The sequence below is a fragment of the Cheilinus undulatus genome, linkage group 12 (genome assembly GCF_018320785.1).
Source record: "Cheilinus undulatus linkage group 12, ASM1832078v1, whole genome shotgun sequence".
Classification (NCBI taxonomy): domain Eukaryota; kingdom Metazoa; phylum Chordata; class Actinopteri; order Labriformes; family Labridae; genus Cheilinus; species Cheilinus undulatus.
The window spans coordinates 30070583-30634726 of NC_054876.1; the positions used below are offsets into that span (position 1 = coordinate 30070583).

General features: G+C 38.8%; 15 protein-coding genes across 37 annotated transcripts; 9 read left to right on the forward strand and 6 right to left on the reverse strand.

Annotated features, from left to right (window-relative positions):
- The first annotated feature begins 540 nt into the window (after positions 1 to 540).
- stard13a (StAR-related lipid transfer (START) domain containing 13a) lies at positions 541 to 84480 on the forward strand. Of its 3 annotated transcripts, XM_041800843.1 has the most exons (17): positions 541 to 1233; positions 9607 to 9741; positions 14056 to 14235; positions 20973 to 21003; positions 64096 to 64167; positions 65282 to 65363; positions 68863 to 68926; positions 73023 to 74317; positions 74794 to 74964; positions 75495 to 75654; positions 75748 to 75946; positions 76247 to 76460; positions 78142 to 78256; positions 78906 to 79154; positions 79402 to 79619; positions 81657 to 81833; positions 81917 to 84480. In XM_041800843.1, exons 1-17 carry the CDS (start codon positions 556 to 558, stop codon positions 82020 to 82022), a joined length of 4146 nt encoding a protein of 1381 aa, XP_041656777.1. In that variant the 5' UTR covers positions 541 to 555; the 3' UTR covers positions 82023 to 84480. The 3 variants fall into 3 exon arrangements, with proteins under 3 accessions (XP_041656777.1, XP_041656778.1, XP_041656779.1); XM_041800844.1 differs by lacking the exons at positions 541 to 1233; positions 9607 to 9741 and adding an exon at positions 13647 to 13704; XM_041800845.1 differs by lacking the exons at positions 541 to 1233; positions 9607 to 9741; positions 14056 to 14235; positions 20973 to 21003 and adding an exon at positions 38941 to 39395.
- A 22459-nt stretch (positions 84481 to 106939) lies between these two features.
- nbeaa (neurobeachin a) lies at positions 106940 to 271372 on the forward strand. 9 transcript variants are annotated; one of them, XM_041801758.1, is made up of 61 exons: positions 106940 to 107488; positions 155832 to 156063; positions 162463 to 162563; positions 167536 to 167631; positions 169820 to 169941; positions 176429 to 176555; positions 177936 to 178055; positions 179208 to 179354; positions 188086 to 188283; positions 190832 to 190965; positions 191536 to 191644; positions 195506 to 195658; positions 199990 to 200158; positions 207581 to 207660; positions 207977 to 208039; positions 208426 to 208523; positions 211574 to 211666; positions 214205 to 214313; positions 214422 to 214503; positions 214690 to 214813; positions 214939 to 215131; positions 217404 to 218090; positions 220859 to 221308; positions 223990 to 224207; positions 224359 to 224512; positions 224991 to 225014; positions 225419 to 225502; positions 226205 to 226385; positions 228210 to 228334; positions 228459 to 228527; positions 228674 to 228842; positions 229178 to 229578; positions 230065 to 230201; positions 234460 to 234614; positions 235594 to 235720; positions 237988 to 238107; positions 239577 to 239710; positions 240330 to 240391; positions 246815 to 246879; positions 247271 to 247379; positions 247701 to 247867; positions 250011 to 250135; positions 250221 to 250370; positions 250827 to 250963; positions 251072 to 251189; positions 252673 to 252775; positions 252871 to 252986; positions 254275 to 254387; positions 254664 to 254804; positions 254895 to 255014; positions 258066 to 258218; positions 258340 to 258504; positions 258892 to 258981; positions 262143 to 262335; positions 264493 to 264564; positions 264901 to 265056; positions 267808 to 267978; positions 268101 to 268202; positions 269063 to 269259; positions 269376 to 269527; positions 269740 to 271372. In XM_041801758.1, exons 1-61 carry the CDS (start codon positions 107180 to 107182, stop codon positions 269828 to 269830), a joined length of 9162 nt encoding a protein of 3053 aa, XP_041657692.1. In that variant the 5' UTR covers positions 106940 to 107179; the 3' UTR covers positions 269831 to 271372. The 9 variants fall into 9 exon arrangements, with proteins under 9 accessions (XP_041657692.1, XP_041657693.1, XP_041657694.1 ...); XM_041801759.1 differs by having other exon boundaries at positions 239577 to 239704; XM_041801760.1 differs by having other exon boundaries at positions 239577 to 239704; positions 262158 to 262335.
- Positions 271373 to 274024: 2652 nt separating this feature from the next.
- On the reverse strand, positions 274025 to 287640 carry LOC121518395 (serine-rich and transmembrane domain-containing protein 1). 3 transcript variants are annotated; one of them, XM_041800680.1, is made up of 2 exons: positions 287538 to 287640; positions 274025 to 274749 (listed from the first exon to the last, which is right to left on the reverse strand). In XM_041800680.1, exon 2 carries the CDS (start codon positions 274746 to 274748, stop codon positions 274404 to 274406), a length of 345 nt encoding a protein of 114 aa, XP_041656614.1. In that variant the 5' UTR covers position 274749; positions 287538 to 287640; the 3' UTR covers positions 274025 to 274403. The 3 variants fall into 3 exon arrangements, with proteins under 3 accessions (XP_041656614.1, XP_041656612.1, XP_041656613.1); XM_041800678.1 differs by having other exon boundaries at positions 274025 to 274753; positions 287538 to 287617; XM_041800679.1 differs by lacking the exon at positions 287538 to 287640 and adding an exon at positions 278145 to 278192 and having other exon boundaries at positions 274025 to 274753.
- ccna1 (cyclin A1) lies at positions 277235 to 306455 on the forward strand. Of its 4 annotated transcripts, XM_041800674.1 has the most exons (14): positions 277242 to 277300; positions 279819 to 279929; positions 288227 to 288393; positions 289277 to 289322; positions 289496 to 289604; positions 294049 to 294355; positions 302262 to 302420; positions 302544 to 302763; positions 303528 to 303643; positions 304911 to 305137; positions 305235 to 305439; positions 305542 to 305655; positions 305768 to 305901; positions 306041 to 306455. In XM_041800674.1, the coding sequence occupies exons 7-14, from the start codon at positions 302262 to 302264 to the stop codon at positions 306090 to 306092; spliced, it is 1227 nt and encodes a 408-aa protein (XP_041656608.1). In that variant the 5' UTR covers positions 277242 to 277300; positions 279819 to 279929; positions 288227 to 288393; positions 289277 to 289322; positions 289496 to 289604; positions 294049 to 294355; the 3' UTR covers positions 306093 to 306455. The 4 variants fall into 4 exon arrangements, with proteins under 4 accessions (XP_041656610.1, XP_041656608.1, XP_041656609.1 ...); XM_041800675.1 differs by lacking the exons at positions 288227 to 288393; positions 289277 to 289322; positions 289496 to 289604; XM_041800677.1 differs by lacking the exons at positions 288227 to 288393; positions 289277 to 289322; positions 289496 to 289604 and having other exon boundaries at positions 294052 to 294355.
- Positions 306456 to 307955: 1500 nt separating this feature from the next.
- sparta (spartin a) lies at positions 307956 to 316363 on the forward strand. 3 transcript variants are annotated; one of them, XM_041801670.1, is made up of 8 exons: positions 307956 to 308162; positions 309032 to 309799; positions 311296 to 311490; positions 312386 to 312524; positions 312747 to 312941; positions 313574 to 313735; positions 315273 to 315363; positions 316062 to 316363. In XM_041801670.1, exons 2-8 carry the CDS (start codon positions 309053 to 309055, stop codon positions 316324 to 316326), a joined length of 1794 nt encoding a protein of 597 aa, XP_041657604.1. In that variant the 5' UTR covers positions 307956 to 308162; positions 309032 to 309052; the 3' UTR covers positions 316327 to 316363. The 3 variants fall into 3 exon arrangements, with proteins under 3 accessions (XP_041657604.1, XP_041657602.1, XP_041657603.1); XM_041801668.1 differs by lacking the exon at positions 316062 to 316363 and adding an exon at positions 315575 to 316009; XM_041801669.1 differs by lacking the exon at positions 316062 to 316363 and adding an exon at positions 315575 to 316009 and having other exon boundaries at positions 307956 to 308149.
- A 939-nt stretch (positions 316364 to 317302) lies between these two features.
- On the forward strand, positions 317303 to 327676 carry ccdc169 (coiled-coil domain containing 169). Its single transcript, XM_041800865.1, has 8 exons — positions 317303 to 317379; positions 317474 to 317556; positions 317740 to 317850; positions 320503 to 320543; positions 324304 to 324402; positions 324867 to 324920; positions 325405 to 325481; positions 327487 to 327676. Exons 1-8 carry the CDS (start codon positions 317303 to 317305, stop codon positions 327674 to 327676), a joined length of 732 nt encoding a protein of 243 aa, XP_041656799.1.
- Positions 327677 to 334544: 6868 nt separating this feature from the next.
- On the forward strand, positions 334545 to 405387 carry dclk1a (doublecortin-like kinase 1a). The gene is made up of 17 exons (XM_041801347.1): positions 334545 to 334755; positions 335282 to 335677; positions 336823 to 337163; positions 359170 to 359269; positions 367607 to 367714; positions 384274 to 384368; positions 394258 to 394339; positions 395048 to 395220; positions 397196 to 397315; positions 399615 to 399761; positions 402079 to 402212; positions 402382 to 402459; positions 402610 to 402706; positions 402811 to 402891; positions 402975 to 403088; positions 403276 to 403349; positions 405184 to 405387. Exons 2-17 carry the CDS (start codon positions 335317 to 335319, stop codon positions 405239 to 405241), a joined length of 2163 nt encoding a protein of 720 aa, XP_041657281.1. The 5' UTR covers positions 334545 to 334755; positions 335282 to 335316; the 3' UTR covers positions 405242 to 405387.
- A 3593-nt stretch (positions 405388 to 408980) lies between these two features.
- On the forward strand, positions 408981 to 413101 carry LOC121518736 (regulatory factor X-associated protein). 2 transcript variants are annotated; one of them, XM_041801281.1, is made up of 4 exons: positions 408981 to 409115; positions 409287 to 409717; positions 409896 to 410006; positions 412730 to 413101. In XM_041801281.1, the coding sequence occupies exons 2-4, from the start codon at positions 409289 to 409291 to the stop codon at positions 412832 to 412834; spliced, it is 645 nt and encodes a 214-aa protein (XP_041657215.1). In that variant the 5' UTR covers positions 408981 to 409115; positions 409287 to 409288; the 3' UTR covers positions 412835 to 413101. The 2 variants fall into 2 exon arrangements, with proteins under 2 accessions (XP_041657215.1, XP_041657214.1); XM_041801280.1 differs by having other exon boundaries at positions 408989 to 409717.
- A 456-nt stretch (positions 413102 to 413557) lies between these two features.
- Positions 413558 to 424099, reverse strand: smad9 (SMAD family member 9). 2 transcript variants are annotated; one of them, XM_041801279.1, is made up of 9 exons: positions 423979 to 424097; positions 422738 to 422919; positions 421928 to 422395; positions 420028 to 420243; positions 419545 to 419802; positions 419064 to 419174; positions 418583 to 418804; positions 416230 to 416486; positions 413558 to 414125 (listed from the first exon to the last, which is right to left on the reverse strand). In XM_041801279.1, the coding sequence occupies exons 3-9, from the start codon at positions 422121 to 422123 to the stop codon at positions 413982 to 413984; spliced, it is 1404 nt and encodes a 467-aa protein (XP_041657213.1). In that variant the 5' UTR covers positions 422124 to 422395; positions 422738 to 422919; positions 423979 to 424097; the 3' UTR covers positions 413558 to 413981. The 2 variants fall into 2 exon arrangements, with proteins under 2 accessions (XP_041657213.1, XP_041657212.1); XM_041801278.1 differs by lacking the exon at positions 422738 to 422919 and having other exon boundaries at positions 423979 to 424099.
- A 5375-nt stretch (positions 424100 to 429474) lies between these two features.
- Positions 429475 to 435493, reverse strand: alg5 (ALG5 dolichyl-phosphate beta-glucosyltransferase). Its single transcript, XM_041801460.1, has 10 exons — positions 435175 to 435493; positions 433311 to 433479; positions 432814 to 432860; positions 432514 to 432582; positions 432310 to 432402; positions 432115 to 432228; positions 431958 to 432017; positions 431724 to 431875; positions 430421 to 430506; positions 429475 to 430070 (listed from the first exon to the last, which is right to left on the reverse strand). Exons 1-10 carry the CDS (start codon positions 435235 to 435237, stop codon positions 429955 to 429957), a joined length of 969 nt encoding a protein of 322 aa, XP_041657394.1. The 5' UTR covers positions 435238 to 435493; the 3' UTR covers positions 429475 to 429954.
- A 629-nt stretch (positions 435494 to 436122) lies between these two features.
- exosc8 (exosome component 8) lies at positions 436123 to 442279 on the forward strand. Its single transcript, XM_041801479.1, has 11 exons — positions 436123 to 436185; positions 436557 to 436593; positions 436709 to 436772; positions 436867 to 436940; positions 438651 to 438696; positions 439122 to 439227; positions 439326 to 439371; positions 439449 to 439545; positions 439666 to 439786; positions 439868 to 439974; positions 442068 to 442279. Exons 1-11 carry the CDS (start codon positions 436169 to 436171, stop codon positions 442184 to 442186), a joined length of 834 nt encoding a protein of 277 aa, XP_041657413.1. The 5' UTR covers positions 436123 to 436168; the 3' UTR covers positions 442187 to 442279.
- Positions 442280 to 442429: 150 nt separating this feature from the next.
- supt20 (SPT20 homolog, SAGA complex component) lies at positions 442430 to 464380 on the reverse strand. 4 transcript variants are annotated; one of them, XM_041801476.1, is made up of 24 exons: positions 464245 to 464380; positions 463679 to 463772; positions 463468 to 463503; positions 461094 to 461219; positions 460482 to 460608; positions 460274 to 460377; positions 459987 to 460103; positions 459796 to 459849; positions 459492 to 459631; positions 459207 to 459363; positions 457295 to 457351; positions 457075 to 457152; positions 456259 to 456425; positions 456130 to 456162; positions 455908 to 456019; positions 453995 to 454100; positions 453300 to 453455; positions 450966 to 451272; positions 450770 to 450882; positions 450568 to 450623; positions 450095 to 450205; positions 448225 to 448315; positions 447513 to 447601; positions 442430 to 443216 (listed from the first exon to the last, which is right to left on the reverse strand). In XM_041801476.1, the coding sequence occupies exons 2-24, from the start codon at positions 463679 to 463681 to the stop codon at positions 443070 to 443072; spliced, it is 2487 nt and encodes an 828-aa protein (XP_041657410.1). In that variant the 5' UTR covers positions 463682 to 463772; positions 464245 to 464380; the 3' UTR covers positions 442430 to 443069. The 4 variants fall into 4 exon arrangements, with proteins under 4 accessions (XP_041657410.1, XP_041657409.1, XP_041657412.1 ...); XM_041801475.1 differs by having other exon boundaries at positions 450770 to 450885; XM_041801477.1 differs by lacking the exon at positions 442430 to 443216 and adding an exon at positions 443236 to 445905 and having other exon boundaries at positions 450770 to 450885.
- A 25857-nt stretch (positions 464381 to 490237) lies between these two features.
- LOC121518516 (UDP-glucuronosyltransferase 1-2-like) lies at positions 490238 to 492481 on the reverse strand. Its single transcript, XM_041800866.1, has 4 exons — positions 492478 to 492481; positions 492030 to 492328; positions 491231 to 491944; positions 490238 to 490822 (listed from the first exon to the last, which is right to left on the reverse strand). Exons 1-4 carry the CDS (start codon positions 492479 to 492481, stop codon positions 490238 to 490240), a joined length of 1602 nt encoding a protein of 533 aa, XP_041656800.1.
- A 3788-nt stretch (positions 492482 to 496269) lies between these two features.
- On the reverse strand, positions 496270 to 504372 carry LOC121518411 (UDP-glucuronosyltransferase 1A5-like). The gene is made up of 4 exons (XM_041800699.1): positions 504341 to 504372; positions 503848 to 504146; positions 503050 to 503763; positions 496270 to 498412 (listed from the first exon to the last, which is right to left on the reverse strand). The coding sequence occupies exons 1-4, from the start codon at positions 504342 to 504344 to the stop codon at positions 497828 to 497830; spliced, it is 1602 nt and encodes a 533-aa protein (XP_041656633.1). The 5' UTR covers positions 504345 to 504372; the 3' UTR covers positions 496270 to 497827.
- Positions 504373 to 544529: 40157 nt separating this feature from the next.
- Positions 544530 to 551571, forward strand: LOC121518988 (UDP-glucuronosyltransferase 1-2-like). Its single transcript, XM_041801726.1, has 4 exons — positions 544530 to 544566; positions 549589 to 549857; positions 549935 to 550648; positions 550987 to 551571. Exons 2-4 carry the CDS (start codon positions 549615 to 549617, stop codon positions 551569 to 551571), a joined length of 1542 nt encoding a protein of 513 aa, XP_041657660.1. The 5' UTR covers positions 544530 to 544566; positions 549589 to 549614.
- Positions 551572 to 564144: the final 12573 nt, after the last annotated feature.

Genomic DNA, 564144 nt, shown 5'->3' on the forward strand with positions numbered 1-564144 from the left:
CACTGTTTAATCAGAAGTCATAGATCAACCTTCAACATGGACTCCACAGGCAAAAAAGAGAGTCTGATTTAGATTCTGAGTGAAGAGGGATCTGATTTTGGGGAAGTTTCAGAGCTAATCACTGCTCATTGCTTGTCTTAACTTTGTTAATATTGCTACTGTCCATCTTGGCTCAATGAAAAGAGATTTTTAATCACAACCAGTTTTCTTTTGTTACAGGTTAAAGAATAGCCTAAATTAACATTCTGTGTCTCTCTTTGTTTCTTGCAGCTCAAGAATTAAAGGGATTTTCTGAGGCATTTGAACCTGCGCTGTAGACATCCTCTCACATCACCTAGTTTTTTCATTTATATGAACTACAGCAGATGTTTAAATTCTGCTGTTTTTTATCTAAAGACTTCACAATCGTGGATTGGTTTTCCAGTAATGCAGGAAGATCCAGTAGCTGCTCTGCCTGTTCAGCAGCAGTCTAGCAGGCTCATTAACCCTCTGGCTGTGGGTGTCTCTCTCGGGGCCCTGCATGGTCAAGTTCCCCTCTGACTTAAACAGCGAGCCATGTCTGAGCCTGCTCCTCTGCTGCTCTCTGCTCTGGATCCTGCGGTCAGTCATGCTCACAGATGGATCAACTCCTCCTGTGATACAGCTAAGCTGGATGTAGAGCAGAATGGACACTGTGAAAGTGGTGAAACAGACCTGGACTGTCAGACTGCTGATCAGAGTGAATCTCATAAAAAAGTCGAGGATTTAAATCCTTGTGCAGTTATACTACCTCAGCAGCAAGGAGGTGATGATTCCCCAGAAAGAAGTAGCTGCAACCATCTTCAGACATTTGTGAATGTATCTGAGGACTCCTCTTTGGATCTGCTAAGAATAGTAAAACACAAACCAAGTGCCATTGTGTTCAGAGATTATGATTGTAGCCACGACAAGCAGGTAATGCTAACTAATCACGATGATGATAGCTCTGATGGTGGGGGTTCCTCCTCATCCACTGCTGTAGAGGGAGAGGGGGACGATGATGACGACGAAGATGACTTTCCTGAAACCTCACAATATAAGGAATTCCTGGTCAGCCGTCGCCGTAGAAACCTAAGCAGGAACAGGAAGTGCTTGAGGAAGCGACAGGATGCCCAGCCTAGCAGCTCTGTGAGTAGGGCGCAGAAGAAGAAGGAAAAACCTGAGTTCACAGGTAGCCAGGAGGAAGAGGATACATGGCAGAACAATGGAGAACAGGTAAGAAGAACACAACACTGATAACAGTGTGAATAATTTAGAAGAATTAAGTTCTTGTAGTTTTTCAATTGTTGTACAACAGGCAAAGCTGTTTCCTATAGCACAGACAATGGTAAGTCAGTGTAACAGTGAAGACAGCATACACAACACAAGAACCCTGAAACTGAGGCAGCTTCAACAAACTCAGTCATCAGTCAGTTTTATTAATTTCACCTTGTTTCTCCATCTTTGACATGTCAAACTGTGAGTAAAAGAAGAAGTTAAGTACATTTAGTCACACACTGCACTCTACTAAGTCTATTGTTTGACTGCAGAAGTTACAGATTTGTAAATTTGAGTTTACAGTGAGTTGTTAAAGCTCCTGTGGAGAGTTTTTTTCACAGCTTATCAAACTGATAAAATCTTATATTGATGCTTTTGTATGATGTAAAAAGTCAAACAAGTTCATCAGCAGCAAGACTACAAATTTGTATTGTTATTTCATTCCCTAAAACCACCTGTGTCAGACAAAGTGCATGTGCATGGCATGGCTAGAAACCCCCATATGGCGGGATCGATATATGACAGTGTGTACTGAATACAATAACATTAGTTCAAAAGCAATTAATCCACAGTAGCATGAATCTGAATATGAGGGTGCAACAAGCTTTATGCTTTAAAGGAGGAGGCTAGGGTGGAAGAAGGGCAGCAGCAGTGTGCTGCATCAGCATTAATGCAAGCAGGGATTAGTGAGAAGTATGTCATATTTAAATACACCGCAGTGTTGCGAGAAAGGGGCTGTGATTGACTGTGGGGCCTGGGAGGCTAAAATTGGGATCAGCTGGCCGTCAGCTGATCACCGATGGGCGTACGACTACCATGTCCTGCATTAACTACCGCTGAGATTCGGTATACATTGTTCACTGCACACATTCATTTACTGTTAAACAACAGCAGGGTATCATTTACTTACCCTGCCTTTTAACACTGGATTCTAAATCAACATGGAGCTTTAAAGACAGGCACGCAAATTAAAATACTGATTTCATTCAGTTAACATTACAATGTTACAATGTCATTTAGCTGATGTTCAATCAAACAAAGTGCTGCCATGCAGGGCAAGAGACAATGCACATGATGTATAGAAGCTTTTTAACTTTTTAAAAATTTTAAATGATATACATCAGCAGTGAAACAACCAATCATAAAAGTGACAAGACCTCTGATCTTCACCATCAATTTAACTGTCTTCACCAACAAATAATTACCAAAGTGCTGGGTAGTTTTCAAAGAGCTGGGTAGAAGCTGGCAGTAGTCATTGTGGGATATTACAAGAGCCAGGAGCTGTGTTGCTCTGTCAGGTAGGGTCTGATCCTCTTGATGTTGTAGAGGGTAAATTGGCAAACCTGAGCAATTAGGCCACATGAACCTTGAGGGTTAGCTGGTCATCAATCATGACATCCAGATTTCGAGCAGGCTTAGTGGGCATGAGTTTATTTGATCCAAGCCAGATATTGATCTGTGGATGCATGGTGGGTGGGACTGGATGGAAATTACAATAATAAGCTCAGTCTTGGACAGGTTGAGCTAAAGGGACGTTCCCTCATCCATTTGGAAATAACAGCAAGGCAGGATGAGAGCTGAGCTGAGACAGTTGTGTCATCTGGTGGAGAGGATAGGAAAAACTGTGTATCATCTGCATGTTAGCGATAAGAAAAGCCATGTTAGTGGATGATTGCACCAAGGGAGGTGGTGTATATTGAGAAAAGGAGGGGACCAAGCACTGACCCATGAGACACCATGTGGTCTGGACACTCCTCCCTTCCATGATACTCTAAAAAGATCATCCTGTGAGGTAGGACTTGAACCACTGGAGGGTAGACCCTGAGATTCCAAGTGCAGAGAGTGTGGAGAGGAGAATTTGGTGGTTTCCTGTGTCAAAGGCAGCAGACAGATTCAGCAGCAAGAACTAAGGGTTATTCTTCCTCCATCATCTCTCCTATTATAGTCAGCTTGATCTACATGACAGTCACTTCTTTCTTATTGCCTTTTTTAATAAAACAGCACTGTGGTTAAAATTAAAAAGTCTGTCAAGATGACACTGCACAGGAAAACAATGCAACTGTATTACATCACTACCCAGAGTGCATTGCACAACAACAGCCTACATCCTTGTAATAATGATGTTGTTTATAACAGTCAGCCATCAGGATCCACCACCAACTCCTTCAGAGTAATCACAACCCATATTTACAAAAAAAAAATCCAACCACTCGAATGTAGTTAATGAAAAACATTGCAATTTTGACCCCAAAGGGAATAAAACAAAGGCACAGGACAACACAAACATGTTTAAAAAACATATAATTACAGAAAAATGTGCTTACATTTTGTTTTACTCCAATTTTCTGACACTGCAGGGAAATTTGGTACTTTCTTGGGGAATTTCCTTTTTAAATTGAAAAAAACAGCTTTGACTGGCTGGCTAGATGGATAGATAGATGGAGTTGAAAACTTGGTACACAGTGAGAAATAAAGTGTAGGAAAACTGCTTCAGGTCAGACTCAAACCTGGTCTGCTCTCAAAGAACTATATCCACTTTTTATAAAATGTCCAGTCTTAAGCACTAGGCCAGCCTATTTAATCTCATTTTAAGGATATGGTTATTGCCTTGTATCATTCATCACATACAATAAAAGGACATAATAAAAAAGCCTGTAAAATTTATCCAAGGCATGCCTTGCTCTCATTGTGCAGTCATTGTGAAATATGTGATAGGAAATTCTTCAATGTATAGTGTGGTGGGGCACCAGCACAAAATCATTTTCAAATATCTAACATGAAATAGTTACAAAACCTGGATAATATTTGGGTTTTTTTAAAATTATGATAACATCTACTAGAACTCTGTAAATAATCAGATGAGGAACTATGAACTACTATTTTCACAAAGATGCATGGATGTTGGTGAAAATTGACTTTATACCAAGGACATTATAGCACTTTATTGAATTTGTGCCATCTCAGGTTTTCTTCAACTGATAGAGCAGTGTGGAGGGCTATTTATCATGTATTGCCCATTTCAAAGGGATCCTTGCAGTCATGTTCCTGTATTTGACCCCTTAAGAGGGCACTTGGTCAAATTATATTGTCCTAAAGGGCACTAAATTGGGCACTTAGTTAAATATTTCCCACTCAGAGTGCATTCAGTAGGGCTCTTTATCAAATTTCACCCACATGGAGGGCACTTTTACTTGTTTGGGCTCTTTGTCAAATTTTGTCCACCTGAGGGGTACTTAAGAGGGCACTATATCATGTTTATCCGTCCATAGAGGCATCAGAAAGGGTGCTTTCACAGCTGTTTTTCAGACATTAGGGCACCAAGAGGGGCAATCGCTCCCCTGCCCCCCTCTAAGTCCACCAGTGGGACTTAGCTTTTTATAACAGTGGGTTTCAATGTCCAGCACCTACCCATGTATGATGTACACATGTACCACCTTTCCATTTTATGACGTAAACTTAACTTTCACCACTAGAGGGCAGCAAGTTGTTGTGAAATTGTTTTTATTTGAGCACTGCCTTATGTCAGGCAGCTTTATAAAAACTTTAAAATTAATAGAGGGTGTCAAAAATTAAAATGGTTGTTTTTGTGAATTTACCATTGCTTCAATATCACTGGGAAAAGATATATTGGTTTGCATGCTTTGCATTCTGTTGCTTTATTCTTCAAAGATAAATGGATGGAAAAATGCATGTATGTAGTCTGCAGGGTGTTTGCTTTTTATCTGCAAAACAGTGCCTCCAGAATATTCATAGTCAAAGAGTTCACGAGTTTATTTTCTTTTGAGTGCATTTTTAAAAAGAAATGATCTCATATAGATCCCCTAAAATAGTAAATGCTGGCAGGTCATTTGAGAAAAATAAATTCTTCTCTTTTTCTTCTGGTCTTGCCTGGCATCTCCAGCTCCCAGCATGCCATGCACCAGCGGGCATCCATCAGTGAGAGCGTGCCCCTGACTGCGTTCTCACACCTGTCAGTGCAGCCGTCAGGCTCTGGCACGTTCTTACAGCAGTCCGCTGGCACAACACAGTGTTCTGCCCTCTGGACTGAAATGAAAGGAGTTGTTCTCCCTGTGTTCTTTTTTTACAGTGTTTTTCTCTGAGTTTGACCAAGTAGCTTTTAAAGTCACTTATTGACAGGCTCAGGACAGGGCTCATTTGAATACCTGTTAAGTCAAAGAGATCTCCTTGTGGCTCCACATTCCTGGAATATCTCGGTCCATGCTGTTTCGTCACACTCCACAATGTGGGTTACAACGTAGCCAAATGAAATTATCAGAGGAATTTGGAGGACAAAAACAAATTGTCCAGCTGCATTTTAAATGAAATTAGTCTCACAGGCCTGGTGAAATACTTCAGACTGCTGTGAGTTAGTTAGTTTCCATGAGAAATTAAGTTAGATTTTTTTTTATGATGATACCATAAACATGTTATCTGTAACAGTGTCATTAAGTACTGAGATAAGACGAGGGATAAAATATACTGCTATTAAAGAATCTGTATAAGCTTTAGCTAGAGCAGTTTGCAGCATGTTTCTCCTTTATAAAAATCACTCTAAAAGCACCTTTCTTTACCACAAAACTGACAGCAGTGAATCTGTGTATAGCAGATGCCTCGTTTCAGCTTCGTCTGACTGGATAACAAGGCAGGCAAAATATGCACATGCTGAGCGAGAAAGCGTTCCTTGTTTCCAAAAAAAAGTTTTTTCCTAATTTATTTCCATAAATTCTGACTCTTAAACTGTGTTTATTGTGAATACACCTATTACAATAATGATAAAATTGCAATTTATTTTGCTTCCCCACCTCAAAGTTTTGTTTTAATTGCATAAATTAAACACTTCTGCTTTGCCCCAAACTACTGAATGGATAACACCTTGCTAGAAAGAGAGACTATTTTTTCTCTTCAGACCAAAAAAGAACAGCAAGAGATGCACTGTGGCATTACAAAAATAAAAATAAACATATTGATCCACTATATCTGGTTGAGGTTAAGTAAATTTTTATTATTCCCATGGGGCAATTTGTTGTACAGACAGTAGAGAATAAATAAAAGTCAGCAGTTCATACACAGGATACACAACATACAGATGTAGATGTTGAGAGGGAAGATCACATCAAGTTTTTAATGAGGTCAAGCGTAACCGGGGCAGATGAACTCTTGCATCTCTATCACATTGGTTTCATGTATCTGCGACCACATAGCAGCAGCCTGTATTCAAGAGAGAAGGCGGGACTCTGGTCATCAGGGATAGCTTTGGACTTCCTAGTGGCATGGGCTCTATAACAGGAGGGAAAGCTCCTCAGAATGTACAGTAGCCCTGCAGTTTTGGCATGCATTTTTACAGTTTTGTTCAGCCCATGCTCTCTATTCAAGGTGAGGGACTGGGAGCTGGATATGTAAACAAGCAAACACATGTGAACTGTTAGCGTAAAGGTGCAGTGTGTAAAACTGGAAATATGTGCATCATCTAACAATCAGATTAAAGATTGTGTGGCTCACCTCTGGTAGAAACAGTGGCAACCAGTGGAATAAGAAAAAGAAACCCTGTTTTTTTTTTTGTTTTTTTTTGTTTTTTTTATTGCACTTTGTGGTACTGTAGAAATGCTATTATGCAGAGTCCAAAGAGGGGACACTCCCCATGTACGAATAAAACGCTAATGTTTCATTTTTGCCAAGTTAGTTGTGCTAAATGCTACTAGGCTGAACATTACACACTGCACCTTTAAGAGCAGTACTAAATTCACAACTTTTTTATGTGACCAAAATCACATCCTGTTGTGGATAAATAACTTCACCCAGAAAAAAGTGAATAAAAAATGATCCTTGGTTCATCGTATTCACTGTCCACTCCTCTATAAATCAATTTAACTGTACAACTCATATTCAAACATCTTTATTTATCTTTAAGGGCAATTGTGTTAAATAAGCCCCTTTTACTTACTACCCCTCTGTTAATCCCAGTGATTGGCAGAGTGGCTGAGTTTTGTATTCCTGATTTTGTTTTTCCTGTTCCTCCTTTAAATTTCCACAAGAGGTCAGGATGAACCAAAAGCACATGTAGCAAAAAAGGCAACTATTTTCCAGTACAAACACAAGTGAATCTTTCAGATTTTTTGGTTTGACATGAATGAATGACCTTTAAAACACACAAACATTAACACTCATATACAAAATTTAATTTTAACAACAGATAACATTTCTATGTACAAAATACAATTGCATGCCAGCCGCAATTTTGCAGTGTCTCTTAACATCAAAAACAGTTTGTCAGCTATAACTGGTGCATTGAGGACTACAGCCTCTGCTCGTGAGTGCCTGCTCTACCCACTAAGCTACCCCGACACCTTATACTGCCTTTTTTAAGCTGCTCTAGTCTGCTCTTCTTTGCTGCTCACGTTTTGCAACCCTCCTCCACCCCAGCTTCTCCTTTACTCTGCATCTGACTTAATCAGTGCCATTCTGTTGTCATTGATGTCTGCTCTGCTCTGAGCTTTTTGCTGCTTCTCTCCCTGCCTCAGGCCTTCCTTGTATGCACAGGAAGTAGGGGAATGTGTGCTGTTCCTGCTTGATGCTTTCCACATAGGCATGTGGAAGGGTAGGGGGATCCCAGAACAGCCACTCTTCTGCTAATAAAGATTAAAAAAAATATACATAGTAGATATATAAATATATGAATAAATATTATATATATATATATACCCAAATCCTTAACAGAGTGGTCCTGACTGAATTGATTTGTTTGTGAATGTGCAAGAGTCACGTAAGCTTCCCTCACTTTGCCTTCCAAGGTTGCACACTTTCCTCTGTTGATCAGCAACAAGCACCAAGTACTGTTTACTCATATGACAACACTATGCATTGGGTGAACAAATAAACATGTCTGATACAGACATACATACTGTGCTGATCTGCTCTTTACATAAGGATAACCTGCTAACCTACCTCTGCTGCTCGGCTTTGGTGGCCACATACAGGTACCAACTGTCATCATAGTGTTGGATTCTTTTGCTTCATTCCCCATCTTCAGTATGTTGCATACATTATGCAGTGACTTCAGCAGGATCCTTTTAACATCATGGTCTGCCTCCTGAGGCCTGCTGGTGCCATCTGACTGCGCTGATCTGTGTGAAAGTGGAGCCGTGGAAAAAGTCAGGGGTCAATTTTTTGGAAATTTTCTTGAGATTCTAAGAAGTGCAGGGGTATTTGCAAGTAAATTAAAGCACTTTTACACATTGAGTTATTGATGCTTCGACATAGTTATCACTATAATGGCTACTTTGGCCTTTTAAGACAGTTCAGACCAATAGGCTAATGAAAAGGTCTTGTAGTAGAGATTAAGTGATGCATTAAGAGCTCTCTCCTCTGTAGATACTCTGACAGAGACCTTTTAATACTTTATGAACTTTGAGCGCGCTCTGTGTGGAAATGTAAGTGTGTGCCATCGTGTGTCTAAGCAGTGGTGTGCATCAGTATGCTTTCATGTTTGCAGTCACTCATGCCACTGAAAACCCTCCACTGCCTGTATCCTCCCCTCACCCTTACGCCGTCCCCCACAGTGAGGGTAAAAATAGCACCCTGCTGCACATACACAGCCCTCTGTGTCCCAGTATGAAGGAATCTGGAGATGTGGGGGCCGTAACACACAGGAAATGGCTTTAATGCTGGGGTCGTTACTGCAGATATTTTTCAAAATGGTCAGCATGATGGCTTTGGGGAATGGGAGTGGGCTGAAGGGTGTGTTGATGTGTGTGTTCATGAGTGGGAGGGTGGGTAGGTGTGGGTATGCTTGTGTCCATGTGTGTATGTATGTGAGTGAGGGGGCTGTTTTTGGACTTCAGGCTCCTCAAAGGGGCCCTATGTGCTGCTATCAGCCTCGGGGACTCTGGGATTGGCAGTGGAGCACAGAAACAAAGCAGTTTGTTCATTTCCTGGAAGCCAGCGAACAAGTGTCTCAGTCAGAGCCCGTGACCAATGGGTGGAGAGAGAAAGGGAGGGAAAGGGCTTAGGTATGTGCATGTGCTCTGTATGAATGAACTGATATTAAAAACATGATTACATAACAACAACCAGCTCCAGGGCTGTTTTACATAAATCAAGACTTTGCAACTATGCCTACATTTGGTATAGGCTTTACTCTTCTGTCAAATAATTTGTCATCCTTGCTTCATGATCATAAGGTGTCACCTCCTACTCAGTGCAGGGTACACCATGTGCTCAGGCTCACAAGCTCAATATTCATATTCAAGGAGCCTTAAGGCAGTGGTGGATGGAGTAGGTGGATGAGGGAGAAAAATGTGTTCTGCCATATTTATATGAGTGTGTGTCTTTCAGGCTGCTGCATGTGACTCCATGACTCTGCTGATGAAAAAGCTGGATCACCTCAATGACAGGGTCCAGGATGTCCAGGATGCTAAATCCTCCCTCCCAGATGTAGCCAAAGCTGATGAGGAGCAGAGAAGCACCAATGTAAGTGAAGTCAGAATTTAAATATCTGTTTTTAGTTTACACATGTTGTTGTGTTTTTATGTACAAGCTGCTCCACACCAGTCACTCCTAGAGGAATTAATAAAGTTGTTTCAATTGAATTGAGTCTGAACAGGCTTGAACCTAAAGAACTTTAGTAGGAGCAAAATAAAAGATTAGGGATGAAAACAAACAAATTATCTCACTAACAACAGAAACTGATGGCACATACAATGACTATAGGGAGGAAGTTGTTTTCCATATACAGTAAAAAGTAGGTAGTAGTAGTATTATTAGTAGTATCTACACAGTAATGTTAATTGAATAAAAATATGACAGCATAAATATTCACCGCCTTCAAGTCAGTGTTTAGTAGATACACCTTTGGCTGCAATCACAGCACTGAGTCTGTGTGGATAAATGAACTCTACCCTCTGCTTTTACAAGCCTTCGAGGGTCAGCTGCTAAGAAGCATCCCCACAGCATGACGCTACCACCACTGTGCCTCACAGCGGGAATGGTCTGTTTGGTGTGATATGCAGTGTTTGGTGGTGATGGCCAAAAGCACAATTTTGGTCTCATCAGACCAACAAACTTTCTTCCGCTTGACCATTGAGTCCTACACATGTCTTTTGGTGAACTCTAGTTGAGATTGTGTTTTCTTCAAAAGGGGTTTTCTCTTTACCACTCTCCCATAAAGCTTTGACTGGTAAAGAATCTGGGCCAACTGGCTGAAGCTTGTAACTCCGTCAGAGTAGTCATAGGTGTCTTGGTGGCCTCTCTCACTAGTCTCCTTATGTCACTGAGTTTGAGAGGACAGCCTGGTCTAGGCAGATTTACACGTGTCTTATCTCTTCCATGAGGATTTAACTGAACTCCTGGGGATGTTCAGTGCCTTTGAAATTGTTTTGTATCCATCCTTGGACTTATACTTTTCAATTACCTTTTCTCTAAGTTGCCTCTGGTGTTCTTTTGTCATCATAGTGTAATGGTAGCCAGTGACTGCACCTTCCAGACACAGGTGTCTTTATACTACCATCACTTGAGAAACATTCACTGCACTCAGGTGATCCCATTTTCGCTAATTTTGAGACAACTAGCACCAGGCCAGGCACTTTAAAGGGGGGGTATTTATACAGCCACTTATTTTAGATTACATTTTTTATTTGTTTGACATTACTATGTAGAAATCTCTTTTAAATTTGACATTAAGGAAGGTTTTTTGTATTTTTTTAAATAAAAAAGCTAAATTTTATTGACCATGACTGATTTATAAAATCAGTAAAAAGGTAAAACATCTAAAGGGGTGAATACTTTTTATAGGCATTGTAGCTTTTCACCATCTGTTTTACCATGACAATATGAGAGGGCAGCTGAGATTTTAAAATACTGAATCATTTGGAAGTTTTCATCTTTGTTCACTGAGGAAGAAACTTCCTTTTTGAAGGATACATTTAAAGTGAAAAGTGTACTGTGGTAAAGGATCACTGCTTTAAATTGAAATATTGGTTTCTAACTTACTAATTTATTGTGTTGCTGATGTTGTACTTGGACTGAACAAACCATGAAGGCATATTTTTTTAAATATTACATTATAAATGCATTTTGTTTTGATTTAACTGCAGGGTATTTTTATCAAGTACCAAAGCACAGCTTTGGTAATGTGTTTTTTTCTCACTTTACCTTTTTTGCCTGCAGGATGATCCGTTGAGTCATCATACACTTCACCACACATGTTAGACAGAGAGCGTACTCAGGGGAATGTGTTTCCAGGCTTTAAAATGGGGTAGATTAATTAAAAATAATAGTTTGGATTGCCTCCAAGCCTGCTGTTTTTCCACCATTAAAGCCTTTTATAAATCAGGGGGCTTCTGACTCGTATGGCATCCATCTGGAAACTGCATTAATCCTCCTAAAACCACAGATAGTAAGAGCTGAGATCACACCAGCCTACTGTTATTTTAAAGGATTATTTAACATAATGTGTGGAAGAGGGATGGAGTGAGTAAATAGCTGCTGTGCTGCTCTCCTCTTACAAGGCCTTCAGTCTGCCCCTTTATGCTTACAAAGTGTAAATCTGGTAACCTCAAAAAGCTCTTAAACCAGCAGCACAGATCTGGAGGAATTCTCATAAAAAAGGCTGCATTTAAGCTAATCTTAATCAAACTGTGTGCAAAACCCCTTAAACAGCAGCAAAATAGACGTTTTTAGCTCTCTGTTCACATCCCTCAAGTATTTTTTATGTAACACTAAAAAGATTTATTAAGACTGAGTCATCACTGTGAAGCACACAATCCAGCACAATATGAGGATCAATAAAAAGATCAATAAAAAAGTTCAGTTCAGCTGCTTTGTGTGTAACGCAGGAGGAGCAAAGGGGCGTTTGTCCAAAAAATGTCAAATATTTATAGGGTAATAAAGATTAAAGGAGCTCCGGCCAACACAGTAAAGCGTGAATTTTTTCCTTTTATTGGCAGTAAAAGACGCACAGGGCTGAATGCAGGGCAGATAGAAAGTCAGATATTTAAATGAAAATAAACACTATTTACTTTTAATTACACCAAACATAGTCTCCTTGTATTACTTTAAAAAATGGCATAAAGTCATGAGCTCATCTTAAAGAATAATCAGAAAAAGCCCTCTCCACTCCAAAAATACCTCTTTAACTCAATCACAGCAGGGGCCAGATTCTGAACTTAGGTCTAACCTAAGAGCCTAACAGGGTCAACAAACTGTCAACCTCATTTTCACTAGGCACAAATTATGGAAAAGAACAATTAAGTACTGATTATAAATGGTTTTGAGATTGATAAAGTTTAAAGGCTCAAAATCTTACATAAAAAAGTCATACTTATTAATTCAAAAGGTCAAAACAAAAAATCAAGGAGTTTAAAAGGAAAATATATAAGATAAAAGCTTCAGATCATGAGTTTAAATTTGAAATTATGAGTTAAAATGAAATAAGTGAAAATCGTAAGTTCAAATCATTAGTGTGAGATGCAAAATTGAAAATATGAAAATATGAAATGAAAACACAAATTGATTTCTTTCCCCACATTCCTGGATATTTTTACAATTATTTTTACTCTACTTTATAAAAGTTAATGACTTAACAAGGATGTTTTAAATCAATAAGGTTAAGTTTACATTTTTATACTGGAGGAAATCTGCAGACTTCATACTGTTAGGCCAGTTATAATAAAAATATGATATGATCTTGTGGGCCGAGGCAGAGGAGCATTTGGTTACTGCTAGTGCTAACGTCTATGTGTCTAAATCAGAACTGGAAAGAAAAGCTGACATAAACTTAATAATTCAGATAACAATTCATGGCGGACTTTGAGTTTGAGCTGTACTTTGTTTTTGGGACACGGCGTCCTTGAGCTTGTTATCTAACCATGACCACATAGTTAGAGAATTAGAAACAGTATCATGCCATCTCTATGATGGTAATACTCTGTAGGGTCAGAGAGGGAATTTTCTTCACAGACACTCATTGTGTGTTGTGATGAAGAGAAAATAAGTCTCTTTGTGTTAGCATTTCAGGATGGGATTCTTGGTTTAGAAAAAAAAAACATGCTGTTTACAGAAATTCATGCCATTCCTTCTTCTCTTTCAGTCACACACACACACACTTACACACACTCCCATGTTATCAGCTTAGCGTGTGACGGGAGGGGAGAGCGGGAGGCACAGTGGCGGCTCTTCCCACTGAAGCCAGTACAGTAGTTCGGTCATGAGGTCAAGCTACGTTGGACTTTCCAGAGTTGTCACTTAGCGGACATGCAGAGAGAACGGCCTGAAAAACAGGGGTAATTTTGGGAATGGGAGAAGGGCGGACACATCATCAGCCGTGTCTTATATCTTTGAAAACTCCCCAGCAGCAGCAGCTCCGCTTAATATGACAGAAACCAAATAGATAAGAGACGTACTGAATAGGCAGAAGACATGAAGACAGACATAAGGGTAAGACACAAAAAGAGAGACAGAGAATTACTGAAGGTGTTTAAATATATGTTGCATCTTCGCACTGGAAAGCTCTACTTTGAGAGCTAATTTGAGAAGAAAATACAGAAGATGAAAAGGCTGGACACTGACGTCGTATTTAAAAAGATTTCAGAATGTTTACATGAGAAAAAACATCATGTAGAGGAAGACAGCCACCCCTTTTTATTACTAGAAAGATAACATGTAAAACCTTGTAACGTCATTGTCTTTGTCTGCTGCTCCTCCCGAGGTCAGCTTGGTCATGTGTTTGCCCATAACAAGCGCCTTTTTCTGCATCCTCTCTAACTCATTCTTCTCTCTCCTCCTCAGGGCGTCACTGCTGCAGCAAGGATGGCAAGCAGAGCACCAAATCAGTCTCAGGGAATCTTCAGAGCCTCAGACAAACCCGAGCCACTGACTAGGCGTCCGTCTCGGCCTTTGACTCGCAGCAGACCACTGATCCGCTCGTCCCTCTCTTCCCCTGTACATCTCTATGCTCGACGGGCCAGGGTGAGCCACCTGAAATATGTTCAGTGCTGAAAGTCTGAGCTTTGTTGTGTATCTAGCCATTCAAAATGAGACAAACAAGGTTCTTTGTTTTAATTAAAGACATTTAATGTGCTTTACCCAAGTTAAAATAACATTTAAGGGGAGATTAAAACAACATGCCCAAACAAACAGAAGACTGAAGTAAATAGAGTTTAACTACTAAGTTAGTAAAATACTACCTACTAAGAAAATCTGTTTAACATTTTACAAATAAATTTAAAAGGTCAACAAAGGATAAAGCATTAAAAAATAACATCAGTGACCACAGTGTGTTACTGTAGGTACGGAATTACATTGAACTGAAATGTAATAAAAGAAAACAAATCTGGAAGTGGCATTCATGAAATTGCCACATTGAAAATATTAAAGAGCAAACATTTTATAAATAAAATAGAGAAAAAAGTCAGAGGTCTAATCCAGGATTAAATTGTAGCCTGCTTTAGCTTTGTTAGCTTTAACTAAAGCTAACAAAGCAATACTAGCTAAGTAATTAACGTTAATGCGTAAGCACATGTAGCTTTAGCAAGATGATCTTTAGCAAATGTAGCTAAGGCTAACATACCTACGTAGATAATGCATAACTTACATAGCTGCTTTGTGAGATAAGCTGTAGCTATGTAGCTACATTATCTATAGCTAAGTTAGCTTTGGCAACATTAGCTTTAGCAAACTTAGCTAAAGCTATCTTAGATACGTAGATAATGTAGATACGTAGCTGCTTTGTGACTTGGCTTCAGCAATGTTATTTACGTAGCTTACATAGCTAACAGAGCTACGTAAGCTACACTTGCTGTGGTAGAATGTTCCCATGGAGGAAGAGCTTTTTTTCCTGTAAGCAGACAAATTAATCTGCTTTCTGAAATGTTTTCTCTTTTTTGGTATCCTAACCCTTACCTCAACCCTTACCCTAACCCTTAACGGAAGTTAAATCTGATTGTATTCTGAAAATGTTAGTGCGTGTTTCTGATCTGAGATATATGGCTTCTTAGATGAAGGGTCTGTGAGAGAGATGAACAGGCTGCTGCCAGACTGTCTTGCAAATTTCTGATATTTTTCAACCATCTTATTTTTTGAAATTTAAAATACCACAGTGTTGGACCTCAAACGGTACTAATCTTCTCAGATTTTATGGCACCGTTTTTTTCCTGGGCAAACATTCTCGATCTACTGAAAAGGTCTCTTTTGGACCCAGTGGGGAACCAGTGATATAGAAAGCAATAATTTTACACAAAACAGAAAGAAAACCCCCCCCAAAAAAAACAATAAAAAGTTTGTCAATCACTTCATGATTAAGTTTACACAACTGAGAAGAAGTGGGAAGTAGTGCACACTTGTGGGATCCCACTCCTTTTCCACGAATCACTGGTTGTTAACTATCTAGCTTTCTAACTGATACAAACCTAAAAATAGTATTATCTTAAATATATCTATATACATAGTTGCAATAGCCAATTATATTTGTCTTATGTGTATGTTTACTTGACTATTCCTTACATGTGATACAAAATTAGACTGAAAACTTCCAGAGACACAGCTCTGAACCCCTCTGACTTCTGCCCTGAATCCTTTTTTTATCACAGCATGGACTGGGCTGCAATCTGCAGCCTCTCCAATAAGAAACCATCTTAGCCTAGTGTTTTGTTTTTTTAACCAGTAATCACACCAGGTTCCCTTTAACGAAAGGCTGTCATGCCCGGGACTGAACCTCAGTTTAGTCAGACTACTTAAAACTGCAGACATTCCTTCTAAATGATGCCAAATCTAACACTTTTCAGCTGACTTGGCAGACAGGAGCTCCAGAGACAAGTTTGATGAATCAGAGGAGATCAGTGAAACGTCTAAAGAAAGTTTAATGGTCAGCCAACTCAATTTGTTAATCATTTGGACCTCAGTCTCACACGTATTTTCTGATGAGTTTTTTTAGACAGAGTGTGCTGAAACTCGCAGTTTGAAGCCTCGGGAACATTACCTAACCACTCTCTCTTTAGAAACACACAGATCACTTTTACTTTTGGTAATATTTCATCAAAAGTGATTTAAAAAACCCATCTCTGTACAGCAAATCAAATCTTTCTGAGACATTCTCTCTGACTTCTTCCTTAAAAACCTTAATTTACTCTATCCCTTTCTCAAACATGGCTCCCTCTCTCTCTCTCTCTCTGGGCCTTGGTCCAGGCTGCATGTCCCCTGCTGTTGTGTAAATAAGGTGAAAGTAAAAGGATGAGGCCACGCTGCTCTGTCCAGCAGAATGCAAGGTCATCTTTTTTTCCTTGTGTCAGCATGCAGCAAGAACAAAAATAAGCACAAATACAGCTCTCTGACATAGGTAAACGTCAGACAGATAGAGCTAAGAAAAGAGTAAAAGCCTGCAGAAATGTAATCGTTTACTGGAAGTGTGATTCCTGTAACAATAATATCATTATATGACTTTTGTAATAAGCTCAGTTATCTTGGAAATTAATCTCTGTATTTTTATAACCTATAACACTTCTTGTTAGTGACTTTTTTAGGCCATCATTAAAGTTAATTCCTGACTTTTTAAATCATAGTTTGACCAAACCTAACTGAAATATCTAAAAAGACATGGTAAACAGACCTTGAGCAGATAGGTAAGTTAGCCATTATTTATCTCTATTAAAGCCTATATCTTCTCCATAACTTTTTAAGTGGTTTATAGGTAAAAAACAAAGAAACATTTAGACATCACGGCTAAGTATGTGTACGGTGTATTATATTTATCAATTCATTATTATTTAATTGTCAGGGACAATACATAGGCACTGATGCATCTATTTAGAGTGCAACCAATGCACTGTGTACAAGACTTTTAGCCATGGGGAATTGGTAGTCCTTACCCCCTTGTTAGGCTTTTAAATCATATTTTTATTATGTTACTAACTTGGCACAAATAAAAACACACAGTATATTGAAGCATGAAGCAAATGGTATGATATAAAAGATACAGTATATACGATTTTATAAAACAATCATGGTCGATATAGTTTGACTTTTTTGACCCAAAAAATACAGAAACCTCTTTGATGTCAAACTGAAAACATATTTCTACAAAGTAATGTTAATTAAATAAAAATGTGTAAGATTACATAAACAACTGCATAAATATTCACCCCCTTAAAATGAGCAATTTTTAGCTGCAACCACAGTACTGAGTCTTAGTGGATAGGCCTCAATCAGGCTTGCACATCTGGACACTTCAACAAGAGTGAACAGCCCTTTTCAAGTCCAACCACAATTTCTCTATTGGATTGAGGTCTGGGTTTTGACTCGGCCACTGCAAAACGTTCACCTCGTTGTCTTTAAACCATTTCTGTGCAGCTTTTGCTGTATGCTTTGGGTCATTGTCATGCTGGATATTAAACCTTCTGCAGACTGAATAAAATTGTCCCCCAGGATTTTCGTATGTTTTTCTGTGTTCATTCTAGTCTGCCTTTACAAGCGTTCCAGGGCCGGCTGCTGAAAAGCATCCCCACGGCATGATGCTGCCACCTCCATGCTTCACAGTGGGAATGGTGTATTTCATGAGATGTTTGGTGACCAACAAAGCATCTTGTCTGATTACCATAAGCACCATTTTGGTCTCATCAGACCAAAGACTGTTCTTCACTTGACCATGGAGTCTTCCATATGTCTTTTGGTGCACTCTGGTTGAGATTTAATGATTTTTCTCCAACAATGACTTTCTCTGTACCAGCTTTGACTGGGGAAAATCAAGACAACAGATGTTGTCTGCTGAGTCTCTCCCATCTCAGCTGCTGAATCTTGTAACTCCTTCAGAGTAGTCATATTTGTCTTGGTGGCCTCTCTCACTAGTCTTTTTCTTGGCAGTTTGTCATATTCCTTCCATTTCTTGATGATTGTTTTAACTAAACTCCTGGGGATGTTTGGTGCCTTTGATTTTTTTTTTGTATCCATCCTCTGACTTATACTTTTCAACAACCTTTACTCTGAGTTGCTTGGAGTGTTCTTTTGTCTTCATGGTGTAATGGTAGCCAGGAATACTGATTAACCAGTGACTGGATCTTCCAGACACAGGTATCTATACCACAACCACTTTAAAACAAGTTCACTGCACTCAGGTGATCCCAATTCCACTAATTGTGAGACTATTTTATTAAATTGTTTTATTTATTTCAATCTGTTTTCACTTTTACATTAAATAGTGTTTTTTTTTTGGTCAAACAGCCAAATTATTTTGACCATAGTTGATTTATGAAACCAGTAAAAGGGTAAAACATCCAAAGAGATGAATACTTTTTATAGGCACTGTATATCCTGCTTTGCCTTGCTCACCCCTTTGTTCTCAGAAAAGCTGAACATATTCAACGGTCAGTGCTGTCCAGAGATAAGGGTTTGGTAAATTTGCATCAGCTTTACAGTCATTGCTCTGTTTCCACTGATGTCCCTGCAGAATACAGTGATGAACAGTGTACAGTTTATCCAGGAGTGTCAGGATTATAAGTCATAAGTGTGTGTGTGTGGGGGTGTGTGGGTGTGTGTGTAGAGAGGGAGCAGCAGGGGCCGTGGGATCAGACTGATGCTGAGGAGTGGGTTTATTTTCTCCTAACCGTGACTGATAAAGTACAGCTGTCCAAACTTCCACACACACTTGCACACACTTGTCCAGATGCATGTTGTACTCTTCTGCTCCAAATATAGAATATATTTTGTTTATTTATAGGAAAATGTCATTAATTCAGATGCTTTTGGATGAATTTTATTTGTATCTTTTCTCAAATTTTGTTTTATTGTTTATGTTAAAATTATAGCATTCGCATGACATTTTCTGATTGTGGTATCAGAAAAATGGTTTTTTTTTCTTCTTTTTTTTAGATGTATGTTTTTTTTTTACTGCTGTTTTTTAAGCTTCTGATTATACTGAACAGCAGCCCTTACCTTTTTATTGACTACTTGAAGTGGAATTTTTTATTGTGATAGCTGTTTGTCAGCATTTTTTTACAGGCTGTGAAAGTTTAAGTAACATCTATGTCACAGGACCCTGTCTGCTGTGATGTGTCAAAAATAAGATGCACATATGTGTTTTAAAATCATGATTGGAAACATTATATACAATGACGTATTAGGGCCACCCTATAAGACAAAAAAACAATGAGGAGCTGTTAATTTTTTTGACAAAAAATAATGAAATTTGTGAGATTACAAAGTTGTATAAATACAAGAAACTAAGCTCAGAATTTCTGATGTACAGCTTTATAGTAGAAAATTTCAATTTTTTTCCTCACAAATTTAAACTTTTTAAATTTGGAAATTGTGATTTCTCTCCTCAAAAATGAACTGATCCCTTTTATTTTTTAATATTTTTAGAGTGGCCCTAATATGCCATCATAATGATAGACATATATAGATATTTTGACAATTAATTAAGTGGGCTTATTATGTTGGGATTTTGTCAATGAAAATATTTAAACTTTTTCATTTTTCCAAGTGGGTCCTGGGGTGGGGGGCCTAGCTTGTCTTTAGATATGCATGAGGGGCCCTAAGGAACAAAGGCTGGGAACCACTGGTCTAGAGTACATACAAAATAAACAGGTCTGAAAAATGTGTCCACATTTTCATCATTTTCATAAAACCAGTGAACTGCCAGCTTGTTAGCAAGGTAAGCAGGAAAAAGTCCATCGTAGCAAGCTTAAAGTGGGTATTTCACCACCTGCCAGAGTGGAGGAGGGCAGGCTGCTGCCATTTTAATAAGATATAATAACGAACCTGCTGTTGTTATTGTATTGTATTGTAACTATTTCAAATGAGTTAACTGTGGTCTGATGTCTTGTTTATTTAGTGCATTACAGTAAATTATATCAACACAGAGGAAAACCCCTGCATGTTTTTTTATATATTTTCTTTATAGCTGAAAAATTCCAGGAGTAAATCCCATCTCTGGAGGACCTTTAGTTGAATTAGGGGTTTTCCAGTCACAGTGGTCACATTCATGATCTCTGTCTATGTCAGGATACATTTTCAGTCAGTGGTTAGAAAATAAACCGTTAACTTTCTTTGGTCTTATGATGTGTCTATTCCCATAAGTTCTGGGTCACTTGGAGGAGTCAGTGTTTGTGTTGTGTTATACTTCCTGGGAGTAAGCTTTAATTTCCTGCATGATTTTTTTTTAGGTATTAAATATTTGAGTCTGGTGGAGTTCACTGCTACTGTTTTTCACAACGGCTACTGTCTTCTATTTTGATATTCCTCAGTCATGTCCTACTCCTTCCCTTTTTTTCAAAATCAGCTCACTAACTCTTGGAGTAACAGATACACAGATTCACAGACACAAAACATACAAACTCAGCAACATCCTCTCCAATTTCCTCCAAATTAATGGCATCATTTATTGTTATTTAGGCTGTTTTTATGAAAGGGCTTCAGTATCGTTTATAACGTGGACATCGTCCAATTTGTACAAGACATACCTCCTCATTTTTTGTTCAGTTTGAGTAAATCTTGGATCATTATTGAAACAAATAATCATCTTTTTATCCTTTTCCCAGCTGTTTCTGTCTAAGGAAAGTGTGTGTGAAGGAAACAGAGTCATTGCCCTTTGGCTGATATTGAGTTTACATTCCTCAAAGCTTCAGTGTTCATGTGAATCCACTAAGTGTTTGTATATTTTCTTACTCATGTTTTTGTACTCACGTTTTATTTTCTTCTCTTTTTTTCCATGTCAGGCTGCTGCAAGAATGACCAGCGGATCAGCAGGTAAGATAAGAGCGAGAATGAGCGTGTTGGTGTTGGTCTGTATGAATCCTGTATCAGCATTCACTCTGCTTATTTGCATTCCTGCTTTGGGATAAAAGTGGACTTCTGGGAATGTCTCCCACAGGATTCCAGCCAGTATGTCAAACCACAGCCACCCAGAAGTAATCATATACTGTTTCTGCTGTAGCAGTAACATACAGCCTATCCACGTACATAACACAAACATTCAGGTGCACAAACAGAGTCAAAAGCAAACATTTTATACTGGAGAGCTGGCATTCTGAGAGATGTTTCTCTACCTTTTAGCAGGAGAAAAACCGTAGAGATAGGTTCTACAGGCCTCATCCACAACAATTTTTTTGTGATCAGTTTTTTATTATTCTAACTGAAATTCACAAGTAGGATGAACATAGCGTTGTTTCACATTAGCAATCCATATACAGGAGAGAGGAATTATTTGCATACATGAGCAGCAATATCAGAGAAAGGATGGATAGATGGTCGGCCAAAAGAAATAGCAGTCAAAACCAGGATAGTAATGTCTCTTTGACCAATACTGGTCACAAATACATACATGAATAAGTAAAAAGAAATACACCATGTCCCAAGTACACCCAATACTCATCATACCCCAAGCTCCCACCCAGCCCACGGATAGACGAAAATAGACGAAAGACGAAAACAGATGAAAGTGTTTCATTTTCTTCAGTATGTTACATTATTAGGTTTAGCATGATGCATTTCTGCTGCCCAGCATTTTATGCTGGCAACATTAATAAAATCCTACAGAGTTGTCACTAAAGTCCCTGTAAAGTGATAAAAAAATCTATATTTATGTGTGTCTTAAAAAGGCCACTGTGTCATGAAACACCAGGCCTAATTTCAGTCATGAAAAAATCTCTAAGTTTATAAAATGAAGCCTCAAAATCATAAAAGAAGAGGCAGTAATATCTGCTTTAGGATGGTGTGGGCCCACTCATGAGAAAATACGATCCTCTCAAATTTAAAAAATGCTACAACCTGAAAGGACTAATCATCTGTCTCTTATTCTGCTATGTTACAACTCCTTTTTTAAGCCACCAAAGAAACAATCAAATTTATGTCATGACAGACTTGGCAGGAACAGAAAGTCATCAGAGACTTTACAGAACTTAGCATTGCAGCGCTAACAGACATGAGGGATTGAATTTTTGCTGCTTTGAGAGAGACAAAGCTACAATTTGCTTCTTTTAATCATCCAGGACTAGAAAAGTGGAATATTGATTAAAACCCACCCTCAACAGGTAAGATGTTTGTTGCGTCTCTGGCTCTAGAGATAGATAGACAAGCACTTCGGCAATTAGCCTGCCCCCTGACCTTACAGTTGATTCTAGTCAGAGTGCTGCTGACTGGCTCTGTGCCAGAGCAGAGAGACAGAAGTCCACTTTCTGGCTCAAATCTCACAGATGTTATGCTTTCAATGATAGTTAGACGAATGTGTCTGATGGATTTGACAAATTTAGACTCACAATGAACAAAACAGAGCATTTATCTGGCCGTTAACTTTCAATAAAGGCAGCGACATCAGCTAACAACGGGCTGTTCAGAGATTAACTGCTTTGTGACTTTATCATTGTAGCAATAGGGGCCGGGATAATTTCATACCATAACACTAGGTAATACAGGTTGTTCTCGGGAACTTTCATAACAAATTAAATAAAATGTTAGGATATTGGTGAATGAGGCCCATTAACTGTTTTTTTTTTTTTTTTTTGTAAAAATACTGTTTATATGTATTTATCTTGCATGGTGTTAAGTTTTGCTCTCTTTCACCTCTTGGAATCAGGTTCTCAGTGTTAAAGAGTCCGAACAGATGATTAATGAGTTTGGCTCTGACCCCTGTCCGTATCTCCTATCCTCAGAGTGTGTCCCTTTTGATTGACATGCACAGGCGTCATGGCGACTGTAGTGAAGTGAAACCCAGAGCAATGTCTCACATTAGGGATTGTTTATTTTTGTGTGTTTTGTGCTGTATGTGTGCGCAAGCTCATACATCAGACCTTGTGTGTGCAGTCGGGGCGTCTCCAGCATCAGCAGGGGTCACGTTACTGTCATGATAGTTGGTGGAAGAGAGGTGCATTGTGGGTAATGAGGCCCATGAGGCTACAGAGAGGTCAGAGGTGATGGCATCAGCGGCATATGACAAAAGTAAGAGCGTATTTGAGACAGAAAGCCTTAAAAACAAATATGGTGGCGTTGAGAGAAGAGTGTAGATTAGTTTCAATGTTTGGGGTTTCATGCCTTGGGTTTGTTTTCTCACTTGACGGCGTTTATTTTCTGCTCTGATACGAGGAAACACTCTGGCTCTGTGACAGAAATCCTGTCCAATCAATCAGTGTTTGTCGGCCTGTGTGGGCTCCGTCTCAGCTGCACGGGGACAGGATACGATATGCACATATCTCTACCCACATAGTTGACATTCAGTCTGCGCTCTGACAGATAAACAGGGAATTCCTCTCAGGAGTTTCAACAAGAACCATGTTTGTTCTCTGCCAGGGGTCTCCTTATCTGCATTTTAATAATCATCCTCACCACGTATCTTTGAACTTTTACTTTTTAATGCTGATGTTTTTGTGTCTGTATAAGAGGGATGCATGCTTGGATGTATGTGCTTCAAATTGAATCTGCCTCAAGCGCCTTACAGAAAAGTTTAAATCCCTGCAAAAGATGAAATTTAAGATTATTTGCTATGCATTTTTCCCAAGGGATTAATATGCAATAACAGAGAAGTCTTTTGTATAGATGCTTAAGCACTTTATTTGATCTCAAGTTGGTTTGCATTTCATTGATCTTTTAATCTCTAAGGTCACCTCCCTGGTGCTGTAAACCTCTCTTTTTACATCATGCAGACATAAATTTCATAGATTTTTGACCCACTTCAACACAAGGATTAAAGACATTGACATTTTTTAAACCTCTTGACTTGATTGTTTCATATCTGAGCTGTCAAATAGTTGCTGAAATAAAAAAGTTACTCATTGAGTTTCTTTATTGTCAAGCAGTAAATTTATATTGTGAAAAGTTTCAAGAGTTACCAATGTTTGTATGCAGCAGAATTATAGAGAATGCAGAAATTTCAGTGGTGACCAAAATATAGCTCAAGGGCCAAATGCGGCCTTTTTACTCTATTGCGTTATATGTTTTGGATTTTTTTAATTGAGAACTGTTCTTTAACAGGGTTTTGCATAGGAACGTTGTTTTATTCCAGCTATTTGTTTCAGCTCCACATGCTTTCCTTAAAACTATACGAGAAAGATCTTCTCAAAGATAACGTAGCGGTGTGCTGTTTTTTGGCGTAGTTGATGATAAGCTACAAATGACCTTGGCCTGAACCACTGACACACATTCTCTACTTTCACTGCCATCAGGGATTATAAAAAAAACATATAATCCTTCAGAGTTTTCACGTTATTGGAAAGCGCTCGGGGAGACGGTTGATAATCTCGACCTATGGCCTGTGGATCCTTTTAGTGAGTCCTTTGCATGTCTGTAAGTGTTTTTATTAAGTCTGACTGGAGGGATTCAGCTGATTTATGGCTCCTGCACTCCTCTGACACACATTTACCAGAGTGGGGGGTCATACTGATGTTTAACCTAAATGTTTTTGTCTCACTTTGGTTAGTAACTTGTGTGGAAGTGTCAGAGGGTTCAGTCTGTCCATGTGTGAGTATATGTGAAAGCTGCCACTAATGTGTGCATAATATACCTCACACAGAAAAGCAGTTGGCTCAGCAATTAACATGCAATAAACCTTAATAAGTCAATGATGGTGTCTGGTTGTGGTGTTGCTGCACGTGTGTGTCTGTGTGTGTTAGGAGCTGTGATGTTCAGACCTACCAGAATGAATGTAGTAAAGGTTTGTGATGCAAGGAGGTCCCTTATTAACTCAGTGCTTAGTAAGTGAGCCTGTGTTTGTGTGTGTGTGTGAGTGTTGAATATTGCAGCAGTGTGCAGGAGTGCTTTAACAAGCCTGGAAGTGGATTTGGCTGCAGCCCAGGTTTCTCTTTCAGTTTCTTCCTTTATACATCCATCTTCATTTTTCCTTTGTCTTTTTGCCCTCTGTTGTCAGTTTGAATAATTAAGGCTGTAACTCATACTACACAGTTTTATTTTCATATGTATTCCTATTGCATATTCATTTGCCAGGCAAATTTTTATTTTTATTATTCTATCTTTTTATCACCTCAAATTTATGAGTTATTATTTTCAATATTTTTCATAAACTAGACGGATTTATATTACAGTTTAGATTGAACTATATTCTGGGCTTTCGCTTAAGGAAATTTTGTTAGACTAGACCTCCAAGAATTTTAATTGATGACCCCTGATATAGACAAATTCATACATTTTACCATCATGGACAGATAGATTTACTTTTGATTAGAGAGCAATGGGCTGCATGGACTCAGTGAGCCTTTTTTTAATCAATGAACATACTTTGACGTTTTCCAGGGTTAAAGATGAGTCCATGTCCTTCTTATCTTGTCTATCCCATCAATAGCCTTCTGTGCTGCTGCTGGCCAAACGAACATAATGTCCCTGCAGTGCAAACAACATACTTTATGACTGAGATGCCCACATATGGAATGAAGAACCGTCCCCCCCGGGTTCTATCTGGCTACAACCTCCTGCAAACTTCTTTATCCTTATTGATATAAGAATAATGGAAATGATATTATTGTACAACACTAAAGCCATAAGCCCTTAACTTCACACCAAAGTTCACTGTGAGACAATACTTGATTGCTTTATATTTTTTGTAGTTGTACTCAAAATTTTTGGCAGTCATCCCTTAATCTGCAGTTTTCCTAGAATGCCTTTGGGAATTGGGCACTTTTGCGCCATGAGTGAAGTTACTAACTCAGTTAGACAAGTCCCATCCGTGGGAAGCAACCTCAGTATACTATGAATACTTAACATGATGGAGGAGAACTCCATTGTTCAGTGAGCCTTTCAGTTACTGTCACTTGTAGTCACTTAAATTGGCATGCCTTGAGTGGAATATTGAGGTTGAAAATAATTGAAAGAAATAATGGAAAACTGCAGTGGATGAGAACATGCTTACGAACAATACTTCATCATTTCGTAATAAGTTGGATTCAAACTGAATTTTTTAAGTAGGGAAGCTTCCATAGCTTAGTTAAACCTAAAAAGTTATCATGCATGCAGAAGGAAAATTGAGTCAATATAACTCACAACGGCTAAGTACCTGCTACTTTACAAACACTGTTTTTTCAGTTGCATATTACTTATGCATTTTTAGGTAACCAGTTGCATTAAATATTTTGAGTTGTGTTAACTTTTCAGGGATTACAGCGTTTTAGACATCCTTTGCTCTCAGCTCCATTTCACTGCCCAGTATATAAAGTCAAAATTTTATTTTAGTTTTTAACCTGCAGTTACTTCATTACCATTTGGAAAAATGTGAAGGGCCGTGTGTACAGATTAACATAATTGTTTGTAGTTGTTATGGTAAGTATTTTGAGAATATGTCTGGGAAATCTTCCCCAAAAATACTAAGAAAATAGAATGCCCAGTGTTTGGTTTGTTTTCAGTAAGCTGTTGTAGAAACGTGACCCCTTTGCTATTTTTTCTCATATGACTTTCTTTGCCCTAGCTTGCTGAGAATGAGATGTTCCACTTAGCTCAGTCTCTCCTAAGACCCTACTCTTCATGTCCCATGTTTAAGTCCATGTTCAATCTCCCTTAAGGTCAAAGTGTAATTTTCCAAATGTAATCTAGAAGTTACTGAGCCTGACAGAAAGTTACTTACTAATAGAGGTTGCACTCTATTTCTGCTAGTCTGCCTTCTAGTCTTACATGCAAGTCCTTAATTTAAAAACTATTAGAAAATTGAGTCTGTCTTGGACAACCAGTCTGCATGCATTAACGAAAAATGCACAGATTTTGTCTCTTCAAATGCACATTTGCTTTCTTTTTACCCTAAAATTTGTGATCATTGTTACCATGTTATTAAGTTTATGTGAGCATTGTGGTGAGGCCTGAGACTTTACAGCTTTGTGTGTATATTTGTGTTTACATGTGCTGTTTGTAGCACACATATGAGTGCATATTTGTGTACTCTCCACCCTCACTTTTGTGTTTGTGTGTGGTCCTGATACCCTATACAATCACAGAAGAAATGCTTGAGGAAGGAAGTCGGTCCTTGAGGATTTTCCTGCTAGAATGCTTATTTGAACAGCTCAAAACCTCACAATATGTGTATCGCTTCTAAGTGCCTTTAAAATGAGACGCTCAGCGACACAGCCTCCTATCAGCATGTGATCTGCACTCCCCTGACCTGTGGAGTTTCCTCTGTGTCCATTAGCTATTGTTTCCCCCCTCCCCAGTACTGCCCCAGGTGCTGCTCGCTCCATACCAAAGTCTGCACCCCGTAGACCCCTGCACTCAACTTTCAAACCCCAGAGTCTGTCTCAAAATACGACCCCACTCAGTTCCACGCTCTATACCTCAGGTTGAGTCCATATATCAGTAGCGCTATTTCCCATCTGTATCATCTCTCCTCCTCAGTCCTCAGGCTGGGACCTTTGCTTTGTGTCCCCTCACCTGAGTGATAGCCATCTTCTGCTGTAGGTGATTCTGTCTGCACTATACGAGGTAGATGATGTCGCCAGACTTTATCTTAGACTGAATGGGGGAAGTTGTTGTTGATGTTGTTGCTGGATAGTGTGAGGGAGACAGACACTCTGAATTAGCTCCTGACCCACTTTCCTCCTGGCCCAATTTTCTGAAGGAACTGACCAGAGCAGCATTCCTTGGTGGCTGGAGCAGAAATATTGACAGAGATATGATGATACTGTTGATTCAAGCACATGTGGATGGATGGGCATTATGTTAGCTCTTTTTTATGATGAGTCGATAAACTTTGGGTTGTAGAATAATAAGGAAAGCTGTTACTTCTTCTATCTTTTGCCCTGTGTTTCAGTGGTGCCTTCTGATCAAACTCTAAAATAAAGATCAGAACTGTTTTCACTCGTTTCCCCTCTCTAATGTTAGATTGGACCTTTCTGTATTTACTGCATCACATTTACTGTATTGCATTTATTAGAATTATGTCTTTCTTAGGTGCTGCCTTCACCTGCTTATTTATTCAAAATTTCCAACTGCCCCTGCCTTTAAAAAACCAAGACAATCTAATATTTGTGTCGAATTAAAAGCCTCATTTTACATGGCAAAACATGTAATATATGAAGCTCCTTTCCGGCTTGTTAATGACGTTTTCACTGGTGATAGCCAGGGACAAAGTTATAATGTTTAAAGGGTTGTCTGTCCATTTGTCCACCCATTCCCTAGACCACAATATCTCAAGAACTCTTTAAGAGATCTTCTTCAAACTTTGCACAAATGTCTACCATGACTCATGTATGATCTGTTTAGATTTTGGAGGTTATAGGTTAAGGTGAAGTCCCAAGGTCTCATACTTGTCCCTTGCTTGTGAATGTAAGATCTCAAGGACCCTTTGAGGTTAATTTTTAACTCCCACAGTGTTAAGGTTAACACTTCTTATAAGTTTTAATTGCGTGAGCTCCAAGTTAAATTTACACTTCAGAAAGTGTTCATTTTCTACTGTTCTTATGGTGTTAATTCTTAACACTCAGTGTTGTTTTGACACATTAGGTGTACTTTTGACACAGCATTGTGTTATTTCCTTTCACTTTAAGATTCAATCAAGAATATTTACAATTCTATTTACTGACATCACAATGTACTTTACATATTTAACCATATTGATGCTTTAGGTTGAACATCTCTGACAAGGTAGGGTGCCCTCTGACAAGGTGACAGGTAGAGTTAAGAAATGTCCTTGGATAAAAATCAGCATACTAACCTTAACTTAAGACCAGTGTTGGGGTAATGCACTACAAAGTAATCTGTTAGAGAACTCAGATTACTTTTTTGTTGTGACAGATAACGTAAAGCGTTTGTTTTACAATTCGCCTATCTCTCTGCCTATCTTCCATCCTCTATAGGTTTCTCCTACTCAGCTTCCTCTTCTCTACACTCTCCCAGTTCATCCACTGTCCCTGCTTAGCCTGAGCCCCAGCCTTAGTACACCTTACTACTTCCTCCTGTCTACCTGTTCCACTACCAGTCTCCTTCTATCTTTAGGACCTGCTTTGTTCCACACCGGTCTACCTGAGCCAAGCCCCAGGCCTCCTCGGCCTATCTGGACATTGCCTACAATCTCAGCATGCCTAAGAGCTGCCTCTGCCTCCTCTACTGCCTGTCTTGGGTTCCATTTCCTTCCCCTAGTTGGATTTGGAACTACACCGCTAACTATTCTATCTTTGCTCCCTGTTAACAGCAACTCTGTTCTAACCTTTGAGCACTTGAACTCTTCTGTCATGCTAGTAATAGGGAGCTGGAGTAGCCCTTTGCCATACAGTGCCACACTGCTAAGGCACCGAGGAATACCCAACCACTTCCTTACATATGAGTTAATTACTCTTTCCAGCTTCTCTATCTTTGATATTGGTATCTTACAAACTGACATGGGCCACATCAGTCTAGGAAACAGCCCAAACTGCAAACACCATAACTTCCACCTCCCTCAGAGCCCTGGTTTATCAGTCCTCCCTAATCCGTCCTCTACATCTTTTCTAAACTGCTCCACCTGTTCACTGTCAGTAAGGTCCTCATTATACCATCTCCCTAAGCTCTTTACTGGCTTCTCCCTGATGGATGGTATTTCTTCCTCATCTACTAAAAACTTCCTGTCAACAATCTTCCCTCTGGATACTGAGATGCTCCTGGACTTACTAGGCTTGATCTTCATGCTAGTCCACTTGAGATTCTTATTTAGCCTCTCCAGTAGCCTTCTTGTGCATGGCACTGTCGTTATTACCAGTGTCATGTTGTCCATATAAGCCCTGATTGGTGGGAGGTGCATCCCATCCTGCCATCTCTCCCCTCCTACCACCCACTTGGAAGCTTGAACAATAAATTCCATCACCATTGTGAAGGCTAGAAGGAAGATCATGCAACCTGCCATAATACCTACCTCTAGTTTTTGCCAGCCTGTCGTAAAGTCACAGTACTAATACACAGCCCAACATCTCTGAAACACATCCTCACTAAGTTTACCACCATCTCTGGCACTCTAAAGAAATCAAATACCCTCCAGACTATGAGGTGCTGACCCAAATGCATTTGTTAGATCAAGAAATACAACATGTTCTCTGCCTTAGCTGCCAGGATCTGATGCCAGATCATACATGTGTGCTCTATCTGATCTGCAGACTTTGAAAAAGCATGTGTAGCTTTATCTGAAATTGGTCTCTAAACACTATATGTTGTAAAAAGTTACTGCAAAACCCTGAAATGACTAAGAACTATGTCTGACTGAATTTGGTTTTAAGACGTTCAAAACGTTTAGGGTTTTTTAGGCAGGGTCAGATGGGGGGCTTGATGACACATTCATCCTTCTCATCTTAGCTAAGGTACTGAAGAGTTCATTAGCATAATCCCAACACTACAGTGTGATGAAGCTCCTTTTCTCTCTCTGGTTTCCACATGTTTCAGCATTAATTTCTGCAGTTGTGATAGCCATTGCTTTTATTAATTCTGTGAGTTTTCCCCCAGATGCCAAACTTTGACTAACGGCTCAGTCTGTTTATTTTGATTCTTTAAAGATGAGGTGGTGACAAGCAATGCATAGCTCATTTGGCAACGTGCCCGCAGCAGAGATTACTGCTTAACTTTTCATTATTTTGAAATTTAACCTATATACTTGGCCATTTTTGCTGTGCATAGACTTTAAAAACATCCTTATGAAACTAAAGTTATCCTTTTTAAACATTAGAAACATTTAACTTACTTTTTTAAATCTATGCTTATGCAAAACCGCTTGTGTTTGCCCAGATCAAGAGACTGCTGTACATGTTGTTTGCTGAAGGTAAAGACCAGTATTATGAACACATAAACAGATGTTGTGATCTGCATCCTGCAGCGCTGCTCTTTAAAATGCTGTCTGAGGAAGTGAACAACATATGGAATTACTATGAGATTCATAGGAAGATTAGGTGTGTGTGTTCATGTGTGTGTGCATGCTCTTAGAGCTCACTCAAAACAGATAGTATGGGTCAGGAATTTAGGCCAAGGTCACAGTGCCATCTGTTCAATGGTTTTTGTTTAATCTAGAGGTTTCCCACTTTGGTGGTGGCTGGTGGCCGACCATTTGTTTTAGTGGACGAGAATAGCTTTAGGATTCTTTTGTTGTATAAAGGACTTCTGCTTCTGCATTGTTTAGTCTAGTTAAAAATGCACCTCTAACCCTTACAGTGTAAGAATGGGCTGGTTGTGTTTCAGTCTGAGCAGCTCAGCCTGAATGACTGAGTGTTGCAGAAAATAGAAGATGGAGCAAAGAGAGCGAGACAGGGATGAAAAAAATGAGCTCAGAGAGGAAGAGGAGGAGGAAGGGGGAGACAGAGGAGCAGGAGCATGTAAATTTAGGGAATAGAGGCAAGGACTGGATGAGAAACTGCTCTTATAACATGAGATCTACTAAAATATTGATCAGCCTGAACTTGCTAACCCAGAATCTCTGTGTTAATGCAGCTGTTGACTTTTACAGTAATATCATCACAGGACAGGACACAAAAAAAGGCTCAAGAGAGAAGAAGGCCTGTTTTAGAGGCATGGAGATACACAGTATATTTATTCACTAAAGTTACCTTCTTCACCTCACATAACCTGAGAAAAAAAAAGAGAAAAGCATCCTCCTCCTCCTCCACCTTCACCCTTTTTTATTTCTTCCTCTGCAGCCTCCTCTAAACCAGCCCTGTCCATTCCTGTGACCACTGCAGATCTGATTGCTCTCCCTGGGGAGTCGCCCGTGGTCTGCTGTGTATTTGTTCTGAAAGTCAGATCTCGTGTCCGTCCAGAGTGTGTCTTTTTTGCTGCTTTGATTGGCTGTTAAGCCCTGGAATGTGTAAAAGTGGTGTTTTGATTGGCCGCTCAGTTGACCCAGTGTTATTCTCTCAGAATTTGACACAAGAAGCAGCTGACCATCCACATACTTCAGCCTGAAACATCACAGAGCAGAAACATCCACTGATCTGAGATCAGAGTCAGTGGAAGTTAGGACTTTTTACACAGAAGTTTCTCTTCTCACACCTTCATCCCCACAATGCACTCTGTTTCTACAGTTTCTCTCATATCTGTCACTATGGTAGCTGGGTAAGACATTTTTCAGTTCTTTAATCGCCTAAATTTCAAGTTTTTCCATGGAAATTTTGGATCATGTTTCTGTATTTTTGTTATGGATGGAATTTGCTGTGAAATTAACTTTTTTTTAGTGTTTGTTTGCTGAGGTTGATGTTATATCATTGAAAAAAATTAAATAAGCAGTTTTAGTGAGATAAAAACTAAGCAAAAATGAACCCCCGGTCTGTCACCATTAATTCAAATTCTGGGTCAACTCTGGAGAAGATTTGAGGTAGTTTTAAGAAATCAAGTCACGTTCCTCAGTTTATTTGTCATAGAGGTATTCCATATGTCAGTAATAAAGGGTTTAAGAAAGCAGAGAAAACATCAGTGTGCCTTAATCTCCTTATGTGTGTGTTCTCTGCCAGTTGTTCTTGTACTGTAGGTGTCTGCGATAATGTGCTGAAATCCTTTAATCCTGCTGCCCACACACATTTACACATGGGGCACGGGCCTCCCGTTTATGTATGTATTTGATAGAATTGATGTACATTAGTTTGTGCAAGCATTTATGAGAGCTCAGTTACATACAATTACTTTTAATGTCTGTAAATAATATAGTAGCCTTCATTTATGACAGACAGATTTAGGTTTATGTTGCACATGTGATACATTCAGCTGTAAATTAACCTAAGGTGGTGCTTGTGTATGTCAGTTACATTATTTCATTCACTCACTCATAAAGTTGTACCAATAACTTAATAGTCAAAAGAATGTGCATGCGTGCAGTCTGTCACAGAGAAGGAAGACCTATTTCCATATCCGTGTCAGGTATGGTTTCATGAGAAATTACTTGGCATTGCTTCTGCATCCTTGAGGAAATCACTTCAAATTTACTCAAAAAGATTGGATTAGTTTGTATTAGAGATCAGTTGAAATAGGAACATTGCCCCCTCTTCTCCAACTTGTTTTGCAATGACTGTACCAAATGTAATAATTTTTTCCCATCATTTGCTTTGTGTTCTTTAAAAGTTACTGTTTGAATAACTGTATGAGACAAAACAAGTCATATGACTCTGTTAAAATGTCTCATCCTCCCTTTGCAAATTCAATGCTTGTGAATCCCATAACTTGTGATATTAGAGGCAATCCAAAAAGAAAAGAACATTTTATAAGCGGCTTATTCCATGAAGTGTGTCATTAGCTTGTTTTCTTGCTTCCTCTTGCTACACACGGGATCTTACATGTAGGTGGTCTAGTCAGTCCACTGTGCTGTAGTTTCCCTTCATTTCCTTTAGCTCCTTAAATCTCATTCCTTCTTCATTCAGCTCCACTATTTTTAAACAGCAGCCATTCTCCTCTATTGTCAAACTAGGAAACTCAATTGATTTTATGATATTGCTGAAGTTTTCCAGGCTTAAATTTCTCTAAGTGTACAGTCATGTGCATAGGTTTTAGGCATGTAGAGCGCCAAGGATTCATCATGGGGCTCGATGCGCCACAACCTGAGGCTAGAGAGGACGGGGAGTTGGCCAGAGTCAAGCTCGACACATGTCACAGGCAGCCAAGGTCAAGCTTGACGGCATCTCTTTTTTTGGGGCCTTTTCACCCCTGTGTTTTTTTTTCGGGCCCTTGGGGCATCCACAGGGCAACCAGGAGCTCGTGACAACCCCACTACCTGCCCAGATGGTACCCTAGACTGTACTTATCACATCCACCCCTTACTCTTCCTTTAAGATGTGGACTTTGTTATTTTTCAAAATATTATTTTACCATGCCCCAAGTATTATGTAAGGACATCCAGAGCATGATTGGGGCTGTATGAATCCTTCTTCCCACCTGATGGTTCCCTCAGGGGGCTTACTTGCCACATCTACACCTTACTTCACCCTTAATTTTTTTAGCCAGTTGACTTTGAAAATTAGGATTGGGTATCAGGACTTGTTTCAAGTAAAAACCTGATAACTCAACCGCATTATACAACAGCAGAAAAACAAACAAACAAAAAAAAACATCTGGCCTCAGATGTTTGATAGTGTCAAACTATTTGATACCTAAATCGGTGCATAAATTGCTAGCTAGCAGTCATGAAAGCTAGCTAATGGGCACACGTTTTGGTATGAAAGGTTGAAGCCGTCGTCTGTGGGCAGGACTTCTGTACAGACTCAGTACTTGTCCAACATGACAAAGACCTTGATGTGCTGATGGTCTCAATGTATTCTCTGTCCTTGCCCTTCCTGTCCTTCCTCTTGCAGAGCATAATGGCGGCCTCAGTGTTAGCAAAGGAGAAGGTGATGGGCTCATTCATGAGGGAGATCACACTATGAAGGGGGATCCTGCTGAAACTTTTGAAATAAAATAGGATTAATCTTCCATTTAGGGTGAGGGTTAGAATACCAAATAATAAAAGTCAAATACCTGACCTGCAAAATCTGATTATAAAACGTTTAATAAAGCAGAGTAAACTGTCTGATTGTCCTCAAAACATTCTAACACAGTAAATGTAAATTACATAGCTCTGTTAGCTACATTAGCTATCTAGCTAGCGTAGCTGCATAGCTAAAGCTAAGCTCAAAAGGCAACTGTATAAGCCATGTAGCTAACATGGCTAAAGTTACGCTCCATATGCAGCTACGTGACTAACAACTAAAGCTAGGCTCAAAAAGCAGCTAGCTTACATAGCTTAAGCTAAGCTCAAAGCAACTGTATAAACCACGTAGCTAACATAGCCAAAGCTAAGCTCAATACACAGCTACATAGCTAATATATAAAGCTATGCGCAAAAAGCAGCTATGTAAGCTAGATAACTACATTAGCTTTAGCTATGTTTGCTTAAGCTCAAAATGCTAAAGCTTACTTAGCTACATTGGCTTATATAGTAACACTAACTACATAGCTAGGGTAGCTATGTTAGCATTAGTGAAAGCTAATGAAGCTGAAGCAAGCCAGCATTTATGTAACTACTTCTAAAACGGTTCTAACACAATTTTAGCCCGCATTAGGCCTCTGACCTTTATTCTGTTTTATTCATGAAATGTGGTTATTTCATGAATGTAACCCGCAATCTTTGTTTACGAATAAAGTTACATTTAAAGAAAAACATGAACGGTCTGCGAGAGGGGCCATCAGAGATGTACGGTCTGCATGCAGACCGTTTTGAGATTTTAGCCAGCTGAAATAACCAAACGATGCACCATGTCTGGAATACTTTGTATCTGTCTGCGTACAGTATAGGCCAATCAATGTTGTTATCAAGGGTGTTGCTATTTAGCCAATAGGAAAACATTACTTACCCACCATACATGAAAGCTTATTAATGATTTGTTGGTACATATGTCAAGTGGTCTTTGTGTGCTTTCTATACTAACAGGACCTGCTACATTACAACAGGTAGGCTGTCTATTATGCCTAAAAGAAAGTCTGTGTTTTCCTTAGAGCTTCAGGGGAGTTAAAGCTCTCTTCAAAAAAACATACAAAGCAATATTAAACAAAGCAAACACAATTGGTGGCTACAGATTTGAAATAGCACTGGCAAACACCAGTAACAACAAACTTCAATAAACTCTCAAGTTATGTTGGGACATGCCTACTGCATATCAAGACTCTTGAACCTGGTTTAAGATTATTTTTTTCAAGGCTAAAGAAGACATAACTTTGTGGTTTTATATTTCTGTTATAATGGCCACCATTTATTTCTGCCTTGGTTTTGCTTGAAAAAACTGCTGATAAAGAATGCGTCACCAATCTTGATCTAGTTAATATGTTGCAGTACACCATTGCAATCCTTTTGTATTGTGTTTACAAACTGTATTTTTCAGATGAAGTTTGGTTGATCTTGGGAGACATGATGGTATGATGGTTTGTGGTAAGGTTCAAGTATCACTATTTAAAGGTTTGAAAACATAGTCACCCTAGATTTTGCTCTAGTACACCCAATATTATGTTAATGGTGTGAAACATGTGATATGTAAGGTTGAATTACAAGCTAACAGCCATCTAAGCTCAACAGCTAGCTAACAGTCATGTTAGCTAGCAGCTGGTATAAAGTTAGTGGTTAATAACTGTAAAATATAGTGACACAGGAAGGGCACTGCCATGTCAGCTAGCTCACAGTCATAGCTCACAGTCATGCTAACAGTGCTAATGTCAGTGGTATCATGTTAGCTCTCAGTAGTAGTAATTTAGCTTTTCAGCTGGTAATAAATTCATATCAATGAAATATCACTTTGACAGAGTTTCTATTGAAATATGATTTTAAACCAGCAACTCCTTCATAGTACCATTTGAGCTTTTAGTCCTGAGCCCTATGTTAGAGTTAAATGTCTGCTGTTTGAATATGCAGAATTTCCCTTTTAGCCACTTTCCCTCTCATCGGTAATGATAGTGCCAACCATCAGTCTCCCCCCGGTCTCTGCAATGCAACACGGGAATATAAATCACTGGCTCTCTCTCCACTGCTTCACTGTCACCGGACACCAAGCTCATAAGCAGGGGAAAGCAGAGAAAGCAGGGCCATGAAGTCCAGCATTAATAATGCTCTTCAACACGTTTGTTTTGTCGGGGAAACCAAACCAAGTCCATTCTGAGTGAAAACTAAATCCCCAAGCAATGTTATTCATAGAACAATTTATGACAGTGCCAGTAAAGCGGGATTATATGTCCAAATAAATGCAAGATTGTGCTGACTTCTCGGGATGTCAAGCATGTTTCGACAGGTCAAAATGTCCCATCAAGTCCCTACGAGTGGATCCCTGCTGACCTGGAACTCAACACCAACAACATAGGACATCCGATGGTGTCAAGCAGACGGCAGCTGAGGAGCGTCCTGGCCTCTCTGACCGCTCTGTCTGGCATTCCTGGGATAACGCGGGGGTAACGCAGAGCTCAGGATAAAAATCCCAAAACTCTTGACCTGTCAGAGGGGTGAATGTGGCTAACATAGAGACAGACAGTTGATGTTGAAGTGCTTTTCACTTCAGATTGTCAGGGTGACTGAAGCGTGTGCTGTTTACAGGCACAAATTCACCTATACGCTGTGATTCGAAGCTACAATGGAGAGATTGTGGGTGATGGAAACATTGTTGGCAGCTTTGTGGCACTGACATATAATTATTTAGTCTTATTTCATTCAGGAACAATCTGGTCATACATGTAACCATTTTATTGCAAAATGGATATGTGGTTTTGCTCGGCGGAGAAGACTCTGCTCAAAAGATGCTGCTTGGGTTAGTCAAGCTTTGACTTTCCAGGGAGCATATTGCTAGAAACCCCCATATAGATAGATACAATTATGAAAATGCGTACTGAATACAGTAGTTCAAAGCAGTTCATCCATAGTAGCATGAATCTGAATGAGGGATGCAACAGCTTCATGCTATAAAGGAGGAGGCTGGGGTGGTGGAGGTGAAGCTTTTCCAGCGGCAGCAGCATGATGCATCACGATTGATGCCGCTGTGTTGAGAGAAAGAGCTGTGATTGGCTGTGTGAACTGGGAGGCAATTATTTGGATCAGCCAATGATCATTCTGAGTGTCAGACTTCTGTGTCAAGCAGGAAGTAACGCTGTAAGCTGTATCTACTTCAATCAGTTATGCAGGCATACTTATGCATGTAAGAAAATAATGATGATAATCTGTAGCAGTGTTGGTTTTAACACCCCCTATCCCTTTCCTGATGATTTGTTGATGCATTTTTTTAAATTTCTGAATACAAAAATTTAGATACAAAAAGTGCAATTTTTATGTTAGGCCCTGGTCCTGCTACCTCAATTCCTGCTTCTTGCTTGTGTGCAGAAAACCACAGCAAATAGAAATAAGCTTCTGCATTACTACAGTTACAGTGCAAAAAAAGGTATGCATTTTTAATTTTAATTTTAATGGTATCTCTCTTTTAAGATGCAATATGGTTGTTTTAAAGGTGCAGTATGGTCTTACTTTATTGTGCAATACAGCTGGTGCAATATGACTCAATAGCCATGTGTAATTTTTCCTGTTTTTTATGTATCCTTGTTTTATAAGCTTTATTTACTATTCTAATTTCCTCTCGTTTTTAAGAGTAGCACAGCAAATTTCATTGTACAATGTGCAATGACAATAAAGATATTCTAAAGTCTACTGCTAGGGAGAAAAGACATTGGAGTAGATGGAACGTACAGCTGCTGAATCAGTGAAAGAGACATGAACTTGAGAATACACGTCTGATATTTTCAGATGAGATTTGACCAGTTGTATTGTTTTCTGCAGCAACAATCACCAGTCACCTGTAAGGCCAGTAAGACGGCTTGTGGCCTGCATTGTTTGATGTGTAGTTTTGAAGAGGTGCCCAATGGCTGCAGGCATAGGCCACAAAGAGTTGAATATCTGATGAATATTCTTTAAGTTCGAAACATTGCTTTGGAAAGGATTGCAAAGAAATAAGTGTGTCCACAGATGCCTTGTAAGGTCAGATTGTTGACTGACTGACCAGAGATTCTATGGAAAGCTTTTCCTGGCAACATTGCCCAGTTGTAGCTTGTGTGTATGTGTGGCATGTTATTAGTGTGTACCAGGGGGATTGAAAGAGATCCTTGTTTGGGTGAGTGGGTGGGTTTGGGTCGTGGAGAGCATGTAGGTTTGGTGTGTGTGTAAGACAGAGAGAGAGAGAGAGAGAGAGAGAGAGAGAGAGCTGCACACAGAGAGGGGAGGGGGACCAGCCTCTCACATCTGGCTGTCTATGTCAGCGGTCCAGACTTACATACAGAAGTTACGTTAAACACTGCTGCACCTTCGCTCTGGGTGCTGATGAAAGCATAAATGCGGGACGAATTAAACCTGTGTGTCTTTAAAGCGTCCGAACCAAGGATATAGTTCCTCGCCCGCCTCTGCTGCTGCAGGAAGGTGACGCAGCGCGAGAGGAGCCCGCTTTAAACCAGGTGAAGCGGTGACGACCATTGCGGCAGCCGGACGCAGCGGGAGCAGTTTGGACGCCCTGTCCGGAGCCAGCCGGTGCTGTCCGCGGTGGAATAACAAGGGACTAGGGAAAAAAGAGGAGTAAAAGTCATTGAATATGCGCCGGGCTGTACCGCAATGACAACACAGCGAAGGTCTGCCAAGCTACAGCTGCGGCGGTCCATCAGCGAGCAGCTGCGGGACTCCACGTCCAAGGCTTGGGATCTGCTGTGGAGGAATGTCCGGGAGAGACGGCTGGCAGGTCAGAGAGCCAAAAACAGACGAAGTGATACTTGTTAGTATGCGGAATACAGATTAAAACAATTTTGACTGACATGAGCCTGTCAAATTGATATAACAGTCAGCAGCAGGCTAAGAGTCGTGGGTTGCTACCTCACAGCACCCCGTAGCGCTTTAAATATTCAGCGGTTTGCTCTGTAAATTGGTTTGAATTCTTGTTGACGTTGAACGACACAAAGTTCTGCATTTTATTCTTCACCCTCCGTGATATTACAACACAACTTTGCCGAGTAATAATAGGAGGAAATGGCAGCAAAAGTTGCATATACAGCTTCAACATTTTGCCTGTAGCTTCACGCGCACGCAGCGCGCGCTCCCTGATATTTTGGGAAGGTCATTGTCAAATATAGAGCTCCAAACAGAGCAGGCATGTGCTGTGGACAGGAGTCCAGCTATGGGGGTTCAGATGCCAAACAGCATTTGTTATTGTAATCTAAAAGGACCATTTGTTTTGGCAGTGTTATTTTCGAGTTAGCAAAGGGGGGATTACATGTATTGGATTTTGTGCTTATATGCATTAAGGAAAATATTCTGTGTATGTGTCAATGCAGCAAGTTTGGAGGGTCAGTCGGTTGACTCTGTACTTACAGTATCCTGGATGCGCAGAGTTGAATCTCTCTCTCTTGTTGGACTGTGCGTCAGAGGGAGAGAGAGAGAGAGGAGGAGAGAGAGGGAGATGCTGAGGGTTGCATGTGTCTCCTCTGGTTGATGTAATTACCAGGATGTCTGCCTCTTAAGCAAATTAAACGACGAACATTCCCACATTCATAACCCAGCTAACCACCACAAGCAACGAGATCAATCAAAGCTTCCGTGCCTGTCAGACTCATTCAAAAGCACAGCGGTGATAAATCGCATGTGCGAGCAGCAATAGAGCACTTGTACATTGTTGGCATGATGGATAATTACTTTCTATGATAAATAATGCTCTCTAGTGGTTTGTGCATAATAGAAAAGTCTAATGGAGCATCAAAGAGAACACCTGCTGCCCCAGTAATCCCTTTTTTCTCTAATTTCTCACTCATTCTTCCTCCAGCCAGAGCCCCAAACCCCATAACCCGCAGCCCCTCCTCACCCTCTGCAACCCCCTCCCTCCTCCCCCGCTTAACCCATCAGCCCACAAGGCACTAAGTTCACATCTGCCTGGATCAGATTTGGAGATTGGGGATCCTTTGCATGAGAACATCTGGCCTCTCTGTTATTCTGGTATTCAGCATATTTTTTCCACAGAAGTCAGAGCTAATGCATATTTTAGAAAAAAAATCCATGCTGGATCTTGGCCAGGGATTTTAAATCTAAAAGCATTAGAATAGGAAAAGAATAGAACAAAGCTGACATCATTTGAAATGCCGGTAACACTTGAATCAAATTCAGCGCTTGAAATTTAGTCAATAAATGCTCAAAACTTTTGTTAAATCAAGAAACATGATGGCAAGAAGGCCTATGCACCAAGTGCAGAGTGTTAAAGAAATATGACACAATTTCTCAGGTGAAGTCCAAAATTTAACCCTGATAAAGAGATCTAATTCATAAAAAGGTGAATGTGATTGTGTTTACTTCCATTCAATTATCCGTGCGTTTGTGTGTGAAAACTGAGAGTGCATAATAGCACCTGGATTTAGCTGTAATCCTGCAGATTTTTAGGTTAGCAGTGGGGGTTGGATCTCCCTTCGCGTGTGGGATTTGTGGGTCTTAGTTGCTTCAGTGTGAGTGGATGTGTATGAACCTTTACATTGAATCATCTCAGAAATCACCTCTCTCTGTAAGTTATTAGTTTTAAACCTACCTGGAGCTGCCACCACTCATCTTATAAAGCACTGTGAGAGCATTTCAGCAGCCTCATTTGGCTTCTTTTGACGTCGTAAAAATTAGATTTCATCTTCTGTTTAAGGCCTTTGGCAACCTTTAAAAATCTTATAGGCCATAGCTCCAGAATATTGAAGATACTGCGGCGTGTCTTTAGTAGAGTATTAAAAGCCACTTTTAGGACAGATTTATCTCCTTTGAGCTCATGTGCTCCTCAGAAATGGGCCGTCTTGTCTGCAGGTAAGAGATTAAAGGTGAGCAGCCTTTGAAGCTTTGTAATGCTCTGACTGTGGAGCTCAGACTGGTTGCATTAGTGTCATCCTCGTATCACTTAAGAACTCCTGAGAGGCCCTGCAGTTTTTATTCTCTTAAAATCTGCATAATGATTTTTTAATAGGGTTAAAAATGCACTCGTACCACACAGACATTTCACTGAAAGGCCTTACATAGTAAAGTTACAATTAAAAATGCATTTTTGCACCAAAATGTCTACGCAAATTAAAAAACAACTTTTTTCAAGGCCAGAACAATCCTTAATAGTTAAAGCTGTAACAGTCCATGCCTTCTAAGACAATACATTTGTATCATTACTGTGGAAATTCTGAATGATACATAAAAGTAGGGCTGGACTGGGATGAAAATCTGGCCCTGGCATTTTCGGCTCAAACCAGCCCCTCACAGCAGATCATATAACCATATCCTGCTAAATACATGCAGCTACCAGTCTTTTCACCAGACTTTAACGTAGCTGTGAGATAAGTGGTATAGACACATTACTCTACTATTAATCATAAGTGTAATTCATAGTGCTGAATTCAGGACTTTTACATATAATGGAGTGAGGGTGTTAACAACCATCTCTTCATTCCTCAAATCACACAAGGACTACAGCTTTAATCTCAAACAGTTTATTTATAATAAGTAAAGGGGATCAACAGTGTAATGATGCTTATTAGCATGTATTATGATCTACAGAGCTCACTCACCCACTGCTTTGCTTTTAAGTTCACATTGTACCTCTGCTTCCCTGTCACACACCTGCCTCTCCTCTGTGCCTTGTCTCTTCTTTCCACGTGAAGCTGTATGCAGTAACAGACTGTAGATTGTAGAGAATGCTGATTCTTTGCAGCTTTTGCAGCATGTTGATTGACAGGGATATCTACATATCCCATCCATAGTTTTAATGCTTAAATTTTGCTTTCTCCAGGCACTTTAGTTTCACTTTCTAAGCTGTAGCAGAGTGGGGAAGGGAGGGGTGTAAACAAGCTTTTAGGAGATGTAAACTGTCATTCTAAAGAGAAACAACCAAGGGGCTGCATCCCCAGTTCTATGGGCTGGTGCTTTGCAAAGCAAAAAAAAAAAAAAAAAAAGAAAAACCAGTTAATTCTACCAGCTCTGAAGAGCATCGGCACACCAGGAATTCCAGAATGCCAGTTCACCTCTGCATCAAGTAGGTTGTTTCCACCAAGCGGTCCGGCTCAGTTCGGTGCAGAACAGCACGCGTTTTGTTGTGTTTCCAAAGGGCAAAAGTTGGAAAGGGTCCCAAAAAAACGACCCGTACCATCCCCCCTTTTCGGCATCCTTCCATAGGGGGACCAATCTTACCTATCCGTACCAAAAAGGTGGAGCTACACACACAACAATAGGGGGTTGTACTTATGTCATGTCAGCGCACGACACAACTGCTGGGCTCCAGGCTGCAAAACACGGCAGTTTGCTCTGAGAGGAGAAGGGAAAATAGGAGAAAGACAGAATAATATCAGCATTAACAGGGATATTTGAACTCGACGGAGATCCAAACTGTTTCCTAGTCTGTGGATATTGATATCTGGCCACAAATCAAGTTTCCTGACGTTTATATGGACCTGATTTTGAGAACACAAAGCAGAGCCTGAAGGCTCACATCAGCCCGGTCTATCCACGATGGATGTGAAACTAAATTAATGCTGAAGTTTTGTGATTACGAAGCCTTAGATCAGTTGATTCTCTGTACTTTTTCATCTACTTCTTACTTTAGGTAACCTGTGAAAAGATCGCTCTTTGGTTGTTGAACATGTCTGTAAAACTTAAGGCTTCAGACTATTTTAAAACAAGATCGGCGCACCCAGGATTTCTGACTTAATGTAGTTTGATTTTAACACCAGTGGAACTTTTATTTTTCTATGTGGCGAATTTTCACAGTACAGCTCTAAACTGTCATATTTTGTCGTATGAACTTTCTAGATTAGACATATTCACATATTAACATACTGTTATGACTCAGACTGTCTCTGTACACATATTCCATCAGCTGAGAATCTTTACTGACAGTGGTTAACATCATTAAGATGTTTTTTTTTTTTTTAAAAGCACTTTCAGCTGAAATAAAGCAGTTTAATGCTTGTCCCCTACTTATTTCTGTCACTCATCCTTTCTATAACTCTGTGGCTGGACCAGCAGACTCGCACTGCATGTGACTTCACGTGCATGCTTTTACAGCCCACCCACCAAGTGAGGACACTGGTGTCTGTGGAAACGATAACTATTTTTGGGATTAGCGTACCAAAACGTACCAAACCGTACCAAACCGTACTCAATCAAACTGGACCCCCTGATGCAAACACAGCTAAAGGCTGCTTTGGCTACAAACTAAGTGGGGACTGCTACTGGAAGCTACCATTCTGTTGCTGTATCTCATTCCTGTTATCGCTACCTACTTGTGATAGGAAAGTTAAGAGTGCACTCACAAATGTCCATTCAAAACAAATGCGTCTTGATGAGCAGTATTCTTTATTGGGATGGGTCGTTCATGAATGAGCTGGTTCAAAGAGCTGGCTCTTTTACATGAACCTTAAGATCCGGATCATATTGAGATCTGTTTTATATCACTATTACTATTGCTATTATTTTTAAACATGATGTGTGTGTCTGTGTGTTTTTTGATTGATTAGTAGGGATGATCTTTTCCTCCCACTACTCTACCGCAGGGACACCTTACATTAAGGATTCATGCTTGATGGTGTAATACTCATTCTTTACATTAGGTGTGTCATTTAGCCCAGCCAGTGAGCAGATTTCATCCGAGCTGCAAGGTTTTTTGGGGGATGGTATATTTTCTAAAATTATATGATATTTTTTTCATCAATTGAAAAAAATTAAGCATGATTGGAGTAAATTACCAGCACAAACATCACTCAAATGTCATGATATTACTTAATTTGGCAGTTCAAATGAAGCCAAACTGGTTCCCAAATGAAGAGACGTTAGAGAGCCAAAAAAGTCTCTTATTGCTGAGCTTAGCCAACTGGTGTGGATCACTGAAAGAGCCTGAATTCTCATCACTACTTCTTCAGCGTTGTACGGGGAAAAGACTGCTTGTTGAAACACATTTGTTGTGCCAGTAATGATATAACCAGAAATGACGTTTTTGAGTGCTGACTCTTCTTTTTTCTTTCAAGTCTTTGTTGGTTGTGCTCCTTAAGAAGTTGGATCGTTTGAGTGTGCTTCTTTTTTCCCTGTTTCACCTACCTGTGATGGACCATGACAGCCGTTGGCTGTACGTTTTTTCACCCAAGCTTCCTCTGTAACAAGTGAATTTATTCTCCCGCATATGAGGCCCCGTCCACACAGAAACGATTACATCATACAAAGGCCGCATGCGCTGGTTTAGCCAAAACAACAATGGCGGATTTCAGGGTTGTGTTCATGCTGCAGAAGCTTCTGAGCTTATTATAGCTTTTACAGCAAAACCTGGTGCTTTCTGTGGCAGTGTTACAGCGCCAATCACAGGCTTGGCAAATATACAACAGTGTTTTCAGTCGTTCCCAGTGGTTCCATACTTACGCAGATATTTCCTGAAATTATCCTGTGTTTACGGAAAATGCTTTCAGAATGAAACGGAAATATATTTTCATCTCCATGGGGACAAGGCCTGACTCAATGCTGTAGCCCCACTAGACATTTCCAGATCTGTCCACCTCTGCTGCTTACTACTTTTATTTTGTGAAAGTCATTCTCAGAACAAAAACTGTGGTTTACTGTTAAGTACATATTATGGAGTGTTTTTTTCATAGAATAGAGTCCTCAATATAAAAGAAGAAGTAAGCATTGGAGATGTGCAGAGCTGACAACTTGAGCAACCCCAGAATGCATTTAACATCTTTTCTTCCTCAATTTTTGTATAATTAATGAAATGAAGTCAGCGGCTTTCTGAGTCCAGTTTTTAATTGAGAGTCCTAAATGTAAAATAAGGAGTAAGCAGCAGACATGGGCGGTGCTGAGCAACTTTTGGGCTCATGCAGCACAACTTGGGGAACAGAAAGCACAGCCAATGGCAGAAAACGGTCTTTGTGCATCACAAGCAAGCAACACAGAACATGATCAGAATAAAGAAACTTGTAGAAGCACATCTCACATCTTTATGTAGCAGTCTTTAATGTAACACCCAGCTTCTTCACAACAACAAAAATAGCAGATAAATACTTTTTCAGTTTTGACTTTATGTCTTTGAGGCTGTAACTGTTAGCTTTTGTGTCCCACTACTTAATTACAACTATATTGTTCAGCATTTCCACAACAACGATACATAAATATGACAGCTGCAATGAGAAGACACAGACCACTACAGCTATGGCTTTGAGAATTTTTGGAAATATCTGAGGTAATGTACTCAACTTAAAAATATGACAAAGGAGGAACATTTTTAAATTAATGTGGACATTTCAGAGCAAAATTCTACATATTGTACCTTTAAGTGATTGCTTCCTTTTTTCTTGTAGCTTTTTGGTGTCTTGGTGGGCTGTGTCTGAGAGTTATGAATATTATGTTACTGAAGCCTTACTACAGCCCTGCCTTGTGAATCCATTTACACACATCTAAGTAGCTCTATCATGTTACTGAGTCATCCGGCTGTGCCTCAATAATGCAGCAAAGCTTCTCTGTAAATGAATGTGTATTTCTTTAGTCCAGATTTGAAAAAGTCAGATATGAGTCTTGATAGTTATCTCCCAAAGTTCCTCAAGAGGGCAGTCTAATCAAACTGAGTCAAAGTTTAGTTTTAATATGTGATAATCCAGACTATTTCCTCACTCCTCTTTGACAGTGTATGACTCAGAAGACTCAGAGCTCAGCTGTAATACCTCTCCGCTGTGAGATCAGGTGTGTGTGAGAAGCAGCTGACCTGAGATTGACTTTGCTATGACCTACTTTTCACGTGCAGACCCCCCTCCCCTCCTCCACCTCTTACCCCCTGCCTATTACCAGCATAGGATGGATAAAAAAGGACCCCTCTCTATATCCTGAAGTCCTGGTGAGATCACTGTTCTGCCAAACTAGGTCAAAGTACGAACGTTCCTCCTCCTTCACTGCATTCCATACATTTACACGCCAACGCTGTTTCTGTGTGGAAACAATCAGTCACACATTACAGACATCAACATCACTCACTTACACTGATAACAGATTTATGATGGATTTACTGTGATCAAGATGTTGTAGTAGAGAGTGTGTTTGGAGTGTAAGTGCTGGATTTGTCAGTAATAAATAGCTAAGTGTATTTACTTATTTCTGCTCTTGAGTCAAATTTTAGCAACTTATTTCAATGAGTATTTTATTTGTGTCTTTTTCATGTTTCTCCTTGGATATAAATATCGCACTGTTTACTAAGCTTCTTTTTTTGGTACAAGTTAATTCTGTTTTTTGTGTGTGTGTGTGTTAAATCAGAGCCTACAACTTAGGGTCCATAAGGACCCCTTATTTTTTGGGGTATTTTTGTTATAATACTGTTGTTCCCTTGATGCATAGCACTGTGACTATGCCACCAAAATGCTTGTTAACAGTAGATTTTTTGTGCAAATGTGGTGCTATGCTTTATAGTATCTACCTTTATTGGAAACAGGCAATGCAGAGAGATAGCATATAAACTAATATTTTAGATTACTAGTTTTGGTTTTAAGTAGCCTACATTAGACTGTAGTAGTTCGCATCAACAAAAGCTATTAGTCTTTATTTGTAGAGAATCGATCACACATGTTGCGGTCCATGCAATCACAACAATAACTTCTCTGGAAGGTGCAAATCAGACTACAGAGTTGTATGACTGTGCTGTAACTAATGGTTTAATGCAGAAGAGTAAACTCTATTTTACTGTATGGATTTGGCGTACAGTGATTCTCACACATTTGCAAAAATAAGTCTTTGGTTGCTTGAGTATTTGCCACATTCACAGTTTCACATATTAATACTTCATGTTTCCATTTAGCTGACATAACATGCACATGACTAATAAATCTTAGATTGGCAGAAAATTATTTAGAAATATATATTTCAGCTGGCTCAACTAAAGTTGTCAAGCCAACTATTTCCCCTCTGGAAAATGTTGGCTTAACTTAAATCTATATATTCATGTGGTATGTATTTTCCATAATTTAAAAAAACTCAATGTTATGTGTTGGGTTTAGGTGCTTCCTTGCTGAGCGCTTATCCTTTGCGTAGAGCACAACTATCTTGTGTTTGCTTAAATTGTTGTATCAACTAGTTAAATTAGCAAAAGTAATATATAATAATTTATAAATTGTTTCCTCAAGTTGGATTTTTTTTTTAATAGTGTGTCAGGTCATTTGCTGTTAGACAAATTTCTCAGCTTCACAACTGTATTTAAGTGTCTTGTAGAGCGACATTTGTCATGTGACTTTAGAGCCCATTGTGCCATTTTAATTACATCTGCCTAACAGTCTTTTCAAGAGGCTGCAGACCTCTAGGGTGGGGCTTTTGGAGCTCATCTGTTGCAGACCTCTCCAATGGGGCAACCTCGACCATGGGGCGAGACGTGACGTATGTTACCCAAGCTGGAACCAGATTGAAAATTTCAAAGGTCTGCTGCAGACGAGCCCAAAACGCACCACCATAGAGGTCTGCAGCCAGATCTTCTTGCATTTTTCTGAACTGATTTTGAGCACATCATAATATAACCGTCTTTCTGCTTGTTAAGCCTACAGATTAACTTTAATCCTGCCAGGGTGTTGCTGTGTTGACTATCTGTTTGCAGAGTAGCTTAAGGTCTTCCACAGCTTCAACTCCCTGCCTGCTAATTGATCAAAAATCAGATGGTGGCACCATTTCCAACATGGCGACTGCTTTTGTTAGGCTTTAAAACATCGCTTCAGAATCCAGTGGGGAACTATGTTGGTGTTCAGTACAGTCTATGGGAGCTGAATGAACACTTTGATGCTATATTTTTCAGTAAATTCAATTCACTTTTATTTATATAGAACATTTTATACAAATTTAAACTCAGTTTGCTTTACAGAAGATTAAAAAAACATGCAAATTCCAGATGTAAAAATATAAAGATCTACAATTAGAGAACATCACCATTTCATGCAGTTAAACATCATGCATGCTAGCCATTATAAATACAGTTATGATTTACCAAGTGTAAGAGTTACAGGGTAACTATTAAGCAGAAAGGGTACTTTTTTCTTTTGATATTTTGAGCATGGTTGGTTGTTGATACTTCTTACTAAGCTGTAATGGCATATTTATAAAGCATTGGATTGGTATTTTTCTCGGCTTTGACTCTCCACCACTGGGTCAGTCATGTTAAAAATCATGTGGTATAAACTTGATGTCTTTAGACAACTTTTCTCAATGGCATTGCAGTCCAGCTTGACTTCAGCTACAATAGTGAGGTTCCTACACACATTCCTTGGCGCAGTCTCACACACCCACATACTCTCTATTGTTCTGCCCTTCCCCTTTTACACTGGCATACAGCCCCTAGGATAGAGTTTTTTTCCAGGCTTATCCCTGCTCTCATTGGATCTCCCAACCCACATTCACACCCAAATCCCGCTTGGCCGAGGCATGTACCAAATCGTGTCTTTGGCACTGCATCAGGAAGCCGGACAGTGTTCCCTGAGCTTCCACATTATTGGCTGCTTTTTCTCTCATGTGACCAGAGGAAAAAGCATGTGGCAGAAAACAAGAGTTTGGGAGTCTTCCTCCCATCTCAGCTGAAGAGTCAGCATGGGGTTAAGAAGCTGTCATCTGACTCAGGTAGTGTGATGAAGTCTGAGTGTTTGTTGAAAGGAGGAGGCGGGTGTGCAGGCAGGGAGCTGATTTGACTTCCAGTGAGGGCTTGTTAGAGGCAGGAATTCAGAGGGAGTGCTCACAAAACAAGTCATCAAGACAAGAGAGAGGCTTGTAGGATTTAGAGGATTTGATTTGTATGTTATGGACGCTGTTGGTGTCAGTATGGATGATGTGAATATGAAGAGTTTGACAGAAGCTGCTAACAGGATAGAAACTTCCAAGCCAGAGGATATAACCGGGGTTGTAGTTTTCAGAAAGTGCATACTCCCTGATAGCATGGACATTGTAGAGAGTGCTGACACCCACACTGCCGAGGATAGTGCAGACAACAGGAGTTTGGATATCGATGACAACAGTGAGGATCAAAGCGCCAAGGACGACAGCAATGATTGGGAGAGCGACTGTGAAAGCTCAAGTGAGGAATCCTGCCTGGAGGCCATGACACCCTTTGGCCAGCAGCACTACCTGAGGCTGGGCGACACTCCTAAACGGCGCTCTGCCCTGCGTCTCTCACGCATCATCGCCCGACAGCAGCTGCTTCGGAGGCTGGCAAGAGGTAGAGAAAAATAGAGAGTCATGGCAGAGTTATGTGTGTGCCAGTGTAATAAGAGGTAGAACTGTGGTCTGGTTTGACCTGATTGGTCAAATTTTCTTTTAGGTAAAAGGAGTAAAAGAAGTAAAATACATAAACTGATTGAATGTACTTCTTTAAGCTCCTGTTTGAAGCTCCTATGCAGTGACCTATTCCACTGCAGAGATTTCTAATGAGTGAAGCTTTTATAGTGTTTAAAAAGCTGAGCTTTTTTTGTCAGAAAAGCTGATGTACAGGACAAAACCAGCGCAAAGATAAGATGTATAGCTTTGTCCAGAGGGGGCATAAAAACACCAAAAATTAGAAGTTCCTCACAAAAGCTTTAAATTATTTTAGAAGGAGATATAGATTTACTCGACAGCTGAGTACTTCTTTTGATATTTTTTTATGCTAAAGCCTGACTTGACCTCTTCACTTATTTTACATTACATAAAAACAAGACTAGGTTAAAACCTAGTATATGGCTGACCGCAACTTCCTGTGATGCCTGTTAAAATGGCTGACTGATTTGTGTGTGCTGGCCAAGTGATTAGTTTATGGGATGTTTAATTGTGATGTCCCTAATGTCTGTTGGTTGAGAGTTGAAGAATCCTAAGGTTTAAAACATAAAGCCCTGTCGGCAGTAAATGGCTAACCTGAATCGCCAGACCGACTCATACTGTATATCCATTGCATGAATATATTTCACATTCATATGGAAAAGCTCCCATAGCTACATCATTAACATAGCTAAAGCTTATGTAAAGATATCCCATTAAGTATGTTAGATTATGCTATGTTTGCAAAGCAAAACCCTTTTAGGACTTGTAATGTGAACAGTGACTCATTTTAGCTACATTAACTCTAGCTGAAGCTAATGCTGCATCGGCATACATAATTACATCAACAACGAAGCTAGCAAAGTTATGTTAGCTTATCTAAGGCTAACAAAGCTAAAGCAAATCACTCACGTAACTTCTTCTAAAATGGGTCTTTATATAATTAAATCCCAGATTAGATATTAGCCATATCTCTGTTTTAAGTATGAAATGTTGCTTAGTCTAAAACATTTGCAGTGTGGTCATTTCATAAATGTAACTGCCAGACTTTGTTTATGAATAAAGTCATAAAAAAATGTTTTATTTTCTGAATATACAAAGGTAGTATGAATACAGCCTGTTACTGAACAGAAGGTTTATTGTGTTATTCTGGATAATGCTGGACTTTTAAAAGCATGTAAAGATATACATTCATGAATAATCAACAGATAAAATCCCCAAACTGGCCCAGACATTCTTCTGAGCATACTTGACATTTCCCATGCCAAGATTTAACCTGGAATTTGAATAGTATAAAAACAAAGGCGAAAACCACGTATAAAGCAGATCAACTTTAAAAACACAACAAATGCTCCAGCTAGTGTGCATCTCGTTGGTGCCAAAAGTTAAGTAGAAAGTATGCATACAGAATACACTGAACTTTATAGTTCTCAGTTAGACAGGTAGTGTGTTGCTTGCTGACATTTCATCGATTGTTCAGGTGACTCAACTCAGTTATAACTGTAGCTCGGCTCACCTGTGCGTGTAAACGTACTGATGTGTATTTCTCAATTCTATCCCAGAAAAAACACGTCTAATTGAGCTGGACTCAACTGATGTTCTTTGGGAATTAAAAAGAGGTCTTACCTTATCTTTTAAGTGCCCTCAATTGACACAGAATTTCATGCTACAAGTCGACATTAAACACATGTTCTCCTTCTGCATCAGTCAGACGTATTGAGCAACTTCTCCTCCAAGGTAGTCTTCAGAAATCCTTAAGGAGACATAACAAAACCCTAAAGGAGTGCAGTGTTATTGTTTTTGTCTCTGCTAGCCAGCTCTTCAGCTTTGTATTCCATTGTTACTTCCTCATCTTCCTGTCACATGGCTCATGTTTCCCAGGGAGTAAACAGAACATCCTGGTGTTCAGTATGAGGCTTTGGGCTGAACTGGGGGCTATTCTTATGTATGAGTTAAGGTCATCATGAATAAGTTGATTGCCTATACCTGAGGTTTTTCTTGGTACATTGTTAAAGTTGGTCAGATATTCTGTTTGTTTTTTGTTGTCCTGATTTCATGTGCAACAGTATGGAATGTGTCAGATCTTATAGTATGCGTAAATATTTCTGTCTGATGATGTGGTTTTAGCAGGTATAATCTTGTATGAACCTTTAAAAACAAAAAAGAGAGAGAGAGAGCGAGAGAGAGGAAAGAGAGAGAGCAGCTGTAGCAGCAGGTGAGGAATGTAGATGATGTAGATGGAGGAGCAAGTTTATGCCTGTGCTGCTTTCAGAGATGGTATGACTAATTTAACTTTCTCTCACTGCCTCCTTCTCAGACACACACCTCTTCCAGTCATACTCATTCTCCCTCAAAGACTCATTTACACACATATGCACTCACATAAACAGACACACAGTCCCCAGTTACATTCCTCTTCTCAGCAGCTGGTAGTCCATCAGACAGACTTAAAAAAAGAACTCAGTGACCTTAAAAAGCTACATCTGAAACTTGTCAATGCCAGTCCTTTGAGTTGTATCCAAAATCCTTTCTGCATGTAAGATTTATATATGCACATGGCCTATATACTTGAGTAGAATTAAAAGTACTGATTTCAAAATATACTCAAAAAGTACCCCCCCCCCCAAAAAAAACAACTTAACTACAATATTTTGAGTAAATGTAATAAGTTAAAAGGTGCACAAATGCATACACAGATTTGCAAATGTGAAGTCCAGTTTGTTTACATGTAGACATTATGAAAGGTTGAACATTTTCTTGTTTCTTCATTAGTTGAGAATATTTACTAGTCTGACAGTTTGGCTTTGTTGGTGAAGTAGGCAGAAGCTACAGTCTTTAACCCACTTGTCACAGGTTTGGATACTGTTCCTGGTGCCCTTTGGTGCATGTCTCTCCCCATTAAAATATGCACAAGCCACCAGTAAAAACTGATTGCCACTCACTTGGCCTTTGCTACACCTTTGGCACTGAAAATCCACAAATTCGTGTAGCAAGCTAAAATGTTTGTGGCGACTGTCAAAGGCAATTTTAGACCCTTTTGGAATTGCTGGAGCACGCCTAAATTTTATCTTGGCATCTCTAAATTAGTCATAACAAGAGCAGTCGCCTCAGGAGATTTTTAAATAGGACGGAAATATTGCAAATACAGTCAATTTAAGTTTTAGAAATTTAAACACTACTTTCAAACTGCAGGGGGAATATATTACTACTAGGTATGTCAAGACTAATCAAGTTAATTGCGATCAATCAAGGTCCACAATTACTGCACTATTTTTTTTTTTATTGCGATTAATTGTATGCTATATTATCCCTTATAACACACTTAGTGTCTCCCTGCAACCAAAGATAAGTCCTCCACTTCTCCCTCATGTCTCATTTCACCCTTAAAACACAACACAGCTCAGAGGACAAGTCAGAAGTCACCTGAACCTTTTTTTTACTGTTAACTTATTTCCTTTTCAGTCCATAAGTTCTTTTTCTGTGGTTTAAGTTCATGTTACAATCTTTGATTTACCTCCAAAAGCAGGTCTGTGTCCAGACAGGAAGTCAGTGACCCAAAGTTTAAGACTGTAGAAAAATTCTAAATAACACCAAACTAGTTTAAAATGCAAAATGCGATAGAAAGGGTGCAATTAATCACAATTAACTTCAGAAATTCTGCGATTAATCCTGATATTAAAAATGTATCTTTTGACACCCCTAATTACTACTTCAATGAATGACAGAAAACCCACAAGTTAATACTAAAAAAAGGAAGTTTTTTGGTAGTATATCTGTTTCCAGGCCCTTTTAATGGACATGCTTGTTGGGGAAAAGACTCATGCTATTGACTGCAGATAGAGACGTAATATTACTCAGTGTAGCGGATCAGTGTTAACAGTTGTGCATTCAAATTTTTGCTGTTATAATGGTTGATATAATAGTACTGGCATTAGAATATGTTTCATCATTGATGGGCAGACTTATGACATGGAAGTGGAAAATTACTTCTTGTTTTTTTGTGAAATAAGTGGTTAAGAAGAAAGATAGAACACTTCCAGGGAACCATACATGTCAGTTATTTCTGAAGCTGAGCACCCCTGAAGGTCTGATCCTGTTGTTTTGCCTACTTTACATATGCATTTACAAATTTTTCCACATATCCAAAGGTCTTTTCAGTCATTTGCAAACCTTTTTATGCAATTAATATGTATGCATTTGAGGTTCTATTTACTTGTTCACAAACAGTATTGTAACAATCATATTTCCAGAGAAGAAGTGCAGCTACACACTGCTGAAAATGTTTGCATCTTAATGGACAGTCTTGGTTTTATTAACAACTCACAACACAAGAATAGCAAAAAAAAAATCCTCAGAAGAGCATTTTTAAGTTTGTCAAGTTTGATTTAGAGTAACAGAAATGAGAATATATGGCTGACAGCCATGCTGTGCTTGTCATGCTGTGTAAAGTCCTGTTAGTGTAAGTCAGTGGTTCATTTGCAGAATTTACAGCCAGTCTGTAAGCTTCATGCAGACTGGACTACTTTTGTAAAGACATTATTTCATTTAGTAATTTAATGCTTTTAAATAATCTTTAAAAATATCTCATTAATTTATAATGGAATAAAAATCGGCACAATCCTGAAAGTCTGTAGTGTTTTCACTTCATTACTACTCCAAACCTGTCAGCATATCATGAATCTTTTTTATAACATGCAATATTGTTTGTACATTGTAACTTCTGCACCATGCTAAATCTTATGTCTTAGACTCAGACTTAAACTTTAATATGGTTAAAATAATGCATGTCTTTTTGAATTATAAGTTTTGTCAGAAAAAAAACATACATAGACTTTTTCTTTACAAGCAACTAACAATGTAAGATCAAAGTGTAAGCTGGATTTGGTTTGCCTTATATGTGAGATAGCCTATGGGCATGAATACCAGTAAGACAGAGATGAGATTCTTTGATACCCTCTGCTGGAGAAAAGGAGGCATAACCAAATACTTTAACACCTTCAGCCCTATCGTCTCATCCTATTAATTCAGCCTGTCAAAATAACCTTAGTTTGCTTTTATAAACTCACTCACAGCAGTCCAGTTGTTTCTGTGTGAGCTGTCTAATCTCTGCAGGCTTCAGTCATCACGCACAGGAGAGTCCTGAACCTGCTGCTAGTTTCATGCCACTGTTGATGCAGTTTTACTGCACATTCCTGAGAGCTCCACTTCATCGTAGATGAACCAACCATACAGGAGGGACGGACATGTTCTTCTTGATTGTCCCTCCCTTCCTCCCCCTTCCAGTATCTATCTCTCCCGTCTCTCCTCCTCTGGCTTCTCCACTACTTTTTTCTTTTTCTTTGTGACCTTTGAACATAAAGGACTAAGTGCTTTGGCTTATGTGGGAATATGGCTGCCTTCCAAGCATCCTGTATGCATGTATCCCTGTGTTCATTTGTGTGTGCGCGTAGCAGAGTAGAGGGATGCCACTGCTCAATTCATGCTGCAAACAGCCTTTACAAACAATAAATTACATACTTCTATCATCATTTAATTACCTTTTCTAATCTTTGCTTTATATAATAATTTACTTAAAATAACTAATTTGTAATCAAGTTTCCTAAAACGTTGTGACGAATGTAAATTTAAAAGATAAGTTTAGTTAATCACTGTCAGTCTCCTTTTTCTGTTTCAGTTTGGAGTTTTATACTATCTTAAAACAAGGGCATCTGACTCCCTGTATTAAAGCAAACCTGCTTTTATTTCACAGAAAATAAGGAACTTCAGGTAGATCAAAGATTATGACATGAAAATAACACCTAAAAATGACTTTTTGATTGACTGAAAAGGACACAAGGGAACAGTGAACAGGGAAATGTATGATTACACAGGAGGATGCAGATAACTTTTAACTTGTCCACTGAGTTTTATGAAGTGAAATGAGACTTTCAGTGCAGCTGTGATGGGCTTGTTTTACACCACTGTGGCTGCACAGTGATGACGTTGCCAGGCTTTACCAAAGTGTGCTGAGAGGAAAGATAAAACCTGCAATTTAAAAAATGAATGCTCTTATTATGGATGTATCAGGGTTAATATAATAATACTGACGTGCTAGTTGAAACTAAGATTTTTTTTTTTTGTAGAAATACAGTACTGTGCTAAGCTTTTAGGCATGTTAGGGCCAAAAATTGAGGCTGACATAAGGTGTAGGTGTGGCAAGTAAGCCGCTTGAGGGCACCGTCTGGTAGGGGAGATTCACACAATCCCAGTTGTGCTCTGGATATCTTCGTATGTTACCAGGGGCATGGGAAAAAAAACCTGTTGACAAAACAACAAAGTCCACACCTCTGTCCAGTCTGTCCTCTGCAGGATCTAAATATTTAGTAATCTGTGCCTGCAGTGGTTTAACTGGTTCTGGGCCACTCATGTCCTGATGATGTTAGTCCAGCAGTGGTTCCCTGCTCTTTCATTGGTTCACAAGTGTTGTGGTATGACACTGCTGGCTCACTAGTGTTCACTTTTGGTCAGGAAGACCAGAAAAAAAGGAGTTTTTGGCATGCTGCCACTGAGCAGCAGTCCATAAGTTTCCATGCAACAACAAAGAAACAAATAAACCACAAGGGACAACAACAACAAACAGAAAGAGAGAAACAGCATAGAAATAATAAAAGCACATTTTAACCTGCTTCAGCCCTCTAAGGGTTTTCTGATATCAATAGAGATTATTGTACTTTTCCTGGCACAAAGGACCCTAACTTTTTAGGAACTTAGGTTTAAATAAACTATTTCTGAATATTACCAGTAATGTTAATCTCAATAGGTCTCTTATCATTTGTCTGCCACTGTGTCGAACAATTATCCAGCTGAGTCTCTCCGACAAACCTCGTCCTGGGACATCCGGTTGCTGTTCTTAGCTCAACATGCCGCTCTGCATGCCTGGGAAATTCATTACAGGAAATGATGTCACACAGGGTACTTCAGGGTCCTTGTGACCCCATACTTGGCAGACACAGTGCTGAGGAAAGCTGTCAAAAAGTCAGGGCTACTGTCGCCGGATAAAAGGCAGGAAATGAGAGGTAGAGGAATAAAGGCGAAGGCACACTTGGAGAGAAAAAGAGCTGTGCAGACATCGGGGTGCTTTTATTATGTAACATAGCTGGCACTCATGTTATGTAAGACATCATCTTACAGCCCCATTGTCCCACACATAGACGCCTCACATACCCACCCACACTCACACACACCACCTGTTTGCCCTCCCTGCTGTTGTTCTGTCGTCATATTCTCCACAGCAGGAATGCTGCTGCATGGAACAGAATAGAGGGAAAGCTTGGATTAACTCTGACTGTGTTTGTCTCTGTGTGCTTTGTGGCCCGCTGTTAACATGTTTGTGCAATAATTAATCTCTTGATTAAATTCTGCACTCATGAATAGCGGTGCTTTGTTGTTGCACTGACAGGAGCTGTACCACTTGGCCCCTTTGTGAGTGTGTTTTTGTCAGCATCTCTGATGCTGTGCAACAGTGATGAAGTCGGACTGTTTGTGCTGCACTAAAATACAATATAATATACAAGATAATATTACCAATTGAGTAGCTGAAAAGAGGCTAGAAATTTGGGGAGGTAAGAGTTAGGGAAGAAGCTAGATTTGAGCCTGTGGTTTATGTGTAAAACATCATAGTCTCTGTACATGGGGCCCCGTTATAGAGTGGGCTTAACTGTATAAGTTTAGTCTCACACAGCAGAGAGAGTAGAATCTCACATGAAGCTCCAGGTGTGTAAATTTGAAGCAAACCATTTCTGACCTTGTTGGCGTGTCAGCCTGAAGTTATTTAGTTAGAAGCTTTGTGTAATGTAGTGCATTGTATTGTGGGCTAGTGACAAAACTGGTACTGTTCATTGTCAGTGGAGTCAGCCAATAAATTGAACTCCAGTCACAGCTGGTCAGGAGAAGAGTAAAACCATCTTTTCAATCAAGAAAATCTTACTGTGTGGTTCTGTGTTGTTCTTTTGATAAGGAAATGTCCAGTTCTGATAAAAAAAAATGCCCCTATATATCATATACACACTGAGGGCTTTGATAGTATTATTTTTTTGTTAGCAGCTGCTGTGGATAGTGGTTGTCTGAAGTTCCTGGCCAATCGGCATTCTCCATTGCCACAGTTTTGATGTTGGGATTATCATTTTAGAAGCCTAATCTGGTATATCTGGAATGAGATTAAACACATGCTCCATTCTACCTCATCAACGTGACGTCTCCGCTAAAAAAAAAGCTGTGGGTGTTTGGCAATATGTAAACCGATACACCTTGTGAAGTAGGATTGTGAACACTTCCTTAAGAGTCTTTTGGTTTGGCTCGATTCTGCTCCTCATACCTTCACAAATCTTTTCAGGGTGATGATGCACCAAGTGGCTCCTTATCTTACTTGCATTCCCCATCAACTGTGTCACCTCAGTCTGGCATTGTCTGCATATTGTTTATTGTTTGCCTATCACCTTTTCACCTTTGGGAAACCCAAAATGCTACCACACAATGGATATACAAGTTGGTTTTCCCTCACCTTTTGTACCATCCACCATTTTGGCACTGTTGGATCAAGCCAGTGAATGGAGCACAAAGGATGATGGGTACACAAGGGCCAATGGTAACTGTAGTTCCCACTTCCCTTCACTCTGCTCCACTAGAAAATATACACTTTTTGCCCTATTATTTAAAAATGTCACATATTCACAATAATATTGAGATGCTTCTGTCACATAATACAGTGATATTAACAATACCATCTCTTTAATGCAGTGATTATAATGTCTTTGGCTGCCTCTACCCTACTTCTTCTTGGTGTAACACTTTTTGGACAATACAGATTTCCCTTAAAGCGTTGGGTTCCAGCCTTTTCTACTCTGAGCTCAGTAAACTTAGACATCTGCATCATAAAAGTTGTTGCAGCTGTGCACAACGATGCACCGTTAAAGAGAGAAGCTGAACCAGTTTGTGGTCATTTGAGGAAAAACCGGCCCCCAAATTGTCCTCAGAGACTATGGAGAAAATGGTGCAGTAATTGTTAGGTCCTGAATAATAAGATTTCATAATCTTGTGAAGTCAAAATTACATCTGACTCTTGCATTTATTTGGATATTGTATGTTTATTTCTCTATACATGCATTCTTGGTTTTGTTTTTTTATTATACATGCGAGGGCTTGATGATCTTTAAAGTTTCACATTGAGTGAGTAAGAGTCTGTTTTGTTGCATTTCTTCCTTCCTGTGGGTTTCCCACAGGCTCTGCCCTCTCTCCAGCTGCCTGTCTGTCTCATCCTCTTTTACATTCTCTCACTCACTGGGGGCAAGATCTGGACTGCGCTGAGCATCCGCTCTGCAGAGTGTGATGTGAGTGTGTTTCACTGCGTTCTCCCACATACTGTCCTGGCGAAGAGGATTGTAGAGTAAAGCATAAAGAAAGAGGTCAGGGTCAGGGTCTCCTTGCTGTCCTGCCTAGAGGTTCAGCTGACATGTGAGGTTAGCATCCAGCAGTCGTAAGCTTGTAACCTCAGGGAGAAGAGGGGGGTGGATGATGCAAACGTCAGCTGAAATTAGCTGTTTCCTGCATGGACGTGATGAGGCAACAGCAGCTCTGGTGATGACAAAGAAGATGTGGACTTAGTGTGATTGGGCAGAGGAAGGACGAAGAAGGGGGTTACAGTGAAAGAAGAAGAAAAGGAGACGGATGATGGATGAAGGAAGTGAGCGGGGGAGCATTTATGTTGGTGAGAGATAGTGAAGGAATGAGGCAAAGAAGAGCAAGTGAGTGTCCAAAAATGTAAGGAAAGGTGGAGAGTGAAAAGAAGTAGAGAGACAAAGAAAGTGGAAACTGGAGTCAAAGTAAGTGGAGGAGTTTGATTTAGTGACATCTAAAGCAAAAGGATATTTGTATGTTGGTCCTAACAAAGCAGAAAGTGTGAGGGAAGCTGAGGAGAAAATTAGAGAGAAGAGAAAACCTGCATGGGGCAGGCTGAGGGAGAAGGAGGCAGAGTTGTAAACACACTGGTAGGAGAGGCAGCGAGGGAGAAAGTTGAGAAAGTCAGACTGAAAAGCAGGAGAGCAGTGAATGGATGTGTCATGGGACTGAAAGGAGCCTGTCATCACCTGCACCATGAGGGCTACAAGTAAGTGTTCATCTCTGCTTTTTCTCTCCCTGTCCTCAGCAGCAGAACTTTCTCCATCTCTCTGGTCTATTTTTGTTCAGATAAACTATTTTTCTCAGTCTCCCCCCCTGGTGTTGCCTCACATGTGATTTAGAGAGAGGAGTTATGCTGAGAATGCTGCAAGAAGGGATGTAATTGCTGGATTGTGGTGAATGGCTCATTTCCTCTGACCGTTCTCATCTCTGATGGTGAAGATGGAGGCTTTTTACTACCATGCTGAACTTTGTACCCGGTGTTTCAGCTGCTGTGCCTTTACTTCTCACTACCAGCTCTTTTTAAACCTCCATGAAGCTTTGAGAGTGGATGAATGAGCTTTTTAGACAAGTGCAGGAATGTGTCAGAAATAAGCCATATTTGGTGTTACTTTGGACATAAGTAGAATTAACTGGACTCAAACTTTTGTCATTTTGCCATTACCCTTTTATCATATCCACACTTTCAGTTGTGTTATGCTACTGGTTATTTTTCAAAGCTTAATTAGTTTTAGTATCTCAGTTTTTTAAAAGTTGTTGTCAGTTAATGACCAATGGTATCCAAAAGTACCTTAGCTTTAACTCTTTATAGGGCACTTATTGAAATACAACCGCTTATCCCGTTGGGGTCTTGGGGGGCTGGAGCGACAGGGTACACCCTATGGTTGTTAGTTGATCACAGGGCAAATACAATATTGAAGCCCTACAGTATCATTGGTGGACATCCCAAGACTTGTTTTACTTTTATCTCATATAAGTATATAAATCATATTTCATTGTTATGGTGAAAACCAATGTCCATGAAGTGACCATATATGACCTTATCTGTTCATGGGGAAAACAATCCATATAGTGTGTGCATATTAAGATGCTAATAATTGAAAATAAAGACATACAGAGTATATATGCTAACAGGACATCTTTAGTAATCATAAATATTAAATAACTTAATGAATTTTAGCAGTGATGGGGCACACATTAAAAATAAAACTGATTATTCCATTGAAGTTAAATAAAATTGTTCTACTGTTGCAAAACTGAATGAAATCACACATATTTTTACTATTTAAAACAAATATTTTCATTTAGAATTCCTCCTGAAATTGTAAAAAAAAATCACAAATATTAAAAGTATAAATTAATTTAAGCAGAAATAAGGCACACATTAAACATAAGAGCTGATTTAAACCACAGAAGAATAACAAAATTGTTATAAAATTATAAAAATGACCAAAATCACTCCTATATTACTACTTTTACCTTGAAACATTTCTCTAAATTAGTCAAATTTACCACTGGATCACTTTATTTTTTAAAATCTGTGGCAACATCCACACTATATAGTACTATATAGTACTATTATCCTACATTAAAATGAGGTAATTGTCAACCAAGTACTATTAGTATGGCTTGCACCCCTAAACAGGGATATGTCCAAATATGGTTCCTCCATTTTTTCCCCCTAAAATTTCAGTAACTGCAAAAAATCCAATACAAACAAAACCTATCATAACATTCAGTACTACTATTCACCTTTATAATGTGTGAGTTACATGAACTTATCATGGTATGCTAGGATTTTAGAGCCATTTATTTGGAATCAAAAGAGAAGTTAAACAGCATTTCTTGAGTTCTGGAGGAAACAGGAAGTTTGAGATGCTCTAGGCCACTTCTAATTGGTCAGATGGTGTGATGTCACTTCCCATGACATTGACTGATCTCCAACAATTGGCTGAGAGAAATCATCCGGGTTTACTGTATCAAAGAGAGATAGGAGGAAGCGACAGAGGGAGTCAACCAAAGTGACCATATATGGTTCTTTGCCACGTAAAGGGTTAATAAAATACAGATTTTTTTGTCATATTTTTGAACAAAACCTGGCTCAAATAAGAGAGAGCATTTTTAAAATTGGGGCCATTTTGGATCCAAGCTGTTGCCGCTGCATTATGTAGTTTAAATGGTTTTCTCTGGTGTGTTTGCAATCTTTGGTGATTTTAACTGAAAATGATCTAATATTGTGCATGTTATCGTAACTGTTATCAATACTGTTTCAGTTTTACTGCAATCATATCAAACTTTAAAAATCTGGTAATGTGACAACCCCATTCAGCAGTGTATGTGTGTGTAAAGGTATGAATGTGTCTGTAAATGTTTTTCATCAATTTTCATGTGGAAGCCAAATACCAACATCATACAAAAGTCTTTGTCAGCACAAAGCTCTCTGGAGTGGTTTCATCAGTGTCTGCTCATAAAGAAAGCCTTTTTACACTTACACATGCATATGTACACACGTACACATGCACATTACAGCACTGTGAGCAATACATATGCTTGCGGAAAAAAACTAGTAAAACAAAATGCCTGTAAAATGTCTCGAGGTGCTGGCGGCAGCAGCTCATAATGGGGTGTGGTGCCATGTGTATGGCCTGTTAAATACATGCTTTAATGGCTGGAATCTGACTGCTGCTTGAGAGAGTGTTAACGATGCAAAGCTGTGCAAACTTTGTCCTTGACGAATTATGTTGGCCACTCTCTAGATAATGTCTAGCTTTCCTAGTCTCATCATTCCAGGGAATTCTCTGTGGAAAAAATAGTTCCCAGAGATATCCCTCCAATGTCTGACCAAAATGTTGGATAGGGACCTGGAAGCAGAACAATTCAGAGCTGTGCTCTTTTTTCTAGTCTAGTAGTTACATTCATGAAATAACCACATTTCAAACATTTCGGACTTAGAAACATTTCATGAATAAAATAGTGAATAAAATCAAAGTCTAATGTGGGTTTGAATTATGTATAGACCCAGTTTAGAAGTAGTTACATGAACAGTGGCTAGCTTTAGCTTCATTAGCTTTAGCTAAAGCTAACATAACTACACTGGCTGCATAATTAATGTTACTACACAAACCAAAGTAGCTAAGTTAGCTTTAGCAATATGAGCTTGAGAAAACATAGCTAAAGCTATCTAAGAAATATAGATAGCTTTGTATGACATAGCTGCTTTGTGAGCTTAGCTTTTGCTCTGTTGCTACATAGCTCTGTTAGCTAAGTAGCTATGCGAGCTACATAGAACAATTAGTTATGTAGCTCTGTTATCTATACCAAAGTTATTTTTCACAACTTGAGCTTTAGCAAACATAGCTAAACCTAATTATTATTATTTTTTAAAGATTTGTTTTTGGCTTTTCATGCCCTTATTTGATAGAGGAGGACAGTGGATAGAGTTTGAAACAGGAGAGAGAGTGGGGAGAGATGTGGTAAAGGGCCACAGGCTGGACCTGAATCCGTGCTGCCCACGTACATGGATAGTGCTCTAGACCACAAGGCCATCTGTGTGCCCAGCTAAACCTAATTATTCTAAGTAATTCAAGTATCTAAGTAGCTTAGATAGCTGCTTTGTGATCTTAACTTTAGTTCTGTTAGAAACGTAGCGCCTATTAGCTTCACAGCTCTGTTAGCTATGTAGCTCCATTAGCTACAGTTGGCTACGTAACTGTAGCTAAAGCTGATGTTACTATGTAGATAATGTATCTACATATCTTATATAGCTGCTTTGTGAGTTTAGCTTCAGCTGCGTTTGATACGTAGCTTTTTGTGTTCCGTTATCTACGTAGCTCAGGCAGCAAATGGAGCAATGTAAACTATGCTGGGTTAGAATGTTTTTATTGAGGACATGGTTTTTCTCAAACTGTTGTTCGCTCAGCTTTATTAAACATTTTGTGATTAAGTTTTGCAGGCCAGGTTTTAAACTTTTAGCTGAGGGTTTTTAACTAGGCTAACCTTTGGCCTGACTCTAAAGAGAAGTTTCACCTGATTTTATTTAGAAAGTTTTAGCATGTATTTCCGTTCTGAAATAGATGCTGTATCAGATGAACAGTCTCTGAGTGGCCGTCAGATATGAATAGCCTACAGCTTGTCAACACAATGTTTTTCCTTTTAGCTTCAAAATGTAGAATCAAAACTGACCTTAAATGTGTGTGCTAAAACTACCTGTTTTTTATTTGCAGAAATTGAAGCTAAGGAGGCATGTGATTGGCTACGGGCAGCGGGATTTCCACAGTACGCACAGCTCTATGAAGGTATCAGACTTGCATGCACACAAAAAGACATGCAATGCAATAGCATGACTGTTTGAATTACAACACTTGACTGTGACTTTGAATGTCAATGTCTTACTATATTTTATTTCATTTTTGAAAATTTCCTGATCTTTATTAATCTTGTTTCTATGATTTTATTTGCTGTTTTAAAAATATGTCAAATGTTTAATTAAAATGTGTTTCATTTTCTTTTGTTTTTATGTTCTGATGTTTTATGTAAAGCTCTATGAATCGCCTTGTAGCTGAAATGTGCTTCACAAATAAACTTCACTTGCCTTGCCGTAGCTAAGCTAAAAAGCATTTACCAGCTGCCTTTGACTTCCTTTTAAAATTATGCCTTTTGTTTGCTCCTTCTCTCTTAATTTCCCATCCCTCCATCCTTATATACTCATCTTTTGGGCTGCTGTGGTCTATTTCCAGGCCTCAGTTCCTGTCTGGAGGGAGGGTCATGGGAAAGGCCTTGTTATCACTGCTGGGACTCTCACAAGCGTCTCTTTCTCTCTTCTTCTTTTTCCCTTAATTTCTCCCATATTTTCCTCTTCTGTCCTGTCCTCAACTCCACAAAAACAATTTTCTTCCACTTTCTTTACTACCTCTTAATCTGTCTTGCCTTTTTTTCATCCTTTCTTCCACCTTTGAGAAAACATACAACTGATTCTTGGTGTCATGATCATTGGGTCTCAGAGACAAACAGAAGGCAGCCCAAGAAATCAAAAAAGTAGTTTAAAAACTCCGTCATTACACACAAAAACACACACGAGCGCTTCTGTGAGCTCCCATAATGTGGGGTTACGGCTGCCGGCCTGTGGGACTGTGTGGCTGCTTCTGTATGCACACCATGGCTGCAGTCTGCAACCACACACAGAGAATCACCAAAATAAAAGTCTCAAGTCATTTTGGCATCGGCGGTGTGGAATGCAAGTTATTTTAGTGTTTGAGGACGTGTCCACAAACTTCACAGAAGCGGTGACAGTTGTTCTAAACCCCACAGGCCTTTCTAATTAGCAAAGAAAACTGCTGTCTCCTGTCAATCACTGGTTAACAAACCCAATCTAGGTTTTCTTTTTCAGTCAACTCTCACTCTCTCTTACAGATTCCCAGTTTCCGATTGATATTTCCTCAGTGAAAAGGGACCACGACTTTTTGGACCGGGATCTGGTGGAGCCTTTATGTCGGTAAGAACACTTGTACCAACACGTATGTTCACAATGGACATTTTTTATCCCCTTGCCCTACCAATAAAAGAAAATTGCAATGGCACCCCCTGAGCTAAACTATAAATATCCTTAATTTAAGGCCTAAAAACAACCTCCTTCTCCAACAGAATTGTTTTAAAATCGTTTTTTGCATAGTGTTACCAAGTTTAATACATACTGGAAGTAGAAAACATCAACAAAGGTGTTTTTCACTTCCCTTAAACAACCTTCTCCCTTCTGGACACCCCTCTTGTGATAAAAGAGTCCAAACGTACAGAAAAAGTCGACCCACAAAAGTAAGTTTGACCAAAAAATAAAGAACTATACTCAAAGTTCCACAAAAATATTATTGTTTAGAAGCATAGTCTTCTCAGCTGTGTTGTAACTTTGATAAGAAGCTTCCTCTGTGTGCAGCCCACATGCTGTAAAAATGGGTTCACATGCAAAATGCATAACTTTTGAGTCTAATAAAATGCTGATGAAGAGGTGGAGACAAACACTGAAAGAGAGTTTAGGCATACAGCTTGATAAGATTTAAGTCAATTGCAAATTAAGTCTTAATGACTAAAAGAACGGTACGATTAAAAAATTGAAATTATAACCAGCTTGACACAATATTATGCAGTAAGGCTACTTGTTATGCAGTCCTTTCGATGGTAACAGGATGTGTGTTTAGTTGTGATTATTTAATTATAAAGTCTTTTATAAGTACCATTATTTTTCTAAAATTGTGAACAGCTGACTGAAATCTTCTGGAGTGCATATGTGAAAAGGCTCTAGATTCCCCCCCCCCCCTTATCTTTCTTCTGCCTGCTTTTCACCCAGTCTGGTGCTGACCACTGATCATTAGCTGTCTGACCCCGACCCTTAATGAAGTCCCCATCCCTGTCTCCTGCTCAGACACTGGGCTTTGATCTGGTCACCTCCTCTCCCCTCTGCCACGCGCTGATCTCCCATTCAAAGAGCAGAGACCCTCAGGGGGCAGAACGGGAGAGGGGGGCTGAGGATAACAGGGAAAGAGTGAGGGGATGCCAGTATATTCTACCAGATGCCTTTGAGTGTGTGCTTTAAGTCCCTCTGCGCACTTCTATGATCTTTCTGTTTTACATCATATTGAAGTTTGAAGACTTTTAACATCATACTTTCTCTCCTCTTATCTTTCCCTCTTCTCTGCTCTTCCCTGCATGTTTAATGTCTATGGCAGAGAAGGGTGTGGTAATTATAGCATTAGTGATTGCCAACAGTTTTACTGTGAGAGACGACACATCATGAGAACTGTCTCTAGAGCTGTAAAACAGCTCAGTCTTGTTCATGCATCACTGTTTTTCTTAGCACTGTTTGAATTTTGAATTATATATGCCGGGCTGGAAAGAAAAGAGAGACCAGGGTTGCTTGCTCAGTTTTAACCTCACTAACACATTACACATCAGTAATTCCTTCAAGCGTAATTAAAATAAGAATCTTTTTCATATCTGGTACTCGTTTTAACCCAAAGTTATAAAACCAAATACAAATGGATACATTGCAACCGTCTGTCCCACGACCACTATAGTTGTCCCTACGGTAATCAGTGTGGTTGTAGAAAATATGTCAAATATTTGAGTATATTTTTATATTTTAAATAAGCCCCTAAATTCATAACTAGAATTAGAATTTACATTGATGACAAACCAGTTCTTATCAAACAATAAATTCAAAACTAACTGCTATGAATATAATGACTGTATTCTTTTTTCTCTCCTCAGAATGTGATATTTATTTAATATTTTTAACCCAGAGAGCCTCTGAGAAGTGACGACCTATCCGAGCTTCCCTTTTGTTAGCTCCAACGTGCCTTTAGCAGAAACTAAGTATTAGGTTAAGTAACATTTAAGATTCAAGCCGCATTTTGAAGCTGCACAGAGAAACAATGGTCGGCTCCGCCCACCTCTGCTGCTTAATTATGGATTTTAATTAAGGAGTCTTAACAACACAAAACTGCACTCTATAAGGACTACTGACTCAACAGCAAGGCATTGTTTTCATTTCATGGATGAATGTCACATAATGAGGGAAAAAATCTAATCAAATGCTTTGCAAGAAGTGTACAGGGAGAATTATGGCCACTTTTAACAGTTTTTCCACACTGGTTCATGAAAATCATTCATGAAACAAAGCTAACAGGAGGTGATGCAAGGTTTAAAGCTTACTGAATACACCACATCATCTTTTGTCATTGTTTCTATGAGAACCCTCTGGTGGCAGAGTTTAAGTACACGTGTTTTAAAAATTACTTAATATAATTTTGTTGTTGACATATGATGATGTTCCAACAAACATTTTCATGGCAAAATGTCAGGACAGCTTGGCTGCAGACTGTTCATCTCTGACAACCATTCTCATGAGACACCTTATATCGCAGAACGGAAATACATGCTTAAACTTAAGAAATAAAATCTGATCAACTTAAATATCTGAAAAAATCTTTAATTTCATATGCATTTTTGTTACTGAAAACCCATTTGGAATTACAAATAATAAACATGAATCCATGTGTTTATTGCACCTTATACAAAAAAGATTTATACAAATGAAGAATTGCTCATAAAATAACACCAGGTATTTGATATACCATGGGCATGCCTTCTGGTTTTGTTGTAATTAGCACTGTGACAACCAAACCCAGTCCCCCCTTACATGAATTCAAATGTTCTCAGTTTGTATGAATATATTTAAATATAACCATCAAATAATTCTTTGCACTATCCGTCAGCAGAAATATAAGGAGTAAAGGTTTTCCTTACGTGTTTTCAGGGTTGTTTTGTAACAACCAGAAGTACCCTGCTTGCTTGTTTTTGAGAGGATAAAGAAAGTAGACAGGGAAAAATGGAAAATTCTCCATTTTTATTCGAGCACCACATCTTTCATATGACAAAGTCAGAAAGTCTCAAAATAGGATTTTTAATAGTATCATCTTGAAGGGAGCAAACACAGACAACACCCATCTGGATCTTGGGTTGAGGTAAGGTGGGGGGAAATGGATGGGAGGGTGCACATAGGCTTTTCTGGCAGGAGGGCTGCCCCGAGTGCTGAGTTTGGAAATGAAGGGGGTGGGTGAGAGGTGAAGGGAGGAGATAGAGAAGTGGAGGGGAGGTGCTGAATGAGATTCAGTCTTTGACAGTGAGGATTAGTCCCAGGGGAGAGATGCCAGAGGAGGAGAGGGAGGGATCAGAAAGGAGGGAGAAGGGGAAAAGACCAGATGTAATGAGAAAGATGGAGTCAGGAGAGAAGATCAAAGAGGATGAAATGAAATGAAGAGACACGTCTGAAAGTGACTGAACAGAAAGGAAGACAGTGGAGGCGTGTGAAACGAGACAGTGAGAGTATACACTACAACAGGAGAGTGACAGTGAAGAAGGAAACAAACACACCAACCATCCACCACCAGCCTTAACATAATCATCTGAATTACTGTGTCTAATCTGTGTTTATTTTGCAGGCGTCTAAATACACTGAACAAGTGCTGCTCCATGAAACTGGACGTCAGCCACCCGAAGAAAAAGGTAAGGCATATTTTTTACAACCTTAAGACAAATAAATACCCAGTCATGTGCAGAAGTTTTAGGCATGTAGGGAGCTAAGGATTCACTGCGGGGCCCCATGTGCCATGACCTGGGGCTGGAGAGGTGTGTTAGAACAGCCAGAGTCAAGCTTAAAAGATGTAAACACATGTGTCTTGCTCAGAAGCCAAGGTGAAGCTTGACAGCATTTCTTGTGTCTGGGCCTTTCAACCCTGGTGTTATGACCAGAGATTGTTGGCAGTATTCAGGCCCTTTGGACATTCACAGGACAATCAGACAACCCCCATATGGTACCCTGGGCTGTACTTACTAGCCACATCCACCCATTACTTTGCCTTAAAGGTGTAGACATTGTTATTTTTTCAACAGATCATTTTTCCATGCCCATGGTGTAGTGCAAGGACATCCAGAGCATGACTGGGGTTGTGTCAATCCCCCTTCCCGCCTGATGGTGCCCTTAGGCAAGCTTACTCGTCACATCTTTACCTTACTTCAGCCTCAATTTTGGGCCTTACCATGCCTTAAAGTTCTGCACAGGACTGTATATATATTCAAATGTCGAGTTTTTTTACTATCAGTGATAAATCTCATATTCAAATAAAATAAAACATTGATAAATTAGACATAAACAACCTGGCATTGCAATTATCATCAGCAATCCCAGAATGCTTTGCAGGGAGCTTGCAGCTTTTACCAATAAGGCCACCTTTGGGAGCTTTTCTCTCTCATTATGTGAAATTCATCCTTGAAACAAAAAGTGGTAGTTTAGGGTTAAAACCAGAAGTAAATAAAGGATCTGGGTAGAGCTGGACACTGGATGTCTACATGACCTGGAAATGTCTAAGGGAGTCCATGTTTCAGGGGACGGTTGGGGAACAGAACATGCAGCCAATGGCAGAGAACAATAGGGGTACATCACAAGCAAGCATCACAAAACATGAAGGGGGTACAGCAACAGAACAGCAGCTTCAAGTAGCACACATAACATCCAGTGTTTCCACAGCAAGGATAAACATATCGTGTCCTATTTTAATTAAAATAGACATTTCAGTACAAAAAAATATATATATTGAGTCGAATGTTGGGACCCTACAGATTGGATCAACATACTGTCTCTAATGTAGCTAGTCTAAAACTTATTCAAAATACATCTGCAACAATTGCCACTGAGCTGATTGAAATATGTACTGTATTACTTGTTTATATCTTCTCTGGACTTGGCTTTAAAAGCATGCCTAATATATTGAAGCAATATAACCCTGCAAGACCTTATCTGTCATTAGAGAGTGGACTGGTAAAAACAGATCCAGGGCAAAATTTTAACAAGGAGAATTGTCTCACAGTCATTATGCAGAACAGAGCAGGAACAAGCTACATGATGGTGAAAACAGCCGAAGTCATTATTATTCACATGCCCAAGGCCTTGGTATTATCATGTTTTGTCATTGTTATTGTTCAATACTTAAACTCTTTTGACCCCCATTTATTAAAAATACATAGATGTGTCATTATATTATATTTTTTACATATCTCTATGGAACCATTAATCTACTTTCATACACAAAACGTGTTTTGTAAAGATAACCTTTCCTTTACTACATGCATTTATGTTATCATCAGAACTAAAGCCAGCCTCCACTCAGAAGCTTTAACCACAACCTATCTTCAATGATCATATCCATACACTTTGAACACAGCATGAATGACAATTTGTTTACATACAGTAGCTGACACGTAAAAACAAAAGCAAATAAACCAGATTTGTCTATTGATCATAAATCTTTTTAACACATGCTGTCCAGAGAATTATGTTTTTGGAAATTCAGGGCAAGCTGCTTCTAACATCCTCCTGGCACGCCTGCTTACATATGCGCCTCACAGCAGGAGACTTCTCTATTTGACAGGGGGGGCAGGGGATAGGAGAAAAAACACAACATAAAAGGGAGGACACTGGCACTGGTAGCTTAGCAGTTACAGTGCTTACAAAACGTATTCACCCCCTTGGATGTTTTACTGTTTTATTTGTCTTGTAAACCAATCATGGTCAAAATAATAAGACTTTTTTGACACACAAAAAAAACATCTTTAATGTCAAAGTGAAACAGAGGTCCAGCCAATTGGTGCTAGTAGTCTCACAAATGGGGATCACTTGAGTGCAGTGAATGTGTCTTAAGTGATTGCAGTATAAAGACAACTGTGTCTGGAAGGTCCAGTCACTGGTTAATCAGAATTCCTAGCTACCATTACAACATGAAGTCAAAAGAACAGTTCAAGCAACTCAAAGACAAAAGTTATTCAAAAGGTTAAGTCAGTGGATGGACACAAAACATGTCCAAGGAACTGAACATTCCCCAGGGCTAAGTTAAATTCATCATCAAAAAATTGAAAGAATATGACATGTGTAAATCTACCTAGATCAGACTATCCTCACAAATTGAGTGCAAATACGGAAACCAGTCAAAGCTTTATGGGAGAGTGACAACATTAACTCCGCTGTTGTAGACGTATTTTTTAATTTAGTTACCTCCGCCAAGGAGGTTATGTGATCAGGTGGGTTTGTTCGTTTGTTTGTTAGCAACATAACTCAAAAAGTCATGGATGGATTTTAATGAAATTTTCAGGAAATGTCAGAAATGGCATAAGGAAGAACTGATTAGATTTTGGGACTGATCCGGATCACCCTCTGGATCCAGGAATTTTTTTAAGGATTCCATACTACTGGGAGATAGGGCTAATGGCGGAGGTCTGCGCTTTTACCACTTTACACCAGGAGATGGTGGATATGAGTAACTTATTCAAAGTTTTGGAGTTTATAGAGTTTGAAAGACACACGCCCGGTTGAGGAGACGAGTTGGGGTGTAACAGAGAGAAAGACAGCGAATTGTAGGGAGAATACTCACAATGCTGGGAGGAATAGAGGAATATTCACCCTCTGCCATGACTTTCAGTCGTCCAGTGAGAACATGGGTGCTTCCGCCATGACAGTCCACACGTAGCGAAGCCAATGCTTTGCCTCACTGTGTCTCCACCCCACTGGGGAGGGAGTAATTGGCCAATTAGATTTTGGGAGTCATCCGGATCACCATCTGGATCCAGGAATGTTTTTAAAGGATTCTTCACTATAGGGAGATAGGGCTGATGGCGGAGGTCTGCGCTCTCTGAGTGCTTTTCTAGTTGATATTGCTTTGTAGAGATGTGTTTTCACTCTGACATGAAATAGTTTTTTGTAATTTGTATTTTTGTTTAAAAAATAAATAAATTTTAAAAAAGTGTCAAATTATATTAACCATGGTGATTGACAAAATCAGTAACATGGTAGAACATCCAAGGGGGGAAAGCTTTTTATAGGTACTGTATGTCCACTTGCTCCATATGCCCTGGTTCAAATTTTGCCTGTGGCTCCAAGTCATTTACCACTTTCCCTCTCCTCAGTTTCTGAATTTATCCACTGACACATTTGCAGTAAAAGTGGAAGAGCAAAGAAGAATATACTTTTGAGTGAAAAAAAAGAAGAATAAAAGCATTTTCATTCCTTGCATGGATATAGTGCCAGTTGCCCACAGGGAGTATGATGTAAGTGTCACCCCCTCCCCACCTGCTTGCTTGTAGAGAATTTTCATGTATTTTTCCTGCGGCAGTCTCATGTCGGCTTACCACCTTCTACTTTACTAGGAGGCTGGTATTTGGTTGGAGTCAGAGTGAAAAATTCAGATGTTTGCATCAAACAGTGTTTCAGAGCTCCAGTATGAATAAAAATCAGAAGCTGCTGCCAGTGTTTAATTGAAATTAATTATATGTTAGATTATTTAATGTGCTCCAGTTTCATCCAATGGAGTGTTTTTAATTAAGGATAGAGATAAATCAGCCCTATACAGAATATCCAATTTAACTTTTACTTTTTATTGACAAATCTTTGAATTTTTGGGTTAAAATCAAACATTTCAGAGATGTTTTCTGGCCATTAACATCTAAGAACATCCAACACACCCTGAAGGGAATAAGCTGACTTTTATTTAGGGCTTTCACCTGTCATTTTTTAAAACAAATACTTAAAGCCTTCTTTTTCTTTCTTCCTCAGGGTGATGACTCAGATGAAGATGATCCTCTTGCCATCAGCAAAAGGTGGACGTTTGAGTGGAGCAGTCGGCGTTGGTCTCGGCTACAGGACTTCCTGTTGGATGGCACCAATGAGAGCAGCCCGACAGGCCATGTGGATGGCCTGCACAGCACGGTGAGCAGCGAAAGCGTCCTGACAGACCTGAGTGAGCAGGAGATCACAGAAATCTCCTCCCTGCACAGTGAGGACTCTGCCTCAGCGATGCCTGACTCTTTATCCATGGCGTCTCTGTCTGCCTCCTACCAACCACCTCGAGAACTTCCACACTATAACTCCCTGCCAATCAAGAGCAGCCGCCATGGACATGGAGGGCGGAGTAAAGCCAAGGAGTTTCTGCGGCGCATGGAGTTAATGAAAACATGGGGGCCGTCATCAAGGCGGAAAAGCTCAAATCGGAGGCCACCACTGGTCATCAGTGGGCCGGTGTTACAGGGAGAGGAGCCTCATGCTCTGCAAGTGCTCACATGTACTCCCATCAGCCAATTAGAACAAGACCCCCAAACTGATGGAGACACTTCTGCCTCTGTTATAAATGACTATGAAGATCAATCTATGGTGAGTGTCAGTCCAAGCAGAGAGACAGAGAAGCCTGTTGTGAAAAAGCCTGTTAGTACAAAACCAAGAACTAATAAGAGGAGCAGCATGTATCTGGAGGACATGGAGCTGCTGTCTCAGGGTAAGAGGACTGAAGGACAGAGTCAATTTGGCAAAAATCAGTTCCATTCTTATGAAAACCTCCTCATTCACATCCCAAAAGACCATAAACCAGGCACCTTTCCCAAAGCTTTATCCATAGAGAGCCTGGCACCTTCGCCTGGTGATGATTACTCCCAGAAACCATCAAAAACTTCCGCACCAAACAATGGCGTGCATGGACCCTGGTCTGGTAAACCCCTGTCCAAGCCCCCCTGTCCAGGAGCTCCTCGAGGCAGCAGGGTGAGCGTTTATGACAACGTGCCAGGCTCGCACCTTTACGCCAGCACAGGAGACCTGCTGGACTTAGAAAAAGAGGACAATCTGTTCCCTCACCTAGATGACATCATCCAACACGTGAGCGGTTTGCAGCAGATAGTGGACCACTGGAGCCGCAGTGTGCTTCCCGAGGGGGAGGCAGGGGAGGAGGAGGAGGAAGGGGAGGGCAGGACCACCCCTAGTGAAGGAGAGAGAGACGGGGTCTCCTTGAATGACACTGATTCCACAGGGACTAGTAGGGAGAGGCGAGACTCTGGGGTTGGGGCCTCACTGACAAGACCACGGTGAGTAGCTGTTTGGGCATTTAAAACATGAAGTTTTTGCTTCATGTAAGTTTTTGGTTATATTTGAGTCATTACCTAAATAAACATTTTTCTTATTGCTTTAAGGTTTTAGTTTCGAGTCTTCTCCATAAGAGCATGATTTTTCTTTTAAAAATAATACTCCCTTGTAGAGGAAAAGAGATTGAAGATATGCTATTGTAACTAGTCAATCAACAAAGGGACATAGCAATACCTTTGCCTCTTGTTAAAAAATGATCAGTCCTCACCAGAAACAAAGATGGCACCTGCCTCACTGAAAAACCTGAGGCTTCAAGTAGCCAACATAGTCATAACCACTGTCAACTTTTGCCTCTTTTTGAACAAGCACAATAGTTTAGTTTCTCACACTGTTGACTTGTTTTCAGAGATAATAGCAGTGAGGTCTTTGCATTGACTGAATTACCCTGTTTTTGTCTGAATTGTTGTCCCACTATCAGCATACGATGGCCCAGCTTCAGAACCTCTGATCATCTCAACCAACCAGCTTCTTCACTTCAGATCAGCAGCCAATCAGCTGGCCAGCTCAGCCTGCTACAGAAATTCTCCTTGCTCCGCCTCACCGCCATCATGGAGAAATACTCTATGTCGAATAAGCATGGCTGGACATGGTGAGTTTACAGACATAAATGCATGAATGTAGACTGAATGGTGTCTTTGTCCATGTACTTTGCTTTCTCTTTCTACAGTTTAGTTCATCATTTAGGGATTTTGCATGATGGAGAGTTTGGCTGTTACACTTGGAAGTGATTGATGCAATCTTCTGTAAACATGATCATATTTAAATATGAATGTACCATTTTTAATTATCAATTTAACACCATCACAGAAGTTTAAAACCATAACAGCTACTTCACATGCTCCACTGAAGCTGCAACCTAGATTTCTGTGTAAATGGGTCATCAATGGGGCTACTCCTGGTCAAATTTAGGTCTACATTCATACCATCAAAAGATGACAGTCACAGTGACATGCAAACAGAATTACATCCTTGTGCTGTTAACGTTTTTTCCCCTCATTTTTATCATTCCCTAGAGGGAAATCCTGTTGACCAGCAACCCCATGAACAGAAGGATAATGAAGGTTTAGGCTTCTCTTTTCCTCCACACTTCTGTAATTGTTTTCTGTCTGTTGCTTCCAGGTCTGTGCCCAAGTTTATGAAGCGCATGAAAGTGCCAGACTACAAAGAGAAGAGTGTGTTTGGTGTTCCCCTCATCATCCATGTCCAGCGCTGTGGCTTTCCGCTCCCTCTGTGTTTACAACAGGCCCTGAGCCACCTCCGAACACACTGTCTGGACCAGGTTAGAGAAGAAAACAGCTTTTACAAGACTCAATTTCCTCTTGGCCAATGTTTCAAATATGAGGGACTGACTGTTCTTCCTTTCCTGTCTCAGGTGGGATTGTTCCGGAAGTCTGGCGTGAAGTCTCGCATTCAGGCTTTGAGGCAGCAGTGCGAGCTGTCCCCTGACTCTGTAAGCTACGAGGACCAGTCAGCTTACGACGTGGCCGACATGGTCAAACAGTTCTTTAGAGACCTGCCAGAGCCGCTACTAACAAGCAAGCTAGGAGAAACCTTTCTGCATATTTACCAGTGTAAGTCTTCACAGCTATGAAGGATGTCACATGATAGCAACAGTTTTCTGACACAGAAAAAGGGTACATTAAATGGTTTGAGATTATTTAAATGTGGATTGATAGAGTAAACCATGATGTTTTATATTATTCTGCTCATGATTTAAACTTGTACAAGAAAATATAGCATAAAGGTAGTTTTTAAAATAAGCAGCACGTCACAAACTAAATTTAAAGTCTTACGAGTGAAATACTGGATTCACTTTCAATCAGAACACTGTGGATTAAACAATGATCTCTTCTTTCACACATTGCCTGCAGATGTCCCAAAGGAGCAGAGGCTTCAAGCTGTCAGAGCGGCCATTCTTTTGATGCCGGATGAAAACAGAGAAGTGCTGCAGACGTTGCTCTACTTCCTGCGTGATGTCACTTCCTTGGTGGAGGAGAACCAGATGACACCAATGAACCTGGCTGTCTGTCTGGGTCCCTCACTCTTCCACCTCAGCATACTGAAGAATGAGACCCTGTCACCAAGGTGCTTGAACAGTAATTAATTAAGCTTGATTTGATTTGACTGGGATAATAAAAATGCGATATAATTTCAAATCAAAGAATGAAACTGATGCACTGCATAGAGAGATGGAAAACCTATGTATATGGGGATTTAGTAGTACTAATTATCAGTTAAGGTACATATCTTGATATATTTAGCACAAAGTGTTTATATTGTAAATGCGGTATTTTAATCAGGAGAGACTTATTCAAGTTTGACAATAATACATTATTTTACAAATTTTGATGAAAGAGAAATGTGCAACATCTTTGGTAGTTAGACTCCATTGTTATGACTTCATGTATTTGTAGGGGTAGTAAGGCTCATGGCAGGAATAAGATAGCTCCAATGGAGTTTAGAAACTTGTGGTGGTGTTAATAAGATATCCAGGATCAGACGAGGAGTAGACTTCTAAGAAGCTGGACCAGGGCACTAATCAGGTGGCTTGGATAAAGGACAAGATGCTAATGAACTAAATGGAGGTGGCTGGGGTGGAGGAGGGTTGCAGTGACACACTGAAGTGACAGGCTGACTTTGAAAGCAAGATCAACAGATTTAAAACATGACAAGTGAATGATGATTGGACAAACGAGATTGTAGAAGAATCTGATTAGTGTAATACTTAAAAAAATTATTGCCCATAATCAGCCGATCACCACAACAGAAAGGGAGGATGAAAAGAAGAAGGGGAAAGAAATTAATGCGTAAGAAAGTCTATCTGCTTGAAATTCTTCTATGTTCCATTAAAATGTGCATATCTCTCTCTCTCTCTCTCTCTATATATATATATATACATCTATCTATCTATCTATCTATCTATCTATCTATCTATCTATCTATCTATTTTTTGGATGTTCTGCTAGCTGATCTGGTGGCAAGAGACGCAAGTGCAGCCAACTTCTGTCACCACTGAGCTCAGCAATTACTGCCCACTTTTTTTTTAAAGACCATTAACTTCACTCACAGCAGCCTCCAGCCAAAATTAATGGCTCTGCCAAACAGAGATGTCTCTGTGTCACTCTAGGATTCTTTGTACTTAAGTGCTGTTGCCTAAGATTGCAAATAAACCACACTTTACTTTAAATGAGGTAGACAGCATACAAACTCATGTTTTCTATCATTGTTTTACGCCCAGGTAGCTCATTGTAGATCTACATACAACATCCGTCACCAGATCAGCCAATGAAAAAATTAAATTGCAGCAGCCAGGTTACAGCCTGTAGAGGGCAGTAGCTATTCATATTTTTACCACAAAATGTTGGATTCAAATGCTTTGTTCCCAAGTAATTGCAAAAAATGTCCTGTTTGAAAATGAACATGGCTCTAAAATTTTTGTGTCCCAATCAAACAGATAAACAGATCTGCAGGCCTCTAAGAAGCATTTAGTGTTTTTGCTGTAGCTGGGATGTGTTGTGGCAACTGTAGTTACTCAAAGTTTAATCTCTCATTCTAGTTTTAATCATGATTTTTTTTCCCCAGTTTGTTCAACTTGTGATAAGAATAACATAAGTAATGTTTTCACTCTGCTGTCTCTTTGTTGTCCTTATAATTAGCCAGTCATTGACAAAAACATGTAATTTGGTGAATGGTATTTTGCATCATTCTTTTCCCCTTTATAAACAATTCCTATATTGAAAAATATCCTTAACTTCTCCTCTTCTAGATCAATCCAGAGAAAGTATACCACAGGCAGACCTGATCAGAAAGACCTCAATGAGAATCTGGCAGCCACCCAGGGCCTAGCACACATGATCACTGAGTGCCAGCACCTCTTTCAGGTCAGGATTTATGGGGCATTGAGTCGTTTCTGTGGGAGTAAACATGATTAATGACAGAAGCTTTACTATTTACAGTGTTTATGAAGAAGTAATGCATGAGCACATTTTAGTGTGTGAAATTAATAGACAAAAATAACTGAATACGTTAAGTGGAGCAGGGTTTTCCCTGCAGAGCTGGTATCATTCAAGGCCACAGTATAACTGTGCAATGTGCTCTAAAGACTGTATATCATCATTATCTTCAGGCTGTGTAAGTGTATAGTATTTACTACTGCTGTCATGAAAAACATTTTCAAGGGCAGAGATGAAAACTGCAGTTTTGAGTTTAATGTGTTTTTAGAGTTTTAGCAATAGAAAACTGAAGGAAAGTGACATTTTTTTTCTCTAACAAATTAAAAGTGAAACCTTTTTGTGTTTTATAAATGGCTGTATTAGAGAGGCAGCAAATACTGCAAAATAAATCTGTTGATACACTGTTCTGGCATTCCTTTTGCAACACCTTTTGCTGTTAAAACAGCCGATGGAAGCTTCACCACATCGCACTGTGAATTATTTATTAAGATCTATTTTCTGCTTTCCACATAGTTTCAATTTGGCCCAAACGATGTGGTGGCTTGTGATGTAATTTTTTCCTCCTGAACATCCCCAGATCCCGGAGGAGATGGTGACCCAGTCTCGCAACTCCTACATGGAGGCTGAGCTGATGGTGCCTCCTCTGGACGAGCTGTGCAAGGTTCACGAGGAAGAGGTGATGGACGAGGAAGAGGAAGATGAGGAAGGATCATATCACGCTCATCTAGAAAGGCTGGTTCAGAGCCTGCTGGAGGAGGCCAAAGATAGGAGCAAAGGCTGGGTGTCTCGTTCAACTACTGACCACACAGAATTAGCATTTAAAAAGGTAGGTAGTCGTCATTAATTATCTGGAATACTAGTGCAGCTTCAGACAGGCAGAAATGGAAAATGAAAAGAGGCTAAAACAGGAACTGTCAGCAACTTATTAAATGTATTTTACAGGAAAACTTGTTAACTCAGACGTTTTAATGAGCCTGATATTAAAGGAAAATTCTGCAAAAATATTGTGCATAAACTCTTGTAACTGCATCACAATAATTAGAGACATCATTAAACTGTTTTTAACTCATTAGGTGGGAGATGGTAATCCTCTAAGGCGCTGGCGAGTTTGTGTTGAAGTGTCAGCAACACCTAGTGAAGTACTGCAGCGGCTTCTCAGAGAGCGCCCCCTGTGGCAGATTGAACTACAGCAGGAGAAGATCCTGGAGACCCTGGATAAACAGACGGATGTGTACCAGTTCTCCTGCTGCAACATGCCACCTCACCCCAGCTGTGACTTTGTGGTACTGAGGTCAGAAACCATGCATTTTTTTAAAAATTGGATGTTTTGTGGGATATGCTATTTATTTTAAAGGGAAAACAATCATTATTTAACAGTAAATCTCTTGTTAGGTACTACAAGCAATAACATCTTAATGCTGAAAAGCTGCTTACAGAGAGTGGACAACATGGATATGATTATTATTGCTGTTCAGAAAATCTACTTAAAACTCTAAAACAAAAATGTATATAAATTAGGGAAGAGTTTTTTAATCACAGTTTTGCACAGTGATGCAGCGGTTCAATTTGAATATCGCTCAGATGGGGCTTTTCTGAGCAGAATATGCATGTTCTCCTCGTCAGTGTGTGGGTTCTCTCCGGGCACTCTGATCTTGAACCTCACTGGCAGTGATTTTTGGCTTCTCCACAATGACTTTTGGCAGTGCTTAACCAAGCTTTGCAGATTTACTTTTGTTGAGCCATGCCCAGAACAGTCCTACTCTGGAGCAGGGCCCAAGCGTACCCGCCCCGCCTCAAAGCGTGCCACAGTGACATTACAGTGGTTCATCATGATTCAGGGATGCCTAGCAGAACTGAACTTTAAATTACCTACTGGATTACCAATAGAAGAAGAAGAAGAAACTTTGATGTCAAAATCATAAAGTGCTTCTTCTTCTTCTGCTGGATCAAAACAGTGCTTACTGAAGCGCAGCTATTTAACATCATTGACTCAAAATGGCGCTTCATCAGCTCTAGACGCACTCGGCTGTGGTGGAAAACTAAATCTCCTGCTGGGCTGCCCTGTCGTGCCAAGTCAAACCAAGTAGAGCCAAGACACTCAGAGTAATAAAGAAGCCTCATTCATCTATCATCATCTGACAAATGTTTTAGTATGTCTCTGTAAACAAAGGTGAATTTTTCTGACAAAGCTAGGGGTTAGTGTTAAATGATTTTCAGGCAAGTTTTACTTTCCTTCTCTCTTTTTTTGTTTTTTAAAGCTATCTTTTTAGGGTAATTTTATGCCTTTATCTATAGAGGAGGACAGTGGATAGAATTGGAAACAAGGATGAGAGAGTTGGGGAGGACATGCAGGAAAGGCTTGAACCCGCACTATCCAGGCACGCCTTAACCACTAGCCCATCTGCACCCAAAGATTTTCTTTTCTATGTGGTGTTTATCTTTGCCATGTTAACATAGCTTTGTTCTTCTCACCATTATCCTTAGAGTAGTGGCGTCCTTCTCATGACTCAAGAGTAAAATGTACATAAGATACCAGGGCTTTACTCATTGTTACTTCAGGAGTATTAGCCTGATATAATGACATTATGATGCAGATTTGTATAAAGTAAAAAGTCAAGCCTTGTCAGGTCTCTCCTTGAAATTTTAATGAATTGTTAGCTACTCTGGCGCAGTTATCTGTTTACAGAGGCAAATGAATCATGATTATATTGTTGATGGGAGCTGGTTTGTCATCAGCATGGACAAAGTTCTGCCTATTTAATAATGTTAACATGAAGCGTGATTGGGCAGTACAGCTCAGACAAACAGATGAAGAACAGAACTATACATAGATACATCCCCATGTAGAATCTGTAAGTAGCTATTACCCACAGTCTGAAGACCACACTCTTCATGTGAGTATGGCTGCTTGCTTTTCTATTTGTCAGCCTTGTGATTGACAAGGGACCAGTCCAGGCAGGGTATACCCCGGTTCTTGCCCAGTGACAGCTGGGACTGGCTCCAGACCCCATATGGGATGAGCAGTATAGATAAAAGATGGATAGTTGATCATTTATAAGAAAATAAACATTGCACTATAAGAAATGGGGGAATTTTCTAAAAATAAACATGATAGAATGGATGTTTCTCCGTTTCTAAACAGGAAAATTTTATTTTTTTCTGAAAGAGTACAAAATGGTTTTTTTTTTGCTCTTTTTTAGGACATAAGACTTTGATGCCAGCTTTGTACGGTATTGGACATTGATGGTTATCTGATGATGTGTCATGTGTCATTTAAAAATATTCTTCTTAATGAAAATAACATTTCCATGCTTTGCCTTGGCTTCAGATCCTGGCGCACAGACCTATGTAAAGGCTCTTGTGCGCTGGTGTGCGTGTCCGTGGAACATGAAGATAGCCCACGCATGGGATCAGTGAGGGGGGTGGTGCTGGAGTCACAGTACCTCCTGGAGCCCTGTGGGAGTGGAAGGACCAGGCTCACACACATCTCCAGAGTAGACCTCAGGTGTGGGCAGATTTCAAGTGTTCTTAATGTAAGGACTTTAATCAGCACTGCAGTATTTAACATGCACGCTTTGCTTGTTACAGGGGAAGATCTCCAGAATGGTACAACAAAGCGTTCGGTCATCTGTGTGTAAATGAAGCTCAGAGTGTCCGTTCCTCTTTTCAACCTGTCGGATCAGACGAGCACTGATGGGAAAGACCTGAACCCAGGAAAGCAGGCTTTATCTGGATCACAGTGCTGGAGCAGCTGGGCCAGAAACATCTGATCCAGGATGGGATTCATTCAGGAAGAGGACTTGGAGTGTCTTTTCATGCTGCTGCTGTGTACTGTACTGAGTCACAGTCATTCACACACTTGTGATAGAGATCATTTCTGTGATTAACTCCAATAATTCTTCAGATGACTCTTTTAACATCACATAACTACTTATTTGCCTCATAAACTAAACTGTTCTAAGTCAATATGACATTATTGACAGGTGGACTTTGGTTCCTTTATTAGATATGAAACAGATAAACAGATTTCTGTGATATATTGACTGAAAATATCTTCATGATTTATTTATTTATTTTCACACATCCTCATCTACTACTCCAATGTCTTGCCAATATTCAACCTAATCCAAAGTCTGGTTCCTGCTTATGATCCTTGGGTCCTAGTTATTTTGTCTCACAGTAGTAGGAGTTGTTATTGTGGCAGTACAAAATACATGTGATAATAACAGATTCCCAATCTGATCATATGCCAGTATTAGACAGCATTACATAAAGTTACTAACAATACAATTTTCTTAATGTCAGATGCCTTTAAAAGATAATGTTTTCAACTAGCCCTTCAACCAGCACTGACTGGGCTCTTACACCATCCCACAAGTCAGGGTTTAGCGCTGGTTGGGTTTGTGGCACAGCCACAAAATGGGCTACTGCCATGATGCCTATCAGAGACATGAAGGTTAAGATGGGATATCCCATTTTAGTCCTACAAGGGGAAATTCCACAAATTAAGAGCAGCAAAAGTTAAACAGCAATGAAACTGATCCAGTGATAGGCCACCTTTAAAAAAAAATCTCATCCTGCCTCCTTTAAACAGTGACAGATTGAAAAAAAAACTAGTGCTGCCAAAAAATTTTCACAGGTATGAAAAATGTGATTAAAAAATGTATTCTTATTAATCGCATACTGATGCTATCACACAACTGGCTGAAGTAGCTTTACAACTTTAACTGGAACACATGACACATTTTTGTGCTCTTAATTTTGATAATTTTATGTATAAAATCCATATTCTACAGATAAAAAAAAAATCCTAGATTGTCTAGGATGTCAAGTGGTCAATCTGCCCTCGGTCTTGACTTCTCTTTTTCAAAAATGTTGATGCCATTCAGAAGCCTATCCTTTCTGATTGTTTTGTTAATGCTGTGTTTAAATCTACAAGTCATACAATCTTTTATAAATTATCAACATGTGATTATTTGTGATGAATTAAATACAAAGCCTTTAATCAATTAGATTGATTTTTAATTGACTGACGACAAAACATTTTTTAACATGGCAGCTGTGTCAGGGATAAAAATTTACTGACTAGAAATAGTCATTCTTTCAGCTTAATATTTATTTAGCTTTTTAGCTTTTAATTAGATACCAGAATGAATATCAATCTGTTTTATTACCATGTTAAAACATGCCAAAGTAGCTTTAACTTATATTTGAAGAAGTTAAATTGTGCCTTCTGCTAGTAAAGATGCAGAAATCCCGTGTTTCCAGTGTATAGAAATGACTTGGAACAGTACAGTATGACTACATGTCAGCATCACATTGTGTATTACATTATGAAAAACACACTCGACCAGGAACATGTACATGAGGAATCTTGATCGCAGAAAGGAAACACTCATCGGGTCCATCAATGTGCTTTATCCCTGTTATCGATAAATTGTGTTGAATATCACTGTTCAGTTCTCTGTCACTATTTTCAGTGTTAAACTTATCTATTTTAAAGTTTTTAATGCCATTATTATGATGTATATGATATCACTGTTACATTTTTATTTTAATTTGTTGCTGTCATGTTATACTATGTCTAAGACATGTGACCATTTCACTGCTTCTGGGAAGCATGTTTGAAAATGTGTGCGTGCGTTTGTGTGCATGGAAGTGCCCGTGTATCTGCAGTTTAGATACGTACCACCTGTATTGTAAATATATACAGTATGACGCTTTCTGTGCCAGCAGATAAAACATCAGAGCTTTTCAGGGTCCTCCTATCATATTGATAAGCTGAAATGTGAATTTTTTTCCACAAAGAATCCTACTAAAGCAATAGCAGAAAAAGCTTCCTTTGCCATGGTGCTGCCTTGGCTTTTATTTATGTTTCAGCTGTAGGCAGTGTTGCTTTGGTGTTGCTATGATACAATATCTCAACAGTGCCACCAATTTCCTGAGTGGAGGCTGTTTGCTGGGGAACAGTGTGGCTGCGTGTGTGTATGAGAGTTGAAAAGAACGACAAAGACTGAATGAGCGACTGTGACATGAGCCCTCGGCGACAATGTGAGGAGAGGCTCCAAACTTAGCAATAGAGCAGGGTGAATTGTGTTTGATTATTTCTGACAAAGGGACAGGAAACAGACCTTTGTTACTAAAGAAGAAAATAAAAATGATCTAAAATTAAAAAAAGCCTTCTGTTTTTTGTTTATCAATGACCAAAATTAAGTACATGTCAATACTTTGTTAGAAAATTAGAAGAACAGATAATGTTTTTACAAAATTAGTGTCCAGTGTAACACTGAGTGTGGATATATGCATGACACATGAAACATCCATCACTTTCTGTCCAGTAAAATATCATTTGATTAGAGAGTCTGACGTTCATGCAGGCCTGTCCACAGTATTGGCTGGGCCCCTGAATCACCCAGAGAATGCACCCTAAGGAGTTATGGTTTATTGATGATATCAATGTTCTGTATTTGTGTTAGGTTAGTAGCATTGGTGCTAGCATCCTGGCAAACAGTTTTAACCCATTTTAAAGCTGAAAAGTGTCAAACTGTTGTTGGGTTCTGATGTCAAAATTATCTTTGCATACTACTTTAAAAGCTTTTTAACACTTTCACTTTTTGCTGCACTTCCTGCCCTTTTTTGCTAATTCTTGTTGCCACTTTTGACCTCAGTTTTGACAGTTATTGCCACCTTTTACCACCTCTGGCCTATTTCTGCTGCTTTTTGTCAATTTTTGCCAGTTTTCCACAGCTTTAACAATTTTTTCACCACTTTCTATGATTTTTGCTGCTAAATTTTTGTACACTTTTAACCCATTTTTGCCTCTTCTAGACCATGCTTGTCTCTTTGCCACATTTTTTCCCCCTTTTAACCCAGTTTTACCACTTATTGCCATTTTTGTTGCTTTTTCTCAATTTTTGCTATTTTTCTTACACTTTTAACCCATTTTTGACACCTTCTATCCATTTTTGACACTTCTAACCCGCTTTTGGTGCTTTCTGCTTATCTTTGCCACTTCTTTATGCCCCTTCTAACCCATTTTTATTGCTTTTACCCCCATTATTGCCTTTTTGGCACTTTCCACTCATTTGTGACACCTTTCACCATTTCCTACCACCCTTAACCCATTTTTGCAACTCTGTCCATTTTTTTCATTTTTTTTTGTTTTTGCATCCTTTTTTCCCCATGTTTTGCCTTTTTTAACCCATTAATTGCCACCTCTTGTCCATTTTGCTACTTTTCATCCACTTTTGCCAATATTTTGACACTTTTATGCTATTTTTGCTACTTTCCACTAGTTTTTGCTGCTTTTCTCCCATTTTATTTTATTTTCACAATTTTGACACTTCATTATGCCCCATAAAGACCATGTTGATGCCCTTTCCCCATAATTGCTGCTTTTTGCCACTTTCATTCCATTTTGCAATTCTTAGTCAATTTTTTGCCTTTTTTCTATCATTTTTGCCACATTTTGCCCCCTTTGACACATTTTTGACACTTTTTGCCCTTTTTTTCCCTCTTCACATTATTTGATTTTTTACATAAATATTGTCTCAGTTTCTTCTACTTTAACATTACTACTTAAAAGGTAATTTGTTAAATAAAATAGGTTTACATTGTTAAAAAGGCTATACTGTACTACAGCATAATTAGATACACATATTTTTAGTTGTTGCTTTGATAAGAATGATTGTTATTCAGGTTAAAAATAAAATATGGTAATCACAGCTTGACTTTGCTGTGGACCATGATTTTGCAGACCTCCAGGAACCCCCAATTTGGCTTGGCCCCAGAAAGCTCTCCCCTTTATCCCCCTTCTGGGCGGTCTTGCATTCATGGCAGACACAATTTTCCATTTTTAACATCTGTTTGTGTAGCAGATGTTAATATGCTCCTTGTTGTGTGCTCTTGTGTCCTCTGAGTGGTGCTGTTGCCTTGCTGGAGTCTGAAGGTCATGAATGAATCCTGGAAAGTATGCCATGCAAAAATACTTCTTAGATAACTGAGTGAATGAAGAGTCATCAAAGCCTGAGGGGTTTCTTCTCCCTAAGGACATTTCCACTGTTCTCTCTTCTGTGTCCTCTGAGAGGATAAATGAAGAACCCAAACCTTCACAACACAAATCAATACTCAATCACATTTACCTACTTAGCCGTGTTGGAAGGGGACTCTCAGAGGACGATGAAGGGGTTTGAACACAGAGACGCTGCCTCCCATGGAATCCCAGGGCGGGGTTGTGTGTTAGTTTTGTAACTGCAAGGAAATGAGAGAAACATTGCTTCATTAACTTGTACCTCATTTTACATGTCAGTGATTTTATCTGGAAAGTAGGGCACACTGTTAGATATCCTGAATGACAATGATACTCCATGGGCTCTGAAGAAATGAGGAACATCATGCTGTAAATTATTCTGTGAAAAAAGAAAGCTTTCTGACAAGGTGACTCAAGTATTGGTTTTCACCATTAGAGTCCTCTTATTATATATGGGGGGGGGGGGTAGTGTAGGCCTATCTTTAGGGCTGAAGGGGTGTTAAAATTATCACAACATGGGCCTTACAGTGACAATGCTTACTGTAGGTTATGTGTTCATAAAGAGAATGTAAAATATCAGTTTGTCAATTAGTCCTTTCCATTGATATAAGGCTATGTAAACTGACTCAGCCAGCGGGTCTTAATAGGATTTAGGGTGGCCTCTACTGGTGAAAGTAGAAATAAATGTCCAGAGACTTCTGTCTAACATGCTTCTTTAATATGAAATAAACTGACTTTGTAAGCCTTTAATTTGGGGCAAAATCGTCCCCAACGTATCGGAATTGCACTTACGTTAATTTGAAGCTTCTGTGAATAGTTTTTAAGCTATCATTTACTGTAGCCTCCAATTCAACACTCTTAAGCCTTTATTTTTAACATATTCTGACCAACTGGCGCGTTTTGGCGTGTGCCGAATAAACTATGGGCAGTTCCTGGTAGCGATATATCCATGAATTGGCATTCGTGTACTTTGAAACCGAAGGAAACTTGAAAATATTGCGAAAGTAAAGCAGGTTGTAATAGCTGAAGTTGCACATTCACCTGCATTTTTTTGATAAGCAAGTGGAACAAAGGATGTTTGGTAGAAATTCACACCGGAGAATCACCCTCAAGCAACGTAAGCAACACTAAATTGAAAAAAACGTACGTACACGCAATCTCTGTTTGGTTATTAATTTCGTGGGTTTAATTTTATCAGAGGAAAAACCTTGTGTACAAAAAGATTCAATGAAGGATTTTATATTTAATGCGTTTCAGTTCAGTCTTATCTATTAGACTCATTGCTACTTCTCAAAGTAAACCTATATTAGTACGAAACACGAATTTTATGCTTAAGGTCTAGTAAAGTTAACAAGCAATTAGCATAATTAAGTTAGCTATCAAAGTTAGCTGTTAAGCACATAAAGTTTGCTTAGCCATATTTTTAGTGTACTTTTAATTTACTGCTTAAAATTTGATTTTTTTATATTATAAATTTTATTGTTTTATTGTGCTGGAATGTTTCTGTGGGTCTGACATTGACATTGTTTGGTCGTGCCACTACCTATTTTCACCACTTTCTTTGCCAGTTTTAACCCATTTGTACCGGTTTTAACATATTTTCACCACTTTTTTGGCTACTTGTTGCCACTAACACATTTCCGTCAGATTTTTCCACTTTTTACCCATTTTTGACACATTTTTTTGCCTCCTTGGCCCATTTTTTCCTAATTTTTGCCATATAACCTCTCCTCCTAACACTTTTTGACTCTGTTTACACATTTTCACATCTTTTTTCCACTTTGAACCAGGTTTTTGCCACTTTTAACTAGGAATTCATAATGTTATCTTTATGATTTCGGTCTTGTCAGGTATTATCTGAAGAGTTATTGGTATCGGCAGATGTTAAAATCTCTGCCGATATTTACAACCAGTATTTTGGCTACAAAAAAAATCTGCTGTAAACATTGGCTATAGGCAGAGGTAGGTAGTAACGCGTTACTACAACTACTCCGTTACATGTACTTGAGTAGTTATTTGAAAAATCCTACTTCTGAGAGTAGTTTTTGAGCTGAGTAATTGTTACTCCTACTACGTTACATTTGTGATTAAAAACTATACTTCTACTCCGTTACACTGGGCATGCGCACTGGTCGCTATTTTTACTTGTCAATAATTTATTTTCATAAGTAGTTTTTACACTCAGCTGAGCTCTCACAGCAGCGTGAGGTAAAATCCCCAGCACCACAGAGTAAACGGAGGCGTGACCCCTCCCTCTTAACTATCAACAGTTGGAGATAATAGCTGAAGATGTAGTACCTGCGTCTCCGTCAGAGGAGCATGTTCATCTCTGGCCCAACATCAAGACTCTTTGCCTTTCAAACGACGAGGAACAACAGCCACATAATGCGCTGCCTACTGTGTCTAACTAAAACGGTGGAGATCTCAAGCTCCAAAAATAGCACGTCATATCTAAGATAGCACGTAAGTAAGCTAAACAAGCTAACGACTGCACTGCTAGTTAGCTAAACGTTGTAAGTTCAAATCTCTGTTTTAACTAGCAGACTGCAAAGACACAGTTGTCTCAGTGATACATTATGTCATGTGTCCAACCACCTCTGCAACTCTGCCACAAATGTGATTTTACACAGCATTATTTAACGTTAAGTCGTAGGTGAAACTATTATCATGTGCATGTGGCATATCTCTGATATCTGTGATTATACTCGACATGGTTTTAACGTGTGGCTAGAGGGCCAAAGTTGTGTTTGGCCTGCCAAATTTGTTGAGTGATAATCAGGATAAAAACTCATAAAATTTGAGCTAAAAAGTAAAAATTAAATAAAATAGGGCAACCCCCCCCCCCCCCCAAAAAAAAAAACCAAACAGAAATATGGCAAGTTCATAAGATTAATTTCATAAATATGAGCCAAAAATCATTAATACATGATAAAATATATATAATGTGATTAAAAAGTAAGAACTGCAAGGTACAAATTCACGTATGTGAGATTAAAATCATTGGTAGAAATAACATAACTATTATGAGAGGAAGAGTCTGTTTTTCTCATTGAATTTTTCATCTCATAATTGTGATTAACAAACATAACTTGACTGCTGCTTTATGTATTAAGTTTTTTTTTATGTCTCTTACTGTTGGCAAGTTTTGCTAATTTATTTATGACAATGTGCAGTTTACATTACTACCCCTGAATAATATGTTGTAATACAATACATTTTAATAAATTGCACAAAATAAAGTTACTCATGAAGTTACTCAGTACTTGAGTAGTCTTGTAATAAGGATCTTATTTACTCTTACTCAAGTACTTATTTTATGAGTACTTTTACTTCTACTTGAGTAATTATTATTGTTACGTAACAGTACTTTTAGTGGAGTACTGTAACTGTGTACTCTACCCCCCACTGACTGTAGGAACAAGTAAGTTCATGGAGTTTTATGCTGGACCAACGGGCATATGACAGCTAAAGTCTTTTCTTTATTCATCATCATTCTTTACACTTGAGAGTGTGTTTTAAGGAATCAAATTTGTTTACCTGAAGCTTTTAATCATGTATTTTAGGGACTGGAGTTTTAGGTCTAAATAACATTTAAATATTGGTTTCAGTTTAAAAAGTTTTATAAATATCAGCATATTGGATATTGGCCAAAGTCCAATACCATGCACCCCTGCTTTTGATCAGTTTTCGCCAACTGTTGCCCATTTTTGTATTATTTTTGCAAATATTTAATTTTCACTGAAATTCTCACAGTTTCTTTTACTTTATTTTCTGGCATCCCGACATTTGACATTACTTAAAATATGGTTCAGTTTGATTTGCCCATCCACATTCTTACATTAATTTAAAAACTTTACTGTTTTAGGAAAGGGTTTTACATTTTGAAAATGGCATTTTTTGCTGCAGCAATAGTAAATAAAATATCTATATTTTTTGTCAATCTGGTGTGAGTGATTATTGTTCAGTTTAAACTCAAATGTAGTTATCACAGCTTAACTTTACAATGGATCATGATTTTGCTGAGCTCCATGGGCTCCCCATTTGACTGGGCACCAGAAAAACCCCTCCCCTTTATCCTCCCTTATGGGCAACCTCTGGACAGTTTTTCAAAAATTTGGCTGAATCCCATTATGTCCCATTATGAATCACAAACTCTGCAATTTTTTTTTCTGAATGTGTGTTAAAATACCAGTTTAATACCATTTTTTTGCTGCAGAGTTCTTATGTTCCACACATTATATAAATATTTGAAGTGTCTTTTTTTTAATGGTTTGCAAAAACATTTTACTTCTCTTGTTTTTGTATGATTAAAAATTATTGCAATTACATATTTTGCCAAAGTCTTTCATCTGTAGTTTAATCTATCTAATATTGTGCTGGTTTTGATATAGAACAATTTATTGGTTGTTTTGTTGAAAAATACACAAAAGGAGGAATGTAAAAATAATCACATATTAAATCACAAATGCAGTATTGGGGGAAATAAATTACAATTCGATTATTTGCCCAAATTGTTCAGCCCTTTAGTTTTCAAGATCCTTGAGCTTCAGGTTTGACTTAGATGTTGATCAAATCCAGAAAACAAATAACCTTTAATTTTTGAAGGGTTTGATGGTAAAGGCCATACCAAATAGCGAATAATAGCCCAGATTTCTCTGAATTGAATATAATTATGGGATACAGTGTATTTAAACAGCATGACATTAAAAAACCTAACAGAAGGAAGTTTAAAAGAAATTAGAGGAAAAAAACGTATCTTATGTCCATCCATTACTGAAACATACTTAACTATAAGTGTACTCAAGTTATAATGAATTCCTCCTCATTTACAGATGTAGTTGAAGTGTACATCTTCTGAATCAGACTCCCACAGGAAGGACCATATTGGTGTACAGTAGTGATCATGAACTGGCAATCTGGGGGCCACATCAGGCCCTCAACACCTTCCCATTTGGCCCCCAAAAGATTATCAAACTTAGAAAATGTGCAGAGAAAAAAATTGTTGCGGTGAACCTTTTTTCTTTAAATCCCTACAGCTATTGAAACACCCCCAAAACTTATGAGATTTAAAATATATATATATATTGTGATTGATTTAAAATTTGATCCACCTAACTGAAATTGCTGCTGGCCAATAAAAAGCAAATATGATGCATTATAACATCATGGACAACATCACCGCCCCAGAAATATAGAGCCAAAATATCTACATAACCACCTTCTGTCTCATTGTAGTATAGTAAGTCTGGCTAGGAGATTTAATTAATCTGCATTTAGAAGAAACTTAAAACAAACAAAAAAAAATGTTAATATTTGTATGTTCAAATTTTAGCCACTTTTGGAGGAGTCTGGTAAAGGCCAGAAAAATGAGAGCAAGACTAGAATTGGGTATCAAGGCTTGGAATATGAATGGTGCCTTTTATTTCAGTTAGAGGACCTAAATTTCCTGGTTGATAATTATTTCTGATCTCCAAATTTAAAGAGGGAAAAATAATTTTCACAGTGATGATTCAAGCTTAAGTTTGTTGTTAAGGAGTTTGGTTGTTGTTGTTCCTCTTCATCTGCGTCACATGTGCATTATGAAAGCCGAGCAGGGAGACAGAAAGACCGAGGAAAACAGATGTATCTCCTCTGAGACGAGCTAATCCACTGTCTTCTCCCAGACTTTCATGATAAGGTCATTAATGAATAAATTATCCTGTGAATGAATTATTGATGCGACTGTGTTGGCAGCGATGTGTACAGTAGCTTCCTTGAGTGTGTGCCCTGGTGTTGGAATACAAAACTTTACGCTGTTAATGAGAAAAATGACTGAAGCATTTGTTCATCACTACAAAAGACGTCATTAAAAAAAATCTTTCACTTCAACTTAACGTGAGCTTGTTCCAGCACTTAAGTCTGTTTTCAAGCAATTTGAGTGTTTGAGTTCAACTAGAGGTGACCCCAAATAGTTGAATATTGGATGATTCGTCTGAAAGAGCCTCGCTTGACTGTCAATATTATCGTCAAAAGCCTGCTTTTGAAGCAAGGATCATTCTCTTTCAGCTTTATGAGGATTCTCAGGGTCTAATTTTACACAGATATGCCTGTTTTCTTCAAATAAATCATAACTCCTAGCCCATCTTTGTATAAATATCAACCTTTTAATACTTTTATGGCAATTATGAGAATATCTCATGTAATTGTAACCAATCTCCTTTGTGTGAATTAATTTAAGGTGAACTACCCCGTTCTGTGAAAGGAAAAAAAACCCTCAAAATTATGGGAGCATTTTAAACAAGTTCAAGATGATTTAATGATTGAATTAAAAATTAAAGTAAAATGCAAGCTGTGTCAACAGCTTCTGTCACACCACTTCAATATAGTAACATGGCCTAACACTTAAAACACATAAGGAGCCGATAGGCTCATGCAGATCTAAAAAAAAATGAGCCATATGTATTGAAAATGGACATGTCATGATTTAAAGTTATCCTTTTATGATGAGGGCATAAAAGATTTGTAGAGTTGAATTCCACAGAATAAACAAACGATGAAGAGCAGGCAAAAACGACAGTAGACAGACAATCATATATACAGATGAAGATGAAATTATTAGCCTCCCTATAAAATGGCATTTTAAAAAGTATCTCCCAAGCGCTGTCAAATAGAGCAGGGACTTTTTACCAAAGCTTTTCAAAACATCCTAGTTTTATTCTGAATGCTTACATTATTCTATTAAAATTCACACGTTTGATTGACTGTGACCAAGGTTGGGTCGGGTCTGTTCCCCTCACACACCAACAGATTTTTGTGCCTACGAGCCATGCCGACTGTCCCCAACTCGTGCAGACAGGTTGAATTTACTCTTCTCTGTTTCACTGGTTGTTGCAGGTTTCACCAGCAGCAGCAGGTGGATGGAATAAGGCCTGGAAGATGCGCTCAACCACATTCACAGACGTTCAAAAAGAGAGGTCAATCACACACAGTGGAGAGGAGGTTTGTGGCCCTACTGACATTTGAATAAGTAATGTTGATATTCATCACTTCAGCGTGATGAATAAAATTAAAAAAGCATGGCTTGGTATGTGGTTTGTTGTAATGCCGTTGAACTTTATACAAGATCCATGTAAAATCAATTTTTGACTGATCAAAGTAATATTCAGTGTTACTGTTAAATAAAAACCCTTACTGAAGCTCATTTCTCATTTTGCCTAGCAAGCAATTCAGCTCATTAGTAAGAGCAGCCTAAAACAGAGGTATTCTTTTATACTAAAACTAAACCATTTCAATGAAAGAGGATTTTCCTTTAAAAAAGCCAAAAAAACTTCTCTAAGCCTGGATGAAAAATAATCGGCCCACAATTAAGCTAAAATCAGTTACCTGATAGTCAAGTGTTGATTGCATTTTTTCTTTGTACCTTCAAAAGCAGACTTTTTTCTTATGAACCCTTAACTGTGCCCCTAGGCACATGTACACTTTGGCTCTTCCGTGCTAACTCAATACTTTAAGGACCTTTTATTTGTTGTACTTGCACTGAAAGCTGAGTTTTGGGCAGCTGAATAGTGTCTAGTCTAGCAATACACTTTACAATAATAACAAGATAAGTAACACTGGTCAGAGCTGTGAATTTCTTAGCCTTTATGTGAAAATTGGATTTACAATGCCAAATTGTCAAGGTCCTGTATTTCATGCTCTAAGATGGCTCTTAGATTTTTCTGTTGTTAGTGCTGCATTAGCTCGTATTTTATAACAAGCAAATGACATAAAACATACTCAAATTGAAAACTTAATTGTTCTCCCTAAGTACTTGAAGCCAGAGTTAAAATTTGGCAATATAAATGGAAAAATTGTAATAGAGTTGGAGATATGTTGTTACCCTTACTTACTGGCTAAAGTAATTATTCATTTTGTTTCAGTCCAGGCCCAACATTGCCAGTCAAATGTTGTGGTCAAAGGTAGTAAATAGGATTTTAAAAGTAGCAAAATGGGTTGAAAGTGGCAAAAATGGCAGGAAAAAAACTGATGAAAGGGTTTAAAATGTGGTAGAATGGGTAAAAAGAGGCAAAAAGTCCAATTGTCCAATTGATGGAAAGTGACAAACAATATTGGAAAAATGAATGGCAAAGTGGTTAAAATGGATTAAAAGTGGCACCAAGAAATAATTTCAACATCTGTAACCAATAATAGCTTGACACACTTTCTGCCACAAAATGAAATCTGTCAGCCAGAATGCTAGCCCCAGTGCTACTGATCCAACACACATCTATTGATATCATCAATAAATCACAACTGGGGAGTGACCATTACCTGGGTTTGCCAGGGGCCCAGCCAACTCTGTGGGTAGGCTTGGGTTCACAGAGCCCCTTTGCTACCTCAGAGAAAGTTTTAGACCCAGCTCTTTGTGAAAAAACCTCACTTGGTAGTTTGGTGCTTAAGATGATGATGATGATGATGTTGATGATAAAGGCATTGATTATGATGCTGCTGAGGTCTTATGTTGAGGCCTTGTGTTGTTTTGATGAGGATTATATAAAATTTTTTTAAAAAGCTTCTGTGCCCTTTTAATTGATCTTGAAAGTAGTTGCACAGGAACATCCCTAACAGAACTAGGAATACATTCTTCTCTAAAGCACCTTTAGTAAATGTACCCAGTGTCCTGACAGGAGGTGTAATAGCGCCTTGTGAAAAAAACCTGTGTGAGTGTGTCATGCTTTGTGAGGTCTTCACTGTAATTCACAACCTTGTCAAGTTGCTCTTCAGATAGGGAATACATTTTCTTCAAAAAAGTAATCCAGGAAATCAGACTTTATACTCTTACCTTGTAACCTTGCAACGTAGATGGATAAGCCCATTTCCTTCCTTTTCACTGGCGAATCCATCTTACAAAGCTCCCATCTGAACCGTTTGGGCCCGGTTAGAAAGTGACAGGACCAATCAGTGACAAGGGGCAGTACTTTCAGGCACGGCAGAGTCATGACATAAACAAGCAGCAGAAGGAGGGGGTACAATTATGGCGGAAGAGCTTAGCGTGGACGCTGCTAAAGCGTGGGTTTTATCAGAACTTGACAACAATTCTTCGTTAAAAGAACAAAGAACAGCAGTGAGTTGTTTTCTTTTCAAAAACGGCAAAAGTCGAGTACTTACATGTCTATTGTCGCCATGTTTCATGTTATTCCCTGTAGCTGCGCACGCGCACCTCGATAGCTGAACGTCACATGTTTTGTTGCTCTGATTGGCCCGTAGAGATGTGACAGACAGAACGTTCATCTAATCACACTCTGAGTTGTTTTTTAAACCTATGCCTTTTCTCAAACGTGTCAGGTTACCTACCTTGTAAGTGCTTTCACACTTTTGTATTGAATAGACATTATAATTTCTATTGAATGATGGGGCTTCATACTAAACTCTCATTGTGTTGGGTGTCTGCTTATGCACAGTCGTTCTTCTTGACACATTTGATATCTTTAGAAATCTCAAGATCTCAAGTAGAATTTTTAATAAAGTTCTGAGGGATTGAACGATGCTTGTCCGCATAATAATTGACTCACTGGGGGTTTAAAGGTCCTGAGGGCTGAAGAGATTAAGCTGTACTGGATCATTGTCATGTATGCTGAAAAACTGAAATTCATAGCTGCTTATAAGCCGATGTGTTGGGGCATTGTTCCTCCTCTGGTGTACAGGGACTAAGAGAATGCCCGGCTAACTTGATAGCCTTTAGGGGCCAAAGCCTGTGCGTAAGCTATTCCATCAAACCGAGAAGGCTGTTTCATCTCCGCTTGGTTATTCATGGCCACTACCACAGTTCAGGAGCCCCGTGTTTCAGTCCAGCCAAAGAGCCGAGTCCTTGATCCCAGGTCGTAACCCCTGTCAGAGAACTGGATACTTCATCCCTGATGACAGCTTTCCACACCAGTGGGAGTGTTAACACAAACCATTACCTGGAAAATGAAAATGAAGAGCTGACTATTGTTTTTTTTTAATATATATTTTCTTTGTCAGATTCGGTCCAGTCTGTCCCTAAACAAAATTCTACCTATGAAAAGCCAGCTTCTTTAAACCATCATCAATGCACACCTTCCAGTTCATCCATGATGGCCTAATCTTCTTAACCCACTGAGTGTGTAATCCTTAAGACATAATGTCCATTTTCAGGTTATGAGATTTAGAAGGATGGTGATATTTTCTTGAAGTAATCTTTCCTTTAGACTGATACATAAACACTCTTTTCTCTTAAAAAACTCTAATGAGCTACTTTGAGGTGTCCTCTGATGATTGTCCTTTATAGAGCAGTGTAAGAGTAACAAATACAATAGGGAATGGGGCCTGCCTGCTGAAAGTGTTTAGTCCCAATACTATAGAGAGTTTAAGCAACGGAAAAAAAATAAGAAAATCTCATCTTATGTCCTTGGGGTGTGCTCCTGGAGAAGTCTTTTAGTCTAATAATAGGTCCTGTTTTCTACAAATAAGAGCAAAATACCTGTCTTTAGGGGGAGATTTTTACAACTATTTTAATTAAAAATAGAAAGGCACTAAGAGAGTGTGCATACTTCTACTAAAGCTCATATTCCAGCCTTTGTATGATATGCAGATCTGGATATAAGCATAAACGTGCACATTGCAAAATATGAATATATCACAATAATTAGGAACTATTAATTTATTTCAATGAGTAATGCTTATTGCATTCAGTTTACATATCTGTCAACCATTCTAAGGAGGTCTGCTTGTGTTTCCTAAACTTTCCACCAGTGGACCTCAGCTGTCTAGCCTCTGGACCAATCACAACCTCCTCCATGAGAAATCAGGAACCATATTTTTAAAAATTTTCAACTGCTCCAGTTTATCAAATGAAATTGTTTTCATTGGACTTTAGTGAAAGAAAACATGATTAAGTGACCGGGTTAGAATATAAACATGTTTAAAAAAACATGAAGTATTATTTCCTGTTGATTGCTATTGATAATATTTTCATACTTTTGTCATGTACATGGATTTGTTTAAAGCTTGAAGATTTTAGTTGTCAATGAACTATGCTTTGGCTTAACATTGTTATCAGCCAGTATCAGCCCTTCTGGGGGCGTACTTGGGGGCATGAACAGAAGACAGTAGCAGATGTTTACCTGTTGTCTCTTAACTATTCAATACTGGCATGAAAAAATCTAACAGCTGATTCAGAGAAGAGGGTTATTATTGTGCTGAAAATGTGGACTGTTGGACAAAGTCTGATCTGTTTTTTTGTGATCAAACAGAGAGAAAATGTAGGTGTTGTTAGAGTGTTACACCAAAGCAGACATAAAATCCCTGTCAGTATCGGTCATCTGCTACTTTTATTTTAAACATCAGTATCAGCATTGGCCCTTATTTTAAAATTAGTGCATTTCTAGTTGTTAGTAGAATAACTTTTATTTTTATATTTTTTCTCTGATAATATGTACATTTTTCGTTTTCTAGTGATTTTTAGAAATTAACACATTATCATAGGAAAAAATAGCTTTTTCATCTTACGGTAAGGTGATGAGTGGGTCAAGATCTTGAGAAAACAAACAACTTTATCTATGGCAGCTGATAAATATTATGGACCTACTGTATGTCTGCTTAGGGCTTCTGTAATTTAGTCTTTTCTCATTATTTTTCAGACTCACATTCTGAAACAACTGTTAATGTCTTTACAACACACTTTTGCCTCTGACCCACCAGGTGAGCCAAAAGTATAACACCCTCTGATAACCTGACACGCCAGGTGAACAGTGTCATATATGAGTTGCATTGTTAATTTTACATTCATCTGGAAGCTTCCATAGAAAGTGTTTGGGAAGGACAGGACTTTTCCAAAAAATCTTGGAAGGTGACTGGAAGAATCTTCTATCACATTCATTCATGATTCATGCCAATCAGAGCGACAAGACAGTAGGAAGTTGTACGTATGCGGCTCTCTTAAGCTGACAGGTTACCACTGCCATAGATTGTTAATGTTAAAAGTTCTCGGTAGGGATGGGGATCGTTATTTAGTGGGGATGCTGAGTATTCATACTATTGATATTCGCATCGGCCATTTTGTTTATTACTCTTCTTCTGCGCCGGCTATCTCCTCCTTCATACTTTGTCATTTTGACACCATCTAAACTTCAAAAAAAATTCAGGGGCGCACTGGACGGCCTGGGTTCGCACCCGGCCTGAGGCCCTTTACCATACGTCTCCCTGCTCTTGTCCCTCTTTCCGACTCTATCCATTGTCCTCCTCTATCAAACAAAGGCATGAAAATGCCCTAAAAATAAATCTTAAAAACAAAATCAGTTTCTTTGTTATTCAACTGCTTTGACTTTTCTCATTTCTAACCTTTATAATTATTAACTCTGCCAAGGAGGTTATGTGATCAGGTGGGTTTGTTCATTTGTTAGTTAGTTTGTTAGCAACATAACTCAAAAAGTCATGGGCGGATTTTCATGAAATTTTCAGGAAATGTCACAAATGGCATAAGGAAGAACTGATTAGATTTTGGGACTGATCCGGATCACCGTCTGGATCTAGGAATTTTTTAACAGATACTTTACTATTGGGCGATTGGGCTAATGTCCGAGGTCTGCGCTGTTACCACTTCACACCTTACCAATTTTCACCCATTTAAGCTGCCTATTGCCATTAAACACCACTTTCTTTTTTGCCTGTTTTTGCCACTGTATCCCATTTTTGCCCTCTTTCACCACTTTTCACACATTTCAGCTACTTTTTGCAACTAAATACCACTTGATTCCTATTTTTCTTAACCAATTTTTGCCACTCTTGACTGCTTTTTGCCCATCTGAGCCACTTTTCACTCATTTTTTTTGCCACATTTGGACCATTTAAGTCACCTATAACTTATTTTTTGGTCACTTCTCACCCATTTTGCTACATTCTGACCCCTTTTCCACTTTTTTGTCCCTATTCTCACCCCCTTTTCACCCCCTTTTTTTTTTTTTTTTTTTTTTTTTGCTTTTTGACCATTTTTGCCACTTTTAACTTATTGTTATTGTACTTCAAGCTGTTTTTGCTTCACTTCTTAGATTGTGGCTCTTGCAAAGGTATTTTCAACTATTTTGAACAATATCTCCACCACCTTAAGTGCAATCCCACACACCTTAGCCTCAGACTCAAGAGGCTACTCTGTCAATAGGGCAGTGTTCAATTTTTTTTTGTTAACAAAATTTTGTATTTTGAGCAATGATTTCACATTCTTCACAAATCAGGTATTTCACTCTTCAGCTTTTATACTATTTACATCTATTTCTATGCTTTTTCAGCCATTGAATACCATTATCAGCTACTTGAAGGTTATCATCAAAAAAACTATTTTTCCCCTTGATAATATGACATTTGAACACACGATGACATATAGGATGCCTAAAGTATTATTCCTACTAAAAGATTTTGGTTCATACTCAGGCTACAAATTAAACCTACAGAAAGCACAGGCTTTGATTTTCAACTACCAGCCTGGGGAGAGTACATCCAGACTTTGTCAATTTGAGTGGAATAACAGCTGTATTAAATATTTGGAAGTCCGGATACCTAAAGATCTGACAAGCATTTATGAACATAATTATGCTCCCATTACAGCAGAAATTAAAGCAGACCTAAACAGGTGGTCTCTTCTACCAATGTCCATGTATAACAGAATAGAAACTGTGAAAATAAATGTATTGGCCAAACTGCTCTTTCTTTTTCAATCACTGCCGGTAGCAATTCCCGCTAAGCAATTTACCGAATGGAACAGAGTTATTTCATCCTTCATTTGGGGAGGAAAAAAAACAAGGATAACATTTCAGACATTACAACTTCCAAGAGACAAAGGGGGGTTTGGCACTAACCTGCCTAGAACATTATTACAAAGCAGCACAATTATGTAATTTAATTTGTTGGTGTGATGACACATATGATGCTAAATGGAAGACAATAGAGCAAAGCCAAATACACATACCTCACCCTTCCCTATTAGGAGACACAAACCTTCTAAATAAACACGTGAATAATTTTTCCACTTGGATAACTGTTCCACTTAACATTTGGAATACAATATTGCAGGACAAAGAATTTGCGTTGGATAATACATGACACAGAATTCATACCTGCTCAACTATACAATAGATTCAAAGAATGGAGGAAATCGGGAATCACCTCATTTTCAGTAATTACTAGTAGTAATGGGTTGTGGTCCTTTCAGAAACTTAAAAAAACCTATAACCTACAGAAATGAGATTTTTTCAGATACCTCCAAATGAGAAACTATTCTGACAAAAATATTAAGTCCACAACAGAGAGAGGATTAAACCTGATTAAGATATTTGTGGAAGCTTTCAAAGGTAATGTAACCAGAAAACTGCTATCAAAAGTCTACAAATCCTTACAAGAAGAAAGAGGTCACTCTATATTTTATGTAAAAACAAGATGGGAAAGAGAAGCTAATGTAAAGATAACTGAGGACGACTGGCTAAACATTTGCAAATCATCTTCTTCCACCACCAGCTCCGGTCTGTGGAGGAAATTTGCTTGGAAGAATATCCTAAGATATTTCATAACCCCAAAGATTAAAGAGTCCCAGACTAACAGACCTGAGCTCGATTGCTGCTGGAGGATGTGTGGGCATAAATCTTTTGGACATGTCCATATTTTTTGGGACTGTCCTGTGCTTTCACCATTTTGGAAAAATGTTACAGAAGAGATAAAATCAATATTTGGCTCAGATATAGTTCTATCTTTCAGTTTTATTTATTTAGGTGTCTTACCCGTAAGCTTAAAGAGAGGAGACAAATACTTAGTATGAATTTTATTAACCAGTTGCAAAAAAGAAACAAGGAAATGGCTCAACAAGCAGCCTCCATCTATTGCAGAATGGAAAGAGATCATTGGGGAGATTTATTGTATGGAATGCTTGACCTTCTCTATAAGATATGCCAGGGATAAATTTGAAAGGTACTGGGATCTCTGGAAATCATATGTAAACCTTAAGTGATGGAGATACTTGTTTTGTCATATATGAAAATGTCATTCGGTAATTTGTATAACTGATTTTTAATTCTGTTTTTTTTTTTGTTACAACTGCAAAGGAGGTGACTTAACATGATATTCAGTAACACAGCAGTTTGTCTCTACTCTTCTCTTGACTGTGCATTAGAAGCTGATTTAAATCCATGAAATATTATTTGTTGAACCTATGATGATCATGTCTGCTACTTTTATTATTTTAATCCTGTTTGTTGTTCTATAAAAAATAAAAACAAAGTTTAAAAAGAAAAGAAAAGCTGTCAGTGTGGCTCTCTGCCCTTGTTTGAATAAAGAAATGTTTTTCTATTCTGACAAATCCACCGCTGTGGCTGAGTCTGAGCTAAACACTCCACTAACAGGCATTGTATACAACTTACACAACAACTAATCCTTTGCCCCGTAACTCTCGCAAACTCATCCTAAAGCAGGTCAGCAGTTGAGCGAAAACATCTTTCACATCATGAAAGTGTTTTTTTTTATTCTTTATGCCATACAGAAAGTGATCCAGTTCTGGTAAAACTGACAGTATGCTAAAGCTACATCCGAGGCATCAGTGCAGAGTTGGCAGTCATTACAATTGGCTTTGAGTAAATGTATACCCCGCTCATCCAACTTGGTTCTTTATGGCTCTGAAAGTAGTCATTCACTCATTTACACAGTCAGTCATTCACTCAGTCAGTCACATACAGACCCATGTGTAGAGCAGTCAGCCAAAAAATGTGAAATATGACATATAGGATGTTAATAATTTTGTTTATCTACAACATTTTTAAAACTCATATCATTAACATAACACTGAACAAATGCATCACACACTGCATATTTGAATCATGCAGGCCTAATTGTAAGCAGGCAAAACGTGTATGCAGAGCATAATAACTGAATACAACTTTGTGTTGTTTTGTCTACATTTGAGGCTATTCAGAAGCAAAAAAAATGACCTTTGAAAATAAAATCGATTCAACCTAATTAAGCCCTATTTGTGTTTTAATCTGAAGTTTTTTCTCAGTAAATGTTGTTGGAAATTATCTTTTGTTTTGTAACATAATTTGAAATGGATTTATTGTTGAGTTGGGTGAAAAGAGACAGGAAGTAGCCTTGTTGCACCACCTCTGTTATCTGCCCATCTCCCGTCTTTGTCACTCTCTCATGCACACACAGGAACATGGATAGACACAGGAGTGTATGAGGACAAACTCCCACACACGTCTCAATTATGACTCACATCCGTCTTTGATAACGGGAAGTTATTACCTGTTTCTGTCACTGTCTGCCCTTGTACATAAACAAGCTGTTTTCTGTTGTTTGTAAGAGAATATAGACCAGTCCCATCTTTGATTTAAATCTTTATTGATATATTTTAACATCTTCACCCTTAACCTTTTGTGACCTGGCCTTGATTTGGTTATCACTCATTTAGATAATAACAGCTGCTTCTTGTCGAAACAAATCTAACCACAACCAGAAATAAATTTACCAGGAAATAAACAGCGTTTTCTCTGGTACACAGTGATCAAACTCTTTCTGACAGACGTCACCTCTGCTGCTCTCTGGCTGCCTGATCCTCTCTGAGCCTCATTCCCCCTCTGAAGCTTCAGCGCTCTGATCATCGGCCCACACGAGACACTAGCACTACCTCCACATGTCACTACAAAGGTGCACCGGAACCAAGAGCTAAATGACTGCCTGCCTGCAAGTAATGCTCCTCTACTGGAGGTGAGGGAGGAAAGAGAGAGATGGTGAGGTGGAGGAGAGATGAGAGGGAGAACAATGTGAGTGCTTTTTACCCAATCACCAACAAGATCCCAGTTAAGGCCTCTCCTTTTGCTCCACAAGTCTTTTGTAGAATCATGACAAAGCTGCAGAAGCATGTCTTTGTCTGAAAACAAAGGGGAGTGTGTCTTTGTGTGTGAGCCTGCCATTGTGTGTGCATGAGTTTTAGTTTGAGAATGTGCTTTTCAGTGTGAGAGAATTGTGTATTAGAGAGTGAATATGTGCGTTTGTTTCCTTCATCTCTCTTGTGCTGAAGATTTAGTAAAAAAAAAAAAAAAAGGATGGCCTCTGCTCATCTGTAAAATTCCCTAATGATATCACGTGTGTTCATGCACGTGCATCACACCCCATGCACGCACAGAGGTACAAAATGTCACTCCCATGTCACCCACACCTTGTCACCTGTCAGCGGTCAGCAGCCAGAGAAAAATGAGGAGCATAACATTGAAGAGACTGCTGTCACTGTCTATATGAAAATATACTTAGACACACACACATCAACAGGGTGACGAATCAGCCTCTATAGCCGTTTTTGCTAATGGAAATCCTCACAAGCAGATGTGTCCTCTTGGAAGAGCACATGGAGTGTGAAACAAGCTTATGTATGCACACAGGTAGAGAACCAGTGGTCGTGGTCTAGGTAGCCACCAGGGGATACAGTAGTTGTGTAAGAGCATATGAAAACACCAGCTGGACTCAGTTAAGGGCATAAAAGAAAAAAAAAAAGAAAACTCTTGATGTAGTTTAGAATGAACAGCATTTGTCTCTAATTGTAGATTATAGCTCTAATTTTCACTCTTGGGGTTGTAAGCTCAAATATTGTGTTGTATTTTTGTCTCAACAATTAGCGCATCATAAGCCCTGTTCACACTTGCACAAAACTCGTAAAAATTTCCTGAATTTACAGGGGTGAGCTCCATGTCAGTATTAAGATGGCTATGATTTTTACTTTTACATGAAATATCCCTGCTAGCCCCCTGGTATTTCACCCTTCCCCACTCCTCCATTAACTGCGGTAGATTGCTAGGAAACTTCCTGCAGAGAGGGACAAATGTGAACAGGAAGGTAAAAAAATGTTTTAGTAGGTTATAGGGAAACACAGTCAGCTGGCTAAACAGTTAAATTCAGATGAGAAATTAGCTGATGTAAGATTTACAAGTTGGTTCATGTTTTATATATGCCTGATATCCCTGTCAAATGCTGTTTTAAAACTGTAATAAAGCCTCCCACCACTAGTAGCCACTGTAGCTTGCGTTAATGGCTGCTGCCTTCTTGACAGAGCTTCTCAGAAGGACGTAAACATGAGACGCTTAGGGATAACATCTGTGCTGTAGAAACAGCATGTTGGCAGTATTTTAAACTAGAAAATAAAAACAAAGCTGTCACATGTACTTGTGTGTAACACATCAACTAAGAGATGAGTAAGCACATTAAGCATGATATTCATGTTGCAATGTCCTTTAGCAGACATTTTTATCCAAAGCAACTTATGGGACAGGTGTTCCTGGCATTAAGGACCTTGCCCAAGGATCCACACTTGACACTCATGCTCTGACTGGGAATTGAACCCCTAATCTACCATACCCCAGCCAGCAATGTAAACCACTGAGCTATCCAGCCACATATTAATCTGCAAAGAGGAATGAAGGCCTCCAAAGCTAGCTGCTAACTTTAGCCATACTCTACTCAGTATTCCAGCCTCTCATCCTAAACCCATTGACACAACGACCATGTGATGAATTTGACTGTTTTCTGAGCAATTACTCCACGTAAGACTAGTCGCTTAAACACAAATAAAATGCGTGTTCAGGAAAATAGTCGCCTGGGAACATTACAAATAGGCCACCCTTAAACATCTGAGTATATTTCAGGTCAGAATAGCATAATAACCTTATTGTTTTCTGTCTACTGTAAAAATAACTTATGTTAGCATTTAGCAGACTTTTGTAGTTGCCATGTTTAAATTTATCTCTTTCAGTAGCTCGCAAAAACAGTAAACAAATTGCTCACTTGTGTGTTAATTCTTTGTTTAAAACTAAGTTTAGTTAGTAACAAAACTCCTTAGTTTTAGTCTTTGACAGCAGCATACTGATTGACATGTCCACCCAAGACTGGGGTTTGTAAAAAAGCCTGGTTTCAGAAGATTTCCCATAATGGTTATTTTAGGTCTCCACTTGGATTCAAGCAACAAATATAGATAAATGAAACGGACACATCAAGAGTATCCTGTTTGAATATACTTTGCTTGTTGCATTTTTGAAAACATAAACTAAAACTAAACTAACACAAACTAATAGAAACTAAAGTGAAATTGAAAACAAAAAGTAAACATGAAGTAAAAATAAAATCTAATGAAAAATCCCAAACTATTATAACCTTGGTGGCAGCCACTGATGTTGAAAGTGAGTAAAATACAGAAGTGCAATAAAATGCCTCAGATGTCAACTTGAGGCTCAGTCCGAAAACCAAGTAAGTCCCATTGAAACCTATATAAAAGATTTACATATGCAGATTTTCTTAAAGAAGAAATGAACATGTTCACTGCCTTTTAAAATAAAAAAATTGACATCAGCCACATATATCTTTATTGGTGCACACTTACAATGGTGATATTATTTGTAACTCAACCATTTTAATTATATCAAGGGTGTGAATTATATATAAGCCTGTATAATCAGGGGATGGGGGTTAAGTTTAGTTAGTTTTTGATTTTTTTTTTGTAAAGCTAGGGTTTTATTTAGTTTCAGTTAATTGAAATGATTTTTACATTTTAGTTATTTAGTTTGTTTTGGTTGACTGTAATAACCTGGGTTGCCACTTGGATAAGTCATGTTGTTCTACCCATATTTTATTCATAGTTGTCTTTTCAGTGACAAAGTGATTAAATCATTGCAATTTTATATGATCTACATGTATGTTTTTATACATAGCAACAAATTATTACATATTTTTATTGCCCTTCAGCTTTTCACAATGTGATCTCAGGGGAAAATGTCTGCCAGGTGAATATGATCAGTTGTAGCATAATTCAGGCTCACATTTATGACAGCCACATGTAAGACTTATACCTCTAAACTATCCACTTTTTTAGTGACATGTACTCATATATAAGAAATAGGAATAGTGCTTTATAAAACAGAGGACATTAGGATGAAAATGGAATACTGGTGAGGTAAGAGGGTGAGGTAAAAGGGTTTATGGAGAAGTGAAAATGACAGCAGGAAAAGAGAATAGAGGAGAGGACTTGAGGGGGAGAAATAGAAAGCCTAATCATGGCTGACAAGAAAAGATGGGTGAGGAGACAGGTGTCATGAGAGCGCTTGTGTGATGCTTAATGAGGAAACAACAGTACCTGAGTTAAACAAGGTACAGTGATAAGTGGGACAGATAGATGGATTCTGAATATATAAACAGGCTCCGTCTGGAAGTCAGACTGCTTAAACTACTCTAACTTTACTCATCTGCACGCACAGTAGCCCCAGTAATACTGCAGTCTACTTTTTCTAAATTAGTTATAATGTCAGCTTCTCTTCAGTGAACACATTTTTATTTCTACAGCCATGAAATAGTAAAAAAAAAACACCCCAAAACAAAGACAAACACCCAGTTATTCAGGTGCTGCTGTGCTCTGTGTAAAGCCATGCATGGATGGCTCCATGTTTTTCCACTTCAGCACCCTACCAGAAAGTCCCTTAAGCGCGCATGCGTGGCTAGAGCGCGCTGCCGCAGACAGGGGGCGTCAACATGGCGTTCTACCCTCCACGACCGCACTGACTGCAACCTGCCAATGAGAGAGAGAGGCAGAAAGAGAGGAGAGAGAGAGAAGCGTAGGCTACCATTCTGTCAAGGCTCCATCCCTTTTTGCCAACCTTATGAATCCCTACACATTTTCAGGAGGATAGGGCGAATTTTCAGGATTTTATCAACGCTGTTTTCGCTCGTTTTTCCTACGCAGTGGATGGTTTTGTGCGGCAGAAGACGCAGCTTGTAGAGCAGGTGTGAGAGACAGCGGCGACCGCTCCTCTCCTCCCTGTTTCCGAGGGGAAATGTCGAGCGAGAAGCCGGTTTCAGCACCACCGGGCTCTGCTTCTTCGCTCACGGACACAGACTCCCATCCCCCGCAGGGCTCCTCCGTGCAGCAGGCGCCGACGCCGCAGCAGGTTACCGCGGGCGCTGGCTCCGGCGCCACCGGGGAAAGGATGGTGTCTGCAGCCGGCTCAATGGTCCTCCCGGCCGGGGTGATCAACCCCGCCGTCCCGATACGGAATATCCAGATGAAATTCGCTGTGTTGGTGGGCCTGATCCAGGTCGGGGAGGTTAGCAACAGGGACATCGTGGAGACTGTACTGAACCTGGTGAGTTTCTTTAGGATGAAGAAAACACAGAAAGGCAGCCATAAAATCACAGAGCCCTTAAAGCCGCTATGTTTTATTTACGATGCTTCACTCCCATGGTTGTGTGGCTTTCAGTGGATGATGTCATTTGTTTGTTCGTTGGATGGATGGATGTGGGCTTTTATTTTCTGTGGATAAAATGAGCACACACGAGGCTGCATGTTGGGTAATAAATAGGCTGAGGCTGAATTATTGTAAACCTTAGAGGAGCTGAATGAAGCATGTGACCCCACCAAGGCATAGAGGCTTTAATCACCAGCCATTGTTGACTAAATGACCCGTTTGCGGTTTAACAAGGAGAGAACGATTGCAGTTTAACTGTATGCTAGTAGATATGGGGAAATTGTATGCACGCTATTCTCCTGACCCCGATATGTACCCTGAAGTGATGCATAGGCAGCTCGGTACTAACGCCGATAAACCACAATGTTGCGCACAACAAACACCGAGACACAGCCTGGATTCCTTCATTTTACCAAAAGAGAAATCCTGCAGGAATGCACGCATTTATAGAATGAGTCGACCACGGACAGAGGCCGATTAGCATTGTGCTGCTCATCGACATATTTGTCTGTATGAGAATGGCTCAAAATTATGCATAGGCCTATTGTTGGAGGCAGGGCCCTGCATCCTGTGCGCTAAGGGGGGATGTATAGAAAGCCGGTGAAACAGTTAGCCTAGTGACTTATATTACTGTGGTTATTTTAATTATGGATCACATAAATGACCTCCCTCCCATCCGACCATCTTTAACCCTCATACCGAAGGTTGTGTCGGTGATGCTGGGCCTACCCAACACATCCGAGGATTTAATCCAGCTGGGGAGGGGAGGGGGGGTGACATGACTGGTGTTTACCGTTACGAAACAGATGAGCAAAATGTACAGCAGACGTGGGTCTGGAGGACTCATGCATTTGGAGAAATATGGGACGTGTGAGTGTGTGTGTGAGGGATGCTGCCAGCCTGTTTTCCCTCCTCTATGCATCAGGCGATGGCGTGTGCTGCATGAGATGTGCCATGAAAGGGGGGGAATCTGATCATCAGTATAAGAAAGATCTGGACTAATGAAGATAGATAACCTGATTTTAGAGCAAAGCTCTCTAAATGTAGATTTATTCTAGGGCTTCATGCAGCCAGTGGCCTATTTACTCCCTGGATGCTTGGAGCAGGACAGCCTACAGTCGGACTAAACCATTTTCTTCTCAGTCAGACCATAGTGAGCCGTCCCGATTCAGGTCGCCTCTCATCTCCTAATCGATTATTGGTTCTACAGGGAAGAACAGGGGTTGCATTTGCTGGCTCACTCCGACCTTGTCTCCTTCGCCTTTCCAACATCCCCCCTCCTCTTTGGCTGCACAGGCTGATAACCATCCATCCTGCTCCACAGCCTCCTCCTCCTTCACTCTGGAGGGGCTGAGGGGAGCGATGCTGCCTGCATAGACCGGCCTGGCAGGGCAACGCCATGCATTTAAAAGCAGGTGGAGAAGAGGAGGAGGAGGAGAGGGAGGGAGGGTGGGGGAGGAGAAGAGAGAGCGTGGAGGAGGAGGAGGAGGATGAGGTGGTAGGATGCTGCAGTGGCTATGTGCTCAGAAATCACCAGCTGATGCAGCGGAAGAGGAAAGGACTCAGTGGAAGCTTATCAGAGTGTCCAGCTGAAATGTACTCTGTTTTTACATAAATACCTGCATTCAGACCCCCACTCTCTGTTTGTGGATGCTGCTCTGACACATTAACACACAAAGGCCAAACACCCTGACAAATTAAAGCAGTATGTGTTAGCCATACAAAGCTTTTACTTGCTAAATCCTGAATTGAACAATCAGTTCTGGTTGCAAGGCTGCCAATAGCTAAGCCTGTTAGGGAATTCTGTTGCCCAGCTCCTTAATTAAAAGAGTTGAAACAAAGAGGTGTGGAGGCAGGAACCTCAGCGGTCATGCTGCTGGTACAATGAGTCCACTGTGACCTAAAAGCTGATCCATTATTCCAGTCAATGTGGGAGACCACAGCGGCCACATTTGTCTGTCCACCATGGCCGTATTGATCACATACCCACTGCAGCTCGGGTGAACAGATGGCTTGTCAGCTTGATCAGATATGCTCTCGATGGTATATGGTATGGGGCTTGCATTTGGTGAATGATGAACTGTGGTGTCTCTAGAAAGAAGGAGAAAAAAAGAAGAGAGCGAAAACAATACGAATCAACAAGGACCAGATAGCTAGCTGAACTAATGCTGATAGTGTGACAAACAAAAACAAAGTAGCATCACTTTTGCAGCATTGTTGAAGCATCTAACGTGTTTTAAACATACAGACAGCATATCTGAGCGCATGCATATACACCTATATTGTGTATCTGTGCTGCTGGCAGCGAGGTGTGCCGCTATTATCATCAACAAGGCATCACAGTTGTCAAGGCAACACTGCTCTTTGACTGCCTGCCTCCAGACGCTCGACCACCTGCTGTTGCTTTCCACTTCCGGACTTCTGCCACAGCAGTGCTCTCTATCTCTCTCACACTCTGCTTTTGTCGGTGCTTCTCTCCATCCACTACCACTAGCTATTATTTTGATAGCTTGGTTTTACTTACAACAAGCAAAGTGGCACCGAAGTAACTGAGAAATGCAGACATATATGGTGAATATGCAGAGATATATGCATGAGTCACCAGGCCTGTGACAGTGATCCTCCTTGCTTAAAGTCTCAGGATCTCAGCTGATAGAACATGTGCTACCAGTTTTTCAAAGAATATTCCTTCATTTCATGTTTGATTGTGGTAGAGAGCCCTGAATAGTTGAATATTCACCTGTTAATTCAAAAGAGACACAGGTAACATAGCCTAACACTTAAAACAAGTATTAGCCTGTAGACTCACATTAGCATTCTGTATTGTTAATTGGCATATATCTTATAAGGTCCCCATAATGCAGACTTCGTGAGTAAGAGAAGATATCAATCAAGTTCTGTCATAGAACAAATTACTTCAAGACATTTTTTTAGTTATGTGTTTTAGCTGGTGTATTGCAAATGAGAACCACAGAAGAAAGAACAGTTGACTCAAGGCAAAATCTGACCAATCAGATGTGACTTTGTAAATCCTTCGGAGCATGCGCTCAGCTAGGAGCACCCCTAGCTGAGAGCATGTTTGAAACACTGCTCCTTAATTTCTTATTTGGCTGAGATTTGGTGAAGGTGGGGCTGTTGCATGTTAACCACATCACATATTCAGATTCCATAATGGAGGCAGCTATAATTGTTAAGCTTCTTTTGTGATTAATTCTGTTGTGCCCTTTTTTCTTTTTGTTAACATGAAGCTTGTGGTGTAGACCAGACTTTGATCAATCTGAGGGGTTTATGAGATGATAAATGGAACAAGAAATTAGAAAGAAATATTTTAGAGTTTGGAGATCAGAGTTGTTGCTCTAATTGTTGCCGTTTTTAGTTGTAAATTACTCAAGATATCTCCGTTTTCAGCTTAATTATTAGTACAAACATCAGGACAACTAAATTTGTGAGGGTAATTATTGGGATGCCCAAAAATAACAATTTTATTGGAAACTCAGAATGACCTTTCCCATTAAACACAGTGCAAAAAGTCTGAATATACTGCAGTAAATTAAAAAAATGCAATGAAGCAATAGTTTCTCACCCATTATGTGAATATTTCATTGTATGGAGGCTGATCACAGTGACCAGTTTGATCATACAGTTAAATCTGTATTTCTCACAGTGTGGTACGATCCATGGGTGGGAGGGTGGCAAAGAGGGTCATCCCACCCTCCCTTCTTTTGTACGTTTACTTTTTGTGTGTCTCTCCTCTTCATTAGCAGGGCTTCATTTAAGAAGCTCTTGGGTGCAGGAATGTTGGATATTAATGCAAGCAGCTACAAGAAGGTGTTAAAACTATGGCACAAGAAGCTTTAGGAGACATTGCTCCTTAAACAGTGCATTTACTGGAGGGACATAATCTAAAACAAATGAAATCTGCAAATACTTCTGTGGGTGTAAATATACCTGGGTGGCTGGCTCAAGTATTGTTTATGTGAGGAAAAAGCTGTAATGTAGCTTTAGTTGGCTATAGATTATTAGATTATTCTGTTTTTTCTTTTTTTTTTTTAAGATTTATTTTTTGGGCATTTTTGCGCCTCTGTTTGATAGAGGAGGACAGTGGATAGAGTCGGAAACAGGGACGAGAGCGGGGGAGAGACATGGAGTAATTCAAACCTGGGCCGCCTGTGCACGTGGGGGTCAAAGGTCAAAAACTATGAGTTAAAGTTCATATACTCAGGAATGACATATGTACTTGTAGTTTAACATAATTAACAACGCATCCAAGACGCCCCAAAAACACGATTCAACAAGACTAGAATGTCAGAAATTTTCTTACATCGTCGTGTAGTTTGACAGCAGGACCTGAGGTAAATGACACAAATCTAGGCCTGTAGTCAACCAGAAGAAAACCTGGTCGACCAAAATTGCACCCAGGCATCGACCAGTCGATTGGTCATTCAGGTAAAAATAAATAAATAAATGAATAAAATAAAAAAATAAAAAAATAAAAATCACCTTGTTGAGGACCAGTTTAATCCATACATTTTCCTTACTACACCTGTTTGGTAGTGAGAATGATCCTAAAATGAACATAACAAGCCTTTTGAAGCATTAATACATTTTTTAAGCTTATCACATCATACTAAAAAAAGAATTAATTGAAAGACGATCAGTGCGCACCTGCCTTTGATCATATGATCTCCGTGATCCCAGCGCGGTAACTCTTCAAACTAATGTAGCCTACAAAATAACCTCATATCATTGTTTTTTATTCATTTCTAATGGTAAATAATAACAGGATCACTTGATCCAGCCTGCTCCATGTCATTTACGAGCATAAAGCAGACAGCATGCAACGTTTATTTACGAAGGTGAGAGGGAAAAAGTTTGCTGGTCAGGACTTTATGGCCAGCAGACATTGTATGTTATCTCCTCTGCTTTCTGTCTGTCTGTAAGAGAAGTTAACGCTAACATAAACACTTTAAGGAGATTATAAAAGATGATACCACGCAGCCTATTTGCTGACAGGTGAAAAAACTGACCATAGGAGTTGATGCTGTGAGTGAGGGCATAGCAGAGACACTCAGCAGCGTCACTTCAATACAAACAGCCTGCAACTTTGTGACGAGTTGAAGATGCGTTGTTCCTGAGTGTTACTGCTGTAAAAATATCAGAAAATATCCCACTCTGCATCACTTTGTGTGCATTGCTCCTCTGTCCTCAGCAGCACATCTCTCTATAGCAGTAAACTGTGCACCACCGCTTCTGCCACCTGGTCAGCACATGGAGGGGGGGGCTCGCTGACCAGGGTGATCTTAGTCGGACAAAAGCGACCAAACACTCGACCAATCGAATGGAAGCTGTCAGCCCTACGCAAATCCTGTCCAACAGTCTGTCCAATAGGACAGCATTTGCCCCTTCGAACTAATGGGTACATATTGTTTTATGTTATTTACGTTATCACATGCATACCTTAAGTGCTATCTGAAGGAGAGTCGCTCCACATTGTCCTCCTCTTGATACATCCATAATTGTTATCCATAATCAATCCATAATTGTTTTTGTTTGTTGTTTTCTTCCTTTGCAAACATAAGACTGCTATAAGATATCAGCCGTCCACTGAGAGCATTGTGACTTTTACACAGTAACCATCAGCCATACTTTAAACCCCTGCTAGTGGTGGGAGGCTGCATTACAGCTTAGACACAACGTTTGACCACCATTGCAAGCCTGGATTAGCAAAAACATTGATAATCAGTCTGGGAATTCTAGTTCTTGCTAGTGAGGGTAAAAGCATTAAATTGTTTGAAGTCTTCAAATTGCTAAGGCCTTGTCTGGCCTGCTATCTTGCAGCTGAAATCATACTTTATGGTGTAGTGATGGGTCCCGGTTTACCATCTCTGTGAAGGATCTGATATGAACAATCATGCTTTTTTCCTCTCAGTCAAAAACTTCTCTCTAAAATGATACCTCAGATTGTATCCAGTGGATGCGTTCTCTACCCCAGGCAGTGGTTTTTTGATTTGACATGCTGTGATGTTGGATATTGGGGGAACAAGAGGGTGAGGAGGAATATTTGTTGACAGAAGGAGGTTTGACATGTGATTTATCCATCTGAACTGTACTGTCGTATCAATTCTTCATTTGAAGTATGGAGAGGTATATTTCGAATTCAGACAGTGCTGTCACTCTTGCCTCAGTTCAGCACCAGCTTTGCTTATTTTTAGACCGCTTTATCCTGTTGTAATGCTGCTTTTTTGGGATCAAAACAGTACGGTTGTGAAGCATAGAAGAAGCTTGGTGACACACTGGTTCTTCGCTTTTCATTTTCACCTTTGCTTGCCTCTTTGTTGGGATTTGGCATCTTCTGTTGGTGTCATTTCACACTGGAGTCACTTAAGTCATCACACTTCATATCTATGTTAAAAGTCCTCATTATTCATGTCCACAATCTCCACAATTAGTATACCAAGTTTTAGGCTATTAGAGCCAAAGAGAATGCAATAAACTGGGCTGGAATGTACAAAAGATGATAATATGTAGCTAAATGAACACTCCCAAATGTTGAAAGGTTGGCATCAGCTGTGACATGATAGCAACTCATCGATGTTCCTCTTTTTTCCCAGGTAAAAATGACCACAAAGGTGGGGAATAAAGAGAAAAAATGAGGATTGCTTGAAAATCAAGTATTTCTATGTTTTGATATTTGCTCAGTGCAGCGTGACCCTCTGTCTCTTCCTGAAGTGTATTGATTTTGCTGAGCAGATTTATACCTCACTGATTTTTAAAGGACCAGGCCACCCATTTTCAAACATATTGTGCAGCATGCTGTTTTGCCCTGTGGTGGTTTTTAAAATGCCAGTAGAAAAGAGTCAGTTTAATTGAACTGTTCTTGGGGTTTGCCCTGTGGCACACTCAGGGCAGAGGCTAAGTGTTGGCCTGCAGCACTGTAATCTGCTTGCTTGGCCATGCAGAGGAATAACAATGCGTCATTGTGGCCCCACACAGCCTGGCCAATGACTCTTATAGCAAACATCACTCTCATAGACTTGTGTAAGATACATTTTGGCCTTACTGTTAAGAAAATGATCAACTTAATGACACCACAAGAGCAGTCTTTTGTGTATTCTTTTTGTTTGAAGGATATTAATAACACCTTTAGCTCTGGTCATGGTGTAGCAGAACACATGGTTAAAGGTTTTACTCTGTTATCGCCTTTATGTCATTTACTATTTAAACCATGGTCAAGGGAAAGGCTGATACTAGCTCTAGTAACTAAAAGTAGTGGGAACTCTCAAATAGCTGTTATGCAAATAGGAAGGTGGCTCTTTGTAGTATTTTTGCTTCTGTGTTCTTTGATTTTTGTGCTACTATGAGATTTTTTCTTACTTTGTCTCTCTTTGTGTTGAAGCAGAAGTGGCCTTCATCTTGTTTTTTTTTGTCTGGTCAGCATTGTCTTTTTTGCTGATTTCACTGGAAATCTCATCCAGTAGTAGATGATGAAATAGTAAAGAGATACCTTGTGGCTGCCGTGTGTTTATTATGTATAAATGTAACTTTTATTACTAAATTAAGTCTCACAATATTGTCACAGAACAGTGTAATTGCTGCTCCAACTTATAGTTTTCTTTATATTAATCTTTCATCAGTCTTACTTATGTTTTTTTTTATTAATGTACATTGTCTTGGTCTGTCCAATCAATAAAGTTAATCTGTCAATCATTCTTTGTTTATATAGCATCAATTCATGACCAAATGTATCTCAAGAAACTTTGAGTGGAAATAAACTCATGTTGACAGCCATCTCTTTAAGCTGTGAAGAAAGACAGAAGAGGCAGATGCCAGAGGAGAGGAACGGATGCAGAGAAAGAAAACATGCAGATGCATGAAGTGAGAAAACAAGCAGAGCAACAACAACGATTGAGATAAATGTGCCTGTCCTAGCTGTAGATACTGACACCATTGACTGTGAGTTAATATGGACAGTATGCCTCAGTTGCTTGACATTACACAAAGGTGAAGCCAAAATAACCCTCACGATAGGCACTAGTGTATTACAATGATGGGATAATTTGGAGCAGATTTAAAAGAGTGCCAGCCTGTGGAGAACTGCAGAATTGATGTCATCCCTCTACTAACCAAAGCCTAAATCTTACTCAATGTATTTGTTTTATTCTGTCTTGCCTTCTCTCTTTTACTTTTCTATCAGGTTAAGAGCACTGTAAGTGGCTACAATTGTCAACAGTACTGTCAGTCATAATGACATGGCATCCCATCTTTTTTGCATCAAGTAAAAACGTTAAACCACTCAAAAAGGGCAAATTTCAACAAAATCATTGTGACTTGGTATGTGTGCAATAAGCCAGCTAAACTGTTTTAGTCAAATCCATTTGTCGTCAGCACCAATATTATTTGTTGAACTAATTAACATTCTTTATAATTTCAGGCCCACAATCACAGTCAGACACTCCAAGTTGGTTTACAGAATGCATTTACTTGACTTTAGACTAGTTGGCTCAAAGCAATAATATTTTGTATGTTGAATGGGAAGTTATACACATAGGAACATAACAAATTATGACAATGACTAAAACTAATGACTGTGGGCTTGACAAAAATTTAGTTGGACATGTTTTTTTTGGTAATATTTTGACCAAGGCCCATCTGTTGTCTTTGAGGAGGCGGGGTTTATAACCAATACAGCAGATAGTCAGCAGTGTTTTGGCTTCACTCCCAGGTGGATGTTGCTCTGTCCATCTAAACATTCAGTATTTGACTGAAACCTAAAGATTTGAATTTTTTTGTCACATTTGAAGGCAAAACAGTTAATTGATTATCAGTTACCCAGAGAGTTTTGTCCTCCTTTTCTGTTAATCTCACTAGCTCTACATGTAATATAAGTTGTATTTTTACTGAACTTTATATTAATTTCAGAGCAGAAACTGTGCTGTCTTTATGAAGAGGACATTAGCATGAACATTAGCCTTAGGCTAACGCTGCAACAAAGAGAAGTAAAGTGTTTGTGAAAGCCCCTCAAACTGAGCACAGTATAGTCTGAGATAAGAGGATGCACATTCGCTTTGTCCTTAGCAAGTGTTTTTCTGGCCTCTGCGAGATGATGCTGGGGGTTATTTTGGGGAAGATTAGCCGCCATAATGCTGCAGTGAGTCAGTTTGTGCCTGAAGGCTACAGCAAGTTAGCTAACAATGACAACTGTGCCGGTCCAAAGAAGAAAACAACAGTGGAAATGTTTTTCTATGTGGTAACTTGCTGATGAACTCTATGGACACACACAGACAATGCTTGTTTAGCTCACACACACACATCGAACTGTTGAAGAAGTGGAGGATGGAGGGTGTGGCTTCCACCTGCAAGGTCATGAATGACTTTGCGATCTATCACACAGCTGGGTGGAGGAACAGGAGAGCGGTGGAGGAGGATAATGAGGGGAGGCTGCTCATCTTTATGGTGAAGCAAAGGGAGAGAAATGATGAGGGAGAATTAACGAGTCTGTGATCGTACTTCAGGTGCTCTTCTGGACTGTAACATAGGTCTCACTGTACAGTGTCCTGTGGGGGTCTGATGAGTTTGGGGCCCTACTGTGGAGCCTCATCACATCCTGTGTATTACTGCTCTGCTCCCACTCTCCTTTACCCCCGGTGATGGAGATCCATGTGCCTGAGTGACTGGGGAGCCTGCACACTTTTGCTTATTAGAGCTATCGTGACATTTTGAGTTTTAATTGGCCATTTTTCATTATCACTCACTTGTCACATTGTGGGAATCACCTCTGCCAGCTTGTTATCGAGGTTAGTGTCCCTATGTGTGAAAGTGAAGGCTGTGGTTCGAGTGTCTGGCATGCTGGATGAATCTAGAATCACTACAAGGAAAGAAATAAAAAAAAAAAAAACGAATTCAAAATCTACTCTCTAAGTTTTTTATTTAATGATAAACTAAATCCTCTTATACCAGCAAGCATCTCCATAATTATCCTCTTCAAGGCTAAATGAATCTTTTCAAGGTGCAAAGCAGAGTCTTGTGGGTTTTTCAGTCTTTTTTTGGCTTAAATTAGAACACGATTTTGTCTTGTGGGAGGTGTTAAGCTTCCAGTTTAAAACCGCTCACCTCTCCATGTTTCACAGGGCTCATTTCATGACTACTTTTCCAAATTCCTCCTTATCCCTTCTCGACCATGTTTCCAAATATTGAGAGGATAAGCCATGTCAGATTTTGGGTGAGAGCACCTTCTCAGATTGGGATGAACACAGAACAAAAATGTCCCATCTGTTGCTTAATGACACTTTCTTTGTCACTCTTAGTGGCTTTCTTTATCTCTCCTTTCCTGATCTTCTCTAAGAACATCCATCTCACTAACCCCTGCGGTGTAATCTTGTCCCTCGCTCCCTGACTCCTGGGTTGGGGGAAGTGGCTGGTGGATGAATGTGGATGATCCCTATTGTGAGGAGGTAATGGAGCTGTCTGTACTATCATTCCTCGCCCTTTTTTCCCCTAAACTCATCTTTGCCACTATTCTGGTTGAGCAGACCAGAAAGGGGAATACTTTCTCTCATTCACATGTATTCTTACTTTCTGCTCTGTTTTTAAGTATGTGTGATGTGAAGAGAAGGGTGGAGGGAGATAGCAAAGGGATTGAAGATTTAACTATTTTGAGTGTCTTATTTTGGTTTTTCTTTCTTTTTTTTTTTCTGCGGAAAGTGACAAAAATGAACCATAGCACTGAGCACAACAGGCACTGAAATCTCTTTGAGGTTAAAAATTCTCTTATAAATATTCCTAATTTTTTTTCAACCACTTTGACTTGCACTTCAGACTCTTTTCCACCAAAGATGTTACAATCTAGTTTGTATTGATGCAGAAATAGTCATTGGATGTATGCCATTTTTCATAAATAAATTGCATTGATTTTTTTACTAGAGTAGATGTTATGAATTAAATATGAATTTCACATTTAGAACTAGTGCTTGTTGCCAACCACTATGCTGTGAATTAAGTCACTGCTAATCCAAACAGTCACACACTTGCTATGTTCTGTAGGGCTTTTATTCTAATTTTAATGCATTTAAACTAAAGCTGCTGTCATTGGATGGAAGTTGTTAGGGCAGAGCTGATATTTTGATTCTAAAAGTCTGTGTAAATTTATTATGTATTACATCATACTATTTTCTCTTACGGTCATGGACGAAGCATTGGCACCCCTGAAATTTTTCCAGAAAATACACCATTTCTCCCAGAAATGGTTGCAAAATTACAAATGTTTTTGGTATACACGTTTATTTCCTTTATGTGCATTGGAAAAACACACAAAAAACAGAAGAAAAAAGACAAAATTGACATTATTTTACACAAAACTCAAAAATGGGCCAAACAAAATTATTGGTACCCTTTTAAAACTGTGGGTGAATCCTTTTCTCATAAGCATGTGATGCTCATTTAAACTCACCTGTGGTAGTAACAGGTGCTGGCAATATAGAAATCACACCTGAAGCCAGGTAGAATGTATAAAAGTTGACTCAACCTTTGTGTTGTGTGCCTGTGTGTGTTGCACCAAGTATGGAGAAGAGAAAGAGGAGCCGAGAATTGTCTGAGAACTTAAGAAGCAAAATTGTGGAAAAATATGGACAATCTCAAGGTTACAAGACCATCTCCAGAGATCTTGAAATTCCTTTGTCCACTGTGCATAATATAATCAAGAACTTTATAACCAATGGAACTGTGGCTAATCTCCCTGGACGTGGACGGAAGAGAAAAATTGACGAAAGAATGCAATGCAGGATAGTTGGAATAGTGGATAAACATCCTCAGTCAAATTCCACACAAATTTAGGCTGTCCTGCAGACTCAGGGTGCAAAAGTGTCTGCTCGGACCATACGTCGTCATCTGAATGAGATGAAATGCTATGGCAGGAGACCGAGGAGAACCTCACTGCTGACAAAGAGACATAAAAAGACAGCCTGGAGTTTGCAAAAATGTACCTGAGTAAGTCTCAATCCTTCTGGGAGAACATTTTGTGGACAGATGAGACTAAGGTAAAGCATTATGGAAAAGCACGTCATTCTACTGTCTACAGTAAACGGAATGAGGCCTACAAAGAAAAGAACACAGTACCTACAGTCAAACATGGTGGAGGTTCAAAGATGTTTTGGGGTTATTTTGCTGCCTCTGGCACTGGGTGCCTTGACTGTGTGCAAGGAATCATGAAATCTGGAGACTATCAAAAGATTTTGGGCTACAATGTAAGGCCTAGTGTCAGAAAGCTGGGTCTGCGTCAGAGGTCATGGGTGTTCCAGCAGGACAATGACCCCAAACATACCTCAAAAAGCACCAAGAAATGGTTGGAGACAAAGCGCTGGAGAGTTCTGAAGTGGCCAGCCAAGATTTGGACCTTTACAGCATAACTGCCTTCAGTCATATTTCAAGTTTTTAAGGTAACAAAAAAAACAAAAAACATATTTTGGCAAACACATAGGATTTTTTTATTTATACTTTAATAGTAAGCTCTACCAGATGTGTGAACAAGTTTCTTAAAAAAGAAAAGCCACAACAAGGACTACATGACAAATAAAAGTTAGATGATGACTTGGGCATATAGTGATTATGGACCATATTATTACAAGCATTCTGATTGGTTGAGGATATCGCCAATATGGCTTAATAAATCAGCAACAAGTGAAGCAGATATCACAATTTGGCCAAAAAATTACTTATGCAGCTATGCCATGGGGCTAACCATATAGGTTTAGAAAAGGTTGTTAAAATTCTCTATTATTCTTTTCTGTGGCCTCATTTTTTTATGAGTAATGCCACTTTCTACTATATCTATTGACTCTTACAGTGGATGGGAAGGCTCAGAAATTTGCATTTTATTTCAACAAATTTCTAAAAGTACTTGAACTATAGAACAGTTTCAATATTTGAATTTGTTTGAATTTATTGGCCTTGGTGGTTAATGATTTTTGTTTCCTGTTAAGTCCACAGTATTGTTGTGTTTGGAATAATTGTTGTGTTCCTTTTCCTCCATGTTTCATCGCCTTTGTGTCTGTTCTTGCTTTTGTGTCTGGCTCTTTTGTGTTTTTCTTTGTAAAATATCAGCAATGTCTGTAGGGTGTGGTGAGGTTGGGGGTGTTGTCGCATCCCTGGAATCGTCATATAGCATGTTGGGATCAAAAGAAGCTGTAGACACACGCTGGTGCATGTGTTTGCGTGCCGCCCTGGCACCCCTACATTGCGCTAATCTTCATTATAACAAGCTGCTTTGTTAGAATTACCTGGTGTTTGTGTGCTGCCTACTGTGTGTGTTTGCCCTCTCCATCCCAGAGAGATGATGAACGAGTGTTCCTGCAAACCTTTGCTGTAGTCTCCCACACCTTCATCTGCACATTTTCTCTACACACAAATGAGGAAAAAAAAATACACACTCTGCTCCCTTCCTTCATGTAGCCCACATCAGTGCCTGGCAGGGGTGATTTTATATTCATGCTGGCCTACTTCGCTTTTTCTCCCTTGGCTCCTCTCTCTCTCTCTCTCACACACATATGCACACAAACACATCTGCTTTACTGTGAAGTATAGCTATCTGTGTAGCAATTCATCATGCTGAAAACTGCAGTGGCTGAAGGTTGATTGTAAAAACTTTGTTGTGTGTTTGTGTTAGATTATCGGGTATTAAAGACAGAACTACTTCTTGAGTTATTTTGTGTCTTGGACATCCAGCATCTGCTTTTAGACTCCCTTCAGTATGAAAAACTGTCCAGGTAATAACCTATTTAGCAAGCCTATTTGATAAAGATCAGACTGGTCAGTGCAAAACCATATCATAATAAGAATAATAAATTCCATTCTCCTTTCTTTTCACTTCCATTTATATTCTGCTCTGATTTAAGGGTGTAACAGGACTGCATGTTCTCCCCATGAGATAGATTTGAATTCGTGAATACAAATGAGAGCAACAATCCAACTAATGTCTTCTAATAAATCCAATTCACCAATGACAGCGAGCAGTAGATGAAGGAGAGGCTTAAAGAGAGTTCAGTCAGAGACTTCATAAGACAGCACAGCTTGATAAGAGGTAATATTTTCTACACTCCAAAGAGAACTAGTTAAATAGACGAGACAGTGGCACAATATGTTCCTTTTATTGTGCTCTTTTCTCTTTTTTTTATATGGATGCTTGTGATACTGCCTGGCTTTGGCACACAATAAAGTCAGGTGTGTGTGCTCTGTACTGTCAGCGAGGGAAATAAGAAGAACCAAATCATAATCTGCAGCTCTGTGGCTTTATTCAGTAATAACACTGTGTGTGCAAGCGCTGACAGTCGTCCACACAATCAAATGTGTTGCTTCATTTTTAGGTTTTCCAATCTTAAGGGAAAATCTCACTTCGGCAGCTTAAGAGAGAAGCATGTCAACCAAGCAAAAGTGATATTGACATCATGCAGAGCGATGCTAGTGGCAAAATGTTGGCATATAAATTGATCATTGAAGGGGAGAAAGATGCCCTGTTTAAATATCAACAAGATCTCACATCCATACTCGTGTCATCTTGAGACATTTTACTTAGCTTAGAGCTAACTGTGCTTTAAGCGAAATGCTAACGTCAACATCAATCTGGATAACATTTCATGGCTGCACACCAGCTACATGAGATAGTTTAGTAAGGCTCAAAGCTGTGGTCTGCTCAACAGACCAACACAAAACCCACAGCTGGACCAGGAATGGGAAAAGAATGGTGTTTGGGAATTCTTGGGTCAAGAGGCCACTTTTTAAAGTGTTTTTTTGTCCTTTGTATGATTCAATAGGATATTACTGATCAAATGATATCAATACCTATTTTGATACCATGGAAACTCCATATTTTAATGTTTAAGTACCAAATCTTTCACCATGGTATTGCTTTAATTAGGGTCATTAAGACGGTGCTGTGCAATGAGCAAATACTTGGAGCACATACTGCATACTCACGTGCCACGGCATGGCGCTGGCGCAGTGCTCTGGTCCTCTCTAAAGTCAACCTGTTAAACATGCCATGCTGGCTGTAATGTGATCCATGGCGATGTGAGTTTAAAAAACACTTCTTTTGTTTAAACTTTACATAACCCCTTTTGATGCGAAATGTGGATGAAGTTAATTAATGCTTTTTGGTTATTTTAGGTGCTAAAGTAGTCTAACTTTCTGAGCTCTCCTTTAGTTGAACTGGCAGCTGGACAGACACAAGGACCATTACTTCACATTTTCAGATCCTCTGATAATAGTTTTGGATTATTATTTTGGAGGAAAGAAGGAGAGCTTGTATGTGCCATAGAAGGAGAGTAAATATAGAGAGACATCTTTTGATCGTCTGTTGTAATTCAGCTTGCCTGTGAAGTGTGCAAACTGTAAATGACCTTCCTTCCTGCTGTAAACGTCGCTTTAAAAAGTCAGCTTTTTTTTTTTTTTTTAAAGCCAAAGCACTTTGTTAAAGGAATGAATAATGAGGCTGTGGAGGCATACGCTCTGCTTGCTGTGCCTGTGTCTGCATGCTAGCAAGCAGATATATGATGTGGTTTTCAAACACCTGGTGGTAATACCATACACCCTGGTAAGGTTTTCAATTAACACCAATCCTATGATTCTAGATTGTACCTTTAAAAATACATGGTATCAACTAGTATTAAAGTATCCAAAATAGGGCTAGGCAAATAATCGAAAGTTAGATTAAAATCGCAATATGGCCTGCTACAATTTTCAAATCCCAAAAGGTGCAATATTTCTTGTTTTAAGCTTTTTTTTGCAGTAGAGATGTTATGCATGACATATCATGCAATCATTCAGGTTCCCCTTTTTTAGAATAGTCTATAAAAAAATCCTACCTTCTTTTTTGTACTTTTTCCTTATTAAATATAAGAATGACAAAAACCCTTCAATGCAATAATTCATGTCCAATTTGCGATATGAGTCAACATCATCAGAATTAGTCACTTTTAAAGAATTTTTCAGCCCTTGTTTAGGAATGAAAGAAAGTTAAGGAATAATCAGCTATCAAATTGCAATTGCAATGTTGGGGAAAAAAATTGCAATTTGATAATTTTCCGAAATCGTTCAGCCCTAATCCAGAATTATGACAGTCTTAACAAGGCAGTGGAAACAAAGGAAACACATTTACAGAATGGTTGAAAATTGGAGGAAGTATGGCGTTTGCCTCTGTTTATGAGGTTCCTGCTCTATTAGCTGAGCTTAAAGAGCATCCAGGGAGGCCACTTTTATACTCATTAAAAGCAATGGAATAAAAGTACTTTTTCAAAGTAGGAAAATATCTTAGTTACATGATTGTAAGGGCTTTTTGAAATGCATTAATATACAATATGCTGTAAGAAAATATGGATTGCTGCACTTTGTGGTCCTTTAGAGGAGATTTTCAGGACTCCTGTGTAAGTCTCATGTGTGCTACATGTGTTAAACTGCTTCATCAATAATTTCTATAGATAAAAATGGAGGAAAAAAAACAGAAAAGCACATGCTAACAGAAAATAATACGATATGAAAAATAAAATATTGTTAAAAGTTATTTGAGTTGTTTCAATTTGTGCTGTATTTTAAAGATGTTTTAAGCTGTTGGGCTCTCTTTTAAGTTACAGCAAGAGCTAGAACTAGATAATCATATTAAAAGTCAAACAAAAAAAAAAATCAAAGTCAAAAAGTCAAGTCATTATAGGTGCAATATTCCACCTTGATTACAATGTTGCAATATATTGCATGAACTCCTGAATCACCAGATCCATGCCAATATACAGCCATGCTGTTTCATGTACCTTTTTAATACTACAAAACAAAATTATTTTAATCTGGTATTGGAATTGAATAAAAAATGCAGTGTGTGTTTAATGGTTTTACGTGAGAATGATTAGTAGGAGGATAAATAAATAATAGCACCCTCAGCAAATTCACAAATAGAGAATTTGGATCTGCTCCTGGAAGTACTGTACTGGTACCAGTGGAGTTAGACTTTAGTATCACACCGGGATTATCTTCACCCCTACTGTTAGCACTTTCACACTCAGAGATGCTGTTAGATTGAGGGGGAGGATGAGGATTTGCAGCCAATACCTGGCAGTGATGACTCACTGTATGACACTCCTGCATCCCCTCCACTCCCCCCTCCCTTCCCCTGACCCTCACTCTACTCATGCTACGTTTTAGGATCTGTTTGCAGGAAATCTGTTTGCAGGAAATCTGTTTGCGTTCAGTTTCAATTTCAAAGCAGAGAAGCAGCCAGCTAATGTATGACCCAGACAGGTAGTAATTATTAACCTCAGAGATCACATACAGAAATTTTAATTCCTAGTTGCAAAACTGATTTAATGAGTGTTATGCTGTCTGTTAATCACTGTTTTCAATCATGCACATTTAGTCTTTGTAATAAAGTTATTTCTGGGCTGGTATGCATTTATTGAAGACAGAGCAGTGGATAGGGTTGGAAATCAAAGAGAGACTGTTGACTAGTTTTAAAGGAGCCAAAGGCTGGATTTGAATTCTGGCACAACTTTCTGGAACAACAACCTCTGCACACAGACAGAACCACCAGAGTACTGGCACCCCAACCCCAGCAATTTGTTACGTTCTTGGAAAACTGTCAAACTTTGCCATTCCACTTCACTTTTAGAAAATATCTTCATCATGCAACCTGTTGAAACCAAATGTTTATTTTTCTTTCCAATACTGCAGCTCTTTTGAGGAAGAACACCAGCTTTCAAGGCCACATGAGGGCATGCTGACTATGAGCTGTGATATTTGAGAATAGATTCAGTGTTGATCCGACCTTTTGATAAGAAATTGGATTTTTTTTTTCTTAGAATTAGTTTGACATTTGACATGTTCATCTGGGCAACCTAAGGAAGAAACTTAAAAACATTCAACATCTAGACTGTGTCGACGGAAACATTGTATAACACAGTAACACTGTCTGACATTGCCCTGCTGTTTTATCCCACTCCTTTATCTCGGTTATTACCTCTTCTTTTGGACATTTCATCTCCATTTAAGTAGTTTCTGGTAGTTGATTTAAAAAATACTCAAGGTAATCACATAAAGATCATGATTACTAATACATCTGAAATACCACCATTAATGTGAATTTGGGTTTGAGATAAAAGAAGTACAAGTATGGCAACGGTAGCTTTTAAACTTTATTTAACACCTTAGCTTCGTTGTAATGGTTTGTATTACAGTATCTTAGCAATTAGCAATAATATTCAAAAACTGCAAACTTATTCACATAAACACATCAAGTACAAAATAACCTCTGCTGCAAAGTAAATGTAAAGTTCTTGTCTTGAACCCCTCATCTACACCGTTGTTGATGGTCTGCTGGCGTCTGTTGGCGTCCCATTTAGTGATTGCATTAGTAAGTGTTTAGGGCTTACAGTAGGGGTTCCAGCACCTGCAGTGTACATATCAGAGTGCTCACCTGTGTTTACTCTAGCTGGATTACAAAAGTTGATTTCTGGTTTCCATTTGTATCTGTATCATTGTTTTTCAATAGCTCTGTGTGCTTAATATCTCTCTTTATTCAAGGACAGATCACCAAGAAAAATGAAAACAGTGTGGAGGAGTCCTGCCCTTGCATTAGCAGCAGCTGCAGACCAGGAAACTTTGAAAACTACCCTTGAAAAGATGAGTCAGATCAGCTTCTCTTCCACCATGGCTTGTTGACAGAGCTGGAATATTAAGCCCCACCCCTTCTATCTTTTGATTGGTCAATGAGGAAGAAGAGGCATTGAAGAGTGCGATGCTGATCCAAAATTTAAACTGTTATCAGCTGAGAGCGCTATGAGGGGGCTGACTCTAAGGGAAAAAAGCTGTACTACATTGAAAATGAGCACTGTCGCGATAACAGTGCTGGTTGTGGACACAGGCCCCTCTCTGCAGTTAGAGCTAAACCTTTAAGCTTACACATACAGTTACAAGAAAAGTATGTGAACCCTTTGGGATTTCTTGGATTTCTGCATAAATTGATCATAAAATGTGTTCTGATCTTCATCTAAGTCACAAATATAGACAAACACTGTCTGCTTAAACTAACACCGCACAAAAAATGATATGTTTTTATGTTTTTATTGAACAAACCATGCAAACATTCACAGTGCAGGGTGGAAAAAGTATTTGAAGCCCTAGGCTAATGACTTCTCCAAGAGCTAATTGGAGCCAGGAGTCAGCCAACCTGGAGTCCAATCAATGTGATGAGATTGGATGTGTTGGTTAAAGCTGCCCTGCCCTATAAAAAACACACACCAGTTTTGAATTTGCTGTTCTCAAGAAGCATTGCCTGATGTGAACCATGCCTGGCACAAAAGAGCTTTCAGAAGACCTACGATCAAGAGTTGTAGACTTGCATGAAGCTGGAAAGGGTTACAAAAGTATCTCTTAAAGCCTTGATGTTCATGTGTCCACGGTAAGGCAGACTGTCCACAAATGGAGAAAGTTCAGCACTGTTGCTACTCTCCCTAGGCGTGGTTTTCCTGTAAAGATGACTGCGAGAGCACAGCGCAGAATGCTCAGTAAGGTGAAGAAGAATCCTAGAGTTTCAGCTAAAGACTTACAGAAATCTCTGGCACATGCTAACATTTGTGTTGACAAATCTACAATAAGTAAAACATCAAACAAGAAAGGAGTTCACGGGAGAACACCATGGAGGAAGCCACTGCTGTCCCAAAAAAACATTGCTGCATGTTTGAAGTTTGCAAAAGAGCACCTGGATGTTCCACAGCACTACTGGCAAAATATTCTGTGGGCAGATGAAACCAAGAGTTGTTTGGAAGGAACACACAACTCTATGTGTGGAGAAGAAAAGGAACAGCACACCAACATCAAAACCTTATCCCAACTGTGAAATATGGTGGAGGGGGCGTCATGGTTTGGGGCTGCTTTGCTGCCTCAGGGCCTGGACAGATTACTGTCATTGATGGAAAAATGAATTCCCAAGTTTATGAAGACATTTTGCAGGAAAACTTAAGACCATCTGTCCAGCAGCTGAAGCTCAACAGAGGATGGGTGATGCAACAGGACAACGACCCAAAGCATAGAAGTAATTTAACAACAGAATGGCATCAACAGAAGAAAATACGCCTTTTGGAGTGGCCCAGTCAGAGTCCTGACCTCAGCCAGATTGAGATGCTGTGGCATGATCTCAAGAGAGCGATTTACACCAGACTTCCCAATAATACTGCTGAACTAAAACAGTTTTACGAAGAGGATTGGTCCAAAATTCCTCCTGACCATTGTGCAGGTCTGATCTGCAACTACAGGAAACGTTTGGTTGAGGTAATTGCTGACAAAGGAGGGTCAACCAGTTATTAGCCTAGGGGGTTCACACATTTTTTCCACCCTGCACTGTGAATGTTAACATGGTTTGTTCAATAAAAACATAAAAACATCATTTTTTGTGCGGTATTAGTTTAAGCAGACTGTGTTTGTCTATTGTTGTGTCTTAGATGAAGATCAGAACACATTTTATGACCAATTTATGCAGAAATCCAAGAAATCCCAAAGGGTTCACATACTTTTTCTTGCAACTGTATCTAGTAGTTATCCCTGGAAATATGTATCAAGACAATGACACAGTGTGTAGATTCTTCCTTCCTAATGGAAGCAGTGAGATAAAGTATTAATGCAGCTCGTCCCCTGGGGCCATGCAAATAAGGGAAACTTCTCAGTGTGGAAGCAGGAGAAGCTGATGTGGAAAAATACGGTGTAACATTGGTCAAAACATGCAAATGATTTTAATCTTGGTTGATCATGAAAAAAATGCAGACTCAAAATGGTTGCCTTTCAAGTGTTTTCTTCCAAGGCACAAGCTTCTAACGAGCGCTGATCCTCTTGTACTGCTGTGTCTGCCATGCTTCAAACAACGCAAGCTTCAAACAGCACATCTGCACTGACTGTCCACTGTGGAGGACAAGTCTGAAGTAGAGCTGATGTACTGACAGGCCTGTAGCACAGAAATCACCTCCACAGAGAAACAGATGAAGTTGATGCAGATTATTTAACAGTCTTTAAAACAGTTACATAAGAGCAGAATATGGCTGCATTCAAAAACAATCGACTGTAAAACAGGGTGGGACTGTCTGGCACGGCACTAGATGGTTTGCATGCTACTTAACAAACAAGGAATATTTTGTGTCAATAGGTAACTTTGAATCTGAGCAGACAAGACTTACACGCGGAGTCCTCCAAGGATCTATCCTGGGGCCTTTTCTGTTTAACATCTACATACTTCTGCTTGCTTAGGTCATAGAAAACAACAAAATAAATCACCATAACTATGATGACACACAGCTCTGCATTTCAATGTCCCCAGGTGGCCATGGCACTGAGTAAACACATAGGACAAATTATCAAAGGTCACATTCTGCAAAAACCACTTTTTCAGGCTTTTCTAACAAAAATATGTGCCCCTGGCCTGTCCACATGTTCCCAAGAATCAGAAAAATCAATTTCCTTTCCCTCTCTCTTTCTCCACCTTTCAGAAAATGTGTGCTGAAACAAGCTGTGCTCAGGTTTTCCTCATGATGTCATGTGGGGAGTTAGCATCACCCCCAGGTTTGGTTGGCCCTCTCCCGCTTGGAAGAAAGTTCTGCCCTCCTCTCCTGATCCTCAGCTGAGAGCAGGATCAAGAGAGCCACATCCATTAAGCCACATCCATTTCCGAGGAGGGGCGGAGACAGATAGCTCAGTAACATTTAAAGAAACAGCTCGTTTTGAGCAGGGCTGAAAAAGAGAAGTTTTTAGAAATGCAAAAATCCAATATTGGAGTGTTTTTTCCAAAACAGACTTCACAGGCATGTTTTGAGGACCTCTGAGACCAATATAAACTTGTCTTAAAGGGGTAAAATTTGTGACCTTAAAGTGGATGCCCTAAAATTTTCTTCAGTTAAACAGACAAAAAGCTGAGGTAGTTGTTTTTGGACACAAGGAGGAGTCAGCATACAGCTTCAGTCAACACGATTAAAAACCACTAACCAGGCTGGAAACCTGTGTGTTGTCATGGATTCAGACCTAAATTTAATAAAAACACATAAAACAATAACAAAGACAGCTTATTTTCACCTCAAGAATATTTCTCGTACTAAAAGACTGACATCCCAGCAAGACCTTGAAAAACTTGTCCTTGCATTTATCTTTAGTCGATTTGACTGCTGTAACACTATCTTTACTGGTCTGCCTAAAAAGTCAGTCAGACAGCTGCAGCTGGTTCAGAATGCTGCAGCAGGAGTCTCAACTAAGACTAGAGAATGGACTGTGTGACTTCAGTCCTGAGGTCCTTACATTGGCTCCCTGTGTCTCAGAGAACAGACTCCTGTTAGCTTATAAAGCATTGAATGGTATAGGCCCAAGATACACCGAACCTTCATACCAATATGATCCATCCAAATCTCTCAGGAAAACACCAGGCCTGCTGAAAGTCTGAGCTCCTTTAAATCAGGTGTTCCAAGGCAATGACAAACATACTATGTCTGTCATGGTGGTTCTGTAATGGCAGCTTCTGGTACAAGACATAAACTGTTACAACTATAAGAATGAACAATCTCTCTGGCTTTGAGAATTGATGGAAATATCTGCGATTAAGTAAGCACTCAAAGCAAATATAAATGCAGCATAGGAGTAGTCTTTTTTAATTAATGTTTTTATTTCGGTACAAAAAAAAATCTACATATTGTACCTTTAAATGTGAATATTCCTACTTGTGTACTTCTCCATCACAGCAAACTGAATATCTTTGTATATAACAAGACATTTCAGGGCACTATATTTAAGTTTTTGTCTTGTTTTGTTTAATTCAAAGTTGTTTGAACATTTTCAGAAATTTTAGTGACCGAACAACTTTTTGATTGGTCAACAAGAAAGGTCAAATCGATCCAAAAAGATTTTAGTTGCTGCTACAGCCCAAATATTTTATTTGACTGTTGATTATCTGTTTGTTTGCACTGTGTGGTCTTTTTTTCACACAATAAAATACAGTACATCATGCTCCACTAACCCCTCCAACCCTACTTTGTGTGTGTCATTCCCGAGCCTGTCTTATGATGATGGATTATTGAGACTCATTGGAGCTGCTTGCAGCCTCTCTTATCCTCCATCAGCTGTGGCTCAAAGAAACACTGCTCTCTATTGTTTCACTGGATGTCTAACGCATGCACAATCCTTTGTGTGTGTGTTTCTGCATGTGTGTTCAGGGGCAAGTGCTCATACACATGAATGCATGCACACATTCTCTGTGCAACAGCGCAGACTCATAACCAGGCCAAACAAACAGATTAGTGATCCTGAATTGCCACCAGGCTGGCCTGAGTCAGGTCTGCAGGGCTTATCTGCTGACCTTTGCACTTAGCATCAGCTAGTCTACACCTGCCTCGTCTCACAGGCACATACTCACATGCTTTCAGTGAATAAGCAGCTCTAAGTTAACCGCTCCTGTGTCTGTTTTGCTCTCTCTAAGTCACTGGGGTGAGTGCAACAGGAAGGATGCCCTGTTGGACTTCGCCTCCTGCTTGTGGCACTGAGATCAGAAACATTCAAGGGGAGTCAGGAGTAAGAGGGTCAAGTGTGCTATATTTCATTCAGGAACACACATTTAACCACTTTACTGCAGAATGGATTACAGTTTTACTTGGCAGAGAAGATATATGCATTAATACATAAAGATAGATACATTTATGATAATCTATAGTGAATACAATAAAAGTATTTCAGAAGTAAATTAATCTTTAGTGGGAGGAATCTGAATCTGAGGGTGCAACAAGCTTTTAGGTATAAACGAGGATGCTGGGGTGGAGGAGGTAAAGCTTTGCTAACAGCAGCAGCATGGTGCATCAGCATTAATGCAAGCTGTGATTGGCAGTAACATTGTTACTTTTGAGAATTTGAACAACATACCATGGCAACAAAATTAGCAATACTGGATAAAATTTTTTTGTAGTTACCAAAAAAATCCAGTTTTACTGTAATCAACCAATCAATCAATCTGACTATGTATTGTGCCGATTCACAACCACTTTACAAAGAGGACAGATCTAGACTCTACTCTCTATTGTGGCCTATTATAAAAAAAGACTAGCGTTAATCACCATGAGCACAGCACTAGCAGAATTTAGCCCTATTACAGTGGCTCCTTAAGGGGCATGAATGTCAAACAGAACCAGACTCGTGTTGGCAGCCCTCTGCTGAAATCATGCTGAGTTGAAAAGGGTTCGAAGGAGGGGCAGGAGTGGAGAAAAGCAGGGAGAGGGACAAGAGAAACAACAAAACAACAAATGGAAGAAGAATTAATGGCAGTCATGACCATATATGTATCTCTTATTTTACAGGATATGGCTATAACATCTGTCATGATGGTAGCAATATGTGAAGAACTAGCAATAACAGCTATGATTGATAGAAAACAGAACAATGCAATATTAGCAGTAGCAACTAGGAGTAGGATGATAATGAATAGAGAGAACTGTAATTAATTCCTATAGTAGTAAAGTAGAATTGCTCTTAGATTCAGAGTAACTGTTCAAGTAATGACAATAGAAACAAGGTTGATGTTGGTAGATGCAGCAGTTGTAGATCCACAGCAGCAAGCCTTCAATGTCCATGATAGCAGGAGAAGAACAGCCATGTAATCTGATCACTGTAATACTAGCCAGGGTTGTCCTGATCCCGATGTATGTATCGGATCAGAGCCGATATAAGTATTTTTAATCGATTTGAGATAGGACAAGAATTTACCTGATTTCTAGGAGTAGCAATGGAACTTTGTTTGCCATGGCATCAAGACAGGTATCAAGGTTGCTTGATTTTTTTTCTAGTATCATATCAACGTTTTGTAACAACACTACTCAGTAAACAGAGGCCATAAAGGCCTTGTCCATGTGCTTAATCTCTTTCTTCTTCTTAAGCCCTTTCTTTTCAAACTCTTGTAACGTAAGCAGGCCATAGATTCTTTCTGTGTTTAGGAAAACTAAAATTAGCGGGAAATTTAGTTGCCTCTTTCCTTGACAGCATCTTCTTTCTTTATTTAAGAATGCCCCCTCCTCCACCTCACCTCATGCCTTCTTTTTGCTCGCTCTAAAGCTCAACAGCACGTCTCATTTGTTGCATGCTGTCCTTTCAATGCTGCCCTCTCAATCACAGACGCTCCCTGATGCTATTTTTTGTCCCTGCCTTATATTTTCTTTCCACTTTCTTCTCTTACTCTCTGTGCTTTGGCACTTAAGATGTTTTTTTTTTTCCTCACTCACTCTCCTCTAGACCTCCTCATCCCATGGCGAAGAAAGTTGCCTTTAGTTCTTTTCTATTAAATCATAAGTCTATAGGTCTTAACACAAACCTCAAACTGTAGTTTTGGGGCTGGTAAGGCCGTGGCAGAGGGTCAGTGCTTTCTGTGAGGTTTACATTTTTCTAAAATTGTGCTTTTGTTCTACAAAAAGGTTAGGGCCTATGTTCACCAAGCCAAATGTGAGATGAAAATGAAGTGTTGAATGAAAAAAGATTAGAAAGGCAAGGCAAAGAAAGCTGTTGGTATTTTTAGTGAAGATTTGTACAATAATCCTACAATAAACTCAATCCTGTACTGTCTTATCCTATTGAACCATACGCTGCCATATAGTGTCATTTTATGTCATTATGTATCTGTAAGATTACATTGTCCAAAGTAAGCGGTAATTTCATAGTGCTTGAATAAAACATGGCTTTGAGTTTCAGTACATGAAGTACAATAGTCTTCTGAGGCCAGTGTTCTCTGTGTTACTGACCCCAGGACCTCTATCTTTGAATTTGTTGTCTGTTCCTCACTGTTGCCTTATTTTCCTGCAAAGGATTCAAGTTACACCGTATGACACCAAATGAACAGCAAAAAAAGCTCCTTTTGAAAAGGTTACAGCTTGAATCATTATTGTGTTGTTGAAAGAAGGTTGCAAATTTATTCATGAGAAAGAGAAGTGGATTATTATTTTAGCTGGGAGGCATGATCCCAAGCTGTTCTGTAGCACTCTTAGTCTCAAGAACATACTCTCTGTCATTTAACTGAAAAGCTTTTTTTTGCATGGGAGTATACAGACTTTGAATTCCAGTCTTCAGCCCCTCAAGGTTAAATAAATGGCAGGATAAGATGGCTTTAACGGCAGAATTTTCAAATCTAGTATAGCAACTAACAGAATTTTCCCTGACTAATTGAAATATCCTGCTGATGAACAGGCACAAAAACACTGTCTGTCTGGTGAAGAGCTATGTTGCCAAACAGTGAATGTAAAATATAAGGTAACATTAGTTTGTGTTCTATCTTTATGTAAATGTTTTACATGTGCAGTGGACTGGTTAATTTGCTTTAGACACCCTTTTTAAATGTTTTATTATTTTTTTCGTCCACCCTCAGTAAGTTTGGTATTCAGTCAAGCCATAAAATATGAAGCAAAAGAATGGAATTAGAAATATGATATTGTATAATATTGTATATTTGTACCGCTATACTAATCTGACACACCAGATGACTGTCTCATATACCCATTGAATGGGATACATTTTACAGACGTATAGGTAACTTCTTAGTTTGGGAATGGCAGGACTTTTCCAAAAACTCCGAGGGTGATTGGACAAAAGTTCTGTCCGTCACATTCAGAACTGGCCAATCAGAGCGAGAAGACAAAATGAGCCAGGAAAGACTTTTGGTGTGGTTCTTTGCTCCTCTTTCAATAAAGAAATACTGTCCAGAGCTGATAAACACTGCTGCTGTAGCATTAGCCAAGCTCATCACTACACCAGCGGCTATTGTGCACAGCAGCATATATATACAGAATAACTAAACCCTGCTCATAACTATGCTGTGACCCCACCGAAGGAGTAAACTCAATAGAGAACTGCATAACACCGCAAACCATGGCGACTGTAGACATGTTAGTACACAACTTTTTTTTTTTTTGTACAAGAAAACAACTCAATGCTGATCTTTGTTCTTCTTTAAACGAAGAAATGTTGTCAAGTTCTGATAAAACTGGTGTTTTAGCAGCATCCATGCTAATGTCTTCTGCCATTATTGCACCGGCCTCTTGTTGCTGCTTGCTTATGTCACGACTCAGCTGCGCCTGAAAGTACTGCCCCTCGTTGCTGATTGGTCCTGTCACTTTCTAACCGGGCCCAAACAGTTCAGACAGGAGCTTTGCGAGATGGGTTCACCAGTGAATCTTCTGCTCTGCAAGGTTAATGTGACGAGGCTTACTGCTGGATCTGAGAGTCTTTTACCAGTCAGATCATGGAGATTATTAACTGCACTTGGATGCTGAGTTACGACACCCTGTCCCTGAATGTGACTATTGTTGTTCATCCACTTGTGTGTTCCTGACCTGGATTTTTCTCTGTGAAAATTAGCCTTGAACAAAATGATTCCATTTTTGTTGTGGCTCCTTTAAAACCATGAGGCTTTGGTTTCCACATCAGAGTCATGTTGTGCCTTCAAAGAATTTGAGTCTTTGAAAATGTGGGTGCTATTAATACAGCCTTTAGAACGTGTGCGGTTTCAGCTGTGTCAATGAATTTATGAGCTTTGTGAAGGATTTCTACTGTAGCCTCTCTCATAGTCTATCTGTCAGCAGAGGGACCAGGAGCTGTCCATTGTGCTGAACAGAGTCTGCTGTATTTGTCTGTCTACCCTGTTAATCTGCCTTTTCTCTCTGCTTTCTGAAGCAAACATTCACAACATTTTTTTCTGCGCATTTCCTCTGCCCTGTTTTAGAGGTCTGACCTCACTTTCTTGCTCTCGTCTCTCTCTTCCCTTAATCTTCCTCTGTTCTCTTCTCCTCTGCTCTCTTTAAAGCTCCTCTGTCTCCCACTCCAGTAAACAGACTTCTGAAAAATTAGATTTTTTTTCCTCACAAGCTGCTCTTATGTTAATGAAATGGCACTTCATTATTATTGGATTATTTTGGGAGGATTCTCTGAATTCCTCCACTTCTCTGCTCTTCCTTTATCTGCTGTCTTGTTGTGTACTTCTTTGCTGTCCTTCTTGTGAATCGCCGCTGCAGCTGTTGTCAGTGTTTATGAAAGCGTTTGTGACGAACTGACTGAAAGTGTTTGTGCCAATGACTAAGCCCTACAAGACTTCTGCAATGAATTGTTTAAAAGGCTGTTGCCCTTTGAACGCTAAGTATGTGTGTGATTTGGCTGAGTTGGTTGAGTGTGTGTGCGCAGTATGTTTTTAGCTTGCACTTGACAAGCTTTGAGTCAGATGTTGGAGGCGGGAAAAGGCACACTGAACTGGTCTGCAGTGAGCTGGAGACTTTTTAGAGGCTTTTATGGAGACAGATCTCAGCAGGTACTGCTGTGTTATCTTGCCCTCACTCGCTCCTCTCTTTCATGCCGCTCTCCCTCTTTTGTTTTTCTGGCAGCTTTAATAGAAACTGACAAGCCAATACACAGGAACGCTCAATAGCTTTTGCTTTTCTTTGATGTATGTACAGAAGCAGAATCATGGTTATTTTTGTGGAGAACGTGCCCAGAGTACAGCTCTTGGCACTGAGAACATAAATGTCTCTGGTTTTAATCTAATGTTACTATAAAGTGAAAGCACTAATTTGCTAAATTGAAGGGAGCAGTTGCCTGATTGGAGTTAGTAACCTTCCCCGTACACAGCCTTTGAGAGGATCACACTAATTGATTGGAAACAAGTATTCTTAGCCTCCTTTTTACGCATACATGACTTTCTCAGTATGTCAAATTAAGCCAAGATGAGGTTCTGGCTTGAAAAACTAATTTGTTATTCACAGCATAAATACTCCTACATAATATGGGTTTCAGCTAATCATAAGCTTTTTTTTTCCATGGACCAAATGTTAAATTTGGAATATTTACTATTGCCTTTAAGTCTGCATCTTTTAAATTAAACCTACAGTGTGTCCAATTTTTGCATTAATATGTAAAAAATCTTAACTTTTATTATTGTAGCTAGACGTGTCTTGTGATAATGGCTGTCATTACAGAGCAGCCATGACAGGCACAACTTGTTTTCTTTTTCTGTTACCATGGAAACGCTAGATGTTGTGTAATGCTGGGCATACTCTGTGCGATTTCAAGCCGACCATACGACAGTCGTGGCAGAATGTCAGCGCATACTGTGCATCTGAATCGCTTACAACGCATGACCATCGCGCATAATTTATGTGCTCACACTGTACAATCCGATGGTCATGCCCGACCTGAGTGCCCACACTGTAAGAGTGAAGTCGGGACGGACTGTGACAGAAATCCAAGGAGTTTCCTTTTTAAGAAGTCTCACACACTGAGGGTGAAGGGGATGAAGTGCTCTCCCTCTCTCTGTCACTTTCCCACTGTCTCTCTCTATCCCACACACATAAACAGCATCCCATCCATGTCCTTATATTTCCTGCTTGTGTTTTTTGGGGGCATCAGAAAGTCATTCCAGATGTTGTCATGGTAGTTTAGGATGTTGTCTGACAGTTTACAAAGCGAAACAATACCCCAAAAGTTGTTTCTGCTCGTGTTTCTGCTCTGACTGTTGGAGTGTCTGGATTTGTACGTCTAGAATATCAAACATGTCAGGAATTCTTCCGACCAGTCAAGAGAAGGTCGTAGTTGGGGCCATAGTTGGGCCATAGTTGGCCAATGTATTCCCCTGTACACAGCACGACTGAAAGTCGGCCCCACTTCAAAATGAGTAGTGGGACTCAAAATTCGTGGCTAAATCGGACAAAAATCACACAGTGTGTGTTGGCTTAAATGACAACTACATAATGCAGTAGGGACTGCTACTGGAAGCTGCTGTTCTGTCGCTGTATCTCAATCCTGTTTTGTCCTGCTCATTTGTGATGGACCATGATTACTTTCTGCCATCAGCTGTGAGTTTAATCATCCAAGCTCAACCCCACAACATAGAACACCATGGCTTTTCCAGGTCAAGTATAGACCAGACCCAATGCTCAGTCTGCCTACCTCCACTGCTTACATCTTGTCTCGAATGAAGGACTCTGTTCCCTAAAAACAGAGTCCTTTAGTATTTTGAGGGTCAACCACTATTGTTTTTCCAGTGCTGATATACAGATATACAGATTATTAATAGTGCATTAATGCATGCCTCAGTTTACTAAATAACAAACCATTGAATACTAACATTTATTATATCATTCCTTTCAGATGAAGGTTTTTTCTTGCAGCCTCTGTTTTACGTTTGAATGCAAGACTAACAAAATCCATCCATTCTGCAGCTTTAAAGGTAAAATATGTAACTTTCAGAGTACATGTCCAGTAAATTTTGCATTTAAACACCAGTCCTCCATACCAAAAGAAAGCTTTATTTGGCCAAACCTCCTCACATCCTCTGTGCACAACTTCGCTCCTCATCTATCCCTTCCTAGTAAGATTATTGTCTTAGTCCTACTTAAATGGTCTTTTAAAATTCATGTAAAGAACAGATAGGAATTTCCAGTAGTTTCAGTACTTGGTTACTCACCAACAAGGCTGCTCATAAGGGGGGATAAAGGGAAAAACTTTTTGGGGCCCCACCTATGGAGGTTGACCAAACCATGATAAACTTTAAAAGAAATGGCACAATTTTTTAACCTAAAAACTCACTCTTTATTGAAGCAGCGAAAATGAATATTTTATCTAGTTATTGTTTCTGCAATAAAATGGTACAAGTCTTTTTTTTTGTTAAGGTAACAGATGACTGGCTACTGAACTTAACAATTAGGTCTGTAATTTGGACTGTGTATTGCCATGCCAGGACCTTCAGAAAGTTAAAATGACTGAAGAGGTTAAGTAAAGGTGGGAGCTGGTTAACACATCTGACCACAACAATAACTAGGTAACAGTCAGTGCCTAATATAATTAGAGCCTGGTAAAAAAAAGGCACATTTTAGCCGAAAGGCTAGAACCAACACTGCAGAATCAGATTCACTTGCATTGGTATTTAGTCACGTCGTGCTTGGGAACCATTCACTGGGCCTTTATGGGGCCCTGCCATGCCTTTTGGTGGCCCTGCTCATCAATAATATTTTACTACACACCAAGGTAACACACTTTCATCATATGACACACAGTACAGTTAACCACTTGATATGTTGTTAGCGAGGTCAACAGGAATAAGATCCTCAGTAACTGAAAGGGGAATCCACCATCTACTGTAGCAGAGGTGGGCATGCTCCTGTCAATAAATCGGTTCTTCTGCTGGGCTGATAAAGTGGGACAGTCCAGTTAAATGGAGCCATAACTTAACTGTGCATGTGACCTACTGAGAGCTCCAACCAAGGGCAGCTGATTGTAGGACTGATCCCCACTCAGATAATTAGCACAGAGTTGATTAGGTTCTTATTTCTTTAAAGTACTTTAGACTTCACAAAGTCTTTTTCTCTGGTTTGGAAATGTTGTCCTTGACTCCTTGAGTTTGACTTCACTCTTACTTACTTCACTCATTACTCAGAAACATATTTAGTTGGGATGAATTTTACCTTTGCTGCATTCATTTTTAAATTGTTTTGTATTAAGTTAGGTTTACACAGTAGTCATATTCGATCCAATGTGGGTCTTTATTTATGAAAGGAACAAACAAACAAAATGATATGTAGGGAAAAATCTAAATCCTGATTAAAATAGTGTAGCCGATAATCACTCTAAACCAAACCTTTAGCCCAGCTTATTTCCTCAGTATTGGCTCTGTGATTGCATGGCTTATGTTTTAGAGAGAGAAGTGAGGACAGTGTGGATGAAAAAAAAACACAAACGTGTGTTTGCTGCAAAGAGCTGCTGTTTGTGGTTAATGCTTGAAATGAAAAAAACACCATGTCCATGTTCTTGCTGGGGAACATGCAGTGCTGCTCTAAAAAGGCTGCTTGAATGTTGTTATAAAAAGTTTTCCCTCTGGATGTGGTTTGTGGAATACCAACAAACACAACACATTACGTATAGAGAAGAAAAAGTGGTTGGATAAAGATCTGACTTATCCTAATTGTCCATTAGCTGTTTTTTTAATGACTTAATGGTGCATAAGACATGTTGTAAATGGAGCTGTTGTAATCGTTTAAAGTCTAACATACTGAAAAACAGAAAAAGATTCACTGTATGTAGAAAATATGATGAAAAGGCAAAGAAGGGTAGCAGAATAAGCAGCTATACGAGAGGAAAGCATTGCTATTATCTACGTCTATGCTAATTTCACCATACTAAAATGCTAACAATGAGGATGCTAACACACTCCTTTTTATAGTCCTTTTATGCCATGTCCATAACTATATTTGTTTAGCTAATTAGCATGCTAAAATATGCTAATAGATGTGTGGTATGGTTTTATTTACTATTTACATTGCATTCAGAAAGTATTCAGACCCCCTTCACTTTTTTAGAAGCTACAAAAGAAATCATAACCAACTAGTGAAAATCTGACTATTTTCATTTAGGTACCTTTAATGCCTGAAACTGCTGCCACAGGGTTAGTGTCAGAGGAAAACAGCCTGTTTTTACATCCAAATATATTTACTTAAACTAACTATAGGTGGCACATTTGGCTGCTCAAATGAAGCAGGATATAATGTGATGCCATGAACCCCTAAAAATACATAGCACAAATTAGCAAAGATTTAAGAGACACTGCTCTTTCCACAGGAGTGTACGACATTGGTGCAAACCAAAAGTTCATCTCAAGAGCTTTAAATCTGGTCAATTTTGATTTGACCTGATGATGTAGCTTTATGACTCGTCAGTGCTTACCTTATAGTTATTACATTTCACCCAGAGTGGAAGAGGCATTTTGACATTTCAGGTCAATTTATCCAGTGTCTTTGTGGCATTAATGTTTAAATATCAACCAGCTGGTGGGGGCTGTGGAAAAAAATCAGGGGGTCACGAAAGTCACCAGGATTTATCCTCTTGGGACTGCAAATGGATGTGGAAAATTACAGGGGAATTCTGAAGGAAGATAGTTGAAGAACATTACCATTTGATGCTTTCTTTATTTCAGTAGTTAATAAGCAATATGATTTTTGATGTGTTAAAGGTACAGTGAGTAATATTGAGCAGCATTTAGCAGAACAAGCTTGGTAAAATTGAACATTATATATATATATGTTTAATAAGTTGTAATCGCATGAAAACAAGCATCATTTTATCCTAGAATAAGCTCTTTATTCACACAGAAGGAGGGTCCTCCACAGACTTTGCCATCTTGCGTCACCATGTTTCTACGGTACCCCAGAAGGACCAAATGACAGGTATACATTAAGGTGTTGTTTGGGTTTTAGGTAAACACATGAGATGCCAGCTACTGCAGGAATGGCAGACTTACCACAAAGCCTTTTGCTTGTTGTCAGATTTGGCCTCGTTAAAGAGCTTTCACATCACTGAGGAGACTTGACTGCCTGAAGGATGATACAGATCGTATCATAACTGAGGTTATGTGTTTCTTCAAGAGCTTATACATGCATTCTGCTCAAAAACAATTAAGAGCTGAGGATCTTTCCATATTGTCATGAGAGCTTAAGGTGATATTCTCTGTATTTTGGTTATTTTTATGGCAGTGAGAAAACTATAGAAATATAATACTCTCTAATGCTTTTACTTATCTGACCTCATGTCCACCACACCAGCCATCCTTGTCTGTGTAAAAACCTTGCCTATATCCCCAGTGTATTTACGTAATCATTGGGTATTTCTGCAGTGTGTTGAAATCTTGTTTTTCTCGGTGCACTCCTTAAAGCTGCTCTGCTGTGAATTCAGCGCTGCACTTGACTTCTCCCTCTCTTTCCCCCTGTGAAGCCTGGCGTACACCCTCTTCACTTTAAGCATAACAGCCTTCACTCTCTTGTGATAATGTTTATTTTGCTGACTCCTGTGCGCATATGTGTGTGTAAACACTATAATAATGTCTCTTTCCATCTGCCATCTGGGCAGGCACTGTTACCAAGGCCCATGGGAAATGCAGTCCAGGGGGCGCCCCCCTCCCATCCTCTGTGTCTGGAGGCTGCAGTCAGTCAACATGTCAGTGCTGATCAAAATCACAGAGCGAGGTGCAGACAAAAAAACCCTGCACTTTATATTGAAACTCAGCCCTCTGCTGCTTTTCTTCTTTCTCTCACAATCACAACAGTTTTCCACATTTAATAACCGTGGGCTTTAACTAATCCTTTTTATCAAACATTTATCGAATAATTATTTTTTGAATGGATGATTAAATTAAACATTTAGTTTTTACTAAAACACTAAAGACACTCTTATTGAAAATGCAGCCTGAGAGGATGACTTTATCTTGCTTTTGTGTGCCGCTATTACCCAGTCATATTCAGATATCAATGATTTTTTTTTAGCAAAATATTCTCATTTAAACCTGCAGAGCCTTAGATGACATCCTAAAAATGCTTGTTTGTCTGACCCAAAATGCTCAAAACCCAAATATATTCAGATTAATATCATGTGATGCAGTACAATGCAGAAAATCCTCAAGAAGCTGGGCCTGGCGAATGTTTGGGAGTTCTCCACGTCAGATGACCTAAAACCATTATTTCAGTATTAATACTATTTAGGTGTAATCCTCTGTGGGACCACTGATCAATTAATAGCCTCATCAATACTGGGCCTGTATGACTGTTACACTGCAGATATATTTATAGAAATTATTTGATCTAAGAAATATTTGTCTCCCTGTTTTTTTAAACCTTCACAGACAATGAAATCTCAGAAAACCAAGATTATGAGAAGTTTATCCTGTACGTGAATCTGAGCCAGTGATAAAATTAACTGCTGCTCTTATCAATGCTGCTTATGAAAAAAATGAGGTCATGCAGAAAACAGAATGTGGATTATTGAGTGTTTAGTGGCTAGTTTAGCCCCAGTGTAATCCATATCTTTTTAGAGATTTGCTATGGTCATCATCGAAGCGCTAAACCCTTCACTGCACATTGTGAGGCTGTGGGCAATAAAGCCGCTCTGCTGTCCTGATAAGAGAGCACAAAAGCATTTAGCCGCTGTCTCGCCCTCATTTTCTTTTTTTTTTTTTTTTTCCCATGTCTCCTGTTGGCTCTGTCAGACACACATTCTCTTCACTGTTTTCTCTTCCTCCCTTTTTCAGCTCACAGGTTCATTCTCTTGTTTGTTTTTCAGCTCCCTCCCTTTTTCCCTCACTCTCCTCCAGTTTTGCTCTTCCTGCGCTCCGTTGAGCCCTCTTGGCGAAGCGTTAAGTGTATAATCTGTGATCTCATGTCTAGATGGGCCTCTCGTCTCCCTCTCTCGCCCGGTGCACAAAGGGACTGAATGGCCGCTGCTCTCTCAGGGGACACAAATGAGTAATGAGCCACACACACACAGTGAACAAACACATACACATGCTCACACCTCTCCTGCGCACTCCCAGGGGGCTTTGAAGTTGCATATTGATGATGCCAGCGCCAAAAGGCTCAATTGAATGTGCAGAGGCAGAGCAGGCAGCTATTGACCGTCCACTCGCCCGGCTGACCTGTCATCTCTGACGGCCGTAATGAGCAACAGGTGCCTCTTTTTTTTGCCTGCTCGGGCCCTGAGAGTCATTCAATATTCAACAGTCGGTCATAGCAATCAGCCAGCATAATGACTCGTTTGATGTGCCATCACAGCACCATATAATAGACTGTGGTGGGACTGTAGGAGATCATTTTCAGTTAAATAATAGTCATTATAGTTCATGCAGCACATTTTAGAATGCAGTTGAAGTGGTGTTTAAAGGCCACACTTAATGAGGTCACAACCAGCAGTATAAACACAAGGCATAGTGGAGTCATATTGAATCATTGGAGATCATGCATGTGTGATACCCCTGTTATGACCTATGAAAGTAAAGAGACCATTAATCCCCATTCACACTTGCACAAAATCCTGAAAATTTCCTCAGCTTACCTATGGACCTGGACTTGAGCTTGTATTGCGTTTTACTGGTCACTTTTACACCCCAGGTCACACCTACCCATACCTACGTTTCACTCCATTCACCCCATATTTACACTCCGATGGCAGAAGTTGCTATGGAGAACTGGCCATCAGTATTAGCTAATTCCATTCAAACACATCCATACCCATTTACATGCCAGCAACAAAACAGTGGGAGCAATTTGGGGGTAAGTGTCTTCCCCAAGGACACATTGACATGTGGCTGCAGTAGCTAGGCTCGAACCCACAACCTCCCAGTTGCAGGACAAACGACCACTGACTGAGCCACAGTGGCATCACCTAGAGATGTAAGGCTGGGAAATTAATCCCAAAGTAGATTAAATTGCAAATTAGATTAAATCACAGTATGGCCTGTTGCATTTTACAAATCGCAGAAGTTGCAAAATATTTTTAACTTGAAAAATACCAGTTACATAAATAAATGTTTTGCAGAGATTTTATGCACATTATGCAAACATTCAAGTGTCATTTTTTAATAATGGTTTACAAAAATCCTCCATTTAGTGTTTTATGTTTGTTTCTCTTCATCAAAGTGAGTGACATAAAAATGACAATGCTCTTAAACAAAGGAAATGACATCGCATTTGCAATATGAGCAAAAATAGTAAGCTCATTCTATCTAAAACTGATGAAGCCTAGCATTACTTCACAAAAGTCATACCCCAGCTATGATCAGCTGGTAGCCAGCCTCACCTCCCCCATCCCAGCCGCCTCCTCTAAAGCGTAAAGCTTGTTGTATCCCCACATCCAGAGTCATGCTACTATGGATTAATTGCTTCTGAAATAATTTCATTGTTTTCAATACACATGGTCTTGTTTATGGAATTATTTATTGCTTGAATTTGTCGAAAAATACATAAGATTAACCCAAGAATAATCGCATATTTAATCACAATTGCATTATTTCTGCAAATCGTTTAACCCTAGTTTTGGTTAGAAAAACAAATTGATATGAGGTAATAGGGGTGTAACAGTATTTGTGTTCATCCAAAACTGTCACAGTTCAGGGGTCACAAGTCTAAACAGCAAATATAGATGACAGCATTACCTGCCAATCTAAGTGGCAGTAACTGTTTGCTAACTGCTTTTAAACAACCAACAGAGAAGAAGAAGAAGAAGCAGGCATAACAAAACACGTGAAAAAGAAAAGTTAGATACTGGTGTAGTAGCAGAGGAGCAGCAAGACCGCTGGCTTCTTTGTCACCAGTATTTAAAAAGCCTCTGCATGTGAAAGCAGAGAGGGTCGAGGACATTGGTATAGCCATGCACGGATATACAGAAGTAAAGAACAGCAGCTGCAAGTGTGTATTTGGGCAATCTGCTTAGACTCCAGTACTACGTCAAATCCTGTGTTTACATGAACTATTATGGGTCACAAGTACTGATTAAAACAGTCTTTAGCCAGTATTCTCTACCTCTATATATATCCACGTATAGCCTTTAAAGAGTAAACAAACATCCTTTTTTCAGCTGTAAAGTATCTGACTTTACTTTGCTGAAACAAATTAAATGCTGGTGTTATTTCTGGCATTTGCACCAAACTGATAGAAATCTGCATTCTATGGCTTGAAATGAGCTCAAACGACTGGAATGAAACTATAGCCAATCAGGGCACAAGCTGACACAAAGCATGAAGTTACATGGAAACCAGAAGCGGAGGCCCTCCTTGTGCATTTGTGGCAATAACATGAGCATTTGTACATGTCGATCTGACAGAGAGAGAGATGGAACAACGGCATTGGCTGTACCATATGGCTAACAGCTAGCCACATTAGCCTGTCGTCTCTTAATCCATGCTTTACCAAGTGAGAGTTGAGTTTTTCTGGTTGTTGGCAGATGAATCTGTTAGTTTTTTGGTGTGCTATGTTGCCATGTTTTGTCTGTGGTTACTTTTCATCATATTTGGAGTCTCACATTTCCAAAATTGGTGTGTGACAAGCTGTACATGTGTACTGGACAAGATCAAAAAGATATAAAAAAGTAACACTTTGTCTACAGGGGTCACTAAAATCACCACAAAGCTGAAGTTCCTCTCAAACATAGCACTGAATTATCTCTCATTCACTACAGAATCAATGGCTCATTGTCAGAAATCGACCTTTTGAATGAGAAGAATCACTTGGTCACCTGGATAGAAACAAGTTTGTGTCATGGTTTCACTTGTGTTTTCCTTTCTTTTTAAGGTTTTAAGCTTATAGCATTTGAAAAAATATCTGGAAATCTCTTTGCTCGAAAATAAAATATTACTATTATTTGTAAAGGGAAAATTCGGTGCATAGCTGTATATTTATAGCAAGACAAAACCTGAGGGAACCAAATGTTCATTTATAACAGTCCAAGTGAATTGCCCTACTTTCCTGGTGAACTGAACAACAGAGATGCTAACAGTTACTAAAAATTGTCAGTAATGGTTGTTAAAGGGAACAGGTGAATACATCTTCTTTGACAAGCAATCTCTTGAGTTTTTACAAATAACCACTGGCCTACTGCGAATCCAAACCAAGTATTATGATGTAGCTGTAGCACAGTTAAGCAACTGAGCCTGTCAGGACAAGTGTCTGCTAATAAGCACAATGGTTTGGTCTTCAGTTAGCACTGACAGCTTTTATCCTTGACCCAAATCTATTTCAAGAACTTTTTACAGTTTTCGACCCAGACAAAACTGATTCAAGAGTGTAGAAGTGGATAGCTGTGGGACAAATAAATACTTGAATCCATCACTATGCTTTTTTGGTACATTTCATATTGTTGAGTTGATCTATCATTATATGATTGTCTCACAGTAACTAAGTGTTGTTCTTGTTATCATGGCCATGTGTTGCTTGATAATTGTATAAATGTTATCCCACAGCTCCCAGCCCCAACAATAAAAAGCTTCAGAAGGATCAGTATCTGAATCTGCAGCATTACGGCTAAAGAGAGTTCACTTCATTGTTTTGCTGTCCAGTCTGTAATTTTCTGTTTTGGGGTTTTCTTCCCACCTCTAAATGCTACATCAGATAGCTGATCTCTGGGACAAGTCTCTGGAAGCCTTCTTCATGTTAAAACCCAAAACACACAGTGCATTGTATCATTTGACACACTTCAGTAGCTGTCCTCAATGCACACAGACAGCACATAATCGGTTAAACTCCCCACCAGCCGTTGCATGGTCAGGTGCTTGATACCAAAGCTGAACAGCCGCTAGGGGATCACCCCCCCACCTCACAGAGTCAGTGAAAAAACAGTAGGAGCAGTGGTATATCACCAGCAGCTGAGGCTTCCTGCTTATTTTACACTTAAAATAAAAGGTTGCGCTAAATTTCTTTTACTGTATCTCGAACCGCCTTAACAGAGCAAGGAAGCCAGGATGGACAAAACAGCTGTTCTCTAGGGGAAACACTGGCAGTGCCAGGAATCAAGCACTGACCTAAGGTGCTGTGGTGCATTGGCTGCTGTCGGTGTGCGTTTGCCCATAGAAAATAATGGGGGTGGTTGGCGATGGAGTGTGTTAGGCTTAACTGCTGAGCAGGAAAAAGTCAGGTCTTCAGCATAGAGGAGCATTTTGCAGTAAGATACATTTTTACATTCAGGAGTTGGTGGAGACCAAAGACAGAGCTAAATGAGAGTTAGTTTCACTGACACACATTCAGATGATTTGAATTGCAGTGCTAAGTTCTGTTTTTTAAACAATAAAGACGAGGAAATTGTTCTTCAGATAACTTGCATCTAAGGATGTTTGATATTATTGGTATGATATCAGTTATCAGCAGATATTAGCTTAAAAGTGAAGTGTCGTATTGCAGATTTGAACATTTTTGCTGATATTTATTTTAGCTATAACATTCTGTCTATATCAGCTGTATCTAGTGGACATACTGACAAATAAGTTTGAGGAGTTTCAGGTTAGACCAACAGAGCTACTTCAGCTGAAGTCTTTCTCTTTATTCATCATCATTTCTTACACTTTCAAGTGTGATTTAAGAACTGAAATTTGTTAATATGTTCATTTTCAAACTTTAAATTCTGTGTTTTAAGGACTGAAGTTTTAGAAATGAACTACATTTGAGTATTTGTATTGATATCTGTGTCACCTAAAATTATTTTGTAAATATATCGGATATTGACAAAAATCCAGTATCCTGCATCCCCACTTACAATAGTTTGTTTTTAATTGAAGTGAAACTAAGACCAACAATTGTATGAAATTGTTTTCAGAAAACATGCAATATTTGTAAATGGAACGATTTCTTTTTTGTTTACATCCCAAGCAATTCATGGTCCCCTTCCTTTCACTTTTGTGTCAGAAGCAAATGCCATTGCATGACCCCTTGATTTGCCAACTGGCCACAGACTTCTTTAATCATGTTGTTTGATAAAACAAATTGTTTCTTGAATTTGGATTGCCATTACCCTGAAACTTATTGGGAGAGTAGGGAGATGACATACACGAAAGAAGCTACAAGTTGGTCTTGATCCTGAGTTGCCTGCTTGGAGTACTGCAACCTCCATAAATGGGGTGTAACCGAATAATTTAGGCGAGGGAATTTCAACGTGTGGGAGAGTGAGCCTCCCCTCAAAGAATATAATTTGTTTGTGGACTCCCATCCATGTGAAACAAAAGATTACAACAATTTAAACTTTGTTTTCAGACATTTATGTCTCATCTTTAAACATTTTTGTTTTAACATTTATCATTTATTCTATATGTCAGCCCTGTGATTGACTGGCGACCAGTCCAGGTTATACCACGCCTCTCGCCCAGTGACCCAACCGGCATCCCCCAAAGGGATAAGCGGTATAGAAAATGGATGTATGGATGGATTTATCATTTATATTTTGATATTTGGGTCTGTATACTACCTGACTACTATGCTCTACTCTCTAATTTTGTAGGAACTATGAGTTTGCAGCTATGCAGCTGATGCAGGATTGTATAACTGCAGATTTTCCTCTACCTTCAGCCTTGCCTTGTACTCACTTTTGATTATTGTCGGTGCTGAAAAACTTGCACTTGCAGAGGCTGTCATAGTGTTTACTTCAGTGACCAGAATCCCACTGCCTTGTATTGTCTTTAGCTTGTACATCTTTGCAAATTGAAAGCTGTGGCTGTAGAGCATCACAAGGACCAATAGAGGAAAATCCTAACTTAAATAGTCTAGTGTATAGTATAGTCTTTAGTAACTTTAAATCCATCCAGTTTGCCTCATGCACATCAGATGTTAGCAAAGCAAATCACCTTTTTTCTGGTTTCTGGTTCTGCGCTTCCCCTGAAGTCTTGAGGCCCGCCTCACACTTTGAACACTGCTGATTTAGGCCATTGGCACCTTAAAATTGATTATTCGTTGCTGAGTTGACAGCTGTTCTGTTTAATGCACAGTTCCTGCTTAAAAAGTCTTAGATAGTCTTAAATTGCACATTTGAAATTTAAGGCCATGAAACATCTTAAAAGTCATTTTTTACCGGTGAAAGGTCTCAAATTTTAGCAGGCACTCTAACATCTGGGTTACCAGATTTCCCACTTTAAAATTCTTGCAGCCCACCCTTATTTTAACAGGTCTTCCCTGACAAAAGAATTCTACTGCTTTTTAAAAGTAAAGCTGTTAAGAATCAGCTCAGCACCCAAAAATGTGCTATGATAAATATCAATACAATGTCCTTTTGAGAATAAGTAAAGGTTTGAATACACTGTATATTGATAGAATAGAGGCATTAAATGTGCCAGGAATCATCAGATTTAGGCATTTATGACCCATGAAATTTCTTTTGCCCGAGATCAGTTGACATTTTGTAAACAGTGTATGAAATCCTAAATTCTGTCCGGGTTTGATGACTGAGAAATGTCATACCTCTCATTTTTGACAGTTTACTGTACAAAAAATGGTGTTGATTTAAGTTCAGGTCTTAGAAAGTCTTTGATTTGATTTGATTTTAGAAGTGTGTAGGAACTCTGTTAATGTATGAATGCATAAAATTAACCACACGTGATGGACTGGATATAAACAGTGGTGGAAAAAGTACACAACTATTCGATCAAGAAAAACTACAATTACTACAGTTACATTTTACGCCATTAATAGTGCTGATCTATAAATCTACTTAATTAAAAGTCAAAAGTATTTAATTCAAAGTTTACTTTAAGTATTGTGTATTGAGTACTAGTACTGAGGAGTTGTACACTAGAATATGATAATTCCTTATTGGCAATAACGAGAATAGATCACCCAACTGGTTGTTCAGGTAAAGTCACACCTGTGTAATAAAGTCAGATTGACAGACTTAACTTGTATAGAGTTAAATTCAAACATCTCTATATTGGTCCGCACTACATATAGTTAAACTACACTTTTGAAAGTGTTAAATATTTTACAATAGGACAGAGCCGCAGTAACTCTTTAAAATCTGTGGTAATGGGAATCTTCCCTGGCAGGAACAAAGCAGAGAGTCAACCTCATAGCAAGACACTGAAAACAGACAAAGAATATGATTTATGTATCTGTTAGAATCACGAAAATACTCAAGTGGGAACTCTAATTCGGTGGATAACTTCACTCATGCAAATGTGTCTTGCATCAAAAAACAACAACAAAAAACCACCAGAAACATGAGCAGAAGAACACCAGCAAGGGGTTTCTGTACATCAAGAAGCATCCCAATGCGACTAAGAGGCATGATGGAGAACAACAGCTGTTTGGGATGTGATGTGGAATCATTTTCTCACTGTGTGCTGCTGTGTAGTCAACAGAGGTGAAAAAGCACTCAAGTTAAAGTTGTGATGTCCATGACATCATGAGTGTCTCCAGCCTGTGGCTATGAGTGCAGCTCTTTCATTAGAGTAATGTCACACATCTGGGCCCAGTGTGTCGTGGTTATTTAAGCTCCTGCAGTCATACATTCCCTCTTTGACCTGGCCTCCACACAGGTGTACCACACTGGTTTAGTTATGTTAGATTAGCTTTGAGATTAGACACATTGTCTTCACTCATGCTCAATACACATCACACACTACCGACTTATATACTTCATAGTGTAAATATTTAATTTGTTGTAATTTATAGTAACTTTATGTAATTTGGTCTAATCTTGTGTAATTTGGCTTTTCAGACTCGTCACTCTGGTTTCATTTGATTTAATTCGGCTTCATGACTAATTGTCTGATATGATAATTTAATTTGGTCTAATTTGGTCTAACTCAGTCTAATGTGGTTTAATTGGAGAATTTTTTTGGATTGAAATGTTTGATTTGAAAAATAAAGACTTGTTTAAAACTTTGCCATTTTAGAAGGCAATTACAAGTGACCTGTTTATATTTGTAGAGGTTCAGGATTGTTTCTGAGCAGGGTGGCTGGTGAGAAAGACTCAGCATGGATAGAGGCACTGTTTGTTTTACCAGCCTCTTATAAGAGCTGGTTCTGGCTGGTTGAGGTGCCTGGTCATATAAGCTCTTTGTGGTGTAAAAAATGGTCCTGGCACTGACCCTAACACTCTCCTCAAGCTCCCACCGACCCTGACACGGCCAGAATGATGCCAAGCCAAGAGTGCCAGCTTCCAGGGTCTGAATGAGCCGTACTGCAAAAATTGGTAAGGGAAAGATTGGGAATGTGGGATTAAATCTTTCACTGAAGTGAGGAAGAGTTGTGTGTGGCCTACAGACCGACTCTCAGACTGATAAATACTCCACAGTTCGAAGAGATTAGTCATCAATGATAAGCCTATTGGGAGATATTCTTACATTTCAGGCTGTTGCTGAGAGTGTTTCAAGGTTAAACATGGTGCTTTGAAGCAAGAAAAGAATAGAAATGTTATTTCTAGTCATAACACAAACCATTATATTTCAATAATGTGCAGTCTTGATTCTGTTCTATTTATTCCCACTCTGAACTGTATAGTTTTTACAGTAGACTCGTAATACCCAGACACTTAGCTTGAGCACAGATACAATACAGCCTGAAGTGTTACTTGTCAAATGTTCATAAATCCCTGGGAACACTGTAAGAAAGAAGTTGTCACTTCTTAGAAAAAACATGACAACAGGTTGCCACTGGCTTTCTTTCTGGCATTTTGTGAATGGAGCTCAAGTGGCACACTTTGAGAGCAATCATTTTCATAATGCTGCCAAAACAAACAATTCCAACCAGTTGCCAAGAGGACAATGAGGTCAGGCCTCAAATTGCCTCAGACAGCAGAGAGGGGAGGGCACTGCCAAACCCCTTTTACCCCGAGGCGTGTGCCATGAAGTGGCTCCCTGTTTATGAGTAGACTTTGGGTGGTAAAGGCCTCTTGTGTACACTCAATTGTCCTTTGTGTGCGAACTTTCCCTGTGGATTTCAGGCGCTAAAGGCAAGGGGGGATGGGGATCTGACATTGTGGACATGCAGGGAAAATTGAAGGTTACGAGTGTTTATGCAAAGGAAGCATGTTTCCTCGTAAAACTAATTAGTCATCTTTTGCCTGTGTGCATGGTGGTGGCGATGATGCTGCTCAAGTGCACTCAAGTGTGCTCGAGCTGCTCGTTTATATTCCCATCTAGACGGCATGTTTATTTATACATCAATTAAAAGCCCTACTCAGGCAAATAATGGCAGGGAAATGCTTGAGCATCTATCACTTTTATGGAAGCCCCATTAAATAGAAAACATAGATTTTATTTGTCATTCTAGCTTATTTTTCCACACCTTTCCTTTTCTTCCCCTCTTAATGTCACCTGGTTTTCTCTCTCCAGGCCACTCTTGGCAGTGTTGCCCAGATTTTAAATCATCTTTCCAGTTTTTTCCATCTGGTTCTGGGGAGATATTAATTATCTGGCCATTTCCTGGTCTGCATCTGCAGCACTTGCCCTCCTTTTCCTCTCTAATGTTTGTCACGAGACCCAATTTGTTGCCATCGTTTGCATCACCCTCTCATCTTGCTGTGATGTTCTGTACACGAGTAGGATGTACGAGCACAGAGAGATTAAGCTCCTGCTGTACATGTGTCGGTGAATGCCCTGGGGATGTGTGTTTTTTTTTTTCTCCCGATTCTCAAGCCGTATCTGTGAGTGAGTTTCTACAAAGACTTTCTGCGCCATCTCCCCTTGAGCTTCAGATGTGTAGAGCATCTTCACACTGGCAGGTAATATAGATGTTGTAGGACGTGCAGTCCCCAGCGAGCTCTATAATTGGGAACCTCAGAGGAACAGAGAAAATTCGATGTGGGATGAATTAATTCTTCCTCCTTTTATTCCATGCCTTGTTCAGGGGTTCACTCTAATCTGGTCCTGTGCGTTTGCTGAGTGCACTGGATCAATTCACTTCACTGGGAGGGAAAAAGACCCAATGAAAGTGAAAAATGAGACGCAGTTAGTCTGTCCAAACAAAGGGATAGGGATGAGTGAAAGCAGAACAACAAGGATGTTGTACACTTGTTAAAGACTTGTTTTGATGACTGAAGGCTAAATCAACTAGATCAATCTCAACATGACTCTATAGAAACTTAGAGCTAGAAAGGAGCCACAGCTTACACGGCTGAACCTTTAATCTACAGAATCTTACTGCAGGTCTGTCAATAATAATAAATGGATATGTTGCTAATGATTGCAGTGGCTAATGTTCTGTGTTATATTGATATTCTATGTGTGCCCCATCTTGCAGACCGTATATGTTGTCCTCAGTGTTTCTTGTTAGTGGCTATAGTGGTATTAGAGTTTGGGTCAGGCAATGATGTATGACAGGGGTGTCCAAACTATGGCCTGGGGGCCAAATGTGGCCTGTGGCCCATTTTTGATCAACTATTGTTCTTAGATTGGAAACAAGGTAGTGGCACCATGCTAATACTGTAACATTTTGACATGGAGTTATAGCTGTTTTTTCAGGACTAAATTGAATCAACAATATAAATAGTAAAAATATTCGCAACCAAATAATACGATATCAGCACCAATGATGTTCCAGGTGCGGGGCAAGTGGTAGCCAGAGCTGACTTGGGCCTCCTGAAATCTGATTAGCCTCCCCAAAATCCTTATAATGATTGGCCATTTGCCTTGTCAGCCATCAACTAGCCCTTTAAGCATACCCAATCACTGAGCATATCTTAACCAACATTAGCTAGGTTTTACTAACTTTAATATCAAGGTGAGATATATATAAGTGGCCCCACCATCCTTAAAAATTTCTGTATGTGGTCCTCAATGGAAAAAAGTTTGGACACCCCTGATGTATGATGTTTCCATCTGTGTCACTACAATGGGACCTTAATTGACAGGAAAATAAAATGCTTACACTAGGGGTTGTAAAGACCCACAGTGAATGCGTCTGAATCTGGAAAAAAAGTCAATCAAGATGACAGTATTCCCCACTAGTATAGGTGGCAGTACTGAGAAGAGCTGGCATATGCTCCCATACCTGACCTGACCTGACAGAAGTAGAAATTTAGCGCCATCTTCAATTCTAGGTGTAGAATAAGTGGGAAGTCTCGGCTGCTGGTAAAATCCCACTGTTCTTATGTTCTTCACTTACATGGTTAGGTGGGGAGGCAAGCCCAGGAAAATAAGAGAAAAATGTCATTTGCTTAATAATGTGGAAAGCGGTGTAAATCAAATTGGGAAATTATGAGAATAACTATTCCCCACTAAAGGCACTAATGACAATGATAACTATTTCTTATCCAATCTATAAAGAACAAACAGTACTAAATTTTACCAAGCAAATCACAGAACTTAGCTAACAGCGAAGAACCTAAACTGGCAAGACGAAGATGAAAAAAAAATTGAAAGGAGTAAAAGCGAAAAGGAAAGGCAAAGGCTATAGGATAAAAAAAGATAAGAGCTACTTATTTTAAATAGGCAAATAAAGGATAGCATGATATTAAGCAATTCTCTCTAATCTATTTTTAGAAAAATTATTGAAGATATCACTGATTCTGCTTGCCTTTCCTCCTCAGGCAAATCATTCTGAGAGGTCCTGGTGGCAAAAGCACCATCTCCCCTCGATCAATGCTGTGACTGAAACAATACCTACAGAGCTTAGTCTGTCATCTGGCTCAGAAGTTGTCAGCATTTCTACTACGTATCTTTGAGTCAGACCAGTCTTCCTTATCCCCAGAGCTTTCAGCTACATCTCAATTTGCTGTGTTGTCATGGTGTTTGTTCAGTTGATGTTTGAGCCAGGGCTGTTTCTACTATTATGCAATAAATTAGAATTAAAACTTGCACCATGATCTCATTAAGATAAGAGCGTGCACAGACAATTATAGAGAATTAATTCCCAGCCTTACTCTGAATAGTTCTCTTTTACTGAGAATTAACCCTTTATTGATTACAGTGCAGATTCAGTTTTCATTTTTGACTAAATTGTCCCTGGCTGTGTTATTCAATGACACTGACACATTTTATTCTTCTCTGCCTCTTCAGATAGCAGCACACCACTCTTTCCTCTTCATCTCACTGTGAAACATGCTGCCTGTACTTGACTTTTCTGTTTTTCTTTTCCTAAAACATCATAGTGACAGTCATGTTTACCCTTTTTACTGTCTGTTTTTTTTCATCTGCAACCTTCTCATTACTTATTGCTTGTTTCTGTACCATCTGATCAAATGACCTCAACAGTGCTCTCTTCGCTTGCTCGTTGCTATGGCTACCATTTCCTGGATAGTGTAGTATTGGGAGGATGAACTGCGTGGGTATGCTTTGGTTCATGCAGTACATGAGTGAGCAGCTAGTCTATGTGTGTGTTAGTGTGTGTGTGAGTCACAGTGATTTGCAGGCTATACTATCACAAGCAATTATAGTGCAGCAGCCATTAAGAGACAGAACATTTGCACTCGTTTTCCAAAGTATAGTGTCCTCTGACTAATGCTATCTGAGAGGACATGGACCGAAATGTGCATTAATCAGTGTCTGTGTGTGTGCCTTTGTGTGCTTTCAGGGTTGTGTGTGTATCTGAGGCAGCAGAGGGGGGCATTTTTGTGTCTGCTCTATTCTGAAAGTGATTGTAGTTCAAAGAGGAGAATGCGGTGCTTCTCACTTAAGAGAGGGAGCTGAAGAGGAAATGGCATTGTATGTTTGTGTATGTGTGCACAGATGATGGACATTTATTTCTTGAAGCATGTGCAGCCCCCAGCAGAAGAAATGCTTCCCCAACCACAATCAGCATCCATCAGAAGCCAGGCTTACCTCTCCTAAAGACACAAAGTTAAACGCTTCACTAAATCATTTTCTCTTTCTCTCTCCTCCCACTTGCTTCATCATCCTTCCCCCTTCTTCCTCCTGTATCCAAACCCTAATAATTCCCTTCCATTTCCTGCCTCCCTAAACATTTCCCCCATTCCCGTCTTTCTCCTCCTCCTCCTCCTCCAGCTGGTGGGCGGCGAGTTTGACCTGGAGATGAACTTTATCATCCAGGAAGCGGAGAGCATCGGCTGCATGGTGGAACTGCTGTCCCACTGTGAAGTGACTTGCCAGGCAGAGATCTGGAGCATGTTCACCGCCATCCTCCGCAAGAGCGTCCGCAACCTGCAGACCAGCACCGAGGTGGGCCTCATCCAGCAGGTGCTGCTCAAGATGAGCACTGTGGATGACATGATTGCAGGTAGGAGCAGGAAGTCATGAACACAAAGACACTTGAAGTCTGTATTATATTGTTTAACATCTGTATTGTAGTGCTGGGGGCAGGATTATGCTTAAGGAACCCTAGTGTGTCAATGAGCCCTCCCATTGGTTCTGCCCTCAAAAACCTATACTTGAAAGTGGCTGACCACTTCTTAATGGTCAAAGTCTACAATTCAGTTTTCCCTAGCATATGCAGTATAGTTTGTTTAAAAACACATTTCTGAATTTGTTTAACAGGGACTTAAAGGTATGCTGTGCAGTGCCATGTATAAATATTTGCTTGACTCAGATATTTCCTCATGTTATGGTGCAACAACCTTGAAATCCAAAAAGAATAATTTGAGCATGGAAATGTTTGTTTAGCAAACAAGTGCAGTCCAAAAAGCAGAAATCTGGCAGATGTACCTGCTAAAAGTAAAGGGAATAAGTTGAATCTAATCTAAGTTACTGATTTCACAGCCAAGCACACAGATATTTACATATTTTTTATTTATTATTAATGCTGAATACCAAGTAGTACTATTTTATCCAACTTTAAAATGATGCAGTGTTTGTTTTTATCTGTGTCATGAAATAAAATCCCTGGAGGAATACTTGCTCAAGCATTTTATATCAGTAACAAAAATATGCACACAATCATGCATAGCTGCATAATAAATGTTATATCTTCACATATTTAAAGCAATTTCTGACATTACACACATAACAAGATGTGTTTTTTTTCAGTAGTTGCAGAGCTACTCATTCTTATTTCATGCTTTTATTGAATGTATTTTTTTAACTGTTGGAACAAAAATAGAGTATTGATTTTGCTGTGAAGTGGTGAAATAATGAATTGGAAACTCAGAAATACTTTTTCAAAATCACATGAGCACTTTGACTCCTCCGCTCCTGTGTCATCAATTTATGATGATAACTGAGTAAAAGGACCCTTGTTGTGAAGGCTTTAGTTATTTAATTGTTGCTTTTCACACGTACCCTCAACATGCAGCATGCTGTGTTTTCAAGCAGGTAGTGTTTCTCCATCAATTGTTCTTCACAACTGCAAAAACAGCTCCTGCATTCAGCAGTGGGTTGTGTGTGTAGGTGGGAAAACAATTGCAATCCCATAGAAAGGGCTGTGTGTTAAGAGCCACACGCCATGCAGAAAAGACAACAGATCCTGAGGTTGTATTAAAGCTTCAGGTAAAAAGAATAATCTCTGTTTCCTTAATGATGTATACGTGTTGCGCTATGACATGCAATTGTGGAGAAAGCATTGATTAAGTTTACACAGCCTTTCCCTTCTTTAACTGACAGCATTTACCCAGTGCCCATTTTTCTTAGACATCACTTGGAGCAGGGTGCTCAAATTCTGCTTCAGTGTCATACTGTGGTGTTTTATGTTGCAGTTATAATCTGAGGGACATAAAACTTGTCTCAAGTTAATACCACGAATACCACAAATGTTTGCCAGGGCAAAAAAGTGAACAGGGTTAGCTAAGCTTAACATGGTAGTTTAATGAAGTTATAAATGATAGAAAGGGCTTCAATTCCCTGCTCAGCTTAGATAGGCTGGGCCTAAATGTTGATGCAACTCTTTGATAACATAAAATAGTATGTTGGTAAAGGCTTACCTATCTTATCTTATTTTACCATTTGATAACACTGAAAGATGGAAAAGTTAACACTTATCCTATAAATCTGGGAGTGGAAGCAGAATAATGTCCAGATTATATAAAAGATTTCAGTGCTCTTTAAATTCAAACATCTTGCATGTTAAAAAGAAATGGGAAAGAGAAGGAAGAATGGTATATCTGAAGATGAATGGTAAATGTAAATTCCATTGGAAAACTACATCTTCTCACAGTTGTAGGGGATTTGGATGGAAAAGTGTCATGAGGTTCTTTATTACTCCTGCTCAGAAGAAATATCAAGGTGTGGGAACAGACTGTTGGAGGTTGTGTAGTTCAAATGTAGCCGACCATTATACCCCTTACTGTGGGGCTGCCCAAAACTTAAATCCTATTGGTTACAACCTGATGGTCCAACTCTTGAAGACTGGTTAAAAACGGTTCATAAAAGTTACAGTATGGAGAGTCTAACTGTTTCTAAAAAGCTACAGTCAGAGAAATTGAAGGAATTATGGTCAAAATGGGTCCGATACATTTCCTCAGACTTACTCTGACCAGGTTTTAACAGATTGCTCTCTATCTATACTAGACTACCAAAAGTTATTAATGTGATAAGTGAGTAAGTGTGACATCTTCTGCACAGATGTTTATGGTTTGTTTCAAGTAAAATGAAAAAGAGAAAATAACAGGGAAAAATCTTTTTTCTGTTTTTTTTAACATGACTATTTCTCAAGTATATTGTATCCTTTATATATTTGTTGTTATTTGTTTTTGTGTGTACTTTCTCTTTGGATACTGGATTATGTTTGAGCTTTCTGACAAACTAAATTGGGAAAAAAGGAACACCTGAACCTTTACTCTAATGTCAAAACATACCTAGTATAACAGAACTAGTGAGTTTCAGTAGAATTCTACTGAAACTCCTACCTCTTTGGTTTGTTTTTCAGAAATGGCAGTGTTTTTCTTGGTGTATTCTTCACATCATGCTAGAAAAGCAAGACTTTCCTTTGGACATTTTCCAACTTCATCATCCTTTGTAACATTTTCAATCCACGGATGCATTCGGCTGAAAGTTTGGCTGAAAGTCACCAGTTAGCACAGTAACCTTTTAAACTCTAACACAAAGTAGACTCAAGCTCTGTTACAACTTTTACTTCAATTTCCTCTTGAAAAGCCTCTGAAATAGTTTTACACATAATACGAGAGTACGATGCTCCAGATATTCAGAGCTGTCTTAAGGCCGGTTATTTTTTTCCTTGTGGTTAATTAGAGTTTTGGTGTTACATAGGTAGCATCAGCGTAGTTTCTCACACTCTCTTTCTCTAGCTCTCTAGCTCTCTTAATTTCTCTTGCTCTCATGGTCACTGTGATATACAGTACTGTGCATATTTTTTAGGCATGTTTAGGCCAAATAGGGGCTGAAGTAAGACCTGTAATGGAGACTAAGGCTGGCCACACACTACAGGATTTTAAGAGGCAAGATTTCCCTTCCTGATAATTGTGGCCCTTGTTGCAAACAATTATTTGTCTGAATAATCCTCATGCGTGTGGTGTCAATACAGTTGTTTTACTGCTCCAAACTGGTTGTAGCCTCCCAGACCCTGAATCGTAAATACTAAACATGTTTGATATTTGCATAAACACAACTGTTCCTTTATTCCAGCCAGGATTTCATCCTGATTCTTTTCCTTGTTTTATGATTGTTGCTGCAGCTGTAACACATGCCATGACAGCCCCTGGTCATGCTATGAATGTCCCAAGGGTCCAAAAACTGCAGATGGTCCTCTTGGTGTATCACCAGAGGTGAAAAATCCTGGACAAAAGATATGCCATCAGGCTTGACCTTGGCTCGTGTGCCAACATGTGTTGAGATTGTCTCTTGGCGTCTTACCCCACTGCTCCAGTCCTGGGTTGTGGCACATCAGGCCCTGTGATGAATCCTTAGCGTCCTACATACCTAAAAATTATGCACATGACTGTAAGTGCACCTAGCAACCTGGAAGATAAAGCTATATACACTTAGGCCTAGTCCACACATAGGCAGGTGTTTTTAAAAGCAAAGGTTTTTAAAGCAAATGAATTGCCTCTTAAAACTGAATTAGAGCTCATAGTTTTACATGGACGGTTAATGCTTATGAATAAACAAATTATGTTTATGTGTTACCGATGGATTCCCCTGAACTCTGACTTTTCATCATGAGAGGATCCTTTTATAAATGTTTTTCTTGCAGCTAGCCACCGTAACTCCTTTCTGGTGCTACAGAAACAGCGTAGGGACTCAGGGTGTTTTTTTTGTGTTAGCTGTGATTTGTGTGGAGGGCTTCATTACAAAACAACACATACAGCCATCTCTTTACATCATCTGATTGACCTTGACTTCCCCTTAATGATGCCTCAGAGTTTGTGTCCTCCATCCCCCATGCCCCAAAACTGTGTCCTCTCTGTTTGCCTGCCGCCGCAGGATAATGTACTTTATAACTTCAGTGACTTTTTATAGCTCACCACAGCAGAGAATATGCCTTTCACATCAATTCAATGCCAATTTTCATAGATTCTTATTCTGAACCACGACTCAAATGCCTTTTAAAAACTGTTTGAAATGTCCTACATGCATTGATCTAGCTAAAAAACAGGGCCTAGGGCTTTTGAATCTAGGACATTGTGTATTGTGGTTTTCCTCTCATACCAGGCACCTCAGTGAACCAGTCAGCTGCTGTATTTCCTGTCGCTAGGCTCTGGCTAATGAAATATTGTTGGAAGCTCTATTCACATCTAGCAGGCCCTAATGGAAAAGAAGAGCCTTTGTAAGCAGATTGCCGCACTCTTGAGAAGCTTGCACACTACCCCACCATATCCACACTGATCTGTTGTGGCTGTGTGAAGACAAAGTCAATGAGGCAGGAAGGTCATGTTCAGCGAACAAATGCCTTTTAACACAATGTGCTTTTTAATTATCTGCTTAGATATGCAAGGAAAATATTTTTGAAGCCCTGTTTTGTCAGTTCAGTTACCTGAGGTCATTAAAAAGCTCCTTTACTGGGATAATGAGTCTGTTGTGGTGTTATAACAACCTGACCATAGCTTGTTACAAACCCAAAGTTAGGACAGGGTGTGAAATAAAAACAGTGTGGTGATTTTTTTGAGACATTGTTGCTAGGCATGTATTTAAAAATAGCAAAAGTCTCTCTCTCTCAAACAAACCTTTTACAAGAAATACATAAGCATGTAACTTAAGGGTTTTGTCATACCTTGCAGAGTAATTAAACATAAATACAAACATTGTCAATTTAATTTAGATTCCAAAGTAGCAAGCCTCAAATTTACTTATATTTAAAGTGTAAGTGAAACCCCAGCTCAAAGCTAACTCCGCCCACTTCAGGATTTCAAAAAATGCACGGAAAGAGGGCAGTTTGGGACTGAGAGGAGGGAGGGGAAAATGCCGGGGGGGGGGTGTTTGTTTGTTTGTTTTTTTAAAGGGCGGGGTTTTCTAGATGAAGCGGAAGTGACAATGACTCCCCTTGCCAGAAAGTGACACAGAGTCCTGCAGCCCTGCCGCCTCAGAGCGATTTTTTGAGGTGTCCCCTCCAGAGTCCTCAGAAGCAGGCTGTAGTTTGGTGGTAGGCCGTTGTGGTCCTGAGCACTACCTGTTTGGGCGGTCGCCTCCAGCACCGGCGTTATTAAAGCCGGAGCTGAAGCAGTGCAGGTGCAGGAGAGGATGGGAGTGGTTTCTGAATGGGAAAGTCAGTTAGAGGCCGTAACGTTCTACCTTTTATATAGAGTTTGTGATGTAGAAACCTACCAGTGGTAAAAGCCCTCCATTTCAGAAAGATTTTCAAGACAGATGTCCGTTTTAGCTAATTAAAGACATAAAATGCAGATTTTTATCAGTTTGGTGCGAATGTCAGAAATAACACCAGCGTTGGTGTGTTTTATCATAGTCCAGTCAGATACTTAAGTGTACAGCTGGAAAAAAATGTTGAAGTGTTCACTACCTCTTTAAGAAGGCAGTGAATTGAAATAAGATGTTTATTCATAAATTCTGATCACAATCTCATTTAAAATGAAAAGAAAATCTTAAAGATCATGAAAAAAATGTAATATAGACCCAGTATTTTGATACTCTATTGTAGAGTTGAGTGTTGTTACTGTACATCTACAGTGTTAACCAAGTTTTTCAGACCTTGACATAAACTGAAATTAAATTCTTGGGTCGAGGTTAGTCTTTGACCATCACAACCACTGCATAGGTCTTGGCATTAATTCGAAAAAGATACAGTATGTGGGATATGGTATCTAGTTTATTGGCTTTTCATTGTATCATTATTGATCTCATACATAATATCAGAGTGTGTCACTGTTGTTGATTTTAGATTACAAGATTTTGTGTATTTAGTAAGTAGCTGACAGTGGTTTACACTTTCTCTGTGTGTTTGGTCTCCTATTACATGATGCACCAAGATCAATAAAATCTAACGAGACAAGAAATTTAATTGCAGTGTATGTGCTTAAGGTACTGAATAATGCCACGCACAGCAACTCTGCTCCAGATTCAACGCTGTGTGTAATTTGTGTACTTGGTTGGATTTTGCGTGCACTGAATCATGGATTACACAACAAGTGCGGCATTACCTCATCATATCTTATCAGAGAAGTGTTGTTGGAAGACCTTCCAATGCTGAATCACAAACACACTCATGAAAGCACACACAAACACACACTGCTCTCCTGTGCTCACCCTCTTTGTCTCTGTGTATTTGTTCCCCCAGACCTCCTGGTGGACATGCTGGGCGTCATGGCCAGTTACAGCATCACAGTGAAGGAGCTGAAGCTGCTCTTCAGTATGCTGAGGGGAGACAACGGCATCTGGGTAAGTGAATGGAGACAGAAGCTGTGACAAATATGATTTGATTTTCATATTGTCTGTGTGTATCAGTGGGTGCAGTTAGTTTTTAGACAACACAAATATCATACCTTAAAACAGTGGTTCTCAACATGGGGGTCAGGACCCTCTTGGGGGTCGCAAGAGTTTGAGAAGGGGTCACCAGATGCCTTCTATTTTAAAATGATTTCTAATAGTACATTTTACAACTTTTTATATAAATGCATATATGCAAAAAAATATATGCATGAACTATCCATTATGTGTCTAATCATGATTTACAAAATGAATTTGCAAATCTAATTTTAACAACATAAAGCAGACAGAGCCCCACACCCCCCTGAGATGTCTGTGTTGTGTCAGGTTCTTAAAAATGCAAATACACATTGAAGCTATGCAGACCAAAAGCCCTGTGATTGGTCTGCTGGGTATGGCTGTATTTCCTGCATTTACAATAATTTACACACACATCCCCATCCTCTGCCTCATCTAGTTCAGAGTCCTTTTCATCTTCCATTTCTCATCTTCTTCTTTGCAATAATTTCAGAATAATCAGCTGCTTCTCAAAACGGATCAACTCCAACTTCAACATAACAGTTTCCATGGTTTCCTGTAAGCAAACAAGGATTTACTGTAAACACGCAATTTACAGCAACTAGTAGAGAAATTCACACCTCTGCAAACACACCTGCGCACAAATGCAGAGTGCTCATAACTGAGTAGACCACTATACCATATCTATGGTGTAGATTCACTGGAGATGTATAAATCAGTGATAAAATCTGTGCATACTTATGCATAATAATTGGGGTGTGGCTGATCTCACTGATGAACATGTTGTGGCTGTTTTTTCTTTAGCTCGATGCTGTGACTGACTTTAAAATGCTTTAATGATGTTTTTATTGTATGGAGCATACTAGCTAGAAGATAACAAGACAGGCTAAATTTAACACCCAGATACTCATTTAACCTGCATCAACTCCACCTGTTTGCACCAAATCATAGAAAATCCTAGTTTAAGTCAGCATTTCTAATATGAGGAACCGCCATCATTGAGCTTCATAACACCTCTTCAGAAATCAGCGAAGGCTTCACTGAGACGAAATCCTTCTTTGAAATGTCGATCAATCCACATTTCATTCAAGCATTCCCAATTTTAAGCTTCCTCCTTTACACTCAACTCTGTATTTCCTTAATCTTATTTGTCTTTTGAAGCTCATTTATTCATCTTCTATTAAAAACAATGCAGTGCAGTACAGTTAAATTATATGCAAGATCAATGACTAATCAGTGATTTTGGTTCAGTTAATCTTTTTTATATTTAACTCATAATTTTCTTTTTTTTTAAAAGAGACAAATGTTTAACATAATTGTTTTTAATATATTATTACTGTGATATCAATAACTGTGGAAGCTAAAATTGAATTGCATCAGATTAATTATGCAGCATTTGTTTGTGTGTCATTAGTGTGGATGTGACTTAATGGGATAGCGCCGCTAATAACTGAGGATAAGAGGATGGATGTGTATTTATTTGTGTCTGTGCATGTGTGCGTGTATGTTTAGATTGATTTGTGAGCATATGTCAAGATATGGACAATTTAGCTTATGTTTAATCTTTCCCCCTCTTGTAATCAGCCTTATTAATGCAACAGAGCTTCAACCGAGATATTTCTGTCAAAATTAAAGAGCCATGGTAGTATTGCTTTTCCAGGTAAAATCCCCTACAATGACTCTTCACCATACATACTACAGAGAACATCCTTGCCTTTTTATGACTACCAAAAGTGGGATAAAAGTCTTTTTCAGGTGCTTATTTGTTTCTCTTTGTCTTAAATTCTAGACTTTTTAACAGGACACTCAAAAGTTACACTCACCAACCATGTCTAGTCATCTTTGACAGCAGAGACAGCAAAGATGGCTCACTTATACATCTTTGTATGATTAATACGCTCCATTTGGAAATCCCTCACAGTTTCGGGATGCAAAGAATGCCATAAAGTTCTCTGTATACTTAAGTAAATTATTATAAACTTGGGCATTGTTTAGTTCAGTGGTTCTCAAGTGGTTCCCCTACCAGTTCCTTAATTTGCAATCGCAACCCAAATTTCAGATGATTTTTTTTTTCCAACTAGATTTATTCAGTAAAACATGGTGCTGTTTGGACCTCAGACAGTACACAACATAATGCGACAAAAAAAAGACTAAATAGAATACCCCAAAGTTTCCAGAATGGTATCATAGAAGATTGCCAAAAGTTTCTGGGACACATTCCTGGTAAAATTCCAGAAAGTTTCCTGGAAGTTTCCCAACAAAAACCTGAAATAGTCTGGAAACTTCCTGATAAAACTGCTGAAAGGTTCTGTGAAAAGTCCTACTAATTACTGCTGGAAATTCCAAAGAGTTCCTAGTTCCTTGTGAGTTTATTTTTTTAATTTATAGAAAAAATCCTGGAGATTATATAATCAAAAGTGTCCACAGTAAAAATTCTCAAAAATTGAGGGGAAATAGCTTAAAGTTTCTCTGTTAAAATGTTACTGCTAAGAACAGAAAAAAAATATTAAAGAGCTTCACAGACTCTTTTACCATTTTTTCCCAACACACACACATTTGTCACGCACTGGAAATAGCTCTGCAACCCACTTTTGGGTCCCAACCCACCAGTTGAGAACCACTGGTTTAGTGGACAAAAAAACCTCCTAGAGATGCATATATATTCTGTGTAAAGAATAATCATTTTTAATTTGATATATTTGATTTTACCACTTCTATGTGTAAGCGTACAACTGTTGAAGTGACAACTTCCTCCTTTATGAGGTGAAGTTAAAATGTTAAAGTTGAAAAATAGTTCAGATTTCATAAAGTTAAGGTTGCGCTTAAAAAATGAAATGATGCCAAACATAAGCATGATGAATTTTTTTTCTGAGTTGTTTATGTTGTCAAAAGAAAAGTGTTTAAAAAATGGAAAAATTAGCCTGCAGACTTCTAAGGGTTAACGTGACTTTTGTTTGTGGAAAGGGGCATGAAACACTAGCAGCCAATTATTCACACAGTAGTGGAATGACAAAAAAATGTAACAATAAGAATGGGATGTTAAATGTAGAATATAGAGCAGTGTTACTCAACCCTGCTTAACCAGAGAGCCAAACTGTTGAAAAATGCTTTTGGAAGAGCCACAGTGTAAGTCCTAAAGAGTGGAAAAATGGGTTAAAGTAACGATAAAAATAAGTTAAAGGTGGCAAAAATGGATGAAAAGTGCCAAAAACATGGCAAAATGAGTAAAAAGTGACAAAAATGGTCCGAAAGCATCAGAAAGGTGGGAAAATTTAACAAAAACAGGGGAAAGTGGCAAAAAATGGCAGAACAGGAGAAAAATTGCAAATCGCAAAAGGCGGGATACAAGAGGCCAAAACTGGTGAAAAACTGCACAAACAGGATAAAAGTGGCAATAATGGGCAAAAAGTGGCATTAAGTATATTAAGTATATTAAGTATGGGAAAGAAACTGATTAATGTTACTTGCAATGGATAATTTCTGAGGTCAAAGTGTCTTTTTTTTAAGGTTTTTTGGGAGAATATTTCAAATGAAGACATAAAAGAGCCACAAATCATCACAAAAGATCTCCATGTGAGTATTGCTGATCTAGAGGAACAAGATGTATAGATAAACAGCACAGTTTGGTGTTGTGGTTTGAATATTAATCTCGCTCATGAATGTTTATGGAATAAAAGAAAAAGCATGTGTGAGTCAAAAGTTCAGATGCAGTAGTTTAATATAATAATTTGTGATTCATATTGATCCATGCTTCATCTCATTCCATTCTAACAAATAGGCCTGGCCTACAGGAAAGTACAGCTCATGTTCAAAAGATGATTTATTGGTTGTGTTTGCTGAAAAATATTTTTTAGACTTTGCATTCATGTTTTCAGACCTTGTTGTTTGTACAGTTGCTTCTTTTCCTTTTGAATGTTAGTGCATGTTATGAGCTGTGTACAGTGCACTACCACCCAAGGCAGATTGCCCTTCAGAGACAATAGAGAATGTCTTATCTTATGAGAAACTTGAAAAATAATTGCATATTTAATCACAGTATTTGTAAAAAGATCGCAATTAGATTATTTTCCCAGATTGTTCAGCCCCAATACTAACCTACTTACAATGAAAATGTTGCTAAAAAAAATCAATGAAATTGGTTTCAAAGAAAAATGAGGGAGAAATAAATCATGCACTAGCTGATTGATGCGTACTTCTATTGCCCAAAACAGTTTATTTGAAGAACCTGTAAATGAGATTAATTCAGGATTTGAGTTTAGGGAATGCTTAGTATAAATTCTTTTAAACTAGTCCCTGTAGTTTACTAAGTGGCTCGGCTTTTTCTTACTTGCTCCATATACTGATTGGTGGACATTTGGGATGATTTTGTGAAGCTAGCTTGTCACCACCCCTGCTGGATGTAGTGTTAGTGAGTGTACAGGCTGTATAATGCCTCAGCAGCTACTGTTCTCTAACTCAGTCAATATGCCCTCGTCCCCTCTCGTCAATCTCACCTCTACTCGGGCTCCAGGATGACTGCTATCAACAACCCCTGGCCAGTGGTCCGCAGCGTTTCCATCATCCATCCCTACAGCTCGTCTCTCTCAGTGACTCTTCCATCCAATAACTATCCCCGCCTCATCCACCCCGTCCCTATTTCCCTGTCTTCTCTAATTCCTCCTCACCCTCGGCAACCCCCTCCAGCGACAGATCGATTAAGGGTTGCCATAGTATTGATGAGGTGATGTCGGAGGGGGGCGGAGGTGATTGAAGAGTTATCGATCCAGGAGGGTTGTGGTAGAGATGTGATGTCACACCGCGGTTTTTTTAATAGCCCTCTCCATGCGACTGATAGCTGATATCCGCCACACAATAATGACAAACACTTTCTTCTCCTTTTTCCTTCCTTCTCTCTTCTCTTCTCCAGCCAAGACATGCTATCAAGCTCCTGTCCGTGTTGAACCAGATGCCACAGAGACACGGCCCTGACACCTTCTTCAACTTTCCAGGACGCAGTGCAGCGGTAAGAATAATACACAAACACATCTGTTGGCATAAAACAAAAAATTTGACCAGTAGTAGTATGCACTTACTGGCTTTAGCTGCTCTTCATCTGCTCAGATCACCATGGAAAGTTTTTGCTGCAAGTTTCATTCGATAAAACTACAAATCCAATATTGAAATCCATGTTGCATTGTCAAATAGAAGTTGATATACTCACTAAACTTTCTAATATTTTACCAGCTCAGTAAAACGACTTCCACTGCTGCTTGAGTCATTTTACTGAGCTGATAATAGAGAAAAGCTACCAAAAAGGACATTTTTTTTAACAGTTTATGAAACTACCAGGTGTTCAGAGTGCAATATAAAAACATTCTTGAGCCAATTTTGTGTCCTGAAAGTTGTGAAATATTCTGGCACAGTTATAAAAAGTTTAAAAGTCTCAAGGAATAGCTGATTAAAAAAAAAGCTTTTATCCAAAGCCTGAAGGGGTGGTGTCACACAACAACACACGTAAATGATTTGTTTTCACACAGTGGTCCGGTTTGGTTCAGTACAATTTGTCATTGTTTAGCACATTTAACCCTGATCCTGCCTGTGTTTCCTCAGCTGATGTCTGTCCACTCTTATCTGTTGTGGTGGGAAATCTGTCTCCTTTAAGAGATCCAGATCTTTTAGCTTAACTCAGTGGAGCTGGTCATTTGGCTCCCAAAGGCTCTTCATTTGGTACCAGTTTTGCTTTTTAAATGTGGATTAAGTAACGACAAAAGGATGGAGGAAAGGAAACTGGCATTCAAACGGGAGCTAGCTACAATGGCTCAGTTTGAAGAGACATTTCTTAGAGCAGGCTCACTTCTGGACAGCACATCTTTACTCAGTCATTCACCCACAAGGTTTATTCGGTTGATAGCATATCACTGTTTCAATTAAAAGCATGTTTGTGACAAAAATGAGGATTTTTTTTTTTTAATAAGTCAGGTTGGGTTCTAGACTCATGTTTCTCTTTTCTGGAAAATAATACCTTTTGTAATGTTTAGGGATCATATTCAATGTACTATGCAGAAATTTTCTGATGAAAATTTGCTGTAAAGTACTAACTTTCCTCTGTTCCCATTCATTCCTAATGGCTGGTCCCTACTTCCTGACTCCCAATGGACATTCTAAACATGATTGCAAACAACCTATAATGTCATGATGCATTTCATTGTCACATCAGGAAAAAGAAAATTCTGTTTTTGACAAGAAACTTGGATAAATACAGTTGTGAAGATTGGAAATGTGTTTATTTTTACAGCAATATAAAATAGATACAACAGTCATTAATTGTTTTAAGTCTTAATTCAAGCTCTACTCAGCTTATACCCTTTCTGTTAAAGGTTTTTATTTTTTTGACTTCCAGCCAAACAAAAGAAAGGTGAAAAGATAGCAGATAATGTACAATTTGAAGGCCACAGTATCAAAAAAGTCGCAAATTGAATGTTTTGACAGCCTTTTAAACAAAGTGCTTTTGCCAATGCACATTTGATTAGTGTTTATTTTTAGTTAATAGTAAGTCATATTTTAATGTTTAGCAAAACAGAGTGCACACTGCTCTGTGCAGCTGAATTTACTTGTGCGTGTTTTGTTTAATACAAAATCTAGTGATTTCAAATGATGGATCAGTAGTTTGTGAATATTTCAGTAAATTATGTCAACACTATGATAATACTGATAACGGTTACATTTTAGGTCACTAATAACTAAAATGAAGTTGCCTACATGAAGATAATTTTTATGTTGTATGTCATGACTGAAAGTAAACATGTTCAGTATCAAAGGTAACAATACCTGTAATTTTCCTTGGGATATCAGCTGTTTATGTGCAAAAGAGTGCTCTTAACTGATTATGTTCTTTTCTTAGCTAGGAACCACCCTCTAAGGAAAACAGATGTAAAAGTCTAATTATCCTTCAGTACTTCTAAGTAGGTTTTTAAAAGAAATATCTCCACAAGAATGGTCGGTGAATGAGCCCTAACTGGGATTTGTTGACATTTTAAATAAGGAAGGGTATGATTTTGTTAGAAAAGCATGTTTACACGTGTACAGGACATCAGCAAGAGATAAATTCATGTCAGTATGTTCATAGGCAGCACAAAAACAGACATATCCCATATGACTGATCACTCTAAACATTGACAAGAGCTGATCTGATGTGTGTTTTCTTCCCTCAGGCCATAGCTTTGCCACCAATCGCCAAATGGCCTTACCAAAATGGATTCACTATTAACACCTGGTTCAGACAGGATCCACTAAACAACATCAACGTGGATAAAGACAAACCGTACCTCTACTGGTAAGTAGCACACCATTTGTTTGGCTTATAGCATAATGAAAAAAATTCCTTGACAGGAACTACTGGGACTGCAAACAGCTAGAAGTACTTTTTTTTTTTTTTTTTTTTTTTTACTCAAGCATTGTCAGAATATTTTCTATGAAGATAAATCTTTCTCTTTTTCCCGCTTTGTTAACATCTGGTCAGTATTTCTACCAGCTCACTTGCAGAGAAGATTCATAGAAAAAAACAAACAAACTCCCAAACATCAGTGTTAACATCAGTTAATTCTTTAATATCAAATAGAGGAACTTTTTGCTAATGTCCTCTTTTTTGCAGTCAAACGGAAGGAAAAAGGTTGTAAAAGATGCAGAAATGCCTGTTTGTTGAATGCAGTCATTTACAGAACACAGCTTTAAGAAGTTTTACTCTGAGGTGAGCTTTACCTCTTGTTTATGGTACAAACTGTGTCTCTTACTTCTGCTGTTGCTATTGATCTTAGAGAACGGAGAGCACACGGCTGAATAACAGGGTTCAGGTCTGCTGCTTCTGCATGTCAAAAGGCATTCTAGTTAAAGTGAGAAGAAACTAAGTGAAGTGAACAGAAATGACGCAGGTTGTAGGAAAGTGCACCACACTTAATCAGAGTGTGAGAGAGCACTCAGTGGACTGCAGACTTTTGCTCTGGTCTAATAATCCTCCACATTAGCTGTCAACAGGGTACAGAGTTGCTGATTGAATACCCATATGCCAGTAGTTTTGCCTGCTGGTGGATTTTTGGGATGTTTCAAAGGCTTTTCAATTGCAAAATAGGTGATAATTGTTGTGTTGGGCATGAATGTGCAGAATTAATTTTTGCTTTATGTTTTAATGATTGCTCAGAAATAGAAAGTGCAGCTCAAGGATTGAGCCAAAAACAACAATCATGAGCCGAGCAGAATCTTGAAATGAAATGTGATTAGTCAACCATTAGTGCTTCATATGAAAATAATTGATAGTTGTGCATAATAAATGTCAGGAAAAGATTAGATAAAACTTTAAAGTTGAGACAGCCAGACAGTTGATCAGCTCTCCAAAAGCCAAACATACTTAAATATAAATGATATGAAAGAGCTAAATGTGTGCATCTAAGACAGCTTACCTCTGTAACCTTCTCCATTTCAACTCTTCTGAGCAGTAGTCCCCATCCTCTAATTTGTTGCTCTTCACTGTAGGGATGTACCGAGGTTATAATGTCAAATGTGGCTCCTGCTTGCGTACTTTAATCATGTTCCAGCCAAAGAAACTGAAAAAACACAATACATGCACTAAATCAATTATTTTCATTTAGCTCTTGTGTATTTGAATGCCATTTATGAATAGTGTAATTTCACCCTGTTGTGTTGTAGAAGTAGTGTTTGAGCGTTTTTTAATGGCTTCTGCAGCAGACAAATCTCTTTTCTGAAAGAGATTTTCTAATCTCATTGAGTCATTGTGGTCAAATAATGGTCAAATAAAATAGTTAAATTAGTTTACAAATCAATTCAGTTATTTTAACACCACCAGTTTGTTTCTTTAGTTATGCATGTATTGTTTTTTTTAGTAGTCAGTAGATAGAAGCAATAACTCTCCCTCTCTGAAACGGAAGAAAATAAGGTTAACATATATCACTTTTTTTTTTTTCCAAACAACAGTACATGCTTCCTTGTTTTTATTCAAAGCTTCTTGGAGAGCTCCAGTTTTAAAACATTAAGCTCATCAGACTGAAAGACACAGGCAGGATGTTAATAGATAAACAGATAATGAATTAGAACATAATTCTAAATGTCAGGCAGTCCATTAGGAGTGTGCTACAGGGTGGATGCCTCTGCTTGTCGTGCAGCTCCAGATCTCCCTGGCCTGCATGTTAGCGCTATAAGAGCAAGCCGTTAGCCACTATGAAGCTTCATTAGCTTTGACCTTTTATTTAATTGAACTCCTTTACTCCTTTGCCCGGCTTCTTCCCACCACCTCCTCAGTCGATGATACTAACCCGCAGCGTCCTCCCCTCTCAGAATCACACTCAGCCTTATTATGTACAGAAAGGTTTTGCTAAAGCATGACATATATCTCTGCCTCTGTGGATACCATCGCAGAGATGAGCCCTGATCATGAAAAGTGTCAGGATGTTATCTTGTTTCCGTAGTAACGGTTTGTCAGGTTGTCATGGTGCAGAAGGATCTGGAGAGGGAGGATGCACTCATCTTCTCTGGCCCAGGTCTTATCATCCTCCCCCAGATGCAGCTGCTACTCTAGCTGCCTGTCTGATACAGGCCTTCACAGCTGAATGAAGGCCCCGATAACACACTATATGCACTCTTAACATGTAGCAGGGATTCACTTGAGAGAGATTTATCTCTGCTTTGTGGCTCTGCTGTGTGTGTGATCAATCCGGGGCCTATTTTAGATGTGAAATGTGTCCTTTTTTTGTGAAGAAGCTTAGCAGTGAGACTTGGTTTTATGTTCGGGGTTATGAGTGCAGCAAGAGAAATGTTACAGGGAGAATTTAAGGAAAGGGATTAGGAATGTTTCCCTCAAATCTGTGAACTGGGACCTCTGGTTATGTTCTAAAGAGAATTAGCACTTGTGCTCTTAAGAATCCTGCTTCTCTTGATCATAATTTTTAGGGTTGTTCCGTTACCGATACCAGGAAATACGTCTGATACTGCTTAAAATGCAGGTATTGTTATTGGCAAGTACACAAGTTTATGCACCAATCCAATACCGTTTGGTTTAGCTTTATATTTTGTTTTGTTTAGCCATGCTAACTGTTAGTGCTAGAAAATGGAAATCAAATCTTCTTTGCTGTCAGAAAGCACGTCATGCACGTGTTACCGTTTAAGAGCAGCAGAGGACCCAGTGCTGCAGCAAAGAATAGTGTCTGTGTGACAGTTTTTCTCTGAATGTGATTGTTAAAATGCCTTCCAGACCAGTGCTGTCGTACGCGACAAGATGTGACAGAGTTTATCAAAAGTTAAATAACTTTTGAACCATAAATCGTTGCCTCTTACTTGGTTTTACTCTTGAAGCTAGTGGTTGTGTTTTCCCATTGACGCTATTGATGCCTTTGAATCCCTTGCGGCAGCATTTTCAGTGAGCCTGGAACTTGTGTGACATTTGGGGGCTTGAATGATTAAATCCACACCAGTAAATGCAACATTGTATGTCTTTTTATCTGTTTTAATAGAATGACAATCATTTATTACCGCTAGCTCAAATGCTAACACGAATGCTAACTGCCATATTTATTCTTTGAAAGGGTCTGTCAGCCAGTTGCAGGCTGTTCAATAATCACGTCATGCTGCATATAGAGCATAACCTATAGAGAAAGCCTGTAATGCAGTGCCCTGTATTACTGTTATTTTAATAATCAGGTGTAAAGCTCAATAATCAGCAGCAAAACAACTTTAGGGTCATAGAGATGCTGTACATCATGATTCTATTTGTTGAGTCAAATATAGATCTAAGATAATTTGCTACTCTGCGCAGTCAGTCCAGAAAGTTCACACTGGTATTGGATCAGTACTCGGTATTGGCCGATACCCAACACCTTGGCATCGTAATCATATTGGGAAGGAAAAAATGGTATCGGAACATTCCTAATAATTTTAATCAGCTGTTCCCAACCATTTTTCCTTGGAGCCCCCCCACATATGCCAAACTTTATGTCAGGAGGTTGTGCAATATCCCAGAATTGTTCTGATTGTTATTCATGATGACACGCTACTTGAGATTTTTGAGGTCGACGGGTTTTGAAAACCAGTGACTATCAGATTTTTTTTACTAGAAAATTGTGATGCTTGATTAGTTAATTTGGTAGAGCAGGCATCACCTGCACAGAGGCCACATTCCTTATCACACTGGTTGCTGTCTGGCTCATACCATCCTCCCATTTTCTCTCCAGATTTTCTGTCCCTCTTTAGCTGTCCTATCTGTCTAAGACCATAAAGCCTAAAATAATCTTAGATAAATATTCCCGCACATTGATTTTCTTTCTTCTTCACAAACTTTAAACCTGCATCGCCTCTTTGTTATCAGAAAGACAGTTTCCTTTTGAGCCAGAGTGCAGAAGCAGGATTCACCCAGCTGAAGATGTTTAAATAAAGTTATAGTTATAGTCAGATGTTGGCTGAATGGTGGATTGTAAGGCGGGCCTTTTGGTCAGTGGCTGAGTGGATGATCAAAGCTGATTGTTGAAGAGGGCAGACTGGTGGCAGAGGTTTATCTAGGAGCAAAAGAGAAACAGATTCACAACAGGCAACACACAAGAAAACTATAATGATAATCTAAGAATAAATTGGCTGGCCTTAACTCTGTGTAGGAGATGCAGTAAACACAGAACCACAGGGAAAAGAGGCAAGCTGATAGTTAGGTCTTGGGCCATGACACTCTTGTATACTTTATTAAAAAGAAAAACTGAGAATCTGAAACAAAATTAGATTGAGTTTTACAGACCTTTTTTTTTTTTTAACATACACTAAATACATTTTAGCATGTTTCTATACTTTAATAGAACCCTTTTATTCCACAGACAGGCCCACCAAAAGAAATGCCCAGGTCCCTGAAAGGCCTAGAATTTGGTCCTCTAGCAGGAGGACCAAAGGTTAACCCCGATCTATGAAGTTACCCATTACTCCCTTGGCCAGAGAGTTTGGATGTGTTTGAAATGCGTTTAGTTGTGTCTAGATGTTGCCTTTTGTACAGTCATCCTTGCTGGGGTTCTTTTGTTCATGCTTCCAGCGGACTGTTGTTGTGTTAGATGTAAGATGTATTTGCGTCATAAAGAAAGTTGTCCACTGAGTTAGAGTCACCGCCTGCACCACGAGGGAAGTTATCTACGGAGTTAGAGTCACCACTTGTGACTTAAGATTTTCCTAAAAGACAAGACAAAGCATATTCTTTCCATAACTTGCCACAGATCTCCAAGAGTGAAGCTCTGTCATATTGTGAAATATTCAACACTTTCTAAAGTGTAGTTTAACTATACATGGTCAGAAGTAGACTCTTTCAAAGTGTTAAATTGAACTATGTATGAGTTTAATTAATGCTGTCAGTTTTGCTCTGTATATTATTTTATCATAGTGGTGTGATTTTATCTAAAAAACCTGGTTGGAGTAACTATACTTTTCCTTGTATAGAATTGCTGTGTACATTTTTCTCCTCTGCTTCTCTACAAAAATAGGTGGTACCATTTTAAGAGGAAGGCATGTACATTTTGAAACAGGCTTCTACTCAAGTGACATGCAAAAATGCATTTTGTTACTGTAATTAATGGTGACTGTTGAAGTTAAAAAATGAAACTAGGTTTGTGTGATTTCAAAGTAGAATGTGACATGGTTTTGCTGACCTCCGTGGGCCCCTCCACAGGACTGGGCCCTAGTAAGCTTTTTCCCCCCTTATGGGCTTGAGCACAATGACTGATTATTTAGGTCTAAGTATTTATTAGGCCATATTTCTGTATTTTGGCTGCTGTGTGAAACTTTCTCTTTTTGACGGTTGACTTTTTATTTGAAAAGTAAAAAAATTCAATTCTGCTTCACTAAAATCTGACCATTTTCAACTTCTACCTCTGAGTGAATGGTGCAGTTTCATTGTGTTTTGGATGATCTTAATTTTTTTTCAGATGTGTGACTGATAAACTGCAATGTCGCCAAAAGGCATGTTAGAAGGCAGATAGGATCAAAACTTTGTCTAAGCCTCTTTAGCCTCTAATAGTTGATGGATGACAGTGATGTAGGTTTAACTGTGACATAGACGATGGCTACAGTGGAATTTTACATAACAAGAACAACAATGGCAACACATTTTTTGGGATTTATTGTATTTATGATATGCTCTCATGTTTACTGCTAGTCTGTAACTGACACATTACTGTGATTGTAAATGCTGCTGTGACTGTTTCCCCAATTTTGTTGCCCCAATTGTGTTTGTTTTTCTAATAAGGCTTGGCAGACTGTAAAACTGAATTGCTCTTTTGGGATAAATAAATTTGAATCTGAATGGCAAAACCGAGATTATGATGTGAATGAGGACTCGCTAGCCAAGGCTAGAGGAGGATGGTGATGATTTTGAGTAATTGATTGATTATTTTAAAAATGTTAACAAACTTTAGGGCTAAGGAAACTATTAGACCAAGGGTCTAATCTCAAAATGTTTATATTTCAGGTGCAGCCGAGGAGGAGAAATAAAGACTCTTGTAAAAAGTGATATCCTGTGTAGTTCTTCAAAAAACCCTAAGGTTTATATGGATTGTTATTAAAACAGTACTTGGGTTTTAGACAATGATTTTTTTATGCCTAAATGGGCTGAGGAAGCTCTGTGTTTTACATGTAACTTTATCACTAGTAAAAATCCAATTGTACTGCATTTATTTAAGTGTACCATGATTAGATCCAAGCCATAGTTATCATATTTAAACTAAAAGAGTTATTTTCAAACACAGACTCAGCATCAGAAATGAAATGAGTGCATCTCTTTTTGATTCTTCCAGTTTTCGCACCAGCAAAGGAATTGGTTACTCTGCTCACTTTGTGGGAAACTGTCTCATCGTGACGTCCTTGAAGTCAAAAGGAAAAGGCTTTCAGCACTGTGTGAAATACGATTTCCAACCCCGCAAGGTAAGAACAACTGACACACACAGACACACACACTTCCACCTAAAAATTCAATTTTGTCAGTGTAAGACTGGCTTTTCTAATCCTGTGCCACTTGTTACACAAGGCAGCATGCTGCTCTCTTGTATCCATCCTTACACTCACTATGAGTGTTGATAAGGTCTGTCAATTAAACCCAGCACATTGCAGTTTTTCAGCACTGTCAGCATTCTGCGTCCATCCTGCACACACACATAAACACACACATACAGTCAATTGATGAGATGGCCTTCTGCAGTATTTGCTGATCCAGTAGAATCTGTGCACTGCTTAACAAAGTTCCCAGTGGTTCCATTTGATCAATTTATAAGTCACCATGTCTCACAGCATTTTGTACACCATGTGCATGTGTTAACGCGTGTGTGTGCACATGTGTGTGTATTTGGTGAGGGCTTGCATGCATGTGCTGTATTGTCCACTCACCAGCTTTGCATACACCAGCAAAAATACAAGCATCTCCTCCTCCCATCACAGCCCTCTCTTATGTCTCTCCTGCTGGGAAACTACATGTTTTGTCTCCAGGGAAGAATCTTTCTAATAAACGCACCGGTGAACACACAGACGTATATTCAGACAAATAAAGGTACAGCAAGGTGAAAGAAAGCTATGGAAGAGAAAGAGAGGCCTTTTTTATGATCCATGTTAGAGTAGTGTAACCTTTTAGACTCAGATCTTTTCTTGTCATAATGAATCATAAATTGCCTTAAAAGAGCTATTGAACTGAAATAAATGACCACTTTTTTATGATTAATACCTTATTGTCTTTAGGTTTTTTTACCATCATACATATAAAACAATAACAACACTGAACTCCCTTAAAAAAAGCATCTGATGATTTCAAAAGGATTGTGTTAAAGTCATTCTAAAATAACCAACCTTATGAACAACTGTTGTTGTGAAACCATCAATGTACAAAAAGCTTTACTTTACCATGACACTTGTTTTATTTTCTTCCCTTTTATACATGTGTTGAAGGTTATAAATTGAGTGTTTTTGCACCACATTAGCATCAGTTACTTTATTTATGGAGCACTTTTCAGCATCTTAGTCACAGAGACAGCAAAATAAAACAGGCAGGTCATTATATTTGCGAGGGCAGACTTTAAAAAATAACATATATACAAAACACATAAAATACATTGAAAAGAACTCTAAAGATGAATATCTCTTAGAGTCGTCATTTAACCTAACAAGCATGTCTTTTGGAGGAAACCAAAGTAAAACCAGTAAAAATACTGTTATCTACTTAGTCTTTGTAGTGCAGTATGAATTAAAATTCTCATTCATGTCATTTATATCCTTGCCCCTTCTGTTTATTTTATTTTATTTTTTTGTCTTTTTCAGTGGTACATGATCAGCATCGTCCACATCTACAATCGCTGGAGGAACTCAGAGATCCGCTGCTATGTCAATGGTCAGCTGGTGTCGTACGGGGATATGGCCTGGCACGTCAATACGAATGATGTAAGAAGGAGAAATAGAGACACTGTGTTGATAAATGTACTAACCTTTAATAAAAATGTTCAGAACAACAGTGATATTAAGAGCTGTAGACACCGGAGATGACAAAGCAGAGTATTTTCTTCATTTTATTTCCTTTTTTCAAAGAGATTCAGCTTTTTATGAAGGTTTTCTCCTAAATACGGCCACCTGTGCCAGCCTCAGAAATCCAGTATAGCTCTGGCTCCACTTCTGCTTCCCCCCTACTGTGATATTGGCAAACATACGAGGTTTGCCCTCTGCATCCGTCAGCTGGAGCAGAGTTGCCCTTGGGCTGCATTCCAGCTCAGCTCGCCCAAACTCCAGCTTCAAACTTTTCCATTTAGCAGGGGACAGGTAGCCTGACCTCTCAGTGGCAGCAGAGCCTTCATTGCACTTCCTTCCGGGTTGGCTCTTGGCATCGCAGCAATTACCAAGGGCTGGTGTTATTCTCTGTAAGAAGATACCTTGGCCTTGGGCTAAAATGTCTGACAGTTTATACGGCTCAGCAAAAGATGTGTAAAAAAAGCAAAGGCACCATACGTGAGCGAAAAAGCAGGTCTCGAAATGTGGTGATGCTATCAGGGGATTTTTTTGTCCTAAAGGCTAAAGATAAAACCTCTTCCATCATTTTGAAGGAGCAGAAGAGCAAAGATCTAATCATGATAAAAGGTGTCAGAGGGATGGAGTAGATGAAAGGCAGTGGACAGAAAGAAACTAATAGCAGATGATGGTGAAAACTGTAAGGAGTGATAAGGAATGAGAGCTATCAAAAGTGTGTTTTTCACCATCTTTTGTGTTAATCACTGAAGAAACCCATGAACTTCTGACCAGAGATTAAAAATGAATAATTAAATAAGGTGTTTAAAAATGTTAGGATCAAAACATGGAGGCGTACCAGAAGTTCAGCATAGCCAGAATTAGTTCAGCGTTGAACTCAAAATAGACACGCTAAATTAATCATGTCCCTCTGCCAAAATAAACAGAAAAGGACACTTCACCATTCTTACTGGCATAAAATCAAGTTAAAACATGTTTGCTCCTGCAGTTATCAAACCTCATATGGAAAAAAGCTCTGAAAACTTCAAAAATATTTTAAGAAAACTGATCTATTTCTTGTGTTTTCCTGTTTTTTAGAGCTATGACAAGTGTTTCCTGGGTTCATCAGAGACAGCGGATGCTAACAGGGTCTTTTGCGGTCAGCTTGGAGCCATTTATGTATTCAGTGAAGCTCTCAACCCAGCTCAGATCTTTGCCATTCACCAGCTTGGCCCTGGATACAAGGTGAGACAGCATTCACAGATCTTATTAGCCTCTGAGCTGTACTGTATACCTGTATACACTTTACAGAGCATTAGTGTCATGCAATGGCTTCCTGGCTGAGTAAACTCACAACTTGCAAATTAAATTATCCATGTATTTCTGCCTCTGTCCGATCGCTTTGTGATTTTTAAAAAAAGTTATAGCAATCCATTTTTCTTGTGTGATTGTGAGATTTTGTCTAAACTTTCTTTACACAGTGTCCTTGATACTGTATGTCATGGTATCTGTTGTTCTACATTGTACTTTTAGTACCATCTGTTTTTGCAGAAATGAGTTTGCACATCCACTAGCTACATTACGGTAGTTGAGCTGTCAGCCTGCTGTGATTGTAGTGAGACAGACTCAAAGCCTGTAAGTCACTTTGCCCTCTGCCTGTCACTAGCAGTTAGAGGAAACATTAGTGGTACACTTCCCATTTTCTTTAAATGCGCAGTAATATCTCAATGAGGAAGAAAAGCTGTTAAAAAGTGCTGCCAGACCCAGGTGGTCTGGTTTGTGTTGTTTTGTAGTCCAGCACAAACTGAGCAGAGAAACGCCCACTTCTGATAGGGTGAATTTTCAATAATGTTGAGTCTCGTGCAGCGTGATGTGGCAGCTGCATGAACTAGATGAAAAAATAGGTGCAGCTTTACACCATATTTTACTGTAATTGCTCTATCATCAGCCATCTGTTTCAAAAACAAAGATTAGACTCTTAGACAGTTTCACCAGTGCTTTACAAATGTGTTTGGAGTTGTCCAAGGTGAGCTGTTTTTTTGTCAGCCTATAATTTTCGCGACCGTGAACGATATGAGCAGTGTAGAAAATAAATGGATGGATGGGTTTATATCATGTTTATTTTCTAATAATACTAGGAAGCCACCACTTGAATGTAAAGGTAGACCTTCCAGTTACCTGTAACCTTAAGCTGGGTATTTTAAAATGGTTGGCAGCAACTTTTCGCTGATAAATTGAACTTTATTTCATTTTTATTAATGAATCAAATTTCTGACAAATTCACTTACTGTTCAAAGTGCTTTACAATGGAGCAGAAAAATGATTGGAAAAGGAATAATAAAAGAAACCATAGAGACTAATGAACACCATTATGTGGCTAATTATTCCAGCACTGTCAGCCAGTGCTTTTAGTTAATTATTTCTTAATTGTATTCAAAAATGTTAGAAGCATTGTGAATTGCTGATTGTGTTTTAAAGGTTTATGCATTACTTCTAGCTTTTTAAGCTTCTCAGGGCTCGACAGTGCGAGTGTTTCACTCGCATTTGCGCCTAAAAATAGGTGTGTGCGAACTGTAAAAAATATTGAGCAGCCGAAGGAGAGATCCATGGAGGAGAGGAAGAAAAGGGAGTGAGAGGAAGGAGTTTACTGTGCTGAACCAATGTGGTCCATAGAAAAGCATCACTTGATCCGCTCGTCAGCGGAGGCCCGCAAACTTTCCTCAAAGAAGGCAAGCGAGGACAGAAAGAAGTCAAGTGAAGACAGATAGAAGGCAAGTTAGTTTACAAAACACACAAAAATGAAACCTATTAGTCACTTCTTCAGAAGACCGACTCTGATTGAAGTTTCCAAATTTAAAGTAAATTTAAAGACTAAAATTAATAACAATAAAGACAAAATTAAATTGCAATACTTTTTCAAAACTTGATGATTTTACCTTTCTGTACATTTTGTATACAAATTCACTAAGTAATTTTGCTTGTAAATGTCTATTTGCATCATGTTTATTATAGAAAACACATTATTTGATCAATACTTTGATCAATTTTCATTGTGCCCCTAAATTTCTTTATGTGCTCCTAACTTTTTCAACTTAGGTGCACATGTGCTCCTTGGGAAAAAAGTTAGCGTCAAGCCCTGCTTTTAAATTAAGAACTTCTTAAATTCCACATACTCTGACCTTCTGAACCATTTTTGTGGTCAGTTTTGTTGTTGGGCTACTTTAAGCAAATTGTTTTCTACCTTTTTTACTTTGTTAAGCTGCCATTTTTGACCAGTTATCTGTTTTTGTTTACTGTTGCAAAATTAAATTTCTGAACAGTTTTCCTTTTCCTTTTCTTTACTGTTTCCATTTATTTATTACTACCAGGTTACTGCATTTACATTTAGCATTTACTAGATTTAGTTCACATTTTTATTTTCATTATTTTTTACTCATTGGGATATATAGAATTATGTCCATTTGTTTAAAGAAATGAAAATTTCTGTGATATATGTTTTGATTTGATTTACTTCACTGCAAAACTTTTCAGATGTTTTCAAAGGCAGAGATTTTTTTTTAATTGTACTGTATGCTCTGGCCCAACTTTATATTAGTAGATTGTGGAGAGATGTGCCACTCAGCTCTTACCACTTATAATGTGTGTTTCTTATTTTGAACTGAGGAATCAGCTGTGTATTTGATAAACAGTTAACTCTTGTTTAAGTTTCATTGAGGAATTTAAATAATAATGGAGAAAAGCTGTTGAAAGTGTCCCTCCATGTTAAAGCTGCAAGTAATCCCAGAGTGATTTATGAGTAGCTTGCAAAGGAAACCAGGAAGGCCACTTAGAACAGCTTTTCTCACTCATTTCGTGAAATTCAGCCATGAAACTAAAACAATTGTTTAATGAAATACACGTTATGGAAGTTATTTTTGTTGAGCAAAGGTTTCAATTGAAAACAGGAGGTAAGCAGAGGAGATGGGCAGAGCTGAGCAGCACTTTTCTGCCTATCATCTTATTTATTTAATTTTTTAAATTAAGAGTTCCCTGTGGGGGAATTTACATACTGAGCGTTTAAAGAGTTGATCAACTTCTCTAATGTTACATATTTTTTATATTATTGAAATCTGTGCTAGTGTGCTTACAAAGTTGTCAGGCCTACCTAATTTCTTAGCATTTGGTTTTAAAGTTTCATAGTTGACTCGGTTTGTAGAAAAGAATTTTAAGATCTAACCATAGCAGCTTTTTCAGATGAGTCCCTCCATAATATGTCTTTGTACTCCATGGGAGTAGCAGTTGAACCTCCTCAGCTGAAAGTACACATTGATGGGAATCACTGGAGGGAAATTAGATTGATCTGACAGAGTCTGTCATATATGAAGCAAAACATGCTTTTCAGCACTTTGAAATTCCTACAAAGCATGGGGTTTTCCAATATGGAGCTTTTTTCCACAAAATCAGAGACCACATAGAAGGCAGGGGTATTCCAAAAGGAAAACACAGCTCACACTTATATAATCCATGCATAAACAACCTGATGTTCAAATCAAGTTTATGATTTGAGTTAGTCCCTTTCTTTGTAATCTAATAGGAGCATGAAGAGTTTTTTATTTTCATAAGTTTTGTTTGAGAGAATGAATCCGATATCTAAAATTCTCAATCATAATAAGCTGCTGAAAGATATGTTTTGATTTGCATGGCTGCATCAAAACTGCATTGTCTGGGAGGTTAATGACTCTGCAGATTTAGCTGTGAACATTTAGAGTTCTTATAGTCAAAGTTCACAAACTAATTGTCTGAAGATTAAAGAAAAACCATCTCTCAAATAAACATGGATTTCTTCATACGGCTAAAAAATACAGCACAGGTTGAGATTCAGGGGGTACAACTACAGAGGAATTATAACACCATGGTAAATCATCACCAGGGAAATTTCAAGTTGATGTTTAGAGTTTCAGCTTGTGCATTCGTGATGGTGGGTTTGCCTCGAAACCCCAAGTCTAGACGCAGAACTCCTTTTATAATAATAATAAATATTCAAATAATGCTTGAAAATGTTGTGTGTTGAGCTCTGATAGCTTTAGCAATCACTGTTTCTGCCTTTTGGCCTGGCTATCGGTGACAGCTGAGATGTCGCAACACCTTGCCAGCTGTCTGCTGCTTCTTGTTTTGGCAGCCTCGCACGCCTCAGGCCACTTACAGCTTGTTTATGAAGGTGTCCAAAGCTGTCAAGATTTCAGCACCGTGAGACTGCATGCTTATCTGAGGCTGCTGATGTGTGGGAACAGATGTTGGTATTTCAACAGCTCCTTATAGAGAGTGAACTTACCAAATCAGATTTTTCTTTTACCTTTGCTGCACTGCAAGGAGAAACATCGTGAAAACATGCAAGGTGTATTGAGATTATAAAGGTTATGAATCACATATATGAGTTGCATGCCTTTCTGTTTGCTCCTCTCCTGTGTATCTCCTTATGATCACATGCTTGTGGTTTGCTCTTTCACGGCCTCTATTACTGATTCCTCTCTCAGTCACAGCCCACAGTTTCCCAGGGCTGATAAGTCAGATGATTGCCTCTCTGCATGGCGCAGAACAGGCTTCTTAGATGCCCAGAAGAGACCATTAAATGGCTCGGTTGTTTCAAAGCCGCAGGCCTCGATGCGGGTATTGTAATGATGAGTGCGCTGGTTTTTCGCTCGGCTAAAGGAGAGCACCAGAGGACTCGGTTTGTGTCACACAGCTTCGTGTCTTGGAGCGAGGATAGACTGGCTCTTGTTCTTATAACTTCACACAGAGAGAAATGTGTATATATGAAAAGAAGGCCGGGGAATGTAGCCCCAATCAGTGCTGGGAGAACTGTATCTATGTACATCTTAGAGCGTAATAATGTGTATGCATGTAGCTGAATGATCTCAGCCCCGTTAGTGTGACTGTTCAGTAACAAGTAGCACAAAGCAGACATGCAGTCTCCTTGCTCTGCTAATCGAGCCCTGGACGCAGCAAGTGTTCAAGGTCTTCTTGCTCCATGCACTTCATGATGGCTATCATGCTGCGTGGACTGAATGTCTGTACGTGTGTGCTTTGCAGCACTTTATGCTCTCCTAATGATTGAAGAAAATGGAGCATTAAATCTTTTTTTTCAGTGTAGTGAAAGAAATCTCTTGTGTTTTTGTCATTTTTTGACAAAAACAGCCATGACCACTGGTGTGCCGTTGAGTGTCGCTGGTTCATCAGGAGTCCAGATGTCCTCCTTGCAGGACACTGCCAACAATCTGGCCACAGCATAATAATTAATGGACCATGTGAGCCTATGTGGACACCTGTAATGTAGGTGTATGTGTGGGCTTTTGTGTACATGTGTGTCTTTTGTGTATTTATCAAGCTCTGTAATAGTATTATTCAAAGCCTTTCTGTTTTGTTCCAGAGATGCAATGATTAGAGATTTTGATATTGCAATTATGCTTTGAGGATTAATCATGGTTCTATGATTATCCCAGTTATTATACGTTAATGAATTTGGCAAGTATTAATGAAGAAAATCACACAAATATTTAAAATTTGGGTGTGTTATTTATTTCTTGTTTATGAAACAGAAAATGAAATAAAAATCAAAGCCTAGATGAACTTTGATTGGACTTTATTTTTAGTATTTAAAGTGTGAAATTAAGTATTGTTTCTTTATCCTAATTTCCATGTACACTGTTGATGAAACACTGTGTATGCGAAGCGCTCTCTGAATCAGATTGCTCCTTTTTTAGTCAATCTTTGCAGTTCCAATGCACGTTCTCTGTTTGGTCCCCAGAAGTGCCACTCCACTCTGCTCCACTACACGGCAGGTCCTTTTTCAGTGGAGGCTGCTGGCAAAATGTATCAATCCATGTTGAGCAGGTTGACCAAGACAGGGGGAAGAACATGCAAAGCATCCGATCACTTCTAAATACAAGGCAATGCACCGACTCTTGAAATCTTATCATTTAATCAACATTACGTGTGAAATCAGTCAGACGAGTCAACAGTTCAGAGGGTCATTGAGGTAATTTGACAACTCTGAGGAAGAAAGTCACATTTTGATGTGGAAAACCACAGAATTTTAAATGAAACCACGCATCCTTTCTAGTAAACATAAACCTTTCAACTTCTTAATGTACTTACCCACAAGGCTGCCCATAAGGAGACGTAAAGGGGAGAGCTTTCTGAAAGCCCAACCAAAATGGGGGCTCATGGAGGTCAGCACATGGTTTATTGTAAAGTTAAGCTGCAGTAACCATATTTGATTTTTAACCTAAATAATAACCGCACAAAAAATGAATTTAATTCATGCTACCGTATAATAAAGCCTTCTTCAAAATGTAAACCCCTTTTCTTAAAACAGGATTACCTTTTATTGGTAATGTGAACGATGTAGATGGGCACACTGAACAAAACCTTTAGGAAAGTAAGACTTGATAGCCAAGTCATGATGTGCACAGACATCAGGATGCCAGAAAGCAAAGTAGAAGAAATGTAGACTACTGTAATGTGAGAATTATTAAATAATGGTCAAATGTTGCAAAAATTGGCAAAGGTGGCATAAATTGCAAAAAAATGACAAATAGAAGTGACACAAATGGATGGAAAAAGTGTTAGGAAGGGGTCAAACAAATAAATATTTTTAACATCAGAACCTGATAATAGCCAAACACACTTTTGAGCTCAAAAATGAAGACACTGTTAAGGTCCTTGCACATTAGACGTGACTTTTCGTGCAAATAATTTGCTCAAATTCTTTTTCTTTTTTTTTTTCTTTTTTTTTTTTTGTTTTGTTTTTTGTTTTGTATTTTTTGAACACATATCAAGTCAATGCAAGCTTTGACACCAGCAACGCTTTTTCGCCAAGCAAAATTGTTTCTGATATTTTTTGGAACCGTGGTCGATTTTTTTCAAAGTTTTGCTCCCAACAAGCACAGATCTGACCAGTCGAAACACTCGTTGTTACCAGGTTTTAAGGCAGACAAAGGAGCAAAAGCGCCCTCCTCTACGACTCCTCTTGCATGATGTCTGTCCTGTTTTCATATCTGTAGCCAGTGCTCATCATTTTTGCCCTACATCTTCTGGTAATAGAGGGAGAAAAGCAGCAGGCAGCCACATTTTTAACCTGTATTGTGTTTTTATTGAAAAAAAAAAAAAAGCTAAAAATAAAATGCATTTGTAACAAAACACCTATTTTTAAGGTGTTAATGTACCTGATAACTAAAATGACCTACGCAAATGAGTCTGCAACATTTTTTTCCGCTGTAGAAAGCATTTTGGAGGACTGGTTGTTAGGTTGCAGGAAGCTAGGCGCAGCTGAATAGATATTTGCATGTACATATACTGTTATCACTGCAGGCCAGCATCCTATTTTCAGCAGTCAGGTGTCACACAGGCAGGAGTTGTTGCTTTCATTCCTCTCTCGCTCTGTCTATGTGACCAGGTTAGGGGCAGAAATGTGTTAAAATGTTACATTAATAAAAAATAATATTCACTTTCCTGCATTTTTGCTTGTTTTCTCTCACTCACATACCTCCTTAAACAGTTAAAGAGTCAGCAAAGCTCTTTTACACTTGGAGCTACCTCCCTGCACCATTTTGTCGCAACTCACATTAACACAGCTATATCTATAAACACCACACACACACACACACACACACACACACACACACAATAAATGGGCTTACACTGCAAAAATGTGCATCTTATTAAGTGTAATAATTTTGTATTCAGGCTATCCAGTATTTTGTGCAACTACCTTCAAAATAAGCAAAGAGCAATTTATTTGTGTTGGTGATTGATTATCCTTACACATGGCTGCAGTACTCTAGGTTACTAAGCATGGCATAATCAGCTTGTTTAAGTTAGAAAACATAAGTAAATGTAGACAGTATGGAGTAGGCTTTACTTTTAGAAATATGTATGCAATTAGGCTTTTTTAAGTCTTGACAATCCTAGGAGGAATAAGGATTATCTAAGGTAAAGAAAGCGCTTAAAACAGTATTTTTGTATTCAGCCCCTGAACGAAAATAAGCATGTTCCTCTGTGGACTGATTGTTATCTTCAGACGTTTCTATTGTGCGTTGCGCTCTCAACTTCAGTGAAATTTTTTTTTGTGCGGTGTGGTTAATCTGCTCAGGGCACCTTTTCTAAAGCAGACCTTGGATGAAAGGTGTAGGAGAAGACGGGCCTGCAGGTCTGTGAGCAGCCCGCGGCTTTCCTGTGCAGTCAAGCTGAGCAAGGCACCTGGGGAGCAGGCCGCTTGGAGGAGTGAGAGAGAGAGAGAGAGTGCCCCTTGCCTGGAGCTGCTGCAAAAGCAGCTCACTGGCCTCTAATCTATCAGTGCTGCTGCAGGATATGTGAACCCAAAGACCTGTGCTGACGGACAGATATAGACATAGATGCACATATTCAAAGTGTTCCTCCTACAATATCTGCACAAAACGAGTTCAGTTTAGTTAAGCATTTGTGGTGTAATGTTTTTTAAAACAAGCCACTTTAGATGTATTTAAATTAAAAAACATGTGGTTCTGATATGATTATATAAACAGCTAAGGGAATTAACCACAAGAGGGTAAGAGATATGTAGGTTTTAACAAGACAAGGGTTTAACAGCTTGTTGAAATGGTTAATTTTGGTGGGAAATTATGCACAACATATAGAAATTGAAGAAATATGTGAATACTCCTTGATGTGTTTCCTACTGAGAAAGAGGATAAATTTGGATCTCCGGTTGCCTCTCTCCCACACAGCCACCCCCCCCTCCCTTTCTCTCTTATTCTGGGCTAATTGAATTAGCGCCTGGGTTAGCTCTGTGTTCATTAAGCTAATGCTGTGTTGTTTACACACGGCTCATGCCGCAATTAGGTAAACTCCATTTTGGGTGTTGAACTCGTGCACAAAGACAAAGGCTCACACATTTCTCTTGACAAGCCATCAGTCTCTGCTAAACAAAGTTTTTGTAACAGGCATTTTTTCCTTGCAGAGCACCTTCAAGTTCAAGTCAGAGAGCGACATCCACCTGGCTGAGCACCACAAGCAGGTGCTGTACGATGGCAAGCTGGCCAGCTCCATCTCTTTCACTTACAACGCCAAGGCCACGGACGCACAGCTCTGCCTGGAGTCGTCACCCAGGGAAAACCCCTCCATTTTCGTCCACTCACCACACGCTCTCATGCTGCAGGTCTGTCCCCTTGATTTTTATTCTAACTAGCTTCTCATCACTGTTGCCCTGAGTCATTTTCACAGCTCAGTTATTCATTTAAACAGATTTTCAGGCTACTTTCACGTGGTCTAACTCATACCAGAGCAATTTCATGTTGCAACATATCCACAGTATCTACTAGCTGTAAGTACTATAGATAGGGCTGCACTAATGCAGCGGTTCAACATAAGCAATGGTGATTTCAGCCCTGTTGGCAGACATCAGCACATCTGCAAATGACAACAGATGCCAGTGCAGATTTTTATGTTTTGTGTAGAATCAATTTAATGGAGGTATCCAGTACACCTAACTGCTGATTCAGAGAAGAGTTTTTTTTTTTTTTTATAAGGCTAATGAAATGGCCTGTTAGAGAAGATGACATGTTTTTGTGGTCAAACCACGGAGAAAAGGTCATCATTTTGGAAGTTTTAGATCAAACAAGTAATGAAAGAACAACAGCATCACCAATCAGCTAAAACGCAATTTTCAACATCTGTATCAGCCGTGATTTTCAAAATCATTGCATTTTTAACTGTTCTTGATAAAACTAACTCTGTTGCAGCTGACCATACTTCGTAATTTATCAGTGAGACCCTCAGCCATTAATTTAACTATTTCTTCTGACATTTTGCAAATGATCCTTTTTAGACTCCTTAATTAAATTTCTTTTTTGCTGTTATTTGCTAATGATGATTTTTTCCTCTGAATGTCATCTAGATTTCTTTCTATTCTCTTCTTTCCTTTGCAAAAATTGAACAGGCAAATTAAACTACAATTACTGCAATTCACTATTACAATGGCAGCAATTGAGATGAGACAAGCTTTAACAGAATAAAGTCATCAACATACACTTACCTAGGGACACTTTGATTTGAGGCCAAAAAGAGTTTTAGAATAATTGTATGTTTTTTCTCTGACTCCAGTAAAAATGTTTTCTGTTGTACTACAAAATGAATAAATACTTAACATGATAGTTAGCCTTACTTGTAGAGCACTTTAAGAACCTCTTTAACAAGTGAGCCACAAAAATACAAAGCACACAAAGCAATAGAAAAGCCAATGAGAAAAGCAGTCATATATAAGGCTATAAAGATTATTAGAACTCATAAAGTCACAGTCACCAACAATAGGACAGACAATGAACTTCAGGAATCAGGAAGAAATATTATGCATATTTTTACTCTACCTAATTATCTACAGATGTTTAGAAAAACAAGACAAAAAAAGACGTTAACCCTCTCCATGGCGCCCCACTTAAATAAAAGACTAACTGCATACCTGAATCAAAACGGTCACTATTCATGAACTTGTGGCAACGAGCAAAACCCTGGCCATTCCTGAAGGTAAAGACTTTGTAGTTTATCTTTCATTTTAGATTTTTATTTTAATTTGGTCATGTTACCCTATTTTGGGAGGAACATCCGTGTACACCCGTCTAATGAGTTTGTTTACAGACATAAACCACTATTCCCTTGTTACAGCTAAAGTAGTGTGAATAGTGCCTGATCCATGCTCTGTGGATAAAAAGAGAGGGAAAAGTCTGCTGTTTCATAGCTCCTTTGACACACTGATTTAAGTCCGCTGTCTCACGGTAGATTTATAATAAAAATATAAGCTGTTTGAAGTGAACATGGTCCAAGCAAGACAGTTTCTGTCTTTATATCCCCCTTCTTTCTCTCTTGTTATGAGGCTGCTCATGAAATAAAACTTTGTCCTAACCTCTCCATTTATTAAAATTAAGATTGCAGTAAATCAAAATGCAAATGCAAATTCATCACTGTAACATCACATGCCACAGATTTAATCTCATTAGAATCTCATAATGTCTTACAAAACTACAAATGAACTATATTTCACATTAATAGGTCTCTATGTAAAGTGTGAAGGGCTGATATTGAGCAGAAACTACTATACAAATCCACATGTTAATAAATGTGCTCAAGAAAAAAAACTCTAAAAGGAAAACAGAGGCCAAAGACTTGTTCTGAAAGGTTGCAGAAAAAAAGGAGAAATTGACAGTGATAAAAAAAGCAAAGATCCCTCAAGTTGGTTCAGTCACAGCAGAAGGGATTCTGGTGTAGCATTGGTCCACGTTCTCAGTTAAGGAAAGTCAAATAGTTGTTGTGTTAGTGTTCATTGCTCTCATTGTTTCTCCTTCATTCTGCTTATCTGGAGCATGCAGCACTAGAGGAGCCCTATTTGTTACCAGAGCTGTCAATCATGACATTTCATTCCTTTTTATAGCATCAAATAACTTATTCAAAGCAAACTTCTTGGACAAAAATCAGCATGATGATAATTAGCCTTAATGACAGACAACATGTTTGGGAAAAATGTATTTGACTTGTGCTTTCAAAATTTGAAGTTTAACCCATATCCCATCTTATGATCCAGGGCCTTTGAATTTTTTTTGCTTCAATATTAGTTAGCTGTCATTTCATTTGCCTTTTTATGCAGACCATGGTCAGCGTATATAAGGTATGTTGTGTGTCCTGTTTCACACTAACAGCCTGTTTCTCCCCCACAGGATGTGAAGGCCATTGTCACCCACTCCATCCACAGTGCCATCCACTCTATAGGAGGCATCCAGGTCCTTTTCCCTCTGTTTGCCCAGCTTGATTACAAGCAGCTCAACGACAGCAGCGTGGACACCACTGTGTGGTGAGTTGGCCATAAAAATACACACAACAACCTAAAATAAGTGAATACAGACGGTGCTAATTATTTCTTGTACAGTAAATGAAATGTTTCTTTTATTTCTACTAACAGCTGCAGTTGATCCTTAAATTGACCCCAGAAACAGGAAAAGAAGTGAAGAAATGAGCCTGTAAGCGACATTAGATGAAGATGAATCTGCTGCATATGAGAGTTATTGTCTCTCTGAAGACAATTATGCTGCAGGCTAGAAATAACTGATTATATAGAGCAGGGAATGAGAGTGAGAATGAAAGAAGAGCCATGTGGTTTTCCCTGGGGCAGTGAGCAGCTTTTAGAAAGCTGGAGTGTCTGTGTTATTCTACAGGATGGTGCTGATGCCGCTACATCACATGGTCCCTAATGTACTTCCAGATCAGGAGGTTTCTCCACATCATGTTGGCTGCAGTCAGACTGTTTGTCAAATATCATCACAGGCCAACAAAACATGGCAAACAAGTTTATTACAAAATAAATGATCTATGAATTCCCACACAGAATTTCTGAAATGTGTGTGTGTTTTTGGGTGTGTTGCAGTGCCACTCTGCTGGCCTTCCTGGTGGAGCTGCTGAAGAGCTCAGTGGCGATGCAGGAGCAGATGCTTGGAGGGAAGGGCTTTCTGGTGATTGGATACCTCCTGGAGAAGGTCAGTACAAAACCTTCAAAATGAGTCATGTCTAGTTTATTTATTGATTTTTTTAGATAACATGTGAGGGGGCTTTATTTTCATTGTAACCTTCACTCAGATTTTCAAGGTGTTCACTTGTTTTTTTGTACTTTATCCACCTTAATCCTATCCCCCATGAAATATGGGTGCAACTTCCAGTCCTTTCTGTCTAAATGGGACTTTGCACAGAAACGAGATGTGAAACCTGATTATTAGAGCAATTTGGACATTAAAATATGTAAAGTTCATCTGTTTCACCTCAAACGGGATAACATTATTTCCCCGCCCTCTACTAAAGAGTGCAAAGTGACAACATTACCTCAGATAACCTAGACAAGCATATTTAGCCAACTTTATTAGCTACCACCTTCAAATAACATTTCTAGTTTGTGAGGTTGTTAAAATTCTTATTCCACCAAGTAATCCCTCTTAAAATCTGGGAATTATATTGATAAAACTATCCATGACTCTAGTTGTCAGCTCACCACTTTGGTAAATGTCAAGTTTTGAATTAATGATGAATTATTATTGAAAGAATTACATCCCAAATGCACTCAAACTGAACAGCATATTTAAAACACTGCTGTTATAGACAGTTATTTTACTTTGTCATGTAATTAGTACCATTAACAAAGCAACAGGTACTGAGCATTATAGAATATATATAATTTAAAACTTTCAGCTCATTTAACTGTATTGATTTAACAAAAATGAAGCAGTATTTATTACAGCAAATATTTATTTCAGAACAACCACTGTTGATGCTAAATCCATGTAGTAAGCCCTGTATGGGAAGTTACACCCTCATTCATAGCTACAGTAGACCCACAGGAATAGTGTCGTATCCACCTTATTTACTTATTTACAGCTTACAATACAAACAGTGTGAACATGTGATTACAAAAATATATCTCTATATTTACAATTTCGAGTTGAATTCCTATTGAAACAACTGTTGTTCGTAGTTAGCAATGGTCATTAGCTGCTGTACTAGAATGTATGTATTTAATGTACTTCAACTTTAGCACCGGAAGTTTTGCCCACATTCAGTAGTGGCCCCAGGATTAAGGTGGATACTTTTGTTTACTCGTAGATTTTTGAGGCTGTAGCCAGTGGTTGTTCATTTTATTTATTTGAGTGTAGACAAAGCAGCGTTCTTCATGATACCTTTGTATGTCATGTTTTAAAGTGGTTCAGTCTCCATTATTTTTATGATCGGTCAAAAAATATCAAAACTTAAGAAGACCTACAGAATTTCCATTGTTTTGCTAACTGGCTGCTGCTACAAGAGACTGTTAAATTGCACAAATGCAATCACAATGTTCTGAAACATTGCCACTGTATTTGTGCACTATATCTAGCACAGTGTGAATGAGTTTGCATGCATTTTTTTAAATAAAAAACAAAAACAACATCTTTTTGTTACTACCAGATTGGAACACTTCTGAGTACGGTTTATTTAATTCTACCCTTGTATCTCAGTTTAAAATTCTTGTCTATAACGCAATCCCAATAAGCAGCAACACACATTGCAGCTTTGAAAAGGATCATCTATTTAGATCTTCACTTTCTAGCACAAAGCAATGGCAATAGTCAGTTAGTCAGTTTCTGGCTTGCCGCAAGTCACAGTGTGTGTCAAATGTGAAACAAAAGAATATAGGGAGAAACTGTTGTTAAGTGAGCTGTTTCATATTTAGATGCTGGTGCAAATGAGAATTTTCACCTTTGGAAACTGTTAACACACACACCTGAGATTACACAACGGAAAAGCTCCTGCTGACAGTAATTAAATTTGGTAAACATTTCCTGTACAGTAAGCTGACTGCATCCTGACACTGGAAGTTAAATGCTATTTTCATTTAAATGGCTACTCTTTAATCTATATGAATCTAAAGTTAAATATGTTCTGGCTTCTGATGTGTACATGTTCATGTGCATCATGTGTTCGTTTCACTGTTATTAAATTGTCAATCAGTAACCATGGCAACTATGTCACTGCTGAACTGTACAGAAGAAATTTTATTTGGTTACACTGCAGAGACACTTGTTGGTGATTTAATGTTTGAACCTTCCATTATGGAAAGTATTTATGTCGAGATCGCCAAAAATTCAGTTGGATAAATGTCTGCTGTGTGATTAAAGTGATTGTCATTTACATTATACAACAAGAAAGAAATTTAAGCCTATGGGGCACTATTACAGGCATTGTTTTGCCAGTATTCCTCAAAATCATGTCAGCTTTTCCAAATTTTTGAAGATTTGCAAAAGCTTGTGCAGGCGTAGGTTCACAGCAATGGATAACCTTGTCATCGGCATAAAAATTAAAAGAAGCATTCGGAATATTCCGTCCAAGACAATTGGTATAAATAGTACACAACATTGGTCCAAAACCTGAACCTTGAGGTACCTCCTTTTGGATTTGTAGTACCTCTGATGTTACACCCTCTAATTGAACACTCTGGGTTCTGCCAGCGAGATCGTTTGCAAACTGCCCAGTGGCATGCTTTAAGAATCCAGTAGCTTTAAGACAATTCAGAAAGATTCTGAGATTGAGAGTGTCAAATGCTGTAGAGAAATTTACAAAGAGAGACAGAAAACACTTTTTATCTAAGGGCTTTAGAATATCATTGAAAGTGGGAGTGCTGTGTTTTTTTCTAAAACCTGACTGAAAGGTAGATAGAATGGAGTTAAAAGACAGTCTAGTTCAGTCAGTGAGCCTAGTTCTTTTCTTTTCTTTTATCAAAGAATTCTGCCCAGTTCTGCTAAAACCACCACTATAGCTACATCTACTCAAATCTCTTCACTAGTAGCCATTGTTTACATGCTTGCAGTACAACTAAACCACACCTATAGGCTCTGCCCCATTCTTCTCTAAAGTCCCTGGTTGGTTCAGTCATTCTCTGGCCAGAAACAGCTTGAAGCTTTGCAAGATGGATCCATCTGATGACAGACATGGAGTCTGGCCAATCCATGAGCCTTGGAATGTCAATGAAGCCAAGTTTTCACATTAAAAAATGCCAGAGGGTGCACATTAAGCTTTTACAAATGTGTTTAGTCTTCAGATTTTTTTAACTAGGCAAGCTACATACCCAAGATAAAAAAAGTCCATGTCTATCCCATGTGATGGCAAGTCTAAGCTCAAAGAGTGTAAGTCTGTGAAAAATTTGCTTCTTCATCTTTATTTACAGCATAAACAGTAGTATCATTAAAGACTTTAAAGATGTGTAATCTGTTTGGTTTAATACATGTTTTGGTAAAATCTCTATTTTTTAAAATACATTTTTGCAATTTCATATTTTAACTGTGATTTTTGTTTTGTTTTGTGTTGTTGTTTCCTTATTAGCCAATTACAGTAATCTAGTCGTTACACTGAAAAACACTTTCTTTTATATATTTTCTATGGATGGATGGATGGAAAAACAAGTGCAAGTTCAAGTAAAAGTAAAAAAAAAAGGTTTGATAAAAATGGACTGTAAAATCCATCTGAGCGGATACGATCTTGATCTTTGTCAGAGAGAAGGTCAAGGGAAAGAGGGAGCGTAGACAAGAGCAAAAAAAGAGCCAGCAATTACTTCCTAATGCTATCTGTGCAACCAAAGGGAACAAAACAAAGATCCTCAAGGTCGTTACTTCAAGAAAGATTGGCTTTAAAAGCCAACAAATAAGTCTAGAGTGAACCTCTTGAGCTTGATCAGGTTCATCTGAGGGAAGCAGGAAACAGTGCTCTGTGAAGTCGCATTACACAGGTTATTAAAAGTTGATTGCTACTGAAAATGAATGTTTTCAGTCATGCTGGATTACAGCTTACTGTATATTTGTTTTGCTTTTTCTTTTGCCCAGTCATCACGAGTCCACATCACCAGGGCGGTGCTTGAACAGTTCTTGTCCTTCGCCAAATATCTGGATGGTTTACCTCACGGAGCGCCACTCCTCAAACAGCTCTGTGACCATGTCCTCTTCAACGCCGCCATCTGGATTCACACCCCTGCCAAGGTTTGTTTGCTCATGTGTGTGTTTGTGTGACCTTGCTACAGAAAAGAACAACTAAAGCCTGAATAAAAAGAAAACAGGCATGACATATAGAGGGATTTTTCTGAACGGGATAAAAACTGAGACAGGCTTCAAATAGGGAAAACAAAAAAAAAAGGAGAGGCTGACATCTCACTGCCCCTAACAATCATATAAGAAAGGATGTTGCAGGACACAGTGGGTGGAGCTCACACATCAAGCAGGGAAAGGACAGTGCGTACAAGCGAAGGAAAAGTGACATTTGCAGAGACCTGGGGAAAGCAGAGATGTGTAGTTCCTCTCTTCCCTCCCTCTCTCTCTGAGTTAGATGTGAGTGTTTCTGGCATTCCCGGGGGGGGGGCAGTCCGCTCTCCTCCTCCATTATTTTCAGAACTTCCTGACTCCCTGTCTTCTTCCCTTTGACCCTGCAATGTGATTGGCTCTTAGGTAAAGCAGTACCGCTCTCCAGGGCGAGCTGGAGTTAAGACAGGAGACATGTGACTGAGCTGCTGCTGCCGCTTTAGTGACTTTAAAGAAGACATGAGAGTCAGAAACCAACAGCCTGAACATAGCAGTTCAAAGTGGCTAGACAATGTGATTGCCTGTTGGGTTTTTAGCTTTAATGGAGCACTGTTGCAGAAAATTACAAGGAATTCCTTATAAACATCACAAGTCAACAGGGAAGTAGGGAAACAAGACATGCATAATAAATGTTCTGAGCAGTGGCACACACAAAAATCTCTTATCCTTTAATCTTACTCCACTGCACCTTTCCTACGCTCTTTGAGCTTTATTATTTCCCACCTCTCTGGGTGTTTCTAGCACCTTCATTTTGGGCGTGAATAGTCTTGGTTGGTTGGTTTTCACACTTTTTCGATAAAATGTTGCATAATAGCTTTGGTCCATGTTCACACAGGGACATTTACAAGTGGATCAAAATACGTGATGTGTGATGAAAATGCTCTCCAATTGGTCAGAATGTCTTGGGGTTTGTGAATACGTATACAGAGTGGATTATGCAACTTTGATAAATGGGCTTACACATGAAATAAATTGTTCAGATAAATGTCAAATTTGCTTTATAGAATAAATGAATAAAATAATGTGAGGGGGAACTTAATTTTAACTATGTCAAAGTATCAAAACAATCTAAACCAGAGTGATAATGTTACCAAATTACACTGATTGCTGCATTTAATAATCAACAGTAGAAGATGACATCTAGCAGGAGAGAACCAAACACAACCAGTTAGTTTACAAGAGGGTTGTACCAGTAATAAGCTCCACAGCACAGTGGGTGTCTGTCTGATACGAGGGACACAGTAAACGCAGTTTTGTTTTTTGTTTTTTTTAATTTGAAATCAGATCCTATTATTTCTCCATTAATAACCAAAGTGAAAAAAGTGTCCATGCCCACCTGAGAGTGATGCCCAGGTTAAGTCTTATGTCTGGGAAGTGTTGAATGTTCATAATCTTTGTAATTTTTAACATACAGACAGCAGTCTGGTGAGTGGAAGAAAAAAACAACTTACCCAGTTGTTTTTGAAGATCCCTCTAGGCCAGTGGTTCTCAACTGGTCCAGCCTCAGGACCCATCAACATCTTTGCTGACGACCCAAATTTCCACAAATTTTTGTCAGTGCATGTTTAGTAAATAACAATATTGCAATTAAGATCTGGGATGGAACAGAATTTATGACAGAAATGAGGGACAGGACAAAAATGTTTTATACCCCCTTTCCCCATGATAACATAGAAAGTCAATTTTCCAGAGATCTTGAAAATTGTTTCACTAACATGGCAAAGCTGCTTTTTCATTGCAACAAAGGGAATAGATGACTTGAAATATTGATAAAACATTTAAATGTACCTATTATCACAATAAAACAGACTAAAAGCAACGGTACTGTTGCATGCACTTCATAGACTTTTGCCACACTTTTTTTCCAGATACACATTCGCGACCCACTGAAAACCAGTGTTAATCTAGGCTGGAGGATTTTCTTTTAGTGTAGTCTAGTAATTTCATTAATATATTCTAATAAATAAGGTTACATAGAGGTTAATTATCAATCTAAGAGTTTTCTCCAGTGAAGACTGTAAAACTGAAGAAGAAAAATATGAGGAAAGAGAAGGTTAAGGCTTTAAATGTAAACATGAAGAAAAATCACTGCATAGCTTTAACTTTAAAATGATGAGATATGGCAAAAAAGTAGGCAATTTGTAAAAAAGAGAAGTTTCACGTGCTAATCTTTTGATGCTCGCACTTCTGATTGTACTACCATGGTCAACAAGGTCCACTTTACAAATCTCACAGATAATCTCTATGTTACAGAAGCAGAGTTTAGTTTGTCACCAGCTAAAGGCGAGGGAGGAATAATTATGTCACACACTTACATTAACAAACACTCGCTGTCTGAGAAAGGAAAAAAAGCAATTGATAGCTGAGAGGAGGAGCAAGGTGGTTCTTGAAATTTGTTCTTCTGAAATCGCAATGAAAAGTTGATTTAGTCCGTGAAAAATATCTCATAAATTACATCATACCAGTCCTCTATAGTTAGAGCTGCTAACTAAAGCCAAGTACTTAGTTTTCTTATCTGTAGGTTACAGTAACTTACTGTAGTTTTCATTAAGCAAGGTTTTTAACTTTGTCATGATAATAGTAAAAATCAAACCACAATGATACTTGTTTTATACTATTGAAACAAAAACAGTCGCTTTAGTGACTTTATAGGTTTATTTCTTGTTCTGATTGACCAAAAATGTATATTTACCTGCACATTGTCTGAAATGCACTAATACATTGGCAATTTTTGATTTCCTAACACTGCCAGTGTAATTGTGCAATTTAGATCATGAGCAGGAATGCATGTGATTTTTAATAAGGGATGCACAATATAAATTTTTTGCTGATATCCAATATGCCGATATTTACCAATTCATTTTAGCCAACAGCGATATTGATTATGATATTAAAATGTGTATTTCCCTAAAATGTCAGTCCTTTAAACACATTTTAATGTATAAAGATGAATGAAGAAACGCACTTAAAACAGTACTCAAAACACACTTTGAAGTTTAAAGATTGAGAATGAACAAAGAAAAAGACTTAGGTCTGTTTGTCCAGCCTTTAACATTACAAACTTATTAGTTAAACTTGCAAAAAATTTACAGTTGGTACATGCTGATATTAACACCCAAAATATTGGCAGAAATTTTAAAATCTGCCGATACCAGTATCAGGCTGATAATATCATGCATCCCTATTTTAAATGTATTGATACTACCCTACACAAATGTCTAATGAAAGTGATTTAGTTTTTTTGAAGTTCTTGGTTTTTTTTTAATAGTATCAGTCATTAAAATGTAGAAAATTTCACAATTTCTATACACATTGTGTGAAACAGTACCGAATATTGAATTCTGAGGACTTAATTTTCAACTATTTTGCTCTGATCTAGTAATTTCAGATGCAGATGCAGCCATCCCTGTAACAGATCAACACAGAGGTGTAATGTGAGAAATGTAATGAAGGCCATTTGAACTGCAGTCATCATTAATTGTAAGCTGTGATGTGGTTTAGTCAGGCCTCAGAGCTCCCCTAATTTTCAGCCATGAGTCACCCCCATTAAGGGTGGTCCACAGCAAGACGGTCACTGTAATGAGCTCAGAGATTTGTGAGCACATGGTGGGCTCAAATCTGAACTCGGGTGATGGAGAGAGTTGGTTTAAGGATTATGGATTATTATTTAGGAGTGGCAAACAGGAACAGTAGGAGGTAAAAAAAAAGAGCAATTGGAAAGCGCTCTCCTTAAATGTCATTGCTGCTTAAGAAGCTTCTTAGTTATTTGATGGCTTCAGGCACAGAAACATCAAAAATAACACAAAGCGGAAACAACTTCAGTGCTCTTGCTCGAGGGAAGTTTCCTCCTGTCCCCCTGTGGCTGTCTATTCACAATAAACGTGCCTTTTGTTTGAACACCAGAAACACACAGAGAAGATTTGTTTCAACCCAGCAGGTTGCTGACAGTTTGTATTTGTCCGTCACCCTTTATGTTTGTCTGTCTGAAGGTTGTCAACATTTTAGTAATGAATCGCTGCCAACCTATTGGTGCAGTTTAGACAGCATGAAGGAATTCACCTATGAATTTTTAATAATAAGACAATTAATAACCCAGCTCAGGAGCTATATCACTGTTGCTGTGGTTTCCAAATAGACTACTAGAACCATATCAAAATTAAAAACTCTGGTATCTGTCTACCTTAGTGTGTGTTTATGTTTATATTAACCTTGATATTTCAATTGTTTGTATACAGGTCCAGCTTTCCCTCTACACATATTTGTCATCGGAGTTCATCGGCACAGCTACCATCTACACCACCATCCGACGTGTCGGCACTGTCCTGCAGCTTATGCACACCCTCAAGTACTATTACTGGGCCATCAACCCACTGGAGTGCAGCGGTATCAGTCCCAAAGGTCTTGGTATGTTTACCCTTGCGCCCCAACATATTCTCTCAACAAAAGAACAAAAGAGTCCATTTTTACAATCAGTTGAACCGGATTCAGCAGGTAAGATGTTTCTTCCTGCTGCATCTGGTTCAAGTAAAAAACAGACAAGCACTCAAGCATTTAGCCTGCCCCCTAACCTTACAGTGAACTCTGGTCAGAGTGCAGCTGCCCTAATCTGTGCCAGACCTGAGAGACAGAAGTTTGGTATTCAGCTTACTGTTTTCTGGCACATTCTCTGTTATACTTTTAATGACCTGTAGGCCACTGTGGCTGATAGATGGGGCAAATTTAAATCACAGTGATCAGAAACACAGCAGGCTGGCTGTTAACTTTTAATAAAGGCAGTGACATCAGCTAACAACAGACTGTATTGAGATGAACTGCTCATTGATTTTATATCGTTGCAGCGTAAGGGGGGTGGGGTAAATTCCCAGAGCAGTTGGTGACGTGGTGTGCTGCTGTATTTGCCCTGGCCAAGTTTAACCAACCAGGAAAGAGCCGAACAACTTTCTGTCTAAATCCAAAATTCCATTATACATAGATCTCAATGTTTTAACATGTTTAAAGAACCTATCTAGTGTGTTAAGAAACAAATTTTAGATTTTACTTCATAGGGACTTTATTTTTTTCTTCCACGATACTTCAGGAGCCCCAGTAACACACACTACATATAAATAGCTTTCTTATCATTTCCAGTTGAGCTATTAGAAGGTGTTTTATGAAAGAGAGAATTTTTTAGGAGGAGTTTCCAAAGAAGCTTTTACTGTAAGTTGACAAATCTGTTCTAGTGAACTGCTTAATACAACCCTTTGAAGACCCCTTGAAGTCAGCATCCCATAAAAAATAAATAGCTAACTGAATTGTAATACATATTCTAGGCTATTTTAGGTTAAGATTCCACAGCTAGATCAAGATGCATGAAATGAAGGTTTCTTCTTTGTTTTTTCTTCCAGTGCAGAGATAATAATAAAAAATATGTGGTAGATTTTGCTTCACACAGACTCATATGTGACTCCCTCTTCCCTTGATAATGTGTCTGTGTTGCTGGAAGTGAATAAGATCACTACATAAAAGATAATTTGCCTTAAAATGTTTCTTAAAAGGAAAAGCTGATTGTATGAGAGGACTCTGCACCAAAGTCAAATCTTTTTGTTCTCATGAAATTCATTCACATTCCTCTGGACCTTTTTTTAAATGCATGATATTTGGAAACATCACAGTAAAGACTATTTGAAAAAGAGCAGCAAACATAAAGAACATAATTTTCCAAACACTACATGGAGTTAAAATCAGATTTGATTTTCTCTGCCTTTGTAATTCAGGAGAGAACAGTGCTTGCTGCAGAGCCAAGCTTCAGAAAGGTTGGAGCAGGCCTTTTACTTTAATCAACCTCTTCTTCTGCCCGCGACCCTTCACCGACGATGAGTACGCATCCATGTTGCCATGGCAACAGACCAATTTGATTGGCAGATCCAAGGGAGCTTTTGGAATTTCTAATCATGTGTCTGTCTGGCTCCCTTTCTGTTTGGTGATATTGCTGTTTGACTGCTGGGATTTGGCTCCGTAAAGACGAGCTGATAACAGCAGCAATTAGCCTCACACACGTACTAATGGCTGCTCAAAGCAAAAGGATAACGTTAGATGTGCTTTGGAAGTGTGCACTCGACTTTTCTGTAAGAGGGTGATATGCATTGATGGAATTAATTTTGCATAACAATGGGCAGATATTTTGATCATGAAAAAGGCTTTGTGGATGGAATTTTTTTTTAAGTTAGCTTTAGCCTGTAGTAAAGACATTAATCCAAACAGCTTTATACAATTGGTTACAAATACGTTGCTATTTTCTAAGCCTTTTCTTATTCAACCACCTAAGACTATTTGATGTAAAATTTCAAACTGCTTTTAAAAATACAAAAGAGAGAGAGTGTGTATAGTACCTGGTAAATCCACCTCAGGCCTTTTGCACGGTGCAGATGCACTGCTTTTTAACTCTACAGCTGAATAAAAATGCAGTAGAAACATTAATTAAATATATTCCATGGAGAGAAACAATAATTATTTTGAAACAAATAAGTAATAACATAAATATTTATGCATTAGTTTATTTTTTTATTATTCATAAGCATTTCCTGAAAACTTCTATTCATTTGACCTCATTAATTCAACTGTTTTATGTGTTGTGATGTACTTTTAATCCACTGCTTCTAACCTGGAGTATTGGTCTCTGTAGGAGTGGCATCTAAAAGATCTCATGGGATCAAAGACAGTGTCTGCATTAATGCATTAATGAAGATGAATTAATTTCCATAAGTGTATAAAAATTATTTCATTTGCTATTAATTGCATGATTTATTGTTCCATTTTGGTTAAGCCGCTGCAGCATCTACCTGCAGCCACAGCGATGTAAAACAAGTCCACTACTGCTTCTTAATGTCTCATTTCACTTTTAAAATACAGACAGCTTAGTGGACAGGTTAGAGTCATCATTTGCACCTTGTGTTATCAAACATTTGTCTTCATGCTGTTTTCATATTTTCCTTTTCAACCCAGAAGAAGTTCCTTTTTCTGTGACTAACTTCTGTTCAAGTCATGAATTTCATCGTTCACAGTGCATATTAGAAGAACAAAAAGAAACCGTGAAAACTCATCAGGGATATTTGAGTGTGCAACTTTTTATTATTCTCAGTAGTATGTTTAATAAAATGCTTTATTTAAAACTTGTGTTTCTCGCAAGTCCATGGCCCGCTCAAAGACAAGCCTTGTTCACAATGTAAAATGTATTAAAATATTTCAAACACTTCAGGATACAGAAGGTGTGATACTACATGCATGCAAATTAAGTGCAAAGAAAGGAAAAAGAGAGATTATGGATGATCGTATCAATCACGAAAGGCTTGCTAGATAGCTTGCAGCCTTCTTTGAGGGATGCTGCAGTGACACATGCATTGACCTCCACTCACTCCTGCCCATATGGATGTGTGTTTTTGTGTGAGGAGAGGGAGGGAAAATGAGCTGATGCTGTAATGAGCCAAACTTCTTAACTGTGCAGACGTTTATGATATGATACATGGGGTCACTGTGAAAAATAATTGTGAAGTTCTTAGTTTATGTAGGATTTTCCCACATTAGGAGAGGGAGACCTGCAGTAATTCAATATTTTGTGCATGATTCCTGAAACCCAAGAGCCAAGTTCAGGCCCTGCTTCATGTCATGATCTTTTATCAACCTGAAGTCCCTTTATCTTTCAAAATAAAAGCAGGTCTGTATCCAAACGAGAAGTCAGTTACCCTTACTTAAAGACAGTACAATAGAAAATATTCTCAATCAAAATATTAAGCGACTTAGTCAGCCACAAGTAATAATGAAATCAGTCAGAATTTACCTTAATTTTTGCCAGCATTACCTGACATACCAGACAGACTGTGTCACATCACCACCGTATGGGATATATTTCACATCAAACAGGGCAACAGCCTATAGTTTGTGTTTAAAAAGGGCAAAACCTTTCATGAAGATTGAGAGAATGATAGGATTAATGTTCTGTCTGTCCAGTTCTGATAAATCTGTCATTTAGCTACATCTTCTTATTGATTCATTTATTCTCAGACCGGTCAAAACATTTCAGTTTGAAGCTTTGCAAGCTAGATCTGCTAGATGACAGACATGGAATCTGGCCAGTCCATCGGCTTTGTCAGTGATATAACCCTGTTGTTTGTCATGTGGAGAAAGTGTCCGACTGTGTGGGACTCCCTTTTTTTTTCGAAACAAGAAAGAAACAAGCTTAAAGAAAAAGGTTTATGTCCCATCATTTATGCTATACCCTGATGTGTGTTGTTTTATTATAATGTACTGTGAATAGTGTGCAAAATCTGATAATGAATCTTCTTTAGTATTCTTAAGCACTCACAGAGGAATGTAGAAAAACAAGCTGAACAAAAAACCCTGCATTATTTCTCAGTATTTTTAGCCAAAACCATTTAATGGGCATGTTTAGATGTTTAAAGATGCCCAAATTATTTCAGCAAGCACACCATTGTGTACATTGATGCACACACAAAGGAACAGAAATTCAAAAGGTTCATTAAATAAACCCCCTTTGATTCCTCTCAGGTTGTCATTATCTGGCAGAAATTGGATCTTTTCACAGTAATTAGATAAAAGCGTCAAGTCAGTTCGGGATTAAAAGAAAATAAAATGAATTTCATGAAGTAAAAGAGGATAATTAAGGTTGCCCTGAAGAAGCGGTTTAGATGAATGCAAGCTTTGTTTAAATCCTCTGGTGACAAAAGCGACTTTAAATCGGAGGTTGCACTTGCACACATGCACCTGGTGCTCTCGTTTGACACGGACCTGCTGTGTAGCCCTGATGGTTAATGAGTGTCACCATCCCTCCAACATGTACCAGCTTGACAGATAAAAGGATGATGGATCACAGGGGATCGCTTCAGTGTCATGTTTGGGCTTCAGTCAAGAGCTGGTGAGCGGCCTGAAACACCTACGCACTCATATGATTCAGGGGCAGCAGAGCATGACAGAGATATAGAGGGAGAATCCTCATATCTTCTTTCCTTCAGACCCTCCATCTTTGATGTTTTTGTTCACTCACTTCCTCTGGCTAAGCAGCTACAAGTCCAGTATCTGCAACGGTTCTCAGAGGCAGGGGGCGTTTTACTGAACTTCCAATAAACACTGTTTTGCACACTTAATACTTTCCATTTTTTGTTGATCTGAAATCAGGCTGATTCCAAACATCCTGACACAGCAGAGAATGCACTGGCTTTATGCACATAAGCCAAACATCATAAGCTTTTATTGTTGCCCTATAAACCTAAGAAACATCAGTAGTGAATATAGAGTGCTGATGAGAGTAGGTATCTTTAGTTTATTGTGTACCAGCCAAGTTTGTTTGGTGCTGAAATCTGTAGAAGAGAGTTTAAACTAGGAAAGAGAAGTCAGTTTAAATTGGTGCAGAGGCCTTTCAGGTAAAAATACACTGGTATAACCTGCCTTGATCTGAGTGGTTGTAGTATTGTCGACTCTTTGACATCATTTGCCATTAGTGCATTATATTTGGCAGCCGCTTTGGCTGACTCATCACTGCCTTAAGCTATTTGTGTATCTGGTACACATAGTTATAAAATAACTATAAAAAAAGTATAATTTCAACACCAAGATAAATAGAAAAATGAGTTTTTAGTTTTCTTCTTTGATAGCATTTAATAGTGCAGTTATTCTGTAGTTGAATATAAGTATAACAAAAAGTAGTTAATAACCTTGGCTGAAGATGAGTTTTGTGTGTCTGGGTACACATGTGTGAAGTAGGGCTGTAAAATGATTAAAATGTTTCATTAAATTAATCACAGGTTTCTGTTGATTAATCATGATTAATCACATATTGATGCCCAAGTCCCCTGTTACCACTTGCCAAACTCCAGTGAACCGCTCGCCCGCAACAATAATAATCAGTATACAGTTTATTTGCTATCCATTTGGGAATTGTGCTCACCAACATGTCACAGGCAGACTTCCTGAGGAGCCTGCATTGCTCAGTGAAGGGGGTTTAGTGTAGCACTAAAACTCCCTTCACTGATCCATGCATGCTTCGCATTGAGGTGGTACTTAAGGCTGGTATTGCTATAAACTATAACTTCTTCCCACAGAGTGTACATATCACTTTAATTGTCTTGAATGGTGCGTCTTTGGGTTTTTTTGGAACACAAACGTCCAATCCAGAAGGTCAACATTTTCATCACAATCATCAATCTGCTTTGTTTGTTGGGATAGCTTTGACCGTCTGACTGCGTTAGTGCGGTGACAAGTGCATATTGGGTGGAATTGTGGAAAATATTGGAAGGCTCCTTCTGTGTTTGCGCTAAATGCATTAGAAAAATAACAAATTAATCCTGTAACTTAATCATAACACATTAACTCATTTTTCACAACTGAAGTGTAAAAGCATTACAGCCCTTAAAAGTTTCTCCTTGAGGACATGCCATATTGTATCTAGCGTATCAAACTGTATCATATCCTATCGTATCATATTGTATTGTTTCCAGTGAAGATAGCATATCATATCATTTGGTATGAAGTTGTTTCTTTATGAATTGCTTGAATGTTTATTGGTATAGCGACTGAAATAAAGCAGGTAAACTGTTCATCACTACAGTATTTAAAGCCAGAGCTAATTTGTAATGCCAATCCCTAGCTGGGCCCTTAAAATACAGAAAACTCGACAACAAATACACAAAAAAACACAATCAAAATCTGTTATCCTAATGAACTGTATTGTATAGTGTTGTATTGTATGGTATGATATGTACTATATTATTATTATTGTTTTTTTTGTTTTGTTTTTTTTTACATTTGCAAATATAAGAGGAACAGTGTTTGTGGGAAATGTGCTATTACATTTGCAGTAGTCAACTGCTATTTCAGTTGTGGGATTATTACATTAAAAGCAGCAGATTTGTATTGAATTTGTGGTTTGTTAAATTTGTGGGCAGTTGTTATGTTTGCATGTGTTACATATGCTCAATTTAGAAACCATTCGTTTTACGATGCAATCATCATGACTATGTTTTTTCCAATCTTCACAAACATTAAAGTCCGTTTTTGTAAAAATGCAATTAGCTAATTCCCAATCTCTAACAATAAAATGCTAAATATCACTTTACCTTTTTTTCTTTATAGAAATAAATAAAAGTTCTTTAATTTAAGGCTATAAGGTTGCTGATAAAAATGTTTATTCTTTATAAAAGTGACACTGATATGTGCTATTGCTTCAACCTCTGATATCCAACAAGAGAAGCTAAATGCAGACAGTGCACACATACACAGAGGACTAAGGCAGTTATGACTCACAATAATGAAGTAAATGCTTTGACAGTGTCATTAATGTCAGAGCTTTCAGACGGCCGCAGTGACATCACACCCAACATGAGAAATTGCTTGTGCTATGCCTCAGCTGCTTTTGTGTTTTAAGCTTGATTATTCCTTGGTAGCTCAGCACAGCAAACAGATGACGGAGTGTCAGAGCTTTAGAGTGTATACACTGGATTACACATCGCCTGTTTGGTTTGGATCATTTGGTCCATCAATCACGTTTTTGTAAATTGCCGTGTCTTAGCTGTAATCAGTTAGATTAGTACAACTATAAAATATCCAGATTGCCAAATTGCCTCTGGAGTAACTGGAAGGGATTTTCAGTTTACACTTCGATCATAGAGTCTGTGTTTATGTGTATGTTAACATGTTTTTCTCTGCTCTCCAGGAAGCCTAATAAAACCTAATATCAGTAAACAGTAGGGCTCACTGAGACAACAGACTGATCATTATCGTGCATAAAAATGGATTTTTAACAGGAAATTGTTCTTTTGTTTGTTTGTGTTTGTTAAGACGGACCACGGCCATCACAGAAGGAGATCATCTCACTCCGAGCCTTCATGCTTCTCTTCCTCAAACAGCTCATCCTAAAGGTACAGCGAGTAAAATGCATTATAATCTTTACCACAGCTTCAGTAGCAAGAAATCACCTTTTCCAGTATGTCCTGTGTAGTTCTCTTCCCTGCTAGAGGATACTTGTTTTATCTGAGTGTGGAGAATCTCATCAGATCAGGAGCATAAAAGGAGCTGTGTAGCTTTTGTGTTTATTAGTGCTTGTATTGATTAAGGACATTTCGGCATGAATGAGATTGAGAGATCAACCAAGAATAGGATGAATGCAGTCATTTAAGGTTAATGAAAAAAATTATGAAGTTTTTTGGATTTATTTTTTTATTTTTTTTTTCCCAGGACCGGGGTGTGAAGGAGGATGAGCTGCAGAGCATTCTCAACTACCTGCTGACCATGCATGAGGTAAATGCTTGGTTTCTATGTCTAACGACATACTGAGAGAGAGATGGGGAAGACAATGAGAGTGGACAAGTAAAGCTGGTGTGCATTATAATTTGTGGGCTGGACTTATAGTCCATTCAAAGGAGTGAGAGTGTGAGTCAGCTCAGGCGCTGTGACAGCATGAAGAATGGTGCAACAATGAAGTGAACAGAATGTACTCTTCTGTAACAATTACATCTATTCTTGCTCTGCTATACCACCTGCTCCGCTACAGCCCCCCTACTCCCTTCTCGTCCAGTCTTACAACTCTGTCTTTGTCCTCTTCACCCCTCCATTGATCCGTCTGTTCAAGCTTCATCTGTCTCCTTTATTTACCTGTTCACCTTTTCTCTTTCTTCTCCCTGCAGGATGAGAACATCCACGATGTGCTCCAGCTTTTGGTCGCTCTCATGTCAGAACACCCAGCATCTATGATCCCAGCATTTGACCAGAGGAATGGGATAAGGTGAATACTTTTGCTTTAACTTCCATTACAAGAGGTGCCTTTTTGACTGACCGCTGAGGTCTGCCCTACATATGACTTTGTCCGTATACTGACTGACTGGCTGAGTAACTGAGTGAGTGACCCTACTTCCAAAGGCCTACCATGACAGAGTTGCGTTTGCTTGGACTGAATGCTGTCGGTAATGGCTACTGTGTTAACTAGAGCCATACATACAGAGCTGCGCTATGGGCGGGGTTTAGTGGGACTGAAAGCCCTCTAAGGGCTGTCTTCACTGCTCTAAATACTCAGATATAGCTTTAGCACTGTGTTCGTTTTACCAGAACTGCACCACGTTTTTGTATGAAATAAAGAATAAAACAAACCTAAAAGCTTTTGGGAAAGATGTTTTTACTTCTCTACTGACCTGCTTTGGAGTGACTATGTGATAGTTGAGGGGGAAAAGGTAACTTCTTGTGTGAATGCTTGTAGTAAAAAGACTGCTGGTGAATTAACCATTAGCTTTGACTTAGTCACAGCAGCACTTTTGTCAAAACCAGACATTTCTTTATTAAAACAAGAGAAGAGGGCAACCAGAGCTGGTGACTCGAGTCTGCAACTTGAACTCCAGTCGCACAAATCGGTGACTTGAGACTTGGAATCATACGCAAGACTCCAGACTTGACTCAGAGTCTTGATTTTAGACTTCTGCACAGTCTTCTGTTTTTAATTTTTCATCAAGATCTCCTGTCCCCCGTCACTCATTCTCCTATCGTCCCTTTCTCTTTGACCATTCTTGGGTCTTTAACGCTGCAGCGTCGGATGCTCTCTCATCTTTGTCTGTTTTCACGCTGCATAACAATGACACACACAAACACGATGCTCATGCACACACCTACACTAAAATGCACGCTAACATGTTGGTAGGCTAGACTTCAGGCTTCCATCTGTTGAGGGCAAAAGTTTCAGAATACTGGAGAATAAACAGTAGCACTTTCTCCTCTTAAAGCTCCTCTCTGACCATGGAGGACCAGTGCGTCAGCGCTGTGTGTGTGCGCTCAAACTGTGTGTGTTTGTGTCGCCCACATGAGCCAGGGGTGTGCACTATGTTAAAAAAAGGTAAAAATTCCCTTAATACTATATGTTTATGGGGAACAAATAAATGTTAAAATCTACACATTTGAGTTGTTAAGAGAACGCTACTGAGACGTTTGACACGTCTTTATTTGCAGGAAATATGATAAATGTGATGTTTATTAGTGTTTCATATGTACACAGAGAAGATCTAACAGGAGAGAGAGGGGACAGCATTTAGCTATACATTTAAGTTGCCACAATAAATTTGGCTAACAAAAAATAACAATAATGACAAAATCACTTTGCCAGCCAGGCATTTCAACAGGCACCCCAGATAGTTGCGGTCAGCCATATACTAGGCTTTAACTAGTCTTGTTTATTTTTGGGCTGTGCCTTCATTTTGAGGGACAGAAAAGTGGATAGAGTCCGAAAGTAGGGAGAGAGAGTGGGGAATGACATGTTTTAAAGGAGCCACAGGCCAGGTTTGAACCCTGAGTTCAAGAGTCTCTGCACATAGAGTAGGCAGAAAAAAGCCAGCGGGCTACTGGTGCTCTGCTACCTCCTAAAAAGTATTAGACCTAAAACTGTTTTTAGCCACTTTTTTATATGAACTAGTGCACATTAATTTGATTTGATTGTACTTCATGCATCATGCACAAAGACTGCCCTAACATCATGAGTTTATAAGATACCAGAAATACCATTGCAGTGTTCCAAAAAATCAATTCATAGCAAGAAATTAAAACGTTTAATGATCTTTTCCCAGCTCAGTCATCCATTATTAGCTGGATCCATTATTAGCCCAGTGCTTCCCAATGTGAGGGCCCACTGGTGGGACCTGGAGGCCCTTAAGGTGGGCCATCACAGGTCATGTAAGATACATTAAAACCAGACAAACAACCACATTTTAAATTATCATAAAATGCTTATTTAAAAGTTAATGATTATTAAAAGGAATCTCAGCCAGAGGGTTTGATTCACATGCTGCTTTTTTGTCACAGAGTCAGTGTCACAGTTTAATTGGTGTTGGATTAACTAGTGACACTCCATTAAATGTTCTGCTTGTCCACTCACTTCATGATTCTCAGAGTTTATTAGTGCATTTGAGGACAAAACCTTGCTTGGAGAGTTTGCAGAGTTGCAAAGTACTATTAAAGGGATGAATACTGGTAAAGAAAATGTAAGTGACTTTACAGGTATCTGATCAAAAATATGTAAACACTGCTGGCTTGTTCATTGTATTTTGGCACTCTGCAAATCCTTATTTGATACAGTTTATGTCTCTGAAGGCACTGATAATTTGTGATGGTTTGGAAGCAGCAGCAAAAAGTGATGTTTGAAGCTATTTCAGCTGGCACACGTCAACCAGAATAACTATGAGTCTTATGGATGAATGAGGGTTTGGTGGGCTCTGGAGAATTTTCAAATTTGCCAAAGGTTGGCCAAGCCTGTATCAGCTTATTACTTTATATCTATTGTCTTGGGTGGATCAGTTGTTGATTTACAACTTTTAATGAAAGAGAGAGATTGTAGTGCTGACTGTATCAGTGTTTTTTCACTGAGGAAGAAAAGATGTCTCTACATCCACAGGAAGTTTTCTGACTTTTACCTTGGTGAACCTTACCTCCCTGTCCCTCTGGTTACCTCCTATGTGAGGCTTTCTGTAGTTCTGCTGATCAATTTAAGAATATTTGTGCCTTCCAGTAGAGCAGGGGTGGATCCAGACTTTTCTACTCAGATCTGGAAAAATCCCAAAAGCGCACCTGGATATTAATGTTTTAGTTGCTAGGCAGACTGGGAATTTTTTTCCCTTTTTTTTAATCACCCTTTAGACTGCCAGAAAAAAACTGTTCTGCCAGAATGTTCAGTTGTTTATTATCAGGCTGCAAGGGTTTGTTTACTACATGCTTAAGTTTTATGTTTTCTGCTCTAAATTTTGGCTCCTCTAATCATTTAATTTATATGTTTAATATGTCTTTGTGTTTGAAATGTTACAGGGTGATCTGCAAACTCCTGGCCTCTAAGAGTGAAAGCATTCGGGTCCAGGCCCTCAAAGTCCTTGGCTACTTCCTGAAGCACCTCGGTCACAAGTCAGTACCTCTTTGTCTCTGTCTGATGGTTTTCTTTGTGTGGTTCTCAGTTTAATGATGACTCACTGAAAACAGGAAGTACCTCAAGCTCTTCTTCTGATTTTGCCATCACAACTGAAACACAGATCCTATTTAGTATGCCTGCAAGTGAGAACAAACACTGCAGTAAAACTAAAAAACTACGGCAGCACAGCCTCCAGTGAGACACAAAATAGCTGTTTGTTTGTTCGTGTATGCAAAAGATAATGTCCTCATCATCATGTCCAGGTGGAATAATCATGTCGACACCGTGCACTGGCAGGGTGGAGGGACCTTGATGAGCAGCAATGAATGCTGGGGGATTTATTCCTCCCACGTGACATACACATGTCTCGCTGCACGACATGAGAGCAGGCAGTTAAACTGCACCTGAGCCCTGCACATTCACTCCCCCACCTACTTAGCATCTGCTCCAACCAAACAGCCTTTCAGTTTACTTTTGATACCTGTGGAAATGAAATATTTATTCAGGTAAAAATGTAGTCATACAGTGAACAGAACATTATAAAGATAAACACTTGAACTTTTTCGGTGTTTTTTCACAAAATGCTTTGACCGTTTCAAATGACCTACATACTTTCTCACAGATATCCAACTATAGGTCATATCAGTTATGTGTTCAGTTAGGACTGAATAAAATGGCTATAATTCCAAAATGATTAATGCAATATTTTTGTGAAATCCCTTAAAATAAAACTAAAAGTCCAGATTTCAGTCACACGTGTTTTTGGCTGACTACTCAGCCCTACACATGGGTCTGTATGTGACTGCATGACTGACTGACCAAGTAACTGAATGAATGACTACACTTTCAGAGCCTTACAGAGTTGCAGCAGCGGGACATCAAAATATTTAATGTCTAATATGAAAAGATGTTCTTGCTCTATTCCCGCTCTGCTTCGGCATGGGTTTGCTGGTGTATCCAATGGCTGCTGCTGCGGTAGCTGTAAGCTCGGATGTAGCTGTTTGAAAGCGGCAGTTTAATCGGAACTGGATCACGTTTCTTTTTAAAACAAGAGCAAAGAGCCACACCGAAAGCTTGTCTTTGCAGAGAAGATGTTTATGCACATCTTCTGACTGGCTTTAGCATCAGTTTCATTCACCGAGAAGCTCCACCATTATCAATCTAAGGCAGCAGTAGCCTGTCAGCTCAAGAGTAGCACATGCACAGGATGCACTTTGTCTTGTCGCTCTGGTTGGCCGTCATGAATATAACAGACAGAAAGTCCCTCCAATCACCTTCTGAGAATTTTTTTGAAAAGTCCTGCCTTCCCAAATGCTTTCTATGGGAGCTTTCCCAGATAAATATGAAATATATCCAAATATATCAATGCAATGGATATGGTATATGGAACAGTTTATCTGGCATGTCAAGTTAATGCTCTGTCTATAGTGCTGTGGATCCTAGTGCAGTGGGACCCTAGGGGACACCTTGTTTAAGGGAGTTGACAGAGCTACTCCTCTCCCCTGTCCGGCATTACAGCAGGCATCCCAGATAGTTGCGGTCAGCCATGAACTAAGTTCTAACTTAGTCTTGTGTTTTAATTTCACATTTGTTGTAGCAGTGGCAGAATCGTAACAAAATCATAAAATTTGTGTTGCCGTTCAAATCAAAAACAACAAACAAATTGGATTTTCTTTTACTTCTCTGACCTTGAGACTGAAACCATAACAACAGGTGTATATTGCTGTATTGCGCACCTCCATGTCGTAAACTCTGAGGGCAAGGCCGGGGCATGTTATTTAAATGACGATTGTTTTTAGCCGCCGTATTTATTAGCACCCACACAGTTGTATGGTGTTATTGGGCAGACACATCCTAAGATGGTTTCTACACCTTAATTTGTGCTGGTTTCTTTTCATGTTTTGACAAATGAGGGTGAGTAGGTGTGAAGTCCTTTATAAATACAGTTGTCATGGTGTATCGTTTTGAAACATTGCATACCTCAGAAATGTAAGATGACATTCTCAGGACTTGTGCTTTTATTTTCCATGATTGGAGATAATTTCAGCCGTACAACAATGAATTACTGTGAAATATCTTAATGTCATTAATGATTACATTGACTTTAGATTAAGGCTCTAGGCTCTAGTTATTAGCTGTTCACGGGGCTTTGAATTAGTTTTGCATACATTTTAGTTTCTTTTTAATAGCACTTAAAAGTTATCTGACCTTGATTTCTTTGTCTGTCATGTAAAAAGGCTCTTAGAGACATTATTCACCCACAGGCAAGGTTTCTAATTTGCAGCCGTATGAATGTTGCCACGGTGACTCCTGCAGCGTTAGTGTTCTGTTAATGCCTCTTGTTAATAATTTCTCTTGTTGGTATTCATCTCTTGTCCTCTTTGGTCCCGTCATAACTGACAGGACCACATGGTGCCAATATCAGACCGTCATGCAGCTTGTGACAATCACTGTCTATTTTAACCCTCATAAATTCTGTTGTGTGAGTGCCAAGCTGTGTGTTTGACTGTGTGTTTCTGTGTGTTTCCCTGCAGGAGGAAGGTGGAGATCATGCACACACACAGCCTGTTCACACTGCTGGGGGAGAGGCTGATGATGCATACCAACACCGTCTCCATCACCACCTACAACACTCTGTATGAGGTAGGTGATTGTGATGTGACGCCCTTTTTAGTCTGTTTGGAGTCATAAGGATCACAGCGATTGTCTCGGCTTGTAATTGACAGCTGTTAATCTTTTGTGTGTGTGCAGATTCTGACAGAGCAGGTCTGTACTCAGGTGGTTCACAAACCCCACCCTGAGCCTGACTCCACTGTCAAGATCCAGAATCCCAGTAAGTCCAAAAACCACTGTTACATAGACTCTTCTTCTTCAGTTTCTTTCTTAATGCCTGGTATCATGTGCTCCCTCCCTATTTTTTCTTTCTCATGTATGCCTTTTTATAAGAATGCCTGTCCTGCTCTCTAATCTCTTTATTCCTCTCCCTTCCCTACTAACTGCTTATTCCTCTCCCACCCAGTGATTCTGAAGGTGGTGGCCACCCTGCTGAAGAACTCCTCCCCAAGCGCTGAGCTGATGGAAGTCAGGAGACTCTTTCTCTCTGACATGATAAAACTCTTCAGCAACAGCCGTGAAAACAGGCGGTAAGAGCACAATCAAAGCTTAAAAAAAAAAAAAAAATCATTTACACCTTAGAATGACTGATACATTCAAATGTAAGTCTTAAAGCGGCCAGACTCACCTGCAAGTTTTTGTGTTTGTGTTCCAGCTGCCTGCTGCAGTGCTCAGTGTGGCAGGACTGGATGTTCTCCCTCGGATATATAAACCCCAAGAACCCTGAGGAGCAGAAAATAACAGAGATGGTTTACAACATCTTTAGGATCCTGCTTTACCATGCAATCAAATACGAATGGGGAGGATGGAGAGTTTGGGTTGATACCTTGTCAATTGCACATTCCAAGGTGATGTATATTCAAGTAACACTGACATCAGTGAGCCCACATGCACAAAGCTGTCAGGGTCAACTATATGTGTGAACACAACCAGACAAAACTTTTTTTTGCCCCAACTTTAAACAGACCTTTCCTAGCCAGGCTTTTGGAAAATTTGCACAGGAAGTAGGGTGTGCTGATGTGTGAAATTACCAGGTTATATTATAAAAAATTGCAGCAAATAGGTTGGCAGGGTTGATGATGTTTGCATCTTGTAACCAGCGAGGAACCAAGTACATAAAGTAGCTGCTTCATCCCCTTTTCTATTCGACAGCATGTTTTTCTCAGCTCTTTGTGTTATCCCACAAGCATGTTCAAGTACACACAGCATCAATGTAGGGGCGAATCCCATGGAATCTTGTTATCTCTGGTCTATCACTGTTACAGCACTGGTATAGCAGTATCCCTTAAGGGAATTCTCAAAATATCAAGGGCAGGCTGCAGAAATTTTCTTGAAATCTTTAGGGGTGCATGAATGAAAAAGGGTTTGATTTCTTAAAGGTCACATATTTTATCCCTTTAAGACAAGTTTATATTGGTCTCAGAGGTCCCCAAAACATGCCTGTGAAGTTTGTTGCTGAGAAACACTCCAGTATTGGATTTTTGTATGTCTAAAAAGCCCTCTGTTTCAACCCTGCTCAGAACGAGCTGTTTCCGTGTCTGTGGCCTTAAATGTTACTGAGCTGTCTGACTCCGCCCCTGACCACTCCTCGCTCAGGAAATGGATGTGGCTTAATAGATGTGGCTCTCCTGAGAGCAGAACTTTCTTCCAAGTGGGGAGGGCCAACTGAACCTGGGGGCAGTGCTGACTCCCCACATGACATCATGAGAATCTGAGAACAACTTGTTTCAGCACACATTTTCTGAAAGATGGTGGGGGGGATTACTGATTCTTGGGGGGATTGTGGACAGGCCAGGGGCACATATTTTTGCTATAAAAACCTGAAAAAGTATATTTTGCATAAAAGGTGACTAACAATTGTTTTTTCTTAATGCACACTACTTTTCAGAACTTACCTCAGCTATTTAGAGCATATAATAGTGCAGTTTTATTTTACATCATTATGTAGTGTTTGTTTTGACTTGAAGTACCAAGATAAATTGAGCAATGTTGTGTTACGTCAATACATTTAAGGTTATTCTATTTAATAAGTGGACGTGTTGTTTTTTGACATAACAAGCACACTCTCTCTGATGGTAAATTTAGTGTTAAAAGTAAAGTGAATAGACCATCATTATAATCAAACCGTCCAAAGGAGCTTTCCAACGTTTAAATGCTCTGCAGCCCTATTACATTTGACATTTTCAGAAGCAGCATTTTCCTTTAAATCCACTGGCTTCTCTCACTATTGTAATTACAATTGCAAACAATCTAAAACAAAATTGCAGAGTGAAATTACAACCTTGAACAACAAAAATGCAAACAACATAAACTCCGAGGCACAAATGTAGTGCCTTCATTTTCACTGAATTGTCATCTGGACCAGAAAACTTCATTGTTGTTGGCAGCATAAGGAGGTAATTTTTTTTTGTTTAGAAATTGCAGCCAGGTTTCTTGGTAGAAAAATAGATAGTAGTGTACCTTTTAGAAACAGCATAGAGATACATCAACAAATAAGTTAACAAGGTCAGACCCTTCCTCAGTCTCCCTGTGATCAATGGGAGAACAAGGATGTTGGTTTTGGAATCTTTGCTTTTCTTTTTTTTACTTTTTGGTTTTATATGTTAAGCTTGTTAACTAATTTGTCAGATCAGGCAGAAATTAGGAATGGTCATGGTTGAGTAATAGGTCACCATGAAAGTGTATTTAAATCTATTCCACAAATGAAGACATAAGACTTAGTATATTGATTTTTAGGTATTGATATTTTGAGTGAAGCTGTCAACAAGGCTGGACTAAATGTATTGATCTGTCCTTACTGACTTTTGTTGATTGTCATTTTCTTTAATTATCCTGCAGCTCCTAAAAGGAGAAACGTGTTGAATGATAAATAGATACAATTATTTTGAATCTGGATCAGCAGTGTTCAGTGATGGGTATCTAACTCACCATTTTTTCCATGGCTGTGAAAAGACGAGGACACATTATGGATGATGGTCTAACCCTGTTAGGCTTGTGTCCCAGATTTATTCCTGATGATGATCTATGAGCCCTATAAGGCCTAATGGAGAAGATATCGATTAAAAAGTTGACTTGTGTCCTGATTAAATAGCCAATAATAACCCCTCTCCTCTGTCACAGGTGACCTATGAAGCCCATAAAGAGTACTTGGCAAAGATGTACGAAGAGTACCAGCGTCAGGAGGAGGAAAACATGAAGAAAGGGAAGAAAGGCTCCGTCTCCACCATCTCTGGGCTTTCTGCAGCACCTGCCCCTGTCGTCAACGGCAACCTGGAGATTGACGACAACTCCCAGACACAGACGCCTGAGAGCGAGGCTGAGTACAGCGAGGGCGCCGGCGGAGACTCACGAAACCTCCTTGCTGAAGGAGCAGTAAAGCGACCCAATGGAGAAGCGCTGACACCCGTGGAGCAGAGCACGGGGCCTGGGGTGAGGGTGGAGGTCCACGACCTGCTGGTAGACATTAAAGCAGAGAAGGTAGAGGCCACAGAGGTGAAGCTGGATGACTTGGACTTGTCTCCAGAAGGCCTGAGTGGAGGTGTAGGTGGGGGAGGTGGAGGAGGAATGGAGAATGGACCTCTGGTGGAGGTGGATTCTCTGCTGGACAGTGCGTACTGTGCTGTAGTTCAAAACCTGAATGGGAATCTGGCACCTAAAGATGACACGGCAGGCTCAGGGGTGGGGATTGGGACAAGCTTGGGGCTTTCTGGCGTCAACCTGGAGGATGATGGGAACATGGGTCCTCTTATTACGCTGGCTGACGAGAAGGACAGTGTCCCAAGCAACAATGGATTTCTCTTCAGCAAGGTAAGATGTAAAGATTCATGTTTGCATGTCCCATGAAAACATGGCTGTGTCCTGGATGTTGGCAGGCTGAGTTCAATCCCAGCCTGTGGCTGTCATTTCTCAATCTCTACCCCCAGTTTCTTACTCTATTCACTGCCCTATCAGCAGTAGTTATAAAACAAAGATAGGGCAGTGAAAAAACAATGTTATTGTCACACAAAATGTGAAAACAAATGTGAAAACTTTACAGTTTGATTCCATTTATAATAGTGAATATTAGATATAAGAGACATATAAATATAATTATAGGGAGCGCAGATGGTCGAGTGGTTTACGGTGCTACCCATGTACATGGGTGGCCTGTGTTCAAATCCGGCCTGTGGCCCTTTACCGCATGTCTCTCCCCACTCTCTTCCCTGGTTCTGAGTCTGTCCTTGCTCTATCAAATAAAGGCATAAAAAGGCCCAAAAATATATCTTTAAAAATAAATAAATGAATGTGATTATGAAACAGTGACAAGGTGGTTGTAAAAGTAACAGTTAAATGGAAAAAATGTAGACAAAAAGATAAAAAAACCTTTGCATCAGACAAATGTAGAAATACATAGAATACACTAAGGTATACAGACAAGTATTGTACACTGTTTTTCTGTATTTCACTTACATATTGAGTGTTTTTTAATAATAAATGATAACATCTTGGATTTATATAGCCCCTTTCAGGGAACCCAAGGACGCTTTATACGAACGCATATGACACAGGTAGACTATGTGAGGGATAAGATGAGTTTAAGGGGTAATTTAGTGAAGACTATTGGCTGTGGTGAACAGGTGGTGCTTGAGACGTTTTTTGAAAATGGATGCATGGATTGAATGGCTAGGAGCCAAACCTTTCCCTGCAGGTCTAGAAGATAATACCAGCAATCAGCCATTAGAAAGAGGTTGTTGCTTCTGGGGCTGTTGAACACAATTTCATCATCCCTGCAATGAAGGCAATCACAGTTGACTCATTGCAGTAGTTTGATTTTACTGCAATAAATAAGACACAACATTATGAAAAAACTGAAATGGGGCTGAGAAATTAATTAGTATTTAGATCAAATTGCAATATGGCCTACTGCAAATTTCAAATAGCTGAGGGTGCATTATTTCTTTGACCTGAAATGTGTGTTAGCTACTAATTTATGTAGTAGAAATGTTATGCTTTTCATATCTTGCCAACATCCAAATGTCATTTTTTTTGGAAATGTTTCAAAAATAACTTTACTTACCTTTGTATTTCCCACTGAAAATAAGAGTGACATAATAATGTAACCTTGCAAAGCAGATGGATACGCCCGTTTCCTTGTTTTTCACTGGCGAATCCATCTTGCAAAGCTGCCATCTGAACCGTTTTGGCCCAGTCAGAAAGTGACAGGACCAATCAGCGACGAGGGGCAGTACTTTCAGACGCAGCAGAGTCGTGACCTAAACAAGCAGCAGCAAGAGCTGGTGCAGTTATGGGGGAAGAGATTAGCATGGATGCTGCTGAAGCACCGGTTTTATCAGAACTTTACAACATTTCTTTGTTTAAAGAAGAACAAAGAACAGCAGTGAGTTGTTTTCAAAACGACAAAAGTCGAGTACTTACATGTCTATAGTTGCCATGTTTCACGTTAATCCTCAGTAGCTGCGCACGCGCAACTTGATAGTGGCTACTTCATGTGTTTTGTTGCTCTGACTGGTACATAGAGATGTGACGGACAGAACGTTCACCCAATCATACTCCGAATTTTTTTCAAAGCCTCTCCCTTTCCTCAAACATTTCCTATTGAAGCTTTCCCAGATGGATGTGTGAAACACATCCATCTGGCATGTCAGGTTAATAATAATGATGACTAACTTTAATAGAACAGTGGGTATCACATTGTAGTATGTGTCAATTAAATCCCCGTTAAATATTTTCTCATACCTGTTCAACCCCAGTTTACTCTGTCTAATAATATGCTGGCTATAAGATAGACTTAATGTATTTATTGCCTGCGTTTGTTGAAATTTACATAAGATTAAAAACAATTGCATATTTAATCACAATTGCAATATTGGAAGAAAAAACAATCACAATTAGATAATTTACCCATATGGTCCAACCCTAATCTGGATGCTTTTTCACTCAGTACATGCATATTGCACACACTGGATGGAGGTATGAGTACAATAGCCATGGCTTTATGCCATTTTGATGCATTTATACAGAGTGAAGGTAAAACTAGCTAGCTGCTACCATTTCATTGATAAATGCCAAATTATCTGTTTGTTTACCTGCTTCAGGAGGGATATTTGGCAAATACAGAAATAGTTTTAAATGTAAAAAGCATCAGGTAGACACAAACTCTGAGAGAAAGCTAATATCCATTTTTTATTTTTCTTTATCACTGTGTATATCATCCTCTCAGTTCTGAAGAGTGTCTTTAGACACTGCATAATTTTCTCATATAGTGCAGGCTTAGTTGCAGCAGATTTCCCTTGGTTTTCTTTTATTTCTGAGTGCATAAACAGACAACAGAAATAGAGACAAACAGTAGGAGATAGTGTGAGAGAAAAATAAGGCAAGTAGTACATCAAAGCTAGCCAACAGTAGACAGATTTATGAATAACTGGAGGACTCCCAACAAAAACTAGAAGATATAACAGACAGAAAAAGCATAAATCAAAAGTATAGAAATCATTTAGCAATGACTAAACAGACAACATACAAACAGCTGCAGACTTTCAGTATTTCTCAATGTTTCTTGATTTTTACTCCTCCAGGTTGATGAGAAGCTGCTTCCAGCACTGGCAGCCACAGACCCCCTCGTACTGCCAAGCCCAGACCAGCCCCCTCCATCCGGCCCTGTCCCGGCTCACTCCACCACCAGTGCCAGCGACGACCTCAGCCTGCTGGCCCACATGACGAGCTGCAGCTCTGATCTAACACAGACCCAGAGCCACACGGCCGGGGAGCTTCCAGAGGATGGGCCTTTTAAGATCCAGAGCCCGCTTGCTGACATCAGCTCCATCGCTGAGGCTGAGAGCCAAACCCAGAACCAGGGAGCCTCCAGACCGGATTTCCCAGAGGGAGAGGGCACATCCGGGGCAGAAGGAGAGGCTGCTGGGTCAAAGACTGGAGGAGACACAGCCAGTACTACTTCTGATACAGAGAGGTCAGATGATGGGAAAGACAAGGACACGAAGAAGATCCAAACTACTGCAACCACTCAGGTGTGTTTTCGAGTAGTGTGGGTGGCTAAAGAACATTCTGTGTCATAAAAATGATTTGCCATGTATGTGTTTATTCTTCACTGAAAAAGAAGGCATTTTAGGGTACATTATTTGGAAGATATATTGTATGTGTAATTAAAGGGTATTAAAGGGTAGAAGATAAAGTTGATATGCTGTTTCATCAAAACAGTCTCTGCATTGTTTATGGATGTTTTTTTCCAGCATCTTTTGCTCTGAAAAGCGAACACACACTGGGAACTTGTAAGTGGTTGTGATTTTGATGAAGAAAATTTCATAAGATGGCAAACTGCCTGGTTTAAGGCCAAAGCCTGGTCTTTTTGTCATTGAGTTGATTTTCTTCATTACAGGAATGGTTTATTTTATGAAATGTGGCCCTTATTTTTGGATCAGTCTTGTTGTAGCTGATCTTGAATTATTTACTGCATTGTATATTTTAAAAGGATAACGCTCTAGTCTTTGGCAGCATAGTACTGTATTTTTGTTGATGACATGTTATTTTCTTGCATAGTGAAACTTGCTAAAGTAAAGGCAGGGGGCAGCTGCAGTCTGGATTTGGAAGATTGGCTCTTGTATTAAAATATTTAATTGAAAATTAAAACAAATATTGAGGACCAATCCTAACTACATGATGTTTAGGTTGTCCCTTGCTACAACTAGTGCCTAGGAACAAAAACCTGCTGTTCTTAAGTGTTTATAACCTAGTACACAAAACAATGTTATCTATACAGATCATACTTTTCTATGTATTTTGAGTTCTGTGTTTGCATAATAAGTGAAGTTAACTGACATGTAGATGTGTAGTAGTTGTTTTCCAGGAAGATTAAAGTCATTTCCAGACTGGGTGCATGAGACTTGGATCTCTGCAGCGACACGGCTTGATTTTAATTTTGGCGTGCATGTCAACAAGTAAATGCTTTCAGACTGTCTGCATGAGTGTTGCATCTCAACATATCACTGGCGTTGGGCCAAAACCTTATATCTACATTTTTCATGTTTTTAATTTTTTCATCAATCAGTGCTATTGGCCACCCTTTACATCTGTCATCTGTCAGTTGGTTTTAACAAATTTTGAAGCAATAAAAAGAGTCTAAAATATGTTTAATTATCATCATCATTTAGTGTTGAATAACTTAAAAAAAATGTTTTTTTCCCGTTCCCTGAAAAGCAGTGTTTTGAAAATATATCTCTACTAATATAATATATTTAATAATATTGACCTTGTGAATGCCGATAACCCTTATAAATCACACAAGCCGAAATGATAATAATTATAATTATTATATAACGTTTATTTGCATAGCACTTACCAAAGCCAACATTTCAAAGCACATCACAAAAACATAAAAGTCCAGCAATAATAACACAATCAAATGAAAAATAATTGTGGCTTTAAAAGTAAAAGATATAAAAAGAAATAGTTACAAATTAAAACTCACTATGTAGAAAAATACAAGAGGAATGAAAACTGGATAAAGTATTAAAACCTAGATCAGAAATTTGCCAGTCTAATAGGGTTGTTCTCTAAACTTTCGCTTTTGCTGGAGTTTCCAGTGTACATATCAGTACATGTGTCACAATTAAAATGAACAAAGTGAAATTACATTTGCATTTTGTGCTTTTCAAAGTATAAGCCTGTTTCAGCATTTCTTTGGAGAAACTCACCCCATCTGAACAAACAGCTTTTACTCTGATATTTTCCCAGCTCAGTTTGGCTATACAGTAAATCAAGTCACTTGTAGGGAGAGTTATTGAGGTAAAACTTATGACAAATGTTGCTGTGACGGCAGGGAGATCGAACAGACACACAGTCTGAAAGCCACTACTATGTGAGCCAGAGCGGACACGTGTGGCAACCACATGCAGCAAAATACACACCTAGTCTTACACCTCAATTCCATCTCCTTACCTGTAATAACAGTGATCAATGGTTAGTATGAGACAGCATTACCATTGTGGAAACTGTCATGCTTGGCTTCAAAATATCTCTTCAGAAACTAATGGGGGACTTTGCTGAGACTACATCCATGTTTTATGCACTCTTGTAGTTGTAGAGAAATCAGAGATATTAAATAATTGAAAATATTTCAAGACACTGCTAATTTAATAGCAAAAAAGTGCCTTTTATTCCTATTTAGGATGAGTCATTTAAAATATCCTTGCAATGACTAAAACTAAATAATTTGTTTTAAATAACATCTACTTGGTCTGTTTGTACATTCAGACATGTTTCTCCACTCAGTTTGTTTGTGTTTATTTTTCTATATGTAATGAGGAAAATAGCAATTTCATCTTAATAAATAGCTAAATGTAATATTTTGCTTTTTTTTTGACTTGTCAGAATGTTGTTAGTAGCCTTTAACTGTGCTTGCATGGCTTGTGTGAGCCTCACTGTCCTTCTAGGTCAGCCTTTTGCCCTACCTAGTGTGACTAGTTGTGATTGAAAAGCATAAAAAATTGACAGTTTGTCAGAACAGAAAAGTTAAGCAACTGCCCACACATGAGCCAAATTTCCCTAAAAGCTCAGTGAACACAGAAAAATGACTCCTGGTGGGTCTTAAGTGGCTTCTTTTATGAAGTCAAATTTCATTACTTCATATATCCTGACATATTTTACCTCAATCATAACAGACATTTCCTGTGCTCACCCTCCCATGTTGCAGGCCCTCCATGGTCGCACCGCAGCACAGCTGGAGCGGGACCTTCGTGTTGATCTGGGTTTTAGGGGCATGCCCATGACGGAAGAGCAGCGCCGGCAGTTCAGCCCTGGACCCCGCACAACCATGTTCCGCATCCCAGAATTCAAGTGGTCTCCGATGCACCAGAGGCTGCTCACTGACCTGCTGTTTGCTCTGGAGACTGACGTGCATGTGTGGAGGAGGTGAGTCTTTGATTTTGATTTGGAATTGTATTTCTCTCACAAATCAGGATGAAGAAATTTACACTTACACACTGTATTATATATAATATGAAACAAAATATGTTGTTACAAAAAGTGATGACTCAGTCTCTTTTTTTTTTTTCCATTTCAGCCACTCCACCAAGTCTGTGATGGATTTTGTCAACAGCAATGAGAACATCATCTTTGTCCACAACACAATCCACCTCATCTCTCAGATGGTGGACAACATCATCATCGCCTGTGGAGGCATCCTGCCTCTGCTGTCTGCCGCCACCTCCCCTTCTGTAAGTGGCTCCACTGTGCCCCACTGTGATGGGAGGGGGAACTGCAGGTCAACAGCTGCCCTGTGTTAAAGCCCTTTATCTCACTGATTTCCAAGCAACGACTTAATCCTGATTGCTCGAATACACACAAATGTGTTGATCCTGAATGATTTATGGCTAAAAGGAGCCGTTGTGTCTGTAACATTTGATTTTAAACACAAATCTTTTGGCTTTTTTTCTGTAAAGGGTAAACATTGAAATTTTAAGAATATTTCCTGGATTCCTCTCATTTTTGCCCCTTGATATTTAACTGTCAGTCTAACACTTGCACAGTGTGTTTTTGCCTTAATTTGATCCTTTTTATTAACAATCTATTTCCTTTTGAGGTTTGATAATCTATTTCCTTTAATTGTCATTCTTTTCTTTTCTTTTCCTCTCTGTGTTTTGTGTATTTTCTTGTCTTTTTTGTCTGTTTTGTCTGTTTTTATTGCATGTGCAGAGTTCTAAGAGTAGTGCCAACAGTGTAAGTTGCAGTTTCTTTCTCTCTTTCTCTTCTACTAATTATTTGTTTCGGTTTTATTTACCATTGTGACTGACACTAGACCTTGCTTGTCTGGCATCCATAGTGTTTCTATTTGTTGTGCTCCTGCTTCTAATCAATACTCCCCCTTTTACTGTTTGTATCTTTTGTGGGTTTGTATAGATTTTTTGCCCCAGTGTATCTAGATCTTTAAGTTATAAGACCTGGATATATTGAACTTGATACTCTATGTATACTATTTTAACATTGTTAGGATAGTATACAAATAAAGGGAGGGGTAGAGAAGACTAAAAGGCCATAAGGTGGATCAATAATAAAGAGAAATTACAGTGAAGTAAATCACAGTAGAATCTGCTAAGCTTGTCCCATTTGTATCAACACTAAAGAAGGCAGGAGGAGCCGGACCCCAGAGAGGGTCAAAGGGAGAGGAGGTCACCCCCGTTCCTGGGGGAGGAGGCGCAGGGGGAGAGGTGGGTAAAGAGCCTTAGACTCCCACCATCACCAGAAGAGCTAAGAGCACCAACCTGTGCCCTTCTGTCCTCACCTTGTGTGTCTGTTTTTCCCCCAAATGTCCGTGCTCACACGCTCTGACAGGCGTCCAGATGCTTGCACTTTGTCAACTCTCCACAGCCCTGCACTCTCTGCTCACTGAAGCAGACACACACAAAACCACCCACTTGGTCTGATTGCAAGTTTTAACCCCTGATATGCTGCCTTGAGATTTATTTTTAATGAAAATCTGCTGATTATAAACTCTGGACATAAGGGATTGTATTTCTAGGCTAGCATTATCCATCTCTGCACTGCTACTGTTACTGCTAATATCTCACATTGCTACTGTTGCTGTCACACTGTTATCATTACCTGTGTCATCGGGCTGTACTTCTTGTATGTTGTGCAGAACACTTCATGTTGCCAGATTTCATCATATAAGTATGTTTTCACTCAAACAGCATGATGATCAAGGATGCTTTTCCTGTTTGCTGGTAAAAAATCAGCCATATTTGTTTGTTGTAGTCAAGTTTACAACCTACCTGCAAATGATTAAGTCCTACTGATGAAAAATAAAACAAGATAATACATAATTGAAACACCCTAGTGACAGTTCATCGTGTGAACATCCTCACTGAATAACCAGCATGCTTGTCTGTGTTTCTCCCTCCCATTCTCAGACGGAGTTGGAAAACATCGAGGCGACGCAGGGAATGTCTTCGGAGACAGCAGTCACCTTCCTATCCCGCCTCATGGCTATGGTGGACGTGCTGGTTTTTGCCAGCTCCCTTAATTTCAGCGAAATCGAAGCAGAGAAAAACATGTCGTCAGGAGGGCTGATGAGGCAATGCCTTCGCCTTGGTGTGTGCTACTTTCATGTATTAAACTTGTGACTTTCTATAAACTTAGTGGTTGGCCCTTTTGATGTGGAGGGAAGAGCAACAATCACAACACTGCATAAAGGTCTTCTAAAAATTGGTTCTTCATTGTCAAATAGTTAAAAACCAAAATAAGAGCTCCTGTGATGATTTTTAGCAGGTTGTAAAAAGGACTGATGTAAGTGCGTCCTTTCTGCGTGACCTTCAAAAGCAAACACAACCATCAGCAGCAAGACTGATTATTAGTGGGTGTCAGATAAAGTGCTTTAAAGCAAGCAGCAGATGTTTTTTTTTTACTTTTCAACAGCAAAGATTCATGCATGATAAAGCTGGTTGTTAAAGGATCACATGAGTTTTTGTCAGTTAACACTGCCTACACATTGATGGGACAACATCAGCAAGGAGATGACTGAGCACCTACACAGACATTTGATAAAATTACAATTTAATATCATAGATTGTTGAGACTGTGTCAGTCCACTGACACATTTCCTTCATTACATCCAAATGTAATTAAAATGGTATAAATCACTCAAAAATTTGATTAAAACTACAAATTCAGGTTTTCATAAAAAATGTAACTATTACTTTTGGTTTGATAAATTTTAGATCCTTGACATTTATCTGTAAATTATATACTTTGTCTTCCTGTAACCTGCTTGTGACAGGATTCCTGATTTACATGAACATCCATGGACTTAAAGCCCTGATGGAATCACAAATAAAGATCAAGATCTCAGGGGGCACAAGGCTTTATCTGCTCTGAGGTTGTTAGATTTAGATTGGCATATGTGAACTAAAATCATAGCGAAACTTCCTGTAGATAGTTTTTGCAAATGTCTTTTGGTACGATAAACATATGTAGACCTATTTTCTTAGGGTTTTGTCCTTGTAACAATTAAAATTGATGGTGTTTACATGGACTTGAGTATTCTGGTTATATGTAATATCATAATGATCATATTAAGGATACTGTGTTTACATGTAAACAGAGAAACCTGGTTATTCATAACTGTGCATATGGGAAATACTAGTATCCTGTGTCTGATTACTGCAGCTCATCTGTGATGTTTTCGCTACTTTTACAACAGAAACTGTGGTATTTGTTTAAATCTGAGGAGAATGAGACTACCGTGAATTGTTTTTGGCTTAAAAAATGCCAACAATGTTCCGATTCTTATGAATATGAGGTGATTATTATTATTATGAAGCACTTGGGAAGTTTAACAGAGACTCCAAGAAAGAGCTCAGTCATCCTACCAGAAACTTCATTCACTAGATAACTGTTTCTCAAGCAACTTCAGAATAAAAGCATTATGTGAAGACACGGCTAACTCAAGAGTTTACTTTGAAAAGAACACCAGAAGAGCTATGGTATCTATATTTCAGACTTAGCAGGTTGCTCACCGAGTGCTGTCTATCCAGCTTTCGCTCCCAGAGCTCAGAACTTTAAGTAACTTGTTGCATGATTGGTCATTCTCGGTTCTCAAAGTAAATTATACTCATGTTTCATTTATGTCTAGAAACTCAGACTCCATCCCCACCTCAGCCAAATCGGCACCCTCAAGATGTTTTTTCTTTCTTTTTTTTTTTTTTTAATGGACGTTTTAGCGTGGATGTTAATGGGGATTCATTGTCTTTTCAAGATAGCTGCTAGTGTTTTTTTTTTAACTTCTGAACTGCAACCCTTTTCCAGATGTTGCTGCATGATTTATGCCCACTTTAGGGATTTAAAGAAAGCGACTGCTTTAACAGCTCCATATTCTAATACTTACAATTTTTGTCCCACCCTCTCTGTCTCCATCAGTTTGCTGTGTAGCTGTGAGGAACTGTCTGGAGTGCCGGCAGAGACAGAGAGATCGAAGCTGCAAGTCCTCCTTAACCAGCAGCAAGTCACAGGACAGCCTCCACAGTGCCTCCACCACCAGCAAGGTACCACCCTCACACATGTAAAAACACAAGTAGCCACAGATCCTGCACTTAATACTCCAAATCTGAAAGAGAAATATTCAAAAGTATGACACAGCTCATCAAACACTCTGTCTTCCATATTTAGCAGGACCCAGACAGACTCCTGCAGGATGTCGACATCAATCGTCTTCGAGCTGTTGTTTTTAGAGATGTGGTAAGCATGTCTTTGTTTATTTTTTGTTTTATACAGTATGCAGGTATGGGGAGGGAAAGTGCGAGTAAAAAAACACCTGTATAGCTATAGAGGTGTTGTTTTTGTCTTTATGAATAAATATGTCTATGTGTGTGTTTGTGCTTCAGGATGACAGTAAGCAGGCTCAGTTTCTGGCGCTGGCAGTCGTCTACTTTATCTCCGTCCTCATGGTGTCTAAGTACCGGGACATTTTGGAACCCCAGAGGGAGATTGGCAGGTCCACCAGCCTATCAGGGAGAAGCATTCGACATGAGATCAACTCCCCTACCAGCACAGGTGAGTGTTGTGTATTTCTTTCACTGCAATATCCTGGATAGACGATAGTGTTAGATGTGGCTGTGATGAGTCATCATTGTAGCGTTGGTAGAGTGATTGCAGTCTGCAGGCAAACAACAAAACCTCTGCCAAGAATATGAGACAGTTAAGGGAATAAAAGGAAATGCAGGAAGAAAGACAGGTATTACTTGACAGAGAAACAAAAGCATACACAGGAGATGAAGCCGCCGAGATTGATGTGTTGAAAGCGGACAATAGGTTGAGTAATGATCTAACTGCATTTTACAGAAAGAAAATGTGTTATTATATCACATTTCATTCTTTATTTCTCCCAGAACACCCCTCCTCAGCCTTCTCCGACCGTGACAAACAGACCCCCACTCCAGTGGACGACTCCCCCCGGGCTGGTCTCCCTCACACAGACTCAGGCATCGGAGAGGAGGGCCATGTGGCCGGATCTCTGAATGGATCAGAGATGGGTCTGGGGCTGGGTCTCGGCCTTGTGGGGAGAGAGACGGACAGAGACAGAGACATGGGAGGAGGGGGAGGAGGAGGAGGAGGTGGTGGAGGAGGAGGCGGCACAGATCTTTTGTGTAGTCTGTCGTCTGATGTCAGGAGGTCACAGGAAAGCCTTCTGGATTCACCCCACAATCCCGGATCAAATCCCAACTCCAGCCAAGCCCCGCCCTCATCCATCTCCAGCATCAGCCAAACAAACAAAGGCATCAACGTTAAGGTGAGCCCCCTGATATCACCTGATTTATCTAGGATTCCCTGTTGAGACTGTGTTCTTCATTTTAACCACACATGATTGAAAAAAAAAAGACAAATATGACAGGAACTATAAATCAGATGTGTTACGGATCCTAGAAGTAAGAAAATATGGCTCATACATTTTCTTTTACCTTGTATCACTGACGTTGCTGCATCTTTCAGCATTTTCACACGTTTTGATGATGAAGCCACATCTTTTTTATGCATAGCTTTATGGAAAAGAGTTCAAGTCTTGGTTCACGTTCTCCTTTCTGTAGTACTCAATGCACTGGTTGCAGAATTGGTTCCAGGTCTTGGCTCTGTCTGGTGCATGTTTTCCTCCACTTTCCCTGTGTGTCTTCTCTCTCTTCAGCTGTCCTTTCTCAGTGGAGGCAAAAAGCCTGAAAAATAATTTAAAAAAAGTCTCTGTCCTGCACTCACTACATGTATTGTTTTCTCTCATTTGCAGGAGATCCTGAAGAGTCTGGTGGCAGCGCCAGTGGATGGCGGGGACCTAGGACAAGAGTCCGGCCCGACGCCCTATCACCCGGATCCTGCGCTGAAGACTCACCCCATGCTGCCCATGCAGTTCCACTCCTTCGACAGGTCAGACACTAACTGTTTGACCTAAAACAGACAAAGATATCAGAGTCAGCACATTCATCAATAGATTGATTTTTCTGGGCAGTGCTGATCTTTTAAAGATTCATGTTAGTGTATGGCTGTTTGTCAAAAGGCTGGGCATCAGTTTCAGAAAAACAATGGATTTATTAATCGATTGATTTGTAACTAGACAGTCACAAAGTGGTCTATGGATGACTTTTAACAACACTGACAAACATTAATCTTGTGCTTTCCTTCACTAGTCTAAGTAATGCAACCAATAATGCAGTGTCAGAAAAGAAATATAAATCAGGTACAGTGTGCCCTAAAGATGTGACACACACAATCTAAGAATACAATAAATATATAAAGATTATCTATTTTTAGACCATCTTATGATAATGAAACATGGTTTAGAAGTAGTTGATGAAGTTTGTTTGGATTAATAGGTTGATAAGTTAGTTGCTGAATATTAGAGTAGTTCAGCAAACTAAAAATAAGAGAAGAATCTATTGCAAGGTTAAAACTGCCCCTTTTTCTAACGGTTTGCATATTGACTTTCCAGTGAGTGCTGACCCACCTGTTTCTTCAGTGCATCACTTAGTTTTTCTGATCCTGCTGTGTGGGAGTCTTTGGAAGTCAATACGTTGATTGAACTCAACATGCATCACACATAGATGGCTTTTCTTGTAGTCATCTTGGATGTCCTCCTAATGTATGGCACATGCAAGCTGGATAGAATATTACTAAGAAAAACACTTATGGCAGTGCTTAGACCGGGCCCCAATACATACAACTATTTTTATGTTTATTTATTATTCATATTATTTTAAAAATGTTCTTAATGATAAAAAATATTACTGATCTCAATGTATAGATTTTTTAAGGCGTGATTAGTGCTGTCAAACAGGTTACTTGTTTTTAATTAATATTCACATGAGGATGGCTGGCTGCTCAGTATGACTTAAGTGTAAGAATTGTTAAACAAAGTTGGGTGCTCTTGGAGAACGGGGAAATAATGTCCATCATTAAAAGAGGAAATCAGGCACTCCAAACATGGAAAAAAGATAGGAAATACTTTCAAAATGCATTTATTATAATGGCCAAACCATTTGAAAATGATTTGTACTGAACATCTGAGATTAATTAATAAGTGGGCATTTTGCTGTCAGTCTCTTCTCTTCCTGTTCCCATCAGCCTCTAGTGAGACACACACATAACCTGGCACACCAGATGGGATTTGTTTCACACATCCATCTGGAAAACCACTGATAGACAGCGTTTGGGAAAAAGCAGAGTCTTTGAAAAAAAAACTCGGATGAACGTTCTGTCTGTCACATCTTTACGGTCAAATCAGAGAAACAAAACACGTGACGTTGTGCCGCTACCGAGGAATAAACTCCATATAGAACAGCATAACGCAAACCATGGCAACTGTAGACATGTCAGTACCCAACTTTAGTCGTTTTTGAATAGAAAACAACCAAGTGCTGTTCTTTGTTCTTCTTCTAACAAAGAAATGTCGTAAAGTTCTGCTAAAACTGATGCTTTAGCAGCATCCACGCTAATCTCTTCTGCCATAACTGTACCGGCCTCTTGTTGCTGCTTGCTTACGTCACGACTCCACCACGCCCGAAAGTACTGCCCCTCGAAACTGATTGGTCCTGTCACTTTCTAACTGGGCCCAAACAGTTCAGATGGGAGCTTTGCAAGATGAATTCACCAGTAAGAAACACGGAAACGGGCGTATCTGCTTTGCAAGGTCAACACACACAGAAACACACTACATTTGCATCATCCCTCTATTAATCTGCAGTCTTTCTATACCTTTTAATATAAAAGTATGTAGCTGCTTCCAAGCTTGTAAAATTTGTGATGCCATTCAGAAGCCTGTTCTTTCTCATTTTTTAATTACTATTATTATTAGAACTACCAGTAATACAGTCCTTCTCATATTAGATAGATAGAAATAGTTGATAGGTATTTATTTTTAATATGTAAAACAGAGTGCAAAGTGGTCACACAAAGAAAGAAAATAATGCTCATAGACAAAATAAAAGAATATATAATAATAGTTAAATACAGTGCAATGCAAATGTCACATGTAACAATTTGATTTACAAATCCAAAAAGGAGTGGGAGGAAGTAAACACTTATTTAATCCCACCCCTACTCCATAATTCACTAATGTGCTATTTCAAAAATAATAAATTCATTACAGATTTTATTTCCTTTATCAAATATATATTTATACTAATTTGTGCTTGTATACACATACCTGTACAAACTGGATTGTTTTTTCTAAATATTGAATCTGAAATACTAAATATTTAATCCTTGCAATATTATCATAGCAATCATAAACTTTACATTTAAATATAAGCATACAAAAAAGGAAATTGAACGATTGGTGATAGTAGTAAAAACAACAATTATTACCACTATTATCATCATCATAATAAACAAAAAAGTGAGTATTAGACTCCCAGTGTCTGTGGAAGACCCTCTTCATCCCTGTACTTTGTGAAAATCACCTCTTTGTACCTTATTTAAACATTGCTTGAGATCCACACTCAGACTATTCCACAGTGTCACCCCACAAATAGAAACATATAAACTTTTCGTCACTGTGCACAAGCAAACAGATTCAAATTTATATAGTCCCCTTAAGTTATAATTACATTTTCTTTCAGAGAACATAATCCGTTTATTTTCTGGTAATTTCCTATTTTTAGCCCTAAACATAATTTCCACAATATCAGAAAGTTTTAGTATTTTTGACTGTAGGAATAATAAGTTGGTGTGATCACAATAACCAGCATTGTGAGTGATCCATATTGCTCTTTTTTGATGTATAATTAGTGGATGTATTGTAGTTTTGTAGTTATTCCTCAGACCTCTGCACAGTAGCTAATGTAGGGTGAAACCAGTGAACAATCAATAGTGTGGATGCTTACTCAGCATCCCCACCCAGCATCACATATTAAAGAATATGTGATGATTTTTGATCCAGAACTTGTTTTGCTTTGTTTAAAACTGCAATGTTTCTTGATAGTTTGGAGTGTATATGTTTAATGTGAGATCTCCAGTTGAGTTTTTCATTGATTATAACCCCAAGAAACTTTTTTTTCATCAAGTCTTTCAGTACAAACACCATCTATTTGAATATTAATATTATCATTGGCTTTGGCATTCCCAAATAGCATCATTTTTGTTTTGTTCAGGTTTAAAGATAATTTGTTACTATCAAACCATGTTTTTAATTTCCTCATTTCTGAGGTGATCTCCTCCACTAAGGACTGTAAATTATGTCCAGAACAAAACATATTTGTATCATCAGCAAACAAAATGAGCTTCAGAACCTTTGATACATTACGTATGCCATTAATATACAATATAAACAATTTAGGGCCCAACACTGACCCCTGGGGGACCCCACAAGCAATGTCCAAGCAGGAAGAAGAACTATCACCCATCTTTACAGACTGTTTCCTGTTACTTAAATAGCTTCTTACCCAGTTAGAAACCACCCCCCTGATACCATAGCATTCTGTATGCATGGTTTCAAAGCCTGTGCTTAATTAGAGTATTCTTTTAATTGATTTAACGAGCTAGTAGTAATGCATTTATTTCATTTATATTAACTGATTTTAATTTTGCTGTTCCACATGTTGATGAATGAACCTTGAACTCAAACCAGTAGTACATAGTCGCTGTATCTTTTAAGAAGCTTTTACTGGATTTTAATTTGGCAGATTGATACCTTCAGTTTCGTTTCACTATGTTTATAATGTTCTTTTTGCAAGTGACTGAGAAATAACAGTATGGTTTTCTCTGGAGGTTGGCTGGAAGTTTTTTGTTTGTTTTTTGTTTTGTTTTGTTTTGTTTTGTTTCTTTGCTGTAAATGTTTTTGTTAATAACTAACCAAACTGATCTTGTAAGCTCAGCACAGTTCAAAGATAGTTTGAGAAATGATCTTTCATCAGTGTAGTCACCATTACAAAACTTGGCTTGCTGTTTCTTCTTTCCTTTTGAAAAAGTGAAAAATGTGTAAGTAACAACCAGTAAAATCTATTCAGTTAAAATATCTGTCATTTATAAACCTCTATAATTTGCCTTTGACATTATTACCTCAGCATAAAAGTGAAAATACTAACCAGCCAACTAAAGCATCTCTTCTGTAACTGACTCAAAATGTAAGTGTTTGTGCTGGTTTCTCTGTTTTTCCTTGTCTAGTAACTTGTGTCATGTTTTTTTATAGGAGTGTTGTGGTTCCAGTTAAGAAGCCTCCACCTGGAAGCCTGTCAGTCAACACTGTAGGAACACCCACCACCAGCGGAGCGGCCACTCCCGGCAGCACACCCAACATTTTTGCAGCAGCGACAGCCACACCCAAAAGCATGATCAACACTACAGGTGAGAGATACACCAACTGAACCATACAACACAAATGTCTTCAATTTAGTCAATTAAGTTGTTAAATCTTAGTGCTTGAATATATAATAACATATATGCTTTTGTAGGGTTTATTTTTGGGGGTTTTATGCTGTTACTGGGGAGACCTGGATAGAGTCAGAAATAAGAAAACAGGAGTAGCAAATTGCTTACAGAAAAGGAGCTAGATGTACAGACAACAACTGCCTCTGTACATGGCTCTCAAACAAACTATCAGACCACCATGCCTCCATGCATATTTTCTTTAACTGATGAGATTCAGTTTGCAGTAAAAAGAACTGTTTTAGCTGTGAGATGACAAATTAAACCAACAAACGTCTTGTTCTGGCTTTAAGGAGACAGCAGCATAACAGACCAAGCTGGAATAGAAACACACTGAACTAATACTACCAGCAGACCTTTTCAGAACTAGTTAATGCTTATTTCAAAGGCTGGACACAAATCTTCATTAGGTAGCTTAAAGAAAATTGACACAATCTACTTTCCTGTTTTGGACTGTGTATTTATCACAACATGAAATCTTAGGCATTAAAAATAAAGAAGCTTAAGAGAAAGCAAATATGAGAAAATCTTTGACCCAAATGTGGTTATAAGGAAGAGAAAAATCTTAAATAAGAGTAAACCTAGCATGTAAGATAAAAAGCTGTCCTAGCAGCTCCACTGTACCAGAGTAGATTTGTATTCAGGCTCTGTCTTCCTGTCATGCATACATGCATAATGGACACTGGAATTGATTCTCTATATTGATTGCAAAGCTGTTTTCACAAATGGAGGCCATTACCAGAAGACAAGCAGCAGCATGTCCGCTGAAATTCTATCCTAATTGAATTTGGCCACATTCTGATCCAGATATTAATGCATCTCTCACTATTATCATGCATGCTGATTATGGCTTAGCTATACTTGTCTTATTTTTCATCCCCTTTTCTGTCCTGTCCAGGTGCCGCAGACTCGGCCTCCTCATCCTCCTCCTCCTCTTCATCGTTTGTCAACGGTGCCACCAGTAAGAATCTGCCGGCAGTGCAGACGGTGGCTCCAATGCCAGAAGACACAATGGAGAATATGAGGTCAGAACTCTGAACACTGCAAAGCTCCCTCCCACTTCAACCATCTAGCTTCCTCTCCCTTTTCTTTTCTCCCTTTTTTATGTTTTTCTTTTTTGTTTATTCATCTCTTTTTCTTGCTCATCATTTTTCCACATCATTCTGCTCCCTTTACGATTGTACACTTATATGTACGTCCTTTCTGGAGAATTCTCACCGGCAGGTCACAGTCAGTACTGATACTAAACATTTGTTACACTCAGTGGTAAAACTTCAGGCTTATGTAGAAAAACCTGATTTTTGATTTAGAAACAAGCAATGATTGTGGGAATAATGCTTTAAAATGTCAAATAATCATCCAAACCTTAAAGAAAGCAAACTTTTTATTGACAGTTTTGGATAAAAAGTCACAAAACTTTAACCATAATAAGATACTGAACTGATGTGTGATATGCTGATAAATGTTAACCCACCACTGATCAGTCAAATGATAATAACAGAAAGCTTGTAAAACTACTTAATCTGTGCAAATATTTTATGCTGGCATGTACATGTACCCCCTACACATCTCACTTGTCTATCTAACGATGCCTTTCATCCCTGATATTGCAGCTGTCTTTTAAAAGGAGCCCTACATGAGACAAGTTCATTTCAATTGATAGATATTTGTATCTCTAATATGTAAATTGAACAAAAACTCAGGAAATATCTGCATTTTGAGAAAATATGAAGTTATACTCATCAGGAGGCCGCCATGTTTTAGTCACTGGGTAATGTGAAGTCATGGGGCTTCAGCAGTCCACTCCTTAAATTATGAACATGATTGCACTGTTAGTAAAATGAAAATCATGAAGACAGTACTCTCAGCATAACTCAAAGTGAATATAGTCATAGAGGTAAAAAGATGGCCATCAGAGCTGATAGTATAATGCCTTTTTCAGTGCCTGGAGAGAGAAAGAGAGACAGAGAGCCTACCTTAATCCAGAGATATTGATAGCAAGCATTTTTTTTGTGCGTCTCTGTGTATATAAAGAACACTCGTGAGGTTACTCCTTGCTGTTAATATCTCTGGATGCTGTGATTCAGAAAATGTTTTTGTTTAGGCTCCATGTTATCTGTTTCATGTCTTCAGTATAAGAATCTAGCCAAAATATCCTGGTCCATCTTTTAAATGCTGTTTTTACATGCTTCACACAATGTTTTGCAACATGAATCTTTGTATACATTGAGAAAAAAAGAAAAGGAACTGTGGTAAAGGTCGGCTTAATAAACTCACTGCTTGTGTTCGCAGTATGTTGCCATTATTTCCTGTTTTTAAAGGCTGTTGAAGGTGAATGGAGCTCTGCGTTTCTTTGCATATAAAGAAGAAAGTGTTTAGTTTATCACTTTGACATATGGTGATGATGAGACCAGGTGTAAACAGAGGAACTTAAAGCTGTTTGAGCATCAATGGCTACACAGGCTCTCTGTCTCTCTCTCTCTCTCTCTCTCTCTCTCACTCTCTCTCTGTAAGCACCAATACAGACTCTATGATATCAGCTTCACCTGCATCTTCTTGCCTCAGTGACTACATTCACTTTCATTGACACAAAGAGTAATGTCTTGATGATTTTCATCTCACAAACAGTGTGATCATGTTCATAATATAGAGATCTGACAGGCGACTAATGAATAGTTTAGGCAGAGGACCAGTGCAGACCAAAACATGGCGGTGTCCTGGTGAGTTAATGAAATTATATTAAATACTTTCTTAAAATGCAGATATCTCATAGCAAGTCTTTTTATCCATTTAGAGATACAAATATCTATCCAATATTGTGAATTTGTTTGATCATGCAGAGTTCTTTTTAATGTAATAACGACAATATGACAGTCTGAAAAGATGAAAAATACAGAAAAATCTAAAGGATTTCAGAGAAATTGTGCAAATAAAAATGTCATAAATATGTTTTTAGCTGTGTTTCTGTAGTCTGTGACTAGAATATACATTATTATCGTCATTCATAGGAATAAAATCTAAGATGGCTTATTAGACTGTTTATAATTAGGAAAAATCATTACAATCTGAAATAGTATTAAGTTTTCATTTACACTGTAGCAGCTGTTATTGTTACATTTCTGTGTTATCTCCTTAAACAGAGACAGTTTGTTTTAATATGTTCAAAAGAGTGCACACGCATGTAAGTGGGAGGAGCGTGCCTGTGTGCGTGCGTGTGCACGTGTCTCTTAATCAGTGTGCGTGTCTGTACATGTGTGTTTGTATGTGTGTGTGTATGTGGTTTGTATTGCAGTGCCTATTGTGAGGTGGCGCAGTGTGCGCTGCGCAGCGGTCAGACGCCCCCTGAGCTCAAGTCTTTTAGCTCTCTGGCAGGCTTCCAGGCAGCTCCCCGAGATGCAGGACAGTGTTTTAGGCAAGGAGATACTCGTCCTGTCCCCCATGACCCTCCCTCACTCCAACCTCCCTTCTTCTCTGCCCCACCTCCACCACACACCCTTCGCTACACTAAATGATCCCAGAATGCCATGGGACAAAGGACAGACATCATATTTCTAACAAATTCAAAAGCCTTTTTTATGCAGCACTGCTAAAACTGAATATTAAGCAAGTGACTTTGGATTTCTTGTCAAAAATATCAGAAAAGTCCAGATAGTGAAGTCCAGTATTTCACGGTGTAAAATCACCCACAAATAAGCTTGAATTGCCAGTTATATATAAGCTATCTGCAAAAAGGGCAAATGAATTTAACATAATTGTATCTTGAAATGAGGTGTACTATCTAAGTTCGCCCTTCTCATTCTAAGACACTCAACAAGTACAATGTGCCTGCTCTACATGCAGATATTTGTCTTAGTACTACTATTAGTGCAGGCCTATTTTTCTGTGTTGCTTTTATATTATATATATTTTGAAATAAGATTTTAAAAAAGAAAGTAATAGATAAACAAAGATGTAAAAATCATTTGGTTGTATATGAGCATTTGCATTGAAGCCAGTAGCTCATTTTCTGTTGTATTCAAAGCAGACATGCTTGCTTTTGGCAGAGCTGTCTTCTTGCTCTAACCTCAAACTCCAGATCAGACCAGAGTGCTTCCATTTTTTCTCACCTTCAAAGTTAGCAAATGATGCTCTGATCTGCTCTGAGCAGCTTTAAACAAAAAAATGTTAACAGTACTGACCAAGGTCTGAGCCTAAAATCACATTCTTAGTGGGCCAGATATTGCAACTCAGTACCATCTTGGCTCTTTAGATAAAGCCGCCTTATTTTACTCTTCCTGCTTATAATTTCTTTACTGAAAATAAAACATAAAAATGAGTTCACTCTACACAGGCTATGCACCTTTACACATACTATCACACTAATAACTATACAGAGCATTTTGTTAAAATGCAGTGAGTTAAAATAATGTAATGGTTTTAAAAGAAGTTCTAATTAGGGAACTTTTTTGCAGGTTTAGCTTAAAACACCTCCCAACACAACGCTATCTTAGCTCGACAATTAGCCTTGAAACCATGGTACCACTGATCTGAACTAACCTGTACTAACATGAGCATAGTGCCCCCACTGCAACTCATCATGCATACCCTTTAATTATTTAAAAGTCTTTGTGTCTTTTGTGTTCATTTCATTTGTCTTCAGTACCTTAAGCTTGCTTTATCTCCTGTCCTGTCTCATGTCATTTGTCCACTGCTCTTCTCTCCTGTCCTCAATCCCCCTCTGCATGCTTTTCTCGCTCATTTACTTTATATCCCCTCCCTGAGTTTTTATCCTCACATTCTCTTCTGTTCACATCTCTTTGTTGCCTGTTTGATCTCCACTCCTGATCTCTTCATCTTTCTCTCACTTTTTTTTTTTCTTTTCTTTTTTTTTGTCCACCGCAGCATCACCACCAAGCTGGAACGAGCCCTGGAGAAGGTGGCCCCCCTGCTGAGGGAGATTTTTGTGGACTTTGCGCCGTTCCTGTCCAGGACGCTGCTGGGTAGCCATGGGCAGGAGCTGCTCATAGAAGGTACAGGTGCTGTACACGGCTCCTTTTTTCTAACTGGCGTCTCTCTGTGGAGTCTTCCCATTCACTGTCCCTCACTGCGACGTGTGAGTGCGAGAGTGGCTGAAAATGAGCGAGTGAGCGAGTGGATGTGTGACTGTGTGAGTCAGAGTCTTTGAGCTGGCTGCTTCACTCATTCGTCAAGCAGGTATGAAGTTGGTATTTTGCACCTTTTTGACACAGCTAGCTAGGAAATGTCAATTTTTTATTAAGATTACTTTAAAGTTAATACTACCAGTCTTATAGATTGTTCTAAAAGTGATGCACTCTCCCCTCTGCCCACCCGCTTCCTGGCGTCCTGTTTCGTGATCCACTGTCTCAATGTTGATATCTCTCTCCTCCCCCCCTTCTCTCCCCTCCCTCCTTTTTCTCTCTGCTGTTTGTTCCTGTCTTCTCTGTGGCATGCTTTTTATAAACTTCACTATGATGGCTTTATACAATAGCAGAAACAACTGACACTACTGTGTCTTCTTTGATGATATTTTTGTATCTCGCATTGGTGTGTTTGTGAGTGTGAGTGAGTGAGAGTGTGTGTCAGAGGATCAAGAAAGAGAGGCTCCTGACTGTGCTGTGTGTTTCTGTGCTACAGGTCTCGTGTGCATGAAGTCAAGCACATCTGTGGTGGAGCTGGTTATGCTTCTCTGTTCTCAGGTTGGTACCTGCTCCTCAACATGGTGTTGGTCAGCGTCACTTTTAAAAGTAGCTCGTTACTGTAAAAGAGTACTGCCATAGGAAAAATGACTCATTAAGTGACAACATTACATATTAGGAAAAGTAGAGCTTTAGCAAACAGGAAACCCCTTATATTTATACTCTGATATATATTCTAATGTCATTTTTCCCAATGCCACAACTTTCCTCGTCCCAATAGCTCATTTCTAGTGACTGGTTCAGTTCAGTTTGGTATGGTACGCGTTTGTTTGTGTATTCATTGTCATAGGTTGGTAGGGGTACCAAATAACTGACCTATACTGTTCTACTTTGTTGGCACCCTCCTGTAGGAGTCCCAAGCTTACAACCCATCCCAAAAAGGGGAGAGCTCCACTCAGTGAGCTCATTTTTAGCATGTGACACAACTGCTCAGCCAGGCTGAGTGATACCCATAGGCTGTGGAAAGAATTGGACAAACCCTGTATGACGTAAGCCATCTGCTTACAATAGGTGGACTCAAACAGCTTTCAAACAGCTCAAACAGGCTTCCATATTGAAATCGCAGTCTCAACCGAACTTTGGATCAACCTTATGGCCTGCCCACTAAGCGCGACTACCTGTCAGCTAGCTCGCTAGCATTCTGGTTGACAGAAACATAGCCTCTGCCTGTCGAGGTATCTGTCAATCAAATGAGACGTGCCAGTCAGGACAAAGTGAGGTTTTTCCTAAATATAATCCAAATGATCATGGTACAAACCCCCCACTGCCCATCCCCCCCCCCCCCCCCGTACAGTAAGGGCACAATAACACAATAAGACACTAGCCAATGAGACACGTTTGGTATTTTGAACCAGGCTGTAAACCAGTTTATTACTAGTGTGAAAACCGGCTGTTTAACAGGTGTCTAGATGGTGTTCCTGCAGCCAGCCTCAAGTGGACACTTGCGGTATTGCAATTTTTTGCACCTCTGCATTGGCTTCATTTTTCAGGACTGGAAAATGTGTGATACCAAACCTTACTCAGTCAAACTGGACCACCTGGTGGAAACACAGCTTAAGAGTACCCTTTTTCATCAAATTAATTATTGGAGATCCACTCTGATTGAGAAAAAGGTGTATAGTCTACTGTAAGTCTTCCTTTAAATGTATTAATTCTAGTGTTTTTCTACAGCCTAGTTTACAACTCATGATCTTTAACCCTGCAGCCTTATAACAAGAACAACAAACTCGGCAACCTCTATTATGCTAACAGTCTGCTGCAGAACTGGGCTGACCCATTCATTATGAGGCACAGCTGTTTCAATCAAAATAGGCCTTTGAACTTAAATGTCACAAGGATGTTGTAACCTTTTCATCCAAAAAGTAAACATATTGGGGATATGTTCAAAATGGGAATTCTCTAATTTCTCACCAGCTGAATTAGCCAGCTATGCATGCAGACTGAATCATTTCTGTGTTTACCTTCCACTGTTATGCTGCTACAAGCCAAGATATTAGACCAAAATAAACTGTACCTCAGGGATTTTCTTCTTTTTTTGTGGCAACATCAGGTAAAAGCAAAAAGTTTACTGTCACAAATTCCATCTTCAAACAAAGTTTTAAAAAAGGGACTTTGTGAATTGCAGAACTAATGCGTTATCTTGTACAAAAAACTGACGTGAGCTCTTTAGCAGACAACTCAGTAACGCTTCCCCTAAATGCTGCCCCTCAATTCTCTGTCTTTTTACTGTCCTCACACATAAGATAAGTGCTGCCAAAGCCTGAAAAAACCCATACCCAATTTGTTACGCTCCAAAGTCACTCTAAATGCATCTCTCCTTCCCCAGACTTCCCATAAGTGGCTTGGTCTGATGCACACAGGAAGCTGTGGAGCTATTGATCTGCCCCGTGAGGCAGGGTTGACTATATAATGAGCGCATTGCAGATGTAATACAATATCAACTTATAGGCATCATCACACCATAAATATCAAAGCCACAAGGAGAATTTTCATGCTTAGGGAACTGATTTTAACTGGATTTAAACTGAAATCAGCCTGCATCCAAAAAACTATTCTAAGTTTTGTGAAAACACTCAAAAGATGACAGAGGCACTCACCACTTTCTCCTGATGGTGTAGATGTCCAGTGTGTTTCAGTTTTATAAAGTTTGTCTTCCATTAGTTCCTCTTAAGCTGGATATCAGCTGCCTCTCCTTGGAGAAACCCCTTAGTTCTTTCCTCTTGCGTTTCTTATCTTCAACTCTGCTCCAGTGGCCTCAGTGCATTCTTCCCTCTTGTCCCTGTTTCATCTCCAGCCGTCTCTCCCAACATTTCTGCTTTTCTGGTCCTTTTTAACTACAGTGGCAACTGCTTTCATCTTCCACTCCTCTTCCCACTGCCCCGTCCTCTCACCACTCCCTCTTCTTCTTCTCCTGCCCTGCACACTCCAGGCTCGTCAGCATGTATAGTATTACCCCCTGGCTCCGGCCTTGTCTGCCATTAGAGGCCCAGGAGAGAGAACCCTAGACTAGATATTGATCCTATGGATGGAGGATGTAACAGGAGAAGCTCCCACGTGTCCTTAACAGCCCTAAGAGCTAATGGAGCTCTGATAGTTTGAGGCTTTCAGTAGCGCTCTCATCCTGCTCATAAGTCTCTACTCTAATATGCACAAACACCTAAAACACTCTCTTTGTAAGTTTTTGACATTTTAAAAGCCTTAAAGGTGTTTCTTTGCCATTATTTTGGGCAGTTTTAAGCTTCTGTGATTTTGTACTAAAGACAGACAATTGTCAAAAAAAAATCAAAATCAAGTGTCTTGCAAAGATGATCCAGTGTCACTGAAATGTTTTTGCCTCTGTATTACATAAAAATGCTGTTTTAAAACAGCTGATCCATTATGACTAACGGGTTCATCAGGGCTGTGTTGACAGAAGCATAAACATCTGTAAAATTTGGTATGAGCACATTGGTTCAAAACAAAGAAGTAATAATAATAATAATGATACATTTTATGTTGAAAGCACTTTTCAAAAAACTCAAAGACACTGTACAATAACTAAAAATCTTCAAGACAAATGAAAAGGAGAATCAACCACAACATGACAAACAAGCAGAAAAACAAACTAAAAGTGACAAACCAACTTCAAATCACAAATTAAGAGCGTGAGTCTGCTGGTCCAGCTGCTGAGTTGTAGAAAAGATGAGTGACAGAAATCACTAGGGGTTAAGAATTTAACAGCTTTATTTCAGCTGAAAGTGCTTTTGAAAAAATAACTACATCTTCATTATGTCAAAACCGCTGTCAATACAGCTCATCGGCTGATGGAATATGAGCACAGAGTCGTTTTGCGTCGTAACTGTACATTAATATGTGAATATATCTAGTCTATAACAGTTTGTACGACAAAATATGAAAGTTTAGAGCTGTACTGTGAGAAATTGCCACGTTAAAAATAAGGTAAAAGTTTTGCTGGTGTTAAAATCAAACTAGAATAAAACAGATATCCTGGGTGCGCTGATCTCATTTTAAAATACTCTGCAGCCCGAAGTTTTACAAGAACGTTCAACAACCACAGAGTGATGTTTTCACAGGTTACCTAAAGTAAGAAGTAGATTAGAACCAACTGTTGTAAGGCTTTGTATTCACAAAACTTAAGCATTAATTTAGTTTCACATCCATCACAGATAGACCAGGCTGATGTGAGCCTTAGGGCTCTGCTTTATGTAATTAAAATCAGGTCCAGATAAACGTCAGGAAACTTGATTTGTGGCCAGATACCAATATCCACAGACTAGGAAACAGTTTGGATCTCTGTTGAGTCCAAATATCCCTGATTTAAGCAGATATTAGTCAGTTTTCCTCCTCTTTTCGCCTACTCCTCACAGCGCAGACTTCCATGTTTTGCAGCCCGGAGCCGAGCAGCTGAGCAGCTGTGTCGCGCGCTTACGTGACGTCAGTGCAACCCCCTATTGTTGTGTGTGTAGCCCAGAGGTGTCAAAAGTATTCACATTTATTACTCAGGTAGAAGTATAGATGTGAGGGTTTTAAAATACTTCTGTAGAAGTTGAAGTATCAACTCAGGTTTTTTACTTAAGTAAAAGTATAAAAGTACTGGTTTCAAAACTACTTAAAGTATAAAACTAAAAAGTAATGTAAGGGGGAACAAATGCCATTAAGGACAAAAGCGTAGGCTGCACCACAGGGGCCTATAGTGCACTACCCCACCTCCCCAAAAAAACATTATTCTAAAGGCTATAATGACTATACTGTTATATTAAAATGTTAATGTTGAAAAATTTGGGATGCACCTGTTTCAGCCGCATTTATGCCCATTGAAAATAAACATATTTTAGTACGATGCAAATACATATAAGAACCATATATGTGTACTATTGAGCATTAACGTGTTTCATGGAGTGGAAGATATGATGACTAGTTGCCTATAAGCATTGGTCTTCCTGGCTCCCAACCTCCTCGCTGGTGCTTAATTGGGACATTTCGCTGAAGTTTTCTTGAGTCTCTGCCATGGACATCTTCATACTAGGCTACATACGTCTGCTATTTCCTTGCTGGAGTGTGACGTGATTTGTGTCATGTGCGCAGGTGTGATGGGTCGCGTACAAACCAATAGAGTGTCGGAATGGTATTATGTTTATACTTCTCATTGCACCACAATCAAATTCACTCTATCCAGATGGCACGATTAATCTGGATAGGTTTTTTGTTTTTTTGTGTGTGTTTTTTTGAACGATGACAAGCTGGAATGAAAACAAGCTGAAATGAAATGGGAGTAACAAGGCTATTTTTAAAATGTAAGGAGTAGAAAGTACAGATAATTGCATGAAAATGTAAGGAGTAGAAGTAAAAAGTCTGCTGAAAAATAATTACTCCAGTAAAGTATAGATACCCAAAGTTTCTACTTAAGTGAGGTAACGAAGTATTTGTTCTTAGCTACTTGACACTTCTGGTGTAGCCTTACCTTTTTGGTACGGATAGGTAAAATTGGTACCCCTACAGAAGGGTGCCGAAAAGTGGGACGGTTATGGGTCATTTTTGGGACCCTTTCCAACTGTTGCTTAAAGTCACCAGTTTTAATTTTTTGTCATTGCAAAGTATGCGTAATCAGGGGCATGGCTGATGTGACTGCAAGCCAGCAGAGCTGATTGTCAGAGGGCTCAAAGCCTACCTCAGCTCTACATCTTTCTCTGTTTCTAGGCTTGCTTCAGACTGGGTTTACAGTATGGTGACCACTGTGAATTGGCTTCAAAATCCCAGAAATGGTATCACTTAGGCTTTGTCCAATACTTTCTACAGTCTGTAATCTAATCAAATTCTTTCATATGCTGCACATGATTTTTTTCATATCTCTTTTTTCAATGTGTTTCTAATAGTTAGTAAAAAAAAACCTTCTAAGCAGCCCCTCCAACCATGGTGTGATTTAGAGATATCCATGAAACCTTACAAAATTATGGGATATTGCAATGCATGTCATTGTCTGTACCATACCATGTTAACTAGCATACTCATGCTAACCAAACACAAAGCACATTAGGCCTATATTGACACTGATGCAAATGGATACATAATCAGGGCTTATTTGTTAGAGTATTGGATTTGCAGGATATGAAAGAGTACATACCTTGTTTCATGTTTTTCTTATTTTGAGAAAGGCCAACCCAGACATTTTGTCAGATTTATATGTGAATCATTTTCCTTTCCAATATTGTTGTTGATATTTATAGAGAAACTCTGTATAACTTACAAAAAATATAGGGTATGTCCATGTAACATTCACATGCTCATCTTACAGCTGGAATGCCCCCTGCTTTTATAAGATACTTAATCATTTCAGTACAAACAGGCAGTTGCTGGTAGACAGGTTTTGTGTTTAGAGCGACCAGGAAAAGAATAATTACTGAGCGGTATTTACAGAAGTAAATAACCATATAGAAAAGGGGAAAAATGCTAATTTTGGATAACATGATTGACCGGTTTAATGAGATACATGGTAAAATCAAATACAGAGTGGGTATTTCTTTGAATTAACTGGAGGAGCTTAAAATATATTATAAACTTTTTAAATTTGTTCTTAGAAACAGTGATTGAGTTGGTTGTCTTTTTGAGATTTTAACAGAACATAATGTCCCTCGACCATTGAGTATGGGTGGGCAGCAGTGTCTCTCCACCTCAACAGTTCTGCACGCCTGGCCTGGAGGGAGGCAGAGGACAGAGTGTGGCATTTCAATGGAGTCAGGCATATGCCATCCTCTTCAGTAGCATCAACAAAAGGCCAACTGAGGGTTAGGCTCTATGATGTGAAGGATTTGAAATTAGTTTCTTCTTTTAAACAGGGTTTTCAGTTTTAGTTAGATGCCCTCTTTATGTAGATTTCATTTATAGTTTCTGATTAACTATAAATAATCATGTGTCCTTTTTGCTTAGGAGTGGCAGAACTCCATTCAGAAGAATGCTGGACTGGCCTTCATTGAGCTCATCAATGAGGGGAGGTAATCTATCACACAGGCTGATAATCAGAACACATGATCCTCTGTGATTCACACATTAACACCACCACTGTTACCAGTGCTCAACAGTTAAGGGCTCTAAAACAGCCTTAATGAGAACCTCAGCAGGATAAGTGCATGGTGCCATGTGTGTTTAGCAGCTATGCAATCATTAAAGTGCAATTAAGTCTACAGTTAATTTGGGCTGCTCTGTTATCAAAGCCAGTAATTTTGTCTTTTTTACAGCCTGTTTATTGAAGTACAAAACTTAATTAAAGCAGACAGACACACACCAACACAGATGGATGCAATTCAATGCTATTTTAACAAATCTTCATCAGTATATGATAAAATAGTGGTGATATTTCAAATAAATGTGTCACTCTCTCTCCAGACTGCTGTGTCACGCCATGAAGGATCATATTGTACGTGTTGCCAATGAAGCCGAGTTCATCCTGAACAGGCAGAGAGCTGAAGATGTACACAAACATGCTGAATTTGAGGTAAACACATAGGACACTACTTCAGTTTTGGGTAATTTGGGACACTGCAGATAAAGAGCATTTAGAGTGTCTGATATGAAGTACTTAGTGTTTGCGTGTCTATTTTTAAATCAGCTCTTCAAATGAAAACTGATTTGTGTCCTTGTGCACAATTAAGTGTTTCTCTGGGACACATCGTATTTAAAATGGCTAAATTGTTTAACATTTTTGTTACACGGCTTTATTTTGTTTACTAGCAGTGCATCAAACAATCACACGGTACAGCAGCTGTGCCCTTTAGACTCTGTCCCTCCTTCCACTTCTTACCTCCTTCTCTTCCAGTCAAACTGTGCTCAGTATGCTGCGGACCGGAGAGAAGAGGAGAAAATGTGCGATCACCTCATCAGTGCAGCCAAACACAGAGATCATGTGACCGCCAACCAGCTGAAACAAAAGATTCTCAACATCCTGACCAATAAGCACGGAGCGTGGGGGACGATGTCACAGAGGTGAACTAAAGACGAGCAATGGTTGAGAGCTTACATGCACAACTCTAGTGTATACAATAGAGTATAATGCAAAAGTTAATTTTTGGTGATTTAATTCAAAGTTATATTTTTACAAATTCTAGATTAATCTCATGCAAAGAGAGATATTCCAAGACATTTTTGTTTTAATCTTGATGATTTGGCTTACATCTCATAAAGATCTAAAGATCTAAATGAGGGATTTAAAAGCTGAAGGTTTAAAAACCATACGGTTGAATGGTTATTGGGAGTCAGTGAGGGGTCAGTGAGATAAACATATAATGTAGGACATTTATGTCATAAATTGACATTACATACCTTATGTGTGTATTATCTGAACACTTGAATGTGGGTAATAAGTTTATGTATGAAAAAGCTGGCAGACAGACTACAGTTACTGCTGTTACAGAGCGATCATTAGCTTAAAGTCATTAAGAAAACAGCACCGATCCAATATAAGCCCGCTTTACTCCTCTCTAGTTTCAGCCAAAAGACACCGTACTCTTCTTTGACTCTTAGATCATTTGAGAATAAAAAACATGCCTTACATTTTAGTTTTTAATTGCTTACAGAACAAAACACAACAAAATGTACTTTAATCATGTTGTCACTGCTGTTTTCCTACCTACCATTATTAGGAGTGACGTTGCAATACTCTTATCCAAAGCTAGAGCCCTTTGCCATTTTTCTATGTTGCTTTTGTTTGTGTAAACTTTTTAAAAACTGAAGAAAAACACATTTCTTAAATCAACAATAAAGAAAATCTACATTATATGTTAAAGTTTGGATATAATCAGTGCTGTGTGGAATTCTTAGCTGACATATTCCATATACAGTATTTCATTTCAGTCCATTTTCCCCTGGAATCTATTATTTACAGTTGTTTTCTCCTGATTTCAACTTATTTATGTCGTTATCTTGTGAGAACAGTGCTAGTTTTCCCTTGATTTCATCACTATTCTTTTCAAATAGGTTTTATTTTATTTTTTTTACAAAGCAACAATTTAAAAAAAAAGTTTTGATATGTTTAGGAGAGGTATGAAACCAAAAATGACTTGTGTGTAAATTTTACAAAATCACAATAAAACAATGGAAATGAATTTGTGATCATGGGTAAACAGCCGTTGATATCCTGGTCCTTATATAACAATAGCAAGCAAGTGCACAGAAAAAGTGGGAAAATGTATGCTCTCCTGTTGGATTCCATTGTCCTGAAACATCAAATCATAAATTTATGATCTATAAGCCCTCTGCATGTTTGTTAAAAACATTAGCAGACTCCATTTACACAAATATTTCACATAAACTGCAGCACGCTCTTGCTGCCAGATCCTGATGTCATTGTTTGCCTTGTAGCTGTATGAGACTGATGTTCTTATGCTATTATTATTGTTATTAAGATTTATTTCTTAGGGACATATACAATAAACATAGACAACTGAGAATAGGCATCCCATGCATCATAGTGTTTGTAGCGAATGCTAATTGGCAACACATGTAGCACACACTCACACACATGCAGGTGCACAAATGCATTCACACACATTAAATCAATGATTGCTGTTTATCTAGATCTGCCTGTAGGCTGGCAGCTTCTCTGAGGAACTGTGATGTAATTTGAGAACCTGTGACACGCAGCATCTGAAGCCTGTCTCCCTCATGTCACTGTTGATTAAATAAATTGTGAAACACAATGGGCTGCGTGCTCTAACTAAACACCCTCCTTTTCTACAATGAAAAATTCATCAAGTCAAAATTGCATCTTAAGTGCTCGGATTTCAGCCAAAGTTGCATCATTAAACCTCAATTTCTGCAGTTTTCTTTAGTCACCCTCTTGTCTTTGGAGGGGAAAAAGGGCAATTTAAGTTTTTTTTTTTTTCTCATTTTTCAAGCGTTTTATTACTGTCTGCAGTACTGGAAAGGTCTTCAGACTCACCCTATGGGCCATCTTACCCTTTGGCCCTATGAAATGAGAACTTTTTAAACTTAGGAAGTAGGTTTTGGAGGTTGCTAGCGTAAATGTCACCCTAACTTATTCTTGGACTCACACTTAAGCTTTATTGACCCTAAAGTAAAACAACACTTTAAATGACTTATCCTTGACTGCTCCTTTTATCGTCTCCAGCCAAATACACGACTTCTGGCGCCTCGACTACTGGGAGGATGACCTTAGGAGGAGACGGAGATTTGTGCGGAATGCTTTTGGATCCACTCATGCAGACGTGTCACTCAAAGCTCTGGAGGAATACGGTCAGTTATGTGCAAAGTGAATATGTTAGACTTTATATGCATACACACAAACCTCACATGCAATCTTATAAACACTCCAATACAGGCACAGAAGAGGAGGAAGAGGGGCTTAAGTCAAAGAAGAATTTTCGCAGCCAATCAGTGGTCACCCAGAACCCGGAGGCGGAGTTAATGCTGGAGGGAGATGATGATGCTGTAAGCCTACTGCAGGAAAAAGAGATTGATAATCTTGCAGGTAAGGTCCTGTAAAGGCAAAACAAATGCTCACACAACACGTGCCATTGGCGTCTTTACAACTGAACAGTAAACTTTGTATGACTCTTGTTTTTAGTACGTTTCCGTCCAAGACTTTTTACCTCCAAAGGCAAGTTTGACATTCAGAGTTTGCAGCTAAACTAACTATCCAGCTGTTTTTCTGACTCATCAACAATTTAATTATAATCTACTAAAAACCTGATGCAAATCTTACAAAATCTTTAATCAGTCTTGTGGTTTCTCTTCAGTATAGACAGCTGCCGGGTCTTTTGTATCAGCAGTAGGAGAAGATGCAATTAAACAAGCAATCAAAACTAACAATAAATGGCTATATCATGTTATTTGTGTAATTTTCTTTTTCAGTTACTATGGTTGATAAGAGCCTGTCCATGCTATGAAACCTGAATTTCTGAGTGATATATGTGTCCCCCTGCAGGCCCTGTGGTTCTCAGCACTCCCGCTCAGTTGGTAGCTCCTGTGGTTGTAGCTCGAGGCACTCTGTCGATCACAACTACGGAGATCTACTTCGAGGTGGATGAAGAGGATCCTGCATTTAAGAAAACTGATGCTAAAGTAAGGACAGGTTTATCGCTCAGTGCAGGGAATCCTCTTGAACTGATTCCAATAGATTAAATTTGTTTGTTTTTTCAGTTTTTGAGCAAAAAATGTTTTCTTCATCAGGTGCTGGCATACTCAGAGGGTCTGCATGGGAAATGGATGTTCAGTGAAATCAGAGCCGTGTTCTCCAGACGATACCTGCTGCAGAATACAGGACTTGAGGTCTTCATGGCCAACAGAAGTACGTGTATATATTTCTTATTACTTGAATTAGACAATACTCTATATGTAAGTGGGGCAAATGGATATGGACCAAAAGTTGAACCTCCATATTTATTTACCCTAATGGTGATACACAGAAAAAGCTCTTTACTCTTTTCTTTAAAGAAATAACAAAAATAGTCAGTTTTTAGTCAAATCCATATGGGCCAAATGTCACACAGAGATTTTAATGAACAGCCAGCAGCTTAATGTCAACATGTACTTGAAAAGTAACAAGAAACAAACATGAAATAAATGTGTTCCTCAGCTAAAATAAGATATATACATAATACATCTCTAACACTTTTCACACACCACTTCCTCTTTATTACATGCCATTTTTTGCTAATTTCCATGCATCTTAGAAATTACCTTATCATTGAAAAGCAGCTTTTTTAATGCAAGAAATTAGATAAATGAGTTGAAATATTGGGAAAAAACATTTCAGTTTACCTATTATCATGATGACACAGTAAAATAAAATGTATGGATGCATGTCCCTTAAGGACCCCACTTCATAGACCTTTTGCCACCTTTTTTCCAGACACTTTCACTACCATTCTTGTTAATCATATAACTGTAAGTTGTTTTTACTGTAAATGTAAACTGGTTTGTCTCGCCTATATCTCATTTGAAAATATATCTCTATGCCTAGAAACTATGAAATGAATACAGCACAGCCATTTATATTATAAGTAATATTTTTAACTGTGCGGAAAACTTCACTCATGGTGCAAAGCGTCTAATATCAAACAACAGCAACAACCATGTAAACCATCTTGTCATCCTTTAAGCCTTTCAGTGCATAATTATTGTATGTGCAACCAAAAACTGTATCAGCCAACTATGAATCTTTTTAAATACTTTTTTTTTCATTATAAATGACTTTGGCCATCTAGAGAACTGGCTCCATACATAATAGCAAAATTACTTGAGTAGTATAAGTGCTATAAAACTGTAGTTAAGTAAGTCTGTTCTGCATTGGACTCAGGTGTCCAGTTGAATGGATTTGGGAGTTACAGACTCTCTGTACACCAGACAGTCTGCTTTACTTACTTTGCTCTGACCCACAAAATATTCTCATTTTTGTCTTGCTCTTATTTGCCTTGTTTTTACTGACAAATTATTTTTTATATTTTTTTTTGCTAAACGTTGTTCTCTTGGTGCTGAGCTCTGTTGTCACTGTATCTTGATTTGTCTTGTCCTGTGATGCTGATTTTGTGTTGAAGGAGGCCAACCCACTTACTGTATTCTAATTTACCTACGAGTACAAGTAAAGTTACCTTACCTCAGTGTTTCTGATGGCTCTAAAAAAACCTAAATTAGACATCCCATGCCAGATGTTTATACTAGTTAGAATCATCTGCAGTTTTAAAATGTGTTTAGTGTTTATTTCTACTTCAATAATATTGTCATGTTGCATTATTGACTTCACTGAATCACTATATGTCTTGTCTCTCCAGCGTCTGTGATGTTTAACTTCCCTGACCAGGCCACAGTCAAGAGGGTGGTCTACAGTCTTCCTCGTGTCGGGGTGGGAACGAGTTATGGCCTTCCACAAGCCAGGTAGGTGCAAGTTGTTGTCATATGGTGTTAAATTGTCCTGCTTTTTTTTAAAAGCATGCAATGATCTCCTGTCATGTATACATCCTCTTTTCCAGGCGGATTTCCTTGGCTACCCCACGTCAGCTCTTCAAGTCGTCCAACATGACGCAGCGCTGGCAGAGGAGAGAGATCTCTAACTTTGAGTACCTCATGTTTCTCAACACCATCGCAGGTAAAATTTACTTTCAATCAAATTTCAGTCTGTCAGTCATTTTAAATCAGATGCAACTTTGTGTGTGTATACTTTTAAGAGCTGATGTGATGCCTTTAAGCCCTGTTGAGTTTTTAAGTCACATGACCAATTAACAGCAAGGTGATTCAATAAAATACACACTAAAAGGCAGATTGGATGGATAGCATTTTGGTTTTAGCCTTTTGAATGTCAACATGGAAAAGTAGATGGAAGATGATGGTTGACAACTTGAGCTAGGGAAGCAACATAGAGGCAGCATTTTAGGTGACATGGAAAACAATGGCAAAATGAAAGTGCAGACCCACTAGACTTAGTGGTTGAGGGCCATGTTTACAAAGATGAATGTTGATGATTTTGACTCCATCGGTTAATGATTAAAAAAAAAAATTCAACTTAAGAGCGTAAACAGTTTTTTACAGTTAAAGCCAAGAGTTTAAACCTTCAAATTTTTTATTTCTTGTCCATCTGCTGCCAAGGCTGCAGAGTAAAGACTTTAGTAAACACTGAAATTCTGTGCAGCTTTTCAGAAAACCCTCCAGTTTTTGTAGATTATTCTCAAACAGTATTTGGGTTTTAGATGGCATTTTTTAGGCTGATGTATTGGGTTAAATCTGTCATTCTGAACAGTAGCCATATATGTGTGAAACCATGTTATTGCAATCTTATTTTCCCTCAGACCTCACAGTTGTTTTGGTTGGAAGAATACCACCTGCTCTTCTCATGTCTTCTGTCTTCTCTCTTCTTTGTTTTATTGACGTTTTCAGTTGTTTTTGAAATATTTTCTTTTGTGATCTTTTTTTATCCTTTTGTGCTGCAAAAATAACTACACAGACAGAAATTGCAGATTCACCTCCTTTAATACTTATCTCCATGTGCCAGAAACCAAAATATAAAAAGCTTATAAAAGAGACCAAATAAAGATACCTGGAAGAAAAGTTAAAGCAACTTGCATATTTGGAATAATGTAAAAATGATTCTTCTGCTACAGTAACCACTTGAGGTGTGACCTTTTTATTATAATCAGACAGATATACTGTATATGCATAAATGCAGTTTCAGTGTTTCAACACATATAATATTCTAAGTAAGTAGTAAATTAGTGTTTTGTATTACCTTCAAGTACAACAACAAGTAAAACTGATATACTTTTTTTAAAAGTGCAAAATCAGTTTAATGAAAGCAGCAGAGCTATAAATGTTTTGATAACCATATTCTGATGCGCAATAATCTGATGAAAGAATATAAAGAATGTATTTGACCCCTGCAGGGAGGACCTACAATGATTTGAACCAGTATCCCATCTTCCCCTGGGTCTTGACCAACTATGACTCGGAGGAACTGGATCTCACTCTCCCTGGAAACTTCAGAGATCTCTCTAAGGTTAGAGCACCCCTACTCTCTTTATTTGATACACTTTTTTCTAATAATTGTACAAGTTGACAAGAGAACAACCCTGGTCAAGTAGAACTGCTCAAATATTGAACTTGGGCTCTGCAAAAATTACTTGCAACTAGATTTTAAACAAAACAGAAATCTTGTCCTCTAAAATGTAAAAAAATGAATGTGATATAAGAAATAAAAGGAATAGCGCATGCATGTATGATTTCCCTTGTAATCATCTGCTGAAGCTCATTATTTGTCTCTGGTTTCTCTCAGCCAATCGGAGCTCTGAATCCCAAACGAGCTGCTTTTTATGCAGAACGCTACGAGACATGGGACGATGACAGCACGCCTTCCCACCACTACACAACCCTTTACTCCACCGCTCATTCAACACTAATGTGGATGCTCAGAATAGTAAGTAACCTGCCTTACTCACATTCCTTTATGCATGTTGACTCCCAGAGGCTCCTCGTCAAATGAACTGGTCTGTTCTTGTGCCTGTAGGAGCCCTTCACCACGTTTTTCCTCAATGCTAATGAAAACAAGTTTGACCATCCAGAGAGAGCCTTCTCTGGGATTGGCTGCTCGTGGAGGAACTGTCAGAGGGACACAGCTGATGTTAAGGTAATCTTGTCTGACAAACTGAGGGATCATTGCACTGACATGACACATAAAGATCCCTTCTGAGGCAAAATATGCAACTACATTGCTTTAAATGAGGTGATAACTCACAATGACTTATAATGGTTCTCATCACCATTGTGCATACTCTCTGAGCCCTGTAGTCACTCGATGCACTTATATATTATATTATATTATATTCTTTTTAAAAATATTTGTATTTGCATTAGATACCAGTTTTGACAAATTTATTTCTATTTCATAGTTAAAGTTTTACATTGGTTACTCTGCACCCTTACCCCAGATAGCAATGGCAGAATAAAAACACTATTTTGATATAAGAAGCTCATATTTCATTTTAAAAATCTGGCTTCCTGTTTTTGATGTATAATTTAGTTTTTCCATTGCAACAGAAGTTTGGAGATCATTTTTTTTAAACTGTACTGTGTGCTTCTGTTATCACTTTGTCTATGTTTTACCTGCTTGTGTAATGAATTTCCTCTCAGAGACTAACAAGATGAAGTCAAATAAGTTGTAGTTGTTATAAAAGCACAAACTTAGCCTGAAATCTGTTTCTAATGACAAACAAGATTAAAAAATTCAATCAAAATTAACCATTTTAAAGCACAAGGGATGTTTTCTGCAACTGATTCCCTTCCATGAAATGGAAATGTAAATTCAGACTACTTTTCTAGTCTCAAAGTAAGACAATGCCCCAAAAACAGTTAAAATGGAGCATGATTTATTTAACACCACAAAACATGTCCAGAACCATATGTCTTGTGACATATTTGACTGCTATTTCAAATAGTTCATCACCTTCTTCAGTAACAAAACTGACAGATGTAATGAAATATGTTGAAATGTGTGTCTCTTTGTAATTATAGACATGCTACATCCTTCCACAAAGCCTTACCGCAAATTACAGCATAAAAGTTAGCACTTAACATTAAAAATTGCAGCGCCAGTTTTGGTCCTCTTTGTAGGTCAGCATCCACATGCCTGTGCTCAGTGTGATTATGGATTGTTATGCCAGTTTAACCTTTAATGTCATTACTCTACTTTGCTGGTTTAGATCTTGCTAGTATGGTGAAAAGAGGAGGCTCATTAACCAAGGAATGAAAGTAAAAAATTACATTAACTAAACTTACTGTAACTATCTTTTTTTTTTGTACTTGTACTTTTTTAAAAACAATCATTACTTTTACTTTTACGGAATTACAGTTTAGGGGGAGTATTTTACTTCATTACACTGTAAAAGCATCAGTTTCAGAGTAAAAAAAATAAACACTAATAGCCAAAATGAGGAGGTCCAAGCTTTCTGGCAACAACTCGAAACTGGCCAGTAGTTTGACTTTCACAACATATGATGATGAGCACATAGCACTAGAATGATTCCACATTTCATCCCAAAACAGCTGTTGCATTTTACTTTAGGCGATGTTACACCTTATAACAGGGGTCACTAACTGGCGTGCTGCGGTCCGGGTTCTGGATGCAGACGCCATCCGTGACGGACCTGGACCTGGACCTACAATTAATAGATTCAAAGGGAACTTTAAATTTGACAGGGTGTTTCTATTTTAACCGGCGCAGCTACTCTAGGATTTACGATACTGGTTTTGCAGATCAGGAAATGCACAGACCAAATGCATGTGAGTTAAGCCATCTCACGTGACGCTACTCGGCCAATGAACTGTCTGCATTCCATGCGGTAAAAATTGAATTGCTGCATTCATATGATGGACAGAATAGAGGAAGACAGAAAGAGAAAAGAAAGAAAGACAAAGAGATTAGACGAAAAGATGAGAGAGCTGAGACAAGGAGAGATTCAGAGAGATTCACAGATGGAGAAACGGGTGAGCTGTAGACACTTTATAAAGTATTTTAAGAATTTATGGAGTAATACATTTTGTAAATTAGCTTTAAAATGACAATCCAATTATAACTACTTTTACTTCTGTAATGTGTTACTTTGTTTAAATAAAAACTTGTGTTTCAAATAAAAATTACAGCATTAAAGGAAGCTAATTTTCATATTTTATCAGCGCAACAAGTCCCTGAAATTGCACCCAGATCCACATATCACACTAACTCCAGTTAAACATTATGGTGTTCTGGACCTTTGGTTTAATACATTTTCTCTGACTGGACCTCTTTGAATTTTAGTTGATTACCCCTGCCTTATAATAACCAACCTGGTTAGAGATTCATATTCTCTAGTTTTTAATGCACACTGAGGACAGATCATCTTTCACTGTGAAGGCCCATTTGGTAGCCAAAAGTAGCTACTTAGTACTGTAAATTAACTTAAAATTACCTTTTTACTTTTACTTGAGTTTATATATAGACTAGTACTTTTACTCCTACTTAAGGACCAACATTACTGTAAATGTTATTTCTCCAAATAAATAAATTATGTTTCTTGTGAAAGCTTTAAAACATCTAGTTGACTAATCATACATATCCTTATGATTCATATAAGTTTTACATATTTAGGCAGGCCTGTAATCTAACGATGTATTCATGCATTCATTTGTTTTACCTGGTTTGCTCATCCCAAGTACGTGTGCTGATATGCACTTTATGAAATTTCCTCCCAAAGGCAATAAGTTCAAATCAAATAGGTTAAAGTTGGAGTTATTGTAAAAGCCAGATCAAAGTGTGCCTTTTTAAATGACTAGTTTTGGGCTTTAGTACCTTTTTTAGATAGGGGAGTGGACAGAGTCAGAAACTTGGGAGAGCATGAGGAATGACATGCAGAAAAGGAGCCATAGGCTAAATTTCAATCAGGGCCACCCGTAATGAGGACAAACACCTCTCTCTATGGGAAAAGACACAACCACTAGGCCCCCTAAAACCAATCTTTAATTAGAAACAAGACAAAACAAATCAATCAGTATTAGACACTGGAGTAGAGGGGTTTTTAAGAAAGAAGGCTTTAAGTATTTGCAGGAAATAAAACAGGTCTTTGAGAAAAATTAGGGAAAAAATAATGACAAGGAGGTAATACTTAAGTTAAAAAGAAGCATGTGTTTCTGTGGTTTCTATTAGGAGCTAATCCCTGAGTTCTACTACTTGCCTGAGATGTTCGTCAACAGTAATGAATATGAGCTCGGTGTGCGTGACGATGGCGTTCCTGTGTGTGACGTGGAGCTTCCTGCTTGGGCCAAGAAGCCTGAAGACTTTGTGCGAATCAACCGGATGGTGAGAAACGCACACCCTAAAGACCTAAAAAATGTGGATACATTCACTGGATAGACACTGACAAGAGCCGCTTCTTGCTTCTTCCTGTTGTCCTCTTTCCCTCTCACCTCGCTGTCTCAAGGCATTGGAGAGCGAGTTTGTGTCGTGTCAGCTCCATCAGTGGATTGATCTCATCTTTGGCTACAAGCAGCGTGGGCCAGAGGCCGTCCGTGCTCTCAATGTGTTCAACTTCATCTCGTATGAAGGAGCCATCAACCTGGACAATCTAGATGCTGCACAGCGTGAGGTTAGTTTCCTTGACAACATATCACCCCTGTTTGACTCACAAACCAAAGATCACAGTGCAGAAATCTCTCCCCATGAGTGCCTCACACTGTGATAGCAGGGGTTTAGTTCAAGATCATAAGGTAGCATTATATTCATTTGATGTTTAGAATATAGATTATTTTTCTTCATGGCAGTAAATTAAAGTTTCTCCATTAGGGATGAAATGGTACTAGCACATGTTTCTGGAAGCATGCAGCAAGACAAACATGCATTTTCAGAGAAAGTAAAGTGTCTGAAATGAAAGGAGAAGATTTGTTTTTTTTCCAAATGTGATTTTATGTTATTAAAAACCTGTTTGACCTTCCTTTTTGTTTTGCACACACCATCTGTGTCTCTCCTACAACAGGTGATTGAGGCTCAGATCCAGGCGTGTGGTCAGGTCCCCTCCCAGCTGCTGATCGAGCCACACCCACCTCGCTCCTCTGCAATGCACCTGGTGAGCATGACTCATCAAAACTGGAGAATTTATAACAGTACCCTCTGTATATTTACAGACATCCTTAAAAAACATTTGTGAACTCATGCATTACGTATTAGTTATTTCAGGTTTTTGATGATAGATATTTAAGATAGAGAGAACGGGAGAGTTTGTACTCAGATTGTAGTTTATGAGCATCAAAACACCTTAGAGGAGATATAGCTGGTTACAAGACAATGGTCAATAAATGCTGATGATTCTGGTTGAAATTTAAAAGCAAAAGAACATTGATTGTTTTCATGAAGTTATTTCAAATAAGTGTTACAGCTGCCATCAGGTCAGTATCAGATCTGTAGATTAACACACAGCAGAAATGTGGAGCCATGTCAGTCTCAAAGAGAATAAATGCACACAAATATTTCATTAGATAAAGCCAAGTTAAAAAATGTAGTTCAATCCAAGATGGAGGAGTCTCAAAGATACAAAATGCAAATGCAGTGTTCAAAATTGATTAAATATTTGTAGAAAAAAAATTATAGATAGATAGATAGATAGATAGATAGATAGATAGATAGATAGATAGATAGATAGATATGTGGTTGCGCCACCTGACATTTGCAACTGATTTTAAATTTAAGAGGTAAATACTTTGGCACATGTTACTTTGGTTATTTTAGAAGATGGCTACATATATTTATATAAAATAAAGAACATTTTAGTAAAAACAAAATTTTGATGTTTTACCTTGGTTGTACCACCTGACATGCAAAGTATATCCACTCATCTACGCAAAACTGTAATTAACCTTTTTTCCTAAAATGTGATTCCTCATTCACCTAATATGAAGTCAAGTTTATAGTTTAAGACTTTTAAATAATAATATTCGTTTCGTATATTGACACTTTGTTCTTAACACCTGAAACACTGGTTGCACCCCCTGATATTTGCAACTAATTTCAACTTAAACAGGCGAATATTCAGACACATGCCGTTACTTTAGTTCTTCATAGAAAGTGGACACAGATGTTTTTAAAATAAAATCAAGAGATTTATAGTAAAATAGATATCTAACAGTTTTACATTGGTTGTGCCACTAACAGTGAAAATGTACCTGCTCATCTGTGACTGGAAATACATTTTTTTATCTAAACTTAAAAAAGATCTATAAACCATTTCACTCGGCCATGACTGTCAGTTGGAGTTAAATGGATGATAAATTATGCTAGAACCTGTATTTATCTCTTCATTTTAAAATAAAAGTCTTATGATTACGTTACATCACCCTGACATTTGAGAACTTGCATATTCTGTTTTCTGATGATTTCACTAACTTTATATTGAGAAATTTTTGTTAAATTTATTTATATTGAAGATTTCAGCTATAAAATCATGCCAAAGCATTCAAATTAAAGTTTCTCACTATTAGAGAATATTTGTAATCGTGTTAGTAATCTATTCATCCATTCATTGTAAAGGTTTTAGATGCTAAAATACAAATTTAAATAAAGTGAAATTTATTCAAATAATGTAGGTTTTGTAGACCAAACTGATACATGCCATGAACTGGTAAATTATTTTCAAAAAGGAAAAATTAGATTTGGAATCAAAAATATGCACGTCATGTCATTGACCCATATTTGTGTATATAAAAGTGTCACAGTATCAAATGTGATCAAACAAAAAAAGTCAACCTTGTTGAATTATCTGTGATTATTTTTATTTCACTCATTTAATAGCATAAGCTGGTACTTTTTAGCCCATAACCCCTAAAAATACTGTGCCAGAGACCGGGGACCCCACCATCACTGGAAGTAGTTAAAGCATATAAAGTGGTGCAGAACCCTGCACACTAACTTAGAGGCTTTTCCCAACTCAGAGCAGCACAAAACAACACAACAGTGTTAAATGGATATTATAAAGTTATTCATTGTAAGAAAGGCAAGAAGCATAATTCCATTTATATACTGCTGAGAAGGCATACAACATTTAATAACAAACATATATTTTAATTTTTTTTTTTGTACTGTATGTTCATTTCAGTGTAAATTCACCATTTGACTGTGGTATTGTTCTAAATTTAGCTTATTTTATGTGTCTGTTTTTATAATAATGAATACAATAATCCATCTGAAATCATTTTGAATTTGTCTTAGTTTTTTGGAAGGGAGCTCACAACCCTTGTCTTGTGTCTTTCAAGTCCCCAAGGCTCCAGTCTCCCACTTTGAGAACTGCTGAGCATGTCAATATAACATCATACTAACTGAGGAAAAACAGACATCCTCTTAAATGAATCTCACTAATTAACAGGCAACTAGCATTGTCAACAACCTTTGCACCAAAGGAAACCACGTGAATGAATATTAAGCTGAGAGGATGTAGTAACTTGTTTCTAAAGCAGGACTGTAAATAATATTATTACTATAAAACTGCTAAAAGAGAAACTGCAAGAAGAGGGGCAGTCTTTTAGGGGGTTGAATTTCTATTCTCATTTGTAAATACTGAAATATATACTTGTGTGAGATTGATCTGGCTCCATATAGAAATAGTAAGAAATAGCCTTTGTTTACATTTTGCACAGCATAAATTCACAGTCTTCACGAGTCTCTCTCCAACTTATAAAGAAAGCAAGGGGAGATTTTCGGCCAACATAAACACAAAATAATTTCTTTCAGATGCCTTTCTCTTATTCTGAAGGATTTTCTTGTGAGATGTTGGTATGAAAGAGATTTGAGTGTTAGTCCCCTGCGGTGAAGAGCTTCATTATAAAGCTGTATATGAGATTTGATGATGTCTTGCTTTTTTCCAAAGCAAGCTCTGCCCTGGTTTTAGCCCCTCTGTCCTCCCTGCTCCCCTCAGTAGCTCGAGGCCTCAGTGTCTCCACATCAGAACCATCCATTTCAACCCAAACCTGTCAGTCCCAGCCCCCGACCAGCCAAATCCTCCACCTCCTCTCCTGGGCCCAGAGCCCCCCTCAGTGTGTGTACCTGCTCTGACCCTGTGCTCCCACTAATAGACCTTTTCCCTCCCTCCCTCTGTCCCATCTGTTCTGTCTCTCCCTCCATTCCCTCCTCCTCCTCTTTCCCCTGACCTTCCCTCCTCTCTCTTCCCTTCTCTCCTCCTCCTCCTCCTCCTCCTCTCTGTCCCTCTTTCTTTCTGTCTTTCTCTGTCTGTCTCACCAGTGTTTCCTTCCCCAGAGCCCCCTGATGTTTAAGGATCAGATGCAGCAGGATGTCATCATGGTGCTCAAGTTCCCCTCCAACTCCCCCGTCACCCATGTCGCAGCCAACACACTCCCCCACCTCAGCATACCAGCAGCCGTTACTGTCACGTGTAGTCGGTTGTTTGCTGTAAACCGCTGGCACAACACAGTTGGTGAGTGCTCGACTGCCTTAAAAAAATGGGAATATTGTTAACGTTTTCTAACATTGTACTGTTTTTTTAAGCCATTATATCCGTGTTTGCAGATACTCTTACATTAAGATAAAGAATAACCTCCAGTATATACAAACACATTTAAAGCACTGGTTAAAGAAATGATCTGAAGAGATACATAAATGACCCCATTCACCTAAATAACTCCTTATAATACACAAATACACCTAAAATAGGGTTAAAATAGTTAGGTTCAAAAATAACAATTAATAAGGAACTATCTATGTGGCTAGTTTTAGACTTTGAAACCGTCTTTCACCAGATGCTGCCAAGTCTTCATGCGGCTTTGATTCTTTACAATATGACATATTTCATCACGTTAGAGGCGAGCTAAGGCGGTTTTCACATTAGGCACAACTGTTTCAGACTGTGCCTTCCTCTCTCCCCTGCTGGTCTGCTTTCGTTAGTAACATTGTTCCATGCCTGAGCACTTGGGAACAATATGTACACAGTATGACACAGTAAGTGGTGATATGCATGCATTTTTTGCATATATGCCATGAAGAATAAAAGCAACCATAGAAACCACTTGCATTGATGGTTTTATGCTTCTTGTAGACACTTGAGTCCATTCTATAGGCCACTATGGATGTTTTTATTTGTAAGATAGCTACAGAAAACCTCTTCTTACCTCCACATCTAGCATGCAGCTGAGAGGGTGAAGTAGATCTGTGCTTCAATGATGTAAGGGTAATTGAAAATGGTAAAACATAAATGGACTTAAATAGTAAATAGAGCTTGAATAGTGCTTTTCCTGCTATGGAGAGAGGCCATCAGTGTTAACTACACATGCACAGTATGGATGCTCCTACAGGGAGCATCTATACCGGGCATACTGTGTAATTAAGATTAAGTGTCTTATCCAAGGACACATCGATATGTGACATAGGACCGAACCCACAACCTTCCGGTTATAAAACGACCAACTCTTCCTACTGAGCTACAGTCACCCAAGAGGCAGGAGACATTTAGATTTGGCTTTACACTGATGAGTGCCCTCTGCTCATGCATGGTTTGGTTCACATTTTCTGTGTGCACAAATACACATGAATCAAGCCCAAGACCACTTTGAGAAATGCGAGTATGGTTCATTTGTGTCCACACTGATCAAATGACCTGGACTTTGGGGTCAGAAACAGTCTTTAAACCACCAGTCTTTGTCAAAAAAAATCACTCACAACTGTGGACAAAATCAATGCATTATCATCAGTTTATGAACTCAGATAAACATCATCTTCTTGATTTAGAGGATTTAAAATTTTCAATTTTGTGTCTTTCGAAACATTTAAAAAAAAAAAAACCCTAATAAAAACATAGTCATGTACCTTCAGAAGACACATATATGTTTTGAAGAGAGAGATGAAACAAAACAATTACAAAACACTTAATGGTCAAGATTAGGCTACATGTTCGAAATACACATAAATAAGCCTGCTGATCAATGGCATTTTATGCTCAATCACAGCAGAGATGACAAGGAAAAGGAATTTCACAGAGACTGAAATAGAGGTGCTTGTGGGTGAGGTGGAGGCCAGAAAAATTATTTTATTTAGTGATCACAGTCGTGGCATCACTAATAAAAGAAAAACAAGCGAGTGGCAGCACGTCATGATTGCTGTAAATAGTGTGAGTGCCACAGAGCGATCTGCAGTCTGTTCCCTACACTGCTGTGCGTCAGGATGAATGAGTCATGTGTTGACCCAGGCCACCGTGCCACTAAATTTGTCAAAACCATGTTTGAGATACAAATAATTTGTACATTGATTATATGCACATTTTTTTCGGTTCACATAGACAAATTTATTTTCACTTGGAGCCATTTGTAGTTTTAGGCCTTCATTAATCTCTTTAATGGCCTCTTTATTACACAAGGATGCCTGTAATTAATTTTGTAATATCATAGAGTGTCACAAGGCAGTTTAAGTCACTTTTATTATTGTTTGTGCTTTCATATAAACATAAGCCAGCATCACAGCCTTCACTGTAAAGCTCTTGACAAGGGGATTACATAATAGGATGTAGTTTTCTTTATTGCTTTATTGTAAATTGATGTTTGTGTATGACAGCCTGCAATGTTTGACTTTTTAAACCTCTTAGGCCTCCGTGGTGCTCCTGGATACTCTCTGGAACAGGCCCATCATCTCCCCATAGAGATGGACCCTCTTATAGGTCAGTGAGCAAAAATCTCCTCAGCAAAGCTGAAGGTTTTATGTCTTTTGTCATACAGATATCAGTAAATATATAAGTACAATAGTGCTGTGGGATGAAAATTATTTGAAAAAACTCAAAGGTCTAGTGATACTGCTATAAAGGACACTTTTTCTGCAAGTAGCTGATGAGGCTCAGTCGTGTTTATAATAGGCTGTAAAAATCTGTTGTGTGACAATTTAAACGCGGACTTGAGTGATGATCAATCAGCAAAGGCATCCATTAGAGTGCTTGTTAACCTTAGTCCATGTCGATGCCCTCATTAACCTTTAACCTTCCTCTTGTTCTCACATTAAGCAAACAATTCAGGCGTGAACAAGCGTCAAATCACCGACCTGGTGGACCAGAGCATCCAGATCAACACGCACTGTTTTGTGGTGACCGCCGACAACCGCTACATCCTGGTGTGTGGCTTCTGGGACAAGAGCTTCAGGGTTTACTCCACTGAAACTGGTATGAATCATATTATTTATAAAACTTGACTCTAAGCTGAAAACTCATCTTTAAAATTAAAATCTGTGCTGCCACAGATGCATGCAAACTCTTCTCTGCTTTTAACTCTCTCCTCTCTCCTTCAAACCCACAATCCCCCAGTATGTTGACTCTGGACACGTTTGCCTCTTACTTTATTGACAAGGTTTCTACCATCAGTAATCAATTCTCTGAGCCTGTCCAACTCAGCTTTGTGCCACCAGCTAGTGATTCCTCACTTAGCTCATTCTCTCCACTGAGTGAGAGCGAAGTCACCGGACTTGACTCTAAGCCCACAACCTATCCAATACCATCACATCTCTTGCAGACGATTGAGCCCACAATCAGCCCTGCTGTAACTTGGATCATCAACTCCTCTCTGTCCACATGTGTTTTCCCTGCTGCATTCAAGCAAGCATGGGTCACACAACTGCTCAGAAAACTCACCCTCAACCCAGCCCAGGTTGAAAATTACAGACCGGTCTCACTTCTCCCATTCCTATCAAAAATACTGGAGCGCACCGTCTTCAACCGACTCTCAGGATCCTTGCAGACCAATGATCTACTTGATCAGAATCAATCTGGCTTTAGGCGGGGCCACTCTACTGAAACTGCACTTTTGTCGGTAACGACTAGAGCAGCTGGTCAGTCCTCATTTCTCTTACTGCTTGATCTGTCTGCTGCCTTTGACACAGTAACCTATCAAATCCTCCTCTCCACACTTTCTTCACTTGGTATCTCAGGATCTGCTTTCCAGTGGTTTAAGTCCTACCTCACTGGGAGATCTTTAAGAGTATCATGGAGGGGAGAACTGTCCAAACTGCATGGCTTATCAACAGGAGTGCCTCAAGGGTCAGTGCCTGGTCCCCTACTTTTCTCAGTATACACCACCTCCCTTGGTGCAATCATCTGCTCCCACGGCTTTTCTTATCACGGCTATGTAGATGATACACAGCTTCTCCTATCCTTTCCACCAGATGACACAACTGTCTCAGCTTGGATCTCATCCTGCCTTGCTGATTTTTTTAAATGGATGAGGGAACGTCACCTTCAGCTCAACCTGTCCAAGCTCTTATTATCATTCCAGCCAATCCCACTGTGGAACCACAGATCATTATCCAGCTTGGATCAAACAATCTCGTGTCCACTAAGTCTGCCCGAAATCTCGGTGTCATGATTGATGACCAGCTAACCTTCAAGGTTCATGTGCCCTTGATTGCTCGGTCCTGCCGATTTGCCCTCTATAACATCAAGAGGATCAGACCCTACCTGACAGAGCATGCAACACAGCTCCTGGTATAGGCTCTTGTAATATCACACATTGGCTACTGCAACTCATTACTGTAAAACCTCTGCAGATGATCCAGAATGCAGCAGCACGTCTGGTCTTCAACCAACCCAAGACAGCCCATGTCACTCCTCTTTTCATCTCTCTACACTATCTCCCAGTTGCAGCTCACATTAAATTCAAAACTCTAATCATTGCTTACAAAGTAGTAACCAAAACTACAGGTCTACACTCCTTCTCGCCCACTACGCTCAGCAAGCGAAAGGCGCCTGGAACTGCAAGCACATCAGGCTCCTAAGTCACTAGCCCGACTCTTCTCTTCTGTTGTCCCGAAATGGTGGAATGAATTACCTAACTCCATTCAATCCGCAGAGTTCTTCAGTACTTTCAAGAGAAAGCTAAAGACCCAGCTCTACTATGCACTTAGCTAGACTATTCTCCACTGTTGTCCCCAGTGGTAGAATGAGTCTCCCAACTACAGTTTGCTCGCACTATCATGCTCTACTTCTGGGATTTTTTACCCAGCTCTTTGTGAATGACCCAGCACTTTGTAGTTTGGTCATTAGTGTTGTGAAGACAATTGAATGCACATTGAGATTGAGAGAGATTTCACATTTTGGTTGTTTCATTGTTGATGTTTATTTAAAACAAAACTAAAAAAAAAACATGTTTACATTATGTGCTTTGCCTTTAACACTGCATGGTAGCACCTGCATCCAATTGGACTTGAAGCACTTTGTGGCACTTACTGATGTTGTTTCTTCTTGTCTAGATCTTTGCTTGTGTTATTCTTGCTCTCAAATGTTTGTCACTTTGGATAAAAGTGTCTGCTAAATGACATTCTAACACTGTAACATTAAAACTAAATGTATGACTCTGCAAGAGGTCTTGCTGTAAATCAGGATCATCTAGGGTCATGCATATTCTCCTGATGTTTTGAATGCATTTTCGGTTCTTCCCTCTTATTGTGCTAAGTGGGACTAGACAAGAATAAATCCTGAGCCTTCTATTTGAACGGGAAGTAGTTTCCTCAACAAAATTATGTCTGCATATGAGGGAAACAGTACTGTACAACACAAACAATATTATTTCGTTACTTTTGTACAGTTACTTTAACAGATATGTTTTTTAAGTGTTAAAAATGGCTGCTTCAAGAGAAACTCATAAACAACACACTGTATCTCCCAGTTTTTTTTACCGCAAGTTTTGATTTTTTGTCGGCTGGTTAGTAGGAGGCAAGTAAGAACCGGTGTCAGTCATAAGAGACATAAGAATAAAAAAAGAATCCCCCTATTTCCTAAAATTTCAAGCCATTACCAAAATTTCTTTTAGAAAGTCTTAAACTATTTTTCAAATCCTATCAAAAATGTCCCAAGTAATTATCTATGGCCATCAGATGAAGGGAACAAACAGCATATATTGACTCCTCTTCTGTTTCTCCACAGGAAAGCTGACCCAAATCGTTTTTGGTCACTGGGATGTTGTGACGTGCCTGGCCCGGTCAGAGTCTTACATTGGAGGAGACTGCTACATTGTGTCTGGCTCCAGAGATGCCACTCTTCTTCTGTGGTACTGGAGTGGCAGACATCACATAATAGGCGACAACCCAAACAACAGTGAGTGCTGACATTTTAGGAACAACATACAAGAAGTCTCCTCTCATGTCTGTGCAAAGAGTGCTTTTAGCCATACAGGAGAAACAACTTTCAAACAGGCTGTGACTTTGTTTCTCCCTCAGGTGACTATCCTGCGCCGAGGGCAGTACTGACAGGACATGACCACGAGGTGGTGTGTGTGTCTGTGTGTGCAGAGCTGGGACTGGTTATCAGTGGAGCTAAAGGTTTGTGCATCTTTATCCATTTGTCTGTGCCTTAAGGTTTCCTTATTACATTGAAATCACATTTAGATTAGCTGAACTCAAACTATTTACTGTATATCATTTCAGTCAGGAACACTCTCATCAAACATTTGACCATTTTATTGCAAAATGGATTTATTTCAGTTTTACTTGGCAGAGAAAGCTCTGCTCTAAAGAAAGAGGTGTAATTAGCTGTGAGAGCTGGAAGAAAATATTTGATGATCAGCTGGCTGTCAGCTGATCATGGCTGAGAAGTATGACTACCATTTCCTGTATGAACTAATGCTAGGCTTCATTTAAAGTCTAAATGATTAAGTGTTAAAACATTAAAAGGGGCGTATCATGAAATATCCACTTGTAGATATGTTGCACATACTGTATATTTGGGCATCCAGACCGACAAAAAGTTAAGTAAGCCAACACTCTCCATTGTTTGTGGTCCACCTATTTCTGAAAACATTAGACCTAATTGTCTTCAAAGAAAGGCCATTTAGAGCAGGTTTATACGGGGTCAAAAACCTCCTCTGGTGCTTGATCCATGTTGTATTTTGACTGGAGCATGGCACAGACACTTCAATGAAGCCACAAGTGAACGTGTTTTAAGGTGAACGACCTTTAAACTCTCTGATGCATATATTATGTCAGCAAGTTTGACCAAAACTTTACATTAGAACAGTGTTTCCCAACTATCTTTCATTGGAGCCCCCCTACATGTACCTAAGAAAGCAGAGCCCCCCCTTTATCAACATCTGATGGTCATCTTAAACTTTTGCACCATACTGTATGTTGTCGTTTCTGGTCACTAGATTTAACTCATCTCTTTATTTGCTTCTTTCCCACAGAGGGCCCATGCTTGGTTCATACCATCACAGGTGACCTCCTGAGAGCCCTGGAGGGGCCTGAGCTGTGCCAGCGGCCCCGCCTCATCTCTGTGTCCAGTGAGGGTCACTGCATTATCTATTATGAGCGAGGCCGCTTCTGCAACTTCAGCATCAATGGCAAACTGCTCGCACAGATGGAAGTCAACGATTCCACACGGGTATGCCTCTCAGAATTTAAACTGTAGAAGTGGACTATTTATGTTGCATATGCATGTAGACATGATTATTGTCCTTATTAACTTAAGCCTACTTTACGCCATCTTCTTTTTTTCAGGCTATTTTGTTGAGCAGCGATGGGCAGAACCTGGTAACAGGAGGCGATAACGGGGTTGTTGAGGTGTGGCAGGCGTGCGACTTCAAACAGCTTTATATCTACCCAGGTTGTGACGCAGGCATCCGTGCCATGGACCTGTCACATGACCAGAGGTAAAGCAGACACTCTGACTGTGATATGTAGAGATGCAGACAGTAAAAATAGCTAAGTTTATGGCAGTGGAGAGAGCTATAATCATTAAGCCATAATCTGGCAGAGGTTGTTGTCAGTCTTTTAATATGTGAAGTACATTAAAGCAGCACACCTAATTTTAACACTTTAGGTTTGTTTTATAGATTTTGTCTTCTATTTGTTCTGCCCTTAGGACTCTGATCACTGGCATGGCATCTGGCAGCATCGTGGCATTCAACATAGACTTCAACCGCTGGCACTATGAACACCAGAACAGGTATTGAGGTGGATAGCATGAGGAGGAAGAATGATGGAGAGAGGAAAAGAGAACAAGAGTGACAGGAAGTGCTGTGTATCTGCAACACGGGGGAAACTACAGGTACCAAGAGGACGTCAAAACAAGTACCGGACCTTTAGGCTCTATTCCCTTGTGAAGTTAACTGGATTGGAAGTTGCAGCAGCACTGGTGGAAATAACTTTGTCTGTGCACACGTGTACGAACACACGTGAGTAACCACAGGCACATTATACTCTGAAGACACACACCACAACCTGCTCATAACATAGACCGACTGCAGAATGGAAAAAAGAGCAAGTCAAGCAGACCTCTTAGAGGTCGATCATGACTGTACCACTACAGGACTCATGCAGTTCCTGGTACGCTTAATGCTTCACAACAAATTTCCTGAGTTTTATTTTCCTCTCTGATTTTCTTCCTTGTGATTTTTCTTCCCTGTTTTTCTTTTGAGGGGAGTTCAGTCATGAGATTAGATTCTGGGTAGATAAAAGATTTAAACTCCTTCAATTTGTCATATCTGATTAGAAATGGTCAGAAATTAAGCAGCCCCACCTGCTATTCAAAAACTGGTGCTATTGGCTTGATCTTAAATTCTTAATGAAAAAATTTACCTGGAGCTTATGATTTTGTCTCATTCCATTTTTCCTCTTATTTTTTAAATGTATTCTTTTGTTGTTTTTCTTTTACCTGCAGCAGGGTTAGGTCTGATTTTGATGTAAATAAGACTCTGCTGCTGTCAGAGTCAACACGACTTCTTTCACTACACAAACTGCGCTTCTCACCTTTAATTTATTAATGACTTGCTGTATGTAAAATATTGTGTAATAATTATTATAATGTTGACAAGACTGATGGTAAAAATGGCGGTGTCAAGGATGGTGATAATTTTGCCGGAGATGGTAATGATAATGAGATCTTGCCAGTGCCACCAAGGACGACAACCACGAGACTGACATGATTTCCTTTGTATATTTGGTGATTGTTTTGTCAAATATGTACATATAGTCTCGGTTCAGGCTCGGCGGAAGACTTAATCAGCTGAATAAGACTGAAAGCGCAAAGGAAACAACCTTCACTTACCCACATTTGTTGATTATTTAAAAAAGAGAATCAAATCAATGTAAAAGTTTGTTTTTGTATTTGCACTTTGCACCAATCACATATCATTATTTATTAGCTTGGTTCTTTCTGGTCGGCTGCCATTTTGTTTAGGTCCATCTTTTCCCCGACGGGATTATTTGTGCATTGATGTTTGTAATTTAAAAACGTTGAGCTCATGTGTGATTCTTAGGTTTTACAACCTCACAGTTGTAAGCAATATCATGATTCTGTAGCTGATAGAGGAGAGGGAGATGAGGGAGGAGGGATGAAATGTGAGACGTTCTGTATGTGTGAAGCCATCTTGATCAAATGCGCACATGCACATACTCTATCGACAGGTTCAACTTACGTATCCAAAAAAAGGTTAAATATTTTTGGATCTATGAAACCCTAAAAACTATTGTATTCATGTTTTATTGCAAAGATGTAAAATATGACATGTGTGAGTTGAAAAAATCATGATAAGAAAAATAAAATATGCAAAGAATTTGATGACTTGACTTTTCATTGGTCACATATTCCTTTCCCTTTAGAGTCCTTTTCACTGAGTCAGAGCAGCACTTTACATGGAGAGAGATGTCAAGGATGGGTTATTGACACATATTCAAGAATCCAGTCTGAAGAAACATCCTTCTAAAAAGACTTCATAAGACTCTTAGAGTTTCGATGTTGCTCTCCAGACAGAGCAGAGTAGGTTTTTGACCTGTCTGCTTTTCTGTGTTGTCCATTATAGACGTCATATTCTGTAGCACTTCAAAATGCAGGAGCAGAAGATAGGTTGAAGATGCAGTTTTAACTCATCTTAAGGTTCACCTTGAAGGCACACATGCAAATCTACTGTTTTTAAACTTTTATTCCACTTTGGCCTTATATGTTAGCTGATAAATCATCTTATTTTAACCTGTGTCCTGGCACAGTTTTTAAGACTTTATTGAGGACAGATCCCAGAGTTCAACAGTGAAAGGTTCTCTGTCTAATGTGCTCTTCTCAAATTACCCACAGGGCTTTGTCCTCTCTGCAATTTAATATTATCTGTACACTGACGGCTGCAGAAGTTCCCATCCAGGAAGATGGATTCTAAAGTTTGCAAATGATATAGTCACAGTATGTCTTTTACAGGGGTGAACACAGCACCTGGACTAGGGATGAAGGATTTTATTAAGTGGTCTGACAACTCCCTTTAAAACAAAATGTTACAAATACTAAGGACCTGAAAAGATTCAAGATGGAAGTTGTGTCCCCTGATTTTAACAGCAACAAAGGGGGATGTAGCTTTGTAAACATCTTAGCAGTGACTGCATTTTCTCCAGAAGCTTGGTCAGGTTGGAGCATACAGCAAACTGAGAACTTTTTCCAGCTTGATTCTGGGCCTAATTTGCAATCTTCACCTGGTTTGATGGCCTTTCAATTTGATAAAGTTTGAGTTTAAGTGGTTTAGGTTGCCAGTTAAATCACTGGCATTAAGTGACCTGATTTGTTTCAGATCGTTTAGAGAGTAATATCTAAGGCACAAGACATGTCAGAATGTCCTGAGTCTTGTCTCCATGCTGAATTTGAGCTCCTGTCCCCCAGCATGAGATTCAGATTACCAAAGGTCAATCTAAACTAACCCTTTATTACTGAAGATATTTCACAACTAAATCCAAAAATGATCCAATATAAACTCTTTTATTTATGTGTGTTATTTATCTGTGTAACTATGTTTTTTCATTTATTCTTGTATAATGCATGTACAGTCATGTTCTTGTTGGCATGTTTTGTTTGGCATATAGGGTGCTAAGCATTTATCACAGGCCCAGTGTGCCACAACCAAGAACTGGGAGGGGGGGCAGCCAGAGTAAAGCTCAACACATGTCGACACACGGGTTGCTTGACGGCATCTCAGTTGTGTGTGGGCCTTGTCACTCCCTGAGACCACCAGTGGATTTTGGGCCCTTGGAACATCAGCAGCCTGACCAGGGGCTCTTGTTAGCCCTACTAACCTAGGCCAAGCCCCCCCCCCCCCCCCCCACATCCAGCCCTTGCTCTGCCCTAGGTGTGCACTTTTATATTTTTTTAACAGATTGTTTTCCTGTTTTAATATACACGTACACACAGAGCACAACTACGGCTGTGGCAGTCCTCCTTCCTGCCCTCAGGTGCCCTCAGGTGGCTTACTTGCCACATCTACCCTTTACTTCAGCTGCAGTTCTTGGCCCAAACATGCCTAAAAGTTCTGCACAGTACAGCATTCGTTGTGGCTCAGTCATTGTGATGATTTTTTCATGATTTATAGTCTTAGATATAGTGTAGAAATTAAATAATGTTTTCTCACCTTCTTTTCCACATCTCTTTCCTCCTTTTTCATCCCTGTTTCAAACTCCATTCACTTTCTCCTCTCTCAAATAAAAACATAAAAAGCCCGAAATTATATGTTTAAATAATGCTAAACCAACTGTAGTCCTTAGTCCACATTTTTATATCATTTGATTTTTTGGCTATGTAAAAAGTAGACCACATGTAACACTACTAGAAACAAAGTTATATTTTGAGCAGAGTAAGCCATAATTATATCTTAAGCCTACAGTAGAGACAAGGCTGACAGCTGCACAGAGCTTTCATGCTTCAGTCACTATGGAGACAGCTATCAGACGCCATATGAGCTGACAGGAAGGAGAGGGTAATCCGTCACGCTGGTAGAGCTGTCGTTCAGAACCAGAATTTCATCTCACTATTCATGCCCCTTTTGACCCGGTGTGTCTGTAGCTGCTATGAAACGCTGACTATCTGTCAACGATATAACCTTTATTTCTGTCTCACCTTTATATCCAAGGCAGGATGACTTTGCTGTCACCTTTCCATTTTCTCTAGAGTATTATGGAATAGGTCGATATTTTGACATTTTTTAATCTATCTCATCTTTTGATGTGTTAAAACTTGATTAAGTTTAGGCATCACAACTGAGGCACAGTTATGAATTTCTGTACAAACTGGTGTTCTTTATTGCAATACTGTTTTTGCAATGTAGCCTACAGACATTGTTAAACATGCTGTTAAAGCATCACTTAGTTATGTCTTGTTCTACAGTAAATATGTCAAGTACAGTACAAGAAATTAATACAAAAACAAAGGAAAAATGTAGTTCCTCATTATTTTCTGCAAAAGAAAAGCAGTTTCTCTTGTCTACATTTTTGAATTAAGGCTTTTCAGTCCTTATCCCTTAAGACTGGTCTGTCACATTGTGTGCTGTTGTACATTTCCCATGAGCATTTGCAATCACATCATGCCTGCTGCACCATAAGGATGATTATATACATGCAACATGTGTAAAGTCACACCATTTTTGTGACTGAGTTTTTTTTTGTTTATTTCTCACAGTGAGGAAGTTCTGAGTGTGCATTCTTGATGTTTGCATGCATATAAAAGTACACCAGGCCATATACATGTCTGTGTGTCTCTGTGCAACCATCCTATTTCACTCAGGTGGACAATGAAGAGATGGTGGACCTCTGAGATGAGATACTGCAGATTTCCATGTTTGTGAAAGAGCTCCCTCCCTCACTGCTGCAATCAGGGACAGAGGAGGAGGAGGAGATGATATTTTTCAGCCTGTGGAGGGAGATGATGAGCAGCGTCAGCAGGAAGACCAGCAGGCCGAGGAAGAGCCACACATAGACATACACATTGCCCTGACGCCCTCCTGGTGAGGAGGCGGCCGCAGACGTGGAGGAAGAGGTCGGGGAGAATCGGAGGAAGGTGCCATTGTCTATGGGAGGGATTCCTGTCTCATTATGGTCGACCAGTGGGACGTCCATCCCTGACATCCTGGCTGACATTCAACAGAGATGAGCATGAGAGAGAAAAAAAGATGAGGAGATTTAATTTGAAATAAAGAAGGAGTCTGGCATGTTCATAATTTATAGGACCTGTTGGAGAGATTCATTATAGTCTGCTGGGGCTGTCAGGACTTTATTTCTCTACTTCAGTGTTGAAGATGCTTCTTGACACCCACATGCTCATCTCTGCTTAAGATTTAGAGAAAGGCAGAGGACTTTTGCCACTCAATTCAAGGTCAACAATTTACTTCAAGAGCCTCAGATGCACAGACCCCTAGGGAATATTAGCTGCAAACAATGTGAATTTTCTTTTCGCCCTTCAGATAGAGGGATCAGAAAAATAATTAAACAGCAAACAGACCCCATCATTCCCAATCATTTTTAATAGACATAACTAGTAAAAATGCAAATGATAAACTTAGCTTAAGGTTGAACAAGAGCTATAAATGCAATGCAGATAGTTGCAGCAAAGGCTTTACAGAAGCCCTAAGAAGACATGTCTCCATACATTTTATTTTTACTTTTTCCCCCTTGATGATAGGCTTATTTTGATAGTTTCTTTGAGTCCTCACCCAATTTATGCCCTTATCCCTTATCCTTATCCTGTGACAACAAGGCTAGTTTACCACTGAAAATAAATTAATTTACACCATTTTCTGAAGATTCCAAGAAATGAACTCACAATCAAGTGATGTATCATTGTTTGAGATAAGGACATTAACAAGTCAAGATCCTGGAAATAAGTTATCACAGGCAAACAGAGTAGTAGATGCACATCCTTTGAAGGCCTCGATAGAACTGGCAATTGTTTGATATTATGTGGTAATGCACATTTTAGGCTTCCATAGAACTGTCAAACAGTTAGTATTTGTGATATTGTAGACTTAAGACCACTAAAGAACTGTTAAATATTTGTAGTTTTATTATAATGTATATTGTAATGTATTATTTTTGCCTTAATAGCATTAGCAAACATGTTATTTTGTGGTAATGTCTGCTTAGGACCTCCATAGAACTAGCAAAGACGTGGTATTATGTGGTAATGTCTACTTAGGAGCCCCATAAACTGGCAAAATGTTATTATTTTGTGGCAGCATAATGGTTGGGCCTCCACAGAACTGGGAAACATTTGGCATTGTGTGTTAATTTATACTTCAGGCCTTCATAGAACTGGCAAACATTTGTTATTTTGTAGTAATGTTAACTTCAGGGCCTCATGAAACTTGGTGCCACTGTGGAACTGGTTAACATTTGGTATTTGTGAAATTGGAAACTCATGACCTCCACAGAACTCGCAAACATTTCTTATTTTATGATAAGGTATGCTAAAGGCCTCCATAGAATAGACAAACATTAGATAGTTGTGATCTTGTTGACTTAAGGTCACCATAGATCTAGTAAACATTTGCAGTTTTATTGTACACTTTTTGCCTCAACAGCATTAGCAAATATTTGTTACTTTGGTAATGTACACTTCAGGCTTCCTTAGAACTGGCAAAATGTTGTATTATGTGGTAATTTATACTTCAGGCATTCATGAAATTAAGGCCGCCTTAGAACTGGCAAATTTTTGTTATTTTACCGTAATGTAAACTTCGGACCTCCATAGCACTGGAAAACATTTGTTATTTGTTCTGGCTGTTGAGACTTGTCTCTGTTTCTTCTGTAGAATACGTTTTAATTATTGCAGATAACTTGCTAAAGTCAAAGAGCTTGACATATCCAGGGATACTGACTTGATAGTAACGCAGGGGTAACAGCAGGGGGAGCGCTAGTCTCGTTGAATGATGTTAGGCTCGGTGCCTAGAGCTGCTACATGATTAGAAATGAAATCATGTTTATCTGATGAAATTAACCTCCTCATAATCAGCTTTCACAAAGACAGCTGAGAGCTAACCCTCCTACACTACGTATTAAAACTGCTAATAATATTCCACCGCAAATTACTGAGTGAAACCAAACAAGAAGATAGGAGATGAGACGTTCACAGACGAAGAGGAGCTATTAGATATTTAGGTTAGGCCATTCTTGTGTCTCCTATGACTGCAGAGTATACTTCAAAGGGAGGAAAATGTGACCATGACAGGATGAAAGCAAGAGGTCAGCACACAGGCTTCATCTCAGTGATGTATGCCCATTTTCCTTCTTTCTGCCTCCTCTCTCTTCCTTCCTCTGCTTTTCATGGTTATGCATTTTTACCTTGGCCATATGTGTGCATGGTCACACAATATTCAGAATTGTGGAGTAAATAACTCATTTAATTAAATTATATACATGAACTGAAACGTGGAGGTGTGACGGTTGTGTGAATGTAGCGCAAAGGTGCAAGGATGCAACTTAAGACTTTTTCAATAGTAGTGGCATTCGTATATAGAAGTTTAATGTTTTTAGTGTTACTGGAAATAAGGTAATTTTACTTTGCTGGTATGGAATTGATGAAATAACAAATTTGTGTTCAGTTTGGTGTCCCTGAAGCCCACCCCACTTTCATTAGATCCCATTTTACACGTTGCATGCACATTATTGTCATGAATGTTAAGGTAAGACTACTATAACTAGACTGTGACTGAGAAAATACCGTAGAAAATTGTAGTGGGTTTTGGTCAGAAATAAAACTGAGTTTTACTGAACAGGCAGAGCTGAGGTATGTCTATGTGCTGGGGTGTTAGCGACTCAGGCTAATAGGTGCTAAAGTTTAGCTTAGCGAACAGCATTAACGGTTCAAAAAGTAAAAAAGTTTCTTAACACTACAGCGCTACAATGTTTTTCCAATAAAACTTGGTACAGGTGGTGGTGTAGCTTTTATATTTAACACCGGTCCATATAAACTGTTATTCAGTTGGTTAGGCTGGACAGTGATTATGAAGTATTGCTAGCCGTTATCGAGGCAGGCTATGCTAGCACCTAGCCAAAGTTGCGATGTTTGTTGTTAAAAGTCAAAAACTGTGAAAATTGTGTTAAAATAATAGAAGAGGATCATGAGAAGTAAGGATTTTTGAAGCTGTGACATAAAAATAATGTTAGGAAATTTTGAATTGTTTATGCTTCTTCTCTGTACTTCTGAATGCTACATTAAACGTAAATAAGTTATTCTTCTGTAAACAGGTGCATGAAGAGCACAGAAATTCTCAGGAAAACTAGACAGATTTGTACTTTTTGGCATAACACTCGACTCTCAGATGATCATCTTAGGAGCAAATGTTATAGTGATAATTCTTTGTGTTTCAACGGAGGTGGAAAATAACATTACATTTATTTAGATTACTGTAATTGAGTATGTTTAGGCGCTTTTTGAGTAGGCTACATTTAAAAATCGCTAATTTTACTTTTACTTAAGTAAGTTAACCCACTGTAACATTAATTTTACTGTAGTATAATACTCACTTTTCCACCTCTTGACTACAGACAGCACATAGCAGGAGAATTGTTCCACATAACATCCCACATGAATTTAACTTTATTTTAAAGGAGTGGCTTACTTGAACAACCTGTTTGAAAATCTACATCATATTGTTGTTGTCAATGAGGAAAGATCATTTTTTATTCTACAACTCATCGCTACTAGGCTATACGATATGGGAAAAATAATCTATTTGGGTCTTTTTTTTCAATATTTTTTTTTTCAATAAATATATAATTATTTAAGTTCTCATCTTATATAATTTTTTCAAATACACAAAAAATAAATAATTCTTCATTATAAAAAAACTCAATTTTAGATACATAACATAAACTGTTCTTTCCTGTAGGAAAGGCCTGTATGTTAGGATGAAATTAGACAATGTAAGAATCAATAGAAATAGCATATTTTTATTTATCTACTTAAATCACAAAGTAAATTGACTTATTTGTTAAACTTACAGCCTTGTACACAATCATGAAAACAACAAAGCTTTTGCAAACAAGTGTGGTGAAAACATCAATATAAGGGTCAGTAACAAGTAGGATTGAAAAACTTTGAAAAAATATCGAATAGTAATTATTGACTCGTATTGTGTTCAGTATGAATTGTTGTATTGAGGGGAGTGATGATTTTTGTCTCACTCATTCTTAATGACAAAATCATATTCAACATTAAGGAAAGGAGGATCTGTGTACTTATCTGGTGTTTTTTGCTGTCAGTGAGTCTGACTTCAAACAGCATGAGTGATTACAGAGCTGATGTCCACTGAGTTAACACCAGATGATAATAAGTTGCTATTTTCTGAGTAATCTTTTGCAAATGTGTGGCTCCAGTTGGGGCCTGATGTTTCAGTCTGAGCCCTTGAGCCACAAATGTCAATGTTGGTACAAAACCACTATTGACTTATGTCGCTTTTGAAGTTCAAGTGAGCCTCTCTGGACCCAAATTCTTTTATTCTCCATTTATTCACTCCCTTTCATTTTCTTCCCCATTCTCTCCATTTGTCTGCTCCCTTTAATTTATACCCCACTGTACCTTCAGGGAGATACACAGCATAATGAGGGAGGGACAAGCTAGGCTGCTCTTTCTTTTTATGATTGCATGTTCTTTTGCCCCTCAACTCTGTTTTCTTTATCAAATACTCTCAGTGGTCTTCCAGGCCCAGTGAAGAAGTATTTTGCCAATTCTTTTCAGACTCTCATTGGCCTTTTCTTACTGCAGCTTCTCAAAGTTGAAGCATTGGTATTCACTGTGTGTGCATGTGTGTTCCTTCTTTTTGCTGACCTCAAATTGGTTTTATTTTCAGGCTTTCATTTGCAATTGTTTATATCCGTGCTCACCTTTTACCCTTAAGAACATTTAGATTAATTTTATTCTGAAAACATTGTGTGACCCCTTTGGTCAAAGTTTTTTATTTTTTATTTTTTTTAAGTTATACTTACTGGTGAAAAACAAGTCTACCAGTATGCCAGTAGTTATAAATGCCACCCCACATATGTAATTTCAGCACAAACTGTGTCAGTCATATGAAATGTTAAACATGTCACTGAACCTCTGCCAACTCACTCATCCCTTGTGTTACTTCTGCTGTTCCACCTTATCTTGCCTATCTTGTTCTTCTGTCACTCCCACCCACTCTCTCCTGCTCTGTATAGGCTGCTGCTGTTAATGATACGTTGTTTTCAAATCTGTGATGAAGCTTGTTCGTCGTGAGCGAAGTGGCTGATAATTGGGCTTAATCATGCTTTTTGTATCCAGGCAACAAGGTATGTTCAGTTCTTTTTCAAGCTAATCTACTTTAAGAGGGCAGGCCATGCAGTCCCACTGAGGCTGAAGAGGTCAGACATACACACACAGGCACACACACTAATCCGCCTACACACAATAAATATCAGTGGTAATTTTCCTTTGTAATAGCTGCAAGCATAGTATAGAGAACACAAGAGCTAATTGGGAAAATGATACTTCTTAATGCAAGAAAATGATGTGAATGTTGAGTATATCATGACTCCTGACATAGTTAAGCTACAAGGCATGGTGGAGCTAAGTTTGTACTTTCTTTTCCTTCAGATCTATTAGACACCAGTAAAAGCTCTGCTACACTGCCCTCTCTTGTTGAGAATCTCAACTTCAAGCTTGTTTCATCTCTAACTTTGCTCAGCATCAGTGCCAAGGGTGGTTTAAAATTATTTCTGTGCAATTATTACCTTGTTCTTTAAACTTCCTACCACTGAGGGTTATGCCATTTGTTCTTGAGTTTGTTTGACAGGGACCAAATAATAGGGCTAGGGTTAGGGTTTTGTGCAAGTGAAAGGAGTTTTGGGAGGGTTACACCAAAAGGCTTTGGGGAATGCCCCCCCCCCCCAATCGAATGGGGGGGGGGGGGCATGGAGATCAGCAAAATCATGATCCATTGTAAAATTAATCTGTGTAAACAATTTATTTAAAGGTAAATAATAATAATTATTATCTCAGCAAATTATTCTTATCTCTGCTACAGTATATTACATTCCTCAAAATGTAAATACCCTTTTTTAAACAAAACTAAAATGAGTTAAAAGTGGAAAAATTGGTTGACAGAGGAAAAAAGACGAAGTGGGAAAAATGTATTGAAAGTAGCAAGAACAGGCAGGAAAGGTGGTCAAAAGGGGAAACAATAGGCAAAAACGAGCGTGGCAACCAAAAAAAAAAGAGAAATGGGCGTGGCATTTGATTACATTTGGGAAAATGGACATAAAAAATGGTGATAGTGGTAAAATTGGTTAAAAAGGAGGCAATAGTAGTTGTAAATGTGCAGAATGGCTTAAAAGTTGACAAAATGGACAGAGAAGGTGGTGAAATAGCATTAAAATTGGGTTTATAGTGGCAATAAGGATATTTCAACAGAGACAAAAAAATAGGCAGGAAGTGGCAAAGATGGGCAAACATTTGGCAAAATGGCTCAAAAGTGGCAAAACAGGAGGAAAAGAGGCAAAGTTGGTTAAAAGTAGAAAAAATGGGCAGAAGAGGTAATGGCAGTAAAAGGAGAAAGTTTGGTTTAAAGGGGCAAATTTTTGTATAAAGTGGCAAAAATAGGCAGGACAAAAAATGATAAAAAGGGTTCAAATGTGGCAAAAATTGGTAAAAAGTGTGCAAAATTAATGAAAAGGGGCAAAAAACAGGCAAAAGGTGGTTAAATGGGGATTATAAAGTGGCACTAATAAATTATGTCAGCTTTAAAACCCAATAACAATTTGACACACTTTTCAGCTCCCAATTGAGGGAACTGTTAGCCAGGATGCTAGTACCAATGCTACTTATCTAACACACATGCACTGATATCATCCATTAATCACAACTGGGGAGGGCCCACTCTCCAGGTTTGTCAGGGGTCCAGCCAGATCAGGCCTGCTCTACCTCTTCTGTTTGTACAAAGGTGACACCACAAACCCTGCCATGGGTGCTGATATTGAGTCTGCATCATCACAGAGCCAGTCTGTCTAGTACTAGCAGTTTGAGCACTCCTTTAAAGAAAGTTCAGAGACTCCTCTGTTAGTGTTCATGTTTCCTTGTGCTGTTCCTCCTCTGTCCCTTTAATCTGGTGCCCACAGTGCCACATTTGCTGACAAAGATGTCAGCCATGAAATTTCACCATCACATACACTTTTTGCACAAAGTAACAAAGAAAAGCCAAACATCAAATCGGCATGAAAACAAAGTTAGGGAGCTCTCAATCTACGGCTATTTGCCCTGTACCGTCCCAAAGCCCATTTTCCCCTTTCCTTACCCTCAGCTGAGTTTCATTCACATTACTCCCAGTCCAACTAGGGCTGAGTATGGATTTTTCATCACATGATACACTGCAAGCAAGCACTCTCACAGAACTGGCACTATAGAAAATAACACAGACAATATAAAATTAACATTCCCACTTTTTGTTTTATTTTGAGTCATTTTGTTCATACAGGGTTCTCTAACACTACAGCATTGTGAAAAATGATTGTGGCAGAAACGGTTGTATCTTATGTTGTGTAAATGCTGTACTCCAGTGCTTGTGCTGGTGCATGAGTTATTGTACAGTGCCTAGTCAGTCTTACACATGCCATGGCCAAGTCTAAGTATACCATCTGTTTACATGGTTCAGGTGGTTTTTATAACCTACACTACCTATTAGTAGGAGGAGCTCCAGATATTATGGCTAATTAGCTGTATTTTTTCATAGCCATCATTTCATCCATCTTTGACACAGTCTACAATTGCTCTTCTAGACTTCTGCTGTCACTGTGACCACTTTATTTCTTCCTGTTTTTCTTGCTTTTAAATGGAAAAGAAGAAGTCTTACTCCTTGACTTCACCCTGTGCAGAAACAGGCTTTTTAAAGCATCACTGGCTTCACAGTGGGATGATGGAAACTACTGGTAACTGTTCCTAAAAGATGCAATGGCCTGAAAATTCTCTTGAAGCGATTTCCAGTCCTTAGGGCCAGGCATCCCCAAAACCTGGGGTTCTTTGATTCGACTTTACAAATGTACATTTCTTTTTTCTTCTCTAACAGCTTACACTAGAAGAAGTGCCTCCTTCACTGTTCAAGTTATATTGGATAGGCTGCTCAATTATGGGAAATTATTATTATGATTTTGACTGATATTGAGATCATGATTATTATTTAGAAAAAAGATATATGGTTGTGTGTGAATTTAAAAGGATTAGCCTTCAGAGGAGGCCACAACTGCAACAAATTTTGCCAGTTACTTTGTATTGTTCTAGTTTCGCCTCTTCAAAACCAAAGTGGTTACTTGAACATTTGACTTCTTTTGTTAACCAAAGGCTGCCTTTCTGTTGTCTTCTTCAGCTACGCTGCCTCTCAGCTTCCTCATTCTTCCCTTTCCTCCTGAGCCTGCCAGCCTGGAGCTCTTCAGTGGCCTCTCACAGAAATGCTCCCTCTTTTCATTCCCAGTTATGATTTTTTTATGATCATGCATTTCCGCTTTTTAAGTGTCAGTATTGCTCTCCTGGCTATGTCAAGAGCTTTTATTAAATTCTGTCTACTCTTGGCCATAGGTGCTGTGGTCCTTTCAAACTGGGCTGCCTTGAGCAAATTTCCCATCATGACTTCTGTAGCTTTGCTCTCTTTCTCTGCCTCATCTCTCTTTGTTCGGTCTTGACTTGAACACATGTTTTGTCCACCATCAGACTCTTTCTATAGACAGTGGGCCCTGACCCCTAAAGCTCCTTTCTCTCCCTGATCAAACGCTTTCCTGAGCAACTCAATCTCTGCAAATCACTCTTCAAACAATCACATCCTCTGCTGGTGGGGCACGTTCAACAAAGCTCCTCCTGAGACTTTGTGCCGTGAAGCTTCCTGTGCTCCACTTTCTCAATCTGTTTCTCACCCTCGTCATTTTCTCACCATCTCTATAAATGGGACATAAATGGGACAATTTGTCTCATTTGTGCTATTCTTTACATGTAAATATTGTGGACTGTTGTCATTGTTGTATTTTTTGCTTAAATCAGTTTTATGATGCATTGTTATGTGACAGATCAGAGACAGTTTTTTTGTTATTTACTTAAAGTATTTTTCTGCATAAAGCTGGTTTACATAGTATTGTGTAATTTCAAGGCTTAGCACATACAGCCTTGGAGTTGCACAGATCTCTTTCAGTGGCAAAACACAGCCTTGAGTGTTAACAGTCCATGCATGCAGCAAATGCAAATCTGCACTAGAACCTTAACTTCCCAGAGACACACATTCTGTTGTCTGTTCAGCTCTAGTATTAGCTCTTCACCTCATGAATAATGGACAAGATCCATGTGAAGCAAAATGTCATGGCATTTGGGCCATATTCTGTTGTGCATTTGCATGTGTGAGTGTGTGGTGTACTTTCCAATACTGTATTCATACCCCATGCCAGCACAAAGACAAGCTGAGCAAATAGAGGTAACACCAGGGATATTCATTTAACATGCATGCTCATGTGTGATATGTAAAGAGAATTTCACACCTTCTGTATGTGCTCACACAGATATATGCTGAACAGTTTCAGCTCAAACGCCACATTGCCAGGAGGTGAAAGTAGCCTGAATTTCCAGCATGTTAAATATCTCATAGTCTGAGCTGGATCTGCTGAAAAAATCACGACCTGAGGTTCAACCACATGAATTCCAAATTGCCTCTGCAGCCCCAAATACCAGAGATAACCCAGAGGTCAGAGATATGCAGGAATGATGAAAGTATGAAGAAAGTGGTTTCACAAAATGCGACTTAACCTCTCAGCCACATTCTTTGTAAAAGCTAAAATCCTCCTGTTAGAGTGTTTATGGATTTAACTCTGTAGGTGTCCCTTTGTAAAGCTTGTACGACTAAAAGTACACATAATATATGCTGATAAATGACAGGCAAGACTCTAAATTTAGACAACGAGGTGGAAATTGAATAAATCTACCCTACAATGAACTAATGTTTTTATTCATTCCCTTCACATTTGAATGACAAAAATCTCGCAGAGCACCTGAGTGCACTCAAAGCTCCAGCAGGGGTCGAGCACTGCTGTTCTGCTGTTCTCTGATTCTGTCTGATATTCAGGGCATGAAAGGAGGATATGAAAAGTCAGAGCAGTGGTGTTTCAAAGAGGGTAGCAGAAAGGTAACATGAGTTTAACTCAGGAAATAATGATCATTATGAAAACAGAGTGGATGATGATTTTTGGTCAGTAGCCAGTGCAGATAATTAGCTTTTCTGCTTTGATGTCTGAGTGTGTGGATGTGTGCCTGTTAGTTCATCTCTGTTGTAAAGTTTATTTTTATACCTCGTTCTTCTATCATTTGATCACTCTAGAGACTTCTTACTACCGTAGACAATAAAATCACATATTTTTTGGAGTTCATGTTCATGTTATAATGAACAGAGGAGTGATGGGAATTATTTTCCTTATCAAGACCCCTCATGGATCTGAATCTTTCCACCTCTATCGATAAAGTCTACTTCTCTATTATTCAGTGGAAAGATGAGACTGCAGTTTTTTTCTGAACTAGTGTTTCTTATATTCCTTAATAATAAAACCTTTTTTCTGTCTGAACAGCTGTTTTATTATTTCATTTTCTTGTGGATACATTTGAACCAGGGCTGTAGGATAATTAAAATTTTAATGATCTCAGAAATTCTGTAGTTGTTTGTGATTAATCTTCCCATTTTGTTGCATTTTGAGATTCCATTATTTTACAGTTAAAACTGTTTTTTCATTTTATTGTGGAATTTTTTACTGTCTCAAACTAAAGGAAACTGACTTCCTGTCCGGGTACTGGCCTGCTTTGATTCTAAGAGAAAAACTTAATCTTATAATTATATTGTATTATTCTTCTGCTCTGTAGCACTTTGAGACTGCTGAAATGTAAAGTGCAATACAAATAAAATGTATTATTATTATTATTATTATTATTATTATGAAGGAACTTTGAGTATAGATTAAAGATTATGGCATGAACTTAACCCTGGTAAAAAGAACCCTTCCAATTTCAACATAGTTTTTTAGACCTCTTTACCTGTTTGGCCATCCTTGCAAGCAGCTGACCATCCAAATTTGTTTTTATGTAGTTGTGTTGAAGCCATTTGACACTGAGGACTTCAATCTGTTGATCAATGTACTCCATCACATTGGCATCTCAAACCAAGCAGCAATCTGGTTTGCCAACTATCTTTCTATTTTATGTGTTCAAATGGCTGGCCAACTCTTCTTTTCTGGACATCTCTAAAGGGGTGCCTAAAGGTTCAGTAATAGGATCCCTTTTTTTCCATTTATATTAACAATATGTGTGACTACCTATCAAATACCTCCTTTTATTTTTATGCTGATGATACCATTATTTATCTCTGTTCGTCATCAATAACCTTTTAGTTTTTACAGTCTACTTTTTGTGTTGTTCAATCTTGTCTGCAGAAACTTAGATTGGCTTTAAATGCAGACAAAACCAAACACATGGTATTCTCTAATTTAGGCAAATTACCAGGGAATATCCCATCAGTAATAACTTTGCAAGGGGGATTGATTGAGTGCGTCTTAATGGATAAATATCTAGCTTTTCATATTGATTGTGAGCTGTCATTCAAAGCACATATTGCTAACTTGGGCACCAAGTTCAGGGTAACTCTAAGATATTATTAAAGAAATAAATCCTGCTTCTCCCTCAGAGCTTGTAAACGTCTGCAACCATCACTCATATCTCATTACTTTGGACTCTGTTTTAAATCTGACTGTCCCTCTCTGAGTGCTCACTTGCTGACTCTGATTTACAAGGCTCCTCTTGGCTTAGTTAATCCTTTTTTTTGTACTCTTCTTCAAAGAACTAAAGCTTCTATGCCTTGCATTTTTGTGACATTTTTCATCATCTTGTACCTCATGTAAGGAATGGACTGGGATGTAATGCATTCGGTTTTGCTGCCCCCTCTGTAAGGAATACTCTCCAGACAGATTTAGGACTGGTCTGGACAGTGCGAGGCCATTGAACTGTGCCAGTGTTTTGAATTTATTACTTCAACTTCCTTCACTTTAATTTAGAATGAGCTTTGTAGGCTTTAAATTATTGTTTTAATGTATTAATTGTAATCTGACTTTTGAATATGTAATATTTTATGACGCTGACCTCTTGGCCAGGTCACCATTGTGAAAGAGATCTTGATCTCAGTGGTCTTCATCTGGTTAAATAAGGGTTAAATTTAAAAAAAAAAAAAGCTGACAATTTAATTTAATTCAGAAGCTTCATTAGACAGTCAATAAATATTGAACACCAGGGATTTGATTCAAGCAGTGTGGTTCAACTTGAGGCATGCATATTATAACAGGACATATGAGACTTGATAGCAGATTCAAAAGTTAGAGCTTTTCAGGTTTTGACAAATATTTTTCTTGGCAGAAGCAGATCTGATCCCCATCCCTACAACAGACTGCATTATTTTAAACATAAACAAATCCTGCTTCTGTTCAAATTGCACTTAAAAGACACTCTTTTATCCCCCTGCTTTACCCTCCATCTGGCAGCACAAAGCTTCACTCATCACCCAACTGTTCCTTCCCTCCTGTTCTCAACCGCCACTGAGGAAGCCTGCTCTTTTCACAAGTTTGTGAATGAATGTACACATGCATTCACCTCCTTAATCTTACTCCATAAGCCTCCAGGAAAATTGATTGATTTTTACTTTAATTTTACTATTTCATCATTCCTTATGACTGTACACAGTTAAAATGCACCAAACTTGATGGCAGCTGAAATTTGTAGACAATAAGCCTGAAAATTCTGTTAATACGGTGCCTGCTCTGTATCTCTCCTAAAACTATCTGTAAACATTAAATTTAAAGTAGTCTGAAGTATCAGCAGAATAGTAGATAATAAATACAGACCTTTTTGTGCGATGCAGCTCCTTGTGTGCGTTTACATTGTGCAGAAATCCACCCCGATGTGTTTGGTCTTTCAGTTGAGCAAACCAGATCTGTTGCCCCAGAGATCTTCTCTCTGTGCCTGTCCGCTCACTCGCCTTCTCCCCCCTCTCTCTCTCTTCTCCCTCTCTCTGTCATCCAGTGACACACTCACTCACAAAACAGACACTAGCTGGAGTAGACTCTCTTAGACTTGAAGCCTCCCTATGAATGGGCTCGCATTCAAAAGGAAGAACACACACACGCTAGATCTGTTACAGGGAGGCTGTGACTCATGAAAGATACTGATGTATTTTTTATTTAAAAAGTGAGGAAGAGGAAAGAAAAGAGGAAGCAGAATTAAATCTGATTCCAACCTCCCCCTTGTTGTGACTCCATCGGTCTCTGCCCTCCCACCTTTCTCTCCGTTATTCATCACCCTTCAATAATGACCCCATTAGTCAACAGCTAAATCTATTCTCCTCATTGTCATAGAGAAAATATTCCTCCCAGTTAACAGGCCATTCAATAGTTAGTCAACATGAGCAGACAAACAGCTACATTGATCAGCATATAGTTAGAAAAATAGTCTGGTAATTGAACAATAAATCAGTATTTGTCATTATGCCCTTCCATGCACAATCAACCCTTTGTTTTGGTTTTCGTCTCTCTAGTGTTTGTAAGGCCGTGCTCTCTGATCTCAGCAAACTGCGTCAGTGACATTATCCAGCAGCGAGCAATAAGCGACTGTCCTTGTGCCGTCAGACTCCCAACTGGCAGACGAATGAGAAAAAGCAGCCTGAGAGGAAAAGAAACAGAATTTCACACCTTCAGTTTCTAGGTGCAGCTTTACTCGCTTTTCTTCATCTTCAAGCTGTCCCTCTATTTATCTTCTCTGATCTCCTCTGTTATCAGTATGTTGCCTGAAGGATCATATGCTCAATCTGTCCAATTAAGGCCATGTATATTGATATGTTTATGATTTACAGTTGATGTAAATGATGATTTAAAGTTTCCAATCCATCCCCTAATTCATTGGTTCCCAACCTGGGGTCTGAGACCCCTCTGGGGGGAGGTCAAAGATCTTAGGGTGGGGTGCAAGACTTTGTCTGCTCTGAGGCTGCCAAAAATAGCTTTAAAAATTTTGACTTAAAGCCACGATAAAGCAGTTAAGTAGTTTATACAAAGGTCTTTTGGTAAGAAAAGAATGCATAGACCTTTTTTAGGGTTTTATCAGTGAAACTATTAAAATCTGTGTTGATTTTTGGCAGCAGTGTGTCACTTATTTTTTCTCTCTTGGATCCTGAGGGTGGCTCTGCTTTTCTTAGGTATATATAGGGGGGGGCTCCAAGGAAAAATGGTTGGGAAACACTGCCCTAATTCTTTCGTTATGTCAGTCTTGGTGGACCAGCAGTTAAATAACCACCCATAAGATCTAAACAGTATGTTTGGGCATTTCTGTCTTTATTCACTGAGATGGATAGTGTATAGAGTCAAAAGGGACAAAAGAGTGGGGGAGAGAAATGCGGGAAAAGAGCCACAGGATAGACTGCTCCCAGGCCAACCTCGTTCATGGGGTGCACCTTAACCACTATGCCATCTGCGCCTCACCCATCAGAACTCCTACTATGAACTTTGCTCATGTGGCTTTGAGGGCTCAGTGGAGTTAGCGTTATACAGTTTTTGAAAATGAGCATTAAGTGATTTATTTCCATTTCATTTAGGCCAGCCAACTCCATGGAAGGTTCCACACAGCTTTTACAAAATATGGTAAGAGAATTTAGAGTTCCCATTGGTAAAAAAAAACAAAAAAACCCTCCAACTAATCTAAAGTAAATTGTGTTTCTGACCCAGAACCTCATTTCTGAGCTTATTAGCACCTTAATGGTATTCATGAAGATGTTAATTGTGTGGCAGATGACACCTGTCTCTGCTCTGTGAAGGAGAAAAGGCGCCTCCTCCTCCACAGATGTGTCTGCCTGACACCATCTGCCCGCTGACATTGGCACTGGGGAGATGGCATAGAGGAGAACAGAGAGGGTACTGATGAGAGTAAGTCGACTTTATTTCATACCCAAATCCAACTTTCACAAACACCACGTGGCTGCTATTGATGTGTACTTCAGACATATCTGACAGCTATGTGAGGGGGTCTGGGATTTCTCTGATGAGGAAATATCTGTTTGGGAATATTTTTTAAATTTAAGCTCCCCTAGAAGAAGAAAAATGTTGATAAATATTTTAATGAGATGCTCCAAGCAGTTCCAGCAGAGTCAACTTTGTTGACATCAAGGACAGAGGAAGGGAACATTGCTCATAATTTAATTAATCCAATAATTATTCCCTCTGACCTCCACTCCACTAATCACACTTAGCATGCCCGTTTCTATTCCCATCACAGGGAATTGTCACACTCGCGTAATTCCTTATTTTCCCGAAGAGGGAATATGTTTGGCAGAGCTGATTTATATTTTTAAGTACATGTTCTTGTCTCACTTCAAACTTGAGAATCCTTGTGCCTTTTTTTTCTTGTTTTGCTTGTGCGGGTATGTAAGTCTGAGAGAGAGGAGACTGAAGCGTGGAGATAACAGCTTTGGCCTCAGACTGCTTTTGTCACTTATCCCAGAAGGCGTGGCCGCCAATTCCATGTCATTCCCTGATATCCCGGCCTGTTTCCAACTCTGTGCCTTACTAGCACTGCCCTTGTGAGGACAGCAGTGTCTGCACTGCATGTTAATGAGTGAGGGGGGGTGCATCTGGCTCTGTCAGTGGGTATGTTTGGGGATACGATAAGCTCATTTCTAAACTTGGGTGAAGAAACTTTCAGATAACAGACTGGAAAATAGATATTTAGACGCTCTACCAGATATCCTTGATGGTTTTCTGATAATCTGAGCAAATTTGTGAAGCACCCTGCTGACTAAGATGAAAGTTGACTTTTATTTGCCGTATTGCTTGAGAAAAAATAAATTCCTCCTGAAAGAATCATGACAGAAAAAGTAAAATAGATTATTATCTGTCCATGTCTCTAAGATTTAATGTTCAGTTTGGCTTTCAGAGATTTCCAAGATCACGCACAAGCAAAAGAAAATGCACAGACTTCCCCACAGCTTCTCGTCTCATGGCACTGTCATGCCAGTCAAAATGAGCCGCACGGATCTGAGGGCAGGGAGCAGAGGAAACATACTGAGGCATAACAGTGACACACACACCACACTCTTAGGACAGCAGCCTGACAGGCGAGCACATGTCCAGAATATCAATGAGACAGATGGAAACACGATATTGATGCAGTGTCAAAAACATCCTGAAGAGAAACAAACAAAAACACCTGTGTACAAAGAAGTGTGACCAAGATGCCCAGAAGTGAACTGAAACCTTGTGAAATCCCTGCTCTAGTAAAACCTTAGCCACTAATAGTCTTGGCAATTTTCCCCCCGGTTGCTTCTGAAGGCTACACTCTAAATTCATGAAAGAGAAGAAAGGAAAAAATGTCCACAAAGTCGGTTTCATTTGAATATATGAATAATTTAGAGCACCGAAAAGATTTGGGGGGCCTAAATTGCATTAAAAAAATCTACTTTTTTTTCATTCATAATTCATACATAGCATGGCTTAGGCATGCAGACAAGTAGGAATGTCATGTAAAACTTGCCTCCAAATTAAGTATATTGATTGCAAGTAAAAAAAGCATGACTGAATAGTTCATCTTCTTATGCTAGCTAACATCTCTTTTAACGCCTTCCTCTATGATTCACCTAATTGCAAATGAATATAAAAAAGGCAGCAGAGCCCAAGTAAGAAATTAAACTTTCATCAAAGCTTTGTTGCATCATTTTGGTTATTGCCACAATCCTTCCTGTGAAATTCTCTTAAGTGCTTCCCTGCTGGCTGAAGATTGGTTAAGAGACCTGTGTGTCTATGTGTGTGTAGTGGTATCCTGTTTAAACCAGCAGTGTAATTATTCCTTCATCATAGGAAACAGACAATCGATTGTCTCAATCTTGACATAAAAGTCTTCTCCTCTCTCACAGCTCATTTTCTTTTATGCCCCCGGCTCATTACAGTGACGGGCCTTTTAATGGAGGAGATTGCCTTCAAATTTTCACTTCATATTCCTCAACAAAAGGTTCTCCAATTTGCATGAGGATCATAAAATAAAGCATTATCATCATGCTAGGACTGTGGGGAAAAATGTGACCTTCAGGCAGATGATAATGTAAATTATCTGTTAGGGTTTTTTTTTTTTTATTGTAGGAGTGGTTTGTTAGTGTTGGGTTGGTGGAGTTTTGAGAATTGTTTTATTCTGCATGTTTGGCAGGGATGATTTGGGCTCTTTGAAGTCCTGTTGTCTCTTGTTGCTTTGAAAACTTGGATGTCAAAATGCTGATTACAAACCCTCCATCAGAGCCAAGAATAAGGCTGCTAGCTGGCTGCTAGCATTCTGTAGAGGGTTTGCATTGTGTTGTCCAATCTACACACATACAGCTCATAACAGATAGAGGTAAAAGTGCCAACAGAGACATAAACTGCTCTGTGTGCAATACACTCCACATGGGAGCAGATAAAAGCTTAATAGGTATTAGCTGCCAAGAATAGTCCTATAACCAACCTGGCTAGATAATTTCACACTATTTTCAGTGAGGGAGACTAGAGCTGCAGGTCACTATTAACTCACAGTTTGTTTTGTTGTAATGGTAATTCTACTCTTTTAATTACTCTATTTGATTCAATGTACATTTCATTTAACAGGCAGACTGTAGTTTGATAACAGTTCATTATGTATATAACAGTTATTCCAGTGCTCTTACTTAATTGGTGAATCTAAATGAGACAAAATAAATGCTTATTTATTCTCCTTCAAACCTACCTGCCACTGCACCTACATTCATCAGAGACTTGATGTTGTTTTTATTGATAAATCTCTTTTATACATGCAGTGCATTCAGAAAGTATTCAGACTCCCTTCATTTTTTTCAGTTAAGTTATGTTTTAGCTTGATGTTTTAGGTGATATCTCATAGACACAAGTGTTCAGATCCTTTGCAAAACACTTGAAATTTAGCTCAGATTCCTCCCACTTCTCCCTATCTGCTGAGATGTTTCTACACCTTGATTGTAGTTCACCTGTGATAAATTAAATTGATTGGACATGCTTGGGAAAGGGGCTGCATGGTGGTGCAGGGCTTAGCACTGTTGCCTCAAAGCAAGAAGGGTCCCGGCCAGGGCCTTCTGTGCAGAGTTTGCATGTTCTCCCTGTGCATGCAGGGGTTACCCCAGGGACTCTGGCTTCCTCCCACCACCAAAGACATTCTCATTAGGTTAATTGGTGACTCTAAATTGGACGTAGGTGAGGGTGCTTGGTTGTGTTTCTACATGTTAGCTCTGTGGTTGACTGGCCATGAGTCCAGGGTGTACCCTGCCTCTCGCCCACTGACAGCTGGGATAAGCTCCAGCCCCCTGCAACCCCAAACGGGATAAGTAGAAGGCCTCACAGCTGACAATGCATAATACCAAACCATGAGGTCAAAGGAAGTGCAGATACAGGAGTGTTGCAAGGCACAGATCTGGGGAAGGTTACAAAAAATTCTCCTACACTGAAGGTTCTCAAGAGCACAGTGTCCTCTGTAATTTAAAATGGAAGAAGTTTGGCACAACCAGGACCCTTCCAAGAGGTGGTCACCCAGCAAAACTGAGAACAGGAGAAGAGCCATCGTAAGAGAGATGAACAAGAACCTGATGGCCACTCCGGCTGAGCTCCAGAGATCCTGTGTGGAGGTGGGACTAGTCCCACATGGCCAAACGTTACTGCAGCCCTTCACCGGTCTGGGCTCATGCCAGAGGGGCTGGATGGAAGCCTCTCCTTAGTGCAAAACACATGAAAGCCTGCTGGGCATTCACATGGAGTATTTTGCAAATTCCAAGCAGGCTTTCATGTGTTTTGTGCTTAGAAGATGCTCTGGGACAAGTTATAAAGGATGATTGGATCATAACAAATGAGACAACCCAACTGTAAGGCAATTTCTCTGGGTCTCATGTTTATCCCTTGCTTCTTGTAATTATATTTCTAGGAATTTTTTTCAAACATTGCAATTTGAAGTGCTCTTTCAGACTCAAGGATTAACTGGTTACCTTTTGGAGGTCAAGATTAAAAGGTTTAAATTATTTATAACTTGAACTGATTAATCAGTGCTCTCCAGTGGATGCTGTTCCATTTTTCCTTATTAAGAAAGTTGAATGATGGGGAGAAGAGGATTGTGGCTATTGTCACAAAGACTTGAGGGAACAGAATGATGTTTCAGGGAGCACCATGATTTGACTTTTAAAGAGGTGAAAAAAATCAGCTTTAACTGTGCAAAAGGTAGTAATGTCTAAATGCCTGTAAACATAAATAAACTCAGCAGATGAGAGTTCCTTTCTCTGAATAATCCTCTGAGTGACAATCCTGATCCTGGGCTCTGGGTGAGAGAGGTAACCTCTGCTGTGCTCTCTTCCAGCAGGAGGAACACCACAGGATGAGGATTCTGCTTGGAGATGAGAGCTGTGAATCCTCAGCTGGAGAGGATTCTCTCACATGGCACAGTGTTTTAGAAGTGATGCTCAAACCATGAGCCCATCTGGACCCGGCCTGTCACCAGTAATACATCACGCTAATGAAATGGCAGCAGCCCAATGCTATCTGTCACAAGCAATCTGCATCTGCTCAGAGGCTGAACGGAAATGAGGAAGAGGAAAAACAAAACATAGAGGAAGAGAGGGAGACATTGTGTCCCCTGAGCAGGTGCATGTTTGTGTTTTTTGTGTGTAAGTATGAATTTATGTGTGTACGCTCAGTTGTTATGACAGATATTGATTTTATTTTGACAAGAGGAAATAGTAACAGCAGGCCATCTTATCTCAATCTCCCCTGGACCAAATAGCTTAGGAAATGTCGGGTTCTGATTGGAACAAAGTTTAAACACTTCTTTTCTGCCAGGGAGATGATTACTGTGCCTATTATTTTTTTCAGGTTTACTTTTATTTTTTGCAAATTGATTTTATCTATTCTAGGTCCATAAAATGACATTTTCAGGCGAACATGTTGGTGAATATGTGCTATGAATGCTTGAATAGAAGCAACTTTAACAGGTATGGCATCTGACAAAACCTAGTACACAGTAGTGTGTAGCTTACTGTATAAAGTACAGGAGTTCCACAGGTCAGAGATTTCCCATAGGATTCATGCAGGACAGGAATGGATTTCACTGCTAATCACATGATTTGGACGGGACAAGGAAAAGTCAACGGGGAGGGGCAATGATGGACCAACTTATATGCACAGACACAGTTCTAATATGAATGAAGGCTGTTATTTCTATCAGCTATGGTGTCTGTTTGCTGATTTGTTGCAGGCAGACACTGTACCACACTGAACATAAATTACAGGACATTTATGACATGCTTGCATTTTTGGTTTAAGACAATAGCTCTATATGGCATGTTCCAACAGGTGAACTGTTGTAAGTACTGCCATTTCACTGGCCAAATGGAGAATGTGAAGTAATTTTAAAAAATAAGCAGGATGGGACAAGAGTCCTATACTGGGACTGGGATGGACTGACACTCCTGTGTCCCCTTATAATAGCAGTATATTCATCTTTGTCTGTCATACTCTTGCAAGGTTGGGAACATAAAGAATTAGGTGGGAACCTGAAGGAAATGCACTCTTAAACATGTATTTGAGTGTTTTTTGAAGTAATGTAATATGTTGCATGAATCTAATCCAGTTTTGTGCTTTAGCAGCAGTGGTGTCCTTTTGTGGGCCATTTCAACTTGAAATTTGTGAGTTGTTCCTTTAACTTAGGACTGTGAGCTCAACTAAAGCACACCAGGGTAGCCTGGGCATTTGCTTAATCTGCAGAGTTTTACCACAATGCCTTTTGGTATTCGACACTTTTGCACCATGCGAGAAGTTATCAGCATAGAGAAATCCCACCTATGCTGAGAAACTAAAACACTATAAGGAAGATGCAGTGAGCTCTTTGAAAGTGCACTTTCCTTTGGAAATATACCTTTCAGTCTTTCCCTGTAAGACTGAAATGAATGAAAATTCAAAGTGACAGCCTCTGTTATTTTCAAATTAGGATTATTCATAATTTTGTAAGGAGGCAAGAGTGCAGCATATGTTAATATGTAAACTTCTGTAAGTCATTGTTGCATGGAATGACTGGACTAGACAACCATGTCACTATTTACTGTGTTTTTTCTTTACAAAAATAGTAAATTTTATTATTAACTGGTTTATGAAAAATACACCTAAGCAAGATTTAAGACCCTATTTACAGTATGTGCCCCTATTATGTCTCTTAGAGCAAATTCCCGCCTGATAAGGAGTCCATTCAAATTTGTACAATCATAGGACTAAAACTGTTTGTCACCTGAGGAAAATAAAATGTCTGAAGATTAGATTAAAATCCAGAATTAAACCAAAACAAATTAAGAAGAAACTTTACATTTTATCAGAAGAGAAAAATATTATTCTGGTCAAAGATGGAGGCTGAAATGTTGAACAATAATAGATTAAAACTAAGCATCCTAAACCTGAATCCTTGAAATCAGCAGAGTAAAAGAGCGATGGTTGGCTGAAGGATGAAGAAGAAGCTGCTTTGTGACCAAAAGGTTGCAAATTGGAATCTTTAATCCTCTGTTGCTTCACTGGAGCTGTTCTGCAGCAGCTGCAGCTGAGGGAGGAGGAGAATGCCGTTAAAGCTCAGGCTTCTTTCAGTCGTCTTTACCGGCATCTTTAGATCAACTCCTGTTGTTTTCCCCTGTGACAAAAATGTTAGAATTTTCACATCATGGGGATAGATATTACAGGCAACGCCTTAACATATTCTGAGTTTGGAGGCAAAGAAGAAACTTACTGCTTTCAAAAGAAGATACTTAAGTAATTTTATCAGCTGAATATTTCACTGCTTTGCACCATCCTAGTCCCTGGGGAGTTTGAGTTAGAAAAGGCTTTGTTGTCATTTTAAAGTGTACGTTTCCAACTTAGTGCCCTCCAAACTTGGAGTGTTAGAGCCAAAAAATAAAACGGAACACATCCACACAAAATAGCCCAAACAAAACAAGAGGGAGAGTTACAGTTTCAAGGATGCTTACTTAAAAAATTAATTCAATGGGAGTTGGTTTGAGTCTAAAAAGATAAGAGTGCATACTGTCTAAGGTTTCCATGTTTGATGTGTCCAAACTTGGACATGTTATTTTTCTTTTTGGGACTATAGGGTCATAATTACCCTCTGGACCATATAGATCACTGACCTATATATCTTTTTATTATTATTTTATTGGTACTTACACAATTATTTGGCTTGGGAAGAATGTCAAGTCTAGTTGATATGTCTCAAACAGACAATTATTGTGAAAGAAAAGGCCTGCCACCTGGTGGACAAAGCAGAATTTGCAGACATTCCACAAGTTGCACTTCAGCAAGATCATCTTGCTGCATAGTTCTTAAATTATCTGAATGTCGTCTATGTTGGTCCACCTCCCAACCTCTGATTTAGATCTGCTGTTTCCAGCTCTGGCTCTTTGTTTCTTCTAAGGTGAATCACTCTGCATCATGCTGTATTTTAACAGAGTAGTTTTTACACAATTGACTGGTGATGTGAGCAGGATAACATTCTGTGTAACCTGTTGTAAATGTGTTGTCATTACTGAATTTATTTCCATGTTTTTTTTCTGTTTGTATATTTGTTACATAAAATCTGTGTCACTCCACTGCCCCGGGACACATCCAGAAAATCTGTGCTATAACAAAGGAAGCAGCTGCAACAAGTGGAGTAAATAGTGAAGCTCATAGCATCAGATGAGGATAAAACCTAGTGAAGACACGTGTCTAACTGGTTGCATCGAATGAAAGATTTTAAGTGTAGTACATAGCGCATCAGCTCTTCTGCTCACTCTCTGTCCCAGCAACTACACAAAACATCACACAGACATTCTTGTTTGACAGCTCACAGTGATTCCACACATCTACTGAACATGACATGCTGACAAGAGCTGTCTGTAGGTCTGAAGATTTACCATAAATGACCGCACCCAGAGATCTGCTGATCTTTGTGCTGTGCTTGAAACACATTTACAAAGTCAAGTCAGCAACAATTTTCATTTTAGAACATGAAAAAAGGGAAAATGGAAAAAAAAAATCACAGATTAAACACAAGGTGTTTTCTTAATTTTTAATATGAAAATATGGATTTTTTTTCCCATCTAACAATTAAAAGATATAAATAGTCATTCAGGTAAGTAATTGTTTTTCCTTTTATTTTGTACACAACTAAAAAAAAACAACACTTTTGCCAAGTCATTTTATTTATTTATTTAACCTTTATTAGACCAGGAGAGGAACTTGTTTTAATTACAGTTTTATTTTCAGTGCAGACAGCAGCAGAGATCAAACGCGTGCGAGACTGAACATCCATAAATACACACAAACACAAGGTATGATCGTATAAAAGACACTGAATAACAAGTAAGGCAGGAAATTAAATCATAGAGTATTGACAGACGGATGTGTCTGATAACATCCTCTTCAAAACTTCCACCGGGACCACCTCATTAAGTTACAGGTCTTTTTTCATGTTATGAATCAATAATGTAGTCGATATTAATCAAAGTTGTGCAATTAAGTGTCTGGTAGAGCTGATTTATGAAAGTTTTCCCAATCTCTCTCTTTAAGAGGACATTTAAAGACGATCTGTACATTAAGGATCAGGTTTGGCATCAATATTTGTTTTCTTCTTTCTTTTATTGAGCAGGAGTGGACTGTGGCTTCAAACACCTCAAATACATCTTAGCTTGAACTCTAGGCAGTTGCTGCTTTGTTACACCGTAGGCAAACATTTTGACTAGATACATTTGATGGCATGCTTTTTCATGACTATATTGAGATGACAATGTAAATGGTGAACATATTGACAAAAGAATAAAGATGTATTGATTCATATCTCTGTGACAGTAAAGACTACATGATTATGTCAGTAAATAGCATGGCAAAGTTAATGTGTTAACCATTCTCTTGCAGTCTAAATGACACGCCCAAAAGCCTAAAGCCCTTAAAAATGATTGTGACAAAATGCCTTGCCAGCCATGAATGAAAAGTTGTGATTTAGGCTGTTTTTAGACCAATAAATGAGCATGTTTTAACCTATTTACATTGGACAGGTTTTACTAACATTTATACTGTAAAGATATGGCCCGGTCATCCTTATAAACCAGAATGTTGACACATACAGTGCTTAACAAATTTATTAGACCACCTGTCTCCGAGACCATCCAGCATCGTGAAGTGCTTTAATGCGGACTCTGTATTTTCAGTGAGCTCTCCATGTTTTACTACTTTGAACAGGAATGAGGAATTTCAAACTGAAATCCCCTTTTTATACCCAAATTTGAGCCGGCTCACTGGGCTTTTCTGAGAAAGTCAGAAATGAATCAAACGTAACATTCAACCACTAAAACATTTTTCTCTTCAGGAATGCAAGTAAAATAACTATAATTTGATACATTAGTCAAGAAATAATAATGTGCTTTACTGTTTTATTTTTCAGTTTTTTTGTAAATCAGTAAATTTGAAAATTCATGGATAACAATAATAATTACATTTTAGCATTAAAAATATAATTTGGGTTAAAGAGCTTCTACGTATTGGTGTATTAACCATTGCAGAAATATAAAAGATGATTTTGGTTTTACCAGTTTTTACTAATGCTGTTAATTTAGGGCAGCTGTGGCATAAACCTTACTTTGGGTGGTGGTCTAATAAATTTGTTTTAAAACTGAACTTTTTCTTCATCAGCCAAAACCAAAGCAGAACCAAAGCAACACATTTTGACGTACGACGTCGTTCATCGTCGAACGTTGCGAATGATCCAGCAGAAAGAAGTTCGGAGGAAACAGCTGATGAGTTAGCAGCGCAACCAAAAGAGAAGTTTGCCTTGCACTGGCGTTATCTAACGAAGAAAATTTAAGTTGTTTGAAAGCAGCAGGGGTCGCTGTTGACTCGGCAAACTAAGAAAGGTTGTCGTTTTCTAAATTATTACTATTATTGTTAATAACTCCTCTTGGGACTTGAGTAGGAGGAGGATGCTTCCATTGTCTTAACGTATCGTTCAACCTCGTCGATCCTGATGGTAAGTTTACAGTCAGGGGTATCTCTGTTACTCTCAAGTAAGATATAAACACTACTAGGCTTTATCTTTAATATGATACACTTAGTTTGCAGCCCTTTTTCTACCTCTTTTGTTTGATCTTGTTTGTGTGCTTGTTGGAATTTGCTCAGTTCTTGTAACCATGGAAATGCTGCAGCGTAAAGTCTTCAGTTACAGTTATTAATGTTATCTGCATTTCTTTTGAACGCTTGTCTCGTTTGGTACTCCCATCATATCTTGTTTTGTAATCTCAGGCAGTGGCTGATCTTTTTTCCCTGGCGACCCCCCTACTTATAGGCCTTTCTAAGAAACGCCAAGCAGCCCCAGGACCCATACAGATAAATTGAATATCAATTTTAATTGTTTTTCATTTATAAAATCCCAACAGTATATGCCTCCACACACGTGTTGTTACACAAGGCCTATTTGTAAATTATCTAATCATGATTTTAAAACAAAATTTCAAATCTTATTTTGTCAGAGCTGACATAGCTCCTTACAGGGCGGGGGCAGACCCCTTTTGGGAATCAATGATCCAGGGCAGTGTTCCCAAAACTTTTTATCTTGTGACCCCTTTGTAAAAGATACATGCAATCATCACCCAGTCCAAGATTTATCTGATCTATCAATCCTAAGTTTGGTTAACTGTGTAAATAAAAGTAATTTATGTGAGTAGCATGTCAAAGTTTTTTTTCAAAGTCTGATGTCATGAAAACCTTAGAACCTTAAACCATGTTTTCAGCGGAGTTTATGGCATGATGAAGTAATTGTTGCTTTATTTTTTTGGTATCATATTGGGCCATATCTCTTTCCTTCAGGCAGAGTACACAAAAACAAATAAAAACATGAACAAAATAATGTATTTTTAATTAGATTAGTGCAGGTGTTCATAAACAACTCAAAAATAAAATAAACACATGAATAAGACAAGCTGTCTTTTGGTTTTCCTGTAGAAAGTAATGTTTATTTGCATATAATTTAAATTAATGTTCATATTTTTTGTTCTTTTTAAAAATAGGCATATCAAACACAGTGAAACTCTTGTGACTCACTTTTTCATTTTTGAATCATTCCCAGACTTTGGGAAAAAGTGATCCACGTTGTCAATACAACTTTAGTATAATAACAGTACAGCCCATATAATGAAGCTCAGTATTAGTTCATGCAGGACATGGTAGTCATACGCCCAACCTTGATCAGCTGACAGCCAGCTGATCCAAATTATTACCTCCCAGCTCCCAATCACAGCTCTTTTTGTCAACACAGCAGTGTATTTAAATATGATGCACTTCTCACTAATCCCTGCTTGCATTAATGCCAAAGCACCACACTGCTGCTGCACCTGCTGGAAAAGCTTAACCGCCTCCACCCCAGCCTCCTCCTTTATAGCATAAAGCTTGTTGCACCCTCATATTAAGATTTATGCTACTATGTATTCATTGCTTCTGAAGTAACTTTATTGTATTCAGTGTGCATTGACATGAGTGTATATCTATCCTTTTGGGGGTTTCTATCAATGCGCTCTTTGGAAAGCCAAACCATGCAGCTTGACTAACCCAGGGAGCATCTTTTGAGCAGAGCCTTCTCTGACAAGTAAAAGTGTCTATGCATTTTGAAATAAAATGGTATGGTAATGTTTGATGAGAGTGTTCTTATATGAAGTATGGTTTCCAACTTTTATGTCCTCTGTTGTCTTCTAAACACTTCCTACAGATTGCAAACTTCACTTAGTTGATAGTTATGCAATTTCTTCCCTTTTTGCTATCAATCTAATCATCTTCAGCCCTTTTGGAGTTTATCTTGCTTAAAGGTCCTTACACCCTCGTGTTAGAAAGCAACAAATGCAACAGAATTTGTTCCATCCTCTGGTATATATAGTGCTTAACAAATTTATTAGACCACCGCCCAAAGTAAGGCTTATGCCAAAGCTGCCCTAAATTAACAGCATTGTCATTACCAAAATCATTTTTTATGTTTCTGCAATGGTTAATACAACAATAAGTAGAAGCTATTTAACCCAAATGATATTTTTAATGCTAAAATCAAATTATTATTGTTATCCATGATTTTCAAATTTACTGATTTATTAAAAAAACTGAAAAAATAGTAAAGCGCATTATTATTTCTTGATTAATATGTCAATTTATAGTTATTTACTTGCATTCCTGAAGAGAATAATGAGTTTTACCGTTGAATGTTATGCTTGATTCATTTCTGACTTCTCAGAGAAGCCCAGTGAGCCGGCTCAAATTTGGGTATAAAAAGGGGATTTCAGTTTGAAATTCCTCATTCCGGTTCAAAATGGTAAAACATGGAGAGCTCACTGAAAATGAAAGAGTCCGAATTAAAGCACTTCACGATGCTGGATGGTCTCTGAGACAAATATGACAGGTGGTCTAATAAATTTGTTAAGCACTAAATGTGATGGTTATTGTGCCTCTTTATTTCATGTTTTCATTTAATCAATATTTCTGTTATTTGATTTTGAAATTTTTTCTTTGCCTTTTCCTTTTTTAAAGATGAACTTTAGCACAAACAACCATTGTAGTGGTCGCACTGGAAAAGAAAACATCCCTCCCTCAATCAAACCAGATGCACTGCAGGTCCAGCGGGGCAAGCCACGGACGGTGCTCGGTGTGTTGTCAGAGAATGAGCAGCGAGGTCGATCCCACAGCCAGGTGAGTAAATGGATGAGTTAAAGTGGGGGGAATACTATTTTATGACTGTCGATCAATTTTACCCTGCAGAAACTTAATGTGTCAACCATCCACGACAGTCATGCTGAGTTGTTTTCCCTACAGGGAAGCCAGTTTTCCAAACACAGTTCAATCTCCGACAGCTCGCAGCTCACCTTTCTCAGCTGTCCCTCCAGCTCCAGCTTCGATGTTTACATCGAAGAGGCTTGTGAGGTTGTTCTTGCAGCCTCTGGTCAAGAAGTTGTCTCAGACAGCTATTACCAGGATGCAGAGACTGCTGCAATGAAGAACGAAGATGCGAGACTTCTGCTGGAACTGAGTTCAAGTGAGTCGGTCAAACATAACCACATCTCATTCAGGACATCTTGTTTTACTCAACTGGCCTGTTGCACCAGCTATTCTTAAGTTAAGTCTTAAATCATGGTGTAAAGTCCACAATAAAACCTATGTTTGAGCAAGCAAAGCTGTGTCATTGTTTGGCTGCACCACAGAGATGTAAGGCTCAACCTAGCTCACAGAGCTTAAATCCTAAACTAACCCAAATATTTTTGATGATATGACGTTTTCTCTTAATTTCAGTGAAAAGTATTTTTAATGCAGTATTTACAGTTCTGCATCTCATGCCTCTTTCATGTCTCTGAACAGAGAAAAGAACTATTAACTGCCTTAAATCAATTAGTAATGAAAATGTTTGAAAAATAACGTGTTGTGATTAGGTGTTAACTAAATAAATGGTATGTCTTTGTTGGATAGCTGGAACTATCTCCACTTATGGATAATGGAATTACAAGTCCTAAGAAAGTAGTCATAAATTTCTGAGAGATGTAGTCTGTAGAGAGCACTGGCACCAAATAACAGCTACCACCCTCTGCTCCTCCTTATCCTCCAAGCTCTTCCACCCTTCCACCAATACACCATGACAACCAAATTTACAGAGGACTTTATACTGACTAAGAGTTAGGTTAGCTGGTGCAACATCTTAAATGGTAGGGTGTAAACTCTACTAATTTTTAACTCCCATTCGCACAAGGCTACATTTGAACTTAAGAATAGTTGGTGCAACCCAGTGCTGTTTTTTGTTTCTTGTAGGTTCATACCAGGATGATTCTATGCAGTATGAATATGATAGATCCCTGATGTCAGAGGAGGTGCTTTGTCTTTCCCAGTATGCACCGGATATTCACCGGCACCTAAGGGAGAGTGAAGTGAGAAATAATCTCAAATATAGTGCCTATAAAAAGTATATACCCCCTTAGATGTTTTAAACATTTATTGATTTTATAAATCAATCATGGTCAGTATTATTTGGCATTTTTTACCCCAAAAAACTCTTTTCAATGTCAAAGAAAAAACAGATTTCTACAAAGTAATATCAATTAAATAAAGATGCGTAAGATAAAATGAGCACATAAAATATTCATCCTCTTTAAAGTGACTGACCTAAATTAACAGAGGTCCATCCAATTGGTGCTATTAGTCTCACAACTAATGAAACAGGCTCACCTGCAGTGAATGTTTTTTCAAGCGATTGTAGTATAAAGACACCTGTTTCTGGAAGGTCCAGTCAATGGTTAATTAGTGTTCCTGGCTACCATTACACCATGAAGACAAAAGAACACTTCAAGCAACTCAGGGAAAAGGTAATTGAAAAGTATAAGTCAGGGGATCGATACAAAAAAATCCTAGGCTCTGAACATCCCCCAGAGTTCAGTTAAATCCATCATCAAGAAATGGAAGGAATATGGCACATGTGTAAATCTGTCTAGATCAGGCCTTCCACACAGACTAAGGGACTATGCAAGAGGGAGACTAGTGAGAGATGCCACCAAGACACCTATGACTACTCTAGAGGAGTTGGCAGACACCAAACACTGCACATCCCCCCAAACACACCATCCCCAATTTGAAGCACGGTGGTGGCAGCATCATGCTGTGGAGATGCTTCAGCAGCAAGCCCTGGAAGGCTTATAAGGCAGTGGGCAAAATGGATGTGGCAAAATATAGGAAAATCCTGGAGGACAATCTTATTCAATCTGCAAAAGAAAACAACCTGCAACCTGATAGAGCTTGAGTAGTTTTGCATGAAAGAATTGAGTCCAGATGTGCAAGCCTGATTGAGACCTGTCCTCACAGACTCAGTGCAGTGATTGCAGCCAAAGGTGCATCTACTAAACACTGACTTGAACACTTTTTTTGTTTGATAGATATTACTTGGTAAAAAACTGTTTACAGCTTGACATTAAAGAGGTATTTTGGGATATATAAAAGCCAAATTACATTGACCATGAGTGATTATTTATAATCAATAAAAGGGTAAAAATTCAAGGGGGGAATATTTTTTATAGGCACTGTATGAGTCCTTACATTTTATTTATTTATTTATTTATTTTTTTAATTTTACTGTTTATAGAAAAGATCAAATACATTGCACATATGGAGATATGCTTCAAAATATTTTGTTCCTAACTGCAGATGAGGTTAAGGCCAAGGTTTGGCTACCTAAGTAAGCACCCGGAGATCACAAATGGCATGCGGGTCATCCTGGTGGATTGGCTGGTGGAAGTTGTACAAGAATATGAACTTCGTTCTGAGACTCTGCTTCTCGCTGTCAACTATTTGGACCGCTTTCTGTCCCACACGGCATATGTGAAACGGGGCAAGCTTCAGCTGGTCGGCACAGCTGCACTTATGATTGCTGCGTAAGTAAATCTTTCTGTTCCTAAAGATTTGACAAGTTTACTGCTCAAAAAACTTTATGGAGTAGAAGTGACAACCTTATCTTACTTAATCTTGCAGAAAGTATGAAGAGATCTCCCCTCCTGAGCTGAGTGAGTTTGTGTACACCACAGACAGCACCTACACTAAAAAGCAGCTGGTTCGAACAGAGTCTATTTTCCTCCAAATGCTTGCCTATAGGATGGCAGCTCCCACTGTAAACCAGTTCCTTCAGCTTTACATGTCCATCCAGCCTGTGTGTGTCACCTCTGTGAATCTTGCCAAGGTGAGCAAAATAAACAAATCAAATGAGAGTCAGACTTCAAATCTTGGTGTTTCATGTCCCTTTGTCATGATTAGATGCGGTGATGTCTTTATCTGCTTCTAGTATGTTGCAGAGTTAAGCCTGCTGGAAATTGATCCATTCCTCAAGTACAGCCAATCGATAGTGGCAGCTGCAGCCTACTGCCTAGCTATCTACACTATAAACAGATCTCTCTGGGTGAGTTTGTCAAGGACATCACTTTGGCCAAAGTTTAAAATTTGTTTTTTAGTGGATTTGTCAAAATGAAGGCTGAAACATGACTTTGACATATATTTTACTGGTATTTTAGCCAGATTCCTTACATTCCTTCACTGGTTACAACATTGATGAGATTGCGCCTTGCCTGAATGAACTCCACAAGCTGTACATGAATGCAGAGAGCCGTCCACAACAGGCCATCAGGGACAAGTACAAGAGTTCAAAGTAAGACAGAATATGATTTAAAAGACACAATTTTACAAATAACTTGCTTATATGTGGTGTACACTTTATATGGCTTTAGTAAATCAAATGTATATATTTTAACTGTTTTTTATCTGCTCTTGTATGTCTCTATTTACAGGTATTGTCATGTTTCATTGATTACTCCACCTGCTGTTCTACGTTTCATATGAATCACTGCTCCGCCCATTCTTTGAAACTTCTGCCTGAACATAATCAAACTAAGACTAAATAAACACAGCTGATCATACTACCAATCCATGAAGAGCCACGCCACCATACCGTATTTTTAAGCTCAATCAACTGCAACAAGTCACTTTGAAAATCATAGTTCACGTCTTTAAAACTTGGTATACCTACAAGTGAAAAAGCAAAATGGTCACTAAAGCTGGTAAGTCATTGGAGGTAATAGTCCTTTTGTAGGCAGGCTACCTTACTTTGTTTGAAGAATGGAGTTTTCAATCACTGAGAACTTACATCCTCAATGTGTACTTTTGGTCAAACTACAATGCTTCATGTTAGGATGTGCTGCTATGAGGGAGGAAGGAAAACATGCATCTACACTAAAGAAATGTATTTGATATACTTCAGTTCCCATACAAATAAAGTTTTAAAATTATTTATAACCATTGCAGCATGTAGCAAGGTTTTTCTTTTTTATCTAAAAAAAACTTGATTAAACATTTAAAGACAGGAAAGTCTGTAGATCATTAATACAAACACTTTATACACATTAAAATAAACGTGAGCTATTGTGCCAAATACATGACAGAAAAAAACCCCTTAAAAATGGATAAAGAGAGATATAAATAAAATTGAAGTATGAGATTAAATATAAAAGTTTGAATCCACAGTGTTTTAAACAGGGATATACAGTTAAGAATTCACTGAAATATAACAATATGAGTTTATTTTTTATTGGTCGTAAAGTTTAAAGCAGTGCTTCTCAAAGTATGGGCCAGGGACCACTGGTGGGGCCAAAAGGCACTGTAGGTGGGCCATGGGAGTTCACTTACAAAACTAATAATTATGGATATCAAAAATGAAATCAAATCACATTACAAATGACCATTAAATATTTGATTACATATAGTTACATGTAGTTGATTACAACACAGCTAAAGGGTGTAACTAAAGCCACCTTTTTATCATTTATTTTGTCTGATGTCTACAACCGGTGTCACAGTTTAACTGGAGTTGGATTAAGTGGTGACACTCTGTTAAACATTCTGCTATGCCTCCTGCTTATTGATTCTAAGAATTTAACTGTGTCTATAGAGAAATGAATGCCACTTTGAAAGATTTTGCTGGGCAACAAAGCATGTTAACAGAGGTACATAGAAAATACATTACACAGGACTTTGCAGATGCCTGAATAAAACAAAATAAATGGCAATGACTCATTAATTGACTTAACTTTGTGACCCCACAAACATTTTAAAATCATCTAAAAGCACTGGCATTGAAATTCCCTCTTGCTGAAAACAAAAATATGATAAAAAGTAAATATTTGAGTCACATGTTAGGGTTGTTCAAGGATTTTAGTGGGCCTCAGAAGATATTCAGGTCTCAAATTGGGCCACAGTATACTGACGTTTGGGAAAGTCTTGTTCAAAGTATCTATGAATTACAAAATCACTCATGAAAGTATTAAAGCTTAGTAAGGATTTGGAGAAGTCTGCTTTATGAACAAGCCAACTGAAGGTATATCGTAAGCTTTATTATGAAACGTTCCGATTGATTTTTAGATACAAATGAGTTCAGAATTTTCAATATGCCAAAAAAAATGATTTAAAGGAGAAATGACGAGGTTAATATGTCAGGCTTATTACCAGAGATGTGTAAATGTGTAAGTTTTGATAACTGCTCTGATGTTGTTCGAAACTCAGAAATGGATAGGCTTGCCAAGCCGTGCTCCAGTCTCTTTTTGTTTTCATCTAACCAGATTCCAAACAGCCTTCCTTGCTATGTGGTTTTATTATGAAAGTGTTGGCCGGAGGCACTTCCGTTACACCTTGGTAGATCTGACGCTCGTGGGTTTTTCTCACAGACTGTCAATGATCGCTGCGGGGAATCCGCCAGATTAAATCAAATGAGTCAACACATGTTGAATGAGAGGGGACGTTTCTACATCAGTGAAAGTTCAGAGGAACCGCCGAAAACTAGAGGAACTTTGTGAAACTCACTTAAGTTTGTTTTTAATTTCGGTGAAAGTGACGTCTGACCCAAGGTAAGCATAGAAGGTAAGGCAGATTTTATTTGAAACTACATGTTATGAGCAGTGTTGTATCTCTTAATGTAATAGGGACGGATAAAGTTGATTCTTTGGTGAAAAGATATTGTGTCTTGTTACACCAAAGCATTGTATGGGACTTCTTTCGACAGCTCTCATACAGGCTAGTTGTTCAGGTAAAACCTGATGTGTTTTCTAGCTCAGGTCCTTTACAACATGTCAGTGCCAACAAAAACAAAGCGACGCTGCAGAGGTTATTCCAGCATTAGTCATCTTCATTGCCGTAATGCTTCTGTATTTTCTACGTATATGAGTTTATTTTTCTTTGTAATGAATTTACAGCTTATTTTCTTGTTAACAGGTCATAGCCTACCCTCCAATGTGTCAAATTCTCTGTCAGTTATCCCCATTTCTCCTTTTATTGTGTTTATTTTCAAAGAAGCCGCCAAACTATATGGGAACTGGCTTTTCATTTTCTGTTTTAACTTGTCCGGCGTGTTGCTGATGTGACTGAAGCCCAGGCTACCATTCTGCCACTCTCATGCCAATCTTGTTTATTCAATGTTCTTTAATAACTGCGTGCTTTTGAAATGTAGGGTGCTCTACCAAATATCAATAGTCTCATATTAGCTTTAATCAAGTACAATACATTACATGGTTTTATTTGTGTTCCATGTTGTATATGTTCTCTTTGAATAAATAAATGCTACATTTAAACCCTGTATTTTCTTATCACATATATGTCTTTAAGTTGACTTTTGTTTAAATCTGAAATGAAAGCAAAAAGTTGACTAATGGCTGTTACAAATATGTTATTTTAAATTTAACTGGAGTCCAATTTTTTTTAAATAATTTTCTCTTGATCGCTGTCCTTTTTAGTCTGTGTATTTTCCCTTCATCATGACTGAGCCTGCTGAGCTGCTGCTCATCAAGGACCAGTATGAGCTGGCTTTTCAGTCTCTGAGCCGAGGGCTGGCAGCAGAAGAAGCCGGAAATAAAGCAGAAGCCTTGGAGTATTACAGGAAAGGTCACCAGCACCTTACACATGGAGTGGAGGTCCCCACTGGTGGGGCGAGGCAGCACGGGGCGCCCTGGGACAAAGCCAGGCAGCTTCAGCAGAAGATGAGGGACACGCTACGGACTGTCAACACCCATCTATCTGATCTGGAGACCTCCCAGCCGAGGGCAGAGGCACAGAGAGGCCAGCTTCTAAAGGATCTTCAGCCTCCCCAAAGCACACTTCACCACCTGTACCCCAGCATACCCCCTACCAACCAGAGTACAACCCTAATCCCCAAAACTCCCCCTCCCAGGCCTCCTTCCCCTACTGTTCCACATACACACGCTCTCCCTGCAGTGGCGCCAGGATCCACAGCCATGGCAAACACAGGGGAACAACCTCCAGCATACACACTGCAGCCAACAGCCGGCCATCACAGCCTGGCTCATAGTCCTGCTGTAGGCGGCCTCCAGACAGCAGGAGGAGATGGACATGAGCTGCTTTTTATACCTACAGGGGTGCAGATGTTTTTCGTGGCACCAAATGGACAGGTCAGCGCCCTGTCTTCTCCAGGCTTCCTTCGTATCATTGCCTTTGACAACCAACAAAAGGAGATCCCATCAGGACGGCCTTCAGCTTTTCTACATGTAAGTAAACAAAGTGTGTTAATGATGAAGTGTTTTGTGTCTGGGTGTAGTCAGAAAAGATTTTTCTCTAAGGTGTGTCCTTTAGCCAAGTATGTATGAGCACAAATCAGTTATATAACTGACTCTCTCATTATATCAGAGTATGCTTTTATACTTGTTCTAAAAAATATAGGCTACCATATGTCCTTTAATAACTTTCTTTCTGTGCCAAAATAAGGGAATTTTTCTGTTTTTTGTCAGTATGTCAAATGACAAAGAAAGAGATGATCCAAATACTTGTAATAAGAAATTATTTCCTCATGTTTTTTAATTTGATGCTTTGTTTTTAACATCCATAAAATAGAAAAAATCACTAGTCACATTAATCTAGAGCCCAAGGGAATATTTACAAATGTTAAAAAGTTCATAACAAAAAGATAAACCTTTGGTGAAGATTAGAAATGAAGCAAAAAAAACCCTTCAGATTAGATGAACCAGTTTATATTTGTGTTTTTATTTTGATATATTTGTGGTCTGTATTGATAATATTGAGCAGCAATTTGCTGATTTTTATTTACATTTCAGCACTATTACTCAAGTTTTCTAATATTTAAAGGAAATTATTAATGCTTAATGTATAGCTATTTAAACATTCACATAGATAAGAAATAAAGTTTTTAAGGTAAAACTTCATGAGTTTGATGACACAATTAAAAATCCTAAAGTTAAAATATGGTTTAATTTATCTTTAATCCGTGTCATATTCATGAAAACCTGCTAGGTCTGTGGGATGACTTTTGATTAATATGAAATGACAGTGGTGTTATCTGCCACCTCAACAAAGCACATATTATGCCGTTCTTTGTACTGCAATAAAACCCATGACTGTGTTCCCACCACACCATGCTGGTGGGCCGCTTGTTTGTATCCTTTGTTTTCCAGTAGCACAATGGTCCCATTAACAGATGACTCTGCGCTTCTGTTGTGCTGCTGGTCAGGGTCCTGCGCCCTTACAGGGTCACTTTGTCAAGCACCATAACAGTGGCACGATGCAGTAACAAATCTGTACCTGTATCGAAGAGTCTGATATCTGATATATTTTTAGCTCCGATAGAGGAAAAGATGGGCGCTTTGAGTAATTGAAACAATGGATTTCCACTGTGCTCCTCTGAATAAACAATGTGATGATGGTAGTCCAATAGCAGCCAATAATAATGGCTGACTGATGATTTGATTAGGCTCTATGGTGCAATGTGTCTGTGTGGATGGCTGACTGAAGCTGATGAGCTGAAAACCTGTAACAAATCTTAAAGGAGGGGTTTTCATAACTAACTTTTAACTTTCATGTTAAATAACTTTGAAAACATCTTATTTCCAATATCTGAGTTTAGTCCTTAGAAAAGTGGGCTTGAAGTTTGTCCTTACTGTTTGAATTTAACTACAACTGGCTATCAGAGTACAAGCAAGTGGTGATCATCATTCATTACCTCTTTATTTTTCTTCTTTGTGGATGGTAGGTTTGTGACTGGCTGTACCCGGTGACAGCAGACACTCCAGTGCTGTTGGCTAACTCTGGGATCTACATGTTGCCTGACAGTCTGGCAGAGGCTCCAGGGTCCTATGTTGGCATCGTGCTGTCCTCTGAACTGCCCGCTGCTGACCGAGAGATGTTCCAGGATGTGCTATCTCAGCTGGCTGACCTCAGGATCCAGGTGAGTTTTACCATTGACTGCATATAAAGATAGAGAACCATCTCCTGTTGTTGAGACCTACTGCTACCTGAAGGTTTCATAAAGAGCCAAAGAAGCATATTTAGAAATCAATCTGACCATCTCACCCCTTATGCTAATCTCAACATGTTTGACATGCTCTGAAAATGGCAAAGATCCCTCAGCTCAGTACTCACATTTTCTTCTGGTGTTACTCCTGTAATATACCAATTCAGTTCACACAGCCCTGCAGGGGCTGCATTTGTCAACAACATGGTATTATCCTCCTATTTTAGCATCAAATGTCTCACTGAACCCAACTATTCAGAAAACTGAACACCAGAACAGAAATTAGCATGAAAAAATTTACAATTGGGACAGAAACCATGTGTGAGAAAAACTTAATTGATATATATATTTCGGACTCTGTAGTTTGACGTTGATCCAATCTGTGAACATAGGAGTGGACTGTTTAAACTATACTGCCGCTAGTCAGCAGAGGGAGCTCTATATAGTTTGCTTTCACTTTATGGAAGCTTCCTGTCTCTAATTGGGACAAGTGGTATAGATGATAGGCAGATTTATGGAGCTGCCATGTTGCCCTTCTTTTTAGAAAGTCTCTTAGTTTTTTACCAGTAGTGTAGGGAAAATGTAAGAAATGGCATGGGTATGAAAGGAAATTTAACTGTTTGAGAGGGGTGGAAGTGTTGTCATTTAAGAATCCAGCATCCTGTATTTGACACTTTAGGAGAGAAAGAATAGTTGGTATGTTGTGGGTAAAAATTTTCTTTGCCATTCTTGGGTTTGTACATTTTAAAATCAGCTTACTGCATGTCCTTTGTATCGTCACTGTTTTCATTTTAAATATCAGCATACCACTTCATGTATTTCCTCACAGGGTCCAGATGGGTCACAGGCAATCAACCTGAGTGAGAAAATCCCCCTTGGTACCCCAGCTGGTCATACAGTGCTGACTGTGCCTGTAGAAAAACCACTTCCTGGATGGAGTGAGAAGATGGCACAAGGAATCCTGTCAGGTGTGTATCAAAGCAATATTTCATAACTCAAAAATGTGAAACAGGCTATGATTAGTGGCTGTTTCTCTGTTTACAACAAATGACCACTAGAGGGCATTGTTTACCTTTGGCTGCAATGTCTCCTGAAGGCTGAAGGAATCACCTTAAAATTTTTTTGCAGTAAGTATTTTGAGCACACTAAACTCTTATAAAAACTGATTACCAGACCTTATTTGTCTCAAGGTGCTACAAAATTAGGTCAAGAGTTTGTAAAAGGAGCAGAGGCCACTGGAAGGGCCATTCATAGAGGAGCAGCCAAGATCCGAGACCATATCACACCTGAGGACACTCCCTCAGAGGTCAGCCCCCATGTCACCAGGAGTCTTCACGTGGCTAAGCAAGCTACAGGGGGCGCTGTGCGGGTCAGCCAGTTTTTGGGTAAGGAATAATCATACTTCATTTGAATGACACTTTTCAGCACACATAGTATTTCACTACAGACAAAAAAAGACAACAAGAACAAACATGCATATATAAAAGAAAATCACTGAATACATTTGATTTGAAAATAATTACTGAGTAGAAAAAGGACAACTAAGCAAGGGACTGAACTCCCAACTGCTCAGGTGCTCCTTGGTAGACAGCACTGCCTCACTCTGACATCTCTCCATTAGAGCACATCCACTGGATCCTGTTTGTGCATTTGCATGTGCATGTATTTCAGTCTGTATGTGAGCGGTATGTTCAGTAAAAGAGTTTAGGAATAGAAATCCCGTTACGGAATTGATTAAGTGAATCTTCTTCTTCTTCTTCTTTTCTATAACAAGAATAAACCTTTTGTCCTACTAAGCACATTTCTGTGCTATGTACATGGAGCCCTGAAAAGGCTGAACTTCATTGATTTAGTATTCAAATTGAGCACTGCCAGTGCAAAAAATGCCTGCTATGAACGCAGGCTGTAATTTTTTGGTGCACAAACTCTTGAGAAGCACTGATTTGTCATTGTACTGAAAATGTAAAGCCATGCACTCATAAACGTCAGCTTTATAACTTTATGTGTTTTCTCACAGTCAATGGAGTGAGTTCAGTGGCAGGACATGTGGCAGAGAAGGTGGCTCCCCATGTGAAAAAACATGGTGCTAAGCTGGTCCCAGAGTCTATGAAGAAGGGCAAAGATGGCAAAGCTTCCAATTTGGATGGAGCCAAGCATGTGGCAGTCAGCAGTGTTCAAGGTTAGTAAAAGTATAATGGCATTTCAGGAACAAGCACATAGTTACATGGAAATATACTCTCCCTAGTACACTGTCTACACCAGTGGTCTCAATATTTATGGTTGTATCCAATATTTATAGTTGTCACCCATAAGGGGGGATAAAGGGGAGAGCATTCTGAGGCCCTGCCTAATTTGGGCCCATGGTGGTCAGGAAAACCATGGTCCATTGTGCAGTAAAGCTGTGTTAACCATATATATATATATATATTTTTTTTTTTGCCTGAATACTAACCCCTCTTATCAAAGCAACAAAAAGTCAAGAAGTTGTTTTTTTTTTACTTTATTCTGTAGTATATTACCTTCTAACAAATGTAATCCCCTTTTCTTAAAATTGGCTAAAAGTAGCAAAAACAGGTGAAAAAGCTAGCGAAATGGGATTGTACAAGTACATGGCTTTTAAGTGGCACTGTTGCAAGAAGGCACCCTTCAAATCTGAGAGACCTGGAGCAGTTTGCAAAAGAAGATTGGTCCAAAATTCCAGTTCAGAGGTGTAAGAAGCTTGTTGATGGTTATAGGAAGCCATTGGTGTCAGTTATTTTTTCCCAAGGGTGTGCAACCAAATATTAAGTTGACGGTGCCAACAAGTTTTTCTGGCCCATTTTTTAAATGTGTAAAATTATGTCAATTTTGGCTTTTTTCTTCTGCTTTTTTGTGTTGTTCCAATGCACATGAAGGAAATAAACATGTGTAAACCATGTATTGGCACCCCTGGAATTTTTCAGGAAAAAATTCTAGGGGTGCCAATACTTTTTTGTCCATGACTGTATTTATCTGCTTTGCCTGCAAAAAATGGCAGGAAAAAAATGTGAAAATTAGTTCAAAATGGCAAAAATGGGCATAGCAAATAGTGCAATATGGTTAAAATTGGCATAAATGGGCGAAGAAAGTGTTGAAAAGGGGCTAATAGTGGGAAAACTGGGTCAACAGAGGCAATACTAGGCAGAGAATGGCAAAAACTAGGAGGAAAAAGGGGTGGAAACGATTCGATAGTGGGAAAAATGTGTTTACAGAAGAAAAAGGATTTGGGGAAAAAGGGCTGGAAAAGGTTTAAAATGTGACAAAAATGGGTTTAAGTGTCAAACATGGGATAAAGAGGGAAAAATCTGCGAAAAATTGTGCAACAAATTGATGAGAAGTGGCAAAAATGGGTAGTGAAAACTGAATAAAAGGTATTTAAAAGTAGCACATATAAATGATTTTAACATCAAAACCCAGTAATAGGTTGACACACTTTTCAGCTTCAAAATGAGGAAACTTTTGTCAGGATACTAGCGCAATTGCCACTGATCCAACATACATACACTGATATCATTAATAAGTCACATCTAGGGAGGGCCCATTCTCTGGCTTTTTCAGGGGCCCAACCGATTCTGTGGACAGGCCTGGCTAAATCTGACACAAAAAGATAAAACAGTCAAATTTTGGCATTGTGAAATTTAAGATGGGTGGCATTTTCAGTCCTTAGCGTTTTTTTCTCTACCTCGCATTCAAACCAGGTTTCTCAACGATTTGGACCAGTCTGGAAACCGGAGCAAAGCTTATTGGCAAAAGTGTTGCAGCAGAGACAGTCACAACTGTGACATACAAGTAAGTTATTACTTCTCCTGTCTTTTATTGTTTCTTAAATTTTATTGGCATATTCTGACAATTTTAAGACTCTTTTAGATCTTGTTTCCAGCATGTTTCGGAATCTCTTTGGTCACAAACTAATGAAAACGGGATGAGAAACAAGTTCTTCTATTGCCTTCTCCATTTCTTTCTCTTTGTTGGGGTAACTGATCTTATTTCTTTTCTTCAGATTCAGGGGCTTAGAGAATCTATTAAACAAGTCCAGGAACATATGACGGCACTGGGGAGTAAAGGCAAAGACTTTAACTAACATTTCACCCTGCTTGATGTACATTTTTTCATTAACCAAGAGCAAGCCAGAAAATAACCCTCATTAAGATCTTTACCAAATCTTACCCAAATGTTTGCACATATTTTGACATTAATCTGACTGATTAGTTTCTATCTGGACATTTAAGTGTGTTTTGGGTTGTTTTTTTTGACTTGGTACATTTTAAGTCTTTGTTCTGTTTTGGATTTTCTGGGTCTCTCTGCAGGTATGTTTAACTGAAGCTAAGTGTCTGCTTGTGTTGGGTGGTGCTGCTCTTGCTTTTCTGGTTTCTTGCCAATAAAAGTAAATGAAAACATCCCATTACACCAGAGTTTCAGTTTCTTATCAAATATTTTTCTACACCAAACCACTCCCTCCTAACTCTGCTATATTATTTGTGGTGAAGGTATGGTAATGATGCAGGTGCAGCCACAGACACTGCGCTCAAGTCAGTGATCAATGTTGGTGTGACTGCACACAACATTGACAATCTGGGCATTAAAGCCATCCTGAAGACAGCTGGCAAGCAGACTGCCAAGGCCATGGTGAAAAAGCCGGGTGAAACAACAACAGACGTTGAGATGAAGGAGGCTCAGAAGAGAGAACACCAACCAGAGAATAACACAGAGAAATCAAAGATGAAAGAAGAGGAGAAGAAGAAGAAAATGTGAAATGAATGGAAAACTAGGAATAAACCTGAGTGGAAGTGTATTTTTCATTAGCCAACTATTAGCCTTTTAAGCTATTCATGTTTCTCTACATTAACTTAGTTTTTTCACAACTGCTAAGATGCAGTTCTCAAAATCTTTCTCCTTTTTCTTGAAACACTGAACACAAATCCCAGTTTTCAAGCAGTTTTCTATTTCTGTTTTTGTTCATCTGTTTTTTTCCCCAAAGAAATGTTTACAACAGCTTATTGTAGGTTAGCTATAATGTTGAATTAAGGGATTGAACACCACTTTTTAAGAAGAGCATGTTAAGACGTGGTTGAAAATAGTGGATAATAGTTTAAAATGAAATCAGAAAAACAGCATAACAAATGTATCAATGCAATATTTATTCCAATTGTCAATTACTATGTATTTGTGTTTTGTTTTGGGCATAAAATGCTGTAGTTTACAGATAAACATATGTGCTTACACTACTTTTGCTGTCATTTTTTCACTTTTAAATGGTCTCCTCTCCACTGTCTGGATATTATTATAGCCCATATTGAAAAAGAAAGTCAAAAGGTAGATTAAGACGTTTATAAGGGCTAATAAAGTCTTAAATTAAGTTTTTAAGATGTTTTATTGAATAACGTTTCTTTATTTGACAAGTATGTAATTTGAACTTTTTTTTTTGTTGTTGTTAAAATGGTGCATTAATTGCAATGCTGGTTATTTAACTTTTACAGTATGAGCGGCTTTACTGGAGTGAATGTTTTCTTCACTTAGCGCCTATCCCTTTCATAAGGCCATATATATTTTCTTATTAATTCGTGTTTTCATATATTTTTAAACGATGTGAAGGTCATATTCATTCAACACCATAGATATCTATATGTTCAACACCATTAAGTCTGAAATGTTCCTGGAAACCGGAAACGGTGGTCTCCATGGAAACCTCGTGGACCAAACTTTTCTCTAGCGTCATATTTTCAGGAACATGACAACAGATAGCGACTACAGCAAGTATGATTTGGCGCGCTTGCGGGCAGAACTCGAGCAGGAGAGGGAAATGAAGTAAGTATGTTTTTGAAGTAAATTTCAAAGTGTTTCAAGGAGTGAACTGTTATTCCGCGCTGTTATAAAGTCACCGTCTGGCTTCATTGTGTAGAGGAATGCTCGAGGAGTCCGTGTCTGACCTGAGGAGCACCATGTGTGAGCTACAAGAGAGACTGCACAGTGTTGACGGGGAAGGTGGGTGATAACGAGACTATATTTTGTAAAATATCTCTGTCGTCTAGTATATCAGTCAACCCCGCTAATACTAGGCTTCAGTTTATGCTAGCTTGTACTAACTACTATCTCTCTTGTAGCAAAGGCACTGAAATGTGACTATTTTAACTGTAACACCTTTCTGTTTTTTTTCTGTCATATCAGAAAATGAGTGGAAAACAAGGTATGAGACTCAGACAGAGCTAAACGGGCAGTTAGAAAGACAGATGACACTGATTCATGAGAGACTGGAGGACCTACGTGGAAACCCAATGGGTAAGATTACAGGGCATAATGTCTTTTGAAGGCAGATATGCCGAAAAAGAGTATTTCTAAAGACTTTAAATTTAAACATGGTTTATATTAGAGTGAAATATCCTAGAAAGGCTAGCTTTCTCTACACACAGTTTTAACATTGTAAAACATTAAAAAGTAATGCTGTTAACTGCTGAAGTAGGAAAAGTACATTAATATTTTATTATTGTACTTAAGTTAACTCTGGTTAAAATATACTTAAGTAAAAGTACAAGTTCTGGACTATAAATCTACTAAAGTAAAAATAAAAAGTATTTAATTTAATGTTTACTTAAAGTGATTAGCTACTGAGGAGCTGTACTGTAAAATGTGATCTTCGCGCGTAGACACATCTCCAACCAGGTTGTTCAGGTAAAATCACTTCTCTATAATAAAGTAAAATATACAGCAAAATGCAGTGTTAATAAACTCATAAAGAGTTGAATTTAACACTAAAATCTGTCTTTATTGGTCTCCCCTACATATAGTCTAACTATACTTTTGCTCAAGTTAACTATTTTACAGTGCGACAGAGCTGCTGTGACAAGGTGGATCTCCTCTGGCAATAACAAAGTAGAGAGTCAACCTCATAGTGAGACAATGCATACTGACACACTATGTGTCCTTTAGGAACACCTGCACTCATGGTGCAAATGTGTCTCACATCAATAACAGCAATAATCTAAAAACAAACATGAGCAAAAGAAGCCCAGCAGGGATCACTGTACAACAGGCAACATCCAAACACAACTAAAAACATATAAAACACATCTAAACACTCTACCCAAGGGCATGAAGGGGAACTAAGCAAGCCCCCTCCCCAGATATGAAATCACAGTGGGCAGAGCGTTGATTTATTAGATCTTTACAGAGTTGAACTTACACTGGTGGATCAATGTTGTTTTATAACTGCAACACTGAAGACCATTTCACTCAGAATGGAGTTAAAATTACACTTTTTTGATTAAAATCAACTCAGAAATGTTCATCAATGAGATATTGACACTCCTGTTTTTGCTGCCTGTAACTGCTACTTTGGGATGTGATGTGGAATCATTCTTTAGCTATGCTACTGTGTGGTCAACAGAAGTGGGCAAAGTACAATTACTCAAATACAGTACTTTGAGTAATTGTAATTAGTTACTTTCCACCCCTGGTTACACTTTCAGGCAAGCTAAATTTAAAGACATTGAAACTTAAACAGTTGTTTCCTTCATCAGGTAATTTGATTCCCTTCATTTGATAGCTATAGTGTGAATAATAATAATTCATTTGAACTGCTTTACTTTTGCATGAAATTTAAAAATCAATTAACCATTCAAACTTCAGTTGTATCACACTTTTTATACAAAGCAATGTGGCAAAAAGGGCCCTACAAACAAACAAATAAATAAAAGGAACCATGACTTGCCCCACCCTATCTCTGTACACCATCCTGCAATCCATTCACAATATTACGCAAAATATGTCCTAAATACAGACTGGATGAACAGAAACATATGTACTAAGAAAAGATTATCTTGAGATTCATAATGAGGAAACGCTGGAGGTTAGATTAAGTGTAGAAATAAAATGTTATAAAATAAAGATACATTAAAATGAAATAAAATAGAATTAAAGGGGGTAAAATAAGAATAAAAACACTAAAAGGTAACTCCATGAATAAGAAAATAAAACACTTAAGGAGAACTCGGTATAATGTAATAAAATAAGAGTTTACACCACTAAAAGTAAGATATTAAGATAGAATAAGATTAAACCTAAATTACTAAAACTTAGGTGAATTAAAATGAAGTTAAAAGCCAGACTAAAAAGGCATGTCTTGAGTTGGCTTTCAAAAACATTAACATTAGGTGTGGACCTCAGGTCTTGAGGTAGGCTGTTCCATGGACTGAGGTTGTAGTGATAAAAGAATGCCTCGCTGAATGTTTTGGTTCTAACTTTGGGGACTATTAACAGGTCACTTCCTGAAGACCTGAGGGCTCTACTGGGCTCATAAGGTAAAAGCAAATCAGATAAATAAGAAGGGGCAAGACCATTAAGAGCTTTAGAAAAGAATCTGTAAATCAATTCGAAAACAAATGGGTAGCCAATGTAGAGACCTTAAAATTGGCGTTATGTGTGCTCTCTTTTGGAATCTGTAAACATTCATGCAGCTATGTTTGGTATCAGCTGCAACTGTGAAATATTCTTTTTAGTGAGATTAGAAAGAAGAGTATAAGAGCAGTCAACTCTACAGGTAATAAAAGCATGAATTTGTGTCTCTGCATAGGCTTGAGAGAGAAATGGTCCCATGCTTATTAAATACTTTTTTGTGATATCCTCATTATGAGGCTCAAAACTCAGGTCCGGATCAGATGTAACACCTAGGTTTTAGCCTGCGTTTACAGTTTCTCTCTCAGCCCTTATACTAATTACTAAAAACTGACTTTTGTCCTGGTTAAGATCTATAAAGTTCTCTGCCATCCATGATTTAATATCTAAATTACAGTTAAAATGGAGATCATCAGAAATGCCCCACACTCAAGTGTGTGGTGTTAAAATTAACCTACACCTCTGATGCACAACAAAGACTCTTCAAGTTTTGCATTTTACCACATATACATAAAATGCATCTGCACTTTATACCCACAGATCGATTGGCCTCCATACGATCATTTGATGACATGCCAGCAGTAAGTACAAACCTGATGATATCCTCTTTTATAATCTGAGTTTTTGTATTAATGTTAAGAAGGAAGACGTTTTGAAGTACAGTTTAGCTAACATGTGCCCTACAGAGAGCAGAAATTGTAAATAAAGAAAGACAGAGGCTCACACCAGCAGAGAGAGCCAGAGACACAGACTGAGCAGAGAAGGCAGGCAGGACAGAGAGGATTGTAACGCCAGCTGCTTTCCGTCATCCAGTTGATGCGGGCTGAACAAACCAGAGTTTAATCACAGCTCTGTAATCACAGGATTACAAACCATGGGAGAGTAATGCACACTAATTACAATGCTTTAACACACAGACACACACATGAATGCACACCACACACTGATTGTTGCACAACACAGTCAGAATACGACTGTGTCTTCCTGCCTTTAGGCAGAACAACAGATGCTCGTTAGTGAAGCAGCAAGATTGTGGAATGAAAATCTGTAGAAAACCATGAGCTGGACTGTGAGATTAAATATTAAAATATATATTTAGTATTTCAGATAACTGCTGTAGGACAATAAAAAATAGATAATCTCTGATAGTCTTTTATATAGCAGGGCTGTGTTTACTTGAGGTATTAGACAGCACAGCTTTTACTTTTAAGATGACGTGTATTGTGAGTCACTAAATATTCTAAGCATAAACATATTTCTTTAAAAAAATGTTAACCTTTATCTACAATTGGGTTAGTCCAAATAAGACCAGAGAGCACTTTTTTTTTCAAGGAAGATCAGGCCAAAAATTAACCTGACACGCCAGATGGATTTGTTTCACACATCCATCTGGAAAACCTTCCATACACATTGTTTGGAAAAGGGCAGAGCCTTTGAAAAACAACTGGGAGGGTGATTGGTTGAACGCTCTGTCTGTCACATCTTTACGGGCCAATCAGATCAACAAAAGACACGACACGAGACGTCTTAGCCACAAACCGAGGTACGCTGCTACGGAGGAATAAACTCCATCGATAGCTGCATACACCACTTTCCACATTATTAAGCAAATGACAGAGTATTTTTCAAGTCATCAGCCATTAGAGCATAATTCAAATGTTTTTGAACAAACTTCATAATGATAACCGTTATTTAAAAAAAAATAAAAACCTCAAAATGCACTTTTCCACATTATTAAGAGGGCCACAGGTTTCAAGCAATATGGGAAAGAAAAAGGATCTCTCTGCTGCCGAAAAGTGTCAAATAGTGTAATGCCTTGGACAAGGAATGAAAACATTAGATATTTCACGAAAATTAATTGTGATCATCGTACTGTGAAGAAATTTGTGGCTGATTCAGAGCACTAACGGGTTCCTGCAGATCAAGGCATAATGAGGAAAATTTCTGCCAGACAAATTCATCAGATTAAGAGAGCAGATGCTAAAATGCCATTACAAAGCAGCAAACAAGGATTTGAAGCTGCTGGTGCCTCTGGAGTCCCACCAACCTCAAGGTGTAGGATCCTCCAGAGGCTTGCAGTCGTGTATAAACCTACAATTTGGCCGCCCTATCCATGCTCACAAGCAGAAACGGTTGCAGTGGGCCCAGAAATACATGAAGACTCATTTTCAAACAGTCTTGTTAACTGATGAGTGCCGTACAACCCTGTATGGTCCAGATGGAGGAGTAGTGGATGGTTGGTGGATGGCCACCCTGTCCCAATAAGGCTGTGACGTCAGCAAGGAGGTGGCAGAGTCATGTTTTGGGCCGGAATCATGAGGAGAGAGCTGGTAGGCCCCTTAGGGTCCCTGAAGGTGTGAAAATGACCTCGGCAAAGTATATACAGTTTCTGACTGACCACTTTCTTCCATGGTACAAAAAGTGACTGACCACTTTCTGCCATGGTAAAGCAGTGCCTTCTGCAGCAAAATTTTTGAGAACCTTTGGAGCATCCTCAAGCTAAAGATCTATGAGAGTGGGAGGCAGTTCACATCAAAACCGCCGCTCTTGGAGGCTATTCTGGTATCCTGCAAAGAAATTCATGCAGAAACTTTAAAAAATCACAAGTTCAATGGACGTAAGACTTGTGAAGGTGATATCAAAGAAGGGCTCCTATGTTAACATGCAACTTGGCCTGTTAAGATGTTTTTGGATGAAATAGCTTTTGATTTAAGTAAATATGACTTCCTAATGCTGCAAATTCAACAAATGACCATTTTCAGTTCTTTACAACCAAAAAAATGTTTTATAACTCTGTCGTGCTTAATAATGTGGAAAAGTGCATTTTGGGGGGTTTATTATTTTTTTTAAATAACGGTTATCATTATGAAGTTTTTTCAAAAACATTTGAATTATGCTCTAATGGCTGATGACTTAAAAAAACACTTTGTCATTTGCATTAATATTTTGGAAAATAAGAGAAAAATGTCATTTGCTTAATAATGTGGAAAGCGGTGTAATGGAAACTGTAGACATGTCAGTACATGACTTTTGTCGTTTTTGAAAAGAAAACAAAGTAATGCTGTTCTTTTTTCTTCATTTAAGGAAGAAATGTTGTCAAGTTCTGATAAAACTTATGCTTTAGCAGCATCCACACTAATGTCTTTCGCCATACTTGCTTCTTGTTGTTGCTTGAATACGTCACGACTCTGCCACACCCGAAAGTACTGCCCCTCAACGCTGATTGGTCCTGTCACTTTCTAACTGGACCCAAACGGTTCAGATGGGAGCTTTGCAAGATGGATTTGCTAGTAAGAAACACGGAAACGGGCGAATCCATCTGCTTTGCAAGGTTAGCCAAAAATTGCATTGTTTAAAATGTGACTGTTTAAAGCGTAAGGCGCACCTGAAATCTTGAACTTTGGGAACAACAAGTTGCACAAAGTGGATCCCATCCTTTAAGATTTAACAAGAGGAAAGATAGTCCAGCAGTTTGCTAAGAATGGCCCTGTGAATGATGATACGCTAATAAGCAAGCAGGGGCATAAAGCATCCCAACTGACTAGTTTAAGGTACAATCATGAGTGAGAAGGCCACATTAGGTGACAAATCTAAATGCATCATGATACACACTGCCCAGCACACTAAAGGTGAAATATTTTCACTCTATAACACGGTCCCCTGAGGGCTCAATAAGGTTATAAATGTCTGTCTGTGCTTTGGTCTCATATAACATGGCTCAAGAGCCAGAGGATGTCTTTGACCCTGTATAAACCAGCTCTATACAGTCTCTCTCAAAGCACATGCTTTTGGGATGTGTCTCTTTAAATACAGATGGTTGGGAACCCAGCTGCGTGCTTCCATGTAGGTAGAGATACCAGGTTAGGGGTGGAATTAGTATGGCTCTGTGATGCCACAGATTCTGAGCAGACAGGCAGATCTCTGTTTGTAGTCATAGGAGGACCACAGACAAAGACTAGGTTTGTTTCTTTCACATTTTAGATACTAAAGATACCCAAATATTTATGTAAAAATACTTTTATAAAGGGTTTTCATGGTATGTCCCCTACAAGACTTTAAGTTCGGGGTACATGAAGTCAAGAAACCAACAGTGAAGTCTCATCACTGCTCTTTGTCAGAAAAAAAATCCATGTAGCCTATACATGTCTCTGCCATAATGCGCTTTTTTCCCAGTTATTGAACTGTGTTTGGGACTAATCCATTTTTGTGCTTGTGTTTTCTGTTGATCCTTGGAGATAGAGCTGTGTAATTCTTGTTCAAATTGATTAGTAATTAGACATTAGCTGTGCAACACCTTCACACTCAGCAGTGTTGCTTATTAATGGAAATCATTTGTGGCAGGAGACACTGAAGCAGCGCCTGAAAACCCTGACTGAAGAGAAGTGTGCCCTCCAGAGTCAGCTGATGGACTGTCATCTGCAAATTGAACAGGAGGGAAAGGTGTTGATCTGAAATGAGGAAGAAAAGTTTGTGTTTAACAGGTTCCAGGGTCCAGGTTTCATTCCATTCAGTATTGTTTCCTCCCAGACAAGGACTTAAAATTTCCACCAAGTTTTCTTTAATCCTTGGATGGATGAGCTTTGCCTGATATTTTGTTTCAGTTCTTTATTTTTAACAACCACTGATACCCTAAACTTTGTCCTGCTTTCTGCTAATACTATTATAGCTGCCTCTTAGTTTAGCCTCTTGCTTCTTTGTTTATTGTTCTCCTCAACAAACAGCAAGATATTAGCAACAAAAGGTTTAACACTGCATTTGGAGCCAGTAATCCATGGTTTAATCAGTGGCTCATTAACACTGATGACCACTTTAAATATGCTCAAGCAGAAAACACATTACAAGCACTGCACCCATGAAAGCAGTGACAGTGTGATAATGTAGCCCTCTGTTGTCTTTCCTTTCAGGCATTTCACAAAACTAATGATGAGAGGCGGGCATACCTCTCAGAAATTGCAAAGGTAAGCTTTCCCTATCATCCATGTCAGTATAAATGCTACTGGCAAGTCAAACAAGTAGCTCTAAAACCAAACCTACTCACTACAACCCACTGAATATTAAGCATATGCCACACTGAGGAAAAGCTGTCAGGTCTAAGTGCTCCAAAATCACATTACAGTGTAGAGAGCAGCCTTATGTAGCTCCTCTCTTTCAGCCCTAGTTATGAATTCTCATTCATCCTCTAATGCTGCTCTCTTATGTAATAGGTGAGTCAAGGACGTTCTGCCTTCTGCTGCAACCAAACTGGTTCCTGCAGGGCTGAAGTAAATGCAGTCGTCAGCTAACTCAACTCGGTTAACTTTAAAAGCACTACCCCAAACATTTGAGAAGAGTTTAGAGCCTCAGGCCTGCTGTCAACATGGAGAGGACATATTCATGCTTACAGTTAAACACGACAACTCCAGTGCACTATTTGTGAAAGCTAATAATTTCCCTCTTCCCCAGCTGTCCTCCACCCTTGAAGGCCAAAGAAGACAGTACTCCAACCAGCCACAGAGGGCACCAGAGAGCAAACAGAAGAGGTGAGAGAGTCGACTAGATGGAGACAGTAACATGAATCTTGAAATTAAAAAACGTATGCCACAAAGATTATCAAAGTGATAAAGAGAGATTACAATTACAATTATATGGCCAGCATTTTAAGGGTGTACACTTTTTGTTAATTTCAAATCAGCTTTTATTTCTTTTTTCAATTACTGGCTTATTTGTGAGAAGTATGTGCAGTGTCAAGTGTATAAATTCTGCCATTTATAGTATAAGCAATTTCAGTGAAGAAGAATTATTTGCAGGTGACAATGAAACATGCACATACTAATGACTTTTAAGACTAGAAAAGATACAGCACACATAATTATGAACCATCTGCACTCGAATAAAACTGATTTGCTGACAAGTGAATAAAACAGAAAGGAAGAGCAGAAATATTTGGTGTCACTTTAATACAAGATCCTGCTTCTTCCTGCACAACTGGGTCTTGTTTCTACACTCTTTTGAGGGCAACTGCTGTGAAACAATCAGAAAAAAAATCTTATTCTAAGCATCACTGCTTGTGTGCTCCTTCTGGGGCTAATTCATCCTTCCTGGATTGCTCAGAACAAAGTAAGCATGCTTACTCTCTTTAACTCCCTCAGCTATGTACGCTCTCTCTCTGACTGTCTAACCAGTGACATTTTGGTCTGGCAAGGCCAACTTATCAACCAACTGACTAAGGTGTCAGCTCTAATGTAAACAAGTTAGTCTGACTGAAATCATACTAGACTGAATTTCTTGGAGATGGGCTAACACAGCTACACTCTAAAAAGAAAATTGTTGCTCTACTGTGAAAAATATTTCAGTTTGCAAAAAGCAACTTAATTCATCTTGGTAACTTGAGTTAGATAAACCTAATTTGATTGCTTGTTACCACTTGAAGCAATTTGTTTAAATAGGTCCACATTTTCTTTTTGGAGTGTGGTCACTATGATTGTAGATTGATTTTCTCTTGCATTTATACACTTCAACAAGGCTACACTGGACCAGGTGCTCTTCACATGCTTCATAGTCTCTGTGTTGGGCAGAAGTCTGCCTTCAAATAATATTACTATGGGGACTGTGTTCATCACATGTGTACCAGAAGTAAAGTGTAGAGTATGTAAAACTGCACAGAGCTATGAAGTTTTAGATGTTTTCACTATATGATATACAACCACTCTGCTGACTTGTTAGCAAGGTCAACAGAAAGAAGGTACATAGTCTGCATATGCAGTAGATCAATGCCAAGGTTCTACTATTATTATTATTATAATAAATGCTATTATTTATTTATTTTTATTATCTCCTCTCATGCTAGCTTCAACCTTATTCTTGAACTGAATCAATCATATAATAAAAAGCAACATCTCTGCCTAAAAGATACGTACCCAAACATGTTCAAAACACAAAAACCAAACAAAGCGTGCCTTATACTGTATATCAACTTATTCACTTTCCCTTTTTATTTAATTGTTATTTTAATTTCTTTCCATTAATCCATTTTCTCCCCTTTTTTGTGTTTTTATTGTCTTCCCTAATGGTGTCCTAAATTTAGAAGTGTTTCATGATTATGTCTTGGTTTTTTTACACTAATAAAGGGGAAAAAAAAAACAAATGGAGATGGAAGAGAGTCCACCAAAAGGGAACTGTTTCTGGGAAAGATTTTCTAGAGAAAAGGTCACATGACAGAAGAGAAAACAAAAATCTGTGCTAAAAGCGGGGTTAAATCAGTTGATGACCTTTCTTAGTCCTTTTTTGCATTTACTTTCTGACATACTCTAAATCTAATCTTGGAATTTCTGAGTAAACCAGTTTGTTTTGGTTATCAGCCTTCTGTACTGGTTTGAAAATAATAAAGTAAGTGTGTTGGATGGATTAAATTGGATTTTTTAAGACTGAGATTGATCCTCTTAGACTATTATTGTGTTGTTTCGGCTTTGATTTACTAAAATTGAAAACATTGTTTTCATCCACAGCTTTGGTCAGCGTTACTAACTATATTTTCTGACTGCATAGAGGGACGCAGGCCAGCAGGAAGGCAGAGGCTGATTCTAAGAAAGGAAAAGCAAAAGAAGATGGAGGCGGCGTGCGTATGAAAGGAGGCGGTGTTAGTGGAGCAACAGTAGAGAGGAGAGAAGAGAAGAAATTCCAAAAGGAAAGCAGGTTACCCACACTTAAGTACCAACTGAGACACAATCTGGAGTGATTACAGTGAAAAAAGAAGCAACACCATCTAATTCTACTTTCAGTTTCCTCAAACCTTTTTGTAAAAAGTGAGACATCTATCAAAATGCTATTGTAATTAGTCAGTGCTGACTTTTTTGCTAGTAAATACAGTCTTATGAAATAAAACGCTACATTTCTAATAACTTCTGGCATTTTTTCCCTTAGCTTAAAAAGAAAAAGTGTCTATAAGAGGACATTTTTGAGAGGGAGGTTTATTACAGGCTTGAGTGAGCTAGGTCACCTCATAATGTGCCAGAACCCCGCTGAGTCTGACATTTCTACTGTCACTGCGATTTTCTTTTCCAAAGCACCTCCTACGACTCGTATTACGCAAACAGCAACACGTCCACCACTCTCTCCGTATGTGCTTCACCCACCTACACAGCAACCAGTCACCCCCATCCCACCCACTGACCGCCTTTACAAACGTAGGTGTGCAAAAACAGTTGCCATACGGGATAGAGTAGTGAAAACTGCCAGAAGCTGTTTCATGTGAGTTTTTGGAGAAGCGTGGAGGACGGGTGCTGTTTTTTATCAGGCTCAAAACACTGAATTGAAACAGTAAGAGCAGATTTTTACAGTTCTTCCTTGTCCCGTTAACTCTTATTTTTACTGACTAATCTCATCTGTAAGGACAGTGATGTCATATTAATGAGCTCAGGGATTGTGACCTAAAATTAGGTTTTGAGACAAAGAGGTTACAGGAAGAGTATTATTCATGAAGGTGAAATATTCATTACCTATTCCACAACTTAATGTCCAAGACTGGAAGGGCAGTGTGTTGTACTGACAGGAGATCTGGCCTTTAACTAGAAGGGCAAGGATCGAGCCCTGGCGTCAGCAAGCAACAGAGAAACTGAACTCTCCTTTTGTATGACACTGAATGCTCAAGACCTTTCAGTTTGCCTGTGCGGAAGATTTTCTTGCACGAATAAACAGAAATTCACTATTTTGGTGGTAGCTGGGTCTAAAATAACTTCATTGCAGTATTCCACTGAAAGTTATTTTTGGATGAACATAGGATTGTACTGAATATATATAAAATAGATATTAAGACAATATGCCGTCACACCTTACAGCCTTTTCTTCACACGCATAGCATTTATGTTCTATGATCTCTCAGATGAACTAATTTCTCCCTTCATTTGTTAAAAAAACCCTTCAATTAACCACTTTCAAAATACTGACATATTTTGATTATTATTTTGATCATTTTGATTATCTGTTTTTAGTGTACTTTCCCTTTACAACCAACCCCACATTTCTGATATGGTTGCTGACACAGTGCACAGCCCTAAATGTGCTGCAGCAGTGACAGGTTATTTGCCTTAGATTAATGACTTCATTTAAAGATGGCCAGTCCATGTTGCCTTGTGAAAGAGTGAGCACATCTTCAGTATACTACACTCTCCTTCTTTCTCCTTCAATATCTATTTTTCTCTCTTTTTTCATGCACAAGATCATTTCAATACAACTCACAGCATCATGCCCACACAGCCGCAGAGCAACCAACCAGATGTCTAGTACTGACAGGTGCAACACAGTGACGAATCACTACAGCATCTGTCCAAACACTGTGAATCACACTATACTGCCTGCTCATGCTAACCCAGTTACTTCTACTCACTGTAAATTTGCTGCAAACAACTAAGCATATGTCTAGCTGCTTATTTATGTCAACATTATTTTATTGATTTTGATCAATAAATTGCATCACTAAATTGTACACTGTACGTGAAAAAAGAAGAACTGAGAGTGCAGCAGACATAAAATGAACTTGACTTGTACTGACATTTCCTTCACAGTTAACGTTATAACCTACATGTGTAACAAAGATGTACCAAGTTGCAGGCTCTGTCTCCAAACACATTAGAAAATGCCCACAGATGTTTTTAAAATTCCCTGGTGTGCCCCTTACATTGTACGTCATCTTTTCATTTGGCACAAATGCTACTTTATCTGTACAACTCTTTAACATTGGTGTTTTCCTCCATTCACTGTATTGCTATATAAAATGCAGGGTGTGGGTTTAGCTCAGTTGGTAGGGCGAGCACCTACAAACAAAAGCTGTGGTCCTACTGATTGTAAGATCAAATCCCAATCCTGGTGCATGTTTTCCCCTGTTCTGTGTCCCCATATTTCCTTTCTTTCCTCTGCTGTCCTGTCGAAATGAAGGCAAAAGGGACCCAAAAGTTATCTTAAGAAAAAAACTTGGTTGCAGATGTATGTGAATGACTTAAGTCAAAGTCACCCTCAAAACCAATGGGATGAGTGACAGACATTGATACAGAAAGTATTCATCCACTTGGATGTTTTACCCTCTAATTAATTTTAATAATCGATCATGATCAATAGAATTTGCCTTTGCCTCCAAAAATGTTTTTAATGTCAAGGTGAAAACAAATATCAGTTAAATAAAAATCTGTATTATAAAGTAAGTGACTGCATAAATGTCCATCCCCTTTGAAGTGACTAACCTAGTTCAACAGAGTTCCAGCCAATTAGTGCTAGTAGTCTTACAGTTAGTCAAATGGGGATCACCTGAGTGCAGTGAATGCGTCTCAAGTGATTGTAGTATTAAGCCGCTTGTGTCTGGAAGGTCGTTACTGGTTTATCAGTATTCCTAACTACCATTACACCATGAAGACGAAAAGAACACTTCAAGCAACTCAGAAAAAAGGTTATTGAAAAGTATAAGTCAGGGCATGGATACAAAAACATTTCCAAAGCACTAAACAACCCCTGGAGACCAGTTAAACCCATCATAATGAAATGGAAGGAATATGGCACTATGATAAATCCGCCTAGATCAGGCTGTTCTTACAAACTAAGTAAGCATCCAAGCACCAATATGGTGCTTTTGGCAATCAGACAAGAAACCCAACACTGTACATAACCACAAACACACCATCCCCGCTGTGAAGCATGGTGGTGGCAGCATCATGCTGTGGGGATGCTTCTCGGCAGCTGGCCCTTGAAGGCTTGTAGAGGTAGAGGGTAAAATGAATGTGGCAAAATACAGGACATTTCTGGAGGACCTATTCAGCCTGCAAGAGAATTTATTTTCCAGCAAGACAATTACTCGAAGCATACAGTGAAAGCTACACAAAATGGTAAATGTTCTGGAGTGTCTGAGTCAAAGCCCAGACCTCAATCCAATAGTGAATTTGTGGCTGGACTTGAAAGGGGCTGTCACTCCTGATCCCCATGCAGCCTGACAGAACTTGAGCAGTTTTGCAAAGAAGAGTGGAGTAAAGTTTTAGTGCCCAGATGTGCAAGCCTGATTGAGACCTATCAAAACAGACTTGGTGCAGCTAAAGGTGCATCCACTGAATACTGACTTAAAGAGGGTAAATATTCATGCAGTTACTTATTTTACATTTAATATTTTACCTAATCGACATAGCTTTGTAGAAATGTGTTTTCACTTAGACATTAAAGATGTTTTTTGTCAAAAAAGCCAAATCATATTGGCCTTGATTGAGTTCTACAATCAACAAAAAGGTAAAACATCCAAGGAGATGAATACTTTTTTTAGGCACTGTACGGTGTGATATAAAGTTGTAAAGATTAGTGTACCATAGTGGGAATTTTATCAATTTATGCATCACCTTTGACAGTCTGAGTTGGTCTTTCAGTTTCTCCTTTGCTGTGAAATAAATACGGATCCAGTTTTCAGAAGCATTCCAGACTTTGTGTGTCGCAATATGAATATCATTCTAATCTAACTACGTCTGAATTATCCCCAGCTGTTTTTATTATTATTCAGTTCACAGTTATGCATTGCAAAAGGAAGATAAGAGACTCTGAGGGAAAGTATTGGTTAGGAAAAAGCAATCTCTTTTTTATGAGGCAAAGCAGGTCATAAAACTGTCGATCCACAATGAATGGTGTCTGTATTATTTCATTTACAAATTAAATAAGATGTACTGGCAAAATATTGATAGCCTTGATTATAAATGCCAGAATTCCCCATCTCTTAATATACAGTCAATAACATCTGAGGAAATTGCTTAGTCATGCATCCAGAGCAAAGACAATCTCTATAAAGAGTCACAACCACTTTTTGTCTAGTGGAAATGCAATCTTACCAATCTTGTATGATGTTGGTGTTATTGTAGCTGTAAATAACCAATAAACAGCTCTATCCAGCATGTTTGAGGACTCTAAAAGCTGAAGTGTAACCTAGCTTATAGAACAGAGTTGCACTTGGGATTGTATCTGTTTTGCACAGTTCTTTTAACACAGCAGGACTTTTATGTATCAGATTTGACTTGTGAATTCTGCAGCATTAATATTGAAAATGAGACCATGGTCCTAAAATTAAGTCTTTCACTTTGCCCTCCATCTTTCTTGCACTGGTGTGATGACACATCCCCCCACATGTTTGCTGGTCCTGAGAACTAATTTAGACAGGAACACCTTTTCAGCTGAGAGCTTGTGACGCACTCTGCCTGAGTGTGTGTCAATGTAGACTACCTAAAAAAGAAAACATCCATGTGGTGGGTAATGTTTTTATTTCTGTCAGTGCCACACATATTGATGCATTCCTGTTCATACAATCATTACAAGCATAAAAACAGGCAAACCTGTTCTGTATATGATCTTTATATCGTCTGATATATGCAGGAAATATGTGAAATAATTGGTTTTATATCTGACTTTTAAACTAGATGTAAAGCCAATGTATAGAATATTTAGATTAACATGCAGGAAAAATAGTTTTAATACTTTGATACCCTTTAGATACCACTTTTCCAATCAATAAGAGTGCTGTTGTTTTAATGATAGTCGGCCTATCAAAAGCACTCAGTCTCAGAACAAAAACAGAATACAGCTCTGCAGTCATATTTGTAACTAAACTTGCCACAAGCAAGGCAGAAAAAGTAAAGTCAGCATATTTATGCAATGTAGACAATAGGCAGGAGTTTGCTTGCATTTTTGGTGCTTAAAAATGAGAAATGATGGGGGAGTGCAGATGGTCGATAGGTTTAAGGCTACCCATGTACGCGGGCGGCCCGGGTTCGAATCCGACCCGTGGCACTTTACCGCATGTCTCTCCCCACTCTCTTACCTGTTTCTGAATCTATCCACTGTCCTTCCTCTATCAAATAAAGGCATGAAAAGGTCCAAAAATAAATCTTAAAAAAAGAGAGAGAGAAATGATCTAGTTTTAAGTGCAAAGGGAAAACAGAATTATTTGCAAATATATCAGAAATAAACTGAAATATTTCTTGAAATTTAGCTTAGGCACCTCCTATTTTCCCAGCTCTCTGCTGAGATGTTTTCACACCTTGATTGGACTCAAACCTGTGGTAAATTAAACTGATTGGACATGATTTGGAAAGGCACACACCTTTCTATAGAAGACCTCACAACTGATCAAAACCAAGCTATGAGGTCAAAGGAACTGCCTGCAGAGCACAGGGACATGATGGTTGTAAAGCACAGATCTGGGGAAGGCTACAAAAAATGTCTGTGGCACTAAAAGTACCCAAGAAAACAGTGGCCTCCGTAATTCTCAAATGGAAGAAGTCTGGCACAACCAGGACTTTTCCAAGAGCTGGTCACCGGGCAAAACTGAGCGATCAGGGAAGAAGGGCCTCGGTAAGAGAGGTGACCAAGTATCCAATGGCCAGTCTGACTGATCTCCAGGGATCCTGTGTGGAGATGGGACAAAGTTATATTACTGCAGCCCTCTACCAATCTGGGCTTTATGGCAGAGGGGTTTGACGGAACCCCCCCTCTTCAGTACAGAACATATGAGAGCCTGCTTAGAGTTTGATGATCAGTGTCCTCATCATTTTAAACTACTTCATAGATGATAAGTATTTTAAGACAGTAGCTGCAGCTTTGTTTATCCCTGCACAGACAACTGCTTGGTAACACAAACACATGTGTGGTTCATAAGGGAGGGTTGATGGGGCATAATTGGATGGTCTCTAGAGGCCAGGATGTGGGTCAGTGGTCTTTATCTCTTCCATTGCCGGGGGAGTCTATTTCCTGTCCTCGTATACAAACTAGTTAACTTCTAATGTCATACCAAAAACATCAATTTTGTGATAAGGAGGAAGCAGCATCCTCTCAAGCCCTTTGTGTCCTCCCTTTTTGGAGCCCACCACTCAGCATACTAGACTGAAATCCTTTAGACATGCAATCCCTATCCAGTCTTCATACAAGAGATAAAGTGGGTAAAAATCCCATTTGTCACTGTGCATTTGGATCATTTTTAAATCTGCTTTGCATAGTTTGAGTTTAAACTACCATAAGAACCCCCTCCTCCTTGTACACAATAGAGCAAATGGGTTACATAACAACTCACGTGCATATATTCTGAGGGTTTAACATTATGCTTATTTTTGCCTATAGTCAGGGTTTAAACAGGAGGGCAAAATATACCTTTTATTTCTTTTTCTGGTTCTTGTTCTGGTGCCAGTTTATTCAAATTCAGAAGCGTATTTTAAATGTGCAGATGAATTAAACTGATTCACTAATCGATTAAATGCTTAAGCATCAAAATAATATGGCTTTTATCGGATAAGATCTTTGATTTCCATAATATATGAGAGATTGATCCCCCCCAGACAGCCAGTGTTTTTTAGATCTGGGGGGTGGGGGACGCGGTGCAGCCAGGACCAGCAGCATCCCCAGCACGGGTGGCAAACGTGGGTTTGCATCCAAATGAGGGGTGGGGGCGCTGAATGAACATCACGACGGAGTGACGTGGAGGAGGTGGAGAGGCGGAGGAGAAGGAGGTGGGTGAAAAGAGAATGGGAGGGGAAGCAGCTGCTACCTACTTCACTTCCAATCCAGGATCTGCTTCTTGCTCAAACACACACACGCGAGAGCACACGCGCGCACGGACACACATAGTGGTTGTAAAGCACATCAACCGGACAACAAAGGGTCCACACTGAAGGGGTGCTCACTGCAGCCAGGACAGGATTACAGCATCCAGTGCCAGCGTCAAGCTTACTGAACTCTTTCTTTTTCGACTCGGAAATAAAGCGTCAGTCAGACTGGAGGTGACCGTCAAAGAAGCGTTAATCGCTCGCGTGGGTAAGTCTGACAATGTGCTTTTTAATTGTGTCATGTATGGCAGATAAAAAGCGTCGTTTCTCTTGCACCATTGTATTAAAACACTTTTCCTAACAGCAGAAACTCAAGTGTGTCGTCAGTGTTTCACCCATGGTTGTTTCAATGCCGCAGTTTTTGTTGAAAAGTCGATAAATTGCTGTTGTCAGTCATTGAGCGTGAGGGTTGGAAATATTTAAAGAGCGAAAATTATTGGCTAATATCGATTCGTGACTGTCGCTGTCTCCCTTTCCAATAACTGTACACTGTGACAGACAGTCGTCATGAAGCATGCTGTCCACCTCCCGGCTTAACAGCACTTAATCTGTTATTAGGGAGTTATTTTGAGACAAGGCTACCAGCTACGGATACCGGCTGGCTACTTGAGCAGCCATCCAAACCTCTCCTCTGCCGCTTCCCTCTGTCCCTCTGCGTCTCTTTGTTTTTGTTTACTTACCCGTCAGTGAAAAACTTTTCCCCCCCTCGTGCGTTTGTTTGCCTCCTCTCTCAGATAGTACAGCGGTGCTTGTGAGCCTCGGCAGCGAGATGGAGATGGAGCATTTCGACGACAGGGACAAAGGTCAGAGACACGGCCGCTCCAGTGCGAAGATGAACGGAGTGCCGAGCCCCACACACAGCGCTCACTGCAGCTTGTATCGGACCCGGACCCTGAAGACTCTTACGGCGGAGAAAAGAGCCAAGAAGGTCCGCTTCTACCGCAATGGAGACCGGTACTTCAATGGGATAGTGTACGCCATCTCCACAGACAGGTTCCGGACCTTTGACGCCCTGTTGGCAGATCTGACCCGCTCTCTGTCTGACAATGTCAACCTGCCCCAGGGCGTCCGGACCATCTACACCCTGGATGGTACTAAGAAGATCACAGCTATAGACCAGCTGGTAGAAGGTGTGTATACTTTACAGCACACTGTGTTTTTCAGGACTGTCTCTCGTATGCAAATTGACTCTTGAAATCATTAGAAACCATGGTAGTATCTAAAAACTGGTTGGAAAAAAATCTATTTTTGTCTACTTTCTCTATCATCTTCTCAAAGATTGGATAAGTAACTATTTTGACTATGTGAACTAGGGAGAAACGTCTGTTGTATTTACAGGCTGATCTTAAATCAGGTTTAAACTAAATATGTATTTGGCAATCCTCTATAAAACTGGCTAATCCAATTCAGCAAAGGCTACTCTAAATTGTAATTATGAGGATTATGCCACTCATTTGTTGGCCATTTGGTCACACAAGCATATGTTTAGGCTTAGATTAACACTGTCTTCATCTGTTGTTGACATTGTTAACTGTCAGGTTGTCAAAATTTTTCAATTCTTGGATACTTTTTAAATATCATTATGCTGCAAATCGATAGTTTGTAATGATTGATGGAACTGGAAAGTACCAATGATTAAAACAACTTTATCTGTTTCATAATACAGCTATTTAGAGCATCCTTAAGCCAGGAAAAGTTGCAGAGAAAGTCATGAAATCTCATACATTTTGGTACGAATATATTGCCAATATTTTTAGTGCAATTTAGATTGCATCCTGAAGTGTATCCTGGAGTTTGCCAGCAATTTTTTTCAATAAAAACTAGGAATTACCATATATTATGTGCCTAGGACTTCTGTTTTTGCCACAGTTGTATCAAAACAGGTGTTATTATTGTTATTTTTAAGTATCATATTGGAGTTTAAAGTGTTGGTTCTGTGACAGCTCCAGTTGGTTGATCTGGGTTTGAAAGTTTATGAAAGCAGCAGGAAAAACCTTGAATATATCTCATATCAATTAATAGATATGTTTTTTATTTTTATTTTTTACAAGGAATGTTGTTCTAGAATAATTATATTATTTTATATCTATAAGAAGTTGTACATACCATCAGCCTGTGCTACTGCTATCCTGCCTGTGCCTTTATTCTCTGCATTTTCCCACAATATTCAGCATTTATACTTTCTTTTATTACATTTAATTTGTTATTATTGACACTCATACTATTTATTTTAGGCTTTTTGTGATGATTTCTCTCACTATCCTTACCCCAACAGGTGACAGCTATGTGTGCAGCTCCATTGAAGCCTATAAAAAGTTGGATTACACAAAAAATGTCAACCCCAACTGGTCGGTGAATGTCAAGGCGTCCTCTCGCGGGCCTCCTTCCCTGGGCAGCACTAAGGCTGGTGCCTCAGAGAGCCGCGAAAACAAGGACTTCATCCGTCCAAAGCTTGTGACTGTGGTGCGGAGCGGTGTGAAGCCCCGAAAAGCTGTGAGGATCCTGCTGAACAAGAAAACAGCCCATTCCTACGAGCAAGTCCTGACTGACATCACTGATGCCATCAAGCTCGACTCCGGAGTGGTGAAGAAGATCTACACACTGGAGGGCAAACTGGTGAGAAATCATGAGTTTTTTTGCTTGAAGAAGTTAAAAAGGTGAACTTACGAGCAAATTCAGGTTTCTGTGGAATGTTAGATATGTCTTTCTTTGGCTTTGTATTGGTCGACGATGCAGATTGGTAGTACGCTCCAAGGGAGCAATATTATCAATTTTTAAAGGCTCCTGTCTACATGCCAACTCAGTCTCAAGTAATAGACTAAGGTGATGTTTTATACAAGTATTGCACATGATTATTCTGATCCAGAGAAAAGAGATGTTCTGTTGCTCTTTGGTGGTGGTTTGTTCACGAAGATCCTAACCCTTTTCTTTCTCCAGGTGAAGTGTATGTATCAACAGGCTGACAGAAGCATCCAAAGTCTAAATATTGCATGACCACACTCTGATTTCTCTTTCATGAGCCTTTTATGAATGGAGTGTCCCTGTTCACAGCCAGAGGTGTAGCAAGAAACAGTGGCGCAGGCACCGAAAGAGGTCGAGAGAAGGTAAAGATGAAAGAAATCTATGAATGGAGCCCACGCGTTAGGGAGGTGCGCTAGAGCTTAGCCTCCCAACTCAGAAAATGAATCAGTCATAGGCCCCTTGATAGTCCACCCACCCATTCAGCTCCCTCTCTCAGCTGTGGAGAGACACTAAAAAAAGAACGCGATTTAATCAGCTCGTATACACCTGCGCAGATGTTCTCCACTTCAGCACTTAAACAAGGTAGAAGCGGGAAAGAAAGTGGCCTGCACTGCAGAGAAATGAGGTTAAAAGCACTCTCTTTATGCATGTTGTGTGTTATGCTGAGGCGGATGGAGAAAGGTGGCACTACTTCCAGGATTTCAGGTCATGTTTGTGTGACAACTTTCATCTCTCTCTGATGTGTTCATGTTTGTCTTCATTTCACCTTTCTGTCTCAAATGTGATCCCCATAATCATTTCTATGTGTCTGTCTGCTCCCTCTGCCTGCCTCTCTCTAGCTCACATGTAGCAACACAGATCCACTTTTCCCTTGGCGATAGCATCAAAATTAAACTAACAGATTGTGTTTGACGTAAAGGGCGTTCTGCCATTCTGTGTCACACAGCAGTAATCATCTTCTAAATGGCCAATTTGTGATTTATTCTCATGAATATGCTCTCTGCCCTTTGGGGTTTTTATTCTTAATTGCTGCTTTTGTGCTATGTTTAACCATTTATCCAACTTCTAAAGACTTATCTTCATGTGTTGGCACTGGCATGCTGTCCTGAAGCCTTGAAGCCTATCTAATGATGGCTGATTACCTATTAGGAAGTCTTTCCAAATTTCCTGCCCTGACCTGCTGATAGATCCCCACACCAGCCAATAAAATTTCAGGATCAGGTTTTTCCTTGAAAAACCTCCTGTTGGGGATTAAACTCACACTTTTGCACAATACCTACTAACACTCTGGTTGCCACTGGTTACCATTATCTGGATTACACAACAGTTACTGCTCTCAGCCAGTTCACCCCTTCTGAGATTGGAAATAAGACTAGTATGGTTATGCTATTTTTAGTTGCAGTATTGATTGGGCCTGTAGGCATGGTAACACACTCACTGCCAAATGGACCAGGCTTGGCAGAGTGCAGAAACAATAGCTTCTTAGTTTTGTGTGATTATGTGTGCATGTGTGGGTTAATTCATGTGTGAGGGTCTGCATATGTGATTATTTTATTAAGTGGAGAGCTTAGTGGAAGACAGGCGGTTCTAAAGCAGAAGAGCAATTGATGTTGGAAAATCAGATATAGAAAGGAGGTTTTTTTATTAGATTGAATGTACTTTATTTAAACCTGAAAATATCTGTGTTTCATTCATGGCAGGAAATCCTGGACAACTTGTGTACAACCACCTTTAATAGAATAGGTCAAAAGTCTAAAAATGATATTTGAGTACATTTAAACCCCCTTCGAAATGTGGCTTATCCATGTCAGTTATGGCCATAATCAGGATTAGTATGACAGAAAAAATAACAGTACCATTACTAGAGAGGCATACTGCATTTTTAGTAATGCAAAATCACCCTAAACAGGGAGAGATGATCAGATCAAATGTTTTCATGGATGCTGATCCGAATGAGAATCGGCTTAAACCACCCCTCTCCCCCTCTCGATTGGAATGACATTTCTTTCTGAATAAGCCAGAGTGGAGAATTTTATTATGAATGGAGTGTTAAGAATTTTTATTCAGATCAGGCTCCAAATACAAGTGGTCCATGTAAACATAACTAATGCCACTTCAAAATCAAGAAGGGGCAGGACTTCTGACAACTGCAAAAGAGAAACAGATCTGACTCGTCTTTTTTCGAGGGTAGTTTTCAGGTATGCAGCTGCTGCTCGTGTCAGGACAGGATTCTTTTACATTGTCTGTATGTCTTCCGTGTGATATTTCCCCAAAATATGAAGCACATAAAGGCTATTTTAAAATGTTTTTGATTTTATCAAGAAAGTGGAATTCATTTGTTGAAACGCAGGTGAAAGGTGCTCTGAAAATGAGGTTCCAGGCCCTGCCAGTGCTAAAATAAGGTGGTTGTGGACACAGATTTTAATCCTAATTAACTATAGTAATTCTGATATAAACTGCAAATGAAAAATGCTCATCATTGGACAGCCTAAATAGTTACATAACAACCTAGGTAAGTCATTTAAGATTTTTAATTGTCCTTCAATTTAAAGCCTTTAACTCAAGAAACTGCCCTGTTTTATGAACTAGAGACATGACATTAATCTGAAAAAGCTGAGTTTTTTGATAAATTTACAGCCTAGATAAATTATAATTAAAAAAACAGCCCTCCCTATAGAAACTTACAAGATAGTTATGATAGTATCTTATTACCAGTATCATCATCATTTTTCCCATTTAAAAGACAGCAATGCTGTTACTTCAAAAAGGTACAGCCTTATTTTTTTTATTTAATGGCATTGCCAAGTCATTATCTAAAAACAGCCCTCTTTTTCAAGATAGTTGTGTAACAAAAAACCCCCAGCAGAATCAATTTTACAAGTGATTGCAGTCTCTCTCAGTACAACTCAAATTCAATGTAAAGCAAACAAATGATTCAATTTCATGTGACTCAGTGAGGTGAGGAGTTGCGATGATCATACTGTACGCTGATGACACTTGCCTATACATTATTGATTTCTGCTGAGTGCCAAACTTAATTATCTGAGTATGCTCCTGGTTGCCGTTACTTTAAGGGTTAACTCAAGTATGTGTGCGTGTCGGATAGCGTACAGGTGCATGCATGTGTAAGTACGTGCTTCAGTGTGTGTGGACTACTGTCGTAAGCTGAGCCATGTCAGTCATTGAGCCCTCAGCAGAAGTAGGTTTCTGGGCCTTACTGTTAGTAACTGAGTCCCATCAGAGCGTCACAGCCTAGAGAGAGAGAGAGAGGAACTTTGCCTTCATTAACCCCTATAATGAGGCCATAGACAGTGGGGCGGGATGTACATCCCAAAAGCCCTGTCTTCTTCTTTTCAATTTTTTTGTCATGGCTTTTTTTTTTTTTTTTAAATTTCATGATGGTTTAAACTCTTTTTTTAATGTCAAGAGCTCAAGCCTATAAAAGTTCCTGCAGTCAAAGTTTTCTAAAATGAATAATGGATCATGTTTTTGTATCTGTCGAGTTCAACTGAGAGTCCATCTCCTGCTGAAGTTAGCTCTTAGTTCTCTTATTATGCATGCTCATTTTTTCTGTTTACACATTTTAGTTATAAAATGAGTTATAATTTGAACTCTCCAATATTATTGATCCAGTTAAACAGGTTTAATAGTTTTTAGATTTTAAAAGCTGAGACCTGATGTCAGCAGATAGCATTTCTCTAATAAGTCTGGTTCTGCTAAAGATTTCTGCCCGAATAGAAGAAGTATACTTCTTTTGTTAGAAATTAAATCTATTAATTAAATAACTTACAGGCTTATGGGTTGCAATGGCCTGGAAGCGATGCCACAGGCAAATATGTCTGTGAGCATTTGGTATGTGCTGTACACTCTTCCTGCTGAGCCCACTGGGAGCTTCCTCTAGGGTGACAGTTTTAGGTATCAGATTTCTGATTGTAATTGGAGAAACAGTGTGAGAAAGCATATATCAAGTTTCACCACCACTGCTATATTGATTTACTCGCTGCTTCAGGTCTCATTGTATCACCCAGGTGATATATTTAGCTCCATCCTGTTTCCTTTGGGGATACCACAGCCTCATATTTCTTGACAGGCTCCTTACCTTTGCCTGTTTTTATGATTTCATCTAGTTGCCTAGAAACCAAATGGCAGACCTGCTGTGATGTCATACAGTAGCTTGTTGAAATGGCGTAGCTGGATTGGTCTGATCAAGCAGATAGACAAGCTGTAAGTGGCTTAGGACATGGACATGGCTGGCCTATTAATACAGCTAATCTCTGTTTACACACACAAACACACACGCACACACACAAATAAAATAATGTGGGGCCACAGCTGCCAGTCCTGTTAGGTTCACGCATATTTAGGCACGGATAATGACACACACTTGTTTTAATGGACCCATGTAGATTTGTGCTCATGCATCAGTAGGCATTAACTGCAGGAAATGATCAAGTGGTGCATGATGTGATGCCACTAATTCATCTCTATGGTTGTTTGTATACTTCTTTTGAGTGTCTCAATAATGAGATCTTTAGAATGGATCTCAATGGCTTTAGTGTGGCCTGCCACAAACAGACTGAAATACCTTATCTTAAAATATAACTACTATTTAAAGACAGGCATGCACAGACAGGATTCAAAGAGATTATATCCTACTGAATTTTGTGACTTAACATTTCTTCAAGTACTACCAAGTCAGTGCTGACATTTATGTCCATGAGTGGATTGCTTTAAAAATTATAGATGGTCAATATACTTGAAAAACTTTGCTAACAACTTTCTCTTTAGCCTCAGCTGTTCCTTGTGTTTAGGACTAAAGAGAAAATGCTAGCATACTAATTTGTAGCCTGTAACACTGTATGTTTTCGTGTATTGCACATTTGAATGCAACAAAACTTTTTGAGAGAATTGAAAGACAACAAAAATTTGGAAATTTGGAAAAAATTAGATAAAAAATACATATATTTCAGTGCTATAGTCCTCATTGCACTGGTTGTGGGATCAATTCCCAGTCTCAGTACAAGTTTGGTGCTTGTCTTCCCCCAGTCTCTCTCCCATATTTCTGATCTCTCTTCAGCTGTTCTATGTAATAAAAAGGAAAAATGCCATCCAAAAGTCTATTAAAAAGTTTGGAATTATTTGGCAAAAACCCAATATTGTGCATCCTTTAAGATGACTAAAAAAAGTAAATTTTACACTTTAAGGGTCAAAGAACTGAAACTAAATATACATTTATTTGTATATTGTCTTAAACATATTTTCACTGAAATTAGAAAATCATGAAGTCAAGATAGAATCAAATTATGAACCCAGCATTGTTATGTGTTTCATATTATAGTCAGGTGCATCATTACTACCCTAGTTCCTAACATTTTATCATGGGCTGTCAGGATAAATGTATTAATTGCATTGGGGTAAATTCTATAATTAAGTGGTTTATTTACCATTAATCAAATGCTTTATTGCTCCTTTCAGCTCACTTTGGTTAAGCCACAACATCTTCCTGCAGCTACATTGATGTGAAATGAGTCCACCACTGCTCCTTAATGTTGCATTTTACTTTAAAAACTCACAGACAGCACAGAGGACAAGTCGAATGTCATCTGCATATTGTGTTATTCAACATTTCCCTTTTTACTGTTCCCTTATGTCCTTTAAATCCATAACAAGTTTATTTGCTTAGTAGTTATAATTCAATTTATCTTGGAAGTCAGATGCTAACACTGGAAGTGAACTCACACCTTACAGGGCTTTTCCACTGTGACTTTTGACTGTGCTGATCCAAATCAAATTGCACTGATTTTCTTTTCCATTACCAGTTTGGCTGTGCCATGCTACGTCAATCTGCGCCCAAAATGGTCCTGCTCTTGAGCAGGGTCCTAACACGTCCAACCCATGTCCAAGCATGCCATGGCGACATTACAGCACTTTGTCATCATTTGGGGATGCCTCACAGATGTGTTTAAGTAGCAACTGCTGCACCAAACTTTGAAACATCTGCAGGATTACCAATAGAAGAAGAAACTTTGAAGTAGCAAACTGAACAAAGCCATGCTTACAGGAGCGCAGCTATTTAATTTCATCAACTCAAAACACCAGGTCAACAGCTCTAGATGTGCCCTCAGAAGGGTAGGTCGGTTGTGGTGGAAAAGCAAATCCCCTGCCATGCTGGGCTGCCACGCCAACTTAAACCAAATAGAGTCGCTCAGTGTAATGGAAAAGCCTGAATAGTTGACTACATTCTAGTTGGAACCTCGAGCTAATGAAGCACTGCAAAGTTTCCAAGTTGAACTTTCAACTTTAGGGGGCGTTCAGGATAACCTGTCTTTCTGGCATCTTAAAATTTCCCAGTGCTGAGATTAACTGTAGGGCACCGATAATCTCAGATCCACTCAAAGGTCATTATTTTCTTTCAAAATAAATGCAAGTCAGCATTTAAACATGAAGTCATTTACCCTTAGTTTGAGACAGTAGAAAAATCAAATAAAACAAAAACAGCTTTAAATACAGTATAGTGAAATTTAAAAATGCAACTAAAGAGATTAATTGTGATTAATCACAGACATTCTGAAAGTAATTGCAGTTAAAATGGTTCATTTGACAGCCCTAATTTAACACTTATCATGGGAGGATGCAACAGTTTCTTTTGCAGCTCTTTTATCCGGTCTACATCATTAGCGTCACAGAGCAGCCAACAAGCCTGTCACTTGTATTCTTGTTGTTTTTTTCCTGTGTTTTGTCTGTGTTTGAAATACAGGAGCAACACTTTTCTGGCTTCCCTTCTTTAAACATCAAGTCATTTTCCTTTCCTCCTCATTTGTACTGATTCTTGTGAAAAATCAAATAGTCTATTTTTGAGCTGCTTGTTTTCCCTGTTGCTTGGATACTTGCATAGTGAAGTGCTTATTCTATAATGCTACTTGATACAGTCAGCTCCTGCTGCAACTTTCAAAACAACAAACTTACAAACTACTTTGCAATGATTAAACACTAATTAAATGCCACAAAAGTAGGTCATATGTAGGAGAAGAGTGATGATGAACCACTTGTTTGCCATCTGCAGTGCAGCTCTCACTTCTCAATCCGCATTGCTGGCCTGTTCTTCTCCTTGTTGGCAAAGCTAAAGAGCTTTTAGATATCCCCTTATTTTCCTCTTTTCCTTTCTCTTATGCCTCCTTCATCTCTCTGCTTCCTATTTTTTCTTTCTTTTCATGTTCAGCCCTCCCGGCATTGTCTCTGCATCCCCCTCTATCTACAATTATATAATCTTTAGTTCTCTTTCAAAATGGACTCCCTTCACATCGATCAGCTCTCAATCCTTCCTCTGATCTTCTCGCTTCAGACCTTTTCTAACTTTTCATTCCTCTCTCACTCCTCTCAGCATCTTGTTGTCAACATGCCATCATTTATACGGCTGTTTAGTTCTCGTTTAATTAGCACACTCTGCACGCACCCCCAAATCCAAGAGCTGCAACATATGGCATCACTCTCTCTTCTCCACACTCTGTCTCACCTACCAGCCCACCCTCATTTTTCATCAGTTTTTCTTTTTTTTTGATTGTCTCACTTTTTTGTCCCCACCCTGTCTCCCTTTTCCTCTCTGGCTTGTTTCCAGCTCTGCAGGGACAGAAAAAGGGGTGCAACTGCAACGTCACTTAAAATGTTGCATGTTCTGTAGAGTGGGGCAGAAATGTTCAGACAAGAAAGCTTTTAACACTTTTAAAAACTTAACTTGATGTTTGTTTTTTTGTCAGTGTGTCACTTTTTCTGCATAGGTGGATTGTGGGAAGAAAAGTCTGTCTGCTCCTGCTGATCTGCTGAGTCACAGCTACTCAGCACAGCGCCGCATGTGTGAGTGTGAGGAGAGTGAATGTGTGTCATGCACCTAGTTTGCAGTGCTTCAAACCAGTATATTTGGAACAAATGGCATGGATGGCATACAGCTTGTGAGGCAGTCCTGCTCAGATGATTGAACTGCTTTTTTAAAACTTGTTACAAAGACCAGATTGGTTTACCTTCTTTTTGTCTATCTCTGTGACAGTTAACTTTATAGTTTGTGTGTCTTTGTTTTCCCGCAGCGAGTGTTTGTGACAGATTGTAGGGCTCTCCATAGTCAAAGGATCTTCTGCCAAATTAGGATTGATGGCAGACGTTTCCAGCTCTGGCAGACTGTTGAGAATCCAGTCACACAGCCAGGCTACCTCATCATACACATAAACCATCTGAATCATGCCCTACCTGTCTCTCTCTCTCTCTCTCTCTCGCTCTTTTAATTCCCCTCTCAACTTAATCTGCATTTAAATGATTGTGTCCTGGCTTGGTGCTTTAAGATCTGGGCTGACAGATCTTTGATGTCAAAGTTTTGTCTATTAATGACTGAATCATGAAGCCAGGTTGTAAAAACAAGAGAGAACAATGCTTCCCCAAGTCAGTTTCAAGGAAAAGTGTTGTACTTCACCAGCCAACGCTTTAAATGTTGCACCATTCTCTAATTAAAAATGTATGCAGACATGAGTAGCTCCTCCTGTCCTTATGAATGAATGAATGGCTCGCAACCTCAGAGGTCATCTGAGTTCATTCTGCATGCTTTTAGATGAACTCAAAAACCCTTGCAGGAGTTTTTTTTAGCTAGATATGAGCCTTGTTAAAGTTAATATTTGTGTCTCTCTGTGTCTCTATTGACTGATTATGTCAATAATTTATTTCTCAATTAACTGAAACTGCTGTCATGGGGGTAGCTGTCAGACCAAGTGACTAACAGAATCTGGCTTTAATTTGGAGAGGGAAAATAAACCAGGATAATATTTTTTATCCAAAACCTGGTACTTAGACCACAATTCATATCTCATCATTTCTTACCTGAAAGGGGAATACTTAATCTGGATTTTAAAATAAATAAAGAATGAATAAATGGTTGTCATGATAACAGAATTATAAACTTTGATATGATTTTAGTAATAATCAAACCATTTTGAAGCGTGTTTGATATCACACAACAAAAATAGAAGTTGTAGAGGCCTAATATCAGGCAAGTTGTCATTTCCAAGATCAAACACGGCAGACAAACTCCTGGACACTATCTAAATTGTACAAAAACGACAACATGTCTATAAATTAAGGGTGTCCACATTTTATTTACTGTTAAATCCTGTATGTTTCATTGATCCATTATTTTAGTTATCTTTGGCACATAAAAACTTAATGATCCTCAGTCATCCCGTCAGTTTCTTCTATTTTAAATTTTGCCAACTTACACTCACAGGCCACTTTATTGGGTATACTTGTTTGATTGATTGTTAACACAAATAGCTAATCAGCCAATCACATGGCAGAAACTCAGTGCATATAGGCATGTAGACGTGGTGCCAGACAGGCTGGTCTGAGTATTTCAGAAACTGCTGCTCTACTGGCTTTTCACGCAAAACCATCTCTAGTGTTTGGTCCAAAAAAAGGAAAATATCCAGTGAGCGGCAGTTCAAGGCAAAAATGCCTTGATGTCAGATGTCAGAGAAAAGAAGAGTGGTTCAAGATGACTGAAAGTCAACAGTAACTCAGATAACCACTCGTTACAACCAAGGTATGCAGAATACCATACCGTCTCTGAACATGTCAAGCTGTGAAGCAGGTGGACTACAGTAGCAGAAGACCACACCTGGTTCCACTCCTGTCAGCTAAGAACAGGAAACTGAGGCTACAATTTGCATGGGCTAACAAAATTAGACGATAGAAGATTGGAAAAATGTTGCCTGGCCTGATGAGTCTTGATTTCACCTGCAACAGTCATGAACATGAAACACATTAGTTTTGTATTTCAACTGCCCTGTTTTCCTTTGTCTTTTTTGCCACAATAAACATATAAATGGGTTAATAAATAAATAAGTAAATCAGCACAGTGTCTTTTTCTCTCCCACCTGTTGGCACATAGCTGCGTGTCGGCAGAAGGTAAACACAGCTGTGCCAGAGTAGCGGATTAAGCTAGTGAGATGGCAGAGAAGATGGCATGCACTGCTGAATCATGCCCACTTTGTGTCATTTTTGGACAAAAGGGACAAGAACATCATGGCAAAATGTATTTCATAATCTCATGTTGTATTGTTACTTTCAATGAGGCATACAGCATTAAACAGCCTGTGCTTAATGCACACAGGCTGTGTGTAATACTCTGCACATGAATAGTCAGATTGTGAGCATATTAGAGAACTGTAAAGGTTGTCAAATCTGTTATTCCGACATTATTCTGCAGGGTAACAGATTACAGGCTGTGAACTTGACTGTAGAGTGACAGTCAACTCTTTCTAAGGCAGACGTACACCATCAGGCTATTCTACAACTAACATGTTGAATTAGTAGTCTAAAGGTTCTAATAGTTGGTCCTCTTGCAAATTTTTTTCACACAAGGTACTGAGTAACATACAAGTAACTACCCAACACTGCTTACATGCGCTTAACATAACCATTTGTCTACAGGGGTTGCCAAATTAACACAAATCAAAAGTCCCTCACCAGTGATTTCTTAGTTTTTTGTTTTTCCTCTTGATTAGAAAAGTATTTTAGTTGCAGTTATCCTTTTTTTGTTTTTTGAAGCTAAGCTTGAAAAAAGAGGCCTTTTTCCACAGATACTTTATATTCATCCTGTCCTGAGTAATAGGGGTTATTTTTGAACCAGATTTCTAAACTATGCTTTGTTGTCCTCTTTTAAAGAAAAAACATTTAACATTCTTCAGCCAATCAACAATAGATCAACAAGGAACTCAAGAAAATGTAGAAGAATAGAGTTATTTTTTTCAGCAAAGATGCCAAAAACCCCTTTGATAATGTCTGTTAAGTGTAGATAATTAAGTATTGTCAGACTGTAGAAGAAGTTCAGTGTCTATCTGAAAGTTCTCTGGTCATTAGAACATAATTTGAAGACTGAATTGAATATTGATTATTCAAGTAGTTTAAGAAACAAGCTTTCTAAAAACAACTCACTAGCTCATCCTCCTCCTGCGGTCTTCTTACATAATATTATGCACATCTTATTTTGTCGATGCTCGCATGTAACCCTGTACTGACAGATTCAAATCCTTAATTCTGACTCCCACTCACACTCATCCTTGAAAAAGGATTAAAGCCTGTAGACTAAGAAGGAGGAGGCAGATCAATAAGGAGTGATGTTGGAGGAATTTGGGTTTAGGAAAGTGAAAAAGGTGATTAATGACAAAACAGTTTGATATAACTTAACGAATCAGATGTGAATGTGGCAGGACGGATGAGTAAAAAGTGCCGACCCAGTGAATTCTTGAAAAAGAGGTTGAAATTTGAGCCATGCTGCTTTGACTGATGTCTTTTAGAAACAGTAGTGCCAGATTTCTGATTTTTAATTCATTTCATGATTGCCAAAAGTTCAGCTCCCTCTGGACACATGAAAGACAGGAAAAAAGCATCCACATTCAGAGAGCAACATAGTTCCAAAACAAAGTTTGCCATCCCCCTATGGAGAGCAGAGACTGTTACGTAAGTTGTTATGCAACAACGCAGCCAGCAGCCATCCAGCAGGCCGGCAGTCTGCTGCACTGGTTTGAGGTTAAAACAGAACCAGTGCTAAGTCAGGCCACTGCACAGTTAATTTGCCTCACATCACTGTGGCTGTCTCTTCCTCTGTTTGTTTCCTATCTTTCCCTCCCCTGGTCCTTTCAGTCATTCCAATCCCCAATCAGTGTCTTTGATAAAACATGGCCATGTGCTACCTGCTGATGGAGGCAGCGGGAGGTCATGCAGCGTGTGAATTCTCCCTGTGGGCATGGATGTTTTTCCTTCCCCCTTAACTCTTTAGGATCGATTTCTGTCTACCTTTTTCTCCTCTCGTGTCGCTCTTTTCCTGTCTGTTTCTGTTCCTCCCTTCAGCCTTAGAGAAGATTATTCAAATTCTCCGAGAAAGAGGGGAAGAGAATTTTTGCTGTGTCACTCGGAGAGTGAGAATAGGATTTGTTTCTGAAGATATTTCTGCTTTACATTCCTGAGAAGGGATTTATTTGTACTTTCAGGGGTTGCACACCGCATGGCACTCTAGTCCTGTCATTACAACTACCATGGAGGTATAATGATCTGTTTGGAAACATATCAACTAGTGCTTGTACCTATAAATTTACTTCAATCTTGTAAGAGCAAACAATGCCATCCTCTTTGCAAATGAATGTCAAACTTAGATATTATTATATTGATTATGATCCCACACTAAAGCTCCAAAGTAAGAAACACTAGTGCAGCCCCAACATGCTGCTGTGTTCATATGTATCTCTGTCAACTAGTGCCTTTTCTTTGTTTCAGTTTCTTCATTCTCTTTCACCTCGAACGCCCTGTGTGTTTTTTCCTTTCAGTTTCTCTGTCACTCTGTCTTGTAACGATACACCAATCTGTTCCTCGGTCAGTGTGCCTGTCTTGCAACATCTATCCGTCCGTCCATCCATCCATCAGCTTGTGTCTTCAGTCCTGCAGTGGTAAATGTTGTGTGAACGCATGTTTCCTGTCTCCCAGCTGCAGTGGATTCAGCACCATGGACAGCTCCACCCCAGCTTAAGCTGCTCTGGCACTGACAGCTCAGCCCTAAACATGCTCTCTCTCTCTCTCTCTCTCTCTCTCTCTCTCTCTCTTTCTCTCTCTCTCTCTCTCTTTCTCTCTCTCTCACTTTGAGCAGGACAGAGTTGACCTCAATGTGTCCTCATTGTGACCACTGTGAGTCTATTGTGGCACAGGAGATTAGTGCTTGAGTCTTCAATCTCTTCTTTGGTTTTTGTTTTTTCCTCTGTGGCCTTCTGTCTTAGTCTCTGAGAAATCCCTCCATTCCTTATCAGAGCTGGACCAAGGACAGGTCAATCCAAAGCAAATCTGTAATTAAATCCCCTCACTTTAGTTTAATTAAACTATATTTAATGTAAATGTGGATATCATGATACATTAATATGCTACAATTTTGTAGAAATTCTGTACTTTATTACTCAAATTTGTTTATAAAGTGTCTTCGATTTAAAATGCAACCTAGACCTCTTCAGGAAGTGACAAAAAGATAGAAAAAGGTACACGAATGGACAAGAGTATGATAAAATTGGCAAGACTAAAAAAAAGGTAAAGAAATGATAAAAATGTTAGAATAGAAATCTAAAACTTTGTGAAAAACAAAGTTAAACAAGACAGATGAGAAAACGGGGCTAGAATGACACATGTTCAGACTAAGGCTATTACAATAATCCAATTACAAGATGGTAGTCTTTTAATTTTTAGAAATCAGTGAAAATTGCAAAATAAAATAGCCTAGTAATATGTCTTGAAATTTATCTTAATGCCCCCCAAAAAGCCCAAAACCCTAAGATGTATAATCTAATGAAATAAGAAAGCAGAACTTTTTTGTAATTTTAAAGCTTAAACAGGGAACTGTTTTGTATTTCCTTAATTAATGCACATAATCAACAGATTAATTTGTTTAACCAATAGATCAAATTCAGCACAAACTCTTCCTTGCTCTAAACTCTGCATTGCTAATCTTCCACAGGCACATTTCTCTTGCATGTGTCCTTTGACGTTTACACTCCGTTTCCCTCTGAGTGGCTGTCGGAAACTCCCTCTTCAAAAGCAAGGAGCTGACAGACAAGTCCTGGAGTAGACCTGAAATCTGACAGGCAGACAGAAATAGCAGATCTAAATAAGCAGAGTGAGCCCTGCTGTCACGGATCATTTGTTCCCTGCAGCTTATTCACAGGGGCCGCTGAAGGGAACATCTCAGGCTGTTTAAACTCAAAAACACTAAGATTTCACACCACTGCTGCACGTGTGAGTGGGCGTAAAGTTGTTTGTGCATGTCCTTAGAATAAATAACAATCAAGCTTTTATGTGCATGTCTAACCATGTGTTGTTCTTCATGTAAAATAAGTAGACTGTGTTAACTTTATATTATGCGTTCTCTGCCCACTCTTTCCTTCGTGCCCCTAAGAAACCAAGCAGCACAGATGCTCCACAGTCCTCCCTGCAGACTTACACCAAACACAGACCCAGATTTAAAATATTTTTTCCTCTATACTCTGCTGCTGTTGGCTCAGCAAAAAAAAAAAAAAAAACGTGGTTTGAATCCCAGTGTGTTTCACATGTTAATATTTGAGCTTTTACACAAAGTACTAGTCCGAAGTTACCCCCTTGCAACAAAACAGCACTTCCTCTCATTTATCTTTCTCCTTGATTGCACTTAAACCCCACATTTTTATTGGGACTACTTCTGATTCTGCTGCTTTGAATAAGTTATGGTCTCTTTATTCTCTACTTGGGTGGACATTATAATGCTTGTGAGTGGTAGAGCTCTTCAAATCATGTTGTTATTAAACAGTGCCCCCTTGTGGTTGCAGTGATTGGCTTTCTCAGTTGTCAGCCACCTTTGCAGATCTGTAAGGCACAACTAATACAACTTTGAGCAAAACTTGTGATCAAATACCTATTTTTGTGCTTTCAAATCAAAATAAACAAAAAATGAAGCCGATGTATGACCCAAGGAAGTAAAATATTAGACTCTTTTGTGGTAGTCTTGTGACTTTACACTAGGTGGCGTTGTTGGAACATAAATAGTTCACCCAGGCATGCTCAGTGAAGTAGAAATTGTTATGTAACACAATTTTAGGAGGCATATTTACAGACTTATGTAATTCTTTATCTCTTCATATCACACATGTAACCTTATTTTCTTTGTTGCTTTCTTTTAAGCAGGTGATAAACTTTACAGATTTGGACAAAAATGGAAAAGCATAGGAGGTTTAAAGGCCACATGTTGGATGTGGCATACAGCCCTTAAACCTACCAGTCATTGCCTTATATCTTCAGTCTGGTTTTACATCCCTCCAAAATAAAGTGATGCTTAAATTAGGGGATTACATAAACTCCTTTTTAATACCATCCAGTGCTTTGATCATCATGACCGAGGCTCATCACTCATGTCCCACTTTAATAAAGATGTGTGAGAGTTGATGGCAGGGTTATGAAATTGCCAATTTCCACACTCCTCTGCTCTTTTCTCTCCTGTGCTTATTTTGGTCCCTCTTCTCCAGTGTTGCTCTGTTTGTTTCTTCCTGTCCTTGTTTTTAGCTGCTCTGGATGTTGTGTAACTGCGCTGCTTCTCTGTGCAAGAAGCTGAGCAGCATCAGACATCAAAGCAGCTTGTTTTGTCATCGGGCTCAGAAAAAGAGCTCAGAGCAGCAGTCAGGAATAGATCTCTTCCTCCTGTATCGCCCTTTTTCACTCTTGTCTGTTTGCTCCCTTGCTTGCTCAGGGGGCGTTCACCTCATCTTTAACTGTTTTTTTTTTGTTTGTTTGTTTGATTCTTATCATTTTTAAACCTAACCAGCTCCATCTTTTGTCTTCTTTACTGCAGTTCAACATAATCAGGAACGTGCATATGTATTTTAGTGCTAACCAGGCCATGTGCCGCTGCGTGTGCCTGTGTTCATGCGTGTAGTTTTTGTTTGATGACACAGTTCTGTTGAGTATCGTGCCCATAGTAGATAAAATATGAATGATAAAGCTCTCTATCACACTGTGCACATCATCTAGTCTGTGGCATGCATGAGCCATGCACTGATGCCTGGAGGGCATAATCACCATGGCAACCATACTTTATCCTTCATGGGATACAGTTTATGTTTGTGTGTTGCTCCATATTTGTTTGTGTTCAGCTCAAAAGTGCCCTACATACTACTGTCCTTATTTCCTCTCATTTACTTCAAAAACTCCTCAACTTGTGTCTTATATATTCAGCGTTCTTTGTTAGCATTTTACTGTATAAATCTGGTGTGTTATGGTTGTTATTTAAGGATAAGCCGCTTCAAAGGACCTCCTCTTAGCAGACGCCTCTTGGTTGACTCCAGCAGCAGCAGTAGCGTAGGCCTGGGGGATGTGATCAGACTGACTCAGAAATCCAACAGAAATCCTCCCTGACAGGAACAAAGCTTTCAACGGGATGACTGTCTTTTGGCCTTTCAAAAGAGCACGTCTAAAAGTGATTAAATACATCCTGCAATGTAAAAATAGAGAACAAAATCTCCTCTGAGAGACTGTTATCCTACAAAGAGGGTTGCACAGCCAAGATGTGGTGGTTGGTCCAAACAACTGGAATTTTAGAAGCAGCAAATTTGAGTAGAGCTGCAGTGATTTATTACATGTTTATGAGGCAACGTTTTAAAGCATTTTGCAAGTTAAAGCCTATGAAATAGGGGGCTATTTTTTTTACATTTTTTATGTCATTTATAATTAGAAAACCAATAGTTTTCAGCTTTTTATTCAGACAGAACATACAGCTAAATACACTCAGGTCTTTAAGTTCTCAAATGCATTTTGATGCTTGTTGACATTCTTACAGGCAAAATCATTCAGAAGGGACATAACATGAAAACACATGTTTTCAGAATTTCAGTGGCCTGGTGGTTTCGAGCCTCATGGCTTCTGTGATCACAGATGTAATCATGGAATTGGTGAACAAAAAATGGAATCTACTGTTAAACATGGAATATAGCTTTTACATCTGGACACTGCCACTTTACTCCATTCTTCTTTGCAAAAATGCTCAAACTCTGTCAGGTTGCACAAGGATCAAGTGTGAACAGCCTGTTTTGATGTCCAGCCACAAATTCTCTATTGGATTGAGGTCTGGGCTTTGACTGGGCCAATCCAGAACATTCACTTTGTTGTCTTAAAACCATTTCTGTGTACCTTTTGCTGTATGCTTCAGGTCATTGCCCTGGTGTAAATTAATCTTCTCCCAAGCCGTAGTTTTCTTGCAGACAGAATAAGATTGTATTTTCTTATATTTTGACGTATTCATTTTACCCTCTACCCTTACAAGCCTTCCAGGGCTGGCTGCCGAGAAGCATCCCCACTGCATGATGCTGCCACAATCATGCTTCACAATGGGGATGGTGTGTCTGTGGTGATGTGCAGAGTTTGATGTCCGCCAAACATAGCGTCTTGTCTGATGGCCAGTCACTTGAGACACATTCACTGCACTCAGGTGATCCCTGTTTCGCTAATTGTGAGACTACTAGCACCAATTGGCTGGACCTCTGCTGAATTATTGCCCATGACTGGTTTATAAAATCAGTAAAAGGGTAGAACATCAAAGGGAGTGAATACTTTATATAGGCATGGTATATCTCTACCTCCCTAACAATACAAGCCTGGCAAAGTAACCACCTGAAACGCTGGCTAGGTCGTCAAAAGAAAGAAGTAACCCAACACTTACCCCAAAACACAGAGCCCAGCAGTTTCCAATAGACTTTATGTGTCAGGTGATTAGCTTATATTTAAATCCCATCATCGTACTGTTGATTGGAAACATAAAAATACTGGCAATGACCAATTGTTGTTTGAAGCCATGTTGACATACAAAGTGGGGGATAAACACTGTGCCACTGCTAGGCTACCACGCCCCTACAGGCAAGCATTGCTACTTCATACAAGTCAGCAGATTCAAGAAGTGATCTTGTGGATATGCGTGCTGATGCCGAAATCCCACTGGAAAAGATAGCATCCATTTGTGGTGAGGCACTCGAAGTGTCTTGACCTAAAGTACTAAGGAAAGTTGTGTTGCATCGATAAATTTAAGGTTATTTCTATTTGATCAATGGACGTTTCATGCATAAGCGTAAATTGCACACTCACTCTGAGGGTAAAATTAGTGTAAAAGATAAAATCTAAAAAACAGAATAAAACAGAACAAATCAATCTGAGAAAAAAATAAAAACATTTCATAGGACCTAGTTGTACCTCAAATACAGAGGCTGCTGACCTCAAAGCAGGCGCTCAATTTCAGGTTTGGCCTGTGGCTTTTGCTTTGCATGTTGTCTCCTACTATCTTTTTCCAGTTTCTGGCTAAAAAGTCTTTCAATCTCTTTTTAATATTTTTGTACATATATTTGGGTTTTCAGAGTGTCTCCCAACCCACAAAATGTAAAAAAAAATAAATAAATAACACAGTCTTTTGTCCATGGTCCCATTATGTCTGAAAACAGGAAATCTGATCGTCTGTTCAGAATTGTGACATTGTAATGATACCTTCCCTCACCTGGTAACATGTAAGGACACCCTGAGGATGAGAGAGATAACCAGAACTGACCATTCTGAGAGAGGTTGTTCAGTGCTGGTTTATATGGGGTCAAAACCCTTCTCTGGCGCATGATCGATTTATATTTTGACCAAAGCATGGCAAAAATATTCATGAAAACCACATGGGACTGTGTTTAAAGGAGGAAAAAGGGTATGCTATCTACCCTTAAAAACAAAAGTGATAACATATACTTTTGAGTCAAGTAGTTGCACAGAAATGAAGATTGATAAAGTTTTTTTTCTTTTCTTTTATTTAAGACCCTGTGTATAAAATGACCATGTTTTATGATCACAGACAGACAGAAAGAACAAAAGCTTAACAACAGTAGCAACGCTCTGAAAAACAATTTTCACTAAGTTGCAAATGTTCTCTTGATTTCACACTCAGCCTGTGTAATTATACTGCTTAGACTGTAAATCATGAATGTTAGAAATCTGATGTGCTCATTATCTTGTTTTCAGACCATATTTGAAGTCCAAACACTTATGTGATATCCCATTAGTAGTTGTCAGACAAGAGCTAATGTAGGCATTCAGCGATGCCACTGTGAACTGTTAATGTAGCTAGGAGATATCAATGCTTTATCACTGTTTCAATGCACCAAGTACATTGTGAATACCCAGCTTACTGATATACTACCCTGAAAGAAGTCAAATATTAGCTTTGGATTGTCTGGTTGTACAGTGCTTAACAAATTTATTAGACCACCACCCAAAGTAAGGTTTATGCCACAGCTGCCCAAATTAACAGCATTGGTAATGACCAAAATCATTTTTATGTTTCTGCAATGGTTAATACACCAATATGTAGAAGCTCTTTAACCCAAATGATATTTTTAATGCTAAAATATAATTGTGTTGTTATCCATGAATTTTTAAATTTACTGATTTACAAAAAAACTGAAAAATAGTAAAGCACATTAATATTTCTTGATTAATATGTCAAATTATAGTTATTTACTTGCATTCCTGAAGAGAAAAATGATTTCTCAATTAGTGTGATACAAGCCAGCTAGAAGCTAACAAGCTAACTCGAGTCAAGGCCCCCTATGGTTAAACACAACAAAACGTAACAAAACAAAACCCCCAACCTCCTGGGTGCTGGTGTCTGTCAGTTGGTGGAGCAGGTGTCGAAGAGTGCCAATCAGTCAGGTACCACCGATCAGTCCTCAACTCGCTGGTCGCAGGATCGGTTCCCAGTCTCAGTGTATGTTTCGGTGCATGTCTTCACCTACTCTCTCTCATCATATTTCTTGTCTCTCATCAGTTTTCCCCATTAAATAAAGGCCATTTGTCAAAAAAACAAGCTTAAAAAAGAAAGCAGCAACCTTCTTCTGATGAAAATAGAGGAAATTGGGAGTGCGAAAAACTGCGATTCCTCATGTGTACACTTGAGGCTTGTGCCAAAAAACAAGAAATTCCCCCCAGCCCTAATATTGTGAAAGACCTTAGTTTATCTGCTTTCCTCTAGTTTTCATCCTTTAGGTCTAGAATTCCTCCTGGTTAGATGATAACCCTACCGCCACCTCGAGGTTTGCTTCTTAATTAGCTTGAAGCTAGCTGACACTAGCATTCCTGATATGGTGGCCACTATTGTTGGGCTTCATGGCACCTCTTCAAAAACCTATGGCTCACAAACATAACTGCGACCATATCCATGTTTTCTGAAAATAAATGATCAGCACATTATGCAATAATTTATGACTTCAATCATCTGTTTCTATGTTGATTTTTTGATAAATTAATGGTGTATCAATCCCTGGAACCAAAGAATACTATTTTGCCTTAGTGTTTTTAGCTCTAGAGAAGCTTCCAGCTCAGCCAAGAACAACTTCAACAGAATTAATCAAAAATTACCCAAAAGTAAAGTTACAGCCCTCAGCAGGCACAACAGCTTATGTAAGAATGAAGCAGCAAGCAATATCAAAACTGATATAACGATGGAAGATAGTGTGAAAATGTAGTGATAAAAAAACATCACAGCTCGATTTAGAAGTGGCCAAAGCTTCCCATCAGCGCAGACACACTGGGGAAATGTTAACAACACCCGCATCTGTATCGCAGCCATCTAGTTTGAAAGTGGAGCCTCTCGCCCCAGAAATAATCACCAACACACTATCAGGGGGATATCAGGGAACAAAGCAATATGCACTCTGTTATGAAACCGTAATAATATTGCTTCCGTGCACGCTCACATGGACAGACAATGACCCATGTGTTCAGGGGTGTGTGTTTTCATGTGACGTGGAACTTGGCGATCTTACAGCTTTGCTATGAAAGTTAAATGAAAGCTATCCACAGTCCACAGAGAGTCTGTGTCTTAGATTAAACTTGTTTAGTGTGTCCCTGTTGGCTCTTTTAGTGTCTGTGGGGGGGGTTATAGAGGACGACTCCCATTCCCAAGCACACTTTAGGAAAGATTGGCCTTTTTGCTGTTTGTTGGTTATTCTGTTGATAATACTGTTACATCATGTGTGACTTTCTTTCAGGGCATTGTTCGTCAGCTAATAGGAAACTAAATGGATTCTTGGATGTTAATTGCCATAAAAATGCAATAAGTGGTGCTTTATATTTATGTGCTAACTCCAGGCACTGCTAGACACGCCTGCTGCCTAAATTTTAATAGCTCCTAATAGGTTTTTTGGTGGGAGATTTGTCATACCAGATGAATGAAGTACTGTCTTCCCATAAACTCCCTTTGTGACTGTAACGCTGCCTATCGTGAAATATAATTTGGAATATTGATGGCCTGGGATTGCAATGTGATGGTTGGCCTGTGGGGTGTAATTACAGTTGTTTGAGTAAATCATGCAGAGTTTAGATCAGATATGGAATGAGCTGTTGCCTAAATCAAATAAAAGATAATGAACAGCAGTTTGTTTCTTCGCCTGGATGTCATAATAAACACTCCAATGCAGAGAGTTCTTCCAGGCAAAGGAAGCATAATCGCACAAGTTTATAAAAGAATAATATCTGCCTTGTGCAGAAAAAACAAACATGTCAGAAGCCTAGGTTGAAGACATGTGAAAAACGTTTTAATTAGGCTCTCTAATTAACACAAAATTGTTAAGAATCTGCAGACCCTCGTGCCAACAATTCAGACCTCTCCAGCTCAAGACTTTTTAATCACCCTGTTGCTCATAAATTCCCTCTCCCTCGGTTGTCTTAGCTGAAGTTTGTTACTCATTACCATTCATAAGATGCTAGACTTCAGTGAACAGACACCACATGCTCCCTTAGATGTCCAGTGCACGTGCTGCATTGCATCAGCAAATCTGTGAGTCGGCAAGGTCTCATAATAGTTACTGAAAGACTTATTAAGTGCAGAGAAACAAACACATTGCTGCAGCTCAGGGACATGGCAGGCATGCACACATATGTTAACAAATGAAAATAAGTGTGCAAGCAACAAAACAAGCACGCACTATTAGACAGCCCTGAGCTCTTTTATTGGTCTCAAGGTTCTTGGTGCATGTGTCTTTTCACCTTAAACACAGGGAGAGAGAAAAAAAGTATATGTGTATGAAATATCAGATGCCTGACTAGAGACTCCTCATCTAAAAAATCTGCAGAGCAGCCAGAAACTGCTGCAGTTAGACTGTCTGTTTTACCTTAAATGGTTAAGGTGCCCTTGAACAAGACAAAGTTGCCTGATTCTTGGCGGTGTCCATCTGTCTAAGTTTAATGCAAATCTGAAAAAGAGGAAATGATTTTATAAGACATGAAGACACAATGATTTAGATCTTCTCCTCGTCTTTCTGTCCAGGTGTCATGTCTGCAGGACTTCTTCGGCGATGAGGACATTTTCGTGGCGTGTGGACCTGAGAAGTTACGTTACCAGGATGATTTGATGCTGGATGAAAGTGGTGAGGCCAAAATCACTTTCCTTTGCATTTCCTTACTGACATTTAAGATTAAAGTGTTCAGCAGTCTTTTCTTATGCTGTTCTTCTCTCTCACTTCTTAGCATTTCTTCCCAAAGCCACTCCTTCTGACAAATCACAAGCTTTTTTATGCACGTCCTTTTCTAGTATTAAGAAATATCTTTCTTTTTTAGGAATTACATGGAATAGGAACTGGTAGAAAATCCATCCTCTGTTTGGTATCTCTTATGTTGTGGACAACATCTCAAAAAGTACTCTTGTACTCTTTAATGAAACTCTACTAATTTGCCTTTACAAACTAGTTTTTTGGCAGAGAGGGGTTTTAATTAGGGCTGTTAGTATTAACACATTAATCAAGATTAATTAAGGTCCATAATTAGTGCATTAACCGGGGCTCAGATGACCTAGGTCGTTCCCAGCGTACGTGGGCAGCAAAGGTTCAAGCCCAGCCTTTGCCCCCCATCCCTATTTCTCAAAATAAGGGCATAAAAACCCCAAAATATATCTTGCAAAAAAAGTGCATTATTTTTTTTACTTGCAATTGATCACATGCTTTATTGTCCCTTTCAGCACTCTTAAGCAATGTCTCTCTGCAGCCAAAATGATGTAAAATAAGCTCACCACTGGTCCTTAATGTTTCATTTCACTTTAAAAAAACTCACAGAAAGCTCAGTGAACAAGTCAAAAATCATCTGCATCTTGTACTGTCAAACATTAACCTTTTTACTGTTCCCTTATTTCCTTTTCAGTCCATAAAAAAATGCACTTTTCTGTATTTAAGTGAAGTCACAATCTCATTTCTGTTCAATCCTATAGGCTTTATTGGCATAGAAAACATCACTTTTATTGCCAAAGCAATGTACAAATTTACAACGATAATAATAGCAGAAATAAATTATTATAAATCATATCATTTTAAAACATGGTAAAAAATGTATAACTTTATTTTTTCTTAAATGCAGAAAGCTCCATTTCATTGTGTGGTGATTGAGGTTCTTCTTTGGTCAAAACAGCTCACATTATGTGTTGCAGCATTTGCACATTGTTGCATTTTACCCAGCAGATATGGAGGTTTCTGCTCATTGTTCATGCTTTTGAATTGTTTTTGTTTACTGGTAAAAAGTGGAAAATCTTGTCTCTGATGGCCTTGTATAAAGGGCAGGGGATTAGAAAGTTCAGCTCTGTTTCCATCTCCTTTTGGCTGCAGTGGGTGCACGGTCTGTCTTCTTTAGGGATCCAGCTTTGTCTGTGGCATCTCCTCTCGATGGCAGGGTTGTGCACACTAAGTCTGGTTAAACATTTCCTCAGCTGAGGATCAATCACAGTGCTGAATTATACTGCCAATGCATATTCCCTAACCTGACATGCCAGTGGATTTGTTTCACACATCAATCTGGGAAAGCTTCAATAGAAAACGTTTGTGGAAAGGCAGAGGCTTTGAAAAAAACTCGGAGTGTGATTGGATGAACATTCTGTCTGTCACATCTCTACGGGCCAATCAGAGGCACAAAACATGTGACGTAGCCGCTATTGAGCTGCCCATGCCCAGCTATTGAGGAATAACGCGAAACATGGCGTCTATAGACATGCAAGTACTCAACTTTTGTCGTTTTTGAAAAGAAAACAACTCACTGCTGTTCGTTGTTCTTCTTTTAAGGAAAAAAAGTTGTCAAGTTCTGATAAAACTGGCGCTTTAGCAGCATCCACGCTAATCTCTTCCTCCATAACTGCACCAGCTCTTGCTGCTTGTTTACGTCACGACTCTGCTGCGCCTGAAAGTACTGTCCCTCGTCACTGATTGGTCCTGTCACTTTCTAACCAGGCCCAAATGGTTCAGATGGGAGCTTTGCAAGACAGATTTGCCAGTGAAAAACAAGGAAACGGCCATCTGCTTTGCAAGGTTACATATTCCCCATTAAGGGACAAATTGCATTTCAGTTTGCTTTTATTTTCTGGTGGATTTTTGCAAATGAGTTAAATAGTTTTCTTTTTGTTGTTGAATAATTTGGTTTAAACCTGTTGGTTTTGTGTCTGAGGACACAACCTTTTAAAATAAAAGCAGGTTTGTGTCCAAACAGGAAGTCAGTAACACTCAGTTTATCTCCAAAATGAAACAAAAACAGTTTTAAATGCAAAATATTTGAATTTGAAAATGTTACAAAAAGGGGAGATTAGTCAGGATTAACTGCAGAAATTATGAGATTAATTACCATTAAAACATGTAATTGTCAGCACAAGTTCACATGTTACAAAGTTGCATTTAACAGGGAGTTTGACTGCACTGTTTATTAAACAATTTCTCCACATATGCTATAAGTATGTAGTATATACATGCATGATATCTGCTGTACTAATATTCAAAACTCCACCTATTAAACCTTAAAAACATTTCTATAAATCTAATCTGTCTCACTTCAGTTGACATAAACAGAAAAACTCACTTTTACTCAGTGAAAGAGTTAGATAACTTCTCTTACAGTTCTACTTCTTAAAGTTGCCTGTGGTCAATAATTTATTAAAACGCAGAGAAACCAGTCAACTGCTCTCTGATACAGCTTCTTTATTCTATTGGCTTTCATAAATTCAATTCATCTACCATCGATCCATACACATTCAGACATTGGCAGAGACAAAATAAAATGTAAGTAGAAATAAAATTCCTGAACTTGTAACTACATCAGATTGTACACGTTGATGTGATTTTTGTAAAAATAAAGCCGTTTCAATACCTGTTTTAATGCCATGGCAACAAAAATAGAAGTCCTGAGCAGCCAGTATTGGGTAATTTCTTGTTTTCAGTGAATCATACAGTACAAATGTCTGCAGCAATGTTGATTGTGTATAATCTCTTATCAGTTTTCTTTCTTCTGCCTCCCTCTCTGCTTTACCCCCCTTACATCATGCCTTTTCACTCTCACAGTCTTTTGCCTTTATGACACATCCTCTGTGGTTCAGGTGGCACAGGACTGTGTGGGCTATTCACTTCATTACGCTCCATTGTTTTCTGCCACTCATCTTCTCCTCTTGGAATAAAAACCGTCCGTTGCACTTATGCCATCGTCTAACCCATTGTACGACTGTTCCTCTCTTCGCTCTGCTCAGCCTTTTTCTCCACTGCGGGGCTGATGAGGATACGCCGTGTCCTCACTTCACCCGTCTGTGTTTTTACTGTCTGCATCTCTGTCTGAACGCTTCTGCCGTTTAGAGCTCATTTGTATTCTCACGCTCTCATTTCCCTTCCTACATGAATGAGTGTGCTCTGGCTTTGTTCAGGGTTTTTATCCAATCTATTTGTTCCCCCTGCATCACCTCATCCATTAAATAAAATCTATCCCACCTGGGTCACCAAACCCCTTCTTCTTTCTACCCCTCCTTCTCCTCTTTCCCCTGTCTCTTCCCCACACACTCCTTTAATTTGCAAAATATAATGACTGGCTATTAGCCACTTTCTTTTTGGTGTCCTGAGGACTACAAAACAACCTCCCACATCCCTTAAGGCTTGCATCGTCCGTGTTTCCAGGGTGCCTGTACTTTGAATAAAACCAATGACTGTCTTTGTTGTCAGTTTGGCATGAGGCAGCTATAAGCAGGAAGTGCAGCTCCTCTTATGGTCTTTAAAGTAAACATATACTATCTGAGACCATGTAACTGTTTAAGTATTATACAAAATGTATCATCTTTCCTCTCAGATGTTTGTCAGGATTAGATTTGCTCCAACATCTTGATGAAAAAGTGAAATTACCGCATTGGTAAGTCAATGTAATACAGCTGGATTCATCAGATATGACCCTGCTTTACCTAATTTTAGTACAATGCATAACAAATTCCATCAAACGCTGTCAGTCTTGGTTTAATAAAACTGTAAGACATGTTTATTCACAGTATATGCACTTTTCAGCACCTCAAAGTGCTTCACACAAGACATCAAAAGCATCATGATAAATAAGAATAAATACCAAAATCCAACATTTCTCATAACCTCTGGGTCAAATCAAACCACAAGTTTTGGTGCCCTGCAAGCTCAATGCAATGCCAGTTACTCCCACCAAAAGGCACAAAATATTTTGCTAATGTAGTTTACATGATTTAATTCATTTAGTTTGAGTCAATTAAATTTTAGCAGAGTATGAGCATCTTATGTCTGCCCTGCTCACTTGTTTTTACTAAGGATGAATTTTACAAAATCATAGTGACTGACAGGTTTACATGATGATTGTCTCTGACACAGCACCAGTAGGCCTTAAACTTTGGATGAGCCTTTTAAAAAGTCACAGCTGTTACCTTTTCTTAGTCTGCATTCTATTAGTTTCTTTTAAATATATTTCTCTGAATCATTTAAGACACTGTGGCAGCTTTTAATTCACTCGTCAGCTTTTAATATTTTACTCACGTGGTAGACAACAGCATGTCGCTCACATGGCACATAGTATAGATCGTGTCAACTCCAAATACTCCCATTTTACACGGCACTAATTTGGATTTGTTTAAGGTGACCTGGATGGATTGTTATTGGTTTTTATGAACAGTGCATTTAGAAAGTACTCTGACTCCTTCACCTTTTTTCAATTTTGTTATGTTGTAGCCTGATCCTGCAGTCCAAAAATATGTTTTTTCTCATTAATCTACACTCACTAACCCATCATGAGAAAGTGAAAACAGAATTTTAAAATTTTTGCAAATTTATTAAAAATAAAAAGAAACTGTAATATCACAATTACCTTAGTATTCAGACTAAATTAATTTTAGAACACTTTAAATTATTATTAATGTTTATGTAATGTTTATTTATTTATTTATTTATTTATCATAATAATAATAATAATAATAATAATTGCCACAGGTCTGATTGAAACACCTAAATTCAATCATTAACAGGTGTAGCCATATATGTTTATCCATATGGTGTAGATCTTAAAATGCATATATAAGAAATTCAGTAAAAGGCACCTGTTGAAAACATATTTATCCCTGATTTAAAATAACTTTGAGTTTAAGCAGACTTGCAATTTTTTTTTCTCACCTTCACCAAATTCTTTATTTTCAATGCATATTATGTCATTTCTGCTCTACTGATCTCTCAGAGTCTCAAGAGTAAAGAAGGATAACAAAAGAATTAAGTTAATCTTATCTCGTAGTAGTGTGGTAACATGTCAGTGGTTTATATTGTTCAACAACAGCTGTATGGTAACTGATGTCATGTTCAACTTTAACCTTATTTCATCTGGATGAAATAGCTACAGGGTAATGTATAGGAATAGTTTAGGCAAAAAACTTAACAATACATAAAAAATTTGTTAACACTTAATGAAGAATTGTTACATTTTCAACCATTAATTAATCCCTAATTACTAGTAAACCTCTACGCTTTTCTTGCATTTGCCCCTGAGGATGTGCAGAGTTCTGTTCCCACATTGGCTCATTAAACACAAAGACAGAGAGTACAGTTTGACACCTCTTCATGACCCAAGAGACGGAGTGCAGAAGACAGAGGGCAAAAGGCAGAGGGAGACAGATGGGAGAGCATGGCGACAAATGAAACAGACAGGCAGTGAGACAGAAGACAGTCTGAGCTGCAGAAAACTTTGCCTCTTTTCAGCATCACTATAATTATCTCCTCTGCCTCTCTGTGGCAAACTGTCATCATGTTCTCCATATATTACATTAATCACTGAGCCACATCGGCTGCCACGCAAGCAGAGAACACACACATGCTGTGTCTCACAAGAACACGTGAATGAGGCACCTACACATGGCAGACCGGCCGTAGTTTCCTCCCCCCGCCGGTCTAAAATGGTAATGAGCTATAATGGGGCTGGGTTAATGAGCAGGAGAGGAGCAAAGTTTGGGGGAAGAAGGATGTAGGGAGAGTGTGTGAGCACCATCACATAGCTCATTTGCTAGGCCTGCTTGTGTGTGAAATACCAGACCTCTGTGAGTCATAGCTGTCACTTCTGAAACACTACAATAATTGTGTTTGGGAAGTGAGCCCAGTGAAGGTCAGAGCTCATTTTTTCAGGGGACCAAAATGTAAAACCAATTACAGCTGTGTTGTTACATAAGTGCTATGGTGGTTTCCTGCAAGACTAAAGGTCAAAATCAATCAAATTACTAAAGGAAAGTTGGTCAGAAATACATTAAAATTATATGTCATCAATTGGTTTCAAATGTTTTCATTTTAGAATGTGATTGTCACAAAATACAGTCATGTCATGATGGCATGTTGTATTCTACAGTGCATTGCTTTTTAAGCAAATAGATTTCCCTTTTTAGTGACAATTATCACTTTAAATTGTTCTGATGTTGGTACCAGTATCAGTACTATTATTTCTGTTTGGAATATGCTGCTAACAGCGTTAATATATATACAGTATTATCAGCATTGGTACCAGTGCTTATATCAGGATCTGTGTCAGTATTAATACCTACATCAATAGCAATATAAATCCAATTTTCTGTATATGTGCTGGTAATGACACCATCATTAATATCAATAACCTCATCAACCAGCACTGTTTTTTATACTGCTTTTTGGTATCAATTCCCCTGTTGGTATAAGTCCCAGATATTACTTTAAACACTGTCAATAAATCTGCTACTCAATGCATAGATCAGATACCATGGTAATATAGCCCCAAGTAAGGTAAAGTATCATGTTACAGTAGCAAACAGACACTGTGTTCCTACTACTGCTTCTATACAATGCCTATTAAAAACATTCATCCCATAAGATGTTTTACCCTTTTATTAATATTATAAATCAATCGTGGTCAATACAATTTGCTGTTTTGACCAAAAAAGTAAAATAGAAAACCTGTTTAATGTCAAAGTGAAAACAGATTCCTACAAAATAATGTCCGTCAGATAAATATGTTTAAGATAAAATAAGTCACTGCATAAATATTTAACCCCTTTGAGTCTATATTTAGTAGATACACCTTTGGCTGCATTCACAGCACTGAGTCTGTATATAGGTCTCAATCAGGCTTGCACATCTGGACACTGCAACTGCAACTGTCTGGTTGCAAGGGGATCAGGCATAAACAGCCCTTTTCAGGTTGAGTCATGAATTCTCTATTGATTTGAGGTCTGGTCTTTCACTCGGCCACTCTAGAACATTTACCTCGTTGTCCGAACAATTTCTGTGTAGCTTTTACTGTATGCTTCAGGTCAAAATAAATCTCCTCTCATGCTGTAGTTGTCTTGCAGACTGAATAAGATTGTCCTCCAGGATTTTCTTATATTTTGCCACATTTATTTTACTCTCTATGTCTATGAGTCTTCCAGGGTGTGCTGCCAAGAAATATCCCCATAGCATGATGCTGCCGCCACTGTGCTTCACAGTGGGGATGGTGTGTTTGTGGTGTGCAAATGTGCAGCATTTGGTGTCTTGTTGGTGTCCACCAAACTTAGCGTCTTGTCTGATGGCCAAAAGGCACCATTTTGGTCTCATCAGACCAACTTTCTCTCACTTGACTATGGAGTCTCCCACATGTCTTTGACAAACTCTAGTTGAGATTTAATGATTTTTCTTCAAAAGTGGTTTTCTCTTTGCCACTTTCCCATAAAGCTTTAGCTGGTGAAGAACCTGGCAACAGTTGTATGCAAAGTCTCTCCCATCTCAACTGCTGAAGCTCGTGACTCCTTCAGAGCACACATCGGTGTTTTGGTGGCCGCTCTCACTTGTCTCCTTCTTGCACAGTCCCTGAGTTTGTAAGGACAGCCTGATCTAGGCAAATTTACATATGTGCCATATTCCCTCTATTTCTTGATGATGGATTTTACTGAATTCAAGGAATGTTCAGTGCTTTGCAACTTTTTTGTATCCATCCCCTGACTGATACTTTTCAGTAACCTTTTCTCTGACTTGCTTGGAGTGTTCTTTTGTCTTCATTGTGAAATGTTGGCCATGGATACTAATTAACCAGTGACTGGACCTTCCAGACACAAGTGTCTTTATACTGCAATCACATAAGCCACATTCACTGCCATCATGTGATCCTCATTTCATTAATTATAAGACTACTAGACTACTACTACTACTACTACAAGACTACTACCAATTGGCTGGACCTCCGTTGATTTGTATTGAAGGAGTTGGTATCAGCCAGTACTGAAATCTAGTTATAAGAATTAGTGTCTGTAGGGAAAAATTGGTATCACAGCTTCTCAAGTAGCCATTCAGAATTTGCCTGAACTAAAACTTTGAATAAAAATACACTAAATTTGAGAGACTATTTCAGTAAATTAATCCATATTTTTTTAATGGGGTCTTCTAATTAATTCCTGAATTTGTTCATCTACATCGTCTTTATGCTTGCAGAGTGTCGTGTGGTGAGGTCGGTAAACTACGGGAAGATGTCTGGATCCCTCTGCCGAAGCTCCCCCAGGACCATCGTCCAATCACGACGCAGCAAGTCCCCTGTATCTGGTAAGACAGTACAATAATGTTATACTTCTACTTCACCACAATCTAATATGGTGTCATTGTCCTTTAAGGTATCTAAATGGGTCACCTTTGTTTACGAAAAGTGTTGATGACCTGGCAAATAAGTTGGAAATTGGTTTGTATCCTGATGCTTCCTTGTGTGATTGCTTAGTGTGTCCTAGCTCATTACTTAATCAGCGTTGCAGTAAATGAAAACAGTATGAATACACACTGCATGAAATCAGAGCTCTGTGGAGTTCCTAGCGGTGTTTACTCTGTGTGTGTGTCTGTGCTGAATATGAATTCAAATGAGAATGGTTTCATAAGGGAGTTGATAAAAAGGCAGAGATGATGAGGTAAAAAAAAACAAAACAAAAAAAAAACGAGGGAGTGAAGATGAGAGGGAAAGAAGGAGCTGGTTGGTGACTCAATCCTGCAGTTCCCCACAAGCCATTCTTCACCTGACATACTAATGAAATGTAATAGAAATGGGTAGAGCTTGAACTGGCACCTCCTGCATTGTTTAAGCCTGATAATGATGCCTCTATGACTGGCACAAAACAAAACAAAAAACCCTGAAGAGGCAACAGAATGGCATAAAATGTTCCCAAATAAACTGAGTATCAGTCCTCACATCGGAATTCTGTTTACATAAATGCACTGATTGTGTAAGTGTGTGTTTGGTGCAGCAAACACACACAGCCTGGCTTAAAGCTGCTAAGGATTGGTGATTAGTTTTCAGCTTTAACAAATATCAGATCATTATTTTCCTGATTACACAGCTTGAGCTCATCTGTGTTTAAAATGACTAGTTATGCAACAACACTTCAATTCTGTATTCCTGCTCATCTAACTAATTTGATTTTAGTGCACTGAAACCTGTTTAGTTATGGAATGGTCTGATGAATGAGGCAACATGCAGAAACTCCCCAGAAAGAATGAATTCCCCCCTACTGTTGGAGCAAAAAAGCATGCACAGATGTGCATTTCCCCTTTTGGGTGGGTATGTGTGTGTTTTTTTTTTTTTTTAATCTCAGCAGCCATGAAGCAGTGCAGAATCAGAAATAACAGATGTTAAAGTGCTGTAGCTTTGGAGAAAAGGGTGAGGCAGAGGGGAGAGAGGAGAAGCAGGGAGTATACCCTTGATGAACAGAGAAAGTTCTGGATGCTGATATCTTGCAAACTTTCTATAAAAGGTTATAAGAGTGAGTCATACACTATCAGATCAGTGTCTGGTGTGAAGGTGTATACTAATGTGTGTCTGTGATTGTGTGTGAGACAGATGAAAAGCAAGATACTCAGACAGATAGGGAAGAATAAGACTGACTCCTCTTGGTTGCCATGGAAACATAGCACAGTAGGAGCATGTAGCTACAGACACAATAGCCTGTGATGTCCATATATGGCAATGGCTTCCTGTTTTATGGCCTGCAGTGGAGCTGACTGATGCTTGGCCCTCACTGGAACCCTGAGTCAGTGTGTCCCGACTTTTGTTTGTTTCTGAGAAATGTTTCCCCTCCGGTGCTGCTTCCGCTGCTTAACATCATCAGATGTTCCCGGATTGCTGTTGTTGTTTATTCCCTGCAGCATCGTCAGTTTGTACCATAGGAGTGTTTAGAGAGGAGCGACACGCCTGGGGAAAATGAAAAACAAGGCATCTATCTGTTGTTTAAGCATGACTGACACCCTTTTGTTTGCTAATGTTCCCAATCAATATTATTCCAGGAGTTATTGTTTTTGTTTTGTGCCTGTTAAAGGCACATAATGACCTCCTCCCTTGAGGACAACTTGTCAAAGAATTATGACAGCATTTAAAAACAGCTGACATTGTGAGCCGTGCCACATGGTGTCCCTTTTGTTGTTTGTCACGCTTTCACATGAACGCCTGCAGGATCAAGTGTCACCACTGAGGATAGAAATCAGTTACTGCAAATTATCGTAATGCTAAATATAATAAAGGAATGACCCATTTTAGTGTCATGACCAGGCTCAAAAGACGTATCAAAACAAGGGTGACATATGGTTTAACAAAAAAATGGGAAAGTGTTATGAAATCAAAGGAATGTTTAACAATACAAATAAAATGTAATGAAAACTAACGGAGGAGAAAACTCAAGTATGCCTGGATATTTAAAGGCTGAGAACAGCAGCCCAGCCGTACAGAGCTGAGGGGCAGAGCAGGGAGAGTGTGTAGGAAGACTGAAGGAATGCGTTACACTCCTGGGGGATTGGCCAGGTCCACCCAGGTGTGGCAAACGCCACCCACCAGGAACCTGCAGCAGGAACAAAGACAGACACAAGGGCAGCTCACAATGCAAGGCAGGAGTGCATCAAAGTGCTGATATAATATACAACAGTAATTTTTTTTTTACAAATTTAATTCAGAATGACATCAGATGCTTGGTAATTTAACTTTTGGAGCAACATATTAACCTTTGTTTTATGCCATCCTTTGCAGAAGCAAGTTTTAGTAAAGCAGAATGAAGTTAGATTATTGTTGAAATAATTTGTCGGTAAATTCATAATGTTACAATGTTATAATGTCGTTTAGAAGACGCTTTTGTCTAATGCCATGAACATCTGAGAGTAAGTATAACAAAAGTGAACGTAAGACTGGAGGAAACAACATCAGTAAGTGCCACAGGGTACTTCAAGTCCGATCAGAAGGTGCTGCCATGCATTGTTAGAGGCAATGCACATAGCATATGGTGTATGGAAGGTTTTTTTTTTTAATTTTAAGTGCTGAAGATCAGCACCAATACACATATATATTTTATCACATCCATCTGCATCGATTATGAGCTGCCTTTGCATGGATGCAGGAGAGTACACGTCTGCATCACGATGCATTGTGGAAATGATTAATTTGAACATCACTAAAGCCAACAGTGGGGACAACAGTGGAGAAGGGTCTTATTAAGTGCATAGTGTTCTCTAAAGTGCATAGTCCTATGTCATAAGACATAAAATTGTTTTTACAAAAAAAACTGAAAACGGGGTTTTATGATGTCAAGATTAGAGGCTTGCTGCTTTTATTTTGTAGTATTTTTATAAACAAAGGTACAAATATCACTCCTCTTTTTAAATTGACATTGAGATCACAATTATCACTCATGGTTATTAATTTTAAGGATTTTTTTGTATTGTCAATGATATATTTTTAAAAAATCCTTCTTCTAGGGATGCAGGATATTGAATTTTTCCGATCCAATATGCTATTATTTACAAAACAATTGTTACCGACGTTGATACCGCTATTTAAATGTAGTTCAGACCTAAAAATTTAGAGAGAAAGCCTGAAACTCCACTGAATTATTTGTCAGTATGGCCAATATTTAAAGGCTGAAGTAGGTGGATTTTTGTAGCCAAAATATCAGTTGTAAATATATGCAAAAATGTTCATGCCTACCAATATCAATAATTCACTTTGTAAGCTAATATTTCCAGATGCCAACACTATACTGATGGTATCATGCATCTCTCTCTTCTTCCCATCTGTTGCCAGGGCCAGACTAGGACAAAAATATGACTGAGCACTTTTGGACAAACATGACCCAACAATGATCCAAAATATTCAGATTTACACACAAATATATCAAAGTGAATGTTAAATTCGTGTTCATTATTCATCCTTATCCAAAAAATATTTTGTTTAATGGTGACTAATATTTAAGCCTAAGTTCACATTTTTGTATTTCATTCAGTTAATTTTGCAGCCCTAGACTGTACTAAAACAGATTTTGTCTACTGGTTCTAAGTGTCCAGGCATGTATTACTGAGTCTTCTATTAGTCTGCACATTTTCTAATCTTAGTGTTGTGAAATAAACTTTTGCATTGCAGTATACTGACAACCAATTAATATTTTGCAAAAGAATGAGAGTGCAGTGGTGTTTGAAATCTGAACTCTTGACTGACATGAATCTGTTGGTAAATAATATAGCATTCAGCTATGTAAGCAGCTGATGTGGATCAGTTTTCAGTATCAGTTATGTAAGCTGACATACCTAACTACTGATTTAGAGAAGACTTTTTTTATTGAGTAGAGGGAGTCACATGTTGGACAAAGTCAAACTTCATGGTCAAACATGAAAGAAGATGTTGGCAGTGTGGGCGTTTTTGACCATCTCTTAGAGAGATCAGTGGTATGCAGTTTGTAAGACACATACAAGTGACATTTCAACAGGAGGAACTGTTGAAAATATTGAATTATAAAGCTCATTTCACAAACTGACAGAATTGAAATATGCATAGGTTTGGCTGGTAATCACGTGTATTATTTAAACATTGGTATGGTTATTTCTATGCACCTCTGAAAGAGAGACATGCACCTTTATTGACTGTGCCATAATCCAATCTGCAGCTAACGATACAATGTGACTTGCATGGCATTAATATAATTAGAATATGGTGCTTCAGGCTCATTTACTAGCCAGGAAAATGCTTTTTAATCAGAAGTTAATTCATTATTTAAAGGTGTCTGCTTCCACCTCAACAATGAAAGCCTTTTTATCAGAAACGTCGGTAATCAAATTAAGAGCATGAACACCAAATAGTCTATTAATTTTTTATTTATCAACCAGCTATGACTTTATTATATGTCATTCATTCCCTGGCTCAATAACAAAGGCCATTAGTGTGACGCTTTGCTTCAGGTCTTCAGGTGCTGTGAAAGCAGCCTTGAAGTCTCATATTCATTTTCTTTTCAGTCAACTGCAGACATTAATAAAGTTTTTTTATCTGAGCAAATAATCTGGACCGAAGGAGCTGTGAAGATGTGAAGCGTGACTTATGCCTGAGAGAGAGGGAGAGAGAAGACAGGAAGGGCGAGAGAGTACAACACATGCACTGTCACACCTGTGGTCCTGTGTGTGTGTGGCTGCTGCTGGTTGTGTTGAGCTCAGACCTTCACACCACTGAGGAGAGAAAGAGTTTATGAGAGAGACACACACTCAGAAAATTACATAATAACACACACAGACCTCCAACAGAAGTACCTGCACTGTAAAACATGACTACAACAGTTTCAGTCCCTATGAAATGTGCTGAAAGTGGATCTGTGTAGCTTATTTTACTCAGCTAATCAAAATTACATAATTTGTGTCTCCATGGAAATATTTCACTTCATTGTAGCTCTTGTATTATTGTTGAAATAAAAAAAATCAATGTAACACAACTTAATTTCAACTGGTGTAGGCAGGAATGATACTCCCATATGATGTGGAGACAGTACACCTTGATTCCCATTTGTACAGAATGATTTAATGAGTATATGACAGGTATTTTTACAGCTTTAAAAGACTTACTTTGGCAAAATGCAATCCCTGTGAGCTAGTTCACAGCTAACTCGTGCTGCACTGATTTCACAGCTGACAGGCGTTGTTATTTAATCACCTGATGAAAATCCCCCAAATTGGCAGTCCTTTAAGCTACGAGACTTCCGGTCTTCTCCTCCGCTCTGCCATTGCCAGTACTGGCCTGAATCAGTATTTTACTCTCTGCTACCCCAGCATGAACCTTTAGGCTCCTAAAGGGGAGTTTAATATGCTTCCTTATCATTCCTTAAATTCTGCAAGTAAAGAAGATCTGCAAGGAGTGATAAGGTTAGGGTCACAATGCCAAGCACAATCTTAATTTCTGCTGCTGCAGTAAACACTTTAACCATTGCAAGTTTGAGTTGTCCAGCTGAATTAGATTCATAATGCATTGTTATCAACTCTGAAACCCCTGCCCTGGAAAAATGGCTGTAATTTGTTTGTCCAGGCAGTAAACAATATTGTCAGGCTGACATCTTCCAGTGGGTTGGTGGATTGGTTGGTTGATAAGCTCCCATCAGACCAAAATCCTTTTGGTTGGGCAATTGCAACTTAGTGCACTGCTCTACTTTATTTTACATCTGACCCTTGCCTGTTTAATTCACTGGTTGGCAAATACATTTCATTTAGTCCTTTTAGCATGTGATTAAAATGAACTCAGATATAGGTAAGCAATACTCCCCTTTGATGTCCTGACCTATGGACCTATATACAATTTACCTCTGTTAATAAACTCTGCATGTTGTGTAGTATATGCTCTTAAACATTTATGTGCAGTGATGACAGAAGTCATATGTATAAAGGTAGGTGCATGCTGTTTGTCTCTGATTCTATTTTAGTACAACAAAATGAAGTTAAAAATGATTAATGATGCTGCAAAAAGCTTATGCTAAATACTGAAGTTCATTTAGACTAACAGGAGGGTGAGGAACCTGTCACTGATTGGATTGATCCAAAGATAATTTTTTTTCTTTTCTTTCTTTTTTATTAATACCCCAACAACCAACTGATTACTCAGTGGGTGGACATAGTTTCAGTAGACAACGTTTTCTTAGTTGGGTACAGGCCCACAGCACTTTATTGCTGTACAACCTCTGCCGTTGTTGAAAATATGAATGACAGGAAGAAGGAAGTTGGCCAACATTGTGTAAAGGGTGCACTAAGGAAGAGTTCTGGTTTATTGATGGGCTATCCGGGGGATAGGTGTTGGTGTCCAGTGCGTAACTTATTTTACATTCTGAAAATAAATTATGTATGTTTTCTAAACTATTAATGGAACTCTGCTTATGGGCAAGGCTGGATAAAGGGAAGAGCTTTCTGGGCCCCTGCCGAACTAGGGACCAATGGAGGTCAGCAAAATCATGGTCCATTTTAAAGTTAAGCTGTGATAACCACTTTTTTCACCTAAATAATAGCCACTCTTATTAAAGCAACATATGTGCTTGTTATTTGTTTATGTTGTAGTATGTTGCCTTCTTCAAAATGTAAACCCCTTTTCTTAAGTCAGAATTAAAATGGGTTAAAAGTGACAAAATGGGTTAGACAAATAAAATAAGTAGAGTGGCAAAAATGGGTTAAAAGTGACAGACAGGCAGAAAAGAGGTGAAAATAGGTAACAAGATAACAAAAATGGGTTCATAGTTGCAGTAAAGGGCATTACACATTGTGAAATGCAGATAAAATTGGCAAAAATGAGCATAAAAAGTGGAAAAACTGGTTAACAGCAGCACAATAAATGTGTTAAATGTGTTAAAAATTGGTTGAAAATGGCAAAAATTGGCATAAACTGGTGAAATAGGATTGAAAAGTGTCAAATAAATGGTTTAAAGAGGCAAATGTGTTAATGGAGGCAAAAAATAGGCAGAAAAGTTGATGAAATGGGATTTTATAGGTAGCAAAAATGGGTCAAAAGTGCTTGAAATTGATCAAAGGTAGCATATGTAGGTGGCAAAAATGGGTACCGGCATGTGGAATTAAAGAGGTTACGAAGTGGCACAAAAAATAACAATAAATAATTTACCCAGAAATGGCTTGACACACTACTCAACTCCAAGACAAGGTAACTGTTAGCCAGGATGCTAACACCATACTACCGATCCATCACACATACGTTGATAAGTCAATAAATCATAACTGTGGAGGGCCCATTCACTGGGTTTCTCAATTTCTGTGCTCAGACCTGCTTATGAGACTAAATTACAACATTTAATTGCAATGCTTCCCCCAATATACCTGGTAGGTTTAGGTGCTGAGATCAAACCAAGCCATTTACCTTCAATATTATTTAGTAACAAAGTGATCATATATGTGTTGAGAATATGTCTGCTCTTTTACTGTATCACACAGAAGCTCCTTTTATGTTGCAAGGTCAAGGTGGTGTATTTACACTCTGAAGTGCTTCACTTTCATTGTAGTACAGACGTATAATGGTCAGCCCTCCCTCTGTGCTGGCATCAGAGTAGAGACAGAGGCAATTCAGGGTGATGTTGGAAAAAAATCACAGACATTACAGTACACAAATAAATGAAACCTAGGAAAATGTTATTTGTTTTGCCTTTCATTATTAACCCTGTCTTATTTTAGTATGTCATCAATGACTCTTGTAATGCTAAAGTGTGAAATCACAAATAACTGAATTAACAGGTATTGGTGGCCCGGAGATAATTTTGTGTTGTTGTAGTATCAAACCAGGTAGCAATATATTTTATTTTTACTAGTACCATATCATAATTCATAATACTGATATTGTGACAACTCTAGACTGCATAATGCATGAGATTCACAAACTGTCTAATGGTGGATTTTACACTGAAAGGTCTGTTTTGTCTTTCATGTTGCTATTTCAGATGAGATATAAAGGCCTCGTCTAGAACATGAGCCCTCTGAGAAATATGCTGGATCAATTTAATACAAGGTTATAATAATCATAATCAGACTGCTCATCACTCTGAAGGTCTCAGTCTAATGATGCTGATGAATCATGGTTGTTATGTAACCCAAATCGAGTTACTAGTAAAAATGTAAAGTATGGCTTCAGTCAACTTGCCCTTTCCAGTTACTAAAGTAGTTATGAAAGAAATTGTAGGCATCTCAATTTTGTGTTCCCACTTTTGTTTGTGTGGGTAGGTTGTGTGTCAACCTGACACTGTCATCGCTGGAGCTTCACTCCACAATGATCTCACAACCCCAGCTGAGCGCCTATACTCATAAACATCCACCCAAAATAATGTGAGAAAACAATTTACACTCAGACATACCGTAGTTTCTCTAGCTGTCTGGCCATCTGTGTCCCTGCTCTCCTCTGATGCTTCACGTCAGCTAAAATTAACAGAGAGCTGCAGATGGTGTGAGTAAGAAGAATCACTTGTGACACGTTAGGGCGTCACCTTCATCTCTCTGTCATTATCAACTGTGTGTGAGGGGAGAGAAGCTTTAAATCCACTGTGTCTGCAGAGGATGAGCTGCTGGCTGTGACACTCTTGTCTGCAGCCTTCAACACTTCTCCTGCTCCATGAAGGGTACAAATGTGCTTTCCGAGAAAGTGGATAAGCAGCACAGAGAGTGGAACGAATATCCAAGCCAAATAGCAGATGCAGGGAGAAAAACAAATTCATGAACGGCTGTTGATACTTGCACTGAAGGCAAGATAATTGCATGCTTTATTGCAACTTGGGTTTTAGACAGAATTATATTAGGGTGTAAAAGAAGAGTAATAACATGTTTCAGGGTGCATAATCGGGCTGAATCACTGGTTTGATGGCCAAAATTTCCTAGAAGCCCTTTCAAAAGCAAAAGGCAAAAGATTATTATATGTCTAGAATTCTTAATAGGTTTTTTTTCAATAATACATCCTCCATTTTCACTCTGAAGTCATGTATACAGAGTATTAGGGCTGTAATGACACATTTAACTCATACATGCAAAAACAAATTATGACACTTGGGTCACAAATGATTTTGACCTTTTAGAATTTTCACTTTTTCAACTTTTATAAATATGAGACATTCTGGTTCAACTGAGTATTGCATGTGTTTTTGTCAAATAAGTTTGAATTGTCTGTATTTTAGGCAATTGTTTAATTGTACTGCAAACTATCAGCCCATTTAATACACGCATTCCTTAATATTTTCCAGGAAGTGTCTTAGGATGCAGGACTTTACATTGAAAGGAAGGCATGGCAGTCAAAAGGAAGTACTTTTAATATTTGCAAGACTCAATGTGCTCTTCCTGACACCCATTTTGCATCACAAATGTTTGCAAATGGAGACTACATGGCTCTGGTTCTCAACTGAAGCACCTGAATTCAGTAATTAATATATATGGACATATAGTCTACATAGTGTATCTTGTGGAGATTTTACTAGAATACTGGCAGGAATAGGTCTGGATCAAGTCTGGTTGAAAAATGAGGCTCTTACTGTTCACATGTGCAAATTTGTATGCATTTTCAGTTGCTTTGTTTGTAAAACGGCTCATTTAAACCCATTTATATGCTAAGACAGTTTGATATAAGGCCTTCTCCAGTAATGATGAGAAAAGATGATTCAGTAGTTGTCAGTCATTCTCACAGTATTAAACAGAACCTCCAAGATGTATCTGCTGACCCATATTTCTTGGACTGGTGCTAGCTTTTATTTGTGTTCACAGTTTAAGTGTTGAATGTGCTGCTCTCCCACACAATAGAATTGTGTTGGCACTGTTTTTATGTTGTTTTATTATTCCGGTGTTGAATGGCCTAGTTTGAATATCTAGGGTATCAATGCTGATCTGTCACTTGGTCTACTATTGTGATTCAAACTGACATATACCAACAACTACTGGAACGACTGTCACGACAGTTTTACAGACCGGAGTCCTTATGAGATGAATTCCAGTGAATCTATCTGTGCCTAATATTCAGAGCCTCCATTGACCCAGCTTTTAATTTCTTCCAGGACTTCGGTTTGGCTGCAGAATTAATGATATTCCAATGAGCTTTGTACCAAAATTTTCTATACTCTCATACATTGTGACACCCTGTTTTGAAACTATACAGTCTCTGTTATTCTAAAGACCCGTGGTATCAAAAGCTTCTAAAACAACCTCATAATTGAGTCATATTTCTAAAATACTCATATTTTTCAAGTCTTTTTGGCTTCTTTAAAAGAAGCAAAGTTACTTTTAGATCTTTTATGGCTTCGTGTACAGGTTGTTGATCAAAAACAAAGCAGAAAAATACTTGGCATATCTATTCCTTTAGACAGGTGTGTGGGACAGGAGTGAGTTCTTAAAAGGAAAATGTTGCCAAAGTATTTGTGCAATAGCAGTTGTGCGGGAGTTACTTGCAATTATGGATGATTAAAAACAAGAATTAACCCAGCAGTGGGTACTTCGGATTTTTTTTTTGCAGTGGTTTCCACTGGTTTGATTTTTCTAGTTTTGTATTAAAGGTTAAAACTCTGCTATTGTGACAGTCTTAAACTCATGTTAGTGCTATTTAACACCCCTAACAAAACATTCAGCAATTTATCAAATATAGTGGTTACTTTAACTGTATTTAAAGGCTTGTGTAAGGAAAAAAGATGCGTGTCCCTGACAGCTATTTATGGCTTTATATCTGCTTGATGTATCACAGTTACTGCAGGGTTGAGATGTTGTTTTGTTGTTTTACTGTATCAAAATGTGTAGCCGATGTAACATTCATGAGAGCTGTAGAAAGGCAGACTTATGAGGTGTTTTTTTTTTTTTTACATATTCATCACTAACAGAGATTCCTTGCACAACCACAGTGTTTACTGCTGTAGGTGTGAAATTAGCTTGAACAGAACATCTTTTGTGTTCTGTTCAAATTGGTATCTTTCTAATTCATGGATCCTTCTGTGTCTTTCTTGATGGCACAGGAGGAATACAACTGACTTGCCCCATTACAAAACATTATTTCCAAATTCACAATGATCTTTTTAAAAAAATCTACAATGGATATTTCACGTTGACTGCACCTTTACAATGGAAGCCTTCTTGGGGGACTTGCAGAAATCCTTGAAAGAACTCAGTTATGCCTGCATAATTTTGGATTTTTGCTGATATCTGATATGTCACAATACATATCAATACAAATGTAGTCACATCATATTTTACTGTCAAAAACTCCAAGTGTCTCCAGTACAAAGAGAAGCTGAATCACATTGAACTGTGAGAGGATCTGGGAAGGAGATAGTCTGGTAGTTGTTCTGTGTTTGGAGCTTCATTCAAAATGTTTGGCTTCTGCATATTTTCACATGTTTTACATGCCACTATCTGAGCTGTTTAAGGATTAATGGCAGTTTGCAGATGTTTTTTTCAGCCATTAGCCTGTTTGGAGACATGAGAGGCGGCACTGCAATTGAAAATGCTTCTCACTGATTTGTCAAAGGAAGTGTAAATGTCACTATTTCTGTTAGTTTGGATGTTTAGCGATGATGGTTAAGATGACCAGCCAAACAATGATGTAGTTTAACTTAACTAGTTTCAACAGTATTTATTGTAGACTTTACATCCTAGCGTATGACATAAATTATGCATATGAAACTTATGGAACTGGTGGGTTAACGTTTAGTTAGGTAAAACATTTTTCCTTGGTCTGTTGGGAATTGGAGCTCTGCAGTTATATTTTGTCACTTCATATGGCAGTAAATCATGAGCCAAGATGAAGAACTCTTCTGGTGACTGATTTTTTCTTTAATACATGCAAGCTCGCTAATTAGCCCAGTTTTAGTAGTCTTTAGTCTGTGCAGAATGAAGGACCTTTTCATCTCATTCAGGGTCATGTGAGGCTGGAGCCAATCCCAGCTGCCATTGGGCGAGTAGCAGGCTGCAATCTGGACTGGTCACCAGTCTGTCACGGGCCTAACATATGGACCATTTAGAGTCACCGATTAACCTAATGAGCATGTTTTCTGGTCTGTGGGTGGAAACTGGAGTACCCTGAGAGAACCCTGGTATAGAGAGAACAACTCCACACAGAGCGGCCCTGTCCAATGGGGATATGAACCAGGAACGCTGTTGTTGTGAGTCTACAGCACTAACTATGGCGCCATTATGAAGCCCATCACAGACCTTTGGTTTCCCTAACATCCTAAGTCCCAGCATTTACATTTGAGGACATTACATCTAGGCATTCCTACAACATAGTAATGATTTCTGCTAGTAGATTTTTACAGATTTCTGAATTCATACCCTTAGAAAGATTGACCTTAGAAAACACAACCAAGGCCACATTTTTCAAGACCTCTGGCTCCCTTCAGTAACATGCTTAGAAAACCTCCCCACAGGTGTTTTATGATGGATGTGGTGAAGAGAAAACAAGGAACCTGTAGAGAAAGTAAGATTTACAATAAATGAAAAGGTTAGTTTTTGTCTTTCCTTCTATGAATGTCTTTTTTTTTCTTTTGGAAGTATTTTCAACTTTTACTCATTTATTCTTCCATTATTATTATTATTCTTTTTTTCTCATTTAATCATTTATTTAGATTTTTTGTTGGATAATTGTGTTTATCTGTTAAGAAGTAAGTTGGGGATATGTGGGTGAGTATTGTAGTGTACTCTTGTGTGTTTGTATGCTTTTGTTGTAAGCTGGCAAGTGTACAAATGGTAAAAATAATAGTAAAATATATGAAAAAAAATCTAGAGATAAATCTCCAGCATGTCCTTTGAGGTTAAGAAGTTAGTTTGAAACGTTAAGAGAAATTTCTGATTGGATATTTTGGGGAATTTGCCCAGAAATTTTCCAGTATTTCCATGGAAATTTAGGGTATATATTCTTATGTGTATATTTAGAGAGAGTCATTGAAAGTTTTGGGTGTAGCTCTGTGGACAGAGCAGGAGCCCATGAGCAGAAGCTATAGTTCTCAACACACTGGACGTTTGTTGTATGTCTTTCCCTGCTCTCCCTCCCCATATTTCCTCTCTCTTCAGCTGTCCAATCAAATAAAGGCAAAATTGCCCCTCAAAATACTGTCTAAAAAAATCATAAACACATTTTTGAAATGTCATAAAAAGCAGGCAACCCAAAAATGTCTTCATTGATTCCCCAGTGTTTCAGGGAAACTTAATCTCAAAGCCCAACAATCCAGTAAACTTTCATCCCTTTTCATCATGAGCAGTTGTTACTTTTTAGTGCTTTTAAATTTGACTCATTTTCTCTGCTTCTTTTATTTCTTTTAATGCTGTTTTCAGTAAAGCACTTTGGATCAACCGTGTTGTGTGTAAAGTGCTATATAAATAAAGATGATTTGACTTGATTTGATTTGAATTCCTGAAAATGTTCAAGTAAAGTCACACAATTTTTGAAACAAATTCAACACTATAAAATGCTTAGCAAAATCCTAAAAAAAATCAAATGCTTTCCCCAAAATTCAATGAAAAAGATAGGATCATCCAAATATTTAAAAAATCCCCCAAATTTCCATGAAAGTTCTTAAAATTTGAAAGTACATCCCCTGATTCCATGAAAATTCTGAAATAATCCAAGCAAATTTCCCCAAAATTTCCAATGACTATCTCTAAAATAAACAAACAAAGATGATCCAAAACATATCCCCCACATATCTGTTTAAAATACTAGAAAATTCCCAATCAAATTCCCTCCAAGATTACATATAAATTCCAAATTTTCACGAAAATGTATGAAAATTTCCAAATTTCTCTACACATCCAAACAAATTCCCCAAAATACCCATTAAAATATTTGAAAATTCTCAAATTCCCCCCAAAATTGCAAACAAGTCCCAAATTTCCTTAAAAAGCCCGAAAAAATTCCAAACAATTGTCCCCAAATGTCCAAAAAAATTCCAATGAAAATACCGAAATAATTCATGGCAAATTTCCCAGCACTTGTGTTTTCATATCATTTTTGTTAATCTCATTAGTTGAAATTTTAAGGAATTTGTGTGGATTTTGGCAAGGAAATTTCAAGGAAATCCCTGTCCAAAGACAAGGCTGAGCTTTTTAACTTATCAGGTCCTACTGATCCTGAATATAGTAAGTGGGAGAAACTAAAAATGCATCCCAAATAAAGGCTCTGGTTTTAGGAGGTTAAATATAGTTTGAGTTTTCATGTACAAATGGAGGACTAAGTTGAACTATATTAACTGAACACCTCCTGCTATAGGTGCAGCAACTATTTCTGTTCAACATCGCTGCATCTGCTGCTTGAGGATGTTTGCAAAATGAACAATAGAGCCTTCAGAATCCATGTTTGACAGCCCTAATATTAACATTAAAGGGAGGCTGCTTGATGCATCCTCTCTCCCGTTCTCACTCTCTCGCTCTCTCTCTCTCTCTCTCTCTCCCTCCCTCTCTCTCGTGCACGTCAGAGTTTGCGCAAGCAGCTCTCCGCCCTCCTCGGTGTAGTACAGATCTGCTCGCGCTCTCCATTCAGCACAGTTTACTATCAGAGCCGGGCGGAGCGCGTGCACAGCTGCTGTTCGTTTTTGTCTCTTGACGCCGCTGTGGATTATCACTGTGTTTTTCATCATGCTGGAAGAGGAAGGTAGGAAGTTGGACATAATTTGACACGACTATTATGTTGTCAGCGAGTGTCATTGTCGGTAATGGTGTAAACTTGATGTATACTCGGACTATACTGAGATAGTGACCGGCTGCTTTCGGTTGGGTGGCAACAGATATGAGTTTAAATTTGAGTGAATATTATGTGTTGTTTTTTTTATTAGCACGGAGGCAGTAAAAGGCGTCTTTTAAATGTTGATGCTTATGGTTGTGTAACCGGGAGGAGTGTCTGTCTTTGTGCGTACCGTTGATGCTGAAATCATCAATGAATCTGTCCAGGAAACTAAAAACAATGGCACCTTTCTTTAAATCAAAATGTGTCTTGTAAGTATTTGTGGATTGTATCAGCGCTCCTTGCTATTTCCGTCTTCTGTTGGCTCTATATTCTTTTGTCTTGAATAATTTAGAAAGTTCTTTGATCTCAGCAGGGAAACAAACATTATACAATGAAGGTTGGACCACTTTCCCCCTCAGGTTCCACTTCACTGATGCGATAAGAGCAGTAGTGTCTAAAATGCTATTATGTAAGGTGGAGCCTGGTGGGAAATGTTTACATGCTGCAATACCTAGACAAAAGAGCAACAGAAATGCAGGATTTGAACTCAAAATGCCAGGAGAGCAGAAAATTATCAGATAGTGTTTTTTTTTTTTTTTTACAGTTTTAAGTATATTTTTAGAGACCGATTTTTAGATAAAAAAAGGAAACGTTTGTCTTGGGGTTGAAAAATGCAGCTCAGTGCAGCTTATGCCACTAAAACAAACAGGAAACACAAATCTGGCAACTGTTTGCCAATCAAATGCCCTTCAATTACCTTTAAGTCAAAATAATCTTAAAAATTTAATTAAAATGACTCTTTTAGGCATATTTGAGCAACTTTAGATACCTGTCACCCTCCTATAAAAGTTAACCCCCCCCCCCATCCTTCAAACCATCATAATCCTCCATTTCTACACTGCCTTTGTCCACAAATTAGCCATGTTTTGGCTCCCCCAATTACTGCACATTCAAAGACCTGTCAGTTATTTCAAGCCTGAGTTGGCTTGAGGTGTCTTACTGCCTGGAGACCATAACCCTTGTTAATGGTGAGATGGCAAGCACGCTTGTGTTTTGTCCTCCAGGTTAATGATGCTGTTAGGCTTTTTTTCAAACACAGCTTTCACCTGTCCACGCCCTGGATTTCATTGCAGCGTTCATTAATATCATGTTGTTGTCTAATGAGGTGATGCTGCTGGGTTTTTCTGTGCTGCAGCTGCAAAAGTAGACCAAGATGAGGTCACAAGTGCACGGAACAGAACAGAAGATCTGGTTGAAAATGAGGACAGCCTGGTGGTGTACGTTGACTCTCAGCCATGCTCTTGAAGCCTGGAACATGCTGTCATTATTCCCTGCACATTTGATTAAAAGCTCAATATGGCTGGCTTGTTTCATGCAGATTTAGAGCAACAGAATTTGTAATTTGGATGAAGAAAGAAAAAAAGAGCAGTGTGGACTGAACTGAAGAGCTCTCTTCCTCCCCCTCTTATCCTCCTCCTCTGCCTCATTCATGTGAATGGATGGATGCTGAGGGCGGAAGTGTGGGCCGGCTGCGAGACGCTCAGAAATCTAACAGTTCCAGAAAACATGCATTCACATTTATAGGATGATCCATTTCAATATTTTTATCTCTGTCTCGCCTCGCCTGTCTCATCCAACCTGCTCCATTTTCTCTCTTCTGTTTTCTCAGTGAACGGGACGCCGGCCAGCCAGCTCTCCACTCCTCATTCGGGAAAATCTCCCAGCCCCTCCCCAACCAGCCCGGGCAGCCTCAGCAAACGCCGGGTAAGACGTGAAAACACAGAAAAACACAAAGAGCAGCCACCCTGACACTTAGTGACACCAAATCTATAACACATCTTTCTATGTTCTCAGGAAAAGGACAAAGCCGCCATCGAGCATAGGCCGACTACATCTTAGAGTCGCTAAAACATGAAGAAACGACATCCAAACACCTTTAGGGTCTCAGAAAGGGGGGCAGGGATAAGATCTTTGAAGCTCTGGGATTCCATGAATGGCAGGCTCATGTTAGGATCCATAAATGTTACATTTTTAATCCAGTGTCAATAGATTTCAAGGGAAATTCCTTGTTTTTATGCTGTTTGTGTCTGGTTTTCACATGGAGAGCAAACTAAACAATACTAATACAGACATTTAGACATCTTTCCATCAGTAATTTGTGCAACATCCAATCAAAAGATGAGACTAAGTCTGTTTCTATTCAGCAAAAGTTGCTTAGCATCCTCTTTTAGCCACCCAGCAGTGCTTAGCATTGCATTTTAATGTGAAAAAGACCCAACCAACAATCAAAGAGTATTTTTTTTATCATGTTGTGTCATTTTGTACATGTCCTTTTATGGAAAGACTTTAGAGCAACATTTTATACTAGTAAAGCAGATAATTTCTGTGGTTGTGTCCTTTCACTATAACATCTGTTATTTTCTAGGGTCATAAAAACATCCTAAGAATCAGGATGTTTTCTCGAACTTTAAAAAAGAGGATACGAGATGCAAATGCACTATTTTCGCTGTATAACTGGTGATACTCTAGAGAGAATATGTCTGTACAGAGAGAGAGGAGCATGCAACTCAAACGGAAACTCTACACAAGAGAGTTCAGAAGCAGGCTGGTGCATGTGCGTCCGTGTGCTCAAGATCAAAGTATTTGTTAATCCACTCCTCGACAGGCATGATGTTGAGCTTTTAATATCAGCCCCAATCCTAATCAGAAGCTGGTTTCTCGCTGCAGCTCTTTTTAATTTGCAGGAGCTCTAAGCCTGCTGCTGACTCTCCTTTCCTAGTCAAAAACAACCTCGGTTCACCAAATCCTTCAACACACAAACAGGCAGAGTAAATGTGGATCTGTCATGTTTGGATCAAACCGTCTGCATGCATGATTCTTGTGTTAATGCTTACTTATTTTATGATTATTTAGTTCTTTCAGTGCAGGTTCAACATTTTTTTGTGTCCTGAGCCAACATATTGTAATCAGGCACAAAGAAAGTGGTTTGTGGATCATTATTGAACATAATCGAGTGTGTATGGCTGCATATATGAGTGATTTTATACACTAAAATTAGAATAGCATAAAGAATTCATCTCTTGGGCTCAGAGGCTACAATCTCGTGCTACATTTGACATGCCAGGCAGGATAAATGGATGGTGGTGAGGCGGGCCCTTAGGCTCCTGATTCCATCAGCAGTGAAGTTTTTATTGATGCGATATGAAGGTCAGAGAGGGCAACAAAATGAGTCAGATTTGGGTTGTTGCTATTGAGAAGAGAGCAAAGTGCACTGGAGCTTTCATAGCTGTATGTATAAAAGAAGTGGGTCAGCACAGATTTCAGAGATGGCAGAGAAAGAGATTGGTGAAGAGCACCAATTCCTGAAGTGTCTTTCTCTTGTTGTCTGAATGAGAACATGCAGGGTGTTGTTCCTGTAGATAAACACGGTGTCATCATAAGATGAGGGGGAGAGATGCAAAGAGCAAGGCTAACCAGATGTTATCACTTAAATGGTCAAAGACCTCTGCAGGCAACATAGAGAGAAGATGGTCTGAATTGCACATATATGTGGCCATGTTGGTTATGTTTTATGAAGGTTGGCAACACATTCGTACAGTTTAGACCAGTGGTTCCCGACTGGTTAGACATCAGGACCTCTCACCACCTCCTTAGGAGAAACTGCGACCCAGATCTCTAAAAAAAAATCAACTACACAAATGTATTAAATGGAGAATGTTAGATGTTAGAAGATAAATAAGGTTAAATTTTGTGGAAGTGATTGAAATTTACTCACCAGTTCTACCCAATTTCCCTCAAGTTTCCAACTATGGCCTACACTGACATTGTTTAGACAATGTGCAAAAATAATCTGAAGTTCTTGCATTTTTCTTTTGGTGAAATAAAGGGAAATGAGCCTACGTTTCAGTATGATTTAGACACTGTACTGAATTACAGGACAAATTCTGGTGCTTCATTTTGGTTCCAAACACGAATCCTGCCACTCAGAAGGAAAGGCACAAAATAGCTTATGTGAAGAAATCACACCTGTTTACTTATATGTTCTGTTGGCATCTTATTTCTGAATGATACCAAGACAGCTTTGATTCAGCTGCAGACTTTTAAAACACTCCTAAAAGTATCAATGCAGGCACCCTTTAGGCATAATGGGAAAAAAAAACAAAGTGATACTCAACCCTGGTTATAGGTATTCTGTTGTGAGTTGAACTTATCCTCATGTCTAAATCAGCTATGACTATTGTTTGACTTCCACTGGAACTGTATCAAAGTTAAAACATCTGGTAAAGTGACAGAAGATAAACTGCTCCATCTTGATCGCACTCCCTCTCTGTTTGCCTACATCCACTTCACTTATCAATCATTCGCCTCCACAAATGTTGCGCAATTCTCGCTTCAGTGACCTTGCATTTGAACCCTCGTCTTCCACAGCTCTAAAGTTAAGTGTTAATTCCTCAACGACAGACTATTATGGCCTTTTTACTCCCTAATACTTCGTACTAAGCCTGCATGCTTTGGCTGTAAGAGAGAGAGGAAGCCTTTCCAGCCCATTATCTCCCCCTCCTCACTCTGCTGCTTCACACTCCTCAGCTACACAACGGTGTAATTCTCTCCTCCTCTTCTTCCTCTTTCTATCTGCTCAGTAAGCCATTCTCCCTCTGTCCTTTTCCTCTCTGACAGTTTCTAATTTCTCTTTCAGTCCCAACCATCCACTAGCTTCCCCATCCCCCCTCCTCTCTCTCTCTCTCTTTTCCCCATATGAAAGGGTATTAACTTCACAGGGAGTAAATTATATTCCATCATTTCCCTTGTAGATGAGTTCTAAGCTTCTCTGAGAAGTAGGCGCCAAGTTTCTGACACTGTGTTTGCACATTTTCTCTTCCTTTTTAATGCATCCTCTGTGGAAATGTGCACGCATAATCAAAAATAAGGAGGACACGCACACAAATCCTTTTATTGTTATGCTAACAATGGAGGAAAAGTACATTTCTCACCCTCATGCCTAAAATGTATCTCTAAAATTAACCAACTCATGACTCAGAAATTACTCAGTGACTGGAATTTTAAATACAGATCATCTTTGGCTCCTAGATGAACAAAATACTTCTACCTTCAGCCACTAAAGCTACAATAAATCCATTTTCTCAGCAGACACAGCGCCTTAGTGCCCTACAACGACGAGCGCTGCATTTAAATAGTTCACCTCGCTGGACCCTCCATTTAAACACTAAGGGGCACTTTGCTGCCTGATGTAGGTTGCTCTCACAGCTCAGACCATCACAACCTATTTCTCCAGGCTGAATATACAGACATGGCATTGCTCTGTGGCCTTTTTCCTTCATTTTTCACACTTACATGGCTGCATGCGCACATGGACGTGTCTTCATGGGAAATGCACACGGATCACTTAGACTGTCAAGTAACTTTAAAAAAGCACTCTTAGATGTGAAATCGTCCATTGAAAACAACCAGCCTGCCTGATGCAGGCATGCACATGTGGGCTTCATACATTCAGTGCATGCTAGTGTGACCCATTTTTATGAATTAAAGGCACAAGCATGAAGGAACAGTCTACATTCATGCAGCCATTCATCATCCTCTTCCCTTTTGTGCTACTTTCAGGGTCGCTTACCTCACTAAGGGTGGCCAGCCTCCCATATTTATATTGATTTCTTATTATAATGTTTTTTAATGAAACCCACGGACACATGCATCAATGCAGCCTGATTTTTGTTTTCCATCAATATCCTCACATAAAACTCATAAGATAAATCTCTCCCCTGCCCGCTTGCTTCATTAGATATGAAACAAAAGCAGGCCGGGGCATGAATCGTTAACAACAATAAACAGAGAGTTTTGAGAAACAGATTGAAGGAGAGACAAACAGAAGGTCCGTGTTGCCGATACAACAGCTGTGACACAGTCAGGTATCAGTTTGTGTGAGTGTACGACAGACACAAAATGCTAATTGCAAACCGTAGTGTGTCACTGTCATCTTCCTCTCACCGCTGACTCATCTGTGTCCAAATCCATTGAATTGCATGCTCCATCTCTCATCATCATTGTCCATATTGTGAGTCGGGTGATTCAGAATTAAATTATGTATGTTTGTGGGTGAAAGAGGCTGAAATGAATGTTTTTACCATGAACTTATTAATTATTGTCTCATCTCATCCATATGAATGTCATTACTAAAGATTGTTTTTTGGCTGTGTTATGTTTCTTATTTCATGTTGTGTTAATGTCATTACATAGTTTGTCTCTTTTTTTTGTTCATGAAAAGACTGGCTGCATCACATGAGAAAACTCTGAAATACTTTTAAACCTTTCTTAAATGGTTAAATTCCACTATTATTCAAAATCAGCCCATATTGATGCATCTTTAAAGCTTAAAAAGTCAGAAACATTTTTGCACAAAGTTCAAGGGCACTATGTTTTGCACTGTTGTTTAAATAAGCACAAGATACGTAAATATGAATTTTATGTGTTCTTTTCTTAAAGGCCCATTAACCTGGTCAATCATCTGCATATTATTTTGTCATGTGAGGCTGCCAGCTCTTCTCGACTCATTGTTTCTGTTTGTATTTCCTTTGCTTAATGTATTAATTTCCATTTGTTGATGTCATCATTAAACTCATTGTCATTTTAATTTCTCTATTGTGCTCTTTATTTCCCCCTTCTCATTTGTGTTGTTTGTTCATCATGTTCATGTACAACCATAACAATATATCCAGTAGATGGAGGATGCTAATGATGCTAATGATTGCCATCATAAACACATTTATCACCCATTTCCCGTTGTTAGACGTACATGTGTATTCGGCAGGGCAGAAGAGTGTTTACAATGTAAACCAAATCCCAGAGAGGTTTCAGTCAAGTTTGTTGGGCAAAACAAGGCTCCCTCCTGTTTTTAGATTTTCAGAGGTTTCCTTGATTCTATGGGATTACTTCCTTAATGTCCCTTTAAAGTGACATGTCAAATTGATGTCTTAGCATGCTAGATATGTTGGAATATGTTTGCTGTAGACATGTGAAAACACTGAGACTTAGGTGTGAATTTTTTAATTATACCGTTAAAAATGTTTTCACCTTTTCCGTGGCTTGGTTTTATTGAGCAGGGGAAATATAACAGCCCATGACATCACCGGTCTTGATGGTGAATTACCCCGCCTCTCTAGGGCTACAAAGATATGAAACCACAGAGCAGTTCAGTATGTACTGCCTTCATTGAAAGTTAACAGCCAGGTACATGCTCTGTTTCTGTTCGTTGTGAGGTAAATTTACCAAATCTATCAGCTACAGTGGCCTACAGGCCATTAAAAGTATCATGACAGAGATTTGTGCCAGAAAACAGTAAATTTAATTGCCAACTTCTGTCTCCTTGCCTCTGATCTGAAGCATTTTTTTATTTTAGAGGATTGTGTTTCTCATGAGTGGGCGTGGCTTCAGCTCATTCAACTGACACACCCACACCATACTAGAGCAGATGCTACTGCCTCATGTTTCATGATTTTGAGAGATATGGTGTGGTGGTTCATAACTCAGCAAACCTAAAATAAAGATTTTTTTCACTTTAAAGGCACCTTTAAAGGATTATGATTAGAAAACTTTTGAGTGTCGATCTGGTAGAGCTAAAAACCCCACAGCGGCTTGATCGTTTCAGATGAGAGTCAAGTAGATTAAGTTTCCTGTCTGTCTAGACACCATGAAATATTATCTCAAGTGTCCTTTGTGAGAAGCAGAGGAGGAACTTGGGACTAAACAAAGTACCCTGTTTCCATCCAGTCTTATTAAGCGTCTCCACTTGAAGCAAACACCAATAAATCCTGCTTTTGCTTGATACCGTGTGGCGGCAAAAATGACAAGAAAATGCTTCCTGAGGAGAGCTGCGGCTCAGCCTGAGGGATTGGAGGGTAAGAAGGCTTTAGGATGTGTGTCATAATCAGATTCAGAAAGCTGTCGTTGACCTTTTTGTTTGGAGCATTTTTAATGATGAAAGACTTCCGATTGAAGCATGGAATAAATCATGTCTACCTCTACGCTGATGATGCTCCGCTGTGAGGTAAATCATGGACATCCTGTTTAGTTGACATTTATGCACTGATCAGTATTCCATCGCTGAGTGCTGGCCTTGCCGGTTTTGAAGAGCAGCGTCTGCAGACGTGATGTAAAAGGTTTTTTCAGTGTGTTTTTTAAGTGCTGTGAGTCATGTCTGGAGAAGAAGTGTAAAGATGTAGGAATAATGAATGTTGTATTGTCTAATGATCATTACCTAGTTGTCCTACAATCTGTACATCTTTTGTCTTCTGTCCTTTCCTCCCTCACTCTCTTTGTCACTCTGTCGTAGTTTTTCACACAGAAACAAGAGGCGCAATATTAGGTTGAAGGAAGTGGCCATATATAGGCGCCTGTCTCTACACTGGAAGTCTCATAAGCTGCCTCACTCTCTCCTCTCTGTGAGCAGTTTCCATAGCAACAGTATTTTGTTTCCCTCGGTGGCAGGAAGAGAGAAGAGATAGGAGTTTGAAATGAGAAGGCGAGAGTAGAGGACAGAGCTGGACCGGAGATAAGGGCACAACCGAGGTTAATAAACGAGTCTGCATGAGACACCGCAAGAGTGAAAGCAGAGAGGAAGTTTTTATGAGATAAGAACGGGAGGGTCATCAGCTTTTAGACTCATTAAGTGGGGGGATACTTGTTCTTGGACTAGTGCCCAATGAAAACAGTGTTACATAAACCAAATTCAGGCTGACTCAGAGCTACATTCACCTGGTCACAGCAGGAGAGATGAGGAAAAGAGCTGACAGCTACTTTGGCAGAGATGTAGGGCAGCACAGCTCTGTAAATAGTTTTTAGTCATCTGAGTAATTACGATGGGTTGAATTTTCCTCTCTCTGCCATGACAGCTAGCTCTTCAGGCTATATTACAGCCTGACTGACCACCAAAGAAATAAGAAGTTCAAATGAGATGCTTTACTATAGTTCTATACTTTTATTTTGCTTGTCGGCTCCCTTCTTGTACTCACTTTCTTTTTCATAATAGGGCAGAGTTCTGTACCAGTTTGAGATTTATGCTGAATTGGAGAATTTATAGTAAAGCCTTTAAAAATCATAAATTAGACACAGTATCAAAAGAATTAAACTTTTACCAGGCCATAATAATGTTCTCACCCCAGTGGCCATAATATGTTAATATCAATAAGTACCACTTCAATATGTCCCAGTCCTTTGGCTGAAGCAACATATATTGGGTCTCCTTTAGCACTCATATTGATTCCTTCCTCTTGTTTTTCTCTGGTTTTCTTCTACACATTAGTCCTTATGGGTTAAAGCATCGCACAGGAACTTTGGAGCGTGCTCAGACTGTCTTGGCCAGTTTTAGGCCAACTGAGATTTATGTTTGCTAGAATAAATCAACCCCTTGCTGTATTATCTAGGTGTGTTAGCAGGACTTTTCAACTTGGTCTGTGATGCAAAAGCTTGTGCAAATAGCCAGGTTAAAAAAAAAAAAAAAAAAAAAAAGATTAAACTTCAACTTAGCGTTAGGGTAACAGTTAAAGTAAGGCTACCAAAAGGTAAAAGTCAAAAACCTGACCTTCAGAACCTAATTACAAAATGTTTGATATAGCCAAATAAACAGTCCAGGAAAAAAGCTTGTCACCCAATCTAGCTAAATCTAAAGCAAATTAGCTACATAGAACAGCTGTTTCTTTTACATGTTTCTTAACATTTTTTAGGTATTGTAGCTACCCAACTAACATAGCTAAAGCTAAAACAACCAAAGCTACATTAGTTATGCAAACAGTGGTTCGCGCTTGCTAAGTAAGCTTTAGCTAAAGCTAACGTAGCTATATTGGCTTAGGTAGTTATTTTCACCATGTAGCTAAGCTATGTTAGCTTTAGCTAAAGCTAGCTTAGCTAATGCAAGCCATCGTTTGCACACTATCTCTAAAACAGGTCTATACATCATTCAATACTTGTTTATTTATGAAATGTTGTTTGGTCTGTAACACCTATATTTGGATATTACACTTTACTAGCAGTTCAGCTGAATCTTATGTCCCTGTGACACAACCAAACAACGCCAAAGTGAAAGGTACAAACTTCATCGTTTCAGTAGGATTTTGTACTTGACTCTCCAAATGTAAGGCAAAACTTCAGCATAACTGGTGTACCAGACCACTGGTGTTTAAAGCTGCAGATTGAATGATTACTAAAAAAATGGGCCATCTGACTTGAAATTTTGTCCATGTTTATTATGAGGACAACATTGTATCAATATACTTGTATGAAAATATCAAACAGTAAAAGACCCCTTCTTTAAATTCTTTGGTGCCACATTCAGCCTTGTAGCACACCCCATGCAGTTACAAAGCTTGCATGATTGTTATCACAACAGTGGCAGACTTTCATTAATAGAGCAACAACAGCTCTAAGCTCTCATCTCTTCTAAGGAGCCTGGAGAGTATGATGTGTGAGTCATATGCGATATGCTATGAATTCATCATGAGCAGGCTGTAAAAAGGAACTACACCTGCCTTGAAATGAGAGATGAAAGAAAAAAAAATGTATCACAGCAAGCTGGATGGCATTAGTCAGAGGGATAGTCACCAACAAACTGCTGATGCGCGTCTCTCTCCGGGTGCTATGCTGCTGGCAAGTTGCAAATAAAGATTGGCTCATGCATCACACATGTTACGTGGACCATTTACTGCTCAAACTGCTCTTATCAATAATTTACATTGACTACAGGGGCTCTGTGTATATTTTAGGGAAATTGTGATGGAGTCCACTTCCATTAAGGACCAAGCTGCAGCTGCACCTGTGGGGTTTATGCAAAGGTTTTTCTTTCTGAGAGGATTCCAGGAAAATGATAAAACATTGATGACTGTGTGACAAATGAAGGGATAAACTGTCCTGTGAAAAATTTTGTCAAAACAAGCTCAGAAAGAGAAAGATTGACAGGAGTGGTGAAAACTCAGAAGTAGGAGAATCTCATTTACAGTCTCGACTAGATCCCCGCTCCCCACCCTCGCTGCTTCTATGACAACCAGACAGGAAACTAAGAGGTGGATGGTGTAATGAGTTTTGCCTTTAGATAGATGCAAACGTCACTTCTCAGCTGCTCTCTTTTACCTTAACGACCTCCTATACTCACTAACTGGATGAAAGGCATTGCTCATACGCCTTCATTAGTGACACCAAAACCTGCGTTTTTATGTTTTATTAAAGGTAGAGTGGAGTGGGTGTAATTACGCTGGCAGTACTTAGGGTTTCTTTGAATGGAAAATGAGCTTATTGGGATGTTATCATGTTCATTGTGGACATACGCACCGACTCTTTGCTGAATAAGTAGGTGGTTTATATTCAGCTCAGTACCTTAAGTAAATCTGCCAGGCTCTCATTGAGCTCAGTGTACACATAACAGAGCAGGGTGATACAGCAGACAGACATGCAAATACACAGACAGACTTAGGGATGTTCTGAGGATAAGAAAAGTTGCAAAATGTTCTTTTGTCTATCGTAGGATGTGCGTATTTGTTTTAGAAAGGATTGTCACAGAAGGAGCTTTGTCTTTATTGAATGTGAAGTTGATTGCAAACTAGTTTTCCAGGTTCGAATCAACGTGTCGCCTTTTTTTTATATCTCCATTCAGGGATCCCAGGGTTCTTCCACCTCTCTGTCTTCCACTAAAGGCTCCAGCACTGTGGAAGATGGGGATGGAGTTGTCAGTGAAGGTGAGAAGACACATATGTCACAGGAACAACCCGTCTGTCTGTCAGTGTGTACAGGCAGTGTACTTGTGAATGACATGCATGTCTGAGTCATGCTCTTGACCTTTTCTATGCATCACTCTGCCTCCTATCTGCATGTTCCTACTGATTTGAATGCTCTGTCCTGATCTTTTTTTGTATCATACAACATATTTTTTACATGCATCCTAAATTAAATCTCTGCAAGACGCTTGCCAAATTTTCAATACTTTGATATTTTTCTGTTGTACAGGTTTTAACCTGATACAATCTGCTTTGTTTTACTAATTTATAGTATAAGAAAAGAACAGTTGCCCAAAAAACACACCTGTTTCATAAGGAAGGTGTGTTGTAGAGGAATGAATCCATCAAATATTGCAGACATACTCCTTCACACTTTTTGAAAAGCACAGACACTTTGGCACTGCTTAATATCTAAATGTTGACATTGGTATTTGTGTTTTCAACAATGCAAAAATTCACCTGCAATCTATTTTGATTGAAAAGTTTCTTATACCGAATGCCTATAAAATGAGGAAACAGGAGCCAATTAGTTATATAAGACCTCTACAATTGTTTCAGCTTTGACCATCTTATAATGTATAAGTTTATTATTTAATAACTACCTGTGTCTATTCAGTGAATCCTCATGAGTCCCTCTGCTGCTATAAACCCAATCCTTTCTCCCTTCAGCTGAGGTTGTAGTCGATGAGGTTCCAGCTGTGCCATCCTATATATCAGACCGCTACAAAGTCGGGCGAATGTTAGGTGATGGGAACTTCGCAGTGGTTCGAGAATGTGTGGAGCACTCCACAGGACGAGAGTACGCCCTGAAGATCATCAACAAGGGGAAATGTAGAGGCAAGGTAAGCTCGGAGGTGTGATTCTACATGAAAAGATGACTGGAGCCTTCCCAACTCATACCTGTCTTAAAGCTTGAATTTTGAATTAATTAATTTTATGTGATCAGGATGGTGCAGTTTAACATAATTTCAATACTCTTCAGGCTACTTGGTGCTTTTATGTGCATTGAAATATGTTAAATATAATATAAACTACATAAAACTATAACACTACTTTAAACTCAGAATGTCAGACTACCTTTTAAATGTCAGAAAGGAAAAAAGTTTGATCAGATGATAAATGTTTTAAAAAATGACAATATTTTTCCTCGCCCAAAACAACAGTTTTACATCAAACCATAAATGGTTACTTGTTGATATTCAAATAATTCACAGCAGGCTGTCAAGCCAACTTGACAACTCTTAGTCATTGTCTTGAGTGTATCAAACCATGTTCATCAAACCATGTCTTTATAGTCCTTACTTTATGCTCTTGGGCACAGTCATGTTGGTATAGAAAAGGATCTTACTCAAACTGTTGCCACATAGTTGGAAGCATGGCATTGTCCAAAATGTCTTGGTATGCTGAAGCATTAAGATTGGCCTTCACTGGAGATAAGGGGCCTAGCCCAAACTCTGAAAGACAGCCCCAAACCATTATCCCTCTTTCACCAGGCAGGTAACGTTTTCCTGGCGTTCGTCAAACTGAGACTCACCAATCTGACTGCCAAACAGAGAAGTGTGATTGGCCACTCCACAGAGCACATTTCCACTGCTCAGTCCAGTGTTGGAGCGCTTTACACCACTCCAACGCTTGGCATTGGACTTGGTGATGTGAGGCTTGCCTGCAGCTGATCAGCCAAGGAAATTCATGCCATGAAGTTCTGCCTCACAGTTCTTTACTTGCATTAATGCCAGTGGAAGTTTAGAACTCTTCAGTTATGGAATCAGCAAATTGTTGGTGACATTTACACACCACGCACCTCAGCTGTCATTGGCCCGGCTCTGTGATTTTAAGTGGTCTTTTGCTTCGTGGATGAGATGCTGTTGTTCCTAAACGCTTCCACTTTCTATTAATATCACTTACAGTTGACTGTGGAATATCCAGCAGGAATGAAATTTCATGAACCATCTTATTGCAAATTTGGCACATGAAGTCACTGAGCTCTTCAGAACAACCCATTTTGCAAAACAAATGTTTGCAAATAGAGACGGCATCACTAGGTGCTTGATTTTATACACCTGTGGCAATGGATCTGATTGAAACACATGAATTCAGTAATCAACAGGTGTCACCAAATACTTTTGTCCATACAGTGTATGAAAAAGGTAGTTCATGTAGTAAGGCATTATAAAGAAAGATGCCCCATCCCTTTGATTAACAGACAAAATGCTACTTGAATAAATTTCCTTCTTGCAGCAAAAGAAAAACAGTTGTTTAGATAGACGAGACTGAATTTCACCCTCATTTTTTTGTTTAACAGTTATTATGGATTAAAAGATAGCAATAAAAAGAAACAGATTCAATACCACCCGTTTCATAAACTAGAAATGCTAAGGTTATGAAAAATCCTAGTCGGGTTTCTCAATTTATGCAGACCAAGTTCTCCAAGTTGGAAGCTGTCACTCAAGAAAGTTGTGTTATTGCATATGGAAAACTATGCAGTCCTCCAACAGTGCCTTGCAACAGCACACACATTACCAATGCAGAATTAGTTTTATTAGAGATACTTGAGATGTGGGGATACTAAAATAACTTTTGGGTTATTTTACCTTAAGTGTCCCTTTATTTGTGTCCCTTAATGATTTAACACAGTCTAAAAATCTTGTTTAAGGCACTGCTTTCTCATCTTTACAGTATTCAGTGCAATGGCATCACTGTTGGGATGGTGCAACACTAAGTACTGACTAAACCTATCACATTGCATAACATTGCTCAAAAGCCTAATGTTAAATTGTTGTTGATTTATTTATTGAAATGTATTTTTTGTTATTCCAGGAGCACATGATCCAGAACGAGGTAGCCATTCTTCGCAGAGTCAAACATCCAAATATCGTCCTGCTCATCGAGGAGGTGGACACTTACAATGAGCTCTATCTGGTGATGGAGCTAGTCAAGGTATGTGGACACATTTAACCATGATGACATTTTATGCTTCATGTGCTCTGGTTATGGACATTCTAGGATACTAAAGCAAGCTAGGGTAATGACTAGATGATGTTTTCCAAAAACTGTTGGAGGTCATTATCTCTAATCTGGGTGGAGGAGGAAGGCCGAAATATCCACAGAGACAGAACAGCGTCGCTCCACCGGTGAAGCAAATAATGAATCCCAACCAGTCACACAGAGTGGGACAGAGAGAATTGGTCTGTGGCCGTGAGCACTCGTGTGTTCACATTCTTTATTCTCTCTGGCTCTCAGAGTCAAGAAATGTTTGTGCATAATTCAGGAGCCAGGAATGTGATCCATCTGTTCGTGTTGTGCTGTGGAGTACTACAGAATATAGATGAGAGGCAATCTGTGGAAGAAATGTGCAAGTGTGTCCAAAGGAGGAGGATCGAGTGGAGGCTGTGGATGAATGAGGTGGAAAGAGCCGCTGTTAGAGTGACAGGGATTGAGAGCTGGAGAGGACCAGATGGAGGTTTTAAATAAAGAGGGGGGGACGGACAACACAGGGAAAGAGTCATCACGCTAAAAATACAGTATACAGAGTTATGTATGGATATACAATGTTTAAAACATGAATGTACTCTCAGTGACGTTAGACATATTTCTATAAGAGCATATAGAAAATACTGACTCCATTAAACTTCTGGCTTGTTGAAAAAAGGTGGAGCTAAGGCGGGCTGAAAGAATATCTTTGTAGCTAAAATATTTTAAATGAAGAAAACAACACATGCCAGTGACTCTAACATGCAGTATTAGAAGCTCAAATGCTGTCACAAAGCCGATAACAATAGCTTTTCTGAAAAACTTGTGTAATTTCACCTCTTTCCATTCCACTAATAAATTTAAAGATAACAGATAACAAAAATACAGAGGGACATCAAGCCATAACAAGATGAAAACAACATGATTACCCTTTAGCCACCGCTGGATGACAGCTAAAGGTAGTAATTTCATATACATATTTATTTCTTGAGCTAAAAAATACTGTCACATTTCTCTCTCTCTCTTTTGTACCTGGTGTGCAAGTTTCTGACATTATAATGCCATTTTAGCTAGGTCAAACCACTCAAACAGAGCGTTTGGGAAAGGGCAGAGACTTTGAAAAAAAAAATCGGAGGGTGATTGGATGAACGTTCTGTCCGTCACATCTTTACGGGCCAATCAGAGCAACAAAACATGGGACGTAGCCGCCAGCGAGCTGTGCCCCTACTGAAGGAGTAAACTCCATTAACTCCATTAGCTGCATAACGCGAATCATGGTGACTGTAGACATGTCAGCACATGACTTCAAACCCGATTCTCAGAAACGCTGCTACAAGATAAAATGTAGTTGTAACTGCTTTGTACATGAAAAGCTCAAATGAAAAATGTTGCCAATATGTTTTTAGAAACTTAAGCAACATTTTTATACATAAACCAAAGAGGAAAATACCTATTATATAAATAAAATAATAAAAGCCAGCATTGGTTTTAATGTTCAGCTGTCAGATACTTCCTGTCCATATTATAAGTGTGGTCACAACACAACAGTTTAATGCAGCTATGCTGTCAGGGTAGCAATCAAACAATCTAGATTAGGCTGTTAGATTTAAAATATTTTCTTTACCATGTGTTGCAAAAATTGTGTAAAAAGTAAATAATTTGTATTATTTGAGTGATTAAACAAAAATGAATATGGGTAAACTTCCACGCTACAGCAAAATATAAGTAACAATTCCCAGATACTGCAATCAAGTGTAATCTCTGTAGTGTCTGTACTGTTTTTGAGATAGGGAAGTAAAAAAATAACAGATTAGGTGTGGAACAGAAAGCACTCATATCTTAATAACTGTTGCTTTGCTGGTCTCACAGTTTCTGCTTTAAAAATATTCAGTTCTATTTTAAGCCTTGTTCTACTTTGTCCACTCAGTGAAAGAGACACTGAGAGGATGAGAGAGAGAGAGAGCATAAAATGTGAGAAACTTTGTCAAAGAGAAAAGGGAGCTAGAGAGAGTGAATTAAGGGGAAAATAAAATGAAAGAGAAATATTAAAGACTTGAGGAGGGAAGTTTAACTAAGGTGGTGAATGAGGACACGGTTTAGCCCTCCAGCTGCTGAGCAACAGAAAACCCTCACCACTAAATCAACTTTGTAGACAAAACCTCTTTTCAGCAGAAAAGAAGTGAAACTTCAGAAGCCTGTCAGGAACTATTTTACATTGTTCCTTATTCTGACAACACACCCATCTGTCTTGATTTTCCTTTAACAGGGTGGAGATCTATTCGACGCCATCACCTCTGCCAACAGATACACAGAGAGAGACGCCAGCGGCATGCTCTATAACCTAGCCAACGCCATCAAATACCTCCACAGCCTCAACATTGTGCACAGAGACATCAAACCAGAAAACCTGCTGGTGAGTTCCTGCGCTGTCTTTACTGTCTACATAGTCATATAACTTGCCGCAGTATAGCCCCCCCCCCACACTTCGTTCTCATTTCTGAATGAACTGTGAAGTAATATTGCTCACTCTGGACGCTCACCAAAGAGATGGATGACTCATACTTGCTGCCCTCACACCTCCCGCACACTCCATCTTCAGCCCTTCTTGCTTGTACACCGCCAGACTCCTTATTGCCTTCTCCTTATCACCTTCTCCTTATCTACTGTCCTGTCATCTCCTCCTTTGCCCTTTCTAAAACCCAGAGTCATAGTTTAATGGGGGATGATCAGAGCAGATTTAGTCCAAAGCGAGTGGAGTAGCTAAAGTAGCTTCATTAATCCCTACTAGCTTGAGTTAGCTTCATTCTACCCTGTGCTATTTGTTGTTTCAAATAAATAAGAAGCACTACAGTTAAATGTGCTGATACCAAAGAAAAGACACATTTGTGGGTGCTGGCTCTGACTGTCAGAGCCAAAGAGAAGACTTGTCTTTTTCAAAGTACTTGGAGGTCCTGATTTAAGGATTGCAAAGAACAAAGATATATAAATCAATAAACAAAATAAAATTATATATAAGCCTCAAAATTAGTATGTTCTAGTGTATGCAGTATTTAAATTTTTTGTTAAATGTGAGAAAATAATTCATTCAGATTGTAGGTCAGTGTTAGTTGTACGGAAGCTCTGGACATCCATAAATAAACCTTTGCTCCCTTTTCCTGTGAAGACAAGTTAGAAATAAAAATTCCAGGATCTTGTGAGATAGTCTGGCTGCAGACCATAGATCTAATATGACAGCCCCCCCCCCCAAATTTGCTGGTACAATATATTCCCTGTTTCTTAGACGTATTTTGGAATTTAACTTTATTCATAAACAAAGTCTGCTTGTTAAATTCATGAAATAACCACTTGCAAAAATTACAAAATAAGCAACATTTTATAAATGAAACAAGGAAAAAAGTCAGAGGTCAATTTGGGAGAAAATATTGTTAGGCCCTTTAGTTTTGTTAGCTTTAGCTAAAGCTAACATAGCTACACTAGCTATGTAGTTTATATCACTATGTTAGCCAATGTAGCTAAATTAGCTTTAGCAATGTCAACTTTAGCAAACATAATGTAAAAATATGTAGATAACATAGCTACATAGCTAATGTTAGCTGTGTAGCCTTGTATGTATCTATCCATGAACTTCATAAGCTTTAGCTTCTTTAGCTATGTAGCTCCATATCTACATTGTTTATGCAGCTAATGGAGCTACATAAGCCTTACCCTAACCTAACAGGAAGTTGAATCCGATTTTATTTTGAAACTTTTCGCGTGTATTTCAGATCTGACAGATGTGGCGTGTCACAGTAATGTGAGACGGTATGCAGACATACCCCTCTTGGATCTTGAATTATTTTACATTATCCAAACTTTCTTAGAAAAAAACACTGGTTTTCCCATGCTTGTTAATACATTTTAATTGTTTTGTTGAAATTTTCAGAAAATAACTGGTTATTATGGGTAAACTAAATTCATTATCTTAAGATAATGACTTGAATAAGTTTAAATTTCAAGAAACAAACAGAAATGACTTGCTAGCATGGGGAAACAAAAAGATTAGATGCATGTTCACTTATGGCTTCAGTATAGTCGTGTCTATGGTCAATAATCAGTTGTATTTCTGCTGTTTTCGGTCAACTCACTGGATGTTAAGAGGGGAAAACAGAGCTAGGTAATAAGTCTCTGTGGGTTCATTATAAAAAGCAACCCCAACCACTAATGTAGCCTTCATCTTTGTAAATATGCATAATGACAGCTTTAATTCTATGTCGTTTGCAGTTATTTTATAAAGTGAGATGCCACATTACTTTAGCCCATTTAAATCACAGTCTAATACCACTAATGTGGTTAATTTAAATTACTGGAAAAGCTACTTGATTGAAGCCAACATGGATTTGAGTGTTTTTCAGACTTTGGCTCCCTCCAGTGGTTATCTAATCTATGAAGTCTTTGTACTAGAGTGCATTACATAACTCTACTTTACAAATCTCTACAAAGATTTGACCTCTATAATAAAAGACTGAGACCCCAGCCACGGACTTTAACATTATTCTCCAAAAGAATATGAATAGGTTTAAAGGCTGTTAAAAGTCCTGCAGCAGCTCTGCAGAAGAGCTGGAATTTAAAATTCTTACACACACAAGTAAGCACAGCAGCAGAAAGATGAGTTTTTATGGCTCACAACCAAGCATATTGAAGTTACTCCAAATCCTGCTTTCACACTTTTTTTTGGATTCTATAATTTCTAGGTCTATGAGCATGCAGACGGCAGCAAAAGCCTGAAACTGGGAGACTTTGGTTTGGCGACTGTGGTAGACGGACCTCTCTACACGGTCTGTGGGACCCCGACTTATGTAGCACCTGAAATTATCGCAGAAACAGGGTAAGAACCTCAGCAGCAAAGGCATAGCTATCCTAATACTGCAAAGACTGTTGGTTATAAAGGACAATAACTTTTATTCTTCTTATTAAAACTATGTTCACATGTATGGGAGATATATTTTTCTTCTTATTTTGCCTTGAAGTCATTATATTTCTCTGTTGTTTCGCAGGTATGGCCTTAAGGTTGACATCTGGGCAGCTGGAGTCATCACTTATATCCTACTGTGTGGTTTCCCGCCTTTCAGAGGGTGAGTTAACAGCCAAAGCTTCACTTTCACTGTTCTAAAGTCATTCTGTTCCTCAGTCAGTAACATGCCATGTGTTTGGCAATAATAATAACCTATTTTACTACCATAGCAATGTTTTCTTTATAATAACCCATTCATTTATCCATGCAGGAGCAATGACGATCAAGAAGTGCTTTTTGATCAAATCCTCATGGGACAGCTAGAATTTCCTCTACCATACTGGGACAACGTGTCAGAGACAGCAAAGGTGAGCATATAAATATGTGGATTCTGTCTATTTGTCTGAAGGGAGTCTCTTTTTACAAAGGTTTTCATAACTCACTCATGGGTTTTTAATGTTTGCTGCTGCAGGAACTGATTCGATCCATGCTGGAGGTGGAGGTGGATCAGAGATACTCTGCCCTCCAGGTGTTAGAGCACCCTTGGGTCACTGTAAGTACGATTTCATTGAGCTTACCTTGTCTGCTACATCTGTTCTTCAGGGTGCACTGACTGTCTTCTCCTTTCTTTGACAGGATGAGGGTGTATGTGAGAATGATCACCAGTTGTCTGTAGCAGGAAAGATAAAGAAACACTTCAACACCAGCCCGAAAGTCAACGACACCACTGCAGGAGTGTCGGTCATTTCTGTAAGTCACCAACACTAGAAACTACATTACCCATAATTGCACTGGTCGAACAGAGTGTTGCTGTGAGATTTTTTCAGTTGATTTTTTCTTCTTTTAAGACTGATACAGCTGTCTGAATGACTTGTAATATTTCCTGTTTAATGAACTGGTGTTTAGATTGATTTTACTGATTTCTCTCCATGTTCAGTTGGATGACAGCTTTTCTATGCAGAGATCTGGGTCGTTGGATTTCTACCAGCACCCTGCCATGTACTGGATAAGGTACGCCAGGTTTCCATAGAGACACAACCAGATCAATGGTCAAAAAAGCAAAAATAGTGCCTCCCTTCGTCTCTGCGCCCTGCTGAGCGACTGCTGCTGTGCTGCTTTAACGGCTTCATGTCATCCCTGCTTTGTGGTCTTTGTGCTTGTTTGGCCCTTTGACCCCCTCCTTCCTCCTGGAGATGCATATTTCCCATTGTGTATGCATTGCTGTTGTCTGTAATTTGTTCAACCTTGTCCATGTCTCCTGAACTTCTCTGAATGTTAATAAGGAGGTTCAGCTACCGTAGATATTATCTCTTTGATTGTTTCATCCAAATGTTTATGTTGTTCTTGTGATTCTACCACAATAACTATTTCTGTTATTACAATATAAACATACTTGTGTTACTGGTGTTTTCCCTGTCTATTCACACTGTTTCTTTGTGAATTCAGCCCTCCAAAGAAATAACCCTGTTCTGCATTTTTTAGAGTTGCTTCCAGGTTTTTTTTTTTGATTGATGTCATGCTCCCTGCCTGGCTGCATCTACTAATAGCATGGCTTGTTATTCGCCCACATTCACCCAACTCCTGTTATGTGACTTTGTCAAGCACTGATGAATGGAAGACCTTGAGATTCATAGTTACCAAACTTTCAAAGCTCGTTGATTTTTACATAATTGGATTGAGAGGAATGAATAACAGACTTGAATGGATAAAGGCAGAAGCTAGTATTAATAGAATATATGTGTTAATCTGGGATTAATGACAGATTATTTAACAAATTAAAATGTAACAGATATATGTTTCTCCTCTGAAATTGACAAGGCAAAATAGGGGAGATAAGAACAGGAGTCTTTTGGGACTTAGAGATGTCTTAGTATCGCTCCTCCAGTGAAGAAAATAATGAGGTATACATGCAAAAACAAGCTCACTCACAACTAAAATACAATTCAGTCAGGACCCCTATGTAAAGAAACACACATGATCTGTGTTTCTAATTTTTTCTCTTTATCAGCAGTTCTTTATTTGCTTTTATTGTCATTATTATAAATTTGACAGTGTGGTTGTTCCCCTACCCTTCAATGAGCATCAAACAGGAACAGCACATGTTCCTGCTCTCCCTGTGAGTCCAAGGAAGGCCTGAGGCAGGGAAAAAACGCAATAAACCCAGAGCAGAGCGGGCATTAATGACATCAAAATTACATCGATTAAGTCAAATATGGCATAAAGGATCTTGATACTCTGTGGGCTGCCTGAACTAAAGCTATACCCTGAATTTATGCAACATCACAGTGTTTAATATCCAAAATGAACACTGAATAAATCAACAATGGATAGAGAAAAAATACTAACAACAAACAACAGCAAATAATGTTTCGTTAAAACAACCAGGTTAAGGATAAGGTACAACAGCACAATGAAACAGAAAATGCATCACTGTGCCAATTGTAAAATTGGAGGGATTTATAGGAGGAACCCAACATTTTAACTAAATTTATATGGTATAAAAATGTTTGCATTTAGAATATCCATTTGTTGGAGTTCTTAAAATATTGTAGAAATGACTCATTTCAAGCCTCAGTAGACTTGGACACAGAAAGTCATCATTTAAGCAGCATTTGATCTTTTCAACCTCAGCTTAGTTCAGAATTATATAATTTATCGACACAAAAATGTTAAAGAATAAGAAAACAATAACAAGCAAATGCTTCCTTTGACCCCTCTTGTAAGTGCCTGTGCATTATTTGCTGAACTAAGACTCTCATGGTCCTCTATACCGGTGCTTCCTGATCCCTGTTTCATACAATATAACCTTAAAACAACCATTTTCTCCTGTGTCTTCCTCCCTCAGGCCACCCCTTTTGATAAGGAGGGGCAGGTTCTCAGACGAGGACGCCACCCGGATGTGACTCCCCTGCCTTTGCAGACAATGGCGACGGTGACGACAGAAAGAACATCAACAACAACAACACTCCGGGCGGAGCCTCCTAGCTGTCTCCCCGGCCTGCCCCCTCTCACCCCTGACACCATCTCCGACCCTACCCCGAACCACAGCCTCCCATCTGACTCTGATGACATCTCCATCAGCTCCGCCAGCAACGCCTGCTCCCCCAACTCGCCCTTCTAGAGAGGAGGTAGAAGGGAGAAGGGGGAGGAGAAGGTGGGAAAATCCTCATCCAGCTTCTCCCTCAGTTACAGAGGAGGAGGAGGAGGACGACGACATCAGCTTCCCCACTGGCTCAAAGATAAAATTCTGGATGAATGTGGGAAAAACTTTTGAGGAAAAAATGTTTGAACTTAAGCTCCCCTTTCCAAACTTTCAAGGAGAGATCAACCAAAGGATGGGTGGAGGACAAACGGGGGTAGAGATTTCGTGAGAAAGACTTAAAAAGACGGAGATGACAGAAGGGGGAAAGAGAAAAAGATGAATGACTTTTAATTTATTTCCTTTTAATGTTCTCTCATCTGAGCACATGTTACTGAGCTCAAGGAGCGAGAAAAGGTGACGGCTTTGTTCCCTATTCAGTGATGATCCGAGCTCGACATGGAAACTTCCTTAAGGTGGAGCAGCTCTACAAGGCAATATGAGAATATGGACCAATGTTCATGTTTTATTGAACCTTATTTATTCATTCTTTAGTCTCTACATTTTTTGATATCCCTTTTTCAAGAAGGACTTTTTGTTGACTCGTCCTTAGAGCTTGGTGGAGAAGAAAGAAAATGGAAAATGTGTAGAAGTAGAGCTTAGAAGTTTTTGTAGTAGGCTACCTAGACTTGAGTTTTTCTTACAAATATGTGAAAAAATAGTGCTAACAGAAAAAAAGATAAATGTGAGATCAAACACAGCACTTGTGCTATAATTCTGTGCTCCACACAGTATTGGCGTTGCCTTCCTGTAATGTTGGATTGCAGTATTACAGTTTACATTTTACACAGACTGCTATTAAGACAATAATGGTGCATTCGATTCCTCCTTGTGATTATGTTGACAGCTTCTTCATTCATGACATCTTCATACTAAAAAAAATATAGCAGCATTTGAGTGCTTTTGTAGCAAACTCAACATCCAAAACATTTTTCTCCTTAATGCACACATTTCTACTTTCATCAGATATCCTTGAAATTTAAAGCCTTGTTTACATTTTTCCAACCCTAAAAGCAGATTTCATGCACATTTTCCAGCAGTGAAAGAAGGCATAGTTGTTGCTATGTTTTTGGTGGTAAATGAATCATTTCACAGTGTATCAGGGCTGCCTTTTTTGCACAAAGTACTGCAGTCTCAGTGCAGTTACACAGGTCTAAGAAGAAGAAAGCATTAATGTTGGAGAACCAGCAGCAGCAGGGTGGAAGAAGATTTATTTCAGCTCTGTACAACCTCATTCATGGCTTCATTTGTTCAGATGAAAGCATGACAGACTTACAGTAGCCAATTCTTATTAAAAATAAACAGTTCGTGATGAAGTGTTGTTTATATGTTATGTAAATAACATAACTATTTATTTTGATAGTCCAGAATATTTCTTTACTAGTTATTCTATGAGAACAGTGAAAAAAGTCACACATGTGTCTGTCAAGAAAGGAAGACATGTTTAGAGATCATGAGATTGAGATGAAATGTGTTAAAGAACACTATTCTAACCTGACTGAATGAAACTACAAAGACCAACATCTTTGGGATCTCTGGGAATGATGTCACTTCCTTTAAAAAAAAAAAAAAGAGTCAAGGATTCAAGTAACAGACATAAGATGAAAAAAAAAGACAAGACACCAGAGGAGGGATTTCAGTTCTATTTTTACAAATGATCTCCCTGCAGTCGTCACACTTGTCTGTATCTTTCTGTATTATTCTCATCTTTGCACATTAGCAGTGATGTGCCGCCATATCGACCGGATCAGTATGAATTTGAAGTGCTGTTGAAATCTACTCTCGCTCCGGCACATGTGTACATGGGTTTTACCAAAGTGCTCTCACAGCTGCACCACAGTATTTCAGTCTGTTGCAATATCAATTCCTGTACCTCTGTTCAACAATGGTCTATCAATACTAATAGTAATAATAAAAACATGTTTAAAAAAATAAACGGTCTCTGTGTGTTTTTGATATGTTGTAATGTTTTTTTCAGTCTATGTGCTGGCAACAGCTCGTGCTTGTGTTTACATGTTTTCTGTCCATCAATCCAGGCCAGAAATCTTGTGGACATGAGATTTGAGTAAATCTTTAAAGGGTCTTCTTCAAACTGAATGTCCACTCTGACTCAATAATGATCTGAATACACTTTGTAGGTTATAGGTCGAGGGTCAAGGTCATTAGGCCCTCAAGTTTGTCCCTTTCTTGAAAACATATCTTGAAAACACTGAGGGAGTTTTTCAAACTTTATACTCATGTACACTCCAACTCAAGGACGAATTAACTAGATTTTCTACGCCAAAGGTCAATGCCATAAGCTTCATGTTCATCCCTTGTTTGTGAATGTGTTATCTCAGCAACACTTTGAGTGATTTCTACCGAAACTTCAAACAAAAGTCTTACCTGACTCAAGGATGAACTGATTAGATTTTGGATGTCAAAGGTCATTAGCCCTCATGTTCATCCCTTGCTTGTGAACCAACATCTCAAGAATACTGAATGATTCTTCCTCTAACTTTGCACAGGCATCAAATGTGGCTAGAGGATGAACTGACCTCATTGTCACCCCTAGAAACTGGTGGTGGTGTTGATGAGGGATGCAGGGTCAGATGAGGTGTAGAGTGCTTAGAAGCTGGACCATGACACAGATGAGGTGGCTGAGATAATGGAGGTATGCCAGATGAAAAAACCTGTGAGGATCTGGACTTGATGTTGATCCACTGGAATGGAGGTGGCTGGGGTGGAGGAGGGTTTCAGCAGCCAACTGCGACAAAAAGCTGACCATGCAAGAGAGGATGGCAGATTTAAAATATGATAGGTGCATGATGATTGGACAAACACAGCACACAAAGTCTGCATCTCTGATAATATGGGGTTCAGTTGAATGCCTATGGCGTGGGAACAGTCAATGCTGAAAAGTATATTGTGGATTTAGAGCAACATATGCTACTATCCTGACATCACTTTCAGGGAAGGCCTTGCATATTTCAGCATGACAATGCTGTACCACAAACATCATAACAGTGTCTGCAGTCATTTGGCGCATCATCAAATGAAAAGTCCAACAAAGAAGAATCAGGACTGAGCAACTAGAATCTTATATCAGACAAGAATGGGAAAACACTCCTCCCCACTCCTCCATACAACTGGCTATTTATGACTATAATATCATTTTTAAAAATTTGATTCATGTTGATTTCTTTAAAATGTTCTAGATTTTTAATATTTTTAAGCTTGAAAATTCCAAGTGTTTTCTTGAAAATGAACAGATCTTTGTTTTTTTATTTTTAAGAGAGGTCTTAATACACTGTCTTATCAATGGTTAGGTTATACATAGATATTTTGTTAAGAACACGTGCATGTGGGACTTATATGTCTAGATTTTGACAATAAAAGCACATAAAACTGATGTTTTGTGTCCTGGGGGCTCATATTTTCTTAGTTACGTGTAGAGGCCCTGAGGGATGAGCATGTATTTGCATTTTAACCACCAGGGGGCGTTCTGAGACACACAGCCTGAGCGCCGAAGAAGAAACCTACTGAAATACCACTGCGGTGACACTTTCAAGCCACTTGAGTATCATCGCTACCTATTATAAAACAGAGGATTTATTTACGTAGTTTTAAAACTAGTTACATACCGCCCTCACAAACAGGTAAAAGCCTTTTATTATCCAGATACTGTAGGGCAAATTGTCAACGTAAAGCTAGTTGCAGCTAACCAAGCCGGCTAACGTGAGCAGACTGCAAAGGGATGGTTGTTGCTAAGTAGCTAGCCAGCTAGCTGCTGTTGCACTGTTGTTGTTTACTGTTTTTGTTCACCGCAGTCATGAGCGAAGATGACACTTCAGCATCTGCGACCAAAGACAAAGACGCGACTCTCCTGCTCACTAAAGACGGGCAGAGGTACTACGTGAACAAGAGCGGAGTGGTGGACAGCAGAAACGTGAATACACCTCATGAACCGGAGAACAACGCCTCCTCCTACGACATGGACGATCCGGACGAGGAGAGCGACGTCCTGGACACATCCGACCCCAGAGACGGCGCTGCTAGCCCGGAGGAGCTCAATGACGAGGAAACGTCCGAGGGCGACAACGCTCCCAAACAGTGCACCTATGAGGGGTGTAAGGAGACCACAACTCAGGTGGCCAAGCAGAGGAAACCGTGGATGTGCAAGAAACACCGCAACAAGATGTACAAAGACAAGTACAAGAAGAAGAAGAGTGACCAGGCTATGTCCAGTGGAAAACTAGATGTAAGATTGAGCTTTGATGATTGATCATTTTTAACCTAACATAACAACATTTGAGCCATTATCTATACTTACACAGTGGTTACTGGGGATAGAAGTAGCCCAGTCTTTGTGGTGTTTAAAGTATTATTAATGAATCAACAGATAAAGTTAATTGCTTCTATGTTTTTATGCTGTTCAGGAAAACTCAGAGGAGCGGCCTGTGTCAGTGAACAAACAACGGCTTGGTGCCATGGGGGACAGGCCAGCCAGACCCTCTTTGATAGAGCAGGTCCTCAACCAGAAAAGACTGGTAAGTAATACTAAGAAAGAAGAAAGCAGATAGCTCACAGTCCAGTACTCCAAATGACAAACTGGCCCAAGAGGCTGAATCATTGATCCAGCACCAAACTCACTTGAAATATTTCTATGCTCAAAGTATCTTAAACAAACTATTCTAAACTATTTTTATTTACTTATTTTGGACAAACAAACAACAAAAATAAACCAATGATTAAACAATTCATAGTCCATCCCACAAAGTATTTCATGAGTCCGAAAAAGGAGTAGGAAGAAGCAGAAGCTTTTTGAGTCCTACCCCCCACTTACTCTCCTTTTATAATCGCCATAATGTGCCCGTATCACTCCTTATCCATATCTTAAACTTAAGCAGGAGAAGTTGAACAGGTAAAAGAAGGAAGGGGATCTTCATGCACCTCACAGGGAGATGTTGCTTCTGGAGGAGCTAAGAGCAAGAGTATCTAGAATTTAATGTAGGCTTTAAATGCTGACCTGACTTCATAAAGTTGGAATCAACAGATTATATAGTACAAGCGCAAATGTGCTAAATCCAATGGTTTGGACAACACGGAGCAAAAAGCTGCTTTGGCTCCACAAAAAGCAGTAGTTTATTTTTGATGTTTTATATCTAAAGTATATATAATCATAAAACAGTCAGGATCACTATTGTGTACCTGTTTAATTGCTCATTAACCCTAATATTTGATAAGCCAATCAAATCACAACATCCAATGCCTTTCGGCATGTTGACATGGTTAAGATGATCTGCTGAAGTTCATATTGAGTATCAGAAAGAGGGAGAAAGGTTATCTGGCACATTCCAAGTCTCTTAAACCACCTTCCCTATGCTGATGCTTGGTTTTGAACTGTAGCACATCGTCCTGACCTTGTCTACTCACATTCTTATGCAGCTACGTTGATTGCAACTAAAATGAGACCACTCTGAGATGAAACAGTGATATCACACTATTTTTGAGATTAACCAGTTTTTAATTAAATAAGTAATTATACAAAAGCCACTGGACAGCATGGCAGTGTAATAATTGTAGCGGTATTGTGTTTTTCACCCCATATAAGCCCCTGATTTCATAATAACTGAACATGCCTTCATTGGTACATTCAGCTCGGCTACCTTATCAATCAACTCTTGCGGTCTCCATCAATCTGTAGGCACTTCATGATTTACATCAGAAAACTTAGGGCTGTGGTATTTTTAAAGCAAACATGCTCAGTACTTTCAACATTATCATCATCATATATTTATTTAAATCCTCTGAAGACACGTTGATGGACAACCCTCATTTTCAGTGGTGTCATGGTGACATGGTGACTCAACTGGTCCAGCCTCAGGACCCACCAGTCTGTCTTTTTTGTATTTGAGGGCACTTCCGGTCCCCTTTTAGATGAGGGAACCAGAAATGCTTAAATGCTAACTTATTTGCGTGTTTTAGGACTCATTCCTGCACCACTATATGTTATATGTTATACAGTTTTTTGTGGTGCTGTTGAGGAATCAAGGATCCTATTTTTTCCCCTCAAAATGTAAGATGTAAGGTACCTTGATTTGCCACACAAGTTTTTTCCATGTTTCTTGAACTGTATGCTAACTAGGGCTGAATGATTTGCAAAAAAAAAATCTAATTGCGATTTTTAGCCCCAATATTGCAATTGTGATGTAATGTGCAATTATTCTTAGGTTCCTCATCTTATGTATTTTTCATCAAATTCAAGCAACAAATCATTCCATATTATAACCTACATTCTGCCATGAAACTCATCATCATACATTTAACCATTTTTTTGCAAAATGGATCTACTACAGTTTTACTTGGCAGAGAAGGGCTCTGCTCAAAAGATGCTCCCTGGGTTAGTCAAGCAGCTGCTTTGACTATGCAGGGGGCACATGGCTAGAAATCCCCATGTAGATACATTTACGACGATGTGTATTGAATAAATCCACTGTGGCATGAATCTGAATATGAGGGTGCGACAAGCTTTATGCTATAAAGGAGGGGTGGAGGAGGTGAAGCTGGCTATCAGCTGACCGCAACTTGGGGTCTGACTTCTGTGAACTAACACTAAATTTAATGAATTTAAGATAGAATGATAAATTATTTTTGGTCATATTGCTAATTTGATGTCAGTTGCTTTATTGAAGGGCATTATCATTTTTATGTCCCTCATTTTGATTAAGGAAAACATACATAAAACACAAAAAGGAGGATTTTCGTAAGAATGTTTGCATAATGTGCGTAAAGTATCTGCCACTGCAACAATATGATTTATTAAACTGATATTATGACACATTTCAAGTTAAAGACATATTGCAACTTGAGTGATTTGGAAATTGCAGCAGGTCATATTGCGATTTAATCCAATTTGCTATCAACTGCCCAGCCCTAATGCTAACCCCAGTTTCTATGTGAGAGGTAGACCCATGCCACACCAGGAAGATGTCTCATTAACTGTTTTTTCTAAGTCTATCCTATCAGGTTCTTATTTTGATATGTGGTCTATAACTGTCTATAACTTTCCTCATTCCAATGTAATACTGGCCTTTTCCTGGTTGAATGGGAGTGTTGTTGTTGTTGTTGTTGTTGTTTTTTTTTTTTTTTTTTTAAGATCTCTTAACAAAACTGGATTGATTGCCTTGATATATCTTAACTGAAATTCTCTCTCCAAAGACTAAAAAGGACAAGTATGAATTAAATTTGAATATGTGTGTTTTTTCTTCAGTCACTGCTCAGGAGTCCAGAGGTGATCAGCTTCCTGCAGCAGCAGCAGCAGCTCCTGGCCTCACAGAGCCGCAGCCAATCACAGCAGCAGTTTCAGGGCTGCTGACGCGGACTTTTTAGATGAACGGAAGAAAATTCTCATGCGGAAATGGATGATAATGACCACATAGTACTATCATTTAAAAGTATGGAGACACTGGTGGATTGATCAAACTCCTTTAAAAGAGAAGATATGAAGTAGCAGACTGACCATGTATTTAAACCATCTCTGATGCTGTTCAGGAAATAGTTTTTTACTACAGGCCAACCTTTGTTTCGTATTCACCTTTTGCCATTCTACTGAAATGACTGTAAATACAGCACTGAAACAATCTTTTTTTTTGTCATTTTTTGTATTTGAGAGGAGGTTAAATGTTTTAAACTGTTCTCTCTGAACAAAATCTGAATCTTCACTGTACTTTCTCTGTCCCCTTTTAGTAATGTTACATATTACAATCTTGAAACGTCTGTCTGCAGCCTCTCTGCAGTTGAGTGGGACTTTCAGGATGTGTTTTTGACTAAAAACTTGTATTGTTTTTTTTTTGTTTTTTTTTTGAAACTTTTGCACAGAAAATGTTACTGTAAACAAAAAGTAACGCAAAATATTTTCTGTGGGATAAATATAGGCTAGCTCTGTTTGTGTTGAAGTTATGTTTGTGTTTTAAGTTAAAGTGTGCTGTGAATATGAAACTAAAATTATGATGTTAGTATTGAAAATGCCTCTGATTTTTTTACATATCTTAATGTGATGCTTTTTTTCTTTATTGTGGAGAAAAAAAAGATTCTTGAAGAAAAAAAATGTCTTTAATCAAACAATTAAAAAGCAAACGGTACAAGAAGTCAACACATGTAAATACAGTACATTCTATCTTATTAACACTAACGACACATGGTAACACAAGTCTTTGAGTACCTATGAATATATCACATTTTCTTCTGTCATGGAGTGCTGAAACTTTCCTGATGAAAACAGAGCCGAGAAAAATTTTCTTATTCTCGCTGAAAGAAGGAACATTTGATCTTTAAACTACATGAGCTGTAATTTAACTCAACAAAACTGACTTTTCACGTTAGGGATCCTAAATGAATAGAATATTTTTTTATTTGTGGGGATGAAAAACAGGACTGTAGGACAGAAATCCACCTGTAGCAGAAGAGAACAAATGACTACCTGTGTGAAGGACCCAGAAAACACTAAAAAGTGAGAGTTTGTGTTATGACACTGAAGAAATGGGGTTGTGTGGGGAGCCCATCTGTGTGAGAACCTTGTCCAGCCACTGCAGCGGCCCATGCAGGTGCACCTCAATCCAGCAGGGGGTGCTGGTCACATCTTGGCGGTGGTATTCAGCACCCCAGCCCTGAGTAAAGGAAACAGTGTAGAGTAAGCATAAAAAACATTTTTACTTGGTAGACATTTCCTACAGGAGCCCTACGTGGACCTACGCTTTATTTTACTGTTTCTCTGTGATAATGAACAATAGTGTATTAGAGCCACTCTAAAAAATAAAAAGGATCTGTCAAAGTTTTGAGAAAAAAAAATGTTTGAGATCATTAAGTCATAAATTTAAGAAGAAACCAAACTCATGATTGTTGAGTTTAAAAAGCTGTAAATCTACAAGACTTTTGTGTTATAAAAAGTCATTAAGTTTCAACTTCATGATCTCAAAATTCGTAGCTTGGCCTCTTGTAAATACAGGTCTTTTAAAATTTAAACAGTTGTAATTTTTTCAAATAAATGTACAACTCTTCACAAAATTTTGAGTATTTTTTTTGTAAATTTACAACTTCAAACTTAAAAAAATTAGCGTCTCAAAAATTAACAAGTTGAGTAAACGAGTAAACTTTAAGTGTTTGATCTGAGTTAATGATGTCATCATCTGAGTGGTTTTCCTCAAATTCACATCTCAAGATCTTGAGAAAAGGAATCAAATCAAGCAGACACTTCAGGATCATTGGCATTTTCATCTGTGATGAGATAACTAAGTCTTGGGAAAACACTTAAATATACTCCTTATCACAAGTAAAGGAAATAAAATAGTATGGGCTTCTGTCATTTCTGGTGCTTTTATAAATCATCAAAAAAGCCTTCTCAAAGTGAAAACAGATTTCTACAAAGTAATGTCAGTTAAATGACAATATGCAGTATGAGATAAAAGACTGCATAGATATTCACCCCCTTCAAGTTGGTATTTAGTAGATGTACCTTTGCCTGCAATCACAGCACTGAGTCTGTGTGAGTAGGTCTCAATCAGGCTTGCACATCTGGACACTGCAATTTCACTCAATTCTTTGCAATACTGTTCAAGCTGTCAGGTTGCAAAAGAATCAGGCGTGAACAGCCCTTTTCAAGTCCTGCCACAAATTCTCTGTTGGATTGAGGTGTGGGCTTTGACTCAGCCACTCCTTAACATTTACCTGAATGTCCTCCAGGATTTACCTATGCTTTGCCACATTCATTTTACCATCTACCTTAACAAGCTTTCTGAGGCCTGTTGTCAAGAAGTATCCCCACAGCATGATGCTGCCATCACCATAATTCACAGTGGGGATTGTGGGGTGTGTGTTTGCGATGTGCAGAGTTTAGCATTTGCCATACACAGTCAGATGGCCATAAGGCATCATTTTAGTCTATGACCTTTCTTTCTTCTTGGTGGCCTCTCTCACTCATCTTCTTGTACTCAGTTTGTGTGGACAGCCTGGTCTTCGTGGTGGTCAATTGGCATTGCTTTGTACAAATGTACTTTTACTTTGACAATAGTTTTTTTGTATTTTTCTTTAGCCAAAAAAGCCTAATTATATTGACCATGATTGAGTTACAAAATCAATAAAAGGGTAAAACATCCAAGGGGGTGAATAAGTCTTTTAGGCACTGTATTTTGCTGATTTTTTAGGTTGTATGAAAAAGAAAACACTAACTTCTTAGTTGCTTATTAGTCAATTCCTACCTTAAATTGGCTGTAGCTAGAAGGTGGTTGAAAGTTAGTTTTTAGTATTACATGACATGATAAGAAATATTTTGAGTCATGTAGTACTTCAAATGTTAGCCCAGAATTGGTTAAATTGTAACATCATCTGTTTTTTGATTACTCTTGGTTGTTATCAAATGTTTTATATAAAGTACAGCCAAAGATCTCGTCTGGTTTTCACTGTTTATTGTGTCTTTGGTTTAAAAATAAGGCAGGCAGCAGCTGAATAATTACGAGTGTAAGATTCCCTACAATATACAAGTTAAATCCATGAAAACATGTATGCAGCTGTTTGGCTTTTGATCTTGCTGCTGTTAGACTGACAGAGGAGAAAATGACCAGAGTGTGACCACAGCTTATGTCACGAGGAACTGGAAATGCTCAGTGATCAAGCTTTATATAACAATAAGCTACAGTGGAACAGACGTTTCAAGAACTAAAGTAAAACCATCTGCATTTGTGTTTGTAATGTTTTGATTTACAGAATACTCCGTACCTTCACAAAGCTCATGCGGATGGTGCACATCTTGGTGAGCTCGTACACGACCTCAAAGCCGTGGTTGACAGACTGGGCGAGGAGCTGAGCAAACAGCTGGTTGTTGAAGATCTTGAGGCTGCAGCCGCTGGGGATCTTACACACGGTGGTGGTGTGGAAGCCGTGCTGGAAGTTACAGTTACGGCTCTGGACGAAGATACTGCTGTCGCTCAGACACTCAGCGTACACCTCGCCGCCGACATAGTACAGGTGTAATCCTGAGAGAGGATGAGAAAATCAAACGGTCTTTAAGAGGTCAAAAACAAAGAAATGATAAAATACTGGAATGTTTAGTTCAACATAAATAACATTTTGTTACTGAGGCTTGCAAACACACTAATAAAATACACAAAAAGTACTACTGCAATGATGCAGAATTACAACATTTTGCACTTTACTGTAGTAATTATTTTTCTTGATTGTATGTTACTTTATTAATTTTCCTTATTTTATTCTTAGTTTCGCCCAAATAAGTAACTTAGCAAATATCTGTTATTTTCTACAACATACACTTTCAAGATGGATTTTTAGCTGTCAGAACTTATTTGAACCTAAATAGATCAGACAATGATGCCTGTATCAATTTGTACAATCATAAGTGACAGGTGTAACATAACCAAAACACTGTAAGACAGCATATGAGAGGGAAAATTGACATTGGAGATAAGGGGAGCTCAAGAGAAGAAATCCGACTAATTTTCACACTGTGGCCAAAGTAAATGTTAATTAATTATTTATTCATTTGATTTCAACTTATAAGGAAAGTTTAATGGTTTCCTCAAATATGGTGCAAGGTTTAATAAGCTTCGTATACTCACAGCAGACACTAACAGACGTCCTTCAGAGAGCTAGTTGGACTTTAATACAGTAGGAAAATTTATTTATGTTTCACTCTCACTTCTGTAAAGAATTTACTTCAGTACTTCTTCTTTTACCAGTATTTTCCTATTCATAAAGATTTGCATTTCTACACAAGTAAGGCAAATAAAACAAGTTTTGCAAAAATGGCCATGAGGGTTTAAGTCCCTAAAAACACAAAGTATAAAGAGCTTAAGACATAATGATGGGCTATTTGGAAAAAACCAATGGGATCTGACTCCCTACTCAAACAGGTAAGTGGAAATCAAAGGTTGAAGGTTCCCTTTCTAATATTTTAGAAAAGTGGCATTAGAAGAAGAGTAAGACAAAAGCAGGGTTGTTGTTGAAATTCAATAATTTACAGTTGGTCAAGACAATGGGTGATGTACTTGTATTTCAACATTATACTGAATATAATATAGTTTATATATATTGATATTTTTATGTTTTATTTTTGGTAAATACTGATCTTAATGCTTTTTTCTTTCTCACTTTTTTAAACCTCTGGTTAAAACCTCTGGTGGTCTTACTCAGGGCAATTCTGTTAGTAGCCTGTAAAATGATCACATTGAGAACTCAACCCCCTTCCTCCGACCAATAGGTCCAATAGAAACAACAGCTCAGAGATGTGAACTAAAGAAAGTAAAGATGCTGTGCAATGAATGGGGTGAATACAAACATATACTATATAATACTGCCCCCCTGTCCTCCTCTCCTCTTTGGTTCTCTTGAACTGCTAATTGGTTTGCCACAGATTTTTTAAAATTATTACTATTATTTCTAAACCAGTAAATTTTACGTGAGACTTTGCGCCAAGGAACATGTTTTGATAAATGTTCAAAAATAAATAAATAAAACTTTCCTCCAAAGCTTGTAGTAAGATATGTTCAATAACTAATTTGAATATTACATGTGAGTTCTGTTTTTTAATACAGGGGCTCCTACACACGTCTAAAATTGAATCTTAGACCCTATAAAGGCCTATTAAAGACCTGGACTGAGAGAATTTTTTGATTTAATGAACCATTCATGAACTGTCAAATGGTAAAAGGCGAAGATACTTTTGGGTTGTAAACTTCAAACTGATGATGATTTCTGGCACATTTAATGTCTCTATTCTATCCATGTACCATGGTAATATTTATCACTTTTTCAGGTGTGTTAACCTGGTACTAAAAAGTTTAAAGATTAAAAAGGAGAATCACACTTTTGTCATGAACGACCTGTCTAAAAAGTTTTTTTTCATATTATTTTGAGGGCTGGTTGGTAGGCCTGAGAACTGTAACACAGACAAGTATTTATGCAGAAACAATGATTAAAACCATATAAAGTTGGCCAGAAAAAAAAAAATTGATAAAGACATGTCTTAGTCAAAGTGCTTTCTAAAAACATTACCATTAAGAGATTATGCAAACAGCATGGCATGTGAATTACCTGCCCGGGTGATCCAGCCTACCTTTGCCTATGTGCCTGCGTGTGTGCTCAATGGTGGAGTTGCGGTTCACGTTGGACAGCAGGCCGAGGCAGAAGCGGTTCTTGTTGTTGGACGGGTCTGTGAAGCCGTCCACCAAGACGCTGCGGGACGACGCATGGAAAGTCTCACCCACCCGGTTGTTGAGCTCGTAGTACGCTATGGAGCACCAGTACTCAGGCTCTTCGTAACATACTGGCCGTAAATCTGCACAAAAAGGAACACAAGGAAAGCTTGACTTACAAAAATATCTCATTACAAACACAAAGATTCTCGACCAGGACATACAAACATATATATTCATCCTATGTCTACAACTTCTCTATGTGAGAAGTAGATATTGTTTTTCTCAGCTCTCATCTTAAAGTCATCAATGGACACAAGTCCTTAAAACGGAGTTAATGTTTCACTGTTAATCTGAAGTCAATCTGCTGAGTGGTATTTTCTGTGTTTGTGTGAGCTTTACCTCTGTGTGGGGTGGAGAGCGTGAGTTTGATGGTTTCTGTGGAGTTGCTGGGCTTCACATCCTCCTGGGGGCTTGTCTCCATCATGCTGTATGGAGGAGGGGGAGTCTCAGCTGGAAACCACAGAAAGAGGATAAAATCATTAGTGATCAGTATATTTCTATGGACTCTGCTGTATAAAGTCAGTATAAAGTTATTTCAGATAAGTGACATGCTTGAGGATTATATTAAACATAACTGATCACATAAGGACATGACTGAATTATCTTGCTCCATTGTTTTCTCTTTAGTGTCTTTTGACTGTTAGCTTGTCTGTGTACAAAAACATGTTTATTATAAACCTGATTATAATGTGATGACTGTTATTATATAATATATTTACAGATCACTGATGTTTGTTAATTGTGATTTGTTCAGGTGCTTTAGTATATCTACTTAATTTGATGTTTAAATTGTGACGGGTTTCTTTAATTTGACCCCTACCTGTGATGTGATAGGGACTCCCAGGCTCTGCAGAGCTGCTGGGAGAGTTGGGGTAACTCTGCGAGGTGGGAGACTGGGCGAGAGAGGACGAAGGTGAGGAGGAGAAGGAGGGACAGGGCAGCGGAGGAAAGGAGTCTGGGTAGGTGGCGTTCTGGGGCATCAGGGGCTCGTTGTGCAGGGAGGCGTTCCTAAACTTTGCTAGCAGACTGTGTTGAGGGTTGAACTCACTGTGGCGGGGGACCAGAACGGGTGGCAGCACTGAGTGCCAATGAGAAAAAGGGAGGAAAAAACGTTAGACAAAGAGCCTAAATCAGATGCTTTCATATAAGATCATATCACTGCAAATCCTTTTGTCTCAGGAACTCTGTACCAGATCAGATGTTCTGCAGCCAGCAAAAGTCTTATTGTTCTGATATTAAAATCCAACAATAACATCGTCTTTTTACAGCAGAATTAGGAGATGTTCTCAGATGAAATTTGTACCTGGAGTCTCCACACGCCTGTAATGGTATGGGTTCACACAAATGTCTTTTTGCTTGGAGCCGAAGGGGAACTCGCAGCACTCCAGGGCCTTAAGCTCGTGGTGGGACTGAAGATCGGGCCAGCGCCATACCCTGCAGTAGATGACGTGAGGCAGACCCTTCCTATGTGACACCTGCAGCCTCCCATCCAGAGAGCGGGGAATCGTCACGCACTTGCCTGAAGAATGAAATGAAACAGCCAAGATCGTCAATATAGCTCAATGAGAATAAAGTCCAGACTGTGTATTACTTTAAAACTCAAGCTGTTAGAAGCCGTAATCATGAGATGATGTGAAACACAAATTAGGACAAGACTTGTATTTTCTACAAATTCTTTTGATACAGTGGTGAAGAGTAAACCTTAGCTTTAGCTTGTAGTCATAGGGGAAAAATCTAATTACTCAGTTGATTTATTGTCCAAAGAGGACATGCACTGTGTTCTGTACATAATATAAACTATACTAAACAATAAGGGGCCACTGATATCCAATATCTGGGACTGATATGCAAACAAAAAGTACTTAATGTGGCAAAAGTAAATAAACACGTAAAAAAATCAAGGAAAATAAACAATTTAGAACTACAGTGGGGTGAAAAAGAATTTGCCCCCTTTCTGATTCCTGAGGTTTTCGCATATTTATCACACTTAAATGTTTCGGATCATCAAACCAATTTTTATATTTCACAAAGACAACCAAGTAAACAGAAAATGCAGTGTTTGAATGATTATCTAATTTCTTAAGGGGGGGGAAAATCCAAACCTATCTGGTAGCTCTGTAGCTCTGTCAACATTAGTAACAGCACAGAGAACCAGCACACTCTCTGTGTCAGTACCACCCAGGTCTCAGTGTTGATTGGCTGGTGGTTCTGTGACATTTAACCAGAGAGATAGTGTTGTGGGCAGCACATTAGATGACACTGTAGAGGGTGAAAACAAAACCGGAAGGGGCGACACATCTTACAGTGGAGACAAATAGCACAACTATAAAAGAACTGATTTTGGAAGATAATTGGTCAAATAAAATTCTGAGACAATAATCGGTTAAATGCCAAATATTGGCATCAATAATCAGCCAGGCCAATAATCAGTCCACCCCAGTTAACTTCCTGTCACTCTCTATTAATCCTATTTAAGCCACTCAGTTTAGTCATGTGACCACCAAGATCTAAAACTACAAAATCATCTTAATATAACAGAGGCTTACCTTGTCTACTTTCCATAAGTATAACTGAAACTCCCATTAAAGCCACTCATTTCTGACCCACAATCACCTGGCTGGTAAATTACACAAGTCCTGAATCTATATCTTTCATCTGCTCTGTTTTGCCATGATAATGAGTAATATCCGGCTGTTTTGTTCTAGACATCAGCTTATTTATCTTGTTATCTTAGGATAACAAAGCTGGTTTGAGTCTGACGAGTTCATTTCAGTTTTCCAAGACTTATTTTTCTCTTTATCTGGGTATATAAAAAGCTGGTCTACCCAATGTAATGGACCAATTAATTATATTAAAACAAAGAAAATATTATATAAAAAAAACATTTAGATTCTAAAACAATCTGTGTTTTCTTGTGATAGCTGAAAAATTTCTGTCTATTTAGAAAACATGAGGCTGGTCACTGCGAGAGGCCTGACCATGACATGCCATGTTGTAATTGCTCACACTAATGAGGTTAGTCAGGACTATTTCTATGTTTGTTTTATGCTTTTGCACCTCATACGAGGTAAAGAGGTTGGGGTTTCAAGAAAACTACTGGAGTAATTATAAAGGGAAAACGCTGAGAAAATGCTTGGATATGTGTCCAATCAGGGCTTCTGTAGTAAACAACTAGACAATATGACTCCTTATGTTATACTCACTAGGCTGTCCTGGGCAGCTAAGGGCTCTCTCCAGCTCCTCCATTGCTCCTTTCTTCTTCTTTAGTTTCTTCACTAGCGAGTCCACTGCCTTCTCTGCCCACTTCTCCTCCTCGTCCCCTTGTTTCCAGCCAAGCAGACGCTTCACTGCCGGGCTGGTGAAGGAGAAGAGGGACGTGATGGAGGCAGACGAGTTCATTATGAGATGGGTAAATGGGTGGCGAGATGAGCTTTAACAAGGAATTTAAATTTCCTGGAGGGCAGGAGCAAGGATGCAAATAATGAGAGAAGCAGTGTTGAGTTTAAGTAAACAAAGTTTGCTGTCTTGTTTTCTTCTCGAGTGGTGCTGGCTGAGGAGCTGAACTCTGAATCTCTCCTCTCTGTGTTGGCACACACAGGATCCGGCAGCAAGCGTCCTGCTGGGAAGGTTACTCCTTGCACAGTCAGATATCCAGGTCAAGTTTCAATCATCTGGCAGGAGAAAAGAGAGAGAGCATTAGCAGCTTATTTAGTATAAACATAAATAAAGTCAAACTGTTAACAGAGGAAGCTTTAGGATTTAATTCTAAAGGGAATTTAACCTGAGTCAGAGCTGTGATAAGCTTGTCTGGAGTGAAATATGAGAATAACGCTGCATAAAAAACCACATATTTAGCTATCTGAGCATCAGAGGTGGACTTCCATGATAATAATGCAGAAGGATACTGATATTTCCAACAAGAATGTTGTCATTTCCAGTTGGGAATGAAGCCACCAAAAGTGTTTTAGAGTGAGCAGGGCAAAGATGGCCAGGCTCATCATTTCTAGATTCACCAACAATGAGGAATGTCCTCTCTGGCCTCTGTTTCGATGATCATGCCACTGACGCCCAGGAGCCATACTGTCTGGCCAGAACACATCACAGGACAGGAGGGGGAGAGAGGGAGGGAGGGAGGCAGACAGAGGGAGTGCGAGAGAAAGCTCTGCCTTTTTATGCAGTTGTCTCTTCTGCTCATCTTCAACAAGGTGGTATGAAAGACAAATGTAAAGAAAAAGCTGCATTACATGCATGAATATCACAAAATCTAATCTGTAAGTATTTATTGTGGATCATTCAAGGAGCAACATCGTACTAAAAAGTTTCTCAAATTATCATCAGTAAATGTGCCTGAGAATATATTTTTTGTAGTTTACACTATCAATAGATTGATTCACTCATTTAAACCTATGTGACAGAGTGTTAAATCATGTTTGGCCCATCTTTAAGGGCAGAAAACAATGTCTGCTTCATCCTCCATTCTACAATACACACACAAATAAATAAACATTAGATCTGGTAGCCATGTTTTCAATAAGACCAATCCAGACAGCCATACAAGCATGTGACAGACCCTGGTTTCCCGCACACAAACAGACAGCTGGGGTTTACAATGACAGCAAAAGCGCACGAGCTCAATGCGGCATCAGCCCACCGCTGCTGCTTTATTATGGAGCCTGGCGTCACTCAGTCTGCAGGCTCAGATAGGCTAATTACCTAATGCTTTATCACCAGGACACCCCTGCCCAAAAAAGTAAACACGCCAGCTTCCTTTTACTACTACAACAACGAGTCATTGAGCCACGGTGAAGTCCGGGCTGTGCTCAAACCTGTCAACACGAACCACTGAAGTGGACTAGAGCGAGTGAAACTTGCTCAGACAACTATATTATTGTCTCATATTGAGTAGGGTCAATGAAAACTCGAGCAACACAAGTACAGTGAAAAATTATAGCAACCTAATAACTACAAGGATAGAATATTCGTTTAGGCACTATAAAATATAAAAAAATGACCATATAAACATAATAGTACACACAGATTTCAGAGTGTCAACAGGCTCATATGATAAAAATAAAATATATAATTGACTGAAAGTTTTCCAAAAACGCTTTTCAGTTCAATTTGCCAAAGCGAAACCACAACTTCCTGAAATATTCAAACAAGTAGCCAAACATTCCCACAACAATAGCCTACAAGACACTTCAGAAAAAAGTCAAAAGAAATTTCTAGAAGTAAACAACAGTAACTTCCTCACCTCTGCCGTAATAACAAGTGCATCAGACAGCCTCGTGCGTGTCGATGCTTCGCTTTCTGATGAGGTTCAAGCTGGAGCCGTGAAGGTGTGTCTGAATGTATGTCTGTGTGAGTTGTGTCTGTGAGCGTGTGTTGGCGTTGACATGTTAAATCAACGTCGATGGATAAAACATCCGGTTGGGAGTTTCAAAACAAAAGCGTAGTTCGCCAAAATAGTCCCTGGCGAGAGGTGACAGCCAGAAGGGGAAATCCGTACAGATGCTCAGATGCTCTAGTTATAAAATGAAGGCTATGCTTAGATTACATATATTGCTTTACAATATATAAATGCTAATAGACTAGTATATTTTTCAATTATATATTTAGGTATTTTAATTTTGTAAGGTTTTCTCTTCTGTGTAGCAGGTTGTGTAAATGTTTTGTTTAATTAGAATGGGTTTCAATGTTGTATAGACAGCATGCTAATTATTATTTAGCTTCATTACATTTTAAAGCACCACTGAAATCTAGACACAACAACAAAACAAATAGGTCTTTCCTTCAATATATTTTTGATCAATATTTAATGTAAGAATTTCTGTAGGTATTCATGATTAAGCTCCGCTTTTACAGTATACTTAGAACTCTTCTTGTTTTTTTTTTTGGATTTTTTGTGCAGACAAACCTGCCTCTATTTAGAAGGAAAATAATGAATTTGGGGTAGACCAAAGCTTGTGAACTTTACGGCAGAAAAAAGAATTTGTTATGGATTGAAACATTGAAAAATGTTTGATAACATAACGTGTAGAATGATTTTTGACTTAACCACTGATCTGTCTGCCAGTTTTTGTTTGTTTTTTTTAATGTAATGAGACATTAGGATGTAGTTATGGACTTATTTTACATCACTATGGTTGCAGGGGGATGTTACAGATGAACCAAAGTGTGAGCAAAGGGACAATGAGCATTTGTACGGAAAGCAATGCAGCGAGTACATCACGTAGCCAAACAAAAGCATTTGGGAAAGGGCAGAGCCTTTGAAAAAAAAAACTCGGAGGGTGATTGGGTGGACGTTCTGTCACATCTTTAAGGGTCAATCAGAGCAACAAAACACATGACGTAGCCGCTAACAAGCTGCGCCTGCACCCCTAGACTAGGCTAAACTCCATAAAGAACTACATAACACCAACCATGGCAACTGTAGACATGTCAGTACACGACTTTTGTTGTTTTTGAAAAGAAAACAACTCACTGCTGTTCTTTGTTCTTCTTTTAACGAAGAAATGTCATCAAGTTCTGATAAAATTTACGCTTTAGCAGCATCCACGCTAATGTCGTCGTCCATACTTGCACCGGTCTCTTCTCGTTGCTTGCATATGTCATGACTCTGGTGCCTGAAAGTACTGACCCTCGACTATTGGTCATGTCGCCTTTTTTTTTTTTTTTTTTAGATTTTTGGGCCTTTTCGTGCCTTTATGAAATAGAAGAAGACAGTGGATAGACTTCGAAACAGGGAAGAGACGTGTGGTAAGGGGCCACAGGCCAGATTTGAACCTGGGCCGCCCTTACATGGTACGTGACTTTAAACCACTTGACCATCTGCGTGCCCCGCTCCTGTCACATTCTAACCAGGCCCAGATGGTTCAGATGGGAGCTTTGCAAAATGGATTTGCCAGTAAGAAACACAGAAATGGGCGAATCCATCTGCTTTGCAAGGTTAGCAAAATGGGTTGAGTGACAAAAAGAAGTGGCATAAATAGGTAAAAGGCGGCAAATATGGGTTAAAAGTTACAAAAAAAAAAGTTTCAATTGAGTCAAAAAAGCATTATAAATGTTAAAAGTGGCAAAAATGGGTGGAAAAAGAGTTTAAAAGGTAGCACAAACAATTTCAACATCAGAATCGAAACATCTGTTACACACTCTTGGGCTCCAAATGAGGTAACTGTTAGCCAGGATGCTAACACACATGATCCAACATACATGCGCTGATATCATTAATCACAACTGGGGAGGGCCCATTTGCTGGGGTTTTCAGGGTCCCAGTCATTTCCGTGGGCAGGCCCGACACCAAGCACACTATAAACGAGTTACTGGGTGCGGGGGAAAAAAAATCGTTTATTTACCACCTTTTATTGTGAAGGCTCCCCTATAATTGCTTCCGGTTTTGTCGCAGCAGTGTGCGGCTATCTTTACGCAGGTCTGTAGAGCCCCGGAGCCTCCGCTCCTCCAGCCGAGCGCCACACATCCTCGGCGGCGTCAGCCTGGCTGGAACCGCAGCGCCTGCATGTGAGATCCCTCCGCCTCCCTCTCCTGAACTTCAGCAGGATTTGAAGGATTTCACATTCAGGCCCCGCAGAAGTCCACGTGCGTGTAAGCGCGCCTGTGCGCGTGCGTTCCACCTGAGCCGTGCCCAGTCTGCCAGTCAGCCAGGGAAAGGAGAGCTGGCTCTAACTGCCGGGGGCCCGGAAGGCAAAAAATTTGACACCTGTTAATTTTTTTCCAACGAGTGTACTATTTCTTAAGGACAATGGTTACACAGTTCACGCATGTTTTGACACAGTTTACAGAGTTTTTGTTTGTTTTTGGAAGTTAAACGTCCGTGACGGGATCTTTGGTAGCCTATATTACTTTATGACAGTTGCTAAATTGATTTGTATGCTTTCTTATAGTGTGAAAAGTAAATATGTGCTAGTTTAAACATTTATGTTTAATGTAGACAGCCAAGGACTATTTAACTGTGAAATCAATCGCTAATAAGTTGTATCTGTAACTTTGTTCATCTACCTTTAAATAATTATTCTGACTCTTGTGCAGCACTTGCGCTAAACACCTGTAGACTAAACTTGGGGGAAACCATCCTCCTAAAAGGCAGGACTGTAGAAATATCATTTTTCTTTATTTTCTGATTTCGTTTATTCACCTATTATTGTGTTTGGAGCATACAGGGGGAGTTTCTTCTCATTGCGGATGGACACGATCCTTCATCGGGAGTGCCTTGACTGGTCCAGTTAATGACGCAAACCCTGCTGGCGACAGCGAGTCTACAAGTTTGACATTTTCAGTTTACTGCTGCGGAACGTAACAATACTCCCAACCCCGAGTGAAAGCACTCCGTGGAGCGTGCCAAAAAGATCATCATTTTGTTTTATTTCCACCACCAGGTGCATCATCAAAACTCACCACCAGGATAAACTGATGGTGCTCTACATAAAAGGTGGGGGTCTGACAGAGCGAAAGCACATCCAAAACCTGGTCCCGGGACCTACAGGGAACCCGCGTGGAGGACGAGCAACAGCCACGTTACCGCGCTACATGTGTCCTCAGAAAGTGTTTTTAGGTTCAAGTCTTTCAGTTTTATTTCAGGATAACAGACTAAATTGGCAGTGAATACCGGAGATCAGATCAATAAGATATAGCCTATACTTGTCAGTGTTTCACTTTTAGGACAGGAAATGAGAAAAGGAGTGATCACATTATGGTTCATCTTCTCTCTGTGTCTTCTCTGGCAGCAGACAGACAGACAGACAGGCAGGCAGGGCACAAACAGGATGCGCTCCCCGGGGCTCCGAGAGGCCACAGAGACATCCGCATCAGCGCCCCAGACCTCAGGCTTGCATAAGAAAGCAGCAGTAAAAGAACTTCATTTAGTCAGACCGCAAAAAAAACTTCTCACAAGACACTGATGTCCACAGAGGTTGGGTAAAGGGAAAAAGTGTCTGTAATGAAAATAGTCCAGGTTATTCTTATTTTGGAAAGCCAAAAATCTGAGCTTCACCTCCCAAAACTCTGAGTGGAGCAGTTATCATTGCATCTACTTTAAACTATATGTAGTTTTTAAACCACAGTCAGTCACTAGGAGTCAGGTCATGTAGATTTCTGCCTGTCATACATGGGGAAGCATACTCACACCTACAATAGTGAAAGATACATTTTGTCGTACTTCAAGAATAGTAAAAGGAAAAGACACATAACTGATAGACGGTCAGATGAGCACACTTCCTACTTAAATTTCATTAAATGTCTAAAATACCTTAGAGTTATACTTAGCACTACTTAATAGTTTGAGCTCAACCATTATCACTAGTTTAGTCCGCTTTTTTTTTTTTTTTTTAAACGTAGCAAGTAACACCTGGTCCTGGAGCTTTACATTGATCAAAAGAAAGCCTCCCAAATAAAAGTGGAAACTGATGAATTTTTCATTCACTCTTAGTACTCTTTGGCTTTAAGTCATTGAGAAAATGGGGGAAACTCAGACTACAAACCCTGATATAACTGAACCAATTCTAGGCACTTGAAAGGGTTGAAATGCATAAAACGGCCTTTAATTTATAGGGCTATAAACACTAAAAATACCAGTGCATATCATATTGTGCCTTCCTCTGGATGTGATGACACACTGAGAAAAAGACTAATTGCAGTTATTAATTTGTGGTTATTACTCACAACAAGATAATATGGTCTCAGACCCCCTACTTTTAAGAGTATTCCCTTCCATAAGCCCCACTGGTCTGAGAGATATCAGAAGCACTCCTGGTATCTCTCTTCATCATCCATTGTCGTTTTAAGGAGGACAGATTTAATGATATTAAACCCCGTCCTTGTCTCCAGGAGTGTGCCTGAGGATGGCTGCATGGCTCACCCCCTCAATTTTGTATTCTTTAGCCTTCAAGAGGACCTATTTTTTTTAACCTAGGATCAACAACCTGCCACTGAAAGCAACTGCTAACTCTTCTTTAGTTATGCTAAATTCATAGACTCTTGATAACAACAGGAAGGAGGTACAGAGTTCCTCTATGTAAACATAACAGATACAAGCACTCATTCCTCCCACTGTCAGTGAAGCTCATAAATGAGCAGATTGCTCAGGATAGCCAGAAAAGAGAGTCTGAGGTCATGTGATGCTGAATTTGCACTAAAATGCTGGTATGCACTTTTTATCTGATCCCCTTGATTATGTACTTTTATTTATTATGTAATTGGTTGTTTCTTTTACCAATTCTGACGCATGAGTGGAATGTGCTGAATGTGTTGTCTGTGCAGCAGACCGCTCTGCCAAAGACAAATTTCTCCCAAGGGAGACAAATAAAGACACTTTGACTTTCACTTCTTGAACTTAACAGATTTTTTGGCCTTCTGCTTGTTTTCCTAACCCCCCTCCTCTCCTTCCTGTTAAACACATACATTTCAATAACCAGTAGCCCGACAGTACTTTTCTCTATTAATTCATTAAATGCTTTTTCAGTAATACAACTATGACCAAATGTAAAATACCATTTTACAGGACATGGATTAAACTTCAAATGTTGCATTTTGTCCAGCTAACCTTGCAACATCAAAGTTCAGTTTATAGAAGCAAAAGATGAAAAGAGAGATTTGGGAGCCTGTAATCACAGAATGTTAATGCAAATTACTTAAAAATAAGGAAGGTTTAATGAATCAATGATTACAATAGCACAGACTGTTAAATGATTGGTTGACTAGTCCTGGTGAGTAAATGAACTCTACTGAAACCATGAACTATTTCCATTTTTTATTTTAGTTCAATTCACCCAGCCCAGAGACCCATTGCCATGTTTCCTTAAATATACAATCCCTCCCTTTTTAAATCGATAACATTCATTCTACAGGTCAGAAGCATCACTCCATGATTTTGAGATCCTTTATGTCAACAAGCCTCGTTCACTTACAGCTGTTGGCCACAAAATAAATGTAGAGTAACTTAGTACATGGCTCAGTCTCGGACATTCTGTAACTGTGGCAACAGAAGTGTGCGTGTAACAACGGCCATCACAAGCCAAATGCAATTTTTTGAAAAAGGCAGGACGGCAAAACCTTACAACTGTGTTGTTGCTTCACATCTGACATCAGATGTGACATATGAAGCGTTGATCTTTTTTTCTTGATTACAGTGACAGACACAGCGTTAATCCCACCTCACACAAAGGTGTGACTGCCCTATCACAGGCTGCCTCTAAGGCACCAGGGCTCATCTGATTGGCTAGTCAGTCTTTTGTGGTGACTGCAGCTTCCAGGCTCCTGTGATGTACCGCAGTCGAATGAAGACCAGGTCGATGCCCATCTGCAACCAGCTCCAAAACGGGATCAGCTTAGACCCTGGCAGAGCAGACACACAAATTATTATATTATGAAGTTTTCAAAGCAAATGCAAGAAAATTAGTTGTTTGTATACACTGACAAGCCATGCAAGGACTCTAGCTGGAATCAGTCTCATAACCTGTGCTGATGATTGACAAATAAAATGGCATTAAAACAGTAAAGAATATACAAATACATGGACTTAAAAACCCTACAACATGATTGAATTCATAAAATATTAGAATAAAAATAAAAAATAGGAGAAACTACCCAATGCCAGACTTGCAAACGCACTCAAGAGATTATCAGAGGCTTTGAGATAGGCTGCAAAGTAGAAGGACACTGAAGCATACTGTATGAAAACCGACCTTCTATTTCAGTCCAGTTGACAGCCACCTCTGCTATGGGGATTTTGAAACGCTGGGCAATATACAGAAGCTCCACATCAAAGGCCCTGTGACAAGAGAGAAACACATGCACAACAGATGGTCAAAAGTTGCATTAACATTCATGTTTTATTGCAGCTACTAAAGAATTTAGGGGATGGTCACTAGGGCTGGCTAGGGGACATTGGTACGTATTAGTACTCATATAAACAGCACCAAGTGATGGAAACAGTCACAAACTAAAAACAACAATATCACATCAGATATATAAGGCACATAGTATCAGAGTATTGACACTTGTAGATTACGTACAATGGAGTATTAGGGCCACACACACAAAAAAAAGAAAATTTGTTTATTTTTGAGAAAAACTAAAGATGCTGTGAAATTTACGCAAACCAAAGCTTAGGTTTTTGAGATTTTAAAATTAAAAAATACCTGATAGCATGGAAAAAAGTCCTTCCAGATGAAGTAGTTTTACTTGCACAAGTACTGCAGTTGAAAGCCTAATCAAATTACTTTTAAGATCAAGCAGTAAGGATGTACTTGTGATTTTAGCCCAGAATCATCACATCATCATTGGCACCTGTATTTAGAAAACACATTTCTCTGAACTGGGGCTGTTTAACAACTGTTTTCAGTTTGGTTTCATGTAAAATTACAAATTTATAAGGTTATAAATTTGAGACTTTAAAAACTTGAAATTTTTGAGTTTCTAAAGAAAAAAATGTATGAATTGTAAACTTAAAAATTTTGAGTTTGTCCCATAAATTTACACCCTTTTACTCTCAAAACTTCAGAGTTTGGGGCGTACTTGGGTTTAGAGAATGTGCATGGTTTGTAAAGTTTTGTTTAAGGAAATAATCAGGTTAACAGAAATATGTTTGTATTGGCCAGGAATGACTTGTAAATATGTTTTTTTAATCTAAATGATATTTTTTATAAAATGAAAACAACACTTGTTATCCATTGTGATTTCCAAGGCACTTGAGGCATGCCTAAACATTTTTATTTATGATGGTGGCATAATCAAACATCTCTTCGGGACTTAGTTGATGGACGGACATCTTCTCCTTTACTTTCTGCCATACTTCACCCTTACTTGAAAAGCAATTAGCAATATTTATCAAAAGCAACTGCATGAGGTGACCAGATATAATTCTACAAACCTGCTTTTTAAAACCCGGTTGATACACTTGTCAGATTAAGATGACATGAAATCTTTCCTCTTCTAATTGTATGACTATGTCTGATACACATAACTAAAAGGAGTGCGGCTCCTTACCATCGTTCTACATGGAGAGAGGAGAAGGTCTTGAGTGCAGCCTCACGTGTGAAAAGCTTGAACCCACACTGCGTGTCCTTGATCCCTCTCACACAGAAGAACCACACCAGGAAGTGAAAGCCATACATGAGGAACGTACGAAACAGAGATCGCTGCAGCAAAGACACAGCAGTGGTTATTGATTGCTTAGAATGACAAAGGTTACAAAACTGTTGTCCTCAATCAGACATGTACCTGAGCTACTGAGTCTTTCTCCAGGTGAGCTCTGGAGCCACAGGAAATAGCCATGTTCTCCTAAATGGAGAGACAGGTGTTATTTAAGAATGACAACAAACAGACAGCCATGTGCAAAACTAAATGAAAAATCACAAAACAGTTAATGTATTCTCACTGGTTTAGGGTTTAGGTCATTAAGCCCAGCCTCCACTTTGTCCAGATCAGAAAACTTTGTGGCTCCATCAGCATCAGCCATCAGTATGACTTTTCCTCTGGAGCTCATAGTTCCCTTTAAAAGACAAAGAGATGGTCGGTTCAGCACTGTTGATGCTTTTCTGCTGCATAAAGGAGAGAGTCTTAAGAATCTCACCATCCTCACAGCTCCTCCTTTCCCTCTGTTCTTCACCAGTGTCAGGACTCGCACTTTATCTGCACCATATTTCCTGGTGTACCCTAGAGCGACCTGGCAGAGCATCACAACAAATCAATACTAATTTGACATGAAACTCAATTAAAACAAAGCAGAAACAGAGACAGAAGCAACTCTAATGCTGAAAAAGATTTGAGTGATCACCTCTGTGGTTTTGTCTTTGCTGCCATCATTGACCACTATGACCTCATAGGTAAAAGAGGGATGCTCTCTCTGTTAGGAGGGAGAAACAAAAAATGAGAGGTACTTGTTTGACAACAAGCATTTTTCATATTGATTGCTGCCACCTACTGGTCCCTTTGGAAATAACAACCAGCCAAAATAACTCTTTCCTTTGACTACATCCTCTCTGAAGATGATTAAACTCCTCTTTGGAGATCATTCATTGTGTCCTTTTTGAATTATAATTTAAGTAAAGCTGACCTTAAGAGACTTAGCACTTACCTGTCTGTTTTCCAAATACTCCATTGCTTCATCCAGCATCACAGGCACTATGACACACATCCACATATATATTAGCACCTACTTCTGCATGTTTTGTATAAAGCAGAGAACAGGATTGTTGGCTTTAAACTGCACTGATCTACATGACAACTGTTCTTTTTATTGGCTGGCATAAAACAGAGAAACACTCTAAAACTTTGATGATGATTTCTTAAGTAGCAAAGACATACAAGACCCTTAAACACACACTTGTAATACACCATTTACAATACCTTCAATATTCATACCTTGAACGTGCAGCGAAATAGTATTATGAGATGACATAAGAATGTTTTTTTTTATATATTATTAAAATAATTCAAAAGCTAAATCTTAAATTTATTTATGGGACTTTTCGGCAGTCTGCTGATCTTAAAATAAACATGGCTATAAACAGAGACCATGAGCTTAGGTGACTGCAAACATTACTGATAGAAACCAGAGGCTCTCCCACTCACTGCGGAGCTCCTCGTTGTAGGCTGGTATCACCACAGAGAGTTCTCTGGAGTGGGGATCATGTAAACTTGGGAAAAGCTCTTTCTCCCCCGTGGTAGTGAGGAAATATTTCTCTTTCTCGTGGCGTGTCAGGTTCACCATCTTTGCTGTGACGTGGGCCACTATGAACACCTGTGAAAAAGAGAAACGTGAGACTGGTTCTCCTATTTCTCTTTCAATGCAGTACTTTTGTAAGTTTATACACACAGAGGTACTAATCATACACTTACATGACAGAATTCTAACAAAAGTTTGTAAAAATTAGGAAAAAAACATTGCTTTAGGCTGAGGAATTAATCAAAGTTTAGAATAAATCACAAAATATCAACTACTGTAATTTTCACATTGCGAATAGTGCAAGATTTCTTTTAATGTGTTAAAATAACAGTTCAGTACTTTTTTGCAGTAGAGATGTTATGCTCTACATATCATGCCAACATTCAAGTGTCATTCTTTTACCACAGTATACAAAAATGCATACTTGGTTCATTTTTTATTTTCTATTTAAGTCAAAAGGAGAAGGACAGAAAAACTATCATTCCCTTCAATCTGACAATTCACATTCAATTTGCAATATGATTCCAAGTGAATGCAATTTGATATTTTTTCCAAAAATTCTTCACTCCCAGCATTGATTGTTTCTGTTGCTATTTAAAATGTTTTGGGCCTTTGTATGTCTTTATTTTAGAGAGAAGGAGAGTGTCTAAAGTCAGAAACAGGAATGAGAGATTGTGGTAGAGATCCAGATATAGTCATACACCAAGGTCAGGAAGCACAAGTCAGACTTGAGCCGCCCACGTAAATGGGACACGATCTAACCACTAGGCTATCCGAGCCCTGCATTAATCCTCAGTGTTATAATATGAACAGAAAATCTCTAAAATTGGCATCATTGCCATCCCTCAAGAAAAACATGGGGTTACTATCGTAACAAAACCATGTTATACTTTTTTGATTTCATTGTAATATGTCAGATCTTGTAAACACACATCACTATGTATCTGGAATGATTCACAATCTATTTACTTTTTTTTTAATCTTGAGGGGCCCCCAAATCTATGATCTGGGGGCTCATCAAGGCTGCATTTAAACGTACACTCTTTTGCTCTTCTATTAAGTGCAAATGGAGCATACTGCAAGACGACTTCCAGGAAATTATGGGGCAAACAATGAACCAACATTAGCCAGCACAACGTCTGAATTAGACTGGAAATTATAATGAGTCATGAATCACCCTTGGCGTCACCTGCAAAAGGGTGGGTTAAGAGGAGAGCCCACTTCTTTCTTTTTCAGGACCTTCCTGTGTAACACACGTCCACACGTTGTTGTGTATGGTGATTGATATTATCATCTGCCAAACAGGGCCTGGTAGAAAAAGTCTGGGAACCACTGATCTAATCCATGTTGATGCTTGGTAAACCTGTTCCTCCCAGATGTGAGGCATCTTCAGGAGCCTTAATGGAGTAACAGCTTTCTTCCATTCTGTGCCTTGGGTCTAGTTTTGTTTCAAGCTATGACTTCCTGGTTATTAAAAACTGAATATGAAGTTGAAAACAACCGAGAATTGAGATGCTTCATGAAAAGGAGTAAGCAACTTCATAAAAGCTCATACAATTCCTATCCGGCATTCATACCATACATTTCTTATTTTCTTCTAGCATGTTAAAATACATTTAAGAGGAAACTCCACACTTTAACTGTTTACCAATGATAACGTTGTTTTAACTCGGTGAATGTTTTCAGCATTTTCTTCACGTTGCTGAAGTTCGACTCTTACCAAAACTCTCTCAAATAAATCCCTACTTACACAATATTTTAACTACTTACCACAATCAAACCCAGGGCTGCTAGTGCGGCCAAAGCTTGAACTATTTCGCACAGTAAATCCATCCTCCTCCTCAGGTAACCCCGCAGCCTCTGACAGACCACCAGTCCAACAGGCTAGCTACACTGCTAGCTCACTTTCCCTGCTTTTCTTCGTGTCGTATGGCCCTGTGTTGTGACTCTCCAGCATATACAAGAAAGTACAAATTCCTGTGATAGTATTTGAGTGGGAAAGCTCAAAATTTAAGCGCTCATAGTCCCATTTCGCTGTGGGCAGTTCAGTGAACTCCACTTCCAATCACAGCTGAACACAGCGGCGACGCGGAAGTGCCAGGACTCTTCTCGACACATCATCAGTTAGAGGCAAGAGAACACAGAGGAGCGCTACGAGGCCATCAGCGACACAGACACTGCCCTCTAGTGGACGGCGCCGACAAAAATGATGCAAGAGGAGTCAAAGGATTTTTTTTAAAGTTTTAATTAAAAAAAAAAAAACTTTTTAAGTGTAATGATGTCTAGTATCTTGGCAATGTTCTTTCTCTGTGTGCTGAGTCATATAACTTGACAAAATTATCTCTGGATTTCTTTTTAACAATGAAGGTATGATAGTTGAAAAAACATTGTCTATGAAGAGTGCCCCCCAGGACACACACACCCTTTGGTGTCTCGCGACCACCCCAGGGATCCCGACCCCCACTTTGGAAACCAATAGCCTAAAAGACAGTTTAGTGCTTAAATTTTTAGCACATTTAAATTATGTGGTCCGCTTATTTTCCAAGTCCAAAGAAAAAGAATTTGATAAACTTGTCTGATGTTTACTGAGATGATGGGTTTACAGGTGAAAAAAATGAACATTTGCCAACAGCTATTCAGCCCATAGACAAAATAGTGGCAGTACGTTGGATGCGTACTTTCCAGTACATCAACACCTCGTTCTTCCTTCTCTTATCGGCCACCGTAGCGCGTACACCAAACCCACGTGGTTCATCAAAACATCATGGCGGCTGGTTTCAAGTAAGGCTGAACAAACCGGAGCTTTCAGCTTTAAATAAATATTATTACTATGCTTTATCCGTATTTTTGAGTTTAGTATTAAACTTACACAAGGTCAGATGTTAATTTAGTTTAATTAAAGATTAGGAATGACTTACCTTTCACTGCGCTTTTCATTTAGAGCTGTAGAGATGTGTACGATTAAGGCGGTATATGTATGTATGCGGATTAAGTTAATGACAGAAACAACTATGAAACGATTATGTCCTCAGAACACTCAGGATTACGTTGATCTTTAATGACTGGTTAATCTATTTATGGGAATTTTTACAGTGAGTCTGTAACTGATTTCTTTTCCTCTCTCTTTCATCTTCATAATCGTAAACTTTCAGGACTGCTGAGCCTCTTGAGTACCACAGAAGCTTTCTGGTCAGTGATCAACTATTTCAGCTAATAGTTAACTCAAACTTGTTCTGCTAAGCACCAGATTTATTTGACAATTTATGACTTGTGTTATTATTATGGTTGGGGTTTTGTTACTCAGAAAGAAAACTGTCGGCCTGATGGACGGGAGCTGTCAGAGTTCAGAACCACAACACTGAACATAGGTGAGAAAAAGCACTGACTCAAAAACTACTCTAAATGAATCATAATGACTGTGCTTTTTAAATCTAATTTCCTTTCTGTGTCTTCTTTGTTAAGGGTCCATATCCACAGCAGACGGCTCGGCCCTGGTAAAGCTTGGCAACACAACAGTGATCTGTGGGATAAAAGCGGTAAACACTAATATTGAACCTAAATTTACTCACCTGGACAAGGCCGTCCATGGGGGGTTTCTAGGGCCCAGCCAAATGGGGGGCCCATGGAGGTCTGCAAAATCACGGTCCATTGTGAAGTTACTCTGTTAAAACGATATTTTATGTTTAACCAGAGTAATATCCACTCTTATCAGAGTAACAAAATTTGATTTTATTTATGCTGTAGTGCAGTCTAGCCTTTTTAAAAATGTAAACTCCTTTTCTTAAAACAGAATTACCCTTTTATTGATAATGTTAATGATATGGATGGGCACACTGAACTAAATCATCTGAAAAGCAAAGTCAGACTTCATAGCTAAAGCCATGATGTGGATGCCAGATAATGAAGTAGAAGGAACTGAAATAACTTAATGTAAACATGTTTTTAATAAATGCAGAAGGAGGCAAAAAAGTGCTGAAAATGGCTAAAAATTGGTTTCAAGTGGCAAAAAGTGTCGAAAAATTGTTAAAAATCGGAAAGAAATGGTTTAAAGTGGCAAATAGGGTTTAAAGAAGCAAAAATTGGACAGCAGTGAAAAAAATGGGCTTACCGCAGCAAAAAAAAGTGGTGAAAAGGGGCTGAAAAATTGTGAAAAACTGTTAAAAGTGGCAAAAATGGGCTAAAATTGGCAACAGTTGCTTAAAGAGTAAAGGTTGGCATTTGAAGTAGTGAATGGGGGTTAAAAGTGGCAAAAATAGGCTAAAGGTGGTGAAATGGGTATATAAAGTAGTAAAACGTGGTTAAAAAGTAGCAAAAATAGGTTCAACATGGAAGATGATGAAAAAATGTTGAAAATATGGGTAGAAACAGTCTTTAAAGAGGTCTTAAAGGGGACATATTATGCAAAAATTACTTTTTCAGGCTTTTCTAACCAAAATGTGTGCCCCTGGCCTGTCCACAATCCCCTCAAGTACCAGAAAAATGCATTCCCTCCTCCCCTCTCTTTCTCCACCTTTCAGAAAATGTGTGCTGAAACAAGCCGTTCTCAGATTTTCCCTTCATGATGTCATGTGGGGAGTTAGCACTGCGCCCAGGTTTGTTCCACCCTCCTCTCCTGATCTTCCTGAGATGCTGGATAGCTCAGTGGGTTACCCTGCTGGCTTTGGTCTGGAGGATTGATGGTTCAAATCCCTGTCAGGTTTTAACTTTGAATAAAAGCATCTATAACATTGTAACATCATGAGCGTCACATCCATTTCCTGAGAGGGGTGTGGTCAGGGGTGGAGTCAGATACATCAGTAACATTTAAAGCCACAGACACAGAAACGGCTCGTTCTGAGAAGGGCTGAAACAGAGAGGTTCTTAGACATGTAAAAATCCAATACTGGAGTGTTTTTTCAGCAACAAACCTCACAGGCATGTTTTGGGGGCCTCTGAGACCAACATAAAATTGTCTTAAAAAGGTCAAATATGTCCCCTTTAAAGTGTCACAAATAAGTTGCTTGAACATGAGAGCTCAGTCATAGGATAACATACTTTTCAGCTCCAAAATGAGGTAACTGTTACGCAGGATGCCAACATTAATGCTACTGATCCAACCCATATTATGCACTGATATCGTCAATAAAATCACAGCTAGGGATGGCACATTAGCTGGGTTTATCAGGGGCCCAGCCAATTCTGTGGGCAGGCCTGATCTGGACCAAGTAAACACAACATCTCTTAATGCTTTTCTTCTTGATGTGCAGGAGCTGGCAAACCCCACAGTGGATGCACCTGGCAAAGGCTACATCGGTAAGTAGAACACAAAAATGCCAAAATGCATTTAGACAAAGTTTTATTGTACTCTTCCTTAATTTCCTTTTATAACTAATACAAAACTTAAACTGATTAAAATGTGGGGAGTTGCTTTAATCTGTCTTGGGAGCCTTTTACTAGTTCAGTACTGAATTGGCACTTTAAAAACAGCTGTAATTTTAATGCTGGATATGTTCTGTCCTAATGACTTATTCTCTCTAGACATGCTGGTAATCTGACTCTTTGATGCAGACAAATAATACTACCCAGGATTTGACTTGTCGTGCAGTTTTTGTGAAATTACAGCCATGATACTGTTGTAATTTAGGATTAGGTGACTGCAAATTAGTTTTCAGTTGGGCCTCTGTTGGAAGTAGAATCCAAATAAACACTGACTACAGTCCTGTCTCTGTTCTTCATAGTCCCAAACATCGATCTTCCCCCTCTGTGTTCCTCTCGGTTTCGGCCGGGCCCACCAGGAGAACAAGCCCAGGCTGCCAGTCAATTCATCGCTGATATCATTGAAAGGTGCTGCACACTCTCACACATTTTTAAACTTTTTTGTAAACCCTAAAGTCCTAAAGCCTTTGCTGCTTTTACTCAGTTGTTTTGTGTTGGTTTTGCAGCTCTGAAGTGATACAGACAGAGGACTTGTGCATTGAAAGGGGAAAGGTAAATTTACCATAATTCATCACTGATTTTTTTTTGTGTTGGGTCATTGGTCCTGATTGTGTTGGTACTGGTTGTAGCTCTGCTGGGTGCTCTACTGCGACCTGATGTGTCTTGACTATGACGGAAACGTGTTGGATGCCTGTATCATCGCCCTGCTGGCTGCTCTTAAGAACAGTATGTGCTAAGAGACATTGATTTTCTGTATAGAGTATATTTGCCTCTCTCTATTTAACATATCTTCATGACTTTTGTAAAAATCTTTGTATTTATCAGTATGTTAATATCTATGCACAGCACAACTCCCAGAGGTCACCATCAACACAGAGACGAGCTCACCAGAGGTGAATTCAGAGAAGAGATGCAGCCTCAAGATTCACAAACATCCAGTCGGAGCCTCTTTTTGTGTCTTCGATGAGTATGTAGAGTTTCAATTTTGCTTGATTTTGTGTGTTAAAGTGATGCCTTGTTTTATAATCCTGACTTGCTCTCCGTGTAGCTCCATCCTGATTCTAGACCCTACATCTGAAGAGGAGAGTCTGTCCACCGCTCAGCTCACTGTGGTGACGGATGAGGAAGATCGACTCTGTGCTATCCATAAACCAGGTTAGAGACAAAGTTTGTAATGATTCTTCATCTCCAGGTAGCTTACAATCTATGTGCATTCAACTTTTTATTAATTACTATGAGGAAATCCCTGGTGTTGAACACTAAAGCCAGTGGGGAGGTGCCAAAATCTACAGTTCCTTGAGTGTCCACTTGAGGCTGGCTGCAAAAGCCATGGAAGCCTCTTTAGGTCTCATTTTTATAGTAGAAATAATTATGCCTGATGCAAAAGCTGAATTTAGTATTGGTAGCTCATGACTTTGTACATAGTCTAAGGTCATTTTGGGTTTTAAACTCATTGGGTTGGTTTAAATTGACCTGAGAGTTATTCATAAACAGAGTCTTGTATTGATGATGCATATTTTTAGGACAACACAGACCACCAGCTCCCTCACGAAAGTCCTATGGGTTTTTTTTATAACTGAAGATAAGCTCTGTGGTGACAAAGTTAAACACTTAGACGTTTGGTTCAGTCTTATCAAATTACCATCAGTAAACATTACTTCCATATTTTTTAAGTGTAAATGCAATCAAGGAAATGAAAAGCGAATCTTGAGCTACAAAGGAAAATAAAGGGACTAAAGCTGACTAAACATGACCTAAACATCACCAACACTAAGCTTATTACTTGTGTTTCTCATGCAGCTGAGACTTTATCCATATTTCACATGGCTTATAGCAGTGGTTTTTCAACCTGTTTTTGCCCAAGGCACACCAAAGATCAAGCCAAAATCTCCAAGCACACCATATCCATTTCCATACAAAATAACCTCTTTAACACATTACAGTAAGTTAAGTTGTTATAGTTATATATGGGTCTACAGTATGTCCTTTAGGGACTCCCTATCACTAGAAATTCAAGGCTGATTAAGTCTCCAGTGTTCAGTTTCTTTAATTACTGCAGTTAATGTTCAGGCTTATAATGGATCTTATTAAAATGGTAAAAACCAGACTCAGAGAGGGTTAAATGGCTGCCAATCTGGTATGGATCACCTAAAGCAGCTCCTTAAACTTGAAATGGATCTTCTTTATAATAACACGTCAACTGAAATGATTAAATTCTCTAAAAACAACAAATTGCATTTTTTAAAAAATATTGCAATTTCAATTTAAAATGTGATTATTTCTTAAGTTTATCTTGTGAATTTTTCAACAAACACAAGAAATAAATCTTTCTGTTAACCATAACAATACTAGAAAGATTAAACTAGGGCTGTATGATTTTGAAAAAATATCTGATTATTATTAATTTTACTTATATTGCGAATTGGATGTGAATTATTGTATTGAAAGGGATGTTATTTTTTTGTAATTCTCATTTGATTAAGAAAAACATACTGCAAAAAATGTATCAAACTGGTATTTTGGCACACACAGAATCAGAATTACTGCACCTTCTGCAATGTGAAAATGCAGGATATATGGTAATTTAATCTGAATTTCAATCATTTGCCCAGCCTTATTGCAAAATAATTGAAAAATATAGCTTTGCTTGAACCTTAAAAAAGCCAAGATGTGTTTTTATCATAACACAAATTTCAAGTGTTTTAAAATTCCCCAGTGTAATATACAGATCTGAAGAAAACTGAGAAAGCATTTCTTAAATCAGCAATTTTTGGCAAGTCATGGAAGATTGATTTTTGTGCCAAAAGTGGCATAATACCACCCAACAGTGATGTGAAGGATAGGTGAAAACATGCAGATACCTGAGAGCTTTGATTAAAAATCAAGCTTATATTAGCAGATACTGATTTCTGCAGTCTTCTCAAGTTAAAACTAGTTAAAGTTATTCTGTTGTTACAAATCTGTATGAACTTGCATCCTTTTCCCATCTTAAACAGTTATGTTCCTCAAATAATAAATGATTAAATGACAGTTGACAGATGGTAAAGTAGCATTATAGCTGTCAATTCAATAAACCCTATCTATCCTGCTTCCACGTGTATGCAGTGATGAAAACCAAACCATCAGGTTTATATCTGAGTTACAAATGTATATCTAAGAGACAACGAGGTCCTGCAGTAAGCTTGATAAATCCTATAAACTGTAAATGAAATAAACACAGCTTCTAATGATCCTCTCCTCTGGCACAGGTGGGACATCACTGTCTGGAGAGAAGCTGCAGGGGTGCATCAGCAGAGCAGCGGCAAGACAAAGAGAGATCCAGAAACTCATCGACAAAGTCATACAGAGTGTACAGACACCACAATAAAGAAATTCAGACAACACCGTTTTATCTAAAAGCTGTATTTTTCCACTGTCAATATATATTCTTTTTTAATAACAATAAAACTGCTGACAAAGACTCCTTAAAAAAATTATTTCTCAGTGTCCAGAAATGCCTCACACACACTTGTTTGATGTCTCGTAAGAATACTCTCATGGCTCCTGAACTCATTCGAAGGAAATGTCTTGTTTCAAAATGTGCTGTACAAAGCAGGTACACCGTCTTGCATGTTGATCATAAGAGTCCTGCGGTTGAGCCCTGTGCTGAGATGGCTAAAAGAAGACAAACTTCCAACAGACTGAGAGGTAGAGAGCTGCCCCCAGGAACTGCTCCAAGTTCAGATTTTGCATTTTCACATATAACGCTTCATGTGGAGGATTTGGTGTCTGTAACGCTCAGCTGGGATCCGTGCTTTAAAGGGCAGTTTCTACTGGGTGCCACTGAGCAGAGGCAGGAAGATCAGGCAGCCTCATGAGGACTCCTTTGAGAATGTGCATTCATGATCCGCTCAGTCCACAGGGCCCCCATAGTGAAAAGTCTTCCTGAAAGGGCAATTTGTAGTTACAAAAGCCTACGAGAACCATCTTTTTCTGTTTCATCTCAAAAAATATCACTATGGTTCTTTAGGTGTAGGGCCCCCTGTTCTAAAAATCCCCTTACTCAAAGGTGGAAACAGTTACGGTTGTCCAAAACCCCTCTGGCAAACATTACATACAAATTTGTCAGCTAGAAAAAGACACAGAAATGACAGTCGTTTTTTTCTTGTCTGCAGGCTCCACAGTGAGGCAGACAAAGAGCACAGTATGGATCATTCACGTCCTCGTGAAGCTGGGGGAAAAGTTGTTTGATTTAGTGTGATTTGAGTCTGTCATGACTTGGGGAGCGGCTGTGGCATGCTCCTCTTCCTCTTACTTCTTGGTTGGCTGGCGGTATGTTGCTGTGGCACTCCCCCCTGAGGAGCTGCTGCTCCCAAAGCCATTTGCTGCTGCTGCATTTGGTGCTGCAAGAATTGCAACTGTCCGATGCAGAAGAAAGATGAAAAAACAAGTTAATACCAGCGATATAGTGCATGCTTTTTTCAGTGAATATAGGATATTTTCAAGCAACTGAAGCACATTTAAAGGCAATAAATTTTACTCTGAAACTGGGACATTTCAGATCAGCTGTCTTTAAAAGTCTAAAAGTGGCATGTTAGTGAAGCTGAACTATAGCCTGGTTCGACATACAGGAAGAGTGCGGGGAAACACAGAAGAGTGGTTAATGGGTTGCAGAGGGGAGGGAGGAGGAGGAAGAGAGAGAGTTTGGGGGCAGGTTTGGGAGATGTGTGTTGGGGAGTGAGGCAGGAACAGTCAAGCAGCACCAGTGGCGTTCTGGAGACACAAATAATCGGTTGTGATCCTGACGACAGACATGCAGCTCAGCAACCGTGCTCTCTGCTCTGGAGTAAGTCAGCAACTTCAACTGGGCTTGAGAAAATAACACCTTGTGTTTTCATGCTTACAGGATGTCATCTCTAACCTGACATGATGCAGTAGGCAAATTTACAACAGTGTGCTTTTCCCATGACAGTATTTCAGATTCTTTTGCTTTTGTAAGAGCATGCCTCCCGTTTCAACACGCTGTTAGTTGCTGCCATTGGAAGTGCCAGAAGCTCTTGTGGTGTGTGTTTGTGTGTGTGTGGGTTTGCAGTGCCAAACAACATTTGAACAAAACACACACAAGATGGAGTGAATGGTGTGGATCCACAGGAAAGAAAAACAATTATTTGAGGCTTTCAATGAAAATCAGACCTGGGGGATAAAGTCAATCAAATCTTCCTACTTATTCTAAGACAAATATACCTACAGATAAACTCTGTTATTATTGAAGATTTATTTTCACTGTTTAGAAATGCAGAAACGATAAGAATCAGCTTATTATGAACAAAAGTAAAGGTTAACATATTTTAAATCGCTTTATATGGATGGTTATACCAAACTGAATAAATGTTTAAAGGTCTTAGAGTTAAGCCTCAGCAGTTATTCCTTTTAAATACACTTCTATTTAACCCAGGTCTGATAAAAAAGGCTCAACATGTGAAAATAAGTTGTCTAATTTTGACCTTTATACAGAGGACAAAGTTAAAGCTCCTGTGAGGAACTTTCAGGTTTTAGCTATTCTTGGTGCCCCTGTAGGCAAAGTTGTGCCTCTTACCTAAAGATGTGTGATACTGGATTTTGCTGATATCAGATATTCATAAAATAATTTTAGCTGACACCAGAATTTAAATGTAGTTCGGGTCTAAAACTTCAGTCCTGAAAACTCACAATTTAAAGTTTCAGGATGATGAAAATGAACACAATAAAACTCCACCAACTTATCTGTTTGTACAGCCAACTTTTACACCAGATTTTTATAGCCAAAATATCAGTATTAGCAGAAATTTTTCCTATTTGCCGATACGTTATTTACCTTTTTACTCAGCTAATATCTGCAGATACCAATATCATATCAGTAATATTGTGTATCCTTACTCTTATCTCTTTGCTTATCATGTTTTTTTCGCAAGTAGTGCTTTCTGAAAAAACATCTCAACCTGATTTCCTTCAACAGTCCAATTCATCACTAAGTTTGCAATGTAAAATGTAGCAAAAATGTATTTTCTGTCTTCTGTTACTTCAGTATATTTTGGGGTAAGTATATTGCACTTCATCACATTTTAAAAAGCACCATAGTGAGTAAAAAAAAAAAAAACACTAAAAGTTAAATAGAGGAGGTCCAGGTTTTTTGCCAACAACAAGAAAATAGACAGCCATTTGGCTTTCACAACACATTACAGTCATCCCAAAACAGCTGTTGCATTTTACTTAGACTTACTTAATAATAAACACCCTGGTGGGAGATCTATATTCTTTTACTGTTATTGCTCTTTAAGAAAAGACATATTTCACTGTGAAATCCCCTTGGGTATCATAAGTAGCTATTCAATATTTAGTACTTTGAGTAAACCTTCAATGATCTACATTTTACTTTTACTTGAGTAGAACTGTAGACCAGTACATTTACCAAAGTAACTGTACTTTTACATGAGTACAGCAGATTGGTACTTTTTCCACCTCTGCATTAAACACAGTTAAAAAAATATGGACTTTCTTTTATTTGGGGATTTCTGAACCCAAATATATCCTCACCAAAAACTGTCACTCACAGCTAGAGTGCCAGGGTGAGACATGGCCATCATCTGGAACCAAGAAGCTCAAAAGTGAGGCACAGCTGCGGGAAATTACGACCCAAATTTTATAATGATGATACGGCTCACTAACAAATTGACAATTTCCTTACACTGCAGACATGCTCTGCAGGTGGGGGTAATCAGAGAGAGAGAGAGAGAGAGAAATGTCTGCTGTTAAATCCCTACTTGAATGCATGGAATATGACTCAATGGAAGTGTGACTCAAGTGGGAGTTGTGCTGAACATACAGGAAAGAGACTATAGTGAGACATGCTACTGAGTGTGTGAAGAGAGGTGTGTGGATATGAGGACCCCAAAGACCATCAGCACCACCACAGGTAGATTGTCATTATGTGTGAAAAAATGAAAATTATCAGCATTTTTATTCCCAACTTGACTGGAGAATTTGAGAAACTCAGGAGGATCTTACAAAAACAAATCAGTCCATGTCACTTCAGACCTACCAACACACTGAGCCAGAGTCTGGTTCATCCTAAGGACAAAACACAAAGAAAGTAATGTGGTGTACCGTGTACGCCAAAAAGTGCAATGAGGACTGCAAGGACTCTTATATTGGGTAAACAAAACAACCCTAACACAAGCACATGTCCCAACACAGGACAGCCAAATCATCTGTTCAGGACTTAGCTACAGGACATTCCTTTAAGGACAGCAATGTTCAGATACTGTCCAGAAGAAGATCACTGGTTTTAGAGCAGTAACAAGGTAGCTATCGATTTAAAGCTGGAAAAACCATCTTTAACTAGAGGTGGCCAACTAAAACACTTCTTATCCCCTACATACAATGTAGATTGGATTCCTTTTGCCCTGGCAAACCCCAGGAGACCCAGGAGGACATTCCCCCGGGTGAAACTAAGGTCAACCACTCTCTGGTGACCACCCAGATCATCAGGATGTGAGCGGTTAACAGAGGCTACAGTTTCTGACTCTGGTCTGAGTCTCTGTTGAACCGAAGAAGCCTTTAGGCAGAGAGGAAAAACATCTCTAAGAAACTCAATCAAGTCAGGTTGCCCCCTTGATGAAGATTTGGATAACCATGACCTGGATGAATGAACCTACACAGCCAGTCAGATAGGGATGCGGCTATAGGTAAAATAAATCGGCAATAAAGATAAAAGGCAAACTGAGAATATTAACCCTGATAACCAGCCAGGATGATAAATGGTCGACCCCTAATCAAAACATTACGAGATGATGAGTACAGACGGCATTGCTCAGCTCTGTCCAGATACACGCTTGCCTCTTGTTTTGAATTGTGGACTTCTGTTCCACAGCTGTGGAATTTTGGAATAAAAAAGGAAAAAGTGCTCAAAAAATGTATTTGTTAATTGAAAAGTAAAGCACTGTTTTTGTTTCATGGATGAATTTCACGTAAGGGAGAAAAGCTGTTAAAAGTGCCGCCCCCTTTTATGCTTAAAGCTACTTGCAAAGAATTCTGAAATAGTTTAAAGCCATAACCAGGAACCCCACTTTCAACCGCTTTCTCAGATTTTTGTGACAAATTTATCAATGAAATAAGACAAGATGCACCATTAAAACCATAAAAATTAGAAACCTCAGTGGCTTTGAAAACTCTAGGAATATGTGAAGTAATGGTACTACAAATATAAGTATGTTTGTAACCTAGAAGTTTCTTTGAATTAATGTGATCAGACCTTTAAATACAACCTTTTTCAAATGGAATTGAACTATCTTTATATTTTGATGAAAACATTTTTGTTTTATTCAAAAAAAGGAGTTCATTTCAGATTTTTTTTTACATCAGTCCTTAAAAGAGAGGGTCATCTCATAATCTGAATCTCTTTATATCATCCTTAAATGGGGCCAGTATGGTAGAAATAATCAATCTTGTGGGCTGATTTGCTTTAGTAGGCTATGAAGAGGCACCACTATTAATTTCAGTATAAAAATCCTCACAAGGGCTTTAACAAACCTCATTGTCTGTCAGAATACAATGTAGCATCATGTACATTGGCCTGCTAACTAAAGTCATGAAAAGTTCACCTGTAATTTAGCCTCAGTGTTGTACAAACATATTGTATGTAAATGTGTATATAGATGTTAAAGTTGCTGTATTACTTGGATCTGTGGCTGGTGCTGCTGCTGAAGCCTTGGAGAAGGCAGCGGGGGCCCAGACCCGTCCAGGCCACAGCCCAACTGGGACAGCACTAAGGGGGGGAGGAAGGGGAGACAGGGAGCCCCAGAGGGAGGGATGTGATGGAATAGAGAAGGAGAAGAAGCAGAAAGACGGAAGCAGGGGAGCAAAGTATGAAGAGGAAAGTGCACGTAAAGGTGAAGGGGGGGGGGTGGTCATTGATGAGTTTGAGTGGGGAGATTGGGTGATGCATTATCACTCAGCAGGGAAGGAAGGAGAGACAAAAGTGAGGGGATATTGCAGAGAGGTATGGGATGAACAAGAAAAGGTGTGAATGAGAAGGACAGGTGGACAATGAGGACAAGAGGGAAAGAAATAAGGGTGGGGGGAGAAAACGAGAGGAAAAATAAAAAGAGAGAATGTAGCAGAGAGGAAGGGGAAGATGAGACTCTCCTGTCACTTGTTAAATGCTCCATTGAGAGGAACAATGACTACATTCAGTTTAACCATCACGTAGTAATATGCTATGAATCCTCATGTACAGTCTTTACAATTACAAACACATTAGTAAATCTCATCTTATAAGTACAAGAATGTGATGTGGTATGTTGTGAGTTGTTTTGAAATAATTATGGAGGTCAGCAAAGAGAAGATTGCTTTGTGTTTAATGTTAATGTGTTTTTTTGTGGGTTGTACCTGCTGCCTGTGGAGACATGAAGCTTCCGACTCCCAGGTTGATGACCGCTGTTTGCTGGTTTCCTAAACTTTGATCCGAGCCCTGTTCGCCCTGCAATGGAAATCAGAGGTTAAACAGGACAGCAGGAACGCATATCTTTTCTGGCATCACAAAACATTTGAACTACAAAGACCTGAGCAGTGATGTAGAGATATATGATGTAGGCACTGAAATAAAGTGTTCCTTTTTTTTTTTTTTAATTTTTATTCTGGGAGATTGTAGAAGACAAGCCTGTAATGAATTTTGAGTAATACAAGTTTTTCCACACTGATTTACCACCTCCTAACCCAGGATATCTGCTCAGTTTTGAGCTTTAACCATGTGTTTTGAAACAGCAGCAGTGACTGAATGACATAGACATGAAGTGAAGAGTAATGAAAATAATGTTACAAGAGACACAGTTACAAGTGGAAAGTATGAATTACACATACTTCTCACTTTAAAAAAGTAACTTTTTGTATACTTGTAGTTTTTTTTTTAGTTTTTAATATCATTAACAGTATATTTTTGTTGATGTAGTGAAGTTAGTAACATTATGCACAGCACCTGTTTACGAGTGAAGAAAGCAGTAAAAAGAGGTCAACACTGTGAAACTGACCAGTGTACTTGCTTATTCAACATCAGTCAGTATCTCATAATAGGAAAATGCTTTGAGTGCAAGATCATGCTTGTTTTTGCACTATACATAAAAAAAATACTGTTCTACTTTTAACCACATTCCCTTGGTATCAACGTAACTACTTAATACCTTAGGTGATGTTAAAACAAATGACTTTTTACTGTTAATTTAGTAAATTTATGAATGAGTTTTTTTTTTTTTTTTTTTTTTTTTGAGAAGAAAGCAACTTCTATAGAAAATTATCACCTTATTTCTAAGAAATTACTTGGTAAAATGCCACCTAATTACCAGAGAACTGCCATAATATTACATGGAATTATTTAATAATTAATACATTATTACGTGGTAAATATTTCCTTAATATTACTGAGTTATTACTTGGTAAAATGACAACTTACTACAAGGCAATTACCATCTTAATTTTAAACTGAATTTTGAATTTATTCCTATAAATCTACTAGGCAATTAGGGCCCACTAAAATAAAGTGTTACCATACATTTTAATCAAAGTAACTTTACTCTTACTTGAATTCAATATTCTTGTGCTCTTTCCACCTCTAGAAATGAGACGTTATTTTTGGAAGTTTTTTAAGTGGTTAAAGAGCTCATGAACATTCACAAAAATGTGCAAGAAGGTGAATGATTTGGTTATTTGCAGTTAGAACTACTCTTCATCCTGTCCTCTGTATGTCAGAAAAACATCTCAGAAATATGCACTAGTTACATTAGTTTGTTGCCCACATAGTATAAAAAATGAACAGTATTTTCACACTGGCTCTGTCTTTAATTTCTTTGGTTTAATTGCTATTAACAGTATGTCAAACATTGGTATTTATTTAGAGACCTTTTCTGTACCACTATTGTGGGCAGGCTGTAAATCAAAAACAAGAAAATAATCTAATTACTAGTGCCAAGTTATTCATTTTTTGTTGCTGTTTTATTTCTATGTAATACTTTCTAGTAAAAAATTCTGGCATTATGACAATTCAAGATTAGGTACCTTGGCTTACAATACTTACAAATGTTACTCATTTTTTTCAATAATATTTTCTTTCTCTCTTTTTTTTTTAAATATTTGTCCAGGTCCCAGTTTAGATCTGCACAAAACTGAACAACATAACTGAATTGCATTGGTTATAGTCCAGCTCCTATCTGCCCAATCACTTGTTGCTGTTTGTGTGCTGGTGTGCAAATGTGACTTTGCTTCTCACCGTCTCCCCCTGCTGCTGAGGGCTGGAAGTGGCTGACTGACTCTGCTGTGGTGAGAACTGAGACAGCTGCTGCTGCTGCAGAGAATTAAAGATGAGAGGACCAGTGGGGATCTGGAGGGTAAAAACAAACACACAAGGCAAACCAACAAAAACAAAGTGGGGGAAATAACAGTCCAGGGTAGAAGGAAGGAGAGAGGACGGGCAGAGGAGGGGGAGAATGAAGGGATGAGGGAAGGGAAGAGGAGAATTAACAAGCAGTCAAACAACACAGGGTAACTAGACCACTATCAGAATATCAGATAAAAGGGAAAGGGTAATAAAGGATTTTTTTCAAAACTACATAAACAAAAAAGGTATGTGAGGAAACTGAGCTGTTCAGTAAATTTACACACAGTATTCCAGGTGTGGTAACACAGGTGCAGGATCAGGACAGTGTCTATGCCAAACATACAGAGTGCATGCTCCTAACATACCTGTAGTAGATTCAGTGGTCTTAACCCCGCACTGCTATTCAGGCCAAACGGACTCCCTACAACACAAAACACAGTTTCATTTCTCAGGCAGAACGTAAAAGCAAAGAATTTACCCACTAGTTAAACTCATCTAAGGATTTTTAAAAAAAATGTACATACTAATATCCACACTGATTTCCAAACACTTCTCATAATATCTCACCTGTCTGTGCTGCTGACTGCATGGTGGGCATCAATCCTCCAGGTGGCAGAATTCCACTCAGGTTAAGGCCTGGACCCAACATGGGGTTTGTTCCGCTCATCAGGGTCTGAGGACTGCTGCAAACACATGACAACACTGTCACATACAGGGACACTGACTACCAGTGACAGTTATTTATCAGAGGTGATCTTCTTACCAGACGGAGCTGACCACGTTAATGAAGTTGAGCCCCGCTGGGTTGGCCATGACCTGTGATGAAGTGGTTCCCGTGGTGATAGATGTGCCCATGGTGGGGAGGGGTATTGTCATCAGAGACTGGCTCAGAGCGAGCGGCTGCTGGGCGAAGGACGTCAGGAGGGTGGGCTGCGTCTGGCTTTGAACCATGGGAGGATCTGAGGGGGTGGGGGTCACTGAGAGGGGAGCAGAGAGGGTGTCGGCCGGGTGAGGCGTTGAGCAGGGCGTGTTGGTGGGAGTGGGGGTCGATGGCTTGGGAGTCCCTGATCCTTAGGAGGGAAAAGTGGGTGGAAAAAGAAAGAGAGCCATACTAATTAGCAGGTGCCATCAATCATTTGGTAATTATGAGAATACATGACAAAAATATTGACTCTTCCTGTTTCAGCAGTGCCTTATATACAGTGTTTAATAAGAGGTACAAAGTAAAGATCCAACAAAAACAGAGTATAGCTCTTTTAAAAACATGGGTTTACCTAGTTCTTCAATATGCATATAGAAGCATACATAAGAACAAAAAGTATGGTATTCATGCTTTTACATTTTTCTTTTGCACTTTAGATTTTAACATTATAATCTGTACTGTCTAAGTATGTACTTGAGAAAGATTATCGATTGTTTTCATGCCAGTATCTAGTACACCTAACTGCCGATTCAAAGAGTGTTTTTATCACGCAGAGGACAAGCCACCTGTAGAACAAACTGATCTGTTTTCATGGTCAAGCATAAAAGAAAATGTTGGCAAAGAGGGAGTTTAACACCAAAAAATGATTAAAAAAACATTAGCACTGGTATCTTTATCTGCTAAACTGGTACTTTAAACGTAAGTACTGGCCCTAATGGTCACAATCCAGAATCTGTAGCTATCATACTAAATCACTGCTCATAGCTTTGTTAACATCAATACTGGTTACTTTCAACCTTTGTGGATGAAAAAATTAACACAAAGAAATGGCAATGCTATTATGTGTTTATGAGACGTGACAATATTTTCAATAAGTGACAGAAACCTAGATAAACCACCCTGATGTTAGTGGTGTTCCTAATGCTTTTTAGAAAGCTTTCCATATTAAAACACAGTAAAATGTTTTGTAAAGTAGTACTTTTTTAACTCTTTGTCTTTTTAACTTAGTGGGGCTTTATCTTCTACCCAAATGTACTTTTATTGTTAGGAAGTTACAGGATTAAGTTTGACTTGTCACTATTATGAAAGATGATTTAGCATTTATTTATAGTTTTATTCTAATACATTGGTTCTCAGGGGGGTGCAAGGCAAATAGTGCATTGTGACATTATTGTCATTTTGGGCCATATTTAGTTAAATTGTATTACAGTATCTGCATATGCATCTTTTGTACTATATAGTATGCATTAATACACCTATGTATGCTATCCCCGTGCAATAATACGTGCATTAACAAGTCTGTAAATGCAAATTCTGGTCACTTTATTCCTGGTCAGTCGTAAGTACAATCATAAAGCCACCTTCTATATTGTTATATGTGGGTCTTTGCAAACTAATGTGCTGTTAAAGTTGTTTGGTCTATGTGCGTTGTCTAGTTTTATGTGTATTTTTTATTTTTCATTAAGTACAAGCTCAATATATACTTTTATATGGATCCCATCAACCTGCCAGGGACTACAGATGGAAATTAGCCTATGGCTACAATCTGGCACACTTACATGTTCATCAGTGTGTACTGTCCCTTATAATGACGACATAAATTAAAAAAGTGAAGTAACATGAGTCAGTCTGTGATTCCCATCCCTATTAGATACTCTGACCAAACTCTAGAGCCTGTACTTTCTTTACTTTTATGATGTTCAGGAAGTTAAATCAGAACCTCTTCTATCACCAGCCATTTTATCTTCTCCAACTCGAGTGAAAAATGTGTCTAAAATGCTACTTTCACTTTAATATCAATTTTACTTTTACTCAAACTAAATGTGAGCCTTTGTACCAGATAAACAGCAAAAGGCTAAAATCAGTTTTGACTGTTTCCGTGTCGAAACTTGACACCAACACTTTGTATAGCAACTGTTTTATGTCATTATACATAAAACTACAGGAAAAAGGCTCATTTATAGCAATATGAAATTTGCATGTCCAGCTTTAGATATGTCCCTATAGTTCTGTTTTTTGTCCAATCATGTCTGATTCAATGTTCAGGATATCTCAAAAATACATTCCAGATATGGAAACTTTGAGACCTGGGAATAGCTGACGTAGGACATTCAACTCCTTCTCGTGACTGTGAATAATGAAAGCATGAAGTTAGTCAGGCTCAGCTGTACTCACTCTGAGAAGAGCCCATAGGGGAGAGGGAGGCAGGCGACAGAAGGCCCACCTGGCCCAGCTCCATGGAGTGCTTCCTGTTCAGAGACTGGCTTTTGGCTGGAGGGGGTGTAGGACACTTAAGTAGACCACTGGTGGTTTGTGAACTATATGGATTACCTGATGGAGAAAGAGAGAAGCTCATTCACAGGCGTAAGTACAGATTTATCTGGATCCACCCTGGTCAATGATAAGTTTAAACTGAGTCTGTCTCATAGATTACAATTTTAAAACAAAACATCTAAACAAAGTATACATAAATCTTTTAAAACTCTGAGACTGTATTTTTTTTAATTAAATTGGTAAATATTAGAGCAAAATTGTTTTGCCTTGAGGCTTGACCCTTGAATGGCCGGGTACATTGCAGGGTCAGTCCCTTCCGATTTAACATCTGAACTCAGCAGTATTAATTTAAGCTATGACAAAAAAATCCTTCCCTGCATCTTTTCTGCTGTTAAAATGAATAAAACTACAACGTTTGATGGAGCCCAGAAGTTGCCATTGAAAGGTTTGGTTACACTCACTTTCCACCAAACCGTCTTGTACGCTTTGGCATGTGATATTCTACAATAACCAGACATCCTTTCAAACTAAGTCCACAGTAAAGGTGTAGGGCCACCACATGTTTGTGCTTTATCTTTGTCAAGTAGCAGATGTACCTGAGGAGCTGCTGCCTGTTCCTGAAGGCAGTTTGATGGGAGGGGGTCGGTGCTTCACCCCTTTTCCCAAAACAGACGTCTGGACCAGTGGAGAAATACCATCACCCTGCAGAAGACAGTAAAAATCTGTTTGTTAGCAACACTTTATCGCTTAAGTGTTCCCAAAAATTTCAACCAAGCAAACTGCAAAACAAAAAAGCAATGTTAATCCTTAACAAAGAATGCTCATTAAAATCAACCTACTTAAATGATATAATGGTTTTCATTGTAAAATTCTATGAAGTAAATAACTGTTATGAAGCAATCAGAAATGAAAGCACAAAGCCTCCAACATCAGCTAAAGTAGTGGCAACATGGGAAATGTCACTTTCTACATTTACATGAACCACTAATAATCAGAGTAATAGTCTGATCGGAATTAAAAAGCCTCGTGTAAAAACCTAAATCAAAACTGACTGGTCTAATCCAGTCTATTTGGAAAGAAACTTCAATCTTATTGAGGGTGGGGGTGCATACCATTGTTTGGATCATTATCCATGTAAACTTGATCTGATTGTTTCTTCCTAGTTGGGATGAAAATATTCTTAATGCACATGACTGTCCAATGCATTTTTAAAGATTTATTTCTAGTGGGCCATCTATTTCAAAAATAGATGGAAAAATATCAGCAAAACTTGTCCACAGCAGACATGAACTGTTTGCTCGAGACTTTAAAGAACTGAGGATTTCTAAACACTGTGATGGTCTTAAGGCTTTAAATAAAAGTTGAACAGCTGGAATCAACCATACCGTCATTAAATACAGGCACTGAAACTCAGTGTCTGGTTATAAATTCATGATATTGATAGCTCCAACCTATCTGGATACTTTGCCCAAACAATGCTGGTCTCACAGCTTTCTGGGTAAAAAAGTCAATCAAATCAAAATGAATGGAGGTAGATGTGAACGGTTGGGTGATTTGCAATTTAAAACCTTAAAATATGAAAAACTGTAGACATTTACAGTTATTAAGAGTCCAAATCCAATAGCAAGTGGGTTATGCATAAAAATATGACATTTTGGAATAATGATTGGCCTCTTAAAATTATAAAATGAACAAAGTTTTAGGTGTATACAAGACTGTTCAGACTCTATCAGTCAAACTGGGAAAATGGACCAATCTTGTCACCTCATTTAAAAATGTGAAAATATGTTTATAGGCCAGCAGCATTTGGAACACTCTTCCAAATGATATTATTACATGCACAAATTATAACATGTTTACACGCCTGACTAAGAAGTGGTTACTTTCACTACAAACCTGTACACACTGATGAGCTGTGTGCATGTGTGTGTGAGGGTGTGTGTGTAGGTGTGCGTGGCTGTGTGCATGTGGTAATGTGTAGGTGTGTGTGAGAGACAGTGTGGCTCCTTTTTAAATAACATTGTAAGACTGATTGTTTTATGAAACTGAACTGTTCAATCAGTATAAATGCTTTTTTATTTGTGTAAATGTGACATCAACCTGTCCAGGGACTGCAGGTGGAAACTAGCATTTTTGCTAAAACCTGGCACATAACATATTATCATTGTATGTGATTAATGTTTTTTTTGTGCATTGTCCCTGATCAAATAAATAAAATTCAAATTCAAAGCAGATTACAGCTCCTGTTGTTACAGGAAGCCCCAAAACAGATCTTTATTACTCTCTCTATGTCAGTTAAGAATAAAAAAGCATGTGGTAAATCATGGCTTATTAATTATTTAATATTTAAAATGCAAGGCAATAGCATTTGATCATTTTGCTACTGCTGTATCTTGATCTACCGCCATTCGTTTTCACTAGCTTGAGGAAATACTTCACAAAAATAAAAATAAATGAGGCTAATGTAAAAAGAAAGCCCACAAACCCTGAACCATGAACTTCTCCTTACCTCATCTTTGCTGGGTGAGGGTGGCCCCTGACCCAAGTTGCCTGAGTTATGGGACATCTTGACCTGACACTTCACATCTCTCTCATACACTCCTTTGTATTGATTGAGAAACCTGTAAAAGACACATAATACAACATTTATTTTTTTTTCCAGCAGGCTCCGCAAAAATGACTTTTTCAAAGAGAAACTAGAATGTCTAAGAAAGTAAACGAGGCGACTCACCGATCTGCATCAATCTTTGAGCCAATGAGAAATCTGTAAATAATCAACAAAAGTTGAATAGGATGAATTAAGCCTGGCTTTGTAAAATTCAATCATGCACATATGGATTTATGTTTATTTTGTGCTTACGGGGGATGTATGAGCTTTAGGTCATTGCTGTCTTCCTCTTTTGGGTCTTTAGCACAGTAAATCTTTCCATACACCCGGGGGTCTCCCATGGACTGGAAGATTGACACTTTGGTCCTCTGGGCTTGGCCCCCCACCTCACACTCAAATGTGTAGTCATCTACAACTTCCTGCATTCACAAGGTGGGCAAAGACAAATAAATAGGTATATATCACATGTTTGCTTTAAAGAACTCTTAAACATTCTTGATTAGAAACAAATGCAACAAAAGTGGTCAAATTGTATGCTAATTATTGTAAGATGAGAGGACTGTGGAATTCATGTTGCATCTAATTTATGTAATGAGAATTAGAAAAACTTGATAATTAAAGCTATTATTCATTTTTAACATTGGTACTGTGTCAAATGGCTTTTAGATGTCAGTTCCTGTGTCTGAGAAATTACAGAGAAAGTAAAAACAAACAATCTTGGTTTGGAAAACATTGTTAGTTGGATTTTCCTACATATTTTTTGACTTTATTCAAATAAAGAAAATATTTAAGGACCAAAGCAACTAAAATAAATCACCCCCTTTCCTGTTTATTGATGTTTTGGGGAAAAATGTTCTCCTTGTATTTTATCATCACTGACGCTAATCATATGCACAACAACACTAAGAGGCAGTATTATATTTTGCACAATGCAAGGGAACAAGGACTTTATTAATCCTCTATGAAGCATTAGACTCCACACATAACTAATCTCTGCTCCATATTAATAGCAAACTGGCATCATTGATCTGTACCCACAGGGGGTTGTATTGCTGCTGTCACACTTACCTCAGCAGGCCAGATCACAGTGGTGGGCTGAGAGTCCTCCAACTGCAGAGATTTCTCAACCACAGCATACTTTTCCACCTAAGGCAACAAATAAACAAAGAAACAAATCCATCTGGTTTTGCTCTGCATTATAACAGCCAGACTACAAGTTGAGTGGGATTCAAGTGTTTGAGCTTTGAATTTTTCAGTCAGTATTGCAGAGAAACATCAGAGTACTTACATCAATTTCCTTGGGTACAGTTAATTGGCAGTTGCTCTGCTTCCACATGTCAACACACTGCAAGCAATGATGACGAGAAACATGGGTAAAAAAGGTGGTAAAACTAATGAGAGCATGCACTGAGAATTACTAAAAATAAGTAAAGAAATACAGGTAGATTTTTTTCAGTGTTTGAACGTACCCTGCCTTTGTTAGAGGCAGGCTTCTATATAAGACGGGACTTTAATTATTATCAAGCAAACTCATTCAGAGCAAAGGTGTAAAAGGTTCATTTAAACCAGTGTTCATTCAGGTAGCTATTTAAAATTTAGTCTTAGGATCAAAATGTTTTGGTCAAATTTTAGTCAATTTTTAACCTTTAGTTTTAGTCTCTTTAGTTTTTACCTTCAGTAATAATGTGTATTCCCCTGAACCAATTTAATCAGCCAAATTGTAGAATTTATACAAATGTAAAACACACATATTAAAACATTATCAATACTTATGTTGATTTAAAATACACTGATAAAAATACTGACATACCTTATCTGTGAAGTGGAGAAATATCATGAATTTTGAATGCTCGGTCTAGCACTAACATTTTAGTTTTCTTGATAAACATTTACAAGCTTTTCTTTTTCATCACCAAAGATCTGTTTAGCTAGTTTTAAGGATTAGGATTAGAATTACCTGTGGACCTCTGATAATTTGTGAATTATCCCCTGATGTCAGTATTAAGTGTGGGGCATTTGCACATCTGTACTGTACTCAAATTTGCTGGTATTCCTAAAACAAAACATATGTGTGCTGCATGACTGCAACAATGAAAATACGCTGTGAAAGTTTGTATTCTAAAGTTCATACTAAAATACAATGTTGTGTTGTGTTGTGTTGACTTCATGTGTCCTAAGGACACTGTTAACCAGAGTTTACAACAGCGTATACTAAGTGAGCTGAAATACTGTAGGTAATTTGCCCTGGAGTTTTTTACTCCACAATTTACAGACATGGCCGAGTCAGAAGGGATTAAAAACACTGACACCTTGTGTAATTATTATATCACCAGAGGTCAATAGGTAACACTAATTCCATGCAAACAGGGCTTTTTCTAGTCTTCCTCATGTAAAAAAGGTAGTCAACCAACATTTGTAGTAATATTTTAATCAACAAAATTAACACTGATTTAAAGCAGAAAGAACATTTCCCTCTGGACTTAACTAGGCTACCCATTGTCAAGTTGAAATAAAAATCACTGATTTTATCTTGCCTTGCAGATACAGATCCCTACTAAAACAATCACTTGTAATCGCAACGCTATTGTGCCAGCTTTGAAAGCTGCCTAAATATCTCAAGATACGTATGATCGCTCAACTCAAACAGTTTACCTTTTATATTTCAAACGAATGTTGGAAAAACAAAGGGTTGTTATTGATATTTCAACAATTATCATTTACATCCAAGTCTTTACTGCCTTACTGCCCCTCCTGTCTTACACTGGATTATATATTTATTTAACCCTTACCTACAGCAGATGCAGGAAATTTAAAAAGGCTGCACCAATATTTAAGGACACACAAACACATTTTTAGCCCCTGCTGATTGTTTACAATCATTTTTATGTCACTACATAGTTTTTAGACAGATGTTAAGGTTAAGATTTGTGCTTTTTAGGTTCCTTGCTGCTTCCTCTCTACATTATTGTTCTGTAAACTTGAAAAATGACATCATTAAGGCCCAACTTTTTGTCTGTACTGCCATGGAGATGAGCAAATGTGGAGTGGAGTGTTTCAGTCTTGGTTAAAAAATTGATTGCTCCACAGACTAACTCCTAATTTGCATAAGTATCTAATTGAGACCCACCAAAACATGCAGCTATGAAAAAGGACCCTGTGTTTATTTGGGATTCGCTTTTATTTGAAGTTAAATTACTTACGTTTCCGATCTTTGAGATCTTCAGGTCTATGACAGGAGCAGGTTTCCTCTCCTTCCTCCTCTGTAGGTAGTCGTAGAGTTGTAGTTGTGGTGGCATAGGCAGATGGGAGAGCTCCTGCTGCCTGTTCAGTGCAGCTCGTGAGTGCCTCTTGAAACACCTATAATACAAACAAGCATGACTCACAATGATCAAGAACGAGCTGTTTTCATTTTACAGTTTCTGAGCCTAATTTCCTCATCTTCAATTTCAACATTAAAAGCATTCATAAATGTGAGTATTGCTTACCGTTTCATAGAGCGAGTGTTCATTTTCTGTTTGTTGTAGAGCAGGCGATTGGCTGTGCAGGTGACAGAAATGGAGGGGTCCAGGCACAGAGGTTCAGCAGTGGCCAAAATCAACTGACTTTCCAGCTGTAGTTTGTCGTCCTAAAGCAATGAAAAAAAAAGATGTTGGAAGACAAAGATGAATTTTCTCCCAGACAAGTGTTTTCAATCCATACACCAGGCAGATTGTATGTTTTTCTATGTAAGTCAAATTGTTAGATGACCTTGTTTTTGTGGCCAATGAGACACTCAATAGGAAAATGTACCTGTGTCCACTTGTGGTGGTCACTGGTCATGGCATGGACGTCACAGATTAGAGTCTGTAGGAAAAACAAACAGACATGTTAAACGCCAACTACAGGTTAATACATCTCCTTTTTATCATGTCAAAATCCTAAAAGCTAAGACAGTTTCAGAGTTTATTATGGCTTTAAATTAATGTTACTGGTTAACCTACCTGCATGGTGGGCCTAAGCAGGATGTGTCTGCTCTTATAAGTGGGCATCTTTGTGTTACCAGACTGCCTGTAGTCTCTTACTTCTACTATTACACAGCCACAGTGGAAGATGTTCACCTTGAAGATATATGATGGATATCAACAAACAGTGGCTATAAAGCATTAAAGGTTAAGAAAAAATGTTATCTTAAAAAATGATCCTCATCTTATATAAAAAAAACATTTAAAAATCCACCAGTTACAAACACCACATACAGCTAAGTATGTTCAAATATATGCATACACACCTGTGATTTCTCCAACAGATCCACCAAAATGGGAGGCAACTCCTCAGCATCTAGGTACTCCAGCAGTTCTCCTTCTTCATATGGCAGCCGGATGGTTTCTGAATCTAAAGAGAAAACAAACACAAAGGACACAGATGAGACGACTGTGACACATACTTTAAGTATGATAGCAAATGTAGATGTTGGTGACTAAATTTACTTTTCTTACCAGATCCATTTTTGCCCCTGAGCATTAAAGAATAACCTTCATTGCCAGGGTACAGATTGACCACCAGACATGAGATGGACTCCTGAGACACCAGCTTCTCCAGTAGATTCACATTTCTTCTTAAATTCTACAGAAATAAAGAAGACCAAGCAAAAAAAAAAAGTAAAGGCACACTGTTTGTAAAATGCCACACCTCTTGTCATTCTACCCACATTTACTTTCAGTTGAAGCAAAAACTAAGTAGCACTCTATTATGCTTTTAAAGGACACTCTAATAGACAATTGCTCTAGTTTGTTTCTTGCTAAAGAGTTAAATATTTAATAGATTTAAATATCTATTAAATGTTTATTTCACCAATCTGACAAAATTACTAAAATTAATAATAATTTGATTTCCCTAGTGTGAAAAACAAAAAGTAAAGGAAACAAAAGGTAAGGTAGTTGTAAAAATTATAAATTCTGCAATATCTTGACGCAATATATTCACTGCCTGTTTCTGTCAGAAATCATTATGCACAGGTAGTTTTTTTCCCACTATGTCCAATCAGGTTGGAATAAAAAAGTTACATAGTTATGGGGTCATTATTGACAGTTAAGATGTACAGTCCAAACCTTTAACTCTGGCTCTTTCTCACATTCCTCCATATAAAGCTCATAGAGCTTCTGATAAAGACTCTTCCTCCCACCAGATGAAACTCTTCTTTTGGCTGGACGTTGTCGAGCACTTTCAACAATGTACTGAAAAACAAATTTATGTAGAGTATTAATTCAAGTACATGGACGATGTGTGGTCCATATAATGTACACTTGATGTGACGATGAGAGGTCATGACTTTTAGATTTGATATGATTCAAGTAAAAATCAAATGATATCAACAACTGTTTCAATATAAAAAAAAAAAAAAAAATAGAAGACCTAGGCACCCAATATGGGGAGATTTCGTTTATGATCACCAAAATTGCAGGTACACCCTTGCACAATCTCTAAAATGTGTAAATATATTGGTAACATTTTTGACCAAATATGCCGCAACAAAAGAGAAGGAGTACTGTCTAAATGCATAGCTAAATACCATGGATGCACGATACTGGATTTATGCCAATATCTGATATTTACAGAGTATTTTCAACCAATATTGATATAGAAAATGTATTCAATATGTATTTTCGACCTAAAACTTAAGTCCTTAAAACACTTAAAGTTTAAGGAATGAGGATAAAGAATGACAAAGATTCAGCTGAGGTATTTGTGCTTGTCTAGCCTAAAACTCCCTAAACCTTTTTGGATGTACAGCCAATACTCAAAGCTAATATATCAGTTGTTCATGTCAGCAGAAATGTTGCTAACTGCTGATACAAAAGTTCACTTTTTAAGCTAATAGCTATCGATACCTATATCATTCTAATAATATTGTGTATTGTTCCAAACAAAATCATGGTAATCCTTTAGTACTGACTGAGGATCTTTTTCTTAAATGCAGGTGCATCTTAAAATGTAGAATATTGTGTAAAAAAAATCATTTTTCCCTTGATTTACTTAAGAAAGTTAAATTTCCATAAATTATAGATTCATCTCAAAGAAAGTATCACATTTCAAGACATTTTTTGTTTTAGTCTTCATGATTATGGCTTACAATTCCAAAAAATCAAAAATCAAATATCTCAAAATATTAGAATATTGTGGAAAAGTCTAATTTGCAAAGGTTTCCTGAGCAGTCATCCTCTCACTCAATACACACAACTGTAACAATGGGGAAGACGGCTGACGAGAAATATCTGGAAGACAATCATGGACACCCTTCATAAGGAGGGTAAGCCACATAAGGTCATTGACTAGAGGGCAGGCTGTTCTCAGGAGTCAGAGGATCAAGAGCCACCACACACAGATGTCCAGGAAAGGAGCTACAAGTGTCTTGTTCCTAGTGTTGAGCCGATCCTGAACCACAGACATCACAACCATCTCACCTGGGCTAAGGAAAAAAAAAAAACTGAGTTGTTACTGAATGGTTCAAACTCCTGTTTTCATATGAAAGTCAATTCAGCATTTAACTTGGAAATCAAGGTCCCAGAGTCTCGAGGAAGATCTGAGAGACACAATGTGCTTGGAATCCAGCATGAGGTTTTCACAGCCAGTGATGGTTTGAGGTGCTATGTCATCTGCTGGTATTGGTCCACTGTGCTTTATCAAGTCCACAGTCAATGCTGTCAGCCATCACCAGTAGATTTAGAGCACTTCCAGCCTCCACCTGCTGAGAGGCTGTATGAAGATAATGATATCCTTTTCCAGCAGGACTCAGCACCTGCCCACAGTGAAGCAAAAACTACCAGAAACTGGTTTGCTGACTATGGTACGACCGGCCAGACCTGAACCCCATAGAGAATCTTGAATCTTGAATCTTGAGAAGATGAGAGTCGCCAGAACAATATAGATGAGCTGAAGGCTGCTATTAGAGCAACATGGACTTCACAACATGCATCTACGCCATGTCACATAGTACAGTAATATGTACAACAGGAGCTCCAACCAATCACTGAATGCATAAATTAGTACAGTTTTCTAAAAAGTCAACATTTCTACATTATAAATCCTTTTTTGACTGGGGTTTTCCTATATGCTGATACTTTGAGATATTTGATTTTCAATATTTTTGAGCTGTAAGCTGTGATCATAACATCAAAACAAAAAGTCTTGAAATATTTGATGTTGTAATGATGAATCTAGAATATATGGACAGTTCAAATCTTGAATTAAATCACAGGAAAAAAAACTTTTTCATACTTATTTTTTTTTCCAGATGTACATGTACATCTGCTGTAGTTGTTTTACCTTTTATTAAACTAACAGAGACTGGAACGTTTTAAAACACCTGATATTGAAAAGAATGTGGCAATTTATCAACCTCAATGTACACAAAATGATACATGTGAATACAAGCTGTTAATATCTCTTTTATAATGTATAAAACACTGAAATAGCAGCTCTTACCTCGGCTCGATCCAATGCATATTCCAAAACTTGTTGCTAATCAGAACAAGAGCAAAATTAAAAATAAAAAGTCTTAATGGAAAATCAAACTTCTGCAACGACACAAGTTATGTATGAGGTTGCTGGTTAATCCTTCATATGACGTTAAAACCTGATAAAGAATATTAACTGAACAGAAAGTAACAAATGTAGAGAAAGGCTTGACACCTACCATTGTGGTCCACCGCCAGCTGCAGGGAGAGTGACGGTAGACGATGCTGTCCTTTCTGCCTCACTGTCACCTTCCTAGAGTGACCATTCACACCCTGCACAACCATGTACACACAGGTGACAGAGAACTTAAAGTTCATTCTTTGAGGCTGCCAGATTTAAATAAACAGAGCTAATTTGAACAATCCTGACTGGTTCTCTATTTTGTGTCACACACAAACATCTAAGATGACTGGTGAGCGAAAACTGTTTCACCCAAGTTATTTCACTATTTTCTCCTACTTTACTGCAACAGCAAAAATATAAATGCGCAACATGCATCTGGGTCTACAAACCTGTCTAGCTGATGTTATTTGACTTTGACGAGAATGAACCCAGTCAGGAGATTGGCTCAGTAGCAACAAGCTCGCTGATGCCTGACCGTTGAGGCTAACATGGCTAACGTTAGCATGCTAGCCCGTTTCTCAGTGGGTAAGCTGTAAGTTACTAGCCACGCTAATGATGTTACGTCGTCTGAGACACTAACCAGTAAAGCGACGTCAGTCTAAGCGAACAGGGTGGACTTACCTTCAAGGTTGCATAGCGGTCGACCGTAGCTCCGATGCGAGAAAACGAAATGAAATTGAAATATCAGTGTCTTCATTGAAAAAAAGTCGGAGCAGCAGCCATTTTCTTCCAGTGTGACAACAACAGCTAAACTTCCGGTTTAGGCATAGAGGGGCGGGACAAAGGTGAGTGCAGAGCAGACTTTCATCTGATGCCTCGAGCTTTCGTGGCCTAACTCTATCTGATATCAAATGACGTTTTCAGTAAAATTGTGAGCCTTCATTTTCGTCTTTCTTACAACTTTTGTGTATTCAAACTTCCTCTACAACTATAATTTTTTCCCATTGCATTGTATCTGGGCATTGTATTGCAGTCACATTTTCCCCACACAATACTATCATATAGAATATAAAAGATACACAGTAACTGTTGGTAAACTGTCAATCTTTAAGCCAAACTGGATTGACAATGGTATTGTAGGCTACATGTTAGTGATCTCTTTGGTGACAGTGCCCTGTTATGCACTTATGAATAATTTCCATGGGTGGAAAGTAACTGATTACATTTACTTAGAGTAGCCTGCTTTAGTTGAGTATTTTTGGGGTACTTACTTTTTTGAGTACGTTTTGAATTCAGTACTCTTGCCTCCACTTAAGTCAATTTTAACCAAAGTAACTGTACTTTTACTTGAGTTAAATACTCATGCACTTTTTCCACTTCTGTTGACTATGCAGTAGTACATAGAGAGAGAAAAATTCCACATTACATCCAAAAATTTCTGTTGTACAAAACAAAAACTGAAGTGTTGCTATCTCAGAGTGAAACATTTCAGAGTTAATATTTACTCCCAAAGTTCAATTTCAACTCCATTTTGAGTGACATGGTCTTCCATGTAAGAGTTATTTGACAGTGTTGATCCACCAGTGTTAGTTCAAATCTGTAAAAAGTCACTTGATCTCAAATCTAGGGGGGATATGTGGGTAGAAATCCCCATCATGCTCTTGATCAGAATGTTCAGATGTTTTAGATGTGTTTAGTTGTGTTTGCTGCCTATTGTACAGTGATCCCTGCTGTGGTTCCTTTAGTCATGTTTCTGGTGGGTGGTTGTTGTTTTTTATATGAGACACATCTGCACCATGTGTGAAGTTATCCACTGAGTTAGAATTCCCACCTGTGACTTAGGTGCTCCTCAAGGATGCATAGTGCATATACTTCATCAGTATGCATACCTTGCTATGGCTTTACTATCTGACATGGCCTGCCAACAGAAATAATTGGGTCCGTTAACAATCCAGCAAATGGCCCCTACCTAAGTTTGATTTATTTGTGTTGATGCATGTGCCTTATCTTCTAAAATGCCCTCTTCATCATTAATAAATGCAAACACGTATGATGTATAATCAGCAAACACACACATATCAACTGTTGGTACTTATACTGTGTTTTTTACCAATGACATCTGGTCTAGTAGATAAGTCCTGTGGCAAGCCCTTAACCCAGTGCTCATATGCTGACAATGCATACAAGAAAGGACAAGACTCTTATCATGTACCATGTTCCAAAGAAAGTAATTCAAATATTCAATTGTGAACATGGCTGTTTTTACGTAATTCAATTAGTAGAGAATGGAAAGTTTCATCAAGTGTTCAAGTTCAAATTTTAATTGCATGGCTTATATTTTAAATTCAAACAGTTATGGTGGTCCTTAATAGGCCCCCTTTAAAATCTGGGCCCCAGAAAGTGTTTCCCTGCTTTACTCCCTCACGGGCAGTCTTGTGTTCTACTGTAGCAATACTATGCAACAAAACAGTGGGTTGGCCCAGCCAAAAACTGGAGTGTTGATATTTTAGCGTTAAAAATCTCAGATTTCATTTTAACTACCAAAGTGTAATTTAACTCCATTCGGAGCAAAATGATCTTCAATGTTCGATTTGTTCGACAGCTGTTCCGTTCAGTTTTAATCCAACTCTGTAGTGTCAACCGATTTAAGCTCTACTGCCCTACTGCTATTTCAAATCTGGGGGATATATGGGCAGAATTTTCCCATCATGCCCTCAGAAAAAGTGTTTAGATGTGTTTGGATGTTGCCTGTTGTACTGTGATCACTGTTGGGAAAATGTTAAATGTTGAAATATGAGTTTGACTGTAATTTTACCCCTTTGATTTGTTCATGCCCATGAGATGGTAGTGTCAGTTTAGTATGAAAAGGGCAGTGCAATGTGTTAATGATAAATGCTGCGAACACCTATAACATGTAAACTGAAAGGAACTGACACCTTGTGTCAAAAGTAGCCTTCACTGTAATGTGTAATAGATTAACACTGTGAGTACTAACAATAAGAGAGTTAAAATAGAAACACTTTTCAAAGTGTAAATTTAACTCAGAAACTGTGAAAATTTTATAAACACAGAGAAAGTGTTCTATTCAACTCAAAGGGAGTTTAATTAGCTCGGACAATTTTGCTGTGCACACATATAAGGTGTTTTCACAGTGCATTTCAGCAACATTGCTATAATGAAGCTTCACTGTGATTATTCCTTGTGACACTCTGATACCCTGACAGCATGATATTACATGACCTCATCTATCAGTTCACAGTGCATTTCAGCTTTGTTGGAAAGTAGGAGAGCTTGGCACAGTTGGAGCTCCACACAGAGCACAGAGGGGGATCTCTTCATTTACCCATTATGGTTCTGCAATGTTCAGAGTAAAGGTGAAATGTCACAGGGGCATGGCTTAAATGGCACTATGAGTTGGAAACCATACTACAAACACTGTGCAACAAAATAGTCTACCACCCCACTGTAATTACAGTGTGCCAAAACACTGACTATTAACAAAGAGAAAGAAGAAATCAGTGACTTACTAAACGTGTTCATATTTGGTTTAACAACAAATAGAGTATGCCAGAGCAAGCCTAATGCACACCTATTTAACTGTGTCTTTATCATACAAATATGCAATAATACAAAATCTGAGACAGATTTTTGCTGCTTTTCTTCCATACTGTGTTAAACAAAAGCTCTCAGGGAAAACTGTGAAAGAAGAGTTCAGTTTTGCAAATAAGTAACCTAAAAGCAGTGATAGATTTTTTTTATGCAGATCATAAAAGGGAAGAGTTCTTTTAACCTTTATTGTAGGTTTAGAGTTGAGGCACATTTGAAGGAATATGCTAACAACTAATCAAAAGGATTGTCTTTTCAACTAAAGCTTGTATCAAAAAGGACATCTACACATTGGTCAGTTGAAGTCCCATAATTGTACAGTAGGGGGAGGAGCAGGATAACAGATTTAATGGGTGGACAGTCATAGCAGAATAATCCAGCAGGCACAACCAGAAAGGGGGAAGTAGGTTCGCGTTTTTCTTTTGCAGATATAGAAACTATTTGTTTCTTTGATGTATCCATACATAAGCACAAGGTTTTATGGACATTAACATATTTCATCCTTGAATGACTCAGGTTCAAATGGAAGTCAGAATACCTTCATGAAAACTTTGATTTTTATCCTGTAACACTGAGATCATGGAAAAAAATGCTCATATCTGAAGAGCTTGAATGTCCTTCTTCATGTATTTAAAAACAACAAACATAAATTCTGTTGATCTTACTACAAGACTGGCATTAATTCAGTTTTTCAAACTTAAAAAAACAAAACCTGTCTAAAAAGACTGATAACAAGTCGGTGTAAAATGTTAAAATGATATAATTTCAGAACACTAGTTATTTTTATTAGTTAACAGTTATTTTAATGTTAACAACCCCTGACACCCTCAGGAATGTGAAATATAGACTTCACTGCTGCTAAATATAAAGTTTTGTTTTTATAATAATTTATTCACTATGCAACATAATTTTTTACTACCTGGTTCATTCACAGAACAAGAATTTTGTATTCACTCATTAATACACTATTACTGTTCATCTATCATTTCAGTCACTGCACAACCACTGTTTATTATCTCAGTCATTTTACTACTGATTTATTTTATGATCCATTCATGCTCTATGTAATAAATGTGTTTCTGCCTCTGTGCTGGTGATACCCAAGGCTGGAGGCATTATGTTGTAGGGTTGTTCATCTTTCCAGCCATCTGCTTTTCCATCCAGGCCATTCTTGTGAACGTGATATCTCAAGAACTCCTTGTTTAGTGAATTAACTATCAATATGGTTATTGTGACTAAAGATCAAAATGTGTAAATAACAAGGTTTCTTGCATTTATCTTGAAAAGAGGGAAAAGACGCTACCTAAGCTCATGGATTTGATCAAGTAACTTAAATGTGTGTGTGTTTTTTTTTTTTTTTTTTAAATAAAGCTTTGAAATAAAGCCTGAAAAACTAAATTACAAAATGTCTAATAAAGCCAAGTAAACTTTCTGGTAACAGAAAAAAAAAACGCTTGCCTCCATGAAAACATTCTAACACAGCTAAGGTAGCTAAGGCTAAAGCTAACACAGCCACATTAGGTATGTAGGTAATGTAGCTTCATAACTAATGCAGCTAAACCTAAAGCAAATGAAGCTATGCTAACCACATTAGATGTTGCTACATTTGCTAAAGCTAGACCTGTATTAAAAGTAGATGTGAACGATGGCTTGCTTTAGCTTTGTTGGCTTCAGCATAAGCTTACGAAGCTAAAGGCGAGTACTGTTCACTTGATTACTTCTAAAAACACGACTTTACCTAATTTAATCCAGGGCAAGACATTAGAGTTTTTTTAAATTCATGAATCAGGCTTATTATGTTATGTTTTCAATGTGGTTATTTAATGACTGTAGCTACCAGATTTTGTTTATGAATAAGGTTCAATAAAAAAAATTAAAAATGTTGTACTAGCAAAATACATTTCTTCCATTCTGACGGATGCAATGTCTTCCAGTAGTGATCTGCAAGTGGAGGCGTCTGAGATCTGAGGTCTGCAGCCAGACCACTCTTAAGCAAGTAGATCCTTTATGGGTGTGGAAAGGTTCATGGTGTCATTTAGTTGGGACCAGTCTTCATTTGCTGCACACACACACAAACACAGGCACATTCACATGAACAAGCTCACACATCCTTCCTTTCAAGATCTTAAAGAGTCAGCATACATGACTGGACTTGCTTGGGGTCTGTCCTGTTTCAAAGAGCTTTTCATAAGTACTGAGAGGACAGGATTTGACTGTTAGTTTGAATCCACATGTGGCATCAATTAAAACGGCTCACATTGCTTCAGTAATGCAAACCTCTCTGCTGACTAAAACCCTAGAGTTTGTTTTATTAAGTGACTAATTGACAAGCAATGTGGTAGCTCTGGTTTTAATCAAAGAAACAGAAACACCACCTCTTGGAAGTTGAAATGTCACAAAACTACCATGAAAAATGGGTGTTCGGACAGAGGGGTGAAACAAAAGTCAGTTTGATATTTGTCAAACACTCTTTTACAGCCTTTTGCACAACTTAACTTGGAGTGAATAAGCGTTTAACAGCCATGGTTGGGCAGAGGGGTACACCCTGGACTGGTCTGACATATTGAGACCAAACACACTCACATTCACACCTAAGGTCAATTTTTGAGTCAGCAATTGACCTAATGAGCATGTTTTTGGTGGTAAGATGAAGTTGGAGTATCCATAGAGAACCCACACGTGCATGGGGGAGAACATGCAAACTCCTCACAGGACTGGAAGCAAACCAGCGCTAACCCCTGCGCTGCTGTGCAGCCCATATACGTTATCACCATCCAAAATAGAGAGAAGATATTTTATGTTAGAGGTGTAACTATCTTCTCCTAGTAGGTGGCACAACAGATGTCTTACATGAGAGTTATGCCAACTTACTGTGAAATGGCGAGATATGGCAACACTTACCATTGTCAGTGAGGTGTCCTTTGATGAAATATGTCGGTGTTGTGGAGAAAAAATGAGGCCTTTATTTAAAAAATATGAGGTAGTATAGACAACAACAAGAATGACAAAGAAAAGACCCATGGTGTGACTTCCTGTTACCAGTAGGGAATGCTTTCATGAGGTGTATACATGCAGGCATGTTCACTGTGATACTGCTGTTCTGCCCCAAAATTCTGAACACTGAATAATATATCCCAAGTAAATATACATAAAAAAGAGGCTTTGTTTTTTTGGTTGCCACATGAGGGCACTGTGACAAAAAGAGAAATAAAAGGAATGAATGTATTCAGGTTGAATGTGGGATCACCCCTGTGATGTTTGGTGATGATTGTCAAAAGTAATAAAAGTGTAGTAGTAGTTATGAAAAAGAATTTCCTATATTGAACTATAAACTTGTGATATCTCCAAAGCTGCAGAGCTTGTACAATAAATTGGTTCTAATAAACAGAGGAAGTTAGATTGGGAAGATTTATTATGAAGGATTTATAAGTGTGTTGGAGTCCATCTTGATTGTGATAATCAGGATAAGATTTTTGACTGCAGGCTTTCTGTGGAAGCTAATATCCCACAGAGAGAAAGATTTGGCAGACTGTCAGGTATGTGATGCAATGCAACTTAAAAAAACTGCTATAAAATGTGACTTATTAACCACAGCATGAGTTTGCAAGAATAAGTGTGCATTTATGAGTGTATTAGTGTATTATCTTAAATGTGATTATGGGTTTTACTGTTCTGACTTCTGAAGTCTGTTCTGACTTCCGTTGTATTGCTGCAGGCCGCCCCTGGAAAAGAGACTTTGGTCTCAGTGGGATCTGCCTGCTAAAAAAAATAAAAAAATAAAAAATAAATAAAAGATTCATGTAAAGAACATAAGATGAGAACACTGTAGCAATGCACCTTAAACAAAAATACTTCTTTAGATTTCCACCAAGCTGCAAGATGATAGGCAAATGTCAAAGTAACAAGGATCTTCAAGCTTAAGACTACAAATAAAAACCTGTCCTACTTTTTGTGAACCTCTAATTGTGCAGTAAGTGCCCTCTGTGGTCTGTTGCACCAATGCCTAAGGTCTTTATTAAGTTGTGGTGTAAGTGTAAGACACTTAAAAAAATGCTTTTAATGGAAGCTTTCCTGGATGAATGTGAAATACATCTATGAAATGGGTATATGAAACAGTCTACCTGGAGTGTCAGGTTAGGAGTTTTCACTTCATTTGACCAATTGCAAAAAAAAAAACAAAAAAAAAAAAAAAAAAACATTTTAATGTTGGTTAATGTGCAGGCTCTTGTGCCAGATTGTCTCCGAACAGATTAATGGTTGACAATAACTGATGTTAACTGCCAACAAATGGCAACAAAAATGTATTCAAAACTTGAGGGGTTAAGTTGTTAATAACATAAGGTAATTTAATAGTAAGCCTAATTTGGTGGTGCCTAAATTTATTTTTGCTTATGGATAACAAAAGTGCAAGTCCTGAGAAAGTCACTATACATAGTGAGTATGTATTTTAGTTATATAGTGAGGAAATCTACACAACAGCCATTAAAACCTCTACTCCTCATCTTTTGTGTGGTGTTCGACCTTTCTAAACTTTTACCAAACCAACCATATTTTCCACCTACTAGAATTGAAGTTATAACTAAAGCCTATATTAAAACTATCTTTGTAAACTGATGTAATGTCATTAATGTTAGTAGAGCATAAACGCTGTCCTTAATTCAAACGTATTTTCAGACTTTATTTGACATCACACATGTAGCTGTTGCAATCCATAGTTGGACAAATAATCCTACTGGTGAGAGCTGCCATCAGGCCAGAGCAATGCTTGAAGACAGTATTTTTTAGATGGATGCTGAGCACCAAAAATTGAAAATGACAGTTCTAATAATTATGAACTCATACCCTTAATCATGTATTGCAGCCATGTAGACAGAGACAGACTAAGCTCATTTTAGGTAAGCCTTATCCCAGATCTGGACCTGCAACCAATTACTCTGCTCATGTGAGTCGCTCTGTGGAAATGTAGAAGTGGCGTATGGCCAGTGCTGATGACTTACTATCTGGGAGATCAACGTAAACATGATTGTGATTACAATGTAAACACGTCTAGGATATAAAAAGTGCACCAGGGGAGCAAAGATTGTTCCATTTAGTTAGTGTGGAGATTAAAGGATAGGGAATATAATGCATTCCTGCAGAAAATATATCTGCGTAGTTTTGTAATTAAAGCCAAATTCTACCCATGGTTATTATTACTGCTTTGACACTAACACTTAATCAAAAATTCATCACGGAGAAAATGTTTTTGTTCATTTGTAACACAGTAGACTTGTGAAGGACGGGTAAAGCCCTCTTCTAGTCTTCAAATAAGTCAAAGTACAGTACATATTGCATTTACATTTTAAAGTGATAGAGGCAGTAAAGGGCTCATCTGCACAAGAGGATTTTTCGTATCACATTCATGTCTTCTAGAGCTATTTGGAGTTCAGTGTGTTAACCAAATCAAGTTTAACTTGTCTGCATGGGCTACAGACGAGAAAAGATATCAAACCTGTCATGTGGTTTTCAATATCTAAAAGTGTTAATGCCTAAATGATTGCTCGCTATTGAAAAGAGTCTATATTTAAGTTGTTTTGTTGGATGCAGGGCCACATGCAGTTGCTATTTTGCTGTGCCCTGGTTAATCAACTCTAGTCATGTTTAACAGTCAGCTATTTCTGATTAAGGAGAGGACAAGAGGTTGCAAGAATAAGCCATATGGTTGTGAATGTGAATTTTGTCTATACACAGGCTGAATATCTTTGCAGCAGAAACAGACTTAACACCATGTTAACATCCAGTTCCCATAAACAAACATATGACTCTCCAACATCTACTCCTTCCCTCCACCGTTTAGTGTCTCTGCCCTGTCTCTCTCACCTTGATAGACATGGGACCTGGAAACTGTGGGAGAGACTTTTCCATTTGGAGCCATTTTTTTTTTCTTTTGAGTGAGGGATGAAGACTGCAGCTGTGTAAGACTTTATAACACAAATCTGAGGACAAAATGAGATGTCAGGATTTTCCAAATCCAAAAATTTAATAAGAAGAATGTCAGATATACAGTAATAGATTCCTGCACAATGTCAGATTTAAGGGGTAAAAGCACGCCTCAGTCATCCATATGCCTCTTACTCTGCTTTCACACCCTTCCCTCCCAAAACCCCTTTATTGTTAACTTCTCTCTGTCTTAATACAGGAACCACAGGGGGTTACTTACTGAGAGTGACAGGGACATGGTCCCCCCAAACAGTCTCAATCCAACCGGTTCCCTCATCAGTATCATCAGACACCAGTCAGTCATCTGGCTCCTATGCCACACTATCCCCAACTCAAGCCAGCTGAAATCAGGCAAACCAATTGCCTTAAAAAAGTAAGTAAAAATACATTTTTGACCTCAGAAAAGTAAAGTAGATACTGTGTGTTTTATTTACATTTCTTTTTACTGTTGTACACTTTTGCTTGAGTTTGAACTTAAGACACTTTTTAATTAACACTTGACCAATCAAGTAAGCTGTACAAATGACTAAATGAAAAGTAGGCAATTTCAAGTTAAAATCAACAACTTGCAGTCGGTACATAAGCATTTCAAGTTATCAACCCAACTTTTCTTGTACATTTATCTACAGGTTAACTTAACTTCTTTAAGTTAAACTACACTGTGGAAACTTTCCTACATTTGAAAATCCATCTCATAACTAACCTTGCAAAGCAGATGGATACGTCGGTTTCCTTGTTCATCTTGCAAAGCTCCCATCTGAACCGTTTGGGCCCGGTTAGAAAGTGACATGACCAATCGGTGACGAACTTTATCAAGAACAGCCAAGGAAACAGAAGTTTGTCCTGCTCTCCCCACGTATGCAAAGATAAACACTTTTGTTTCAGATTTGCAATATGTTACACAGCTTCAGACATCTTGCAGTCAGAGCAGTTCTAGGTCTCATAATACCTTGGCCTTACATTAAAATTTAAAAAACATCAATAGAGCTACACAAAAGTTGAAAATCACAGAAATTTTGTGTCGTTCCCACTTCTGTTTACAGCGCAGGTAATCCTGACTAAAGCACATGCTCAAACTGTTACATTTCTTCTTCTTTTTCTGCTTAAGTTTTGCTTTAACCTGGTTACCACCACCTACTGGACAGCGGTGTGAATCAGCAAATTGGCAGCCTAGCCTTCAGCTGTTACTTGCTTACTTTAAGTTAACTTTACTTGAAACAAAAGTTAAATGGTTTCCAGCACCTTGCAATAAACACGACTTGATAAACCCTAGAGAGAGTATATATACTTGTTTATCAAGTACAGTTAAATTAATTTGTGTAAGTCTGGATAGCTATCAGGGTTTACAGTACACTATCATTCAAGTCTCAATCTCTCAGGTTTCCTCAGATTAAACCAGCTCATAACACCCCGGTATCTCTGCATCCATCAGGTTTCCCATAATTTCATCCCTTAATTAAATCCACTTCTTTATTGGTGAGGTCTAAATAGTTTGAACTAACTTGTTATTTTCACCCCCAAAATGATCATTTTGCACTTTCTATTCCCACCTACACCAGTCTGACATGTTTTTTGTATTATTTCTCAACCATCAAATTCATATATCACCATTTCACCATCCTAACTTGGACTCAGAAGAGAGGACTTTGTCAAAGCCTGACCATATGTAAAACTACAACAAACCAAAACAAATCTAATCATTATATTCACAATATTAATGTAGGAAATCATACAACGCTGTGCAGTTGAGGCCAGTTTTATAGGTTCCAGTTGTGCTCCTGGGGGGATTAAAGCTGCATATCTACACTCTGCAAATTCTAAGCTTGTGACTTAGTTATTATTCCCAACAATGAGCTGCTCTGTAGTGTTGTTTGGGATTACAGTGCTGAGAAAATATCTCATGATTTCACAGCAGGACCCATGGAGAGTTGGCCGGTAGCTGCTGTGAGACAAACTGCTTTCTCTTTATGAAGAAACCTGGATTATATCATGTATCAAATGTTAGGAAAACAAAGCAGCTTTAGTCCTTTGTTTCATTATTTTTGATTGAGTATGTCAAACCAACCTGGAGATATTAATATGGATTGTATTATTTTCAGGCAGAGTTGTTTGTTAGAAGGTGAGATGTAGTTGTCTACTATACAGCGAGACAGACAGGACAAAAGAGTAGGGTTTCTCAAGGCTGTCTTTAATTATACAGCTCATCTAGTTCAAAGCACTCCCTTCCTGTGAAATTCTCTAAACAACTGCAGGAATTAACTAATTTTCCAGTGCTTTTCTTCCTCAGAATCATTAGTTTTCCTTTCTGTGAGGTCTGATCTGACCTCATGCGGCACATACGGGCAGCAGCGGTGAGACAAAGGCGCAAGGTCAGAGAGAGAAATTCTCTGGAAATTCCCTGAAGTTTAGTCCTACACTCCCAAAAAAGACTTAAAAGAATAGCAAACTTTTTTCTTGTTAAATTGTTGCTAAGGTAAAATGTGGAGATATGTAGGAGGAACCTGTCACAGTGAGTTTTGACTCCAGCTGAGTCCACAGCTGGATCTATGGGAACTCAGCCTTCCATGTTATTGACCCTGGACAGCTGTAAAAGTTATATGTGAAATAGCTACCACAACCATGTTTGTGTCCATGTTAAATGTCTTTGTCAGGGACTCTGGTTTGACAAAAATCATAATTACAGCAGCCATTAGAGGGCTTTGCCACTTGAAGGTTAACTTTTGCTACTGTGGGGCCATTATCCCTATGGGTAATCAATATTTACGTCACTGAACTTTCGGGAACTGTGAGAGATTTCCTGAAACTCACACTGATGCATGTTTTCCCAGTGTTCTCACACTGCATGTCCACAACAGCACTGTTAAGAAGCTTTGCTACTAATGTGCGTCAAAGCATTCACATTGATTCTGTGACTATGTGATATTTGTTGACCCCATCACTCATGTTTTGGGATTGTGTGAGCATGAGGAAGCCATGGAGGAAGCATAGCAGACATGCACAAACACACAGTACACCCCTGCTGACTCTCGCTGACCAGGTTCTTGCCTGTCCTTTACCACCTACAAGGTTGGCACATCAATTCATCTCCTCATTAAACCCCAGCAACGTTCATTGAGAAGGCAAAACATCACAGGGACATCCACATTACGTCTTAAAAAGACATAGTGAATCAGTCTTTCGCCTTCCATGTTTGCAGCCCTAAATCTCTGATGTACATTGTGTATAAGGGCGGACAACACGTTGAATGAAAGTGAAGCCTAAATACCCCAACAATGCAGTCTGACTTTGTCTGGTGATAATTTTGAGCCAGTAGAAATCAGTTGAACCTTTCCCTGCCAAAGCACATTCATGTTACAGATCAGTCATAGAAAATCTTTTTGGTAGATACAGTTTATAACAAAACAGCTCATTGTGAGAAAGTTCAGTCACTCTTGTGTTGTCTGTTTTTTAATCTTTCCTTTCACTGAGGCACTACATCTCCTACCCCTATTACATTAAAGAAGTAGTGAACACTTTAACATTTTTTCAGCTGTACACTTGAGTATCTGACAGAACTATGATAAAACACATCAACACTGGTGTTATTTCTGACATTTGCACCAATCTGATAAAAATCTGCATTTACATCACAAACTCTATATAAAAGGTAGAACATTACAGCCTCTAACTGACTTTACCATGCCGAGACCACTCCCATCCTCTCCTGCCTGAACCTGCACTGCTTCGGCTTTAGTAACGCTGGTGCTCGAGCCAACCGCCCGAACAGGTAGTGCCCAGGACCACTGTGGTCCACCCCCACTCTACAGCCGGCTCCAGGGGACTCTGGAGAGGAAAAATCCTCCACCTCAAAAAATCGCTCTGAGGCAGCAGTGCTGCGGGACTTGGTGTCACTTTCTGGCAAGGGGAGTCACTGTCACTTCTGCTTCATTTTGAAAACCCTGTCCTCTAAAAAACAAAACAAAACAACAACAATGAAAAAAACCCATCCTTTTCCCCTCTCTCTTCTCAGTACCAAACTGCTCTCTTTCTTGCATTTTTTTGAAATCCTGAAGTGGGCTAACCTTGCAAAGCAGATGGATACACCCGTTTCCTTGTTTTTCACTGGCAAAGCTCCCATCTGAACCATTTGGGCCCGGTTAGAAAGTGACAGGACCAATCAGCGACGAGGGGCAGTACTTTCAGGCGCAGCAGAGTCGTGACGTAAACAAGCAGCAACAAGAGCTGGTGCAGTTATGGAGGAAGAGATTAGTGTGGATGCTGCTAAAGCGCCAGTTTTATCAGAACTTGACAACATTTCTTTGTTAAAAGGAGAACAAAGAACAGCAGTGAGTTATTTTCTTTTCAAAAACAACAAAAGTCGAGTACTTACATGTCTATAGTCGCCATGTTTCGCATTATTCCTCAGTAGCTGTGCATGCGCAGCTTGCTGGGCTACGCCACCTGCTTTGTTGCTCTGATTGGCCCGTAGAGATGTGACGGACAGAACATTCACCCAATCATACTCTGAGGATTTTTCAAAGCCTCTGCCTTTTCACAAACGTTTCCTATTGAAGCTTTCCCCAGATAGACGTCTGAAACACATCCAGCTGACATTCAACCACGACTGTAATAGAGTCGGCTTGAAATAAAACCCAGTATGCCCCGCTTTAGCAATGTAGATAACGTAGCTATGTAGTTAACATAGCTAAAACTTGAGCTCATGAAGATCATGGATATCTAAAGTGACAGAGCTATGAAGCGTATGTTAGCTATGTAAGCTATGTAGCTACATTATCTACTTAGCTTATGTAGCTTTGTAAGCTTTAGCTGTGTTTGCCTGAGCTGATGCCACCAAAGTTGAAAAAAGCTAACACAGCTGCACTGGCTTACGCAGTAACATTAACTACATAGCTAGCATAGCTATGTTAGCTTTAGCTAAAGCTAACTAAGCTAAACTTCTCAAATGGATCTACACAAAAATTGACCCTCCAGTTAGACCTCTGACCTTTTTCTCTGTTTTATTTATGAAATGTACTGTCATGTTGTAACTTAGTCTGTAGGGTTTGCAATGTAGTTATTTCATGAATGTAACTGCCAGAATTTGTTTATAAATAAAGTCGAATTTAAAAATAAAAAAATCTAAAACTTCAAATAAACTGTACCAGTAAATTACTGTCTTGACAGAGATGGCGTCTAACAGTAACTGCCTGTGAGAGAGAGTATCTGAGATGTACTGTCTGCAGCCATCGTCTTGTTTTGGGGACTTGGGGAGGAATGCAGGCTGACAGAAAGAAATGCCACCAACTCAGTTTGTGTAACTAGATAGCTTGAAGAACAAGAAAGTATGCCTGACCATACAGTGCCTGAATGGCCCTCCCCTGATGTTTTTACCCAGCCAAACGACGAAGGCAATGATGAGTATAAGTCAAGTAGGGCCCACTACCGAATGGAGGAGGGATTTTTAATGGTCATACTCTGTATATTTGCGTACACCCGAAACTTTGTTTGATTTTTTTCACTTAAATATTAAATTGGAAGAGCAAAGTAACAAGTAGAGTAAGAGAACAAAATTGTGCTTTGAACGTTGGCCAGGAGCAATAAATGGGCCAATCAACACTAGACTGAAGTCTGAGTCCTGTGTAAATACAAGTCAAAATTTTGCCTTCTTGTAGTAGCCCATGATTTCCCTAATATAAACCTTTTTTTTTTTTTTTTTTTTTTTTTTGCTGTAACACAAACAGATGCAAACCACATGTAGAAGTGAGTTGGTTCCCATGTGGGTCTGTTTGAGAAACAACAGAATTACCTTGCAGATCACTTTGAGACACAAAGACAGCAGAGAAGTATTCGACAAAGTTGGATTTAACATGTCTGTTGGAACAGTTGATTTGTCTGATATTGGTCCATGCATGTTTTTTTCTCATTAAACTTAGTTGAAGAAATATTGTTGTGTCCCCAGATCTTGTTTTACTTTGTTGACTGTCTGCACCCACAACAACACTGGAAAAAAACCATAGCCTAAAGTGGTTGTAACCAGATTATCCTTTAATAAAGTTATGTTAATGTTGTTTTTTGTTGTCTGTGTTTTAAGAAAAAAGCTTTTAGCCTTGTGCAGGAGGATCTCAGGGCAATCTTGATAATTGAGAATGATAAGAACATGAGGTCACACAGAAAAATCAAAAGCAGAAAGAGAAGAAAACTTGAATCTAAATGCAAGTCCTGAAGCTCTGCCTGCTGTCCCTCTTCCCTGTAATGGTGGCAGACTGCATGTCTACACTTCAATAATGTGACCTTTTGTAACCCTTTGGCACTTACTGTACTCAATGGAACCTCATACACTAGGTTCCTAGCATATTCTAGGCCAAGATAAGTTAGATCACTGTCACAGGGAAGACACGAGAGCTATTGGACGTGTGAGAGTGAACGTCAGTGTTGGACACTGTCCTGAAACAGCAGGAGAGATCAGGGGGTGTGTGGAAAGATATTAGCTGCGGATAGCATCGTCCAAACCGATTCATGCGGTTCAATTCCTTCTGGTTAGGAAAGTGTGGTTATAAATTATGGATGTATGTCCCCTGTGGAAACGTAATAAACAACATGCACATTTCTTTACTGCCTAATGCGCTCCTTATTGGCTGAATGCGGCATTTGTTTCATCCTTTTTTGTGATTTATGCGGTGAAAAGAAATACACAGTCTACTTATCACATCATCCATCTTTCCAATTTTAATATATTTTGATAAGATTTAGATGTTAGAGAATTAAGAGTCTCAGAGGAAAGTAAATTACTGAAAATTCAAAGAAATGGTAACAGAATAAAGCAAGAGAGAGGGAACAGGAGACACATGGATGAAACTTCCCATGGCTTCTCTTTATGCCAATTATCACATCAACAAGTAGAAAATATTTTCAAGCGTGCCGCTCCTGGCTCTTCGTTTAAATGTTAGCCAACTGGAAGTGAAGAATCCCCCACAGGGAACAAACTGCACCCAGAGAGGTTTTAAGGGAATAATCGGAATAATTTTTTTTCTTCTCTTGTTTCTTCTGCTAACACAGAACTGAGGCGTTAATCATCGTTGTCAGCAGTGGACACGTGAGCGAGGGATTTAAACATAACAGCTGCAAACCTTCTCACAAGAAGTTTCACTCAATCACAGCTTCATGTGAGAACACATTTCGTGCACTTATTTCTCTTGAATATTCATGGCTTGATTTCCTATTTCTTGGACACTCAGCTATTAGCCAATCCAAAGACTGACACATGTATGCATAAACATCCTAATAACAGCATGGTGATGAGGGGTCTGGCTTCAGACCATACATTACTGACCACCACTCTCACAGACTGTTCACCTGAGTCACTGTATATCTCAGAAAGGAATAACTTTATTTGCTTTAATAATGTATTTCCAATGGTAGATTTTTTTAAAATTCAACTTTATTCATAAAAAAGTCTGGGAGTTACATTTCTGAAAAAAGACCACAAAAAACATTACAGAATAAGCAACAGTTCATTAATTAAACAGAGCAAAAAGGTCAGGGGTCTAATCCAGGATTAAATTATGTAATATACAGCTCATTTCCTCATATATATATATATATGACCAAGGCCTCCTAGTTTTCAACAAAAGCAACTGCATATTTTAATAGATGGATTAAAAGCTGATAACTACAGTACCTGTAACTGGGATAGGATGATATTGTCTGGGCTTTCACCATTACGGAGCTTGGAATCTGTGTTTACTGGAATTATTAAGATGAAACAGGACTACAGGACTTGCATATCAATAAATAATTGAAGAAGTTAACACAACAGAAAAGCAGCATACATATTTCATATAATGACATAATGAGCTAAATTTAACTTAGATAACATGTTGCGATATTCAGTGTTCGTTTAAATGTTTAATATTTCCTTTTTTCGAACTAATTATTTTTTTAACTGTTACCTTAAATGTTTGAATTTATTTGACACTACCAAAACGATCTTACAGCATTTCATATCGACTGATAAATCATGATATATTACATATTAAAGTGGTTCATCTGACTGCATTTTCTATCAAGGTGATTATTTGACTTGCCAAAGCTTGTTAGCTAGTTAGCAACGTGGTCAGCTAGCATGCTGCCATATGGTCTCCCCCAAATCTACCACAACAGTTCAATTTTTTCAAGGAACTCGCAGCACATTACGGATTAGAATATTACCGGAGGTTGGAGTTTTGCAGGTATGGTTGACCTCACAGAGATTCCCATAGGAATGAATGTTTTTTCTGTTGACTTACCTCTGTAACCATACAAACATGGAAACATTAGAAGTGTTTACTTGAACGGTAGCTCACTTTGGCATTGTTAGCTTGAGCTAAAGCGAACATAGCTACACTAGTTACATATTTAACTTTAGTCAATGTAGCTAAGTTAGCCTAAGCAGATGAGCTTTAGCAAACTAAGTAGTTGAGTGAGCAATGGCTTGTTTTAGCTTGATTAGCTTTAGCTAAAGCTAAGGTAGCTACACTAGCTACGTAGTTAACATCATTACATAAGCCAGTGTTGCTAAGTTAGCTTCATCTCAAACAAGGAAATGTAGCTAATTTGGTAAAACTTAAGCTAACAAAGCTACTAAGCGGATGTATCTAATGTCAGCTTTTTAGCTATTTTAGCTTTAGTAAACAGCATCAGGTGACAAAGCTAATGAAGCTAACATAACTAGTGTAGCTTTTTAGCTTAAGCTTTAGCTACATTTGCTATGTAACTTCTCTATGTAGCTAGCGTAACTAACATAGCTTGATTAGCTTAAGCCTTAGCTACATTAGCTTAAAGACAAGTTCTTTTTCCTGTATGCAGATTGTTTACCCTTGACTTTAAACTTTTGTTCCTCTAATCCTCACCTTAACCCTTACCCTGACCCTCACCTTACTGGAGTTTTAATACCTTTTTATTTGAAAGTTTTACTATGGATTTTCTTTCTGACAGACTCTCTAGGCATGTTGAGAGAAAGCTTTACATAATAAAGTTAGCCAGTGACTATAAATGATGCAAGTTGCAAAAGCTGTTGATATAATTATTTCTGTTACGTCATTCCCGAAAAATCAGTAGAATTTGATTTGAAGCACAATAACATTTTTGGTAAGAACCTTAAGTTTTGTTTATAGGAAACAAAATTAAATCATGTGCCCAAAAATTAACCTCAATGCCTAGGGGTTAGGGCTTTGAAGATCAGGTCAGGACAGGTATGGGAGAATATGCTGGTTCTGCACTTTACTGCATTGACCTTGGTTCTGTTCTGCTCTGGCCCCCTGATGGTCCTCCTCAAGGCCTGTGCCAGGCCCATGCCCCATCTCTCCAGGTATCCTCCCAGCTGTCTTCTCCATAATGCATGCGGTCTGGACCAGCCCAACGGGTCAAGGGCACACAGTATGTGGTGAGCTGGATCTCTATACTATACTATACTCTCACAAGAGAATAGTAAGATTGGAAGAACCAAGGACCTAAAGATACTCAGATACCAGAAATGCCACACTGTCTTGCTCAGTGAGCCTATCGCCTCATACTAAGAATGGGTTAGGGTTAAAGTTGGGCAGCTGACCAATGGCTCCCAATTCCTCTTTTTCCAGAGTAACATGAGAATTTACCCTTCTTTAAGTCTTATGCTCAAAAAAGAAGAATCTGTGAACATAAACTTACAAGCCAACCATCAGAAACAGATGTGCATGCCTCACCCCTCTCTGGTGACTAAATAGAAATGTGTGAGAGATGCTGATGTTTGCTTCTTATGATCTCCATGTAAGGATCTATTTGCTTCAGTGTCATGGACACAAAAATAACACAGCAAAAAGCAAATAATTAAGAATGGAAGTGTTTAGTCTGCAAGAGAGAAGGAAAACAAATGCTCATCATCACCTTTTTAAATAGGCAGCTTTAAGGATGTTCTCAGTGAAGCACATGGGAAAAATGAGTCTGATGATGAGACAGTCAGTGGGGATTTCCTTTGGATTAATGAGATCATGAAATTTGGTAACAGAAGAGGATGGCAAATCATTTGACAATTTGGAGCACAATCTAATGTTTTGTTTATCACTAGTATAAATGTTTTTGACCTTATCAGGTGTAAAGAACCATCATTGATTTGGATTTGGATATTTGATGGACCGTAGTTACAGTAAACAGGGGAGCAAGGCAGATACATCTGGAACTGCCAGACTCAGCAAGTTATCAGTGAGTCAGAGATGACTCAGGTTTTAGTCTGTTTTGCTCTGATTGAAAAAGTGCCCCATAACTTTTATTTAAACTTTTATGTATGACTATAAAATTCTGGTTTTAATTGAAATTCTCACAACTGATTCTGTCACTGTGTGGGCTAACTCATAACTTTGTGTCAACACATTACAACATTTCACTCTCACATAGAGCTGGAGACAGACTTAAACATACAAACAACGCTGGTATAGACTTGTGCGTCCATGTGTGTGTGAGACAGAGAGCCAGAAATAATTTCAGACAGGACTTGCCTGATGGGACGACACAGCATGAGGTCCTGGCCAAGGGAAACACATAGCAAGCCAGCGAGTGAGCACATGTCCTCTGTTTCCAACACAGTGACAAGTTTACTCCATTCCCGCCCTGTCCGCCTCCCTGCTACAATTGTCTGAACAGATTAAGTAGATGTTCAGGAAACAACTGCCTAGGATACAACTAATGGAAAGTACTGACATGTAACTCAAAGGCTACAAGTGGCTGGACTTAGTATTAAAGAAATCTCAGATAATCATGAGTTCTGTGAAAGGACTGTGGGAAAAAAACTGTATCAGAGCCATGCAAAGAATACAGTCAACTTGATAGTATTAATTCAATTTTCCTTGCTGAAATCGATCCATTGAAAATGGAAGAACATAGTGTAGCTCTTTATGTACAAAACAAGCTTTAATTCCAAAAGATGTCGTCTTCATACATATTTTGGGCTGAATTTTCCAAAATCTCATTCACAATTACATTCCCCCTGCCTTATCAATTACAAGGTTAGCCAAAATACACCACCAAAACAGCTCTATAATGAATAACATGGTTAAACTTGGCAGCTTTGAGCATTTCTGAGATGTTTATGCTTCAACATTTAGCAAGACTGAATAATTTTGTTTGAGAGTTGACTTTTTGAGAGCGGTCTGGCTGTAGACCATACATTTCCACTTACAGTGCTTAACAAATTTATTAGACCACCTGTCATATTTGTCTCAAAGACCATCCAGCATCATGAATTACTTTAATGCAGACTCTTTCATTTTCAGTGAGCTCTCCATGTTTTACCATTTTGAACAGGAATGAGGAATTTCAAACTGAATTCACTTAAATTTGAGCCGGCTCACTGGGCTTCTCTGAGAAGTCATAAATTAATCAAGCATAACATTCAACCATTAAAACTCATTTTTCTGTTCAGGAATGCAAGTAAATAACTATAATTTGACATATTAATCAAGAAATAATAATGTACTTTCCTATTTTTTCAGTTTTTTGTAAATCAGTAAATTTGAAAATTCATGACTAACAATAATAATTATATTTTAGCATTAAAAATATCATTTGGGTTAAAGAGCTTCTACAAATTGTTGTATTAACCATTGCAGAAACATAAAAAATGATTTTGGTAATTACCAATGCTGTTAATTTAGGGCAGCTGTGGCATAAACCTTACTTTGGTTAGGGTTAGGGTGGTCTAATAAATTTGTTAAGCACTGTATACATAGACATATATTCTCTGACAGCATCTGAGACACCATTTATCTCAGAAAGGAAGTGTTGTAAGTTGCCACTACAGTTTTACAGTTTTAGATTTTTTTTTTAAATTCACTTTTATTCATAAACAAAAGTCTGGCAGCTATACTCATGAAATAACCAGATTGCAAACATTACAGCCTGAGAGGTCAGAGGTGTAATCTGAGATTAAATTGTGTATAGATCAATTATAGAAATAGATAATGGACAATGTAGCATCCCTCCTGAATGAATGACAGTTGACTCTTAAACTGATGATTTTTATGGTTTATTTTAACTTGACAAAATCCAACAAACTGTAGTTGCAGAAGTCACAAAATCATAAAAAATCACTGTAAGAGCTTAATGCCTGAACAGGGGGTTTTTACTTTCTACTGTTGCTCTCTGTTTTTGTTTGCTCCATTAACTTTTCTCGCTATAGTCAATTGTACCTGGGTAACTTTTCTCACTTCCTTTCTGGCGCTTTCAAAGTAAAAGTCTGCTACTGTTAAACAGGAAGTAAAGTTACCTCAGCTCAAATCAATACAAAACTTACAAAATAAAGCTTTAAAAAAGGCTTTACCTGTAGAGACACTTAGGGCTCAACATTTACACTCATTTTGGTTACTTACAGGCTCACTTTAGCTATGTTAGCTTTAGCTAAAGCTAACAGAGTTATGCTAGCTATGCAATTAACATTACTATGTAAGCCAATGTACATATGTTAGCTTTAGCAACGGGAGCTATGGCAAACATTGCCAAAGCTAACATAGCTAGGTAGATGATATACCTATGTATAGAGGTGTGATGAGATGCTTATCTCATGAGACGAGACAAGATTTTACACTTTTTTTAATTTTGGAAAAAAATGGGTGGATAATATGTCCTTTATACAGCTGAAAGTCCTAATTGCAAAGCATTCAGGTGTATTCAGAAATGTTTAAACTAACTCCTCTTGTACTGAATAGGCTATCAATGCTTACACAGTTTGTCTTGACTAACTCTGACTCAAACTGTACACAACAGACTGAAATATAAAGAACTGCATCAGTAAAATCAAACTATTTGTCATCTCTTTAAGGACATCCATATTTCAAATTCTCAAAAAAAAATTTCAGTCAATAACACGTTTGCTGTAATTTAAGGAAAGAGGTTAATTTATTGTTTTGTGGTCTTTATTTCTCAGATGAGCTTTGACAGTGCTGGACACAACGGATAGATGAGCGTGTGTGTTAATGTGTGTGTGTGTTGGTGAGCGAGTGTGTGTCTCTACTCTGCTGTCAGACAACAAATATGGCACATTTAACTGGGGCTAAAGCTTCTCTTTTTGGAGCTAACAGTGGACTCCATGGTGCTCAAAGTTAGTTTAGCTAAGTTTACAGCTGCAGTTTACAGCGAACCGTCACGCTACACATGTTGAGCTTCTGACTGATGATACACACAGCCAACAGCTGATGGATGTGTGACTGACAGACGGTGGGGCGAGAAGGAGACATGACGAAGCAGCGACTGAATTAAAGTTATAAATTAACATATACCGGCACTATGAGGGAGTATGTAGCTCTATTATCTATAGCTAAGTTAGCTTTAGCAATATAAGCTTAACATAGATTTAGCGCTTATGTAGCTGCTTTATGAGCTTGGCTTTGGCTACACTAGCGATGTAGCTTTGTTATCTACATAGCTGAGTGAGCTTAAGCAGATGTAGCTAAAGCTCACTCAGCTAGGCAGATAACACTGATGAATAGCTTACGTAGCTGTTTTGTGAGTTTAGCTTTAGCTCTGCTAGTCACATAGCTCTGTTATTTACATAGCTTATTCAGCTAATGGAGCTACATTAGCTACACTTGCTGTGTTGAAGTGTTTACATGGAGGACAAGCTTTTTTCCCTGTGGGCAGACTTTTTACTTAGCTGTATTTAACATGATGTAATCAGGTTTTGCAGGTCAGGTTTTGGACCCTTACCTTAAACTTCTGTTTAATCCTAAATCCAAAAGTTTTAATGTGTTTCTTCGTTCTGACATAGGGTTAGGGTTAGGGTTAGAAGAACGTCTTTGAGACTTGCTGCCAGAGATGTACAGTCAGCTAGACTGTCTTAGATTGTTTTTAATTTCCTGAATTCACCTTCACACTTATTGAACTTTGATTTTTTCACACAATTCAAGACACAAAAACACTGCAATTTAAGAAGTTATAGTACCTTAAAAACTACATGAACCCTTTGGTCTGAAAATAACAAAAAATGTTAAAACCCCAAACATACAATTTTTTAAAAATGTTATACTCTTCTGTTATTCTAGACTAAGTCATTTTTCCCCCTGCTCACTCAAGACTTCCACATATAAGGCTATCTTTGTATTTGCTCCTTTTTGAACTGACTTTGACCCTGTACTGAACAATTTCACTGGAAGAAGCACACACCGTTTTACAGTAAATGACTCACAGTTACATCCGCTTTTAATATCCTGCTTCAACATGTTGAATACCAAATTTAAACTTACTCTGAATTTTCTTTTTCTAAATTTTCTGCCCCCACAAAGTCATGCATGGAAGAGAAACTCAGACCCAATCTGCAAATAGGGGTCCATTTATTGAGTGGAAGTTTTTCCTTACAGGACTTCCTCCACATTTGCTTCCTGTGGCATTATATCTTAAGGTAAAAACATCACATTTTGCTGCAGCTTATATATTGTTACTCTTCTTTCTCTCTGGATCTCTCTCTTCTTTTTTACTACTTTTACTTGAATCCCTTTACAACCTCAACACTGCTTTGGCAGAAGGTTGCTGAACTTGAGTCTGGTTCTAATCAAAGCTCCTGCCTGGTAGAGGGAAGTTGTTCCTTGCCAGTGAAATGTTGTTAAATGTTGCTTAGTGCTAAGCCTGTGGTGGATTAATGTTGCGTCTAAATGAGTAGTGTAGCAAAAAGTACCATTTGGACCTGCTGTCTTTGTAAAGTGTCTTGAGATAATGTTGGTTATGAAATGGAACTTTAAATACAGACCGATTGGTTAAAATACTAAGATTGATATTAGACCAGTGACTAACAGAACTATGGGTCGATGGAGAGTTAGGGCCAAAAGTGTTTGGTAAATACTCTCACAGTTGCTGTTCTGATTTGCAACAGGCACCTGTAGTGAAAAGAGTCATCAGTGATTAAAAAACAAAGACCTTAGAGAGAGTGATTACTGGGACTATATTTGTCACATGAATATAAATACACCAGCAAATATTTTTCTCTATCTACTAGATATGTAAAGTTGTAACTGTTGACTAATGGTTCAACATGAAATTTTATTTAAAGAAGATCAATTCTCAATGTTGTTTTCATGTTTTTTTGCCGTCTTTGTAGTCACTTCTAGCCTGACATGCCAGATAGACAGTTAAATAGAAAACACCCCATAGTCTGTTTAGGAAAAGGAGAACTTCCTTAAAAAGAAAGAAAAAAACCCTGGAGGTTCGGTCTGTCACGTTCGAGCCAATCAGGGCAACAAAACTTATGGTGCCCCAGGCATGCATTGCACCAAGGAGAAGGGTACATAATGTGAGCTTGACAAGCAGCTGTTATCATTGTGATTCAAATGTTTCATAGGATAACGCTGACTTAATCATTTTCAGTGAATAATCACATGACTTTTTGGTATTTAAGCTAAAGTCTTTGGAACATGTCAAATTATTCCTAACAATATTCCTAACAATGCAAAATCTGTTGACTTCCATTTACCTCTTGACTAATGATAAGATATCAATAAAGTCACTTAACATATCAATTTCTTTTAAAATACGAAGATTAAAAGAATTCTTCCAGCATTTTTCTTTGTGTCAAGTGTGACCTGAATCAGTGTTGTTTAGTTTTGGACTTCCTTCTGTGTCTGCAGCATGGAAAACTTAAAACTGCAAAAGTGGAGAGCAGCAGCACTGCTGCAACCATCATCAATAGTAGCAGTACATCTAAAGAGTGGTATGAGTACCAGGGCATCTTATAGGCCTCTGTACAAAGGTGAGGAGCCCCTTTATGGTGTATCGCGTACTCCACCCAGAATATGGCCTGATCCATGGGTGCCAATGGCTGATCTATGTGCAGACGTGACAACCTTTGAACGTTCTGTCTGTAGCTGTCCTGATAGAGCAACTCCATGAGTGCTTGCTCAAAACTGTGCCCATTGGCATGAGCTAGCCAGGATCCTCCCAGCTCCTCTCTCTTGCAGACGTAGCAGGTTGTCATACTGGTCAAAGAACAGCGGTATGCCGAGCACAGGGACCCTGTGGTCAATGGCTTCCTGGACTCTGTGGGTTCCTCCATGAGCTACAAAGGTTGTGGTCTGAGGGTGGCCCAGAGGTAGTGCATCTACTCTAAAATATACTCCACCCACTTAGCAGCTGCTCACACATGTGCACAAGAGAGACTCCTCTGACCCCCAAGTCCTAAGATCGTTGTTTTCATGTTTTCTCATAAGCATATATCAAACAGCAGTTGTGAGGCTATTGTGTAAAAAATACAACAAATCTTTACAGGATGAAAACTTGCTTTAAGCTATAAAATCATGCCAGATGAAGTCAGTGTGTATTTGAGAGAAGATATTCTTTTTTCAAATAGAATAGAATCCATATTATCATATTGGTGTGTTGGCTTCTGCTATCTACAAATGTTTACTGTTTTCCCTAATCAATGCTTGGCTGAAATCATACTATAAATACCCTGTTGGTTTACATATGTGAAAGAGCAGCCAAACATGAAACCACAATGAAGCAAAAACAAACTCAACCAAGTTTTTGTTTCCACAAATAATAGACAGTTCTTTTTGCATTACAGTTGAAGTTTTCCTCTAATGAAAGCCTTGGCTGTGCTTCGACCTCTGCTAGGCGAATGCAATGATGAAATCAAACCACTGGTGTGGGATTTAAATGTCATTAGCTTTACAGTGAGATGTCTTGCTATTTCCTTTCATTACTTATGAGTAACCCCTGAGAAAGAGGTGTGTATGGATGACACTCATGCACAAACAAAGACTTAAACTTATCACACTAGCAGCTTTATTGATTGTCTGTCAGACTGTTTTTGAGAAAAAAAAAAAGCCAACAAAAACATAAAACAATCTGTCATGTGGACATTGGACAGTGAAGAAGAATCAAGTGTAAGGAGATCAAGGTGAGATCAATTCAAAAGATGGGAAAAAAGGGGCAGCCAGATGACATCAATAGCTAATATGCATTGCACAGTAAGGCTGATGTGTTTTCTTAATACAGAATACACAGAAGTCATCATGACTTAACATCCAGGGTTCCTGTTAATATAGCGGCTTTTGATTATATACAAAACTTAGAGAAATCATTAAAGCATTTTTCTTTGTGTCAAATCTGATCTGAATCAGTGTTGTTTAGTCTTGGACTTCCTTCTGTGTCTGCAGCATAGAAACCTTAAAACTGCAAAAGTGGAGAGCAGCAGCACAGTTGCTACCATCATCAATAGTAGCAGTACATCTAAAGAGTAGTATGAGTACCAGGGCATCTTATAGGCCTCTGTACGAAGGTGAGGAGCCCCTTTATGGCGTATCACGTACTCCACCCAGAATATGGCCTGATCCATGGGTGCCAGCGGCTGGTCTCTGTGCAGACGGGACAACCTTTGAATGTTCTGTCTGTAGCTGTCCTGATAGAGCACCTCCTTGAGCATTTGCTCAAAGCTTTGTTCATTGGCATAAGCTAGCTCCAGGATCTTCCCAGCTCCTCTCTCCTGCAGACGTAGCAGGTTGTCATACTGGTCAAAGAACAGCGGTATGCCGAGCACAGGGACCCCGTGGTAAATAGCTTCGTAGACTCCGTGGGTGCCTCCATGAGCCACAAAGGCTTTGGTCTGAGGGTGGCCCAGGAGGTCCTTCTGGGGCATCCAGTCCATTACGAGGGTGTTATTGCCCAGAGTAGAGGGTCTCTTTCCTTTGTGCTTCCAGATCACCTGATCAGAAAAAATAGAGATTTATGAATTTATTATTTGTCTCTGCACCACACAGTCTAGTTAGGTTACAATGTTTTAACTAAACAGCAGCTTTGCATGCTGGTTCCCTGAGACAACCATGACAAAGCACCTGAAATAAAATGTGTACAAATTCAAACCAGTATAGGCCCAGACATAAAACTTTAGGCATTTGAACAATACAAAGTTTAAGGTGTAGGATTCTAGAGAAAAACTTGAAGCAGGCCCAGTGATAATGCTTTAAACTACACACATTTGTCTGTACATTCTTACATATGAGTGGTCTAGAAATCTTCTGAAAATATCTGATGATACTTAGATCATGAAAATAATATTGAGCATCTTTGGTGATGTAGGTATTTGTTGCAGTGAATTACTGATCATTCCTACCTTTTGGGGCATCTTGGCAAAGACACTGGCGATTTCATCTGCAAGGTCTTCAGGCAAAGCGTCAACCATGGATCCCAAAGTCATGATGATGACTCCGTGCTCACCAGCACTCTGAACAAAGTCCTCCAGGTCTGCTGGCAGAGGCTGAGCTGGTTCGCACTGAAGCCCTCCTACATAGACAATATTTGGCATTGTGGGTCGAGGAAAATCAAGCACGAAATCTGATCTGAACAGCCAAATGTCTGCTTCCTGGAGAAGTGAGATGATGCTGCATCCACCTTCAATGTATTTATCACAGAGGGAATCATAGTATGGTCCCAGCAAAACTCTCTGCTGGTATTCAACAACACCATGGTAGAAAAAGTTCTTGACCCTCTGGATGAAGGTCATTTTGTCTGTTAATCCTGATCCTGGGGCTGGGATATAAGAGAGAGGAGAGGGGGCCATCACAAAGTGACCATCTCCAGAAGTGCTCCATCGAACAGTAAACACTGTGGGCAGTTTGAGATACTTGGCTAATATGGTTCCCATTGCAATGGCTGGGTCAGTGATAACAAGATCATATTTGGCATCCAGTAATCTTTGAACCATATTTTTATCATCTAGGATATTAGCAAGAACCTCAGCCCACGATTCATGTGTTTCAAAAATAATGGAAAAGAAATTCTTTATTAGTTTCAAGATAGTGAGAAAAGATGCCCCCCCTTTCTGCACCTGAAAAAAAAAGGTAAGAAAAAATTCTCAAAACAGGAATTCAAAGTTTGGCACATGAATGACAAAATGATGCACATTAACATACCTGTATATTCTCCTTAATGAAATCATCAACAGGAATCTCCTTTCTCTCATTCACTGGGATGGTTATAGATGTATAGAAGGAAGACTTTTCCTCGATTCGTAAGCTGTTAGAGGCTCTGATCACTGTGAGGTTATGTCCTCTAGCATGGAGCTCTACCAGCAGGTTCTTTATGTTGATCCATGGACTCCAGTCCATAGGAAACACGAGAATGTTTCCTCCATCGCAGGGTGGCATGAATGACACTAAACCTAGGCTGAGTAATACCAATATTCCGCAAACACGTTGAGAAGGCATGGACCCTAGATTAAAAATTGATAAATAGTTTCATGTATATGTGCTGTACTCCTGACATGTCTTTGTAATAAACACTGCAAGGCCACTATTTCAGTGGTGCAAAATAAAACTTCAAACCAGTCAGAACATAGTAATATTCTTGAAATTCACTTACCCATGATCAAGAGATGTTACCGCAGCCCTCTCACCCACAGTCTGGTGCCTTATTTAATCAGCTGTTTGTGGACAAACTCCAGTCTAATCAGTTGGTGCTTTTGAAGGTAAATGAGTGACAATGGATAAGGAAGGGCTGCTTCTGGCCAAAGTCAGGCCCCGGGCAAACACAAGGCGCTCCTCACCAGACATACTCAGTCTGCCTTTACAAATCAAAGTATAATCAAAATCAAAGTATAGTATGTATAGTATATATAAAGTGTTTTCTAGCTACTTCAAGTACAAAGTCAATGCAAAAATTTATCCTCAACTTAGATACATTTACATACCAGAAAAGCACTCGGAGAGCGCAGAGCTCCGCCATTAGCCCTATCTCCCAATAGTAAAGAATTCTTTAAAAAGTTCCTGGATCCAGATGGTGATCCGGATCACTCCCAAAATCTAACCAGTTCCTCCTTATGCCATTTCTGACATTTCCTGAAATTTTATTCATTTTTAAAAATTTTTTTTTTAGTTATGTTGCTAACAAACAAACTAACAAACTAACTAACAAACCCTGCCGATCACATAACCTTCTTGGCAGAGATAATAAAAAGAATTACAAATGAAAAAGGGAGATTAATTATTTGCATGCTTTTATTGTGGCTAGTTCATTGTTGATGCTGCCTCTCTGTATTAATGAAAATATTATGTGTAATCATGTAAGTGTGCATTTAGGGTAATTATCTTTGGTGCCTTTGACCATGAGAAAGAAACACCTCCTACATAATACTGAAACACTTACACATCACAGAATGCAACCTAGCTTATCTGCTCCATGTTTCTGCTATTTAAAGAGGTAGTGAACACTTTAACTTTTTTTTTGGACTGTACACTGAGGTATCTGACTGAACTATAACAAAACACATCAGTGTTGGTGTTATAACTGATAAAAATCTGGATTTTACGGCTTTTAATTAGCTCAAACTAACATCTGCCTTGAGAAATCTTTTCTGAAAAGGTGGGGCTAATGTGACAAACGCTATATAAAAGATAGATCGTTACCGCCTCTAACTGACTTTACCATTCAAAGACCACTTCCATCCCCTCCTGCCTGCACCTGCACTGTCTCGGCTCTGGGAGCTCCGGCTATAGTAACGCTGCTGCTGGAGCCAATGGACCGAACAGGTGGTGCTCAGAACCACCACGGTCCACCACAACACTATAGCCTGCATCAGGGGGACTCTAGAGGGGAAAACTACTCCACTTTAAAAGATCGCTATGAGGCAGCAGTGCTGCGGGACTCTGTGTCTCTCTCTGTCAAAGGGACATCACTGTCAGTCCTGCCTCATCTGGAAAGCCCCGTCCTTTTCCCCTCCCTTCTCTCAGAACCAAACTGCTCACTTTCTGTGCATTTTTTTTAATTACAGAGGTGGATGGAGTTAGCTCTGAGCCAGGGGTTCACTTACACTTTAATTCTACTATTTGCCACAATCAGTGGACAACTGATGTTTTCAGCCGCTCAGACATCTCTCTCCAGCTCTTGTACTGTCATTGGTAAGTGAGGCGAAAGAGAGGGAGCGAGTGAAAGAGAGACAGCTGGCCGAGAGAGAACACTGTGGCTGAACCGCTCGTCATCAAGAGAGGACACCACAGACGAAGCTTGATGAAGACAATTCCATAAAGACATAGATGAGAGAGTTTGGTGTGGATGAACTTGGCTGGCCTGCACAGAGTCCTGACCTCAACCCAACAGGACACCTTTAGGATAAATTAGAGCAGAAACTGAGAGCCAGGCCTTCTTGTCCAACATCATTGTGTGACCTCACAAAAGTGCTTCTGGAAGAGTGGTAAAAAAATTCCCATACACACACTCCTTGTGGAAAGCTTTCCCAGAAGAGTTGAAGCTGTTATAGCTGCAAAGGGTGGACCGATGTCATATAAAACCCTATGGATTGAGAATGGGATGTCACTTGAGTTTGTAAGCGAGGCAAGGCGGGTGAGCAAATACTTTTGGAAATATAGTGTATGTGTTAGCTGCAAACACATTTTCCATGCCAGTAAAATGCCCTGGCGCCATGACATACAAAGCAAAATAAATCAACTCGCATCCAAGACATGAGTCTCATGTGCCCATTATGAAATGAGCTTAAAACCAGGAGCACCAAACTATGCACTGCCTGGACTGACTACTAGAACGCCTACGACTCTGTGATGCCCTCATGGAAACTGGAGCACTTGGAGCTAAATAACATCAGCACCAGCTGAGGCCAACTCAAAGCCAACAGTACAAGTAAATATCAAGTACATGCTCTGTCACCCCTGCTGCTCTGCTTAGGCCTGAATTGCCTCAGTCAGGTCATCACAAAGAATGTCTTTGGATACTGATTATGAAATGGGACAACCATCAGCCAGTTCCTCTGCATGGATGACATCACACTGTATTCCAGGAACAAGCGTGACAAAGACGCTCAGATCTATCCTACCTAGCAATGACATAAGAATGTCATTCAGACTGAATCAAATGTGGTCAAACAATACCAAAAAAAAGGATCACAACTGAAGGGACTGAACTATCAGAAGGCAATATGGCAGATGGTTAGGACTGCTACAAATGCCTTGGGATCCCACATGTAGATGGCAACTATGAGGAGGCTGCAAGGAGATCAGCCACTGCCAAATACCTGGCAGAAGAGTCAACTGAATAGATAGAAAAGTCTCCAAGCCATAAACGTCCATACCCTGCCAGTAATCTGAACCCTGATGGCATAACAGCCATATCAATGGGGAAAGGCCGCTCATATCAAGACAAATAAGCTCCTCGTAGTGCATGGAGGGTTTCACAAAAAAGCCCAGCACCCATAAGCTATACACTAAAGCCTAGTATACACTGTGTGATTTCAAGCAGACTATACGACAGTCAAGGTAGAATGTCATCTCATACTGTACGACTGAATCGCTTACAACGCACGACCATCGTGCACAGGTTGTGTGCTCCTACTGTGCGGGTGAAGCCGGGACGGACTGTGACAGAAACCCGCAGTTTCCTTTTCAAAAAGGAGGGTGAAGTGTTTCCAGTCATATTCTCTCTCTCTCTCTCCCCTCTATTTCTCCCACTCTCTCTCTCTCTCTCTCTCTCACCCTCTCTCTCCCTCTGTCCCACACACAAAAACAACATCACCAGCTGTGCCAGCTGCAGGTCCCTGGGCAGGAATATTTCCTGCTTGTGTATTTCCTTTATCATAGCAGGGGTGCATCAGAAAGTCATTCCAGCTGTTGTCATGGTAATTTAGGACGTTGTCTGACCATTTATAAAGGAAACAATCAAGACCAGTCGAGAGCAGGTCCTCAGGTTGCAGTTGGGCCTTGGTCAGCTGTCGTACCCCCCATACACAGCACAACAAACGACGCCTGATGTGACTGAAAGTCGGCCCAATTTCAGAGTGAGTTTAGCAACTCATAATTTGTTGCTTATCTTATATTAATAGCATGTGGGATGCATATTACGTTAATTGTGATCGTTTTGAAAGTTTTTTTTAAATTTTTTTTTATATTTTTATTTTTGTCCATTTGTTTTAGGTTTGGTTGCATAATAATGCCCTCTTAGCACTCTTACTCTCTTGGCATTGGATAAGGGGTGATGCGCTTCAATATGCTCAATGATTTCTATACCATGTGACCATTGCGTTTATATGTGTTGAAAAACGTACTTGAAAATGTATAAATAAATCATAAAAAGAAAAAAATCATTGCTTAATTGCAGGAAAATCGCACAGTGTAAACCTGGCTTCAGTGGAAGGAGGAAGGCCAAAGATTAATGGCAAGGCAAGACAAGTTTATTTGTATAGCACCATTCATACACAATGCAGTTCACAGTGCTTTACAGAGATTAAAAGGAGTGAGAGAGCCCCAATCCAGAATGAAATGACAAACATCCAAGAGTCAGTGCCTGCTAAGTGAATAACTCCCTGTAGAATCATGCCAGATCTAATCAGTCTGTCTCCTCTCTCATAGGAGGAGACCTGAGGAGAAATTGCAGAGGGTTCACATGTAATAAAAGCCACTGTGACCCCTCTTCATGTGACATTCCATCGTCACAGCTGCCTTCCACATTGTGCTTCGTGCTCCAAGCACCTGAAGGTTTGGTGCAGTAAGCCACTGACTTATGTGTTTTCTTCTTTTTAAAGATTTATTTTTGGGCATTTTTGTGCCTTTATTTTTGATAGAGGAAGACAGTGGATAGACTCAGAAACAGGGACGAGAGCAGGGGAGAGACATGGAGTAAGGGGCCTCAGGCTGGATTCGAACTCGGGCAGTCCATGTACGTGGGGTGTGCCTTAAACCACTAGGCCATTTTGGGATTTTTTTATTTATTGTAGTTTAGTTTTATAATTTTTTTTTGTTTGTCATTGATTCTAGTTGATGCTGCTTTGTTAGATGAATTCCATTATATATTTAAAGAAAAGTTGTCTGTGATTATTGTGCATACACACTGTTATGATCTGCTGGTTCAGAGTGGCATGTACAATTTCACACCTTCAGTTCATTCAAATACCAAGTTATCAAATATTACTAATGTTAGTATTTTATTTTAACTCTGATACAGATTTTTGCTTCTCATCTTCAGGGTGTTGCTTGTTATGTATTAATCTTGGTTGATGTTTCTATTTATTTCTATCAATAGTTATAACAATGAGTATTAAAAACGTAACAATAATCGAAACCCCAACACTACTTATAAATGCCAGGACAAAATCACACTTTAAATAAACTGTCAATTGGCAGACAAACATGAAACCACAACCAAGTTTTTGGTTTCCACAAATTACTGAGAGTTTCTCCTTGTTTAATTGATTGACTTTATTTTTCTTCTTCTGATAGTCTTGGCTTTGCTTTGCCTCTGCTAGCTGATGGCAATGATGAAGTCAAACAACTGGTGTGGGATTTAAATGTCCTTGGCATTAGACTGAGATGTCTCGCCATCTCTTTTTACGTGTAAATGATTGGATAACACTCATGCATGAATAACAGTTTAATAGCTGGCAGCTTTCCTGACTGTCTACCACCCTGTTCGGAAAGAACGCTCTGTTATTTGAACATTTTAGTATTATGCAGGAGTGCTGAGCAGTTATTCAAAGCTTCCTATAGTATAGTTAGCTGTCATTTTCATTGGAAAACGTCCCATGATTTTTGGGTGTTCAAGCTGAAATCTTTGAAACACATAAACCATAAGAAAAATTACAACAATGAATGATCATTTGACTTCTCAATCAATTATAAGATATTCATGTTATTAATTAAAATCATATATTTTTCAAATACAAGGCTTATGAAAATCAATCAGGTTTTTTGATGAACAAGTTTTTCCTATATCAGTGTTGTTTAGTTTTGGACTTCCTTCTGTGTCTGCAGCATAGAAACCTTAATACGGCAAAAGTGGAGAGCAGCAGCACAGTTGCTACCATCATCAATAGTAGCAGTACATCTAAAGAGTGGTATGAGTACCAGGGCATCTTATAGGCCTCTGTACGAAGGTGAGGAGCCCCTTTATGGCGTATCACGTACTCCACCCAGAATACAGCCTGATCCATGGGTGCCACTGGCTGGTCTCTGTGCAGACGGGATAACCTTTGAATGTTCTGTCTGTAGCTGTCCTGATAGAGCACCTCCTTGAGCGCTTGCTCAAAACTATGTTCATTGGCATGAGCTAGCTCCAGGATCCTCCCAGCTCCTCTCTCTTGCAGTCGTAGCAGGTTGTCATACTGGTCAAAGAACAGCGGTATGCCGAGCACAGGGACCCCGTGGTAGATGGCTTCCTGGACTCCGTTGGTGCCTCCGTGAGCTACAAAGGCTTTGATTTGAGGGTGGCCCAGGAGGTCCTTCTGGGGCATCCAGTCCACTATGAGGGTGTTGTTGCCCAGAGTAGAGGGTCTCTTTCCTTTGTGCTTCCAGATCACCTGATCAGAAAATATAAGAAATATTATGAATTAACTCTCAATTTAAACTCCACAACGTCTTTCAATATTGGTGTTGCAGCAACACCTTCAAACTGTAGATAACATGAAGGATGTAGCTTTCATGTCTGTCCTATATCTGAACAAGGGCTTTGGAAAAATTGTATTTTTCTGTTATCTGTTGTTAAGGCCTCAATATTTCATTTAGATTTAGATTTTTCTGTGATCTTCTGGAAATGCCTTAGTATTTCACTCAGACCCTAGGTGTATTTTTCTATGATCGGTTGGTAATGCCTCAGTATTTCATTTAGACCCCAGGTATATCTTTTTTGGATCTGTTGTTTATGCTTCAGTATTTCATTTAGATCCTGTCTGATTTTCCTACAATCTGTTGGTAACGCCTCAATATTTCATTTAGACCCAAGGTTTATTTTTCTGTGATCTGTTGGTACTGCCTCAATAAGTTTGTTTTAATCCTAGGTTGATTATTCTATGATCTTTCTTTAATACCCTAATATTTTATTTAGACCCAAAGTGTTTTTTTTCTGTGGTCTTTTGGTAATGCCTTTTGGTTCCAATAGGAAGCGTTATCGTAAAAAATATTATATGCCATGCTAAATCAGTCCTTTATTTATTTACATTACCCATCCCAGAGTGTCACAGAGATGTCTCCAGTTTATGTACAGTTGTTGTCAGTTAATTTAACGGTCTTGTTTTCAACAAAAGATGGTTTATATGGGGTGTTGTAGATATATCATCTCATAGAACACACAGGCAAATACACCACTGACCTTGTTTTAGGAAAAGGTACAGTTAATTTGTAATCTCAGGCAACAGCACTAAAATACCCACAATCCCAGTGAAACACAATAACGTCTCAGCCTGTAAAAAATAATAATAATTTTTAAAAATCAGTTGAGGTGGACGATTACAACCTGTAGAGGTCAGTTTTAACACAAATTGTACAATTTTGATATTTTGTAGTAATAAGTCAAGATTTGGACCTTAACTGATCAGCAGTACCACTAAATACTGATATACATAGATTTATTTGAAAAAAGGAGTCTGAGATCTTTAATCCAGGTAGGTCCATTGATTCTGCTCCAAACTGTAAAAACTAATTAGTAGATTCCTCCAGTATGTACCGTTGATATATTGGCTGCACACATCAGTAGAAATCTTCATATCTGTCTATATTGATATTTATCTTTTTGAGCTTTTTTCTGCAGCTGCTGGTATCACTGCCAGTGAGATTGTCTGAATATTTTAAAATTGTAAACAGCATTGGAACAGTTACTCAAAAAAAGGTAATCCATTACACATTACTAGTAACTTTATAAAAAATGTAATGAGTGACATTACTTAGTTACTTACAGCAAAAAGTAACTAGTTACACTAATAATTTCATTACATTTTCATTACTCTGTGTCGCCTGAGATCTTCTGCAACTCAGTAGCCAATAAAATACAATGCTAAACCTAACATATTCCCACTTTAGTGTAATAGCCTATAATAAATTCTAATAAAGGTCAGGACACGGTCATGTCACGGTGACACCTGAAGCAGGAGTTTTTACTCATCACACATATTAAATTTATAATATGCAATCTAATTTAGTACAGCCAGAGAGATGGAGAAAATGTGAAATGATAATAAACTTTATACGTTTCATATGCGCCCATCAGACTCTAAGAGGGCTAATGTCAGCAGAGAATAGTGGTGATAACATTATTAACCACATGAAAACTTAGTCAAGTACAAACTTAACTGCATCAGTCAGGTGAAAAAAGAGAGGAAGGAGGCCAAGAGATCAACAGAGGGCTGTTTGAGCCAAATAAACAGGTAAGCTCATGTTTTATTGTTATTTTACACACTGTGAAGTCTTTATTTTTAAAAATTGTGACAAATTTGATGATTTAAATATTTTGGCGTGCAGTGACTGTTAGGTACAGTGTATGACCGAGGCATTGTGTTCAAAAAGACAGGACTGTTGATGTTTGTGTTAAAAATGGTGTGTGTTTGTTGATGTGGCGCTGACATCTGTCACTAATAGAGAGAAGTAAGGAAAATTAAATGACATTAAATGCCTCCTGTTTGCAGATGATTTGATAATGCTGGCACCATCCGAGCAGTGTTAACTTCATCAACTAAAACTATGACTATCAATGTTCATTGACACACTTTTTTCCATGAGAAAGACTAGACTAAAACTAGCCAAAAACAATAAAGATCTTTGATGACTAAAACCTACAAAAATGTAATTAGTTTCTGTCAGATATTCAAAATCCATGATTTTTATCCACTGTGGGTAAATCTGTCATAATACAATGCATCTGTAGCTATTCTGCCTCTCAGCTGTAGAAAGCAGGGACCCCAGGTTTGGCAGGGTGCATAAAACACACTAACATGATTTGGTACCAGAATTAGGCAAGAGAATAAATTCTTTGACTAAATGTCAAGACTAAAATGTGAGGACTTTCAATGGACTAAAACTAGACTAAATGATTTGAGTTTTTGTCGACAAAAATTAGACTAAAACTTTAAAGGGAAGAAATGACTAAAATGCAACTGAAACTAAAAGGGAATTTAATCTCAAGACTAAGACTGAGACAAAATTAAAATTGAATTTACCAATCAGAATTTGGCTCTGCTAGTGAAGTGTGGGGTCCTCTTACAAATCTAAAGTATGACAGATGGGACACACCCCATAGAGACCCTGCATACAGAGATCTGTAAAAGTATTCTCAGGTTTCACGGAAACACCACCAACAATGGGCGCAGAGCAGAATTAGACCATTTTCCACTTTAATCCCCATCCAAAAAAGATCTATAACATTTTATATCCTGCCATCAAAATTCTCTACCAAGAGGAGAACCTAGAGTGGCGCCCCCTCAGCAAGCTTATTCTGAGGCTAAACTCACCTTACAGTACCAGGCCTCAGGACAGCCCTCACACCATCCCAACCAATCAGATTATATAGAGAGAAAAAGACAAAACTATTGGACATGCACAACAACTACTCAAAGTAAACCCTAGTGTTATTGAGCTCTAGACAGACAGTACACTGTAGCAGAGAATTTATGCACAGTGACTGATGAGAAACCGAGGAAGACACTGACCATGCACAGACTCTGTGATAACTGGTTGAACATAGAGACAGGTAGACACACACACACCCGGCTACCTAGAGAGAGCAGACTGTGTCAGCTGTGTACACAGAACCAGGTACCACAAACAGAAGCACACTTCTGCTGGGAAGAATTCAGTAATCAAATCAAATGAAGTGTTCCTCACTTTTATTCACTACATGATGAAATCAAAATAACATACACATTAGGAGAATAAAGCATCCTCTGCATAGATGCTGTTAAACATATCACATCCTGTCATAACCTGAGGGACATCATTTGTTGTTATTATATACAGTGCTTAACAAATTTATTAGACCGCCCTAACCCTAACATTCAAACATTCAAAGGGAGAATGTGTGTAGTTTTATTATAACAAATTTATTAGACCACCCTAACCCTAACCAAAGTAAGGTTTATGCCACAGCTGCCCTAAATTAACAGCATTAGTAATCACCAAAATCATTTTTTATGTTTCTGCAATGGTTAATACAACAATATGTAGAAGCTCTTTAACCCAAATGATAGTTTTAATGCTAAAATATAATAATCATTGTTATCCATGAATTTTCAAATTTACTGATTTACAATAAACTGAAAAAATAGTAAAGCGCATTATTATTTCTTGATTAATATGTCAAATTATAGTTATTTACTCGCATTCCTGAAGAGAAAAATGAGTTTTAGTGGTTGAATGTTATACTTGATTAATTTCTGACTTCTCAGAGAAGCCCAGTAAGCCGGCTCAAATTTGGGTATAAAAAGGTGAATTCAGTTTGAAATTCCTCATTCCTGTTCAAAATGGTAAAACGTGGAGAGCTCACTGAAAATGAAAGAGTCTGCATTAAAGCACTTCATGATGCTGGATGGTCTCTGAGACAAATATGACAGGTGGTCTAATGAATTTGTTAAGCACTGTACATTGATTAATTGTGGAATTATTTAACATATAAACATATAGATTTAGTTCATATATATATGTATATAAATATAAATATTAAATGTAAATATTTAATGCCCTTTTTTATTTTTTACACTTCTTTAGCAGTAACAGATCAGTTAATAAAGCAAATTTTAAACTGATAAAGGCTGTAAACAGCTAAAGCTGCTCTTTCATGGATATTTTGAGTGATTATTGTGATTGCTATATGTCTTTATTGTATTGTTGATGCAGTCCGTGACCCAATGATCATAAATGCTGTTGTTTACTGAAAGGGCCAAAATACGTCTTTCCAAAACAGCACCTCACAGAAGAATATGTCCAGAACAAGGCCACAGTAAGTGAAATTTCCCCTGAGATATGCTGCCACAAGCCTATTTATCTCAGCCTTTGTGATTACCTTTGGCTGATGTTGTAAACTGAGTAGGCGTGGGAATCATGCAGTTATCTTCAGCATCACTACGCTCCAGGGGTCTTAACTAGCTTTGTGTTATTGGGCTGCTTTTGCAGGTGTCCTTAACTCCCTTATTTTTTCAGCTATTCGTTGCAGTGACTCTCTGATCATTCTTACCTTCTGGGGCATCTTGGCAAAGACACTGGCGATTTCATCTGCAAGGTCTTCAGGCAAATTGTTAACCCAAGTTCCCAAAGTCATGATGATGACTCCATGCTCCCCAGCACTCTGAACAAAGTTCTCCAGGTCTGCTGGCAGAGGCTGAGCTGGTTTGCACTGAAACCCCCCAATGTAGATGACATTTGGCATTGTGGGTCGAGGAAAATCAAACACAAAATCTGATCTGAACAGCCAAATGTCTGCTTCCTGGAGAAGTGAGGTGACGCTGCATCCACCTTCAATGTATTTATCACAAAAGGAATCATAGCATGGCTCTATCAAAACTCTCTGCTGGTATTCAACAATGCCGTGGTAGAAAAAGTTCTTGACCCTCTGGATGAAGGTCATTTTGTTTGTTAATCCTGATCCTGGGGCTGGGATATAAGAGAGGGGAGAGGGGGCGATCATAAAGTGGCCATCTCCAGAAGTGATCCATCGAACGTTGAGCACTGTGGGCAGTTTGAGAAACTTGGCTAATACAACTCCAGTTGCAATGGCTGGGTCAGTGATAACCAGATCATATTTGGCATCACGTAATCTTTGAACCATATTTTCATCATCAAGGAGTCTAGCAGTCATACCAACCCACAATTCATGAATTTCCAAAATTATGGAAAAGAAATTCTTGATGAGTTTGACAACAGTAAGTAAAGATGCCCCCTCTCTTTGCACCTGAAAGAAAACATCAAGTAAGTAAAAAAGGAAATAAAAGGTTGCGTTGACACACAAATGACCAATTGATTCACACTGACTTACCCTTATATTCTCATGTACAAAGTCATCCAAATAGTTCTTCATTCCCTTATCCATTGGGAGGCTAATAGAGGTATAGAGGGGTGACTTTTCATCGATGTACCAGCTGTTGGAGGCTCTGATCACTGTGATGTTATGTCCCCTGGCGTGGAGCTCTACCAGCAGGATCTTCATATTGACCCAGTGACTCGCATCTACTGGAAACACGAGAATGTTTCCTCCATTGCAGGATGGCGTGAATGGCACCAAACATACACTGAGTAATACCAATATTCCACAAACACTTTGAACAGGCATGGAGCCTAGATTAAAGAGTGAGAAATTCTAGTGTGAGAGATGATTTCAGCTTAACATTTCATGCAGCAGAAATGTGCTTAACTCATGTATCTTTTTAGTGAGGTTAAAACCTGAAGTCCCCATTTCTGCTGGTAAAACAAACCTGTATCAGAAAGTGTTTTGTCAAACTGGACATAGATAGTTTTTTAAATTCTCTTACCCATGGTCAAGAGGTGAAGCCAGTTCAGCCACTGTCACAGTCTGATGTTATTTGAGCATTCCCCCTTTTATTTGAGGACAAAGTCCAGTCTTTTTAATCATTAGTCCTCTTACAGGTAAATGAGTTACATGCTGTTTACATGGCATATACAGCTTTGGCCTTATAATGTTATTTTTCTATAATTACAGTCAAATTGCTGGCTTTTTTTATATCATCATGGATCTTAAATCAGAGTAAATAATATAACTCAAAGGTTGTAACCAGTCAAATGACTGGAATAAACAAAGCTGACCTGAGATGAACCTGTGACTCCTTACATATAGGAGGCCGTTATTCAGTGATTACCTGCATGTGTAAATTCTGGAGAAAATACTACTTTTATGTATATATGGTAAATCTGTGAACTTTTTTTCATGCCGTTATCTATTCCAAGTTTCTCACTTGGAGGTTTGTTGGGCAGATGTAGATTAAAGCTCTCTTACCACTTGGTCTGTTGCCATTAATCTGTGCATCTCAGTTTATAGAGTGGACTTAAATTGACTCTTACCACTTCTCTCAGGCATGATTGGTGCCTTCAAAAGTAAGAGCAACACATAAGCAGAATAGCCCAGCATCACTGATCACCTAATCTGCAGACATGCCAATAAAGGCATGTGTAATCATGTTCAAGTTTGCAAGTTTTAGGCATGAAGGGCACTAAGGATTCATCACAAGGCCCAGTGTGCCACAGCCCATGGCTTTGGGGGGAGGGGGCATAGTCAAGGTGGACACACCTGGTGTCACTCAGCAGCCAAGGTCAAGCTTCGTCCGGGCCTTTTCACCCCTCAAGATATTTCCAGAAACCACCGGCAGTTTTCAGGCCCTTGGGGCAGCCACAACCCTACTACCTGCCAAGATGGTACCCTTGGTCTTGCTTACTCACCACATCCACCCCTGACCCCACCCTAATGGTGTGGACCTTGTAATTGCTCAACAGATTATTTTACCATACCATTGGTAATATGTAAGGGCATCAGACCTGATAACTTCCACACAGATGCAGAGACACTGATGATGTCAGCAGTTGGGATCACACTTGTAGTGTGGCTGGGCTGTTGGCCAAGACGGCACAAGTCTCACATGGAGTGTGAAGAACCAAAAAATCATGTCTTCTGAGCTGGCCTTAAATCAGCTACAGCGTAGCTGATACAAATTTTTCCAAATGGGAGTACTTGTATCTTTAGTAGAGACAACAGTTAATGAGAGAACACCCTTGAGAAAACTGTGACAACGCAAACAAGATTACACAGGATTACTTTTGGTTTCCTTCCTTCTATTTTACTCCAGGAAGTGGCAAGAGGACTCGGAAAACCTTAGCTGTCCTCTGCTGGCCTGGTTCTCACAGGCTGACATGTTTATATTGCTCTCATATGCTTCATAATATTGCAGAGTGGGATCCAATGGGATAAGTGCCATATAAAGGAAACAAATGACAGCAGCAACATGAATGCACATTGTACCAGAGGAGCAGCAACATAAAACATAGTCTTTCCTTATTCATAATGTAAAACAAGATGCTTTAGCTCTGTTTGTGCCTGATAATAGTTTTTGTGATGTTCCACTAATGCTTCCAAAGGCCAGGTTTGTCTCTTGCTTTCTCCAAAAGATCAACTTCAAACACAGAACAGTGCTGGAAAGAACTACAATCTTGTTAAAGGAAGGTTGGCAGCATGGATGAATTCAGTCACAGGAATAATGTCTTACAGAAAACCACACGCAAATGATTTATCCCTGTCTCATCCAAGAGAGAGCGATGATAATTTACCTTGAAAACCATTTCTTGGTTGAATACTGTATGTACTGTGTGTAATTTTCTCCAGACTTTGGGGTTGTAGCGTTAATGATTACAGTAAGCTGAGGTCAGAGCTTGCAGGCAGCACCTTACCCTGTATGACTTTGATTACTGCCTGATATTGGTAACAGAATGCACACAATGTGGCACACTGCACAGAGCAGAACTTGATGTTGGGTGCTGAAATTAATTAAAAGGAGTGATGATGAGGATTTTCCTTACAGTGCTCATTGCATTTCAAATAAACAATATAGACAAAAGTATTTGGCCACATCTGTTAACTGTGGGATTAAGGTGTTTCAATCACCCTTGTTGCCACAGGTGTATAAAATCAAACACCTAGCCATGCAGCTCTATTTGCAAACATTTGTAATAGAAAATGAGTTGTTTTGAAGAGCTCAGTGACTTCAAGCACTGTGTGTACTGCGATGGATGCAACCTTTGCAATACAATGTTTGGTGAAATTTTATTGCTGCTGGGTACTTCATAGTTAGCTTTAAGTGATATAGAAAATGGAAGTGTTTAGAAACAACAGCAACTCAGCCATGAAGTGGAAGACCATAATTCAAAAGGCAGGGTCAATGACTGCTAAGACTCATGGTGTGTAAAAGTCGCCAACGCTCTTTTGAATCCGTTGCTGAAGAGTTCCTAACTTCCACTGACATTAATGTAAGATGTGGGAGCTTCATGAAATGGGTTTCCATGGCCGAGCAGCTGCATGCAAGCCTCACATCACCAAGTCCAATGCTAAGCATCAGATGGAGTGGTGTAAACCCCAGAAACACTTGACTGTAGAGCAGTGGAAACATGTTATGTGGAGTGATGAATTATGCTTCTTTGATCTACAGTCAAAGTCTGGGTTTGATGGAATGAGGGAGAACAACCTCCCTGACTGCATTGTGCCACCTGTGAAGTTTGGTGGAGGAGGGACAATGGTATGGGGCTGTGGTTCGTGGTTTGGGCAAGGCCCCTTATCTCCAATATACGATAATCTTAATGCTTCGGCATACCCAGACATTTCGGACAATGCTATGCCTCCAACTATGTAGCAACAGTTTGGAGACAGTCCTTTTCTATTTGAACATGACTGTGCTGCAGTGCACAAAGAAAGGACTATAAAGACGGGTGGGTTTGGTGAAAACTCAACTGGCACCGACCTCAGCACCATCAATCACCTTTATGATTTGGAATGGAGATTTTGAGTCAGGACTTCTCATCCAGCATCAGTGCCTGACCTCATAAATACTCTATGTAATGAATGAGCCCAAATTCCCTCAAAAAGACTCAAAAATCTTGAGGAAAGCCTTCCAAGAAGAGTGGAGGCTGTTCAAGCTGCAAAAGGGGGCTTACTCCATACTAAAGTAACCTTGCAAAGTAGACAGATACGCCTGTTTCTGTGTTTCTTACTGGCAAATCCATTTTGCAAAGCTCCCATCTGAACCATATGGGCCTAGTTAGAAAGTGACAAGGATCACTCAGCGTCGAGGGGCAGTACTTTCGGACACGGTAGAGTTGTGATGATGCAAGCAGTGAGAAGAGGCCGATGCAAGTATGGTGGAAAACATTAGCGTGGATGCTGCCAAAGCATCAGTTTTATCAGAACTTGATGATGTTTCTTCGTTAAAAGAAGAACAAAGAACAGCAGTGAGTTGTTTCCTTTTAAAAAACGACAGAGGTCTTATACTGACATGTCAACAGTCGCCATGGTTCACGTTAGGCAGTGCTCTATGGAGTTTGCTCATGGGTATGGGGCGTACCTCAGAAGCGTGTTGTGTTGCTCTGATTGGCCCGTAAAGATATGACAGACAGAACATTCATCCAAAATGGAAAGTTTACCAGATGGATGCGTGAAACAAATCTATCTGGCTTGTCAGGTTAATACTTAAGTACATGTGTTTGAATGTAATGTCATTACAGTCCCTGAAAAGAATGGAAAACAACTGGCAAAAGTATCCAGGTCCAGGAACTCAAGATGGTTTAAAAAAATGGGAAAGACATGTAATTGATAGGGTTAGAAATATTAAAATACAACAACGTGTATCAATTTGCGCCTTCCTCAGGGTGTAGTAACACACGGAGACAAAGAGAGTCTCTCTTTGTCAATATTTTGTGAATTTGGTCATAAGTTTTGCATTCTTTTCATGAGGTTTTCCCCTCCATGAAAACCATTGGTTTGAGGGACACCAGGAGAACTCCAGTTTGTACCCCTCTTTCTTTACAATCAGCCGAATAATTTTGTCCATTTTGTGTAAATAGACACATCTTTAATAGAAGGACTGCATGGGAAAACTAGTGTTTCTTTCCCTGAGACACACATGGATAAAAAAAGCTAGGATTGGGAAAGTCCCTACTGTCTCAGAGTTAATGGAAACTCTCAGGTTCCTATTACTGTCTTTCACTTGTTGCATTTTGTCATCTGAACTCTGTGACACCCCATTAGCATTCCAGCTCTGTCTCTCACTTACTTTGCCAAACATAAATCCTCCCAGCTTTGTGTTTTAGAGGTGGGCTGGCTCGGACATGAACGTAACCTGCAGGCGTCTAGGTGTGTTTAGGTTGCAGCAGTGTGCTGATCCCTCTGTTTTATAGTCATGCTTGGATAGCTGTGTTTGGCCGGAGTGAGGACTTCAGCTTACTGTACAAAGAGCGAATATATTATAACACATTTGTTATGTAACCTGTTTCATAACAGTGATGCAGTTTTGATAAAATGAAATAATTCATGGGCACAGATAGAGGGGGAAAAATCAGCTCTAAGCAATTATCAAGCAAAAACAAAAACAAAAGAAAGTGCTCAATAAAGCAATAAATGCAGAACAGGGATCAATAAAGCAAAAACAGAAGTGTGTGGCTGTGCATGAGTGTAGCCTGAGTCTCCCATGTCACAGTGTCTGCTACATCAAACAGTGCATGCTGCAGTAATGAGAACACCATGTTTGCACTGCAAACAAACCTTAAACTCCTTATATGCAACACTTTACCTCTACTGACATATGACCTCACTGGCCAAACAAGTCATGACAGTAGCCACATAGAAACGAATTCAACATGGAGCACGGCTCAGCATGACCTCACACGTGCATATTTACTTGTAAGGCTCAATGTTAGTTGAGCAATCCTATGATGAAAGAACTTAAAGGATTATGTAACTTTGTTTTGTACTTGTTAAAGTTGTTAGATGTTAAATAGACAAACATAATGAAATAGTTTTGGTGAACCAATATATTAATGTTTATTGTCAATATAGAAGGAAAGACTCAGTCACCTAATTAGTCAAAGCCATAAATTCTCCTTCTTTTGATATTTATCTTGCTTGTACTTTGAAAAGCTGCTTTGCAAACATAAACAGGAAAGCAACTTTCCACAAACAACGTCCTCGTTATTCTGGATTCTCTCCAGACCTTGTGCTGACAGCGGTGGAAAGTAGTCCGAATAAAAAAACACAAGTCTATATAGGCAGGTACAGACCTCGGTCACAACAGGGACATTGTTTCTGGGTTTAGTGAGTATGCTGTGTTTCAGAAGTATTCTTTTCAGTGCTGTGAGCAGCACAAACCAACTTCAGTGACCTCTGCTCTGTTAGGTTTGCAGCTGAAATCTGTAAACTATTAAACACTCACCAGAAACCAGCTGAATCAGAGAAAAATAGATCCATGCTTTGAGTGCAATATCTCTTCATTACCCTTTAAAAAATGAGCAGGGTTTTACACATTTGGAACTATTTTGAATAACCCAAAGCCTCAGAGAATATTACAGAAGAAACTGCCTCTATTAGTCTTTTTGGGGTTTTAATGCTAAGTTTTGGTTTATTACTAAAATATTAATAATTATTATCACAATTCTAAATATCAAAAATACAATTATTAAACAAGATTAACTATTAACAGGGCACTACCCTGAAGACAAGGAACAACAACCTAAAAGGAGCAAAAATCTGTCTCAGGATTAAGATTTAGATGAAAATAGTATTATTTAATAACTATTGGTTTAAATAAACAAATAGAAGGTGTGAGAATGAGCACTGACCCTCTTAAACAGCAGATTATTACAGTCTATATGCACAATAATCAAAGACAACTTCTCTCTAAATCTATAAGCAGCATCCATTAGAAGAGGGGTGTCCAAACTATGGCCTGGGGGCAAAATGAGGCCCGCAGCCCCTTTCTGATTGGCCCGCAGCAAATTCCATAGATGGAATGAAATATGGCCCACATTAAAATGCGAAGCTTGTGCTTAACTGCACTGCACTCCTGGCTTCCAGCATGAGGCAGCGCTACCATGTTGAATCTGTAAACAAACATTTTGACAAGATATCTTGATTAATAACATACTGATGGATTACCACAGCAAATAGTGGCACCAATAACTTTTCAGGGGTAGATCCAGTGGTAGCCAGAGCTAAACAGGGCCCCCCTGAAATCTGATTGGCTACCAGAAATCCTAAAAAATGACTGTATTTGCCCTATCAGCCATTAACTAGCCATTTAGGCATATTCAGTCAGTAAGCTTGTATTAACTTACATTTGATTTGTCTCACTAGCTTTAAAATCCTCATGGTGGGGAATATGAAAGTAGCCCCACCATCCTAATATATGTCTGTATGTGGCCCTCTCTGGAAAAAGTTTGGACACCCCTGCATTAGAATCATCTAAACTTAATCAAACAAATAACTACTGTAAAACTAAACAACAACAAAACAGAATACTTACTAAGAAAAGCAAACATGGGTGTATGTGTGTGAGAAAGAGAGAAACAAGAGACAGAGAGAAGATGGCTGATGTTCTTGAATTGGCCGACTAGAACCAAGGAGATAATAATCCCTCCATGGTTCCAGCGAGTTAAAAGTCTTGTCGTGTCAAAATTCAGCTTAAGGATGAGAGCAGGGTTTGTATCGTCCTTCTGGCAAGAAGAGTTGTGTGTCCTTCTTTGGATACTGGTGAGCTTTCTGCAGTACCTCTGTCTGGACGATGTCAGGCTGAGAGCAACAGTGGAGGGCAGCTGGTCTGCTGCTTGAATGGTGGTGGAATGGCCACTGAGGCCTTGTCCACATGGAGACAGAAACAACACAGTTTTAAGAAGTCTCAGCGTAAGCATGAAACCACTGAAAGTGACTGAAAACTGATGATAAAAAAATAAAAAAAGATTATGGATCAAGAGCACCCAAAACTTCTATTACCCAAAACTTCCTCCTGGCTGCTCTACTGCTTGCATTCTACAATGGATCTAATAACATGTGCCGTATGCTGTTCTCCATGGCTATTTACTAGCCACGCTGGTAGTAGAGGATCAGAAGACACGAACACAGTCATGAAATCGGCCATTATTTTTGTTGTTGGCTGGGCTTGTTTGTGCGGGATAAGTAGGCAATGACGTAATCCTTTGAGGGCAGACGCGCTTGCTTGTACACATGGAGACGAAACGGTTGCCATATACAGATTTGTTCACTCTAGGCCCTGTTTTCAGAAAGTAGCATTTTAGGGCTCCCAGATGCTGTTTCTATGTGGACGAAATGCCAATACGATCAAAAACTTTTGCAGACACTCCTAAACTTGTCTCTATGTAGATGGCGCCTGAAGAAAGGTCAGAGGACTATTTTTTAGCACCTTGGACCCTGTACAAAATCTCTGTGCTATAAAGGATGAGGCCCTTAATTTTTATGGCCCTTCGTTCAAGATTGGCCTCTAGAAACTACTAAAGCTCAGGCTTCAAAACTGCCAAATCTACATTCTGATTCCCAATATCTCTGCTTTGGAATCACCTACCTGTCATACCCAGGAAGCAGACAACCTCTCATTTGAGTTAAGCTGAAGTTCTCAGCTCATTCAGGCACAAAAATGGAGTCGTTTGACTTAAACAACTGTCAGCATGACTGTGCATTGCTTGTTCTGCATGACCGCTCACTCCTGGTTGGTTGGATGAATTACTAGAATGTTTCATATTATGGCTGTGCAAGTAAACACACTTGCACTGTCAGAGCCAGACTAGAATCTCAAAAATTACACAAAATTTTTTCTTTGTGAACTGTGGTAAAACATCTTAAATCACCTTGAAAACAGTAGGAATGGACGTTAGGTGGGCCTACATCTACCATACAGTGTGACCAAATAAATTGCGTCATAAAGGCTTCAGTTGCAAAGTGTGGGCTGACATTCCACCTTCCCTATGATGGGGATTGGGGCACCAAATTATAATCCTACCCGGGTACTATAATGAAACAGGCCAGCTCTGACACCTGATCCTGACACTGAGCTGTAGTCAAATGCTGATATTGATCTGATGTCTGATTCTGACACTGGACTGATGTTGATCTTATTTCAGCCTCAAACCTTAACTAGAAATAGACTTCAGACCCAAGCACTGTGGGCTGGTATTAAAAGTCAAATGATGATACGATGTCATGATGTTGAGTCTACGTCAAACCCTGATGTTGGTTTGGCATCTAAATCCCACCTTTAACTGGTGTAAAAAGCAGTTGGTGAATTGTTGCCATCCCATCACTAGGCTAATTTAATTTCAGATGTTGAATTGCATTCAGATCCCATTGAACAGATGTCAAATCCCAGCACTGGGCTGAGGTTTTCACCTGGCGTTGTGAGTTCATGCCGGATCTGCATGCTGGGCTTTTTTCACCTTCTCGATTAAATGTGGATATACTTAGGAAGTATTTGAAACTGAAGACTGAAATCAGTGCCATGAAAGCTGAGAACAGAACATCAGGCCTGGCTTTTTGTTGCTCTCCAGATGCAGACTAAATGTTCCTCCTTTTGCTTCATCATCCAGAGTCTGAGTAATGACACGGAGCGGGCCCAACAGGAGTCTGGTCCGTGCCAGGCCTTTTGGGCCTTGTATTCTGTGGTTCCTCTGTCTTACAAAACCACCCACAAATGTGTCCAATGTAAGCCTCAAACAACCAAGTAAGCCACAGTGGTATTGTGTCTGACAACAAGAAACAGCATTTGGATGAGTGTATAAAGTTGCAGAACAAACGGCAAAGAAAATCACCCCAAAGAAGAGTCTTTGTATTTAATTTCAACTGGATTCTTGGATGCTGCTCAGTTTGAGAGCTTATTCAGTGGAGAGAAGTAGTACCATAACTGACCCACCAGTACTGGCAGCATATTCTTTAAGAAATGTTGAAATATTACTAGCAGTTACTTTAATTTGATCCTCATTGTGTAAAATGATTTATTAACTGAGTTTAACACTCTAAAGCTGTTTCAGGATTGCTCTGCTGACAATAGAAGTGTGTCTGTAATCAATTTAAAGCTCAGATTAATGTGTTTGCCTGATATCACACAGAACTGTCAAATAGTTGATGTCTGTGCAGAGGGAGATTCAATTTTCTCTTATTAATAAATAGAGACAGATGTAATCACCTGTTTAAAATGCCATTTAAGAAAGACACCACTGTGTAGTAAAATACCTGTTCAGCTGAGCTTTTTAAGAAAAAGCTTATGCCCCCAGGTCAAATTCCGTCAGATAAAACATCTCTAAGTTAAAAATTACGCTTCAAAATCATCAAAACCGTGAAAAATGAGCCAGTAAAACCTGCTGTGGGGATGGAGAGCGGCAGATTGAATGAGCTGAAGCCAAGCCCACTCACAAGAAAAACGATCCTCTCAGATTAAAAAAGTGCTTTATTCTGACTGGAGGAAAGCACTCACTCATGGTCTGGTGACATCTCCAGCCCACATATTTGCACCACCCAAATTAAAGCCAGCCAGGAAAGAAGTGAAAACCTTCTATCAGTCGAAATCCAAAATTCAGTCACACATATATCTCAGTGTTTACATGTTTACAGCAGCCATATTCCAACATATCTAGTGTGTTAAGACACAAGTTTAGGATTTCACATTACAGGGTCTTTAAGTATTGGATGATCCTAGGAAGATCCTGAGGCTGCTGTGTATTTTAATTTCCAAATCAAAGAAGGAAGAGCAGAAAGACAGACAACATAAAGAGCTCTGGTTGTAGAAGTAAATATCCTCATTCAACTCTCCAACATTTTACAGAATCCTTAATTTCAACATTTTTAATCAGAAACCAGCCAGGCAACTACACAATGACGAAAAAATAAAATTGATTTGGTGCCAAAATGGCTTTGGAAAATAGAGAGACAAGCAAAGAAAAAATACGATGTACACCATTTTTCTGGGAGTGGAGAACAATCCCACAATCCATTGTGATTCTCTTAATTTATTATGAATGAGAGCTTTTCAAACTGTCAGAACATTCACAAACCTTCTTTGAGCATCTGATTAATTGCAGGGTAAATATGTTAACAGTATTCTCATGTAATGTAGTTTTTGTGTATAACATATAGTGTACGGCGAGTACTGTCATCATCAGCTGATGGCTAAAATGCACAGGCATGGTCAATTTTCCATGGGACAGCAGGATTCACTTGGGTATGTCTCTGTGTCACTCGTGATTTGTGGGTAGTATTTTTTTTCCAAAGATCACAAATAAGTTACCTTTTTCTGTTTCTTAAATTTTTTTTAAATTTTTGACATCACGTGAACTTGTCTTCTACATGAACATGAACCATTGTTTCACCGTGTGATCACACCAAGCGCTTATTTGAACAAATCTGAACGAATAAATTTATTTTCCTTGCTTAATTTTTTAAAATTTGTGCAACTAACTTGCTCTATTCGCTTGTCAAATCCCGTATATGCAAGTGCACAGAAGAAGCCAGAGGGGAGAGGCTTTCTTCTCCCACAACAGTTTTCAAGTTTTCAGAGTTTTTCAGAACTTACCAGGCAATCTGACCTCTTCACTTGCTTTCCTCCAAGTGAACTCCATAGAGTTTCTCCTCCATTTTCCTGTTCAGTGAAAAAAAAAGTATATAAAGAAATTTAGGGTGTAACTTTATGGGCATCATTTATGAGGTTTTAACTAAAAAAAATGCTGGAAATGCTGCAAATTTGGGAAAACAAACAAAAATGATCCCCTTCAAGATACCTACAAAAATTTTTTTATACACTAGATTCACACTAAATTTCTAAATTTGGTTTTAATTTTGTGATGCATTTGAACAGAAACCCAACTACTGATTGCCAGTACAATCCAAAATAGATTCAGTGTGGTAGATTCAGTGATGAAACTTCCAGTTTCATCTTCTTGGTTCTGGCCCTCTCACTGCTAACTGTTATTGTTGACCTGATGATTAAGATCTCTACCAAACATGGACACATCTGCTGTTTCTTTGAAGAGGAGTTTCCTGTTCATTAATTTTGTTTCAGCTGCACCTCATTTCAGTTCAAACACATTTTGATGAAGATTACCATTTATAAACTTTTAAACTGGGTTTAAAGTTCATGTGCACAATAATAGCATTGCTTTAATACGTGTCTCTAAAGGGTGCAAGTGGAATGACTCTACAAAAAAGCCAGTTTTAAAAAAAGAATCCGACAAAATAGTCTTTTATGGATGTTTTTAAAGCACACTCTTGATGATGACAGCAGCAGAGTAAATTCAGCACTAAACACTAGAATTAAAGCATGTAGCATGTCTGATGGAATCTATGACTTAACCCTGAACATCACATGTTGTGTTTACAGCCTGTACTCCAGAGTGAGACGTCAGCTATCTATCAGTCTGTCAACACAAACTCTAAAACTCCTTATAAAAACACCTCAGGATTTTTAGCACCGCGCATGTGTTAATGGAATGTAAGTGTAGCATTATGCCAACATTTCCTCACATATAAAGGCTAATGATTGAGTGCAGTGTTAATGAGCATGATAAAATAAACACATTTTTCTGCTACAGGGCAAATATTTAGTCAAAATTGCAAGACAAAGAAGAGAGTTCTATTGAAGACGAGGGTTGTCCAGCAGATCTGCATGAATTTGGTATGTTGGCTTCATGAGCTGAAAGTATGCTGTGTGTGAATCTCAGGCTAAAAGAAGCTACAGGTGGCAGTCAGGTGGGAGCTAAAAGGAGTTTGGAAATGTTTTCCATGGTGATTATTTATTTAACTGTTTAAATCTAGCATCTGTTACCGCTTTTTTGCTCATGGCTGAACTGAAATATAAACAGAAGTTTTTGGGTGATTTTAATGTTATCTAAAGGCTGATTGGGGATGTTATTTACATGGCAAAGCATTTAATTTGGTTATTGTCTATGAGCTTACCTTACTGTGGTGGGATTAACATGCTTTTTAATTCTTAACCTGGAGTTATTGTTGACTTTCTTTGTACTACTTTAGTTTTTCTTGCTTATTTAACAAAAGTTAGCCTAGTGGATGCTATAAGCAGGATTCTGTTTGAGAGCTGGTTACCTTTTATCCTCTTTCTTTTTGTTGTTATTTCATGAACATGAGAAGGGATGACCTTTCCTCCACAACCCTCTACTGCAGACCCACCATGCACTAATGGAACCTTAATGTTTTATTCCAGGGGTGTCATACAGCAAAGGCACTAAAGAGGTTTAATCCAGCTCACAAGACGTTTTTCAAAGATGGGATATTTTTGAAAATAATTACAATATTTTCATTGATCAGAAAAATTAAGCATAGTGTGAGTAAAGCACATGAATGTATATCAAACATATATATGTTTGGCAGATTTAATGCAGCTGAAGTGGTATCAAAATATAAAATTATGAAAAAAGATGCCTCCGAGTCAACCAAAGGCTACTGTATTTGAAAGGCTGATGAACCAGTCAGCCTCACGTGCCACTCCCACAACCAATCACCTGGTCCACCTGGGAAAATGAACAAAGATCGACACACATGGCAGACAGCAAACTCAATTACAAGCACACAGAAAGAACAAAGCTGTATGAATATACAAAAGATTCATTCACACAAAAACAGAAACCCAACAAAGATCCACGCAACAACAGAGCACTCACTCGGACACAAAGGACAACACAAAGCACAACAGCAATACAATACAACAATACATTACAGCCAGAGCCATAACATAAATGAAGAACGGCTTGGGTGAAGAAAGAATAGGCATTACTTAGCTGAGCCAAATGATCTGGATCACTACGAAGAGCTGGAATTCCCATCATGACCATGCTTGTCATGTACAGAGGCTGTTGCCCTCAACACGCATGAACCAGAGTTAGCTCCTTTCACCACGTCATTTCCCACTTTCTCTATTCACACTTTCTGACTCCTATCCACAATAAAGACATAAAAGACCCCAAAAATACATCTAAAAAAATATACTCAGTGCTAATGGACATCTAGCCTTCTAAACAGCAAAATCTGGGGAGTCAAATTAACACAAACTGGTTTCATGAAAGACAAAAAAATGTAATCAACGACACAAAAATGATACAAATGGCATGAAACCAAACATATGTTTTCCACCCAATTTAGCCAGCTTGTGAGCTTAATTTTGGGGAGCCAAGACAAGCACCTTGATGTATGGGGCATCGAGTGGAAGAGAATCCAGTCATATTTCAGAAACTAAACATCTTTCAGACAATAGCTACTTTCATACTGCCTCTCTTTTCTGTGTCTGTTACGCCTTTGTTCCGCAACGCCGTTCTGTATTAAAGTGACTGTTCCGCAACGTGGGGTCGATCTCGCCCCACCTCTGATCCGGATCGAGAGGTAGTATCAGAGCCGTAACAGGCTTTTTCGCAACGAGTGTGAAAAGACGAAACGGCATTCCGCAACAGCGAGTGTGCACTGCTGTCTCCATAAACAGGGGATTTAAAAACCGGCGCGGTTTAATCGAGCAGCATTTCATTGGAGAAAACAACAGTGGGATAAAACCAAGAATAATGTGGATTAACTGGAGAGACTGCGGGGTTAGCGAGCTGATCACACTCTGTACAGGAGAGGAGAGAGCAGACACATCTCTGCTCACAGCAGCGTCTGAAAAGTTCCATGATGTGTTCAAGTGAGCTCGGTACTCTGAAGTTTCCGACGTCCAACGTAATTTCGTGTGCTTTGACACTGCTTAAAGTCGGACCTCCAACTCAGAAACATGGAGAAGGAAAAGTCTGTTGGATCTAATCGATCAAAATTAATGTTCATGTTATTTTCCCTGTATTTCATTTAGAAAATACAAAGTTTTGAACAGAGAAATCCAGAGTTTCGAAAGCAGCAGCTAGGGCAGCGACTGCCATCTGATTATGGGACGCCGGGGTGTGTGTGTAAGTTCTGGCATGCACGGCTCTGTTACACCTTTGTGTGAATTGCTCGTTGCGGAACAAAGACGTGCATTCCTTTTCGCCTTTATTGCGGAATCTCTGTGTAAAAACAGCTAATCAGTTAATAAAATGGGAATAAAACATATCCTTATTTCCATGTGGGCCAATATCAGATAGCCCACAGACTAGTAATGGTCCATGGACTGGTGGCTGGTGACCACCATGGACAATAGGTCACTAACTCAGAGGATAACTTAGCTCAAGGTGCAGCAGTGTGTATCATCAAAAACAAGAGCAAAAGAATCCCAGCAGTGATCACTGTACAACAGGCAATATCAAAACTCACATAAACATGTAAATACATTAAAAACACATCTAAATGCTGCCCAAAGGTATGATGGGAAACCTCTAACCCCAGATTCGACATGGCAGTGGGCAAAGCATAGATCTGCTGATTCTCAACAGAGTTGGACAAACACTGAATGCATGAACACTAAATAACTCAGAGTGGAGTTAAAATCACACTGTGGAAGTTCAAATCAACTCTAAAATGTTTAAGACTTAAATATAAACACTCCATTTTTCACTGTGTTGGAGACTACTGTCTATTACAGGAACTATTAAAATAGCTTCCTCAAAGTGAATTGCTTGGTGCCTTTAAGACTTTAAAGCCAAACTTTACACACTGACTGTTAACATTTCTAACCATATTTGGAGATTCAGCCTGCACCATCTTATGAAAAGCAATGCAAAATGGCCTGCATGTCTTAAATTATTGTGGTCACTGACCTTACCCCGCCGATGAAGCACAGACAGTGATGTTGTGTTTGGATTGCATCAGGGTAGAGTGATGTAAGGTACCTGACATGCAAGGAATGAAACTGTGAAATTCACACTTTCTGGTCAGTAAAAAGTGTAAAAAACATGAATGATTGAAAAAATAATAAACCACAGCTTCACACAGGTCATCTATTACTGGATGTTCTCCATGTCTGCTGCGATTGTTTTGACTCATGCTGCATCACAGTCATCCATCCACCCTGCACAGAAAAACTATGTAAAAAAAAGCACTGACAGTCCTTCAAACACAGTCCTGGATGTGCAAATGTGTCTGTCAACACTGCAGCAGGAGCCGGGATGTGCAGTATGCTGGATAGTAGCCAGCTGGCACCTGACCAGAGTTAGAGTGACAGTTTGAAGATGTTGTAAAGACAAAGGTAAGACTGGGATGTTAGAAGACTGTGCATACCATATATCCACTGTGCTTTTTTGTGTAAACAGCTGAACCAAAGAGTTTCAATGCTTTAGGAGGAAGCAGCAGTATAAATATGAAGCTGCTTTTGTTTACTGCAAAATTCAGGGAGTAAGACACACTTTTAATACCTTCTATTCATCTGAAAAATGGGCTACATCCTGTATACTGCTGTGGACTACAGTTTATAGCAATATTACACTCTGAGAAATTTTTTTAAAATGGTAATCTGCCTGAAGACTTGGTTGGATTGGTGCCATCATGACCATAAGTGTAGGTACCACCATCACCCTCCGCACAACCTGACACAACTAAAACATTTTTCACTCTTTCCTTGTTTTTAACAAGCAGCTGCTTTACTGTGCAAAGTTTGCAGGGATTTACATAACTCATACCAGTCTGGCACAGCTTTTTAACAGCTTTTCTAATGGTGCTGAAGCCCATTTGACCACCTACCCTGTCCCCCCTTTGGCCCACACTCACACTGCTCAACACATCCAGGCCTGGGCACCGATAAGTCACGCACCAACGTCATCACACCGTTGATGAACTTATACTTGTTGATGACAGTATACATAAGTATTGTTTTTTGGCTATAGAACAGCAACAGATTTATATGAAATCTGATCTGACACTGGAGTTATTTCACCAGACCTGGGATCAGTAGGCTACATTTACTATGCAGAGCCCAGTGAGAAGAGAGAAAGTGTTTCATAGCAGAGAGTTATCGCTCACAGCATAGAGCTAATCTGGAGCCTGATCAGAGTTCCAAGCACTTCTGCTGAATGAAACCCAGACTTGTAACTCGTACGAGCCCCTACAGTCATTCCTCTGCGTGTCCATATACTATCTGAATCCCCTGGCATTCCTTTATGCGTCATGAACTGTGCCATCTCCTAGCGTAATTTTGAATGTCTTACAGTGCTGCACCAAACAAACTCTCATGTCATAGGACAGCCTGTGTCCAGAGCAGGATTACATGTTCAGTTAAACGATTTTTTAACACGACGAGAGCAATTTAACCATCTGATGAGAGCTGGAGGTGAACATGTCACAGGATTAATAAACGATGTTCTGTTCAAATGTCAGCGACCAAGACCACAATAAATTATTTCAGTGGATGATGGTATGGTATTATAATTTTATAATAAGAGAAATTAAATCCCGCCACACACTTGTCCGCATATTCGGCACTCTTTTTTACGCATGGAGGTTGAAAGGTGTTTGTTATCCTCTGAGATGCTGTTTGTGGCTCAATCAAGGGAAGAAGCTTTATTTCACAAACCAAAAAAATCTCTCACAGTGGTTAAAGCCTGACTTTCAAGACACTAGTCAGGAATGTGGACTGGACTGGGGTCCACTAGAACGAGGTCGTAGTGGAGCTGTGCGAAGTTAAATTCTTCAGCTCTTGTAAAATCTTTGTAACATGTTGAAATACAATGAGACAAAATCTATAGTTCTCTCTATCTTTCTAAAAAAAAATCCTGCTGTCTCTAGCATGCAGCTGCTGCTGTGTGCTCTCTGTGCTCTGAGGCGTGTCCTTTGATGTTACGTCACGTTCCCACACTTGTGCTCCTTCATTTGCATCTGTGCTGTGCCCAGGCCCACCTCATCCTTCTGTGCCGTGGCTGCGAAGCGTGTTGCGCCAAAGAACAGAACCGTTAGGCTGAAACGGGCCCAGGCACGGTACGGATGGCCTAGTGTGAGTGCACACTAAGTTGAATTACAACCTTTTACTGCTTCTAACCAGCACTAAAATACATCTGAACAGTACACTTGGACTTTTGTTTACCTGTTTACTTATTTCCGTTTTTAGAGCTCACTGTAACTTGTAAACACCATGAACAACAAAACATTGACAATAAAATTACCTTTGGTTCTTTTGCAATTCACAAAATATAACAACTTGTTTGCCGAATAAGTGAAGCTTATTCTTTAAAAAGAGCTAACTACAACAAGAACACTAACATTTTTTGTTATTATTTCATCTAACTGCTCTGACATATTAACATTACAACAATACCAGACACCAGTTTACCGACCACCAGGAGTAGCTGGCAGGATGTAAACTCCAAATGGCCAAAATAGTTGGTACGAACACAGCAACACAGCTGCAGAAAAACTACAAGTTGCTGAATACAGCTGTCATGTTCAACCATTTTTCTGTGGGAATCCACCCCAAGTAACCTAGATCTCTTCTAGTTTTGGCTTTCATACCTTTATTCAAATAGGACAGTGGATACAGTCAAAAACTGAGAAGAAAGAGTCGGAGTAGGAAAGGAAAGACAGCTGGATTTGAACCTGTGCTGCCTATTTCAAAGAGAACAGCTTCTGTCTACGGGGTGTGTGGACATAACCACTAGGCTAACATCAAAATGTAGCAACAGTTAGTTGCTTTATTGCACTTTTATGAGAGGTAAAGGATTAGGAATGCAAGACAGTAACAGTGACATGCGCTCTTGTTGTTTTTGGAGTATCTTAGTGGATGGCACTGATTGTGGGTGTGGTTGATATATTGAAACTCAGATTTTTCTTGAGTGTTTTGGAGGTTCAGCATGTGTCAGACTTTTCAAACTAGAAACCTCCTGAGCTGTCACTTCACCTCTTCTATCACAACCCTAACACTGATGAGTGGGATTAATGGTGAATTCCACACCCCTATACCACTCAACAAAACTGTCAAGGAGACGGGGTGCTGGAAAAACTGAGAGGGAGGATAAGTCACACAAGAGAGAACAAGCAGAGGGTTTGTACATTATCGTGACTGTGCATCTGCTCAATGACATCATTGGTAAGGTCTGTTCGGATGGAGAGTCTATGTCTGATTGTTCTGTCTGCCGACTGAATAGTACTCCATAAACATCAGGGTGATTTTATGCAATTTTCAGGACCTTGGCAGCAAGTTCAGCCTGATCGGCCACATAAACCTGCTTTGGAAATTTAGGTTCATGAGGTGATAGGTGCCAGTGTATCAGAACAATGGGTCCGTTCTTGAGAAATTTTAGTGACAAGACAAAGTCAGAGGTTAAATCAGTCTCAGAGATGCTGTCAGAGTTTAGTGTGTGTGTTTCCACTTAGAGATTTGTTTGTTTTCAGGGAAGGAACGTTTATTGGAAACAAAAAAAGAATAGCGCTGCAAGGAGAGGAAAATCTCAACTCCCTTATTAGCAATGTTGATGTAAGTTGTTTTCAAGTTGAGTAAGAGTGGCTGAACTTGCTGTGGATAAGATAAGCAGCAAGATTCTCTGGTCTCTGTCAAGGAAAAAGCCCTGTCCTAAGAAAGCACTTCCTGTCTGGAAACAGAGTCAGCACAGTACTTTACTGTGAGATTGAGATAGTATGCAAGACCTTAAATTTCATTGTGCACATTGCTTTTAATACTACTTTTTAATACACATCTGTCTTGGAACATAAAATGGTCTCATCTTGTTATCATCTTTTTCACTATTTTTGGGTGTTTTTTGCCATTAAGCTCCTTTGGAGGCAACTAAATGTATGCAGCATTTTTCATTCAAAACATATCTTTCCAGGAGGAAAATAAAAGTTATTGTATAATTCTCCACGGTATGTTATAGTATGGCATTGTACCATACCCTATCATATTGTATTGTACCGTACCTTACCATATCATTGTATCATATCCAATCATACTGTAAACTACTGTATCATATCGAATTGTATTGTATCGTATGGCACTGCACAAACGCATCACATCATATCATACCTTATTGTATCATACCAGACCCTCTCATTTCATTTGGGTTTGTATCGTATCTTACTGTGTCAAATTGTATACTATCAAATCGTACTGTACCATCTTGCATCTTATCATACTGTACCGTTTTGTAGCATATCTCACTGTTTTGTATCATATGGTCTGCTATCGTACTGCTTCATATCATACTGTTTTATTTTCTATATCGTATCGTATCGTACTGAATTGTATTGTCTTGATTTGTATCGTAACATATAATTCTTTTAGGTCTCCTTTGTTATACACAAACTGTATGTCTTGGAAGACATGATAGTCTCATCTTGTTTTCATTTTTTCACTGTTTCTGTGTGGTTTATGCCATTATTAAAGCTACTATGGAGGCAACTAAATGTGTACAGCACTAGCCGTTGCCACAACATATTTTTCCAGAGGGAAAATAAAGGGTTGTACCATTTTGTATGGTATGGTATGGTTATGCATGGTATGGTATTGTACCATACCTTATTGTACCGTCTTGTATTGTATCATATCTTATCATATTGAATTGTATCATTTTGTATTAGATTGTATTGTATTGCATTATATCTAATAGTATTGTAATGCATGGTATTGTATCATACTGTAACATTTCGTAATGTATCGTATCGTATTGCATTGTATGGTATGGTATGGCATGGTGTTGTATTGTATCGTATTGGAGGATATGATATGATAGTGTACCAATTCATATTGTATCATATTGTATCACATCATAATGTATTGCATCGTATTGTTTTGTATTGTATGGTTTCATGCTGTTCCATTTCATGTGCATTATACTGTATAATGATGTGTATTGTATCGCATATGTATTGCATCATATCGTATCGTGTTGTATTGGAATGCATTGCATTGTAGCGTATCATTTTGAGTGTTTAACAGCTTAAAATGATGACCCTGTTGTGAATGAATGTAATGCATTAACTGTGACATGAAGCCCACACTAAGCCCTTCACTGAAACTAGTTGAAGCTAGTGTAGCTTAGGTTGTCATTGCCCGGTTGCACCTCAGATTCATCTAATCTATTAGAGCAAAATGTCCAAAATAGCCAAAATATTTTAGCAGATATGATGTTTTCACTTAATTTGACCAGTCAGTGAAAAAATATATGTCAAAGCATTGTGACTGGCTGATAATTAAAGTCTACACCTTGAACCTGCAGCCAGTGTAAAAAAACAAGGGTGACAGTGAGTGCTGACGCTGTCAATAACATTATCCCACTTTTCAAAATAATCACCAAGCTACCAGAAAAAAAGGCTAAATAGAAAAGAGAGCTTGCAGCCATTAAGTGCACATCAATTAGTGAATTCAAATAGCTTTTATTGTTTTAATGATCTGTTATTTCCTCTCTTTGCTGCTGACTTGCAGCTAAATAATAGGCTCACTTTAAACCATGTGTGTAAACTCAGGCATGAATGAAAACTTATGTTTGCGCACATGCAAAGAAAGACTAGAAGAAAGTTTAACAAGCTCTTCTATCTGTTCTTTTCCAAGTAAAGATCATACCATAGCTGAAACTTTCTGGGGGACTAAAATGAGGATGAAGCTGAGGTTTTACTCCTATTTCTCAAGAATAGAAAGCATTCAGTGTTTAATTCAGAGACGGACTATAGTGTCAGTTGATGCACTTAAATGTGATTCAGATGCACTACATGAAGTAAAATGTGGAGAGACTGTCAGAATTTTCAGTATTTTAATACTTTTAAAGACTGGTTTGGTTTTAAATCATAAAATCCCTCTTACAGTATTTACATGATGGGTGGCACTGCAAACAAAAGCTTAAAAACCTTCAGATCTTGGTCATATGCTTGAGAAAACGCTACTGCAAGGGATAAAGAGAGGGCACTGTTTGAATTACACAAATATGTTGGCATCATTTGGTTGCTGAAACCACACAATGCCAAGTTAAACAATTCTAACATATTTGTGCAATTAAGACTGTGTACAGGAATTTGATCGCATTTTCTAGGTAATTCAAAACATACTACTACCCAATATTTGAAGCCCAGATCTTGTATTAATGTTGATTTTAGATTCTGGGTTCCCTGGTATTTTTTTTTACTATTATATCTGGTGTCATGACAACCCTACAACATGCCAAAGCTCTAAACATTTACACCAATTAAGGGGATTTTCATGTCTTATTTGACAGACTTTTCTTGCTAATTTTAAACTAACCACTTTTATGGAGATGTCATGATAGTGCTGTTTAACTCATAAGAAATAATCTAGACTCAAGGTTGGATAACAAAGCTGTGAAAGTTGTAAGGCCTGCCTATCCTTTCACCCATGCTCACATACACACAAAAGTAGTAAAAGAATATAAAATAGAGTAGTTCTTTTTGTGATTGTGTGGTCTTGGAGGTTGTTTTTACCGTCTGGAGTATTAGGAATATCGATATCTTTTAACAAATTCCATGTCACGCCTTGAGTCTGTGATTACAGCGGTGTTATAAAACACAGAGGAAGGAGTTGAGACTCCTCATGAGTGGGAGACATATTTGGCCTTATCCTGTTACAGGAAAGTTAACTGTTTGACTGGTGTCCAGGTTATGATGCAGTATGTCAGACACTTGTGGTGGGAGGCGCACGTCTGAGTCTGGGGCCTGGGAATGTGATCACAGCTCAAATGATCCTGAGTGGGATTTAAATGTGGGTGTGTGTAAAGCACAGGTAGAGTACGTTTTGTTTCTGAGTGAAATGTGTTAGACTACTCAGCAGCTCATCTGCTGAGGAATGGCAGAGTCTTTGCCTATAAATTGTAGAAATTTGTAATAATAAAAGCCTAGATACCATTTTTCTAAAATGCAAAATTTCTTCTTAGATTTATGGGGTTGCATGTTGTTCAAAACAGACAGATGGCCTGAGTTTATTCAGTCTAAGTATTCAGACCCCCAACCATTACACCAACAGGGACTGTAATGAAACTGTATTCAAATACATGTACTTTAATTTAGAGTTGGCCCTCCTTTTGCTGATATATTAGCCTCCAATCTCCTTGGAAGGCTTTCCACAAGATTTTGGAGTAGTTTTGTGGGAATTTGTACCCGTTCATTCTGTAGAGCATGTGTGAGGTCAAGCACTGGTGTTGGACAAGAAGGCCTGTCTCACAATCTCCATTCCAGTTCATCCCAAAAACGAGGTCAGGGCTCTGTGCAGGCCAGTTGAACTCACCCTCACCAAACTTATCAAATCAAGTCTTTATAGTCCTTGCTTTGTGCACTGGAGCATAGTTGTGTTGCAGTGGAAAAGGGCCTTTCCCAGACTGTTGCCACAAAGTTGGAAGCACGGCATTGTCCTAAATGTCTTGGTATGCTGAAGCATCAAGATTGCCCTTTACTAGAGATAAGGGACCTCGCCCAAACTCTGAAAATCAGCCCCATACCATTATCTCTCCTCCACCAAACTTCAGAGTTGGCGCAATGCAGTCAGGCAGACCCCCCCATCTGCATGATTCATCACTCCACTACTCCACAGTCCAGTGTCAGTGTGCTTTACAGCTCTCCATTGGGTGCTTGGCATTGGATTTGGTGATGTCAGGCTTATATGCAGCTGCTTGGCTATGAAAACTTAATACATGAAGCTCCCACCTCAGTTTTTGTGCTTACATTAATGTCAGTGGAAGTTGGGAACTCTTCAGCAACGAATTCAGCAGAGCGTTGGCGACTTTTACACACCATGAGTCTTAGCAGTCATTGACCCTACCCTTTGAATTATGGTCTTCCACTTCATGGCTGAGTTGCTGTTGTTCCTAAACACTTCCATTTTCCAGGCCGTCGTATGACCGCACGTTCTGCTCCCGACTGATCATGAGGATTTCTGGCATGTTTGATGATTTGGTTGCATGACTCCTGACACTTCACAGTCAGAGCAGAAACGCGAACAGAATAAACAACTTTGGGGATTGTTTTCCTTTGTAAATGGTCAGACAAAGTCCTAAATTACCATGACAACGGCTGGAATCACTTTCTGATGCACCCTGCTATGATAAAGTAAATAAAACAAGCAGGAAGTATTCCTATCTGCAGACCTGCAGCTCACAGACAGAAAGTGATGATATTTGTGTGTGTGGGATAGAGAGAGATAGCGTTAGAGGGAGCAAGAGCGAGAGAGATAGGGGGGAGAGAGAGAAAATGAATGGAGACACTTCACCCTGAGTATGCATCTTTTAAAAAAGGAAACTCCGTGGGTTTCTGTCACAGTCCGTCCCGATTTCAGTTGCACAGTGTGAGCACTCAGGTCATGCACGATGGTTGGGTCATACAGTGTGAGCACACAACTCGTGCGCGATGGCCGTGCGTCGTAAACAGTTCAATCGTACAGTGTGAGATGAGATTCTGCCACGACCGTCATATGGTTGTGAAAAATATTTGCAAATGGAGAGTGTATGGCTAGGTGCTCAATTTTATACACCTTTGGCAACCATTCTGATTGAAACACCTGAGTTCAATAATTAGCACTCAGTGGCCAACTACTTTTGTCCTTATAGTGTACTTTAAGGGAAACTAAAGAAATGTATCATTATTTTTTGCTTTAAATACGTTTAAAAGGGGACCAAAGGGAGCTGGGGTTTCTTTGCATGACTAAGGGATGAGAGCAAAAAGAGTCTAGCTAGAGACTTAAGGTCCAGTTGGGATGGGAGTACCAGGCTCCTTTTACTGGCAGAGTGTGGAGGTTGAGACAGTGTAGATCTGCAACTGGAAACCAGTGGAGAGACACGAACACTGGAGTAAGGTGCCGTTTTGGGTTAGCTAAAAAACAGACATGCTGTTGTGATCTGGATCCTCTGTAGAAGTTTAAATGTGAATGCAGGGAGGCCTGTAGTATTTGCGGTAATGAATCCTTGATATAGCTGGTTAATGCCCACAAAAACGTCCTGATTACACTTCCCTCAGGTCATGAGGTTATATGCCAGTGTAACCTGACAGCCTACAAACATATTTACCTTAATTTTTTCTGGATCATAAAACTGCCAAACTCCACGCGACAAGATTTCATATGTCCACGGCACTGGTTTACATCCTGGTAGTTGAGCACTATGGTAGTTCGGCAAGAGCCATTATGAAAGTTGCAGCTCCAACTACTGATGTGCAGCTTCTTAGGAACAACATTTGACGCTTGACTTAATGATAAAAATTAATTTACTTACTAATAATTTTAATGTCAGCTATCAGTAGTGACAACATTTGGTATTTTAGTCAGATAATTTTTCACATCCCTATACAAAAACAGATTTTTTTCAGCTGTGTTGCAAGTAGGAAAAATCAAGACAGTCTTACTGCAGACGGAAGGCCACTGCCATGAAATGTTCATCTGAGATGCCATCTCTGTCAGAAAGGAAATACAAGAAAAACCTTGAAATTAAATTGGACTAAACTTCCATTTAGGGTTGAGGTAAAGGTAACGGCAACAGTTTCCAAACCAAATATTTACAGTTAAAAACCTGATCGGCAAAACCTAATCACAAAACAATAAAGTGGAGTAAACAGTCTGCTTACAGGAAAAAAAAAAAAAAAAAAAACGTCTTTTCTTCTATGAAAACATTCTCATGCAGCAAATGTAGTTTCTGTAGTTCCGTTAGCTGTGTAGCTATGTAGCAAACATTGCTAACGCTGAGCTCACTGGGCAGCTACAAAAGCAATGAAAATACATTCTCTATGTAGCTATATAGTCAACGTAGCTAAAGCAAAGCTCAAAGCAGCTATGCAAGCTATGTAACTTCATTCTCTACAACACTGTTAGTGTAACTACTTCTGAAAAGGTTTTATATACATTTTGATACCAAACTGGATCTCTTTCCTTTTTTCTCTGTTTTATTTATGAAATGTTGCTTAGGCCAGCCACACACTACAGGATTTTAAGCCTGATTTTAGGCAAGATTTGACACCCCCAACGATTGTGGGGGTGTATACCGACTAGAGCCTTGTCGCAAACGATTATTCGTCTGAGTAGTCTGCATGTCTGTGGTGTAAACACCATTAATTTACTGCTCCAAATTGCGTCGTAGCCTCCCAGACCCTGAATTGTAAATATCAAACATGTTTCATATTTACGATTCTAGGGCATAGTGCCGCCGACGGAGTACCCACAACAACCAATGAGAGCAAGCAGGCTGGGTAGCGTCACCAGACGGATCACATGTACTTTCACCGCTCACCATAAATACAGCTGTACCTTAATTCCAGCCAGGATTTCATCCTGAGTGTTTCCCTTGTTTTATGATTTTTGCTGCACCTGTAACGAATGCCAGGATAGTCTGTTGTGGAGAGACAGCAAGACGGTATCGACAGACATCTGTGCTTTTTTTTTTTTGCATGTTTAAATAGGGAATTTTGTATAGATATGGCTTTGGTGTGCCTTGAAATTTTGGCGTCATCATAGGTGTGCCTTGGGCAAAAAAAGTTTGAAAACCACTGGTCTAGTGTGTGCGTTCAGAGGATTAGAGATGAAGAATCGTTTGAAACTGTCCTCATGTCTGTGGTCTTCCATGGTTTTAAAATCATGTAAGATTTAAATGTTGTCTAGTGTGTGGCCGGCCTTAGTCTGTAATGCTTGCTATTTAGTTATTTCATTAATGTAATTGCCAGACTTGTCTAAGAATAAAGTTGAACTTAAAAAAAATCTAAAACTGGAAATATGTCTTACTTGGTAATTACAGCACTTTCTTTCTGAATGGTTTGTGAGAGTGGCTGTCAGAGATGTACCATCTGCAGCCAGACCCCTTTAAAAAAAATCTGATGATCAGCAAGTTACAGGTGTTTATATTTTTTTGAAATGCATTTTGTATCAAACATTTTCCACTTTTTCAAACAGAGCTTTTTCAGTATGAGTGAACACTTATACCAAAGAAGCAAGTGGATTTCTTCTCATACCTGCTGTATTTGGTATTTTGAAATGTCTCCATTGGACATTCTTACAGTCATAGGCTGGCATGGACTATTTTGTCATTAGAATATCATCAGAACTGATATTGAAGGGCATTCATTTTGATGTAAGTTTAACTGGACAGACAAGTCCCAAATTATTGACCCTTTGTCATGTTGATGTCTATTTTCTACCTAAGAAATTGGAATTTGTATAAATTTGGTAAGAAATGTCAATGTTAACAGCAGCATTGACGCATTTTCCACCAAAGTACAGTCATTAGTCAGCAGATTAAAATATCGATGTGTGCAGTAGCTTTTAACATTACAGGGTTAAAGTAAGGTAAAGGGGAAAGATTGTAGTTGTGGTGATTTTTTTATATTCTTTCTGGTTGTTTTCACTTCTTACATTTGTCAGATCAACAGTTTATTTTAGTTTACTTTATAGATCATCATAACTGTAGATTTGCTTTCACTACCTTTTGTGGAGTAGTAGGCTGGTGGCCTTGTTGTGGTGCTGGTTTAGCCACCATGAGTTCATTTCTCCACTGCTTATGTCATGCCGTGGCCTTGACCTTTCCACTGTTTATGGATGTTTACAAAAGCCTCACCAGTATAAACGTTAAGCTTTGGTAACTCACTCAGATCTTTGAACATGTTAGGACTTCACTACTCTTTTTTTCTGCAAGACGTCCTCATGCCTAAACACAGCCTGCTTCATGAAAAACACTTCTGCCAATAACTTTGGGTTTATTAACAGACCTGACCCTTTGGTGACTTAACATGCACATACAAAACCTGCATGATTTTTAGCACATGCTCACTTCATGTGTTGTATAGAGTCTCATGAAGCAACATTTTACAGGGGGCCATTCATGTTTAGTTTGGATCCTGGATGTTTATGAGGCTATAAATCTCTCTGTGCTTCTTTCTTACAATAAATAAAACATAATCAGTCTTCCTGCAGGCCATAAGCCACAGGCCACAGATATCAGGTATCCCTGCTTAGAGTTAATTAGATAAGAGAGCATGACCTCACACATACTCTCCATCAGACTCTATAGAGTCCATAATATATCACACCAGAAAAAGATGCTCAAAGACATGCCACATTATATCAAAGGTCCACTGATAATATATAAGCATGTAAAAAATCAAACCAAGCACAACTTCAGAGACTGATTTGTCCTCAAGAAACAGTCAAATACAAAGCAGTAACTAAAGGTTATAAAACACAAAGCTAACTGGTAACTGTATTGCATAATGCAAAATGTATGGCTTGATCAGGTGTGACAGCTGGAGCGCTGCAGAGTCTCAGATGACAGTTGTAGTACGCTCTGCACGGATACAGTTAAGTAATTAAAGTGTTTCAACAGAATGGAGGTTTTACCAGAAAGAGCAAAAGTTATTCCCATGAGCAATGACGCAAAGCAGACCTCTTTCCTCTTCCTCTGTGTGCTTTTGTGAGCCAGCAAGTTCTGGCCAAAAAGTTCACTGATCTCTGTGAGGAATATAATTTCACTGTAGCTCTGTTAATATGCATTTGGTCATTTGTATATATTCTTTTCCCCCTCCCCTCTCCCCTTTTGTATGAATCCCTGTGGGAGAGGTGGGTGTCCATTGCTTTGTTCAAGTTTATATCTGTTTCCATCCTTATATTAAATGTCTCATCTTGTATATATTTTTAGTCCTTATAGTGTCATTACTTTTTTCCCACCTGTTTACATGTTTATATCATTTAAATTTCTTGTATCGTTACTTTAATGGATGTTTGTTTGCTGTGCACGGTGAGTTAAGCTAGCTCACGTGCACATTGTACACAGTTAGCTTACGTGTACGTTATTTCAACACGCTAACATTTTGCGTATTGTATTTTTGTTTTGTGCAGGATCTGGAGCGGGCTGAGACACTTCAGGGAGTTTTTCTGTCTTGTTATCTATTGCCAGGTATGCATTGTTATATATTTTATCCGTGTGCCCTTTTGTATGAATCCCTGTGGGAGAGGATCTAGAGCGGGCTGAGACACTAAAGGGAGTTTTTCTGTCTTGTTATCCATTGCCAGAGAATAAATGTGGTCAGAGTGTCGCAATCTCCTTCCAATCAACATCATCATAAACACAACGCAGATATTTCCACTGGTTATATACTAACAGGAAAAATGCTCACCCTTTATGAAAACAGTCAAATGCAGCTAATAGCTAAGGCTAAAGCTAAGGAAAGCTGTGTTAACTTAGTTGCTAATAGCTCCAGACCTTAAAGCTAAAGCTTATGAAGCCTAAGTAGCTAAATGTGAAGCTAACAAAGATATGAAGCTAGCTATGAAAGTGCTAAGTAATAGCAGTAGCTAACATAGCTAAATCTAAAGTTAAAAAAGCTAAAAAAAATTATGTTAGCTACATAGGCATTGTAGCTAAATTAAAGCAAATGAAGCTGTGATAGATCATGCTACGTTTGCTAAAGCTAGACCTGTTTTAGAAGTAGTGAATGATGGCTTGCTTTTGGTTCCTTAGCTTTAGCAAAAGCTAACATTGCTACATTAGCTCACGTTGTATTGTAACTATATAGCTACAAGCTACATTAGCTTTAGCTAAAGCTAACAAAGCTTAAGTGATCAACTGTTTGCATAAGTACTAAAACAGGACTATACACAGTTTAATCCTGGATTAGATATCAGACCTTTCTCTTTTGTTCACTAAATGTTGTTTAGTCTGTAATGTTTGAATGTAGTTGTTTCATGAACGTAACTGCCACACTCTGTTTATGAATAAACTTCAGTAATGATAATTTTAAAAACCCTGAAATGTTTACCAAAAACTGGCCATTTTCTATATCATTCAAACATATGGAGCAAAATAGTGCAGATGATTATGCTGCATGAGTATGCTTATTGCTTATAATAATTTGCCCTCTGCCTAGTCGTTTTAACATATGCACTGCAGAAAATGTTCGGACAATTTATTATGATCTGCACCTAAATTCCCTCTAATTTGGTGCTCACAGATAAACCTAATTTTTCTGAAATAGATGGATTTATTTATCATTCAGTTATTCTCTTCGTTTGACACAGTCTGCTGGAGAGCCAAAGCTACACAGGTTCCACTTTCTAAATGATGCAGCTGGATCCAGCATGGTGTGGGGTCTTCATGTAAACAGTCCAAAAGGCCAAGCTGTTGTTTATGTAAACTGCTTTGTGGTGGATTGCACAACAGCCTGCTGTCTAGCTGTGTGAAAAAGGTTGATTTTTTTCAATGATATTCAGCTACGGCTCAGTTGATGAACAAGGAAGGAAATCAAAAACCTGCAGTGGTAACAATTAACATTGTTTGGTACATTTGTCATGCAGTTTCCATGGTTCAATTTTACGGATTAACATTTTAGAAGCATCCTATCTGTTTGAGATTAAGAAAAAGAAGATAATAATTCAAGCATATTTTAAGTTGGTGGAAATGAATAAAGGATAAAATGTTCTTTGACTCAGATTCCACTCCACCTCTTTCCAGATGAATAGTGACCAAAATTTCTGACAATGCAATCACTTATTTATTTAATGAAAAAAGTGCAGTTTGGACTTGAGACTGAACAACAGGATGAGAAAAGTTGTCCTTAAAAATGGGTCAACAGTTTGTCTTATAAGCAGGCTTTTTCATTTGCTACACTGCTGCTGAAACACTGATGTTTATGTCCCCTTGTCTCTTTTTTCATGTGTTCCATGTGAAACTTTTTCTTCAAGCTGACAGTTAAAGGTACTGCATTTTGGTTTATTTGGTGAACAATGCTGATGTGCTTTGGACTTAAACTTCTGCCTACAGTGAAGTAGTGCACACTGGTCATGAGCCATTGGATGGAGGTGCAAGCAAACCCCAGCACCTCTGTTCACTTTGCTGGAAAGATCTGCATCACGCTGCAATTGCATGCAACTCTGGGGAAGTGGTGATTATCGTTTTATTATTTGTTTTCCAAGTTCCTAAGAGCTTGAAGGAACGGGAAGGAACGTATGAGATGTCTCTTTTGATTACTTTCCATGGAATTACCTGATCTTTTTATATGCCATATTCACGTCTCTGTGTCCCCTGGTTATTCCCTGTTATAAAAGAGGCAGAACATACTTCCATGTTTTCAGTGTGGCCACAGGTCCTGCCTCAAAAAAGCCTTTCAGACTCCTTTCCATGACTTGGGGACTTGGAAAACAGGTATTCAGGATTCCTGTTTTAATATACCATGAAATGATAGTTTTGGTGAGTCCCTGTGCAATACAGCTTCACCAAATTTATGCAGAAATGGCTGTCTAATCCATATCTGTCCCCCAATTACCAGTATGTGTGTTTGAAGGAATGTGAGAGGGGTCTGGCTGCAGACCATTACAATGAGACATCTTATCCTTCATCTTATCTTTTTGTTAAAGCTGGGTGCTTTCGTCCTTGACTGCACATAGAAAAATCTGATAAAAGAGGCTTACATACATTTTTGTTTGTTTCAGATAAATATGGCATAAACTCTCTTCTAGCCATTTTCCAAATTACTCAACAGATTCTTGAAATTTATTCCAGGACTACCACTGAGTCTGCTGAAGTAACACTTTCTCAAGGTGAGGGCTAGTCTCTACTCCTCAGAGACTTTCTGTTCAAAGAGCAGAGGATTTGACATTATTCCTGAGATACTACCCATTGCTGAAACACAGAGGTTACCTTTGCTGGGTTTTTTTCAATGAGCAGGTTGGCACACGAGAGAACCTCCATCAGAGTGTATCTTGGGGTTGTGTTTGTTTTTAAAGTTTTCATCTGTCAGCCCCAGGATCCTGCTGTAAGACACTGAGATCATCAGCATCTCGACTCCAAGGAAACTTTAACAGCTCAGCTCACACATGCACAGACACAGAATGTCACCATAATGGGTGAGTTATCTGGCAAGTGTATACCTGCTCCATCTATCCATCAGAAAATGGAAAAAAGGAAGGAGAGGAATGTGTGAGAGCTTGTTCAACAGCGGTGACAGTGATTGAAGGTTCTGCTCGTCAGCACTGATTGATGTGTCCATGTAAGGTGTTTTAAAGAGGCAGTAAGTGCTTTTAAAAATAAAGAATAAAGAAAACTGACAGCAGCCAATCCAGTGATTAATACTGGGCCTAATTTTTCAACAGATAATGAATAACTTGTGTGCCACTTCAATGACCTTCACACAGCTTATTATTTTGGGTTTTTAATGTGAATGTGTTTTTGATAGTATAACTTGAAACTTACCCCAGATCCAGCTTGTTCAATAGTGTTAAAAATCAAGTCAGTGTACAGAGTCAAGTGTCCTGTGCTGTATTTCACTTTTTACTCACCTTCTTGGCTTCTGTTCCAACAGTCTTCTGATATTTGTTCAGTCTTTACAGTTACTTTCTTTAGTATATTTCTCAATTACTAGTAAAAGTAGCAAAAACTGGTTATGAGATTCTTACAGATTTTATTTTGGGTTATTTCTGAGAATAAGCACAGTGGCTTGTTCAATAACATAATTTTCACAAATGAATTCTACCTACAGAAAGTTTGAAGTTTGAAAGCAGTCAGTGAAAATGGCTGGTGATAAGCAATAATGGAGCTACACCTCGGTTGACTAACTTAAATATCACCATTAATATGCTGCCAGCTTTTATTTTGCATTTTACCTCTTCTATTAAGGACTCCAGTCTCAGTCTGACCAACAAATTTCAAGGACCGAGTCAATGTAGTTTTAGCACAAAACACACACAAGGTGATAGATGGTTTAGAAGAGGAGTTTACATGTTTGGCGTGATGAAGCGTAATGTTCTGGTGAGTCGTCACAGTTATTCTCTTGTTGGCAGCTTCCTTCAAAATTCCCAAGTGGAGCAATTCAAGGTGTAATTTATGTCGAATCACTTAAGCTTTTGTTTATCACAGATTAACAGAAAAGTCATGAAAAAATACGGTAACTTTGAGATGATGGAACCGCAAGTGCAAAAATGTGTCACTGGGCTGTAAGTCTTGATACAGCAGTGCTGTATACTGCAGCTTTTTACCTGAATTTGACCTTCAAGGAGGGTCCAGTCCCTGCATTTGTAATTGTCTCTCAACAATATGCCTCAAGGAATGACAGCAAACGTCTCCTTAATTTGAGTGTTGCCAACACTTAGTCATAAACAACCTCCAGCCAAGACGTCCGTGAGCTGCAGTGTTTACAGCCTAATTAACTTGACAAATGAATGTAGAAAAATTTGCCTCTCCTGTTTGGTCTGCAAAATAAACACTTTCTTTTGGTTTAATGCACCAACTGGTCACTAGGACACTCAGAAAGGGAGAGGGGGCACCGGCAGGGCTTAATTTGGGCCGGATTCTGCCTGAACAAGATCCGGCACCTCTCAGATCGTGACTGGCACTTATTTGATTGGATCCAGCACCTCCAGGGGAGGCGGGTGCATAATATATTTCTGCCGGCGAGTGTGTAAACATAACATTGCGTGTTAGTTGTCTAGTGTGTAAAGGAGTACAGACTGTGTGTGACTGTATGTTGCAGCCTATGGTTAGGCAGGCTAAACAAAAAAGGGGCATATCAGCCTATCACATCCTGACTTGTGCGCAAAAGCATCATATCGGTAAACAACCGACCAATCACGGACAATCAAGCGCTGTTTTCAAAGTTAACATTAGCAGCATTAATTTCAACTAACAAAATGGAAAAACGGACATTTATGAAGGAAAAAAATAAAAACAGCTGTAACTCATAAGTCATCAGCAGCAGTTGCTGGAACAACAGCTGATGTACCTGCAGACACTGAGTTACCGTGACCGGTGTCATACTGTTTGAAAAAAATGCTACAAAAGTGTAATTCGACATGCCAGATAGATTTGTTTCACACATGTGACGTCGTCGCTGTGACTGAGGTGCACGTGCACAGCTACCGAGGAATAAACTGCATAACGCGAACCATGGTGACTATAGACATGTCAGTACACGACTTTTGTCGTTTTTGAAAAGAAAACAACTCACTGCTGTACTTTGTTCTTCTTTTAAATGTTGTCAAGTTCTGATAAAACTGGCGCTTTAGCAGCATTACACTAATGTCTTCTGTCGGTTGGTCTCTTGTTGTTGCTTGCTTGCTTACGTCACGACTCCACTGTGCCCGAAAAACACTGCCCTCATCGCTGATTGGTCCTGTCACGGGAGCTTAGCAAGATGGATTCGCCAGTGAGAAACACAGAAACGGGCGTATCCATCTGCTTTGCAAGGTTAACAAAAGTGCCCTTTTGGATATGGTGGATAAAAAAGATGAAGTAACCTCTAGGGTGCTCTCTAAGTGGACAAAATTGGACAAAAGTGCCCTCTTCTCATGTCCAACAGTGAGAAAATGTAATATAGACTTAAGTCAATTTTCACTGGCATCCTCCTTTCTGTATCTTTGTGAAATTAATGCTAAAAACGTTAATTCCTCTTTTTTTTATATAACAGTGGTGTAGTAGGTTTAATGACGTAATAAGAAACTTTTAACCTTATTTTGTTAGTGTTGATTTAAACTGGTGTCCCAGCAGGTGCCCTTATTGTTATTTTCACTCCTGCCCTTCAAACATCCTGAGTCTGGTGAAGAACCTGTTCATCAGTTTCTAGTGAGTCCCATTTTAACTGTCAATAGGTCACAAAGAGGCGTCACTACGGCTTACTGTAGCAGTATAAGGCTATGAAAAGAAAACTATTTTCTTGCAATTGAGTCTTAAATTACCAAAGTAACAGCATTATCTTGCAAATTTGAAAAAGTAAAAGTAAAATTGAAAACATTGTCGGATATGAGGAGAAAAAAACAACCTTTAAAATGTTCTTTTTTTAACATGAGGCCATTTATTTCTGATGCTTTCTGGGAAATTAGGAAACCTAATTACATTTATTACATCGTCCAGATTGTTCACAAAAGTAGATTTTCCAAATCTCTAATAGATTTTTGGTTGCACTTGCACTCTTTATGTTCTTGATGAAATAAATCTTCATCAGATTATCATCTCTCCTTTATGACTGTTTATACTGAGTGCACCAAAGCCTGCAGATCTGTGATGATAGGTCAGTTCTTCCACTGCAAATATGAATGGAAACCAGAAGACTTTCTATTTTAGTCCATGTCCCTGCCTAAAGATTCTGATTTTTCTTAAAAGATGATTTGTTTTTGTCATTTACCTTCATCGACAGCTGAAGAGAGAAAGTGATGTGGGGAGGAGAAAGCAGCCAGAACTAAGGCCATGAGTTGAACCTGCTGCAGATCTGTTTAGGAATTTAGGCTCACATATGAAGAACCTGCCCAGCCAGAGCAGAATTAGCATCCTAAGTTCTACATTTTTATCTGGAATCAATAAGTAGTGATAAGGTCCAATGCAGGTTGAATAACTCTGTTTCATTAAAACGTGTTTTATTTTACATTCAGATTGTTTCCTTGCAGGTCTGACAGATAACTTGATATACAGTTTTAAGAGTTGGGACATGTACAGTGATAGGAATAATAAGGGATTAGACTGATTTTTGTGGGGGGAGTCATGAATGCTCCATTTGTTGGTATTAATCTCCCGCCTTTAGCAATGTAATTTATCAAACGGGCGAGCTGAAGTGATTGATTAAATATCCCGGCTTAGCATTTGTTAGTCACACATCTTTTCCATTTGTCGTTGCCAGAGAGTTTCTGCCTTCTCAGGCACTTCTTCTTGGCACTTTTGTTATTTTCAGGTGGGGCTTCTGAAAAAAAATCTCCATTCTCTCAGTTTACATCCCATGGCAAAAACATCATCATTTCAAGATGAATCAGGCTTAACTTATTCCATTCAGATACAGCCATTACCACTTGATTTACAGAAAACTGTCTTATACTGTTCAGATGAATTTAGTACTAAAAGTTATTTTTAATCATACCTTCTTTTAATCAAACATTAATAATCGTTGACCACTTCAACCTCTTTAAAGTGAAAAGAAGACCCGGCACCACTGAAAAGCAAGGCAGGCTAACTTGAACAACATTTATACATAAAGAAAGTCAGAGAGCTTTACAGAGTAAATAAACATTTATGACATCCTGTGGATGCACTGTTAAGTATCACTGATGTGACCTGGGGTTATCAGGTGTTTTGTGTCTTTTCATCTCTAGACACCCTCATCCAGGCAACCCAGCCAGAGCTGATCAGGCCCTGACTTGCATCCCAGCAACAACTACCGACAGATCCGCCCTCTTGATCCAAAGCAAACTTATGGCTTTCTCTGTGGCTTTGATGGGCCTCTTAGCTGCACCTGTGACACCCAGCAGGTTATGAACTCTTGTGAACCAGTGTCCTATGAATCCTTGGCAGTCAACTGTAAAGGACTCATAGAGGGTTTTTTAGCCTCTGTCCAGTTTTTGGTAATTTTTCCATCCTCTTAGGCCTCACTCTTCCCACAACACAGTCAGTGCCAGTATGATCAGCTGTTTTATCAACCTCTGAGGTGATGACTATGTCTGGATGAAGAGACATTTCCACAATGTACTGAGGTAACTGAATCCAATATTGACCAATATTGACCCTGGAGCATCTCCAGGACACTGGAGATGCTCCAGGGATCTTCTTCCAAATCACATCAGGCAGGAAGGTGTCTTGATCTTGCCCCAGGTGTGAAGGTTATTTGGACTTGGCAGAACACTGTAGACAGCTTGAACAAGGAACTGAACTCAGTCTGCCTGCATGATGTCTGACCAGGTGGTCCTGCTCAATCTCCCACCTCATTCATTCCCCCTGCTGTCTCAGCCCCATGGTTCTGCTCAACCTTTGAACTCCACCCTTGCTAGACTTTTTTTCTGGATCAGCTGGTGCTTCTCCTTTTCCCTGGACCTTGCCAATGAGGGTTTTGAGAATGTAGCGTAGACCCACTCTCCCAGTTACCACAATGCCTAGCAGCTCCTTTGTTCTTCAACGTGACTTGGGCGGGGCCAGAGTGCTTTTCTCCCCTCAGATTGAAGCATTTTTAAGTTTGAGAGGATTGTTTTTCTCCTGAGTGGGCTTGGCTTCAGCTCATTCAACAGACTCTCTCATCTCTTTTAGCAGGAACAGTGCACATTCCTGCTTTTCCTTTGCTAATAAGGAAAGCATAAGGCAGGGAGAAAGGCAGCAAAATACCCAGGGCAGAGCAGGCATCTGTGACAACAAAATGACACTGATTAAGTTAAAAACAGAATAATGGAGGAGGTGGGGTGGAGGATGGTTGCAAGAGCAGCTTGCAGAGAGAGCAGCAGAACATAGCCAGACTAGAGCAGTTTAAATAAGGCAGCATGAGAGCGATAAGCCAATAATATGTTTAGAGCAAATCAGCTGGCTGTCAGCTGATGAGGGCTTGCATTAGATCAGATGATCTAAATTTTTGCTGTGCTTGACACTGCCTGAACAAACACTATATGATCAATTTTTGTTCTCACATCAGTGGTATTGATCATAATGGTATTAATGCAAATATGCATTTTTATGCTGACACTGTCATGTACTGCTCAGCACGGGGCGGGCCGGTAGTCGAGTGGTTAAGGCGCGCACCCTGTACCTGGGTTCGAATCTGGCCTGAGGCCACACTCTCGCCCCTGTTTCTGAATCTATCCACTGTCCTCCTCTATCCAATAAAGGCACGAAATGGCCCAAAAACAAATCTAAAAAAAAAAAAAAGAAAAAAAATGTACTGCTCAGCACCCACCCCAACAAACTCTGCCCAGCTACAGCTTGCTTTTGACACTGTTCAGAATTTTTAGGATTTAAAAATTGTGTTGAGAGCTGATAAATCAAAAGCCATGCTGTTCTCAAAAGCTAAATCCAAGCCCCTAAACCTGCCTTCAGTTTCATCTTCTCAGGATGCTGAGAGTCTTTTTCAAGGTACAGATATCTTGGCATTCTGAGTGATGAATCTCTGCCTTTAACTCTTCACATGCAGCAGCTGGTTAAAAGGCTTACACTGAAACTGGGTTTCTATTTCAGGTTCAGATCCTGCCTTTCTTTTGAATCTAAAAAGAGGCTTGTTGCCACCACTTTTATTTCAGTGCTGGACTATGTTGATGTTCTACACATGCATGCTCCGTCTCAGAGTTTTCATACTCTAGGTACTGTGCATGATGGGGCTCATCACTAATTTTAAAGCCCTCATTCATCACTGTTTGTTGTATTCACGTGTTGGCTCATCTTTGTCTTTGTCGTGTTGACTATACGGGCGTACTCTTATCTACAAGCCTATTCTTGGTCTTTTTCCTTCCTACCCTCTGACCTACATCAGTCATCAGAGCTCAGGGACTTATAGTTGTTCCCAGGATCTTTACTCACTCTCTGTCCCAAAGGTCAGAACTGAACTGGGAAAAAGGCATTTAAATTTGCTGCTCCCTTTGCTTGGAATGATTTACAAAAAGAGGTGAGACTTAATGAGCTGATCTCATCGGACCCATTTAAGAGGAAGCAGAAAGACTTGGAGGCAGACTCATCTGGCTACAGATGCTTTGATCAATTTAAAAATGTGGTTGATTTTGGTAAATGTTTGCTTTTTAATTTGTTGTCTTGTTTCTCTTGATGCATTTATACTACCTATCTTGTATTATGTTTATATTTGTATGACTGCTCTTTGTTTATCTGAAACTATGTTTACTGCTGCTCCCTTGGCGAGGACGCTCTTGAAAATATTTTTAACCTCAATGAGGTTTTTTCTGGCTAAATAAAGGTTGAATGAAATAAATAAATACAAGCCCGAAGATGCCCAAAGAACCGTCTGCACCAAAACATTGCTGGTTGTCTTGGTGATGAAATCCATCCACAGTCTTTAAACCCAAACACCTGACCAAGTAGGGTGCTTAAATTATTTTTTATTTTGTGATGTTAAGTTTTTTTTTTTTCTCCTTGTCAGGTTTTCTTTGCAGAAATGCTTAGAAGTAAAATGATTCACATCATTCATATCAATTCATAAGGACACTGTTTCGTGGAACATGGCTCCTTTTCTTGTTGTCGTGATAATATTGGTTTACATAAAAAATAGTGCAGAATTGGATATTTCAATGTAGAAGTCTTGAATGACACACAGAAATTAAATTTTTTGGAAAAGAAAAAAAAACATAAAATTTTATTTTGTTATCTATTTTTTATTTAACAACTTAAATAAACAATTTTCTAGTAATGTTCAGAGGTGTATAATATCCTACCCAATTAAATGCAAAACATTATTGCGTCTTAACTACCTTAACCCTTAGTTTAAAGGAGGGGTATTATGCCTTTCTTCAAGGCTTTACACCATCTCTGATACCCATGTAGTAGCTTCACAGGGTTTACAGCTCAAAAAACTCTTGTTTCTCACACTGGCGTCCTGAAAAACCCTTATTTTAACCTCTGTCTGAAACGCTTCGTTTTCGCTGCTGTCTCTTTAACCCCCCCCCCCCCCCCCCACGGACCTGCTCTCCTCTGATTGGCCGATTTTCCAGAGGCCGGCCAGCGGCAGGACTCAATGTTTTGTGCCAGCAGCAGCGAAGGATAGAGCAGGACATATCTGTTTGGTAAGTGTTTAATTACTGTGTTACTAAATGGCTAAATGGCTAAAAGGTCTTGTGGGGGCGGTCTGTTCCACTTTGACAGCAGCACGGAGGAACCAGTCAGGAGATCCTATTGCGATGACCTCATCAGTTCGCTCCATCAAAATCTCGTCTCGGGGAGATCTCGGAGAGATTCTCGATGAACTGTTTTCATCAGTTTTCAGTCTACCATAACCCTAATTCCAAGATTTCTACCACATACGTTTGTCTTGCGGTTTGAAAATTTGCATATGTGGAGTATGGACACCCAACATTGTGACTTTATAATTATGTTTTAAAAATCGGAAAAGTATAATACCCCCTCTTTAAGATAGTGACACAAAAACAGTTTAGAATGCAAAATGGTGGAATTTTGAAAGTCAATAAAAGGATGAAATAAACAGCCACATGCTACAGAAATTCTGGGATCGAAGAATTTAATCTGTTGACAGCCTTATTGAATCTTATATAAATTTATTCATAACAATGGTTTGCCAATGTTTCTCAAAATAGAAAGTGAAATTACAGTCCAATAGGAGAAATAATTCATGGAGATGACCCCATCACTAAACAAACAAACTGCAGGTTGGAAACTTCTCCTGATTCTCCATGCTCTCTGTGCTTCCAGCCATTGTCTCAGTCTTAACACACGGGGCTGCAGAGACCCCTCTGTGATGCATGAGTCAGACATCCCGGTGTTTCCACATGGCCATTATCCTGTCCAAAGCACTGCTGACAAATGAGAATGGCTTGTGCAGACTGTAACTAAAAAAATAACTCTTGATACTGCAACGGTGACTTTTATTTATTCAGAGTTCAGCTGCTACAGAAGATAGATGGCATGTCAGACTCCTGCACGGCTGAGCAGCTCTCAGCTTAAATGCCTACTCTCACTGTGTACATTTAGCTGTTAATCATTTTTGAAGTAGCTATTTCATATAAATTATTTGACAGCTGATGATGATACGAGTCTTTAACACCTACTGTGTGACAGATTATTGTCTGCTGCACTGGGTGTGTTTTCCTTCCTTATTGTACTTTGGGAGATAGAACACAAAATCAAGGAAACACCTGGAAAAATAAGGAACATGGATATAAAAACTTATGGGAAGCAGTTTCCTGCAACGTCTGCACAGTGCCGCAGGGGGCAAGTTAAACACCAGTCTTCACGGAGTGATTATGAGCTACAATTTAAGTCTTATAAAGCATGTAATATGTTGTGGCAGGGAGTTTTATAGAATGACATATCAATAACTCATTTCAGTCATGAACCCCAGACATTTCTAGATCATTTCAGGACATTTAGGCATTGACATTCTTCATAGTGTCAGAGTGAGGGATTATGTGTGTCGGCTGTGGGCTTAGATCTGGTTTAGGTGGGGGCAGTGGTGTGTTTCTGTTAATGCCACTATGACGTGTGTTCCAGCAAATTAAACATTAAGTAGAAAATTAAATTCTGTTCAAAGTAAATGATAAATGTTCCTGACGATTTCACACTGCCTTCGCACATCAGCTCACCTTGACTTCTGGATATTTTGCTGGGCGAATGGCAGGAAAATGCCAACTTAAAGTGGAGATTAAAAGACCCTGTTTGCATTCACATGGGGTCACTTACACATACCACTCACAAGCATCATCAGGGCTCAGTCTACCATCTCAAACATCAGGCACACTTAATTTGCTTATAATAACCCATCAATAATCACCCAAGAACTTTATGACAATGTGGCTAAATTCAGTTGGGACTACATCACCAAAAGGAACACACCAGCTCAGCTCCCGTGTCCTTGGTCTTGCTGCAGGGCCTAGGCTGCTGGTACAGCAGCAGTTGTCGCTAGGACAGAAGAGTTTGCCATCTCTTGGATTCAGTATTGCCGGCAGCACATGTAGCAGCCCTGGGCTCCCTCAAAAATGCTGTATTTTCTAGCTGAGCAGCAGCCAAGCTCTCTGCTGATGTTACTTGCTCAGCCAGTAAGTTAAATTTTATAACGTTATTTGCAAAATAATCTGTATAGCTTGACTTGACTTTTCCCCATTAGAAACATTTAGACATAATCTGTCTTACGAACCCGTGGCAGCAGCAGGTGGTGAAATCACCAGAGTTTCTGTCACTCTCCTGCAGCTCGTATGCTGGTCTAGTTGTCTGGATTGGCTCATTGCTACCCATTGGCTCTACTGTTCTTGCCACTAGAGGGTTCTGCTGTCTTCATCAGGGCTTACGGCTTTGATGGATCCAGTTAGCTTGGAGATTTTTCCTCAAAGCTAAGCCTCCTATTTTGGTTTCTTCGCTTTACTTTCAAATTTTTCCCTACACATTTTTGGCACTTTTCAAAAGTTCCTGCTGCCATTCAAAAGTCTACAATTGAAGAGCAACCCACTGGACAGTATGTTCTTTGAAACAATCATCAATCACAATGACTCCTGGTGATTCTAGTTTTGGATTTTCCCTCCATCCCCCCAGGGCCCATTACACACACACACATCCCACATATGGACTTACAACAGTCAAACCACATGATCATGATTTTTGTTTTTCTCCTGAGCTTATAGGCTTGTTTTAGAGGTGGGCCCTGGGGCTCTAGCCCTGGCAAGACCGTGCATTAAAACCTCCTCCTCCCGGACTGCAACTATCGGTTATTTGAGAGATTTCCTAATCAAACGATCATTAAACGAAATGTTGACAGGTTTGCTTCATCAAATGGAGTGAAGGCTGTAAGCTGGTTTAGACTTGATCCGTTTGTTTTTGCAGCCCTTGTAAGGAAAAACACTTAAAACATCTCAATCTTTCCTTTTATCCACTACTTCTTTGCCTCTTTTGCTCTCATGCATAGATTTTGGAGCTGTCCCTTGGGCAGAGTTTCCACCTGCAACAAACTAGACGATGCAATTTGTCATGGAGGAAATTCCTAATGGGTTTTATCCTTTTTGAGATGATTTGCAAGCACTTCTTTGAAGCATACATGTAAAAAAGAATTTATTTATAGAAGCAGGATGATGAAATGGATTTTCTATGGGAACTTTAAGACAGCCTGATGTAATTGGAACAAGGCAGTTGTATTTGCCACTAATGGTTTGTTAGATGAAGGGTTGAAAAATAAGTTATTCCATTTCTTACAACTTCCTATTCCCTCTCTGTCTCTATTAGAAACCTAAAAGTTTCATGCTTGTGGACGTTGTGACATTTTGTTTTTACCCTGTTGAGTCATGACAGTGGAAATGTTATATTAGACTGTTCTCATCCTGACACTTTAGCACTTTTCCCACCCAAGTGTTCTATTTATGTTTTCAATTTCCAGAAAACCCCCCACATATCTCTGTATGAATACTATCCCACCTCATCTGGCAATATATTGTTAAAATTTGGTTTCCATTATCCAATTTGCCACAGACTAAACAGTGGCCTGCTCCTCTGATTGTTCCATGCTGAGAGTGATGCATTTTAACTACACAGTCGAAGCAGATAACTGCTGAATGCTACTTTAAATGGACTTTCCATCAAAATACCTCACACTATCAAATCAACAGCCAAAGAGAGTCTATGTACCTGCTATGACAAGCCTTTTCTCTACCTTTACATAGCTGAACATGTGTTTTGTTTTAATGGTGCAATAACTGCTTTTCTTAAGATTAAGACAAAACTAGTGAAAGCACGTTTAAAAAAGGGAAACATATTGGTATGGCATGGTATGGTTTTATGAAAACTGATGACCTGTCCTCTAAAATATGGCACCGCAGTCAAGATTAGGGGTGTGATGATATTTGAATTCCTCCCAAACCATGATGGCTTGTGGGTTATGGTTCGGTGCATGTAGTCACATGAAGAATATGCCTGAATGGAGAAAAAGACAATCACACGTGACAGTATTTGCACACCGATCTCTGTGTCTGTAACGCTCCTAAATGTTTGCTAACCGCTTGTAAATGACTAATGAGGTAGAGGAAGAAGCAGGCACAACCAAACACACAGAAGGAAAGTTACATGCATTTGCACTGCAGCTATTCAAGCTATATCACTTCTCCATGCTGTTTTTTAAAAGCCTCTGTATGTGGAAGACATTACAGATACAAGTACATTTTAAAGGCCATGTGCAGATATAGTAGAGGACCTTAGCTACAGGTGTGTATTTAGCTGCTCTGCTCATGCTCCATTACAATGTCTCATCCTGTGTTGACATAAGATATTTGGGGTCTTTTAACAGTGTAGACAAGTCCTGATTTTTCATGAGTAACCACTGCACTGGCTATTCACAAACAATTGGGTGTAGCAGCCCACCGTATAAATCCTAATATTGCTCTTAAATGTGCGTATGATGATTCACATTTCATACTTTGTGTTTATTTCTATCTTTTGAAATTAGGGAGATATTAGGCTATTCATTTCTGTGTGACTTTTAATTTTGCATCACATTTCTGGTTTTACGCTTTTATTTTGGTCACGTATTTCATACACCACAGGCTGTACCAACTACAGCTAGTTCTAAATGACACTAGATGGAGCGAACTGTCAGCTGCACTACTGTCAGTTAAAGTAATAAATAAGGCAAACCTAGAATTATAAATGTAGATTTCATCTACTGGTAAACAAAACCAGTACTGAACAGTGACCCCAAATCCAAAATCCGACCTAAACCATGACTTCTGTGAATCATCAGGCTGGCTCGCAGAATTGGATGGTCCCCTGACAGACCCAGAGAATGGACGGTTGTGATTTGTTGATATATAGGTATGTGTGCTGGATCAGTAACATTGGTGTTAGCATCCTGGCTAACAGTTACCTCATGTTGGACTAGGGCTGAACAATTTGGGAAAATAATCTAATTGCGATTAATTTTTTTTTTCCAAAATATTGCAATTGTGATCTGACATGTGATTATTCCTTAAGCCCCTCATCTTATGTATTTTCCAACAACACAAGCAATAAATCATTCGATATTATAACCAACACAATATAAGATAAAGCTAGGGCTGAACAATTTTGAAAAAAAATCTAATTTTGATGATTTTGACTCGTATTGCGAATTGGATATGAATTATTGTATTAAAGGGAATAATAGTTTTTATGTCATCCTCATTTAATCAGAAAATGTAAAAAAAAGACTATTCTAAAAAATGGGTCTTCGATAATTGCATGACATCTAATACATAACATCTCTGCTGCAAAAAAGTTTTTAACCAGTATTTTGACTCAAATTTCAGGTTAAAGAAATATTGCAACTTTTGCAATTTGAAAATTGCAGCAGGCCATATTGTGATTTAATTTGATTTTCGATTAATTGCCCAGCCTTATTTGGAACTGAAAAGTGTATAAAACTATTATTGAGTATACGGATGTTGAAGTTATTTATTTGTGCCACTTTTTAACCACTTTTCCACCCATTTTTGTCACTTTTGTTTGTCACTTTTCATCAGCTTTACACAACTTTTGCTTTTTTTTTTTTTGCGATTTTGGACGAATTTGGCCACATTTAAACCTTTCCATCTGTTTTTGAGCCACTTATACAACATTAAACAAACGTTTGCATATTTTAACCCTTTTGCCACCTTTCAATCACATATTCTCTAATTTTCAGCCAATTTTTGCCACTTGAAAGCCAGTTTTGCCAATTTTTATCCCCTTCCACTTTTTGCCACTTTTAAACCCTTTCCTCTTTTGTGCCCTTTTTTGCCACGTTAAACACATTTTTGTCACTTTTTAAATCCCATTTTACCTTCTTTCCCCCATTTCTTCTACTTTTTAACAATTGTAACTATTTTTTCTGTCTGTTTTGCCATCTTTAATCTAATTTAACTTTTATTAACCCCTTTTCACCATTTTTTCTGGCAAATTTTGCAAATGTTTGCCTATTAACCCATTTTTGCTCTTTTAATCTATATCTGCTACTTTTATAATTCCATTTCACCACCCTTTCTGCCCTTTTACATAAGGGTTGTTCACTTTTTCTTGATGGACTATAAAAAAAGACTGCATGAATGTATAACAATGGCTTTGTGGCTCTCTGTGCAACTGTTGTGAAAGATCAACCTTTGCTTTAGTGTATGCAGCATGTATATTGTCCATTAATATAAAACAGTTACTTGGAGCCCCATAAAAATTATGACCTCCTGATATTTAACAGTATAGCCATGACTGTGGCCATTCTCTGCACCATACTGGTTTATTCACAAAACAGCCTGAAAGATGCCTCATCACTGGCATGAGAGAGCATGCCTTGGATGAACTGAGTTCACCCCTCAGAAATAGAACTACGTCACCTGGAATCTATAGTTTGCAACATATAAAGTGCAAACCTCCAGGTCAGAAACCTGGAGACAATAACTACATGGTATGGAAGATACATAAAAGCTCATGCATGTGCCATGTACAGGAAAACCACAGATTTTCCCCAGGTTTAACACATGTGAAACATTGTTACGTAACACCTTCTAATAACCTTATGAAATAGGTCACGGGTTGTTCCGGGGGGAAGTATTGTTGTCGCCTGTAGAAGAAAAACACATTTAGCAAGGTGACACTTTACAAACTACAACCAAACAGAATTACTAAATTAACAAAATTATGATGACAAGAAGAAGTTGTTTTATTTATCTGTAAAGCATTGCAAGGCAGTGCCAAAACTCCATGTCACACGTGCCACGTGTTACTTATTTACCCATGAAAGGACTGGGGATCTCTTCAGCTGGAATTTGACCTTAAAAATGTAAGGATTCTCTGAATAGACGGCCAGACTATAAGTTGGAGGCTCCTGCAGCGGCTCTTAATCATGGGTAAGTGGGTTTCAGGAATCATACTATTTTCCTGACAGTTTTGGTTTCCTGTACATTGAACTGATAAGCTTAAGCCAATTGTTATGCTTTTTATTCCTCATTGTTACATTTAGGGTCTGTCCCATTCCAACGTGTTTGTGGAGTATTGGCATTACTTGGTGTATGTCTGATGCCATTAACGCCACCCTGCGAAGGAGGAAACATTCTTGTGTTTCCTGTTGATGGAAGTCACTGGATCAACATGAAAATCTTGCTGGTAGAGCTCCACGCCAGGGGACATAACCTCACAGTGATCAGAGCCTCTAACAGCTGGTACATTGATGAAAAGTCTCCCCTCTATACATCTATTAGCCTTGAAATGGATGTGGGTATGGAGGATTTTTTTGATGTGTTCGTAAAGGAGAATATAAGGGTACGTTAATGTGAATCATTTAGTCATTCATGCATGAACCTGAAACAAAATATCACTATTCCTGTTTTTCCTTTTAGGCACAGAGATTTGGAGCTTCATCTCTTACTGTCTTCAAACTCATCAAGGATTTCCTTGTCATGATTACGGAAGCCCACCAACTTTGGGCTGATACTGTCTCCCGAATCTTTGATGATAAAACTATGGTCCAAAGCTTACTGGATGCCAAATATGATCTAGTTCTTACTGACCCCGCCATTGCAGCAGGATTGGTATTGGCCAAATATCTCAAACTGCCCTCAGTGCTCAATGTTCGCTGGATTACCTCTGGCGAGGGCCACTTTATGATCGCCCCATCTCCCCTCTCTTATATCCCAGCCCCAGGATCAGGATTAACGGACAAAATGACCTTCATCCAGAGGGTCAAGAACTTATTCTACCACAGCGTTATTGAATACCAGCAGAGAGCTTTGGTGGGACCATGCTATGATTCCCTCTGTGATAAATACATTGAAGGTGGATGCAGCATCCGCTCACTTTTTCAGGAAGCAGACATTTGGCTGTTCAGATCAGATTTCGTGTTCGATTTTCCTCGACCCACAATGCCAAATATCGTCTACATTGGAGGGTTTCAGTGCAAACCAGCTCAGCCTCTGCCAGCAGACTTGGAGGACTTTGTTCAGAGTGCCGGGGAGCATGGAGTCATCATCATGACTATGGGAACGTTGGTCAATGCCTTGCCTGAAGACCTTACAGATGAAATCGCCAGTGTCTTTGCCAAGATGCCTCAGAAGGTAAGAGATAATCAATGACAAACTGTAGACGATGTCAAACAGTCTCATGCTGCAATCAACTACATACAAAATGAATACATCAAGTCTTCAAAAATCTGCTAAAACCCCCACATTGTTAGGATACATTCCTTCACAATGCTGAGTTCTGTCGTATGCCATGGAATGCCTTTCTTGAGTATTTGCAAACTTGATGTTTCTTTTACTTGGTCCCTTTTAAAGTCGTGTAACAGTTATCATGCTGACTTCTCTTAAGTCATTATATACTTGTTGAAAAGGGCTGCATGTCATGCTGTCTGTCAGTGAAAAGACTGGATTAATTCATTATATTTTCTGATCAGGTGATCTGGAAGCACAAAGGAAACAGACCTTCTACTCTGGGCAACAACACCCTCATAGTGGACTGGATGCCTCAGAAAGACCTCCTGGGCCATCCTCAGATCAAAGCCTTTGTTGCTCATGGAGGCACCAATGGAATCCAGGAAGCTATTTACCACGGGGTCCCTGTGATCGGCATACCGCTGTTCTTTGACCAGTATGACAACCTGCTACGTCTGCAGGAGAGAGGAGCTGGGAAGATCCTGGAGCTAGCTTATGCCAATGGGCACAATTTTGAGCAAGCGCTCAAGGAGGTGCTCTATCAGGACAGCTACAGACAGAACATTCAAAGGTTGTCCCGTCTGCACAGAGACCAGCCAATGGCACCCATGGATCAGGCCGTATTCTGGGTGGAGTATGTGATACGCCATAAAGGGGCTCCCCACCTTCGTACAGAGGCCTATAAGATGCCCTGGTACTCATACTACTCTTTAGATGTACTGCTAGTATTGATGACAGCAGTGACTGTGCTGCTGCTCTCCACTTTTGTAGTTTTAAGGTTTCTATGCTGCAGACACAGAAGGAAGTCCAAAACCAAACAGCAATGATAGAGGACAAATCTGTCAAAAAGCCTGATGGATTTTTTCAAAGCTTTGTATTTAAACAAAAAGTGATATGAATATTTCAATAATTTCTCACTATTAGTAATAAATTAAAATGATTGTTAATTGATTCAGCATTGTTATAAATCTAGTAGAACGTGAAGTGTAACAAAAAGTTTCAGCTGTAAAATATCAACAAATCAAAGTTGACAATCTGATTTTTCAGTAAACATATTGCATTTTCTTGTATATGATACAAGTATGAAGCTTTTGTCTCACCCATCACCGATCAGAATCAATAAAATGACAATATTTTAAAGTTTCTGCCTCTGTTTTTTAGACTTCTGTATCATTAACAGTCATTTCTTACTGTATTCCTTTAATCACATTACCATTCTAGTATTTTAAGACAATCAAACTAGTTTTCTTGTAAAGATTTGCCTACATGGCTCATCCAAAGATTAACACTGTTTATTGTAATGGTCATTTTTCACCTTAACACTTCCATTTTGTTCACAGTAGTGTTAAAGTTTGTCAATTCATTTATAGATCATCCTGAGTTGGAGTTGCTGGAGTAACTGAAAAGTCTGGGCGCCCATTATACTGCATGGCTCAACCAACTTTTCGTATTGTAATAATCAAAGGGATGAGTGATTAAAAATCAGATGTTTTCGTCTGTGAGACAAACTTGCTAAGAAAGGGACCAATTTTGCTTGAAATGACTGCAGGATGGCTTATTTAATTCATGCAAATGGCATCAGCCCACATAAGTTTTTGATCTGTAATGCAATGAGTGGTTCAGTGCTCTCTGCATTAGATGGTGTCTTTTTTGACTCATTTGCACAGACTGAGTAGGGTGTATTTAAGAGTTTGAGGCTAACCTTTGCAAGAAAGCTAACAGCTGAGGATCAGTTTAATCATCAGGTTTTATGGATTGTAAAAGTTTGTCAGAGTTTGAGTAGGCTTAACTTACACAAAGATTCATCAGTCTTCTGTTGGATTTTATGCTTTAAATGTCATTTTTTGCAAGCCACCAACCTCCCAGTTCAAACTACACCTATGAGGCTAATAAGTGTGACTCCACTGTGAGCTCACCAAGGCATAGTGCTTGAAATTCTCTCCATTGCTGCCACTTTGTTAGGGTTGTTTGTACTAACATAAGCTTTCAGTCTTATTGAGCAATAATGGTAAAAATGGTTGCTTTTGTTTGTGTCAGTCTTGCAGTAGTTTAAATATTTAGGGCCCGAGCACTGTCCTTAGAGTGAGGACCCTTTTGTACCTGTAGGTGTTCTTAGATATATGTTTTTTTTTTTGTGGCCCTTTGCAGCTTCTTTTGGGGGCCTGAACATGCCTAGAAAGTCCCCCAAAAAATTCAGAAAATTTTCCCCCAATGAAAATTTTGGTATTTTTTATCAAATCGTGCAAGTCCATTGCACCATAACCACACAGGGGCCACAAATGTGAGACACAGAACGGGAATAACTACATGCATGAAAATCAGTTCACATATGTATCATGGTTAGATAAAAAAAAATCCCTTGGGCCATATTCTAAAATTTACAGGAAGTACACTAAAAACAGTTAAAGGTCAGTTTTGTTTTGGGCAGCTTTGAATTTTTGTGCTTATTTTAGACAAGATGGACAATCAAGGTTGTGCCAGCTGTGAGTTTTTTGATCTAGTTTGCAGTGTGCCAACTATTTTGATTCTATGTATCTCTACAGTGCTAACGTCAATCATCACCAAACTCCACAGGTATGATTACACTTTGACCCTGAATACATTCATGCATTAATATCATTACTTTGTCGCTGTGCCTTCTTCTGCCAGTTAAACATTTCTCCTAAAATTTTGGATTTTTTTCCTCAAAACAAAACAAAACACAACAAAAAACAACTTTAAGCATGCAGCCCTTGCACACATTTCAACCTAGGCTTATGATTTTCAGTCTGCATGAGGATCATCATCATCATCAGGCCTACAAAAAAGCCTGTAGAACCATGCACAACTCCCAACAAAAACTCCACTGGTGTCATCTCAATGTCAAAATAAGGCCTTTTTTTGATGGTGCCAAACTTTAACCTGCTGTAACTTTTGCATACATTATTCTGTGGTGTTCAAAATGTTCTCCAAGAGAACAGTATCATACTGAACACAATCACATGCAATCATCATACTGCCCCCTACTGCCAACAGGAAGTCACACAAAAGGGTCTTTTTTTATTCATCTTACTGTCCTTAACCTATCAAGCTCAGTCCTCAATAACTGTCCAAAACACTGTCATGTTTCTGTAAAGGACACCCCACTGGAAATGGTGAGCATTTAGATATCTCATCAGTATCATAAGAAGTTGGTAAATCTCTTATATGAAACACCTGACATTATTCAAGTTTCACATGTATGACCAAGGTCTGCCCTTCTACACATTTAAAAGTTGATTTTTAGTATTGCTGTAGTGCCATATTCCTTTGCACAATACCTCTCTCAGAGTACACATCACAGTTAAAATATCATAACCCTCGACTGCACTTTTACTATAGGGTCATAATCTACAGATGTCTTGGCTTCCTAAGAGCACATTCCAGCGGGAGCCTCTGTCCAAATCCAAGGCATGTAAAACTGTGCTCACACTATAGGCTACACATCACAGCTGCTGTTTGTGGTAAGGTTGAGGCCAACTTTCCAATGGAGCAGGGGGTCAGTCTTATTGCAGCTGATTATTCCCCATCTGTATGTACTAAAAAAGCTGATTCTGATGCAAAATTCTTGAAGGTTAATGATGTTAATAAACTTGAGATTATAAAAGAGATCCAAACTTAAGAGAAATAGATGCATGTGGACAATAGCCTGCTGGTGTTTATTACAAAATACAATACAGTGTTTTCTTTGAGACAAGCTCATACTTATATTAGGAACACATGTAGCTCAGGTTTTCAGGGCAACTTATTTTCTGTACCAATCAATTTACCTTGCATCATCTTTTGAACTGAATTCAGGATTGACAATAGGGCAAAAATCATTGCGGAAAATCCTTTAATTTTGAAAACGGACCGTATTTAAACCATTTCCCAGTCCAAAGTAGATGCCTTGAAACGATCATGAGCTGGAAAGGAACGCTCTCTTTGATAAAGCTGGAGCCTAGATGGTTTTGATTTATAAGGTGAGTGATGTTGTCTTGGTAAATCCCACTACAAGCTGAATTACATTTTGCTTATTACCCCTGTGGACACGCCGTTTAAACCACCACTGTTTACTGATGTGGGAAGCCAATGTGTGAAAATGTTCCAAGGCAGTGAGCTGATTTATGAGACCCGGGCCCACATAAAGTTAAACATATACAGAAATGCAGATGAAAGACGGCACAAGGGAGAGATGAATGGTTAGTGTGTGTAGGTTTGCATTGATGTAAGTAGCATGTTTCAACACCTAACTGTGATTTTAATGTCAAGTTATCCAAAATAGGAATCTGAAACCAGAGCTTCTGTGAATCAAATAAAGAGGGGGAGACATTTAAGTTTTGTTTTGTTACTGTTAACTTTGCCAAGTGCTAAATAAATCATAGATGTGACATAAAACCCAAATAAAAGATAAGAATCTTTTATTACTCACATCCATCAGCACTGATTAGACACAAACTTGTAACTGGTCTCCTTATTTTTACACAAGATAGATGAGATTGTAACATGAGATACAATCAGTTCCAAAATTCCACTTTGGTATGTCCAGTTGAGTTAATAAGACTAGCTGTTTCATTTTCAATATCTGTCTTTCTGTCCATCTACCTATCCAGCTATCTAGTCTATAGTTAGCACTTATTGTTTTATGCTGTCTTCAGTTGAGTTGATGGAAACTGCATGGTGTCTTTGGGTACTACCTGTCAATATATTTGCCCAGAAGCCTCCCACAAAAGTCCAGATGTAAGGTCAGACACCTGAACATCTGCTTTTGAGAAAGTGCATACATAAAACAGGTGCTGCGTACGTCTTTGACCAGTCCCCCCTTTCTGTAGCTGTGCCTCCCTTTGTGTCCTCATATCCCTCCCTGGACTGGTTTTCAGCTCTGTCTCCTTTCCTCACTCTCCCTGCTGTCCCCTCTGATTTTGCACCCCTGGCTTCCTTGGAAAATCCGATCCTGGCTGGTATGGGATGATGTCACCGTGCATGTTCTGTGTTAGAGACAGTCAAGGCCAGTCTGTGGATGTAGGCAAAGCAGATCCTCTCAAATGATTAATGGCTACATTTAAGAATGGCTGAACCTTCTGGAGTAAAAAGATCCCTAAACTGCCAAATGACAAAGTAATGACAGAAACTTGTAATGTCCAAAACCAAAGAAAACACCAAACCAAAGCCAGGGCAGAATACCAAAGCAGTGATCAAAACTACTGACCAAAAACTAAGAAATTATAACCAAAGCAATGACCACAAACAAAGACTTGACAATAAAACATTGGGAAACAAATATATGACAATGAAAGCAACAGCCCCAACAAAAGAAATTCAAATATGAGAGCAATGACCAAAAGCAAGGAAATGACAAAAAATTAAGCAATATCAAAGAAAGCAAAAACCAAAACCAAGAAAGTGACAAAATTAAAGCAATACTGTAACCAATGATAAATAATAACCAGAGGTGGAAAGACTTAAAGACTATTGTACTCAAACCACTTGTTATTTTGTTCCTAAGCATAAGTAAAATACTGCTCTGTAAAATCCACTTAAGTCAAAGTCAGAAGTAATTCTTTTAATGTTAAATCAAAGTGCTACTGAGTACATAGTAGCTACTTTTGGTACCCAAGGGGGTTGTACAGTGAAAAATGATATTGCCTTAATGTGCAGTAACAACAAGACAGTATAAATCTCCAACAAGTGAGAGTCACATATATAATACAGTGAAAAACATCAGTTATTTTAGGATGTAATGCAACTGACTGTCAAGGGCAGGCCTCATTGCAAATGACTATTTGTCTGAAAAACCTTCGTGTGAGGTGTCAACACGATTATTTTACTGCTCCAAAACGTGTCGTAGCCTCCCAAACCCCAACTTTTAAATATCAAACACATTTGATATCCACAATTCCAGGTCATAGTGCCACTGACGGAGTATCCACAACAACCAATGACAGCAGGCAGATGGGTTAGCGTCACCTGCCAGATCATCGGTGCTTTCACTGCTCACAACCATAAACACAACTGTAACTTCTTTCCAGCCAGGATTTCATCCTGAGTCTTTCCCTTGTTTTATGATTTTTGCTGCACCTGTAACACATGCCAGGGCAGCCTGCAGCCTGTTTGTGGAGAGACAGCGAGAGGATATACCGACAGACATCTGTTTGTTCATTTTTTTCTGAAGTCACATGATCACGCAAGGAAGTGATCTGACAGTCTGGATGAGTTGTCTAGTGTGTGGGTTCAGAGGATTGAAGATGATAAATCTTTCGAAATTGTCCTCATGTCTGTGGTCTCCCAAGTTTTAAAAAATCTTTTCAGATTTAAAATCGTCCAGTGTGTGGCCGGCTGTAGTCAACACAAAACATCTGACAAGTCTAATGTCACCCACAGAAAGTTTAGATCTCTTCTTTTATTATTACTCTGAAAGAAAGCTCTAAAAATTCAGTGAAGTACCCCAACATCCACCCCCACCCTTTTTCTCCTCCATTCTGATGAAATTAGAGTAAAACTACTGTATTAAATAACTACTCATAAAAGTAAACAAAATGTTACTTAATTACAGTCATGTGAGTAGATATAATTTGTTACTTACTCTGTCATGACTGACCAAAGACATGACTAAATGAAGCAATAACAAACCTGAAGCAATGACTAAAACTGAAGCAATGGGTCACCAAAGCAATGATTAAACCAAAACAACCGCTGATAAACTGAAACAACGACTAAAACTGAAGCAATGGGTCACCGAAGCAATAATTAAACCAAAACAACCACTGATAAACTGAAACAATGACTAAAACTGAAGCAATGGGTCACCAAAGCAATGATTAAACCAAAACAACCGCTGATAAACTGAAACAATGACTAAAACTGAAGCAATGGGTCACCGAAGCAATGATTAAACCAAAACAACCACTGATAAACTGAAGCAATGACTCAAACTGAAGCAGTGACTAAAACTTTAGTAATGGGCAACCAAAGCAATGAAAAAACCCAAACAACCACAAACTAAAACAATGACTTAACAATGGTTTGAGCTTAAGCAGTGACTAAAACCAAAGCAATTAAAAAGAAAGCAAAGACCAAATCCAAAGTGGTTACCTCAACGAAAATCTATGTATTGGTTGCAAATTGTGCAGCTTGAAGGTCAGAAACCAGAACCCATTATCACAGTCAAGCTTACTCTTTTATAAACGACCCTCAAAAAATGAAGCCTAGCATAAGTTCATGCAGGACACTGTAGTCATACACCCAGCTGATCCCAATTATTGCCTCCCAGCTCCCACAGCCAATCACCTCTTTCCTCAACACAGCAGAGTATTTAGATATGACATACTTCTCACCAATCCCTGCTTGCATTAATGTTGATGCATCATCATCCACCTACTGCAAGCTTAACCTCCTCCACCCTAGCCTCCTCCTTTATAGCATAAAGCTTGTTGCACCCTCATGTTCAGATTCATGCTACTATGGATTAATTGCTTTTGAAGTAATTTTATTGTATTCAGTACACATTGTCATAAATGTGACATATCTATTCATATGGGGGTTTCTAGCTATGCACTCCCAGGCTGCATGTTTTGAGCAAAGCCTTCTTTGCCGAGTAAAACTGTACTTCCATTTAGCAATAAAATGGTTAAATGTATGACAAGAGAGTTCCTGACAGATCCATATTAAGTTTCATATTTGATTAGATCAGATTAGACTCTTTGCATAGTTGAACCTACTGTACCAGTGGGTGGATTTGTGTGTTAAAGAGTTGAGTGATATGTAGTTCAAAAAATACTTTGATTGGTAGGAAGAATGGATCTTTGCACTGCTGTAGCTTTAAACCACACACCAAGATGACACACTGAAATGTGAAGAGGTCTGACTTACCCTGTGTTAATGTAAGTCTAGTGAGTGAAAGCACACGTATTAATCAGAGACAAAACCAGGCAAGAAAGTGAAAAGTCAGTGACTCTGAACTAGCTGATAATAGACAAAAACACCCCAGAAAACTTGATTTAAAATTCTTTAAAATCAAAGAAGTATGAATGTGTTAAAGCTAAAGATTTTTTTGTGAACTAACTATTAAAACAAAACCATATTGCTTCACACCTCGTATCACCACAAGTAAGCACTTCAACTCACAATTACCCACCTCTCATCACATTTACACATAAACACATAAATTCAAAAGAGCATTTGCAAGGCGTGACATCATTTTCATCATTCTCTCCACAGACACATTCATCACAGTCTATGAAGACTGCAAGCACGCATTTATCCCCTGATCAGCAGAGTTAAATCCTGCTCTCCTCAGGGTGGGTGTTTGCACGTGTTGCTGTCTGTTGAGTATCAGGAATCATAGTCATGCTTCAGCAATGTGAAACTCTTCCAGACAGAAGCCTCTGTTGGATCATTGGGATAGAAATGTGGTGGTATAGTAATGTTTGTGGGCTTTCTGTGACTCTAATCTCTTCTCTTCATCTTCATATTTTTTTTGTTCCTTTTATGTCTAAAGCTACTGTGAAAATGTTTGTGATTCTTTGGTTTTTAGTTATAAATTTATATCAGAAATTTCTGTCGGTCAAAAAGTCATGATATATAAAATGTTAAGGACTTTCGCTATGGCTGAGAGCAAAGATAGGCTGGTTTAAAAGTGCAACATAAAAACAAGGTTTTTATTTTGCAAACTTCTGTAATTACGTGCATTTAAAACATGGTTTCTTTGTCCAGTCTCTCTGTTCAGATACAGCTAAATCCAAATGGCAACACTTTTCAATACATAAATTTGAGTAGTGGAATATCTTTTGAAATTTGGGTCTCAAAACACCACGAGAGAGTGGGTGGCCAGTTGAGAATCACTGGTTTAGAGTGATTGAGTTTATAACATGATATAAAACAGAGATAATTTCACTGGGCTGGATATCATTTCAAGATCAACTACAAACATTACAAATAATTAATACTCCTGGAAGACCCCAAAACAGACTTTGTTTTATACAGTATACCCAACAATCTTCTATTCTGTCCTCTGATGAAAACCTTCAACTGCAATAGAAGTAGAGAAATACAAAAAATAGAGCATACAGATGACACCTGCAAACACTATTACTCCTCATATCCTCTTGTCTAAACCGGTATAAAACATATAATCCCCACACGCTGTCTGACATCAGCAGAAGTGGCACATTTGCCGTGGTTCAGAAACCCCCCTGTCATAGTCCATCGATCATTAAGTGAATCCTTCATGGTACTTTGCGCTTGTCTGTGCAGATAATACCCTCAAGCCCCGCACATGTCAGGGCCATAACTAAGGTCAGCTGCTGTTGATTTAGAGTTGGAGGATAGACAACAGAGCTGTCTGGATGGAAGCCTGGAGGGGAAGAGTGTGGTGAGCCTTTGGGTCAAACCCAAAAAAGGAATAGAGTGTAACTTCGTATTTGTCCAAATGTCTTTTATCGGGTGGTGTTGGAAGCAGAGAAAGTACTTGTCAATGACGATCTCAAGGGCACAAAAGGTCGTAAGACTGGTGTGAGTTTAAATGTGTTTATTAATGAAGTAGTGTTTAAAACATTGTAAAATCATATTATACTGTGACATTCAGACATGCAGAAAAATCAGCAAAATCAAAGCAGGCCTTGTAAAAACTAAGAGGACTCATAACTGATCAGTAATTGACTTTTAAAAGAGCAACATTTCAGTTTAGAATGAGGAAATAATTATCTCACAAATGTGAAAATGATGCCATCAGGTTAAATCATCTCAACTCGCAGCTGCGCTGCACTTTTATTCTGCTATAAAGAAACTTCAAATAAATGTTTTATTGGGTGGTGAACTGTTAAATTCTTTGTAAACCACAGCAAAACACAAAGGGAAATAACACTTTACATCACACAGAGTCATACTGGTTTGATTTAGAGAGAAATGTAGTCAAGTTAAAGAAGTTTATGGTGGCATGGAGGTATTTCAGTTTGCTGAGGGCTATCATAACCAATCTGCAGTATAACATTAACAAACAATCACATTCTGATTTTTATTCTTTTTGTTTGGTTACTGTAATCCTTCATTATTGCCTAACTCTGGGGAGGATTGTGAGTTCATACTTGGCAGACTCTAAATCACAGCCATCATTTCTGACTTGAATGTGCTTTTGTTAGATTTATCCAACAGTTTAATTAACCTGTGGTTGAAATTAACCACAGGGCTTACCGGTCACACAAACGGCCCATTTAAGGGCACTGACTTGGAATAAATAGCCTATGTTTTTAATTTAATGTTGGTTATACATTAAATACAACAGGCTGCTTCTGTGTGTATTTAAGGCTGGGCCTTTTAAAGTGTGAATAGAAATCTTTAATAGTGTATATACCTTTCTCAAGGTAAAATAACAAAGATTCCATGTAAGATATGTCAGCAATAGCAGCTGCAGACGAGACACTAAACTTGTCCATTTTTACATCTGGTCAGCCCTTAGCTCTGAGAGGGTTCACATCCAGGTGGCTGTTTGGACGTATCATAAATTACTGTCAGCCCTAAGTAGTAATAATGTTGCCCTCCTCATTATGTCAAGAATTCAAATATCTTCAACAAGACACAAAAAAAGTATAAATGAATATTTTTATTTCAGTTATGTCTATATTAAAGAATCAACACAAAACAGGATCATTGCACACTATAGCTGTCGATCAGATCTAAACTGGAGGAGCTGAAGGCCATGGCTTATTTTTGCCTGTCTGAGGAACAACCCAAAAAGTCACCAATACATAGAAAAATAAATATACTTCTCATCAGTTCACATTGTAAGCTTTAATTGTTTTACATTTTAAAGTTATTTGAACACCAAAAGAGAGTTACACATTTCAAATTCAGCATAAATTAACCCCAAAAACTGACACACATCTGTATTCACTATTCATTCTAATTTTGCATTTTTCAAATATTAGTGGTCTTTTTGAATTATAATTGTCTTAGTCTGGTATTAATATTACACGCTGAAGGTTCTATGTCACCACATGAGAATTATTTTCAGTGTTTTGAATAGAAAATATCTGGAAATTCAGTGAGGATGATCTTGTGAAAACGGGTGGAATCATGATATTTATTCTAGTATCTTTTCTGTGAGAGGCTTCAGAATCAGATTCAGGTTACTTCATTTGAACCCACATCTGTGACAGTAATACCCGCTATTATACATAGATTACAAATCAGAAGTGACATGAACAGCACAACAGAGAGAAAATGAAAACTATTTAAAACCTTCTTCAACATGATAAATAACCTCTTGAATCAAGTCAGGATTAAAACAAGTTTAATGAATATCAATGCAGCTTGTCCAAAGCTTTTTGTACCTTCACCTTCATTCAAAAAAGTGGAAGCTGAAAATTACTATGCAAAAGGTGGGAATCATCATTTAAGACAGAATGAGCAAGCTGCTGTTACTGTCTCTTATACAGGGATGCTTTATTGAGGCGAATCACCTAAATTTGCAACATATAAAGTAAAACGTGATGTCTCTGTGCCCCTTGTACAAAGAAACCTTTGTAAAACTCATAAATTCAACCCATGGCTCCTACCCCATGTGCCACTCTCCATTCTCTCACTTCCTGATTTAAGACTTTATCCACTGTCATTTTTGATTAGAGGCCCATAAATAACTCTTAAAGAAAAAAAAAAAGGAAATTCCATGTTTGTTTAACTTTCATGGGTTGTTGTTGTATAAATGGAACAGTGGAGTTATTGTGTTTGTACAGATTTGACCCATGCTGAATTATCCTGACAAATATCAATTTTGCAGGACTGCTCTAAGTTAAATAAATTAAACAGTTTATATGAATTATGCCTAACGTCTGCTATATTTGTACTTATAAATCTGTGTGGACGGGAATTTTCAACCTCAGTGCTGCAGACATAAACCATAATTTCTGAAGAAATCAAGATTGATAGTCACTTTGCATCCTATGCCAAGAGTTCTGGAGAAGATCTTAAACAAATGTTTGACTTAAGCTTGTGATTATCTGATCATGTCAGGTCATGATCATAATCATATTATGTAATAAACTGAAGCTGGATCCAAGAGAAATGAGACATGGTAGTATCCCTCACATCTGTTCATTGTTGGATGTTTGCTCAAACTTTACAGCATGCAGCTGTGCCATAGTCAAAATTCATTATCCATGTTTCAAATGAGTGTACCCCTTCATCATCCCTTCAGCATATGTGTATAAAATAGCACAAAGATTTTGAGGGTTCTCCCATAGCGCTGCATGCTTACATTCTCTTACAGGCACCTTGTTATCGGCCCTCTGTGACAGCAGTCATTGTAGGAACTCCATCTTCCTCTGGATCTCTTTAATGATGTTGCGAAAAGCTGCCCTACAGAGACAGAACTATTTCATAATCTCTTTCACAGGATCCTGTTTTCTTCCTAGGAAGGAAAATATGATATACTGCGGGAAAATATGATTTCAATATATTAGTCCTTGTGTAATTTAATGGCAGGCCGGCATGTTATGGTGTAACTATTATGCAATCCCTCAAAGCTGGCAGAGGTTTTTATGTAATGGACATGAATGTAGTCTCATCAAGCAGATAATGCTTGACTGCATTTATTCAGAAGAGATGGATGAGAGACCAAGTACTCGCTCATTAGAGGTGATTAATCTCCATCTCAGTGAGAACCCCAATGAGACCATCAGAGAAGAAGACAGCGGCATGTGTGAGGGACTGGTAATATTGCATGAGCCATTTCTGCCCTCAATGTCCTCCAAAGTCCTCTACAACCTTGGTTTTCAACAGTTGGGTCAGGACCCAAAAGTGGGTCGCAAAGCCATTTTCAGTGGGTGCCTGGAGAAAAATATGTTGTAGACAATCTATAAGGTGCTTTTATTTTGAAGGATATGTCTCTATAGCTTTGTTTCATAACATCTTTTGCTCTACTTTAAGTGCAAATGGCCCTATTTTTACCTCCACCAAGGAGGTTATGTGATCGGGTGGGTTTGTTCGTTTGTTTGTTAGTTTGTTAGGTTGTTAGCAACATAACTCAAAAAGTTGTGGATGGATTTTGATGACATTTTCAGGAACGTTCTACCACCTGGGAGGCCGACAAATGAAAAAGGCCTAAATATGCAGGCATCGTGTCAGAGTTGTTGAGAAAAAACTGGAGAACTTGCTGTGAGACAATAGATATCTGGTGCCTGGACACTCACCATGGTGAAAAATGTGACTTTTTGTAGTGAAAGGAATAATGCTGAAGAAAAATCTCTGCACTCCTGAATATATGACAGAAGTGTTGAAACAGGGTGAGACTTTGAAACAATTACATAAAGCTCCTTCATGCTGTCTCCCTTTAGTTTCTATCTTTATTGGATCGCTGTGTTTCTTTCTGACTGGCCGTCATCTGTTAGACTAAAACATTGCTCAAAGAC

What these genes read in the sequence shown, in the direction of transcription:
- stard13a (XM_041800843.1), top strand. Translation starts at nt 556, where the DNA reads ATGTCTGAGCCTGCTCCTCTGCTGCTCTCTGCTCTGGATCCTGCGGTC. An exon ending in GCCTCACTGACAAGACCACG is followed by an intron (nt 74,318 to 74,793) that starts GTGAGTAGCTGT and finishes TCCCACTATCAG; the next exon opens with CATACGATGGCCCAGCTTCA. An exon ending in ATCTCCAGAGTAGACCTCAG is followed by an intron (nt 81,834 to 81,916) that starts GTGTGGGCAGAT and finishes TGCTTGTTACAG; the next exon opens with GGGAAGATCTCCAGAATGGT.
- nbeaa (XM_041801758.1), top strand. Translation starts at nt 107,180, where the DNA reads ATGTCGAGCGAGAAGCCGGTTTCAGCACCACCGGGCTCTGCTTCTTCG. An exon ending in ACTTCAGAGATCTCTCTAAG is followed by an intron (nt 254,388 to 254,663) that starts GTTAGAGCACCC and finishes GGTTTCTCTCAG; the next exon opens with CCAATCGGAGCTCTGAATCC. An exon ending in CCGCTGGCACAACACAGTTG is followed by an intron (nt 262,336 to 264,492) that starts GTGAGTGCTCGA and finishes TAAACCTCTTAG; the next exon opens with GCCTCCGTGGTGCTCCTGGA.
- LOC121518395 (XM_041800680.1), bottom strand. Translation starts at nt 274,748, where the DNA reads ATGTCAGGGATGGACGTCCCACTGGTCGACCATAATGAGACAGGAATC.
- ccna1 (XM_041800676.1), top strand. Translation starts at nt 302,262, where the DNA reads ATGAACTTTAGCACAAACAACCATTGTAGTGGTCGCACTGGAAAAGAA. An exon ending in CCTCTGTGAATCTTGCCAAG is followed by an intron (nt 305,440 to 305,541) that starts GTGAGCAAAATA and finishes ATCTGCTTCTAG; the next exon opens with TATGTTGCAGAGTTAAGCCT. An exon ending in GACAAGTACAAGAGTTCAAA is followed by an intron (nt 305,902 to 306,040) that starts GTAAGACAGAAT and finishes CTCTATTTACAG; the next exon opens with GTATTGTCATGTTTCATTGA.
- sparta (XM_041801670.1), top strand. Translation starts at nt 309,053, where the DNA reads ATGACTGAGCCTGCTGAGCTGCTGCTCATCAAGGACCAGTATGAGCTG. An exon ending in GGCCTTCAGCTTTTCTACAT is followed by an intron (nt 309,800 to 311,295) that starts GTAAGTAAACAA and finishes TGTGGATGGTAG; the next exon opens with GTTTGTGACTGGCTGTACCC. An exon ending in GTCACAACTGTGACATACAA is followed by an intron (nt 315,364 to 316,061) that starts GTAAGTTATTAC and finishes TTTGTGGTGAAG; the next exon opens with GTATGGTAATGATGCAGGTG.
- ccdc169 (XM_041800865.1), top strand. Translation starts at nt 317,303, where the DNA reads ATGACAACAGATAGCGACTACAGCAAGTATGATTTGGCGCGCTTGCGG. An exon ending in AAATTGAACAGGAGGGAAAG is followed by an intron (nt 324,403 to 324,866) that starts GTGTTGATCTGA and finishes CTTTCCTTTCAG; the next exon opens with GCATTTCACAAAACTAATGA. An exon ending in CCAGAGAGCAAACAGAAGAG is followed by an intron (nt 325,482 to 327,486) that starts GTGAGAGAGTCG and finishes CTGACTGCATAG; the next exon opens with AGGGACGCAGGCCAGCAGGA.
- dclk1a (XM_041801347.1), top strand. Translation starts at nt 335,317, where the DNA reads ATGGAGATGGAGCATTTCGACGACAGGGACAAAGGTCAGAGACACGGC. An exon ending in TATAGACCAGCTGGTAGAAG is followed by an intron (nt 335,678 to 336,822) that starts GTGTGTATACTT and finishes TTACCCCAACAG; the next exon opens with GTGACAGCTATGTGTGCAGC. An exon ending in TTTGATGCTGGATGAAAGTG is followed by an intron (nt 359,270 to 367,606) that starts GTGAGGCCAAAA and finishes TTATGCTTGCAG; the next exon opens with AGTGTCGTGTGGTGAGGTCG.
- LOC121518736 (XM_041801281.1), top strand. Translation starts at nt 409,289, where the DNA reads ATGAGCGAAGATGACACTTCAGCATCTGCGACCAAAGACAAAGACGCG. An exon ending in TGTCCAGTGGAAAACTAGAT is followed by an intron (nt 409,718 to 409,895) that starts GTAAGATTGAGC and finishes TATGCTGTTCAG; the next exon opens with GAAAACTCAGAGGAGCGGCC. An exon ending in TCCTCAACCAGAAAAGACTG is followed by an intron (nt 410,007 to 412,729) that starts GTAAGTAATACT and finishes TTTTTTCTTCAG; the next exon opens with TCACTGCTCAGGAGTCCAGA.
- smad9 (XM_041801278.1), bottom strand. Translation starts at nt 422,123, where the DNA reads ATGAACTCGTCTGCCTCCATCACGTCCCTCTTCTCCTTCACCAGCCCG. An exon ending in GAGTCCCTATCACATCACAG is followed by an intron (nt 419,175 to 419,544) that starts GTAGGGGTCAAA and finishes TGTGGTTTCCAG; the next exon opens with CTGAGACTCCCCCTCCTCCA. An exon ending in TCCGCATGAGCTTTGTGAAG is followed by an intron (nt 414,126 to 416,229) that starts GTACGGAGTATT and finishes TCCTTTACTCAG; the next exon opens with GGCTGGGGTGCTGAATACCA.
- alg5 (XM_041801460.1), bottom strand. Translation starts at nt 435,237, where the DNA reads ATGGATTTACTGTGCGAAATAGTTCAAGCTTTGGCCGCACTAGCAGCC. An exon ending in CTACAACGAGGAGCTCCGCA is followed by an intron (nt 432,861 to 433,310) that starts GTGAGTGGGAGA and finishes TGTGTGTCATAG; the next exon opens with TGCCTGTGATGCTGGATGAA. An exon ending in ATGACCTAAACCCTAAACCA is followed by an intron (nt 432,018 to 432,114) that starts GTGAGAATACAT and finishes CTCTCCATTTAG; the next exon opens with GAGAACATGGCTATTTCCTG.
- exosc8 (XM_041801479.1), top strand. An exon ending in ATCGCTGATATCATTGAAAG is followed by an intron (nt 439,228 to 439,325) that starts GTGCTGCACACT and finishes TTGGTTTTGCAG; the next exon opens with CTCTGAAGTGATACAGACAG. An exon ending in CTGTGCTATCCATAAACCAG is followed by an intron (nt 439,975 to 442,067) that starts GTTAGAGACAAA and finishes CCTCTGGCACAG; the next exon opens with GTGGGACATCACTGTCTGGA.
- supt20 (XM_041801475.1), bottom strand. An exon ending in CTGTGATCTGGCCTGCTGAG is followed by an intron (nt 456,426 to 457,074) that starts GTAAGTGTGACA and finishes TTGTGAATGCAG; the next exon opens with GAAGTTGTAGATGACTACAC. An exon ending in CTAAAGCTCATACATCCCCC is followed by an intron (nt 456,163 to 456,258) that starts GTAAGCACAAAA and finishes GATTATTTACAG; the next exon opens with ATTTCTCATTGGCTCAAAGA.
- LOC121518516 (XM_041800866.1), bottom strand. An exon ending in TCATTAAGGAGAATATACAG is followed by an intron (nt 491,945 to 492,029) that starts GTATGTTAATGT and finishes TTTTTTTTTCAG; the next exon opens with GTGCAGAAAGGGGGGGCATC. An exon ending in TTGCCAAGATGCCCCAAAAG is followed by an intron (nt 490,823 to 491,230) that starts GTAGGAATGATC and finishes TTTTCTGATCAG; the next exon opens with GTGATCTGGAAGCACAAAGG.
- LOC121518411 (XM_041800699.1), bottom strand. An exon ending in TTGTACATGAGAATATAAGG is followed by an intron (nt 503,764 to 503,847) that starts GTAAGTCAGTGT and finishes GTTTTCTTTCAG; the next exon opens with GTGCAAAGAGAGGGGGCATC. An exon ending in TTGCCAAGATGCCCCAGAAG is followed by an intron (nt 498,413 to 503,049) that starts GTAAGAATGATC and finishes TTTTCTGATCAG; the next exon opens with GTGATCTGGAAGCACAAAGG.
- LOC121518988 (XM_041801726.1), top strand. Translation starts at nt 549,615, where the DNA reads ATGCCATTAACGCCACCCTGCGAAGGAGGAAACATTCTTGTGTTTCCT. An exon ending in TCGTAAAGGAGAATATAAGG is followed by an intron (nt 549,858 to 549,934) that starts GTACGTTAATGT and finishes TTTTCCTTTTAG; the next exon opens with GCACAGAGATTTGGAGCTTC. An exon ending in TTGCCAAGATGCCTCAGAAG is followed by an intron (nt 550,649 to 550,986) that starts GTAAGAGATAAT and finishes TTTTCTGATCAG; the next exon opens with GTGATCTGGAAGCACAAAGG.